Source organism: Rousettus aegyptiacus, unplaced genomic scaffold (assembly GCF_014176215.1).
Source record: "Rousettus aegyptiacus isolate mRouAeg1 unplaced genomic scaffold, mRouAeg1.p scaffold_m13_p_2, whole genome shotgun sequence".
Taxonomy (NCBI): domain Eukaryota; kingdom Metazoa; phylum Chordata; class Mammalia; order Chiroptera; family Pteropodidae; genus Rousettus; species Rousettus aegyptiacus.
The window spans coordinates 46,622,854-47,150,816 of record NW_023416295.1 but is presented as its reverse complement, the minus strand read 5'-3'; the positions used below and the strand labels follow the sequence as shown (position 1 = coordinate 47,150,816).

The 527,963-nt window shown below is 37.6% G+C and overlaps 3 protein-coding genes, 1 non-coding gene and 1 pseudogene across 17 annotated transcripts; 4 read left to right on the top strand and 1 right to left on the bottom strand.

The window, feature by feature from the left end:
- Positions 1 to 11,690: 11,690 nt before the first annotated feature.
- PDK1 (pyruvate dehydrogenase kinase 1) lies at positions 11,691 to 43,820 on the top strand. 2 transcript variants are annotated; one of them, XM_016135101.2, is made up of 11 exons: positions 11,696 to 11,952; positions 13,766 to 13,907; positions 16,355 to 16,426; positions 18,408 to 18,592; positions 18,893 to 18,988; positions 19,974 to 20,051; positions 21,532 to 21,608; positions 23,430 to 23,528; positions 33,144 to 33,254; positions 36,532 to 36,645; positions 38,688 to 43,820. In XM_016135101.2, the coding sequence occupies exons 1-11, from the start codon at positions 11,757 to 11,759 to the stop codon at positions 38,826 to 38,828; spliced, it is 1,311 nt and encodes a 436-aa protein (XP_015990587.2). In that variant the 5' UTR covers positions 11,696 to 11,756; the 3' UTR covers positions 38,829 to 43,820. The 2 variants fall into 2 exon arrangements, with proteins under 2 accessions (XP_015990594.2, XP_015990587.2); XM_016135108.2 differs by lacking the exon at positions 18,893 to 18,988 and having other exon boundaries at positions 11,691 to 11,952.
- Positions 43,821 to 94,014: 50,194 nt separating this feature from the next.
- Positions 94,015 to 354,373, top strand: RAPGEF4 (Rap guanine nucleotide exchange factor 4). 8 transcript variants are annotated; one of them, XM_016135040.2, is made up of 31 exons: positions 94,017 to 94,158; positions 135,210 to 135,352; positions 137,878 to 137,966; positions 152,926 to 153,072; positions 238,707 to 238,779; positions 242,889 to 242,908; positions 275,507 to 275,560; positions 275,851 to 275,957; positions 279,815 to 279,936; positions 281,495 to 281,678; positions 295,785 to 295,869; positions 297,443 to 297,503; positions 298,963 to 299,039; positions 299,459 to 299,605; positions 301,533 to 301,648; positions 306,842 to 306,930; positions 310,416 to 310,494; positions 319,754 to 319,904; positions 321,684 to 321,772; positions 322,525 to 322,555; positions 322,774 to 322,852; positions 324,041 to 324,187; positions 325,507 to 325,604; positions 330,526 to 330,651; positions 331,071 to 331,249; positions 334,153 to 334,243; positions 337,775 to 337,825; positions 338,625 to 338,712; positions 339,121 to 339,185; positions 350,017 to 350,071; positions 352,995 to 354,268. In XM_016135040.2, the coding sequence occupies exons 1-31, from the start codon at positions 94,094 to 94,096 to the stop codon at positions 353,120 to 353,122; spliced, it is 3,036 nt and encodes a 1,011-aa protein (XP_015990526.2). In that variant the 5' UTR covers positions 94,017 to 94,093; the 3' UTR covers positions 353,123 to 354,268. The 8 variants fall into 8 exon arrangements, with proteins under 8 accessions (XP_036091913.1, XP_015990526.2, XP_015990535.2 ...); XM_016135049.2 differs by lacking the exon at positions 275,507 to 275,560 and having other exon boundaries at positions 352,995 to 354,373; XM_016135085.2 differs by lacking the exons at positions 94,017 to 94,158; positions 135,210 to 135,352; positions 137,878 to 137,966; positions 152,926 to 153,072 and adding exons at positions 192,157 to 193,254; positions 203,401 to 203,494 and having other exon boundaries at positions 352,995 to 354,373.
- On the top strand, positions 103,577 to 103,679 carry LOC118614444. The gene has a single exon (XR_004956048.1). It is a non-coding gene; the product is annotated as a U6 spliceosomal RNA (small nuclear RNA).
- Positions 354,374 to 371,149: 16,776 nt separating the features above from the next.
- Positions 371,150 to 526,380, top strand: MAP3K20 (mitogen-activated protein kinase kinase kinase 20). Of its 6 annotated transcripts, none has more exons than XM_016135014.2 (20): positions 371,150 to 371,267; positions 383,429 to 383,621; positions 440,875 to 440,962; positions 448,765 to 448,866; positions 452,926 to 452,991; positions 456,537 to 456,565; positions 456,680 to 456,817; positions 463,409 to 463,495; positions 469,154 to 469,228; positions 474,168 to 474,274; positions 481,289 to 481,424; positions 492,926 to 492,970; positions 494,800 to 494,830; positions 494,928 to 495,067; positions 498,956 to 499,018; positions 499,990 to 500,082; positions 515,309 to 515,425; positions 517,459 to 517,533; positions 519,960 to 520,110; positions 523,819 to 526,380. In XM_016135014.2, exons 2-20 carry the CDS (start codon positions 383,463 to 383,465, stop codon positions 524,514 to 524,516), a joined length of 2,400 nt encoding a protein of 799 aa, XP_015990500.1. In that variant the 5' UTR covers positions 371,150 to 371,267; positions 383,429 to 383,462; the 3' UTR covers positions 524,517 to 526,380. The 6 variants fall into 6 exon arrangements, with proteins under 6 accessions (XP_015990500.1, XP_036093796.1, XP_015990486.1 ...); XM_036237903.1 differs by lacking the exon at positions 371,150 to 371,267 and adding an exon at positions 371,310 to 371,426; XM_016135000.2 differs by lacking the exon at positions 371,150 to 371,267 and adding an exon at positions 371,333 to 371,623.
- LOC118614057 lies at positions 456,030 to 456,148 on the bottom strand (annotated as a pseudogene).
- Positions 526,381 to 527,963: the final 1,583 nt, after the last annotated feature.

The window sequence follows — 527,963 nt, the reverse complement described above, 5'->3', positions numbered from 1 at the left end:
TGGGCATCTATTCTAGGAGTCCCTGATTATGGTCAAATGGAAAGTATTTTCTCTCTTGTACCTTAAAAAACAGGTTTTGCTGACTCCGAAAGGCATCTTATCCAGCTGTTAGAATGTGAGACTGCTGTGTACTAACAGCTAAGGCTAGGGCTGCAGAGAGGGTACCAATAGGAGGGAAGTTATAAAGGGAAAATTCATGGTTAAGTCCTCTAAGGATAAGTGAACTGTAAAACAAATCTGAGGAAGAAAACTGGTCCAGCACAGTGCAAAGGTGGACCAGGAATCACAAAGGGCAAAACTAACCAGGTAATGGTTCATGATTTCACTGGTATAAAGGAGTCAAGTGCAATTTTTGCAGCAGTCAGTGAAGTTTAAATGCCTCAATCTTCTCTTTGTCCTTGCCCTGGAGCCATTTCTCAGTCAGGCTGCCTGTGCCAGGGTCATTGAAATGGGCAGAGACCGACCTATGCTAGCAGGGCTCAGATAAAATTTCTTATAGACTATCCTAGAACATCCACAAAAAAATTTCAAATCATAGTGATAGAGTGTGCTTCATTTTCTCAAAGTCCAAAAGACAAGTATTCAATTCACCAATAACCAGTAGAGAGACTTGAGTGTTCTGTTATCCTGTCATTGTAAGATGAAGATAATTGTACATGGTTTAATCATTTTTTCCCCAATGTATGTAGTCATACACAAAGTATGTAGTCATCTTGAGGTTGGTATGTACTGATTCTTGATTTTTTAAAAACGAAATAGAAGAGTGTAAGAAGAGCAGATTCCTTTTTTATTTTTTGTACTTTCTCAGTTCTTTACACACTCGATCAATTCTTCAGTTTTCTTTAGTGGGAAGGCAAGCTACACTTCTGTTGTTTATTACCTTTTGTGCTAGGCCACAGAGGAAATACAGAGCCCATTTCCTGCTTGAGTTATATACCATGTAAGACCAGAGTTTGTCACTGGAAGAACAGAGTTTAAAAACTCCCATTTCTCCTTCCCACATATAACAATGTATTGACTTAAAGATCTGTTAAAAGAGGGTTGGGGGGAGGTGGGGAAGGCAAATGCAAACCATTTTTCCCTGGTAAGACTCAGAATCCAATTCTGGGTGTCATCAAATTGCCGAGGGAACCGAAGTTCTAGGGCATTTACCTAACTGAGGAAGCCACTCCTAGTTAGAAAGTCTTAGCAGAGTGGTTGAATAGTCCTCCTCAAAATTTAACATGCCTAACACTCACCTGGGGATCTTGCTAAGATGCAGGTTCTGATTCAGGAAGTCTGGGATGGAGCCCTAGACTCTACATTTTCAACAAGCTCCTGGTGCTGCAATGCTGCTGGTCCATGAATTACATTTTGGGTAGCAAGGATCTCTAGAGTCAATCTTCGTTCAAGTCCCTGCTCTGCCACTTTCTACTTGTGTGACCTTAGGGAAGTTTACTAACCTCTAATGGTTTAACTTCCTCATCTGTAAAATGGTATAAAGAATAAATAGGATTATAATCTAGGCTTCCAGGAAATAGACATCATGCTCTCACCTCCACACAACTTCCAACCCCCTAAATCCTCAAACATGGGTACAGAGCAATCAGTGAACATTTTAATTTTTGTTATATCTGAGTATGTAGCTTTCACTGTTTTGACAGGATAGTTGACATTAGTCTTAGACTACTCTTGTGGGCCATGCCTTCAAGGCACTACCCTGCTAAAAACAAAATTCCATTGCAGTGAATACTATTACAGCTGAATGGGGAACAATATCCCAGTTCTAGTAGCTGACCACAGAAACAGTGATATGTTGGTTTGGTTATAATGACTCCTCTAAATCAGTTTTAAAAAAAAAAGATTAACGTTCAGGCTGACTCTAAGTGTTAAGGATTAGCAATTCGACATTTTCTTTCTCAAGCATCAACAATTCTTTAGTTTTCCTTTGCCTGTCCGTACCACAAACAACCCAACTATTCCTGCCAGAAAAACAGATGAATGATTAAAATACCTAAGCTATGTATGTGGTAGGTAATTGGATTGGCTTGTTCAACCTCTGTTCCATCATTCCAGTTGGGAGGGCTGGAAAGCTAAAAATACTTTTCCGGACTCCCTTACAGCTAGGGTTTTACATGCATGTGAATTAAATTCTATGAACTACATACCTTCATTGGAGATCTTAAAGGTAGATTCACGGTAGGTATTTCCACAAGTAGGTATAGTTGTGGAGACCTAAAGTTCAGTGCTGAGTATCTTTATTTTTCAATTACATTTCACATTCAGTACTATATAAGTTTTAGGTGCACAGCATAGTGGTTAGACATTTATATAACTTAAAAGGTGATCCAATTTCAGTTACTGTTTTGTAACTGAAATTGGCAGTTACAAAACAGTTACAGGGATGTAAAGTACAACTTATGTAATATAGTCAATAATACTATAACAACATCCCTTCTCCTTTTTCACCTAACCTCCCATTTGGCAACCATCAGTTTGTTCTCTGTTTCTATGACTTTGTTTTTATTTTATTTATTTTGCTTTTTAGATTCTACATATAAGTGAAATCATGTGGTATTTGTCTTTGTCTGGCTTATTTTACTTAGCATAATGCCCTCTAGGTCCATTCATATTGTCACAAATGGTAAGATTTCATTCTTTTTTATGGCTGAATAATGTCCCATTGTATATATGTTCCACTTCTTAATCTATTCATCTTCTGATTGGAGCATTTAATCCATTTATATTTAAAGTAATTATTGATAGGTATACAGTTATTATCATTTTATTGTTTTCTGATTATTTTTATAGTTCCATTCCTTATTCTCTTGCTGTCTTCTATGTTAATGACTTTATGTTGTGTTTGGATTCCTTTCTCTTTATTTCTTGTAGATATTTTGTTTGTGGTTACTGCATGCTTTGTATACACCAAACTATGTTTATGGCAGTCTAAATTAAATTGATGGTCACTTAAGTTCAAACACATGCTAAAATCATTACCATTTTTACTCACCCCCTCCACATTTATGTTTTTGTCATTTTTTTACTTTTTTTTTTTTGCACAGTGTTGAGTATATTCTGATTATTTTAAGCTTAGAGGCCCAGCGTAGAGGTCATGTTAGTCTATTTTGTGTACATGTAATCTCCTAAATTAATCCTTCATGCCAATGATATCTAGAGTGGTTTCTTTTTTAAGCCCTGAAACATGACTGACATAACCACTTACCCAAAGAAAATGCTAAAAGTTCTAGGAAATTGAAAGAGAAAGTAGAGAGGAGGTAGCTTCTTCCTTCTAGCTAATGCTGGATTCAGAATACTTTTATTGCTTATAAGATCAATTTGCTTCTCCAAGATATATGTCTATTAAACTCTCATCAAAATAAATCTCATTTTTTCTTTTTTCTAAATCTCCAAGAGAGGGTGGAAATGTGTATGTTACCTGACTTATATAATCACGAAATAAAGGGAATAAAAATAGAGAAAAATGTGAAGAATCATTATTCTTTAAGTTTGAGAGAATGTCATATTTCACAGACTGAATATGTTCATTAAGTCCCAGTAACGAATTCTAGGAAAAATGAAAAAATATCTTCCATTAGAAATGTGAAAGTATAGTCACAGTATAAGAAAATGTATTACCAGTCTGCAGAACATGGAAATGTATAATGAATGTGTTCTTACCTGCTCAGCTTCCTGTCCTCAACTGAAAGGATCTGCTGTATCCTTTGAGGATCCTCTCCTAAGTCAGTCCATGAATTTGGATGTGTGTGTATGATGTCTCCAGAGGTGTAAACATGGCCCTAGCCTGGCTAATCAGAGTCAATCCTGGTGCTTTTCTAGGGCGATTAGGGGGGGAGGTGCTCATTACTGAGATTTTGCCCATCTATAGCTACTGAAGCCTGCTGTTACTCTATCTGTCATTTTGAGGGGAGAGTCAGCCTTGTAAAGCCAACGCCAAGGACAATAGAGCTGAAATATGGGGAGGAAGGAAGAGGAAGGCAGGACACACTCTGATGCTTTGGACCCACTGTAGATGAAGAATTTTTCAGAAACATGAAACAAAAGTCTCTTTTTATTTAAGAATGTTCGAACTGGGTTTTCACTACTTGAGTCTGCAAGAGAACTGCCTAATATAAAGTAGAATCTGTCAACCCCATAGCATTTCTGAAAGGATTATCAAAAAGAATATACATATATGTGTATATATATATATATATCATAGCAATTCATAATAGATATTTGGTCATTCTGAATTTTCCTTCCTTAGATGGTTGACCCAATGGGTTTCTCTCACCTTTCCCCTTAGCTTTAGTTATACTCTGCCTACTTTAAAACACATGTTCTCTCCACTAGGCTACACAGCCTCAGCATTCTCCTCTGTAAAAATAACAACTTCATTGGATAGTGCTTGTCTTGTAGAAGGGACTCAAGAGGAAACATAGCTCTAAACATATTGGAGAGAGTGAGCAGCTTAGCCAAGGTTACACAACTAGAAGGTGGATGAGCCTTGATTCCAGGCTGGTTCTGCCCACATCAATTCCACACATGTCTTAAACACACTGATAATGCCTCGTGATCACAGACACGTCCCTCCTCCCATCTAAGCAACACTTCCAGTCCTCAGGACCTTACTCAGGCACTTAACATCTCCCTCTTTACATCCAGTTTGCTTCATGGGTTTCTCACCAACAGCATTTAGACTACTTAAAATTACTTAAAATTCATAAATAAAACCATTCATCTCCATGGTCCTTCCCAATTACTAATTACAGTTATCTATCTCATCACTATTCTTGTGAAACCACTTATTCCAAAGCCACCAACACCTTTTGGTTATTAAGCCTAAAAGCATACTTCTAAGAGTTCTCATTTTACTTGACTGCTAGAGAATATTTAACAATATCAGATACCCTCTCATTTTTGAAAGGATTCTCTCCTTGGCTTCTACTAGTGGTCATCCTTTAAATATTAGGTGGGGCCTTGTCTCCGGCTTCATACCTTCCACAGGTGATCTCAGCTCCAATTATCATTTGCATTAGAGGCAGTGAGCGGTCTCCCAATGTCCATTTCCTCTTTTTACCCTGATAATACAAATGTTAGCTGAACAGATATACTACTCAGCAGAATAAAACCCCTCTTTCTGTGTTTGTTGCACCTAGGCATGGGCGTGTGGCATTAACTCTGAAAAGGGGGATTTTTCTGCTTGGTGCCTAAAATCTTAACCTAATGTGGATCTTATAGAGTTAAAAAAAGCCTTGGAGCTTCTACACTTAAGATAGAAACAAACCAAATTTCATCACATAAGACAATTGAATATGCACCATTTTTTATGAACTAGTAAGAAATAAAGGTTGCCAATGACGAGGCTTTCTTATTCCTTAGAATTTTATTAAGAGCTCACAGATAAATTTAGACAGATTTTTAATCTATTATTCCTTGTGCATATTGTTGGGGCCCAAGACAGGCCCTCCAAAATATACCATGTTGGCATGCCGATTACTTTTGTTAAAGAGAAAACCACAAGCCCCAAAATGGAATTACTTGTGCTAAAGCCCTAGATACAAAACCTAGATTTAATACCTGATTTAACTGCAGTTTCAACCTTCATCAGATACGTAATTTTTTTTTTTTTTTTAAAGAAATGTAATCTTAACCAGCCTGAAATTTTCTGGTCCACACCAATGAGGTAATCTGTCATGTGGGCCCACTCCATCCCCCATAGAAAGAAGAGGCAATATTCATGATAAAACATTTGCGATTCCCTTCTTCTCAAAAAGATGATGTCCTGCTTTTAAAATACACATTTCCGAGAAATGTGTCCTTAGGTGATTTCATCATTCGAACATCACAGAATGTACCTATATAAACCTAGATGGTTCAGCCTTCTACACACTTAGGCTACATGGTGTAGCCTATTGTTCCTAGGCTATAAACTTGTATAGTATATTACTGTACAAACAAACACTAGAGTAAATCAAGCATAAGAGAAAATGATGGAGTCAAGAACGTAGTAAATATGTATGAGGTTGCTGCTGGTGTAAAACAATATACTGTTTTACAGGAGGCTTTTTTTTTTTTTAATAAGTAGAAAGAGTACACTAAATGATAAAAATTGTAGTATAGTAAATACATAAAGCACCATCGTCATTTATTACAATTATCAAGTACTATATACTGTTCATAATTATATGTGCTATACTTTTACACAACTGGCAACACAGGTTTGTTTACTCTAGCATTACCACAAACAGGTAAGCGATGTGTTGTGATATGACATTCCTAGACGATAAAAATTTTTCAGCTCCATTATAATCTTATGGGATCACTGTCCATTGACTGAAACAAAACATCATTATTCAGTGCATTACCAAAATCCTTTCTTTTGCTAACTTCCTTGCCATATCCTTCTTCCTATGAAAACAGTTTTTATACAACTCCTTGAAGCACGCTTCTAGTTGCTAGATTGGATGCTTCCTGATTCATGAATCAATAAAGGCGAGTAGATCTTTAAATTTACTTGGTTGAATTTCGTTCTTTAATACACTTAATTATGAATAAATAAAGGGCAACAAGTTTAGGGATTTTGTTTTGTTTCTTGGAGGACTGAAGGTTGTTTTTTTGAAGATCATGGTGGGAGGGGTCACAGTAACACCTTTTTCTCTGAGTGGCCTGTGTCGACCATCTCTATAAAGTAGCTTCCACACAAAACACACACATTATCTATCACTGTTTTATTATCTTTATAGACTTAGCACTCTCTAAGATAATCTGTATATTTACTTATCATCTGTTTCTTCTCCTTACAAGTCCCATGAGAACAAAGACCTGGATATCTTGTTCACTGCTGTAACCCCAAAACCTAAAAGGTGCCTGTGCAACACATTGCACGTTCTAAAAAGACACTTAGTGAATGAATGAACCCCAGAAATAGGCAGCTAAAAACCTAATAAGCAATGAAATGGAATAAGTTAAGGGAAATTGGTGGTGAAGGCAGAAATTTATACTTCCCCACCTCAACAAAATTTTTAAAAGATCATCGCCGATGGCATATGTAATTCAGACATTAGTAGTAGTCTTCTCGACCCTCAGAGACCTAGGCTCAAATTGCTAACTCCAGTTTGTCTTAAGTTTTTAAGTCCTCCCAGACCCACTCTGTACATTCGCAGGGGATTGCACCCTGAGTCCCCCTCAGCCCTCCCACCGCTTAAGCTCCACTTATACAACTGCTGTCCCCATTGGCTCCAATTCTCATGCAAAATTCATTCTTTTTCACCACTTTGCATAAAGGCATAAAAGATCCAGTCTCAACACTCTTTTTAGTAAACTTTACTGAAGGTTATAGGAAGAGCTCTCTTTGTGAAATAGCCTTTGCATTTTTCCCACACCTCCCCTTCCCCTTTGCTCTGCAAAGTGAATTCCTCCCTGGCTTCCTGCAGAGCTGTTCTGAGAGCTTTCCCTGGGGATTGGTCTCTTAACTAGGGCAGCATATCAAAAGTACTTCAGATAAATACTGTGTTTTCCCTAAAACAAATCCTGGTGAATAGGATGGCCTCCACATCATTGTACAAGTAATAACTCAAATGGCAGTACTACTTAAAGAAAGAAGGCAAATGTGTGCAGGAGGAAATCTTGCTTCAGTGAAATATAATGCATTGTTTAAAGCTCAACTTTCCAGGCTATCTAATTCTGATTCATTGTCTTTGAGCTATCTATATCTCTAAATTGTAGATTATTGATAATGCAAATCATTTATGCCTATATCTGTGCAAATACTGTCAGGAGGTTCCTGATTCCTAAGAGGAAAAAGCCAGTTTTACAGCTCTTTGAAAGATATTTCTGTACCCCTATTTTTTGACTTCTCCTTTGAATGGGTTGTAACATTGGTTCTGGTTTCCTCATTTAATTAATGTGTTAATTAAATTTTTGGTGTGTTCATTTTAATTTTTTTCAGCTTTACTGAGATATAATTGACATAAGTGTAAGATATTTAAAGTGTACAATGTGATGATGTGTTCATTTTATAGCTGTATGACAGTCATGATTTTACCGCTTTTAAAAATTATATTTCTAATGTATCAGGGTTCTGGGACAGGAGATGGTAGCACCATTAAATGAAAAACTGAAGAGTGTTTGAAGGGACTATTTACAGAGGTGTGGGCAGAGGTAAGCAGCCAGGAATGGTAAAGGACCTTAGTTAACAACAGAGAGAAACTGGTATCACCCCTAAGGCTCACCAGGCACAATTAAAAGGGACACAGATCATGGCTTGGTAGGAAGGGGTCAGGGGAGTAAACATCACGACTTTCCTCTCCTTTGTCCTCTGAGCCCCAGGAAGCTGGGAGGTAATGGAGCCGGGGTGATAGTTTAACTTGTTTTCCACTGTTTTTCCCACTTTTCAGTCAAATCAGCCCAACATGAATCATAAATTCTCAGTGAATTTAGAGGTTCTGGCTCAAGTATGCAATATATAAAAATTTTTAATGAGCCTTGGAATATCATTGTATTTTATAGCTACATAGTTAAATACTATAGCCCTTAAGTAAAGTATATAAAAGAGATACCACCCTTTGATTACTCTCTCTACATATCTCATCGTCTTTTGTCCATATTGCTCCCTATAAGATATTTTTACCATCGTCTTAATAACCACTATGTTAACAGACAGCTGAAAAAATCTAATGTTTCTCCAACTTCTGGGCTCTACGCCTTTGACCAACAAGCAAAAAGTTGCTGCCATTTTCTATGTGTTCTCAAATATTCATTCTCTGTACATTGAAGGAAAGCTTGGTGAATATACTTTGTCTGGAGAAAAGTAAAAAACACATTATAAAATAGTTGGATTGGTTTCTGGGAGAATGAACCTCGCTAAAATAAATCTCAAGGTTTCTGCTGGGCTTTTGTGATTCCACACAAGTTAATGTTTAGCTGAGCACCTCAACAAGATTAGTGGGTAAGCAGCAGGGCTGTAAAGAGATGTTGAGGGAGCTGAAGAATACTGTGCATGAGCATGTGAGAATTCGGAGCTCTTTTGGAGTGAAAGGAAGAAGGAGGAAGGCAATATGATAAGAGGTTGGAAAAGAGTTATGAGAATGGTTGAGGGACTATTTTAAGGATGCCTAATATTTAATTTCAAATCTTTCCCCCCCAAACATTTGGTAAAGTTGGCTTCAGGACAAGCATGGGTGAGTGGTTCTGATATATTCCTAATAAGGAAATGATTTAAAAAAACAAACAAACAGCAGTAATGATAAAAAAAATAGATGCCATTTATTGAGTAGATCTAGTATATGCAGGGCATTGTGCTAACACAGATAGCTATACTACCTATGTCACAGTCACCCAGTGAGACAGATATTATCCTCCCTTTTTAGGTAAGGAGACTGATGCTCAGAGAGGTTAAGTAGCTCACTCAAGGCCACATAGCTGGTGTTGGGAGAGGCAGAATTTTAAACTAGAACTCAGGCTCTTTTCATTACACTGCCCTGCTTTCTCATTCTCCACTTTACACCATCCTTATTCAGCTGTTGTTTAGACTCTAATGATCATTGACAAGAACCCCCTCCTTCTCTAATGCTGCCCATCTCACAGTCCAATGGTTGTGACCATCGAAAGTTTTTCCATCTGTGAGTCAGATCTTTCTCCCCAGTTTCCACCCACAAGTCCTCTATCTGCTGCCTGGGCCACTAAGAAATAACCTAATCATTCTTTCACAGAGCAGGCTCTCTAATATTTGAAGATAAGGTATCAAGTACTACCATGTCAGATCCTACAGTGTATGCTTTGTGAGAACAAGCATATCTGAAAGGGATCCTATTGCATGTGGCTTTATTCTCAACCACATAGGCCATTACTTAGTATTTACTGAGTGTATTAGTCAGCATTCAACAAATATTCATGGGATGGATGAAGTCCAGTCCAACTGGGAAGGTAGAGAGTATGGTTGGTGAGGCTGCAAATATATGAGACACTACCCCCTCTTTCTCTACATATCATGGTCTTACGTTCATACTGCTTCCTCCAAGATATTTTATCTAAGTCTTAACAACCACTACGTTAACAGATCTCTAAACAAATGGTTAGAGACACCATTGTCAGAGACTATATTAAGTTCGCTTCCACTCCATCCCCCAACCACCTATCCTTGTTTCCACGTGGCCAATGTTCTCCTTCAAGCTAAACTTGCGGGGCTAATCCACACTAAAAAGAGACTCTTATCTCATTCATTATACACATTTTTATACAACCCACGATCTGATCACCATAGAGGAATGAACTGTCATTCTATACCAGTAACTGCTGGATATATCTATATCTATCTACAGGCATAAGTAGAGCTATTTTAAAATGGAGTCTCAGCAGCCATTCTGTAGGACTGCATTGTCTTACTCCTTAAACTTTTGGTATGTTTGAAAAATATTCAAAATATCCTCTGGACTGGGCCAGAACAGCATTGTTTTCCAAATAACTGTTTGTAAAGATAACAGGAAAGCTACAGACCTCCTGACTATAAGGACTGATAATTAAAGATATTCTTTAGAATCAGTGAAGAGCCATGTATAGCTAAAAAATAACTTACAAGCACCAACAGAAATTCCTGCTATTCATGTATTTGCCATCACCCCATAATCAGAATGCTATTTAGGTTTCTGCCTGAATCAGTGCTTCACTAATAGCTATTTTTGTGATCTCAAATAAAAGCTTGTTGCCTCTCTGGCTTTTTTAGGTTAAAAAATTACATATATATGATAAACTTCACACCTAAGTAAGTCTGTTGCATCCAAGACATAACAAAGCGCTGGGAGTGGATACATGGGAAAGCACTAGCGGAGAGAAGGGACAGCAGTGATTTTCACTGTAGACTGCATCCTTCGCAGCTCTGTCTATGCGATTAAACCAGTATTAGAAATTGTCTAGTCTTATATTTACTATTTAGAAATCTGGAAAGGGTGGAGCAGCTAAACTGTGACCCTAAGATCAGTTACAGAGATGGTCAGTAGGAGGAGTACAGGGACCCTTTAGATACATGATGCCAAAATAACTGCAGATAATGCTTCAAGTTGCCTGCCAATTATCTTCTCCCAGCACTGCTGTTACTGATATTTTTTAGGGTCACACACCTCAGCGTTCGCTATTCGTATTTAGGTACCATTGTTTGGCAAGGGTGGGTTCCTGAAGCAACCTGGGTCTCAGTTTCTTCACCTGTAAATGTGGGGCTTGCCTTACAGAGAAGAGTTTCTGGAACGCGCTCGCAGAAGGAGACTGAGTTGTTTGGGAGCTGAACGCAGGCCCTTGCTGCCTTTTGGCTGAGGCTGGGAGGGCAGGGGAAGCAGAAAAGTGGGATTAGTTCCAAGAGAGCGTGGGAAGGGGATGCACCATCCTGCCAGCGCGACCTCGCGGCCCGGAATGCCGCAGCCCCCTCGGGCTTTCCGGCCGGCGGCTGGGACCGGCCCGGGACCGGGGAGGCGGCCCCGCGGCCTGGCCGCCCCGCGCGCGCAGCGGCTTCCTGCCCGCCCGCACGGCGTTCGCCCGGTTCCGCCCCGCAGCGCCGGGCCACGCTCGGGCACCGCGGCCGCCGCCGCGCTCCCCGCCTCCTTCCCTCCCTTGATCCCGCCCAGCGGCGCCGGGGGCGGGCTCGGGCGACAGGGGCGGTGGCTACAGCGGTGACAGCCGCTGACAGACTCCCCGCCCCGCGGCTCGCCACGTCCCTCACGTACTGCCGGGCGGCGCGCGGAGCGGCCACCTGGCGCGCGGGGCTCCGGCTCCTCGGCGAGCTCGGCATGAGGCTGGCGCGGCTGCTGCGCGGAGCCGCCTCGGCCGGCTCAGCACCGCGCACCGTGCGCTCCAGCGCCAGCAGATGCCTCACCTCGGACTCTGGCTCCGGCCCGGCGCCCGAACTGGGCGTTCCGGGCCAAGTGGATTTCTATGCGCGCTTCTCGCCGTCCCCGCTGTCCATGAAGCAGTTCCTGGACTTCGGTGAGTGCTGCGCGGGCCTCGGGCCTTTGTGCGCCGCCCTTCTCGCCTCTGCGCTCCCCTCCTCCTCAACGTTCTCCTTCCCCCACCCCCAGCCTCTTGGGTGCTGCTTTTCTCCCCCGCAGGCGGACCCCTATGCTCAGGTGCAGGAGCTGGCAGGCCGGGTCAGTAACTGGGGACGTGTGTCGTTTTACTGTGTATTGTTGAAAACGAACCAGGTGGGCCTTGAGCGAAACGACTGCCTGCCTTGCAGCGCACGTGTGCGGATCCCCGCTGGCGGCCAGGCCGCCTCTGAACAACCGCGATCCGGGGAGAGGCAGTGTGTGCACCCCTCCAAGAGTCGTGTTCAGATTGTGCAGAATAATGATAAATGCCCAATTTTGTATGATGATTGCATAAAATTGGCACGGAGATAGGGAAAGCAGGTTATAACTGGCCTGATGTTTCATAGAATGTTTTTGTTGTCGCTGGCTGGAGTGTTTCCACCAATAGCACACTCATTTCATCATCAGCAGATGTGTTGAGCACGTGTAAAGTGCATGACTACAATATGCTGTGTTTTACCGTATTTCACCCCTGTTGAAGCGATTAATCTAATTTCCTCATTCTCTAATAGATGCTAACTAGTTTTCTATAGAAAGGATGCAACAAATTGCAGAGGAATTGCAAAGTTAGGCTTTTAACTTTGACTTCTTATATAGGGGCGCTGAGGGGAAAAGGGAAGACTAATAGACTATAACAAAATCATAAACTTTGAGTAGAAAAAGTAATCCTCTGCACTGTGAGTGCTAGTAGGTCACTAACGGATCACTAGTGGGCTTGAGAGATACCAGCATGGTTGGCAACTTTATCTTAAAATTGTGGTTTACAGTGCCAAATTTTTTTGGCTCAAAGCCCGCGGTTTTTGTTTTTACTTTAAAATAACTGGTGTGATTAAAGAGTGAATTTGGCCTTGTACACAAGTGTGCCATTCAGCTCTCACAAGAAAATGTTTTTCTTTAATTACTGTAATTCCTGCTATTGATAGTCTAATTTTTGCTACAGTTGTCTTGTAACAGCAAGATTAAATGAGTGAGTTTAAAATGCATTGCAGAAATAATATGACTCTTTAGTTTAACTTAAATGGAACTGCTTGCCAAAGGATATTCTTCAATTGTTCCGCTTAGCATCCTTAGGAGTGGAGGAAGGAGCAGGCTGATTTCCAAGAATCAGATAGTTAAATAGGACCTCCTTAGGAAGACGCGGGAAGAAGGTTGCTGAACAGGCAGGCATTGGTATTTTTTGTTTTCTGTTGCCTGAAAGCCCTCCTCTACACTTACTCTTTGCTTAACAGTAGTTAGCATACGGGTTCATATGCACATGTTAAAATTTTTCTGTTTCTTAGACGAAGTATTACTTCTTATAAACCTAGAATTAGGAAACAAATGTTCTCAATGAGAATAGCAGCAACAGGTTGTATAGAATAGGTTTTACAGGTCGTACTGTTAAACTCTGCACCTTGCTTAGGTTTGCTCAGGTTGCCTTAGTTCTAAAACAGATCACGGTAAGGATGTAAGTAATGGAGACGGTAAAGTAGCTTCATTTCTCTGCAAAGTGATTGCAATGTCAGGAATTGGAAGGTCATTCAGGATGCCTCACAGCCCTAAAGACTGGGTTATCTTATCCCTTGTCTCCTCTTTCTTACTTACCCTGTCATTATGGTGAAACTATCCCTCTGATGTTTCTGACCAAATACGTCCTGTGTTTCTCCGTGCCTCTTGGCTTCAGCTGCCTTATGCCTTTCACTTACTGCTGTCCCCACTGTGTCTGGTTTCAGGATCTGTGAATGCTTGTGAAAAGACCTCATTTATGTTTCTGCGGCAGGAGTTGCCTGTTAGATTGGCAAATATAATGAAAGAAATAAGTCTTCTTCCAGATAATCTTCTCAGGACACCGTCAGTTCAATTGGTACAAAGCTGGTAAGATTCTCTTCTTGTGTTTGCAATTTTGATGGAGTTGTGGATTTTACTGAAGGTTAAAACAAATACCTTTTTACTCTTTAGTGGAATCGTAAGATAGTAGCAGCATTCCTCCTCTCTTTTTGGGGTGTCTGGGTTTATCCTCTAAATCCTGGATTCTAAAACTGCTTAGCTTTGGGGAAACAAATAAACAAACAAACAACAACAACAACCAACCAGAACTGCACAGAAATACAGACACTAAATTTAGAATTTGTGTTATTAAAATCTGCAGATGTTATTTTGTTGAAGTGAAGGATTTATATATATTATCTTTAGTCCTTTCAACAGCTTTGCACAATACACATGATTATCTCAATTTTACAGATGAGGAAACTGAGGCACCTACAGGTTGAGTTCTTTGACTAAGGCAATACCAGTACCACTCATAGTGGAATTAGAATTCAGACCTTGATTTGTTTGTTTCTACTATAGCATGCTGTAGTCAGAATGATGAAATGTATTAAAGGCTATATTTATTTTTGTAAACTAAATTTATTTGAAGTAGATCTTTATAAGTCACAAAAGTTAAAATCTTTATCATTTTTTAAACAATTAGAAGTTATGGGAATCGTGTAGAGACTGATCTCTCCTTCAAAAAGATGACAGTATAGGTATGAAGGATGTGTACACATATGTGGCCACCTACATACAGCCTTTCTTGTTAATTTAAAAGTTATTCTCTTAATCATTATGCATTTTAAACAGAAGAGTTTGCCAGAGTTCAGTCTTAAAAGGAAAAAATTTAGCTGCAAGACACTTCTCAGATATGATCCTTGGAGATCATATCTTGCTTTCCTTTTGTAGGCATTATAATTTGTGCAAGAAGCCTATCAATTTTAAAAAGTAAGTGAAAGAAGTATGACTGCTATATACAGTTGACCCTTGAACAGTGAGGGTTTGAACTGTGTGGGTCCACATACATGTGGATTTTTTTAAATAAATTCATTAGATTATTTTCTCTTCCTTATGCTTTTCTTAATATTTTTCTCTAGCTTCCTTTATTGTAAGAATACAGTATACAATGCATATAACATACAAAATATGTGTTAATCGAGTGTCTATATTATTGGTAAGGCTTCCAGTTAACAGTAGGCTGTTAGTAGTTAAGTTTTTGGGGAATCATAAGTTACACGTGAATTTTTGACTAGGGTAGAAGGGCCGGGAGTCTGCACCTCTAACCCGCGAGTTGTTCAAGAGCCTACTGTGTATGATAATCAGATGCTGTCTAGTCCAAGTATAGAACAATTGTAAATGAGGTTTAAGTAAGAGGCATTTGTTTAGGAACTATGATGGAATATAAAGGAGAACATAATTTTCTCTGGAGGCTTTTTCTTGTTTTTGTTTTTTTTTTTTTAATTTTTTTTAATGCTTCATTAAAAATGGCATATGTTGCATTTTGAAACCTGATCTATTCCTAACACATTATCAGTATTCAAATCTCTCTTGGATAAAAGCATAGTTTTTCCTGCTAATGAAGAAAGAGTTAAAGGTTAAAGCAAAACAGTGAATATCAGAATCACTTGACTTTGGAATGCAAAGAGGCACATGGCTTATTAGGAATAACTTTCCAACCAAACCAGGGTATGAATTCACAGATTTCTTAAATGCTTTCATTGCCCCTGGATGCCTGCTGAGTTAGGGCAGTTAAGCAGACCTTACACTCTTGAAGGTCATCGAATGGTAGCAAGGTGTTTTTAGCTCTGGCCCTATAATGCAATTGTGCTTGGTAGCATGACCTTGAGAAAGTCATCTGGCTTTCTCGTTTCGATCCTTCCTTAACAGGTGATTTGCTACCTTAAATTGTTAGACATATATAAAAACCTGCATTTTCATAACTGTTGTGTTTTTGTTCAGTTCTATTTAAAAGAACTATGTGGCAGATTGTAGGCTTTCAACGAATCTTTGTGGTTTGGACATAGACATTTAAAATTAAGGTTTTAAAGCACAGAAATTTAAGTTGGACTCAGACCATGGTGGGCTGGGCTCCACGTTTTACTAAGACAAGTTAAGTCACTTGCCCATGGTCACATAGTTTACTGGTGACAGACTCAGTTCTTATGACAATCAGTTTTTATACTGAAATGTACAGCGGTAAATTTAAGAAATTTAAAAACTGTTTTAAAGTATAGAAGTTTTAAAAAAATAAGGGTTGTAGGAAATCTTAAAGTTCTTCAGTCAAATTTAACCTATGCTTTTAGGAGAAAATGTGCACTTTCTACGACTTTGTGTCAGGCACTGTGCTCAAATGTGAATGGGTATAAGAATCCTACTTCAACCATAATTTATAGCACTATTCTAAATTAAAAATTAAGAAAAGTTAGAAGTACCTTTTCAGCTTTTTCCCAATATTGAGCTGTCAAAATGTAAACAAACAAACAAATTTACTCTGTTGATTTGCATTTTAGGTATATCCAGAGTCTTCAGGAGCTTCTTGATTTTAAGGACAAAAGTGCTGATGATGCTAAAACTATTTATGAGTAAGTACACTATTTTGACCCTATTCTGAACACAATTTTGTGCCCTTTAAACATCATTTAAAAAACAGAAATGTATTGAACTTAAACCTGCTATTGGGTGACTTTGGGGAAATTAAGTTATTATAAGTTACCCACTACTCTAGAACACATGGTAGCATGTGTATCTATATCAGCCCTTACAGGCAAGGCAGGTAGCCTAAATCAATAAATTGGGCTGGGAATAAGAAACACTTCATGTTCCTCTGAACTCCAATGTAAGAAGGACATAGGTCCAGTGTGATATCAGTGGAAATCTAGATGTGGCCTCAGTACCACTGTGATGAAAGGGAACTGGTAAGGACTGTTAATTCGGAGAGTGCATGCCTCTAAAGGACAGCCACCCTTAGCTCCAACTGATCATTGCCATGCAGAAATGCTGCCCAGATCATAGGATTTTTGTGTGTGTGTATTTAAAGAAAAGCTCAACTCCAGATTTTAAATGTAAAATCTCCCAATTTTGAATGATTGACAACTAATTAAAATTTTTAAAAAAATACTGAAGGTCTATAATAACATGTCTATGGGTCTCTAGTTTATAACCTGTGGTCTGTAAGATAATGTAAGTAATATGATCAATTCAATAACTGATAAGACTCAAGTAGTACCCTCAGGCAGTTACCTGTTTATTCCAAGGAATGTTGCTCAAAATTTGAAGACTACCTCTTTTGTCCTCAGTCTTTTATACATTTGGACTGTCTTTAAAGGTGATGGCAACACTTCATTTTTTAAACATGATTTTAGCCAGAAGAATAATGTCACGAATTTACTCTGTGCCTAGGTATGGAGCACACTGTACACTAATGATGTTATTTAATTTTTAAAATAGCTCTCTTGTGATAATGCTATCTGTGCACAAAGAAGTTAATTTACAGTAACATTAAGGTCACAAAACTAGCAAATGGTAGGACCAGGATTCAAGTAGTCTTACTTAAAAGTAGACATTATGCTATAGAACCCCCTAGAAATGGTTAGTAATTCAGAGCTGTCAAGCAGAATAATGCTTTTTTGGATTTTAAAAAAGAGAGGAAAGTGAAATAAACTAATAAAGGGGTGACTAGATACGATGAGTTTGTTGTTTTTGAGGAGTTTTGTTGTTCGTATTTTGGATTAACAGTTTGATTTTGAAGCTAATTACAAACTAGGAATTCCAAAAATGTTTTTAGCAATGAGAGCATCTTTGGAGTAAGTCAGTAATACTCAAGATGATGACTCTGAATGGAAAAGCCTCGTTTGAGACAGTGTAAATTCTGATAGGTATGTTATACATTGGATTTCCTTGCTTCATACGACTTATTTTTTCATTTGTTTAATTCTTTAAATTACTCATGTAAGAATATCTTCTGGATGACAGACATAGGAAGGCTGGATGATTTGAAAATTTTTCTTTTAATATAACAGTTGACTTTTCCTCTCCCATTTTAAAACTTTTAGGATGAACAGAATTAGAATTCTTTCCCACTTTCCTGTTCTAAGTGGTTCTTGCTGTCTTTGAACCCCTAGGGAATAATTCCAAAACAGGCTTTATTGGCTCATTCATCTTCATTCCTTACAGAGCTTGTGTTCCCTGGAAGCAAATGCTCTGCCTTATATTGAGTGTCCCTGGACTACCAAACTCATAGCAAGTGCTCAGATCTTAGTTGATTATGGGTAAAGAAACTCATTACATTCTTAGGATTTTGTTTCGTTGCAGCCTTACTTTTAAGACTTCCAAGAAAATTATTAAATTTAAAAAGCTTTATTTTGGAGGTCCTTACAGCTTTGCAGAGTTGATATATATATTTTATGATCTGAAATATATTTACCTAAGTGTATGAAAACGTGCACTGATGCTCCTTTTGCTGAATTAGGTATTTCTTGCCTAGTATAATTGATTAAACTTAGATTTTAGTATTAAATTTACTTATCAAAACATTTGGCTGTTTTGAGAGACAGTTTTCTTTAGCTTTACAGATACTGTGATACGGATCAGGAACCGACACAACGATGTAATTCCAACCATGGCTCAGGGTGTGATTGAATACAAGGAGAGCTTCGGAGTGGATCCTGTCACCAGCCAGAATGTTCAGTACTTTCTGGATCGTTTCTTCATGAGTCGCATTTCAATTAGAATGTTACTCAATCAGCACTGTAAGTGTCCAGAAGTCAAGAGAAGAAGTTAAATAAAACATGTTGGTATATTTTAATTTTATTTGAAAAACTTCCCCTTAAGGAGAACATTAATTTTACTTTTTTTGCGTATTAAGAAAAATAGTCTTCCATATAAAGGAGGTATTTATATTGAATGTTAAATACTATGTTTACATTTAAGGAAAACATTTGTAATATATTTGGTACCATATAGAGAAACAGTATTCAAATCTGGAAAAGGGCATTGGATGTTTTAGCTAATTTTGTTTGTTTGTTTTTAAATATTTTATTTCTTGATAGCTTTATTGTTTGGTGGGAAAGACAAAGGAAGCCCATCTCATCGAAAACACATTGGAAGTATAAACCCAAATTGCAATGTAGTTGAAGTTATTCAAGGTAAAAACTTAACATTTCTCCTTTCAGAAAGGATGCAGAAATCATTGTGTTCTTGCTATTAAAATAACTATATCATGAGAAAAGGTTAAGAGCAAATGTATGGGTTTGCAAATAGCTTTATCATGTTAATTGTTCCTTATGCATAAGGTGAATATATTGTTGACACCACGCTTTGTTAGGCAAAGTACAGTGATGCTACACTTTTCTCTTCAAAAAATTCAAGTCTCACCCCTTTCTAATTCCTTATATTAGGAGCCATAATTCATAATAGTTTGGTTTGCATCCTTTCACACTTCTCTGTTTCTACCGTTCTCATACACATAAACAATTACTGGTCTTAACATTGTTGTTTTTGAAAATGGGGTACTCTATGTAGATTTTTCCACAAGTTTACATTGTATGTTTTCAGTACCTTTGCATATATCTCATGTTTTTGAATGGCTCTATTTATGTATAAAAATGTATTAATTCATCCTCCTATTGATGCACATTTAGGTTGCTTTAATTTTTTCTATTACCAACAGTACTGCAGTGAACATCTTTAGATGGGTACTGACTTTTGCTAGTTTTTTAGAAGCCAAGGTTCCTATTTAATATACATTTAAAATTTTGCTGCCCCCCAAAAAACATCAAATAGTCAAACAGTAACCCTTCACCAACTCTAAATGTTTGTTGTATATATTGTGAATAGTTTCCTCTCAGCCTGCTGGTTTTTCTTTCTTTCTTTTTCTTTATAACTTTCTTTATGGTGTCTTTTTCTATACAGATATTTTCAATTTTTGGTAATCATAGCTGTCATTTTCTTCTTTGTGGCTCTTAGGCTTTGTCATACCATACTTAAAAAGACCTTCCCTAAACTAAGATTATTAAAGTATATTTTCTTCTATAGAAAGTTTTAAAATCTCATTTGTCAATATTACTATCATCTTAATACATGAAACAGAAGTAAACTTAATGCTTTTTTTTTTGTTTTGATTCATACTAGATGGCTATGAAAATGCTAGGCATCTATGTGATTTGTATTATGTTAACTCTCCCGAACTAGAACTTGAAGAACTAAATGGTAAGCCTGATGTTATCTTTTCCTCAATGATCAGTGTTATGATTACTTGAGAAAGAATTATAGAATTTAGATTTGTTTTAATATAAAAGGATTTTTCATCAACTACTTCATGAGATATGAAAGCTGAGGGAGAGCAATAATTTTAAAAAGTGTGTGTGTGTGTGTGTGTGTGTGTGTGTGTGTGTGTGTGTGTGGTGTATGTAGTTAGTTGGGTTCTTTCTGAAAGATATTTTAGCTATTTCTTCCCTATTTTTCTTATTTTTAATTGATAATGTCAATTCTTTGCTTATCATTGGTTTTCTTGTTAGTCATAGAAAAAAATGATGCTTAGAAAATTACATTTGACTTTTATATACACTTCAGTAATATAAGCTTTATCCTTTAAGATTTTTAATTCCTAAGTTCTAAATCACTTTTTATTGTTAAGGAAGTAAAAAGACTGGAGGTGTAAAGGAGAGAAGATGCTCGTTTATTTAAGAATCCATTTATCTCTTATGGTTTTTTTTTTTTCACCCTTGTTTAGTGCTTTTTGGACAAAAAAGGTTTAGGTACCTTGGAAGATCGATGAGTCTCACTGTTTTACCTACAGCCAGGGTAGTTTGGTGGAGAGAAAAAACATTTCCTAGGTTAACATGACCCTTTAATAAGAATAATATTAAACAAGCTTTAACTAAGTCATATTCCAGACCTTCTAGTGAGAGAACAATGGAAGAAGTTACCCAGTTGAAAATAGATTTGCTTGGTGTTTTTTTAAAGCTATATTAACTCTTTTGGTTCATAATGGCACTAGTCATTAAATAAGAATCACAGTGGATAAGTGATAGCTTAAGAACATAAACTACTGTGGGCAGTTTCTAGATATCCCATCCATGTTCCCAAGGAACAGTTTATTCAGAGGATAGTCCAATTTCTTGGCTGCATTGGAATTCTAGGGTATGGTGAGTCTTAACTCCTTTGCCCTGCTGAAGGCTCTGTTTTACATACTATCTGCCCCCCGGCCCCACCTGGGCTCCTATTAAATGTTTGAGTATAAAATTAGCATTCCTTGATAAATTGATACTAGCTTAAGTATCATGTTTTTCTAAAACAGAAGACATTCCACCTGGGTGAAACATTTAAAGAATGATTTAAAAAAAAAAAAAATGTGTATGAGTTGACCCTTGTTGAAAGTAACATTCTGACCTTAAGGTTCATGTCCTTTAAAAAGACCGTCATAGAGAAGAATGTGAAGATGGGTTGGTTAGATTATTATGCAGGTTTGCAAGAATGACTACAGGAGTCAAGTTGTCACCATCAGTTATTAATCTAGGAGAGCATGGGGTTCAAACACTAATACAGTGAAGAACTGGTTTGGCAGTTCTCCCCCAAATGATGCTGTCCTCCATAGTAAATGTTTTCTTTTCATCACTACCCAATATATTCTTGAAATGCTTTAAGCACATCTCTCTGTACTCTTATATTTTTCTCTTCTGCTCTGTAGCAAAATCACCAGGACAGCCAATACAAGTGGTTTATGTACCATCCCATCTCTATCACATGGTGTTTGAACTTTTCAAGGTTTGTAAAAGAGTATTACATAACCTTTATTAGTCCTTTCCTGAGGTTAGGAACCTGTTCTGAAAGTTACATACTCAGTTGGGGTTTCCTCAGTTTCATTAAAAGATGTCATTTAATGTTGAGTATCATGTCACATTGCAGGAGATCAGCCTTTTGTCAGCACTGTTGGGAACTTCAGTGTGGTTGTAAGCTCAGACTTGGGAGTCAGAAAGACCTCATTTGAATTCCAGTTCTGCCACTTAAAATGTGTGTGACCTTGGGCAAGTCATTCAACCTTTCTGAGCCTCGGTTTCCTCTTCTGTAAAATAAGGATAATATTATCCAGGTTATTATGACAATTGGGAATAACATACGTAATGTCCAGTACAATGGTAGCACATTAGAGGTGCTCAATAAAGTTATGTTTGTATTTTTATGAAACAAAATATTTTGAAGAATGATTCTCAACTTTCTACCCTTAACGGATCATACCCCCACTGATGTATGCTTTTTTTTTTTTTTAGAAAGTCATTTCTAAAATGACTTCTAATGTTGTGGCTTCTAATGTTACATTTACTCTTCACAACAATTTTTGAAAACTAAATTATGCTGGTAATATTGAGAATACTTTTATTCCCAACACACTTGCTGGTAGACAAGAAAGTGGGTGATGAGGAGCAGTATGGATCACTATGAAATGATACCCTAAATCAAGCCTGTGTGTAGTCTCTCTTACTTTAGTTAACAAGTCTTTACCCGGCAGCAAACTAGAAGAGGGAAGAGGTGGCTTTCAGTCTGATCACAAAAAAGAAAAATACACTGAAACAGAGAAAAATTGACTGAATGTCTTAGAACAGCAAGAGTTCATGAATGCTCTTTTGTTCTAAGATAGCAAGAATATATCTAATATATTACCTTCCAAATATACCTTTGGAATATACCTTCCAAAAATCTAAAGTGGGTAAGCAATTGGCACGTAAATGATTAAAACTAATTTTTCCCTTGATATTTCAGTCACATAAAGTTCTTATTTTCCATGATACTCAATAAAAGAAACATTACCATATTATATAAGAGATTTTACATAATGTTGCTAATAATGGCTTCCATCTGGAACCTAGTCTTAAATGGCCTTTGGTAGATAGGGTAGAATTTCCTCCTCAGGGATGCTGAATTCTGATTGCTGTGCCAGGGCCACCCTTATTGCCAAATTCAGTCCTGTCTTGCCTTTTTAACTTCATCTAGTCTTTTCAATTTCTACTCCAGAGCCACATGGCATGTTATCATTTAGTGCTTACAATGTGTTGACATGTATCCTCTGTCCTTTAGAAATTGATCACAACTGTTTTACAATGTAAATATCCTTAGTTTCAGGCTAGTGGTAGATTGGATTCATTTCTACATAGTTAGACCACTGCTGTTAATAGTATATTAAAATTTTTTTTCTAAAAGCAATTTATGACTTAAAATGGATCTTAAAAACAGATGAAACTTTTCAAAAATAAGCTTTGCCTGTTACCTACTAAATTGTAAAGGTATTTGGATAGAATTTTCTACTTTAATATAAACTAGTTAAAAATGTTGAGACATCTGGTTTTGCAAAATATGCAAAAGTTGGTTGGAATCTTTAAATGAAAATATCTTACAAGTCCTCCAAAACCCCAAAACCGACAATTTTTTTAAAAAGTAATTCTTTAAATATGGTTGTAAGAATTATGATTCTTTGGCATATTTCCATCGAATTAAATATTTTTAAATTAGTAGTACATACATAGTTAGAAATTAAAATTAGTTTCTCTTTTTTTAAAGTTGTATTTTTAATGTATCCCTAATGTATTTCAGAATGCAATGAGAGCAACCATGGAATACCATGCTGACAAAGGTGTTTACCCACCTATTCAAGTCCATGTCACACTGGGTAATGAAGATTTGACTGTGAAGGTAAATGTTCTTTGGGTTTTTTTAAATTGCTGTGCAAGCATGCACATAATTTCTAGAAGACATAATCTTAGGAGAAAGAAATCCAGTCCCTAATAGCTGCTAAGCACATTGCTTCATTTATCGGGCAGATAATGAAGTTATCTAGTCTTATCAATTTCTACTCCAAAGCCGTATGGCATGTTATCATTTAGTGCTTGTGATGTGTTGGCATGTGGCCTCTGTCCTTTAGAAATTGATCACAACTGTTTTACAATGTAAATACCCTTAGTTTCAGACTAGTGGTAAATCGGATTCAGAAATGGAATTATCCTGAGTCTGTTTCTAGTCTGGTCTCTAATTCAGGTGATTTAAGTTAAAATAAAACCTGGACACAGACATTTTAGCAGTGCTCATGAATAGCCACTTGATATCTACTTTGATAAATAAAATCTAAAATATTTAGATATTTGTAGTGTTATGTAGACAGTACATAATTTTTCATTTTTAAACAGTGCTTTTCAATCTTAATTATTTTATTTGATTCTCATGACTCTTTAGTTAGGAAGGAGCACAGGTACATGTAAGGAAACCAAGACAGTGATTAGGTCATGGTTACAAGGCGGATAAATGACCCCAGTGCCAGGCATTTTTCACTACATTATCCAGATAGCCCAGTTTCTTAGAGTAAGTAGTGTTTCTCTTTTTTAAATAATGGTTTAAAATTTTGTTTTAAAGTAATAATTGCAGAGGGCATAAAATGCTAATATGTCAGTTCCTGGCCATTTGTGGGTCACTACTCAGACAGTCCTTCAGTTATTTCTTCTTGGATGTATTGCTATATTTTTAAGTAGTATTTTGATATTAATATTTCTGAAATTCAAAAATTTTAAATGACAGATGTTAGCTTTCTGTTAAAGTAGCTGAGGAATTAGCTCTCAGAGCTAATTGCCTTGTCTAATTACCTTCTCCCCCAACCCCGCTTCAATTGCCATTTCTCAATGCTTAAGTTCACATGTGGAATTCTAGATTGAAAATAATTATCTTGCAGAATTCTAAAGTCATCTACTGTTCCTTTTGTTTCTAAGTGTATAATTCAGTGTTGTTTTTTTTTTTTTTAGTCCATTCACAAGGTTGTATGACCATACCACTGTCTAATTTCAGAACATTTTTGTCACTCCCAAGAGAAACCCCAATACCCACTAGTAGTCACTCCCCATTTTCCCTTCTCTTCAGTCCTTGGTAATCAGTAATCTACTTTCTGTGTATGTATTTCTCTATTCAGCACATTGCAGAAAAATGTAGTCATACAGTATGTGGTCCTTTGTGACTAACTTCTTCCATTTACTATAATGTTATAGCATATATCCATACATCATCCTTTTTATGGATGAAAAATACTCTGTGGCATGGGTATGACATATTTCATTTATCCATTCATCAAATTGATGGACATTGGTTTGTTTTCATTTTTCATTTATTATGAATAATGCTGCCATTCATGCAGAAATCTTTCTGTGAACATAGGTTTTCAATTCTCTTATTATATACCTAGTTGTTGAATTGCTTATTGGTAACTATGTTTAACTTTTGAGGAACTGCCAAACTGCTTTCCAAAGTGACTGTACCATTTTACATTCCCACCAGCAATGTGTGATGGTTCCAGTTTTTCCGCATCCTTTGCCAACACTTGTTATTATAAGTTTTTATAGCTATTCTAGTGGGTATGAGTCATGCCTCATTGTGGTTGACTTGCATTTCCCAGATGATGGATGACATGGAGCATCTTTTCATGTGCTAATTGGCCATTTGCGTAGCTAACGAAATAATATCAATTAAGATTCTTTGCTCTGTTTTTAAATAGTAGTTGTCTGTTGTTGAGTTGTGAGAGTTCTATTTTCTATTATAAATACTAGTCTTTGATGAGCTATGTGATTTGCAGATATTCTATTCTGTGGCTTGATAGTGTCCTTTGAAACACAAAAGTTTTTAGTTTTGAGGAATTTTAATTATTCTATTTTTTTCTTTTACTGCTTGCCCTTTCAGTGTCATATCTGATTTCAGTGTCACGTGCCTAATCCAAAGTCATGAAAATTTGCACCTGTTCCCTTCTAAGAATTTTAGTTTTAGTTCTTACATTTAAGTCTTTGATCCATTTTGAGTTAATTTTTGTAAAAGGTTTAAGATAGGTCTTTTTTTCCCATGTAGATATCCAGTTGTCCTAGTACCATTTGTGAAAAAACTATTCTCCATTGAATTTTCTTGTCAGCCTTATCAAAAATCAATTGCTCTTAAATGTATGGGTTTATTTCTGAATTCTCAGTTCTATTCCATTATTCTATATATCTTACTTAGGTCTGTCTGGATTACTAGAGTTTTGTTGTAAGTTTTGAAATTGACAAGTGTGAATCTTCTTTTTTCTTCTACTTGAAGATTGTGTTGTCTATTTTGGGTTCCTTGCATTTTTATAAGGAGTTTAGTATCAGTATGTCAATTTTTGCAAAAAACGGGATTTTTTTTGGTGCAAAAAAAAAAAAGTTTTGATGGGGATTGCATTCAATGTGTGTATTAATTAAGTCTTCTAATTCATGAACACATACCCTTTCCACTTATATCTTCTTTAATTTCTGTCAACAAAGTTTTGTGATTTTCAGCATATGTCTTATACTTCTCTGGTTAAACTTTTTCCTAAGTATTTTATTTTGGGGGCTATTATAAGTGGAATTGTTCTTTTAATTTCATTTTTGGGTTTATAACTATTGATCGATGCAGTTCATTGCTAGTATATAGGCATATAACTGATTTTTGTGTACTGATTTTGTAACTGCAACCTTGCCAAACTCCTTTATTAGTTCTAATAGTTTTTGTGGATTTCTTAGGATTTTCTATGTATACGATCATGTCATCTGCAAAAAGAGATAATTTTACTTCTTCCTTTCCAATCTGGATTTTTTTTCTCCCTTGCTTAATTCGTATAGCTGGAACCTCCAGTACAATGCTGAATGGCAATGGAGACAGGAGACATCCTTGTCTTTTTCCTGATCTTGGGGAAGCGTTCAGTTTTTATCATTAAGTATAATGTTAGTTGATTTTTCGTAGTATGTGTTGCTGAAGCAAGCACATTAGCTGGTTTTTCATAGATACCATTTATTCGGTTGAGAAAGTTCCCTTTTACTCTTAGTTTGTTGAGTGTTGTTATCATGAAAGGATTTGGATTTTGTCAGATTCTTTTTCTGTATAGATCAAGGTGATAATGTAGTTTTTGTTCTTTATCCTAGACTTCACTTGGTATATTTTAGTGATTAATTTTTGTGTGTTGATCTAATCTTGCATTCTTGGTTTGGGGTAGGTTTTACTTTTTACCTTTTTTTGTTTGTTTATTGAGGATTTTTGCATTGATATTCATAAAGGGTATTTATTGGTTTTGGTGTCAGGGTAATGCTGGCCTTTTAGAGTGCTCTGGGAAGTGTTCCCCTTTTCTATATTTTAGAAGTTCGTGAAGGATTGGCATTGATTCTTCTTTAAATATTTGCTAGAACCTACCACTGAAGCTATCTGGGCCTGAGCTTGTCGTTGTGAGATTTTTGATTACTAGTTCAATTGGTTTCTTTGTTATGAGTCTATTCAGATTTTCCGTTTCTCACATTTATTGAGTCAGGTTTGATGGCCTAACATGTGGTCTATTCTGGAGAATGTTCCATGTGTACTTGATAAAATGAGTGTGCTGCTATTGTTGCATGGAGTGTTCGATAGATAGATGTTAGGCTTCGTTAGTTTATAGTGTTGTTCAAATCTTCTATTTCCTTGTTCGTCTGTCCAGTCGTCATATCTATTATTGAAAGTGGGGAATCGAAGTCTCCATCTATTCCTGTTGAGTTGTCTGTTTTCTTAATTGTTGTCCTTGGATTATATAACAATCTAGTTCAGAGTAAACCAACTTAATTTCAATAGTATATACAGACTTTGTTGCTATATAGATCCTTTCCCTTCCACTTCCCATCTTTTGTGCTGTTATCATCATAAAACATCATAAAACATCTTTATGTATTGTACGTTCATCTACACAGATTTATTATAATTATTGATCTATGTAGTTTTGTCTTTCACACAAGATAGGAAAATATTACAAATAAAAAATACACTATACTATCCTTTATTTTTACTTATGTAGTTACTTTTTCTGATGCTCTTTCTTCATGTGGATTTGATATATTGTCTAGTGTTCTTTCATTTCAGGCTGAAGGCTCTCCTTTAATATTTCTTAATAAGACAGGTCTACCGGTGATGAATTCTCTCAATTTTTGCTTTTGAGCATGTCATTTGTCCTTCATTTTTGAAGAATTTTGCTGGATATGGAATTCTTGATTGTTAGTCTTTGAACATTTGAAAATGTTAATTCTACTTAACCTTTAGGTCCTGCTTATACAGAACCTCAGGATATCCCTGAGTTTTTCTAACCCCCTATGGACAACATCTCATTTCCCATGCTTTTCCTATTAAGTTTTTTGGTTAGCCTATTGTTTGCCTTAGTTGTTGCGTACTGCCTCAGGCAGCCCTCTGATTAATCAATTACCTCTATTTTTGACAAATGTTTCCGATGATGGATGGGGAGTAGATGCTGCAAGATGTTTTGCATTGGGAGCTCAGAATCAAGTCAGAAATAGACAGCCTGTTCAGTGGCACTGGGTTGCAGATTTCACTGTGATTGCATATTATTGATGGGGATGGGAATAAACCAAGTTAAAACACCACGAATCTCACTGTTGTTTTTCTTGACTATGTGCTCCCAAGATTGCTGCAAGATTTTGGTTAATTTCCATAGCTGAACAAAGTTGATTCTGACCGTTTTTGCCCTTTTTTGGTGCTTTGATGGAGGAGAGACTTTTCTGGAACTCTCATAACTATTTTGCTGACATCATTCCAGCTATTTCTTTTGAGAAGACTTATGCTTATTCCAATTCCCTTTCCTTTGTATGTGACCAGTTTTAATTGCGAAGTTTTGTTGTTTTGTTTGCTTTAACTGAAGCTTTTAATGTCTTCAGCTCTGTTCTGAAATTTCATAATGGTATAGTGTGGGCCTTTTGTTCCTCATTGGGCTGGGCCCATTAGATTTTAGAATTTCTACTGTTTCCTTGATACTTCCCTACTGTTTCTCTTTCTGGTAGTCATATTTGGAGGATGTTGGGCTTCATGAAATGATCCTCTATTTTTTTGTATCTCTTTTTCTCCTGTCATCTCTAACTTTTTATTCTACTCTATGAGATTTCTTTGACTTTAAATTCAATTCCTAGACCTTCTATTGAATTTTTAGGTTCACTATCTTATAGACTTCCAAGAACTCCTATTTTTTATTATTCTTTTTTTTATGGTATTCTGTTCTAGTTTTATCTTTTTTTTGTTTGTTTTACCTTTTATCACTGAGGATATTAATGACTGCTGTTTCTCAAAAATTAGTATATCTCTGCTGTCTGCAATGTTACCTCTGAATTTCTTTTTTCTGTTTATCTCTCTTGCCTGTTCATTTAAAATGGTGAGGCACAAATAAATATATGGCAGTACCATCTGTTTGCTGAAAAAGTAATGTGATTGCATCACTTTTTTAAAGCCCAGATGCTAATGTGTGTCTATTTTTTGGTTAGTTATGTGTCAGCTACTTGCCCACTAAGTTTACTTGACTCAAAATAAGTCCCATATGTCTTCTGTTTTGGGGTTTCATTTAAGCTACAGCATGATCTTTCTTGTACCTTTTTCTGCTTCTGTTCCTTGTGCTTTAGCATACCGATGCCAATGCTTTTCACTTCTTGTGGTCCCCCATCTCTGCATGGATCAGGGTTTACTGAGCTCCTAGGCACTCAGCAGAGACTTGTTCTGTGCTCATAGACAGGCTTTGCTCAGATAATTTGGTGTAAAAAAAGGTTCCTGATGACCCAGCTTTTCCACTTTTATATGTGTATATATATACTCTAAAAACAGATTCAAGCAAAAACTTGTATGTAGACGTTTATAACAGCATTATTCACATCAGCCAAAAACTGAAAACAGCCCATATGTCCATCAACTGATGACTCGCTCAACAAAATGTGTTGTATCTATCCAATGGAATATTATTTGGCTATATAAAAAAAAATGAAGTACTGGTCTATGCTACAACGTGGACCAGTGTTGTATGCTATAACATTGAAAACATTATGCTAAGTGAAAGAAACCAATCACAAAAAGTCATGTATCATAAGATTCTATTTTTATGCAATATCCAGAATAGGCAAATATAAAGGGGCAAGAAGTAGATTAGTGGTTGCTTAGGAGTGTAATCAATAAAGAATCCAGGAGTTTCTTTTTGATAGGTCATGAAAATATGCTAAATTGACTGTGTAAATGATTGTACATGTCTGTGGCTATATTAAAAAACATTGAGTTGTACACTTTAAATGGGTGAATTGTGTGATATGTGAATTGTATTTTAATAAAGCTGTTAAAGGTTCATAAGGATCTTGAACAGACTGTTCTGGAAGCCACTGTGAAAACCCTACCTGCATATAGGGCTTTGCCTCCACCTATCCTCTTCTTCCTCACATTCAAGATCGCATGACCGCATCTGGTCTGTTATTACGGGGCCAATGCTTGCTTTAATTATTTTCAGTAGAGCTTTCATCTCCATCACTTACCCTAGACATTCAAGATCAAGGCCTGAGTTTTTCCCCTATTCTTTCAGTTCATAGTATTGACATCTTTCACCTTTTATCTTTCTACTGAAAATCTTATGAAAGAATTATTTTAGAACTGTTTTAGAACTCTAGCTGCTCTCAGATTTTGTGTTTGGTCTTTCTTCAGTAAATAATGTAAATGTTGTAGCCACATGTCTTTTAAATTAAAATATGAACGTCTTGCTTATTTCATTCTCTGTTGGTGATTTTATAAACTTGACATTGAAAAAGCTGTTGAGTAAGATACTTGAGAAGCTCTGGGTGAGTGAGTTAAGGGTTAGTAAATTTCCTGCCTTCAGAGCTGTCATCAAGTTAGCAGTGGTTCATTTCCCTTGGACCTGAAATTTACATAAGCTAGCCCAGGGAGCTCAGTGTTATAGGGCACAGGAAGTTAGGAATGGTAACTCTTGGTTAGATGACATTGAGAAGTGGTAATTTCATGCACAGAGAGAAAACTTTAAAAATAATTGGCAAAGTTCTCTTCTTCAGCCTTTCTGTTGACATTACTCCCCAACACCTACCTGTTTCAAAATCTCTTTCCTTTTCCTTGGCATAGACTTATGTTCCCATGAGTCTAGATTTTTTTTTTCTTCCAGTAATCTTAATCAGAGATTTTTTGTTTAATTTTCATATCTCTTTCTCAATGTATTTATCATCAGAGTGCCATTCTTGTCTTAAATATATACAAACCAAATGTCTGTCTGTCTGTCTGTCTGTCTCCCTTCCTCCCTCCCTCCCATTATCTCCTTCCTCCCTTTTCCCAAAGAACTCAGATCCCCTGGTATAATATCTCCTAACATTCTTGGAAACTTTTGGCTACTTTGAAAATCTGGTGGTTCCAGTTTTTATTGTGTTTTTGGCTGCAAAGCAAAGGAGGTTACTTTTATCAGTTTTTAACTACATTCCTCTGGCTTAGTTTACCCTCTTCACCTGTAATCAGAAGATATCTCTCTGAGTCACCTCTGTCTTTCCTGCTCTACTGTCGGCTTTTCTCATACTAGCCTATGGTATGAGAAATCATTCTTGTTTCACACCTGCTGGGTGCTGTAGTCTCTTTGGCCAGAAGGTTGAGGAAAACCAGAAAATATTTATTAAGTTCTACCATTTTATCTTAATATCTATTCCAATTTGTTGTCTGCTTAATTAATATTTAGAGAACTCTAAGAATTCTTACTCATGTTACCAGCAAATGTGCAGCAAAGCATTAAATTAAAGGATGAATAATTAACAAATTGTTAGATCTCAGAAAATATCCAGAGTGCTTTATTCATCTTACTAAAATTAAATCTCTTCACAGGGCTTTGAATTTGTGGCCGAGAACAATTTCAAGCGTAATACTACATACAAGTTCTTAATAAAGTCCTTGTATATTTTTATACTGCAATTATCTAAATGTAGATATAACAGAGGCAAGTCTTCAAATGATATTTCAAAGCAGATTTTTATTTTAAAATCAAAATAGTTATGTAATTTCCATTATGAAAGTAATATACAGCAGGTCCTCGAATAACATCATTTATTTAACATTGTTTAGTTATAATGTTGATGAGGTGCTGTAGGAACTTATGTCTTGTTTATATCAGTCAGCGTGCTGGAAAATTGGGTTTCCTTATATTGTCATTTCACCACAGTTCCAAGAACCTATCCACAACATTAAATGATGAGGACTTACTTTATATGCATTCTGTAAAGATTTTTGAAGATAGTATAAAAATTCAACTATAAGCCATCCAGCCTATTGACTTTTTAATACTTATCATTTCAGTACTGTTTTTTTTTATCTCTGCATATCTATATGCCTATGTTGAAAACCTATTTGTTTATATATAACAACTCTGTTAATATTATAGATAGTAGAATCAATTTAGATTTTGTAACAAAGGAAAATGGCAATAGTAGATTAGAGTATAAGGTATACAATAACTAGGAAAATAAATACATGTTAACTGTGAAGGAAAACAAAATGAGGACAATTTATAAATAAATTAAATCCAGCCTACCATATGATTTGAGTTGGAAAATGATGTAATAAGGTACATAAAAAACTTATGTCCCTTATGAACTCACCAGAAAGTTGTCTGGGAGTCTTTGCAGTAAAATATCTGTGACTAAAACACAATTAAGTGGTTCTGTTTTTTCTCCCTAAATATGAAAATTATACTTTTTCCATAATAAAAGTAATTGTGAAAAAAATTTAGAAACTTAAAATTCTGAAGAAAATCACTATAATTCTGTTGACAAAATTATATATCATTGCAGACTTTTTTAAATAAAATTTTTACAAAATTTGAATATTATAAGTGTTTCTTCATAACTTTTACTACTTAATAATATTTTGTGAACATCTCAAATACCAAATACAGTTCTACATAATATTTAATGGCTAAATAGTATCCTATTTTAGAATATACATTAATTTAAATAGTCCCCTGTTTAGGTCATAATCCAATTTTAGCTCTTCTCCCTATTGCTGTGATGGATATTGTCATATATTCTTTGCAAACCTTTCTGATTATTTTTTTAGGATTAAACATTGCTGGGGCAAAAGGTTTGTGCATTTTTCATCTGGTTGCCAAACTGGCCTCCGGGAAGGAATAACAAATTTATTCTTACGTCTAAGGTAGACTTAGTTTATGCCACATTCTGCCCTACATCACACTATCAGTGTAACTACAATAAATATACACAGAGCCACAACACTTAAATTGCATTATGATGGAGTTTGTTATGTGTTAGAATCCCTCACAATGAGGAGCTGTGTTAAGTCCAGCAGTGAGGGAAGTGTTTACGTTCACAGCTCGGATTGTGGATTGTGCGGTATTCATTTTGAAAAGCTGTGCTCTCCAGCCAGCGGCTAAACTGTGACGCCGAGTACGTGTTGGTATTTTGCTATTTCTGGGACTTGGTCATAGTGCGCGGTCCTTTCTCATCATAGATGAGTGACCGAGGAGGTGGTGTTCCTTTGAGGAAAATTGACAGACTCTTCAACTACATGTACTCAACGGCACCCCGGCCTCGTGTTGAGACATCTCGAGCAGCACCTCTGGTATGTGATCAAGAATGAAGTGTGTTTTTGTGAATTGCCAAAAATAAATCAGTTACCAAATAAATCAGTTAAGCCATCGTGTAGGCTACACCATATACAGGAAGGGAAGCTATTAGAAAAAAAAAATTCCTCTAAATTTAAACAGGCTTTGTCTTTCTTTTTTTCCTTTTAATCAAAGAGTACAAAACAAAGTATTGTTTTAGAGGTTTCATTGCCAAGCTTGATAGTGACATGTGAGTAGTTTTCATTTGGTTAACCACATTTTGATATACTATTTCTAATGTGAAGACTAAATTAGCAGTTTTAGTGGTATTTGGTCCACACTAATTTAATTGTCAGTGTTGATTTTTTCCCCTCAGGTACTTACAATTAGGAAGCTCTCATATCTAGACTCAGAAATAAAACTACAGTTCTGATTAGTTTAGTCACCAACCTGGAAATGGCACAAATTATCATTGTTTTGCTGGTATTTTTTATTGATTTTAGTCACCTGTTTTTAGGTTTAATAAGATTAGCTTTTGAATTGACTCCATCTTTGTCCTCTAAACCCCAGAAGAGCACTTTGCCAAATCTCCGACCTGTAATTCTGGAAGAACTGTTCTTCTAGGCTTGGAAAATTATCTGTCATGTGCACAGTTACGCTGTAACTTGATGAAACAGGATTATGTAAATCCTTTTTAGACTCTTTCTAGAAAGTTTCTAAAAGAACTTCATTCTAATAGTTTTACCTATTAGGCAGATAAATTCTGTAGCTACAATTATAATATAGTTTTTAAATGCTCTAGCAATGTGCTTCTCACCTTGAGATATATGATGCCCAGGGTAGGCATCCACGTGCCAAGGGACAGACAAGGTCAAATAATAAACATGAGCATCTTATTAGATTCTGATTTTACCCTGAAAAGTAATGGGAGACATGGGATATACTGCTTCTGTAGTAAACAGATATTGTAGAATTTTTCTGGAGAGTGGCATAGCGTACTAGTCTAGACTCAATCTAAACTGTCTGGTTCCAGTTCTGACTCCCCCACATCCTAGCTGTGTAGCTTTGGGCAAATTATTTACCCTTTAAAACCACAGTTTTCTTAACTTTAAAAATCGAGTTATTGTGAGGATTAAGTAATTACCATATGTAAAAATATTTTCTGTAGTACCTGGCACACAGTAAATGCCATGTGTTTGTTTAGGATGTAAAATTTATGTGAATTTTTAAGAGAACGGGAGGCTTGCCATGGCACAGGCTCCCCTATGTAGATACACAGCCTCACTGAGGGGAAGACTATTAAGTTCTTTCAGAGCCTCCTTCCTGGTGTCGTGACCAGTTTGTAAGTGGACCCAGTAAGCAAGCACTGGGGCAGCTGGAGAAAGGCTGCCTAACACACACAGGAGGGGTCGTCTTGTCTCCCTGATTACTGAGCACTTCCTCTCTGTGACTGCCTTTTGGTGGGTATCTCTATGAACGGAGTATCTTCACACTGTAAGCCCATTCAGAGAAGACCGTCGATGTTCCTCTCTCTCAGACCTCCTCATCAGTTATGCAATTTTGTTCTTTCAAAGTCCCTGACCAGCCAGTCTGTTTGCCACTGCCTGCGAGTCCATGTAGGGGTTCTACCTCAAGTTTGCCTACTGGTAGGATTTACTTTCTCCTGCGCATGAGAGAGGTTGTAGTGAAAATGCAGTCTGCTCTGGCTGGTGCTGGCATACAGTGACGCTCCATCAGTAGACCAGGCTCATGCTGTTTTTCTTCACCGTGAACTATTCCTAGAGGAAGCCCCGCCTGTTCCTAAGAGTGGTTGAGGGTGAGGCAGTGATAAAGTAGATAAAGCACCATGGGATCCTGAGTCACCTGCTCGTGCAGTTTGATTGGGGCCATATCTGGAACAAATTAACGTATCATTCAGGATCCCAACAGAAAAGAGCTCATTCAAATTATGATAACTAAAGAAGGCTTATTTAAAAAGAGACAAATTACAGCGCTATGAGTAGGGATAGTACAAGAATCCAGGGCTAGCACCAGTAGAGCTGTCACCAGCCAGAATCAAAGGGAAGAGGAGAAATTAGCAGAACCCAGAAGAAAGAAAGGTTGCGGAAGCAGCTGCTTACTATCAAGGGGCCCACCGTGCCCGAGGGAGGCGATGACCTCAGTGGGAAGGGAGCAGGGGAGTGAATGGCCCGACTTGACTCTAAACTCCTACCGACTTGACTCTAAACTCCTATCGGGCTCCCCATTGGCCTGACCCACTGGAAGCAGAGTGCACTGGAATTCACTAACATCATCCATTCAGGTCAGCCTCCCAGGGCAAGAAGTGTGAAGAATAAATAGTTGATTTGAAGGGGCAAAAAGAAACTCTAGTTAGAAAAATCAAGTAATAAATGGTGGAGGCAGGAAAAGCTAGAGCCCGAATTTGTTAATAGCAGTCTGATTCCCGAGTCCACATAAGCTCCTAACTAAAGTGTAATATAGAATGTCATTGAACATCTGACGTGGTGAAAAAAACAAACATTTTCACATTTATCTAAATGTTTTGCTTTGTATTAGAGAATCAGTAGAATTTATGTAGGTAAAGAGGGCCATTACCAATACTGGGAACAGGATAAACAAAGACAGAGAAGTGAAAAATAACATGATACGTTTGAGGAACTTAAGATCAGGAGATTTAGTTCAGCTGGACTGGAAAGTGGGGAGTGGAGACCTGATCTTACCTGATCTTGAAAGCTCTTGGATTTTTATCTCATGGCAACAGGTTGGAGGTGAGGGGTGGGGTGGGGGGATCTGCGCTTTAAAGAATTTTAAGCAGGGAAGTGACCTTTCAGTGAGAAGGAAGAAGGTAGACCTATTAAGGACCTCTCCAGGTTCAGAGCACGGGCTGGACATTCATGGTATGAAAGTCATGAGACATATCTTTTAGGCTGCAGCAAGGCTTTTTCTACTCTTGCTACTAAGAGAGAGAACATGTTTTACATGATATTGCCCAAAGCAGTATTGGGATACTCTAGAGCAGGCCAGTGAAGAAAAGTAACATGCTGCTTCTAGACCTCCACAAGTCATTGATAGGAAATGAAGACTTCTGAATGATTGGAGGGGAGTCGTCTAATGTGGTTCTCAGCTGGGCCTCAGCTGCATCGTTATCGGTACTTAAGTATCAGCAGATCTGTCAGATGCAGGCTCTCCTAGCCCTGGGTACTCAGTTGCATTTATTTTCATTAGAAAAGTATTTCTGTGTGGCTTTCTGAATAGAATTTCTTTCTTTCTTTTTTCTTTTTTTCCATGCAACAGGCTGGTTTTGGGTATGGATTGCCTATCTCCCGTCTTTATGCACAGTACTTCCAAGGAGACCTAAAGCTGTATTCCCTAGAGGGCTACGGGACAGATGCAGTGATCTACATTAAGGTAGTAATGATAGTCTTTTTAAGGGAATGAGACTTCATTTGATTAGAAGAAAAGATGCCAGTATTTAACTGTAATGAAGTTTTCCTCTACCTCGTGTTGTTAAAAGTATATGGCTTTTTACATAGGACCTCATCCGTTTTGACAAATGATCTCCTTGACTGCAGGAAAAGATCTGCTCTTATCCATAATGATCAGGACTATGGTTGTTAATAGAAAAAAAATTGAGTTAAAGTGAGGAATCATAAAAAGTTTATAACTTACAAATTTAACTTTTATATAAGACACATTAATGGATGTATATCCACCAGTCTTTTGATGTACTGCCAAGGCCTTTTCTTCATATATTGCTCTGGAGACTAAAGCCTTAGTTATCTTTCTTGCAGAAGCTGTACCTCACAATGCATGTTTGTTTGTTTGTTTTCTTTTTGGTTTCTGTAAAGAAACAACGAAGTACATAATTATTTTTGATTTTTATGCAGTCCTTTACAGATAGATGTCTTCTGACTCTGATTTGATAGCAATTTTTATGTGACATTGCTCATAAATCTTTCTAAAGCATTCATCTTAGTTTTCAAAGAAACTTCCTCATTTATTTTGGCACTTTGTTTAAGTAATGCTTGATTAAATTTCATACTTACAGTGACAGGTGGACTTGCATAAATAGATCTGAGAACAAGCACAGGTGACTCTTGGTAAGCCTGTAGCTCACCTGGTAGGAACAGAAGCACTGAGCCTACTGGCCTGGCATGTTCCATGTGTTTAGGCAGAGATCAGTAAGTTTTACAGGGATGGAGAGCCCTGAGCCTGATCTGTTCACTAGATTGATTGGTTTAAGCTGTGGGCTGATGGCACCTAATTTAATGACTCTAGTTTCTTGTTCTGGCCACTAGATGGCACCTGTTTTATAGGAAATGCCAAAGACTATATTGGAAAAAATAAATTTAACTGAAAAGGTTAAATTCTTTCAAGATAATAGTTCCTTTAAAAAAAAAAATAAAATAATCTCAATTGTAAGGAACTTAAAAAGGGCAACATGAGGCAATTTTTTTATCACCAAATGTAACATCTTTGATCCAGCCTATAGATCAAGGAGTGCTGGCAGTTCTGGCATAGTTAAAAAGAATATGCAGGTGAAAGGATTTTAGTTCGATTTTGGAAGAAGTAGATGGCAGGAAGTCTTATAGAATCATTAAAATCTTCAACTTCAAAGACTTTCCTTAGCATTATCAGGATGAAATTTACAGTTCAATGTTTTCTATATCTTGGGGAATGCCTGTGGCTTAAGGTTGGAATTCTATTGAAATATCCCAACTTGAATAAGATAGTGAGGAAGATAGTTTATCTCAGGTTCCAGTGATTTACAGGAAGCTGACATAGGATAGTGAATTATATGTAATGATATGTTGGAAACTGAAATTATGTGTGATATAGAAATCATATATGCTATAACTGAAATTGGTGGCTTTAATAGTAGGAGGAAAAGGCACAGGATCAAACCCAGGGCCAAGGATGGTCCATGCAAAAGCCAAGATGCCTTAGACATAGTTTTATATTTACTGATGATAATATGTTGAATTTTTAAAGTACAGTGACTATACTAAAAAAATACTATTTTTTAATAAATAATTAAAATACAGTTCATTAAATGATTGTACCATTATGGAAATTAACGTACATATGTCAGTTTTTATACTTTTATACGTACACGACTTTTTCAATTAACCAACTTCCATTCTGGGTAATGTTTTATAAGAAGTGTCTATTACACCTGTGTAAAATTTTAATCCAGTGGCTTCCAGGCTGGCTGGAGAATTACTGCAAGCAACACACTCAGTCAACATGCACCCCAGACAGTACCATAGACTTAGTAACACATTTCAAATATATACACTATTTTAATATGTATGGAGATAGTGTTAAGATTAATAAAATACAAAGCAAATACAGTATTGTTTAACTTGTGTAACCTTTTTGCCACTGTATATTTTCTCAAGTAATGGATTCTAAAAACATGCTAGACTTAGGTCTGTCTTTTCTTTCAGGCTCTGTCGACAGACTCAATAGAAAGACTCCCAGTATATAACAAAGCTGCCTGGAAGCATTACAACACCAACCACGAGGCCGATGACTGGTGTGTCCCCAGCAGGGAACCAAAAGACATGACAACATTCCGCAGTGCCTAGATACACTTGGGACACCTGGGAAATTCACCTGTGGCTTTTGTATTAAATTCGGAAGGGATAGTATTCAGAACTACATTATACCAAATACTTCATGTGTTCTTTTCACAATTAACTATTTGGGTAGAATAAATGGAATCTGATTTCCATTTATGCCTGTTAAACCTCCTAAAGGATGAAATTGTACCTATCTGACACATATTTTCACAATTAATTGAACATATTTTTAAACAACTAGTTTTGGTCAACTTTTGTCTTTATTGTAGACTTCAGAAGAGTAGAAGTCTTTGGGTTTCTACAGGAAGCTGTGTGGTTTTTTAGAATACTGTTCATTTAAGTCTGCTGGAAACATTTTCTTAGTTATATTGATTAGCTAGTTAGTCATCTTTCTGTTGTTCGTGGGAGTTCTGCCATCTTTTATTTAGTAGTGGAAACTGTAATCAGATGGTCTTCATGTTTACCACTGACTAACTGCAGGTAAAGCAGAAATGGTTGTCTTGTGAGGATAGAACCAGCCACCTTTCAGCATCTACATGCATTGTCTTAGCTCTGAAGTTGATTTATCATTTTAAAATTTTACTGCAGAGGATCGGAATGACTAGTTCCCTTTGGATCTAAGCCAGGATCATGAGCATTCTACTTTGAATTTGCTTGTGATTAATGTGAGCGGAAATTTCTGTACTAAAAACAAACTAACAGCTGCTAACATTCTAGAGAAGAAATTGAGGGCAAAGCAATGAGGCCCCAAAACAACTATCAATTGTTGAGATTACCTGGGGGACCTTTTGAGAAAGAGCTTTTCTGTGTTCTACTCCAGACATGTTGAATTAGACTCTCTATGGCTAGAGCTCAGGATCCTCTTAAAAGACTTCCTAAGTGAGTCTGCTGCATCACCTAGTTAGGGGGAACCATTCTTTTACAGTAAGTAATGATGTTACGACATTTGCTAAAGTAACAGACATTTTTAGGTTTTTGTTTTCACCTATTTAAAGGTCAGACTTATAGACTTTGGGAGAGACAAGCTGAATCTCAAGCCTGGTGCAATTAGAAGCATAATTAGAAGCAGGAGACAAAATGACTACTGGAGAATAGCAGTTAACCGAAGGATCAGAACCGTAAATGCGCAAGTCTTGACAAAGAGCATATATTCTATGAGAAATATCTAGACTTCGTTAGCAGGAAACAGTCAGTTTGGGCTTATCATAACAATCCTTTGCATTTGTGTGGTACTTTGTAGTCTATAGATACTTTGGTATATTACGAAAATTCCGTGGGGCTTTAAAACAGAGAGATACAGAGCAGGTAGTATCATCTTTGTGTTGAGACTCAACGTATGGCCCAGAGTTGCACAGAATTGGAGCCAGGACCCAAATTGTATCTGCTGGTCACTCCGTCCGCTGCCAGATCTGGGAGGTCATGAAGTTAGGAGACTGCGCTGATAGTCATATCTAATCTTTTAAGGTGATAGGGAAATACATTGAAAATAAATTTTAAAAGAAGATTTTAAATGTTTAAAGAACAGCTTTACTACTTACATGGGAGAACTTTATTATTTATCTGGAAAATACATTAAGTTGAAACACCTCATTCTCAAAAGGATTACATAAGCTTAACTCTATATAAAGTTGTAGATTGGGAGGAATTTTGGAGGGCAGTTAGTCCAGGACCCTGATTTGAAAGATAATGATCCTGAGACTCAGGATAATTGGTTTGCCCAGGGCTTCTTAGCTAACTGACTAAATATTGGAAGAAAAAGATCTTTTACCTAACCTATTGTTCTTTAATTATGTATTTTGTGAAAAACAATAGGAGATGCTAATAGATGATTTTTATTCAATGTGTTATAATTTTTTAGTTTTAAATTACACTTCTTATAATGATAAAATATTTTAGAATCCTTTGAATCAGAGTATCTACTTTTTTTTCCTAAATGAGACATTTGTACAACTGACATGAACTTGATGTTTTTACTTAAGAAACACTCCCCCCCATTAAAGTTTTCCCTTTTTATTTAATAGATAAGAAATGGTGTTATCTAAAGAACAGTGAAATCTTTTCCTCTAGCTTCTTTTTAGGTATAATGTTTCTTTACTTTGCTATTGTGGTAATGAACAGAAAATTACAGAACTATTTGGGGTGGCAGGGGGGGGGCTTTTTCCTAGTTGGTTTTAAATCGTTGTGCCATCCAAAAATTTTTAGACTTTTACACTGTTTTGTCCACCAACATTTAATGTGATATCATGTAGATATAAAAATATACTGAAGGATAAGAATTGATACTAAGTGATTTTTATAACCTAGGCATTTAATGAATGTGCCAACATTTTTAAAGAAGAACCATAAAACTATTCTGCCCTATATTTAAAATACTGGTTGGCTTTATATAACTTCATGCTCAATAGCAATCAGTTTCTTGCACTGTGAAGTTTTAAATGAAGATGGTGAAGTGGAAGTCTACCAAATTATTTTATAAAATGTTTTGTGAATGGCAATAAACTGAAAACATGGGTCAACTTTTATTTTGAAAATCTAATTGGGTCAAAGATTTTGAAAATGTCCTCTTAAAAAAGTTTTTCATCATTAAGGGTCAACATTTTATAAACATTCAAAAATTTATAGCTAAATGGCTTACACTAAATCTTGTTATCTTCAGTAGAGGAAGTATTTTGAACTTAGATTTTCAAAGTGTATATATTCTAATGGAGAAAAGCAGAGGGGGAGTTTTGTATGATTTGAGTTATCCTAGATTTTTATTAACCAAACAACCACATAAATGAAGATCTGTTGTGTGATTTATGAAAGGTTGTATTTAACTGCTCTTTGAATAACTTTTCACAATGTAATTGTAGAAAAGGTCTTAGTTGAACCTGCTTTACTCCTCTGCTTATACCAGTTGAAAATCAGTCCTAAACTCCTCAGGTCAAAGATAGAGTCTTATCCTATTTCTGTTTGTCGGGATAGTACCACGCTGTCCCTTCGTTGTTAAAGCTAACAAATTCCATAACACAACACCACAGGTAAAGAACTGGGGACACAAACTCTTAGTGTTATGGTTCCTTTTTAGCCTGTGGCTGATCAGAGATGAAGCCAAAAATCAGCCATTTGCAAGCATCACTTTTGCTGGAGGAACTTTTCATCATGTGATTAACTTCTGGCCCCAATAATTAATTTTCTTACAGTATAGCCCAATGTACTTGAAACAATACTATAAATGGCGTGAAGGATTTTGTGTATCAAAAAAGAAGGCACCACTGGTTTGCTTAGTTCTGGCATTTTTAAGCTACTGCACCTTTGTTCTATTTACATATTTGGAAAGAATTAGACATCATACCAGCCACTTTTTTTCTAGAGCCTTCACATTTCTTTAGCAATCACTAAACAAGCTTTTAACAGCAAAAGACGATTGCTAGTGTTTGCTACAAAACTTTAGTCTTTTTTTCTTGTCTTGGAAAAGCTGTTATTTATATCAGGGAATAGTGACAGCTACCTTTTACTTGGTTAAATTAGAGGTTTTTGAGCAAAAATACACAATTTTTATTGGTAAGATAAACCAAAGAAAGTCCCATCTGAGTGTTGTCTTTATTCAGGAGTTATTTTCTGAAACTTTAGAAGTGTACTTCCTGTAGTTGTCACATAAAATATCAAGAAATTTTGTAGTTTTGAGTTGAAGCATTGATATCTATAATAAACTAAAAATGGTGAAAAATTCCTTCAGGAAAGAGTTTATGTGGAGAGGGTATTTTAAAGTTTAACTCAAATGTAAAAAGACACAGTATTCTTGCCACAGTTTTATACTTAGATGTCTTTCATTAAGGGATTCAAACACTAGGAGTAAAAAGACAAACATACGCACCACACTCGGGTGGCTTTTCTAGGTCATGGAATTAAATTTATCTCTGTATCATTTAAGAGCCACTCGGTTGATTGGATTTCATTTTTAGTGAGACAGTTTGGAGGCTCATAGATAATTGGACATTTTCATAAACCACATTAAATGGTATCATTTTGAATTTCTATAATGGAAAAACAGGTCATTCCCAGATCATGGAAGGTTATTGTGACTTGTAATCATAGGCAAAACTAAAAATTTCCTTGCATCAGACCTATGTTTTCAAAAGAGATGAAGTTAATACTGGATATTTTTGAGATAGCACAATAAATGCACTTTTTATTTCCAGTCAGCAGATAGCAGCACTTGATTTCAGTTCAGAGAGAAAGATACAGTGGTGTTCTGTGTAATGCCATGCGTGACCTGTACACTCAAGAGCTTCCAGAAAATGATTCTTAAGTTAAAACTGAATACAGTCAAATGGAAGACTCTGGTTTTTCTTGGAAGGGGGAACATTATGGTACTTTGGTTAAGTGCCTTTAATTTAACAAGGTAAAAGACAGCTTTTACTATTCAGTGTGGACAACTTTTTTTTCCTGTTAAGTATCATATTAATATGAAATTTTATTTACTATAAAGGAAATAAGATTTTATGTTTTTCTCTAACTTTTCTCAGAAATATTCTAAGTGAAGTGAATTGGATTTACTGCAATTGACAGTTTTATGGCTGCAGGCACAAAACTATCCACTGTACTCTTTAAAATAAAGACACAGAAAAGAAATTCTCCCAGACAACCCAAAGAAGTAAAAAATAAATAAATAAATGAAATGAAATGAAATGAAATGAAATGAAACGAAATGAAATAAAAATAATACGTTTCTGGATACTAGGATTATAAAAGGGGTAATATGCATTTCCTTAAATCATCAATGTAAGGCACGATTATCATGCTGTCTATGTTTGCAATAATGTCCCAAAAGTGACCTGAATTATCCATTCCACAAATGTGCTAGGCCCTGTGCTAAATCTGTAGATTTTTGATGATGAGTACAAGTTGTCACAGGCATTCACTTTCAATTTGTAACTTTCCAGCTGAATTATCTCTTGCCCATCTATATCTTTGCTGTGAATTCTGTAATAAATTATTTCAGGATTATGTCTTCCACAGTGGCTCTTCTTGATTTGTCTTGTCTGAAATGAGTTAACCGTGTCGCTATTTAGCTGTCCCTCTAGTTCTAGTTATCATTTGACAGACATAGGTGTACAGTGTATTTAGGCATCCCAGCCCCAGCCCCTAATGCCCCTCGGGGTCCTGAGCACCAGCCACACACCTCCTTGGAGGTTCAGGCACAAGTCATATGTGGTCCTTGTGGAGCTTAGGTTTTTGTAACATGTCTTCCCTTTTGTTCTACAGCCCTGGGTGGGGCTGACAAATTATTTTCTTGTAATTATTAATCTGGGTTATTTCACAATTGCCTTTCAGTTTTCTTTCAGTTTTCTGTCACCTGTTTAATTGGTTCCCTGCAATAAATCTCTTCTATTTGAAATACTTGATTTCCATCTGCCATATCCCTGACCAATACAGCTGTTCAAATAGCAGACACACATCTAAAGTAGTGTTTCAGCAGCGGAGAAAAGTTTTCATTTTCTAACCTCCATGTTTGAATTCAAATAAAATGCTTATTAGGATCTTAGGGTTTTGGTAGCATAAAAATTGAATCATTTGTTTGTAATAATTGGGAAACTGAACCAATAAAATCAGATTTAGGGTGGAAGAAGAAGGAAAAGCCCTTCAATATTGCATTCAACAATGATTTAGATTTATGATTGACAAGTTCATAGTTAAATCCAGGGCATAAAATACTTCATAAGCTTACAAAATTGCTACTAAGGTCTTCATATTATATGTGACCTTCTGATTGAATATTTTCCTACTTTCTTCCAAAACAATCAGGAGGAAAACCACAAAATACCAAAACTCAACCAGAACGAACTAGGCAATCTACATAGTCCTTTAACCATTAGATAAATTCATTAACGTAAACGCTTCTAAAAAAGAATCTCCAGACCCAAATGGTTTCACTGAAGACTTTACCAAACATTTAAAGAAAATAATGTCAGTTTTACATAATCTCTTCCAGAAAAATAGAAGAGGAGGCAGCACTTCTCAACTCACTTTATAGGGCCAGTATTACTCTGATACCAAAACCAGACAAAGACAGTACCACAAGAAAAACACCAAAAACAGACCAACATCTCTTGAGGATCCAGATGCCACAATTTTAATACAATATTGACAAATTGAATCAAACGATGTATTAAAAAAGTATATACCATAACCAAGTGGAATTTATTGCATATATGCTAGTTCAACAATAAAATATCAATATAAGCTAACAAAGAAAAATGATAGCATCTATGACACAGGAAAAGCATCAGAAAATTCAACCCCATTCATCGGATGCTGTTGACTCCACTGTTAGGCAACTTTTCCATCCTCGACATTCCCCTTGATAAGAATGATTAATGCTTTTCACATCTAATTCTGTGAGTCAGATTTTAAAAGAAATGCATAGATGGAAATAGGTATATCAAATAGATGTATTGTGTCAATTTTCTAAGACAATTTAAAAATGTAATTTTATTTTTACATAGAGAAAATAGTATTTTTCTGGATAAATAATGTAGTTAGAAAGGTCATAATTCCTTGTATGATGTACACTTTACGGGACTAAGCTAACGAGCATCATAGCATCTCTGTTCCCAAGATCTACCATTACACATTAACATTTGAGTGAATATGTTCCTTATATAGCTAAGATAGCAATTTCCAAACCCAGTGCTAATGTATTTCCTGGCTAAAGCTGAAACTCTTAAGAGCGATTAATTTCATGAATTAATATTGTTTAGACATCAGCCTCTAGAACTAAATGGAATAATGTATGTAAAATGCTTAGCACATTTCTCGCTTATAGTAAGTACTCAATAAATAATAGCCATTAGTATCAGTATTATAAAGTAATGATGTTATGAAGTTTTCTACATTGATCGCTACCACAAGTAACTTTTTTAAATGTAAAGCGTTTTCAAGCTATTGATAATTTTTTTTCAAATCCAAGGTCCTTTATGATGGGAATGCTTTTATGCTCTCCTAAATTCAATCACTAACTACTCTGTGAATCCGAGGTTTGATTTAAAGATTGACCAGTATGTTTTTCCCATGGCGGACTTCAGCCATCTACACGATTATATATATATACATATAGCATGTCAGTAAAAACAAATGCTGTTACATAGTGTTTTAATTAAAGCCCTTGCTACAGAAAAGTGTCAGTTGTGTACTTGGAAGCAGATACCGAGAGCACAGATACTGAGAGTAAGGGGAAAAAAGTACCGATGGGTAACTAGAACAAAATTTAGAGATTAATTGAGGAAATGGTATTGAGCCTTAGACCATGATGCAGGTCTGACACTCGTGGCCTCCATAATGAGGATCCAGGACAGAGATTGCCAGGAGGAGCGCCTTTCGGGTCGGAAATGGTGGGTACACTCGCCATGTTGTCACTGCCTGGAGGGGCCTGGCTGGAAAGCTGAAGCAGAGCCTGAAGTCACCGACAGGTGGAGCCTCTCAGCTAATTCAGTCTTCAGCTACCCAGTGAATTCTGAAAGGAGATCTGAGCAGCACACCTCCATGGCTTCCTCAGAATTGCTGAAGAGGACTTATAGAAGTAAAATTCCTATTTGAGCTTTCTTGCTGCCAATAACTTCTTTACATCGCCTTTGAGAAGCTGATTTTAAAATCATGCTCCTGTGGAACAATTACCAGCTAAAACTATAATAATCTATTTCTAATTTGGAAAGATGGAAAAAATTTATAAAAATTAAGGTAATTCTCAATATTAAGTTCCATTAACTTTTCATAAATTTGATGCCTCATATAACATATTTGTTTACAAGTATTAGTACACAACAGTGACAGGAATAGCTGTTTATACTTATACTTAGTTTTGTGGATATAATTTTATACTATTTACTTATAGTAGTGATTTTCTGGTAGAAAAAATACTTGCAATTATTAATCTTGGGGTTACTTCACACATACATAGAGAATGTTAGAACAATGCCTAGGTGTATCAACAATAACTGTATCTGGGAAGTAGGTTTTCACAAAGTGAGACGTGGATAGGTGAAGAATCTGTTTTTTTAATACTTGTAAATATTGTTTTATTCCTGACATTCTCTATGCATATGTGAATGTATATATACACACCAAATGCATATCCTCTTAAAAATAAAAATAAAAATACAAAGCCTGTTTGCCTATAATATTCTTCAACAATATATTCTTTTATTTAACAATAGCATTTTTCATGTCATGATTTTACCCATAAATCATCCTGAATACTTTTAGAGGTTATATGATTTACCATTGTAATAGCTATGTCAGAATTGAATTTAAACACTCACTTGATGACAGGTAACATGTCATCAAGTTAGGTTATTGCCAGTGTAACATGTCAGTTTTAGCTGAGGCTTTCAAGTCTGCAAATAAAACTAAAGGTGCCAACTACCCCTATATTCTAAAGGGACATGCTAGACCACTTAGGTAGAACTAACTTGCAAAGGAGGTCTCTCTACACTGGCTTGGGACTCTGAAGGTGTCATCTATCATTAATTGAAGTTTTTAAGTTTGAAAAAGAAAAGTCAAAACCTTAGAACAAAATAAGATTTTGAAAACTGTTACAGACAAAGCAAGGAGTCTTGTTTAGTTTCCTCAGACGATGGCCAAAAGATACGAACTTCCAGTTATAAAATAAAAAGTCATGGGAATGTAAAGTACAGCACAGTAACTAAAGTTAATAATACTCTTAGAAAGTTGCTAAGAGAGTAGATCTTTAACAAAAAGAGATGGCCAAGGAGATGATGGTCCAATGTTTGTACAATGATGATAAGAAGCAATACGGTAAAGGTTAAAACACCCCATGCCTACTTTGCTTCATTTTCATAATCATTACCAGATAGAAGTAGAAGTAAACTTGGTATCAGAGAACTGAAGTCAGAGATGAGTGAAGGAAGAAAGTTTTATAGTGCACCAAGAACCTCTAAAATAATGTACCTCCAATCCTGGAAAAACATGTTTGAAACAGAATGATAACTTCTAAAGTATGAGCTCAGGCATGCAGATGTCTTAGATTGGATTCCCTGAAAACAGAATGGAGTGGAGAACAGAGTTAAAAAATTTACTGGGGAGAGTTCTTGGTAGATAAATCTGAACGGAAGAGAGAGAGGAAACACTGGGCAGAGCAGGATGCTTTCCTGCAATATGGTTGCAACTGAGGTCTCAGCCAATCCTGAGAGTTCTGAAATTGGGATGGTTCTTCACAGAGTTGTCCTCACTTGGGGCAAGAGGGCTGGGCCATTCTATTCTTGCAGCAGTCAAGTGTTGGATACAGGTCACCCTTCTGGGAGGGACATAATCTTGGGTGAAGCAGTTATGATCGACATCTGATATTCCCAACAGCAGGGGTTGGATTAATTGACTGACCCTAAGGAGGGAATCTGGGTGAAGTACCACAGATCCACTACCACAAATAATGTAGGATTTTTCTTTTCTAGTTCTCCTTAATTTCTGTTTCAAGGCTCCATTTTAGCATGCCTTCTACCACCTCTGTGTCTATGTTACTTTCCGGCTCATGGGAAATCGTGTCATACCCCAAGATGCACTGGGGAGAGCAGGGATGTCCGAGGTTGTCTTGGGTCATCTGGATACATCATTTAGACACTTCACTCATTCTGCTCCTGGGCATGAGAAACATAAGCTTACGCTTTGCCCCTTTCCCAGGGCATGCCTATGTTTGCTTCTGTTCTTAGATTTCCAAACATACTGAGTATTTATTTGGCCTCTCTATTCTTTCAGTCTGAAGAAATGTATGTAGCTCAATAGACCACTGGTGGAAATGAAGGAAAGCAGGGCCTGTGACAGGATTGGGAAAGGCGGATTCTGACTGCAGATAACACAATTTCTCCCCATCTAACTTTTATGATTTGAGTTTCCTCTGGGCCTAGGTTCCCCCCCCCCCCCAAATGTACAAATTTCAGAAATTTAAAAGCCTTTTCTTTACTTTTCTGCTCTACCAACCTTTCCATGGGGGCAACGAATACATAGACTAAATGAATAAAGGGCAAAGAGTAAAAGAAATTCAGAAAAGAAAATCTTGGGTAACATGTCAAAATGTTATCCTGCCACATTTACATCCAAGGATCCTAATAGGACCTGTGGATGAGAGCAATGAAACTTTATAATAGTCTTTGATGGTTCAGGGAGAAGGAAAAAAATCAGTGATCAAAGTCAGAAAAAAGTCTCCATTTCTTTTTTAGCAGGAAGAAAAGGGATGCTGCAGACCATAGACTGGTAACCTTAATGTTCCACACGGGGGAAAATCCAGACAAAACTCATCTCAGCTTTTTTTTTTTTTTTCTTAGTTGGTCTTTGATAGGCAAAGGCATTGAAATTAGGTACCACATCTGGACTCCAGCAAATAATTTGACAGTCTCCTGAGATATCACCATGCATAAGATGCAAAAATGGGGATCAGAAAGCAGGACTGGCCGATTTGTAGTATGATGAGCATCTATCCCCAGTGAGAACAGGAACATGGCCAAAATCAAAAGGTCAAGATAGGGGTGGCTATTGAAAATTATGACATATGAAGAGAGTTGGACAGAACTGAGGTTGTGAAGCCTGCACAAGAGAAGCCCCAGGAAACCTGTGGCGATCTGAAAGTGAGTTTAGCACCTGTCATATGTAGGCTAATTCTGTGGGGCTCAAAGGCAAAAAGAACTAGGACAAATTTCTGATAATTAGAATTTGTCTCAAAAGCAAACAAAAAAAACCAACAACTGCAAAACAAAACAAAACAAAACAAAACAAACCTGATACGTTGTGAGGTAATAAGTTTGCCAGCAACATAATATCACAGAGATTCATCCGTTCCATTCATCCACTGAATGTACAGATCACATACACTCCACTCAGAGAGAAATAGAGACTGAGACCAGATGACTTCTAAGAGCTCCTGAGCAGCTGTAATTCCACACTAAAAAATATGAGTGCTTAACCAAAACCAAGTGAATTGCCACTTTTTTACAAAAGTGCTTTATGTGATTTACAGAAAAACTAGTGATTCAGAAAGAGTTTTATCAAAGCCTGTGGATACACTCAGGGTCGAATTTATGGCTCATGACTGGCAATATTAATGGAAGTGCTAATAAAAGTTATGATATGTAGTAATAAAACACCGAAGCGTGGACTCATAAATCATATTCCAGCAGGATGAGGCAGGTAGTTTTTCCTTTGTGATTTAATACACAGTAGATTTTACACTAACTTTAGCTTTCCACAGGAGACCTATAAACCTCAGCATAGGCTCAAGACTAAAGTTAGACTATGCTGTTTCAAAGATGAAATACCAACGAATGTAGAGCTATGAAAAAAACGTGACATTCTAGCCTCACAACGTGGATATGTAAGAGCACAGGAGATTGCTCGGTGGAGACTCCTAGTTTAAGATCCAATGGGGTGACTTTCTCCCTTTCAGCTTTACCAAGATTCTAGACCAAAGTTTGATGAGGAATTAATTAAAACTTATACTAGCTTTGGTGACAGCCGTTGTTTTTGCAGCTCAGCTTCTTACTTCTGCCTTCTGGTTTCAGAGCTGCTCTGTTCCTTCACACCCAATGGAGCTGCCAATCACAAGACTGGGCTTCTCTGCCACTGAAGTGTGGTTCAGGCTGGCTAGTGTTCCCCATCCACTTTGTGATGGTTAATTTCATGTGCAAACTTGACTGGTCTAGGGATGCCCAGGTAGCTAGAAAACCATTATCTCGGTTGTGTCTGTGAATGTCTCTGAAACACATTAGCATTTAAATGGGAAGCCTGAGTAAAGATCATCCTCACCAATGAGAGTAGGCAGCCATCCAATCTGCTGAGGGCCCTAATAGATCACAGAGATGGAGGAAGGGCACATTTCGTCTCTGCTTGAGCTAAGGCATCCATCTTCGCCTGCCCTTGGACATCAGTGCTCCTGGTTCTTGGGGCTCATACGGGGACTTACATCATCAGCTCCCTGTTCTCAGGCCTTTGGAGTTGAACCGAATTACACCACCAACTTGCCTGGCTCTCCAGCTTGCAGATGGCAGAACGTGGGACTTCTCAGCTTCCATAACCGTGTGTGCCAATTCCTATAATTCTCTCTCTCTCTCTCCCTCTCCTTCTCCCTCGCCCTCGCTCTCTCCCTCTTTCTCTCCCTCTCTTTCTCCCTCCCTCCCTCCCTCTCTCTAAGGCCAAATAACTTCTAAGAGCTTTTGTGCTCTTGTTTCCGTAGGACTTATCTGGCTCATTTTTCAAAATTTTGCTTATCTATCCACTTATTGAGTAAGCCTGACTTGAATTTCTAGTCTAGTCTACTCAGGTGCTTGTGCTGTGAGCTCCCACAGAGCTCTTTATTTATCTTAAAAAAAGCACTTATGATTTCTTATTTAAATTGCTTAATTGTCTGTTTTCTCCTTCTGAATCATAAGTGCTATAAAGGCTCCTGGGTATTGCATTCCCAGGGCCTAGAGCAACACCTAGCACATAGTAGGAAATATATAGATATATGTCATATGTATGTGTGTTCTCCAAAATGTAAATTCTTAAAAGTTTTCAATAGCCTTAGTCAGATACATGCTAAATTTCAGGAATTTTTTTGGAGATATGGTGATAATTGATAATCATGAGGGTGATGAATGAAAATAAATTTACATACCTAAAACTTCTGTTAACATATCATTATAGTCAGTTTTCAAGAGGCATGCTTATTTTGCAGAAGAGGAAATCTTTCTAAGAAATGAAATGAAGTAATTGCTCTTCTGGCCATAGTTTGGAAATCCATACAGACATTAATTTCCATTCTTTTAAAGATACAGTTTTGAGACTGAAGTGTCAAACATTATTTCGGGGGAGGTCATTCATTTAAGAAATCAATTTAACAAAAACCAAGAAGGCAACCTAATTTACAGAGATCGTGATAAGTGCCTTAGGGAAGGTGCAGTAAAATACAACAGTGTTAACTTTCTTTTGCAGCTCTAAACACTTTTCAGTTTATAAAAGATTTACAAAATCAACTTCTACATAAAGAAAAAAAGAAACCCCACTAATACATTCCTTCAAAATTCCAAAAGAGAGAGGAAAGAAGAAAGAAGAGATAGAGAAGAAATCTGAAAAACTTCAAAGTTGCAATAGGAATCAAATCCCAGGCCCAGCCACATGATTATGCAAATCATTTCAGGTGCAGAGGATTAACTGATACACTTGACTGGGGACTTTGTCTGAAAGAATAGTATCTAAGCCTGCACCCACAGTAGCCCCTGTGAGCACCTGTGAACTGTCACGGTGGGCTCTGTTCTTCTTGGCCCTTTCGCTCTTCAGTTCCTACAGTTCAATTCAATATTCAGATATTTTCTGCAATACAGGTTTCACAAAGCCTCATGTTCTTTAGAGAAATACTGGAGTGGAACACAAATAGTCTGTTATGCTAAAGCAATAGCAGCTGGTGGAGTTCACAGAAGCCAGAAGAGCCCAGTATAATGAATTATAAGCATATTTATATTTAAAGCAAGCACTGACGTAAATGGGGCAAGGGAACACAAAACTTGCTTCTATTTAGCCTGTAAAATATACAATATCAATAAAACTATAGATTGTGATTAGAAGATTCAGGAAATTTGGGTACTAGACCACATTTTGCTCCCGCCTTCTTTGGACATCAAGTGCAGAGGGTTAGGATAATCGTATTCTTTCACTGATGGCATATTGTCCTCACTTTTCTTTTCCCCGCTTCATCTCCACCGCCCGATTCCCTTCCACCTTCCCTGTCATAGCTACCAAGAGTAATATACTTGGTATTTGTTGTTGGATATATGAGCATCTTTGAAAAATATAGTACTGTTTCTGCGTGAGTTGGTGTCGAAAACATATATTAATAGGATTACACTGCACATCTCAATGTATTTCTTGCCTTTTTCTGTTTACTTAACCACACACTAGGATTTTGAGCTCTGTCCTTGTTGCTGTATGTAGTTCTGGGCCACTATTTCTGATTGCAGCAGAGCATTGCATAGTATGCCTCCACTGCATTTTCATTCTCCATTTCCACCATGATGAATTTGTGTTGTCCTGATGGACACCTTTGTGCATGCACCTTCTTCATGGCCTGTGTGTACACTGTTTTAGGGAAAGTGAGATGGATCGACTGGTTATTTGATGTATACATAATTTCACCAGATTGTTTTCCAAAATAACCACACAAGTCTATCCCTAACTTTCAGCAGGAAATAAGGTCTGCTTAGTATTGCTAAGTTTTAGCAATACTATCTTAAGGTTTTAATTTATATTTCTCTACTTGTGATTTTGAATCTTTTCATACTATTGCTGTTTAATTTTTCTATTGGACAATGTATTTTTTGTGTTGATTTCCTAGAAGTCTTTAAATACTGAAGTTCTGCACTGTCCAATAAGGTAGCCCCTAGCCACATGTGTCACCTTAAAATTAAAATTAAAAACCTAGTCCCCAGTTACTCTAGCCCCATTTTAAGTGTTCAATAGCCTGATGTGGGTAGTGGCTATTATATAGGAGAGCACAAGTACAGAACATTTCATCATCACAGGAAGCTCTGTTGGACAGTACTGTTAAATATTAACTCCTCGGCAATTTTTAACATTGCAAATATGTCTTCCCAAATGGTCGATCAACCATAAATCTGTGCCCTTCATTGAATAAAAACCCTTAATATTCATGTAGTTATATACATATATGATTATATGAAAAAAGTATATATTTTATGCCCTCATGGGGTCTTAAGAAGTCCTTCTCCATCCCGCATAGTCTACTATTCATTTCATAGCTTTATCTTGCACACGTAGGTCTTTTTTTTTTTTTTTTGTATTTTATTTTTGTATGTCTTTTATCCATTTGGAAGTCATCATTATATATAAGGTGATAGATATAAAGTTTCAACTTTACTTTTCTTTATACAATGGACCAGTTTTCCACATACCATCTATTAAACCATCTATCTCTTTCCTGCTGATTTGTGGGGCCACATCTATCCAATAACGAGTTCCAATACATACATGGATCTATTTTAAGCATTCTATTCCATTCCATTCCATTCCATCCCATCCCATCACATCCTGTTCTATTCCATGGTCAATTTGTTTGGCTTATGTCAGAGGTACACGGATGGTTTGTTTGGTTGATTTTTTATTACTAGAAAAATAAGTTTTCTTTTAAAGTAGACTTTCTTAAATGTGTACTCAGCATCCATCCTCTCTTTCTTTTTTACAAATGGAACTCCAATTTTGATTGGAACAGCATTATGCCCAGCCATAAATATTCATTTTCTCAGCCTCTCTTGTGGCAAGGAGGATGAGATGGAGGCAAAATTCCCTAAGGAAAGTTTTTCCCAAGTAGAAAGGGTGACCGGAAGCAAACCATTTATCTCTCTCACCCCTTCTTTCTTTTTGCCTCAGATGTAGTCCTGAGGCCTACAGTACTCTGAGGCGACAAGCATGCAGACAAATGTCTCCATAATAAGAATGGTAGGACAGGAAAACTTTTAGTTTAGAGCCTGGGTCACTGATGGCATTGCTTAGCTGTCCGTATCAATCCTAAATTGTCTCTGGGCTTAATGCAAGAGTCAAATCTTTGTCTGTATAAGCTGCTCCAGGAGGGTTTTCCGATAAATCTCTTACTGATACGTACTTCTTTTCCCCCTTCTTTTCCAAATTTGCTTTACTTACACTTATTTATTTAATATCAACTTTAGAATAAGTTTTTCAAGTTTCTTAAAAACCTTTCATGAAATTTTTATTGAACATGCATTAAACTTATAGTGTAATATGGAGAGAAGTGCAACCTTTACAATATTAAGTAATCCCAACCATGAAAATGGTGTATCTCTCCACTTATTTAGGTGTTCTTTTATGAAACAGTTCTAACTAGTTTTAATAAATTTTCCCAGTAAAGGTCCTGTGCATTTTTTACCGGGTTAATTTGTGATGGAAGATTCAAGACATTAGCTTATTGCATTTTGCCAATTCTAAGAAGCACTGTGTTTTGTCTTGCTTTACATTTGAAAACTTGTTTTACATTTATATAATTGCCATCTGGATTTATCTTTAGATTGATGACATCTAACAGCCATAATTGGCAATGTTTTCTTCCACCTTCCCCCTTGATTGGTACATAAAATAATAGTACACTGAACCATGGTTGGTTTCTCAAAGAAATATAGCATATATTTTATTTACAATTTTTTATTCATTGCTTTTCTTTCACTTTGGTTTCCTTTGTCCACTTCCTTGGAACTTCCAATTGATCAAAATCAAAACTGAGCACTGTTTAGGAATACTCATTAACTTTCCAAATTATTACATGCACTATTTATTCTAATAATTTATAATACTAAGGGCATGTTTACATTTTTTGTAGACTGAGCCAATCTATTTTCTTGTTTTGCTTGTATTATTTTTAATGAGAAAATTTGGGCAAGTGTAATAGGTAATATAATAAACTTCCATAAGCCAGCCTCCCAAATGAACAAATAGTGACATTTTATATTTGCTTCAGTTCTTTTCTTTTTAATAGTAAAATTAATTTTATTTATTAATTTAACTCATTTTATTTAATGACAAACTTGTTATTACAGACAAAGTTAAAAGTTTCCTGTTTTTCCCTTTCTATGCTCATTTTTCGCCCTCCTCTGAGGCAACCACTCTCTTAAATTTGGAGTGCAGCCCATCCATATTTTGGATACTTTTATTACATACAACTGGATTCATAGGTAATATATAGTATTGCTTTAGAGATTGAAAAATATTCCTGTGTAACATCCATGGTACATATGCTGTATCTATAATTTTCATTTGACATTGTATTTTAGTTCCTGCCATGTTAGCACCTATAGATTTAATCTATTTTAAGTACTGGGTAGAATTTTATTTTATAGATTCCTTTATTGAGAGACATTTGGGTTGTTCCATTAATTTGTTATTCTAATCAGTGCTGCAATGAACTTTGAACATATTTATTTCCTTGTTCATGTTCAGGTACAAAGAATTCCTTAACCACAACTTCTATTTCTTCAATAAAGGCAATCTGTATTTTAAAAGAAAAAAATGTCATTTTATTCTTTTCGAAAAGAAAATGTAATTGATAAGAGCTCTAAGGATATCATTCCCCCTTTTAGTACGAAGCAGCCACAGTGTGTTAGTGTATTGTAATGAAAGGTGGTTGTTAGAAATACATTCCATGAAAGAGTTCTTATCAGAATTTTGACTTTATTTTATTGGAAATTATTATTTTTTTTAACTTTTGGTGTGTTTTTTCTCTAAAAATCAAGTATTGTTTCATTTTTCAACCTAATCATTTTTCATGCACTTACTTTGGCAAATATAGACTTGCCAATTAACTATTTCATCAGAAATATTGAAATTCTTGTTATATGTGCCTAAGTTGACAATATGAATGCATTGTTCAGTATGTAAATCTAGTACATATCTGAGCATTTATATTATACCCATTTCCATAGCAACAAGGTAGATTTATAAAATTGTAACATATATTTTACAGTAATGTTAACTTGTACACAAAATTATCATAGTTCTATCATCTCTAGGAGGCATACCGTAGCATCCCCCAACCATATTCTTTATTTTTTTTAATTTAAAGGTAAATACATATAGGAAAAAAATAAAATTGTTCCAAAAGGTAGACAGTGAAAAGTGAGTCTCCTTCCCACTCCTGACCTTAAGTTTTTCAGAATCGATGGTTCAGTTTATAATATGTAAGCTGTTTATATAACAGTTTATGATATCCAATAGCAGGAATTAAATAATGGCTATTATTTAAACACTAGTTATTTAAATTATGGTTATTTGTATCCATTCGGGAGCACGCTATCTCAAGGATTCCTCACCACTACATTGGAGCATGCCTAGTCTCATCTCTATACGTCCGCTCAGTTCATTTATTCTGCCAACTTCTCTTCATTAATGTTCTTTTGTCTTAGGATGACATTCAATAGCAGATTGTAAAAATCATGACAAATTGAGAGAGAGAGACTGTGGAAGAAAGAACATAGTTTATATTTTAGAACCTATAATGGTATTTTTTACTTGTTTTTTGAACAAAAGGCCCCACATTTTCAATTTGCACTGGGCCCTGTAAATTATGCAGTCAGTTGTGGAGGGCACTGCACAGTTATATGGATTCAGGAGCACCCCCCCCACACACACACACACTATTTTGAATGTCCTGAGTGTCTAGTCCCCACAAGGCCTGGGTAATAAAGTCCTGTTCTTCCTTAGGTTTCAGTACTTGATTTTCCTGGGTCCCCCGGTGTCCTAGCTGTGTGCCTTAGGGGTCCCTGTTTCCTTGTTTGGGCAAGAAGGTTTACAATAGACTTCCCTAATCTGAGACAACCAGAGTTCTCTATTCTTTGCAATTAAAAGCATCTAACACCAAAAAGTATAAAATATGCTATGATTTTTATTTAATAAATCGTATGTAATCATTTTTATTCACAAAATAAATGATGCTTAATTTAAACATGCTGTATTGTTAAAAAATATTTTTATTTAAAATAAGTGATTTAGCTTGAAAACTCTGCAAGAAAAACTGTGCAAGTGAAATGTTTCTGGGCCGAAATCCTCTAAAAATCAGCAAAATGCATGAGGAATTTGGTCCTTTCATCAGACTTTAGCCCTGAGGGACTCCAACCCTTACGTATGTGTTAGGGATGACATGGCAGGCGTTGCATGATCACTAGGCTCTTCTCTACATAAACAAGGCATACCCGGCAATGCAGTGACGACATTTGCCTTAGCGACAGACCATTAAGTAGGAGGAGAAACATATGTGCAGGATATGATCAAGGAGGCTAGGAGTGGATTGTGGTAATTGGCGGGCACACCCAAAAGCTTAAGAATTATTGCAAGTGTGCAATGTGATAGAGGCCATGAACTACCACAGAAAATTTTTTTACTTAAAAATTTTATTTTTTAGATGTTTTTCTTTTCAAGAGGGGTAGAAAGATATTACTGGGGGAATTTAAACATTTTAGTAAAATTAAAGTTATGGGCTATATCTTACTAATGCATAGTGTACAGAAATTGAGAGTAACTGGAAAAGATGTCTTTGATTTATTTGTAAATGTGTATTTATGGTTGATGTGAGTATAAACACTATGTCTCCTGCAGGGAAACAATCCAACCAAAACTGCTTGAGAAACTCAGGCCGCCCGTTGGCAGGTGTGGTCAAGAAGGCAAACGGCTACAAAGGAGCCTCATCCATGGACTGGGGGCAGGAAAAGAAATGTGGTTGGATTGATAGTGTAGTTTCAGAGCTTAACAATCCATTAGAGATTTAAAGGTGGAAGCTCTTTGCTCCACTCTGCTTGTTTGGGCTGCTTTGCTTTAATACCCTGGGTCTGTGCTTGTAGCATGTGGCTTTCTACTTGAGGCCAACCCCATAGGTGCTAGTTAGTCTTTTACACTGAGAGGTAAGCTGTTTTTGTTAGGGGTAATAATATGCTGAAAATAGAATCAGGAAGGTTCTGTGCAGACATGAGTATTTACACAGAACCTAGAGTAGTGGTTCTCCAAGTGGGGTCCCGAGACTAGCAGCAACAGGACCCCTCTGGGGACTTGTTAGAAATGCAGACTCCCGGGCCCCACCCAGACTTTCTGAATCAGAAACTCTCAGGGTGGGGCTTAGCACTTTGCTGCATTTTGACGAGCCTTTCAGGTGAGTCGGATATGCAAGAAAGTTTGAGAGCTTTCAGGCTAGTGAGCAAAGTAAGCTGGGCCTGGTGTGGTTTAGTGAGACCTCCCAACCCAGGAACCTGGCCCAGCCTCAGGTGTGTCCATGCTCCTGGCTCCCAACCACGGGCATTCCCTGTCTATGTCAAGGTACTGGCTTAGTTCAGTTGCTTTGCTGCTGAGATTTAGAAAATTTAAGTGTCAAACATTTAATCTTAGGAGATCATTTGCTTTTACACTCAAGTGAACTAAAAATATTATTCAAGTAATTTACATATTTAAGAGAGGAGCTTTGGAAGGAGGCAACATTAGGTGAAGTTATATGTAAGAAAGCATTGGGGAGCTTTTCATTCATTTAAAATGCAGGGTTGTTTTTTTTTTTGGAATGTCATAATGTTTATTATAAGTAATTAGCTAAATTGTATTAAGTTGCATTAACTTTCACATGGGTCTTGTTGACATCAGGGGCTGAAAAATGACTTTTAGTCATTGGCATGAAACGTTTAATGATGGCAATTTTTAAAATATTAGATTTCTCCTCACCTCATTGCACCCCTTTGGCAAATAATAGAATCATTCGGAATTAATACCCAAAGAGTCAAAGTTTGTGCCCCAGGAAGTGCATACTCAAGGGTTCCTACCACCAGTACCAATCCTAGATCTGTGTAAGAGGGGCCTTGACCCTGAGCCCTGGGCCGTTGAGGGCTGTGCTCATGCTCTCTTCCTGCCCCAGGGCCTCTTTTCTAGCCCCTGTGTGCTGTAATTTCCTGCCCGATAGCTCTGAGCTCTCATCTAAGGCCTAAGCAGTCCTCTTCCTTTGGTCTGCCTTCCTAGGGATGGGCCACAGCTCCAATGTGTGTACCCCTAGAGCCAAAGGGTAGTTAAGGAGTACCTCTTTGCTGGGGAAGGAAATCTAGCTGGGATGTGTAGGGCTTGAGTGGGTTCACATTCATGGGTGCGAGGACAGAGCTGGGGGTGGGGAAAAAATGGACTTCCATTAGGATTCTTGCCCAAGGCCTCTCAATTGTTAGGGGTGGGCTAGCCACCCACAGTGATTTATGTCCCACCCCATTATATAAAACTTGAACCTTTGGTTCCCGTTATTGAGTTCTATGAGTGCTAACTGTACAGAATGGTTAATTTCAAATAGCATGACAGGTTTATAGCAAGGTGAACTTGGGGTGCAGCCCTGGGAAAGAGGAGGCCCCCCAGCCCCTTTTTTGACGGTGAGCCCCTGCCTTAGGTAAGACAAAGGGAGCTAATCATGGATGACCAGGAAGAGAGACTTGAAAAATGAACCAGAAAAGAACTTCGAGGAATGTAACATGGGATTGAGATGCTGGGGTATAAAATCCGCCAGCATCTTGGCATGGAGCATTTAGGGATTAAATAGGATAACATAGTATTTATGAGTTCAGACTCAAAAAGCACATGCCTATGGCTTGAATCTTAGATCTGGTAGTTATTAGCTGTGTGACCTTAGGGAAAATTTTTTTTCAACCTACTCTGAGCCTTAGTTTCCTCACATGTAAAATGGGAGTAAGAATAGTGCCTATCTTACAGAGTGGCTGTGAGGGTGAAATAAAATGAAACACGTAGAATGTAGAGTGCCTGGCACATTGTGAGCATTCGATAAATGATAGCAGCCATTTTTATTACTGTTATTAACATAATTTGTCCTTAGGGAAATATTTGCCTTTAGGGATAATAGGCCAAGTTTTAAGTGGAAAGCAAAGTCTTCAATGAATGGACTGAGCTCTGAGTCAAAGGATAAACAAAACATGAACCCAAGAAGGAAATGGCTTTAGGTTTCACAGACAAGGGAGCAATGGCTTAATGTTCCAGTGTGAAGAAACTCAAAACCCAGAATGCTTTTGGTTCATCTGGAAAGATTAAAATGGCAATTTTAACAACTCTTCATCTTACTCCACATTTATTCATGGACTCTAATGTCAGTCAGTTTAATGTGTTATTAGCTTTAGCCTCAGAGCCTCCGCATTTGCATACTAGCTTTATCATTTACCGCCTGGCTCTGAACAAGTTATTTAACTTCTTTATGCCTATGTTTTTTTTTTTTTTTAAATCTTCAAAATGGAGATGATAATGATAGAGCAACAATTCTAATACTACTACACAGTCCTCCTACAAAGATTACGTGCAGTCCTGTTCTGGAGTTAGCTCATGCCAACTTGATTGAGTCAATTGTTGAATAAATTTTCAGGATTTTACAAGCCAGTTGATAAGCCATGTAGTAGTTTGGTGAGAGTATTTCTGCCACAAGTTCGGCAAATGCTAGAAATCAGGCCCTTTTCCCCCTGGAGAGTCACTTACTAGCACAATACTGATTATATTCAATAAATATTTAAAAGGCTTAGCACTGTACACAGTGCAAAATAAAAACTAAAATTAAGTTAAATATTTGTAATTGCTTCCTGAGCTCTTAATATATGACTACATCTATTTTAGGCACTGTATCATGGACCAGTAGAAGAGGATAGGTTGTGCACCTCTGCTGAAAGAGAACAATTTAGACTGTGTCTAGCATGGGCAAGGCCAGCGTGTGCTACCACAGGTGTCAGAACTGGAGCAATGGTTACTGTGACCTTCTTTGCCTCTTTGTCTCAGACTTTCTAATTCATATTAATTTCCCTCAAATTTTACACAATTCCTGGCGGAATGGATGTTTATTGCTAAATAATTGAATAAATCAGTTTGATCATGTGTATGATTGGTTATAGATCACATTAAAGAACTGATTTTTAAAGTATTAAACTGACTGGTTGAGTCAGGCTATTGTGGGTAAACTTGGCTAAATACCTGTTATTATCCTTTCCTTTCTAAGTGTATACCTTTAAAAATGAGTAAAAAACACCTAATCATAAAATACTAAATAAAATACAATAATTGCACAGTGTGTATTACCTTGACTGGATTATTATAGTTTACTACAGGGTTTATCATGGATAGATAATAATGTACACAATTAATTACTTAAGACACAATAGGATAGAAGACTTCTTATATATGTCTGTTGGAGAGTGATTCTACCTGTGCAAAAAGGGTTTAAATGACAATTTAATTCCCATATACACTATGTTTTTTCTTTTTTGGCATTGTTTCTTCTGTGAGAAGGATACTGGGAATCAAAAGAAAAAGGAAGTGATGCTCTGTGTCGGAATAGCTGTATCACTCTTTGCAAACAAGAATCTACTTTTCCCCTCTAGTTTGACAGCTTTACAGTGGCATGGAGCCATATGTTTAGCATAGTTTGGATGATACCCAAGAAAAAGACAGCATTGGTTTATGGGAGTCTTCAGGTAAATACATCCAGCAGGGTTGGGGGAAGGGGGGAACAATCAACTTGGAGCAGTTGCTTTAGGTAGGTTTTAGACCAGAGAGTTGAATTGTGTTTGCCTGCCTGTGATTTTTACCATCTACAATATAGTATATTTGCAGTGCTTCTCTACACTTCAGCATGCATAAGAATGCCTCCAGGGGCTCATTAAAATGCTGATGCCCAGGCCCCACCACCAAAAATTAAGTCTGAGAGGGCCCAAGAACTTGCATTTCTAACATGCTTCCAGGTGATGCCAATGCTACTGGTCTGTGGACCACACTTTGAGTAGCACAGTTAGAAGCCAATAGCTAAATAATGTGTCTTTTTCCATAGGAGGAACTTCTAGAAGAAAGGCATGCACACTAGTTCACTTTTATAACGTCTTCCCTGGAAGCATCATGGGGGTAGGACCGTGACTGCAAATTTATCTCTGTAGCCTCCATCCTTGGCCCAGTGTCTTACATGGGTACATATTCAATGCATATTTGCTGAATTTGAGAAGGGGGGGGGGGATGGTATATTAGTTTGCTAGGGATGTCATAACACAGTACCACAGACTGGGTGGCTTAAACGACAGATAATTTCTTTTCACAGTTCTGGTGTCTGGAAGTCTCAGATCAAGGTATCAGTAGGGTTGGTTTCTTCCGAGGAGTCTCTCCTTGGCTTGTAGATGGCCATTTCTCTGTCTGTCCAAATTTCCTCTTCTTGAAAGAACATTAGTCATATTGGAGTAGGGCCCACCCTAATGACTTCATTTTAATATAATCACCTCTTTAAAAAGCCCTATCTCCAAATATAGTCACATTCTAAAGTGCTGGGGATCAGCACTTCAATATATAACTTTTGGGGGACACAATCCATCTCATTGCAGTTAAGTTGATTGACATGTAGGCTGGTGGTAAGTTAGAGCCAAAATGGATGGGATGTCTTTGGAGGTTAAAATAATAGATATTTAAAGAAAGGTGTTGATAATGGGTTGGTTAGAATGAAGGTTAGTGCAGGAATAGAACAGCTATACCTTTATATCTGAGTAGATAATTAATTCTTTAAGTTAAGGTATAGTTTAATTATAAAAAAAACTTCCCTTTCCAACAAAAAGCACAGTCTTGGGCTTATAAGGTCCAGGATTGATCCCAGCTCTACTGTTTATTTGTCAAGTTTTTAAGGGTGAGCAAAGTGCTTTACTTTTATATGTCTTCCTCAACTCTGCAATAGAAATGGTAATGCCTGCCCTACTTCTCTCACAGGGATTTTGTAGAACAAAATGAAATAATGTGAAAATGCATTATAAAATATCATAAAGCTTCACAATTTTATAGACTTTGTAAAATCTGTGTTTATTTCTAATATAAGAGACTTTTTTCCTTTAACGACAAAAACAAAACAAAAACAATACCCATGCAATATAACATTAACACTCACTTTATGCATAATTTTGTTTGATTTTATATTTATAGAAATCTGATATCTTTGATCATGCTTGTTATACACACTTACATGGTTTTTAACTGGAATAGTGTATTGTAATTTGAATAATGAGCAGGAAGCTATCTGTATTGAGAAGATGATAAACCAGGAGTTCTGTTAGTATAGTAGCAGCAATTGAAAACTTGAACAAAAGTTTTTTTTTTTTTTTAATGCTGGAAATACAAATGACATTAGCCTGAACAGTTGCCAATCAATGAAACAATCTTCACCGTGCTTGATCAGTTGATCAACATCTGTTTGCAGCCTACAGAGAGAACAATCATCCAATGAGGCCATAATTTCCAAGGAGGAGAGAATAAGATGAGAAACTAAAATAATTATGTAGGAAAGATTTTAGATACATTAATATCCAAGCTTCTATCCATATCTAAGTAGCAAGAGTAGGCTACTTGAGTTCAAAATTAAATCATGAAGGGTGTACACAGTTAATTTAGAGAAAAACAATAATCGCAGAACTGAATCACAAGGTTTATAACTTAGAGATAATTATTGTTTCATTGTCATTCTAGGAAGAAGAGATGTAAGTGACACATCTGAGGACTAATAGGGATATGACCTTGGGATTTTCCTCATTGCTCTAGCAGCAGTTGGCTTGCAGTTATTGTTGACACTTAGGAGATGACCAGGTGTCTAGATTTCAATCAGACTTGCCATGATTCATCTCTGGGAAGGAATTCAATGGGAAACTACAAGTCAGAAAGCAGAAGTGGAGAAAACTCTTTTTGGAACTTCCCTCAGATGCCCCAGAGTCATTTCTTCTGAATAGGCTCCAGATTTCTAACCAGAAGTAAGATGATTTTTACCAAAGTTTATTATTTAGATTTCTCAAGAGCAGCTGCATAGACTTTTGCTCTGGTTGAATGATCTCATTTGAGCTTCTGGGAAAATTGTTGCTTATGCATTTCACAACACTGCTAAAGCATATGGGGAAAATTAAAAATAAACAAAACAAACACACTTTAAAAAGAGGCAGTTATTAACTCCAGAGAACACAAAAAAGTTGTACAAGAAAGAAAACATCATGCGGAGATACTAGGCTTAGTAATGAATAATACTTAGATTGTCAAAATAGGGTAAATATTGATTATGGATTTAACCAAAAATTGTATAGCTAAATTGGGAGGATAAATTGAAGGGAAAGTGGAGGGTGGAAAAAGGTTACCGTAAGTTGAGAAGAAAGTCTATTAACTCTGTATTAAGGTGACAGGTTATGATGATTCACTATAAGTACTGAAATCATGTAATTCACTATATAGGGACACTTTTGAGAGTAAAGGAGACCATTGGTAATAATTATGCCAGACAATGGGTATAAACTTGAACTGCTGAGCAAACCGAATATATGGCCACCCTAATTATAGGCATATTATTTTAAATATAGAGGTAAATGCTAGATAAGACAGCTAACCTAGTTGAAAGTGGCTGTCTCTAGGGAGAGAGGACAGGAGACTGCTGATTTTTAATATGTCTTTTTGTAATATTTGGTTTGAAACAGTGATGTTCTATTATATCAATATACTTAAAATTGAAATTTTAGAACAGAATAGATTAATCTTGCCTAATTCATTTTAATATGAATTAAAATGTTTCTTACAATTAGTAAGAGGCCATATCTGAGTTCTCTAATACTTAGTACCTGTGCTATCCATTCGATGCTCTCCTGCTCTAAGAAAGGTGCAATTGGGTAGCAAGCATGAAGTTATGTTTATCTCTGAAATATGACGTTGGCACAAAGTAGGTGCTTATTGAAAACTAGTTAATGAATAAAAGCAAAATTTGGTAATATTTCCAAAGGAAAAAGAACCTTCTAAAAACCAGGTTTATCAAATGATATTTCCAAGCACGGGTGCGCGATGGCTAGCCAGGCTGATCCTGGGTGTCTGGTTCTCCAGAAAGGGGTTCTGTAGGCAATTCGGGGGAGGGAGAACTCCTTACAAAATTTAGCTCTAGAGCGTAGAATGTAAAATTTTGACACTGAGATATTTTTAAGACAATGATACTTAAAATGATAATAATTAAACTCTCAGAAATCATTACCTGTAAGGTGTGCCTTTATGGATGAAGGGTTTTTTTTCCCCCTGCTGAACTGATGCCTGTTCGTTTGTCATTTCCCCAAATTTTCCTACCTGAAGAGTCTTTTTTTTTTCTGGTCATTTGAGCAACAAGATGAACTCATGGAGAAAAGGAGGACTGAAAACGTTTTCATAACCTAATGTACTATATTTACTAGGAGGGTTTGGATCCATGAGAGGGTGAACAACCAGGTCAGAGTATTTGCAGGAGAAATAAGACCAACAGGTTGTGAAATTGTTGTTCATTGTTTCTCAACTTATTTGTCTTCTAAATTCAAATTATTGCGGAAAAGATGGGAAGCATGAAAAAATTGAGACTGGAAGGAAAAGAGGACAATAACACAAACACATCTCTTGGAAACCAGGTAGAACTCAGCATGCTTACTCTGATCTTATTTTTTTTTTTTAAAGGAGAATTCTCTGCCCAAAACACACAGCAAATACCAAAATGACCTTCCTTAATCTAAAACCATTTTTCTCAATGCTCAAGAAAGTATTTATACCTGGTCCATTCTACCAGTAGAGTTATTTTGTTGAAGTTTTCCTTGACCCCCGACCTTCACTCCTAATGCATCAAACTCTTTAGCACTCTTGGTCATAACCTTATCACTTATATGTAATTGTTTCTTTACTTGTATCTTTCACTAAATTGCATACTCTGGGAAGGGGCCGTTCTATTTTCTAATGCAGTGAATTCATTACACTCAGTGCTTGGCACAAAGTGGATGCTCAACCAATATTTGCTGAATGAATAAATTGTGCCTTTTTTTTTTTTTTTTTACTTTGTATCTATAGGAGCCACTGTCTCTGAAAACAAACAACGGCTCACTGAAGACTTAACTCTGACAATAAATCTGTGAATTTGGCAATCATCAAAGCTCTCCAGCCAGAGAGAATAAGACACTGAGTATTTTAACTGCTTGCAGGCACTTCTGGCTTTAGAGTTTAAAGCAAGTCTCAGGAGCAATTGCAGAGGACCAGGGCCAGGAACCATTTAGACAAAGGAAAAAACCTAGGATTAACTTCAGGCATTGACACGTCTCTTCCTTTTCAGTGACTGTTAGCTCATTGCCTAAACTGTGAAGCAACTCAAGGGAAATACAAATTATGGCTAGAAACTATATCTACTATATCCTTGACCTGGGAACAGGCTTAGTAAGTCTGGCTTATTTCTAAACTGGTATGTACTGTCTGGATATTGTGGCCTTTATTGTTTCAAATTGTAATAATCATGAGACTTTTTCATTCTCTTTGGTAAGAATTTGGTAGCAAACATTTAGATTAGCCACTGTTTAATAAATTCAGGAGAGGAGGTGGTGGCCACAAAGGAAAAGAACCAAAAGCAGGGTTAAGTGATGCTCTGAACTAGGGACAATGTCCTTATTTATTATATAATGTGCCCCAATCCCAATGAAGGTGTCACTTCTGGTCACCAGCAGCAGACACATATATTTTTTAATTTTGATTATTTTTCTTGTAATGGCAAATATGCTTATATATTGTTATGAAACAATAGTACATACGTTACTTTCCCCCTGAAAAATTAGCTTTGATTGAAAAGCCACTGAATTTTTAAAGATAAGCCTCCAATTTTAAAGATGAAAGCTTAATATGCTATATGATCATCATGCCTATTTTAGCTGTTTTGCAATTGCAGTCTCCTTTGGATCATGATAAACATACAGACAGACAAATAAATTTAGATGAAAAGACACTGGTGAAGTTACCCCTTGGTTTATTCTTAAAGGGATAGCTAGATTTCTCTCCTCATAGTATGCGTGCTCACACACACACACACACACACTTCGGCAAGAATTCTACATTGGAGCACTGAAAGGAGACACTTCATAACTAATAACTGGCCCATCCATGCTTGGCCTTTGGTGGGATGGGGAGGGATGTGCCTGGGGATAAGCATACAGAGGCTTCAAGACACTGGAAATATTCTGTCTTTAATCTGTATGAAGAGATAGGAAAGTTGATTTTATTATTCTTTATACATATATGTTATATATTTTTATATTTATGAAAGAATGAATCATAAAATAAATTTCGAAAAAGACTCAGCTACAAAGCACGAGCAGCTCTGGAATCTTTTAATAGTAATCCACAAGCTCTTTGTCTCACACTTTCAAAATTTAGAAATTTTTGCTGTATACTTGAAGATTGATCAGAAGACACTAACCAAGTCTGCAAGACTCAAAACACAGTCACTACTTTAGTGTGACAGCCTCACGGAGTGTGCAAAAGTATCCAGTTGTCCCTCTATTCTCTGGGTCACCCTTTAGCACCCACTCAGTGGTATTTGACAGAGCTGTCTAATGTCCTGAGGATCATTGCCTCTGGCAATCCAGGACCTTCAATGAGGGCCAGCTCATAGCACAGTGAGCCTCTTAACTTCCACCAAGTTCTACTCTGCCCTCGTTCAGCCCTATCTGACATATCACTGTGGTGGTAGGAATAATATACTTTACACTTCATTCAGAATGTGGATATACCCTGGAAAGTGTCGACAGCACACTGGCTGAACATTATCTTATAAACTTGTGAGTCATTGCAGCAGTGTCTGCAGAAAAGGCTGTGGAGTAGAACGGTTAGGACTATCTGCTTTGAAAGGTATTACCTAAGTTTAAACTCTGGCTTTGCCATTTACTGGTCAGTGACCCTTGGGCAAGATACTTGATTGTGCCTCAGTTTTCTTATCTGTAAAGTAAGAATGAAATCAGTATACCTGCCTCATAGCATTGTGAGAATTAAATGAGTCAGTATATGTAAAATGCTTGGAAGGTACCTGGCACATGCTGCTATGAGCGTTAGGTCTTTTACGTGTCTATAGCATTAGAGTAGCTACTCTCACATATGTCTCATATAAGCCCAAAAAGGACAGAGTCAGTGTTGGGGAAGAACACAGAGCTGTCTTTTCTTTTCTATGTCTTGATGATGGTGTAATAGAGTCTGACTCTATGTTGATTGCTGACACCTATCAATTTTCTTCCTCTTTCATCCCACATCTGGGCAAACTGTTAAGAAAGCCCACACACTCCATTTTTTGGTGACTGCAGAAAGTTCAATCCACATGAGCCCTTTTTCAGATAGGAACTCTTAGCCCAGCCCACCCCACTACCCTAATAAAAGCCGAAGCCAGTCTCCCCTCTTCTTCTCTCTCAGGCCATTTTCAGACTTGCTTGAGAGCTTGCCCTGCTCTCCCCAGAAAGCCTCATTATGTAAGAAATAAAGCTTTTTATACCTTTTTGATGCATGTGCAGTATCACCAGTCTGGACATCTGAGCGAATTTTGGGGAGGGGTTCATCCCACCTCTGCAGGGTAGCCACGGTAGAGAAGTATGAGGCCAGGAGACAAGGGAGTACAGAGGGGTCTGGCTAGCTGCTCTTTCTCTTTCCTTAACTCCCTTCGCCCTCAACAATAGGAAATGAATTTCCTGGTCTCCAGAGTAAAATGTGTTCCTGATCCATACCACTGAATTAAGAAAATTATGTTCTGTGCTACCTTTAAGTAAGTATCCTTCACTAACCAAAGTCAATAGTCTCAGAGTAGTAAGACCAAAGGAGACTCCCCAAGAATTTAAGCATTCAGCGTGCTGATGTTGTTTTTTGACAGAGGCCATTTATCATCCTGTTTCTTCAAGGAACTATTTTTTTTTTAAATAATGCAGACATAGGAAAATAAAAATTCTAGCCTTGTGGGGGAAGGGAAGGAAGTGAGTGAGACAGAGGAGTTAACTGTTGTGTATGGAGGACATATTATTTGTCAGGCCCTGTGTTCTATTCATTCAAGATCCTGCTTCCTAGCATTCAAGCTTTTGTGTAATCCCCTTTCCTTGAATGTGGGCGGTTATCTGGGACTTGCTTATAACCAACAGAATATGGCAAAAGTGTTGGATGCTACTCTTGTAATTATGTTCAATAAGACTCTGCCTTGTTAGCCAGCTGTTACAGATGCCTTGCTAGCTCTATGAAGTAAGCAGCAACATTGGGAAAGCACAGGTGGCAATGACCTGCAGGCAGGTCCAGGAACTGCTGGTGGCTTGTAGGAACTCTGAGCATCAAGAAGAAGCCAGGGTCCTCATTTCTACAGCTGCAAGGACATGAATTTTGTCAGTAATCTGAGTAAGCTTGGAAGAGTATTCTTCCCCAGTTGAGACCTCAGATGAGAGCACAGCTTGGTTGACACTTCGATTGCACACACATGAGACCCTCCACAGAAAACTCAGCTAAGCTGTACTTGGACTCCTGATTCAAGAAACTGTGAGATAATAAATGGTGTTGTTTTAGGCTGCTAATTTTGTGGTAATTTGTTATGCATCAGTAGATAACTAATACATTACCCAATTACCAAATAGATATTTAGCATTTTCTAATTCTCATTTTTTAGTGATATAGAACTCCACATAAGAACCTACAAAATGTTGATAAAAGGCATTACTACAGAATATCTTTAACAGTGGTCCATTTTGATTTAGTTGCTCTAATAATTTGCTTGAGAGGTTGATTGTCGAGGAAAGCACACAATGATCATATTATGCTTAGTGTGACCACAAGGCATCATTCATATATTAGGATTTAACAATATTCTTATTGATTTATTTTATTCCCATTCACACACTTCAACTCTGTAACAGTTCTTCAATTTCTGTACAAAAGTAAATTTAATGTATTTGTGTGTGTGTGTTGTTCAAATTCTTCCAATCAACATCTTTTATAAGGAGTCCTATGGAGTTGCTCAATATCCTCCACAAGACTACTTATTCATGACATTTAAATATTCTCATATGTCTGGAATTATTCTCAAGTACCACACACTTTCAAATATAAATAATATATAAAGGAGAGAAAGAGTGGTGACATTTTTACCAAGCAACCAAAAATTCACAAGTTGTATAACATATTCTAATTTATTCCTGTACCTCTACACCAATTAGTATTGTTTTCTAACTTCCTTTACTAAAAGCACTAATTTATTAACATAGATCCATTTATCATAAGCTTGTTAAATTGGTAAAATTGTTACTGAGGATATTAAGGGCACATCTCTCAATTTATCCTGGCAATGACATTACCCTGAATAAAGAGGGCTCCTTTATGCTAATGCTACTCATTTTCTGATTTAAGGAAATCTAGTTCTCTCATTTGCAAATATCAGCAGGGAAAATGCACTGGGCCAAAATCATTAAGCCAACAAATGGTTATGTGTCCTGTTCTCCAAGATCCGTGACTGGCCCTGTCTGCGTAGTCCCAGAGAAACATCACAGGATTAAATACCCCATTTAGTTTTAAATTTACTGGCAAACTATTCAGGTAGATTCCTGCCATTTTCTCTTGCAGATATCCAGCTCTAATGAGCCTGTGTCATTTCAAGAATATATCTTCTGTGGATTTTGATTATACCAAGTATAGTACTCACCATATTAATCATGACGGATGAAGCAACTATCCTTATCTTTGGAATACACTGAGCACTGATGCTCTAGATTCCAAACTCAACTCTAAATGTCTCTGCTAATTTAAATAGTCTAATTTAAGTCTCTTATTAACTGAGATAGAGATGTTAATTAACCCCCCAAATTAAGTTAGTTTCTCCCCAAGATTGGGGATCCACTTAAAAACAAGTAGTGTGACCTTATCTTCCAAAAAATATGTACAGTCCTTGTCTTGAGACCAGATGGTGGAAGAACCGTTCCCATTTCCAGGGTACTGGCTCCACACAACAGGAGCTGAACTGCCTGAATCTCATTCATACTGCGTGTCGCCACTGTTATTATTTTAGCAAAACCTGCATAGTGGAAACTCACCATGTGCTACTTGCTAATGAGGAGAATTTAAAATACTGTCCAAAAGGACTTACCATGGCAACTATCAGAGTGCCTCATTGGAAAGCCGGAGACCCTATAAAATGATCAGAATTTCAGCATTTGTTCATTTTGAAGTATAGTTTAGGCGTGAGAATGAACCCATCTCTGCCTCTTATTACTATGTAATTTTTATGGTAGAGAAAAGAAGTCATCAGGGTCTCCCTTAGAGAGCTAGATGAATTGCTTCCTGAAACCAGCCAGTTTAATTTTGTGTCCTGTTTATGTGTAGCTACATGCAAGTGTGCATGAATGCTCCCCACTTTGTTCTACCAAATATTTAGAGCTCCCAAGTTTTATGCGTACCAGACTTCTAATCATTTTCCTGCTCATTCCTTTTCTCTCTCCCAAGAATTTCCCTCACCTCCTAAAAAAATTATATATACATACACACACACATACACACACAGTGTGGGTTCAGACTAGTTTGCTAGTGTAAGTAACTTCACCAAGGGATGGTCAATCCCGGACAAACTTAGTTTAAAAAGCATCTTCATCAGCAAGGCCTGCTCTTGCACTCAAACTACCATAGAGCTTCCTCTGCTCCGGGATCAGAGCCCACCCGGCTCTGTTTTCCCTCACTCCTTAAATCCACACTCCTAACAATTCTTGTTTTTATATTCTTTTAAGTCTAATCATTCCAACTTTATTGTGCACCAGAGTCACATGGAGGGCTTGTTAAAATGCAGATTACTGGGCTCTACCCACAGAATTTTGGGTTCCTGAGAGTAGGCTGGGCCTGAGGATTTGCACTGGTAACAAGTTCCCAGGTGATGCTAATGCTGCTGGTCCAGGCACCACACTTCGAGAACCACTGTTTTAGGCACTGGTTCTCAACCCGGCCTGCACATTGGAACCACCTGTAGACGTATTAAATAACACAAGACTCCTCCCACAGCCAAGGGGTGGGTCTCAGGTACTATTTTTTTTAAGAAGCTCCCAGGTGATTCTAATGTGTTACCTGCCAGGGTGAGAACCAACACAATAAAAGGAGCTTGTGTTAATCAGAGATGCAAGTTGGGGTGAGATTTGAAGAGGATGCCTTGACGCCAAACCTCCTCCAGAGAGTTCATCTTTTATGTGAGTAAGGCATGTATTAACATTTAAGGAACATTTAAAATATTTCAGAAGCCATTACACATTAGAATCTGTTTCACATTCCCAGATTTGTTGGTATTTAAATATTAAAGATTTATAGTAGTTATAAAAACAGAAACATTTTATTTCTGGTTGCTACAATTGTGGGGCTAGACGTTTAAATATGCAATTTTATGGCAAGCTAAATGTACCATTTTCTATGAGAATAAAAATTAGCAGGATATGAGTAAAGCAAGAACTTAATAAATGGCATGGAAAACTTACTCATTATCAAGAGTAATTATCAGGAGATTCAGCTGAGTAAAACTCTCAGTGAATCTGAGCTGTAAATAAATTTGGGCTTGGAAACACATTTCTCAGTTCCTGCAAATAGTCACCTGAATCTTTTGTATTTTTCTAAGACACTTGCTTTTGAATGCAGACCTTGCCTAAAGTTAAAATTTTTAACACTCTGATTGCAAAAGTTAAAAGCAGTGCAATGGATTCTCATTCTACAGGACCACTCTGATTCTGTGGGAAAGAGTCAGTGGCTGTCACCTGTTCATGGGCAGGATTCACTCTTCTCAGATTTCTTTCCCTGGTACCTAGCATAGCACTTGGCATGTAATAAATGCTCCACAAATATTTACCCAATTTAACTGAATATCATTGCCCTATTTCAGATGAAATAAATGTGCATTTTGCTTATCCTTTTTAATTTGATTTTTATTTGTAACAAAGGAATTGGTGTACATAGTTTAAAAAGTATTGGCTTATAACAAAAAATTAGCCATTTGTTTCACCCCCAATTTCTGCTCCCCAGACACATTCTTCCTCAGAGCATTTTCTACTCTGCCAGCTATTTCTTCTGATATTTTTATTCATATCTTTGTGCCAAACTCCTTACAAAAAACTGTCTTGATAGAAAACTTAATCTATTTTGATCTAAAAAATTAAAAAGCTGAGTTTAATAAAACTCATCAGTAAGGTGGTAGCTGTCCAAATGAATTTGGTCAAATGAGTACTTGAGGTTGTACAGCAGGTACTCGAGTAACATCATTTTGTTCAATATTGTTTGGTTATAATGTCAATGAAGAAAAGTATCAATTCCAGCTGGGGCCGCTGTCTGTGTGGAGTCTATGCATTCTCTCCGGGTCTGTATAGGATTTCTCTGAGAACTCCAGTTTCTCCCATATCCCAAAGATGTGAGTGTGAGGAGAATGGGCATGTCTATACTGTCTCAGTCTGAGAGTAGGGGTGTGTCTGAATGCACCCTGCAATGCAAGAGCGTCCTGTTCAGGGTTGGTTCCCATCTTGTACTCTGAGCTGCTGGGAAGGGATCTGGCCCTCTGTGAGCCTGAGCTGTGATAAGCAGGTTAGAAAGTAATGCTCTTGTTTTTGTTCATCTTTCTTAAATGTATGCATAGTTCACATTTATTTCAATATTAGAAGTGTTTTTGGGTCTTTATTTAGAAGTTTGGTGATGTTTTTGTGACTTAGAATATGCCATAGGAACTTAACTCTTGTTTATATCAATTAGTCTATGATAATATTGGTTTTCCTATATGTTGGTTCAATTAAAGTCGCAGTTTCCAAGAATCTACCAGTGACCTTAAGTGAGGACTCATTGTATAAGGTCATGGAGGAGGAGTTAGTCATGGAGTGGTTTAGGCGAGAGTTAGCAAGTGGAGCCAGGGCAGGGATTGGTGAAGATCTGTAAACCCATGTATATCTGGGGTAATTGCTTTGACACTGGAGGAGAGGTCAGTTGTTCAAACAGTATGTGGTGCGTTCTTCCAGGGCACAAGTACTAAAGAGATGCTGTTAGGAGAACTCTCGGAGATACTGACACTGAAAGTACAAAGAATAACATGTTGGAAGCTGATCTAAATTTAGAAATTAGCCAAGGCATGGAAATGATGCTTGTTTCCTTTTGCAAGTTCTACCAGGAGAAGAAGGCAAGCACAGTTCAAAGGCCTCTTGATAAGTTTTTTTTTTTTTACAGAGAAATAGAACACTTTAACTCTCAATGTTTCTAATGTTTTAAATTACGATGTACTAAATAAATTCAAATTTCCATTATTTTGTTTCCCCATACATTAATAACTGACAGTAAAAGAGTTTTAGTATTTTGGCAAAACATTTTAAAGGTCATGGAACAATTATAATTTTCCCACCAATTATTAAGATCGCTTTGCAGTCCCAGCTTGCACAGCCACGGTTATGGTCTTGCATACTGTGCAGAGTATGGACTGCCTGTAAATGAAATTGAGAAATACATGTTTCTTCTCTGTTCCCTATACCTGCCTGCCCTCTGCTGGAGGTGCCAAAGATTAGTGAAATTGTCCAAAGACTGTTAAGCTACACAAAGGTGATTCTCAACCTTCAATTATACCCTGTTCTACCCTTCACTGCCACCCTTGAGGGATGAAAAGCATTCCCATCAGAAGCAGGAATGTTTTAATTCTCAGTTGGATTAGTCGTGATAACCACATTAAGGAGGAGACTCTGGTGCCATTAAGCAATTACCATCATGTAACTAAATTCTCTTGATTTAATTCTGTGCTTGGAGTGTTACCTTTGATACAGGCCTATTGTTGGAGAAAATGCTGGAAATTATTTAGTCCAACTGCTGGCTAATGCCAGCATAACTAAAATTTTTACTTTTACTGGATAAGTAAAATTTTTTCCTGCATTTAAAATGTGAGCTCAGAGATGATCATCTTTAAGTGTAGACTGGCTTTTTTACTTATGCCAAATCTGATTTAATGTTTTCTTGTTCAGTTTCTGTAATTGTCTTCACTGCCTGGACAATGACTCTTAGAAATGTATGGTGCTAATAGACACTTAAAGATGTCTCTTGTGACTGATATAAAGAATTATATAGTCTTTTGGTTTCTTTCCAGAACTTCCAGACTATTTAGTTCCAAGATACTGCCTTAATCTCATCTTTCACCCCCACACCCCACCTCCAAAGTTTATGTTCCCACATAAGGCAATATGGCTTCTCTGCCCAATGATTTAACACAGGCTAGGTCCACAGAAAACGCTGAATAATTTTTTGTTGTTGTTGTTGTTAAATGTGTGGCTAAACTAATATATCTATCTCATTTTCTTAATAAAGAAATCCAAATTACTATCACCTGGTAATAGAATAAGAATTGAGGTTCAGGCGTATTATGTATCTATAAATTTATAGAAGGCTGTTAAGAACTCTGCTCAGAAGGAAGGGCAGAGATTATAGAAGATTTAGAAAAATAAACTTAAAAAATTCTTCACTGCCTATCATATTTTTGTTAAAAGAATATGTATGTGTTTGTTTATGTAAAATATAGGCATATTAAGACAGTGACAGGAATAGGTTTAAAAGATAATTTGGAAGCTATTGTCTTAAAGCTCTGAGATTCTGAATTATCTCTTGTTAGAACCTTTGGACAGGTCATTTATTTTCAGACTTGTCTCTAACAAATTCTAACAAATATAGCAAGAACAAGGTAAGTGTATGTTTTTATTTATTTAACCAGTCAGTAGTTTACATGTAACTTAACACATAATGTGGCTCACTATTACACAGGGTTTTTAATTGTGGGAAATTTTAATCTCTTCTCTCTTGAAATCATACATCTGAGACACAAACCAGTGCTTTGATCAAAGCAGGTTCCCTGCAGGCACTTCCACCATGGGCCCAGGTTCCACAGCAGGATTCCAGATGGGTGAAAGGTTTGCCTTTATTTTATAAAGTACAGAAAAGGTGACTGGGAATGAGGAGCTGAAAAAGAAACCAGGCTCATGCTTTAATTGAGCACATGTCCTCAGGCGGATCAGATCCATATTTGAGGACCTGGAAATTAATCCTCTTTAAACTAACACATTCAACTCCCACATTAACCCTAGTTTGAAGACCACTGTAGTGACCTCTGAGATCTACAACGTATTTTAAGTTTATCTAAACTTTTTAGGAAGCTCAGGCATGCAAAGTCTGGCTAGGAAGTTCACCATGCTATTTTGTGAGAGACCTTCATATAAGCTTGAATCATTATGAGACAACCACCTTCTTCACAGAACTGATGGACACTGAATTAGTAGGGTAGGACACAGAATAAACAAAACATGATAGAAGACTATTTAATCTTTTGCTACTTTTCCGTCTCTGAGTGAAAATTTATTTCCATAAGGAAAGATAAAAGAAGGAAGTCGCTATATGTGAACAGACTGCCCATCAAGTAGTGTAATTAAACCAGAATATAATGGGAAAATTCAGACAAGATCATACTTATCTTAAAATTGTATTTAAGATCCATTGAAGGGCTGGATTTCAATTGTTAAATGAGCATTTTTTTCGAGCAATCTAGAGATAAAATAAAGGAAACTATCATGCTGTTTTTAAGGTATTTAATAAATGTGTATATTATAATCTAGAGTATCATAATTGTGATTAATAATTTTAAAGCACTAGAGAACATTTCCTTGTAATGATTTTTAGCCTTTAGTTTAAATTGCCTCATATTTATGAGACATTTATACATTTTTTTGAAAGAATTCAATCCAGCAGCAAAATGAACAAAATTGGCAACTTGCCCTTGAGATTTAGGAAACGTAAAAAGATGGATGTGTAGATAGCACACTCATTAATACGATGAAACTATGTTACAAATAGGACTTCAATTTTTAAAAGTGTTTCCTTGGCTTATACATTCACTTTCATTTTTCTCAGTCTACACAATTTCTTTATGCTTGGCTAAAATATATGCTTATTACTAAAATATCTGATTAAGCTGGCTTATCTTCTGATTTAATAAACAATTTGTTTTCATTAGAATTCACATATTCGAAGTGTTCGAAGTGTGTTTTTTAGATTTACTTATCACCTATAATGTAAAATAAGCCTTTATTCACATTCATCAGTCGAATAAATCTAAAATACAGATGTAAAAATAGACATTGGATAAACTGTGATTCTGAGTCCAGAAAACTAAATTGATATTTTCTTGTTGCTAAGAAACAGTTTCTATTTGGTTGAAATAAAACTTCGTCAATGTTTTCTGTTCTTGGTTCTATGAAATAATCCTTTACAATTCAATGAAATTACAACCCGAATATGGGCTGGAGTACTTGTATTTCTTCACAGATGCAGAGATCCCTGCCTGTGATAACTAGCCTCTAATAGGCACCCAGTAATCAGCAGTATGCAGTTCTTCTGGTTTCTCTCCTTTTACTTAGCAATACGCACACAAGATTTATCCAAATTGCTGGGCGTATCAATACTTCGTCTTTTACTGCTGAGTAGTATTCCACTGTGTGGTTATCACACACTTTGTTTATTCATTCACCAATGGATGCATTGATAACTGGTTGTTTCCAGCTTTGGGGGATTATGAGTAAAGTTACTATAAATGTTCATACATAGTTTTTGAGTAAACTAAATTTTTATTTCTCTTGGGTAAGCACCTAGGAAAAAATGGTTAGATCATATTGCAAATATACATTTAACTTTACAAAAAACTGTCAACTATATTCTAAAGTGGCTGTATCATTTTGTATGCTCATCAGCAATGTACAAGAGTTCCAGTTGCTCGAAATTCTGGCCAGTACGTGATATAGTAGGTCTTTTAAAGTTTATACATTCTGATAGGTAAGTAGTATTTCAGTGGGTTTTAATTTGGTGTTGTATGTAAGAAATCTTTATTTGTTTCATCTTGCTTTATTTCCAGAATTTCAATTAGATGTTTTCTTATAGTTTCCATCTTGCCTCTGAAATTTCATGTTGGTTCATACATATTGTCTACCTTTTCCACTAAAGCCTTTTGCATATTAACAATAGTTATTTCAAATTACCTGTCTGATAGTTCTAGCATCTGAATCACCTCTGGGTCTAGTTCTGTTGATAACTTTATCTCATGACAGTGGGATTTTTTCCTTCTTATTTGTCCTATCATTTTTGTATTAACTACCAGACATGCTGTGTAGGACACTGGGGACTGAGGTAATTGGCATATGTGCTGGGAAATAGGCATATCTCTTTTTCTGCTAGGCTCTGAGTGTGGGATTGACTTAATTTAGTTAGCAGTCGAGCTGGTTTTGTTGTTGCTATGGTTAGCTTCAGTAGACCACTGGCTTCAAGTCCTATAGTATTAACTTGCACTTAGGTTGGGGCTTGGGTACCAGAGTTTTTTTCAATGTTCCTGCTCTACCCTCAGTTTTTAACCTTTCCTATGTACTTAACCACAGAAGGGATCTCTTTCCCTACTCTTGCCTATTCTCCAAGGAGTAGACAGCTATTGCTTGTTACTCAGTGTTGCTGGGTGTTGTCCTGTCACAATCTCAGTCTTCTTATATTCCTGAGTCTCAGGGTAAGGTTCTTAAGTGACCTTGCCCTCTTTCTCATAGCAGCAAAACTGCTTTATATTTTTGGTGAGTCTTGTATGGGACTTTCCTGCATCTGTCCACTGGTAGAAGACTTCTGATGGTATTGGTATAGGATTGTGAACCCAGAACTGTTCCTACACCTTCAACAATAACATATATATATTTTTTCCCCCTTCGACCCTTTCCTTAGCTGCAGTGGGTCTTTACCTTACCCTGAGGGTACAGAGTTTCTGCTCCTCCCCCAGTAGCTTGAGGCATTTATTCCCTAGAAAGGCATCTAAGGTGGGCTTTATCACTTTCCCACAGCAACTGTACTCCCCTCCTCCGGGCCTGCATCACTGAGGAAGACTCCCTGTGGTCCCTCACCCTGACCCTAATCTTTCTCATGAGCACGCAGTGAAGGGCTGTGGAGAAGAGCTTATAAGTAAGTGTGAACTCACCTTGTGTCTGTGGCTCCCAGAAATTTGTCTCAAAGCACTCCTTCATGCTCTTTTGCTTATACCAGCAGGATGCAAATGCCCACAAATATCTGGGAAGTCAGGTATTTAAGTTGGCAGAGCCTCCATCAGCCTGGATTTCTAATGGCTGCCTAGAAGGGAGCTCACATATTCCCATTCTACCAACCTATAACCAACTGGATTATCTCATGAACAAGCAATAAGCTTTGAATGTTTTTCAGCTATCATATAGATTGAGGTCAATTTGTCACATCAGATAGCCAACCCTAACTAACACAGTCTCCTTTCCTTCCCTTGTCCAATCACATTTTCAATATTCTCTGATTATGAGGGTTTTTTTTTTTTTTTACTAGGTTTACCATTTTCCAGTTATCTGTAGGTCGTTCATAAGAAATACTGTTTTAGGCCCTTGCCATTCATGTGCAGGTGAAGTTGAGAAGCTAAAAATTAGGTGAGATTTAGAAAAATATTCTTTATTCTAGAAAGCATTATAAAGATCTTAACTAATGCATTTGACTTCAAATTCTAGTCAGTGGCTGCCTATAGTGCTGTGCTGGAAAATTTTCTGAGGCAATGTCCAGGCTAACAGAAAAAAAAACACTGATCAGTTAGCAATAACTACTGTGGACAAATGAGGTAGGAACTGATGCTGGAGAGCTTGATGGGATGGGGATCCAAAGAAGGATGCTGACCAGGAGCTCTAGTGACTAGGTTCCTGTTTTATGCTGTGAGAAAAAAATTCAAGGACATGACAAACGGTAAGCAGGAAAGCACAAGTTTTATAAAGTGATAGTACACACGTAAGAGAAAAGTGCGGGCAAACTCAGAGTTTGTCCTGAGTTGTCTGAATGATAGGCTTTTGTTTTCTTGGGGGTGGAGGTGTCCCAAGGCTATCCATCCTGCCTCTGGTTTTGTCTTGTTTCTCAGTGCCACTTGGAGGGGTAAGGGCAGCCCAAGGCCATCTAGGCTCCCAATTATAACAGAAGGAGGACTGAGAAAAGGACAAGAGAGAAATTTCAGAGCCACAGGAGGGCTAAATAAGGGACTAAGGAAACATTCCAGAGCTGAATTCTGGAGGGGAGGGGGAACTTCCCTAGGCTAACTATCCTGCCTCAGAATAATGGTGAGATTTCAAAAAATTTGTCATACCTGGAGTTAATGAAGCCTTGGATTCATTCAGTAGGCTATTCCTAGAAATATAAGCCAGATTTGTAAGTCTCAAGTAAGAGGCACTTACCATTCAGGCAACATCTTTTCCGTGGCTCTTATTTATATGAGTATGTGATTGATTGGTAGCCTTGATGGGCCAAGTTATAAATGAAATTTAGACTTCCCTCTGCTTATATATTTCAGAAATTAGGTATTTTCAAGACTCAAAAGTTATAGTTTTAGTAAAACAATTTTGAAGGCAAACATACTGTTACTATCTGAACACTAACTAAGCAAATGATTTTATCCTATAGGATTGTGTCCTGGTATTTTTAAATTTATGACCAACTGACTCTCTGGCTTACAAACAGACTGGCCTAACAAATATACAGAAACAAAGAACAGAAAATGTAGACAAGAAGCAGTAGTTAAAAAGCAGACAGACCTCTACTTTTTGCTGTGGGAATTAGAGTTACTGATAGCAGCTATCAAGTGCCTGGATTTCTTAAGCTGTATGTTCTTAGTTACTATTTTCTAGATGACAAAATGATGAAGTTCAGATATACATACCTGAGCCCTGCTAATACTAGGTCCAAACAAAATCTCAGATTAATCTTTTAAACAAACACATCAGAGACTTTCTGTTTTCACAAGACAGGGATAAGAGTAACATCTTTTCAACACAAAATAAGGTTGATAAATTAGCCAAGATATTCAGGCAATTTCTAAGCACGAGGAAACAGACACATCCAAATTAAAGGAGACTTCTGAAAAATAACTGGCCTAGAGTCTTTTAAAACATCAATATATTATTTTGGAAATAAAAAAAACCGACACCGTTGAGCGATGGTTTAGATCAAAAAAGACTGAAGGGGCATAATGACTAAATGCAATGTGCAAACTTTGATTGAATCTTGGATAAAACCAACCAACCAGACAAAAGACAGAAAAGATTTTTTTTGTCTGTTGGAGAAATGAACATAAATTTTATACTAGATAATAGGATTATATTAATCTTAAGTTTTTTTGAGTCTGATAATTGTGGGAAAAGGTAGAAGGATGTTCTCGTCTTAGAAGATATGTGCTATAGTATTTAACACCATGGAGTCAAAACGTCTGCCACCTGCTCTCAGATGGTTCAGAAAAAACCACATCTGTGTGTATTATACATAGAGAAATAAAACAACTGTGGCAACAATTGGTGAATCTAGGTGAAACATATATAGGCATTGTTTTGGTTGAACAACTTTTCTGTAGGTCTTAAAATTTTCGAAATAAAAAGTTGAGAAAAACAAATGAATTGTGAAAAAACAAGATAATTTGTATCTAATTTTTATCCTATAAAATTCAGTGTCTAAGGTAGGGATAGCAATGGTAATTTTAGATATTTTTAATTATAAGATTACATAAAAAATTTAGGAAGTGGGGAGGGCATTTACCCTGTTATTTGTAATTCAGACATACTTTTCCTTGCCAGTATTTTCCTATGTGCATACCTAATGACACTACATTGTAACATTTTCATCCAATTTTCCACTTAGGATTATATCTAAGCATTCTCTGTAACATATCTTAAGCACTCATAATGATCACTTTTAATAACTTCTTGGTATTCTTTTGAGGAAGTATGTATTTAATAATTCCATAATTCAGTTTTCTAATAAATAATCTTCAATGAGTATTTTGTATGGAGCTTTTTCCATATTGTGGATTCTAGTCTTGGTATAGATTTCCATGGTGAGGTTGCTGGATCAAATGACCATTTGTGGAACAGATACACTCTGCCATGATTTATTTTAAAGTGCTAGTGAAGTAGTGGGAGCTTAATAAAAGTGAGCCATTTCAAATAGTTACATTTCTTTGAGCCTGAATATTTTTAGATATTTACTCCTTCCTTGTGCTCTCCCTCCCCCACCCCCCACTGCCAAACTAGTTGTGGGAACTTGGGTCTTTCTTTGCCAGCATCTCTTCCTTTAGATGAATTTTTTTCGAACTGAGGTCAGTGAGAATGGTGGGGTGTCTTTAATCTTTTCAATATTTCACCAGCCTAATGAAAATCATACATTTACTCACAATGAAGCGTATGTGAGTGAGCTTAGAAGTGCTGTCTCTGGCCCCAGTCGAACTTGGCTATGCCTACAACCCTGGCCAACAGGTCACCTGCAGCCTGAGACCCTGAGTCAGAACCCAACTAAGCTGCTCGACCCTCAGAGATGATGAAGGTTTATTATTTTTTGCTGTCAAGTTTTAGAGTAATTTGTAATGCAACAATAGAAAACAAATATCGATTTTGGAAATGGGATGTGGCCTTAACAAAAACATAAAATGTGGACAAAAGACTTGAACAAGTACCTCATAAAAGCACATAGCTAAGTGATTAATGAGCATGCAAAAAGCTCATCATGAGTCATCTGAAAAATGCATATTAAAACTATCATGAAATACTACTACACAAACACCAGAAAAGCTAAAATTAAAAAAATTGACTGTTCTAAGTGTTGCTGAGGATGTGGGGTAACTGTCATACATTGCTGACAGGAGCATAAAATGGGGCAACCACTTTGAAAAACTAATAAAGTTAACATAAACCTACCCCTATTGACCCGGAAAGCAATACCAAGAGAAATGATTGTATATGTCCAAACAGAGAAGAGTAGATAAATGTTCTTAGCAGCTTCATTCATCATAGGCCTAAGTACTAATATCCCAAATATTCATCAGCAGGAGAATGGATAAACAAAGTGGGATATAACCAGGCAATGGAATACTAAGCAGCAATAAAAATAAGTGAAGTCTATGCACACAGCAACTTAGATGAAGCTCAAAAGCATTTTTTTTTAAAAAGCAAAAGCAGTATATAACATATAGTTCCATTTATATGATATTCAAACAGGTAAAACAAATCTATGGTAATAGAAGTGAAAATTGTGGTTAGCTCAGTATTGGTAAATTGTATTGACTGGAAGTTGGGAGAGAATTCTCTGGGGTGATGGAAATGCCCCACACTTGATCTGGATGATGGTGACACTGGGTCATATACATGTATCTTTGTCCACTTGGGCTACTGTTACAAAATACCAGAGACCGAGTAGCTTATAAACAGCGGTTTATTTCTCACTGTTCTGGAGGCTGGAAATCTGAAACCAGGGTGCCAGCACAGTGAGGGTCCTCTTATGGATTACAGATATCTTGTGTCCAAACGTGGTAGAAGAGGGCAGAGGTGCCGTGACCTGCACAGCTAGCAGGTCATTAGACCTGAGACGGGGCGACGGAAGGATAGAGAAAAACAGAGACAGTATATACAAAAGCTGGGGCCAGGTGGGACACTGTGCTTTGCTTAGCTACAGTAACCCTGAGGCAAGCTCAGCGCATTTATTACATACTTTTGAAGGTCCAGGAGGGAGTGGGAGTCTTCTCAGGACTTGAAACTTGTTGGCAGCAGTAATTTCCCAATGCCTGTCTGTACCCAGTTATCTATGCTAAACTACAAGCACCTGTCTCTTCACTGTTTTGCTTCTCTGTCCTTGGCAGATTATAACACAGGCATGGCTTTGCTAATGCTTCGACCACAGGTACGGCTCAGGTTTGGCTCTCTACACAGAAGCACTCTTCGGGGTCTCTTTTATAAAGGCTCAAATTGTGAAATACTTGCCCTCATGACCTAAGCACCACCCAAAGTCCTCACCTTCTAACGACGTCACATTAGGGGTTAGGTTTGAACACACATTTTGGAGAATACATTCAGATTCTAGCAGTATGTAAAAAAATTCCATAAAACCATACCCTGAAGAGTTATTCATTTTACTGCCCTATGTAAGTTATATCTCAATAATGCATTGTTTTAAAAGATTCAAAGTCCTTTCGGTGGCCCGTAGGGCCCTAGGGTTGGTGTCTTTGGCTCCCTCTTTGACTTTATCTCTTGACACTCTTCCCCTTATTCTCCAAACATGTTTCTCTCACAGAGCGAGCTGCCACCTCAGGCAGGGCCTTTGCATTGGCTCTTCCCTCTGTCTGGAAACTCTGTCCTCAAATATCATCCTTCACTTTCTTCAGGTCTCTTCTGGTTGTCATAGTCACAGTTCTCTGGAAAACAGAGCCTCAGGCAAGGACTGTTAGTGCTTTTTTGGGAGGAGCAATCCAACAGAGCTGGTCACTCAGAGAACTAGTTTTCTGAGGCTGTTGTAACAAAGTACCATGACTAGAACAAGAGGAATTTATTGTCTCACAGTTCTGGGGGCTAGAATTACAAAATCAAGATGTTGGCGAGGCCACATGCCCTCTGAAACCTGTAGGGAACCTAACCCTTCCTTGCCTCTTCTAGCTTTTAGAGTTTGCTGGAAGTCCTAGTGTTCCTTGGCTGGGAGAGGCATCACTCTGATTTCTGTCTTTATTAACATATGGCTGTCTTCTCCCTGTGTGTCTATATTTTCTTCTTCTTACAAGGACACCTGTTCACCCGAATGACCTCATCTTAACTCTATTACATTTGCAAAGATCCTTTCCAAGTAAGTTCACACTCACAGGTACCAGGATTAAGACTTCAGCCTATCTTTTTGGGGAACACAGTCCAACCTGTAACACTCAGTAAGCACAGAGGCTTGGTCACACAGGTTGACTCCAGACAGGCTGTATAAAGAAACCATGTACCGGAACAGTCGATCAGAGGAAAATAAGGAGAGGAAGTTTATCTGTCTAGTATCCTCCAATCTGTCTCTCACTGGTCAAAGTTCATCAGGGAGAATTAAATCCTCTGCGTTTCTGGACTGCTTCATTCAGCCCAACCGGCAGTTGCTCAGGAAACAAGACCTTGCAGTTTGGCATTTCAGCTGAGTTTGGGGAGAAGTATGGAGAAAGGAGCCAGATATTCTAGGCCTGTGGCAGGAAAACCATGAAGGCCGGCATGGAGTCTGCTGGTGGCCGAGGAGGAAGGAGTAAGCTGCCCAGCATGAGACAGGTGGTATAGATTTGTCCCATCTGCTCAAATGTCACCTTATCAGGGAAGCCTTTTCTCACTGCTTCATACCAAATAGAAACCCCCTCTCCATCTCTGTTCCCTTAACTGGCTTAATTATTCTTCATAGCATTTATCCCCACTGGCTGGACATATGATACACTTTTATATTTATTTGCTTACCTCTCATGTTACCACAGCAATGTGGGAAATCTGTTCTCTGCTCTTTCCTCAGTGCCTAGCACAGCGCCTGGCACGTGGTAGGAGCCCAATAAGTATTTTTTTGAATTGAATGACTAGATGAATTAATGTGGGTGTAAATAAATTAAAAAGGCTGAATCTCCACAGTCTGTTGGGGGGTAGCTGAGTGGATGGCAGCGGAGTCATCTTAGGCACAGACCGGCCTAACATAAGCAGATCAGGGCCCAGGCTCACCTGAAGGGAAGGCTCCATTTCCAGGGTTTAAATCGTGCAGCAGCTAGGGGAGGTGAAGAGCTGTCAGAATCAGGGCCTTGAGGAAAGAGCTGACAGAGGAGGGATCTCCCTCAAGTGAACATGAAGGGGTGAAGGGGCGTGGCCCCTTGAACTCTGGCAACTTTGCTCCTTGACCTCTTCTTAAACCTCCAGTTATTTTCTGCCTCTGGAACCCAACTAGTACTTTTAATCCAGAAATGCCAGTAAATGTATCTTGTTCAGTAGTGTGGCACTGCCACATATTTTATGTAAAAATTGGTGCCCCCTAAGCAAACGACCTCAACTCCTTTTTTTATTTTATTGCTCAGTCAAGATTTTGTATCTGTTGCACTTTAAATGGTAATTCTGTTTTACTCCCTTTGAGTTCTACATGCTCTTGGTTTAATATAATCAATAAGATTTTTAGTCACATTCTCTTTTCTGGGCTTATTTTCTCTGTGGAATCCGCTATACAAAGTAATCTATTTTTGAAATGTCTAGGAGCCAAGATTGGATTATAGATGAAAAAAGAAATTGTGACAAATGCTAGGTGACTGTAATTGACTCAAAATTGTTTTTTTTTTTAATGGCAATTTTCTCTATTAATGTGAAAATGTATATAATAATGCGGGTAGAGATTTTCCAAGTTGAGTAATATACTGTGCTACTCTCTCTTACACAACATAAAAGAGCAATGGCAGCTTGTTATTTCACCAAAATATATATACTCCCCTAGAAAATAGGCCTAAGACTAATGCAGTGACATAGTGACATTTTCCTTATGCCAAATTACTTACCCAAGTTCATTACTGTCAGTTCACCTACTGAACTTGAAGATGTGTCAGAACACTCTCACGTGCCGGGCAGCCTTTGTTTCGGTAAGGAGGACTTTGGCTCCAGTGACATGTAGAACCTGGTTAGTCCTCATACCTAGTTTGGATCGGAGTGATTGGCACATCAATGACTTTACCACTCTTGGTTCCAGAGGAATTGCTTCTTCTGGAAAGGTGGCCAGGTGAAACATTTAAGCTCTTTCACTGTATGAACTAATACAAATAGCTACTAGTTGTCCTTATGGAGGTCAGTGCGCTTCTCTAGAATACAATTTTACTTCTGGAGTAAAAGATTTTTCTTTTCTTTTAGGACTTGCTTCCATAACTAAGTCACAAATTTTAACTCTGTAATTTTTTGAGGGAGGAGAAGGTTCATTTTCACTATGCTTCTTGACTGTATAATTTACCTTTCTGTAAAACAAGGAACCATAACTGCGCATAGCCTCTTGATAGGGAGCATAAAAACTGACAACTTAAACTTTTACATTAATCCTTCGTGAATCTGGAAATTGGAAGGCAGTCACTAGATAATCCAAAATATATTTTTTTCTTGCTTTGTGATATTTTGTGGGTTTTTTTTGCTTTAATTCCAATGCCCCAAAATTGAATATAAAGCACACTCTAAACTACATAGTTAATTCCTCTCTAACTGACTTTTACATGCAATCATGATAGAAATACCAAAACAGACAACTCTGCTTCTAAAATTCCCAAACAAACATAAGTATTGAAGTTCTAAATATCGGTCATTTGTGACTTTGCCTTACTGATACAATTAAAAAATGTTATATTACTGTAAACAAAAATTTAGCTACTTTCCTATTTCACTTATTGTTTTAAGATTTTAATCTACATATACTCTCCCCAAAATGATAAATCTTCAAAGTTTTAAATCAAATATTATAATCCACAACTTGAACTTCTCCTGATCAAGTTTTTAAATTACTCGTTTCTTCTTCAGAAAGCTCAAGGGACCACCTGAAGTCTAGTACTTTCCTAATGAGTGTGGTAGTATTTCTTATATTCCAGATGAAATAACCCTGTTTGGTAAGGCACATGTCTTGTTTGAATAGGAATTAATGTCGAAGGTATGGGAAAGGAAGCTGACTTGATTCAGTTTTCACTAGCCTCTCATAGATGCTAAATGGCAAGTTTCTTCTGAGGTTCCAAAATAGAATAGATATGAAATCCCAAAGTGAGGTGCCAAAATGCAGACTTTCAGTCAAAATATCACAAACCAGGTTTATGAGTCTAATACTCCTTATCCAATGGAGGAAATAAAAGTGTCTAGGAAGTGGACACTGAGGGAGGATTTTGTGAGGCGTATTTTCTTGGTGAGAGCTGTGCTATGATCCCCTCTGCCAACGGTAGGAAGGGAGGGCTCCAGTGGGCCGCCTAGAGAATGGTACCCATGGTCGGAGGTATAGGAGACTGATGTCTGACTGGAAATCTAAAGATCAGGAGAGAGGGGCTGGTGAGTTTCTTTGGCAATGGGGAGAGGTGCTGTTGTCAGGGCTGGTCTGTCCTCTCAGGGGCATGGGAGCAAAGTGGGCATGCGTGTTTCTGTGGACTAGGTGTGGGACACAAGGGAGAGAACCTTCCTGCAGCTCCTTTAAGTCCTGCTTGAAGAGACAGCTAGATGTCGGTAGAGGATAAACTGGGACTCCTACACAAGGAGGCAGTTTAGAAGGAATCTCAGAAAAGCCAGGTCAGAATGAAAAGCAGGTAGTCAATAGAATAGCACTTGCATATGGTGAAGGGCCAGCAAGGAGGCTGTCCAAAGATACTTGAAAGCACCCATAAGAGAAAAAGTTGGTTTGACACCTTTGCCAGGCCCGGGAACTTTTAGACCATGTTACAATTGTCCCAGTCAAGCAAAAACTTTTCCACCTTCCTCTGCCTCCTTCCCTACCCCTCTGATCCTGGAAGGATAAAAACCGCAGCTATTAACCAGGGGGCAGGAGTGAGCAAAGAAAAGAGAAGCTGACCACCTCCTCTTTCCTAAAGGCTGGACACCTGCCTCTGATCAGCTTTAGGTGCAGGAGGAGATAATTCTTTGAGTAAAGATTGAAGTCTTTGGTAATATATTGGTTTGGACATTCTAATAGACTCTAGCGTTTTCTATTTCCTATAAGTGACCAAAAAAGCTATATCCCGTGGCAGGGATAGAATTACCCTCGCTGAGTAAGTTTAAAGGAACAGTGAGAGAAAACATTTAAATTGCTTTCACAATGTCACCCCAGAAGTACTGCTTTGTCAATGAATTCATTATATCACCAGCAGGAGTGATGGCTGTGCTTCTATAACCCACCTTCCGAGGAGGTACATAAAACACGGTGAATCAGATTCTTCCCACACACAGGAGTGAATGCCCAACCTGTGATAGAATTCCCAGGAATGGGAAAATGTAGGGCCCTGTCCTGCTCTATCAATGTGCTGTGATCTACATATGGTAATAACTATCCAGTGGTGTATACTTATAGCTCTCATATGAAGAATGACAGAGCTAAATATATAGTGAATGAAAAAAAGATTATGAGACCAAGTCTAAAATAGTTCTTGGAAAGCTTTAATGTTCCTCAAGGAGGAAGAACAACCCCTTATATCCTACACAGTTAAAGCTTTCAATTTACAAATGCCAAGGCCCTTTAGTATAAATGATTTTAGTTGATTGTCACTAGGTCCCTGTGAAATGCTGAGCGCAGATACTATTTATTTGCCTTGTACAGAGAATAATAACAATAAAAGCTAAAAGTTATCGAGTACATACTATATATCTGGCACTTATGCTAAATGTCCTACAAACGTCATATTCTTGTATAATGTCATTCATTTCTCCACTTTACAAATAATGAAATGGTCTTAGTTGAAGTAATTCATTTAAGGTCAAACAGTAGAAGATGAAGCTGCAAATTGAACTTGGCTATCTGTCTCCAAATTCCTAACTTTGAGCCTCTCCTCAGATGAACAAAATCAAACTTGGACCTTAAGTAATACATTTAAGGTTCTATAACTAATAATAATTGGCATCAACAGACCTGGGTCTTGTAAATTCTCATCTTCATCTCATTGGAAATCTTCAGTGGAGATCTTTAGCTTTCTCATAGAAAGAGAATTCACTAAACTAGAGAAAGGGGCTGAAGTATAAATATTTTGACAATGAGAAAAATAGACTTCAAAAGATAATTTACTATAGTTAATGATACTGTATTTTATTAATGATATTTGAAAGTCACTAAGTGAGTAGATCTCAAAAGTTCTCATCACAAGAAAAAAATCTGTAACTATACATGGTGATAGATGTTAACTAGACTTATTGTGGTCATTTCACTATATATACAAATATTAAATCATTGTTACACACCTGACACTAATGTAACATGTCAACCATATATCTTAATTAAAAGAGTTTAAGTTATTTCCATACATAATATTTTGTAGCCAGTCAAAAATTTAATAAGGATTTGAAAAAACATATTAAGCATTTTTCCATTCAAAGTAGAAAAATAGCCTATAAAATATAAATGCTTTCAAGTCTGTATAAATACCCACCCTTATTCATGGGGGATAGTTCCAAGATCCCAAGTGGATGCCTGAAACCACAGTTGGTACCAAACTCCATACAAAGTTATGGTTGTTTCCCTATACATACATACCTATAATAAAGTTAAATTTATAAATTAAGCACAAGATTAACAACAATACTTAATAATAAGATAGAACAATTATAATATACTGTAATAAAAGTTAGATGAATGTGATCTCTTCCTCTCTCAAAATCTTACTGTACTTACCTTTCTTGTGATGACGTGTGATGATAAAATCTCTGTGTGATGGTCTTTGCAGTTTGAGGTGTGATAGCAAAATTCTTTTTTCTTCAAGGGTAGAAGATTCTTTCTTACTGTAGATCTTACTAACTTCAGTAGACATTTTTTTTCTTAAGTCAAGAACTTTTCACTTAAAGGAAGCACTTTATGGCTTCTCTTTGGCGTATCTGAATTGCCTGTATCTGCATCACTACTCTTGTGCTTTGGAGCCATTATTAAGTAAAATCCAGGTTACCTGAACACAAGCAGTGTAATACCACGTTGACCTGATAACCAACATGGCTACTATGTCACTATCAGGCCAGGAGAGAATACAGTGTGGATATACTGGACAAAGGGAAAATCTACATTGTGGGCGGGACAAATCTGAACAATGAGAGACTTCACTCTACTCAGAATGGTGTGCACATTAAAACTTCCAAATTGTTTATTTCTGAATTTTCCATTTAATTTTTTTGGACTGCAGTCAATCCTGGGAAAGTGAAACTACAGAAAGAGAAACTGCAGGACTACTGTACATGTATTTACACACATCCATACAGAAATAAATGCATGCATGTGTTTATGGGTGTATGTATGATTGTATCTTTTTAAAATAGAAAATTTAGAATGAAATGCACCAATGTATTAGTAATATTTCTAAGTGGTGGAATTATGGGGGATATTTACTTTTTCTTCTATAATTTTCTTCTATAATTCCCTCCCAAAGATCAATACACATTCTTGCCCCCCCCCATGACAGGTTTAATTTTTAAATTACTGAGAGTTTTATTGAGATGTAATTTGCATACCACAAAATTCACTCATTTTTAAATATACCATTTGGTGATTGTTAAAATTACAAAGTTGCGCATCATATCACCATAATCCAATTTTGGCACATTTTCATCACTCCAAAAATATTCTTTGGGCTCATTTGCAGTCACTCCTCATCCTCATCCTTCCAGAATTAGGCAATCCCTAATCTACTTTCTGCCTCTATAAACTTTTCTTTTCTGAACATTTTATATAAATGGAATCATAAAATATGTAATCTTTTTGGTCCAGCTTGATTTATGTTCTTTTAAAGAAAGGAAAAGAATCTTCTTTGGTTCTTTGTCTTTCCCTTCAAAACTAAGCAAAATCCCTTATTTTCTTCCTCTTTATCATAGTATAACCATTAACAACTTCTACTTGTGTAGTTCCTGACCAATAAACAAATCCTTTTCAGACCATGACAATAATCTGTAGAACAGTAAGGCTATTCCTGACATTTCAAACATCTCTTTTATCCTTATTCCTCTCAAGTTTTCCTATTTCTGCATAAAAAATTATAATCATTTTGTTCTTATGCGGGCAGATATTTTTGACATGCCTTCTACTTTTATTCTATTGACCAAACCAGTGGCACCATCACTGATGTGTGAGGGTTTTAAACTCAGACCTGAATCTGGTTTAGCCCCTGCCCCTCCCCCACCCCCCACTGGCTTCAGTAGCTAAAGTGTCCCTGAGCAAGGTATCAACATTCCTGATGCTCAATGTCCTAGTGAATATATTGGAGTTACTGGAACCTACTTCCAGGGCTGGATGAGGATATGTGTGGACTTTGAGCAAGCTAATGATCATTGGGGCCCTTTCAAAAGAATATTCTTTAAATAAAATTTCAACTTCTATTTAGAGGAATACAGAGCAATACAAAGACCTTGCAGTTCATTAGACCTACGTTTCTTAAAATGCATGTTAGACAACTTGAGGTCTCACTTCTACTCTAAGCAGCTCATCAGAGTCTTCCTTTCAACCCAAATCAACAGAAAATACTGATAAACATAATTTTCTGTGTTTTATCACATTTTCAGAGATATTTGTCCCTTCTTGTGGAGTATTGTCCTGGATATCTGTCCTGGCTCTGCTTCATAAACTGTTCTGAAGATTAAACGAGATAACATATGTAGAGAACTCTGCACAGTATCTGAAACTCAGCAGATGTTCAATAAATGATGACTGTTAGACATCATGGCCGAAAACTATGGCCACTCTGAGCCTCTGGTAATGATAGATCATATGTAGTCCTTTTTCCTTTTAGCTTCTTGTCTATAAGAATTCTGAGTAAAGGCATTTTGAGAAAGCATTTGGTGACCTTGAAACATCTCAAAAGCTCTTTGATGCCTTTAAAAATTAATTTTAATAAATATGAGACCTGTTTACTAGTTCATACCTCTATCATAAAAAGAAACAAAATAAGTGCCTTTGGCAATCTTTATACAGTGTAACATTTTAATTGTTATTTATCTTAAACATGATGGAAATTAACCTGATGAAGGTCAACTGTGGGACGAGCACTGAGCAGGGAAGTGTTTGTTGCTGAGGGAACGGTGGCTGGTCTGAAACCAGATCCTGGCTATGGAGCAGAGGGAAAATGGCAAAAACTTTGGAGGAGCATGCCAGAACACACATGCTGTTTCATTTTCTCCAGTTTCTTTGAACCTCTTGTAAGCAGGGACACGAAGGGAGGGTAAGGGAGGGAACAAGCGAGGAAAGTAATGCTATGACTCTTTTCCCATTGTCTGTCCCCAAAAGCACACCATAAATATCAAAACAGTGCTTGGTAGTAGTCCAAAAGATTTAACGTGTCCTCAAATTTCTAAAAAACAATCAGACCATAATTTGATTTTTGGCAGAGTGTAACTGAACAACTTCTAGGCTTAGCATTTGTTGTGCACACCTAGTAGAGACAGATAGTAGACAGACCATTCAACGCTGTTGCCATGGAAAGAATGGTGGGTGGGACCAACCATCCAAGTTAACTCAAGTACCTTAAGATCTTGGCCCCTAATCCCTAAGCCTCCGTTCTTCTCGTGGCTAGACTTCTCCCCATTCTTTTGTGTTTCTTTTAATCGTGCAAGTAATGGAAGTCCAATCAGGGCCAAGGCTCAAAACCCAAGACCAGTTTGTCATCCCTTCGGTCCCCACTGGTCACTATTCTGACCCACTGGTCACCCCTTCCTGCTTCCAGCCATGCCTATGCAGCCTCTCCATTCCATCCCAGCCCTTCCTCATCCTTCAGGAGAAACTGTCCCCTGGATTCCACACGCAGAGACCGCCGAAGGTGTTTCCATCCCATGCCATAACAGCCCTCTTCTTCATCCGTTTTTACCGAGGAAACAGGAAAGGTGAGCAAGAAACCGCCAGCAAGTTTTGACAGCTGCTGAGGAAGACTAACGGGTTTCTAAGGAAACAGAGGCAGCAGCCATTTTAGTGGCATTTGCTGTATGAAAAATATATAGACACTGACATCCCCCACCCCCCTCCTGCCCTTGGCATCTTCTCTCTCTCTCCATGCTTCAGATCCCCCCCTCCCCCCACCCCCGAGGTGAAGGGTGGGGTCCAGGTTTCCTTGAGACGCAGCAGCCACCTGTCGCAGGTGGCCGGCCGCTCAGAGTCACCACCCAGCGCCCTCCCCGCAGCGGGCGGGACCGCGGGGCTCCCCACCCCCGGGCGCCGCAGTGCAGCGGCGGGCGGGTGGCTGGCTCGGGCCCTCCCCGTCCCCGCGTCCCGCCCCTCAGGTCCCCTCCCTCCACCCAGCCCGCAGCAGGGCAGGCCACGAGCGGGCTGTCTGTCGCAGCCGGCTGGTGGCGAGGCTGGCCAGGGGAGGCGGTCCCAGAGGCAGAGTGGGCGCCGGAGGTCGCTGCAGCCGCGGACACCGCGCGCCGCTGCCCAACATGGTCGCTGCGCACGCTGCCCATTCTTCCTCCTCCGCCGAGTGGATCGCCTGTCTAGATAAAAGGTAGCTCGCGAAGGGCCCCAGCTGGGCCGGGACCGGCAGCGCTGCCCCCGCCTAGAGACCGCGGGGGGTGGGCCACCCAGAGTCGCAGCCCCATACCTGGGCGCAGCCCGCCCAGCTGCGGGAGAAAGGTCTCTGAGGGGGCGGAGGGGCCTCATCTGGGATGTATGGGGACACAGCCCCCTGCTTCTCGTGGGGCGACACCTGCATAAGGTTTTTACGTGAGGTGGAGAAAATGCAGTGCAGTGCGGGGGCGGGGGGGAGGGGGGGGGGAGAGCACCAGCCTCCCGAGTCCCCCGCCCCTTCTCTCCCCTACCCCATCCCGCAACTCCAGGCTCTGCTCTCAGGTGGGGGGTTATCTTCTCTTGGCATCACCTGACAGAAGAATAGATTCATACCTTCGTCCAGCAGTTCAGACCACTAGGAGTAAATGTAATTTAAGTTTTAAGCAGGGGTTGGAGGAGAGGCAGGTGCAAAGTAACATCCCTTTTTTTGTTGTTCTGAAAGCAAAGTGTGAGGGACCCAGTGGAGCTGTCTAGTGCCTTCTCAGCCCGTGCTCCCGCTGTCGCTTGCTCAAGGTCTGTGTTAGGAAGGTCATGAGGGAGACTGCTTTCGTCTTATTACTTGCTTAGGAAAAGACCCTTACTCTAAAAAAAAATTTGAAACAGTAAAAAGAGCATTGTAATTCGCGATGACAGCTCTATATAAGGAGGTACTGTGTTTAACAACGGACTGCGATTGTTTCCAGGCTCTGACAGCATAATTTTCTGTTTGTCCAGATTGTGGGTTTAGCAGTAAGCATTACACAGTATGTTAGCAATTATAGTTTATTACTCTGATTAAAAGGTGATGCATCTGAACTTTTAAGAACTGAGCAAGAAATCTTGCACAGTGAACTGCTTCTGCATTTCTGAGTTTGATGCAGCAGGGTAATGATTCATGTCTTGCATCTATCTGCATGATATCTCAATTTGCATTTGTGTGAAATATTTTGTGCTCTGCCATATTGAGGTTTTTACAATTAGCAGATCTGTAGCCAGATCAAAGTTGAAAATCTTATGTGCGATGTTCTGTGTACTTTACTATTATAGGCCTTTGTTGAAAAAAAGTAATTTGAGAAAAGCTAAATGTGGCTCATTTGAATAACTTAATATATCTGAAAATAATTTTTACTTTCAGTTACCACACAGCAGCAAGATTTTTTTGGCAGACAGTACCCCTATTTATGTCTAAAATGATATGTACTAATATTAGAAGAGTTACATGCAATAAATTGTAAAAATTGAAGCGATGGTTAAATCATACAGAATTATGTAGAGGAACTAATAGCATGTTTAAGGGAAGAGACTGCTAATGTGATTAGTAATCTAAATTTAATAGTTTAGGAAAGACGAATTATAAAAGATGAGAAAATCAAGCCTCTTGTACTTAAACTATAAATAGTAGTACTTCCTTATGAGTGAATTTTAAAGATAATAGATTACATGTTTCTATTTGCAGAAATGCATGGCAGGCCATTTTTTGAACAGTCAGTAATTCACTGGAAACCCTTTAGTCAATAAGTACTTATGGTAAAATCACAGAGTAATGCTAACACAAGAGGTCATATCTGACTGTCTTTTCATAATGTGTATCTGCCCAAATTATTATTATTATTTTTTGGAGTAGAGTTTTAGAACATAGTCATACAATCTAATACCACCATTTATAATGGGGAAAAAATCTACCAGGGGGAAAAAAACAACCCTCCACAAATACAGAGCCTTCCGTTTTTAGAGTGCAGGGGAGCAGACAGTTAAGATTTTTAGGTGCAGAGCTATCACCAGTTCTGATCTTGGACATGTTACTTTTATTTCTCAGTGTGACTGAAAAAAATGAGGATGGAACTTTTTTACTAAGGATTAGTAGATCCAATTGGAAAAAAAATGGTGAAAGTTCTTTGAAAACTGTTAGGTGATATGTAGGTATTCGTGTTGAGAACCTTGCCATTTTCCACAGCATTGATTCTGCAATTCCTTTGAAGAGACTTTAGGACTGGCAATCTCATTGTAAGAGGGCCTTGTTTTGAAGTTGCATTTTTATTGAGATTGTTGATTCTTTTAGGGGAAGAGGAAGATTAAGGGTGCTGATGGATGTGGGCTGAAAAAGTCCTCTGAGGTCACTCCTTAGTGGGACACAGCCCTCAGTATTTCTGAGAAATGCAATCTTGATACCCTATTCTAGGTACTGTGTTGGGCATTGGGGATGCAAGAAAAAAAATGATGAGAATTTTGTTTTGATTTGGGGAGTGGGTGGGGGTAGGACAGCTACATAACCACAATGTAATAAGTGCTTTAATGGAGATATTTGAGGTGCTTTGGGAATGCGGAGGAGAGAGTTGGCAACTCTGCAGGGATGCTTCCCACAGGTTCCTGCCTGGACTTTGGAGTTAAGGGGAATTTTATCAGACAGAGAATTGGGAGAGGGCATGCCAGGCACAGAGAGCAGTGTGAACAAAAACACACAGGAGTAGCATATAAATATGTCTTTTCTTCCCAACCATAAATTCCTCTTGTAACCAAACCAAGAGTATAGGAAAATATTCTTTATTTTTCTAAATTTTCGATTATGGACATTTTCAGGCAAAAACACAAAAACGAGGGAATGATACATTGAGGCCCTATGTATTACTTGGGGATATGATGCTGGGACCTTTTTTTACAGCTAGGAAATATAGTTTTGATATATGCATTATGCAAGTATCAGCTGTTGGGGACAGCTAGAAAAAGAGGGCTCAGGGGTTAGAAATAAAAAGGGGAGTGAAAGTAGAATGTCTGCAGGAGTATGGAAGTATGCAATTAAAGTCAAAACAAGAAGAGGAAAATAAAGCCTTAGAAATGTTTGTTAGGCGTGCCTAGAAAGTTATCCTAGACAAGGCAATACTATATGAGTTTACATGTGGGAGAGGGGGTTGAAAAATATGTAGATACGTGGATTAGGTTGAAGAAAGAAAATCCAAAGCTGCTTATGTATCAGGCATCCAAGTTCTTGAGCTATGGTGGAGTGGAGGAGATGAGAGTGTGCAAATACTAACCTTGAAATCAGAAAGGCATTGAACAACTGGATGGATAAAAAGATATTGCAAAAAGTCTCAGTGGACATATTGTTGAAGCAAAACAAACTTACCGCTTTCATAAAATCTTATAATATTTCTTGAGCAGGGATGGTAACTAGAAACATATTACATAATAGCCACTAGTTCAGATTTTGGGTATGTAAATTTTTTTTTTTTTTTTTTTACTATACTGACCGTTGTTTAATTTTAGTGAAAATGTTTTTACCATAAGATTTTAAGTTTGCCAGCTGTGAATTTAAGAACTATTTATAAGTCATAATTTTTATAATTGGTAAGGGAGTATTATGAAGGAACCATACATATTCACATATATACAGTGAATCATCACTGGAATTCACGACTATGAAGCAGGAATTCACAAACTATGGCCCATGGACCAGATCCGACAATATGTCTCCTGAGTTAAGAATGCTGTGTACAGTTCTGAATGGTTGGAAATAAACTGAGACTATTAATATTTCATGACCCCTGAAATTTATATGAAATTCAAATTTCAATGTCCATAAGCTAAGTTTTTTTAGAACGCAGCCACATTCACTTTGGTTACTTATTGTCTATGGCTGCTTTCACACTACAGTGGCAGGGCTGAATAGTTGCAACCAGCAGACACTCTGTGGCCCACAGAATTTAAAGTATTTACTAGGTGGATCTTGGAAGAAAAGTTTGCCATCCTGTTACAGATGAAAGAAGGTAAGCAATTGACAGAGAAACCACTGGAGAGAAAAGAAGTCGTCTTTGGGAAAGAGTTTATAATGTTTGATTTTTTGTTCTTCGGTTAGAAGCATAGCTTGCAGGGAGGTCCCCAGTTGATTAGTTTATTTGAGGACCACTAGTGATCACAGGCCAAAGCAGGAAATGAAGTTAACATGTTTTGGATGTGTAAAAATGGTTGCCATCTTTCAAAACAGCTGAGACATTTTTAAAAATTATTAATGTTTCACTTAAAAAGTGCCTCACACAATGTTCTTGCATCTGATTTAATCCCCACATACATGTCGAGTTAGCTATTTTGATGTGATTGGATGTGAGCAAAAGAAATCAAGGAACAAATCTGTTAAAAACCAGAATACTTTGTAGCAGACATGGTGAGAGAGGATGACTCAAATATCAAAGAAACATCAGACATGGGTCCACCCTTGAGGAATAGAGAAGATCAAAGAAGCATGCAGAGCAGGAGGAAGGCTGGGGAAGGCTGGTGTCTACCCAGGCAGGTCCCAAGGGATGCTAGTGAGTTCTCAGGATTCAGGGCTGGTTTTGCAATCTCTGAATCCTGACTTGTCAGCACATTGTTCAGGTACAGATGCACAGGCATTAAACTCTCAAAGACTGTAAAAACCAGGAAGACAGTTCATGAATTTGAAAATTACATTAGAGAAGTGGACACTCACATTCTTTGGCTACTGTATTCCTTCTCTAGGGAAGCCATATGGGAAACCTAATTATTACAAGAAGTTCATGTTGTGCATTTACAACGAGAAGCAAAGCTGCCAGGAGATCAGGACACTTACAACTTCTGGCCAGCTTTTTCTCTTCCTAGAATAACAGAGCTCAGGAATTGAATGATAATCAGAAGTTAGTTCTGGGAATCCTTCAGGACAGCTTGGCTTTCCTCTTTTCCAATTAGATGACCGTTACATGTACTCCCATAGCACACTCTGCCCAACACGGTAAAAACACAAGTCAGACTGCATTGCAATTGCTGATGTACTTTTTGCATCACTTGATGTCAGTCCCTATGTTTTATTCATCATTTTATTTGCAGCTTCAATGCAGTGACCTGCTTGTAGAAGGTGCTTATGGGATCAGGGTGAGATGGTCACCCTTAAGGATGGAGTGGCATCTGGAACCTTGTAGGCAAATCCTTTCACTTGTCCCTTTGTCTTGGAAAAGGCCTGAATGGGCACCATCAACATCTGCCTCTGCTGTCCTGTGTTTTCTTGGCTGTGGTGAATATTTTTTTTTTAAATGACATTACGTAGCTCTATTCTATTATTAAAAATACTTATTTTATGGAAAACTTCAAAATGTATAAAAAGAGGGAACAGTATGATAATTCTGTTGTACTTCTTCCCACTCCCTCCAACAATTATCAACTCACAGCCAGTCTTGTTTTATTTATACTCCATTCACCCCCTGCTACTCCCAGGATTATTTTGACCCAAATCACAGACATAGTATTATTTCATCTGTAAATATTTCATTATATATCTCTAAAAGATAAAGATTCTTTATAAAGAAAACAATAGCACTTTCACACATTAAAAATTTGACATTAGTTTCCTAATATAACTAAATATCCAATCAGTGTTCAAATTTCTCCATTTAGCTCCTAACTTTCTTTTTTGCAGTTTGTTTGTATTAAGATCCAAATAAGATATGTCATCAAGTCTTTTTAAATCTATGGATTTTCTTTCTCATTTTCTTCCTTGTGGTAAGTTTGTTGAAGAAACAGGTATTTTTTACATAGCTTGAATTTTAATTATACCCCGTGGTGTCTTTTAATATAGCCCTTTGTTTTCCATATTTCCTATAAATTGGTATGTGGATTTAGGGCTTGATCGGATTTAGATATGACTTTTTGTAACAACATTTCACAGAAGTGTTATATACTTCCATCATGAGGCACGTGATGTCAAGGGATCTCTTTTTGTGATATTAGCAATATTTTTAAAGTTTAATGCTAAGCAACTATCTTATCTGTAGCTTCTTGGGGAACATGTCATTGCAGCACAAAATACATGGAATACACAAAATACATAGCATATAAATATGCAGCAATTAGAATACAGCCCTGTAATCAGAGTTAAATTCTGTGGTGCTGATTCTACCTGCCCTAGGATTTTAGAAAAGTTTCAGCCAGAGTCGGTCTCCCTCAGATGGGAGGCATGTGGGGGATGGTGTGCCCATGGTGTAAATGGGCCTAAGAGAAGGATGCCTGGCCTATCACACCTTGGCCCTTCAGCCTGGTCTCCTGAACACAGCCTCGGAACCCGAAAGAGTCTTCAGAGGAAGGGTAGTGTTCAACAAACCAGATTCTGCCTCCTTGTTTTAATTTGGATTCCCCCAAATGGACCTCTAGCTCCTCCCATGAGGGTGAGACTGTCAGATCCCTTTCAGTTCCAATCTCCTATGAAGTTATAAGATTTCATAGCCCTTCCGTAGTAGCTGGGTATTCTCCTGGACCACCTTCTCAAACCCAGGGAAGCTAGTTTTTCTTTTGTTAGATTTAAATCCATCTTCCTGTATCATGAACAGTGGCAGTGAAGAGTGAGCTATCCAGATAAGAGAGAGGAAAAGGGAGAAGGAAGACTACCTTGGGTGTGCTGAGATGCTGAAGAAAAAGAGGATGGAAATAACTAGGTGGGGAGGATGACAGAGAAAGACCCAGCCAAATGTATGAAAGCAAACAATCTGACTGGTTGGAGTGGAGGCACCTGGGTATAGTGTATACTCAGCTGTATCCATGTGCTTCCCCTGCAGAAAAAGAAAAACAAAGTGCTGTTACTGCCCTCTTTTCTCTTCACACGTGCCCTTTCTCGGAGCTCTCATCCATTTCCTGTGTTTAATGATACAGATTACTTAAACTCTATATCCTTGGTTTATCTTCCAAACCAGATGCATTTTTGTCTCTCTGTTGGATATTACCACATCAATGTCCCATTAATATTGTGGGGCAGACATTGTTTTCCTTCACCTACTTCTGCTATAGGGAGGCTGGAAAAACAAAATACTTATCCTCCTAGTCTCTCTTGGGACTAGGTGTCCATGTGGCACAATCCTGGCTGAGATATAGCAGAAGTCTACTAGAGGCTTCCAAAAAGTTGTTTCTTTACTGATAAAAGATACACGTATTTGATATTCACTTCTTCTCTTCTTTTTGCCTGGAATTACTGCTTGAAGATCGGCTTATGGAATCCCAGAAGGAAGGGCCAGGAGAAACAGACTCTAATTTTGACTTTGTTCAGCTGCTAAATTTAGATCAATAGTTGCTTACCTTCAGATTTTTCATTTTGTCATGAAAAAACAGATCCTACTTCTGGAAACCACTCTTTGTTAGGTTTTCTATCTGTTGTCAAAACTGTTCTTAACAAGTTGATATTCAATTTGTCTGAAACTGACTTTATCTTTCTTCTCTCCATTGGTTTCTTCTCCTTACTTTCCTATGTTATTAATGACACTTTTAGTCTCATATTCAAAACTTTGAAATTACCTGTATCTTCTCTGTCTATATCCCTTTCGATACCTAACCAGCCACCATTCTTCTCTTGGCCTTTATAGTTTATGCCTTCATTTCAGGGCCTTATCATCTGGATCTGAATCTTCTCATTGTTTCCTGCTTCCAATCTGTAAGACAATGTTTTCAAATTGGCTTTGTTTTAGGGTTAGCCAGACCTGGATTCAAACTCTGTCACCTATGCCTCTTCACCATGCAATCTTGGCAAAGTTATTAAATTTTCTGAATCTCTATTTCCAAATTGTCATGTTAGGCTCCAAAGACCTACTTTAATGGCTGTGTTTGTGGGCAAATGCAAATATAGCCACATGGTCTTTGCTAAGTGGAGAGCATAATGTAGGGGCTAAGAGTTTGGGAGCAAGACCGTGTTGGTTCAAATTCCAGTTCTGATTTTTAATGGTGTAACTTTAGGAAAGTTATTTAGTTCTCATAGTTTTTTTGTAGATTCCTCAGGATTTTCTACGTAGACAATACTGGAAGTTTTATTCTTTTGGATCGTTGTGTCTTGTATTATTTATTTTTATTTCTTTGTTGCATTGGTGAGACTTTTCAGGATAAAGCTGAACAAGAAGAGTGAGAATGGACTTCCTTGTATCAGGAAACATTTTTTCTTCTGTTTTTTCTTTTCTTTATTTTGAAAAAAGCTGTGTAATGTTAATGTTATTTTTAAAAAATGTTTTATAGTTATGACCTGGCCCAGGAGTTTTCTGAGGTCAAATTCAATCTCTTTGAGAGAGGACTACTCAGATTTTCTATTTCTTCTTGTGTCAGTTTTGATAAGTTATCTTATGGAATTTTATTCATTTCATCTAAGTTATTAAATTTGTTGGAATAAAATTTTTCATAGTATTCCTTATTAATCTTTTAATGTCTAGGATATGTAGCGATATTCTTTTTCATACCTCATATTAGTAATTTGTGTCTGCTCTCTGTTTTTTTGATCAGTCTTTCTAAGAGCCTCTCAATTTTGTTAATCTTTGAAAAGAACAAACTTTTAGTTGATTTTATTTATTGTTTGAGAAATTCATTGATTTCTGTGCCCTTTCTCCCCTTTATTCTATTTATTTTGGCTTTAACTTATTCTTTTTCTGCCTTCTTAAAATGGATATTTAGATAATTAATTAAAAATGTTTTCTCTTTTCAAATATAAGCATCGATGCTATAATTTCTCATGAATAGCAAAAAAAGGAGATACAATTATTTTAGTATTCAATATTTGCAAACAAAAACATTTTTTGACAGAGAAGAACAATTAGGCTGATACTGGAACCTATTGATATCCTCAGCCTCATGAAGAAGATGTTGTGCAGTGTGATGAACAACATCCCAACAGTGAATTCAGCAATGGGTTTCACAGGCTTCTCAATATATCTCGATAGCATAATGCCAAAAGGACATTAAAGGAGAATATTTTTCCTAGGGGTCCAATCTAATAGACAGCTTTCTGATGGTCTGATTTAATCCCAGGATATATTTTAGGATATTTTCAAATTGAAGGATCACTTCTCTTTCAAGAAATACTCCATAAACATTGTTTTCCACATCTGAGCTATTAATAATTATTAAAATTGGGCAACAATGACTTTGAAGTAACATTTCCCGATAGATACGTGGAGTGCTGCTATTCTGTGTTGTTGGTTAGATGGAGAGTAATATGACTTTGGACTCTGTTAAACTGGGGGAAAATTGTATCCACATTTGATAGCCAAACAAAGATCTATGTCTTAATGGTGGACCAGCCTTTCTTGTGAGGATGTCGGGGCAAGGGTTTCTTCTGAAGAAGGAATGTTGGTGCCGCTCTAATACTCTAATAAATAGTGGTCAAGAGTCCACAGGTTATGCCACAGAGCATGGACCCTATAATTGTTACCATGGAAATCAAAGAACTTGTGTCAATGCCCTGAACCTTAAAATGCTTAGCTTTGAGTAACATAATTTTCTGAAAACACTTTCATAGAATAAAATTGTAAAATGTAACCATATCAAATAGGATGACTTGACCTATAGGATTATTACCTATAATTGACCAAAAGTTCAAGAACCTCTCTTTTATTTAAGTAAATGAGGAATGCTTGCTTCAGCAGCACTTATACTAAAACTGGAATGTTACAGAGAAGATTAACATAGCTCCTGCACAAGGATGACTTGCAAATTCGTGAGGTGTTCTATATTTTTAAATATGTGTGGGGGCAGATGGGCACTAAATTTATTGGGGTGATCACTTTGTGAGTTAAATATATCTCTAATCACTACACTGTACACCTGAAACTAATATAATATTGTATGCCAATTACAACTGAAAAAAAAGTTCTTAAAAATAAATAAATGGGGAAATAATTTTTAAAGGCTCTTAGAAAAAGCTTAATTTTTAGAGATGTCGAAAACAATAGAAAAGATCTTGGATGGTAAGCAGAAGTTACTTGGAACTTAAAAATTTGAGTCTTGATTTTGTATATGAAATTTCAATTCTGTTTAAAGTCCAAATGAAGGCATAAGTGCCTGGCCTGGTGTTCAGGTTCTGCAGCTTTATTCTTCTAGTCATTGATTGGTTGGTTGTTGAACATGCTGCAGGAAAAGTTGAGGTCTTGAATGTTACACGTTTTCTTTATCAACTGTTTAAACGAACTTTTGGGATATAAGAAAGTCCTTTCTTCAGTGTCTCTTGCCCCTGCTTTTGTCACTCTTCTGTCTCCTCCCTGCCTCGTGCTCTTTTCCTCCTCCTTCAACCCAAATGTGCTGTAGTAAAAGGATCGTACATTAGTCATCTACTTTCCTTTGGTTCATTCATTTATTCATTTAGAGATTTGACTCTCTGTTTTCCATGTGCCAGAGACTTTTGGTAGGGATTGGCTAGTGAGGAGAATCTACAAGGCCCCTAACTTCATGAATTTCAATATTAGTTGGGAAGACATAAATTAGTTCAGTCAGTCCTTCAAAAAACTATTGAGTAACTACTGTGGGCTGGATACTGTTCCAGGTGGTAAGGAATATAGTAGTGAACAAAACGGGAAAGGTCAGGTTCTAAGTAAAATCAATGAGGCCAAAGATAGGAAGATACGGAGTGATAGAGAAGGAGAATAGACAAATCTATACTACAATGTCAGAGAGTGATAAAACCAATGAAAGGAAACAAAGCAGAGGAAAGGAGAAGAAATCGAGAAGTGGTCTTATTTTAGAGGGTACTTGTAGGTCCTTATGCGGAAGTAACGGAACTAATGTGAGCAAAGACCTTGAATAAACTGAGAGGCCCCATAGTGTGAATTTAAATCAGTGTTTTTCATACTTTACTAACTAGGCAGATGAGGTATTTTAGAGAACAGGAGTGGGGCTGGTACCTGGTGTGAGGATACGGGCTGAATAAATATGGTACCCCACTTTTGTTTGGTTACTAGGCCTCATTTGGAGAAAGTGCCTACAGTATATTATTGTTTTTGTTAATGAAATAGACAAAGGTAACTTCAAGAAACAGTTGAAAGGAATAAATTTTGAAATTTTGGTTTATCCTTTAAATATTATTATTTAAATATATTTAAAATACTGTTCACTTTAGTTTTTCTTTATTGTAATTTTTGAGGGAAATGAAAGCTACCCCTAGAGGACTGATAAATGTCATACAGATCAAGAAAAGTACTGTTATTTAAATGAGGTTCTCAAGTTATATGCGCGTTTGGCTGTGGATGCTGATAGCTGACTGATGGTGGTACCAACATCCCCATTCTACGAATGGACTTTTGGGTTTCATGTTCAGCTAGTTTAGTTTTTATCGGTAATGAATTTATCTGGCTCCCCTGCAGGGTTAGTGTTCTCTAAGACAGGCCCCTCAGACAAATGTACCACAGCAAGAAAATGGTCTGGGATACCTAGAAACTCCAACAATTTCTCATTTTAAAGATTTTTTCATTATTTTAAACAATTTTCCATCATTATTTCACCATTTGCCTTTTGATAATGTTTTTGTATTGAATTCTTATACTCTCCTTATCGACTAATTAAATGATATGGCAATATGTTTGTAAATTTTTTCACGTCAGAAATTGAAGATCGTTGGAGAATAGTAAGTCTCTGGTGATGTTAAGGTGCCACACTTGCAGCAGACTCATTGCAAATATTCCCTGGTGGTATTTAAAGGTCTGATTTGTAGAATTAGGTACTATTCTAGTCAGTAACCAGGTTTTACATTTTGTTTACTGAAAATAATTTAAATACTTAGACTAGGAATCCCTGTCTAATTATCCAGATCATCAGAGCATAAGTAGGGGAGTCCTTTATTGATACAAAAATGAGCAATTACAGAAAATACCAACGGGACCATATAATAAGGCAGCTTCATCTAGATGGCAGATCTTAAAGCAGGGCCGAACTTGGATGCCAGCTGGTTGAATGGGAATGCAATTTTATCGTGCTCTTTCATCTGCGTGTGCTGCAACTGTACGTTATCAGTTTGTGACTGCCCCTTATCTTTTCCTCCATTGAATTTTACATTATCTCTGTTACTTTACTTCCTACCTTTTCAGCACTTCACTGGATATTTATCTGAACTATTTTAGAGGTTCATTTTAGAATTCAACATTTAACAGATTATGGCTATCAAAGGAAAGCTCATTAAAAAAAAAAAACTTTGTGCTTAGATAATTCATTTTTTTTGTCTCTATCATTAGAAGTCCTAACCCTAACTATCTAAATTGCCCAAAAGAGCAAGAAAACTGCTCCTCAGAGGAGCTTACAGAAATCAAAAATGAACATGACTTAAGCCTGGAATTTATTGTTTTGGAATATCTGAAAGAGAATCATAAAGTAGTCAATTGCAAAATTGAAATAATTTTAAAATACGTATATTTTATTTACCACTTTTAGGGAAAGAATATACGTATTAGAGAGAACAGAGAGTGGATGGTAATAAACTAAACAGTAAGATGGAATGATTTGAAAAATGCTGGAAAACTGTCTAAAAGGGGGATTTTCTTCTTTCCATTTCAGTTGAGTTAACTTTGACTTATTAATTTTTCTTTTATGTATTGCCTACTATTGATTTTTATCTACCAGTAGAGAGTTTTGCAGTCAAATTCTGCCACATAAGAATGCCTCCACAAATAGAATAGCATTTGAATCTATTTCTTTTGTATCTAGATAAGCAGCACAGGCAAAAAATTGATTTTATGTGCTAAAATCTACTTATTGCTATAATTATATAGCAGAAACTTTATTGATGGGAGTTATCTCATAGAACTTATTTTGAGAGAATTAAAAAAAGATTTTTAAAAGTGAAAAATGAGTAACGAAGGAAATTATAGAGGGAAAAGAAAACACTTTTTTAAAATGCTTATTCATGTTTAGATGCTAAAACAATTCTGGAAGACAGAAGACAGCACGACTCTTTGCCGTGACACATGATGTAGTTGCTACTGCCACAACCCTTCCTTTTCCCTTGGTTTGTGAGAGCTGTTGCTGGCTTGCAGCTGAGAGCCGACAATATTCACACACCCTCTGCTTCTTTCTTAGAGTGTTACAAGTTGACATGTATTGACAGGCCCTTCTCTTTCCCAGAAGGAAATGACAGGAGCTTATGAAAGGTAATGGACTATGATTTAAACTTTATTTTAACTGGGGCAAAACCAAAGAATTTCTGGCTTATAATTATTATAGTCCTACAAACCCTATACTGGGAATAAATCATCTTAAAATCTTAGTGTGTTTTTCTACAGTATTTTTCTTATGAGTGTTTTTTCTTGTTTGAGCTCATATTTTAAAACTTCATTCCTCTTTAAAATTAACATTATAGGATGATCATTTTTCTAGGTTATTAAAAATCCTTTGTAAATATAACCTTTATTGGTTGAAATCATATGGCTCCTATGGCTATTTTTCTTGTTAGACAGTTAACACATTTAAAAATGATTATTGCCATTATCAATACTGCTATAACTTTTCATATTAAGCTTTCCCTGTGTTTATCATAAGCTTACTTCCTTATGATAGAGATAGCTGTAGCACTAAAATTAGTTAATGTGTGTAAAGAGATTTAAGATTTTGACATCTTCAAATAAGTTTTCATCAAGACAGTAAGATAGCTGCTATTGTTTATGTTTTACAAATAAGGAAACTGAAGTTTGAAAAAGTTAAATTATTTGTCCAGGGTCACACAGCTGGTAAGTGCCAGGAACCAAATGCGATGAAACCCATTCCTTTTTAACTGTAACAGTGTTTCAAGCATGTTCCTTGGAATATTAATAGATAGTGCAAGGGAAAAATGTCTCATGATAAGCAATTTGGGAAATGTCAAGCTAAAATTAAGTAAGATCTTTCCAAATGTTTTCAGAGCCCTGTACATCACCATAAAGATGATCTATGGCTGTAAAACCCTGGAGAACTATGTGCTCCAGCCCCCTCCTGCAGCTCTCTGCTCTCTCATTTCATGCCACCTCACCTCCTTATGTGCTGTTTGGATGCGCAAGTGCTCCACAATTGCCAGCATGACAGTCTCCTCTAACTCTTCACCCTAACACTGCTTCTCCTACCCTGAGCTTCCAGAGGCCATGTAAGGAGCCATGTCAACCTATTTGCCTTGGCCAGATATCCCCAGTTGATTGTGTCTAGTCTCCCTCTCTGTCCAGTCTCTTTGGATTACCATTTTTTCCCTGAGCTCTATCTTGTACCTCTCTCAGAGGCCAATCTCTTAAATAGGACAAGTAGGACAGATACCTTGGCCCATACCTGGAGGTGGACACAGAATGGTAGGGCACTTTATACTTCTTTATTTTGCATTCATTTTTTCAGAGGCCAATTTGAGCTAACGTGCTAAACCTTGCAGAAATGTTTGTAGTTTATATTAGAATTCCTAGAGATGTCACAGCCTTAACTCAAAGGAAATCAGGATGAAATGCACACAAGAAGAATATCTGCCTGGTGGCTCTTTTTCTAGTCACATGGATAGATGTGTGCCTTCTAAACAAACCCTAATCCTACCATACCTACCCAGGACATAACATTTCCCAAGCATTTAGGCAAATTGAAGATTTTTTGTACATGGTTTCTAAATTTAAGAACCTCAGATTACCCAGAGTGCTGAAAACCTGATGAAATCTTAGTCGATCGGGGTGCAATATTTTAGAACACAAGATTAATTTCTTGATAAATAACAGTAAGCAAATGGCTGAAAGCCAAACAGTAGAGTTATTTATGGCAAGTCTTTAATTATCCAGATCATAGAGAAATTAAATTCATACAAATTTATCCCATTTATTCTTCAAAACTTGATATAATTTAATAATTCTGGTGGCAATGGTATTTATAAGTGATATTTAATATGACTACTTTTCTAAAGCATACTGAATATCATTTTTCCTTTACTTGATGATTGAGGCTTAGTGTGCTGAATTAGCATCCCGTGTCACAATATGGTAATTTCGAAGTATGTGGATGATTTGTTTCAACACCAAATGCCCCCAGTGTTGCTTTTTTTTTTTTTTAGTTTTGTTTATTTTTGTTTTATTTGCCTGACTCTTCTCTACTCCCCAGAAGCTGTTGCTTCTTGCTTGCTGCCTCTAGGTGCCTGTCCTATCTCCCTCTCTTGCACAAACGTATCTGTTTCCCATTCTTTGGACTTAGAATTCAGGTTAACTAGGTTTATTAGAGCTGTATATGTAATACAAGTGCATGCATTTTGCCCCTGAAGATTGCTCTTTTGAGTAAAGTGTGTGAATTTCAGAGTTCTAGTATTTTAAGGCTTTCGTTTTGGTTATATAAAGCCTTTTAAACTTTCTTGCTATATGATCTCATATATATGATTTTTTTCTTAATAACTGAGATTCCCAGATAAATATCCTCTGAATAGTTGAGACATTAGTGTAATGAGACTAATTTATTTTTTCAACAAATATTTATTGAATGCTTAAGAAACATCTTCTGGTGATTAGGATTCTTCACTGAACAAAACAAGATTCCTGCTCTTCTAGATCTTACATCCTAACAGAGAAAATAGATAAAAGACAACAGACATAATAAATAATTTACATGTTACAGTTGAAAGTAATATGTACTGTAGAAAAAAAAAATCAACCAAAATAAGTAGAGCCCAGTAAGAGATTAGAAGTGCTAGTGGGGGTGGTAAAGGTTGTAATATTAAATAAGTTGGTCAGAATATGGTTTGGTGGGAAAGTGATTTAAGCAAAGAGATGAGGGAGTGAACCAAGCATATATTTAGGATGAGGATATCACGGCAATAGGAACAGCCAGTGCAAAAGCCCTGGAGTTGGTGTGTGTATGGATTGCTCAAGGAACAGTGAGGGGGCTATTGAGGCTAGAGTGAAGTGACTAAGGGGAAGATTAGAAGAGGAAGTCAGGTAGAGAATGAGGGCAGATCATGTAGGACTTGATAGCTATTATAAAGGACTTGCCTTTTACTCCGAGTGAAATAGGGAGCCACTGTAGGGTTTTGAGGAGAAAATGGCATAACCTGACTTGTTCTTACAAAATCACTATGATAGAAATGTCAAGAAGATGCTGTGCCGAACAGGGAAATGATGGAAAAAGAGAGACCTATTAGGAAGCTATTGCAGTGATCCAAGTGAAAGATGATGGTGGTTCGGATCAGAGTGGCAGCAGTGGAGATGGTGAGAAGAAGACATGTACATTTTGGAGGTAGAACCAGTCAGACTTGCTTGTGAATTGAATGTAGGAATGTGTGAGGAAGAGGAGTCAAGGATAATTCTAAAGTTTTTGGGCCTGGGCAATTGAAAAGAATATGAACCCATTTGTTTTGAAGGCTAGAGATAGAGATAGGACAGACTTGAAGGGATTGAGTTCTATTTTGGACGTACTGAGTTTGAGATGTCTGTTAGACATTCAGTTGGAGATGGTGAATAGGGAACTGGATGTGCGACTCTGAAATTTGGAAGAACAGACTGAGCCGAAGTTATAAACTTGAGAATTATTAATACATAGATAATATATAAACCCATGAGTGGAGAACATCAAGGAAGTGTGTTAAAGGGGACAAAGATTAAGCCCTGCCATCCTCCAATAAGAGCTCAGGGGAAGGGGGCGTAGCTAGCAAAAGAAGCTGTGTAGCAGTGACCAATGACATAAGAGGAAAACAAGGGAATATAGAATGTCTTGAAGGCAAGTGAAGATGTTTCTAAGTATCCAGGTAGATCATATCATGTTAACAAAACATTAGGAAAAAGAGCACAATCTAGGTTTGCGTTTGAAGTGTTATATCTCACAGATGACATGGATAATAGGTCTGTTTTCCAGCCTGGTTGGAGATGGGTGGGTTGCAGACTCTGCCAGATCTTGGAATGTTACGAAGAAGACGGCAGGAATGAAAACAAAAATAAAATCTCTCACACAAAATGTGTGGGGCAAATGCACAGCCTGTGGCTTAAACTGGAATGAGATCGTCCACCTAAAATGTGGGTAAATGGGAAAGTCCAGGTACAGAAAGATGAATATAGAGGTGCAGAGGGCAAGAGGTGGGATTTTATGAATACAATTATGAAAATATAGGGTGTTATTTCTTCATAATCGATGGAGGAAATAATGGAGTCCACATCGCTGTGATAAATACGGAACGGCAAGGAAGCAAACTATCACAGCTGAGGCATGCAGGCTGCTGTGAAACTCAGAAGTGATATTATCAATAAAGCCAGAGTCGGCAAGTGATTAACAAATAAACAACATATGGCTCATTGGTTGCCATGTCCTGGAAAACATCTCTCAGGAAATAGTATGCCTCCGTAAATGATTTTCTAGTCGGTGTACATTTGCTTTTGATACATATGGCAGTTGTGAAATTGTAACTACCCAGTTTACCGAAGAAAAAGTGCTGCTAAAAAGATAACTACAGACTTCTAGTTCTGAACAAATGGATTTAATTCTCCCCATTTCTCCCACTAAATACATATGGCCCTCTGTTGTTCTCTCCCCTTCTCCTGCTTCTGTTTACTTCTTTCATGGGAAAAATCTGATCTCCCAAACTTAGGACCCCCTGTGTGTTCCTACAGCTTAACCTGGTCCTTCATGGCACATATGAAAATATTAAACTCTTCTCTGACTCGTCCAGTGCCTGCATCCCAGATAACTTCCATAAGGGCATGCGCTCTGTTCCCTTCTCAGGAAGGAGCCCCAGCACCATGGCCACACATAGTACATTGCTTGATGTAAGGGTAACAAATTAATATGCATCGAACAAAATTTTCATAAAGTATCCTTTAAGAAATTATTGTTTCTGTGTGAGAGCCATGTTTCAATACGTTTGATTATTATCTCATCCAGACGATGAACTTTCTGCTGTTGAAAGCCCCCATTTTTCTAGAAATATATCCATGGCGAATTGATTATTTTGACTCAGTGATATATACATTAGGAAAAAGTGACCCATAAATTTCTATGGCTAGATAATAAAAGCAGATTTTTTGAAGGAATTTGTTATACATAATTAATGTCGACTTTTGAACTTTTATGTAAGAAAAATATTGACTAGTTTGTCCTTTTAAAAGATCCCTTGTATGTTGGTATAAGTTATAAAATTTGAAATGCATACGTATTCATGTGCCCTTTTTTGGTAGTTTTGGTCATGCTAAGAAAGAAGTTGTGTACAAATTAATGGAAATACTGCTCAATTTATAAAAAAGTAATACTAACTTCGATTTTGTGATTTAAGTATTTCTTGTTCACCAGTAAATACACTTTATACATCTTACACACGTCCTACACAAAGTGGGTGGTAAGTAAAATTTTATTTGATAGTTGAATAAACATGGTACCTGCAGAAGTACCATCCAAAAATCCTGCACGCCTACACAGGTTGGGGAATTCCCTGCTTTTACTTTGTTTGGATTTTAAATGGATATTCAGATGAGATGGGCGTGACAAGATGTGGGTGAATGATATAATGATCTCTTCTGTCCAATAAAAGGGCAGCAGTGAGTCCAGATCCTGTTGGATACAGCTAGGCCTCTTCAGATGCCTGTGAAAAAGCCTCAACCTACACTGCCTTTTTGTGGGGACACCTTTGGGGAATCAAACTATGATGTGTGGACATTGCATCTGTCTAAGGTGCCTTCTCTTTGGTCATGGAGACCGAGAAAAGTCCAGAGTGCTTTCAGTTTTGTGGAAAAAGCAAATTCATGAAAATCTGGCACTTGGCAATTTGGTCAGCTTTACAAAAGAGTTAGAGCCAGCACTGAATGTGAACCTATGAATTTGGCTTGGAATAGTGAATTTCTGTGTGACCATGCATTAGTTTCCTATAGCTGCTGTAACAAATTGCCATGAATTGGGTGGCTTAAAACAACAGAAATTTATTGTCTCACAATTCTGAAGGTTTAGTAGTCAAAAAGCAAGGTGTCAGCAGGGCCACGCTTCCTTTAAAGGACCCAGGGGAAGATTTTTTTCTTGCTTTTCTCTAGCTCCTGGTGGTTGCTGGCAGCCCTTGGCATTCTTTGGCATTCCTTGGCTTGCTGCATCACTCTAAGTCTCTGCCTCCTTCATTCCATGCATGACCTTCTTTCTTCAGTGTCTCTTTCTGTTGTCCTCTCCTCTTCTAAGGACACCGATCGTACTAGATTTAGAGCCCACCCTAGTCCAGTATGACCTCAACTTAATTACATCTGCAAAAACACAGTTTCTAAATAAGGTTACATTCTGAGTTCCAGGGGGACACGAATTTTTGAGAGATACTATTCAACCCCGTACAGAGACAATAATAGAAAAGCTCAGAAAAAAATTGACCTGTTTCAATTACTTGACCTATTTTGAAGACCGCTGTTTAATATTCTGTAAATCCAACTTCCGCTTCACTTGTCTCACCAGAGAGAGAATCAGGATGGTCTTCTTGTTCTATGTGCATATGAATCGGAGTCCAGCCACAGCCAATGAGAAGGGCCATCCACAAAAGACTTTTTTCTTTCTATTCCATGAATCCACTTGTATGAAATTCTAGAAAATGCAAACTAATCTATAGTGACAAAAGCAGATCAGTTGTTTCTTGGGGATGAGAGGGGATGAGGAGGGGCTGCAGGCAGAAGGGAACCGGAGAATTTAGAGGTGATGGGAATGTTCTCAATAAAGCTGCTTTTGATAGACATATAAATTTAAAAAAGTCAGAATTTCAGTTCCTCAATTGAACTAAAAAATTTAGGATATAATTTTCTAATGACCTTTGGAGTATTAGATGAGAACATGTTTAGAAGAGTCAACGAGAGAATCCAGAAATATTCATCTCTACTTCTTGTGGACTGGGTTCCCTTCTCTTCAGTTCTGGCTGCCACTATTAGGAGGTAGCAGTGGGACAGATAGCTGCATGGGCTGTGGGTGTATGCAGGGAATCTGCATATTGTTAAGGAACTTTCTTTGTGTCTTTAGACCTTGGGTTTTGGGTTGTGGGCCTCAAGGGAGAGGACATGAAGGAGCTGTCAGTTCTGAACCTGGGTGTAGCCAGACGTGCAGAAGGTGGGGGTTTTCCTGGACTATGACCTGGAAGCCATTTTGTTTTTAGTGCCATATGTGGATTGGAGTTCTTATCTCTTTAATATTGGGCTTATCATTTCTAATTAAACAAGATATTCTTTAAACTCATTATATACTGCTTTTGTCACTACAGATTAGTTTGCTTTTCTAGAGTTTCATACAAGTGGATTCGTTGAATAGAAAGAAAAGAGTCTTTCATGGATGGCTTTTCTCACTTAGTATAATTGTTTTGAGATTTATCAATGTTGTATATGTATCAACAGCTCATATCTTTTCATTTCTGAGTAGTCTATTTCATTCCATGGGTATACAGAATTGGTTTATGCAAACACCCATTAATGAACATTTGGAAATATCCAGGTTTTGGCTAATTCAAATGAAACTACTATGAACATTCATGTAAAAAATATAGACAACTATACCATAGAGAGGTACAAAAGTAAAATATGTACACCTAAGAACCCATAGTATTCCCTCTTTTCCAGAGAAGCTGCTCTGGCAAAGGTTACCTATGAACTGGTTATTGCTAAATCCAGGTAACATTTTTATGTCCTTATGTTACATTACCTCTAGAGCATTCAACCTGTTGACTATTTACTCCTGCAGACCCACGCTCAGCTTCTATCATTTTTTTTTCTTGACTCTTCTCTAGCCAATACTATCTCATTTCCTATCTTTACTCTAGTGCCTATATGGTGTGTGTTCCTTTTTTTTTCTTTTACTAATCTTCATTAGTGTTTCAAACTTCTTGTCACTGATTATTGCATTCTCTTTTTTCCAATTTGTTTGAAATTCATTGATAGCTGACTTTGGAATCAAATTTCAAAAATTAAAATAAAATTTGAAAATTCATATGTCTTCTATGGACATGTATTTCTAAGGTGTTGAAAAAAATAAAAGGAACGTTGACAACATGATCACTTTGTTTTTGTCTTTGTTTTCTGAGAAAGCAAAAAGAAAAAGTGCTCCATGGGATTCCACTTCTGGCTTGTTTTTCTGGTTAGTCAACCTCCCCTCTCTGAACAATCTCATCTTCCTCATGGATTCAGCTGACTGATGTCTGACATGACACTTGAAACACCTGAATCTGAATCTCCAGCTCAGCTCTGCTGACCTTCAGGCTTCCTGATAGATCTGTTATCTCTTGTTAAGATGTATACTATCGAAATTCATAACCAATTTTTATTTGTTAATTCCTGTGTTTGTTTTTAACCTCAGTCACGGTCCATGTGAATATGTTTAGTTTATACCATTTGTCAGAAATGTATTTGGAAGAAATCATTTATGTTGCTGCTTTTACCTAACGGTTTGATAGTCAGGCAAATCAGCCATGCTTTTTGAGGACAGTACAAATTATTGTTTGATAGGATTCTTTGACAGGAGTAGCTTTTCAACTAGTCTGCCTCTTTTGGGCCTAAAAAAAAAAAAAAAAAAACCATAGCTATTGGGCAGTGTTTTTACCACACTTTCTTCTATGAGTTTCACCTTACATGACAATTCTGAAACCATATTTAAGGAAAGCCACAGTTTCTGCATTTCCTTTCTTCTTTCCTTTCTTTTCTTCCTTCTCTTCCTCCTCTTTCTCCTCCTCCTCTTTCTCCTCCTCCTCCTCCTCCTCCTCCTCCTTCTAAATTGTCCTGCTTTTGGTCACGTCTGCTATCTTTAGCTGCAAAAAAATTATGGCAACTTCAAAATGTGCATAATTGGCTTTTGGCTGTTGTTATAAGAGTCATAGTTTTGCACAGTTATAGTTCAGGATTTCCCCATGCACGACATAAAAAGGGTTACTCTCATTTATATATTCATATAGATAAAACCTTTATTTAAAATAAACATATAAACACTTCCTATGCTTTTTAGGTCTATTTCTGTGTGTGCCACCTGATAACTGTCTGTGGTCTGGGTCTGCCAGCTCCTCCTCTGTTGAGTTCATTGTGGGAAGCATAAAGAGTGACACTAGGTGCCATAGTCTTTAGTGATTCATGTTGTTTTGATGCATGAGTTTTTCATTGACTGAGACAAAATGTTTGCATTGTATATGCGCAGACATGTCCCAGTCTCTATCAGGTGAAATCTTGGGAGCTGTTGAAGTAAGGGAGCTCAAGGTCATTGAAAGAATGAATGCACTAACAGTCATTCATACAAGAAATGTATTGCTATTTTAAAATGTAAAGAGGAAAAATGTATCTATCATTAAAAAAACAAACAAACATGATTTTACTTGGTAGTGTGTTATAGGGACTTCCCCTAAAACAGAAAATGTAGCTATAGTCTCATGCTTATAAACAAAACATTTGATTTATCACCTTTGTTTAGCAATTCCAGTAGGAAGTTGCACTAGTTTGTTGGAGCCAGTAGATGTTTTGCAGCCAAAAGGAAACAAAAAAAAAAGCTTCTATGGATTCATCAAGAAATCGCACTTCCTGGAATGAACACTCAGGCGAAAGATGCCAGCTGGATGCTCTGGTGACGTTAGCGTAATCAGTTTTGCCAAAGACCTTGCTCACTGTTCTGCACTGCAGTGATGATGTTGGGGATTCCCATATAACTCCAAAGTACCAAATGTGCAGTATATTTACTGCACATAAAAATGTTTATGGCCTGCTGGTTTGCAAGAAAAAACAACAAGGGTCGAGATGGAAAACCAGAAATCGACTGCATATCCATGTGATAATTTCTTTTAAAAAATTCAAAAAGCCCAAACTTTTCAAAAATCTTACTGTAAAATTAATGCTCTAAGTAGACACATCCTCTTTATGCCATAGCTCTCCTTGCATTCTCACAGTACTGAATACCACCAGGGATATGCGCATGCGTCTAGAGAAGCACATGCATTCTCATGAGGAACACAGGCTTTGGCTCACCTTTTTCATTTCCTTTATGTAAATGTAGAACAAATCTTGATATTCTGGAGCAGGTAGAACCTGAGCTGGGCTACACTGTGAGACTTCAAGGCATTTCTTGGGCACTGATCTATGAGGTTCTAAAACATCTACAGAAATAAGAGATGGAGAAAGTTAAGACTTTACTAGATTCCCCAGATAAAATACATGGCACCCAATTGAATTTGAATTTCAGATAAAAGACAAACAATTTTTAAATATAATTATGTCCTGATTATTGCAATGGAACATACTTATACTAAAATATTCTTTGTCCTTTATCTGAAATTCAAATGGTCTCTTGTATTTGTATTTGCAAAAATTTGGCAGCTCTAGGCTTACCACACTCTTCACACAAAGAATGCTCTTTAGGGATGGGAGATCACTTTAATAAGGTGCTCATGACTAACCACAGGAAGTTTAACTCCCTTCTAAAGAGAACAGTGCTAATTAGATGCAAGCTTAGTTTTTGTTGTTGTTGTTGGTGGTGGTGTATGTATGTACAGCCACTTTTGTTTGATTGTTGAGCAGGGCATAGAAATCTGGGCCATGGCTGAGCTGCTCAAGGGAACACAGAAGTAGCTGAGGGCTGCCACTGGCTGGTCCTCCTCCACTTTCCCCTGCTCTGCGCTCAGTCTCTCTGCTAAGCAAACAGTGAACCAATAGTCAGAGAATGGTTGGAGCGGCTCCCAGTTATCAGCCCACCCGGGACAGTCACACATCTCTGGGTGGCCCTGATTAAAAATATGGTGGCTAAGAGTCAAGTTCTAGGCTACCCCCACTGACTATGAGATTGGGGGAAAGTTCCTAAAGCTCAGTTTCTTCGTCTGCAGGATAATGATACCCACCTTATAAGGCTATTATGAGGATTAGATGAGTTAAAGCAAGTATACTGATTGGCCACCAATGAGAGCACAATAAATACCAGCTGCTATTTTGTACTATAATTCTCCAAAACATAGTGCTTACCAGGTTGTTATAGTTGTTTACCTCAGAGTCTTTCTTATTTGAATTACACAGCTTGAAGAGAGGGGATACCTCCTGTTCATGTATCCACAGCATGTGACCTGGTGATATTCAGTAGGCACTGCACTAGGTAAATAAGCTGAAAAATGTTGACATCTGTTGTCTCATGAATTTAAGAAATAAACCCCTCTGGTTGGGTCCTGAGCAGTCATATTTACCGAACCAGTTCCTTGGATCAGAACTTCCAAACTGAAGTTCAGCGTTGTTAGCCTGAGAGGCTGATTGTTTCAGCCTGTGAGGTGGCCTGAGCTTCAGTGGTGGCTTGGGGACATGACTCAGTTTAGCCTAATACTGTAATTTTCTATGTAAAATGTTCAGTTGTTACGAAATAACACATATGGTTTGGCACAAATTTAAAGAATAAAACAGGTTTTAGCTAGATAAAGTTTGGAAAGATATGTGGTAAATTGAGCTGTTTGAGGAGGTTGTAATTGTGGGTGATTGTTTGCCTTAATGTTTGTCCCAAATGCATTTCTTAGTTAACAGAGGATAAACCCTCAGAAGTGTTATTTTAAAGAACACTTTTGATGTTGTTTTTTAAATGTTAATTTAGATACACCTGCAAGTAAATAAACTCGACGAAAATGCAAAATAGATATAGTTGTTATTTGTAAACAATAAAGCAGATTTTGTGAAGGTTAAATAAAAGTCCACATTTAATTTACGAAAAAAAAATATCTGTTTCTCAAGGAAAAATAGAAAGCTATCCATCCTGTCAAAAGTAATAACTGTTGAAACTTGGACACCGATACAAAGAGAAATTTTAAATTTGGAGAATAAAAGTAAACAAATTTAAAATAGAGCAAAAGAGGGTCGGTTTTAGCTCAAGAGGTTACTTTGTCATGGCAGACTACTAAAAGCAAAAGATTATTTTAAAGTTTATTTATGAAATGAATTTAGTGAATCAATGATTCATTAAATGCTTGATATGTTTGCCGAATGACTATGTAAATAACCAGCACCTATTAGGTACCAGGCACTGTGCTAGGCAATCAAAGTGTCAGATGTGGTCGCTGAGCTAAAGTTGCCCATGGCCTGGAGGAAGAGTCGAGTTTATTTTCTTATCAAACATTTTGTGTGTGTGTGTGTTTCTTTTACTGGTCGTGTTACAAACCCAGGGTTACTACTAATTCATCTTAAGCATCTGCTTTCTGAATTTGCTCAGCACCAAGATCTTCCTGGAAATTTCAATAACCACTTTTTCGATCTCTTTCTTGGATTTGAATTCATTAGGTTGACCTCCATGTGAGTGGCTGGATTGTTTTCCCTTTCATTTAGTAATTTTAGCCTATAGGAAATGTAGTGCCACTTTTTACACATTTACATTGGTTTTTCCTGTCGGCGTGGCATTTTGTTTCCCATAAATGTTCAGGGGTACCTGAAAAATCCAGATCTTTCACTGTATAAGATGATTTGTTAATATTAGAAGGAATCAGTAATGTGAACAAGGGATCATGCCACATGAGTAATAAATCATAATTATTAACACATACAGAGCATTTACTATTATAATCAAATAAAGCTATAATAAAACTCATTTGCACCTATAATGATTTATATATTTGTTCTTGAACAGCATTGTAATTAGGGACAAATGGTTCCTATGATGTTCAAAGAAATGACTGTTATTAGTATTACTTACATACAGTCAAGCCACATTTTCAGTTTTCCTAATTCCATGTACCCTTTCATCATCTTCACACCCCATTGACGCTTGCAGATGAGAAAAGACCAAGGTCCAGAATTTACTCATTAACAGCTGGGGGGCCCTTGTCCTTCATCTCCCCTTGCCCCAGCCTTGAGGGTCTCTGTGTCCTCTTCCTGCGGCTCCTCTGCCATCCCAACCCCCACTCTCCAACACCAGCACCTTTTTGATCACAGCTTCAGCCTGCTTTGCCCCACTGTCTCAGAGTGGGGAAACAAAGCCAGAAGAATGGGGATTACTGGGTGACGTGGGAGGGAGGGAGACTGACTGCGTGATCACCATGCATGTGTGGTGAGTGAGGGGAGAGGGCTGAGAATTGTACAAATTGGCTCTGTACCCCTGATATCTAGGAGGGCACCTGCAGAGAGGTGGAAGGAGAAAGGTTTTCTAAGTAAGGTATGTGTGTGATTTATTGTCTGAACTAAGATACTTCTGAGAGTTTAGTTATTAAGACATATGTAGCCCTAAAGCTCTGTCCTAATTAGTCTCCACACATTTGTTTCTTTCTCCTCTAGCTCACTCCCTTCTAGAAGACTAGTTTTCCAAAATGATAGTTCTGATTTTTTAGTCTCCTTAAAATTTCTGCTGACGCCCCATGATTAAAAGAATAAAGTCTGTACCCTCTGTGGTTTGCATTCCAGCCCTGTCCTCATAAGGTCCCAATCTTATTTTTCAGTTTTCCTCTTTGAGAAACCATAGAATGAAACTTTGAGCCATTGGAACTACTAGCCAGCAATTTCCTACCTCAGTGCCTTTGCTCATTCTTTATTATCTTGTTGCCTGGAAACCTTTTGTTTATGCTGATACAGTTTCTGCTCACGCTCCATGACCCAGTTCAAATTTCAGCGACAATGCTGTGTAAAGCTGAGAATTGGAAGAAAAAAGTTCTCTGTGAATTCTTCTCTATTCATTCCTGCCTCCTCTAGCTCTGAACCCCCAGGAATTTTTATATAGACCTCTGTATACCTTTACATGGACGCATACAACTGCTTTCATCCTTGCATTATTGTCATTTAGATAGAAGTCTTAGATCTTCTTATTGATCAAAAGTTGTTGCAGGGCAGAATCAAAGTCTTTTCTTCCTGTGATTCTCGAAGAACTTTTCACTGTACTCTGCACTTGGTAGACATGCAGCAGATTTATTATATGACAGAGGTTAGAGATAGAAATTCAGAATTGCAAATGTCCTTTCTCTGGGCTTGGGTGAAGAAAAGCTGAGGGACAAAGGTATTTCCTGTTTTGCTTGATCAAAGACTTGGGACTGGATGTTTATGAGCATCTGATTCTTCCTGGCCCTGAGGAGCAGCTTCCTATTCCTCACAGGAGGCCTAAGTGGTCAACCAGCTTCTGGCATTTAGCAAGTCTGGTATAGTCTCTCAAACTAAAGCTGTGTCTTTGCCGTGGACGGAGAGTCACAATATCTATTTACTAAATAGACCATACATGACTGTAACAAGGTCCCTTTCTGACATTGATGACTAGCCACTGGCCCTTTAGGAACTCTGTCTCTAGGCATCTCATTGCTTAGGTAGTCATAATTGCTGGATATAATAATTCAAGCCTTGCCTGAAATGTTATGCAAGTTCAGCTTTCTTCTTATTAAATCAGCATTCTATACACCAGCCTATCTACCTCGGACTATTAATTCTCATCACTTTGAAAACTAAAATGACTAACAGTTAAAAGAAAGACTGTCAAATTGAATCCTCATCCCTAACTAATCATAATCCCTGCCATATGTCCTTGGCACAAATCATGTTGCTGCCTGGGGTGTTTTATTCTCTCCAGTGAGGCATGCTAGAAATTTGTGTTGGTGAGGACTGCTTTTGCCATTTCACACTCTGAAGGGGTACCGGAATGAAATACGAGGCATCTGTTTTCTGTGGCATTTGTAGTGTTGGAATTATGGAAATGAGGTGTCTTAGTGGGTGGGTATGACAAAAAGTTTTAACATAACAAAAATTTATGAAATATCACATTTTCTCTATTAGCCAACTCTAGTTTTATTTAACAGTCTACTCACCTTTGAAGTCTGAGCACTGTGAAAGAAAAGGGAATTTGAATTCCCTTGAGAAATATATCCTACCATGCCTTAAATAATCTTTAGTTTACCAATAATCTTTAGCTGATAGGACCCTGTACTGTATTTTTTGGTTTACAAGCTATAGGCTATATTGTACAGAAAACATCATTCCAATCAAATTTCTGAGTGTATTTTCACTTAGCAATAGATTTAAAAGTCCCATTTTGGTTAAGATAGTCAGATTCTGAACTGCCAAGTAATTATAGGGCGACACTTTGACATAGCATCCTGATTTATTTTTATTATTTATTTATTGGCTCAGTATATAACTCTTCTCAGAACATTGACTTTCATAGAGATGACAGAATCTCAAAGATAGCTCTTCTGGATATAAGGAAGCCAATGCCCAGGAAGATTAAGCAAGGTAGTACTTCTTGTTAGTGGTAGTGCTAAATCTAAGTCACAGAGTATCACTTCCGCCACATTCTGTTGGTCACAGGGCTATCCTAGATTCATGAAGAGGGAAAATAAGTTCCATTTCTTGATGGAGATAATGACAAAGCATCTGCGGCCACTTTTAAGCTATCATGATCAAAGCAGAATGTTTTGTTTCATAACATTTTAAATTTCTTAAGGGATTTAATTACTGACTTTTAGTTTGAAAAATTTCAGCCATTTTTTTTCTTCAAATATATATTTTTCTTCCCATTTTTCTTTCTTGTCTCCTGGGACTTCAAACATATGTAAACTAAATTCTCAGTATTGAGTTTCTGTCCATTATTTTTTTAAAACCTTTTTTCTCTCTGCGCTTTAGTTTGGATAATTTTTATTGCCTGCCTAAAGGTTCACTTATCTTTCTTCTGTAGTGTCCAATCCACTCTAATACCATCCATTGAATTTTGTTCTTTCCGTATTTCGTATTTGTTAGTAATATCTATCTATTTCTCTACTGATATTCTCTATCTCTTCAATCATTTTGCTAATCTTAAACTCTTTTTACATATTTATAATAGCTGTTTTAAAGTCCTCATTTAGTATTTTTGACACGTCATTTCTGGATCTATTTCTATCTACTTTTTTTCTGATTATGAGCAACATTTTCCTATTTCTTTGCATATGTAGCAATTTCTAATTATGTGCTAGACATTGTGCTGCTACGATATTGAGATTTTGTTTCTTTAAAGGATGTCAGCTTCTATTTTATAGGCTGTTAACTTACTGGTCAGTTAGCTTTTTTGTTGTTGTTGTTGAGGCTTATATTAAGCCTTGTTAGAGTAGATCTTGGGCTAGATTGGCGTTTTTGGAGTCTCAGTTGAATGTCCAGGGTGATCAGTGAGGTCTGTATACCCTGGCTGTCAGAGATACTACATACTGTGTAATATCTAGAATTTCCATTCAGCTTACACTCCCTAGGAACTGATGTCTGCCAGGCTTCTCTGTATGAGTATTGGCCTGCGTATTTGCAGCAAATGACTTAAGACCAATGTGCTCAATTTGGGGGCTTTTTCTAGGAACAGTTCCTTCTCTCTGGTTCATTTCACTAAAAATTCCAACCACCTCAGGATCCTGAATTCTAATCACTGTCACCCCAGCTCAGTGAGACTGCTATGCTTTGCTTGGGTTCTCTGTCCCTTTTGGTGTTCCATAAAGTATCTCCTAGAAAAATATTAAAACTATTATGCAGATTGCCACTTGTGTTTTTCTTCGTTCTGGGATTCTAATTCTGTGTTATCTGTTATTCCGTTCTGAAAGCACTGAATTTATTTGCTTCGTGTATTTTGTTCAATTAATACATTTTTTATTGTAGAGGTGTTAGTCACTCCATTATAGCCAGAAGTAGAAGCTCTCTATCTCTTATATTAAAACAATAGATTTTTTTTATTAAATAGAAATTTCTCATATTAAAGAAAAACATTATCATTCACATAGTTCTTAAGGGACCAGTCTGGAGCATTAAATATAGATGTGATTTTGCTAGTGAACTAAAGACACCTATAGGGCTTTCTTTGACACTTGATTAATGTTTGTGGCTCAATAACAGGTTGGCGAGCTGTTGAAATAAGTTCTAGTTGAAAACCCTTGGTCCTGGTCAAAACGATACCTGCTTTGATTAAGTTCTTCGTTCTGTCATCTCTTGGATTCTTTGCTGGAAGCCCAGGAATTTTTCTGTTATTTAGTTCTCTTGATTGCATTCTAGTTCCTCACGAGGGCTGAACACTCAAGCTCTTATAATCTCATCTTTAACCTAGAGACCTGTCTTCATCCACTGTGTTTACATACCAATATTTTTATTCCTATTATCAATAAAGATAAAATTCAGGCTTATCTCCCCACTGTCATTTAAGTATGTTTATGTTTATTGCAAGTATTGTGGGACAGGACAGATTAGTTAGAAACAGCCTAATTATCTCCACACAGGAATGATAACCCCCCTTGTAGTTGCTGGTGCTATATTATATGTTCTAGTTTAGAACCATTTTCAATTTTGGCCTAGTTTAATGGATTTCTTTGAATGCATCTCTTGAAAAATGGTACCTGTACCTTCTTGTGTCTGGGATATAGCTTTAGAACTGCCTTATATCCATTTCTCATATCATTTTTACCTTCAGAAAAGGCTTAATGTATAAATATTATAATATTACACATTTTTAAATATTTAGGTTTGCTAAATTTGTCATGAAAATTAACATGATCTAAGAGGTTCACATGAAAGAAAATGTAAATGGATTCTCCAAGAAATCCTGATGTATACATACGCTGTTATTAGGTAACAAAATGATTCTTTGTGCATTTTTTCACTGAGAACACTGGTAGTCTGAGGATTCATTACTACTCTGATTTTGTAAGAGTGGTAGAAAACAGCAAAAAAATTTTCAGTTTCTTAACCAAAAAATAATCTACTAGTTTTTTTGAAATTTTATTAACTTTTAATGATAATACATTCTCGTGTACAAATGCAAAAGGCATGAAACTATATTTCTTTTAATGTTCATTGGACACCTACTATATGTGTCAGATACTGTTCAAGGTACTGGAGATATAGCAGTAATCTGAACAAAATCCCTGCCTGCATGGAGCTTACATTCTAATGGAGGCAACAGTTGAAATACATGGTAAATCATATGTAATTATAAATATTATGTTAAGAGATATTAAGTGCTGTGGGAAAAAAAAGAATACTGAGTAAAAGTGGGTTAGGTGCTGTTAGGGGAACTGTGGTTTTAAGTAGGGAGGTAAGGGCAAGCTTCATTAAGAAGAATATTTGTGCTTAGACTTGCAATAGGTGAGGGGGCAAGTCTTGCAGATGTCTGGGGAGAGGGCATCTTTGGCAGGAAGAATAGTTATTGCAAGGGCTCTGAGGGGGGTGGGCAGAGGCCTCAAGGTACAGCAAAGACGCCTATGTGTCTGGACGAGAGGGAGTAAGAGGAAAATCATAGAAGGTGAGCTTCCAAAGGAATTCAGAAACAATAGGGGAATGGAGTGGGGCATGGGGGCCAGATTATGTTGGGTTTTACTCTGAGCTCAGTGAGGAGCCACTGGAGACTTTAGAGCCAGAGACATGATGTGATTTGACCTAAACTGAAAAAGAATTGCTCTGCATCCTGCAAGGAAAAGCGACTCTAAGAGGGCAAGGATGGAAGCAGGGACAGCTACCAGGAGACCAGTGCAATAGTTTAGGGAAGAGACGATGGTGGCGTACACTTGGACAGCAAGAGTATAAATAATAACTGTTTGGATCCTGGAAATATCTTTGTGCGTATGTTCATTTTAGGTAGACAAGAAAAATTAAGTTTCCCTCCCTCTGTTGTACCTCAGGTCACTTAGTTCATTTCCCGGAAGTAACCATTGACACTAATTTCCAGTTTTTTTGTTTAAACTTTTATGCATTTATGCGTGCGCGTGCACACACATACACACACACAACACACACATACACATACATATATGTATGTGTGTATATATATATATTTTTCTTTTCTCTGCCATATGTTAGCGACGGCACATTATATACAGTGTTCTAAGCTCCACTTTTTACCAAATGATACCTTGGATTATTTTATATCAATAGAGCATCCTCATTCTTTCCAAAATTTGAATACTATTCCAGTGTGTGGATTTATCATTATTAATATTCATTTATAGATATATTTTATATCACATCCTTATATATATATAATTTTATGTATTTTCAAGAATATCTGCGGAAGCCCTATCATTGGAATTACTGTATTAAAATATCCTAATTTGTGGTAGATACTATCAAATTGCCCTCCATAGGTTTATACCGATATTTCCTCCTACATACTATGTATTTCCACACTTTAAAAAATATACAGCAGAAAGATAAAAAATAAAAATAATAAAAAAAATTAAAAAACATACAACTACTTCTGTTTTCATAGCATTTATTGAAATTGACACTATTCATTCAACGGGTGAATTCTAATGACCAAAGATGTCTTAGGGAGGAAATGAGGAGACTCATTACCCAGCTATGTGTTAAAAGTCAACAGTGCTTTAGTATGATTTCAATATTGTATATTAGAACACATTTTTAGAGTATTTTGAAATTTGAGTTCTTCTTTTCTGCGAATAGCTGGGTTTAAAATGAATAAGTAAAAGGCCCCAAGCCTTTAGTCACGTGAGTTCAAAAACCACTTCCCTCTCTCTTTTTTTTTTTCAAAATTAGATTTCATTTTTTAGAGCACTTTTAGGTTCACAACAAAATTGAGTGGAAAGTAGAGAATTTCCGTATGCCCCCTGTGCCCACGCATGTACAGCCTCCGCCGTTATCAACATCACTCACCAGAGTGGTCCATTTGTTACAAATGATGAACCTACATTGACATCATTATCTCCCAAAGTCCATAGTTGACATTAAGGTTCACTCTTACTTTATATTCCATGAGTTTGGACAAATATATAATGACATGGATCCACCATTATATTGTCATACCAACTTTTAAAGCCAGAGATTTTCAACTAGCTGATACAGTAAGAGTAAAGTGTTTACTAAACTTCCTAAAATGGGCTTTCATCTGCTGCTACTCATGGGTGTGTATCCTGTGCCTCAGGTGGGTTGGGATGGATAAAAGATGGAGAATCACTGCTCTAGATAAAGCAATATCCTCTCCTCTCCCCTCATCCTCACTATTCTTCCTTTTTTTCATGTTCTTCCTCCTTCTTCTTGCTCAGGAATAAAGAGTGCTAAGACAAGATTATCAGAAGAATCTGACTCAAGAGACACTTATTCTCTAATCTTCACAAACTAAAGACCCTTAGGGAGCTCCAACAATTTAGTTGTAGGAATGGCAATTTTTTGAACAGAGTCATCTCAAATTTTAGTGTAGGCCTAAGTACAGTGGAATGATTTTTGAGAGCCTTTTCTTACTATAGTGAAAATAGCATAGAGATGTAAAAAGAAAAGTCATCAGTTCAGATTATCTGGAAAGCATTTAAAAGAAACATCAGTTGTCTGAGTCATCCTAGAAGCCATTCTAAACTTTGAAGGAGTCAGAAGAAATTATTTTTAACTTGATGCTGGTAGAACAAATGCATTATGTAGGGAAAATGAGGATAGAGTTCTATTTTATGTGCTGTTTCAGCTCCAGGAAGCATCCCAATGTAACTGGGGTCTGGGAGAGAGTTGTGGAGAGATTTATGCCCACCCGACGATGCCGCACTGAGTTTAGATATTTGTGGACAGCCAGAGAAGATTTTTGAAAAGTGTCTGTTAAAATCGGGCAAGGATGTACTTTGATTTTGTATTTTAATTGTACTGAGACAAATTGCAACACACTGAGCCTAGTCAAAAAGATCTCTCTCTCTCTCTGTTCACTAACAAATGCAGGGTCAAGCATTATTTAAATATTAGCAGGGTTGTTCTTGCCCTCTGCCTGAAGGTGGGCTTTTTCAACCGTCCAAATAGCCCTGGGCCCCAGAGCTGGCATCTCTCTCGCCATGGGATAAATGCCAGTGAAAGAGAGGTGGAGGTATTCTGATTCCTCCTATTGCTCTGTTCAAGGCCAAAATGGAGCTCCGCAGTAACCCCCCAGTCATAACTCTCTTATCTCATTTGAGCCCCTGAGAGGCAGTTTTCACTCTTTTATAGAGAGATAACAGCAAGCAAACATTATTTTAAATAGGGAGGCATTCGGTCAAGAATTGGAAAACCATGTGTTATGCTCTCTGATGGCAGATGTGCAGGCCATATGTTGGAAGGGTTACAGAGGTCTTGGTGTGCCTTGTGACAGTCTTAGCTGTGAGGATAAAAAGCTGCAGTTGCACCTGTAGTCTCAGGACCCACCAGGGGGAATTCTTCTGAGTCTCCCTGAAAACAAACAGAATCAAGAGCTGAGAGAGAATTTTGGCAATCGATTGAGCTGAAGGATGTGTGTTTGTGCATGTGCATGTATGTATATGTATGGATGTGTGTTTTGTTAAAGAAAAAATATTCACTAACATTTGTTAAAGATGGTAAGGCAGACATTATTGAGAACCACCACAAATGATGTAGGGAACACTGAAATAGGATTTTACAGTGGGGGTGAGAGAGTGGGCCCAATTTGGTGTACAGTTTGGGCAGGTGGGAATTTATAGATGAGGAGCAGGGTGGGGGAATCAGTGGATTGAAACTTACTAAAAGGAAACATCAGGGGTAATGCGGGTTCTGGCTAAACTGACTTAACAGAATTCTTGCTGAAGATGGGCCACAGTGACCAGACATCACCTGAGGGATGGTAGAGGATGAGGATCAGATTTCGAGGGTGGTCAGGTATCGAGGGTGGGGGGTTCTGGTTAAATTGACTTAGCAAGAGTCTTGCTAGAACTGGATCTTACAAGGAAGTTCACAGATAGGCCCAAGACAAGGTTCAGGAGACTGACTAAAGTTTGGTGAACAAAAAAATCTTTGTCAGTCTGTATGTGTATATGTGTGTTTGTACATATTTGTGTATGCATTTGTGCATATGGATTTCTGTATGTATATATGTGTGTATATGTGTGTGTTGATGTGTATCTGTATGTACATATGTATATCTGTGTGTGTGTGTGTGTGTGTGTGATGGGGGTTTTGGTGGGTACGAAACTCAGGGAGAGGAGGAGTCAGTAGAACAGGTCTCATTTTTAGATTAAATGACCAAAAATGGTGTTACTGTAGTAATAAAAAAAGAAATGAGAAAAAACTGATTTTACGGAGAATTTACAATAACACCTTTATGAAGTCTCTATAGAACTTTCAATTGTAAGTGATGTCTGTTCCTCCTCTGAATTCCTATTCCCTTTTTTCTGTTTTAATTGTGCTTCTTACCACGATAAAGCTTGATAATTGCTGTATGTGTACAAATCTCCTTAATTCAGTTTTAACTTTCTGTGTGCAGGAACTGTGTTCTTTTAATCACTGGAGGGCTCTGTTCTCCTTTCATGTAGATATTCACTAAATATTTACAGATTGAATGAATGCATTTTCAACACCTTTCTGAATTTTGTTGACATTATTGGGAAAACTTGTAATTAGTAAAGAGTAAACATTTCACTATTCTAAGTGGTTAATAGTCATATAATTAAAATGATAACACGATAAGTGGTAAACATCTTGAGTTACAAAGACTTGATAGATCCATGTCATCAATGGCGTTATAAATACACATGATTTTAGCATACTAATACTCATATAACCTCTGTGTCTTGATCAAAATTTTCAAAGCCCTTTGAAAAGTTAATAGTGTTACAAAAAGGCCAAGATTGTTAAAGTAAATAGTGTTTGAGATCTTACTATTATAATACATAGAGAAAAAATACATGCACACATATCTATAAAATTTTCAAAAGGCTCATGAAAATTCTGATGTTTTTATTTTTTAATTTTTAATTTTTTCAAATTAATTATTTAACGATTAATTATTTAATGACATTGTTTAACAAAATCTGGTAAGTTTCAGCTGTACACTTTAACAGTAAGGCATATATATATTTACACTGTGTGTTCAGCTCCCATCATTAGATTTCTTTCTGTTACCAGATATTTAACCCCCTTTACCCGCCTCCTTCACCCCACCCTCTGTTGTATGTTTTTAAACACTGTATTTATTCTTTCTTGAGATACTTCTTTTAATGTTCTTCGGGCTGATAAAGATGATGATGAAAATGGTGGTACCAGTAATAATTTCTCTAGTATTTTATAATTTATAGAGCTCACATGTATTGTCTTGGATTTAACAGTTCATTAGGGTAAGGGACTAGGATCTTCTAACACTAAGTTACTGTTAAAACAAAACGAACAAATTGCAAAGTCATTTTAATGCAAATGTATTTAGTTAAAATTATACCTAATGTTCTGAAATGCATTTACTGATATTCAAAAGACATCTGGAAATTAAAAACAATACACCTGAAACTAATATAATATTGCCTTTCAACTATAATTGAAAATAAAAAAAATACAAGTGAAGTAGTTGAGGAAATGAAGTATCACATACATTCCTGTAAGAAGACAGTGCTATTAAATCCGTTGTTATTGTCCACTTCTGGGCTGATTTTATGGTTAGGGAAAGGCATCTGAGCAGAGAGCAATCCTGCTGCCCCTTTTCCCCTTTCCCTTCCTCACCTACTTACTGCACCCCTACAGGTCTGACCGTTGAGTGTTGCAGTCCATTGGCCCACAAGGTCCTTCAGAGCTTCTGCAGGAGTTAGCACTAAATAACAGTGCATAAAATAATAACATGTAAGCATTTGTGGGAAAAGATGTATAATAACCATAAAATCGGCAGAAGTATCTCTGCTTAGATGACCTCTTGTTTAGTATAATCAATATTTGCAAACCCTTTGCCATGGGGAGGGCCACCCTCTCACCAGTCAGCTGACTGAAAGAGCTGAAGACCGTCAGGAGAAAAAAGCTAAAACAAAGGAGAAAAACTTTATGAATCAGCAGTTTATAAAAAATAAGACCCAAATAGTACTTACTGACTGAACGTATAGATGAATGACAGTATCTCCAAGAAGATAAAATTTACATGCATGAAATGTAAAGTAGTAAAATAATGAGATCAGATGCAAAAAAAATGTTATCAGTTGGATTTCAGAGAAGAGAGAGAATGTCATAAGGAAAAGCTCTTGTGAAGGAAGTGACCTGTAAGCTGGTCACAAGGAAATGAGTCAGTGTGAGAAAATAACTTCATGTCTGTGTTAGCCTTCTACTGCTGTTTAACAAATTCCCACAAACCTCCTGGCGCAGAACAGCACACATTATCTCGCCTTTCCATGGCGCAGGAGCCCGAGGACGGTTTGTCTGAATCCTCTGCTCAGTCTTAAAGGCTGAAATCAAGGTGCTGTGTTCCTCTCTGGAGCTTGAGGACCTCTTCTAAGCTCACGTGATTGTTGGTAGAATTCAATTCTTTGAAATAGTAGGTTCGAGGTCCCTGTTTTCACGCTAGCTGCCAGCCCAGTACCCTGCACGTTCCGTGCTATGTGTCCCTCTTGCAAAATGGCAGCTTCCTTCTTTAAGGCTAGAAAGACTCTCCCACTTCTCCCACCCTCTTTTAAAGGACTCACTTGGTTTAGGTTAGTCCCACCTGGGGGGAAACCTCTCTTTTGATTAACAAAGTAAACGGATTAGGGATCCTAATTACATCTGCAAAATCTCTATTTTTGTCATATGCCTAACATAATCACGGGAGTGTTTTCTCCCCACTTTTGCTGTATTCTGACTACAAGGACATTACAGCTCCTGCCCACCCTCGAGGGTATTATCCAAGGGCGTGGGTCACTGTGGTAGCCTCAGAACCCTGCCCACTGCAGTCCTTTCTTTTGTAAATGATTCTTTTTGTTGTTTGAACATGTTTTAAAAGTAAAGGTTTTTAAACGATTGATTTTTTAAAAATGGGCCCTAGGTGTCAGATGCCTGGCTAAGGAAATAACTTCTCTGAACTTGGAGCTTTTACTTTTACTTAGGGGAACCAGCTGTATGCAGTTATTAAGGGAGCAGAAGGGAGTCGGTTATAATTAGAGAAACCCAACTCATCACTTTGATATACTGCCAGAGCTTCCTAACTGGCCTCTTGATGGCTGGTCTTTACTCTCTCCCATCTGCCTCTACTTGCGGTCAAGGTAACCTTTCCAAAATGCACATCCAGTCATGTCACTACCTTGCTTAAAATACTTCCGCTGACTATTAAATGGAACCCAAGTTCTCTAGCCTCCTAGGAAAGGACTGCCATGCCATTTCCCTTCATACCCCAACACAGGCTTCACGTGCCCTTCATTCACACTCAACTGAGGCAGTGACAGTAGTGGCTAAGAGGAGGGGATGGATTTAAGAGACACTGAGCAGGTAGAATTACCAGGATGTGATGAGGGAAGACAAGCCTGCTTCAGACATGGAAATAAGGAGAACAGGTGCAGAAGCAGATGTGGGAGAGAAGATCTTGAGTTCAGTGGAGGTCACTGTAGAACATCACACCCAAGGACTTCTTGCTGGTTGGTCCTCTACTGGGTACTGTGGGGTTTATAAGGGGAGTGCTAAGTAAGCGTGACCTCTATAGGGATGAGAATGTATGTGGTCTTGGAAATGAGAGATTCACCAGAAGAGGGGCAATAGAATAATTATGACTGGTAGTAGATTATAGAGGCGGGATAGTAAAGATGTCAGTTAATAGCTGAGTGGAATTTTCCCCACTCCATGAAGTAACCAGTAAAAACAATGACAGATAAAACATTGCTTTTCATTGTTTCTGTGGCTTAAATGTTTAGGCAATGGGAGACATTTTTAAACAATTTGGGGTGGCCAAAGAAAATATCAGGAAGAGAGATTTCAAATCTGTCTTGGTTTTCTCTAATCAACTTTGTCTTTCCAAGTATCTTTTGTCACTTGACCACATACAATCAGGTTAACAATCTTGAAGATCTTTTTTCCTTTTTTCGGAATGTAGGGAAGTGTGTAAGTTTTTCTTTTGCCGCTTGATGTTTCTTCTGGAGTCCAGTTTCTTCTGGAGAGCATTGGGCCAAAAATATTTAAGCTGCCTAGTCTGTTTTCCTAATATAGGTCAAGGTCTAGGTAGAATAAACAAAATGGGATGCTGCTTTCCTTCTTGATGGAAGACGGATTCTAATCTCCATTTATCTCTTTTCCTATGTAACAAAGTAGTAGCCACCGTATCAATGTCCAGGCAGTTTCCAGCTCATGGAAGTCATTGTGATTCCTACTTTGGTCACCTAAATGTTGCTGTTGCTTTGGGGCCTGCAGGCTAGTGCCGGTGTTGCTGTGGCAGTGACTCATGGAATTCACATGCCTGCTTGCTGTGGTTGGTGTGCCCTGCTGGCTTGGCTTCTCACTGAGAAGCACCTCTGCCAGCCTCTGTCACCCTTAATTCCTACAAATCCCACTGGACACACAAAGATTCTTGTTAAAAACTGTCTGTACCCCTTTATTAACCATTGGAGAAGTTCTAGTCCATTTCAAAGCCCCATAACTTCTGGAAGGGAGTTTCTAAAGCCCTTCCAAAGGGCCGAAAGGTAGAAAGAGGCACTGATACTGATGCACTGAACCTTCCCTGGTAAAGCCTGCAAACCTCTCAGCTCTTTCAGGTCCTTGGTCTTCTCGTAAACTGGGCACTAATGCACAGGATTTCCCTCCTCTCTAGGGAGCAGAGTCCAAGCCCTTTCAGCAGAGATTGGTTGGGAGGCTAGCCCCGGTTGTCGGCATATTCTTTGCGTTTAATTTTCTTGAGCCTGAAAGTATGATGAGGGCAGGTGAAAAGTCTCTGAACAAAACTCATGAAAACATGTATCTTAGGTCTTCCCAAAAGTGACAGGTCATCTATGTCCTCCAAAAATGTTCATCCATTATGGTGGGATCTGTCATCCCCTAATAGTGTCCCAAGTTCCTTGGAACTATGGCACATCCAGTCCTGACCTTGGTGTTAGTTTAGGTGATGCTAGGCGATGCTGTGGTAATCCTTGCCCTGCCCCCCACCAAATCTCAATAGCTTCACACCGTGGAGGTTTATTTGTCACTTACACAAAGTCTCCATCTTGTGGCTATAGAATCGGAAACATATGCCTTCTGTATTAGTTTCCTAGGGCTGCCCAAACAAGATACCACAAAGTAGGTAGTTTAAAACACAGGAATTTATTGGTTCCGGAGGCCAGAAATCTGAAGTCAGCAGGGCCATGTTTTCCTAAAGGCTCTAGGGCAAGATCCTTTCTTGTCTCCTTCTAACTTATGGTGGTTGCCAACAATTCTTGGCATTCCTGGGCTTGTAAATGCATCACTCCAATCTCTGCTTCCACCTTTACATGGCCATTTTCCCATTGTCGCTGTCCAAATTTCCCTCCTCATATAAGGACAACAGTTATTGGATCATGGCCCGCCCTCATCCACTATGACCTCATCTTAACTTGACTACATCAGCAAAGATTCTATTTCCAAATCAGGTCATACTCACAAGTGCCAGATGTTAGGACTTCCACATGTTTTTTGGGACAGATACACTTCAACCCATAATACTCAATTTGACACAAGATGAGCCGTTCTGAGACACCAGCTAGGTGTCCTACAATTCAACTGAACCCAGTTCAATTCTGACTCTATCTTTTAGATCCTACAGGTTGAAAACTTAATCCCATAAGAATTACCCCCCCCCCACGCTACCCCCACTTCAGATGCCAATCACAAGTCCAGGTTATCACCTTTGCTTCTGACCAATGGGATATAAATCAGAGAAGTTTCTACCACTTCCTCCTCAGGTTTAATTAATTTGCCAAAGTGGGTCACAGAACTCAGGGAAAGAGTTTACGTAGTAGAGTACCAGGTTTTTTTTTTTTTTAAATAAAAATATAATTCAGGAAAAGCCTGATGGAAGAGATATATAGAACAAGGTATAGAAAAGGGCACGGAGCGTTTATGCTCCCTTTGAGTACTGTACTGTCCCCAGATCTCCACATGTTCACCAAGCTGGAAGCTCTCAAGTAGTTCAGATTTTTATAGGGGCTTCGTTATGTAGGCATACTTGATTAAATCCTTGGCCTTTGGTGATAGAACTCAATCTCTAGCCTCTTTCTGGGAATCTGGGGGTGAGGTTGAAAGTTCCAACCCTTTAATCAGGTTGGTGGTTCCCCTGACAATCTGCCACCATTCTTAGGTTACTAGGGGCTTTCCAAAACTCACCTCATTATCATAAACTCAGTTGTAGTTGAAAAGGGCTTGTTATGAATAACAAGACATTTCCATTCCACTTGAACTTCATGGCTCTGAAGCATTTCAGGAATTGAGGACAAAAGACAAAATATTATAACAAAAGATGCCCCTATTGCTCCTATATAGGAAATCAAAAATTTAGGAGCTATATGCCAGAAACTGTGGACAAAGACCAAATATAAATTTCTTATAAATTACAATATCACACCATCTGCAGTAGTCATGAGTTAATGTGAACTGTTGACAAAAGCTTGGAAATACATATGATGGGGCTAGGTAGATAAATATTTGCAATGAAAAACTTGCAATTGGAGCAGTTACATAAACTTGACTGTAACTAAAATAATGCGTGTTGACTCAAGTAAACCCTTACTGATACAGCTTTTTGTGTCTTTTCTCTTCTTTATAGACCATTGGAACGATCCAGTGAAGATGTAGATATAATCTTCACACGGCTGAAAGAAGTTAAAGCTTTTGAGAAATTTCACCCAAATCTCCTTCATCAGATTTGTTTATGTGGTTATTATGAGAATCTGGAGAAAGGAATAACATGTAAGAAATGCAGCTCCAGGGGTGTATTGTCATTTATGGTTTGTGCTTATTTGTGGTTTTCCTGTGGGGATAGATGGCACATGGGGTATTTATATGTCAGATATTTGAGCTTCAATTGAAGGTATTAGATTGACATTTCCCTCAACTTTGTTTATTCAATTCCATTTAGGTATTTCCTTAACTCCTTTCTTCATGGCATATACATGGTTCTTTCAAGGCAGTCTGCTTTCCAGATAGAGCTAGAAAGATGTACTGATTTATATATTCAGCTGTATTCTTAGAAATTCAAATAATGGTTTTCTTGAACCCAAGAAATATGTTCGTCAGTAGGATGTTAAAGAAAGATAAAGGTCTCTTAACTAACTCTAAGTAATGTTTTGGATTAACCTCAGGGATAGCATCTGTTTCAGGTATGAATAAGGGACAGAGGTAGTAAAATGATTGGGTGATAACTGCATTTTAAAAAAGTATTTTTTCATTAAAAAATAATGCTTTTATGTTAGGATACTTTCTATTGAAGTAATAGAAACTCCCGTCCAATTGGCTCAAATAATCACTTGTACAAGGGGAAAAATCAGTTACTCATATACCAGAAGTCTTGAGGTAGGATAGCTTCGAGGTTGGTTAATTAAGTGGCCAATAACATTATTTAGGTGGCAGATCCCTCCCTCTTTTTTTTAATTTGTTTTTCTTTTTTTGCTATGCATTCCCAGGTGTTGGCTTTTGTCCTCGGACATGTCCCAAATGATTCTTAGACACCTATAGCAGTTGGAGACGTTACATGCCATGACAAAAACATCCTGCCATGGACTATTTCTTCTTGTTCTCTTTTTCAGAAATCTCCCAGCAGACTTTCTGTATTGTTTTATTGGCCAGAATTGCATCACATGCCCATGCCTAAGCCAATTACTGGCAAAGAAAATGGTGTCATGTGATTGAATGAGACCAATCATGATTACCCCAGTGATGCTAGGAAAGAAACTCACATTCTCTGAACACTTGGCCCTTGAAGGAGGGCAGAAGCTTACGTATAATTCTTGTGTATATAATGTTCAGTTAGATAAGAGGAAGGGAGGGCATGATTCTGGATGAGAAACCAACAAAGTCTGTCACAACATCATTGTAGAAAATTTAAAAGACAAAATAAAAATCATCTGCAATCCCCAAACCCAGAGATGACTACTAATACTCTGTGTCCTTAGAGACGTTTTCTCATGTGTACACACATAGTTATAATTCTGTTAAAAAATCATCCATGTATACTGTATTCAAACTAATATTTTTATTGATATCTATCTTCTGTTTTTAAAAGCTATTTTCAGAATGTATCTATGATACATAATGTGAATTTGATTGGCAAGTGGTAATGCCTTTGGGGGCTAGAAAGTTCATAAAAGGCAAAGCCCTAACTCCAAAACAAGTCACTTACAAAGACCAGGAACAGCAGTTAAGGGAGAGGCCAGCTATAAACTCATCAGTTTCCCATCTTAAGCTTATCATTGCACTTGGTAGGATGCCATTGTCATTCTTTGCCTTTCCACAGCATGTCTTAGTTAGGGAGTCTAGAGCAGCTTGTCATCATTAATTATGGCTCCCAGAGGCTTGTTCTTATGCATTGAGCATTAGCCTTGCCAGAATTCAGCTGTCCCACTGAGCTGTCATGGATTTCTCACTGAATCACTAGACCTCTGACTCTAACTGTGAAAAGAATTTTAAAATATCAGATCATTCCATCTAGTTATTTAGATGGCATATTTAAAAGAATGGTTGGGTTTGTGTGAGATTTTTGAACCAGCGTTTCAGAATGACTTTTCGATGTATTGGCTTTAACATGATATGGGAGCTAAGGTTCTCTTTAAATATCTAAATGTAAAGTAAAATAAGATCCAGAAACTTGTGAGGAGAGTTATTTCCAAAGAGCAGTTAACTCCTAATGTCTAAAAATGGTGAATTTATAAAACAAACAGAAAAAGGGCTGTGATAATACAGTAGTTAAAACTTTTCAAGCAGATTTTATTTTACATTCATTGGTTAGCTTAAAAGGAGACATTCTATCTTAGAAAACATATTGCTTTTAATATAAATAGACTTAAAAAATTGGGGTAAAATCTGGTTTTGTTAAGTCAAACAACCTTATATTCTTTAATATGTACCCCGTCCAAAATCACAATTTTCCAAGAATCACCATACAATGAAGTGTATTTAAGATACATTACATAGAACATCACTCAATTCTTCTTACATTCAAAGGATCTTATAGTATTTTGGTTCATCATCCCTATGACTGGTCTGTAAATATGAAAGAGTTCGGTTTAATAGAGTTCTACTTCATAGAATATTAAATAGGATATAGCTTTGGTGATAGATGAGGAACAGAAAAATATATCCTGTTCTTGTGGGAATAGAGGAACACTAGAAAGCTCAGCTAGGTCCAAGTCATGTTTATAATACCAGTTAGGAACCCTCAGGTCATATGGTGAAACCATCTTATAGTTGGTTTATTTATATCACTGTTTCTTTTTTAGTGTTTCGTCAAGGTGATATTGGAACAAACTGGTATGCTGTCCTGGCAGGATCTTTGGATGTTAAAGTATCTGAAACCAGTAGTCACCAGGTAAGATACTTTGTTCTTTTTTTTTTTTAAGTAGGATTTATTATTATTATTTTAAAGACACATTACTTTTATATCTTTTATGCTATCAAAATTACATTTTCAAACCCATCTCTTTCCCGTAGTAAGGATTTCAAGTGTTTGATGAATTACTTTACTCAGTAATTCAAGAAACATATATTTTGAATATTTTCTGTGATTTCAATATGGTGCCAAGTGCTGGAACATGAAATGCAAGAACCCACGGCCTGCTTTGCAGGAGCTCGTCCTCTAGTGGGGAATGCAAAGCAGTCATTTGCAACGTGAGCTGCTGTCGTGTGAGGTGAAATGCGAGCCAAGGATGAAGGAGAAGCAAGTCTTCCTTGGTTTCTCCTTAGCAACTTAAGATCTTTCGTCTGGTTTCCTGACTTTTTTTTGTGTCCTGGAAGCCGTTTAAGGTACTCCAGGGAAGCAGGGTTCAATGTGGTCAGTGCAGTCCCCTTAAAATCTCTCACTATTTCTCAACCTCATCTTTTTAAATACGAGAGGGCCAGTAATAACTTTATTTTGCTGAAGTGCAGCACTAGCTTCCTTCATCTTCAAGGGTCACCTCTGAGGAGGTTGGTATCCAAGAAGAGAAACTCATATTCTTCCCCTGTCCCTGTTGTGACAATATGTGTAAATATCTGAAATTGGACCCAGAGTCTCCTTTCACATCTGTAGTGACCCTTAGTCCATCATTCTTCCATGCGGCTGACATGTACAACCTTCCTGTTTGGAGCCAAGAACCTTGAATCTCAAAAGAATGGCTCCTAGGGGCCATCGTCAAGCTTCAGTATGAAAATGAACCAGATTTTCTATCTATATATTCAGGATTCAATTAAAAAATAAGAGAAGAGAATTGGTCAATTGTAAAATTTGAAAGAATAATCAAGAAAAATCAAACAGTTAAAGGAACAAAAAACCTATAAACAAGTACCATGTTTAAGAAAGTGCTTCTGAACCCAGCATACTTTAAATGTAAGAAATGTTTATGATGTACTAAATTTGAGGTTTAAATTTTTCGGAACTTATGTGCATGTTGGAGTTGTTGGCAGTTACCATATAAAAAATGTAGAAGTGTCCCAAAAGATTATTGGTAAGATGGGCATTTGGGATATAGTTGCCTGTGTTATACCCATTGTTATAGATGGCTAGAGTCTCAGGCCAGCGCCAAAGCCCTTCTTAACCCACAGTGTACTTTTTCTATGCATCAACATGTTGAAAGTTCCATCATAAACTGTGTGGAACCTGTGCCTCCCAGCCTTGACAGTATTGTCTCTCTTCCCCTCTCTTGTGGGGTCAGGTTTCTCTTGGATTTCAGAGAGGCGTAAGGTGAGAAGTGGGTTTCGATTCTTGCCGGCTGCCTCAATTTCCCAATGGGACTGAGGGCAGCTAACATTTCTATCTGCCATGTGCTAGGCAGAGTTCTAAGCACTTAACAGGTGTTTATTTACTCCTTTAATCCTCACAATAACCCTATGGGGTAGGTCATATTTCTGTCCTCATTTTATAGATGAGGACACTAAGCCCTGAGTAGTTAAATAAAGTGCCCAAGTAATGTGTCTAGAAATTAGGGGAACTAAGATTAAAACCCAAGCATTCAGGCACCTGAACATGTGCTCTTAAGTTCTGCGCTATTTGATTGAAAAGGAACACGACGAAGCATATAATGTCCCCCTCTCTTTCTGCCGCGTCTCGTCTTTTCAGATTACCTATGTCCCTATCTCTACACACCTTCTCCCTGCGGATGCTCTCCTGGTGTGTATACTCTCTGGGCCCTTTTGCTCAGAGCTGCTCCTCATGCCTGCCCTCACCCAGTCTCACATGTATGGAAGTGCAGAGGGAATAGGACCTAGGAGAGGATGATTCTCCTTGCTCCTCCAGGCAGTCCTGAAAGAGTAATGATGGAGGAAGGGGAGAAGCTGAAAAGAGAGAGGTGAGGAAAGAGGAAAGGAAAGGAAGATGAGAATGAAGGAGACGAAAGGTGGAAAGGAAAGAAAAACACAGGGAAGAGAGATGAAGAAAAAAATAATAATAATAATTAATTAAAGGCAGAGCAGATGTACCTAAGGGATGATAAATCACATCAGCAGCGAGTTGCTGATGCATCTGATGTTAAAAGCTGGTGTGACATTTTGATGGTATTAAAAATAGTATTTGACCAGGAGCTCTTGGAATATTGCCGTGGACAAATTATCTCTCACTGTGGGGTCCTGGCATGGAACAGCTGAGTAACATTGTTATTAGCTGTAGAGTTTTTTTTTTTTTTTAAATTTTAATAAGCTTTAAACTCTAGATTCTAGCTATGATTTTGACCTCAAACTTAATGCAAAGAAATTCCCTATGCTGGGCTTGGTAGTCTCTTAAATTGTTAGGAATTACTAGCTTTATGTCGAAGCTGGCTTCCTGCCTTCTCTGTCTATTTCACCCCCACAATGTCCAACCAGAGTTTTCTGGATTGATTTGTGTAGTCATTAAGATGTAAAGATGAGAAAGCACATTGTCCTCTACATCCTCCAACCTCCAGAGAGTAGCCTGAGATAGACAGAGGGCCCAGCCTTGCAGCCAGTCCGACAGACAGAGCATAGAGCATAGTTCTTGTCGTGTGTGAGAAGGAAGCTAAGAAGACTGAGCAAGTTGGTTGAAATACCTTCCATGGCAGATTTCTTGAAAGAGAGAAACAAAAGAGCCATTTTTATCCACACTGGCTTTCAAATTGGCTCTGGATCTCTGCCCACAAGTGGTGTGTCCAAATCAGGGTGATGGGCTAGCCAATCTGAGTAGTACCCTATATAAGTCAGGGGTCTCCAGAGAAACAGAACCAATAGGAGGTAGATAGATAGGTAGGTAGACAGACAGATAGATAGATAGAGATTTATTTTAAGGAATTGACATGTAATTGTGGGGGCTGGCAAACTCAAAATTTGTAGGCAAACTGGCAGGCTGGAGATTCCTGTAAAAATTGATGCTGCAGTCTTGAGTCCCAAAGCTGGAGAGTCAGGCAGAATTTCTATGTTGCAGTCTGGAAGCAGAGTTACTTCTTCTTTGGGAAACCTCAAAGGAAACTTGTTTGCTCTTAAGACCTTCAACTGATTAGATGAGGCCCGTCCACATTATGGAGGATAATCTATTTTACTTAAAGTCTACTGATTATAAATGTCTTAAAAAACCACATCTAAAAAAATACTTTTACAGCAAAATATAGACTAATGTTTCACTAAGGAATTATGTTACCATAGTCTAGCCAAGTTGGCATAAAATTAACCACTACATATCTCAATGGGGAGCAAACTGGGGTTGGGTCATGGGCCATGGGAGGAGAAACAAGGAAAGACCTGGAATTCCTATCCCTAGAGACCAGTAGCAACTTTGCTCATTGTCTTCACTGTGTCACACTGTGTGCTAGGGGTTAGTGTACGTTAACTGAGTTCATCTCTAGGCATTCATTTTCTATTTTACAATGGGCTCGAAAACAAGGCTCAGAGATATCAGGTTTAACTCTCTGCACCACACACATGTACATAGCCAAATTAAGATCTGGATTCAGGTCTCTCACACTCCAAATTTCATGTTCTTTCTGCTGCTCACACAAGAAAAAAGGTGGATAGGGGGCAGTCAAAGAAAAAGACGAAACGTTAAAAGAGACTGAGAGAGAATTAGGGAAAGAGAAAAGAGGTAACAGCACAGACAGAGTTAAATGTTTTAAAGCGGATAGTGTGGAGTTTCTTGCTAGCCTACCCCTCCATTTTTGTTCCTCAAGTCTTTCCCTGCCCTATATGCCTGTCTTCTCATCTGAGACTCTGAGGAGGTGGCAATGGTAAATTCCCAAACTCACCTGTGAGTTTCAGGTCCTCAGTGACCTGTTAGCTGAGGCAGAATGGGAAGAGAAGAGCAGAGATAGCTAATGGTAATGGTGCGCTCACTACAAGCAACTTTGTGCAAAGCACTGTACAAGCATCATTTCGCTGGCTACTCACTACACCGCCCTTTCCCATTTAGTGCTATTATTAGTCTCATTTTTTCAGGTGAGATGCTAAATAACTTGCCCAAGGTCATACAGCCATTAGTTATCAGAGCCAGTTCTTCGTGATGCTAGGGTTCAAGTTCTATGCTAGGGCTCAAGTTCAAGTTCTTGACCACCATGGTTGTATAGTTGCCATCCAGAAGGAACAATGAATGTGGGAAAAGCAGATTTTCCCTCGCAGCTCTTGCAACCTCCCTTTTGCATTTTTGACCCAGCTCAGAGCTCTACACCTCTTTACCTCTAAACCTGAGGCATGCAGCTGGGGGACTCTACTGGGCTGCCCCTGGGATGTGGGGTCCTTTTTCCACCACCTTTTGGATCTGTAGATACACAGTTAAATGAATGTGGCCTATCCTTTCAAAAGGCTTCTAGGTTAGAGGGCGGGACAGATAAGTATGGGTGATAAGGGAGGGAGATTGAGGTACGTAGTATGTGCAAGGTAGAGATAAAATGGTTAGAATTGGTGCTGATGGGGTGTACGGGGGTTGAGAGAAAGGGAGGAATCTGACTTGGACGAAGAGGTAGATGGTGATGCCATGAATTGAAAGAAGGAACACATAATAAAGAAAACCTTTCACAAATTCTGGTATACTATTTTTATGTCACACATTTATTAGGTATTATTGATTTGATGGAATTTTTCTGAACAGAATCACCCTATTTCTTTTATGTGGTGATAAGAAAATATAACTATATATAACTTTCAAGAATACCTAGGGCATAAATATTTTATTTGGCTCATAAATTCATATTACCTTCCTGCCAGTTCCAATACAATATTACTTTTCCTCCTTTCTCATCATTTCCTTATAACTTTTTGCTCAGCAGGTTAAGAAAACACAGCTTTTTGCCTTCTGTATGATTGGGCAGGTTCTTTTTGAATTCTTTGGACTCTAGATTGAGGTCACACTTACTTCTCAGTGACGTTGTTCTACGAGCATAGCAGTAGTCACTCTCATCATGTACAAAGCATTTTACTTGCATTCTTTCATTCGAGCATCCTATTAGGTAGACCTAACTGTGTTGTATCTTACTCAAGTCCCAGGTCAGCGAGTGGTCTGCTCAAGATGGCCCACTGGTGACCCACAGAGCTGGAAATCACTATGATTTCTTTATCCACTCTAGTGCTCTGCCCTGTCCTCCTTCGTGGTAGTCAGCATGTGCGGCCATTTGCCTGGACTGCCTGTAAGGGGTCTGCAAAAGGGTGCTTGCTCCCAAACACCTCCGGTATCCATAGGTGGTGATGGTGGACCCGTCTTTGCCCCTTGGGGCACAGATGTGGAAGATTATGACAAAGAAAGCCATCAACTCCATGTCTGGGAGAAGTATTAAGTATACAAATGCTTTAGTGAATGGTAATATAGACTTCAGGCCTTTTCCTGGGAGTGGAGGATGGAGGGAAAATGCCACTGGACTATGAGGGGCGAGGTGACTCACCTAGTTTTTCTTGGGGTCAGCCCACTGGGCCAGTTAATAAACACAGGTCTGCCCAGTGGGGAGGCATAACCTGGCAGGCTGACTGTGCCTCATCCTGTGGGTCTGCCTCTGGCTCCGGACACATCAGAAAGCAGTGCAAAATCCCACTGAGCACTGGTGGGAACCAGCTTCTCGCCCTCTCACAGGCCAACATTCTGTTCTGCTTCTCCGCCTGTGCCTGAGTTCCCCCAGTTGTACGCTTTAGACATGGACCAAAGAGGGGAGATCACGTCCTCTGGATGAGGAGATGGTTAATGAGTCCTGCCTCAGAGACCCTCCCCGAAGAGCTGGTGCTAGGTTGCTTTCATTTCTTTCATTACTGCCTCAAAACCATGTTTATGCTAAGAATTCTGGGAAATTATATATAGGCCATTCTGTTCCTATTATTTTGGTGAACTTTTAGAGACCATTATTCTTGCAAATGTCTTCATATAAGTTATACTGATTCTACTACTCCATAAAACAAAACCTACTTCTGAAACCCTCTTATCTCATGCCCCTGCAGAGGCACCTCTCCCGTTTTTCCAGACACTTCTCCTGCCTTGGCCATTCTTTGTCTTACTGCAGGAAACTTAGAATGCCCAGCAAGTGGACCTGCTCACAGACCACGTCACCACCCCGAAGTGTTCCAACCTGGCTCACATACTCATGCAGATTTGCACTTGGCAGCAGAGATCCTATTGAGGACTAATCCTTCCAGTTCCCAGTGACACCTGTCCCCACCCACTGTCTTTTACCTAAGTCTATCCAGGACACACACACCTTCAGATGCCAGCAGCTGAACTCCTGTGCTCACGGACATGCCTGTGTTGGGTGTCTAGTTAACTTATTGTTAAAATCAGAGATTTTACACTTCCACTAGAATGAGTAATACTATGAGTGTACTCTCTTTTCATTAATATATTAATGGATTTAGGGTGAGAAGTGAAAATTGGGACAAATTATAAATTATAAACTTAAAAACAACAAATAAGCTTATAAACATCACTATATAAAGCAACAATAGCCAACGTGTGTGTGTGTGTATCTGTTTCAGAGAGAGAGAGAGCAAAGGTCCTCTTTTCTCTGCAGATTTTATAGGTAAGGGGTCTTATTGGCATGGTAAATATTTAAACATATAAGATTTTAAGGTAATCTTTAAACCAAAAAATGTATAATATTTTCCCAGTCATATCAAAGAATTGCTGATGGCTACTGAGTGAACAGAAATTAATGCTGCAATATAGAGAAAGAGATGGTGTATTAAGTCGTTAAAACTTCTGTATGTCTATAACAGATGCTTATTTAAAGCGTTAGTAAATACTTAATGCAGCACACAGTGGTTAAAATCGGGCCTCTTTTGAAATCCTCTGCCATTTAATTGCTGTTGTGATCTTAGGAAAGTTAGATTACCTATAAGTTGGGGATAGTACTTTCTCCCTTAAATAAATTAATGTATATAAAACACTTGGTACAAAACTTAGTATAGAGCAGGAGTTCCAGTGCATTTTTCTTACTATTTCCAGAAAAGTCCAGTGAAATGCTCAGTTGCAATGCCTGCAATGAAGTCATTTTATCACAAGAGGGCAGTGCTAGCACAGAAAAAGCAGAAAGGTACTTCGTATTGGAATTGGCGAGAAGTTTAACAATATTGTTCAGCCATTTCGTGGGATCAGAGAATGTGAGCTATGCTTGGCCTTGGTCATCATTTTATCCATCCTTTCATCTGTCTCTGAGAAATTCTCTGGCAATTTTTAGCCCAGTTTTAAAAAGGGATCTCTTACTGGTATACCCCCCCCCCAACGTAAAATGTGCTTTTATTTACCTTCTCTTTGTCTCTACATTAAAGATGTTTTTAAGCCTCGCATTTTTGTTTATAAAATTTAAAGGACAGGCATGTTTCTCTATTATGTGGATCTCTCTATTTTTCTCTGTCTTTCTGTCTTTGCCTGTTTGGTTCTTCCATTTGCTCTCATTTCATCCCATTATTTCCAGAAAACATTGCCATCATCAAGAAACATTTTTGAACGCATTTATTGTGTCCATAAAATGTGAAAGTTGCCAAGTACACAGTGGCTGTTTGTAATCTCTTACTACTTGTCTATACTCAGGAACAGATCAGGTATTTATTTAGCATCCCGTATGATGTATCTACATACATACTGTATTTGGTTTTGTTGTCATGCAATTCTTTGGGCGGATGCAAGATGGAGCTACAGTGCAGGACAGACTGGCTCTCCGCTGAAAAGGGGCTGGCCTCGCTGCTTCAATTATCAGAATGCTAATACTAGTCTATGTTAATGGCACCTTCACATAGTCAGCTCGCCTGATCTTGCACTTTAAGCTGTATCTAACACTCTGATTCTAGGGAAATGCTCTAAAAGTAAAATATCTTGTTTTTGCTGTTTGTTAAGGGAAAAAAACACATTTGACTTTGAACTATTTTGCCTTTGTGCTTGGCAAGAAATCCTTTAGACTACTGTTTAATGTCTTGACAAATTCAGATATTAGGTTTGATTAATTTTTTCTTTTTAAAAAGAACTTGGAGCACTCAATAAATTCAGTACTAAATTCAAGCTCATTAAACAAACCCAGACACCACCAAACTTAACGGCAAGTATTGCCCATAGTCCTAAAATATTGTAAATGTTTGCTTTGTAAGAGTTTGTTTTAGCATCTATATACTCAAAGAACCAATGTACCTAAAACTATTAATATGCTGTGAAGCAATTAACTCTTCTTGAGCCACTAATATAGAAGTGATATAAATATGCATAATTGCACAGCAAAAGAAACCATCAACAAAGTGAAAAGACACCCTAAGGAATGGGAAAAATATTTGCAAGCCACATATTTGATAAGGGGTTAATATCTAAAACATATAAAAAACTCATAAAACTCAGCAAAAAAAAAAAAAACCCGAAAAACAAAAACAAAACATATGACCCTATTTAAAAATGGGCAAAGGACCTGAATAGACATTTTTCCAAAAACAATTTATAAAAAGACAATAGATATGTGAAAAGATGCTCAACATTGCTAATCATTAGGGAAATGCAAATTAAAAAAACAATGGGATATCACCTCACACCTGATGGCATGCCCATCATCAAGATGAGATAACAAATGCTGGCGTGCATGTGGAGAAAAGGGAACCCTTGTGCACTGTTGTGGGATTGTAAATTGGTGCAGCCACTGTGGAAAACAGTATGGAGGATTCTCAAAAAATTAAAAGTGAAACCACCATGTGATCCAGCAAATCCACTTCTGGGAATATACCCAAAGGTAATGAAAACACTAACTCAAAATGATATCTTTACCCCTGTGTTCATAGCAGCATTATTTATAACAGCCAAGACATATAGAAAACCTAAGTGTTCATTGATGGGTGAACTGATAAAGATGTCACACACACACACACACACACACACACACACACACACACACACACACACACACCGTGGAATACTATTCAGCCATAAAAAGGAGGGCCTCCTACCATTTGGAACAATACAATGGACCTTGAAGGCATTACGTTAAGTAAAATAAGTCAGAGAAAGACAAATACTGTCTTATGATTTTACTTATATGTGGAATCTTTAAAAAATACGCAATAAAAAGATATGATACCCCTCGAAGTTACAGGACAATTAAAAAATGTTAATGTACTTACATTAACATCAGACTGTCTGTAACTCGTGCAAGTGAGATTTCAGTAGATGTTAGAGACGTTACTTGCAGTGCACATGTTTATTGGCCTGGGGATCAGTGACACAGCCATTGGCTTTTTTAACACCATTCCCATTTTCATACCGTAGCTGTGTTTCTAATGAAACAAATAGAATGCCTCATATGAGAATGCCTGGCTTAAGAAAACCATATACAAAGCAGGTAATTAGAGGGGTGATTAGTAGCAGAACAAAAGGATTCTTTGATTTACAGCAGGATTCCTCAGAAGGGTTCCTTTGAATACAATCTCCCCCAGAGAGCTGAAGTGCTTGGCTCTTGACATTCAGACTGGGGGACAGATACACTTGGAATTTAAGTGTTGAATTTAACACAAAACAAATTTAGGGATTCTCTGTTATTTAATAGAACAATATAAGTTTATTTTTAGAAACAGAAACTATGTGTTCTATAGGTGTATATAAATATAGCCAAATCAGAAATAATATTTTTCATCATTTATGGAGTATCTACTATATGTCAGAGACCATATGGAACTCTCCATATATTATTTATATCAAATACTGCTCATAACAGTCTTAAAAAAAAAGATTGTGCCCATTTACCAATGAGGATACTGAGGCTCTCGGAAGCATTCTCCCCAAAGCTACAGGGTTAGTAATTGGCAGAGAAGGGTTTTTGAATCCAGGTCTACAAGGCCTGTGTGTCTCTCATTAGGCAGCCTCTGGGGGCTTTTTCTCCTGCTAAACTCGAAATGTGCTACTTCTGGGTGCCTCTAGGTATGTGTCTTTTGGCTGATGCTCTCTTCCTTCCATCAGTGCAGCTTTGTTGACATTTTTGTTCACTTACCCAATACTGACTTTCATGAATAAAAGTAACTAGACCCTGTCTGTCCCACAGAAACACACATCCTGGCAAAATTTGTTCATGACTTCAAGTTGGTGCTTAGCTGGGCAGAGGAAAACCTGGAACTGGAGGCAGGGGGGCTGCCCACAGTGGAGGTGGGAGCCATCTAGAGGCATGCATATTCAGGCAGTGCTGGGTAGGACATGGGGAGGAAGCTAAAGATTGGAGCAATGCAGCCCTTGGGTTTGTATGGTGAAAGACAGAGGTCTAACAAGTAGTAACATGCTGGGGTGTAGCTTAGTCATGGGCAGAAAGTCAGGAAGCAGGCCCAGGGATGGAGTTGGGCAGCCAGGTAGATTGACAAAGAACCCTGGCAACAGAAAGATGCAAGAGAGGAACTGAGGTGGGCCTGTCAGAACAAGACCATCAGCCATGTTGAGAAGAGTTAGGATAACAGGTAGGTTATGAAGGCAGAGATGCAGAAAGACAGACACTCAGTCTCTCCACCTGAGGTAGGAGCTCTGTTAGAATTGGGCACGGGAATAAAGTAAGAAAAGCAGAAATACTGATATGATTCTTAGTTTCTGGCTTGCGATTGCTTACATTTCTCCTAATAAATAAGGAGATCGGTGTTCCAGCCTGAAATGCATTTGATCCTCTAGGTGAGTAGACTGCAAGATCACAATGCCAAGTATTTTATATTTTCCTGATGATTTGGACTTATTAAGTATTTAATAAATCTATAAATTCGCTGATTGAAGAAAGAACCTGTATGGATTAAATCAATACTTTAATTAATTTTCCTATTGAGCCTGGGCAAGAGGCTCAATAATTTTATGACAAGTATATGGGAGGTAATTAGATTGACTAGTTTCTAATCTCAACTCTTCCACTTGCCCGCTTTGCTTTTAAGCAAATTACCGAGCATTTTTGAGACTGATTTTCCTTAACCTATAAAATAATAACAATAATACCAATGTTATTTTAATGTTACCATCAAAAGAATATCCATAATTTGTCAAGCATTTCTTTTGAGTCAGGTACTATATGAAAGACTTTAAAGACATCTCATTTAACTTGTGAGGAATAAATGAGACATCGTAGTCAAGATGCCAGGCCCAGTGCATGGCACATAGTATGCCACTCATACACGTGGAGATCCGTGTGTAAGCTGATGCACAGTAGGATACGTACTATTAATGGTAAGCTGGGAATTCTGTGTTTTAGAGGGTAGGAGAAGGAGTGATCAAGTAGACTGAGATGAGATAGAGCTGGGTCAGATCAGAGGAAGGAACCAGATATCGTATCAGTGACATACCGAAGGTAATTCTTTTCTTGAGAGCCCATCACCTCTAGTTATACAGTAGAATTGGCCTCAGTGACCAATATGCTAGTCTTCCCATGTGTCACCCAAGGGATATTGCACTTCTGATGTATCTGATGCAAAGCAGTGAATGATAAGCTGATCTCTGTCCTTGGTCCAGAAGTCCTTTTGGGAATGTTGGTTTGGCTCAGTACCTAGCAGAAGTTTCTGTGTTAACTTAGCACTCATAGCCATGTTTGAGTAACCTACTCTCTTGTTCTGAATTTCCCAAGAAGCCAACTTGGAGATAAGAATTTGGCTGCAAGTGTTTTTTTTTTGGAGATGATCCCAGGAAGTGTTATAAGGGAGGAGAGAAGTAAGAAGAAGAATGAAGAAAAGCCAATAGAAATGTGATGATAAGATTTCTACTGTGGGCAACTAAGCTCACTCCTCCAGGGTACCCTCTAAGAAACTGTGTCGTGTTAGGGAGCCGGAGTATTTAATCCTACTCTCCTGCCCCGTTGGTGGAGGTTGTACCTTACACAGGCATTAACTACCCAACACTCATCCCTCAGGTGGAGCAATGTAGATGCCTGAGAGAGGAAGCATAGGTATGTAGAATTTAGTGGTCCAGAAAGCTAAATGACTTGGGGGAGCAAAGGGGTGGGTAAGGGGGTGGGAGAATCTGGCAGGACTCCAGCAGCATCTGCTAAACTCACCTTCATATATTGAAGACATTCAAGTTGTTAAATCTTCATTTCAGATTTGAAAGTCCTTAAATTACTGTCTTATCCCCGAATAGGGCATTTCTTCACTATCGTTAATATTTCATATTCTCTGAGTAGGTGCTGATTTATTTCTTAAGTCTATGACATTGTAAATATTTTCTTTCAGGTGGCCTTTCTGAACATTAATCTGCAACTGAGCAGGAAATAAAATAGTCTGAATAGTCCCTATTAAATAAATATTGAGACATAAGCAGATCTCTAGAGTATGTGTAAGCTTAAAGGAAATAGTAATCTTACATTCAGAAATGGACACTTTGAGCCACAGGAAAAGGCATGCATTAAACATATCTAGAGCTTTTCAGGCTTGGAATTCTGACCTAGGGGGTCTGGTTAGATTTCTCCTGCCTTTCAGGGTACATACTGAGCAAAATATACTGGTTCTGTTAAATGAGAGAACATTTGAATGTAAATTTCTTTATCTGAGAATTATTCTCTAAGCACCTTGCAACACCCAGTCTAGAATTCAGATGCAAATAAAGCCTAGCAGCCATGGGCTATAAAGACACTGATTAGTGTTTGGAGTAAAAATATTCTTCTTAGGATCTTCTACTTCCCTGGGTGCAATTATCCCAGTGTCCAAACCATACCACTGAAATCCATTCAGATTTCTAAGTCATACACTGAGTCTGCTGAAATTAAAGTTTGAACTTGCAAGTAATACTCCTTTCAGATGAGGTTTTACAGTCTTAATGTCAAGATCATTATCTTGTATTTGTATCTCCCTGTCCTTAAATTTAAGCGGATCAATTATGAAGGAGGAAATACAGGAAGAATAGACCTACACTCAGTTCTGGTAGGAGACTGTGGGCTCCTGGAAATAAGTTGGGTGCTTGATCAAATGAGGGAGGCTGAGTGCTTCTCCTTACAGAGGTCTCGACAACCTGAGCAGTGCAGTTGGCAATACTAACATGACTACATCTTGTTATATATGATAAGACATGGGTATTATTGTTAAACTCTCTGGGGGAAATCCAAGAGTAATTTCAATCTTTTGTCTTTATTTTAAGGGCTGTTCACTAGCAAGAAGATGGGCTCCTGTGATTTTCACAGCCTATGATGTCCTTCTTTGTATACTGTTTGGTGACAAACTAAATGTATCAGGGATAGGAGGTGAGAAAGGAGAAGACCACTTAAGTCATAAAAATCTACAACTAGCTCGTGAATCACACATCTTAATTGTTATTTTGTGTTACACTTTGCGGATAACTTTAGATATTTATGTGGATAGTGGAAGGAGTAACATTTATGATCCATCCCTGTCAAGTTTTAAAATAGAATTTAACACTGGAAAGTACGAAATAGGCATTAGAATCCTTTCCGAAGGGTTCAGATGATAAAAAACAAAGTAAGCTAGTAGAATACTCAAGGGAACCTGATATCCTAGAGGATTTGTGAAAGTATTTGATTTATCATAACCTATCTTGTGTTTTTACTAGAATTTGAAAATTATTCAGAGGTGCCTGTCACTGAGTATTCATATTTCAGTTCCAGGATATGTTTCTGACTGAATTTGTTTGCAGCTGATTTTCTGGAAATTGTATTAGCAGGCCGTTCTTAAATTCTCACCTAATTTTTTATTCTTTTCTGAGATATTATTGATTTTATTTTCCTGAATGCAATTTTATAGGCTAATATCTGTGCAGAAGCGATTTACTGTGGTTAGAGGAACAGGATACTTATTGGCATTTGTCTTAGTAATGTGATTACAGAGTCACTAACTTGATCTTAGTAACATTTGCCTATTATCGTGTATTAGATGCATGAAAGGAAAACTGCTTTCCAATGCAGAGGATTACCCTTGGGTATCTCACTTAGTTGATAATGCCTTGCAAATTAATGTCCAGGTGATTTTGAGTGGCTATTTGCATTATTCGAAACTAGTTAGGATTAGATCCAAATATGATCACCAATGTTGCATGCAGAGAGGAAATTACTTTTTTAGTACACTCTAAGAAACTTTTAAATCATTGATTCATACATTTTATAAATGAGCCATTCTGTTACTTCATCAGACGCTGTTTTTCCTCTGCTGTGGCTGTAGGAGGCAGCATGATACAAAAAGCTTAGACTGGAGTCAGGGAGCCATAGTTAGAATCTGACTGCATTGCCCATTATCTGTGATCTAGGGCTGTGAGAATCTGCCACTCTGACCCTCAGTTTTCTCATCTCTTCAAGACAGACTAACATAACAACATCCCTATTCCGGTTTCCTACTTAAAAATTGTAACTGCACGTTCTCACTAAAAATACTCAGTTCCTTTTTAAAAGATTTTCCCCTCCTTTTCTTAAAGCAGATAGTAGTAATATAAAAAGATAACCCTGTCTACAAAAAGACTTACATGAGATTCATTAACAATATCCCCAAACTAGAAACAGCCCAATAGGAGAATAGATAAGCAAATTGTGGCTTATCCATGCAATGGAAGACTACTCATCATTAAAAGGAAAGAAAAACTACTGATCCATGCAACAACTTGGATGACTCTTCGAGACATTATGTTGAACAAAAGAAGCCAGACACCAAAGTGGACATATTGTCTGATTCCTTCTACATGAACTTCTAAAACTGGCAAAACTCCTTTTTCATGACAGAAAGAAATTGATTACCTCCAAAAGTAGAGTCTTGATGGAAAGAGTCAAGAGAGAACTTTCAGGAGGTGATAGAAATATTCTGTCTTGATTTAGGTGGTGATAAAACTGTTCATATTTTGTCAAAACTTGTTGAATCGTGCAATTAAATCGAGTGTTTTATTGAGTACAAATTATACTTCAAAGAAAAGACAACTCATCCATCCATTACATGTTTAATTTTCTAATGACCAGTTTTGGGATTCTCAGGATGCAGTGACCATCTGTACTCTGGGAATTGGAACGGCCTTCGGAGAGTCCATTCTGGACAACACACCCCGCCATGCAACCATCGTTACCAGGGAGAGCAGTGAACTGCTCCGCATCGAGCAGAAGGACTTCAAGGCTCTATGGGAGGTGAGCCCCAAGGCTTCTTTGTCAATTAATGTGGTTGCAGAAAAGAAAAGGAGCTGCCACATGGATAATGGCATTACAGTCAGGCCTTAATGTGTTCTGTTCTGAGCTGGTAGATAGAATTTAATTTTCAAAACTTGTTTTTGAAATGAGTGAGTGAAAAAGCCATTTTGACACAAGACATCTTTTTTTTTTTTTTTTAATTTAGTGCTTGCTCAATTTTCTGTAGTTTGACATACCTTATAATTATTTCTTGAATGACCATAGAGTGTTTTATGTATTTCCTCCCTCCTATTCCACAGATGTATTCTTAACCAGGGAACAAAAAACTTTGACATTTTCTTTTGCATTTTAAAAATTGTCATTGACATATTCCTTGGTAAAGTGGAATGAATGGGGTTAACATCTGCTTCATTTAAATGCTTTTAGAAACGATGTGCCCTATAATAAGGTGTAGGAAATGAGGGCCATAAAGATGTCTGGTTACCTGACAACTTCAAAATGCATAGGTGGCACAGTGTACTGTGCAACCGGCCCTGGTGACTTTTGCATTTACCGCTGCTTACCAGTGTGCCTTAGGGTACTGCGCTCATTTACAAGAAGTACGGGGAATAAATCGTCTTATATGCAGTAATGGTAAATGGAGCACTTAGAAAGGCCCAGCTAAGCCTTGCATCTTTCATGCTCATTCCTTTTCAATTCTTCAAGCTTCTGATTTTAACCTGTGGTTATTCCTTATCTTTGTCCTTGGCTCAGTATGTCCAAGTGTTAACCCATCGAGCTGGCAGGCTTCGCCACTTGTCCCAGTGTGGCTAAGATTTTAAACTTGATCTAAAAAGAATTTTGTGTAATCAAATAGTTTCCTCCAGAGCCAAACAAATGACAGATGCATTAAGGGAGCGAACCTGCCGGTGAATGAGTGATGCTTTCCCTAAAAGTCCTGCAAAGCCTTGGAGGGCCCTGGTGGTGAAACCTGTTACTTTTATTCTTGGCAGTAGTGAATAAATTGCGGGGTTACTTGTTTGAAATGTTTCTCTTAGAAAATATTAAAGAGCTCCAACAGCTCTGTAAAGTTCAGAGACAAAAGCTAGTTTTAGGAAGGCAAAGCTAAAGTAGGTTTGCATGAGGTGTGTATGGAGAGATTTTCTGTCAATTAAAAGGAACCAAGCTTGAGGCAAATAAGCCATTTTTTGGATCTTTCATTTTAAAAGGTAAACTGAAAAAGTCTTTTCCTAAAAGGAAATTTAGAAAACCGGTTGAAGAACAAAAAAGATTCCTACCTGTGATGTGTGTCATTATAAATTTTGTCTCTGATGACTGATTCAAGTTGCTGATAGAAAATGATTTGTGAAAATATTAAAAACTTATTTTAATTAGGAGCCCTCCGTGTTAGAAAGGAAGTTCCTGAGAAGTTGCTACCTGTGAATATTTTTTGAAAAATTATTATTAAAAAAAATTCAAATATACTTGAAATCAAAAAGAATAATACAATGAACACCAGTACTTAGTTGGACAACTGTTAACATATAGTCATATTTTCTTCCTCACTTTTTTGGAACTACTTCAATGTAAATGATAGATATTTCATCCTATATATTCAGCATATAGCTCTGAAAAATTAGAATATTCTTCTACATACCTATTATAGCATTATTTCTTCTACAAAACTAATAATAAGTCTCTGGTGCATTGAGCAGCTCGGGCGTCGCACCCCAGCAGCTGGGCAGTCTTGCTCTGCTGCTCAGCCCCGTACTGCACCCCGTGGGCTGCAGCGGCCAACACCACCCGGCTCTGCAGCGCCCCATTAGAGTTGCAGTACAGACTTTGACCCTCGCAGCCGCTGGCTGCTCATGCCCGCTTGGGACTGGCAGGCGCTTCGGTGCTCAGGGTGCCCAGCTGGCTCTGTCTGCCCCGCTCCCTCCCCGTGGAGCAGGCAGTCATGCCTGGACCCTGTCTGGCCGCACGTCCAGCCCACTGGTCTTCCCTTAGAGCAGCCCCAGCCCCGAGAGCCCGGCTGCTCAGCCTGCTGCAAGATGAGCGTCTTTGGCTTTGGGCAGTGTGTGGAGGTAGAGATCAAGCTGAGCGATGCCTGGGAGGGTAGGCAGCGTGCTGGGCACAAGACGGAGGACAGGAAGCAGGAAGCAGGAAAAGTATGTCCTCTTCTACAATGGAGAGAGAGTCTCCTGGAAAGTGGGCCTTGCACTCAAGCACTCCAACAAACGGCTGGAGCACCCGGCATCAAGATCAAGTTCATCGGGAGGATCAAACTACTATTACTGTGGGAAGCACCATGAATTCGTGTCCCTGGTGAAGGACTTGGCCTGGCCTGAAGAAATTACCCAGTCGCAGGCCTTTTGCTTTCAAGTCACCTATGTGGAGACGCGTAGAAGTCCTACACCAGGCAGAATGTGAAGCTCAGGTACTTCCTTTGAACCACCATCAACCACTGCCTCAATGATGTTGTCAGAGATAGACATCGTAGCTCATACACAGTCATGTTTTTGACTTAAATTGTTTTCTCTGAAGAACCTAAGGGGCTTGGGCTAAGCTGTGTCCTTGGGATTCCGCGGTTGATGTGGGAATAGCAAGAAGATAATGCCTCTGGGAAAAGAGCCTTTTATTGAAGCCTTGCACATGGGCTGCCTCACATCCTATTGGAGAGCACAGTGCCAGCGTCCTTGGCATCTGTTCTCTGGTTTCCCAACACAGGATCTGACTCATACCTGAGATTCTGAGCTGTCAGTGGGGCCCCAGGAAGTCATATCTTGTCTTCCCCTAAGGTAATGGCAGAAGGAGTTGGGCCTGCCCCATTCTAAATGGCCAGGGGGCAACTCAAGATCAGGAAGCTATCTCTTTGGGAGTCTTGGATGTAGTGCTTTGACGTTTCCACAAGCTGCCTCCTTTCTGGACTTTCTCTCCCTGCTGGGGCCCAGGCATCTCCATTCTCCATCTTATATGGATTCTTGTCAGTAATATCCTCAAGTAGAAACCTGTGGAAGGACCTTTGGTTGATTGTCCCCTCACCTGTGAGAAATTCTGGCACAGAGACAGCCTGGGGTCAGTGTCATGCATGGATAGCAGCAGTGTCAGACACAGGAGGCCAAGGCAGCCCACTGAGGAAGTGTGATCACTGTGCATGGGAGCTGTCTGCCTTCACCATGTGACTCCATTCATCAGCCCTGAGTGCTGGGTGGTTTCAGGGTATCGTTCTGTGTGCCCCAGAAAGCCCGAACGAGGTCATTTGTTTCCTTCAAGAACAGGTTCTGTTATATAGCCTCGATCTCTGCTTCCCTAAGTGATGAGCAGATCTGTATCACTCCTTGCTCTTCATTTAATTTCTGAGAATTGGGGCTGGGTTTCGAACACTTGGAACTTTGGTTCTTACTGTAGCCCAAGCTCCTTCACTCCCTTCCTAAACCTAAGAGTTAAGGGAGGGCAATGCGATATTCAGCGGAATACTCTGCCCCATGACTTCAGAATAAGTCTGCTTGCCAAATTATGTCTTCATCTTCACTAGTCGACTGACCAGAGTTTAGGACCATTGGTGTTTTTGTTTAAAAACACATATACAAAAATTCTTGTGAATATTCTTGATATACTGGGGAGAGGGATTTCCCTCTGTTGTGCTGTGCTTGGGTTTATTATAGTAAATGTTGACATCCTTTTCTGCCTCATCTGGAAATGACCAGGAATTAGCAAACCTCACTGGGCAATAAGTATAATATTTGGCAGTGTGAGTGCTCTGTAATTTGGAAAGCAAGTGGATCGGTACCTGTGTCATATTTCAGCTAGGAAAGATGGAAAAAGGGAGCTTCTCTTTTCCTCAAAAATCAGTGCTATCGTGGGCCTTTGACTGGGCAGGGCTCATGGATCAGAATTAAGACTAGGGGGAAAGGCATTTGGATAACACTTGGAGTTGACTGGGGGGCAGCAGAACCAAGGGAGATAGGGTGGTTTCCCTCATGCTAGACCCTGAGTTCAAGTGCCTCAGACAATCCCCATGGGAACAGGATCACCCATCCAGCTGCCCCTGGATTTTCAAGGTTGGAGCTTAAGTGTATGGGGGAGGCAGGTTCTGTGTTCCTTGCCTTTTTCAGATCATGAAATCAGGCTCTAGTATGCCTACCATAATGGGTAGTATTCTAATCAGACAGCATCCGTCAATTCCTCTGCCTCCCCGCTTACAACACAAATTTACTTTGCAGCATTGTTAATATCCTAAACCTTTCTTCTGGGAGAACTAGAAGATAGAATTTGCTTTTATTCCCTCAGGAGCTGTGCACAAGCCAGGTCTTCTGTATTCTCCTACTCGGCCCCCATTCTCTACGTTTCTGTCAAATGTTAAAGTGAAGGGAGGCTCCTTTCCCCCTCCTTTATAGATTCATATACCTGGAAGAATATAGGTACTAAACCAAGCAGTGTAGGTTTTAATTAAGCAGCTGAAGTTTACCTGTTTCTTGATATATTGTCTTTTCAATGGCTGAATTTTAAAAAAAGAACACTTGTTTCAGTTGTCTGCCTGATTAAAGAAAACCTCCATGGCTTGGAGGCATTAGGGCCATGGTCAAAAAAAAAAAAAAATTCTAATGTCAAATAATACTCAATCTACAGTTCAAATTTCCCCAGTTGTTCCATAAATATCTTTTATAGCTTATTTTTTTTTTTCAAAATCAGGATCAAATAAGGAAATATGTATTGTACTTGATTGCTATATATGTCGGTTTCTCTCTCTTCCTCTCTTTTTCTCCATCCCTTCCTCCTTTTTCTTCCTCTCTTTCTTTTGCTGTTCATGGCATTGACTTGTTAAAAAGGCCAGGTCAGTCTCTTTCAAATTCAAGATTCGTCTGCTTGTTTTCTCTTGGTATCTTTTATATTCCTAGCGCAGGGTTTCCTGTAAATGGAAGTTAGGGCTAATCAAGCCAAGTATTTTTGGCAAGAAAACATCAAAGGTGTTGCCTAGTACATCGGGAGGTTTGTAATGTCTGGTTGCCTCTCTATTAGTGATGCTGAATTTGATCCCTTGGTCAGATTGTATCTGAGTACATTTTAGAGCTGTTTTCCACAGATATAGTTCCCTTAAAGGGAAATTGTTAAATGGGGGTGTTGGTCTTGAAGGTGGTCCTTGGTGTCTCACACCTCCACAAGCTCAGTGGGTCCAACTCTCATCTGTAACCTCAGAGCATGATTTCTGATCTCCCCTGCTAGTGACTTAGTGAGCTGAAAGGATGGGTAGAGGTTTTAGTCTGATCTCTTCCTTCACTGGTAGGGGATAGGAATCTCATATTAAGATATTAGTCACATACTTCATTCTATTAGCCTGTTCATGCAGTGCAATTAAAAGTGCAGAGTTCAAATTAGGTGGTTAATCAATGTTTTAAGTGGCTAAAATAAAAATGTAAGAAACTCCACTGTCTGTGTTAATCAGAACTTTATTAATGGGCACACTTGTACATACATGGTACATGATAATCCTAAGAAATTGTAAAATTCTAAAGTACCTTTTGAATAGAAAAGATTAAATTATGTTTATTCTACTGTTTATTCAACAAGTACTTATTGAGCACCGCCTGTGTCAGGTATGGATACAGCAGTGAGCAAGGTTGACAGAGTTCATGCTCTCGGGGCTGGAGGAGACAGAAAATAAACAAGCAAGTCAATAACGTTATTTCCCAGTACAGGATGTCATCATCATTAAATAAATTTTATATTTATTCTTTGAATATGGGTGATCCATTGATAGCATGTATAGCACTAATCTACTGACAAAATCTACTAATAACCAGAACACTTATTCCTTGATTATGTCAAGCAGTGGAGTTTATAATTCAGCCATTCTTTGTACTGCTAAATAATATCTGTTGGCAAAATTAATACCTAAGTTCTTATTGTCAGCTGAAATCTAAGATCTATCAGCTAAATATCAAAAGGGAAAGATTTAAAAGGAGGAATTATATAGCTTCCGAATTCAGGGAGAAGCCTCGCTAATCATGAGATGGCAGAAAGAAGGCAGCAGAAAGGTAAGTTGGACTATGCCTCTCCTGTCAGTAGGGGAGGGAGCTCAGTGTCAGGCCATAGGTTCCGAATGGTAAAAATTAGATAATGTGAATCATGGGTCTAAATTGGCATGTTCACTTCGTCTGACTATTTACTTTTGAGGAATGCCAAAGTGGGTCCATTGTATGGCAAACACCCTCATCTATACCTTTGATGCCAGTGAAAGGGGCAGAAGGATAAAACACAAGGATCAGGATTCTGAGTTACTTCTAACTCTGAAAGTTATAGTCTCTAATCATAACAGGTAGCACAGTCTAAAAATAGCTCTTTAATAGGCTGAGCAAATAGCCTATTTTTAAATCGTGCAGTTGGACTTTAATGGCAACACAAAACTAGGAATCCTGCTTCCTTTCCTGACCAAAGGCAAATTTCCTTGGGTCTCTGCAGGTGTATACACACTCAGAGAACTACCTGTGCGATTTCGAATACTATTCAATTTCATCCCAAATACCTCTTGGTTTATATAGTCTATTATGTTATTAGTGAAATTGGTAGCATCCAGAGTATTAAAAAAATTATTATCATAACTATGACCAGGAGAATTCTTAAATAGTCTCTAGAAATACATCAAATAAAATAAAAACTCCCCCAAATATAACTGAGGTAGCAGCTTGATACTTTTCTTCATACTCTATATCTTTCCTAATGAAAACCACCCTTTCCATATTTCAGTTGCCATTTTATAGTCAGATCTGAGGAAACTGGGTTGCTTCCTCTTAAAGTTAGGTCATATTTTCTTAGCTTAAGTGAATTATGGTAAATTTATTCAGAATTAGTCAATAATGCTTCCCTTTTTCACACCTTTTTGATATTAGCACATAATAAAATATATTCAGGGTATAAAACATCTCATTTTCCAGTAGCATCTCAGGGGAGGAGTGGGGAGGGAGGGGGAGACAGGGAGGGAGGGAGATAGTTATGTTTCTGGATCTCATTCAGAAGGAAATTAATTAAAAAGTCTTAGAATACCATTTTTAGTTCTTGAGACAATTATAATTTAAACTCTTTGACACTAGTGGTGTTTTATACCCACAGTAAGGAAGTTAAATGTCAAAATAATTAAGTGTAGTCTTGAAAGTTTTAAGCTAGTTATTAATATTTGATCCAAGATTATGGGTATTTATGATTGTTAATGGCTTTTGGAATAAATAAAGGACGGATTTACTGCCCAATTCCATGAATTTCTTCTCAGCACATACAGTATAAAATTTTTCCAATGGTTAGAACAGCAAACAAGAGTTTTTTGTTGTTGTTTTTCTTTCTGACTTTCTGTCTACTATTATATCTGGATGAAGATGCTTTCAGCTTTGCAGCATGCTTTGGTATCTTTACATGGACTATTCCAAATACATGACATTGAATGAGGAAATGAGTCCAGTGTGTTCAGAGAAGTAGGTTAGAGAGGCACTCTCGAACAAATCTATAAAAGACGCTACCGAGAGGTCCTTGAACTAGTGGTCTACCACCTGCTTACTTACTGTGTTTCAATTGCGCGAACATCGTTCTGGACAAAAACTTTCCTTTATCATGAGCCATATTGGAGCATGTTCAAAATAATAATAAAAGTTTATGAATAAATTCTTTGAAAATTTAAAGATAGCAATAAAGCTATAGTCTTTAAAAATAAAAGCGATATTTTATTTTTTTGAGGTTTGCAGGTTTTTTTTTTAAGTGCATTCTGTTTTTTTATTTTTTATTATTTTTATTTTTCAATTTGGTTGACATTCAGTATTATTTTATATTAGTTTCTGGTGTATAGCATGGTGGTTATACTTTTATATAATTTACGAATTGATCCCCCCGATTAGTCCAGTACCCACTAGACTAATATTTACAAATATTTTAAATTTGTCATTTTGTCCTGTTGCCTCTGACTGCCTGGCACTATACATACTTACTAAAATATTATTCCCTATGCCGTACTTTACATCCCCGTGACTATTTTGTAACTGCCAATTTGTACTTCGTAATCTCTTCGCCTTTTTCACCCAGCCCTCCCACAAGCCTCTCCGTCTGGCAACCATTAGTTTGTTCTCTGTTCTATAATCTGTTTTTTTTTTTTTTCATTTATTTTGTTCTTTAGATTCCACATATAAGTGAGATCATATGGTATCTGTCTTTGACTTACTTTACTTGGCATAATAAATACCTCTCTAGGTCCATCCACATTGTCGCTAATGGTAAGATTTCGTTTAAAAGAAATATTTAAAATTTTTAATCTGACCTGTGTCACAATGAAAGTGGTGTCTTAACTGTAATTGTGACCCAGAAACTTCTTGCACACCACTGTAGTTTTATTTTAACCAGGGCCAACCATATCACAGAACCATTGATTTTTAATTATTATTATTCTATCTATAAATAATTTATATATAACATGATATTAGTTTCAGGTATACAACGCAATGATTCAATATTTGTATATATTGTGAAATGATCACCACAGCGAGTCTGGTTAATATCCATCATCAGCACATATAGTTACAATTTTTTTTCTTGCGATGAGAACTTTTAAGATTTACCCTCTTAGCAACTTTCAAATACACAATACAGTACTAACTGTGGTCACCATGCTGTACATTACATCCCAACACTTATTTTACCACTGAAAGTTTGTTCCTTTTGACTCCCTTCACCCATTCCCCCTCCCTCGCCATGGCAACCACCAATCTGTTCTCTGTAATGGATGTAATGATTGATACAGTAGGTTTGTTCACCAAATGTTTCTGTGGCCTGAGTATTGTTAACTGACAAAAAATCTGTTTCATGCTTTATGCGATATGAAGCTGAACGGTGAAAGTAAGAAATAAGTGCATTTCTTATTTTAGAAAATAAGGAAAAGAAAGCAATTTGTAAGTAGGGATATTTCTAAGATTAATGAATATTTTTGAAGAAATATTTTTACATCTATCTCTATTTCCTAATTTTATGAGTGCTTTTTTGTCTCAATTCTGCCAGACATGTTGGCAGTTATGGGACTAGAAAGCTTTTTAGTTATTTCTATTTACTACCTCTTCAGGACTATATAAGGAGAAAAAGCCATTTTCCATTAATAATCTTTCAATCCCCTATGAGAGTAGGAATTATTGAGATGACAGCAGATTAGTTTTTGCTGATTTGCTTTAAAAAACATATTAGAATAATATACCTTTCAGGGGCATGTGCTCCAGCATGAATAGGCTTGACATTCCCATCTCTCTTGGACAGTTAGAAAAATTAAAGCCGAATACTTAAATCATATTATCTCAGAACATAAAAATTTTAGAAGCCCTTTGGGTGGGTTTTATTACTTTATTTGGCATAAAAACAATTTCAGGTTTTCACTTTGACAATACCGGTAGGCTTTCCAGGTGGACCAGCATTTCAGGTGCATATTTAGTGGCCCTGGATGCTGAGGTAGGACTGCAGGACCCATCTTCAGAGAGGCAGCCCCTTGCCTGCCTGTTTAGGTACAGGGACCCACACCCTCCTGTGAGTATCACTGAAAGCCAAGAGGCCGGCTCTCTCCCAAGTCAGAAGCCTGTGCTTACTATTAGCAGCTTTGGAGCTCATACTGTAGGGCTACTTCCCAGACCAGAAATTTGCATCAAAAGGCTAAGAAAAATACATCCAAAAATAAACATGAAAGCCAAGACTTCATGCCAAGAACTCCAGCCACACACATCCTGTTGGCTGCTACTCTTGCCTCTCCTCACAGTTCTGATTCTTTTAAACCAAGCGGAAGCCTGCTTCGATGAGTTGGACCTTATGTCTGCACCAGGTCCTCACTCCTCTGTCCTCAAGCTTTTCTGTGGAATGACAAAGTGATTTGAATCTAGAAAGGGAGGGAGTAAAGTTATTAAGAAGGAACTAAGGTTGAAAAAATACGTATATATATATATATGTATATACATAGGAAGTCTTTTCCTATTGCCTTTGACTGCCTGAGCTTTCCTGGAGAACCACCAGCACAAGTTTCCTCTCTGTGGTCTGAGATCCTCTTAACAAGACAGGGAATTATCGGCGATGGAGGTGCATTTCGCTATCCAAATAAAGGACAGATGTTCACTGGATGTCTGAGAACTTTGAAAGACAGAAAAAGAAGGACATATGCCCTATAAGGTCAGAACAGATCTTTTTTTATTTTTTAGTGGGGAAATTTATGTTTGCATTTTGGTCTGAGGAATTATACTCTGAAGCATCTCTGGCTTTTCTAATTATGTTCCACCAGATCTAAATATGCACCACGGCACTGACATGATTTGATTTCATCTTTATTTGTGGTGTGTGTGGTGAGGGGGCTGAGTGGCAGCTCATCTTTTCTGATTGTGAAGAATATGTTTATTTATCCTGATGATCTTAAATATGTTTCTAGAAGGTAAACAAAGATAGTTGTTTATAACTAGGCAGAATCGCATTAATATTATACATATATATCTGGTGACATATTTGAATGTAATATATTAAAAATGAGTTTGGGGCAAGGAAATAGATTGAGAGTGATGATATATTTCACCCTCTGGGTATCCAGTATATATCTTGCTTGCAGCTTTCAGACTATATGAAGTCTTTAGTGTTTATGGGAATTCTGTTACATTATTGATGACTTGAAGTCCTACCAGCTCCACAAGCTATGATCTCACTATTTCTCAGAAGACGATCAGGGGGTCTGAACAGATCAAAGCTTGGCTGGCAGATGCCAGGAATGCCCAGATGCTGCAGAGAAGGCCTGTTGGCGGGGTGCTATAAGCAGTAATCATTCTTCTGAGCTGGCACTCCATTGGGTGTTCATTTCAGGATTGTGCTGTGGATACTCAGGTAGTTTAGGAGTTCCCATTAACAGAGGTTCTGAAATTCCTCCCGTGGCTGCGTACTTGCCAGCACTCTGTTGACACCCCACCCCCACCCTCTCCCCTGCTTTTATCTTGAGGTGGCCCTCTTCACTCTCTCAGCTGACCTACTTGGCTCCTTGCCTGCTAAAGGGCTGCTTGATTCCATGTTAATTGATGTCATTTTCAAAATTTCATCTCTTAGAAACTTCTGTTACATTCAACAAACATATACTTGGTTCCCACCATCTGGAGGTGCAAAATGTACCTTGTCTATCATTCTGGCTTACAATCTAGCGGAGAAGAGAGGCAAACATAAACAAAAATCACCCTGATCTAAGACAAACAAAAAGCGCTGTAAGAAAGATCAGTGTGCTGAAGGACATATGGGGGCAAGCAGGGAGAGATTCATTTCCAGCAGGGTATTATTTCATCGGAAGACAAAGAGATCTGGTTCTGAATTCTTGTGTGGCTAACAAGGCTATTTTTCAGCTTCCCTAAAAAATTGGAGTCAGTTAACCAAATTACAGAGTTTAAGGCCACCTGGTCCCCAGGGACTGACCACACGGAAGAGGCATGGCTTTCTCACTCTGCCTTCTCGTCCTGGGGGGTGGGCAGGGGGCGGGTGCTGATGGTTTTAGTTAGAAGTCCTTTCGCCTGCCCTCTGAGGGTGTCACATGTTGTATTTCCAAAAATCCCTGCTTTGTGTTTTGTTTGTTGTTCAGTCATCATCTGGAGAAATCCGCTCTGAGGTTTAATGGGTCCCCCAGGCAAAGGCAGTTCTAGTTGGGAAAACTGTAAGAACTTGAGACTTTCAGAAGGAACTCGTGGTGTGGACTGGGATATTGTTAAGCTTTTTATGTGTAGGCAGCTCTGTGGTCATGGGACTTTCCTGCTCTCATTGGGCCAAATTCCCCTCCTGAGAAGTCTCCAGGCTGCTGTGGAGAGGTTAGGGCACAGTCACTGGGGCAGGGTGTCTGACACCGAGGAAGGAGCAGCAGGAAATCCTGTCACAAAGTGGCTGCTCTGAATTCCTGCAGTCTTGCCGTGGTTGATCTCACTGACCTCAACCTTTTGCGCTGTCTAGCCCAAAGTGATAAATGCAAGGCCGACCTTCTAAAGGTTATTGATGTGGTCAGTAGTCTGGCCTGAAATTCCCATCTATTTCTGGTTTAACCCAACTTTGCTGGATGCCTGTTTGGAAAGCTCTCCAGCTTCCTGGGCCAGCTACTTGTAAAATAAAGATTCCTTTATTTTAATCCTGCTTTTCTGACAGCAGTGGTCTAAGTTAATGTCAATCAATTTCTTAGGTGCTTTATGAGTTGAAAAATTTAGTGCTCCACTTTTGATTTTCGAATTCAAGAAGGCAGAGTTGTGAATTATGTAAATGAAAAGTATCGAGTATAGGGAAACAGTTCATATTGTATCAAAATATATTATTTGAAAGGCAGGAATAACTTTTTGGTATCTTTCATCATTTATAGTTACAGTTCTTAAAATGAGTTTCACATAAGAATGACCAGGGGAGCCATCTGAAAAATTTCCTTGGGTGGGCCCTCTCTAGATCAATGAAACCAGGATGGGGCCTGGGCATTAGTAGCTTCTTTTTTTAAATTAATTTTCCAACTACAGTTGACATATACTATTATATTGGTTTTAAATGTATAACATAGTGACTAGATATTTATATGCCTTACAAAGTGATCACTCCTAAATTTATATAGAACCACCAAAGACCCTGGATAGCCAAAGTGAAATTAAGAAAGAACAGAGTTAGAGTTCGCATAGTACCTGATACCAAACTGTACTACAAGGCTGTAGTAATCAAAATGGCAGGGACTGGCATAAAAGTAGACACATAGGTCAATGGAACAGAATAGAGAGCCCATGAATAAACTCATGCCTATATAGTCAATCAATCTATGACAAAGGAGGCAAGAACATGTAATGGGGTCAAGATAGTCTCTTCAATAAATGGTGTGGGGAAAACTGGGCAGATACATGCAAAATAAATAAATAGATAGATAGATAGATAGATAGATAGAAAGAAAGAAAGAAAGAAAGAAAGAAAGAACGAACGAACGAACTGGACCACCTTCTTGCACCGTATTAAGAATAAACTCAAAATAGATTAAGGACTAAAATGTAAGACCCGAAATCATAAAACTCTTAGGAGAAAACAGGCAGTAAATTCTTTGACACTGCTCTTAGCAATATTTTTTGGCTATGTCTTATCAGTAGCTTCTTAAATCTCCCCAGATGGATTGACTGGGCAGCCAGGCCTGAGGACCCCTGCCTTCCTGCAGTAGGCTTTGGTCATACATACCCTGTGCCCCTTTGCATTTGCTGCTTCTGCATATACTTAGTCAGCATCTTTGGCCCATGTTATGGATCTGTGATTGAATAATATGTTTGTTCCTTACTAGTCTGTGTTAAATTTCTTAGTGCCATTTTTCCTTCTCTGATATAGACATTCTACTTCCAAACTGGGGTCTCTGCCAAATTAAGTGGTAATGACAATCAGTATTTTAGAGATAGAGTGAGTAGGGTTTGTTTGAGGCTTTGTGATTAGAGGTTGCCTATGTCGTCTGGGTACTGAAAATGTGAGGATTAGGTGCCAAATCACCCCTAAATACTACCTTACTACGAGCACACATTTTCTTATCTGTCAGAGCAATGGTAACGCCTAAAAGATTCCATTGTATCCTTGTGTGAAAGAATAAGAGTGAAAGTGGAGAGTAATATCTTAATATAAGCTCATGGACCCTCTGGGAATGTTGAGAGCCCCCAGCTGCCCCTGTACTTTGAGGATCATTTCTCTAGGATAAACTCCTGTAAAAAGAATGACTAGTTTGAAGGGAATGAAAATTTGTATGACTTTTGATAAATATGATCACATTTATCTTCAGTAGCTTTTATTCAGCCATCAAGAGTATTTGAGCATGCCTATTATATCCAGCTTTGGCCAACATAACTGTTATATGTATTTCCTCATTGTAATAGGTACTATTATTCTCAGTGTGTTTCTTTGACTCCTGCTGGGACAGCTGAGATTTTCTTATATATTTCTTTATGGATTATATTTCCTCTTTCAGGACGTTACTCATACATACACTGGCATTTATTTATCAATTTGTTTGAATGCTTTATTTGATAAAGACATTAACCTTTTCTTATAATTGCAATAAATATTTTTCTTGGTCTGTTTACTTTTCCTTTTTCATAATATTTAATGGACATAAATTCTAAATGCATTAACTTCACTGTGAATCTGGCTATTTTGTGATTTTTTTTTTAAGTTTGTTTTATAAAGACATCTTACTTTCACTCATATCTGTTTTAAAAAAAATGGTTTGAGATAAGTGATAATGTACCTGTAGTGCTAGAATAATTTATTTAGTCCATTGGCAGGTAGGTCTGTGTGTAGAATGTTAGAGAAAGTAAATAGTCCATGACCAGTGCTTCTAATCTGGCATTCCTGAGCCCTGGGGAGTTCATGGATCAGCTACTCTGATATTTTTATATGTGTGTGCACTTTTCTGAAAAGAGGGCCCATAGCTTTCATCCTCATCTGAAAGGAGTCTGTCACCCCCAAAAGATTAAGGACCATTTTTTATAGAATCAAAAAGATACAGACCAGGTTCTATAGCCTGCTCCCCCTTTATATGGGACAATATCGAACGTTTACTCTCAGTTTATCACATCTTTACAGAATTTGTGATGGTGAGAATGGAGATAGAAATATAATTTTCATTGTGGCTTTAAGGCTTTGACACTGATGTCTAGAAACCCTTTTCACAGTAAGAAAGAAATCAGGGGGGAAAAGCTAGGCTCAAAACAGAAATGCTTTGCAGTAAAAGAGTCTATGAGCCTGTTTTAAAATAAATATTTCTAATTTATGGATCCATTCCCCCCCCCCACTGCCCCCACAGGGCACATTTTAGTATTTTGTACCTAGCTTCGAAACGATTGAATTGTAATAACAGGTTTTCATGTAAGTGTGGTTTTGTATTCTCAGTTTCATAGCTCCCCCCTAAAAAAACTGTCAACATTTAATAATGTGCATAAAACTAACTGGACAACTTCAGACAATGGTACTTTTGAAAATTAGCTATAGAATGGTTCGTCATGCAGAGCAAGAATTATCTTTGTTTTTTTTTTTTATTTTAAAGAAATTTAATTTATTGAGACTAGGTAATGCATGCATTTGGCAAAAAATTAAAAAATGCAACAGGGTATTATATATAATGAAAAGCATGCTTTTTCTCCCCCTCCGCCCTCAACCACCAGTTCCCCTCAACCCATGGTTATTGGCTCCTTCTGCAGAATATTTTATGCAGATAGTCTCTTTGATTGCTTATTAGGCAAGACTTCTAGAGCTTACATTGACTCTTCTTTGCAGCCTTTTGAGAAAGAAAAAAAAAGTTTAAAAATTTCTAAAAGAATCACAAGCTTCACACAAATTGACCCTGACAGACCTGCCAGAGTTTTAGTTTACTTTCTCTCTTTGCTTTTCTATTTCATTAAATTCCATGACTTGAATCTCTTATTAGCATTATCTAGTGTTTTAAATCTGAGAAACTTTATTGCAAAATATGACTATGGTTCAAATAGAACATTCTAATTGATTAATTTTAATTTTTATTTATCAAGAACTAATAAGTTTGTTAAAAATTCAAATATGCACTATTAGTAACGTTAAAAGTATAAGAGGTAAATATAAAAATAATACCTCATTCAATTTGAATAGAGATGTTTAGTCATTGTAGCTATGAGATATCACATTGATCCCATGCTAGGTAATAAAACATGGGGAATTCTTTTGGCATTAATTTTCCAAGAAGTTATTCCTGTAAATAAGCTCTGCATATTTCCTGAGTTGATGTATATATACCAACCGAGGCAAGGGTCCCTTCGTGGTGTAGATGACCTTGTATCCATGGCCCTTGAGAGTATAAATATTTATGTTGATGGTGCAGCTGTCGTGAATTGAGTTCATAAAATTGGGTTTGGGTTCTTTAATTTGACATATTATTGTTGCTTAATTTTATTGTGCTGACTAAGGCTCTAGTCCTATAAATCAGAGAGAATGTTTGCCTACAAAAATAAAAAAAGAGAGAGCAGGAACAATAATGTGAAATACTGCCTTTGTTTATTAAGTGTTTTTTTTTTTTCACTCTACTGTCTTCTTTTAGCTCTTAGTTCCCTGGATCTTATCATTATTCTTTTATAAGTTATTTTTTAACAGACCTTTGATGATAAGGTAAGGGAGCGTAAAGCTAATAAAACTTAAATGTGAAATAAAACACACACACACACACACACACATATATATATATTCAAACAGTATAGACAAGGCTGGCTACATAATTTGTAAGGCCTAGTGATAAATAAAAAATATAAGGTCCCTTGTTTTCCCCAGAGGAAAATGTGTTATTAACAGTACTAAAATATAAAGCATTTTTCTTCTGTGTTCTCTATCTTAACTCATGTTTCTTATTTGCTAGTTAATGTCAGTCTAAGTAGAAAAATTAAACATTTAAATTATTAGCATACATTTACTGTTTATTTTTCTATGGTGCAATGCCTGTTTTAAATGCAAATAAAAAAATTTTAACCCATATGTGGAATCACTGAAATGACATAATTTGTATTTCCTAACTCCATACATGTATGTGTGTTTCATTCTTACCAGAACAATAGTAACTGTACACAAAACTAATTCAACCATCTGTATTTCAGTCCTGATGCACACTTTATACCTTTAGCTTACAGCTGAGTAAGGAAAGACTGGAAGGAAAAAGACAATAGGTTACCCTAACTTTCATTTTCCTTTGTCATTATTTTCGGTGTAAATGGTTGGCTAATACAGGAAAGTAATATGAATAAGAAAGGATATGATAGAGTTTCTTCATCAAAACCATTGCTTTCTTTCTGTGTTCAAAGAAAGTTCTGGTTATAACAGAGTATGGGGCCCCTGGAGTTGCCAGCATCTGGATTTACTCATCGGAAGATGTAACATGCTTACTTTGTACTTGTTTTGAGTCATGCTGAATTCTCATGTACCTTGAGTCCGATAGAATTCTGTCCTCCTGAGGCACTGTGAACACTGTATGTAAATGAGGCATCAAGGAACAGTGGACATGCATGTTTCACTATCTCGTCTGCTTATATGCACTTGATGCCCCATATGGATGTTATTTAAAAAACATAAGTTTGAAAATAAAATTTTTAAGAATTTCAAGATGGTGACAGCAGAGCATTAAACTGAGTGCACAGGGCCTTCTTGAGCATAGAGCCCTATGAGACTGCACAGGTCTCAAGTTCATGAAGCCAGCCCTGAGTGTGGAAATGTGTGTGGTCTATTCTGGTCATTTCCACTATACCAGCTGAAGCTGCAGAGAAGTGAGTCCACCTAGCCCCAACCAGCCACCCAGCTGACTGCAGCCACCTAGGTAAGCCCATGTGCTACCAACAGAAGAACTGACCAAAAAGCCCACAGAATTGTGAGAAATAATCATTAGTCGTTGTTTTAGGCCACTGAGTTTTGGGGTGGTTTGTAATGAGCAATAACTATATAATCATATATATTAAAACATTTAATTTTGTACTCCCATAAATGAAATTGCATTATTCATGTTGTCTGTGTTTTGTTTTGTTGTTTTTTTTTCATTTAGTTGCTTTAGAGATCCTTCTTTCTCAGTCCATTCCAGTTAACCATATTATGCTATAATGTTCCTGTTGGCTGGATTACTGTAATTTATTTAACCTATTTCCCTATTGATGGACAATTGTTGGTTTTTGTTCTTATCATGAGTGCTGCAATGAGCATTCTTGTATATATATCTTTTAAAAACTATTTTTTAATTACAGTTGACACATAATATTATTTTCAGGTGTGCGACATAGTGATTAGATACATATAAATTATGAAGTGATCACCCTGATAAATCTATTACCCACCTGGCGCCATACATAGTTATTATAATATTATTGACTATTTTCCTTATGTTGTATTTTATATCCCCATGATTATTTTATAACTATCAATTCGTACTTCTTAATCTCTTCCCATTTTCACCCATCCCCCAAATCTTCTCCCATCTGGCAACCATCAAAAGGTTCTCTATGAGCTTGTTTCTGTTTTATTTGTTTGCCTATTTTGTTCTTTAGATTCCACGTTAAAGTGAAAATCATAGGACATTTGTCTTTCTCTGCTGACTTACTCAACCCGGCACAATACCCTCTAAGTCTATCTATGTTGTTGCAGATGGTAAAATTTATTTTTTCTTATGGCTGAGTAATATTCCATTTTATATATGTGCCACTCCTTCTTTACCCGTCATCCACTGATGGACACCCAAGTTGCCGCCATATCTTGACCATTGTCAATAATGCTGCAATGAACATATGGATGCATATGTCCCTTCGAAGAAGTAGTATTTGGGTTTGCATGAATAAATACCCAGAAATGGGATACTGGGTCCTTCTTTGTCTCTTGTTATAGCTTTCATTTTAAAGTCTATTTTGTCTAGTATGAGTATCGCCACCCTAACTTTTTTTGTTTCTATTTTCATGAAATACCAATTTCCATCCCTTTGCTTTCAATCTGTGTGTATCTTTTGATTTGAAGTGAGTCTCTTATAAGCAGCATATGTAAGGGTCATGTTTTCTTATCAATTTAGCCACCTTATCTTTTAATTGGAGCATTTAATCCATTTACATTTAAAGTAATTGTTGACAGATATGTATTTATTGCCATTCTGTTATTCATATTTTTAATTTTCTTTTTTCTTCTTCTTGAAGAAGTTCCTCCAACATTTCTTGGAATACTGGCGTGGTGGTGATGACCTTCAATTCTAAATAATAGCTTTGCTAGGTAGAGTTATTTTGGTTGTAGGTCCTTGTTTTTCAATGCTTTAAATATTTTGTGCCAATCCCTTCTGGCCTGTGAAGTTTCTGTTGAGAAATCAGCTGACAGTCTTATGAGAGATCTAATTGCTTTTCTTTTGCTGCTTTTAAGATTCTGTCTTTAACCTTTGGCATTTTAATTATGGTGTGTATTGGTATGGGGCTCTTTGGATTCATCTTGTTTGGGACTCTCTGAGCTTCCTGGGCTTATACATCTGTTTCCTTTGCCAGGTTAGGGAATTTTTCATCATTATTTCTTCCAATAGGTTTTCAATACCTTGCTCTCTCTCTTCTGCTTCTGGTGTGCCTATGATGTGAATATTGGTATGCTTGATGTCCCAGAGGCCCCTTAAACTACCCTCAGTTTTTTTGATAACTTTTTCTTGTTGCTGTTCTAATTGGGTATTTCTGCTACCTTATTTTCCAAATCACTGATTTAATCCTCTGCTTCATCTAATCTATTGTTGATTCTCTCTAATGTATTCTTTGTTCCAGTTATTATAGTCATCATTATGACGGGTTCTTTTTATGTGTTCTATCTCCATTTTATGTTTCCTATCTCTGTTGAAGTTTTCACTGAGATCATTGAGCATCCTTGTACGTATATCTGGACATATTTTTAGAGAGTAAGTTTTTACCTATGGAATTATAAGGTCATTATGTGAAATTTGAAACTTGATGGAGATTTTCTAATTACACTCCAGGAAGTCTGTGCCAACTTGCACTGCCCCAACAGTGTATGAATAAACTTGTTTTGGCACTTCTTTAAGAGTGGGTCAGTTCAAACTTTGAAAAGATTTCCAGAAAGAAAAGGCATTTTATTGTTATTTGTTTCCCCAATCATGAGTGAGGTTAAGCATCCTTTAACATATTTCTTGATAGTTGTACTTTTTTGTCTGTGAATGTCTGGTTCATATCCTTTATTCAGTAGTCTATCAGGTTTTATCTACACTTTATAAAATTATATGAGCTTTTTGTAAATTAAATGTGCCCCTTTCACCATATGTACTAAACAATCTTACGCAAGTTTTTTACGAGATATATTTTGTGATCAGGTACTTTGGACTGGAAAAACATTTCCTGACTTGCCTTATGGTTTACTTTCTCAAGACATTTAATTCATTAACTTTTTTCCTCTAATCTCTTTCCCTTGAACTATGCCCTATTTATAAATCCCTAAGGACATATTACTATAAAGCAAAACTTTTAAAAAGGCATTTTGTTGTCTACTACTTCTTTTAGAAATTATTTTAATTTATCTATTTAATGTTGTTTTTATCCTTTGCTACTGGGGAGATGCTACTTTAGGAGGCTAGTCCCAAATTAGTAAGTTTCTGGATCTGTTGGCTACAAAATACAGTTCCCAGCAATAATTCATTCTTATCTATATGGGGGAAACTAAAGGGAAGAATGCATTTTAAAATTATATCACATACTGTTTTTCTTGGCCAGACCAATGGTTAGCCATTCACTACTTGGTCCCTCATTCCCTTTACAGATCAGATCCTTTTAGTGAGACTGCCTTGCAGGGGTGAAGCTAAAGGACCCTGGATGAGGAGGTAAAGTAGTTCCACTTTTGTGCCTGGATCTGATCATTCCCAAGTGCTTGATGCATTGTCCTTCAATGGTTCTACAAAAATAGGATACAACTATATGTGGAAAATAGCAGAAGCAGCTTCATAATCTCAGGGGAAGGAGATAGAAAGAAGTGTCTAAGACTAGGTGTGTATATGAAGGTAGAAGAAAACTATTCTTAATTTAAAATTGATTTGGAGACTAATGTTAAAATGGTGGTGAAAAGTGCTATTAAACAGCAAAGCAGAGTTAGTGAGATCTTCTTTAAGAAAAGCGTGGAAATTTTTTTAGACACAGCATCCTTATTGTAAATGGTTATTTGTAAAAACAAACAAACAACTTTTAACCTCTATGAGAAATGAGAAGCTCTTCAAAAGATTGGTTTTTAATAAAGGGAAATATTCTTCCTTTGAAAGTCAAGATATCTTTGGAAGAACTTTTAAAAATTACTTTATGATCTATTTTTTCTTACGTAAAATATTAAATTTTGTTTTCCTCTAACATAATGACTGTGCCATACTTTCGAGTTTGTGATTTTATTCTGTGCTTCAAAAAGCTGATGCCCTTGGAGGCTTCTGAACTGAGTAGTTTTTGTCCCCACACTAAATGACACTAATATGTTACAGAATCATATATATGTATTTCTCCCCTTGCTTCTAGTCGCCAGCTCTGACTTTTCGCTAAAGTCAGTATTCTTGTTTCTAGAAATCCCCCCTTTTTGCCTTCTCCTGGTGCTTTTTATCTGCCAAAGGTTGGGAAACAATATGGACACCCTTTTGAGCATGATGTCGTGCATGCTTATAGCGGTGTCATCTACCAGCTGTGATGTGTGAAATAAATGTCACATTCATAATGGTGGCTTAGATGACTTATTTGCAGCTCTTAATTATGTTCAGATGATTAGGAGATCTGTACAAGAGACCTCTGGATTAGTGGCTTGTTGCTGAAGTGATTTAAGTCTTTATAAAACATTATTTCTAAATTGTTCATCAAGCTGCAAACATATCCTATAATTTGCAAGTTCATTAATAAATAGAGGGGGAAGTTTCTAGGGTGGAAGACATATGGCCTGGTGTCAGGCAGGTTTGAGTCAAAATGAGATTTTACTGCCTCCTGACTGTGTGATATTGGGCTAGAGTTTGTATCAGTTTTCTCACCTATTAAATGAGATAAAATATAGCTTGCATGGTTGAAGAGTATCTGAGAGAAAGCATTTCATTAAATTATAACAATTATATATATATGTATAGATATATTTATATACACATACATAATTTGATATTAACTTAAATGTTTTGTAAATCATAATGCATTCTTAATATTTATGATAAATTAATCTCTTGCCTTTATTGATATATAAGTAAATATACAATTATAACTTGCTAAAAAAAACTCATGCAATTATATAATGTTATGATCTCTTCATTATCCATTTCTAATTCAGAAGTCAGATTCTCAGTGCCAGTGGAAAATTGGGGTCATGAAATTGCTAAGACTAGCCAGTTTTTTGTTCCTATAAAGTTTTCACTTTCAGATTGTAATGTGGGTTTAGGACTGGAGAGAATGAGATTAAACATCACTTTTCTTAACCTTGAATTAGGATGATATTTCCGGGTACTCCAGACCTTCTGAGTAGAAGTGGAAGGTGAGGTAATTTCTGATTCATTGTCGTGGAAATACACTCTCCATGAAATAAAAAATGTCACATCTTGATGTAGATGAAGGCTTATTTTGAAAAAATGCAAATTGATAAATAGCAAACAATCTTAGCAACAAAGATTTTCACAGTAGCTTCCCGAGTGCCAAAAAATTCTCATGTATGGACATGTATGCCTGCATAAATAATATGTCTATTACACACCCACTTCTGCCTATATACATTTAGTTCTATGTCAGCGAATATCATTTCCAAGAGATATACCAGAATAAACTAAAGGGGGCTTGGTCTCTGTGTTTGGAGGTTAGAGATTGTATCAATTGGGTATGGGGTTGATGGAACAGAGTCTTGTATGTAGCTCTTTTTCTCATTGTGTCTCAGATGTGAAACACTAGTGTAAACTTACAGTCCTGATCTTCTTTTCTGATGGTGTGATAAACATACTCTGTTTGGGTGTTGCCAGGTAGATGAGAATAATAACATTGCTTGGGTAAGAAGGGTATTGTCCTGAGGTGTGGCATCCTTTTGACTTCCTCCCCCAAATGGAGCACTTCCTGCTTTCCAACTGAATGGTGAGTCATGCGAAGATACTTGAGGACGTGACACAGGAGATCAGTCAGGCCATAATTATTTGAATGGCATGGATGACAAATCTGCATTCTGTGCATATCCCATCCAGGTAAAGCCAGGATATGCAAGAAGGACTGGAAATAGCTTATGGCTATATGGCAGCCTCTTTGAAAATAGTCATTTAGTGCTTTCAACATCCAAAAGTGCCACATCAGAGAAGTGGTGTTTACTGGCATTCTCATTGCAAATCTGAACATTCTGATGCTTATTTCTATTTCTCATGATTTCTAGCAATGGGGAAGCATTTCAGAGTTAATTCTGAGTGAGAGATTCATGATGTATGTCTGATATAGACTGACGTAGGACACATGGAAACATGTGGCAGGGAAACCATTGTTTGAGAAATCTCCCTGGGGCATGTAGGAAAGATGGCTCACATTTTATGTTAAATCGTGCTCTTATAGAACATGAATATTAGCCTTTATTATATATCAAGAGCCATGTTAAGTATTTATTTTTATTATTTTATTACATTGTAACTATGACTCTATGAGGTAATAAAAATAAAAATAAAATTGGCTATGTGCTAATGCTTACTGTGGGCTTGTCATTATGTTAAGTAGTCACCATATATACATTGTGTCATTTAATTTTACCAACAACCCTGGCCAGTAGGGATTATTATCGTGTTTTATAAGTATGAACACTGAGACTTGGAGAGATTAAGGAATTTGCCCAAGGTTGGATGGCTAGTAAAGTGAAGGAGTTAGTATTAAAACTAGTCTTGCCTAACTTCAAACCTCATGATTTTTGTACCATGCTCTTTCTCTCTCTCAGTGTCTTATGATCAAGTAGTATGAGCATAAACCAGCCAACTAACCAAATAAACCAATAGGCAAATAAGTCAACAACAACAAAAAAAACAATTTCAACCTCCTTTAATGGAATGTATGCAAGAAAAAGTCTTATAGTTATATGGAGTGCAATAGCCTAAATATGTAGTATTTCATTCTCACCAACACTTGTGAATAAACTAAAATCTATAACATAGTTAAATTCAACAAATATGAAGTGCCTACTGTGTTAGGCATGCCTCTCATGACACTCAAAAGTAAAAATCAAGAGATACTTAAAAGGATATCCTCTTATCCAAGAATGCTACTGTTTTTATTTTAGCTCCTCATGCTATTACATATTTCTTGTAAGAAATGGCCTGTCGAAGGGTCTTTCCTTCCTCTGGTTTCCTGAGAGATGAGATGTATTTGTTCTCCATATGAATCATGATGTGAAAGAACATCCTCCTAAAAAATGTCTTCCCTATTTTGACCTCAGCATACTTCATAAGATATCAAGGTCATGGTAATGGCTCCTCATACCAAGATGATTAAATAATCCAACTTATAAAGGCACTGGGAAATCGATGAAAGATAAGGTACCATTTCCCACCTTTGTTTTCGCTGAAATCCGTTTTCGTTTTGAAGTGATTGACTTAGAAAAAATGAAGCAAGATATTATTATATGAGTCAGCTCTTAGATATTTGACCAAGAGGAAAGAAGACTCCAGAGGCAGCTTGTCTGAGGAAATCTCATGTGTGATGTTAAGTGAATATCTTAAATAAACTTAAGATATTTCTAAGCATGCCAATGATGAGTTCCATGTTTAGCTTTTTACCACACACATAGGGTTGTTTTTTTTTTTTTTTTTTTTTTTTACTGTAGGATCTCTCTTGGTCTAGAAATGATTCTAGAAAACTTTGTATATGCACTATGAAGATATTTTATACCCCAACACTTTGGTTGCTATAGGCATTTTGTTTACACATGTGCAAACTTATCTAAAGTCCAGAATGGTATGGCACAGACACAATACATCAAGCACACAGTTAGGGGGAGGTCAGGAGGGAGAAGAGCATGCAGCATGTGTTGGAGAAAACCAAAGCCCATTTACATATACCACATGTTATTCTTTAGTGTACTTGTTTTTTCTTAAGAAGCACAAATTAATTTAGTCGCAATTTCCAAATGTGGGTAATAAATAAGGTTGCCTCCTAACCCTTTTTCTGTTCTCCATATACCAAGCAGAGACCAGCACCCTCCTTGTATATATCTGCATGTTCCCACCCCCAAATTATCAGTAACAAACTGAGAGTCTCCATTTATACTTTTACTTTTAATGAGAGAAATACAATGTGAAATGTTAATTATTGTAAGTTAAAAGAAATTATTCAGCTTTCTTATAAAGCCAGGTCATGGGCTTTACCACCATTTCGGCTTTAAGGATAAATTTTCAGTTATTCATTCATAGAATATTTATTGACTATTTAGTGGGGGTACATCATCATTCAAGTCATATCCAAACAATATAACATATGGGCCTTGGGCCCAAGGAGGTGATTGTCTAATTCAAGGGGGTCAAGGATTAATATAAAAGTTAAAAAATACTAACATTAAGGGGGGAAATAATGGGCCAAGGAATGATGAAATGATCAATGTCATAGTTTCTGTCCCCTTAAGAGCTGAAAACCTGTTTTCTCTTTGGTATCGTCTGTGTTTCTTCTCTAATTCAAAGCTTTCATAAAATTTTACTTCCTCTATTGAAACCTTTGAGCATTTGAAGAGAATTATGGTCAGATTATCCTTGGTTCCGAATTACTGTATGTCTTCTTTTCCATTAAGCATCTGCGTTTTCTTGCTTTTTGTTTGTTTATGATTCTATTCCTGTGAGAGCTGGTTCAGAGGTTCTGAGCCAGAGGGTAGCTACTCACATGTCTTTAAAGAAAGTTTTCCTCTAGGGAGGGAAGCTATTCTCTTAACTGAGCATCCAATTCTGGAGGCAAAGGAACAGTGGGCACCCACCTAATAGGACAGATCAGCCAAATTAACCTGGTTATCAGTGGAGTACTCTGTTTCTACTTGATCACCTACGTCACCCCTATTCCACTCACTAAATGGAATCGCTTATTCTTTGGTCCTCTCACTATTCTCTTAATTTTTGATATTTTTACTCTCCACTTTACCTCCTAGAATTATGTCTAGTTTTGGGTGGACCGCTCAGTAAGACTGTCTTTAAGGACTGAGTGAAAGGTCCATAATCAGTGACTATCACATTGCAGGCACTCAATATTAAACGAGCAATCATAAACACTTATATATATTTTAACCAAAGTTAATAGGATATAGTTATTTTACAGGAAAAGAAATAACATGGAAAAACACCAAGTGAGGGAGCCATCTCCTTCCTCTTCAGAGTCCTTCTCGGGAAAATTGTCTTGAGATGTGTTGGTGGATCTAAGGAATCCTCCCGTTTTTACAGTCAAGAGGTCCAGAAGCCGATCCAAAGGGCTCATAAGGGTTTCCCGTAGGCCACCATGAGAGGTAATGACAGAACTAGACCAGCGTCTGCATTTCCCCATTGCTGGCTCACTGCTGTTCCTTTAGCAGAATCTCTGAATGGGATTTGAAAGCAAATGTGGTAAGATGAAACCTTGGATTAACCATGTTTTGAGAATCTGATGAAAGTCATAGACCCTCTTCTTAGAAAAATAAACTTACATGCAAAATTTCGTATATAATTTTGTGCATGAACTTTATGAAGCTCATGCAGTGACAACCATCTAGGGTTCATGATCCCCATTTTAAGGAGTCCTGATATAGATGATATTTGGCAGGAAACATTCTGCCTATTTCTAAACCCTTCCGTATTATAATTACATTATAGTAATTATAAGACTGTAGAATGGGAATAGTTACTGCCACTTCTCAAAATGCCCATTTAGAATTTAATTATTAATGAGGGAACAATTCTCAAAGCAGACATTCGAATTCACATGTTGGCTCAACACACACATATACTCCTGAACATAATCTGTTAATTTAAACAGCATCTACTTTATTCACGCTAAAGACATTTAAAGGCAAAAAATTTGAATTTTCTACGAATACCTAATCCTCCATTAAAAAATTATTTTTATTGTCCTTTTTCTATCATATTTTCTTTTTATATTAAGCACTTGTCATAATATGTCATTTATTCAGTACCTACTATGTGTATTTTAGAGGCAAGAAAATTAGTTATCTAGCAAGTATATATAGACCATCTGTTAGGTATTCTGAGACATGACGGAAAAGGGTTCCTGAGAAAATATAGGCATGGTCTTTTCACTTCAGTGTTATTCAAACCTCGAGCAAGAGAGAGACAGATAGACAGAAATTGCTTTTAGGTAAGCTTAACATCATGAAGAAGGTAAAATCTATAATGGGCTTTTAAAGGTAGGTAGGATTTGAGGAAGGCCAAAAAGAAGGGGAGGATATTTTACTCTGTTCCTAGTTAACTATTACTATAAATCAAACTATCCTAAAATTAGTCATTTGAAACAACTACACTCTTTTATTTTGCTCACAAATCAGCAGTTTGGATAGAGCATGACAGAGGGTGTGGTGAGGCTGGGTGGGAAAGAGCATCTTGTCTCTGCTCCACTTGGGATCATTTGGAGGCAGCTCAGAGGATAGGTAGGGGCTGCCGTCAACTGAAAACTCTCTATTAGCATGTCTGTTGGTTTATGCTGGCTGTCAGTTGGGACCAGCTAGAGCTAGTGACCAGAACACCTACATGCGGCATTTTCATGTGGCTGCTTGGCTTCCTCCTGGCATGGAGACAGTGTCCCAAGAGAACCAGGAAGAAGCTCTAAAATTGTATGACCTACCTTGTAAGTTATCCATTGCCATTTTGGTTGTAGTCACAAGTGCACAGATTTAAGAGGAGGGAACATAGGCCCAACATTTAACACATTAAAGTCATCTTGTGGAAAGAGCATGTGAGATGGAAGACATTGTTGTGTCCAGTCTGGAGAACACAGTCTGCCACACAGGCCATGGAATTATAGCAGAGAGGTTGCAGAGGTGGTAAATTAAAAGGGGAATCGGTTTGGGTGGAGGAGAAACTTTGGAGCATGGGAAAATAGGTAGGAATCTATGCCAAGGAATCTAGACTTGGTCCAGCTGACACTGGCAAGTCTTAGCAGTTTTTGTTAATAATCACAGTGATTATTAGTGAGGATGACCTGGCTGTAGAAGGCAGGACAGTTTGAGGGGGAGGTTAGAGGTAGTGCATTGCCTGGAATTTATTATAGTAGGCTAGATATGCCATGATAGGGTTTTGCATAGGGTGAATGCAGACTGGAGAAACATGACAGATTTGAGAGACACTGCCATGAACCATAAGATGTTGAAAATAATTAGATAAGAGGAGTAAAGGAAAAGATAAGAAAGGGATAATGTCACTCTTTTGAGCTATGTAAAAATATAGACTCTATTCTTAAGGACATAAGGCTATTTATAGTTCCACTTAGTGTGAATATTCATCTAATTCATTGCATGCATTTTATGTGTTTGACTGAGATTGTGGACCTGAATCTTCATTTTATAGATGAGAGTACCGATGCTCAGAAAATTAAGTAATTTACCCAAGGCTCCTGTACTAGCGTCTCTTATCTGTAAAGGCCAATCTGTGAAGTCTTCTCTGTGGTGCCAACTCAATCTTAAAAGCTATACATATGAAATGTTTGCAGAAGTAGGTCTTGTTCTTATGTCAGATGGTTAGTCAGCTTATCTCTGACAAGTTCTAGTATTTTTGCCATTAAATTATAAATCTTTTTAAGGTAGGATTAGTGTTATTTGTGTTATTTGCTTTACATGTAGAAGAAACAATTTTGAGGTTGAATGCAATTGATATATATATGCAAAAATTTTTCTTGCCCATACACCAATGTAGACTGTACTTTATGATTGGTCAGCATGCACCACTGGTAAATCTGTGTGCTCTGTCTGTGCCCAATGCTCTGGGAGATGTGGAGTGAACGCCATCTCCCAAGGGCAGAATGGCTGTGGACTCACACAGTCCTCTCTTGGATACCTCATCTCAACCTCCTAAACTGGGTCTATAAGACCTGGAGTAGAGGCTGGGATTAGGTCTCTAATGCCTATTCATGATTTTCAGATGTCACATGGGAGAATGGACCCTGGAAAGCAAGGAACTCGGGAAATAAGGACACACTTTCATCTCGGGCTTTTCTATTTGAAGGCAGACAGTGCTTTTCATGGAGAGAAAACAACTTCTGGACTTCTCACCTTTTCTCATTTGCCTCCTTCCTCTCCTACACCCTACGGTGAATCAGCTGTATACTCTCAAGCAAGAGATTCAATTACTTTTATTGTTAGGCTTGGCTATGACTGTCTTTAATGGTCAGAAAATTACACAGCATCCAAAAACCACAATTAAAAAATTCAGCCACAGTGTGTCCCTGTGATTTTTGTCTGGCAGTAAAGAAGTATTTCTTTTGAGGAGTTCTTTTTAGACATTTGGCATTTGTTACTTATTCTCCAAATTTTATTTCACAAATGGAAACCTGAAGGGTTTTTTTTAGTCAATTCAATATCAGGTATATTTTAAGCACTATCAAAATGAAAGTATCAGTTTAATGTCATCTTTGAAGTAGAAAATATTTTATAGGTCATAATCTTTGCTTTGTATGTACATCAGCAATCAAATATATGAGCCTTAAGCATGTTCAGATGCTGGTTCTAGTCCTAAATAAACCGACATCCTTGGGCAACATACTAAAATCTTTAGCAGCTTGTCTTCTTATTGGGAAGAAGGAAAGAATATTTGAACCAACTTAACAGATTGATAGAAATACTGATGCAAATGACACTGATGAAAAGAAGTACTCCAGAAATTGTCATTGATTATAGTGAACTTGGGCATGCACAATAGGGATCATGGGAGTGATTCCGGACCAGGCTGGAGCTGCTTTGGATTATATGGAAACAAGAAGCCCTAGAGCTTTATCCACCTATAGTGTTTCTGGCTGAGCAGCAAGTGTTTCATAATATGCCATGGGTAAAAACGTGACAGGAGAGATCATTGCCTCCTACACTGTCAGGGAGCCAGGAAGTCACGGTAGCAACACTTAATGAGATGACCTGACAGCTCAGGGAATGTCCCTGCATGTATTGTTTTGAATGATGCCAGCTAGTTTCAAGTGGGCAGGATTAAAATGCAAACCAAACCCAGATTAAAAAAAAATTAATTCTTACGTTTGCTAGCCAGGGGGGAGGTGATAAGGGACAGCAAACAAATTGCTTAGAGCTGTGTTGTCACCTGGACTAAGACGTCCTGACATGACATGGCTGGGGACATTCACTAACCTCTCTGTGGCTACTGGGAAATGGATTTGGAGGATGAAAGGGAAATATGAAAATATTCCTCAAATGTGCCCTATTTTTGAAGTAGACTTAAAAATTGTGCTAATATACACATACCATGAAATTTGCCATTTAAATCATTTTAAGTGTATAATTCAGTGGCATTAAGTGCATTCGTAATATTTTGCAACCATCACCACTATCTAGTTCTAGAACTTTTTCATCACGTACCAATTGAGCAGTCACTCCCCATTCCTTCTCAGCCCTGGCAACCAGTATTCTGCTTTTCATCTACAAGCAGACATTTTAGGAAGAGGAAGAGAAGGCACTGTGGTCGGAAATTTGGAGATTGCTGGTGGGGAGTCTTTTCAAATCTGGGCTCCTTTTTTTTTTTTTTCTTTTTTTTTTTTTTTAAACAACAGAGCATGCTTCTCATAGCAGCAGACCTGTAACTTATTAGTCATTTTGCAAAAAATTTAAAACAACTTCATCGAGGTATATTTCATATAAGTTTCACCCATTTCAAGTGTATAATTCAATGAGTATCTTTACAAAGTGGTGCAGCAGTTACCATAGTTCATCTTCCCAATAAGATCCCTCATTCCGTACAGTTAATCTCATTCTATCCTCTGTCCCAGAAAGCTACCGGTCTATTTTCTGTCTCTGTAATTTGCCTTTTCTGAACATTTTATATCAATGGAATCATATGATATGTGGTCTCTGTGGCTAGCTCCTTTCACCAAGCATAATGTTTTTGAAACTCATCCATGGCATAGTATATGTCAGTCAGTATTTCTTTCTTTCTTTTTTTTTTTTTTTAATTGCCAAATAGTATTCCATTGACTGGATATACCACATTTCATTTGTCTATTTACCTGCAAACATTTTATGAGCCTGGCATACTTCCTCTGCACAACTCTGCTGCTATGTGCAAACATTTTAGGAGACGTTTCTTGTCTGTAAATTACAGAGGATTGGGTTGTTAGATGACCTCTTATATCCTCACTCTCTAAGATTTTATCCAAAAAAAAAAAAAAAAGTCCCAGGGGCAGATTTAAATTCTTAGATCATTCATTTATTCAGCAAATATTTGTTGAGCCCTCATGTCACACGTAGCTCTGCGCTAGACACAGGAGATGTGGTCCAGCACTCTTGGAATTTCTGCTCTAATGGAGGAGACAAAGCTCTTTTCACACCATGTACCTCTTCCTTTCTGGTCGGTCTGAAGAATAGACATATTCTAATGGGACTGATGCGTAATCACGGGCAGCTTTCTCTGTCCCCTCCCCTGACCTTCTCACTCCTCTATGCTCCCCGTACATGTTCCCACTCCATTATGAGTTTCTCACACATTTTTGTAATTGCTTGTTTGTATGTCTTTCCTGTTTCTGAAATGTAAGCAACTTGAGGACAGAATGGTGTCTATTTATATCCCTTGATCATAGTACAAGGTGAGGCATGTCAAAAGTGCCCAATGGTTATTTAATGAATAAGTGAATGAATGAATGAATGAATGAATGAATAAATCAGTCCCATTCTGGCAAGGGTCAAGAGCAAATAGAAGAATAAGGGACATCCTGGCTTCTTCAAGTCTCGAGTTCAAGACATACTTGTTCTTCCCACTGTAGTTACAGAGGCAGCAACTGCATGGTTGCCTCTCCAGAGTTAAGGCACAAAGATGGATGAGAAAATATAGTCATCTGGAGTTCTCTCTGCTCCTTGGAACACAGGCTTGAAACAAACTTCTTAACACTGTCATTAGTATTTTAATAGTATCCCTAAGGTCACTCTGAGGGCAGACTATTTAGAGAGACAATATGAAAATGGTCTTGTGTGGCAGGGTGACCAACCCAGATGCCAGAGGTAGTGACTTAGAACGACTTCTCCAGCATGTCTCCAGGCCCCTCCCTACTGTTCCTGCCACCACCTCACTCTACTCTTAGCTTCCTCCTGGACTCTTGCCCTGGGTCTTCCTGCCTGGCCAGAAAGCCAAGAGCAGAGGGGACAGGACGCATCGTGTGTATTCCTGTGGGACGCTGTGCTGAAGCTGGAAGAGGGAAGACCCAGGAGGCCAAACCAGGCGAGGTGCTTCATGTGGAGAAGAAAACAGGTGGTTCTGTGCGGGCTTTACTTCTTGCGGGTGCTGGTGGCTGGGCTCTAATCAGAGTCCCATTAAAATGCCTGGGACAAAACATTAAAAAGGGAAGGGACATGGACATGTCTAGTCTCAGAGATTACTTGAAGCTTTCAAAATAGACTATATTTTTTAAGATTATGTTATTCTGTAGTACTAAATACATATGTGTGATCTACTTTAATAGGGTCATGTTTTAGCCTTGTCCATCTGAGGACAACTCTGGAGATTTTTCTCCCTCCATGGATGGACACTTTTATTTCCATGGTCATTGATTTGGTCCATCATATACATGTATTTCATGGGTAATTGGCATCATGACTGTGGAGGGCCCACTATGGGTCATCATCTCCCCTTAGCCCCTGCAGAAGGACTCTTCATCCCTGGGTGGGATATAGCTTGCTGGTTTCCATTTCTTAATGGTAGGGGAAGATCGAGATGCTAGTTGGAGAGAAAATACCTTGGATTTGAGTTGATTCTATTTTTCCTTAACATCTTTACCATTTAAAATGTGCTCATGCTTGAGGCACCCCAAATACATCCTATCAATTCTAAATTTACACAGAGGTACTTCTCTCTAAGCCAACATCCAATAAAAATGCAGTGACACCTGGTCCTAATCTTATGACTCAAAAGTCAGAGTTTACATTCTTTTTTTCCCGCTTAATACTTTACCTTTTAATTTGCACCAGATCTTTTTTATTGAATTAGTAGTTTCATTTTTTAGTATAGAAATCAAGTTTAATTAAAGCTTAGTTGCCATTTCAAGTAATAATTTGTTTAATTTAGCATTCTTAATTACCTTGAGTAAATTGCCTATAGAGGCTCACCTAATTCATTTGTTTGTTCTAATTATTACTGTCATTTGCATATTTTGAATGACACCACTTCAATGAAACACTAGGGTGGAGTCAGGGCAGATGATACTTTCTGTGGCAAATGCTAAGGGGGTGAGCTCTCCATCCTAGTCCGTTCAGCTGGAAGGTTTTAATCATCCTACTGAGTTTTCATAAAAGATCAAAGTTTTCAAAAGCTTCAGTGTTGGAAAATTATGAGTAATAAAGTGTCTGAGAGACATGTAATAAATGTGGGTAGCATTCATGTCTAGCCAGAGCTTGCCACTTACCTGTCCCCCTTTAGCTTCTTATAATGAATGTAGATATGCCTCTCCTTAACCCTGAGACATATTCCTGCAGACTCGAGGGTATATGTAATGGCATCATATTTCTAATGCATTTGAGGACCTTAACAATTTGTTGGAAGGATTGTTGTTAGTGGGAAAATGTGATGTTAAATAAAAACAATGATATTGGTATTCTGCATGTATTGTAATCATTAATTGGTGTTCATAAACTGCCAACTATAGAAGAGGGTTTTAGAGAACTTATATCGATAAGTAGGTAAGAATGATTTCTTATTTACATATCAGTTATTATAAGTTTTACATATAGGTTTTAGCTCAGAATCTTTGGGAGTGCTATTTTGACTGTTCTTTGAGAGCATCTCTATTTTAGCAGAGAGGAATGAAGGATTTCTTTATGGTTCTGGTGAAGTTTGTAGGACAACTTGATTGAATCAGTCTTCTAGTTATTGATTTTAAATAATTGCATAGCCTAATCATTGGTTTACCTCCTAAACTTTATAAACTGATTTATGTACTCCCTATAAAAAATATGATAGAGCATACTAGAACACATTTCATTAATTTAAATATTTCCAGGTTTCCTATAACCAAAATGTAGAAAACATTCTACCAAGAGCTCTTCATTAATGTTAGTTATATACTAAAAGCATCTCTGAATGATGTGGCCAGAAGGCATATCTCAAATAGGAAACATCCTCCGTTTTATACTAATGGATTATTTGTAGAGAAAGTGTATATGCATCTTATGGAACACTAGTAATGAAAGCAAATCAATAACAGTCAGTTTTTGATGTTTGCACTCCAATTTGGGACTATGATAAAGGCAGGAAGATTGCTCCCTTCCACGCCTGGTCGAGCCTATATCCTAATGTAATCTCTTTGTTTATGAAGGCACAGCCCTGGCTCTGCATCAATAGGGCATGCCCTTTTAGACTCTCTCTTCATTGTAATTGAAAGGATGCTATCATGAAGCTCAAGAGACTTGCCGTGGTCACTTAGTAACCCTGTGACCTTGGGCAAGTTACTTCTCCAGACTTTGTTTCCTTACCTGGAAAGTGGTTGCCTGAATTAGACATATTCTAAGGTCATTCTAAGTAAAATTCTGTGTTTCTAGTGGTAATGAGTTGTCTCTGATCCATATTCCTCTCCGTGGTCTCCATGCATCCAGTGATGGGATTTGGAGGAACGTGGAATGAAGGTGCTAACAAAAGGCGTGAGTTAGAGTGGAGCAGATTGGCTCATAGGAGCATCCAGTCCTCTTCTTTGTCAGTGCTCCAGGTTCTGATGAGCCTGCACCCGATGATAGATTGAACCTTACCTGACCTGGGTTTTTATTTCTCCTTAGTACCCATGCAAAAACATCTGGAATATGCTTAATGTCTAAAATAAAACTCCATCTTTATTTAAAGAACACAAAGGAAGAATTCATTTCATCTTATTTGACTTAGAAAGACTCTAAACATTATGATTTTTAAATGTCAATATAGTTTTTGCATTAGTAAGGGGTTTTTCTTTATTTTATTTTAAGATTACAATGTAAAAATGTTAATGCTATTAACGCTTTTTGCCTTAAAAGTTGAATTATACTGCAAATACAATTATGCCAACTGCTTTTTTTTTTAAACTTAAATATCTTTCTTGGCTATTCTAATCTTTATGCCTTTTGTTTATTTTCCCTGCTTTATTATACTGCTTAGGACCTCCAGCACAAGGGTGAATACAAATGGTGAGAATGGCCATTCTTTCCTTGTTACTGATCTTAGGGGAAAACCATTCAATATGTCACCATTAAATATGATTTTAACTGCAGATTGAGGAAATATACTTCTATTTTTTAATTTGCTGAGAGTTTTCTTCATGAATTTGAACGTTGTCAGATGCTTTTTCTGAATGTGTTAAAATTCAACATGATTTTTCTTTTATTCTGATAATATGGTAAATTATTATAATGATTGATTTTTAAATATTAAAACTACATGACATTCCTGAGATAAACCCTACCTGGTCATGATGTAAAAAGGATGATTATCTTCTCTATATAATGCTAGATTTTATTTGATAATATTTATTAAGGATTTTTGTGTCAATATTCATAGATGTTGAGCTGTAATTTTCTTTCCTTGCAGTACCTTTGTCAGATTTTGGTATAAGGATTATGTTGGCCTCGTAAAATGAATTAAGGAATGGTCCGTTCTTTTCCATTTTCTGAAAAAGTTTGTGTAATATCAGTATAACTTTTTCCTAAAACGTTTGATATAATTCACCATGAAACCATTTGTGCTGGAGTTTTCTTAAAGGAAAAGATTTTGATAATATATTTAATTACCTTAATAGATATTGTACTATTGAGTTTTTAATTTTATCTTTTGTCAATTTTGATAAATTCTATTTTTCAAGAAATTTGTCCATTATAGGTACTTATTTTCCTTTGAAGGTATTTGGATCTCTAGAGATATCTTTTTTTTTTTCATTCCTGATATGGGTAATTATATTCCTTTTTAATTTTGCTTGATCAGTCCAGCTTAGCATTTATCAATTTTGTTGATTTTTTTAAAGAATCAACCGATAATTTTCCTAATCTTCTCTCTTTTTTGTTTTCTATTTCATTGATTTTTGCTCTTAAAAAAAATTCTTTCTTCCTTTCTACTTACATTGGATTTCATTAGCTCTTTTTCCTAGTTTCTTAGGTAGAAATAGGTTATTACTTTTATACTTTTATTCTTTTCTCTTATAAACATTTAAAGCTATAAAGTTTCCTCTAAGCACTGCTTTAACTGTCACATAAATTTCGATATACTGTGTTTTTATTATTATTTACTTCAAAATATTTTCGTGTTTCCCCTTTGATTTTATTTTTTGGCTCATAAATTCTTTAGAAGTGTATTGTCAACTTCTAAGTATTTGGAGTTTTCTAAATATCTTACTGTTTTTTGTTTAATTATTATGCATTATAAAATGTATTATGCATTATTTCAATCTTTTGAAATTTACTGAGACTTGTTTATAGCACACAAAATTGTCTATCTTGGTACTGTAACATGTACACTTGAAAAGAATGAGTATTCTGTAGTTATTGGGGACAGTATTCTATAAATATTAGATCAGCGTAGTTGATAGGTGAGGTTCAGGTCTTCTATGTCTTCATTTTTTTTTTTTTTGTCTTGTACTTTTGGTTACTAAGAGAACAGTTTTAAAATCTCCAAGTATAATTGTGGATTTGTCTATTTATTCAATACTTCTGTCATCTTTTTGCTTCAAAATATTCTATTGTTAAGCATATATGCATTTAATATTTTTATTTCTTTCAGATGAATTTCCTCTTTTATCATTATAAAATGTCTCTCTTTATGTCTAGTAATACTCTTTGTCTTGAAATCTAGTTCATATGATAATAATATAGCCACTCTAGGTTTTTTTCATTTTCAGTTTTTCTTTTTTCTCTTATTCAGATCAGATTATTTATATTGTTCTACCTTCTAGGTCATCGATACTTCCTCCCTCCCCGCCGATCTGTTATTAGGTCCATCTAGTGAATTTTTTCTCAGATATTGTATTTTTTAGTTTTAAAATTTCCAATTGATTCTTTTTTATAGTTTCCCTTCTCTGCTGAGATTTCTTTTATATTCTTTAGCATAGCTATAATAGCTGATTTAAAATCCTTGTCTGCTAATTTTAGTATCTGCATTATTTGGAGTTGGTCTCTATGGATTACCTTTTCTTTTAAAGATGGTTACATTTTTCTATTTCTTTGTTTATCCAATAATTTTGGAATGCACTTGCACATTGTGAGTCATATGTTATAGAGATTCTGAATTTTGTCATATACTTTTAAAGAGTATTGAATTTTCTCTTTTAGCAGGCAGTTAACTTGGCAGAACTCAATTCGAATTTTGCCTTCCTTGTGACAGACAGCAGCAGCAATCTGTTTAGTTCTTTTCATCTTAGCTGGGCTGCTTGAAGTCTGTCCCATATTTATAATACTGGTATCAGCCAGAGATTTAATTGGGTTTTATATACTGAGTATGGGGCTTCCCCTCTGTGGCTATCTTCTGTCTGGGGTTTCTTCCCTCTATTTCTAGCTGCTCTTATCTCCCCAAATCCTATCCTCTGATTCCTCAGCCAGTAAGACAACAAGTTTCTGAGATATAGCTGCCCTGTAGAACTGACTGATGGGTCTGCCCTTAGATGAAGAGCTATAAAAAATGAGCTATTCTTCCAAGTAGCAACCCCTTATTAGTTTCTGCTTATTGTCGGTCACTATCCAGTGCCCTCAGATAGTTTTTTTCTTTAATATTTTATCCATAGTTTATAATTATTATCTGTGAGAAAGTCAGACTCATATGAGTTAATTTCATGACCAGAAGCATAACTCTATTAGCCCACTTTACAGACAAGTTAAACACATACACTACAATAAGTTTGAGTACCTTATCCAAGGTCATACAAGGGCATATCTGTGATTTGAACACAGGCAATTTTGTTCCAGAGCCTTGGGATTGTTTCCAAGAGGAAGCTTCAATGGTGAAAATTGTCAGGACAATGGCAAAAAGTATAAGAAATACTCTGGGAGCTAGGGGGCCATATGGTGTCAATTCCTTATGTACTGGACCCGTCTTAAGATCTCATTACTCAGTGGATACTTTGTATGTCTTTGGGTGTTTACATTATTTTATGTCCAAATTTATACACAAATTGTTTGAAAGGGTGATGTTGCTCTTGGTTAGCTGCAAGGTAAATCTTTAGTTATGAAAACACCCATATTTTCAGGGTTCTGTAATAGGGACCCTGTTGAGCCATCTTACTTAGAAACTGGTGACATTCATCACGTAATTCTATTAGTGATTAAAATAAAGAAGATGTTTGAAGAAGAGCAATATCAACAGTATTGTAATGAATACATAGAAATTATTTATTGAAGAAACTCACACCATAATTATGAGACAGTTGACTGTAAGAAATCTAAGTCTAAGATTAATTTAGCTGATATGAATGATAGACTTTGGAAGCATAATAGTAGTATCAAGCTTGCACAATACTTGTTTTAGAGTTTCTGCTCTTTCTTGAATATTACCCTTTTTATCCTCTAGCTTAAGTCAGTTTCAGTTAACATTTCTCAAATGATTAATTTCATCTTATTTCTCTTATTCCTTGATTTTATCTTCACTTTGCATTTTCAAGTCTGGCTTGCTTCATGTTGATTTTGTCATAGTTCATAAGCTGATTTGTAAAGTAGTGAAATCTCTTCATGTTACTTTCAACCTAAAGGAAAAAGCCCATGTATTTGCATTTGGAATTCTCTCGGCATCGCACGCCAGTGCTCGGATACCATATTTGAGCTGACTAGCCAATAAAGAACAGAGGTTCAATACTTGATTGATTGATGGTTCTGAATCCCAGCCAGTCAGTTCCGGGAAGGTGGGCTTATCTTCCGAGTGAAATGAAACTGAATCCTTGAAGGCCATGATAAAGATTTTGGCTTTTATCCTAAGAATAACGGGAAGCTATACAGAGTTTTAAGCAGCTGAATGACAAACCCTGATTTTAATTTTTAAATAATTACTCTGGGTGTTTGTGGAGCAGATCAGTATAACCAAATTCTATAGTATAGAAATTACCATACTAAAGGTTTAAAGTTTAACTCAGGGATACAATCTAGAGCTCAGACCCTGGAGAGTCTTCAAGCAGCCCTTCTGAGTATTATTCCTCCTGACTGCAATTTTGAAAATAGTTGAGAAGCAGAACGTTTGAGAATGATTTCTTTGTGTTCATTTCAAGGGCCTGGCATGTGAACATTTTGCATTTTCGATGTGAGAAATTTTATTTTTATCATGAAAACTTGAAACAATACAGATATCAAGGAATCAGAGAAGTAAATATTGTAAAGCTACTAAAAATGGCAAGTCTATATTTTATGCCTGTATGGAAATGGTTATATCATAATTTATTAATTTTCAAAAGCAAAATTAAAAATGTAGTTAGTATACATGTTTAAAATTATTAAAACAATCCTGTTTTCTTTTAACAAAAATAAACAAAAATAGATATGAAACTTGTTATGCTTTATTACCCATGAAATTTCATTGCTTAACAGCTATTAAAATGTTTTGTTGCTGAAAGTGAGAAAATAAACCTGATATTATTTCAGTAGTCATTGGAAATCTGAGTTAAAAACATTAAGATGCTCCTAAGACAGCAGCATTCTCAAGGGATTACAAACTTTCATATGAAAATATACTGATATGGTTCCTCTTCTCAAACATTTGTGGAGATGGACAAAATTTTAAACATGTCTTGAAGAAAGGAACTGACAACTCCTGAATTAAATGCAGACTCACTCCTCCTTCAGCTGCTATTTGTTGATAGAAGGTTACAAACAAGGTTAAAAATGATTCGTTTGATTCTCTCGATTTTTTATAGGAATAGGATTTTATGCTTCTTGTATGAAATTTGCTAACTCGTAGCACTTGTATTCCTCATTAAAATAAACATTTAGGCTTGCACAGGTAAAACAAACATGCTTAGAAAAGGAAGAGCCCTGGGCAGTAAGTGGAATATCAAATTACTCTGTTTTTATAAATAGTGTCAATTCTGTATTCTGGGATGAAAAACTGTCAAGTGACAGCTCTCTCTAGTATTTCCCGAGGCCATGTGTACCGTTTTAGAGAATAAATCATAAATAGACCTTTGAACTAAGACAGTCTCCCCGGACCTATCCTTTTGCGACTGACTTCCAGTCTCAATGGGATATTGAAGGGGAGGCTCAATAGAATAAACAGTGGAATCCTTGTCTGGAATGACTGCCTGGCAATTGTTTCATGGAAAACAGGGAGGGGTGGGGGACAACAACCCTGCTCTGTTCACTGGCTCTTTAATTTAGATTACCAATGATAAAGCCGGGACTACGGCTAAAGAAAGGTAGGATGCATACGCAGAAACATTAGTGCTAATATGCTGCAGAAAGACAAGATAAATCAGCCCAGCTCTCATACATCACTGAGGGAGACGCTGATTGCAACTTGACCATGTGCCTGAGTAGTCCCATCAGTAAGAAGAGCAGAACATGGATTAAAAAACATTAGAATGTGCCTTTAGGGCTACTGCCGTGCTGGACCTGGGAGAAGTGTCTGGTGTAAGTTTCAGCTTTTTTTATCCATGTATTTACCAGTGTGTTCCCACGCAGGGAGCTCGTTTCTCTTTCTGTGTTTTCCTGGAAGCTTCAAGCATGTTTATTTACAGTCATAGACTTCATTTTGTATAAATGTAACATCAATCTAATAAAAGTTCTTAACAGAGGACAGTTTAGCCCAGTGTTTATTCAGGAGAGAAATGTGGAAGAGTGATAGTTATCATTAATGTCTATAGGACCGCCTGTGGGTGAGTTTTGTTTTTCTGATTTTTGTTTTGTGGGGAGGTAAAGGTTAGAGGGGGTAGATTCTAAAAACTCTGTTCTTTTGCCATGTATTAAGAAAAAATGTACTGGTAATTCAGCATTTCACTCCTCCTGTAGTCTTTTGTTTTGATAAACTGTGTTTGAATATGTAAGCTAGACTACTTGAAACGCATTATATTTTATGACTGGGATGTTTGTATTGTTTCATATCTGTTATTAGACAAAATAATCATAAAGGATGTTTTCTATGGACCTTTTTATATTCCAAAATTAAGTACAGATGGTAATTTCCAGCAGTTTTAAAAATTTGTCAATTATTTAATTTAGCATCACTTAAGCATCTGCACAGGGAGAAAGCTGAGATGGTACAGAAACTGAATAAGCATTGATTGCTCGTCTGAATTGCATCTTTAAAGTTTTTGCCTCAAATCTCTGATTTCACAGTTTATTTTTACCAAATTAGATTATCATATTTCATTATCGAGACTGTGAATGGAATGGGTGGGACGGTCTCAGATATCCTACCCTTCCAGTTAGAACAGCATGCAAAGTGCCTACTGATTGTTACTCTGAGGGAAATTCTCATGCCGGCTTGCGGAGAAGATTGCTTAAATAATGCATCGGCAGGAGCAAGGCGAGATGGAATTTATGGCCCAGACACTGAGTTTGGGCGTTTGTTCAGAGGAAAGACTACATAAGTGTGAGCATACAACATACTCTGAGGCTCCAGGAGAAGGGCATAACTGAGTGAAATTGGTGGCCACCTGGTGTCCTTGTTATTTCAAGACAAATCTTAAAACAGTCCGTTGAGCCAATAGTGTGGTGTGAGGGAAGGAGGAAGGGGAAACTGGAAGTGTCTATTGCAAACAGAGTCCCCTGACCGACAATTCCATAGGACAGACACAGGAAGTGAATGTTATACGGGGAGCAGGGTGGCCCTAGAGGCAGTGGATGTTTGGCTGATGCAAAGCAGCATGGCAGTCTTGTTAGGAAAGGATGAACCTTGACCAAACTGCAGCATTTATATACTATGTCTTCCATCTTGTCCTAATTAGAGGATGATGTCTGCTGAATCCTAATCTCTTTAATTGTTGATAGAGCAGGCATGTGATTTGCTAAAAATACACATGAGCATTCATTTCTGAAATAATGGCTGTTGCCAAATATATTAGACCGACAGGAGTGCTGGACTAGGGAAGGCTGTGCTGAATAGTTGAGTTTTAGAGGTAATGGACCAGTTGAGAATCGTTGCACAGCTGGGCCAGCAGCTGCACCCAGTGCTCTGTCAAGTTTGGCCTCTAATTTCCTTGAACTTGTCCTTGTTTGCCAAAATGATGAACGTAGCAAGAACTTACTTCAAATGAGCCCACTGCTAGCAAAAAGGAAAAAAAAAAGACCTTTTCCAAGGAGGCTTTGTCGAGGTATGTAGTCAACAGCAACGGTGGCCAAATGAGGTATTGATTAGGCAATGGCAAGTCTGAATAATTATAAAAATAAAACCAAAGACGAAGTTGTAGAATGAGGTAAGCTGGCAGGAGACCAGGGTACATTAAAAGGCTGCATTGGGTCATCACTGTCCTAACTAAAGGACATATGGAAAAATCCCATAATAATATCCAGCAATAATTATCTTGTAGTTAGGAAAAAATAAATAGGCCTGTGGGCTGGAAGGCAGCCCAGTAATCTCAACAGCTTTTTTTTCCCCCTAACAGCGTATTGTTCTGATAGTCTTTGGGGCTGGGTCAGGAGGAAGTGTCAGAGAGAGCGTTTTATATTAAGAAGCATCCCATGACTAAACAATGTAATTAGTGGCAAGCCAAAATGAGAGAGGGCAAGGACTCTCCTTCCATTCCCTGGCCCTGGCTCGAGCAAGTATTTATTTAGCACATACTATGTATCCAGCATGTTCTAGATATGTACTCTAACCAACTAGATTATAAACTCTTTGAGAGCAGACATACAGATATCTCTTGTATAAATCTTGAAAGTCATTGCCCTTGATATGGTAATAACTGCAAGTCTGTGTAGTTCCTTGATTTTAAAGAGATTAAATATCTAATTTTTTAATGCAAATGCTTTATTTTCTTGTTACAACAACACAGATGACTCTTCCATTTTCAGATTTAAGGGCCAGTGACTCCAGCACTTATAAGTTTGGTGATTTTGGACAAAATATTTAAACTCTGAGAGGGTTAGTTTCTTCATATGTGAAATGAAAAAAGTAATACTCATCATGCAGATTTGTGAAAATGTGCCTAAATGCATAGGAGGTGTTTTCCTGCCCTTGTAGGAGGTAAGCAGGCTACTTTACCACATGGATTGAGTGTGTGGTGGGGTAGGGAGAGGGGGGAGTGGGGAGAAACGGAGCAGGGGCAGTAAGAAAGCTGCCTAGGAGGGTGTAGCAGGACTTCAACGAGAATGTGACCTGAGACAGGATGCTGCCAATGGGAACATGGAGAAAAGGACGAATCTAAAACACGTTTTAAAGGGAAAATTGATAGAATGTGGCTGATTATATTAAAATAGGGTGAAGAAGAAGGAAGATTATAAAGGAGAAATAGTCATGGTGCTGAAGAAAAAGATTATGAGTTTGTAATAATAACAAGGTATGGTTTGTATGTGTGTGCTTGTGTGTGTGTGTGTGTGTGTGTGTGTGTGTGTGTGTATTTTCCAAAACCCCAAAAAGCTAAAACAATTCAATCCTTTAGGGACTTATAAACGTAAGGAAAGAAGAGGAAATTGAGATGTCTAGTTAACTTATGTAAAGGGAAAGAAAAAATCAATAATAAACCAATAATATAAGACTACTGTTGACAATAGAGTGAGAATTCAAAGGAATTGCTTAAAATGGCAAATCTATGTTTGGATTTTTTCCCAGACAAGACCCACAGTCATCAAATAATAAGGCTCTTCTGCAATCTTGGAGCTTATTTAAGTTTTTCTGAGTTAAAAAAAAAATGCCACTGATGGGACACAAATAGTGTCAGGATTGAGAAGAAAAAGAGCATGAGGAATAGAAATTCCCAAAATAGCTTGGTTTTAAGGAGGATGTGGGAGCCAAAAGGTGACTGGTTGACCTTTCAGAACTTAACCATTCATTATAACTTGTCAGAAAGTTTGGCAACTGTTATTCCTTAAATAACTTATTGGGGTTTTTCAGGAAATTCAAGCAGGGATCAAAGCTATATCAAACCCCCAACTAGCAAATAGATTGTGGTCTAGAAGCTTATTTGCAAATCTTCTGTAGGAACAGGCTTATAAACATCTTTGGGCTGCTTTTGAAAAGTCTACTTAGCTCATCCTATAGCAGAAATCATGTACATTTGCAATAAAAAAAATAGCAAAAGTACTTTCTGTGTTAATAATGAAAATAAAAGCAATCACAAAATAGACAATGTTTTGAAGGCTAGTGCTTGGAGAAATGCAGGTTAATTATAAGATGGTATGGGCTGTGACTATTTTAAACTTTGTGTCCACTTTCACTGACTTTACAAGACTGTGATTTTAAAATTTTTGAAATATAAGGATTTCCTTGTCCTTATTTCAGGCATATCATGAATTTTACCTTTAACATATGCCATTGTTTTCAACCAGGATTGTTTTCACAATTTGAAAAGGAAAGAGAATGAGTAGGAGAGAAAAAGAGCGACAGAGAGAAAGATACCTAAAGCAGCTGGGGTAAAAGTCAAAAGGGAGAGGGGAATGACCAGGTTTAAAGAATGAGTGAGAAAGATTGCATGAAGAGAAAGGGAGTTCTGAATATTGAAAAGAGGAATACATAAGAATATACATGTTGTTCTTGAGGAGTAAGAAATAAGGGAGACAGATATTGGGCCTAATAGCTCCCTGGATCAGCCACCAGGGGGTGCTTAAGACTCAGAGAAGTTGATCCTTGAGCCTGCGATTGGTAGACCTATCTCCTAGGAACTTTTGATCCTCCCCAGTTTCCCCTCTTTTGGACCCCTCTTACCTTCATTTCATTCCCTTTAGTTTCGGTAGACTATCACTTCAACCATCCTCTTACTAGTATGTTCAGTTCTCTCATTCACCTATTCAATAAAGAGTATTGCATGATTCTTATTTGTCAGGCATTATTGTTTTTGGATACTTAGAAATGAACAAAGCAGACCTATGCCTGCCCTTGGCACCTACCAGACCAAATACCAGCCCTTAATCAATCCAATAGTGTGCTTTCAACAAGACAGCTAAGTAATTCTAGAGATATGATACCACTGCCCAGGTTGATGCCATGATAAATTTATGACCTCTAATCTCAGTTGGACCCCAAGTATAACTCAGTGATCCTTATGTTTCCCTAGTACACTTCTGCCACTCTCCCCAAAACTTATTTGAAGACTTTTCTACTTTCCTCAAATCTTTGACCAGACCACCATCCCCCTCACCTTCAGCAGACACCCTCACCTCTTACCAATGTAAGATTTCAGCTTCCTGTCACCAAATCTATTATCCGTATAACCCGAATAAAACCAATTGCTTGGAAGACAGTTCAATACAAAGTCAAATCTGATTCCAGAAAGGCTTTACTGAAGTTTTCTTGACTCAATCAAGATCAAGAGGGCAACATAGCACATAGCCAGATTTCCTAAAAATTGTCTTTACATGTCTTTCTTCCCAAAGTCTGGCTCTTCGTGGCAGCTATCAATTTATTCTCCTTTCTCTGTCTTCCTCCCTTGCCCCCCCCCCCCCACACACACACTAATTGACTTAATCATCTGAGCCTGTCTGGGTATTTGCCATTTTCCTCTCGGCCCTTACCTCGCTTAGCACAAGTCAGCAAGCAGAGCGTCCTTTTTCTGAGTGAGAGGAGGAAGGCATTGCAAATATGCAAATATGCAAATTTAGATTGAATATACATAGTAAATATAAATTAAATAAATTAAATCTAATTTAAAATTTAAATCTAAATTAAATATATATATTTAAATTGTCTATTTGTATTCATCCATTTCATCTTTGATCAGGTTAAGACAGGTTTTCCCCTTCTGATTCCTCTGTGTGAGTTCTGTACCCTATTCACTCTCATCTTCTTGGTGCTCACTTTATGCATAATTTCTTCTATTTCCTTTAACTTTTCACTTTTCATCTCTAGTAGATCCTTCTTAGAGTATACATGGGCTCCAGCCACTCCAATCTTAAAATAATATAGGAAAAAACAAAATTTTTATCTTCTCCACTTTTATCTACTCTCTTAACCTTTTCTCCCCTTTTATAGTTAAAGTTTGATGAATTGCTCTTATCTCCCAAAAAACCTCCCTGAACCATGCCTCCTCTTCTCGACTGCCAATTCTGTTGTATTGATCTTTTGCAGAGGCTGAAACACTAACTCTTAAATCTTCCTACATTCTTCCTTATTCTATTGTTTATAGTATAAACTTCACAGAATTTGTCCTTCGAATGAAACCAAAGTTTTGGAACTCAAAAGACTTTTCTGTCCCAAAGCTAGTTATTAAAATAAAAAAAAATGCTTTGACTTTCTGTGCTTTGGAATTTAAAGAATTTATTTGGACACTCAGTTGAATTCTTTGTTTCCTTCAGTTCTTTTTGTGCCCTTGGGGTAACTGAATGATCCTGAGGCAATGCAGGGGAAGGCAGGGAGTAGTAGTAAAAGGTAAATGACTTCGTTTTACCTGTGGTCCAAGAAATCATCAAAGAGAAAAGATCCTTAAAACTAAACATGAGGATCCAAGATAACCTTTTACCAAAACAGATTCCTCATCATGCGAAATGTACCTATATTACTTTAAACCTAAAAATGATAGAAAGATTCTAATTTTTTAGTATTTCATGAGTAAAATGAATTTAGGACTGAGGGTGTGGCTATTTGTTAGGTCTTTATAATAAATTGTGGTGAAAGAGAAAATCTATTGGCCTTGTCTAGTTTTGCTCTGATCACATAGGAACAAACTAGTATTCATGAGGCTGATCTGTAAAGGGGTAATATTTAAGAAATTATTTTGAACCTCTGAGCTCCAGCTACATTTTGGAAAGCTTTCATGTAACATGGAAGATTTGGGTCAGAAAAAAATAAATGGTACATTCTTACTTAACATCCTTAAAGCCATTTTTGTTGGAGAATATAGAATATATTTGAACATTCAAGAGAAAAAGAAAGTCGAATATGTTTCATCTATTCAAATTGCATCATACCTAAGTTAATCCAAATTTTAACTATTAATCAATGACAGAGAAACTAGAGAAGGTGCAACATGCATCAATTGTTGAGCTCTTATCATCCAGCCATGCAATTGCATTTTGAACAGATTGAAATCAAATGAACAGAGTATTGGACCACCTAACAAGACGGCATCCTAGTAATCAATCTCTGGAATAATAAAAGCATGAATTAAATGTTTTTTGATCAATATTATTCACACAACTCATATCCTTAATGATAGTGCTTAACTGAAAGAAAGACCTTTGCTTCAAGGTTCATTTGCAATCCACGGAGAACTCTAAATTTGTTTTGACATCCCAGTGCTTCTGGAAAATACGAGTCTTATATTTCATTTTGTGGAATTAGAGTGGACTGCATAACAACATGCTTTTGCATAGCACAGACCATTTTTACTTTCTCATTCTATGTTTTAATAAGAGAAAACAGGGGAGCAGACAGAGGGAAAGGAACCTCTGGAGTGAGGGAAGAGACTTGTGTATAATTCTCTCCTGTTAATTGCGCTCGTGACTTCTTTAAGAGTGTGCCTCTTGCTCAGAGATGAAAACAAGGGAGGTGGCTATTTGTCTGAAGCTGATCCTCCTTGTTAATTCAGAGGACAGAGTTATAGTTCTAGCTTCTTGTTAACTAAGTCAGGTTCTGCAGTTTTTCTTCTTCTAAAAGGAGAACATAGGAAGTGCTTTCAATTCTTAAAAAAATGAAATTTTGAGGAATTGTAAGTTTCTATTAAGTCACATTTGGAGCACTGCAAAAGGAAAGATCTGTTGACGTGGTATTCCCAAAATATTAGTGTCAAGGCAAATCTATCCGCAGTCTCAGCTCTCTCTGCAGTGAAGTGGCACATGGAGCTACAAAGGTAGGCAACTTGTCTCCGCCACTTACTGTTTCCAGCAAAATTTTCCAAGTTTGCAAAATGAGTCCTGTGATATTCAGCCCATTCTAGGCCTCTGGTAAGGATGGTGATCTCTCTGGAGACCCGAACAATGCTGTAATCATTCGCATGTGTCATTTTGCCTTCAGAACTGTGATCTTCCAGAGGAGTTGCTGATGTTTATTCAGAAATTGGAGGGTAGACGGCTGGAGAACCTTACTGCCAAATTCATACAACAGTTCAGAGCTGGTCCTAAGTTTGAATAAGGAAGGTTACATTATCCTGCCCCTAATCAACCATAGTTCACAGTATAAAACTAAGATCTTCAATTTATTTTGTAATGTTTGAGGCATAACAAACATAGTGTTCCCCAGCTCATAGGATTAGCCAACTAATTTCTTTCAGGTGTGAAGAAAGGTTCTAGGATCTTTGTTCTTGGAGATGACTCTCAGTCTTGGAGGGACTGGCTTTAGGTACCCATTTAGGTTTCCATTTATTTAATGACTCCTACTGTGTGCCAGGCCTTGTTCTTGGTACAATCTTGAGAGTAGTGAGCAAGACAGATTTCTGATGATGGTAGAGTGTATACCCAAGAAAGCTTCCTCGAAGGCACTTGTGTTAACACAAAAGCTTAATACTGTCACTTTGTACTGTCCATAGCTTTTGCGGAAAAGGAAATTTTTTTTTGGATCATGTACCATAGGGGGAACAGGAGGTTTGGGGTCTTTTGTTTATAAAATCCTCAAAATGCTTCCTCAACATGAAGCTGCACAAGGACATTTAAGTGACACAGCCTAGATCTTATCCTTATTACTCATTGCTTAACATGAGTGACAGAGCTTAGAGTAGCCTACATAGAGTAGCTATATAAAGAGGAACAGCTCTTTAGAAATTTTTTCCTAAAAGCAGATGCAAACAAATATCATGAGTCTAAAGTTTTTGTATACTTTAGAAAAGCATTTGCCAAAAGACGAAAAGTAATGCAAGGAAAAACACCCAAGCAAGGGCCTGGCATCTTGTAGGTGCTTAATAAATGTGGTCCAGAGTCTGAAGCCAATCAGAATAAGAACCCAAAGGATGAGTTAAAAAATAAAACTGGTTTCCTTCCTCTCTAAGTGAATCTCTAGAATGAATCATTTCCTTATCTATAAAGTATGAATACTAATCTTTACCTTATAGAGTTATTAGGGGCCCTAAATAAGATAATATGAAAGTTCTTCATAAACAACTAAGTTCTATTTAAATAGCTTATTTAAAAAAAGCTTGAAAACTTGATAAATTCTTACATATTGTGTTCTTATTGAATCGTGACTATTCAAAAAAAAAAAAAACCCTAATATGTACTATTTTGTACCTCTCAAATAAAAATTTTGGAGATCTTTTAGTTAGAAATTCTTTCCCTATGGTTAATTTTATACTTTTGTTTTTTGAGGAAAACAGTAGAAAATAAAAGATGTCCAATATCTCGAATAGAATTAATGCTGCATTTTGTGTATTGAAATCATAGAAAATTGGTTTCTGGTATTTAGATGTCTTCACCAGTGTTGCTGTGTGTGGAATATGGAGGTGGGAACTGTATTCAAAACAACTCAACTTGATCTTCAGGTTGTCAGCCCAATCTCTGAGCCACTTAGCCCCTTACTGCATTTTGGAGATTTTTATTAAGCTGAAGTGTACAAAAGTGCTAATATTTAACCACTTTTGACCTACAAAAATGGCAATTCCAGATTCAGCCTAATCTAATTATATTTCCGCTATTGAAGGGGTATTCATTTGTTCATCCGCTCAGTGTGACATAGATACCCGAAGGGCAGGGATTTTATCTGATATCTAAATTGAAGTCCAAAAGTCTGAGCTCAGACTGTAAAATATGAAATGTACATGCAAAATATTTTTTCATAAGTGAGTTGCGGATACTATAACTGACACTCTTCATGGAGACAATGTGATGGAAATCACAGGTGGTTAATAGCTGGGGATACCCTAAAGGTGAACTCCTCACTCCCAAGGGGTGTTCAGCTCCAACTAGTAGGAATGCTGGCAACTCTGGTACCCTGGGCGTGCTGCGTTGCCTGAGTCACCTGCCCATTCCCCAGTCCCACTTCCCTCTCTCATTACCCTACTTTCCTCTGCTGTTGTCACTATTGTACAGTTACTGGTGTTTTTGCCTGCAGCTTACTCTGCTGGGGATTTCAAGTTATCCTACAGCGCTGCTTTTCAAGTCTTTTTTATGGTAACCCATAGTAGGAGTATATTTTACATCATCATTCTGTACACTGTACTGTACTGCATATATATGTGACATATATATATAAGATGTACACATATCTTATACATCTATATGATACTTTATTATGTATATGTAAAGCTATCTAACTGATATATGATCTATAGATATATATACACTTATACATCTATAAGATATATATGTTATTATACTGTGTTATATATATGTAAAGCTATATGATATGTGATTATATGAAATATACATTCATACATCTATAAGATGCGGAATATATGTATATATCGTATATATAGCCAGGCCAAGTCTCAGTTTTGAGAAGCCATTCATCATGTCTTTTTCAGTAATGAGGGTCTAATTAAACTTGCGGAGACTTTTATGCTTCACAGGAGAAAGGAAAAAATGCCAGCTCAACCTTTAAGCTTTTTATCCCTCTTAAGCAGCTGTGGCCTGTATTGGTTTATGTCAGGATTTGTTTTCCTATTCCTGTTTTTGAGAGGCCACGACCTTGCAGACAAGCCCCAAGATGGGGCTATGGATTCAGTAACAAAGTTCTAAAACCCATATAATTAATTCTAGGTGGTAATGGCTCATTTCAGTTGCTGTGGAATGTCTTAGAATGACCATGAATGTCACCAGCAATCTGCTGCTGCTATACGCATGGATATAGCCGGTGAGGTTATTTATCTTTATGCCTATTGCTTAGTCCTAAAGTGACTTTATGATTTCATCCTGTCTATAAGTCGAGATTTAAGTTCATCTAATTAAATGTAGACTAGGAATTACGCTAGTGGCATTGGTAGCTTGGGAATGTTCAGGTTTTGAACAAAACTTTTGATATGTTTTGAAAAGAGTTTAACTCAATGTAATAATTTGGTATAGAACTTGTATGTTTCTACTAGAATTAAGAAAAATAAACACTACTTGCCTGCCTTAAGATTCAGATAACCTACTTAAGTGTGGGTTTTCTAGTAGCTCACTGCTTTTAATTCACAGACAGTCACATATATTTTCTGGGGGGCATAAGGAACTGTTACTTTTCCCCAAAGGGCTTATTATCCAACTAGACTGCATTATATCTGAAACTCTGCTAATCAGACATGAACAAGAGGCACGAATATCAAGATTTTCTTATTCAGGTGACTTTAAAATGGGTTCAAAAAATTGCTCAAAGAAGAAACTTGGGAATTCACCTGCCTTCCATTTTCCCTGATTTTCGAGGTACAGAATCTCTTGGCAGAGTGTTTCGATGTGCAGACGTGCAAGTCTGCTGATGAGAGCAGACTTAAGTGAAATGTGGCAATCATAGAAAATTTCTTTACAAGAACTCAGGGAAATGCTTCTACAGAGTCTAGGGTGAGGTGGAGTGTAGTGGAGGGCAAAGCAAAAGTCTACATGATTTATCTCAACTTCCGATCTGTTTTAAATTCTTGAGTAAATCAGTTAACCCCTCCGTGCCTGTGCTTTCTCTTGTAAAACAGAAAGAAGGCCTCCACTTTGCAGACCTCACTAAAAGGGATAGTATACATTTTGACAAAAAGAGGAAACTAACAGTTTTTGGCACTGGAGGCAATTCTGAAGAGTTGCAACAGTATTTTGAGATGACAGTATTATTACAATCATTCAAGGCAAATTTATATATATATATATATATATATATATATATATATATATATATATATATGAATGATGAGTCCTTCAAATTTAAAAAACATCTATTGAAAAGCTACTATATTCTAGACCAGCAGTCCCCGACCTTTTTGGTACCAGGGATCAGTGCTCCTATGAGAATCTAATACCTGATGATCTGAGCTAGAGCCGAGGCAACACTGGTGCTGGGGTGTGGCTGCAAATACAGACGAAGCTTTGCTCTCTCACTGCCACTCACCTCCACCTGTGTGGCCAGGTTCTTAACAGGCCAGTACTGTGGGGTTGGGGATCCCTGTTCTAGTTACTTTCCAATTTACTCTTACATGGCTGTTTAATCCTCCTAATAGTGCTGGGTGGCAGTGAGCTGTTGCCCTGTTTATGATTTTATGAATAAAGAGTGAGGCTCAGGGAAATGAATCAACTTGCTTCAAATCACAGAGCAGGGAAGTAGCAGAGCCCAGGCTCAAGTCTTCCGATGTTGGGTCCAGCATTCTTCTCATGATCTATCACCTACTTTTGATGTGGTATTAAAAGATAATAGAACTTCTCTATCTAAAATAAATCCAATTTCTGAGAAAACTGGATAATCAAAGTACCTACATTTAGTTTCTAAATTATATCTCAGTTTGCAGATTTGCTTCATTCTCTATTGGAGTCAACAATTTATCTGTAATACGTAGAGAATCGTATTGTTTCAACCTTATTGTTTTTATCAAATGCATTTGTTAATTGTTAGTGGTTTTTACTGGTACTTTTAGCACCCGTTAACAAAACTCTTCAGAGACTTATATGTGCAATGGCATTATTTTTTTTTTAAATTACGTGGCTGGCTGACTGACTTTTGGTGAGTAATCTAGCAGCACTGTTATGTCTATTTTTATAATCTACAACTGTTAGGATATGGAATTTTTAAAGCCAACTGGATAGCCTGCTAGTTGCCAAGCTCTGGTTTTATGTATTATTTCGTACTTACTCTGTGGTTCTGTGCAATCATGCTGTCCTGTACCAACTTATAAAAGCTGTTGTTTCACCAAACATACCCTCCTTTTGCCGTGATTTAGCTCTTGTATTTTTGAAATCTTGTCTGAGAGGTGAAGAGCTGAGCAAATACTAGATTTTCCTGCCAGCTTCACAAGCAGCTGGCAAACCCCACCTCACTCAGGCCCTTTTTGTCTATGAAGAGTTCAGACTGACTGGAACACGTTTATTGAATGCCCATTACTGGGGTGCATTAGTCAAATGCAATTGATTATTATAATACACCACCAGCTCAGGCAAGGTAATTGGGCTCTTTAATTGATGATGCTACTTTAGAGGACAAAGTTTAAACTATTGAATACCAAGTCTAATAATTTTTTCACAGTGAATATAATGTATGTATGATTGTATCTTCAGTAAAACCAGACAAAAGAAAGATGATTGATATTTAAGAATAGACATTGGATGAGTCCTAAGAACCCTTTCCCAGAAAGATTCATCCTATTTTTATCTTGTCTTGAAGTATTCTCATGTTTCCACAGAAACCTTGGTTGGTTCAGAAGGATACTACTGTGTATGTACATAAATGAGCATTTAAGATTACAATGAAAATACAGGGGAATTTATTAGAGAATACTTTGGAAGCCAAGACATCTCAACTGTCACCCATTCATTATAACCTTGGCATAGTCTTGAGACTGTTTTGTAGACAATATCAGAGGAGCTCCAAGTCTTTCCTCATTGGCCCTTTAGCTGCTACTCTCTCTTTCCTAATCCAACAATAACATGTAATCATTTAGCACAAACTAAAGATATGTACAAATGCAGTGATTAGATAAAGATTTCCTCGATATTACCATGGAGTTTTTAAAAAATAATTTAAAGTCCAATCCAAGACCTGAATGGCGATTTTCTCCCTGCTCTAGCCAAGCCTTGCTCTTCCAGGCTCCTGTTTTCACCTTGCTGGGCTATGGCGTCAGCCAGATCCAACCCCCTCACGCACCCCCTGGATTGACCTCTCAAAGGAAAGCTCTCTCCCTTCTGCCCTTGCTGCCTGCACCCTGGGAAGCAACCAGTTAATCACTGCTCCAGCCTGTTCTTCATTACTGCTCTTAAGCTTCTAGCGAGGATTAGATACAAGGAACCTTCTGCCGTGAGAGAGCAGTGAATCTCCTAACTGTTGAAAAGATAATGCTGTGTGATTCCATACATACTAAAAGCCTGCAATACGGATAGATCCTTGTTATTTTTTGTTCTCTCTGTAAGATGATTCCTACAAATAGAGGCAAATAGATTCTAAGAAACTTTGTGACCCCTCCATGACTCAACCAGCATTACTAATTTGCTGTGGGAGTCAGGCTTTGAATCTGTTAGAACAAATTACTGAAGTTGGTGCTCTTTGCATTAGAATCTGCACTTTAAGGAATTAATTCTACACCCACCTTGTGTGAAAAACAAAGCCTAAGGTTAGGCAGTAACACTGAGCTGGAGATGGGGGAGTGGTGCCGTGGCTATTTTCCCTCCATTTTCGTCTAGGTTCTTCCCACCTCACTTCCTTGTCTTTCAACAAGGTTTCTTCCATTAATCATTTTCTTTCCTCATTGTCCCACTCACCCACAAAGTGATGATGAATGGTTGCTGATGGACCCATTTACAGTTTCACCTTTTTCTTGCCTTAAGATAGTCTTATGTCCACATGAGGCTGCATCCAGAAGGATTCTGTGTGTGCCAACTGCGAGAGGCCTATTTTCTATCTGTTCAATTTTAGGAAGAGCTAAAACCACAGCTGAGGCGCATGGCAACTTTCCAGATTGCAGTGTGATTATTCCTGTGGTTGACATCCAGTTTGCATCACCTGGTTGAGAAGTCTTACACATTACATTCCCCTCTAAAATAAAGAAATCAACTGTCTTATCAATCAACAAAGAAAGGCCACTAGCTAGAAAAATAGGCAAGCCATATGTACAGGTAATTCACAAAAGAAGAAATATAAATGGCCAATAAATATGTAACTATCACTAGTAGTCAGAAAAACATAAATTAAAACAATTAGATATGCTGTCTTTACCCATCATATTGGCAAAAATGGAAATAATTGATAGATATCCAGTGTTGAGGGGGCTTTGGGGAAATAATATCCTCATACTCTGTTGGCAGAGGTACAGATATGAATCATATCTTATAGCTGACTTGGTAGTATCTATAAAAATTTAAAAAACACACTATTTGGAACAAACATTTTGAGGTCTAGATATTTATCTTCTAAAACACTTGCACATATTCATAAAAGATATATGAATAAGAGTCTTCTGTTCAGTGTTGTTTGAAATGGCAAATCATTGGGAAAATCTTTAAATGTCCATCAGTAGGGGACTGGTTAAATAAATTATAATTTATCCATAACTTAAAATGCTGTGGAGCCGTTTCAAAAGCTAAGGGAGATCTGTTTGTAGTGATATGGAAAGATATCTGAGCCATATTCTTAATTCAAAAACAGGGAGCTGCAGGACAATACATATTAATGTGGTTCATTTATTTTTACAAATGAACCTAAAGCCATTGACCTATATAGATACTTAGAAATATAAGTAAATGCACAAAGTCGTGAAATCACCTATACTAAACTATTAACAGCAGAGAAGGGAGAGGAATTGGAGTGAGGTGGTGAAGTGGGTCTACTACTTCTTACTCTGCATATTTCTGATCTTTCGACTTTTTATAATGAGAATGTATTTTTTGTGTAATTCATTTAACATATAAAAACAGGAAAGTTGCAACTAAGTTTTCTGGGAAACGTACCCTGAATTGCTTCCCAAAAAGACTGTTCAGGAAACCAAAGGTGGGTGTAATGGAAGTTTTTCCTTTTTTAGTTTAGTGGTGGTTGGTCTATTTATATAATGGGGCAGGAGAGAGGTTTTTTCCATATATTTTTCAGGAAACATACCTGCACAGCCGGCCAATGAGGTGGGCATTATACACACCCTGGCAAGGCGGTCACTTACCAGGAGACTGAAAAGTGAGGAGGATCCTCATACCGGCTTGCTGACTGGAATCAGCAAGTCCATCATTAAAGATGGGTAAACATAAAATGTTACTCAGATCCTGATGTCTATGCCCCTCCCTGCTGCCCGCAGAGCTTTGGTGATCTTAGAGCTCAGGCAAGCTTGGGGAGGCTCAGGGGTCAGGGCTATTGTCAGTTTTATAAGAGCTCACATACTATAAAAAGCATTCTTTAGGCTCCTTACCACCAGGTGTGACCTTGCATCTTCCTTGACACCATAGTGCTTATTTTACAGTACTTAATTGTTGATAAGTCAGCCTCCCTTTTTACCCTATTAGCTGCTTCAGGGCAGGAGTTGTGTCTTGTTCATCTCTGTATCCCCAGCACCCAGTACACTGCCTGACACACAGTCAATGCTCAAGAAATGACTCTTGAACAAATGATGTCAAGTCGAAATTCCAAACAAATGATTTATAAAGAAACCTTTGAAAACTGGGATTTGCCTATGGTTGGACATAAGAGGAAAGCAAAACTGGTACAGTTAAATCTTAGCTATGTGGCCAATTGGTTCAGTGTTTTGGCTTTAGAGCGAACAGCCTACCTAACAAATCCTGATGCATTTACTTACTAGCTTGTGACTTGGGCAAGTTTCTTAACCAACGTGTGCCTCAATTTCTTTGTCTATAAAATGGAGATACCGAAATTACCTACATCATGGGTTGGTTGTTAGGATTCAGTGGGAAAATTAATGCAGAGCTTTAAAAGCAGGATCTGGCATATAGACAAGTTCGTTCATTGTTTAGTACTAGCAACTGCTATTATCCAGAACCTTCAGGACATGAGTCATTTTAGTTGTTCAAGCTTTCTGAGTACCCCTTTAAATACCGAAGCGATTTTTACTTAAGTAATTTTGAAATATGTCTTTTAAAAATGGATTCTATTTCCTGAAACAGTAAAATGAGTGACTTAATTTTTAACTCAGGAACATTAGCATGAACAGTCGTTACTGTCTTGTGCATAACACAGAAATACTGCCGAGCTTGTAGAGGTGTGCGCATTTGTCATGCTTCCCAGCTGCTTTGCTTTTTGATGTCTTCTAGCTGAGTTTCCCAAACAGTCAACTGTCCACTCTTACTTCTCTCAATGGCCTGCTTTTGGTACCTTCTCTTACTTTTCTTTTCTAGTATGCTGTTCCCTTGGGAATTAGACAACCAAGCGAGTTTTAATTGTCTATAAATAAGAGTGACTTGATGAGGCTCTTAATAAGCTCTCTAATGAATAAAGTGAATGATTTTCGCTTTTTCCATATTGGTGGAATTATCTCCTATTTGACATCAATGTTCCATATATGTGAAGCACATGAAGTGTTACAATACGTGAAGAAGTTTTCTTCTATTTTCTATTCTACAGTTTTAACTGGAATTTAACATAATGCCCTTGGACTGGGCTAGAGCTTTCAGCACTTCCTCTAAACAGAAGGAAGCAGCCTGTGCTAGTGGGTTTAAGTCCTAGATCAGCTACTTAAATTCTTCTTCTCTAACAGAAAATAACACTAGCTTTCAATTGTCAGTAGAGCTTAAATAAGATAGTGTATTTTAATATAAGTGAAAGTTCTGTGTTATTATAACGTGCTAAAATTTTATTATTAGCATTAGTATTACTCCAACACATGTTTGCAGATATTTTTTTATTGTACTTTCTTAAATTTTGATCAAGAGAGAACACTATGCATGCCTCATCAGAGAAATTCATCAGTGGCCTTTCAATGAAGTACCTTTATTTAAACCCTTTTTTAAAACTATCGAGAAGCTGCTGTCCAATGAGCGGCGGAGGAAGGTGGGGGAATGGGTAATGAAAAATGCCATCTTTGGTGTCAGTGAGCTAAGAGGGCAAGAAATTCCTAATAGATTCTGCTAGTAAGCTCATTTGTGCATACAGATGAGAAAGTGTTAAAAACAAATGTTGTGTGTTTATGGGTTTTAATAGGGGCTATTGACAATTAAGTAGGTTTATTTCTTCTAAATTTATATTAAATTTATCAAATTAAATATATTAAATTTATTTCTGGACTAAACTTCTGCCCTGGTGTGCACAGTATGAAATGCTAAGAGATAGTTTAGCTAATCTTCTTTTTCTCAATTTTGAATTGGTTTTAGGTAACTCTTTTTCTTGCTCTCATATTTACTTCCTAACCTTAAACCTCTGTAGACGTCCACCTGAAATGAAGTCCTCTTTGCACTTCTGTGTTCTCTGGGGCTAGCTAACCCCCTGTATACCTTGAGTATGGACCCAGTTTTGCCTTCATTACACAGTTAATGGGCCCCACTCAGGGCCTGTTTAACTCTGCTGTTTAATGGAGTGCAGGAACTATAGAGGGATGTCTGGGATGTCTATGACTAAAATTCATGTATCTGAAAGAGAAGGAGGCTTGATTTTAACCAGAAAGTTCAAAATGCACTCTGAGAAGCTGTTGGAAGAGGAAGAAGGAAAAGGCCATGTGATATGAGGGAAGCATATGGAATCTAAAATTTCAAGGTCTGTGTTTATATCTTGGTGCTGTGATTTATAACTGAGTGAGTCTCAGCATTGCGCAAATTGCTTCATTGCTGAGATTCGGTTTCTTCATCGGGAAAATAAAGATAGTTGTCATAGCTGTACTGTAAGGTCGAATAAACTTTAAGTGAGATCATATGTGAAACTGCTTTACAAATTGTAAGGTGCTAGCAAATGTTGTAATCATCATCATCATCATCATCATCATCATCATTTTCATCATTATCATTGTAACTGTTATGAGAAAGACATATGCTAGATCCAAGAACTCTGAGTGCTGGCTACTTGGAGCATCAAGCCATGTTCCTGCTTTTAGTTGCTCTGACTCAAATTGCTGCTCATGTTATATCATTAAATTTTAAGCTTGTTAACTTCTGATTATCCACGGATTTGAAAGGATAGAGTGGGGGCAGGGTAGCAGATGACCAAATACATGGTGAGCCCCGGACTCAGCCAGTTTTAAAGCAATGTGTTTAGTTTAATATGTGTAAACATAATAGCATGTTTAATGTATAAAATGAAGCTAACCCCGTTTTGAGGACCTTGAACATATACCTGCTCTGCCAAGAGGTCAAAAACATATCATAAATGGATGAGGTTCTTAAAGGAAAGACCAGCTCACTCATCCAACATATGATAGAAGGAAAGTAGGGCCTGACGCTAAGAAAAAATCTGTTGGGTAAATACCTGATGAAGTTTACCCAGATGATGGTTTTACCCTCGCAGGAGATGTTTTTGGAAAAGGTGGGTTTGGTTGGAAGCCTACTCCAGTAAGCAGTGTCTGAGCAAGGACTTAAGCCACAGAATTGACCTGAGTGTGATTCTCAGGACCACAGAAAGCCCAACCCAAATTTAACTTCAGGTAGTGTGAAAATGAGATGAAAAATATGGTGTAAAAGAAGGCAAGAGTATCAAGTTTTTCCTTAACTTGTGTTGAGGTTAGTGAAAAGAATAAACTGTGTAGAAGAGTCATTTTTTAGTAGAGACAGGGAATGACATACATAGGGAAATAATTGGACTCATGGAGTTGTTACAGCAGTTGTGGTACCAGACCAATTTTTGCCTCCATCGATTAGGCTTCTCGTAGTAACTAAACTGCCACCACAGCAATTTTATGACAAGAGCAACCTGCGATCACAGTGTTTAAATTCTACTATACCCGTGTAACTCCACCCCACAACCAGGGAGCCAGCAGCGAGCCGTGAAAGTGTGCGAAGCCGTTCCTTGCTGACAGGCCACTCCGGCAGCAGCGCCTCCAAGTAGGAAGCCATGAAAACGGTTTGAAATATTTTACCTTCAGATTCAAGACCTTAATCTCATGTTGACCTTGGACTGTAATTTGGGTAACCAGCATTTTTGTTGCCCATTTGCAGCAGGGAGGTAGATTGGTTAGAAAACTTGTTTTTGCAGTCAATAGATAGTGTTCATACATTGGAAGCTACATGCCTATCTTAGGTTGATGTTTGCAATGTCAGTGCTGAGTTTGCTCAGAAGCTTCATGCTCTTTCTTGAAGTCACTCATCTGAGATCACCTCTGGCTTTCTCACGCCATGTCAGCTAACACTTTCTTATTCATGCTTTATCTAACTGCAGATATAGAAATATTCCTCCAGACATGGAAATTCTGTGCTCGCATTTGAGCCATGCCTGCTCCATTCCTACCGTAGAAGCTTTTTTAGAAAATCTGTCAGGGCTGGTGTTCAGCTGGTCCACATCTGTATGCCCTTGAAAAAGTTTTTAAAGTCAAGGTTCATTCTGATTGGTTAGTACCTTTGCTATTTCAGTTGTTAAATGTTTGGAACACGGCCCCTGTGATCTGGCATTAGTTTGTCAGATAAAATACATATGAAACATACTTCAGCTTAGCAGACTTCAATCATTGATAAAAAGGGGGAAATTTACTTAGGAAATTTTGACAGAATTTGAAAACAATCATTTGTATTTTTCTTGATTTATCTGTTCTCTGATGAAATTAAAAACCTTGGCAATGCCAAATTCTGTATACCCTTGGCCCACTTCTGAATTCATCTGTAGCTGCAGTGGCCTGTCCCCCTGCACCTGGACATCTTCCCACCTCAAGCACCTGAATCTCTACTTTGGTCTGAGGGTTTTCTTTGGTGCTAGGGTGCCTTTACAGCCAATGAATGAGCCAGCTCAGAAGTATCAGAGGTTTGATGCTCCTGGGGTGACGTTCAACAGATGAGGGGCAAGCGTTGGTGGGTAGATATCCTAGCCTTCACCAGCCCTTTGCAAGACAATGTTGAGGCAAGTTCTACTCACTTCCTTGGTGGCTGCCCAATAGGACAGAGCTCCAGTTGCCCGCAGCGGTAATCCAGCCATAATTGGCTTTTCTCTCTTCCTTGCCTTGCTTTCCTCATTTCCTTACGTGTGCTTCCTGAAATCACCTCTCAAATATATTCTCTGAACCTAAGACCTTGTCTCAGGGTGTGTTTCCAGCGGAAGCCAAACTAAGATAGGATTTTTTCATACCCTATTGGATTAGGTTCTCAGCTGCACTCCCTACATGGCCTCTTGCCATCAACACCTCTAAATGTTAGAATTGCAAATCAATCAAGTTGCTGAGCTCCAAATCTTAAATGGTGTTCTCTTGTCTTAAAATAGAATCCAAGGTTCCTGCCCCAGGTTAGTGCCCTTGAGTGGCCTGGATGCTTCTAAACTTCAGCTGTATCTGAACTGTACTATGTAAAGTGTTTTCAGTTGCTTCTCCGGAGGGCTTTTCTTCCTTCTTCATTCCGTACCCACCCCCCACTTGTCTCTGCTTCCCTGTGCTGCTGTTCCTCTGGGTAGTTCTTTCTCACTGTCTTGTAGCCTGTTCCTCCTCACCTTCGGCCTCCCAAGAGCCTTCTTAGAACTTTCTGGCTTAGTCCAGTGGCTCAAACATGTGGTTCCTAGACTGTATTTTTTCTTCATAGAGCTTTGATTATTTGCAATGATGTTATTTACTTTCAATTATATATTTCTCTAGACTAGGGATCTGAAAACAATTATGGTTTTATTGGAGCACAGCCATATTGTCTATGGCTGCTTTTGTGCTACAACCAGAGTTGAGTATCTGTAAGAGAGACCATACAGATCACGAAGTCTCAGATATTTATTATGTAGACCTTTACAAAAAAGTCTGCTAACTTCTCCTCTAGACTATGAGCTCACTCTTGGAGAGCAAAATCTCTTGCTCATTCTTGTGACCTGGTCCCAAGCTAGTCCCTATCAAAAACAGCCATAATATAAATATTTTTTACTGTCTGATTTAAAGTTTCTATGAATTTTGCCCTTCTTCCTTTCTTATTATTTGCCCTGTGTCTTGTGAATTTTACATGTGAGTGTGGCAGTGCTGTTCATAGCAAGTAACACATTTCCAGACCTGTAGATGAGTTTGTAGTACCTCCTTCTTATAGCTCTTTATCAGACAGAAGTTGAATTCCTACAGTTGAGTTTCCTTAGTAATGTGTACTAGTTTTACAGGCAATACTTTAACTAAAGAGGTAAAGATTTCACTTTTTTTTTTTTTTTTTTTTTAGGCCAGGTGTTTTAGACCAGGCCAAAAGTGCCGTGGGAGCTCAGAAGAGGAAATATTCACTTCTGTATTTTCTTGGGAAAACATGCCCTAGTTAGATTTAATTTTAAGATATCAGAGTATAGTGAAGTAAAGAAAGATAATAGCTTTTATTTTAATGATACAGAGTGTGAAAATGTATATACCCCATGTTGCTACCGTTTTTAGCATACAAACTTTATCATCTCACACTTTATTTTAAAAAGCAAGTAATATTTCCCTAAGCATTTCTGTAATGCCCAATCTGGTTGCTAACTTGCCTTTATCATTTTATCCTCAGAATAGGAGTTGTTAAACTGTAGTCTGTGGGCCAAATTTAGACTGCTGCCTGCTTTTGTAAATAAAGTCTTATTGGAACACAACCACGCTCATTTATTCATGTACTGTTTATGGCTGCTTTTGTGTTATCATGGCAGAGGTGAGTAGTTGTGACAAGACTGTATGGCCTGCCAAAGCCTAAGATATTTGCTCTCGGTCCCTTTAAGAAAAAATAAAATTGCTGATCCCTGCTCTAGGACACCTCTTATGTTAATCATGACCAGCTGCTCTCACCATTTCCTCTGCTTGCCAAACTTTTTCATGCCTCTGAGCCTTTCTTTGCACATACTGTTCCCTCTGCTGGGAAGACTACTCTCCCCTTTCCTGCTTAGAAAACTCATTCAAACTATCAAGGTCCTGCTTGGTTTTCATGTCCTTTGTAAAACTTCTGAATTCTCCCAAATGTGTTTTTTTCCGCTCTTCTGAGCTCCCATGGCGCTTTGTACAGATGCATATTAAAGCACTTATCGTCTCTATTTGTATTATAACTCCTGGTTTTGTTTATCTTCTACTGGAGTATGAGCTGTAGAAAATGGGGTTCTGTATCTTTATTTTGTATCTTCAGTGCATCCCTCAGGCATCTGGTACCAAGTAGGAACCAAAAAGTGACTGATGAATATTGGAGTGTTGCATGTTGCTAACTAATGCACAAGAAAGGTGTGGGGCTAATCAGAGACACAGTAGTTGAAGGAATTATGGAATTTTTAACTGTAAAATATTTGGGCATTTTTTCGTCCTCTGTTTCCTCTGTTCTGTCCTTGCAGATGAAAAAAAAAAAAAAAAAAGCTATGGCTCAAAGAGCAGATTTGCTCAAGCTGACTGAGTTCTCCTAAATTTCATTCTATTACTCTTTTTAATTGTGTGACACGATCTCACAGAAACCCTTCAGCAGGCTTGACTAGAGATAGTGTGTTAATTAGGAAGTTAACTGCTTAGTAAAATTTCCAATACTTATTTCCATGGAAGTAAAGGAAGCAGGGTATTTGTTGGTGGCCTGACCTCTAGTAATAGGAAGCAGATTGGAGAATTTTAATATCAACTCTTTCATTTTCAGACAAATTAAGTTGATTTTCCATCTCTCTTATGCTTCCCTTTTTGAAAATAAGGATAATTCTCAGTCCCTGACATTGTCTCTACCTTATCTGTAAGTTTCGAACGTTTTAAAAGCTGCTTTGAATCCATAATGGCCTTTGCAATAGCAGCTTGACGATCCGGCTTGTTACGATCAACTTCATATTTTTTCTCCTTGTCTTCGAAAGATCAAGTTCAAAATGGAAAGCGACATTTTCCGAGAGTTTCCCCTGTTTATCTGGTAGCGATTTTGTGTTGCTGGAGCAAGGTAGCTGCCAGTTGCTTCATATTCTCCAACTGCTTAATGGGGGGAATTTGATCTGGCGAAGAGCCCAGTTGTCTGTCTCCCTGGGGCTGGTAACCACATACGGGGTAATAAGGATTAGCTTTAATTGACTTCCTAGACACTTTTTCACTGAGGTAAAGAAGAGGAGAGGAAAGGAAAGGGTGAACACTGACTAGCAATTTCAAAGATCGATAGGTGGTTTGGACCTAATTTTAAATACCAGGAAAATCATATTTGTCATGTCAAAGATCTGTTTGAGTGAGAATTCACGAACTAGAACCTCTCTTTTAATATTTATAAAGTGATGTTTTACGAATTGTGACACTCATTTTTCTTCTTAAACTACTTAGCTGGAGGAGATCACATGACACTGTCCACTTTCAAGTTAATGGGCTTTTAACATTTTCTTAAGTAATGTTTTATAGCAAAAGAAATCTGTTTTTGCTAGATTTCCATTGTTCAGGCTTTGGCAATAATATTTATGTATACCAATAATGTCAGTAAAGAGGTCTTGTTTGCTTACAAACAGATTTCAATTGTAGAGAGACCAAATTATGTTGTGTTGCTAGAAACATGGGCAGTATTTGATTTCCGTTCATTGAGCTACTTTGTAATTAGGAGCGCGTCCAAATAACAAGTGCCTCTTCTTGCATGGAGGTCATTTTAACTTGTAATTTCCACTAACAGAACAAGGTTTCACAAGAGGACATGTCTATACACAAGGACGAACTTTAATAAAATATATATATGTACACATATATTCAGGCTAAGCAGTGCATCTTTGATTGTGTCTAGACTGTTACTTTTTATAATTAGTCAGCAAGGAAAATTTTAAAAATATGGATAAACATTTTGTAAAATTAAGATCAAAGCCAATATTTAGATTCCAGATAATAAATGTGTTCTCATAGCAGATTTTGCAAAAGAAAACTTACAAAAGCAAGGAAAACTGTTTAAGGTTGGCTATAGCATCACTTTTTGGGAAATGCCCCATGGTGCACTGGATGTTTTTCTGTAGCCTTGGGAGAAAGAAGAATGTATGCCTTAATATTTTATAACTGTGAAGCTAAAAAGCCAAGAGGGCCAACTCTGGCAGGACTGAAAGCAAGACTTGACCAACCATCAGAATGGTAAACAGTGAATCGAGAAAATGTAAGGAAGGAAGGTTCAACGCGATCTGAAAGTAATTTAGAGGGTTTTTATTTGGCAGCTGAGGTTCTGACGCCAAGTCCCTGATTTGGTCCTAGGAAAGCTGGTGGTGACATTTGGAGTGATTCTATTTAAGGACAGGAAGTTTGATGACTGATAAGAACCAAGACGCAGAGTTAGGAATTGGATGACCGGTGACAGCCATTTCCACAGTTGGCCTTGGGGACTGTTGGGAAACCTTTTGTTGCCTCTTTTGCCCATTTTTTCTTTAGAAAAGTAGATTTCTAATCAGGCTATACTACAGGAGACTCTTGAAGCAATTCATTCACAATGAAGTAAGGCTTTCTATAAGTAAATCTTATTTTGAAGAGTGATTTTTTTTTTTAAGGCATTAGTTCCCCGATCCTGCAAATAAGGAAACCAGTGAAGAGGGTTTAGAAACTTATCCATTCAAAATTTCACCCATAAAATTTCCTGTTCTCAGTACTAAGCAACCAGGGTACTGATTCCCTCCTTCATCCCTTCTACCCTAGGTGTCACTTCACTGGATACATGTGACATGGCACATGGAAGTCTGAAATTCCTAATTCCAAGAGAGATCACTTAACAGGAATCCATTAGAAACAGGGAAGGAGTGCTTTGAGAATATCCTTGCAAATACTTTCCTGCTATGCTTTAGTCTGCAAAGGGAAGATCTTGTCTCGCAATTCCCATTCTTTTACTTGGGACTGGATACGTTATTTGCAGGGATCCAGCACAAAATAAAAACATGGGGCCTTTGTTTAAAAATTAAGAATCTCAAGATGGTAACAGCAGAGCATTAAAGCAAATGCAGGGCATTTCTGAACATGGGACCTTGTGCGACTGCGCGGAGAGCAAGCACATCCATGAAGCACAGCATTTCCAGGTAAGGAAAAATATTTATGCATCTGCAGCTAGATAAAGCACGAATAAGGAAGTGCTGGCTTCATGGATTTTATATCTTTTTGTATTTTCCTTATTTAAGATCTTACCTGATCTTAACAAATATTGCTGTTTGACATGTGACAGATACTCAATCTCAAGCATGTGTCCCTGGTGCTTTCTGATTCCTCTCAATCTCTTGACATTTATTTTGTCCTCTTTCCCTCCTATTTCTTTTCCTCTTTCTTTTCCCCCTATTTATTTATTTTTTAAAAATAGTTTCTTTTTTAGAATAGTTTTAGTTTCACGGCAGAACTGAGGGCAAGATACAGAGATTTTGCCATATGCCACCTGCCCTCACACATGTGTAGCCCCCTTGTTAACACCATTCTACACCAGAGGGATATGTTTGTTACGACTGATGAACCTACACTGACACATCATTGTCACCCAAAGTCCAGGTCTTACATTACGGTTCACTCTTAGTGTTGTACAATCCATGAATTTGGACAAGTGTATAATGGCTTATATCCACTATTATGCTATAACACAGGGTACTTTCACTGTCCTGAACATTCTTTGTGCTTGTTCATTCTTGAAAGACATTTTCTTTAGAAGCCAGCTTTGAGTTCTGCTTTTTATGTCTCTTTTTCTAATCTCATTGCCATGACATCTGTTTATCTCAAAATTCTGGGCCAGTATTAAGCTAAAAGACTCATGTTGGAAAAGTGAGACTGATTGCAAGAAACAAAGGGCCAAATTCATTGACAGTTGTTCTGCGTGGTGGGAGCAGAAGCAGATGGGATGCATCAATGGAGGGTGCACGTGCATTGAGGAGTGATGGGCTGGGTGCCTGACGTCGTCCTTACTAAATATAGAAACAGTGTAATACGGCAGTTCAGGTAAAAAAAAAAAATAACAAAGGCACTGCAGTCAGTTGGTCCTTTTTCCAGTGGGCATGGAAAATTCTGGTGACAAAAATACAAGGAGCTTTATCAAGAAACTTGGAGAAAGCTAAGTAGTATAAGTCTGCTATCAGTTGTAGTAGGTTCCCCCAATATATAAGGTAGATGGGAATTCTTTCTTTTCAGAGCCCAAAAGAGGAGAGTGTAGGCTATCTTTAAATGATTGGATTTACTCAGATCAGTAGGTCCCTCCTCTCCTCTTTACTGCTCCCTTCACTCATTTTTATAAAATGACCATCAAGACCAGTTTACTTAGTGAAAAGAAGTTACAGTGAGTGAGAAAGGATGGATGGCAATTCTCAGCTCTTTGTTTGCCTTGTGACTGTCCGGGGATGAAAGGGAAGGTAGAGGGTGGGAGTCAGGGCCAGTTGGGGTAGGGAGAGACAGATGTATAAATCTTGCTTAGTGAGTGTCAGCTGGCAAAGTCACCTGTTCCTCGGGGAACTCTATCCCCCATGTCCACCTAGGACATCTTTCCTCATGACCCCATTAAAAAATTTCTTTTGATCAATTAATGGATTGTAATTTGGAGTTAAGTTTTTTATTTGGCTGTATAATCCAGGAAAATAAGACATAAGACCTTAACAACTTACTTTTGCGGTTCTTTTCTTAGCAATAGTTCAATGTGTGCCATGGCCTACCTTCCCTTTCAGCAATAGCAGCTGTGATGGACAGTTCTAGTGCACTTCGGTGCCCCACCTCAACTGTTCCCACCTCTCAGCTTCCCTTCCTAAACCACAAAACCTTGTACAACCTAAACTCAAGATAGTTGGGAACTGTGGAGGGAGTTAGTGCCCTCGAATAATGGAGGTTGGAGTCCTCAGATAAATGCCCCAGAGTCCTGTGCTTTGGAAGCAGAATTCTGAGGTACATTCTGTAGGGTCCCCAGTGGGATAACTAGCTCAGCCTTTATTGTCTTTTCCTCTTTCCTTTTCTTAGTTTTCCTGTCCTTCACTCCTGCTTCCTGGGATCACCTCCCACGTAAGCTGCATCCAAGTTCTAGTTTCCAGCTCTCCTTTCAGAGGAATACAAATTAAGAGATACCCATAGAATGAATAGAATGCAGTGTTGGCCAGGCCGACATGCATAAATACCAGCCTTCCACACGATTTGGTTCATCTGCGGTAATCCTTGCAAGTCTTCAGACTTTCTACTAACAACTAAAAGAGAAAGTTGGAAATAAAAGATATTCTTATGTTGAAAACATTTCTGTATATCGATGGCATCTCAATATATAATCAATGCTGTCACCTTTCTGAGGTCTCACTGTTTGTCGGGCACCATGCTGTAGGCTGGTGCTAGAAAGAGAAATAACTTATGGTTCCTGCCAATGGAATATATGGTCTATCAGAGAGAGAGACAATGCTAGAAATTTGCTCAGAATATAATGGGGACACACGGCAATTGTCCGTTGTGCATCCGCGGTTAGGAGTTGTGGAGGCTGAGCAGTGAGAACCAGCGGGGCAGACTGAGCAGGGCCATGACAAGACAGGAGGAAGCCTGGCAAGGGCACATGCCTGGAGGTGTGGGCAGCTGGGTCCCGGGGAAGAACTGTAAGCAACTGGGGCACAGTTTGAGGTTCGCTTAGAATCAAGTGCTGAAAGCATCTATCTACCTGACGTGAGTGTGAAAGACAATGGACGTTGGTGAGAGTGCTAAGGAGTGTCCCTGAAACACCACGACACAATTAGCAGCTGCGTGCCTGCGGCAGCTCCACAGCTTGCTATCACGAAACACAGGAGTCGAGCACTAGGCTTTTGACTCAGAATTCTAGGCTCTTTATTTTTCTTTTTAATGTCATTAGGACTTTGTTTCGAGTTTTACAAAATGAGTTTCTTCATTTAGTTAAGATCTCTAGGGCCTAGGGTGTTAGCCGCTGTCAAATTCAATATAATGCATTTGTTCAGGGCGGATCTGAACTTTCTGTGTCTTCTTCAGAAGAAAGGGCTCCAGGAATGTCTCAACGGCTTGAAGAAATGTGAAGCTAAAGCATCTTTACTAAAACTTGACTCCTTCCTGGCATCACCGCCAGATTCCTTGCCACCACCAATATGCTTTTCACTTCCAAATGCACCTGTAATCTCAGCCCCACTCATTGGCATATTGATGGTCGCAGTGCCAAGCCAGTGGAACATTCTATCCAAATCTTTGGCAAAGATGCTACTTGAAAGTCCTTGTTTCGGTTTATCATTGCATGCGAAGGCCTCTTCTCCATTCTTGAATTTCAAGACATTAAGAATCAGAGAAAATGTCTCTGGGTATCCAAAGGATGCATCACGAGCAAGACATGTCACACTTGCCAGTTCCATGTAATTTCCAGGGTGAGCCATATCCTGGCCCACATAAGCCATGGGGCCACCTTCTTTCTTCACTTCTCCAACTATTCTAAGGAACGCGCTCGCTGCCTGTTTGGTGTAGAGTGGCTTATGGAGAACATACAGGTTCCCTATGGAGATCTGTGCATAGGCCTTTTAAAGTTTATTTGCAACTTTATCACAGATGCTTTCAGGCAAAAAGTGTCGCTTCACATCAGTACATGTCCGGCCAAAGATTTGAGGCTTTTCATACTGTGTAATATTGCTTTCCTGTAATGACTTCCAAATTTTAAACTTCCCATTACTACAAGACCTAGGGTAGAAAATCAAGGCTAAGCTTAATAAAAGATCCAATTCTAGTTCTTATTGTTTATTCTCTTTTTTTATTCCAGAGAAAAAGGATTTAGTAGGAAGAGTAGAAGAGTTATTAAAAAAAAAAAAAAAGATTTCTTTTGAAATCACATATAAGTGACAGTCCGAAGAAAGAGGGAAAAAATGATACATTTATTTTAATCTGAATAGGAATTTAGTCTGCCATGAGCTTTTGAACTGACTATAAAATGAGGATTTAATGAGAAGAGAAAACTCATCTGTGGTTTTGTGAGAAGTGGATGCTGAAATCTGTTTTTGCTCTGAGGGGGCATTTCAGAGAAGCCCAAAATAATGGTATCGATGTCTTACCATCTGTTTCCTTATTCCAGTATGACCAACCTTTTAAAAAATACTTACACTTACATGGTCATCTGTACACACTATTTTGGCCTTTGAAGTGGGCAATGAATATTGCATAATAATTATTGCAAAATTGGTCTTGAACCGTCTTGACCTTTCTGCATGTTCATTGGCCGATGGATGCTTTGTACGTTGAGTATCTTCAAAGAATACCAAATGAAAGAACTGTTTTTTTGAATTTTCTTTAGAAGGCTCCCTATAGCTTCTGGTATGCGAGAGAGGTGGTGGGGAGAGGGGCGACTTGTTGTTACTTTCTGCGTCTGTGTTAAATGCTCCCTTGGCAGCAACCCTGCAACTCTTTCGCTTTAATGTTTCCTGTTCTTCTTTGTTTTTAATCTTCTCAAGACAACAGCTGGATTCTGCTTTTAGTACTTACTCTTGACTCCTGTCCTGTAGAGAACCATTCTGGGGTGTGTGTGTGGTGTGTGTTTCTCTCAAAGGCATGCGGTGTCCTGCTTTTCCACAGTATTTAATTAAAAGTTTGGCTTTTTGGAACTTGTCGCTGGCAACTGCTAGACAGTAGAGCCAGTGGATATGCTCAGTAGGTCTGACACCCTCTTTTCCCCTGCAGGCTCCCCACCAAGGTTGAGTGCTTTCTACCAACTCCCTGCTTTTAGGGAGACTTCACCTGAGATGAACTGCATATGTTGATTTATAACTTATATGAGCATCCCCAAAAAGGCATGTTTCCTGAGTTCTTGTACACACTATTTTGTGATCTTAGTTATTACTGAAATGGTTTTAATTTTATGTACAGCATATCTACTTCTAACTTGGTTCTCTGAAGCTGCCAATTCTGAATTTTATATTAACATAATTTGACCCCAAAATATATATGCTCAGGTCACCAAGGGCATTCAGAGATCAATATCTCATTTTTGTATATGGGGAAAAAAGTTGGGGAGGGGAGGGATAAAAATAACACTTTCTCAAAATAAAAAAAAAGAAAGAAAGAAAGGAAGAAAGAAAGAAAAACCCAACAAGTAATTGCCCAAAGCCATTCAGAATGATTAGCTTGTTCAGATTATGAATTTGTGGGATAAGCTATGTATTTATGACAATTAAAAAAATTAACCCACTTTTGATCAGATTTCTCACAGTTTCCATTGTCTTGGTATCCTCTTTTATCACAGCTTTATTTAGGAAAATTATAGTGAAAATTGAGCCTTTTCTGGGAAATAACCCAGCAGTGAGAAAGAGATATCATTAAGACATTTTTGGAGAAATCGAAGTTTTAAACTTTTTTAAAAAATCCTGTTTTTATGCCAGATTACTTGAACTGCCGAACTTCATACAAAACTTAACATACAACAAGAAAGCAGAACCCATTGAAGCTGTCAAGATTTATTACCCTTCCTTTTGAGATATTTGATTTGAAATGTTCTTTTTGACTAGGACAGAATGAAATTACCCAGTGAACGAAGCATTTTATGATTTGTGAGAAAAGTTATCTTAGTTTTTAATCTTTTTTTGAGATAACACAGTTTTCAGGATAAACCATTATGGCACACTGAATTATAATCTACCAATTAGAATATAACTGTGCAATTTGTGTTTAATTCTTTTACTCACATTTTATATTAGGCTTATTTCTTTGCAGATTTACAGTATTGTGAGTTTTTCATAAACAGCTATTTAAAGCCATTCACATAATCAAAATAATATTTATAGATATTCAGAAAATGATTAATCTTAAGATTGTGGCAAAGCAAAAAACCTTACTGTGTGCATTTGCCACCTCCCCCCAACAAAAATTCAAGTTTTGGTTAAGTTCCCTGAATGAACGTAGTGAAAATTAGTTTCTTTTGGAATGATCATACAATTGAAAGACTAATTTAAATTAGGAGGGCACACTGGGCTTGGCAGAGGGCATTGTGAGAAAGCAAAGCATAATTTTCTTCCAAACAAAGACAAGCTTGTTGGAGAGCATGCTTTATTGCCTGGAAATTCTATATATATGCAAAGTTGCTCATCAATTCACTGTTGGGTTTTATGTGCTTCGTTTCTTCTTTTGTTCGGGAAAATCAAATGCTGAGAAAAAGTAGGCGTAACTCTGCACGCCGTAGGCACTGAGGAACCTACACATGCCAGTTTTCCTAGGGTGCAGTGTCCATGTGGGGGGAACTGCCTGTAGGAGGGAAGCCCGGACTTGGGCTTCATGCAGTTAAAATAAGAGTGTGTGCTTCAGCAGAGCCCACCCAGAATGTCTGGAAAATGCTGTTCCTGCATCTTTTTCTGATCCCTTTTGCTGACAGCCAGGTGGATACATTGGTTAAGTTAGGTTCACATCCTGAAGTCTGTTCAGAATCTTCTCTCTTTTTAAGGAGCTTTATTGAAACATACTTCATATACCATACAATTTGCCCACTTAAAGTGTACAACTCAACAGTTTTTAGGATGTTGTGCAACTGTTACCACGACCAATTTTAGAACATTTTTGTTATCCCAGAAGACAAATTACATCCCAGTTAGTGTTCTCTGGAGACCCAGATTTGGATAAATTAACTCAGTGGGAGGAAGGTGAACATTCTCTAGGCTGCTTTTATTTACTTTTTAAAATGAAATTTCTTGGGATAACATCGGTTAATAACATGTAAGTTTCAGGTGTACAATTCTATAACACATCATCTGTATATTGTATTGTGCACTCACCACCCAAAATCTAGTCTCCTTCCGTCACCATAGATTCGACCCCCTTTACCCTCTTTATTTTTCACCTACTCCCCTTTCCCTCTGGTAACCACCATGCTGTTGCCTGTGATTATGAGGTTTTTTGTTTGTTTCTTTTGTTTGTTCATTTGTTGCTTTCTGTTTTATACCCTGCATATGAGTGAAATCATATGGTTTCTGTCTGACTTATTTCACTTAGGATGATACTCTCAAGATCCATCCATGTTGTCACAAATGACAATATTTCATCATTTTCATGGCTGAGTAGTAGCCCATTGTATATATGTACCACATCTTTATCTAAATATCCATCAAAGGACACTTAGGTTATTCCCATTTCTTGGTTACTGTGAATAATGCTGCAATGAACATAGAGGGTACATATAAATTTACAAATAAATTTTTTCAAATTTTTCAGGTAGATACCCAGAAGAGGGATTTCTAACTCATACGTTAGCTCTATTCTTAATTTTTTGAGGAAACTCCGTACTATTTTCTATAGTGGATACACAAATTTACATACTTACCAGCAGCGTATGAGGGTTCTTTTTTTTTCTCCATATCTCTTCAATAATTGTTATTTCTTGTCTTATTGAGAATGGCCATTCTTACAGGTGTGAGATGGTATCTCATTGTGGTTTTGATTTGCATTTCTCTCATAGCTGGTGAAGTTGAGCATCTTTTCATATATCTATTGGCCATCTGTATGTTTTCTTGGGAAAAGTGTTCAAGACTTCTGTCCATTTTTTAATTGGATTGTTTGGTTATTTTGTTGTTGAGTTGTATGAGTTCTTTATATATTTTGATATTAGCCCCTTATCGGAGGTGTTGTTTGCAAATACCTTTTCCCATTCAGTTGGTTTCTAGGCGGTATTTAAATGGGGATTCTCATCTTTGGAATTGCCTTCTCACCTCCGTGTCTTCGATTCATGGCATAGCAACTAGATTCAATACTCGTAGTAGCACGTTTACAGTATTTTACAGTTTTTATGTGCAAAGAACTTTCTGTCAAACTACAGCTAAGGGGCTTGGCTGGTGGCATGACAAGTTTGGGACAGGAGGTTCTAAGGACACCAGCCGGGAGGAGAGGAACTTGTTACTTGGCAACATCAGAGGGGTGGGCCTGCAGGCTAGAACCCAGACATTTGAGCTAACTGAGCACAGCTGTGGGGAGTCTGGTCTGTGATGGGGATAGCAGGAAAGCCAGCAGCCAGAAGAGGCTCCAAGGTGAGAAGAGGGATGTAGGTGCCAAGGAGATTTCCTTACAAGAGGTTGTGGGGTTGAGGGTCAAACATCAGGATGGAAGATTGTTAACGCAGGAGACAGATCAAGAAGAGGTGGAGACATAGTAAATGTCCAGGTGGGAATGCGGTCCACACTGGAGGAGGGAGGCCTGGAGCAGGCCAGGGCAGCCGGGAAGAAGTCTGGCATGGCTGCCGAATCCTGCACCGTGTGAATGAATACCACCTTCCCATACTGCGTACCACCTCACACTCAGTTGCCCAGACCACCTCCTCTTAGCTCCATCTGACTAACTCTGCCTGGTCCTTGCTTTTTTTCTTTCCAACTGCTCTTCCTCCTAACCCATACCTTTCCCTAGGTCCATTTCACTCTGTGTGCCCATTTGAACAGACTCCTCCAGAAGGCATTCTCTCCCAGGCTGAAACCCCTCGGTTGGACAGCGCATTTCACTCATATGCCTTCCTTCTGGGTTATCTCCATGTCTGTCCTTAAAGGTGTCATTTTCAGCTTGACACTTTCACAAAAGCTAGGAGAATCCTTTTTGTCTAGATTAGCGGCATATTGTATGGGAAAGTTGTTGGCAGTCTATCCCCTCCCAGTGAGGCCTCTAAGAGATTTCTAGTAAGGTACTCTTCCACTCCCTGAAGTTTTTTCTTCCCCGGATTGTTCTAACTCTCCAATGCAATGTGCTTTCATTTTTTTCTTCCATATTTAAATATACCTCACTATATTCAACAGATGTTATTTAAAAACTATATATGTATATATAAAACTATATGCATGTTATAAATATGTTGATTTGGACAAATATTATTTTAGGTAATATTTTGAAAATATCAGGAACTTTATTTAAATCTGCAATAATATAAAAAATACCTGTATGCTATGAATATTGGAAAATGTACATTTATGCTTTATACTTTGGGTTTTCATAAACATAGCACATTTGTATTATATTGTTTAGATTTTTGTGTTGATTAGTAAAAAGGTTGTTTCTCCCTTTCTAGCACTATAGAAATAATTTATTAGAAAGCCCAATGTAGATATTTTCTGACCAAGAATTGTCATTTGAAGTTGAGTTTCTAGATTGCCACAGAAATCTGTTTTCATGTATGATCGACCGTTAATCTGTGTAGGCCAGTTAGACTCTTCAGCTTTGTCAACATGGGACATCTGGTGTCTTTGGACCTCAAGGCAATGCAGTGTGGAGAATTCACAAGGAAGCCTGAATGCACTTCCCAGAAAACCTAGTTACAGAAGCTGTAAGGCTGCTGATCCCTGAGGACAGTGGCCAACAATCAATATGACAGTGCCAGAAGAGCCCAGAAAACTCTGACTTGATCCAGGATGGCACTGAGACTAAAGGAATCTTCTGGGGCTTTGAGAAAGGGTTTGCCGACAGTGAAAGAGCAGCAATCCGAGCCAGGTGATTACACCTCGGTTTTGGGTCATCTGTAAAGCGTGGGCAGTATTTCAGGCTATAACTAGAGGTATAAGGAACAAGAGGGAAGAGGGGCAGGCAAGGGCAAGACAGCCTATGGACTGTGTTGAGGGTTGAGCTGTATTCCCATTAAGGGAATGGACACACAAGGAGTAAAAGCTGAAGCCCAGATATGGGGCCGAGGCACCTGAGGTGGGACTGGGGGACAGCTGTGGCTTTGTAGCCATTTCTACCCCTGCACCTCTCCTCTCAGCATGCCAGATACCTGGACACATGGCACACAGGGGCAGCTCTGGCCCTTCCCTGCTGGTGGGGACAGAGCTCCCACTCCGATAATGACTTTCTGGAGAGGCAAAGGCAGCTCGACCTACAAAATGGAGGCAGAACTTGTAATTGAGCCAAGCCGGGAAAGGCAGATGTTGACAGAATAAATGTGTTAAGAGTAATCATTTAAAGTTTCAACTCTGACTCCTTTTTATTTCTTGGTAACTTTTCATTTTGATACAATTTTAAATACACTCAGAAAAGTCATAAGAATAATATAAATAATTCCCCTAGACCCTTTACTCTCATTCTACCAATTGTTTACGTTTTGCCCTATTTGCTTTATTGGTCTTTCTCTTTTATTTTTATTTATTTTTTTTGAATCATTTGTAAATTGAAACATTGTTCTCTTTTATCCCTAAATATTAAATATTTCAGTGTGTATTTCCTTAGAACAAAGATATTTTCTTATATAACCACAAAGCAGTTATCAAAATTGTAAATCTGCTTCCTTTAACACTAATAATATTCAAATCCTGTCCATAAGATTTTATAATTTCTGTTCTATTATTTTTGAACTGTCAGAGATTGAAATTTAATTAAAATTCTTTTTTCCTCTGACAGTGTTGAGGGAGGGAGCACACACAACACTTTTTTTTTCAAATGTATTACATGGGAAACCTTTGCCAAGTTTACAAAAATGCAGTTGGCAGTCAATAGAATTACGACATAATGGTACCAATTAGATAAAGCCATCAAAGAGATCAAAGAACTTTTCTGAGTAATATGCTTGCATATTCGTTTGCCTTGGAATTAAATTTTTATAGAGCTATCTCATTTTCAAGAATAACACTGAAATCACCACTTGATCAGACCCACGTATATGATCTTTATCTTTTTGTCTTAAATGCAGGGAAGATCTTCTGATGATGCAAATTCAATGTATTTTCCATATTTCCCCCAATTGGGTTAAACGGGAATATAGAAAAAAAAAAGTGATGTCTAACAAGAAAGTAATGGCGAAATATGTTCTGACAGAAAAAGCTATCTAAGATATATTATTAGAGAGTTATTTAAAAAGGATGAAACATCATGTACCATGTGATCCCATTGGTTTAAAGCCAATTGAGATTATATGTTGGTGTGTGCATGGAAACATTTTGGAAGTTACAGGAAAATGAGTGTCGGCAATGGCTAACTTGGCAGTTAAGACTAGTTAGGTAGGTCAGTACATGGAGGATAGTCAGGGGAGAGAATTATTTATTTTATTTTCTACACCTTGTAGTTTAAATTTGTTATGTGCTTTTATTTGTTTTATAGTAATTAAAATTGTTATAGTAGAGTGGAAGGGTGGAGGGCGGAAGGGGCCACACACACACACAGAATAGTAGTTAGAACAAAACCAAAAGGCAAACATTAAAGATGATGTGACTTAGGAAGAAAAAGAAATAGGCCAAATTATGAAAAAAAATAAGTAATATATAAAATAAATTATATTCTACCTTTCACTGTTTATGAATGTCTGTCAATTTTTTCAGCAAGATTCATATATAGGTCTCTTAAAACTAAATTTTTACAAATGAGTATATTTTGGTGCTAATTCTGGTGGAGCAGACTGGCTGCTCTATCCCTCTGTACTTCCTTTTAAATTGCAAAATTGATTAGTATTCATAGATTTTGATGTGTTAAATTTAGGTTTTGTTTTTATCAGCATCAACTGATCTTCATGCTTCTCCTGTCCCTTCTCTGAAAGCAAAAAGCTATTCATAAAGAGCAAACAAACATCACAGAGATATTTGACTATGTACATCATATGATTTAAATAGCTTCTTTCATCCTATCTCGAAATCATTAGATTTATTTTTGTAGATCTTCATGCTTTAGGCTTATTTTTCTTTCAAGCATCAGTTTTTGTTTTTGTTTTTTTTTTTTTTTAAATGAAAATGTCACTGGCAGAATCAGTATGAGAAGAAATCATGGTGTAGAGGGAGTGGGAACCAATATTCATTGTGTGCCTGGGTTGTGAAGAGCATTACACGGGTTATCTCATTCAGTCCTTCCATCAGCCATGCTGGGTACATGGTAATATTTTTGGTTCATTATTGAAGAACCTGAACCTCAGAGAGGTCAAGGGATTCTTTCACTTATTCATTCACTCAACAAATATTCGTTGAAAGTCTGCTATGTCCCAGGCCCTGTGCTAAGTTTTAGGTATGCAGTGGGAGAATGTAGATGTGTTCTCTGCCCTCTACAGAGGAGAAAATGCAACAGATGAGAAATGCATCGAACCAGCACACACTCTCATACGGTACATAGCCACACATTCTCTGGGCACACCGATGACAAAGACGTGATGCTGGGAGAAAGAATAACAAGAGACATAAACTGGGTGCTCAAGGAAGGCCACTCCGAGGAAGCCTTGTATAAGCATAGAAATTGGCTAGGTCACGTGGCAGGAAGCACATTCCAGGCAGCGGGAGGCTCAGTGTGCTCAAGGATCTGAAAGGGGCCAGTGGTTGGAGACAAGTGACCAGGGGAAGAGTGTGGGAACTAGAGCGGGAGGCCTAAGAGGGAGACAGTTCATGTAAAGGTTTGCAAATCTTCTTAGCATCAGCAAAAGTTTGCAGAACTGGATGGAGCTCATATTTGCCTGCATCTTAAAGCTTGCATCCCCTCAACATTTCCTCCTTGCCCTCTCTCATGCCCCACCTCCCTCTGACACTCACTCAGCACTCTAGTGTTCTCTTTCACTCTGTTTTCCAAGATGGCTAAAGCACCACTTTCATTATTGCCACTGCCTACTGTTCATGCCGGGAGAAGTGAGGCCTAGTCTGTTATCTGATGATACGAAGGGGAATTAGAAAGTATAGGGCCTGAGTGAGGCCCCTGAGAATACACTGTAGGAAAAACAGTTTATATTATCTAGAGTGAAGAGATGATAGAAACCAGGAACCACTCAAAGGACTTAAGGGGTACAATATCCCACCATGAACAGAAGCTTCCAAAAACACACAGAGCTATATTATCATAATTCCCCAGATATATGCCGTAGGTGTACAACTTGGAGTAGAAATAATAGAAATGATGATGATGATGATGAAGGGAGATGGAGAGTAGGCACAATGTGTGTGGGCAGAAAAACTGCAGAAGTTTGCAATGAATTGAAATAGAGCATCTCCAGAAGTCAAGGAGAGTTGAACTAAGAAGTAGCCTTCTGCAGACTGTTGAGTTCCATCAACATACAAAACAAATAAAGCCAGTGCCCTTGTGCAGTTTCCATTCTAGTGTCCAGTGTGTGTGAATATAGCAAGAGCTGGGGTACTGGATACCCACTGGGGTTACAGAGTAGGATTGGTGTTAAGAAGGCAGGACAGGTGAGTTATAATGGATGCTTGTAGGGAAACTCAATCAGAGGATAACTGGAGAGATGCATAGTACCCATGGCTCAGTGGTTTCAGAGTTTGAGGGACCAAACGAGAAACTAAAGAGATGTCTCTAAAGCAGGAAATTCAGGTATCTGTTTGGGCCAGAAAAGTCTTCCTACCCCCCGTCTTAGTCCATTCGGGCTGCTACAACAGAACACCACAGACTGGGAGGCTTATAAACAACAGAAATTTATTCCTCCTCACCCCCCCCCCCCCCACCCTCAGTTCTGGAGGCTGGACATCTGAGATCAGGGTGTCAGCGAGGTCAGACGAAGGTCCTTTTCCAGGTCCCTGACTTCTTGTCGTATCCTCACATGGCAGAAGGAGCTAGGGGAGCTCAGTGGGGCCTCCGATAAGAGCACTGACCCCATCCATCAAGGTTCCATCATCACGACTTAAGCACCTCCCGAAGACCCCTGGGGTGTTAGGGTTTCAACATATGAATTTGAGGCTGAGGGGAGACAAATTCAGACAATAGCTACCCCTCAATCACTCCTTGATCCCTTCCTGTTCTGCCTACTACCCTTTGTGCAGCACATTGTAGAGCAAGACAACAAAAACAACATGTTGGTAGGTTTGCTCTAATGGGATGGTAGTCATGGGCTATAACTTTCTGTGATATGATTGTTCTGAGTTTTTAAATGATTCACGCTTCCTAACTCTGTATTATTGGTATTTATGCTCTTTTTTTGAATTTGTATGTTTCCATAATTTGTATTACTGATATAATAACTGGGCTTGGTCATTTTAATTCAGAAAAACTATACTCAATATCCATTCATTCTTCGAAGACTGATATGGTTAAATAAAATGTCAGTCAGCTTTTTTTTTCTGTAAACAAGGAAGCAGTGGCTACTTTTTTTCAATGCTCATAGTTACATTTATATGTTAGACTGAAGTAAATTCAGGCTTAGCGAAAAGAGAGGTGTGAGGATTTACTGTGCAATAACTGCTCCCGAGCAAATTATCTTATGACTCTTAATTAAGTAATATTGACCTAGTGTGTGTGTGTCTTGCTCTCACTTTGAGTTTTCCTAAGAGCAGCTCATGGCTAATTTGATTAATCCAATATGCAGAGTGTGCATTAACTTAAATTATAATTATTCCAGTGAGCCCCTTGAAATCTCCGAACCTTTTTGTCATATTAAAAGTACAGACGTACTAAATGTGCTTCAGCAAGAAATCTGAGTCTTGAATATCATTAAGTGTAGGTAGTTCAGCCTCTAGGAGTGAAGTGGCTTTAGCATCCTCTGTGCCAGTCCCTCCCTCTTCCTCTTCCCCAGTTCAGGCCCCTTGGAGGGGCCACATCCAGGCCCGCTCTCGCCTGAAGGGCTTCTGCCTTCCATGTTTTCCCACATCAAAACCATTCTCTATTTGACAGCTAGAATGATTCTTTAAAAACACCTGCATGTCCTTGTCACTTCTCCACTTAACCTGCTTCCCGTTGTGCTTGGATCCTCATCATGACCTGCAAGGCCTTACCTGTCAGGCACCTGTACTGCTCAGACGTCACCACTTTCTGTCTCTCCACCCCTCATCCTGACTCTTCTGCCAGACTGGCCTCTTTTGTCTCTTAATGCCACTAGAGTTCCCTCCCCACCTGGAAGGATGGTTCTCCCTATCTTCTGCCCCTCACCCTCTAGCCTCTTCAGCCTCAGGTTCCATGTCATCACCCTGATCCCCAAATCTGAATTTGCTTCACTCCACACCCAGCCCCATTTTCCATGTGCCCTGTAGTTTTTCCCTTTCAAGCCCCTGGCACAACTGCACTGAGATGATTGTTTATATAGTCGTGTGGGAATGGCCGTCCCCCTCCTCACTAGATGCCAGGACTGTAAGGACCCTGTCATGAGGACCCCACAGTGCCTCCCTTGTCATCATGACTAAGTGAATGTATATTCATCCTCCTGTTCCTTCAGGGTTCATCTGACTAACCTCTATTGTAAGTCAGACCGAATGAGAGCTGGCTCAGCTATTGCTCCTCATAGGAAATAATCATGCCCTCATCTGAGGGTGCTTCAGAGTCCTGTACCTTCGCAGGCCAGTAGGAGAGAGAATTTCAAACAGGTGGCTTTTTCAGAGACTTTATCTGCTTACTTGCAGCGTCATCCCACTCAGGCTTTATTCTAGGATTCTCAGACAATTCAGGTTTGGAAAACTTCCTCCATTAGCTATAGCTGTGATTATCACATTCCAAACTACAGCTCTTGCTGGTTGGTCATGAATTAAAAATGGCCAGGAGCTGGCAAGCAGAATTTTGCCTCCATTTAGAACTATCTGTAATAGGGCCAAGGGATGTGATTAAACATCTTTGAAGAAGTGGTGATGGAAGTTCTTTGTGTCCCATTACACCAACACTATAAAAATCAAGAAATAAAGAAATAGGATACCTTGGCATAAGGGGTAAACCTGGTCTAGCCAGTGATCTACTGTGGGAAAAGCAACAGATACGGCTTTAAATGGTAAACAGAAAAATTCTGCTTAAACTTTCCATTTACTACTGCTTTCCTTTTCCTCTTCTGTTCTTCACATATTTAAGAATTGTCTAGCTCTCTGCAATTTTAGAGCAATGTGACATGTCAATTTGCAAATCATACATTACACGTCATACAGAATTTGTGAAAGAATTCTTCCCAAGAAACAGAAAAAAAAGGACCTAAACTTTAACCCCTATTCTAATCTATTCTATCTCATAATTGTGATGCTTCCACAGAAAGTATAGGCAAGCTGTTTGCCATTACACCTTATGGATTCAGCTTTAATACGTTGGGAGAACCTAGTAAAGATTGTAATGAATGGGGCATAGTGACAAGACATAGCCCCATCCCCTGGAACAGTCCTTGCTATTCTTCCCCAATCCTGGATACTGCCCACTATGAGCTCCCATTAGTATGTCCCTGTTCTGAGGACATGCCCCCACCCAAATGTGTTTGCACCAATGCTGTCAATCATCCTCATGGCATCCTGTTTTCAATGCTTTTCTAGCTCTGGTATCTCAGCCTAAGGATACTATTTATGCTTTCCCTGCAACCTGATGATCTCCTAGGCTGAAGTGGGTTCCAGGGGGGACAGTTGCTGGGAAAGGGTATAACCAAAGCTCAGGTATATTCCTGGCTGCTGCTGGCTAGGCAGGAATGTGGTGACAGTTGTGTGCCATGCTGGCTTCATTAGTAGAGGCTCTTGCTGGTAGCTTGGAGGGGCCTTGGCAGTGGGCAGCAGCTTGGAGAACATCCAGGAAAGACCTCACAGTGTGTCAGGAAGACCTTGACCTCCAGGGTAGGGAGTCCCATCCCACTAGGATCCCTTCTTCTCTTGTCATAGAGGGTCCAGCTAGGGTTCAAATTGCCAGCTTTCCTTTATTCTCTGCAATTCCTGCTTTGCAAACTGAGACTGGTCTTTCAGAATGTGACACATCTCTAGAATGCCTTCTCCCACAGCAGAAGCCACTCAACTTTTGTGTTCTGGCTCCTGGGCTGTATAGAGTCTTTGTGCAAATTAGAGAGAGGTACCCCCTTCTCTGGGTGGGAGCAGCCCTAGGCTGGGGCTCAAGGCTCTGGAGCAGAGTTGGATTTTGCCCCGGCTCCCCTCACCTTGGTGGTTACTCCATGCTTTCCACCAGCCTTCCTCACTGGTCTTGGTGAGAACAATGAATTGACTGAGAGATGGGCCAGGTTTTAACCTTTCTGAGACTGTCATCTTTTGCCTCTTCTCAGAAAACATTAGCCTAGCTGGTAGCACATCTCCACCTCAATTTAAGGACAGGCATCTGGGCTCCTGGGCCTGAGAATATATTCCCTCCTCTCTACTCTAGTCCCTGCCTTCCCCTCTTCCCTCTGAGCCATAGGCACTGACTTTGCTTTACAAACCAGCCAACTGTCATTTACAGATTAATTTTTAAAAATAATTGTGTTAATAAAAAACAGTTCTGATAACTGAAAGGCTTTACTTATTTTTCTTAAATTATTTCTGCACTTAGTTTCTTGTATTCTTCCTTTTTCTTTGAACTGTTTTATTATGTGGCTATTAAAACTATTTAAGAAAGTCTATTATTTAAATTCTTATTTCTCCATAGCCCCATTTAAAAGACAGGCCAGTAGATGTACTTTGGGTCCTTATATTGAATGTGTTATCAACAGCCTCAGTAATGTGGATTTGTCATGAGAGAATGTTCATTCCTAAAGCTGAAGACTGGGAAATATCATCAAATATAGCTTGATTAATCCTTGATTTGTTATTATTATTATTAATCAGCAATGATGTATTAAGTGCCTAATATGTATTTCTCATCCTCCCAATGGTCCCAAAAGATGAGTGTTATTATCCCAGGTTCCTTAGCTAGGAAACTGAGGTAATAAACTTACTCAAGTTCACACAGGTAGCATGTGGTGGAATTAGAACTAAAACCCCATTCTTGTGTGATGCCAGTTCTGCACGCTTTCCATAACATCAGAGGTTCTTGTTTTTCCCACTGAAGTTCCCCGAATGCAGACAAAATCAATACATTATGCCTGGGATCTAGGCCCTTTGTAGCTAGACATGGCCAGCAGCAAGCTCAAAATTTCTTTGAAGTCTCATGCTTTAATCTTTAAAATTTATGTAAATTTAACTTTCTACTCCATAATATAAAAGTATAAAGATAATCCTCTAAACTACTTGACATAGAATAAAATTTAAGCTCTAGGAAGAGGTCCTGTTAACCCTTCTCACATCCCCGCCTGCCCTGCTGGAGGCCACAAGGGCAGGGGGGCTGCACACTTCGGTTTGAGAAGGTCAGCCTTGTACTGTGGTGCATCTCAGTTAAAATCTTACTACTTGTTTTTGATAAACTTTTCATGTGTGGAGCAACTTGTCACTTGGCCAATCCACAACCACAGAAGTCTTCCTAATAGAGAATAGAGTCCCTAATACTTCCTAGACAAATCCTAAACTGGTCTTTGCTCATTCTTCATGGAAATCTTTGAATGACCTCTGTCTGGCTGGAAGTTTAGAGATTACTTAATCTGTGGTTTGTAAACTTTCAATTTTTTTAGAAGCAAATGTCATTCTTTCAAATGAAATTGCTCTTAGAATTCTAATTTATAGAACAGATAAAAATGAAGATACTCTAGTTGCCATAGAGGCTGAAGGCTCTGTTTGCATGGTGCCCTTGTCTGATGGACTTAGCGTTCTGCAGAACAAGGTTTAAAAGCCCTGGGTCAGATTCAGAGCACCCATTTTACAGATGAGAAGACTGAGGACAGAAAACTTGGAGGACATGATTGAAGTGACCCAGATGATTAGTGACAAAACCAGGAATAGTTCCTGACAGCAAAGCCTTCCAAACTCTTCTGAGAGAGACCCTTGAAGGCTCTTGTAGTTTTCTTGCCCTATGAATAAAGGATTTCCTAACTGCACTCAGAGGCCCTGGAGTGCCAGGGAGTGTGACCGTTGAGCAGTCCTTCAGCTAGAGGCACTCCACGGTGTGGATCAGGGTCTGTGGAAGTTAAAGCTCTTTCCCAGGGCATACGGTGATTAAAAAATGATTGAGTGAGGCCACTTAAGCTATGGGGGTGTCAGAGTGTGTTGGGATCCAGAGAAAGGATTTGCAAGGGGATGTCAACCAGGTCCCCAAAGAGGACGTTGTCAAAGCACTCAGCCAGACCACCGCACACCCCAGCAGCTGGGGTGTGGGAAGTGTGTAGGGTAACCACCATAAATATGTGCTGGGCCACCTCTGAAAAACTGCTGGCTTAAGCTAGCCTTATGCTGACTTTCGTGTGGGGGCCTTATTAAGCTTGGCCTTGGTTCATTCCCTTTAGTTGCATTCTGTTTCTCAGAAAGCTCAAAGTGGTTTTTAAACTTCTATGAAGATGCGAACTGCTCCACAACCTAGATTTACTAATACAGTCATCTCTCATTTTTTGGTTTATCACTTCAGTGCCAAAATGCCCTGTTATAATGTAGCCCCATCCCCGTCTGCTCTCTCCAAGCCTGTTTTGTTCTGAGGCCAGTATAATGTCATGCCGAGAAATGTGTTTAATCAGTGCTCTCTCATGAGGAAGAAGAGTAGATGGTGTCCTAAGAAAGAAGAGCCTCAGAATTGGGAAGTTATCAAAGGAAATGTCAGGAATTCAGGATAGATTGGTCCCGTGGGTATATTTGAGTGATTAGTTAACTCAGAGGCGAGAAAATCATGATTTTTTAATGTTTGCGTGCAGGTGTTAGTATAGTTGCCTTGGAATGAGAACAAAAAGGATTAAAAAATAAAAGCTAGTTGCATCTTGACTAGAAGAAGGCTCTTTTGAGAAATGATCAATGTTACATTACAAACACCATTTAAATCTACCAAATGGGCCAGATGGTTGCTCGAATATTGCATGTTGCCAGCTGCCCATTGCTACAGATGAAGTCTTGCTGACGTTTGTGTAACCCACAAACACATTATAGAGTGCTGATTCTTTTGATGCTGTTTAATATTTATGTGTCATCATAATTATAAACCATAAATATACATGACACCATGCAATAAATAAAATTGCTCAGCTTTCATTCTGAAAGGGGAGGGGACTATATTTATTACCTTAGAAGAGCGGATTCTAATATTCACTTTCCAATCTTTATAAATGCCACTCCACTCATTGGATGCTCTAGATTGCTTTATGCTCACCAAGCCTTATCCCTTCAAAACAGCACAGACACTGGGGGCTAAAATGTATTGCTGAGCCCCAGGTTATAAAGCTTGCCTGGACCAAAAGTCAGGGAGATAAAACTCAGGGGAATCCAAGTAGTTCTAAATGAAGCCAGACTCTTCTATTTAAAAACATACCAGAAGTTCTTTGGAGGTCACATAACGGGCAGGTGTACGACGTAAAAGCAAGTGGGTAAATGGAAGCAAATCAGCTTCTTTCAAAACAGACATTTTCTAGAGATGTATTTCTTTTGGCTTTGAAAGAAAGCTCATTCACTGCCATTCACCTATTTATTGTATCTGCATCTATGAAAACGAAATGTCTTTTCCCTCTGCAAAAGCCTGAGCATGTGTTTGCGGGAGTGGGAAGCAGGACAAGAGGTGGAGGAAAGGTAAAAGCCCACACAATTCGGTTCATCAGTCACAAATACATAAATGAACTTGCTGAGATCGAACCCGCTTCCTGGGTGGGAGGGACATTCAGTATTATCCAAGAAGACCTCTTTAGAACACAGCATCTTTATTTTAACCACAGACTCCAGAAAGCACGTTTCATGGCTCTATAAATACAAGACTCAGATGCTTTCTGACACCCAATGTTTCTGCTTTTTAACATGTAAATAAATGAATGCTCCAAGTGAGTAAATATCCGTGCATTGAGTTTACAATCTTGTCTTTCAGAAATATCGACAGTACATGGCAGGACTTCTGGCTCCTCCTTATGGTGTTATGGAAACGGGCTCTAACAATGACAGTAAGTGAAAAAATATGAGCATTTCGTATCAAAATTTGTCGTGTGGTGTGTGTTTTCATGTGATGAAAAATATGCCCTACACCAGCTTGACAGAATGAGTTTCCAGACTCTTGTGGATAAACAGACTTCCAGCCCACATGGGTTATTTTTAAAAATTGTTAATATAATATTATTTTATAGTTTTAGCTGACGGAGCGAGGTATGCTTTGGTGCCAGTTGGAACTTCAGCATACTTAAAATGCGTTCTTGGAATCTCTTCATTTTGTAGCGAAATCCAGTGTTGTTTCTGTGCTCTTCTAAAGAAGGCATTCATGAACTGTGTTTGTTTCAATCATATCTAGACACCTGAGAGCCTCACCTCTTGCTTATTTTGATGTTATTGATCAAGTTGAGAAGCAGTATGAGTCATTCTTCTTCTTAAATCATGGCCTCTCCAAACACCAGGCCTTTTATAAGAGACCGGTCTCTGCATGATCATAAAATGAGAGTTTTTTTTCCATGATACTCCTCCTAGTGGGTGCCCACTAGACTCAAAGAAACCCTGTGTCCTGAGTCTGTCTGTTCATGCATGTCGGAAGCATCTGTTTAGCACTCATTACCATCTCTGGGAGATGCTCGTTGCATCTCTGAGACCCCTTATTTGGCTCTTGCACATTTACATGTGACAAGGTACCAAGAACTGGGGTTTTTGAAGTGGTAGCACTTTAACTAGACACACTGATGAAGCAGGCAGCACTTTCACTCCAAGCATCTTCAGAGCCCGAGGGTCACCCCTCAAATCCTCTTCCTAGCTCCTGGAGTCCCCACTCTTACTCCCAGACTTGTCATTCTCTATAGGTGATCCTCCTCCCCACTTGACCAAGATCTTAAGTGAGCTTCCTCACTTTCCTTCCCCGCTGGTTCACAGTTTCTGGGCAGCCCCTGCCCCAGGGGAGGAGGGCAAGTCTCTCCTCTCCTCTCCTCTCCTCTCCTCTCCTCTCCTCTCCTCTCCTCTCCTCTCCTCTCCTCTCCTCTCCTCTCCTCTCCTCTCCTCTCCTCTCCTCTCCTCAACTCTCTTCCCCTCCCCTCCCCTCCCCTCCCCTCCCCTGTTCTTGATTTTTCTCTTCTGGCTGATCTAGAGATGACTGGCTTGTGAGGAGTACCTGAGTTGAAATCCTAGCTGTGCTGTCTCCTAGCTGTGTGACCTTGGGCAAAGCACTTAGGCTCTCTGTTCTTTAGTTTCCTCACAGTACTGTTGTGAATATTGAATGAAGCAAAACATGTCAAAGTGTTTAGAAGGGTTATAAGCATGTAAGAAATACCCAAATGATGTTAGCTATTACTTCCTCACCGTAGTCACTCTTTAACCCCTTAAAGTCTGGCTTCTTCTCCATACTTGCTGATTCAACCCACTCTGCAGCTTTGGTGACCAACCAATAACCAGATTCAGTCATTACTGTTCCCCGTTCTCTCTGAATTGAATAAGACTTATATTCAGACTTCATTCTCCCTTGGTTCCAGGCTCCACTGCAGCATCCTGGTTTTCTTGTATCTCTTTGGCCATTTGTCTCTTCCTCTCATTCAAAAGTTGGGTATTATCACCCAACCAGCCTTGGCTGTTTTTCTCTATAGTTCCCCTTTGACTGTTGCATTCTTTCTTGTAAATGATATTAATACTTCCTGAACCAATACCCTTGATTCCTTAAAAGGGCAGCCTAGCTTTCCAAGTGACTGCATGTTCTCTTTCCTTCCAGATGTCCTGCTGGCTTCTTAAACTCAAAATGTCAGTATCAGAACACATCCTGATGCCCACAAAACCGATCCTTCCTCCTGAAAGTTCATTTCCATTCATAACTCCACTCCTCTCCTCCCATACACCAGGCTCTAAACCACAACCGTTTTGGAGTCCTCTTTTCTCTCACCTCTACCCACTGAGGTTAATCACTGGTCCATCTTTTACTTCTTCCTTTGTTATGTTCCCTGCACAGTCACCTGGATGAGGGCCTCATCACTCGTCACCTGAAGGCAAAAATGACTCAACTGGCTCTGAACCATCAGTATCTCAGCCTTGCTCTACCCTACAGCTGACTTACACAGAACTTTTTTAAGTTTACTTTTTGTTGCCAAAACTTTCACCCATACAGAATGATACAGATAACACCCATATTTTCATCACTTAGATTTAATTAATACTATATTTCAATATCTAAATAGGGTTTGTTAATTAACTTAATGTTTTAAAATTAATATGCGCTATATTTTTTCTTTTAATCATGTACATACATTTCACCCCAAATGCTTCAACAGGTATTTGAAAATAAAAACTTTTCCATGTATAACCTCAACACCATTATCATATCTAATAACTGGTATGGTTTTCTTTAATAACATCTACTACCTAGTCCATATTCAGATTTTCCCAACTGAGTATCTCAATGTAGCTGATTTCTCAAACTGGAATTCAGTCAAGGATCATGCCATTGCATCTGGTTTTTATGTCTTAAATGTCTATTAATCGTGAACAGTCCCTTCCCTCTTTTTTTCCTGATTATATTACTCTGATGCTCAAAAACTTTTAATCATTATACATTGCCTGCTATGGAAGATGAAATCCCAAGACTGCTACTGCCTTAGCCCAACTTTCAAGTTCCTGCATGGCCCCAAATCTCCTTTTCAGTATTATTTCTCTACAGAGACCCTAATTTCCAGCCACTCTATTATGGTGATTTGTGCAACTGTGTATTTATCTTAAGCCTCCTGGAAAGTAATATCCCTGTATCATCCTCATTCTGTTACGTCTGTTACATCCCTGTATCTCCACATTCAATCAACGCTAGTCCTTTCAAATGGTTGTCGGTTAGATGGATAGATGGCTGGCCGACTGGCTGGCTGGCTGGATTCATAGGTGGGTGGGTGGATGGATTCAAGATGTGGTCAGAGTGCTGACATCAGACCACCCTTACTCTTTCTGGCAGATCTGGGAAATGATAGCCAACATGCCCATTAATATTCTCTGTTTGAGAGGACAACCCTTTCTGTCTCTCTGCTTTCTAGTATATGTGCTGCTGGAGCGTGCACGACCATCTCCCTGCTTTCTGCAGAGGTTTATATCCTGGTGCTGTCCCAGTTTGGGAGGCTAAGTTTGGTTGGGGAATCTTCCATTCTTATCCCTCCTGTGTACTGTACTGCTACCCATTAGGATGGGCACTCAATTCTTCTAATGCCGATATTGTGAATCATTGTAACTCCTTATTAAACACAAAATGTCCTATTTACTCAGATTTTGGATATGCTATATTTTTACATGGCAAACCACCTCACACTGTTCAAAGCTAGGTACAAGTCACACATAAAAACCACCCATGCTTTTATGTCTCCTCAAGATAAGGCCACTTGTGCCCGCTGTACTGGGAGCATTAAGCTCTGCTGGGGCTGTGGACATTCTAGCATGGCCCTTGCCGTGTCCCTTACCGTGTGCATCAGAGTCACAACTCCAAAGGAAGTACAAAGGACCAGGACCTGCCTGTAGTGGGTGCTCATGAAATGTCTGTAAATGAATAAACAAATGGATGAATGTTTAACCTTTTTTGCTACAAAAACTGAGACATCCCTGGAAACAGCCACCGCTCGCTCAGACCTGACTTGAAGACAGCAGGAGTGTACTCTGCTCCAAATGGAAGCTGCGTTCTGGCAGTTTTTATGTGCAACCTGCCCCTAGGTTTAGAGCGTCGGAGCAGTGTGGGGTGGTTTGAAATGTAGAAACACAAACGTGCAACTTAAGAGTTGATGTGTCTGTCTAAAATTCTGAGTGCTCTGGTGCCCAACACAGAAGAATTAGTTACATGGCGTAAATGAAGCAGGGATAAATCTGATCTCTGGGAAAGTAAAGCATATGGTAGAAAGCAAAGTCCGCATGAGATTCTGTTGGCTGGCACACAGCCTTGCTCCTGAGTCATTGATTGATTTATGTTACAGATTCTGATAGACGCTGCTGCTTTTCTAAGCAGCATTATGTAGGGTTTTTTTTTTTAAAAAAAAAAAATCAAAATTTTACTTGGTTTGATTCAGCAAAAGATTTCATGTTGATCTTACAATTCATGGTCTCTCTCTTTCTCCTTTTCCCCTTCTAGGGATTCCTGACAAGGAGAACGTGAGTAGCTATTCTCTCTGCTTAGCTTCTAAAAACTGTCAAAGGTAAAAAAATAATCATGGTAACCTTGCCAGCCAAGAGAACTCTTTATCTACATTCAACAGAGCAATAAATATTATTCTAATCTCATTCTGCCATCTTTGATGGGTCACTTTGAAATACAAAGGGGAGAAGGTTGATTGCTCTGACATGGTCATCACATGCCCTTGACATTATGTAGTCTAAAGAAAGGTTATTCTAGGGGCAAACAGAATAATTGCTAAGTGTTTTCTTTTTCCCATGATGTGTACATGGCAGTAGAACAAATAATTTATTTAACAACCTATAGAGAATTTGTTGTTTTTTCTTTTCCTGAAAAGGAATACAGAATATGAAATTCAGGATCAAATGATAAATTTGCTTAATTACTCTAAGTACATTAAAGTCAATATTTCTCTTTGGAAGCCAAAAATAATTAGTTCTTATAGCTGTTTAGGGAAAACAGGTGAGAGAGTTTAGGACAAACCTTTCTTAAGAAACAGTATCAAGCATGAATTCTAAGGATGGTAGTAATATAGTGACATCATCTTTGCATGTAAATAATAATAATGATACTAATTATATAAACTGGTATCTAAATTTAGACGACAACATGAAAGATTTACTGATGGAAGCTCAGTGGCTCCCAGATATATCACCTGCCATTGTGTTCCTTGATTGCTGTACCCAAGGGGCAATGTTACAGAATTGCCATCCTTTTCTTTCCCTGCTTTTGGTCCTTTGTCTGTGGGCTGGATATTGTCTTAATTAAATTCAGATTATTTCTATATTCCTTTTCTGAGGTTTGACTCTGGGTTTTTTTAGGGTTCTTACTTTTCATAATCTTGGTTTCAAAGGCCTGGTTAGAAATTCTGGCCCGCTGCTGTACCACACAAATTTTGGTTCAAGACCGACCAATGTCACTTCAAATGTCACACCAAAATTATATCTAGCTTGGTTCAGCAAAGGATTTTAGTTCTACCCTTCGGGACCTTGCACAAATTACTTAACTTCTCTAAATATCTCTGCCTCATCTTCAAAATGTGAATGTTAGTGCCAACTACCCTAAAAGGCCATTATGAATATTGAATGAGATAATCTGTGAAAAGCATAGAGATATTACAATAGAGCTCAGTAACTTTTAGGACTATTATTGTAATTATTATTTTCTCAAGCCTTGGATCATTTTCTAGCTATCTTCACTCCTCTGAAAATGTCTTAGCTTTTATAAATTAACTGTCCCTTTGCCTTTCTGGCCCTCCTTAAAATACCTTTCCTCAGTGAACCTTTCCACTGGTTTTTTGCTATTAAAAAATATCTTTGTTGTTGAATAAAACTCTAGATAAGCAGGTTCACGGAGAGTTTAAAGCCATTGTCTTTAGAGTCTAAGGTGAACAAACTAATACTGCCACCATTTTGGACATGGATATCCCAAAGCACACTAAAACAAAAAATACGCAGTTCATTAGTCAAGTGAAGGAGATAAAAGGGCTCCTCATCAAGGGACTGTCGTCGATGTGGTGAGTGCACACAGAATGGCCAAACCCTAGGAAACCTAAACCGTCCCAAGCTTCAAAAGGAAGCTCTGTCTCTCTTAGGCCCCCGGTGACCTTTAGGTTGGACTCCCTGCAGTGAGATGACAGGCACAATGTTCTGAGCAGAGAGTCTACCAGCTGTCATCATGCAGTTCACTTTGTGACAAAATAGGAATTTAAAGTTTGCAGAAAGTTAGATGCAATGAACTCTTAATGCAATGCTGCCCTGACGGATTTAGGGGACTGACCAGGCTGTCTCCCCAGTATTAGTTGTAGTATATGCTTGTTTGCATTTGTTTGGGCCATTCTATGTCAAATCCTTTAGCAAACAGAAAAGCACACTCTTCCTCAATCAGCAAATAGAGTGGATGTAATGCCACCCTGTGTTATCAAGAAACTTCTCCAATGCTATCAGTCAAAGTAAGGCAAATGAGATGAAAGACATTCATGAGCAGAGCTGAAGCTCTAGGAAGATAAAAAGAAGACTAAGAGCCTTAAGTGGTGTTAATTGAAGTTTTTCCTTTATAAGAGACAAGTCGCATTATAATGATTTCTTTTATCCTTTACCTTCTTTAACTACATGCTGGGCAATGTTATATTCTTTTTATATTTCTAAGTAGTAATAATATGACTGTGACTGAAATAAAAGCACTTAGACTGTTCTTTCGGTGTCCAAACAGAGTCTTCATGGAAGGAATATGTTCTTCCTTTCCAGCTCCTACTTCTGATTTTGTTAATCACCATGTTTAAGTTTTAATCCAATATGCAGACGTCAGTAAGTGGTGTTTTACTTGCCTTGCCAGCTATATTTTATTTCTAGATCCAGGCTTACCTTGCATTAAAAGAACTTTCTTCTTATAAATTGCACTTTCATAGAAACAAAGGAGCTGGCATTTAACTTACTGGATTATTTTGCCTACTATTGACTGTGATCGATAGGGACATCATTTAACTTTAGGTACCAATGTATAAAATAAGTGTATAAAATAAGTGATGAAAATATTTTTTAAAGGACCATCGAACCAATAAAGCAAGTAGATTATTTTGGTAGGGTTGTGATTGTTTGGAGTATTGATTTTACAAAGAAATTCGTCGCTTTGATCGGTTTAAGATATATATATATCTTCTATATGTGCCATACCTGACTAACCATGTTTAACAAAGACCTAAAAAATCACAGTTAGAAGAAGGCTTTAAAGTTGAATATTACAGTTGTCCTTGGAGGGAATGAGCGAGTCTATAACTTTTTTGTTATTTATGTAGATTTTGTTGCTTATTATACTCCATTCTCTCAAGTCACCTTGAGAGGTAACTGTTATGGAGTTTTATAGTTTTAGAAGTTTATATTTTTCTTCTTCAATGTGAAAGAAGCCAGAAAATAGACTCAGGAAGAGATTACAAAATAATCCCACTTCCTGATTTGCAAATGTCTTGTTTCCAAAAGGATCATTTGAAGTCTTCATTTTTTAAGGCGGTTATAGTACTGATAGTGTTATTAAGCAAGCTTCTTGCTTAATATGAAAGAGTACTTTCCCAGTATAAAGCACTATCAATGCAGAGGTCAAAGGTTCCCTAAGCTCCAAAAGAACTGACACTAGCAATTAATAATGAACAAACTCGGCGGTCTTGGAAAATGATTTGATAGGTCTCATTTCAAGAAGATAGCTTAAAGTTTCTCAAACTTTTAAAAATCACAGGTCATGTAAATGAAGAATAACTTTTAAAAATTATTATATGAACATAAGGTTTTTAAATGGGAAATGGTAAGGAAATAATTTATACAGTTTGTGAAAGTTCTCATCAAGAAGAGGGCAATAGAATAATAATAAGCAAGTAACTATTAGGGTCAAAAGGTTAGGAATTTTAGGAATTTTTAGGGACTATAATAACATTTATTTCTATTGTTGCTCTTTTTCAAAGTTAGAGAACACAAATTAGAATATTTCCCATGATTTAAATGACAATATCTTATTTTACCATTATAGACTGGCAATGCTTCTCTGGGCTAGATGAAGAAAAAAGGAAATTGTGTATCCTGATACAATCGTAAAATATTTTAAAAACTTAGATAATCCCATAAAACCCTGTAAAACTTCTCAACTCCAGCTTTAGAACACCTACTGAATTCAAATCAACAGTTTTCTGCAAAACACAGTTTTCAAATCTTGCCTTAAAACATGACTGCTACACATCCAGAGCTTATCAAGACATCTTGGGTAGAATTCACTGGTTTGCCTAGCAGCCCTTTCCTTCTGTTCCAGGGTAAGAATGTTTCACTGGTTTGCTCGCCACCCTGAAACAACACATACATAACAGGCCGAGGATGCAAAGCTCTACACAGGAGAGCAAACCAACCAAATGCTTAAGACTTAGAAAATACCAAGCCTGCTTGTTTCGATTTTGAAGGACAAATTGCTTATCGCCCAAGTGAAGATTAGATTTAGGGTGTTGCAGGCCCCCTTCTGCCCGCTGTGTAGTGTGTAAATACTCATTTCTGTAGCCGGCCTATTGGAACGCATAGCTCACTGAGCCAAGACTTACTTTGCTCTACCTCCTGGAGAGCCCCAGTGACTCAAAGTTGAAGGTGCCAAGGACAACTTCAGCTCTCCGGTCTCTGAAGACATGTTTGTTTTTGTGTTTGTGAGTTATGCATTTTATAGGGCAGAATGCCCTTGCTGAATTTCTTTTTGCTTTGTATTCTGTCTTTCTACTCTGTTGTAAAAAGCTGACTGACTGTACCATCTCTCTCTCTAACTTCTTCAGTGATATATTGATTGAATTTTTAAGATGATATATAGTCATCCTTCATCTAAATAATAAATAGTAAATGCAGGTAACACTCTGAAAACCCAAATCTTGTGTTTTCAGCTAGACCCTGTGTTTGTTGCCTCTGAATGTTCTCGGCCATGTTTGCAGGACCTACTTGCTGTGAGTTTGCTTGGCAAAATATCACATATCAAGGTGTATTTGAGTGGTGGCTTGTTAATATATTTTAGAATTATGTTTATAATATGACGAATTACATTTAGTGGTTGTTTTAATGTTCTAAGTGTACTTCCTCTAAATTTTTAAAATAGAACTTTTTAATGTTGCTGCCTGGCTGATGGTTTTCTAGGGCTGCCACTGAGTTATACCACATAACCCTGCTTTGAATATGGTCTCTCAATCTTTTCTGAAATCAGAATTTGACTTGGCTAGGTTTCACAGAGAACCTGGGTAGCATTTAATAGTTAAAATCGCAAAAATAAAAGAAATGAGATGGCCCATTCTCTCCAGCCAACAGCTTTCCCCTGCTTTCACTTTAACAAACAGCACAGGCTGGAGGTGAGGCTGCTCAGTTTTGGCTCTGCTGCTGAGAATGAGCTACGCATCACCGGGGAAAAGGAACATAATGTCGTGTTGATAGTGATGTATTATAGTGTTGATTCCAAAGTTATGGGAGAGCGTATCGTTGTCTTCAGAAATATTTTATCCTGTGCTGCAGGCAATTATGTTCGTTACCTGTGCCTTTGGGCTGCTAGCACATTATCTCAACTGTGAGAATGAAATATATAGTATCATTTACATTTGATGTATTTGAACTTTTATTTTTCTTGTTTTGAGAAATTGAAACCAAATTATTTGCAAAATATATCTTATGTTTAGGAGAGACAATTGGAGTGTTCTTGGATTAGATAAATTAATCTAGTGATTACATGTCATTTAGGATTTGGATTCTTTTCTAATAACAATTCTGTGTCAGACAGGCTCCCCTGAGTCAATAGATATTAAAATTTTCTGTAATCATTCTCTTTACCTATAGGTGAGATTACATTGAAGAGAGACAGATGATAGGTATACAGATAGATGCACATATACACACTCATGCACATACTTACATGTGTAGACATATATACCTACGTATGATGTATGTACATATAAATATATAGTTAGCTATTTTTATTCTCTAAATTTTCCTGAAAAGGAAATTATAAAACCACCTTTAGAAATATGATCTGGCATTGTTCAAAATTCTTATTGCCAGTTTTTATAAACGTTTGTTCACTTTAACTTCACTTTATTTTCTATTTCCTTCAGTCAAAGAACGATTCAGAAATACCCATAGAATATACCACCTATTTGCTTGAAAACCTTTCATTTAATGCATGTGTTTTGATGGATCCCAGGCCCCATGTGGGGCTAAGAAAATAAATAAGGCATGGTAACTTCAGGGAGTTGTAGTCAGTGGGTGGAGGAAGATGCATGAGCACATAAACACAATGAAATGTTGTGGGCACATGTGGGCAGAGAGTGTGGCAAGAGGATGTGGCCTAGGAGCTCTTCAGGCTTTAGTTAAAGTCCAGCTCTGCCTCTTACTACCCATGAGAAGGTGAACAAGTTAGTTAACCTCTTTAATCCTCTGTTGCCCCATCTACAGAGTAGGAGCAAGAGTAATGTCTTACCAGGAGGTTCCCGAGAGGATTAATGAGATGATGCATGCCAAGTGCTTAGCTAGTGCCAGCACCCACTAGGTACTCTCAGGAGACACATAGTGGGTCTTTGTAGTTCTCAGGGAGAAGGGGAGGGGCTCAGAGCAGGGCTCACAGAGGAGGAAATGCCTACATGCACTCTTGATGGAGAGTAGACATTACTCAGGGGGAAGAGAAAGGAGAACATCGCATGAACAAAGTAACAGAGTTCCAGAACTTTCTCTCCTGAGGCTAATTTCATCAGCTCTAAAATGAAAAGCTGTTCATTATTTTGGACACTCTACTTTCTAAGATTCTTTTCAAAGCCATCAAAATTTGGCTTCCAAGCTTCTGGTATTTCTAGTTCCCAACAAAACACCATATTTTCTCCCCTAAAGCTTGATCTATTTTGACTATAGGTGAGGTATCAGCTTGAATCTCACCCTATTGTACTTCCTGATATCATGCCTTTTTAAAAAAAATGGCAGATCTAGATGGCTGATGCCTTTGAAGCCTGTCGTTCACTCTGATCCCCAGGTCCTTTTCTGCTATAATTACGCAGTCAGTGCTCCCTCATTTCTGTTGTTCTCCCTTTTTCTCCATCCTTCTTCTCTTGAGTGAATCACTCGGCAAAACTTTCTATTGAATTTTGCCCTCAGTTTCCTTTACCATTTGTCAAGGTCATTTTAAATTTCATTTCAATTTTCCTAAGTGCCAGCCACCCCCACTCAATTGGATAGCATTGTCAGATTTAATAAGAATGCTTTGATTCCATATTCAAGGCATTAATCAGAATGTTAAATCTAACAGTATTCAGCACATGACCTAACCTTCTGAATTTAATTGTTTGTGCTAATTTATTTGCGTACATGATAAAATTACCCCATTCGGACATGAAAAGGAAACTTAGGAAAGCATATGAGACTACTGGGTAAAAAACACATGCTAAGTCATCAAATTCCCTTCTATCATGCTTGTCACTCTTAATTTGGAAGAAAAGGAAGATGATAATTTTCTTTCTATCTTGGAAGACGTTAGTATGACTCATTCATTGTTATAGTCCCTGTCCCCAGAAATGCATCATTTTCTATCCCTGACACTTCGTAGCCAGCAGCACTAAACAAGTCACTTACCTCAATGAGTTTCCTCATTGATAGAATGATAATCCCTGAACTACTACACTAAAAGGATTGTTGGGAGATCAAATAAGGTAAGCATGGGAAGAATTCCACGACTCGATTGACATTACTCTCAAAAAAACATTATATTATGCTTCTCTGGAGCTTAATTCTATGTAAGATCAGACCCTGCCTATAGCCTCAACCCAAGAACAATTTTCTGGTCTGAGGAATCACTGAGATTCACTAGTGGGTTCTGGTTCACATGAAGATTGAGTCTGGAAAGCTTTATAAAGGTGCTCTTGCATCCAGTTAGGATTTGGTCCAGGTCGAAGTTCTGGAAAGACTTCAGGATGACAGTTGGAAAGTCATTCATTTTAATGTCCATGTAAGTTGGCTTGGCCGGGAAAATGAAAAATCCCCAAGTCATACCAAGTGTTTGCTGGGTGCTGTAATTTGATAACCCAATCCCAAACAAAGTGAGGAAACCATACCCAAAGTTGATTATTAGGATGAACCAGGGTAGAGAGTCAGAGCAGGAGCATGAAGATTAGCTGGAGAAGTATGTGGCTTGTTTGGGAGCCCAGCTGAAAATCATGGAGATTATCATGACAGTCTACCCTGGACTTTCTAGTTTTAGGGTATGTGAGGATTTTTAATATTATGTTTAACTAGTTCTCCTCCTAAAAAGTGTCAAAGCATTGCAATGTACAACTGCCTAGTAAAGGAATTTGTAACATAAATGCAAAAATGGCTCTGTCATTCAACAAAATATTCTTTGAAATGAATGAAGCAGATAATGGTCCCTCCCTCCACCTACCCCCATCCTCCCACTTCCAAAGCTTAATATTTTTTACATGTTTTTTTTTTCCTTTTTCTCTCTTTGGTGTCTGGTATAATCAAAAAACACTTGGGCTCCCTCTGGTGGCTATTCCAGTGTTCCTGCTGAAGTTTTAGTTACATGGCAAAAAAATGTTTGAATGAAAGCGGAAATATTAATAGTAAATGCTAGTTTCTTTCATAAGATGTCTGGTGCTTGGGAACCTCCAAATCAGCCAAAATATTGAATTTATTTATTTATTCATTCATTCATTCATATACCTTCCAATCTAATATGTTGTTGATACTCGGCTTTCTTAAGTAAAGGGATATTTAGTCTGCAAATTCATAGACAGATATTTAGTTCCAATTCTGTAAGTCAAATAAATTTTCTGAAGAAATGATTCTAATTAGAATGTTTACTGTATATTAAACCAGAATTAAGTATTGTGGGAAACAGTTTGTTACTCACCATTTAAAAAATATATGAACAGCTCTTCTTTAACAGATGGCAATGTTATATTATTTCTTTTTCTCCTTTAAATCATATTCCCATTCTACTTCCTCCATAGAATTTTATCCCATTGTAATGACTTTTTCTCAGGCCTGATTACTTTTAATTATTTCAGTGTATTAGTTGATATGTAGATTCAGCTACAATCACAAAGACCCAAATATAACAGCCTCTTTAATAAAATAGAAGATCATTTTCTTGTATGTTAACTGTCCAAATATGAGCTGTCTTGGTTTAATGTGGCGCCCCCATGTTGTAACGTATTTTTGTAATCAAGTCTCTTCTTGATCACCCTATTCTTATACACTTTCATGTATCAAAAATAAGTATATAAATTTAACTCTTAGCATTTTAAAATTTCTTATGACCACAAGTCTCTATTAAATTTTTTCTTCTGGATTGAGTTATGGCAGTTAGTAGGAGTACACAGTTATCAAAACAAAATAAGTATTTTATAGATTTCTATAAATAATTATTAAAATTAAAGTAAATTATTTTTGGAAATGCGTCATTGAGTGACATTAAAAATAAATGTGTTGTCTGTATGCAACAGAGGTTTCATATCAGTTCTATTCCTCTTCTCGGTAAGTACTGAAAAAGCTCACTCATACACATAAATGAGCCAATGGGAATGGAAATAGTTTTAAATAGCAATGCCACTAAATTCTTTGACTCTTAGGCAGCTAGCTTGTTACCTCATGGAGAGCTAGAGATGATGATGTAATGATGCTAGAGATGGTGGGGAGTGTTGCCTTCTGGATAGATTTCGAAAACGGAGTTCATAGGATTTTCTGATGAGTTAAATGTGAGGCGAGAGAGGAAGAAAGGAGTCGAGGCAGACTTGATGGGTTTTGGCCTGACTACATGGAAGGGTGCAGCTGCCAACAACCAAGAAAGGGCAAGCCAAGGACAGTGAGTTTGGAGACCGAATTTGAAGGTCATTGAACTAGATATTATCCAGGAATGAGGTGTGATTAGACTTTTGTATTGTACCTCCTTGGTCTAGTCAATAAACGTTAGAGAGTGATAATGAGATTAGATACTGGGTATTTATACTGAGTAGCATATGCCTGCGGCATGAGTAAAATTAGAATGTGTCTGAAAGAAACAAAAATAATGAGGTAAAAATCAGCAAGACTTTTATTAAGTTTGTCTCCTCCCTCTGTTATATTTTGTGGATTTTGAGAGAATATATTTTTAAGTAAACTCTATATAAAACTGCCGATGTCACCTTTTGAATTAAAAAAAGTCGATTTATGGATATTTCTAATACAGATAGTAAATGAATCAAGCTAACAAAGTGTTGCTTACTAGACATCCTCAGGGACTTAATTTAATGAATAGGTAGAGGGATATTATTTGTAAATTAGCCTACAAATTATTTCTGTATGAATCAGTGATTTTAAAGAGTGATGGCCTGCTTAAAACAATTTGTTTTTTTAATTAGTTTAATTATTCTCTTTATCGTGTCTTATACTGTTAATAGGAGAATAAACCCCATTTTCTTAAATAAATTAATTTTTCTAACCTAGCCACAAATTTTCAATTAATAAAGTTTGAGGGAGTAAAGTAATTCTGTAATAGGAGGGAAAATGATTATATTTTATTAAATCCATTTGAAATCAACTAACATTAAGTGCCTACATACTTTGGCTCTGGAGTTACAAAGTCCAATAAAACTAATTCTTGACTTCAAATAACAAATAGTCTAATACCTTAAACAGTCTAGGAGAGAGATAGGTAAATGGATAATTATATCAGAATGTGGTACTGAGAAAAATTAGAGTCAAGTACCAAAATACCTCACACATTATAAGAGCAACATAACTTGAACCAAAGGATTTCTGAAAAAAAAAAAAGTTTCATTATCCACACACATCCCAACATTCTCCCTCTCCACAAGAATACAGTTACTAAGTCACTGTGTAACTTCAGCCTGTGTAGGTTACAGGTGGCAGAAACTCATATCAAGCTACCTCAAAAGCAAATAAAAGAGTTAGTTGGGGACTCACAGCCCCAGTCCACAGGAAGAACAGGTGTGGAGTTGACCTTCAAATAGAAGCCAAGGGCTCTCCTTTCTACTTCTCCCCAAACCTAGAAACATGGCTGCCAACAGTTCTTGGTTCTTCCCAGTTAGAAAACCTTGAGGAAGGATGATGAGTGATCTAGGGTGGGTCATGTGGTCCCTCCACCCAACTCTGAGCCAGTGTGGACTTGGCCGTGAGTATGGGGAGAAGGTCTGTGCCCAGTAAAAACGGGAACAGGAAATCGTAGCTGTTTACTATTCCTCCCCAGTGAGGCACATCCAGCTGACTGCTAAAAAATCAGTCCCTCTGGTATACTCAGATAACATCATAATGCAATCAATATCTCATTTGAGGTTAGTCTTCATCCCTTGTTTATGAAGAAGTAGGACAGACACACTTATGAGAATGATGTTGACATCACATTTTGCAAGAGCTTTGATTGTAATAAGCATTGTGCTTTAGAAATTCCGTGCATTCCATCCAATCAAAATCATAATTTCTTTTTCACTGTCTCCCTAACATGTATGATGTGGAAATCAACAAGATCTGATCTTGTTAAGTCTTTTGAGCTACTTGGATGTGGGTTCTGAACCAATAGATGACATAAGCAATTCTATTTGTCCTAGAATATTATGAGTTCTTCTTTTTTATCTATTTGATTTTAAGTCTTTAAAGTCTATGAGCCGAACTTACATTCAAGTGAGTCATTGAAGCTTATATTGTGTTCCTAAAAGGAAATATTTATGCCAAGAGTCTAAAATCAATTCTAACAAGACAGTTGATTTTTGAAGAATGGTGATCTTTTCCTGATTATTAATCTACTAGTGCTTATGTTGAATATTTGGAAACATAAAACTGTTTTAAATATTTCCCATAAACACTATCACCCCAAGCTCTGTGTGTTTGTATATTTAATATATGTGAACAAATTTAGTTCACATTAAATATATAGTTTCATAGCCTACTTTTTTCAATTAAGTTTTTAAAATACATTTTTACAATTTAATATTATCCCAATCATATGGCAGAATGAATTTCCTCTGCAATAATATTCTTTTCAAACAGCAATCTACATCATACAAAAGTTAGTTTTTGCATCATCCCCTTCCCATTTTTAGAATTATTTTTGGTTACATTGCTGTTCTTCTTTCTTCATTTCTGATGTTCCAAGTTTCCCACTGGTATCATTTCCTTTCTGTCTGAAGAACTTCCTTTAGAAATTCTTGTAAAACATGTCTGTGGGCTAGGAATTCTCCTAAATTTTCCTTTATCAGGGAATATCTATTTTACCATCTTTCCTAAAGGATATTTTTAGTGGATACAGAATTATGGGTTGACAGTTCTTATCTTTCAGCAGTATTTTTAAGAACCACTACTGATACGTTATCATTAACTGAAGTCCATTGTTTTTTCAAATTTCCTTTGTTTTTATGAGGTGTCCTTTTTCTGTTGCAAGATCACATCCAGGATATCACCTTACATTTTATGGTCCTGGTTCCTTAGGCTCCTTAGGCTCTTTAAGGTTTCTCAGACTCTCCTTGCTTTTGACGACTGACAGATTTGAGGGATACCGATCAGCTATTTAGGAGAACGTCCCTCAGTTGTGATGTGACTGATATTTTATTCAAGATTAGGTTCCGATTATGGGTATTTTGGGGAAAGACCACAGAAGTAATGTACCATTTTCTTCACATCATATCAAGATACATGCTATCAATATGATTTACTATTGTTGATGTTGACCTTGATCATCTGGTTAAGTAAGGTTGTATTTGCCAAGTTTCTCCACTGTGAAGTCACTCTCCCCCATGCCCTTCTCCACAGTGAATCTAGAAGGGAGTCACTATGCACTGCCCACACTTTAGTAGGGAGTAATGTTCCATCTCATTGTTAGTGAACATCTATATAAATTATTTGGAATTCTTCTACATGAAAGCTTTATCTCTTCTGCTTTATTTGTTAATAAACAAATAAGTATTTGTTTATTAAATCATTTATTTATATCAATATGGACTCATGGGTATTTATTTTATACTTTGGGCTATAAGGTAATACTACCATATATTTTTTGTTGCTCAAATTGTTTCAGCTTTGACCATCGGGAGCTCTTTCAGTTGGCTCCTGTGTTTCTTTGACCTACTCCCATCATTGTATTTTGGATACTTCCTTACTTTCTGGCACTACCAGATGCTTGTTTCTTCCCCGTCCCTGTTTTAGCAATAGTCATTTTGCCAAGGATCCTTGGTTCTTTTGATTGAAGAATGGTATTAGAAACCAAGATTTGGGTGTGCTCATTTCTACTGAGATATTATTTCTTCTAAGCCCTTTCAGCTGAGTAAGCAAGGAAATATGTATAGTATATAGGCATACTAAATTGAACATATATGCATAACTGTAAATATTTGTTTACATGTACCTATCTGTATTGATATTTAGCTAAATATGAGTTTACACTGATTTTTCATTATCATTTTTCATTTCATAACTCTAATTCATTACCATAGGGATCACTCTAGCCTTGCTCCATGTTTGTCTGTAACTTCCCACTCCAACAGTGAGAAATTTGGCACCATCTGTCATCTATTTGTCTAAGCCCTATATATATATATATATATATATATATATATATAGTGGGTTTTTGATTTATTACCAGTACCCCCTTGAGAAAGGAACTTTATCAACTGGAATAGAATGCTTATGAACAATGGTTTTTACCTTTAGCCTTACAGACTTCACTCATTTGTAAAATTAAGTCAGCACCTTTCCTACCCTTCCTACTCCCTTCAATGAGATAATTTGGTGCATTTGTAAAATAGTCAAATTATGTCGTCACAGTCTGCATGCCATCCTGGGATCCCTAACTTCCTAAATGATTTTTTTAAAAATTTGCATATATTGTTTTTCTCCTTGTGTTATGAAGTTCTGTGGGTTTTCACAAATGCCTAGTGCCACGTGTCCACCTGTACAGTATTATACAGAAGAGTTTTACTGCCCTTAAAACTCCCGTGCTTCACCTATCCATTCTTCCTCCATATCAGCAGCCCTGGCAACCACTAATTCTCTCTATAATTTCTCCTTTTTTTTCAGATGTCATAAAAAGGCTACCAGATGTAGCCTTTTTAGACTGGCTTCTTTCACTTAGCAATACACATTTACGATTCAGTTTTTCACATGTCTTGATTAGTTCTTTTATCACTGAATAATAAGACGTTATATCATGTGCCACAATTTGTTTATTCATTCTCCTATTGAAAGATATCTTGGTTCCTTCCATTTCTTGGCAGTTATAAATAAAACTGTTCCAAAGGTTTGCAGGAGATTTTGTGTGGACATGAGTTTTCAAATCAGTTGGGTAAATACTTAGGAGTGTAATTGTTGGACTGTAGATAAGACTGTATTTAGCTTTGTAAAAAACTGTTTATCCTCCAAAGTAGCCATATCATGGCTACTTTGTAACAATGAATAATAGTTACTTTGCTCTACATCTTCACCAGCAATTGGTATTGTCTGTTTTCTGTATTTTCACCACTCTAATAGGTATGCAGTGGTATCTCATTCTTGTTTTGATTTTCACTTTCCTACTGACAAATTATGTTGAGCATCTTTTCATATGATATTTGCCATCTGTATATCTTTTTGTTAAGATCTTTTGCCTATTTTTAAATTGGGTTGTTTTCTTATGTTTTAAGATACCTATATATTTTAGATATGTCCTTTATGAGATATGTGTTTTGCTAATATTTTCTCTCAGTCTGGAGCTTCTGTTTCCATCTTCTTAATAGCATCCACGGAGCAGAAGTTTTTAATTTCAATAAAGGTCAACATCAACATTTTCTTTCACAGATCATGCATTTTGGAATTGTGTGTAAGAAGTCACCACCAAACTAAATGTCATATGGATTTTCTTCTGTTTCCTTCCAGAAGTTTTATAATTTTACTTTTATGCCTCTGATCCTTTTTGAGGAATTTTGTTGTTGTTGTCGTTCTTATTGTTGTTTGTTTGTGAGAGCTATGTGGTCTATGCTTAGGTTCATTTTTTGGCATACAGGCATCCAATTTTTCTAGTTCTCTTTGTTGAAAAGACTATGTTTGCTCCATTAAATTGCCTTTGTATCTTTGTAAAAGATCAGTTGACTCTTATATGTATGTTAAATCTTCTTCTGTATTGTGTTTGCTATCGTAGATATGTTTCTTTCCATAAATTATAGTATCGGTTTTGCCAATATCTACAAAATAGCTTGCTTTTGATTTTGATTGGGATATGGTGAATCTACATATCAAGTTAAGAAGAACTGACATCTTAACAATATTGAGTATTCCAGGTCACTAACATGGAATATTTCTCCATTTATTTAGATTTTCTTTGATTTCTTTCACTAGCATTTTGTAGTTTTCTATATATATATCCTGTACATATTTTGTTAGATTCACACCTAAATACTTCAATTTTTCTTGATGGTATTGCAAGAGGTATCGGTTTTAAAATTTCAAATTCTAATTGTTCATTGCTGGTATATATATATATATATATATATATATATATATATATATATATGTAGAAATCGATATTGGATGTTATATCCTTTGACCTTACTATACTTGCTTATTAGTTCCAGGAGTTCTTTTGCCAATTCTTTGGGATTTTCTACATAGACAACCATGTCATATGCAAATGAAGACAGTTTTTTCACCCTCTCCAATCTGTGTGCCTTTTATTTATTTTTCTTGCCTTCTTGCACTAGCTAGAACTTTTAGTAACATTCAATAGGAGTGATGAGAAAGGACATTCTTGCTATTAAATTTTTAGTGTAATCATTTTTACTATAAATTTTAACTCTTCCATGAACCATTTTTAATAGTTGCAAAATGACCTCTAGTTCTGATGTATTATCACTTATTTTTAACCATTTGTATAATGTTGCACAGTTTGGTTATTTCGAATTTTTAGAAATGCTTTCTTTTGGCTGTAACTATTATTAAGACTTGTAAAAACAAATAATTAGGGGAATTAGAGCCTATGTTTATGGACAGAGATATCTCTTTATACAGTAGTTCCCCCCAATCCACAGTTTCACTTGTAGTTTAAGTTACCCGGGGTCAATCACAGTCCAAAAATATTAAATGGAAAATTCTAGAAGTAACAATTTATAAGTTTTAAATTGTACACCATTTTGAGTAGCATGATGAAATCTTGCTTCATCCTGCTCTATTCCTCCCAGGATGTGAATCATTCCTTTGTCTAGTGTATTCATACTACGCTGCCCACCCATTAGTCACTTAGTAACTGTCTTGGTTATCAGTTTGACCATCACAGTATCTCTGTGCTCGTGTTCAAGCAGTCCTTATTTTACGTAATAATGCCACATTCATATAACTTTCATTATGGTATATTTTATAATTGTTCATTTTGTTTTTGTTAATCTGTTGTGCCTATATAAATTAAACTTTTTCCTAGGTTTGTATGTATAAGAAAAAAAAACTAGTACATTTAGAGTTCGGTACTATCCACAGTTACAGGTAACCACTGGGGATCTTGGAAAGTATCCCCTGTGGATAAGGGGGACTTCTGTACATCTGTGGGAGCTGCATTATGGCAATATACAATAGGAGTAAACCAACAAGGAGGCTGGAGCCAGATTGCTTGAGTTCAGATGTTGGCTCTGCTACTTCTTAGTTATGTGACATTGAGCAAGTTACTTAAATCCTCTAAGACTCAAGTTCATCATCTAAAGATAGGTCGATAACAATAGTGCCTATCTCCTAAGTTTGTTGTGAGGATTAAATAAGAACATGCCTATGGAGGTCACAGAGCATGTACCTGGCACATAGTATACATGCAACAAATATCCTTTTGGTTATGAACACGTTAAAGTTGTTGTCTCACTTATATCTCTACTAATATATTTTTTTTAAATTCTCTTAGACCAAACTCATAACCACCCTCTCCTTTCTTCCTTTCTAACATCAAGATTCAAAGCCCTCATTTGCATTGCGTGCTAAAGGAGGTAGTATTTTTGCTGCTCTCCTTTTTCCAACTGGTCCCCACCTTTTATTAGCCTTCATGATTTCAACAATTCAACTTAAGCATGCCATGCCAACCACTGTCCTCAGCACTGGGGCACCAGAGGGAATAAAACAGACATGACCCTCCATCTTAGATCTTACTATCTGGTAAAAAAAGTCAGGTAGTAAACAAGTGATTACACCGTAACGCATGTTACTGTGAGGAAGCGCAGGATGCCCCGGAGCAGCGCTGCCCATAGGAATGTAGCGGGGTCCCATATGTGATCTTAAATGTTCTTGCAGCCACATTTTAAAAAGTAAAAGAAAAAAGTAAAATTAATTCAATAATATATTTTATTTAACCCAATACATTCAAAACATTTCTATTTCAACATTTAACCAATATAAAACATTATTAACCAATATATTTTACAGTTCTTTTTCTTGTACTTAATCTTCAAACTCTGGCGTGTATTTCACACTTACATCTCGGTTCAGATAGGCCACATTTCAAGTGCTCGGTTGTCACATTTAGCTAGTGGCTACGATATTAGACGTTGCAGCTCTAGAAGCATACCACAGAGGGCCTGGCACATTTGGCTGGGACTTGAAGGATGAGCAAGTCAGGAAAAGGGAGGGGAACATGTGTTATAGGCAAAGGAAACAGACTGGGCAAAACCTCCAAAATGAAAGAGTTTGGCATATTTGAGGGACTGGAAAAACACTCTGAGCAACTGCATACGAGGGAGAATGGTGGAAATGAGGCTGGAGGGGGAGGCGGGGGTGAAATTATGAAGAGCCTTTTGAATAGTGTTCAGAAGTTTGGATTTGTTCCCAGGAGAATGGGGAACCATTGAAGAGTTTTAAATAGAAAAGCAGCATGATCAGATCGGGTCTTTTAAAATATCACCCTTCCTTCAGAGGGAAGATGGGCAAGGGCATATTCCATAGAAGGCTGTGCAGGGTAGTGGTTGCCGTGGTTAACAAGTGGGTTCATGTGCCAGAGCTGCCCCTGACAGTTAGATGACCCCGGACAAGGGACTTAATCTCTGCTGGCCTCAGTTTCCTTATCTGTGAAATGAGAATAATGAGAGTACCTTCATCACAGGGCTGTTTTGGGCATTCAATAAGATGAGTCATGTGAAGCACTTAGAAAAGGCCACTTAGTAAACGTTTGCTCTCATCCTCCCCTGAGCCTGGAATACTGTCTAGGAGGAGAAATCCACAGACCTTCCTTCCTTCTTCCCCTTCTTTTCTGGATCTGTTGTGAAGCACCCTAAATAGATGAGATGAGAAAAGAATGGAACAGCTTCTCCTGCCCTCAACCCCAAATCAGACGAGGCAAGACAACCACTCTCACTATCCTGCCATATACTCCAGTTTTTGTTCGCCTCTGTGTTTGCTTTTGTATCCTGAGGAAGTTTTTGTGTGAACTATGTAGTCTCAGGGTTTTCTTTGGTCAATATAATTATAAAAATTCCCACTTGCTCCTTCTTTTAAAATGTGGTAAGAAGACTGAGGTTTAAACTCCTAATAATAGGGAAAAGTAGTTCTCAAAATAGCTACTTTAATTAAGAAAAAGCAATGAGAACAACTAATAATTGGCCAATTATTTATGATATTTTCAGGTATAGTGACTCACCCAAGGCATTTTATTTGTGAAGTTTTTAAATAAAATAATTTAATACTAAGACTAAATCACGTGTGTAGTGTTTCCCTCCCTTCTAGTCAAAATACGTGAATATCTGAGGCCGTCCCCTTCCATCCTTCCCATTCCTGGTAATACACCTTCATCTGCATTCTGAATGCAATCCCGTTGTGTAAAAGAGTGAAACTTTAAGTTCTCAAAAATTCTTTTAGGTGTAAGTGCTAAGACAATAACATATTAAAAGTTCAGTCTTTATTTGGAAAAGAGATTTACTTTAAAATGCAGCCCAGCGTTCCTTTCTTTTTAAGCTGCACAGAGCAGGGGTTTGTAGTCTTTCCAATTCCAGAGAGAGGTAAAAACAGAAAACAGGAAAGCAATGGAGTCCTCTCTTATTAATTCAGGTCGGTGTCCAGTGTAAGCCTCTGTCACCATTACATCAAGTCATTACTACCTTTCCATGGCTGCAAAACCCACCCCTTCCAGAATCTGGAACCTCATGTAACTGAAGCAGATGGGAATAATATATTTGGTGCTGTCTCTGAAAACTGCCTGTTAATCGCCAAATCTTATAATGATTAACCCCAGCCTGGCTGAGAGCTTTAATCAAGGGGCTGTTTTAGCTTTGGTATATGCAGCCAAACATTTCTCCTTTCTCAAAGGGATATTGTGGAAATCTGTCCTGAGGTTGAGCTATAATCCTCATCTTACTTCCAGGAAAAAAAAAAAAAATTATGTCCACAGTTTAAGTTTCTCGTCAATAAAAGGACACAATAACATTTGATTCCTTCTCATTGTGCATGCAGATGTTTCAAGTAATTCTAAAACCTTTCAATTTACTTTGATAAAAATACTGTGACCCCGAGGTAGAAATGCCAGGTTTCCAAAGTATGCTTAAGCCTCCATCAGCTTATTATTCCTCTAGTAATAGTAAGGCTTTAATTTTTTTTTTCTTATGCACACTCTAGAAAATTAGAAAAATACAGAAAGATGAAGAAAGAAAAATATGAGTGTAATCAAGTTTTAGAAGTGTAATATATCATACTATATACTTTGGCTTTTAAAAATAGTTTGCACATCTAATTGAAATTATCTGCACTAGTGCAACTTGATTTTAAAAAGAAAAAAAAAAAAAAAAAAGAAGCCTGTGTTTAGGGAACCTGGTTTATAACCCAGATTTGAAATGAACTTGCTGTCTCATGTAGTATACTACTTTTCTGCCTTGTTTTCATAGTTTATATGATTTTGATGAGTTTAGTTTTGATGAGCTTTATAAAGGCTTAAAAGATTTCTTGAAAACATTAACAGGATTTTGCTATTTCAGAAATTTTGCATAACATAGATCAAATAAATATACTAATTTTCTTGGGTTCCTGAGTTCTTAAAGATTTGAACATTCTTATCCTGTATTGGTACAAAAATTGTATTTGTCGCAGCTTTTTACCTACCAGATTATCTGAGGGAGAAAAAAAATCTTTTATAATTTTCAATCAATACAGACAAATACACATACATGCAGAAGACTATACAAAAGTCAGTTGAGTGCATGATTTTCATTTCAAAGTGGAGGACAAAGAACTATTTTTTCTTTAATGGTAATTATTTTACCTTTCCCAATTGGAAGTTACTATGCTATTAAAATAATGGCTTAGGGACATTTTGCAAAGCATGCATTTAAAAGCTAGGAAAATATATATGCGTTTTCCTGTTGGAAACTATTGTCTTAATTGATTAATTTGTTCCACATTAATATTTATTAGTCTTAATACAGAAACCAAAGCTGAATTCAAGAGGCCAAAGATAGACCATTTTTCCAAGAATGGTCCATCCAAATTGCTCTCAATGTAAGCATCATAATTTGTCAAAGTGTCAAGAACCTGAACCCATGACCTAAGTTTCATATTCCTAGGAATTGATTCTGAGAAGATAACTTCAAATATGGATAGGTGAGGGGAACTTTTTGCGTAAATTCAAAGCATACTTATACTAACAAATTATTAAAACCAACTTAAAGATGCATCCACAGAACCATTAAATTATGCTTATGTACATTTAATGGAATTTTTACATGATGATTACAAAGAATTTGTAGCAATATGTAAAACTGTTTATGATTTTGTATTATGCAAAAAGAGAAGATACAAAATTTTACCTAGAGTATTATCCCACTTCAGTTAAAAATAAAAGAAAATCCACACCTATTTTAAAGGGATTAATATTAATATTCCAAAATAATAATCACAGTTATCTTTGAGTAGTAGTTTAAACAACTAAATATTTTTATACTCTCTAATGAGCATGCATTATTTTAAAATTAAAAAGATGATAAAGGTAAAAGCCAACGACTAAGTATATGCCTTTACTACAATTGATAATCTGACTTTCTGATGTCTTCTTGACAATGCTGAATCTGTAATATCCTCATAGGTAGTATCTTCATGCACTTTTCTCCTACCTTTTCCAATTCCCACTCTATGCAAGCCCTGGACTAGGAAATTCAGAATGCCTTAAACACTCACCTCTGTGCTTTTGACTCTAGCGTATACTATATCTAGCCTTTAGAGCTTTTACCCTGAAGACTGTTCAAATCCCACCTCCTCTGGAAGGCTTGCTTGAGCTACCCTGGACAACTGTTTCCACCTCCTTCTCCTTTTGCCTCTGTAAAAATACTTGTGAAATGTATATAGGGTTCAGCTAGATGTGACTTTCATCTGTTCATGCCAGTCGAGTACAGCGTAGGACATCCCCCTGACCTTGTGAAATCCACCTGCTGATTTATCAGTGCTGATACAAACAGGTGACAGACAAATGGTAGTGACTGCCTGGAAAAGTATATGTATTTTCTGACTGTCCATTACCTTACTTAAAAAATCAGTTGTATAGTATCTACAATATGTAACATTAAATGTGTTCACTCATTATGAATTTAATACCTCAAAGTATGTGTGAGAATTTCTGATACTTTCAATGGATTTAACTTATATCTTCAGAAACCTATATTTGGCGATAGACAACTACTTGTCACTCTCTAGAGAGTTAAATCATTGGGTTCCTTAAGCATAATATCTGAGAAGAATGTGATCATGTTGTATTTACAGTGGAACATATGAATAAAGAAAATACATTGATATTTTGTTAATACTATGATCTGCTAGAAAAAGATATGCTTTGCCAGATATATATTTATATTAAATAGCTATAAAACATTTAATCATTGGCTTTAATGCTCTTTTCGTTTTAACTTTTTATGTTTTTACATGGCTTTGAGGGTATTATTGATGTCTTAAGCGATAAATGCATGACATTTGTGATCAGTATTCTAAATTTTTCCAGTATTACTAAATACATCTAAAAATGCTAGCTAGTCATCTAGGCTCATTCTCTCACCAAGTGTCCTACTCCCAAAGACCACCTTTTGTGGGGCTTGGTGGTAACATTTTTGCTGGGTGCTTTCCATGCATACAAACATACATGTATGAGTCGTCCTCAAAGGAAAAATGGAAGGTTACCAATTGCTCTATCTGTTAGGCCCTAAATCAGGATCACATATGACTAGGTTACCACTCAAACATTAAGTTTCAAAATCCCAAGGTTTCCTTTACTTTTTCTATGTATAATGAGGGTTAGAAGTATTTTCTAAATTTTTTTTTGATATGGAGATTAAGTTAATTTCTTATTTTAAAATAGTTTTCTTCTTTTAACTTTAAATTAAAGCTCATCACATACAGGTAAAAAAAAAAAAGCGTACATGTCATTTAGGTCAATACGTTTTCACAAACACAGTCATGTAAACAACACTCAGATCAAGAAACAGAACATTCCCACCATCCCAGAACATGAGTTTCCTTCTAGCCACTCCTCCAACTAAGAGTAATCTGCTTTTATTCTGTAGATAAATTAACTGCCTGGTACACACCTTCTGTACATGACTTGTTTCATTCAATATTGTTTGTAAGCTTTATCCACATTGTTGTATGCAGTTATAAGTTGTTTTTCTCATTTCGTTATGAGAACATACCACAATCTACTGCCCATTTTATATTGGTGGGCTATTGTGAGTAGCTGTCTTGACATTCTAGTATGTCTTTTGGTGAATGTGTGCACAAATTCCTGTTGAGCTTTTATCTAGCAGTAGATTTCTGGGGTATTAGGAATACACTGTTCATATTGAGGATCTGCATATGGACTTCTGGAAGTCTGTTAACCCCTGAAATTATGAGCAGAATTTTGAATGTTTGTATGTATGTGCATCTTTAAGTTTCCATCACTTGTATAAATTCTCAAAATTGTCCAATATATATTCAGAAATACTTATCGAAACAGTGAAAACTCAAAACTGATCTTGTGTCTATCAAGGGAAAAATAAGAAGTCAAGATGATGGAGAGGAATGGTTTCATGTCTCTGGGACGATCTGTTTTTGAGAACTTCTTTGATATAAAGGAAACACAAAGGTGTCAACTTTAAATCAATGTTCTTTCTTCCAACCTTAAAACACCTTGTTATGGATATGAATGGAAGAGAAATGTTATTCCTGGGAAGGAAGAAGCAAAAGTAAAATGGTCCACAAATTATTTGCCAATATCCAATTCTAACCATGAAGAGCAAAATTAAAATTTCAGAAATGAAAAGAGAAAAAATTCTTTCCATTCTTTTTTAAAAAATTTTATTTTATTATTAGTTTCAAGTATACACTACATTGGTTAGACATGTATATAGTTTATGAAACTAGCCTCCTAATTACTTTCTTCCCTCTGGCTCTACACCTAACCATGACCTTACTGCTGACTGCATTCCCTATGCCATGCTCCCTTTCTTTTTATACTACTGCCAGATTAAAGCTCCTCAGAAATCTCTCCACATATTAATCAAATAAAAATTTAATGAATAATCTCTATAAACAAAGCATCACAGGGATTCTGCGATAACAAGAACACAATTTTTTATTTTAGAGAGCTCGCATTGTACCTGGACAAACAGATAAGTGAATGGCTGTGGCACAGCAGGGAAATGTTTGCAGTAATAGAGACTCAGGGAAAGGCGAGGCGCCCAAAGATCGACTCAGGGTACCGCTGATGTCTGTATGAAACATTGTATAGATCCCTTAAAATAAGAAATTGAGGACTACCCTTACCTGATCACTAATCTCTCCAAATGGTTCTTTAAACTGTTTAATGCATTGATTACATATCTTCAAAGCACCAAGGATGAGAAAAATCACTTGTAATGGGCCATTTTTTTTTAAGTGGTTTATATAGCTCCTCAGATTGTGTCAGAGAGTGTGTCCATAATTGAGCCAACCTCATTTTAAACATCTTGTAGCCCAAACCTAGCATTGTAAGCCAAATTTTGCATCATTTACCAGAATAATTCCCTTTGAAGTCTAGTGAATCAGCTTTAGCACAGCAGAGAAGACATCCGTGGAATAAATTGATATGTACATGTTTTTATTCAAATTAGAATTAAACAACATAATAATTCAGTATATTGTAATTTATTCTATATAGTATGTTAATATAAGTATGCTGTTATATTACATAATTTTACATTTAGGTCCGTGATCCATTCTGAGTTAATGTTTGTTGAATCAATTTGTTAATATCTACAAAATAACTTGCTGGATACATTTTTTAAACTTCTAGCTTTTGTTGGACTGGAATCTCTGAAGAGCCCGGGCCAGTGCTTCCAGCAGTTGGTAGAAGGTTGTGATCTGCCTTCCTCCATTCTCCTCCCCATCCTGCTCTTCCTTCTCTGCTGCTGGTCTATAGAGGAAGGAGAGGGAAGGGAGACGTTTCTTTCTTAGAGTTCCTATCTCTCTGCTTATATTACCCAATATATTCTTTCATATTTCCTACTTTTTTATTGGTATTATTAATGGAATAGTATTCCATAGTTATCATATTAATCATAGATCATTAAAATTTCCTATCTGGCAATTTCTAAATCTGTGTCATGTCATATCTGAGTCTGACCCTGATGTTCACTTTGTCTCTTCAGACTGTTTCTTCTTGCCATTAACATGCCTTGTAATTTTTAGTTGAAAGTCAGGCATGACGTACCAGGTAAGAGGAACTGAGAGAAGTAGGCTATTAGTGTGAGGTTTTATGTCAATCTGGCTAGGAGTTGGGCTATGTTTAATGTTTGCTGTAGCTATATATGCCAGAGTTCGAGTTCCTCTAGCATCCTTGTTTTTGTCTCCTTGGTTGTGTTTGGGCTTCCCTAAGAACTTCTCCTTAGATAGAGTCTTCATCCTGCAACTCTTTCGGCTGTAATCTCCTATTTTTATACTGGTATGGAAAAGGGCATGTAGGGTAAGATTAGTGTCCTATAATCTTATAATTAAATCTCAGTCATTTAGTGGGCCTGTGTCCCTGCACTGTGACCTTCACAACTATTTCTTAGCTTCTTTTTCCTTGCTTAGATGAGACAGGGAGGCTAGAGAGGACCAGTCAGAGAAACACCCTTCCCCCAGATGGGTTAAGACTCTAGTAAAGTCTTTTCTATGGAGAGTAGGCCTTTGTTATAGAGAGTGCTCAGGGTGTATTTCACAATGCTTTCTCTTCCCCTCCCCCTGCAAGAGCCACAAGATCTTTTTTGGCCCTTTATCAAGAGAACCTGATGGGGTTCCAGAAGGTAAAACCCACAAAAGTGTGATGGCCCATCTAAGACTGCCCCTACCACAAGAGTTCCTTACTCTCAAGCTACTCCACATTCAGCCTCCAGCAATTCATCAAAATTACCATTGTTAAAAAATAAACTGAGGCAGAGCAAGAACTTTGAGAGTTTATTTGAGCAAAAATTGGTTCAAATCTGGCAGCACCACTGGAAGTGGTTCAGAGCCGACAGGAGCTCAGTGAGATTCTTTTATAGAGAAAAGGCAGAAGCAAAGTAAAAAATTTATTGACTGGCTATACAGTCAAGCCTAGTTGGCTGTTTCTGATTGGTTGTCCTTAGGTTTCAATTTCATAACCTTGAGACATTTTCATGTTAGATTTGGGTTTGCTTACACAGGTCACCATGGCAGGACAGCCTCATTAGTCTAATTGCCTCCTTGTTTAATTAATTTAACACCATTTATGTGTTCCTACCAGTTAGTGGCTTCTGTTCTTGGTAAGCCGATCTCAGCTGAAATTCTCCGAATCCCTTGTCTTCCAGATTTCAGGGCAGTTTACTCTGCAACCTCAGTTCTATGATGGGCCTAAGAGAAGTCACTGTTTTCACTTTGTTCAGTACTTTCTTGTTATAAGAATGGGAGTGACAACTTTCAGTCTCTTTACATGTGGAAGCTAAAACTGGTCATTGGCTCACTATAAGCCAATTTTGAATGTGGAAAAACTTAAAAGAAAAACAAAAAAGCCTGCAGACGGAAGCCAAAGAGGAGGGCTATAGATGATTTTTCCATTATTTAATAAATGGAAAAAGTTACATAGTTATTTCAGAGTGGTGAAATCTGTCTGTGAGTCTGACTTAAACTTTAATTTCATCTGGTCAACCAAAGAGTGATGACATTGATGATACTTATTACAAGAATGAGGCATACAGTTCTAAGACCTTAGTTGTATTATTCCAAAATGCCAAAATAAGGCAATGTAACTCCTAAAAGTATATCATTTTCACTAAAAAATTGAATATTATTCTCCCTACGTCCTGAAGATTTCCTCACCTGAAATAAGAGGGGGAATTTGAAATACAGAATGTTGTTGCTTTTATTTTATATCGTCTCACTAATTGTTTAACCCACAGAACTTTTGCTTTTCCAGTACACTCAAGAGCTCATTTGACTACGCACTTTATCAGTCTTCTACTATAGCCTAGCACATTGCTCTGTACACAATGGACCTTCATTAAATACTTGAATTAAATTGGATGTGGACTTATATGACTTTTCATTGCACTGAGTTGCCATAGTTCTGCCACGAGCTCTGCCAATCCAGCTTGTTATTCTTATCTCTTGGCTTAAAATATTGTGCCTTGCAAAAGGCTTCTGTGAGCAAATACTTGAGTAAAAAGAATTAACTGCTTTCAAAAGGGCTTGAATATGGTTTTTCATAAAGCCTATTACAGTGCCTTATACCTCATTATAATCTACTGGGGAGTTATTGTGCATCTTGTAATGGAGGATAAATTCATATTTTTCATCACCTGATTAGTATTTCTGAATTGGCTCTGGTGCAAAAAGGAATATTTCCCTTACTGTTTCTCCTTTTCAGTAGTAATGGAAACATAATAAAAAGCAGTAGAATGCATCCCCTCTCCAGAAACAAACAAAAACCAATTACGGTCAATCCTAAGGGAAGTCTTTAGTGGAGAAAGCCAAGAAAAGCAGAGAGAAAGCTGAATACCTCTGCCTTTATCTGTTCTCTCTGCCTAGCTTTTTAGGATCATATTTTCCTAGCCCAATTTAGATTCTTTCATGCCCAGGTAGGGAGGAAGGATTTTTGTCCTCAACACATGATTGATGCGTTGAAATGTATGAAATTTTACTGGAGAAGGGTCTGCTCCTTTTAGGGCCACTCTAGGAAACACACCAAGGAAGCATTAATTCTGTGCTCGCCCACTCCACCTTCCTTGTCTATAACTCAACAGGGCGAGTCCCTGGGGGACGTGGAACAGGTGAGAGGGCTAAGAGGTGGATGCGGCAGCCCCACCCCCACCCTGTGGCCACTGCAACCACCTGCTGTGCTGTTCCTGGGCCTGTTGCCCCTCAGAGCAATTCTTCGCCCTTCCTGTGCTTTGCTGTGCCACAAGGGGGCTGACCTCTGTGGAGTGTTTTCCAGGCTCCTCTGGCCTTGGTTTTGCTATTAGGGTTGGTTTTCTAGCTTTGATCATCTTGCTAATATTACTATGCGACTTCTTTCTCTCCTCTGTTTAATCATTTATAAAAGGAAATTCTTTTCCTTTTTTGTCTGGCTTCTGGCTGGAGGGAAATTGGATGTAGGAGGGTCTCACCTCCCTCTCAGCAGCAGGAGGTTGGGCAGCATTGTCAGCCGTGGCTCTACCTCTAGGGCCTGGTGGCTCTCTGGGGTTCCAGCTTTCACCAGGACGCCTAGCTCAGGCTCTGGTAATGTCTCCTTCATCCTCTGCCCTTCTACCCAAAGCTTCCTACTTTGCTAACATCTGGTTACCTCCCAGTCACCTGCTTAACTTAGCTCTTCCAGCATCCGCAAAACCAGTTTCGGCATTAAATTCCCTCTGTAGGAAATACTGTGGTTTCCACTTTCCTGCTCAGACTTTGACCGACACCCATGTCCCAGGTATATTTGTCTTATCCCTAGTAGGGCAGTTCCTCAATACCAAATGTCTTATTGTCACAAAGTTGCTTTTTAAAGTTAATTCATACATTCATCTGTTGATGGGTATTTGAATTGTTTCTATATCTTGACTATTGTGAATAATGCTGAGATAAACACAAGAATAAAAAAGATGTGGTATATATACACAATGAAATATTATTCAGTTATCAGGAAGGAGGATATCTTTCCATTGGTGACAACATGGACGGATCTTGACCACATAATGCTAATGATAAAAACTCAGACAGAGAAAGACGAAAAACCTTATGATATCATTTATATGTGGAATCTAAAAAAGTTACACCTGTAAAAAACAGAGTAAAATGGAGGTTATCAGGGGTTGAGGCAAGGGGTGAAAAGAAGGATGGCATTTAAGGACACAAACTTGTAACAAGTAGTAAATAAACCATAGAGATCTCATGCACAGTATAATGAATATAGACCAGGCATCCACAACCTTTTGGCACCAGGGACTGGTGTTTCTATGAGAATCTAATGCCTGATGATCTGAGGTGGAGCTGAAGTGGTGATGCTGGCGCTGGGAAGAGGCTGCAAGTACAGATGAAGCTTCACTTACTCATCCGCTGCTCACCTCCTGCTGTGCGGCTTGATTCCTAACAGGCCATGGCCTGGTCCGCAGCCTGGGGGTTGGGCACTCCTGATTTACACAATAATATTGTACTATAATTATGTAAGGTGATAAATATTACTAGATCGGCAATCTTTTTATAATATGTAAATGTATCAAAGGAACACTGCTATAACAGTTTACCCTTTAACTTTACACAATGTTACATTTCAGATTTATTCAATTAAAAAATTTAGTTAATTCAGACCAACCATGATATATGGTGCGATCATCTCAGTAGGTCATTGTGTTTATTGCTGGAAACTCTTAAGATCAAATCTGATACCTGATAACCTAGAAGGGCTAAATGCTTTTTTCTCAATGCACTTGAGTCAAACACTACAAACTCTTCTGAAGGGTGCACAAAGATGGCTCTAGAAGGAAAGAGCAGGTGGGTAGGGTCATTGTACCTGCAGCACAGACACGGGACTGGATTCAACTTCCAGCTCTTCCAGCTAGTAGCTGGAAGCTCAGTCACTATGTGTCTCTGGCCTCAGTTTCCGAAATAAAAAATGAGAGTAATAATAAAATAAGGAGATGACACATATAATGGCACATGTGCAGACAACACATCTAAAGGGCCTGTCACAGGAAATGCTTGGTGTTACCCTTAGGGCTACTTTTCTCATCTTTGTTCTCACTAATATCACTATGGTGCTTCTTTCCCTGTCCTGTTTAACCTGATCATTTATAAAATACCATTTTTTTCTCATTGACAGCTAAAGTAAAATTCTCAACTTTACTTGAAGGCCAAAGGAGACCGAAAAGGAAATAAATAAGCAGATACAAAAGCAATAAAGCCACATTCGCAATGGAGGGGCCCCTGGACAGGCATTAACCGGGGACTACTTCCCAGGCACCTAGACTACCTGTCACAAATGCCCTCTCTCTCACAAATATGGCTGCTAGAACATAGGAGTTTGCCTAACTGAATACAGTGTTGCTTTTAAAGACAAATTTTTATTTCCCCCAAATAAAACCTCCCCTGCTTTCACCCTGCTTGGAGGTTTTATTTAAATAAAGGGACTGCCCACTGCTGGTGGGACTGCAAATTGGTACAGCCACTATGGAAAGTGGTTTGGAGGATCCTCAAAAAAGTAAGAATTGACCTACCATATGATCTAGCAATCCCTCTATTTACCTCAAAGACTTGAAAACTCATATTCAAAAAGCTATATGCACACTGATGTTCATAGCAGCATTATTCACAGTGGCCAGGATATGGAAGTGTCCTATGATAGATGATTGGCTAAAGAAGCTATGGTGCATATGTACAATGGAATATTACTCAGCCATAAGAAGAGATGAAATACTGCCATTTGCAATGACATGGATGGACCCTGAAATAATCATACTAAGCAAAATAAGCCAGACAGCAAAAGTTGAAAATCACATGATATCACATATATGGGATATAAACCTAAAAGCAAAAAATGAACAGGACACAGAAACAGAGACTCATGGACATAGACAATAAACTAGTGGTTACCAGAAGGAAAGGGAAAAGTGGAAAGTAAAAAAATGTTAACAAAATAACGAAAGGAAGGAAGGGAGGGAGGGAGGGAGGAAGGAAGAAAGGAAGGAAGGAAGAAAGGAAGGAAGGAAGGAAGGAAGGAAGAAGAAGAAAGAAAAAACATCCTTACATCACTCCCCCCTCCCTCACTCCCGACCTCCTTCTCCTGCATTCCCTCCTTCCCTCACGCCCTCCTTCGCCTCCTTCCAGACATTCGCACCTTACCTCCATCCCCTCCCGCCTCACCCCGCTCATCCCCCGTCCCTAAGAAGGAAGGAAGACTGCCTCCTTCTCAAAGCCTCCATTCATCATGTTGCCCTCAAACATACATCTTTGAGTCAGAGAAGGTTTTAAGAATGCTGCCTTTCACAAATTAAACAGCCTCCTAGGCCTGGGGCTGGTACTAGGATTATCTAGCTAAAAGGCAACCTTGTATACATTTTACCCCTTTAGAGGCTGCAAATCAAAAGAACAATGCTAATGGAAGTCTGATGCTTCCCCTGCTTTAATGACATTTTCTTCTCAGGGTTCCAAGGAACTATACAACAAAAGTAACTAAACTAGGGACCACTCATTAGCATTTTGTTAAAATACAGCCATTTCTATAGAAACAAACAAAAAGATGGAATTTTCAAATAATGTTCATTATACCTGATGAAGAATAAACATTTATCAGTAATCCTCAAACTTGGGCATCTTCTTGACCTCTGGCTCAGCCAGCCTCTCAGAGCCTACTTCAAAGGAAAGTAGCTTTTTTATAAGAAAGAAAAGGTTACCTCAGAAACTAATCACACATCTACTTTAGACCACATATACCTGCACATCTTTCTTCCAAGACAGGAAGAAGAAATGGGTTTACGTTATTATTTTCAAGAATCACCAGAGGCTTCTTTGACTTGGATACATAACCAGGCACAGTCCTATATGTGGAAACCAACCCATGTATTGTGGGGAAGCAGGATGCATGGGTACTGGGAATTCACGACCCTGAAATAATCAGGATGTTTTAACTGCACACATTTCCAGGGTCCTGGTGCATGCTGGTCTGGCACTTGTGAGCCTTTCTTGGGGGGATTTAGCATCACAGACATCTCTCTGTCTTTTCTGAGGAGGCGGTGCAAGCACAGGGGCTGCATTCACCCATGGTCCCTCTCCCATTGAAAGGTCTCCTGTAAGGGAGCACAGTTTATTTCAGAGCAAAGCTGGTCTCTGTTTAAATCTACTATTGAATTGGATCAGATTGAAATTCCTTGGTCTATGCTGGCTCTATACAGTCTGCTGCTAAAATACTATAATATTGCTTGACACCTGTGCTCTAGTGATTTTAAGAGGAAAAAAAAGTCAACGAGGTAATGAAACTTTTTAAGTAAGTTCAGTGATATTTCAATCACACTAAATAAATCTGTTTCACTTATCCTTTTCTTAAAGCTTAGTATTGTTATCACTTTTTCCTTAATGCTATTATAATATTAAAAGCATCAACCTATCTAAAATATATCATCGATAAAAAGGAAGATATATGTTTATACATGTATGTTTGTATTTAGATACATAAACTATTTTAACTTGATGTTGACTTTTATTTCTCCCATCGATTATGTTTTTTTTTTTTTTAATTAAGACTAGAGGGAAAATCTACCAATTTATTTTTGATGTAATGGCTTCTATTTGGAAAAAGAGTTTTTAGTATGAAGAATAATAATCTTTGTATTAGTTTTCTGTGACTGCTATAACAAATTGCCATGAGCTTAGTAGCTTAAATTGAAACTAATAACCTTACAGTGCTATAGTTTAGAAGTCTAAAATGGGTCTCATTGGGCTAAAATCAAGGTGTCAGCAGGTCAGTTCCTTCTGGAGGCTCTGAGGGAAAATCCATATATTGTTTTGCCATCTTCATCTTCTAGAGGCTTCTCTCATCCCTTGGCTCTTGGCCTCTTCCATCATCAGTGCCCACAAATCGGGCTATTTCCTACTCACTCTGCTATTTTTCTGGTTTTAACTCTTCTGCCTCCTTCCTCCATCTTTTAAGGACCTATATGATTACATTGCACCCACCTGGAAACACCAGGGTAACCTCTCAGTTTGATTCTTAACTTAATCACATCAACAGGGTCCCTTTTGCCATGTAATCTAGTATATTCACAGGCCCTGAGGATAAGAACATAGACATCTTTTGGGGGACCATTAATTCTGCCTACCCCGACCTCTTAAATAAACCTACCACATTTTTTTTTTAATGTTCTGGAAGTGACATAAACAGTGTAATATTGATGGTTCTACTGCCTCCTTTGAGAAATGCCATTACCAGATATTTCAGAGGAAGAGAGAGACGGGGTGTTGCTAGGGCTAGGGGCCTCAGTGTGTAGCTGTGGAGCAAGTCATTTCCCTGGAATTTCAATCCAGCACTTTCATCTGAAGAATGTGGATAATGACAGGAGCTTTATGCATATCTCTTCTGACAGTCCCAGAAGCCTGAGCTGTACACCATCTTGCAAATGAGAGAGAAGGTACCTGAGCTGTCCCAGTGGGTTCCGGGAACTTGAATGTGTACAACTACCAAGAAGCATTATTTAAAAATTAAAACTTTCTAAAAGCACAAATATCAGAAACAGAATCTTAACTACATAAGAGAGGATGAAATTGCTCTTTTCCATCCTAAATCAGTACTTTATCCCTATCCCCTGAGAAAGGTCATTTTAATCTCTATTCATGTTTATCTTGCTTTGCTTTTTCTTCTGCTCTGATGTTTGTTATGCTTTGAGTAGATATCAGTTCCTCTCATGAAGCCTACAAACATCTAATCATTTCCTTTTTTTTCATTTTTAATAATTTAAATTTAAATTTTGGCAAACTGAATGTTGTAATTTTGCCTTTTGAATGCCTATGCATTCAAGTTTTGTAGGCAGATTTTATCTCTTGTTTTTTAAATTCTATTTTGAGTTTTATAAAAATGGATGTTTCTTATTATGTTCCAACCCATAATTTTCTTTAGTGTACTTTTTATTTAATTTTCTTTTGCTTTAACATTTTATTTTTCAGACACCTCTCATTGAACCTCACGTTCCTCTTCGTCCTGCTAACACCATTACCAAGGTAATGGGATGTAGGTGGGTTGATGAGCCATTGGCAACCACTGAAAGTGGTCCATATGTAAGAGCATCCTATCAGGCAACCTCAGATACATTTTCTAGAGACAATAAATATTCAATGTGCCACATTTCTCAACCTAAAACAGTGACATGTCACACAGGTGAACAATGTAAATGTATGAGTTGTATTTTTCGAGCCAGAGTCAGATCGAAAAGTGATTTAAGGATTCATTTGGTTTGTTTTCCTTTTATAAACTGTCTCTTCTCTTCCCCTTCTACTTGATTAAAATCTAGGTCCCTTCGGAGAAGATCCTCAGGGCTGGAAAAATTTTACGAAATGCCATTCTCTCTCGAGCACCTCACATGATACGAGATAGAAAATACCACCTAAAGACTTACAGGTATGTGCAGTCATTTTAAAGGCTACAGCCCCTACAGGTTCATATTCAGTAAAATTGGAACAAACTTTCGTGCCCCTGTTTTTCATCTGTAGCCAGGATCTTTTGTAATCCTACCAGCTCTGGAAGATCTAAGCTTGTCTTAGATACCACTTAACTTTAATTATCCTTAATATTTCCAGCAGTTATTCCTAAATTAATTTTCTAGGACATTAGTTTGCAATGAACAAACAAGAAAACTTTGTATTTCTTTTCACTAGTGTTTTTTTAGGAAAACTACTATATTTAGATGAGAGTCAACTAACATTTGCTGAGCACTTATTTATTCTTGAAGCTCTGTACCAGGTCACTTCCTATATGTTATCACATGGTGAGGTTATCCTCACCATAACCTACTAAGTAGGTATATAGCTATTTTTCAGATAATAAAACTGAGGCTCAGAGAGATTGAATAGTTTCCCTTGTCCAAGTCGTAAATCTAGTGAGCAGCAGAGCCAATTTTTGTCACAGTATTTGGAATAGACATAACATCTATATTTCAGGAGTTTAAGACTTAGTACTATGGAGCAAGAAAGAGATTATGGTTTCTGACTTCTAATTTCTATTATTTGTCACCAAGTTTCATTGATTTCCAAGTTCAGTGATCTTTTTATTCATTGTATTATTTATTTATTCCATAAATTTATTAAGTACCTACTGGCCACCAGACAATGTTGTGTTCCAAGCTCTAAAGATACTGAAGTGAAAAAATATATACAATGTCCTTTACAGAGTTTATTTTCTAATGTATATTTTATTCCATTATGTATATGGTAAGATATACAACATCATGTCACATCTATATTCATATAAAATTAAAAACTCATTATAGCTGTCATTAGAGTTAAAAAATGTTAAAGACTGGAGCCGCACGATTTAATTGAACTTTCTGAGAAGACTGAACCATGGTAGGTCAACTAAGAATTATGTTTAATCTTTAACTTTTGATTTTATCAATTCAGTCAGGGTTTATGAAGTGGAGTGGCCTGTCTATGGCACACGAGCCTTCATGCTCTCTCCCTGCACCCACCGTTCAGATCCACAGCCCTCTTGCAGCCATCAGGCTCCCTCTCCCATTTAGCCTAGACATGACCTAAGAACCCACAGACTTGGCATAAGTCCAAACCCATTTGATTCACATGAACCAAATTCATAAGACATAGTGAAAAGCCAGAATATACATTTTAAAGTTCCCATGAAGGATATATATCTTTCTAGTGACTTTCAACTATTACAGATTTTGTAAAATTATACAGTTCACTATAACAAGTTTATATGCCTCAAAATCCACTCTCTTTCCTAGGGACAGAGATGGAAAGACATTGCAAATTTTTCTTCTATGGATCACTTTTTTTTTGCACTCCATGCAAACTAATACTCTTCTGCTTGCATTTGTCATGACCAAAATTGACATTTTATTTGCTACATTTAGACTGGCCCTTCTTGATAGAATTTCAGAAGGAGATGGGATTTGAGAAACACTTTAGTCTTACCAGTATATTCCTTTTAGTACACATTTCAGCTCTTAAGACAGATTGTTCATCTAGCCCTGTCAGTGTTCCTATTTACTGCCATTTTGGATAATTATATTTGGAAGTCCTGAAAGCTCATTGTTTTTGGAGTTTGTGGTCCCTACACATCACTATAATTTTAAGGGAAGTAAATGTTTAAAAAAAAATTGCGATCACATGTTCCAGAGAGTTCAACCTCTTTAACTCATTAAACGGATTTCAAAATCTCATATGGCTAAAGGATGTTTTTCTTTTTAAAGTTTTATTATTTTTTCTCTTAATTTAAGATGTGATTATGCTTTCATAAGTGTTGACTTACATTAGGGAAATTTCATTAAAATATGTCATCTTTGGTGACAAATAATGGAAACTAGAAGTCAGAAACCATAATCTTTTCCTTGCTCCATATACTAAGTTTTTAAACCCCTGAAATATAGGTGTTATGTCTATTCCACACCCTATGACCAAATTAATGATCTGTTGGTAATGACCCATCAACTCAACTGGAAGTCAGAGGCATGATTTCTTTTTTCTGCAGAACAGTTTGAGTTCCTTGTCCTAGATGTCGTTCCCAATTACAGCCTCATCCTCCCTCCTGCTCCTCACTCCATTATATCATTGCTGCAGTATTAGGGGGTTAAAATCTCCAAGACACAGTATCATTCCCAGTAATCACTATACTACAGATCGGCCGTCAATTCTAAAGTGGGTAGGGATCGTTAACAGAGAGGCAACTGAGTGATTCCATCAGCTACAAGTGGCACAGCTGTGTATCTTTGTTCTGTATTCTGACTGCAGGATTCTTATTTTACCCTGTACCAGGGCCCAGATGATCTCGGATCATCTCACTTCCATGTGCTCTTTTTAGTAAAGGTAACTCTTCAATTAAAAACCACATAAGATTGATTTTTTATATTTTTAGAAGACCTTTCCCATTAATAAATTCTTAGATTAGAAGAAGAATATTTTGACAGGTCATAAGTTTGGTTCAGAATGAATAGTAACTAGGGGCCTCTTTGCCCACTGCAGCTCTAATGTGTGAGTATAGACTATAATCACAGCAGTCCTGGAAATATAATGGCCATCTCAAAACATCCTCCTTGTGAAATATTTTAGGATCAGACCCAAATCAGGACATCCCAGGAGCTCTGATAGATTTCAGAGTTCCTAAACTGTTAAAACTGGAAATAGCCTTGGAGGCCATCTTTTCCTCCTCCTCTCTTTTACAGATGAGGAAACTAAGAACCAGAGAGTTAAAACAATATGGCCAAAATCACATAGCTAATAAGTCACAGACCTGGTGCTATACTTCATGACTCCTCCCAGGCTAAGCCTCTTCCTAAAGTAAACTACAGAGGAGCTCCCTGGGCTTGATTCAGCCTCAACCTGTGCCTCAGAGCATGGAAGGGAGGCCACTAGGAAGTCAGACCCACCTGCAGGCAGCTGGTGGCTCTGTGACTTCCTGCCTGTTCAGTTGTCCCTTGGGATTCATCCCTAGGACTTAAAGATTCTATTTCCTCCCTTGAACCATCATATCATGGACACCTGCCCTTCTTCCTCACTCCACTGAAGGTTTTAGTGTTTCCTCTGTGTGTGTATAATTATGTTTCCTAACTAATGCGTGTAATTTCCCCATCCTGACCAACTTACCGGGAGGGGTATCTTAGGGGTGAATGTGTTACTACACAGAAAGCATTTGGAGCTCTTCGGATGACATGCTCTGTAGAAGTGCTGATGCTCATTACATGGAACTTATTTCTAGGAGATTTGCATTACTAATTGCTTGTTTCTCCCAACACCCCTCTGAGGAAGATCAGTAGTATTACTTGAAAATATAAAGTGCTATATAATTTTGCACTTATACAGAGCCTTTCATGGAGCACCTCTGAGTGCCTCACAAACATTAACTCATTCCTCACAAAGCTCAGGTGAAGGAAGTCAGAATTTTGCTTTGCCTTCATTTTACATTGAGATTTTCTGTGACAGGCGCCAGATGAGAGAGTTTCTGGCCCTGCGATCTTTAGCTTGCCAGATAATGCTCCCTGTCCAGCAGTCCTTCGGTATCCCCTGGTGCTACAACTCATAATGCTCTATCGTTTAGCCAGCCTTACTGAGAAGGTCCTCTCATGAGTGGAATGGTTTTATTGGTTTGTAAGAGTTCGAGAATCTGATGCCAGGCTGTGTGGTGCTTTGTTTGCCCCGAGACCTCCTGTGGTGGAAGAGCACTAAGCTGTTTTGGAAGATCGCCTCTTGAAAGAGACATCTTCACCTACAAGGGGGTAAATTCCTTTGTGTCCCACCTCCCCTTAGACAATGCTGTGTGGGCACCGAGCTGGTGGACTGGATGCTGCAGCAGACTCCATGTGTTCACTCCCGAACTCAAGCCGTTGGCATGTGGCAGGTCCTGGTGGAGGACGGTGTTCTCAACCATGGTAAGATGATCCACAGTCCCCGGAAAACCCTCAAGAAATGCTAACTGTGTTTCCCTGGTTAAGTTGTTGCTGAACTCCCAAATGAGCAAGAAAGAATTACAATCCCTTTAGGGACCCGCCGAGCTAGCATCTTCATTTAGCAATACAAATGCAGCGAGTGGATGCTATTGACTGCTGTGTTCCACTATTGCACCTTCTTAACTTGGGAGACTGTGTGAAGGGAAAATGAAATCGCAACCCAAGTGCATCAGTTCCAATTATGTTTATTAGTTTGCATTCACGGTTCATTGGTAGTGTGATTATACTTTGAACATTGCTTAGCAATCCTGATGCAGGGGCAGAATGAAGAGCAAGCAGTGAAATGTGTGGCTGGGCTAATGACATGAGAGAAGCAATGAATTCAGAAGCTACCTTTTAACCATGGTGTTATCTGGGAGAGCCAATTTGTACTACTCACAGGAGGACCATATTTAAAATCAGGGATGTGCTCAGCCATTGTGGCCCCTGTTATCTGCAGGAGCTGTACTTGAGCAGAGTAGCTATTCAGGACTAGAGCGTAACCATGGTTGAACTGCTCATGCCATTTGTGAGAAGAACATTTTTCCAAACTGGCAAATTATTAAAATCATTCATTTAATTTACAAGCACCTGGGCATCTACTGATGAACTTACCAATGTTTCTCAGACTTTAACATGCATACAAATCACCTGCGATGCTTCGTGAAATTCAGGTTCTGCAGGTCTGGGGTGGGTCCCAAGGGTCTGCGTTTCTAATATGCTCCCAGGTGCTGCTCTTCTGGGATCGCATTTTGAGCAGCAAGAATCTACCACTTCTCTTTATCCTTTGACAGTGTTGATGCTTCCACCTGGAAAAGGACTTAAAAGCTTTAAGACATGTAGATGAGGGTGTCTGAGCCAAGTTTATTGACTTTGCCTTTCTGAGATCTCTTTTTGTTTAGAGGAAAAGGAGAGAAAAAACTTTTTAAAATAAGAACTGGAAGGAAATTACCATAAGATCCTTCTAAGGGTATATGAAGCTTGGTCTAGTCAGTTTTGTTTAAATAATTTTATTCTAACTTTTTTTTGAGTGCAGACAGGCATATTTATAATCAGTACATATAGAAAGAAAAACATGAATTCTGATCCTGACAATGTAGGGTTCTTTAAATCCTGTACTTTCAAAAACCATTGTAGGACATGATCTTGCAGTTGGTTATTTTCCTGTTTGAAATCTATGTCCCACATGCTAAAAAATGTCCCCAAGGCAGTTTTTGCTGGTCAAAGTGCTCATCTCAGACAAGTTGGCAGGTTGACATAAGAGTCCTAGGCCAGCCCAGGAGATGGGTGGGTCAGGGAGAGCTGTGAGGTGTGTGGCTGCAGCCGGGAGGTCATGTCTTCTAGTTGCACAGCTGTGGGCGAGGCAGAGTGAGAAGGATGAGGAGTCTCATCCCTTTGCTGCCGCTTGGCCGTCTCGCTTGACACCATCCATTTGTTTCTGGTAACCAAGGCTGGGAGGCAGAGGAGTAAGACCTGACACTTGCCTCAATGTTTCCCGTAGTGGACCAGGAGCATCATTTCCAAGACAAATATTTATTTTATCGATTTCTGGATGATGAGCACGAGGATGCCCCATTGCCTACTGAGGAGGAGAAGAAGGAGTGCGATGAGGAGCTCCAGGACACCATGCTTCTGCTATCGCAGACAGGCCCTGATGCCCACATGAGAATGATTCTCCGCAAACCGTGAGTGAGAACACCCGGCAGGTCACCGGGACCGGGCAGGGCGCAGGCTTGCATGCCTGGGCAGGGGGAAGAGAGGCTGATTTCAAAAGTCCTGGCCTCACCCAGGGCCACAGGAGAGACTCTGAAGGGTGACACAGCATTGTTTGTCTCTTTTTCTATTTTATTTTTGAGGCAGATAACTCCATTTTCATTTTGCATGCGATAAATACATAGAGATTTTTAGTGGTTGGCTCTGGATGGCAAAACCAAGATCATATATTAAATAATCTATGATCAACGACAAACAAACTGCTGTTTGTGTGCTCGACCACCACAGCTTCCTTCTTCCTAATGCAGTGAGACACAGGTTGTCAGAACCATAGACCTATGCCTGTGCTTGCAAGAATTCATTTGTTCATCACATCTCGTCACCTCGTTCTGAACGCTCTGCCCTTTAGCTTAAAGACACCTAAGAGAATACCACTGCTCGATTAATGCTTCACGGCCTCCATTCAGCTGACGAGGTGCTCTCTCCTTCATCTCAGCTAAAACCCACCTTGCCTTCAGCAGCAGCCCAGCCACTGAAGTTGAGGACTCTGAAGTGTTTAATCAGGTCAATTCAGAAAGAAGGCATTGAGCCCCTCTCCTGTTCAGGGAGCTCTACGAACTGCTATGGGGCATACAAAGAAGCATATGCCACGGTCCCAATCTCAGGGAACCCTTTTCAATAAGGGATGAGTTGGCACTTGGTTCTGTAACCACCACATACAGGCTTATGTCTTTCTGCTGGAAAAGAGATTGCCCTCCACCCCGCAACCAGTGCCAGCCAGCTGTGCATGTCGACTCTGAGTCACTGGCTTGGCCGGCCTCCATTTACAAGCAAGTCCTGACAAGAATGTTAAACGTTACGTATCCCGTGTGACCACTGGGCACTTTCCAAGAGCAAGGTGTCTTTCAGGCCAGCTTCCACAGTGTCTGCCCCTCACACCAGCTCACAGTGGCCTCTCAGCGCACCTTTATTTTTTCCCGCAGGATTCTTCTCGTTTCACTCGCCCTTCCTCACTGCCACAATGTGCTGCTTATCAACATATTTCATTTTTTTGTCACACCCTGTCCCTTTTGTCAAAACTTTCTCTTAGGTTTAATGTCCCCCACCTTGTAGTTAAAGGCCTTCTCTCACCGCAGTTGGCACCATCAACCTTAACTCTAGAACTATGGTTTTCAGCTCCTGTAGCCTCAATTTTTTTTTTCTTTTTTGCTGGAAAATGTTCTTTCTTCAAACAAAAAATTTACCGTAAAATCCCAAATATCAAACAGAAGGTGAGAGCTTTGCTGACCTAATCATGAGTAGCCTCCAAGAAATCTTCCCAGTTAATTTATGCTTTATTTGCCCTAAAGGATCGTTGGGGTGGGTGGCTAAGGGGACACAAAAGAATCCCCAGAGTTTAGAGAACTCAAATGACCGCCATGATTCTCGACCATGCTTTCTGTCCTGGCAGACTGCTTCCCCTCTCTCTTCTCCACACCCTTTTCCCATCGTCCATCATTTTTACTTTCCCAGCATTTTTTGGATCCATCCCCTTCTCGATGTTCTTGCCGCCCCTTCCATTTATGCCAGCACCATGCAGTGCTTCCGAATCAGAGGCGGGACAGCCCCTTCAGGGGCATTTGGAGATTGAGAGGGTGTTTTGTTTGTCCCAGTGCATGAGGAGGCACACTGCTGGCATACACCGGGCGGTGGCTGGGACCAAGGTGTGCTAACCCCACATCCAGTTCCTACAACCCTACAAAATTAAGGAGCTGTCCTGGGAATAATGCCCCAGTTGAGAAACATTGCCGTGAACTGTGAGTTTCTTAAAGGCAAAAACATGTCTCATTTTTTTTCAGTCATCCATTTATTCCTTTAACCAATGTTTATTGAATACCTATTTTGTTCCTGATAGTATGTCAGTTGTTAAGGCCGCAGCATTGACAAGAGGGTTGTACCTCCTTCCTGGACCTTTCTTCTAGTGCAAGAGACAGACCATAAACAACTAGTTATGCAAGCAATCATTTCACCACAACTGCATTATATGCTACAAAGAAAAACGTAGTATGTGTTAGTAGAATACAACATGGATGAGGAGCTTTAACCTTGTGTGGAAGTGAGAAAAGGCCATATCTCTAGCTCTGCCAACTGCATTATATGCTACAAAGAAAAACGTAGTATGTGTTAGTAGAATACAATACGGATGAGGAGCCTTAACCTTGTGTGGAAGTGAGAAAAGGCCGTATCTCTAGCTCTGCACTACACCAAGCAGACCATCAGTAAACTTTTGCTGAGTGAATGAACGAACAAGTGAATGTATAGCCCCAGCTAATGTTCCCTCAGCTCGTAGTTGCTTCAAGGGAGGCCATTCAACTCACAAAGATTTTTGAGCATGTACCAAAGAGGTTTTTAAAAAAATAATAAAATGGTTCCTGCCTTTGCCTTTGAGGAGTTTATAATCCAACTGAGAAAGGTACTCCCAAATTAGATTCAGCTGCAACAAACATTTATTGAGCGCCTGCTGTGTGCTAGGCATCATGCTAGGAACAGTCATGCTAATTGTTTCATTTACCCTCACGAGAAAGAGCCTGAGAGTTGGTTCCTTGAGTCACCCCTAGAAATGGGATTCTGGGCTTGTGCTTCTTTTCTCTCCCCTACAGCATTGAATTACATGATCCTTGGCAGCCTGAAGATTCTTTGAATAAATTACATTCCAAAGATTCGACTTTTCTAGCCTATCACAATGGGCTGTTAAAGTACAGGTTTCACCAGAGTTCCAAGATACGCTATTTTGGGTGCCCTTGAGATTTTCTCATCTTCCCAGGTTTTAAGAAACTACAAATATTGGAACTGGGCTGATAGTTTCTCTTTTGAGTCTGTACTCTTTGATTTTCTTTCTACTGGAATGATAGCCCCCAAGTGATAAGGTGAAAAAAGTCTAATTTTATGCAACAGACTTTCAGACTACAGACACGCACACACACACACACGTTGTTTACACCATTTTTTTTTTTTTTTGGTCTGATAATAAACTTTGGAGCTTCTCCTTTATTTTATTCATGTGGAAAGAAAATAAGCTTAGTTGATCAAGAATTGCTAGTTATCCCTGCTGTTCTTGAAGAGCCCAGCTAAGCACTTTGTTCCTGGAAACATGAGGTCATGTTCAAAAGTCCAAGAAGGCTTGACTTTTTACTGCCCAAACTGCCAAGTCACTGAGATGTATGGAGGTATGAGATGCATTGGTTCCATATCGACCAGGGTAAGACCCCCAATTTTTTTTAACTCAGCACAGCTGCATTTTATAACAGTCACCAGTGCCAGAGAGGTTGTAGAACTCTGATAATTACTGGGAAAGAAATAACACAATATTCTTTGATGAGAAGATTACTTTGAGAATTTGATTGTATAATGAAGATGTTGCTTTGAAAGGTACTTCCTATTGTTCTGAATCTGAGACTCGCCAGCAAAAAAAAAAAAAAAGTGTCACTTGTTTTGACAGGCTACTTAGAAAAATTCTCTGTTTATTACATTAACTACGGCATTTTAACTGTCAAACTATGAAAGAATGTTCTGTAGTTTAAAAAACAGAATAGAGCTTCAGGGGAAATTTTTTGGCACACTCTTGTTGCTATTGGTATTGGGGGAAAAAACATACATTCTGAATGTGAAATTAGCTTTTTATGTGGTGGCAGGCAGAGTGACTCACAATGCCCATCCTGGTTTCACAGGTGCAGACCTGGATGGCATTCGGGAGCAAATGCCATAGAACAATGACAGTTTGATGTGCTGTTGTTGCAGCTAGCAGACAGGACCATCAAACCTAAAATGAGCTCTCAGAGCTTATTGTTTTGATTTTGCTTTGTTTATAGGCCTAAAAACAAGAGGTTACCCTACAGCAAATATATACAACAAAGACCCTTACCAATAGTCAATGTGCATTCTGGCTACCTTTGAGCAGATACTTTGGATAGGGGCCATGGGCAAAAAGATGTGGAATTACCAGGTCAGCAGAATGTTATAAACTTGAGATCAGCTGGATAAAAAGAGACTTCAAGGAAACAAAGGACGCTCCTGACATACAAGCCTCCCAACCTCTTCTTCCAAATAAAGTGAGATATAATGTTCCACTATTTAGAATGGTCTATGGGAAACTAGCCTGAAGATGGGAGGGAAATGAAGTAGATGCCACTTTCCAAATCCAATTCCAGGTGGGTCTGCTATTCTGAAACCCCCTAAAAATCTAGAAGCTAAAGTAGTTGAGAAAGAGATAAGTCAGTTGGGCCTGAGCAGAATTTAAAAAAGAGGTGGGGCGTGGGGTGGCAAGAGGTGGAATTGTTGACATGTTCTTTTAAACGAATTAGAAACAGAAACTTAAGTTCATTTATTGCATGTGATAAGTTAATATTTTCTAATATATGCTATGGGGCATCAGCTTGAAAGGACACAATTTAAGATGATCAAAGTGACACGAAAAAGTACAGGGATAGAGGAATGGGTGTTTATCAGTCAAATCGGCTGCATTAAGACAGCCCCCACTGGCTGTTCTACACTCTTGCTCTAGAGGGCACTTGAGAGGCTGTGTATTATCTCTTAATTAGCAGGGGCTGTTTTAATAGTATCTTTATTTGTCCAAGCTGTTTTTGAGGGTGTGACATTTGAAATCCTGATTATTATAGGGAAATTTGCTTCCTCGGCGGAACCCAGATTAGCAAGCCTCGAATCAGCGGAGCCTAGGGTTTTGATTTCTGTTGGGATATGCCAGGAGTATGTTCAAAGTTATGAAGTCCATTCTGAAATACAAATCAGATGAAAGGAGAAGCATGACTGAAAGAGCCTAATCCTTATGAAATAAGAAATTTACTATGACTCTTTTCCCTTTACCGCATGATAAACTTTGCTGTTGTTTTTCCTGGAAAGATTGCTGTGCCCTATGTGAAAGCTTGTAGAATTTATCAGAAGGAATGATTGCATTAAGTGGGTCATTTCTGGGGTCAGATTTGCCTCACCCCTGTAAAAGCAATTTGCTACTTATCCTTCATGTTTACATGCCCAAGAAACCAACCACCGGATTGCTGCCATGGAGATTCAGATTTGGGAGAGGGGGAGATGGATGTAGCTGCCCATTTACAGTTTAGGGTTCATTATAAGATTGCCTCAAGATTTTAATGACTTTTTATTGTTAATGTCAATCTGTTTGTTGTAGACATTTTGGAAACTCTCGAAAGAACTAAAGGAGAATAAATAACACCTGCAATCCATCTTTCAGAAATAATTATTAACATTTTGGTGTCTATCCCTCTGGTTATATTTCAGTTCCTGACTTTTTAAACTTAACAATATATCATGGCATTCTTCCTTAACCTTAATTATTCTTTAAGGATGGATTTTTAAAGGGCATAGCAGTCTACCTCCGAGTGTTCCTTAATGCAATCATTCTGTCATTGTTGAATGTCTAGGTTCATTTGCAAGCCTTTTCTTCTTAACAGCAGCAAAAAATCATATTTTAGAACTCCTAGCCTGGCTGTGGAGCAGGGGTTGAGGTGGGGTCAGAAAGATATCAGGAAAGTTCCAGCAGGGAACAATTAGTTGTTGCACTCTAAAGGAGAGCCCAGACCAAAAGTGCTAGTAAATGTGGCTGGAGAGTTAGGCTGAGGTTGGATCAAAGAACATCTTCTATGCTCTCTATGTACCTTGAATGTTATTTTATAGGCATTCGTGCCACCATTGAAGAGCTTTACAAGGAGGTGTGGTATGGTCAGTAGGTTTCTCTACTATCTGTGGAGAATGGGTTGGAGGGGCTGAGACTAAAGACAGAATGCCAGATACTAAATTTGATGAGATTAAAATTAATTTTATTTTGAGAATTCAATGACAACATTTGAGATACATGCATTTGGCCAAAGAATCTGCTAAATAAAGTGAAAGTAATCCTGAGCACGAGAGCCCTGGATTCTAGCCTTACCAATTTACCAATAAGTCACCTACAACTCCAGATTACAAACCTTATGCACTATAAAATGAGTTTAATGATGCCTGTTTATGCTCTCCTAACTTCACAAAGAGACTGTAAATGGAAAAACAAATGCAATTATATTTAATCACAGCCAGCGTATATTGAGCACACATATACTTGGCAATGTGTTCAATAATTATCTAATTCAATTTTTTCAATAGAACTATTATGTAGTTATTAATATTATTCCCATTTTATGGATTAGGAAACAGGCTTAGTCGCTTGCCTGGGTTTATCCTGAACGTGGTGTACTTAGAATCTGGTCCACGTCTGTCTGACTCTGGCACCTGTGTCCTTTACTGTGGTCTACCGCCTGTCCTGAGCCAAAAAGGATTCCAGATGGTTTCCTGGGTTTATTTCTTGAGCACTGGGAAGAAAGGTGTCATGGAAATCTGATTTAAAAATAATTACTATAGATAAATCTCATTTCATTCCATTATTACCACATAGATCTGAATGGAATACAAGTGTATACCTACTGTAGAAAAATTCATGTCAACCTGCTAGCCAAATAGAACTTAAAAACTAAAATACGAATCACACTGTATAGTTTATATAGTGACCTTAAATACATCACCTCTTTAAATCTAAAAACAACTGTGAATTAAGGAGGGCTTCTGTTATTATCCACAATTTACAGATGAAGAAATTAAGCTTAGTAGATGAGTGCCTTCCTCACACTAGTATATGTGGCTGAATCAGGAATTGAGCCCAATTCGGCTTACTCTAAATCCAATTCCTTTTTTTTTCTCAGGAATAATGGTCTTTCTTTCTCACTAGGTTGCCTCAACTTTGTCCTCTCTGATGGATTTACTGAACATACAGTTAAATCCAAAAAAAAATACAGATAATACATCTATCCCTAATTAATTAAGAATTAATTTTCACAAGGAAAAAATGATGATGTATCCATATAGCCCCTCCTCAAATAACATTTGCATTTTCTATCTGACATACATATGCCTCATATACAAAGGCAGGTAGCCATACCATTCCATCCAAATTTTTTTTTTCAACTTGTTGCTAAGGTGTTTAAAGGAAAATATTTATAGTTGCACCTTTTAAAAGATTTAATGTTAAATATCTAGTGTGTCCTCATAGTAAACACTTTTACTGGAAGAATGTTGTTTCTAAACATGGAAAACTCAAATCACATTGTTCTAAAAACATGATACTCAGAGGCCCTGAATTATGGAAACTTTACCCCGTATCCTGACGGGGATGACTTCAATTCTCACAAATATTCACAAAGCATTTGCCCTTTACTGCGGCTATAAGCTGTAGTCATTTCTAACTTCACAAAGAAGGAAAGAATCCCCACGTACAAAGGCTTTACTATCAGAACTAAAAAAGGCCTAATTGCATCGGATAAACTTAAAATATAGTTTTCTGGGTTAAAGATAAGGTGAAGGCGTGTTGAGGTAGCAGGGAGGTGAGCAGACAGAGTTGGGCAGGACACTTTAAATGTCCAGTCACCAGGATTCTGGGAAGTTTCTAACACTAAGGATCTAACTCTTAAGAAGCAAGGGCCCCGGAAGGTAAAGAAAAGAAAGACGTTTTGCTGATTTGTTAGACAAGGGGGTGGGAAACCGTACCAAACCTTCCTAGAAGGGAAGTGGAAGAGATGAGATCTCAAGATCTTAAGAGTGTTGGGAAATAATCCAAATTTGAGAAATGACTTGTAAATAAGAGAATCAGGTCGACTGAGGTGGAGTGTTGCAACAAAAATAAAGTCTGCCCACCCCCTAGAAAAAAAAATAAAGCACTTTCTTTATCTTGAAGCTTGACCATGGCTTGCATAGATATTTATAACATTGACTTTTCTGGGTATTTTCTCCATGCACCAGGTAATAGGTCTACTAGGCAACAGGTCTAGAAGAAATGGGTTACTTGCCTTCTCACCTGCATGTTGTACCACTGGCCGTGCCAATGTGCTGCGTGGTGGCTGGACGAATCTCTCATTTTATCCACGTTCCAATAACTGAGGAGCTCCGTCCCTGACCTTGATAAATTCCTTGATAAAACTATATTTACCAGCAGCTTCCAATATCACCTGAGCCCTCCCATCCTTTAATGTACAAACTGCTCCTCCATCCATCCCCGTTTATTATCTTGTCTGTAACTAGACATTGCTGCCAGAACGCATCCCCTGCAGAAACTAGGCCTTTCCACAGCGGGATCCGACAAATCCACATCAATGTGGCACCACGCAGATTTGTAAAGAAGCAGGGATGCCTAATATCTCTCCCCGTGACATCTGGAGAAGGACAAGTAAAGACCAGGTATATTCACCAGCTGTCACTCATATCAGCCAGAGAGTCAATTCACTTCCCCAGCCTCTGCGAAGGTGCTTGGGAGACCCCTCCTCCTGCTCAGGTCACAGTGTTCCCTTGACTCTTGAAAGCCAAATTGCCTTCAGTCCTTGGGACCCTTTCACTATTGTTTGATCAGGCTGATTTGCAGAATTCTTCTCCATTTTTTTCCCTATCACCCCCGTAAAGACCAAAGCACGAAAGGTACTTAATGCCACTGTTTGCCATGAGAAACCCGCTTTTAAAATGTGCCTTTGTTCAGTGATTATAGTGGGGAAGGCTCAGTATTAGATGTTATGGGGTGCTCTTTGAAGGGGTGGGGTAGATCAAGAGAACCTTTGTCTGATTCAAGAGCAGAGAGGTGAGTCCTCTCTGAGACACTAGATGGCACAGAAGCTCTGAGCTGGTGGCCTCGGGAAAGGCTGGGCTTGTTCCCTGTCACTGCTGCCACAAACATGAAGATCCGCCTGGGGTGGGAGAGGGACTCACATTTTGATTCACGTTGGTGCATACACTGACTTTTGCTCCATCTGGCCTTTCCCTGGGACTTCCCTCAATTTTCAACCCTAACTACATGTTGAGGCCCTGGTAGCCAGCCTCTTGGGAATGCTTTTGTTGCTTTTGCTAACTGTGAATATACTCATTTTTTAAAGTAAGTCTCTTCACACCTTGCAGTCCTGACTTCTCTCACCTCATTAAAAAATTTACTATAAACAGGACCAAAAAGTTCCCAGCTACCTGGGTGGATGCCAAATGACTAGCCTGCCCTGTGATTACTTGACCACGTTGGATCTCAAGTTTGTTTTTTTTCTTCTTTCCTTTTTTTCCTGTTATTTCAAATGTTATTTAGAACTCAGTGACTAAACTGTTTTTAGGCTTTGTTCCATTCTGTTTCAGATGGCTGCCATGGGCTTCTCTATGGCATCCAGCAACTCCCCATGGAATTCTTTATTTCTCTGTAGTGGTTATTGATGCATGGAGGACCAAGGAGTAGAATAAGCTGCCACCTGGGTCTCTGGACAGGGGCAGTGGTCACACTCCCCAACAGAGCCACTCCTGAGGGGATGGGGGCCATATTTCCTAGAAGGCTTTGCTTCATGAGAGGCATGAGGAGGAGCAGGCAAGCTAAACCCCACCCCTTTTCCTCCCACTAGTCAACAAACTAAGGAGGTTTCCCAGGAATGGAGCCTTTCTGAGGGTTTCTGTCCCAAGAGACCTGCTGCTTCTTTTCCTCCTCTGTGTCTGGCAGGAGGGCCCGGACTTTCATACACTCTGTTCTGCTTCTCTCTCAGGCTCCTCACTGGGAGAACAGGTTTCAGGTTTTAGCCTGGCAATGAACTCTGCCACTGCCAACTCCTCAGAGTGGGACAGGGGAGAGGGGGTCTACTGCCTGCTGACCCAAGTGGAGCTGTCTTGTGGGAAACCACTCTGACTCTCTCCTGCTCTTATCTTATCAGCAATGCCATCTTCTACCTGGGGTGGCTTTCTTCTGTGAGTGTTGAGCTGTGGCTGCTTCTGGTCATTTCTCAGACGTTTTACCCCTGTCTGCTTTCTGCCATCCAAAAATTCCTAAAACTCTCTGGTTGGCTAATAGTACTATTTTGTGGTTTGTGGTGGTGGTGATGCCCATTTGTTTTCAGTACTGTTTTGGATTTTAAAATGTTTTCCCCATCAGACCTTTTGCAAGGCAGACAAAAATCTGGTCATAAAGGTGCCCAGCCCAACAGGTGCTGCTTGATCTTTACTGATCATCTCCATCCTGGCCCCCTCAGATCTTGACTTCGTTAGATTGAATAAGTTCAGATGGTCTAAGATGGAATTTCTTCCTCATAGCTAGATGAATAAACCTGTACTCCTTCAGAAAAATATATCTTTTCCATAATTTTACAGGGTTTGGAGTAAGAGGTGAGGTCCAACATTTTTATCCTCTCTCCTCTCTTCATTAATAATTGTTGACAGTGACACAAATGTGTGCTGTATCAAAAATGAGTTGTGTCATGGGCAGGTTGTCTTACTTGACCTTTAATAGGAAGGGTAAGAGAGCATAAGCCCCCATTTTCCTTAGGCCACAAAACAAGAGCCACTCCCTGGTATTGCTGCCACTTCCCTTGGACAGACTCAGAATTTAGCATGAATTGTGAGAACTTATCTGGTGAGCCATATTGAACATGCACCCTAATAACAATGCCATCCTACATTTGTGCTGCATTTCAAATGTGTCAATCCTTCATGTATATTAACTCATTTGATCTTTACGACAATTCTGTTAATTATTCCCATTTTATAGATGCAGAAACAAGGCATTAGTAGACCAATTGGGCAGCTAGGAAGTTCATGATTTCTATCTCAAATCCAGTTTCTCCTTCTAATCCAGTGTCCTTTGTACTCCCAGATTCTGCTTCTCTTGAGAAGAGAGGCCTAGAGTTATGGATATTTAAGCAAATCACATTCTTCACAGGGTGTTGTAATCAGCACACCTATAGGAACATGTGCCATGGAAGAATAAAGGTTGGAGAACCAATAGTACCTAGGAGAGATGACAGCTGAACTGGGTGTGAAACAGAAAAAAGTATTCTATGAAAAGTCTTGGAGGCATGGAAAAGCATAGCATGTCTGAGGAATGGAGAGATGTCTGACGAGGTCAGACATTTGATCTGGAGCAGAGATCAAAGCCATGAGGGATGGTGTACAGAGGGGGAAGATGGATGAGTTTTGAAAAATAAATTGAGATCTGCTTTTAAAGATCTTTGTGTGATGATGAGGGAGCACTTCTGGACAGATTGAGTTTGTGGTACTTATGGGTTATCTGAGAGATGGCCAGAAAGCTCTTGGAGCTCAGGAAAGAGATCTGTTTGAAGACAAAGATTTAGGTCTGAGCATTATATAGATGAAAGTTGGGGGATTTTTTTCTCAGGGAGAGAAGCAAAACAAAATGAGAATAGAACTGAAGGCATAGCACAATTCAGGAGGTGAACAAAACAACAGACCAAAGAAGACATTGAGAAGAAATGTTTAGGAAAGCAGGGAGAGCCCGGGGCGGCAGCGTCGGGGAGAAGAGAGAGAGCATCAGGCCGTGCTCAGTGGGCGGGGCAGCGAGAAATTGAGCAGATTTCTAAAAGAGCTTGAATATTTCCATCTTTGCCTCTCTTTCCCTCACTTTGGAGCAAGTCCGAAGACTACCTATAATGGCTCAAAGGGCAGCCTCAAAACCACTATGTCAACTTTTTAATATGCTGCATCGAGTTTCTGATGGACTCCTTTATCATATATTTCTAACTCTTGGACAATATATAATCATTTTTTAATATAATGGGATTTGTAGATTCTAAAGGCAGCACGTTTTTTAATTCGTAAGAGCTGATCACCATGGATTTCATATTGATGTCGTGTAATTATTCTTCCTAAACTCCTAGAGATCTGCTCCCAAAATTCCAACTTTGAATCTGTTAAGATTTTAGAGCTAAATTCTAACCCTTTCTTTCCCCAGCTGAGTTTTTTCTCCTCCCCCCATAGCAGCCTATCCCATGTAGGTAAGAATGAGACCTTGCTGCTGTTTTCTCTTTAGCCAGGCTTTGAGGAGGGTCCGTGCTATTTGCAGCTGATGTCAAGTAGCAAGAACAGCAGGGCAGCTCCTTATGCTGAAGAGACATAATCCTATTACGCCTACCTTGAGACTTTCTTTCACCTTAGCTGCCTCTATTGTAGAAGATGGACTGAAGTGACTCAATTGACTTTTAAATCCCCAAGGATCGTCACTTCGAAATCCCCACGTGTAAGTCAAGTAGTAGATTAGGCCCCTTGCTATGAAGGCCTGGCTCTTTCAGAGCCCCGTGACCATAGCTTTTTCTTCAGGGTCTTCTGGGTCCCATATTTTCTGACTTCCACCATAAAGCACGAGATTGGTGCAGAGTTGTGTCCTTCTGTGGTGATCCTTGATAGGAGGTGAGCCTGGTTGGCATCTCCCTGGATAATGGACTTAGGACCCATCTTTGTATAGTCAAGATTAAGAAGTGTATCCTCCATTAATGCTATAAAAGAAGGATATCATATTATTTTGTTCATGTTAAAACTATCCTTGAGAAAGTAATATGCAAGGCATGCAAAGAGTTTTCTCCCTCCAGTTAGCCCCACTTGATCTGTCATCTCCCCCATGTTATAACATGGTTGCAAAATTATTTAATACAATGAACTATTTTAGAATTTCTCAGTTCAGTTTCGGTTGCTCAGAGTACTTATTTAATAATTGACTAAGTTTTAGATGTAATTTCCTGGCCCAGAGTTACTTTATCTGTAAATCTAACTTCTTAAGCAAGGATTTGAGTTTTGATTATCGCTGCTGGAACTTTTTTTTTTTCTTACTTACACAAATAACTATGCAGATACCTTTCCTTTTGCTGCTTCCTTTAGCTCTCTCATCTCTCTCAGGAAGGTACTCTCCTCAGTTTACAGATGAGACTAAGCCTTTGATGTCACACAGCTAGTGAGGGGTTGCACTAAAGTTAAAACTTCGTCTTTAGACTTGAAATCCAGTGCTCTGTTCAGTATATCAACACTCCTTGAGTTTATTTGACCAAGGAACACTTTTTAAGTGTAATTAAGGATGGAACACCATCAGTAGCTCATTAAGGTTTAAAATGTTTGATATACAATAACATTGAATAATACCATACATCGTTGAAATTTTAGGACAACGTGCATCTGATAGACTGATGAGCATGTAATAGGCAACGTACACAACTGCAGCAATTAGCTGAGAGCAAGTGCTGCCCATCCATCAACATGGAGACTGACTTCCTAGTGCTCTCAGAATTAATAACCAGTTTATTTATTTCTAAGTTTCAATAACATATTAGTCAGGGTTCCTTATATTGCAGACAGCAATAGAAAACCTAAATTACTGGCCAATCGTATTTATTATCAGCCTATAATTAAACACTATTAGTAATTACAGAATAATTACAGACTTGAAGGATGACTAGGAATCCAATGTCTCCTCCCATGTCAAAATGTCCATAACAACCCCCAGCCCCATCCTTAAAGGCAGGTTATTGGCTACTAGTTTTATAATAAATTATGGGAGAAAAAAAAACTAGTACACTGATTAACATCTCATGGAAAGTGGTCATCCATAGAATAGATTTAGGGAAATATAAGTGTATACCTTCCCGCTTTCTTTTTCTTCCTAATCCCAGAGACTGTTTGCTTTCTGCTCATCTCATGCCCTCACCTTTCCAGGGACAAGCAAGAAAATGTTGAGTCTATATACATCTGTCATTTGTTTCTTACGGTAGAAACACATTATGTAACCCGAAACATAGTGACAACGGCGTTATTACTCGGACAGGCTAAGATATCACAGAAGGTCCCAAGGAATTTGGATCAATCATCCAATTGATGAAACCAATTACTCCTAGATGTGTTAAAAGACAACTTTTGTTGTTTTTAAGATAGTAATTAAAAGCAATTTTTTAGAGCAATTATCTACAAAGTGAGAGATTAATTAGTCAACTACAACGTGAGCAGAGATGATCTTCCCTGTGAGACTGGAAGGGACAGGGACTGAGTACACATTCTTCCATTAAGGAACACGTTCATTTCAAAAAATTCCTTCAGGAATTGTAATAGCATAATCTTGCCCTCAGCTAATATCTTTTTATACAGTTTCTCCTAGGAAATCTGTGAACATGTTACTGACCCTCAAATCCATTTCTATATTTCAAGTTTTAGTGACGATTTTTTTTCTCATTATTTCCTTGTTACTTTTTTCTTTGTAGACCTGGCCAAAGGACTGTGGATGACCTAGAGATTATCTATGAAGAACTCCTTCACATTAAAGCCTTATCCCATCTTTCTACCACAGTAAGTTGTCTCTTACAGTCAAGAGGAGTTTGATTTAAATGCAGTGTTGGGACTGGAGGAGAGTATTAAGGTAGATAGGAGGGGACAGGAATGGCTGAATTCTACCTCATAAATCACCCCTAGTCTTTCTCATGAGATGCTAAGGAAGTCATACACAAGAACAGTCATCAAAAGGGGATCAAGTGTTGTCATATTATTAGTAGTTGCCCATGAGCCCTAAATCCCAAAGCAGTATGATGTGAGTAAGGTTGGAACATGTGCTTCATCCTTCCAAATCTGAATCTTGGAACTTGCACACATAGACAAGAGAAGTAGGCCTTAAAAGAGGCTCTGAAACCCTTCCATGAAATACAGAACCAAAGAGAGGAAGGAGAAAAATCAAGATGACCTGTCTTGGCCCAAGTGGCCAGCTTTGCCCAGGTTTGCTGCCTGTTGAGAAAGGAAGCAGAAGGGTCACGAGAGTATTTATTACTTTAGATATGTTAGGGCGCAGTAGCAGCATGCACTAGTGGAAAGTGGCCCAATGGCTGTATGTGACTCTGAACTTTTATGTGATTAGGTTATTTAGGGAGGCAGTGGACAGAAATTTAACCTCTGAATAGGGACAGAAACATCTACTTCCATAGAAGGAACATAGGAATAGGATTTTGAGGCAACACAAGTCTCCTATATACTAATAATTCAATAATAACAATAAAAAGTTGTTTCAATAATAACAATAAAGTTCATAGATTACATACTGAGGCCCCTCAGCAATATCTACATTCCTAATTTGCCTTCTATTTCCAGATCACTAGGTAATGTTATGCTTTCACATCCCAGGGGTGTGGTCTAGCCCAGCCCAGGCTCCCCTCCCGCCTACCGCTGCCCTGTTATCCTCACTTCATCTATGACGGGTGTGTGTGTTGGTGGGGGGCATCTAGTGCCTAAGAGCTTCACCTGGTCATGCTGTAGAGGAAAATGAGGGAAGACCCCTTTTCCTATCTGCGCTCTAGGCTCCCAGCATGTCCCAGTTCTGACTTTCCCACTCGGTGGAATGGAGAGGATTGTGGGTAGTTTCCTCGTCTTTCTTAAACTCCAGGTACCCAGACACCATGGGAAATTCTCAGGTTATTTGGTTATTAAAGAGATACAGCCATATTTGGGACCATAATTTGTAACTAAAAATTTTTTTATCTAAGAATATAAATCTGCTCACACATTTCAGCTTAATTATTCAACTTGAGGACATTGAATTCCCAACATGTATATCATAGATGCTCTCACCTTCTCACCTAAGACGAAAGCTAGGCAGTGAAGCAGATGAGTTTGTACATATGAAACATCATTTTACACATCTCTAGGAATGTTGCCTCGCACGAATTAGCTTATAAAACAGCTTTTGTAGGAGCTCTAAGAATCGAGAGGCAAATCTAGTGAAGGTGGTTCTAGATGAGAATAGCAGCGAGCTGACTTTCCGCAGACATGACTGTGGAAAGAAGGGTACAGTGAGCACTGCAGAAGGGGAACATGGCCCTACCCCCCCCCCACCCCCAAATCTGGCCTGTCCTTATTCTTTCTCTTTTTCTTCTAGGTGAAACGGGAGTTAGCAGGTGTTCTCATTTTTGAGTCTCATGCCAAAGGAGGAACCGTGTGTAAGTGGAAGCTGTAATCGCACATTTCGCCTGGCTAGCCCCCTGGGGAGCAGGTGCCACGGGAGCCTGCTGCAAATGCTCCCCTTTCCTGGGCCTGGATCAGACTTGGCAGGACATCCTGTGGCACTTTTGTTTCCTGGGAGCTGTGGTCATCCCCAGCACATGTCTGTTATTATGCAGTTCGGTGGTTTTCTGGTACAGACAGGGGAGTACGTGCCAGCTGAGTCTCCACTCGCTCCTTAGCTGCTGGCCCAAGACGTTGTTTACAGAGGGTGGAATGAAGTTTTGCTCTTCAGGCAGAGTCTTTTCACAATGACCACATTTCAGTTTATGGTTTTAGGAGAACAAATTCATCTCTTGCAATTGTGAGTTAGAATGATAAACTCTCCTGTTTTCTTTTTCTTCTCACTTCCACTATCAGCTCCAAGCCCGAGAGAATTTCTTTGATGCCAAGACTTATAAAGGACTAATATATAAGACCTCTCCAGAATCCAAGATGATCATATTTGGAAGCAAGAAATTGAAATTCGATATTAATAAACATGAACAAAATTATTTAGGCCAGTCCTTCTTGAAAAGCAGTGTTAGTGGTCTGCTCAGGTCAGGGTATGCCACCTTCTCTAGCCTCTCTTGGAGAATCAGACACATCAGCATGTTAAGGTTCTCAGAAGTCCTACAATAAATAAAAATGTCCACTCCATTTAAAGCGACACTTCCTAAACCTAGAGTAACATAGAACACTTTTTTAATGGACACTCATTAACGTTTCAAAGGACGTTCTTTGAAAAGTGTTTCTCTTTCTTCAGACTGAGTTGTGTTAGTCAAATAAGCAGGGAATATGAATTGTAAAAGCAAAAAGAGTTATACAAATTATATTTTGAAATGTTTTTCAGTCATAAAAAATAATATTTGTAACACTGATTTTTATTCTAATAAGAATTTCCTTTCTTGAAAGTTTAAAGGTTTGCCTTAACATTTTTTTATGTTTATGATCACTGATGATTTACAACCTCTCTTATTTTTTTCATTAAAACTCCAACCATATCTGTAGTGGTTATCATTCAAACACATTTAAAAAAATGTAGGTATGTATCCATAAATGACATATTTTCAAAATTCACATTACTGGTCAGATTACTTTTTAAAACTATTTTCTATAGTATAATAAGTTTTAATGACTTGTAGGGGAAAGTGTATTGCTTGGTGAAATGGATTTCTGGTGAATCGATATCCAGTAAAAATGAATCTTTCCGGGCATAACAAAAGATTTCTGTTCCTTCCACATTCTATCAAAAAGGAAATAATATTTCACCTGAATCAGTTAATACTTTCCACTAATTTTTTTCTTCTGGAATAAATGTGTGATTCTGGGAACTTAAAAATGATGATTTGATAAGCTATAATTTATATTGATGTGCTTCTATTATTGACATAAGTCTTTTCATCTTTTCGTATCTAGTGTTTAACCAGGGAGAAGAAGGTACCTCCTGGTACATTATTCTAAAAGGATCAGTGAACGTAGTCATTTATGGCAAGGTATATATATATCTTTTTCTTTTTATTATGCTCCATTTACTAGTGTGGCTCTAAGTATTAACAATGTAGTGCTACAATTAAACTTGCAACAACATTGTTATTTGATGTAGAAGAGATACTATAGCATCTCTAATCATAAATTATCTAAATTATTATACTCAGATTAGTATTAAACTTCCTGGGGTTTATCTCCTTATAGATTATAATGTATATGTTTAAGTTAGGCCATAGCCCATATTACTCAATGAAAGAAAAATGAAACATTATAATTTAATTATATAACTCCCCTTTGATTTTCCCAGGCACATCCTATTTATATGTACAGTGTTTATATATACGGAGCATCTTGTGGTCTGAGGTGGGTGGGTGTTTGCTCCATTTCAGGGATCACCTGCATCTGAATGTTCTGCCCTCTCCAGGGTGTGGTCTGTACCCTGCATGAGGGTGATGACTTCGGCAAGTTAGCACTAGTAAATGACGCCCCGAGAGCTGCCTCTATCGTCTTGCGAGAAGATAATTGCCATTTCTTAAGAGTAGACAAGGAGGATTTCAACCGGATCCTGAGGGTAAGTTCAAGACAAAGTGTGGCTGAGAGGCATCCTATTTTTTCCTTTTGCCAGATAAGCAGATTTGAGTGTCAGGTTAATTGAGCAATACTGTGATTATTGAATGCTCTGGGAACAAAGAATCTTGGTCACAAATCTGGGACATTTGATGTACTTGTGTGCATTTTGGGGTCCTGAGGGATATTCCAGTAAAGTTGCAAATGTGGTGTGCTATGCTGGACCAAACACTCTGCACACACCTGAACTGGTCCATAAGAATGGCTGACAAAGAACACAAAGAAGGACTGCCTTGGCAAATGTTAAAGTGTGAGATGTTCCTCTTGGCAATCCTAGGCTTCTAATTTGTGTTCTTCCCTCCTCATATATTTCTCTATCCTAAACCTTCTTAGTCTCCACCTCCAATCTCTTCCCAAATCTGAACCTTTCTCATATCATCACACACTCTCTCAATTTATTAAGTGATTACATTTTGGTGGGAATGAACATCATGGTGACTCCAACCAAGCATTTTCATTTCAAGTGCTTTAGGTCAAATTGATTCACACTAAGGGAATTTCAGACTTCAGCAAGCAGATAAAGAACAGTCGGGGTGGTAAACGGAAGGATGAAATTACACTTAAATTTAGCTCTACAGCTGGGCCCAATCCAAGCTTGTTAAGGTATTTGTGAGAATGGGTGATGTTTAGAAGAGATGGTCCCTGGTCTTTCCCCACCATGTAGCCCCTGGCTCCTTGGGAGGAACAACCCAGCTTTGGAAAGACCCGATTGTGGACTGCTGAGGATGATGACAATGTCTCATTATCCCTGGCCTCTCAGGTGTCCCATGCTCCATCTGGGTCTACCTTGAGTTCACCCAGAGAAATGTTCCCTCTAGGATCACTTTGCTCTGTTCTCTCCCCTGATGGCCTAAAGAGCAGGCTCCCTCCCCTGCTTCTCCCAGCCTTAGCATCTTTCTCTATCCTTCCCGAAAGTCCTAAATGAAATGTCTGTGCTTTCAGTTACATCTGACATAATTTAATGATGATTTACAATGTCATTCTCTGCTCTTTAGGTATGGACACCTATCCCTACAGAGACTTAAGCCTTTGCCTTTGGTGGCAAAATTTCTGACACCAAAGTTTGTCTTAGGAATACACTCTCTTAATGCAAAGAAACTTAAATTAAAAACTATGCCATTGAATAATATAGGGAAAAAATACCATATGGAATTTGACTCAGTTCTTATCTAATCTCTTTTAAAATGAGAACCAAATGATGAGAAAAAGTACATTAAATTTGTTAAATTAATTATTTTAAATGACATTGAAATATAAAGGTAAACTTTAGTAACTCATTGAAGTTTACACACGTGGAGTTCACGTTCAGTCAAAAAATTCTTTGAAAGAATCGCATTAGGACTATTATGATAGATTGACTTTATAAAATTATTCAAAATAACTGAAAAATGTTTTTAACCTATTTCAAACTGATTTTTTGAAAATAAACAAAGTCTTTTGATTAGAGAGAAAAAGTGCCAATTGTAAGAAAACTAAATACCCTCAGGAGAAAATCAGAGTGAAACAACTTTCCTGAAGCTGAGTTTGCCTCATTTTTTTTTTTACCACATATTTCTATAAAGAATAAAGACATTGCTCCTCTGTCTTCCCACTATACCACCCTCCCCCAAAGGTTTCTCGGAGCACGACCACACTCCTCTCCACTCTGCTGATTTTCTGAATTGGGGTAAAAGCAGAGCTTTAAAACCATATGCCTCAAACCATTCTGGTCCTCTCTCTGACCGTTCCAGCCCTTGACTTTGAAAATGACTTAATTTGTAGATGCAACAATTAGCATCACAAGTGCCAAATGAGTTTCTGAAGCATTTGAAATTTTTTTCATTGTCTGAGAAAATGGCAGCATCTGTATGTGGTGTAATTTGTATTTGCAGGACGTTGAAGCAAATACAGTCAGACTTAAAGAACATGACCAAGATGTCTTGGTGCTGGAGAAGGTCCCAGCAGGGAACAGGGCTCCTAATCAAGGAAACTCACAGCCTCAGCAAAAGTAGGTTTGCATCCAACACTGCAATTGCCAGACTATGATTAACCTTTTCACATGGTATCATCATTTCTACAATAGCATGTTCTCCTTTTTTGTGGAAGACAGCAGTGTGTGTGACTTTTTTCTCTCTATTGACTAATCACACATTTTGTGGAGTATAATGTATCCATTTCTGGCACTGTGTTGAGCTTGGTGCTGCCTAGAGTAATTCAGGGGAAAATATTCCCCTACTCTAAAAACGCAGTCTGTATACAGTGTTCAATCGTAATAGCTTCAGAACAGAAGGCATCGGAGAGAACAATGGAAGTAGGAATGCCAAGCAGCTCAAAGGATTCGCAGACCCCTAGGTAATGAGAACCTTTGGCATTTGAATTCACATGGAGGATCTCTCAAGAAGCATTTTCATCTTGTTATCAGAATGAGCATCCTTGACAGGAATCCCAAATTTCAAATATAAGACCGTTTGTTGATTGCAGCTGGGAAGTATCCATTTGGCCTCATCCATACTTATTTCTGCTAATGTCAAAAAGGTACTTGTTTCACATTGCTCATGTCTCTATTTAACCTGGGTCTTTACAGTATATCTATGTTCGGATCCACCTTTCGCTGCAACTTCATATATGAGACTTTCATCAAATGTACCAACATTTGAATGGTAGGACAAGAGAATTAGGAAATGTAGCTTTAAGAAATTGTAGGAAATTACAGAATCTCATTTTAAAACTAAATATTAATTTTAAATCTTAGAATAATAGAAGCACCAGTTCTGTAGATGAAGGAATGTCACCAAATAATGTATTGAAAAAGAATACATCCAAGTAATTTTTCTTTTTTTCACCATCTAAGTGGAGTGTTCCCTTTAATCAGGACACTCATCATAACTGATGAATTTTTCTTGTTTAGACTAAAAGCGTAAGACTCAGACATTTTCTTCTGAATGAATCAACACATTCACAAAGAAAGTTTAAAGAAATATATTATCGACTAGCATAGTATATTTTGCATATTTTGTGTAATCCCTTATTACAAATCCTTGTAACAGATGGAAAAATTGAGGCTCAGAGAAGCAACTTACTTGCCCAAGATTTACAAAGCTTATAATGGTCGATCTGGGATTCAAGTCCAGCTTGACCAATTTCAATGCCTTTTCTCCTTTAGCCTCACAGATTACTATAGCAAAATATGTTACATAAATACTGTATCTTCAACACTACCTAGCATTGCAAACAAATATATTTCAAAAAGACTGGCATAAAATGGACTAGATAAAAACTATTCGTTTACTTACAAACCTATAAAATGATCACCTAGAATTCTTTATTATTTTCTTATTTTTTACTGCTATCCATTCTTGAAAATGTTCTTGCTTAAGTGTTTTTAATAGTCCTTCCAGCCCACAGAGGAGGATGAGAACGAAAACATTTTTTACCTGAAGGTTGGGACTCTCCCAATGAGTTTCTTCAGTGCCATTAAATATAAGTAGACCATTTTATAATGGTAATCTGCTACCTGAAAAAGGAAGCCTTGAAAATTCTCCTTAACCTTGAAACATTCGACCAAGAGGTCCCCTGGAGTCCCCCTTCCTTTACCTCTTCATAGCATGGCAGATTCATCAAAAGCTTGTTACAACATCTTCCATTCAGAGCACCTTCCAAATATAGATTTTTTTTTTTTTTTATGAAATCAAACTAAAGGGAACAGAAAAGGAGAGGCCATGTGTATTAAACTTATTTTAGGCCTGGATCTGATTTCTGTTATATCTCCTTATTTGTGTCCTGTGGGCCAATTTAAGTTTCTTATATAATTCAAAAACTTGTGTGTGTTCACTGCACACCATTTAAGAAATATAATTGAGTACAAAATAACATGCCATGCAAAACCAATTCCCTGAAAAATAAAAACTCACTCTCTCAAGGGGTGTTTTGCATGTTGAGCTTTCCCAAGTCAGACCAGAGTTGAAAGGGGGAGACCACGTAAGTGAATTTTGGCCCAATATTCTAGATAACTTTGATAACATGGCAACAATCATGTCTGTGGATAGACTGAAAATCTAGGAAACTCTAGGACTTTCATCTCCTGAAAAATTATCCTTTTTGAGCTCTAAGAGTATTGCTGTAGGTGCTGATATTAATGTTTTGTTTTTTTTTTATTCACTTTTCCCCTGAAAAATACAGAATAGTTTCAAAGCTGCCTGACTCTGTCCACACCATTCAACTCTGAGAGTGATGTTAAAATGTCAGTAGGAAGACAGTATGTCTCATGATGGATAAACTATGTGGATCCCTCAAAATTTTACCATGTTGATTATCTTCCGATCTGTAGTTATGTGGTTTTAGTAAGAAAGAAAAAATTGAAATGACTATTTCTGTTTTAGTTGCTGTATTGCTTTTCCCTTAGACTATCAACCATCCTATTGCTCAACTCTATCCTGTTTGCAGAAAGATAGTCTGTTTCAGACCTTCCCGCCACTACTCTTTTATTTGTTCTAGGTGCAGATGGAGGTCTCCACATTTCCAGATTTGGTGTTAGGAAAAGATTTTCCGTGACAGGCTTAAAATTTCACAGCTTGGATAATGTAACAAATTGGGGTTGTCTTTAATTTGGACTGGAGTAGCTCCTTCGTGCAATAAACTGAAAAGAGCCATACTGTCTGGTCTTCAAGTCCTTTTGTTTAAACAAAGGTTAAGCAGTAGGTGCCTGGCAGTATCCAACCTGAAACAAAGCAATAATATTTCAGCCAAACTCAGAGCTGCAAGATCACAGAGGCTGTGTCTGGCCAGAAGCTCCCTGGCCTTCCCTCGTAAGAGTCCTCTGCCCTAAAAGAATGTTAACATGCGAACAGCTTTCTGCAGAACTGAGACAAGGGAGAGGATATGTAAGGCAGCCACCACAGCTGTACCAGTAGAGGGAGCCTTTAGTAGCAAAAGAAAGATCCCCTGCTGTCTGAGAGTGACCAGAGGGCAGAATTTAGAGACTTCTCTCTAGTGAAGTGATAGACCATTTAGATCTTTATTCTTTTTGAACAGACATAATATCCTAGCTAAAGAGTGTTCAAACAAAGAACACCAGAATGTGAAGCCAAACTTCTATCAGAATTAAACTTTTGACAAGGGAACAAATTCCTAACTGATGTTATCAGTCACGCAGCCAGCTACAGAGCATGCAGCTTACTAGCCACTGCTGCCCACGCTCATGCTAAGTAACAAGTAACTGGTTTTTTATGTAATACACTTATACTCTAATTTAAATAAAACTTATATTCAGAAACAAGCATACAAGTTTTCTTTAGAGGGAGTTTTTCATTGCATAGCAGACTTCCTGTTCAGAATGAGCTCCAGGTACCTAACCTGTGTATGTAACCGCCACCTGGAGCTCCTTGCTGTGCATGCAGAGCTGCGACGAGAGACACATGCTTGCGCTCTGAAGCCAGACCTGGTTTCACAGTGGAGATCTCACATTTACTAACTGTGTGACCGTGTGCCTGATGCCTCCCCTTGCAGAGCAGTTTCTCCCCCTGTAGAATAAAGATAATATTTAACAAGCAGGAGTAAACATGAGGACATTGCTCAGTGCCTACTAGTTGTCTGGGGCATAGTAAATATTCGACAGATGTCAAGTGCCCTTTCCAATCCCAAGTCCTTATTATGTGGTCAGATGATGCTTCCCTTCTTATACTTCAGGAATTATTGAATGGACTCAGCAATTTTCTCCATTTAAATGTTGAAAGTCATATATAGCTATGACCTCTATTTTCTTCAAATATTCGTTGCCTACAAGAGGAAAAATCATTGTCTTCTACCTTTTTTACTTTGAGAAAAGGGTCATACTTTTGAGATTAAAGTATATTTTTTCTATTTCCCCTCTCCTTCTCTAGTCTCCAAAGCCAGGTTTCCTCAGCGATTTAACTCTTCAGCTTCCTTTCGGTCATGCGTGCGCGCGCGCGCGCGCACACACACACACACACACACACACACACACACACACACACAGAATAGTTTTAGCTAATGGAGCCTGCCGGGTAGGCTGTATCTGTTTCCTCATTCCACACCAGGGATACTTCATGCATTTTCCCTCTCCACTTTCATATGCAAAGGGTCATATGTTGAATTACCTTTTCTTCACTCCCTTAGGCTGGAGGTTAAGACCTTGAGACTAATATGTTAGGAAAGTCTTAGGATCCCCACACACTTCCCCCAAGGTCTTAAATGGGCAAGAAAAGGATGTTGGTGAAGAGGTAAAGAAATCTAGTTTTTCCTGGAGCAGAATTCTACCGACACTTTCTACTCATAAGAGAATTTTATCTCCGTTGTTGTTTTCTTCCTTGTCACTTGGCCTTATGTAAAATGCAGAAGAGCCAAGTCCGAGTATTGGAATAGGAGCCCCCAGATAAGCCTAATATACTTTTCCTATAGCTTTCATTCACTGTCTTGTTACCTTCTTGAATATGACTTTGAAATAACCCATATTCAATTTAAAAAGTAAATCCTTCCAAGTTGATTGTAGAACTCCATGGATGGATCTTCTGAAATAACAACACTCTCCTCAAATAATTTATATTTGACATTGAAATTAATTATGTGAATTTTTTGTTGTTGATTGATTTCCCATTCAGATGCTATTGGGATTTGCTTGTTTGCTCATTTGGGTTTTGTTTTCTTTTCTCTTATTTTATTCTTAGCTATATTTACAAAGCACATACCAGTGTACAGTTGGGAAAGACAGAGCATTCCAGAAATAGGCAGGGGAATCCAGTATGGGACTGAAATTTTGCTACAAGTAACCCATATATGGATAACCTAGTTAGTTAATAGTCACTTCCCCTTGCCAGCTCCCTCTGCCTGACCTGAACTGCCCTGAGATTCACATGTTCCTTTTGATTCCCCTTGGAACAAGGCTGGAGTAACTCAGTTCCCAGCCTGCTAGAGCCACTCTTCAAAAAAATTTACTTCAGTTCCATGTAGGGAAAAAAGTCACATTTTAGTAACTACTTCCATTTGCAGTTTTTCAATTGTCTTCCTATGTGATTTTTGGCAAGGATGCATGGTCTCTCTTACCATAAGGAGACTATGGACCATATGTTAAATTGATATGGTTTCCTGGGATCTCAAAAAAAATTTTTTCGGATATATGAAGTTATTTTTTTATTAATGATTTGCCCACTTTTGAAAAGCTAATGATGTTTTTATTTCTTATTAGGTATACTGTGATGTCAGGAACACCTGAAAAAATTTTAGAGCATTTTCTAGAAACAATACGCCTCGAGCCAGCTTTAAATGAAGCAACAGGTAAATACCCAGAACGCTTTTGTGTGTCCATTAATTCCATGCAGCACATTGTATAAAAAAAAAAAAAATCCCGAATTCATTCTCTTCATGTGTAACTAAAATAGTTTTAAAAGGGGGTTATACATATTAATGTTAAAAGAGCATCCCTAAGTGGTGCACTCAAGGAGCAATCCTGACCGTCCTCTGACCGTCCTCTGTCTGCTCCAATCCTGGCTATCTTTTGTAAATGACTCAGTCTCATTCATACATATGAGTAGCCTTCCACAGACATCTCTTCTGTTATCATTTAAATTCACCTTCCATAGGCATCTATTAGGTTATAATTTAAATTCTACATATTCCCATAAAGGATCTGCTGCTGCCTACACATAAGGCATAACCTTGCTCCGACTGGAAACAAAATGGTTCTGTCTGTGATTGTAGATTTTTGGGCTGCCGCAGAGTGTAAACAAACACCACCTGTATTAATTTGCTAGAGCTGCTACAACAAAGTACGACAAACTGGGTGGTCAAACGATGGGAATGTGTCGTCTCACAGTTCTGGGGGCCAGAAGTCTGAGATCAGGGCGTCAAGAGGATTGGTTTTACTCAGGGCCGCATCTGTTCCAGGACTCTTTCCTGGCTCCTGGTAGTTTGCCAGCAATCTTTGCCATTCCTTGCCTTATAGATGCATCACCACTGTCTCTGCCTTCATGTTCACATGTTCTCCCTGTGTCTCTTCGCATGGTCTTCTGTGCATCTGTCTCTGTGTCCAAATTTCCCTTTTTATAGGAACACCATTCATGTTGGATTAGGGTGCATACTAATGACCTCAACTTAACAACACTTGCAAAAGACCCTCTTTCCAAAATCAGGTTATGTTGTGAGGTCCTGGGGGGTTAGGACTTCAACATGTCTTTTTTGGAGGGGAAAAATTCAATTCATAATACCTCATAGTGAATGAGTCTTCTTAAGTAAAACACTGATATTTGAGGGTGAATGAGATGAATCTTGCCAGTGAACCAAGTATTCATAATTACGGCGTCATCCTCCACTTTGGGAGCCATCTTGTACATGACTTTGGAACAGCTCCCATTCTACTTTTTTTTTTTTAAATATCCTATGCTACTGATCTGTCTCTCAGAATAATGGGGTAATATTTTAAGTACACTGAACTCTACAGAAGAACATTTCTCTCTGAAAGAAGTTCAAAGATTTATCTAAAGAACGTACTGATAGTTCAAAGTCCATTTCCATCATCTTTTCAGTATACTCCAGGTGAAATTATATACCTCCTAAAAGAATTTTAACACTGATTTACTTCTTATTTTATCTCCTAATTTTAGTTTCTTATTTTGTAAATAGATTATCTGAGATATTTCTTTTTTTACATAGCAAATGGATTGGGGAGTAGTTGATATAAAAGCCAGGATCTCTGGCTCCAGGGCATTTTTTCGTTTGATATTTGTTGAGTATCTTCTTGGTAGGCATCAAGCTGGATTCTTTGAATTAGGCAATGTGAACAAAAACTTGCTCTCCTGTCCTACTGAAGACATAAAAAAATGTGCAAATAGCTTGAACGTAAGGCAGAATGTGGTCAGTGTTTCAAGAGCACTGATTGGCTGAGGGACCAAAGTATCATGGAGGATATAGCCTTTCAAGTGGCACTGAAGAAAGGCTGGTGTCTAGTAACTATAGATTGGAGACAAAGCTTTCCATACTGAGGTACAACATTAATACTGACCTAGAAACAGGGAAGGGAGATCAAGCAGTCTGGTTTTGCTATACTATCATATCCATAAGAAGGAGAAGGAAAGTGAGGTCTAAGAATTTGACTACAGATCTTGGAGGGTCTTAAATGCACAGCTAAGCAGTAGGGAGCAGCCAAAGATACCCGAGCAAGGAGAATGTGATAAGAGGCCCATGATAAGAAACTCACAGATGCAGTAAAGTGAGAAACCCTTATATTTATAGATTTATAATACAGTGAAAAATATCAGAATTGACAGTGAAACTGGTTTACATTGCAAGAATGAACACCTCTGGATTTGACAGTACATTCTCTTAATTTACCAAAGCATCTATTTGCAGCCTTAGACCTATTAGTTTCCTAGACTATGGCCAGTATTAGCCATTAAGTGACTTTGGAAATCATTTTGAGTAGGAAATGGTTTTTAAAAATCAGTTCTCAAGAATTTTCAAGAGAAATTGATGCATACGAGTAGCAAACACGAAAGCCATGGTGAGATATGGTTGCTAGGTAGTTACCACGCTAATGACTGGCTCCTCAGCCTGGGAGTGTCCTACCGAAAGCTCTGCTTTAGCAAAATGTAGACTGCTGTATAGCACAGGCCCTCCGGGAGTCGTATAAGTAAGCATCACCTCCCCTGCCCTCACAGAATATCTAAAACATATCAGGGTGACCCTAGATGTTAAACTCAGGCAAGCCAAAGTTTCAAATGGCTTTTGTCTGTCACCTTCTCTGCAACTTCTCAGGTTCAGTGTAGTGAGACTGACGGGACGACAGCCTGAGATCATACTTATACTTATCTCTTACATTTCAGTGAGTATAATGGTATTATATGATAGGGCTGTTAGCTAACTCCACGGTGGCAATCATATTGAAACGTATAAATAAATTGAATTAATTCACTGTAATCAATACCTTAAACTTACATAATGTGATCTGCCAATTATATCTAAATTGTTTTAAAAAGTGAGTATAATGGTTAAACCTTTAGTCACTGACTCCAGCATTAATAAATTATAAATTCATTATAAATTAATAAATATAAATTTAGTGTGGTTTATTTTTTAATTGGAAATCCCTATAGCATTTTGGATTCCAAGTTTCAATGGGCATCTCCTAAGGGTTTTGGATCTGTCTTTGCATGCTTTCCCACCAAAGCTGACTGGATAGTGCTGTCTTTGCAATGAAGCACTAACATGAATTCAAAGTGAGGAAAATGAAGCTTATCTCCAGGACTTGCCTGATTTCCCTCCTCCCTGCTTACCTATCTACAAAATAGCTTCAAATATAAGACATTCACCATTTTAATCTACTGAAGAGCTTTGTTTTGCTTCAGTTGCTTCTCACAGACTTTATATTTTCTTCTTTTTTTTCTCTTCTTTTGTTTCCCTCACCAATTCTCTGCTCTTACCACCTCCTCTTTCTACAATTCCATCATCCTCTCACCCTTCATTGCTCCCTCTGGAAATAGGAAGTAAAAAAGAGATAAAGCGACATTGAAAAAAGACATGGTGTAAAGTTGACAAAGAAATGACAATGTTTTAATTCTAAATACATGGTGCTATACATGGGTGGCTCTTTAAATATAAATACATATGTATAAAATCATTTTTATGTGAGGTGCTTCTATGTACAGTAAAAGCAAGCCAATGTATGAGAACCATTGATCAAGAACCAATGAATAGATACTCTTGCTTATCTAAATATGTCTACAAGAATATAATTTCCTTTTCTGCTTTGCATTTCCCCCCTGCAGATTCTATTTTAAATGACTTTGTTATGATGCACTGTGTTTTTATGCCAAATACCCAGCTTTGCCCAGCCCTGGTGGCCCAATATCCTTTTGTTGTGAAAAATCTCTATTGTCTTGAAGACATTCCACAAATACATGGCCATTATCTTATCCCATGCTCTGAAGGTAAGTCATAGCCTAGACACAGTTGTGCTTCATACCCTGTCTAACTCTGAAATGTCAGCAGCTTTCCCCAGCATAGACTCCACCTTGCTCTGGCATGGTTTTGCTGTCCCATGTTCAAAGATTTCTTCTTTGTTACCTATGTAGAGAAATGTGAGCCAAGTTACCTTAGGAAGATGATTCTGATACACATATTGGAAGTAGGCTAGAGAAAGTTATGGAGAAGAATGTGGGAGTATTATTAAGGGTAGATTAAGGATAGCTCCCTAACCTGGGAGACAGACTTCATACCTCTGTCAGGATGCCTGGCACGTTGGGTTGTCAACTTGTGTTCTTCTTCTAAACTGTAGTATTAATCAGACCTCTGAAACAAAGCCAAGTGATCACTGTAGGGTAGCTTTTACATTTATCCTAGTCCATCCTCTCCTCTAGATACCAAAATGTATTCCTTTGTTACTATTTTTATTAACACTGACTATTTATCGACTTAAATAAAAGATACAAAACTTGAAATTCTAATATCAGTTCTTTTGGGGCAGCTTTTCAATAGTCTATTGAACTGAGCAATTGATATACAATGTCTGGAAACATTCAAAAAATGTAAATTGAATAAAAGAAGTAAATGTTATTAATGAATCACACCCTCAAATTTGGGGGGACATGTAAAAGTATGTTTTCCAATTCTGCTTTATTTTTAAAGCAACAGAAATTTAGACCCAAAAAACTCTTTGACCTTTTGTGAGCAGTTAAATATATTAAAGGAGAATAGCTTTCTTTTTTCTGAGCAATACAATCAATGTTGGAGTGTTTTCCTTTTTCCGAATTATAATTTCCCCACCTGATTCTCATTTTCTCGTTCATCCATAATTCTCTTTGAAGTCAACAGAATGTGTGAGGATGGGAGATTTGAGTTGAATGTGTTATTGAGAGGGAGCTGCAGGAATGAGATTTGGGTGTTTATTTGCTTGGGAACTATCTTTCCATGTAAAGGAAGCTTGATGAGACTTATGTATGTTATATATCCTTTCTGGCTCACATTCAATTTTTCTCAAGTAAAATGAACATATTCAGGATCTCTTTGTCTCCTTTTAACTCCATACATGTTAATCATTATTAGACCTTTGAGATGTGTTGCAGAAAAAAAAAAAACCACTGAGTTTAGACTTATTTGTTCAACAGCACGTTGATAAGCTTTAAAGCAAACAAAACTACAAGCAGAGTGAGAGAGAGTACAGTGGACCACGTCATATCATCTTTGCAACTCAAGCCCCAAACACTAAGCTTATATATTTTTTTTCTTGTTGTTGATTTTTTTGTGGTTTTTTTTTTGTGCAAATTCTGACTTTTTCATTTATTAGCTTGTTCTACTTCAGAATGATTGAGAACATCCATATCGCTGACCTTTGTTCTTAAGATAAAGTCTCCTGGACGAAAGCCCATGCCATCCCAGGTCAGGAGGTGAGAGATATATATGGCAGTAATATTGTTGGAGGAGGAAGAGAAGACAGGAAAGTGAACTAGAGAAACCTGCATATCCAATCCTAATTTTTTCTTCAGTAGATAGAGGGAATCCAGGATGACAGGACATCATCTACACCACCTAGTGCCCTCAGACTACCTTCTTCACACCTGGTCTTGTAGGAACCTAGATTCTCTTCATTGTTCTATTTGGAATGAAATTCTCTGTGCATCAGGTGCCAAGCTAAAAGCTTTGGCCTGTATTATACCACTTACCTTTACAGGAGTGTATTGAGTTAATATTAGCTTTATTTCACAAATGAGGAGTTTGAAGTTCAAAAAAATGGCATGACGTGCCCAAGGGAAGTGGCAGAGCCATGATTCATCCTGGTCTCAGGATTCTGAGCCTAGAATGTGTTAGTTTTTTTTCTTTACAATTTATTTTTTTAAAAGCATATCCTTTAAGAACATTTCTTCACAATATATTGCACGATTCCGGTGGCTAAAACCAAAGTAGGCCTAATTTGTTGAAACTAAATAAAGTGTCCAAAAGAACACTTTCAATAATGGAAATGTTGAATATCTAGGCTAACCCAGTAGCCACTAGCCTTGAAAATTGTCTACTATGATGGAGGAACTGAATTTTTAATTTTATTTAATTTAAATTTAAGTAGTCACATGCAGCTAGTGGCTACCATATTGGACAGCGTAAGTAGCATAAGTCTGGTCCTTAGACACAGGGAATAAGAGCCTCAAATAAGAATTACTGTTCTGTAATGTCTAGGAAGGGTATGCCGGGGAGGCTGGGAGCTTATCCTGCTGTAAGCCAGCAAATGGAAAGGGCTCCATCCCTGCACGCCATGTATGTGTTAGTGCTTCTATATTAAGCTGAGGAATCAATTTTTAGTCCTTTTCCCTCCAAGGAGATGTTACATAGGCTCCTTATATAAGCTAATTTTTTTTTGGCCATAAGTAACATAAACCAACTGTGACTGACTTAAGGAATAAAGGAATTTATCAGAAGATGTGGAGTAACTCAAAACTGAAGGAATCCTTGGAGAGCCCAGGCTTTAGAAAGGGGCTGTGAGGGCAGCAAACTCCAAGGCTCTGCTTGTGGAGTAAATCTGCTTGCTCCAAGCATCCTGGGCCCTCCCCTCATTCCCACATCCCCAGGAAGGAGGGTCTAGCTGGCCTAGTTTAGGTCACTGCTGACATCTTGGTCAAGATAAGGCAAAGCGCTTTACTGGACAGAGACTGCCTATAAAGAAAATCAGAAAAAGTGAAGAAATACATAATGGGCAGGCAAAAACAACAAATACACATAAACTGTACAACACCACATGCACAAGCAACACGGAGATATTATGTAAAACTGAACAAGTGGGTTAACCCCCATGTATTTAACATGCAATGTAGGGATATTAAACTACCTAACCACGTTCCATTAAAGCGCCCACATTAAAGCGAGTTGCTTTGGCTGAGTGTTTTCAAAGTACTTAGTGTATGACTTTTCACAGAAGCCCTATGAACAAGTCAGTATTTTCACTGCTCTTTTTCCAAGTCAATAAACTAGGATAATGAAAAATTATGATTTGCTCAGAGAAAGGTAATTACTAGTACAGAAAAGATTTGAGCCCTGAGCCACTGACACCTATTTCTGTCCTTAATCCACATTGTATGCCTCCTCCAATTTTGCTTTTAGCACAGAGGAAGGTGGTAGAACTCTGTTTAACATTAATATTTCAGGCCTTTTATGTGCTAATGAGAGAGACTCTCTATTCATTAGATATGCCTGGGACATGATTTGACCTGATGAATACAAGTGCTTTATAATGAGTTTTTTAAATTGTATTTGTTCAATTTCTGTACTTTTCATCTCCAGTTTCTTTAATCTTTTTTAAATCTGCACTTAAAATTTAGTTCGATCTTCCATTAGTCTTTAAAAAGAAGATTAAAATCACCTATAACCCTACTGGGTATTACTATTGTTAACATGTTAGTATGTATCCTTCCAGTCTTTTTTCTATACATATAGATGTATACTTTTAAATACAGTAATGGGATATACTCTAAATAATTATATGTGCTTTGTCACTAAGCAATATTTTATGAATATCTTTCTCTGCTCCATGAATGGAAGCAGGGTAGTTAAGATGCTCCATAGTGGGAAAAGCAAGAGCTCTGAAGTCAGAAGACCTGTGCTTAGGACCTACCTCTTACAAGCTGTGTTACTTGGCAATTATACTTAACCTCTCTGAACCGCATCTGTATAATAGGAGTAGTTACGCTACCTCACTAGGTTGTCGTGAAGATCGAATAAGGCTGTGTGTGTATAAGTACATTATAAACTATAAAGCCGCATATAAATCTTGCCTCATATAAATAATTGTACCATCATGAGAGGAATATGGCATAATATAATGAATGTACAAAAGCTTTGTCTAGTCAGTGGGCAGATGACCCCCAAAGTTTGTTTTCAGCTGCAAGCAGAGATCTTGTATGCAAAGCAGGGCTTTAAAAAAACAACAACATTGAAGAGTATCAGTTTGAATGTTGATAAGTGTTTTATAAATAGCTGCATAATTAGCATGTACTTACTGCAAAAAGTATACATAATATTTTATTCCCTGTTGTAGGCTGTAATGAATCTGCTGCCTCTACATCCTAGGAGGTTTTCACTTACTTTCCCCATGGTAATTTTAATATGTGGAACCATTATTAGCTGAATTAAGAATAAGTAAATGAGCAGTAAAAAAAATACAGAAAAATTACAGGTGCCTGTGGTGAGTAAGATAATAACTAGGTAAAAATATATGAAATAATTACAGTGTTTGAACGGCAGAGCCGGCATGAGGAAAATGACTCAATGGAATATAAAGCCTGCTGTTGGCTGGGTAGAAAGACTGTAGCCTACATTGTGGCCTTCACCCTTTCTGATTCTCAGCCCTAATATATCACTGAAAACAAATCCAATCTGTCCTCAGCCCCATCTACATGATGCTGAAAAAATTGGTACAGTGAAGATTTCATCACTCTGAAAATCTGTGGTTCTATAGATTAAATACCTAATAACTAAATGATTCTGTTTAAAAGATATGCCAGACGTTTTGGTGTTTGTGTAGACTTAGTCATCCTGGGGACACAGAATATGAACTTGTTTAGAATGTATCTACATACGATCTGTATTTGACATCTCGACAACATGGAATTTCAGATAACTTAGACAAAAGGCTTTAAAGAGCTGTGGTAAGATGAAAAAAAAAATCTTTTAAGAAAATTGCATTATATATAGCACTCCAAACAATGTGATCAGTGTGATTGAATTGTTTAAGGTAACCAGTCAATCAACAAACACTTGAGGCTTTTTATGTTTCCATATGCCCAATCCTTGACTAGAAAGTGTAGAGATTCACAATGAATTTATGACATAGTTCCTGCTGTTAAGGATTTTGATTTAATCTTCCAGATGGTGAGAAATCTTATTATCATAACAAGAGAAACCTCAAGTTAGGATTTGAATGGTCCATAGATTTAAGCATGTTTGGTTAGTGGTGAGCTACTGCTTTCTAAATCAGCAGATATTGAACAAGAGAAGTGGTTAAAACTATAACGGAAAAATTCTAGGTCAGACATTAGAATTTCAGTGCCTCCCTGGACATCAGATCGTCAAGGCTGCAACATTTACTCTTGATTTCATGTATGTTCTTTGTGGTCTTTGAGAATCGGGAGGATCAATTTCTTCATCTCAGATGACTTTCCCTTTTATCCAACCAAATTATGCTGTATAATATGTGTTAGCATAAAAAAATATATAAATGTCAAACAAAACACAGCAGCATCAAACAAGTAAATAGAATAATACCTGGGAGAGAGATGGGAGAACTGAATGGTAGTCCCACGAATTCCACTGATAAATTTGGAAGAGCCATTTCACTTCATTCTGTCTCCGTTTTCTTACCCCAAAGATGGTGGAATTGAAGGAGCTATAATCAAAGGGCTTTTGCAATCCACAGATTCTATGATTCTGTGAATCATCTGAAATTAATTCAGTATATCAGCGATGAGTTTGGCCAGTTTGACTATCATGGCCTTTTCTTAATTGTGTTTAAAATAACAATTCAGTAAATAATTCTAGATTCTCCTATAGATTTTTAACTAGCATTTTATGAGATGTCAGAGCCATGTTATCTTTCTGTATCTCTTTACCCCATGAATTCAAGAAGTTAGTTCTTACCTGAATCTAACTATCAAGAGTCATGGCCTTATTCAATACAAGTATTTCCTGATCATTTGATCATTGGATTATTATATGTTTTATTTTCTCTACTCATCTACTCTTAACATAGACATTAATCAAGTGTATGATTCAGATAGCTTTCTTTAGATGTTAAAAATATCTTATGTGTGTGGTACACATTGGTAATCCTTTCTAAATTATTATTCACCCTGGAAAAGAGATTTCTATTCCACATAGGACTTTCTCCATTACATGGGTAATGCATTATTCCAGTTTAAGCCAGAGAAGGTAATGGTGTCTGCAACCTTCTCGGTGTGTTTAAATTTATGAACATGCTAAATTTGAAATGTTACTCTTTTTAGGTTGCATTTTTGACATCACATTGAGACAAGGAAATTGGTGGGATGTTCTGTATGTGGCTGCTGTCTGAAGGGAATATAGTTTCTGCCCCCACCCTCTCCACCTTTTTTGTAGGATTTTAGTAAAAGATAAAATCACATAAATCTTCTAAAAGCCTGAGAAGATTGTTCTGGGAAAAAACAGAAGCCTCAGTACCTCACCTGTAGCCACTTCAAGTATAATCAATTACATACGAAATCTCCTCTGTATCCCTTAAGAGTCTGATTCCGCAGACAGCTCAGGAATGGAAGTGTGTTGCCCAGGGAGGGGGAGGATCCTTGAGCACATGCCTGCAGCTGGCCATAAAAGTAGTAATTCCCCCACCTCCATTTTAGTAAATAAACATCTGTAAAGGGAAAGGCAAGACTTTATGAAACAAATAAGCAGTGTGTGTGTGTGTGTGTGTGTGTGTGTGTGTGTGTGTGTGGTTGGTTTTCCAGAGGCAAAAGTACTTAAATTTCATGACAAAAAAGAGAAAGCTTGTTTCCCCAGATTCAGTCAATTCTGACTCCCAGGAAGCTGCAGAGTTTTGAAGAGCAGCAGGCACTCAGCCTTCGTTTAGGTACGTAGCACACTGAGTCAGCTCCAGGAAAGCTGAAACATCACCACGCTATAAAAGAAAAAGAAAGAAAGAGAGGTGAGAGAGAGGGAGGGAGGGGAAGATACGGACAGCGAAAGAGAGAGAGAATATGAAAAAAATCTTTTCTATTAGGATTTTTACTTCCCAGATGCAATTATTCTTAATAATTTCATGAGCTTGTCACTATAGCCACTGCTGGGGCAATGGGAGTGGCAATAGTGGAAAAAGCCCTGTCTGGATTTGTAAACCTTGCTATTTACTCACTGAACAATGCTGGGCAGATCTCTTCTCTCTGACCCTCAGTTTCCTCATCTGTAAATATTTTCCCTTCAGCTTTATAGAAAGCATTATATGATCATATGAGCACATTGAGCACATTTATTATAAATGTCAAGCTCTACACACATTTGAAATGTTATGCTAATCCTTCCAATCAGGTATTCTATCTTCTGTTGTTGGCAAAAGATAGATTTCCCAAGCAGTAAAGAGGAAAAGAAAAGTTTTGTCCTGACCCTTTATCCTATAGGGGGCCACAGATATTAGCTGCAGGTGTTCTGATATCTCTGTATCTAACACACAACCGTTTGTATTATCTCCTGGAGTTCAAGTCAAGATAACTAGAAAGTTAGAGTTATAGCCACTTGATATCAGCTTGATATGTCAATCCATTTCAGCTTCATACAAGTAGGAAAGTCTCTCTCTTTCTCTCTCTCTCCTTTCCTCCTTCACTCTTTATTTCTCTCTCTCTCTCTCTCTCTCTCTCTCTCTCTCTCTCTCTCTCTTACTCGTGGGTGAAACAGTAGATATTCTTTTAGTCTGTCAGGAATTACTCATTTAGTACCCACCATGTGCCTGATTATGCTGCTAGGTACCATAAAAAAAACAGTCATAAAATGTAGTGCCCAGCATTGCAGTTCTTTGGAAAGAAAAATCAAGTTATACGTGCATACAAGCAAGAGACTTAAGGGTTAATCAGAAAAGAAATAATTTTCACATAAAGTAATCTTTCTTCCCTTTTTTTATTGTAAGTTCAGAGAGAATTGTAGCAATACAGGTTGAGCAATTTTCTTTTTTATGAATCTCGTGCTCAATTTATGAAAGCCATTTTGCAACCCATTTACATGCAGTAAACCTTTGCTTTAAGGTTCTGTCATTTACCTTGATCATGATTATTTATGGTCCCTTTAGAAAAGGCCCTTTACTGGTATAGCTCTCAAGCTCAGCACTGCCACGAGGCAGATTTCTGCAGTGCCTTTTAAGTCATGGTCGAAAGCTAAGGCATGTCCAGTCTTGTAGGCAGCTATGAGGCGTGGGGGTGTTGTGTAATAGAGAAGAAACTAGTTGGAATTAGGAACCTTGGATTCAAAACTAATTCTACATTCTTGCTATGTAATCCTGGCCATTTATGTTCAGTTTGCTCATTTGTAGAAAGGGAAAAATACTTTCATCGTAAGACTATAAAGTAGAACTTAAATGAGGTACCCTATATGCAATTACAGTGTAAGTTATAATGAGGAGATTGTTCTGTGAACTAATTATCTGTACTATGAACTACTATAAATCACTGAAAAAGGAACAGTATATCTAATCTAAAATTGTTCTTGATCATATACTATACTCTCCCTTCCATAATCCACATGAGAATGTAAACTGCAAGCAGAGACCTTACCTGACACATATAATAGGCACTCAATTAAGTATTTTTTTTGTATTAATAAAGAAATAAAAGGTCTAGCTAGTCACTTTGCTAGGCATGGTACAGAAGACGAGGCAAATAATATCTTATCCCAAGCCTCAAAAAGCTAATAGTTTAGTTAAAATGGCCAGCCATAAAAGCACAAAGCCAGTATGAGTTAAGTTATGGTCCTAGGAGAGAAAAGAAGGAATGATATATAAAGTATGCCTGAGTCCCTCACCAGAAGATCAATATGAAAAGAACCTTTCCTCTTCCTAACCCTGCGTAAGCTTGTCTTCCTCCAGCCTCACTTTTCACCCCGCTCCCATACACTTTTTGTATGTCATGATTCCAGCATTACTGGATGCCAACTTGGAAGGGTTTGACTGAAATGCATATAATGAAAACGGTTATAAAGATGTGTGCAGAACCAACAAGAGATGGTAAAGCACCCAGAGACAAGCAACAGCAAGAAGCATGACCACTCCTAGGAAGTAAAGGACAAAGTGGAAGGCAGCCAGGGCATGTGAAGACAGCCTGGTGAGAGCTGGAGCTAGGTAGGCACAGGAATCTTTGTCAACACACAAGTCAAAGTGGAGCCATGCAAGCCTAACTCCTTGGGCAGCTATCAGGTCAAAATCAGCAGGCATTACAAGGGTTTGTATGCATTTGGTCCAGAACTTTTATGTTGGTAGGGCTTTTCTTGAGGGCTTAGGGGAGGAAATGAATCAGTCCAATGGGCTGGCTCTCTGAAGCTGGGATCTGCCTTTGCAAGGAGCACAGTGAAATGAGTGTGAAATGTCTAAATGTCTTCCTTGACTCCTCGGCACTTACCATGCACAGCCTTCACAAGGTACAGAGCAGGAGAAGATGGATTATGCCCTTAACAATAAGCGGAGGGTCATCCGCCTGGTGTTGCAGTGGGCCGCCATGTATGGAGACGTCCTACAAGAGGATGACATAGCTATCGCTTTCCTGGAGGTATGAGGGATTCTCCCTTCCAAGAATACATCTTCGTCCTACGATAGAGGGACTACCCTAGACACGGCAGCTTCCCTGGAGAGACTGTAATTGAAAATTCTAGATTTTGTTAACATGTTCATTCATCAGAAAGATACCATACGTAGAGAAAAATATCATCTATTATCCTGCCACTCTAATTCAATAACTGGTAGCATTTTAATGTATTTTCATTTGGCCTCTTTTTCTTTGTATATTTTCTATAGTTGTAATCACATAGTACCCATCATTTTATAGGCTGCTTTTTTCATTTAATTTTATGTCGGGATTTTTCCATGTCAGTATAGGCTTTCTGTTAAATTTTCTAATGACCTTTAACTATGCCACAGATATATTTATTTGTTCTCATGTTGTTAAATATTTACATCATTTCCATTTTCACTTTTCTAGAATAATAGTATACTAAACATTTTTGTTCAGGTAGGTCTTTCTTTGGTTATGTTTCTAGAAGTATGACTACTCCATCAAATGGTAGATTTTTGAGCAGAGTGAATGAAGCAGATAATTTTACTGAGGAATTACTAGGACCACGAAGTGGTTATGAAGAGACATGATATATTTTATAAACACTGCTTTAAGCTGAACTTTACTTTTTCTTCCCATGGCTCCAGACCCACATTATAGCATTAACGTTGGCTTTTAATCTTTGATGACTCACTCTGCCCTCTAGAATTTAGATAAGGACCTTACTTCTTTGTGTGTGTGTGTGTGTGGGATGGGGGTGGAGGGTCAAGTAGCGGGGCGGATACAATGTGGCTTCTAGTTCAAATTTTATGAGTCTGTATGTTCAGGAATGAATTGTACAAAAGAAACATATCCCCTCTCTCCTTTTAACCATATCATCTGTCAGGCAGGTAGAGGTGAGACAGGGAGGAAGGGTAGACCATAAGAGTCCCTTAAGGCTGCAGAATGAAGTATTTGGAAAATGTGAAAGTTTAATAGCAACTTGGGGTCCTAACTTGACTCATGGCCTCTACCCATGGAGTAAAGGACCTTTTTAGCAGATGAACCAAAGTAGCGGTTAAGCTGGCGCTGCCACAGCTCTCATCTTCTGCTGTGGAGGCCACTGCGTTGGAACAAAGCAGGGCACAGCTGCCGCCGCTGCTGCTGCCCTGTGGCCAGGACAGTTTCCAGAGCCTCAGTAAACAGACCTGCGCTGGTGGCATAAACTCAGCATAAATTTAGGATAGTGCTGAAGACCCCGCTTGTATTTTTACCACCAACAATTAACCACGGCCACTGGTAAACATTAAATAAAAAGTAAATACTAAAATAATATCAAAATAAATACTAAAATTCTCCTGAAAAAATATTGAGGTGAAAAAAGTGCTCTTAAAAGGTAGATGATAAAATTACCCATTCCAACCCATTGCCTTTCATATAAATATCATATAAACAATTCATTTGCGATTATAGTTTTTAAAAATTTTGTGATAAAATAACATGAAATTTGCCATTTTAACAATTTTTAAGTGTACAATTCAGTGGCATTAATTACATGCACGGTGTAATGAATGTTATACAACCATCACTTCTATCCATTTCCGAATTCTTTCTCATCTGTGATTTTGACTTTAGGCATATTGGTGTTTTGTTTTTTTTTTTTGTCTCTGGTCCATGAAACCATGGTTTAGAGGTGCTAGTGAAGCAGATGACACAAAGACATGCCTTAATTCCTCTTTACAGAATTGTGTGCCTTTTGCAGTTCTTGTTAAAAGCCTGTGACCTTTGCCATTACAGGAGTTTTATGTGTCTGTATCAGATGATGCCCGGATGATCGCTGCCTTCAAGGAGCAGCTTCCCGAGTTGGAGAAGATTGTCAAGCAAATGTAAGGAAGGGCTTGGCTTTGGGGTGTGTTTCCATCACAGAAGTGCCTGCTCTCAGTCCAAACATCTACACAGGTCTTTGCCCGCCAACAGGTGAAAGCTGGTTGTTCAACAGCCACACAGTGTTCTCATGTGAACAGACGGGGTCTCGGGTGTAGGAGGTGCCGTAAGGCCAAAGGAATGAAAGGACTGAGATTCTGCTCAGCCACCTCCTATGCTGGATGGCCGCCAACAGAAAGCCTGAAAAGGAAAAGATCCTCCTTTGGGGCCTCTAACTCAATAAACTTGAGTCCCTTCGGTTCATAGCAGTGAATCCAGTAATAAAATGGTCAGTGGCATTTAAAGAAAGTTTGAGGGGAATTACTTATATGGAAAATTCACATTTAGCTGCCAAAGCTGTTGATAGTGAATATTTGTGTCCTCTCAGTAAAAACACAGAAGGGTTTCACATGCTGTTCCTCGAGCCATGGGTTAAGTACGAGAGAGTATATGCTACTAGATAGACTTTGACAGCTACAAACCATGGCTTTTAACATCAATTCCACCAGGGATTTGCCTGTGACAAGGGCTGATCCTTTGCTGTGTCCTTCATGCTTTGGTCTCAGTAGCAAAATGAGGAGATTCATATTGCCTCCTGAAGGGATGCTGCGATTTCGTTGTCTAACATAAGACTAAAGTTATATACAATTAAAGCAATTTCAAATATAGTACTCATGGTATTAAATAATATTCTTTCTCTGTTTTTTTTTTGTAGTTCAGAAGATGCAAAGAATCTGCAAAAGAAGGTAAGTGATGATGGATTAGCATTCTCCAATTGTGCCCTGTAGGATGACAGTTCTCCAGAAATATTACATTGCAATATTTAAAAGTGATGTTTTTGTCAATGCAAAATATATTATCTTCATTTCTTGACTCCGACTACTTCTCGGGTGCGTTTCCTCTGAGTTGCAAATGCGCATCAGTCATTCCCTCTTCAAGGCAGCAGCTGTTTTTATTTTTGCAGCACAAAGTTCTTTTGCAACAGTTCAACACAGGTGACGAGAGAGCCCAGAAGCACCAACCTATCCGGGGGTCTGATGAAGGTGAGAATTCTCTTCCAACGCAGGATCGTTTAGATTATTTGAAGTCAGAACAAAAATCTTCCCCTGGGAGTCATCACCTTGGACCCTTAGAATAGCTTTCCTTGGGGGGTGCTCCTTTGTACCCCGAATAGTATGCTTTGAGGTGCTCTTTTGCATTTCAGTTATTTATGTTCTTGAACTCTGCCTGGAGCTGAGGTGCTTGTCCATACTTCCCAGATTTTGCCTCTCTCCTGCTACCCCTGCCTTTGAAGGAAAGAAATATCTCAGGGACCAGTTGTCAAGGTTGCTTACCCCTGGGAAGAGCTTGTGGGAAGGTGGCTAGCATATCACGGGTGCCTAGCAGAGGAAGGGTATCAGAGTCATCTGCAGAGCAGGGCTCCCTTCCAGGGAGAGCGCTCTGTCCCTGAGCACAGCCCCCTTAGCAGCCATCAGGGAAGTACAGGAGCTGCCTATTATTGTTTGCTTGTTTAAGCTTTCTCCAAAGAACAAAATAAAAATTAAATTAATAACAATGATGAATTTTTTTTATTTTAAGCCACAAATGACTCTTGTAATTTAGGTGTACTTCTAAACCTAAGAATTACAGTAGCTAGACTTGCTTCCAGGATTCGTGTGTTCAGAGGTGAGCTTGTGGGTGCCACATACATGTCTGCTGACCTAAATGCCACCCAAACTATTTGGCCCAGCCCCAAAGTACATAAACCAAGTGAACAAGAGAGCAGGAATTGTCAACATATGTTCACTGCCCCAGGCAGAAGCACTCCTGTTTATAGAGGTGTTAATGGTGGCCCCCCACTGCCACATCAGGCAGCAGTAATCTAGTCGTCTATAGCCTACAACACAGCACTCCCTATGTTGTGAAAAAAAAGAAAAGCTCACAGACAAGGGCAGACCCAGAAAGTTGAGTGAACCATACGTCTCATTCTCCCCCATGATCTACTTGTGGGATTCTCACAAATATATGTTGTTTTTGTTGTTGTTGCTGTTTTGATTGGGGATGACAGCCGTGTGTGCAGTGGGGAGTTTTCAAAGGGGGCAAGCATAGTCACAGACGAGTGGAAATAAATACAGTAGTAAGAATGGCAAGATGTGCAAATTGTGGAGGATGTTTAAACATTTTGCATAGCTTATAATTTTCTTAAGAATTCCCAAGACCAATTAACCACATTGTTACTGCCTTCCCAATAGTTCTGTTTAAGGTGTATTGCATGGACCACACCTATACAACCATCCGGGTGCCGGTGGCCGCCTCGGTGAAGGAAGTCATCAGTGCAGTTGCAGACAAACTAGGCTCTGGAGAAAGCCTGATCATAGTCAAGATGAGCTCTGCCGGAGGTAACAGCCTTACTCAGTTCTTTGCACTTCTGCCAAATGGGCTATCCCATCCAAACTGAATTCCGCCAGGAATTTGGCCCTTCCAAGATGATCCAAAAGGACAAAATGATGCTACACATCCCCTCCATGAATAACAGAAATGATATGGTTAGAAGTGAGCTGGGTGAGTGTCTAATATCCCCTATCTTGTAGGTACTCACTCAAAAACAGAAAGAGGTGAAGGGATCTGTTTGAGGCAGCTAGAACTGAAATATCTGGTGTAGATGTTCTTTCTGTATAACCTGTAAAAAAAAAAAAAAAAAAAAGCTGTAGGCCTTGGAGCATTGAGAAGCATGAACACTAAGAGAGCATCTAACATGACAGACGAAAGTGAAATTGGAGGTGCTCAGAGGCTAGTTCTTTTCAGCTGATAATGGTCCCCCTCCTTATCAAGTAGAGAGCACAGCTCATCGAACAAAATGAGGAGTATTTTCCCCCACGGGATTACTTGATTACTCTATGCTTTCCTAAAATGTCACTTATTCATTCATCATATATTTGCTGGCCACTTAGTATGGTTGCGACAGGAAAGGATGAGTTAGACCCAACCCATATCCCTCAAGTTGCTCCAAGGTTGGTGAGGAGGTGAACAGTTAATAAACAATTACAATCTCCTTATCACTTCTCACTCTAATATATTTATCTTGGTCACTGCATCCCTCACTATGACATAAGCTCTTTTTGGACTGGTATTTTTTTTTTCTTTATCTTTTCCTACTGTATCCTCATTGCCTAGAGTGGTGTCTGGCATGTATTATAGGCTAAATAGATATTTATTTAATGAATTAATTTTAAAATATAAAAGACAATCTAGGTAACGCAATTGCCTTCCAAATTAGGAAATAAGTGAAAAAGTGATGATAAAATTTGCATCTAAAGTCATGTGGGATCCCAGGACCTCCCCCCTCTCCCTTTGCAAGTTTGCTAAAAATGATCTTTCCAAAGAGCTTGGTGTGATTACTGTATGGAAAGATAGCGTTATATAAATTGCAAGTATGGTTTTTGTATGTAATTACCATTGCAGCACAGAATTGGATGAATTGACCCTCAGATATTTCCAGACCTGTTTTGTGGTCATTTCTGATGGCATCCTGAGTGTCGTGTGCCTGTGTGAATGCTGCGTCTTTTTTATTCAGTGGGTCCCTTCAGTGCTGTATTTTATGCAGTCACTCTGCGTGTTCCGGTAATTCACCGAGCTGGCAATTTGTTGGTGTGATTAGGGCAGTGCAGCAAATCTCAGATGCATTTAATAGGCAATCTCTTGCTTTTTATGTTCACAGAAAAGGTGGTGCTCAAACCTAATGATGTTTCAGTATTTACGACGCTCACCATTAATGGACGTCTGTTTGCTTGCCCGCGAGAGCAATTCGATTCACTGGTAGGTGTGGATGGCCTCCTCAGAGCAGTGTCTGCAATCAGAAAAACTTGTCTAGAGCCTAATTTTGCAGTCATGTTGAACCTTGTTGCTAAAAAAATCTTGAATGCTGCTTGGCTTTTTCTTTTTCTGAGGTCTGTTAGGTAAGCCTCAGGTGTTCATTTGAGATGCTCTGACTTTTAGATTTTCTTTTGAGGAATTAGCCAAGTAGCACCATATCGGGGCATAATTCAGCTTTCAGAACCGGCAGTAATTCACTTCCTTGAAATGTCCCCAGTTTAAATATTAATATTAAAAATCTGAATACTAAGACCAGGATAGAAATAATTTTAAGGCAAGGTATTCCAATTTATCATACTCCTTAGGGGAATGTAGAAATGCACTATGGCAAAACCCCTCTCTAGCCTATGAAAAATGCTATTGCCTGAAAGTATTCTGTCTTATATAGGAAATATCAGGGACCTGCAGTCTTCCCTAAATCACCAAAACACGATTAATGGACCTATACTAATAATTGAGTAGCCTACTCTCTTTTATGCAGATGGTAGAGTTCATTTCTATTTATCTTATAAAAATTAAACATGGAAGTGAGTAGCTATTAAAGTATCTTAGAAAGCCTTTGGGGCCAGTTCAAAAGATAGAGAATTAGTTTTCGTTTTTGTTTTTCTTTTTGTCTCTGGTCGCACAGGGCTTCTTTACTAAGAAAAGTGCAACACAGGAGCTAGAGGTGAACCGCAATGCATTTTTTCCGGGAGAGTCTAACTGCATAAATGTTGCATGGATACGTTCAAGTTTAATCAAATTAGAAATTAGAGGTAAATCAAGATTCCCCTCCTTAGATTTTTAGAGCTTGTTTTTTAGCCTCATCGTAATTCTGCTTTTCTGGTTTGAGGAGAGCCATTTTGTGCACTGTGGCACAAAAGCAGATTTTTGCCATATCTTAAATTCCCCTGGAGAGGAACTTGGAGATGCAGCATCAGTTCTCTTACTACTCCCTCATCCATCATGGCTCATGAGCACTCTTGCCTTTCCTCAACCACCGGTGCTCTAAGATCTGAGTCTGCTTACCATCCTTTTCATATATATTTTAGTCATCTACATTCATTGCTTTCTTAAAAATAAATATTTCCGAACATCGAGGGTTTGGGGAAAAAAATAATACCATGATTCGTGGCACCCTCTCCTGGAAATGAAAGCCACGAAAAGCCATTTCAGTATAGCCCTACTGATGTGTTTGCCACACGGTGCTCAGGACTCTCTTGCCGCTGGTCCTTGGCCACACTGCAGCACCATGGTGCCGAGATGGAGAGTGTGGACTGTCTCTAGCTCCCTGTAGGGCTGATACTAACGTTTTAAGCCTCTGTTCGTTTGCACGTCATCTTGCAGCCTTACAAGTTCTTAGTCCTTGCTAGTCTTCCATTTTAAGGCCTGAGCAATTGAAAAGAATTTACTTTGCAACAAGTACCTGGGACATGAACTTCTTCCCTATCAACATTCTGCTGTTCTCTGGGCTGCAAGTTATGTCATTATACTAAGGAGAGGTTGAACCTCACCTGGCTCACAAAACTATAGACATGGAGCTCTTTTTCTAGCTTCCTAAAGAGTTCTTTGAAAATAGTCCTTCTAGTTATACACAGGATGACTCTGCAGTACAGAATGTTGGCCGAACCCTTTGATCCATCAGCAAGGACTACCTGCTTTGTGCTCAGTGCTATGCTAGCTTCTGTGTGACACTAGACTGTCGTCCCTTGTGACCATTACAGTCAAGTTAGAGAGATGAGACGAGCACCAAGAACCTGGAACAGAACAAATCGTGGTACCTAATTGTGTTGTCTAGAATTAGTAGAGTGCCAGCGATTTATCTTAGTTTAGATTAAGAGCTTAGATTCTGGAGCTTTAAACATTCTTGACATTTTATTTATGCATAAATGTTAGTATAGAGCAAATTACAATAAGATTGCATTGTACTGTGATTTGGTTCTACTTTTATCCATCTGGTTCCTTCGACTTTTATTTAGTGCCTACTACATTATCCCAGGCATTGTGGCTGGTGCTGGCTCTGGGATGGTCTTAAGGATAAATTCACGATGATCTTTCTGCTTCAAAGAACTCACAGTGTAGTGAGGAACACCAGAGTGTAATGAGAATCCAGTGTGACAAATGCCATTGCAGAGCTGGGCACAGAGTGTGTGGGAGCATGAGAGACGCTGAGGTGGCAGCTCACTTTAACCATCTCTTTGTTACTGACAGTCAGCACATCCTTTTTATGTCTTAGTTTCCTCATCTGAAAAACAGGAGAGTAACAGTGCTATCCTCTCAGTCACCACCATCCAGGCTTAACAAAGAAATCAGCTCTCAGAAAGGAGCAGAGAGAGTCTATGGGAGTTCTACACCTCTGTGTAGGCAGTTTTCAGATCTGTCTGTGCAATGCCGACCCTACGTAAACTCTGCTGTGCCCCTTCTGTAGGGAATCTCCAACAGGAATATCTGCTTTTATGAGGCCCAGGGTCCGCATGTACACCCCCCACTTCAGGTAGAGGAGCACCCACGGCTGTTCACATTGCCTCTTCAGAGGTTCATGGAGGACAGGGGTCAGCCTGCCCTTTGCCAAGGAGGGAGGAAACTTGGTGAGCCCTGCCCATTCACAAAAAGTAGAGATTCAACAAGGCTTTCTCTTATTCTCTTTAAAAGGATGCAGGAATAATAGACCAGCATCCACAAGTAAGATTATTTTAAGTATTTCTTAATATTAGCATCTTCCCTATAGTTGCTGGGGTAATTTATCCTCTCTATGAAAAGCCTTAAGGCCTCAAGGAAAAGAGTTAGGCAGGTAGGCAGTCTGAGAGGAGAGCGAACCCACAGACTAGAGTGGGAGGGCAGTCCCACAGAGGAGCAGAGGGCTGTGTTCACAGCAGCAGATGCAAGAGGGAATGGAAAATGTGGAGAGCCAGTCTGAGCCTGAGAGGGGTCCTCAGACCTAGCATTTAAAAGCTTCCTCAACTTTTCTACCTAAGATCTATACGGCTAGAAACCATTCTATTTCTTTGATTCCATAAGCTGCTTGCCTATCGGCTTCAAAACTTTGTCATCATGGTTTTTCTTCCCTGCTCTCTGTCCCCTGCATAGAATGCTAGCTCTTACACCCAGGTGTTGTACTGATCACGCGCTCCTGTACCTTTGCATTGCTGCAGCATATCTAGGAAGGAAACTAGTGTGAGGGGAGAGGAGGATTCTCCTCCATGCCAGGCACTGTGCTTACATGCTACACTTAAGTTACCATCAACCCTCTTAACAAGCCTAGGTACTAGGTACAGTAACTTCAGCTTACCAGAGCTGAGAACACATTTCAAAAAGCAGGGAATCGATCCAAGTCTACACTTAGAGTGGGGTTTAGATTTAGTCATTTCTCTCTAAAGCTGGCACTAACCTGGTCTTTCACAAAAGGCCACTCCTCATCTGGTACTATTAAGCCATCCGTTTGGTTTCCCTGACCTGTCTATTCCTGCCTGCCAAGCAAGTCTCATGACTGCTTCCCTACCTTCATGCCTCTCTTGCCATTTTTCAACCTACAACACACTGTCCCGGATGCTCAGGAGAATCATCACTGCTCTAACCCACCCAAAGTTTGTCTACTTCATCATTTAAAGCCTAGCTTCTTTGTCCAAGAACCCCTTCAGGCCATACATTCATTCCAAATGTCCATTGACTCTCCAAAAGCCCATTCACATTCTCTCACCTATTTACCTATGTATTCAGGAGTCGAGTGTGTGTTGATGCCTCTGTCTGTCCCTTTATATATGCAAATGAATGCCAGAAGTGGACTCTTTATCAACGTGTAGGGTGGTACTTGGTGGCCAGGGCTGACTCCTCTCTTATACTGCTAACTTCAAATACAGGGACCACCTACATCCTGAATGTGTCATTTCTTTTAGTGCCCAGAGTGCAGTGAGCATTTACAGAATGTAATGATTAAGGGCGATGATAATAATGATGATAGAACTTGCACAATAGTAGTACTTCTGACCTAAATATTGAATATCCAAATATGATATGCATGTTAGGGAAATCCTCGTTCAATTCATGTGGCTTTTGTAACTTCGTACATATATTATAGATAGACAGGTATTCATGTCTTATACATGTTTCCAATGTATACGAATTATCCCTCTTACTAAGGAAAGCATTGTAAATCATTTCTCATAAAATAAAATGAAATATGTAAGTTGGTTGGAAAGTTCTGAGGATTTTCCAAAGAGTAGCGGAGTTTGGTTTTCTGATGCCTGGCCCAAAACGCCATCACCTTGTAAGTCTCATTTTTAGCACAACATCTCCCAGAGAGTGGAGGAATCAGACATCGTATGTGATCTCAGTGCACAGAGCCCTCTGCCACCTGGTAACCCCAGGCAATGTGTCATAAGAGATGAAGGTGCAGCAACTCTACCACAGTCAGCAGCCCCTGCAGTAGCAAGTAGTAATGAGCACTGTGGCTTAAGGTCCAAAACTGCCGCGCCGGTACCTGCTTTGGAACAGCTTCACTGGGAAGTAGAAAAAGTCTCCGAGAACATCTTACATCTCTATTGGAGAAAAGGAATTGTTTCTGGGGAACTTCCAGGCCCGAGCAGGAGAGAACCTCCACAGGCCACTCTTCGCTGAATCTCATTTGTCACGGTCCACATTTTTCAGTCAGTGGAATTGCTTATAGTGACAATGGTGACGGAAGGTGGCACCAAAGCATGTGAGCACTAAGAGTAAAGGCTTCTTTCACCTCTGGGTTAAATAAAAGTTCAAGGTATTCCTGAAAGCATTTCCGGAATCCTTTCCCCTCGGCACCTCCTTAGAGCATTCAGCATTAAGTGTTTGTTTGTTTGTTTGTTTGTTTGTTTGTTTTTGAGATGCTGAGATAGTTTTGCATGATTATTCATAGACTCCCTTGCCAGAACAGGAAGGCCCAACTGTTGGAACAGTGGGAACTTTTGAACTGATGAGCTCGAAAGATTTAGCATACCAGATGACGATTTATGACTGGGAGCTCTTCAACTGTGTGCATGAGGTAAGCCACTCGATGGAAAGCATAGTAGGTACCGTAGCGATTCTGGGTGAAGCCTGCTGGCGTCACTCAACGGCAAACGTTAATATGTGCTCCAATGTGGAAACCACATGATCATTTCTTAAATATTGAGTTGATTAATAAAGCCTGTCATAAAATCTTTCAGTGTTAAGGAAAAGTATTTATGACTTACAGTAAGCTATGTTTTCCTGAGTATAGTTAAGCCAACAGCACTTGGTTAATCATTATATATTTAACAAACCTCCTTGAAGCCCTTTGTATCTGTAGTACAAGTCAAACCTTGGTCAGCAATTGTATTCACATTTGCTGACCAGTGTCAATTTGTTTTGACAAATAGAGAAGCCTCACTGGCGTTTTGATTGAAAAACAAAGAAGTGAAATTGTTTTCCTTTCTTTTCTAGCTGGAGCTAATCTATCACACATTTGGAAGGCATAATTTTAAAAAGACCACAGCAAACTTGGATTTGTTCCTGAGGAGATTTAATGAAATTCAGTTTTGGGTTGTCACTGAGATTTGCCTTTGTTCCCAGCCCAGCAAGCGTGTTCAGCTCTTAAAAAAATTTATTAAGATAGCAGCTCAGTAAGTATCATTGGTTTGGGAGGAGAAAAGCGTTTGAGCTGCATTTTCATTTTGTTCTCTCAGACTTTGTGTACCTTACAAAGAAAAGCAAGATATAGGACCTCCTTTTGCACAAGGACCAACCACAGGGGCTTAAGATAACCGAACTCTTGTAAAAGATGCATTGTGTCTACCTCTTGTAATATCTGACATCAGTATATAAATTAACATATTACAGCACTGACGCTGGGGTCAAAATCGTGACCTCTTTTTGCTCTGAACTACTCAGACAAGACTTTGCAACTCCTTCAGTGTAGAATCCTTCAGCAAAGTTCTGCTGCAGGAAGTTCTGAGAAGCTCAAGTTGGTGTCCGGCATGACACATTCTCACCAGTAGAGGGCAGTGGGCACATGCAGGTACAACAGCACATCCAACTCAGCCAGAATAAAATGGGTAAAATGCATAAAGGCAAGCCAACCTGGTACATGAAAATCATCTCCATAAACATCAGAAAAAGCAAGCATCTTATAAATATTCTATTTAACAGCACTTCATGGGAAACAATTTATTTACTGCAGGGGCCAGTTAGATTTCTCCCTGACATGAATTTAATCTTCTCCTGCTATTTAGATATGCCTGACAACCTCCTGTTTACATTCATGTTTTTGGTATCACCGCAATGCTAAAAATAAAATGCTAAATGTAGCCTGTGGCTGGGAGATTTCTTTCCTTTCTAAATGCAAGGAGCTGGGGCACAGTAAGGTGGGGAGCACAAGCGACCCCAGCTAGGCAATTTTCTTGAGCCAAATAGTTTAGATCCCATACAGAGTCTGATTTCCAGAGCTAAACAAAGAAGTAAATGCTGCTTGACATTTTATACCTATCGGCTTGCCAAATGCTCTGAATTACTTTGCCAAAAATTTGAGGGTTCCACAGGATATCTAAATCCTTTGGATTCAAATGCTGATATCTCTTAATTTGGAAAAGCTGCCCTTTTGAAGAAAGCTTCAGTAAAATGTTGCTTGTGAATTTACGGTTCAGAGTGGAGCCGCTTTCCCTGGGTGCCTGAGCGGCCTTGTTGCAAGGGACAAATAAATGCCTTCACATATTTGGAAGATGATTATGGAAACTGTGACAATGTGTGCTTTCCTGTTAAAAGGAGCACATTCTCTCTTCACCTCAGCCTGGCAGTGCTCAGTGCAGCGAGGGGACGAGAGGCAATCGGCCCGCAAACAAGCGATCAGAACCTTGTGGGCCTAATCCTGTTATTTTACAGAGGCAACATAGGAGAGCCTTTGAAAAACTCAGGAATTTTTTTAAATGTGTGTTGTTGTTGTTGTTTTTTTCCTTTCTTATCTCTCTTCCTTTTGATTATGTGGCTGAGTAGGTGGATTTAGTTTTGGTATTAATTGGTTTATATTATTTAACCATTATTCAGCTATGTTGTCCTGTAGTGGTGCTATTTACACAGCTCAGCTGGAGAAGATTATAGATTTTTATAAGCAAGATCTACGAGAATGAGACCTAAACCTAGCGGCAGTAGCATGTTTTGTGTGGTGTTTTTAGAGAGCTTCAGCATATTCTACTTAAGCTCTTGACCTGCCTAGAACTTTGTGAATGTTATCGTCCCCTTTTACAGATGAAGAGACAGAAGAATAGAGAAATTTATTGACTTACTTTGGGCAATAAAGTTAGTTGGTAACGGTGACCAGAGCAGTGACCAGAAAGGCAGGTCTTCAGTCCTGCAAGTTTTCTTTCAAGATCACATAGACAGGGCATAGCCAGGATCATGCCGGCTGCTATCGGCTCTGGTCGTGGCAGGGGCGGGGGTCTCTGAAATTGCTTTCAGCCCGTCCTGGGAGCCACTGTCCTCACACAGCAGAGACCTTGCTTACTTTCTCATGGGTGGAATCAGATACACTGTAGCTTCTCCGAAATCTGTTTTCTGGTTTCCACACAGGCCATTCAAGAGCCACTCACTGCTATCTGTGCAAGAAGAAGAGGGCAGCAAATGCAACAATTTAGTCTTTTACAAAAATGTAAATCCAAACAAGATTTAATGATCATATTGCCAATTTAGATAAACACATAGAATTGGGGTAAAGGATTTGTATTTATTGCAAAATAAATTCTTATTTTTCCAAGGAGCTTTTAAAATTTAATCCAAGTATCTGGGCTAAATATTACCATTCTAAGAATCTCTGGTCTTGTTCTACAATTTTCTTATTCCCAAATACATATTTATAAAAGCTCATAGCGGCATAAGTAAAGATTCAAAATGATCAGCTTCACCACCATCAGTAAAACAAAGAAAATAAGGTTTTCTATTTTTTTTTTTTTTTGGTTAGTGGCTTAGGTTTTGTTGTTGTTGTTGTTTTTTTTTTCCTCAGCTTTAAAACTCCTTGAGCCCATAGGGATCATGACTTGTAAATTGATATTTTTCAACAGATTAGAATAGAAGCACTTTCATGGCAGATGGAAGTCATGGTGCCCGCAGCATTGATTTCCTTAGTTCTTTCTGAAGCTGCCGGAGGGGGTGCCCAGTGTCAGGCTAAAAGTCTGAATGTCTTCGAGGACATTTTGCCTTCTCTCTTCCCATCCCATGAGATGTTTCCTTCCAGGCCCAACGAAGCTTTGAGCAAGTGGTTGTTATAACAACCCTTAGAGTAGGTGTCTTTAAATTCCTCCGCAAAAACCTAGACTTAGCAGCCCAAATCATCACCTTTCTAAAATTACAGTGTAAAATCAAACAACAGAACGTGTTCTCTCGAGTGGAACTTACACCTCGCACTGAATCTACCTTTGCCTGTTCTCATAAAGGAGACCTGACGAATATTAATGACTGTCAGAAAATAGGACTCTAATTTTTTTTTATCTTGCTCAAAAGTGGCATTTTACTCAAACATATACCTCTTGTTTTTCAGCTGTAAGGAGTACAAAAATCTGAATTCCTTCTTTGCCATAGTCATGGGACTAAGTAACGTTGCCGTGAGCCGCTTGGCACTAACGTGGGAGGTAAGCTTCAGCTGAGATCCAGCTGTGACTTCTGCCTTAAGAATAAAAACACAGGCTCACCAGTGAGCTTTTTTGTATAGAAATAACACTCATACTCATGTAACAGTAGAAAAGGGAGGTGACCCATCTCCTTCTTCTAGTTGCCTGAGAGTGTGAATGTAAAAAGGTATTGTTCTTCTGTGGATGGGGGGAAGGAGAGGACCTCAGCTTCTTGGTCTGTATAATGTAAATAATAATAATAAGTCTAGTTCCCAGGTGTAACGTGAATCAGCAGCATTTCTTGGATGATTTCAAAGGCTTTGCTCATTGATTCTGTGGTTCTCTGGAATGTCTGCTTACTGCTTTTGCAATAAGCCTGATCTATAATAAAAGAGAGGACAGAAGATCCATTTTTACCCAAGTAGTCATTTTGCTCCTGGGAGAATTAGCCAGAAGGCCAAGTGTTTGGCCCAGCTGAGTACTAAGTATCTCTTAACCTCTTGGAAGACCTCTCTGTGTATAGAGGAACAGCAGTTGGCTAGTATTCTGTTTGGGGCAAAAGTTATGCAGGTGTGTGTGAATTTCTGTAACAAATATGATTAGTGGTTTGTGATAGCTGGTCATTTGTGCTAAATATCATCTTCATTTTTCAATACCTCAGTATTCGAAATGCGCCTCACCCCTTACATGTGGTATATAGTCAAAGAAGTACTAACCGTTAATAGAACATATAAAAATAGACTCTCACTAAAAATAAAAAAAGTATGTGTAAGTGGAACACAAAAAGAGGGCAAGAAGTAGATAAGAGACTTAATTTGCACTAGGTGCTTGGTGCTTAAAGGCAGCTGTTTGCATCTCTAAGTGTTTTCTATTTAAAATATCCTTCTCCGACTTCTCTCTTGAAACTGTTTTCTTCAAAGGACACATTGTTTATAGGGCAGGCCTTTACAAGTCCTTCCATCTTGGTTTTTCTCTTAAAATTCCAGGAAGATACTGCACACAGCAGCTCATCCTCTGAATATAGGAATGAGGGAATTGGTGAGGCCCGCGTACCATGCAGCTGTATCATCTTCCACCTAGTAAAAGGACAGAGTTAGTGCTGCCAGTAAATCTGAGCAATGAAGCCACAGTGCAGGCTCACCTGTCCTGGACTCTCTGGAGACCTAGGGTTTCCTCTCAGATAGTCTGCTTTCCCCAGCCTGTGTCCAGTTTCTGATCTGCCCACAGAGCCCAGATGAGCTGAGACAGTCAAAGAAGTATAAAACCTTATAGGGGTCCAAGAAGGCCTGGCGTAGATACCACATGACAGTGGCCAGACAGTAAGGCTGTAGAATGTGGAAAACACTATTGGAGTCCTTTTCCCTGGTCTAAAGAGAACAGTGGAGGCTACTTAGGGTGTGCAGTATGCAGAGGGAGAGAGCTAACTGGCCAGTCCTTTGTCTCTTTTGGAATTGGAAACCATGAGATACTGTTTACATCATTATGTGCTGCTGAAAAGAGAAGATTAATCTTTCATCATTTATAAGCCTTTATTTTTTAAGGTAAAGTATATCCTTTGGTAAGAAGGGCTTTTATTCACAAGATCATTGATTTTGGTTTATTTACGCGTACTTGTCAAGCACCTCCAGGGACTTCATCTATGACTCCAGTGAGAACCATGATTTGCTACATGGACAGTGTGGGAGACAGTGTCTGACCTCCAAGAATTACAGAGCCATGTGAAACTGTCCACGAAAACAAAACAAAACAAAACAAAAACAAAAAGGTAGAAAAATAAAGTTAAACCACATGGCAAAAGAAATGGATCAAAATAGAAGGGAAAGACTAATCTGAGATGAAGCAGATGGGAATAAACCTGGAGCAGCACTGGCAATTTGGGTCAGGAAAATTCTCTGATAGTCCTGTGCATTGTGAGATGCTTATCAGCATCCCTGGCCTCCATCTACTGTATACCAGCAGCAACTGTCACCTCACTTCACCCCAGCTGTGCCAACAATAAATGTCTGCAGATATTATCAAATGTACCCTGGAGGTGGGGGTGGGTAGGCTGCAAAATTGTCCCCAGTTTGAGAACTACCGTTCTGGAAGCATGGGGTGTGGATAGATAATACTTTGAAGATCTACAACATTTTTTTAAAAATGATCATCTGCCCTCCTGCCTTTGACCCAAAAGCCAGCTAAGTCAAGAACTAGTGTGACAGATCTAGATGTAATTCGGTCCTAATTTCAACAATGGCCTATGTTCATGGAAACTTATTGCCTAATATAGTGATTTGGCTACTCTTGTGGCATGAGATCCTTGCATCTCTCAATGCCCATCCCAGGCTTCATCCTTTTAACAATTTCACCTACTCAAGGATATTGGATTTCCCTGAAACCTAACTTGAAAATAGGTGCTAGGAAAATAAGTTTGGCTTATTAGAACAAAACGAGGTATTTTACAATATTTAAATGGGAATATTTAAACTGATTCAGATATGGGAGGAAAAAGAGGAGCTTTTCTGGGGGTGGCAGAGGCCTAGTTGGTGTATCGGTTATTGACAGTAAACTTCACTGTGCAAAGCCGAGCTGAGCTGGGGATGGCTGAGGCCCATACTCAGCTGATACTTCCATAGACTCAGGATGGAAAATGTCTTGCAGCCCTAGCTAGGTGTGGCCCGGTCAGAAGAGGGAAGTTCAGCTTTACTCAAAGCTTAGGACCTAAGCAAAGTGAGACCAGTAGATTGAAAGATTTTTCAGTATTGACACACTGATGCAGATACATGGGTACAGTCAGCAGTATCGACTCGTGCCAAAATATAAAATGGAGAAATTACTAATTTGATGGAACTATCCATTTTTGTGATATAGCAGGGCAGAGAAATCACATGGAAGAAATGCTTGTACAGAAAAGCAGAGAGCATGTAAGGAGAGGCAGTAGAATAGCAGGCAGGTGATGTGAACGACGGCGACTGTGACCTTCATGGGCTGTGTGACTTTAGGCATGTCGTTTAAACTGTGAGGCTTCATTTCTTCCATCTGTAAAAAAAAAAAAAAAAAAAAGTTTAATTTATTCAAATAAATATTTGTTGAACACTACTGTGTACCCGACATTCTTTTAGGCACTGAGGATATAGCAATAAACAAAACTGATAAACATTTCTGTTCTCAGGTATTGTAAGGGAGAAGAAGGATTGAAATAGGAAATTTCTAAAATGTTTAATATCCTCTGGCCCAAATTCCTAATTGTGGAAAGTAGAGTTTGAGGGGGAGGGGGTAGTTCCAAAACATTTGTAAACTGAGAATGTTGTCCTATTATGAATAATCCATTTCCAAAAACATTATAAAAGCAGTAAGACCAAAGCATCCATAGTTAGTTTTGGTTCAACTAGGTTAAGACTTTTAAAAGGTGAGTTCCCTATATTCCAAAGATTATCCAAGACAGATTATAGTGTGGCCTGTCCCAGAGATGTTTGATTAAGAGACAAAAGAGATACATGAAATGGTAATACCTGATACCTATCTAGATACTGAATCTGACGTACGGGTGTGGCATTTTCATTTCATTAACAGAAACTGCCAAGCAAGTTCAAGAAGTTCTATGCGGAGTTTGAAAGTTTAATGGTAAGTGACAGTGGCTCCTTTATTCTGTTCACTGTCTGCATTAATCCAATTTCTGATGAGCTGAATTGAAGTTCTCATTTCGAAAATTTTATCTGTCCTTGTATGACTTTAAGAAGTTTATGATCCTGTTTTAATGCTGCTAAAACAAGCATGTCTGACTAATGAATGGCACCCTCAGGAACCAACTTAAAGAGGACTTATGTCCCACATAAGGTCAATTTGTGTAACTAAGAAAAGCAGTGTAATAGGATCTTTTCCATCTAGCACAGGTTAGCTATGGATTGGAAGCTGCATTTTTCTTGGCTTGCCAAGATTATTTTTCCCCACTGGCTGGGAGGTGTTAACAGACAAAGAAAGAGTGAATGGGGCTTGGCAGGAGAGCTAGAATGGTTTCGGAGAGGGCAAGTCGGGACTGGCTATGCAAAGCAGAGAAGAGGGTGATCCAAACTCCCAGGGAGGAGCAGAGCTTTGGGAGAAGGTCCTCTTGTGGTTAGGGTTTGTGTTACATGTTTCATATTTGCCATCAAAGGAATTGCTCCCTTTGATCCCTATAGGCAAATCTCTCTTTCAGACAAGAAAGGCAACAACAACAACAACAACAACAACAAAAGAAATTATTTTCATGTCACACATGAAGTTGTTTTAAAACACAATTCGTTTAATTAAATCTGCCTTCCTTTTATAGCTACACTTGATTCCAAACTACCCGATGGTGGAATGACAAGGCTGGGAGTGTTAGGAGGTAGAGGGGTAGTGTATGTGTCATTAATTGTTAATCATCCTCTCTGTTTCTCTGAAGGATCCTTCAAGAAACCACAGAGCCTACAGGCTGACAGTAGCTAAGTTGGAGCCTCCTCTCATCCCCTTCATGCCTTTGCTCATTAAAGGTAATTCTGAAGAAAATGCACAGGCCAAGCCAGTGATGAGTATGTGGGGGGAAACGAATGAGCCTAATCAGATTGAGCTTTTTGGGAAGAATGATCCCAATTGTCCACCTTCTTCATCCTTTCTTCTAAGCCCTGACTTTTCTGGAAGGGTTGGGAAGATTATGGGATGAGCAGGAATCCATGATTTGGAAAACTTGATTATGAATCAGAGGGTTGGCTGGGAAATTTTACTAATCCCAGGTAAAGTGCTTTCTAAAGTTAAACACCTAACATAAAAGGAACTATTATCAGCTCTTTTCAACTGCAGTGTTATGCAAATCCTCCATCATAATCTAATGGTGCTATTGTGGTTTCTTAGTATGACATATTTCTGTTAGTGATTAGAATGTGACTTTTATTTCTTTGTAGATATGACATTTACTCATGAGGGGAACAAGACGTTCATTGACAATCTAGTAAACTTTGAAAAAATGGTATGTACAGTATTATAACCTTAACCACAATGTTTTTTAAAGTAAAATTTGCATTTGTACTAATAAAGGAAATAATTTCCATATATACTGCCATGTTAAAAAGGTAGTTACACATAAAGGAGTTTTGAAATATTTGGTTCAAATTGGCTACCTATTTTAGTCTGTCAGTTCTCTTTTGTGAGACTGAATGGTATTTGTGCCGCGGCTCACAGCAGCAGCTAGCTTTTATGCCGCGTGCTTCGTCCTTGGTTGCCTGTTGCTAAAGTGCACAAATGCTCCAGAGTGACATCTATGTTGTTGTTTTGTTGTAAGGTTTGTGGAGCTAAGGCTGCCCTAGGATGCCTTTGAAATGTTTGTCTGCTGAGCTTGACTTTAGTGCATGTAGGTAAAAAGCAACTCTATACGTTGATTTTTACTATGGAGTATTAATCTAAATGTGTATTGTTTATTCCAATAAAGTTCACCCAAGTTCAGAGAGGGAACTTGAAAGTCTTCATAGCCCCAAACAATTTTTTTTTTTAATAGCAGATGTGGAACTGGCACATATTCAATATTTTCCAGTTGTTCCCTTCCCCCTCCCCAAAAAGCTGTGTTATCTGGCATCAGTTACTTTGCTGTTTGTTTTCTTATCTTCCGTGAAGCAATAAAGCAGATCATGCCAAAACCTTTCTTCAGTTACATAGTGCATGTTAATGGAATTCTCCATTGTCTTCTAAATCATTTGGCCGTAACGGTGGATGGATGGGGTGTTATAGTGTTATCTCTGTGGGTGAGCATCAAACCCTGGGCTATGGTTTGCAGTGGTGAGTGTGGCATTTGCAGGAGAAGCTTAAGACTTGGAGTTCAGTAGACATGAGGTTCAGTTTTCAGCTTCATCATTTTGTAGCTGTCCCTTAACTTCTTTATGAGTCAGTTTTGCCAACATAAAATGGGGAGCCTGTCTGCTCCATCTACCTCTAGAGATTGTTGGTGGGTCTAGAATATATAAGTATTCCTGTAAGCAATGGATTAGTGGTTACCAGCGGGTAGGGGGTGAGAGAGGAGGGGGAGGGGTGAGGTAGACCAGGTAAAAGGGGTCAAATATAGGGGGATTGAGGGAGGGCGAAGTGGGTAAAGGGGATCAAACATATGATAGTTGAAGGAAACTGGACTCTAGGTGGTTATCACACAATCGAATATACAGATGTCAAATTATAATGCACGCCTAAAAATTATATAATCGTATTAACCAAAGTTACCCCAATAAACTTATAAAGAAAAGTACAACCAATTTCTAAGTATGAAAAAAAAAATAGAAGTCTCTTTAGAAAACTTATTTTATTTGTATCTTGAAATCCAGCTAGTTTGTATGATTTCAGGAGATTTTGAAACATCCTGCAATAATCTTGTAAGGCTCACACCATTCAGCTTTGGGAATGAGTTTATTGCAAAGCCCAGCCTGATAAAGAAGTGAAACAGTTGCTGAGCACTAAGACCCCATATCTTAAGCTTCTTAAGAAACAGCTCAAGAGTCCAAACTCTTCAAAGACATAGTATACTAGAGGGCAAATATTTTTTCAGCTGTGTTCCCCCCCCCCACTCCCCACCCTAACACCAACAGCAAGGTATGAACATCTCTATTACTGAGTCAGTTTAATAATTCTTTGATAAAGTAAAAAACATGCTTCGCTCACTTATTGGTATGAAGAATTAAACATATTTCCTTGATTTCTCAAAAGAAAACCTGTTTTCCAGAAAAGAGATTTTTAGCAAATAAGTAACCAACCTTCTGGATCATGTATGCAGACTGATTGGCTAAGCCAACCATCTGACAATAAAATACACAGGCACACAGAGGCATAGAAGTCAGGGTTTCCTAAAGCATTGACTGAGCTTTAGAACTTTTAATTATTAGAGTTAATTAAACAAAACAAACGAGCATCAAAGAGGATGAAAGTTGTTTCATCTGGGTTTTTAGATCTTGATGTCACAACCATAACCTGCAAAGGAGAAGTCAAGATCGTACTCAGTGAACATTAAGCGAGTTCCCCTTCCCCATTTCTGAACTTCATGCCCACAGCAGTGGATTATTGTGTGCTTAGCAGTGAGGAGAGAGGTCCTCCACACCCTTCTCTCAGAGAGTCCACTTTTGCTTAAAAGCTACTGAACGACTAAGAGAGCAGGGCAGCCACAATAAGAGAAACCTAAATTAATGATGGCTTAAGCAAAATAAATGTATTTCTGTCTCACTTGTCCACTGAGTATGGTGACTCTGCTCCAGGCAGTGATGTAGGTTCCAGGCTTTTCTCTTGTCATTTCACCATACATGTGGTCCAAAATGGCGGACCACAGGACCCCATTCCAGCCAGAGGGAAGGGAAAGGGGAAAGGCAGAGACATGCTTCTTACCCGGGTGGATGTGACCTGCAGTTGCACTTACCACTTGGCTCATATTTTATTGGCAAGAAATTTAGTCACGTGAAAAGGAACTTAGAATATATAGCCTTTCTTTGGGGTATGCATGTGCCCCACTAAAAATTAGGGGTTTCTATTACTATGAAAAAGAAGGGGAGAAAGGATACTGAAAAGTACTGTTAGTTCTCTGCTCCAACAACTATAAATTTTATGTCATTTGATAAATCATACCATGAGAAAGTTTACTTTTACAGTTGCCCTTCTATGAGTTAGATGTTACTGGAAACTGAAAAGATTCGATTATGTTTTTTAAACCTGGCTCTGATTGACATAGCACTTGTCAACTTTCCAACCCTTTCTCCCCATCAGCTAGCCCACCCTGCCCCCCTGCCACCACTATCACAGATAACTCCCACTAGTTCCTGCTGTTATTACCGTGTGCCTTGGGGAATGACACATCTCCCTTTTCAGGCTGATGTCCATGCCGCGTCCCAGTCAATCAGCAAAGCCAAGGTGATGAGCAGAGCTGGCAGCCTTTGTAGGTTTGGTAGGCCGTATCCCCAGAGAGAGCTCCTGCCAGGGGCAAAAGTCACCAGGGTAGCCAGGAACACAGATGCCTTTTCTTGGTGGCAGCATTGCACAGTCACAGCAAACTACCGTGCCAACCCTAAGTATTTTTATTTTGAACCTCTTCACCCTTGAGGTATGAAACGAGGATTAGAGAATTTGTTGCATATTGGTTATCAGGATTTATGAGTATGAACAAAAGACAATTCACACTCTGATCCTTATGCAAAAAAAAAAAAAAAAAACAGACATTCTTTCATTTGGGGAAACATAAAGGAGCATTCAAAAAAATGTTTGAATAAAGCCCTTTGTAGCTTTCTATGGCATACATGAATATTTATAACATTTAGGAGGTAGACTAGCAATGGATTAGAGGATAATATGCTGGCCGGCTGCCACTATCCCAGGCTGTATAAAGCATGCTGATAGCCACAGTTACTACTGTATTAGGAGGTTGCTTCTATTTCAGACATACCCATATTAAGGTGTATTTATTTACGAATATTATTTTAAGGTAGTCATTTTACTTGGAATGAGAAGCATGGGGCAAACTACTTCTGGAAACATTAATAGAAGCTAATTCATTAAGGAAGAAAAATGTTTCAAATCCTTTTATTTTTATAGTGTAGAAGAAGGGGAAATGGCCCTTCCCTTCTTGATCCCTATGGCTGGTGGAATAATTAAAATGACATAAGGCAGATTAACAGGAGAAAATCAAATTTAATATGTATGTATGGGGAATTCACATAAGCATGAAGAATTCCAAAGACAGTAAAGTAAAATGAGGTATATATGTCATTCTGGACTAAAGAGAAAAAGGTACTTCAAAGAGATTTCAAAGAGAAGTAAAGCAATTCACAGGGAGATGAAAAGAGATAATGTTTAGTAAATAAATGTTTGCTGGGACATTTAGGCCTGGGATACTGAGAGGGCTTGAATCAAACAGGCCTTGCTAAGTTCCTCCCTGTCATACCTGGTTCAGAGTAAACTATACAGCTGACATTTGAATTACATGGGTTTAAACTGTGTGAGGCCATTTATATGTGGAATTTTTTCAATAAACATATAGTCAACCCTCTGTATGTTCGAGTTTCAATCAGCAGATTCAACTAACCACAGGTTGAAACAGTATTTTTGATCCACAGTTGGGAATCCAAAGATGCAGAGAACATTATTCTACACTATTTCATATAAGGGATTTGAGCATCCATGGATTTTGGTATCTTAGGGGCTCTGGAACCAATCCGCTATGGATACCGAGGGCCAACTGTAGTAAGTTTTGGAGGCATCAAAAGTTGTATGCAGCTTTTTGGCTGCATGGGGGTTGGTACCGCTATCTTCCATGTTGTTCAGGGGTTAACTGTAGTCATCTATGACATCGCTCCTTCTTGGAACAGGCTTCTAGTTAAATTCTTTTAGGTAGTTAGAGGGAAGGTCAAAGGTTATTCCTGAGCCTCCGGGCATAAAAATAATGAGCTTAAAACAATCAATATCCTGAGAAATCATGTTTTGAGGTGGCAAACTCTGTTCCCCTTCAGTATCACTAATCACGCCATTACATAATTAGCAACAATATTTTCTGTCACCAATAATATATTGTTACAAGTTCACGAAGAGAACACTGGAATTATACCGAGCTATGGAAAAAAGAATCTTCAAGTAAAAATCTAAGTGTTAAAATACACCTAATTCTCAGAACTTTCCAACATAATAGAAATCTTTGAAAGAGGACTTTGAAAATTTACTTCTTCATAAAGAATTCACGAACTAGGCTAAATGAAGATTTTCCAAAGGGAATATTTCAAAGCAATATAATACTCCCCTAGTAAAGAATTTTGCCAGAAAGTATGAAGAAATTGCAAAAATAGTCCTTGGCCTTCAGTAGGTTTTATGTGGTTGTGAAGATAAAACATAAAGACATGAAATATTAAAAATCAACGAAAGATATAAAAACTAGTTCACAATCATAAAGAAGGATGTCAAAAAGCAAAGAACGGTAACTTCATAATGAGGAAAATAAAACCATGTTAAATACAACAACATAATATAATCAAATCCAGACTTGTTACCCTGAGCACCAACCTATCCAGCCTCATCACACACTTCATCTTCTCTATATTCAGTCCAAGTTAGCAAAACCGGCTTTCTTTTTTTTCCTTCCCACCACAGGGCCTTTGCACTAGCTGTTCCCTTTGCCTGAAGTTGTCTTCCCCTAGTCTTTGCCTGTCTGGCTCCGTCTCAGTATTCAAGTCTGTGCTCATGTGTCCCCTCCTCCGAGTGGTCTTCCCTGACCACCCTTCAAACATACTTTAACTTTCCACAACCAGCACTTTCAGACAGGTAACCTTGCCTTGATAGCTAGTTTCACAATCTGAAATGATCTTCTTTACTTACCTCTTAATTGTCTGCCTTTCCCACGAGAATGTAAATGTCCTAGACCTGGTAACTTATCAGTTTTGTTCACTGATATTTCTCCAGCACCTGAAAAGTTGTCTGGCACATTATAAGTATGCAAGAAATATGCATCGAATAAAAGAATAACCACTCATATCCTAGTGTTGGCCTTAGTGAGATAGGTCAGTGCACTAAAGCCTTTTTTAGAGGATTTTATGTAACAACGATTTAATCCAAAAGTGTTTTCTATTTTATTAGAAAATTCTGTTAAGCCTAACGTCCCAAGCATTTTTTCTTAGCAATGCTTTGTGCAAGATGATTTCCATAGCATCTGTTCCTAACTGGGTGTTATTCTGCCCGCCCCCCGCCCCCAAACAGTGACTGCCTTTCAGTGTTGCCCCTGAGTACACACATATACAGTGCTCTTCATCTGCCTGGACAGGCACCTGAACTGCCATGTCCCATGGTCATTATGTGTATGACATACCATCATGCATGTTACATGTGTGTCTCTGTATGTCACACACCTCTTGGATATTAAAGATCCATAGCCTGGGGACAGGGTGCAGGTTTCTTCCTCAATGTAGCATATAGCGAAGGCTGGCTCAGTTCCTGGGCCTTTTTATCTTTTATCTCTGGTCCTTACCACGCACTTAATTCCACTTGGTGGCTACCATGGACACAGCCTTTGTAAGTGAGAGACTATATATTTCTAAATCTTGTTGTGGAAAAAAAAAAATTCTTTTTCTCAGATATATGGAGGTTGAGTGAAATAATCAGATGGTGTAAATGTGTTTTTTCACATGCTAAGCCAGGAATAATCGACTGAGCTTTGATAGGTGTACAGACAGGGGCAGAGTCAAATCAGTAGGGGCAGAAATTAGAAATGAATGGGAATCTGGCAAACATTAAGAACAAGGATGGCAAAGATCTCAAGGGCGACAGAAGGAAAGGCCAAACTGTTGAGGGCAGGTATTTAGAAGAGGCCTGAGGAAAGAAGCGGCACAGCCTTAGAAGAGGGAGGCTCTCCTGTCAGCTGTCTGCGAGTGGGAGGTTGAGAGAGCGTAAGAGGGCACGGCGGCATCGCCTGGAAGGCCTGCCAGTCTGAACTTGAAAAATAGACATAAGATCTGCTGCTCCTCTGCAGTGATGGAAGAGCTAAGGGAGAGTTTGGACGGGGGACAAGAGTCAGTACAGAGCTGGCCAGCATAAGCCTGATCGGTTATCATCGTGTCTGGGCTGGAGTGAAGGTGTAACTTGGCCAGATCACTCCTGCCGGGAAGGTGCCTCAGAAGGAGAACTGGGAAGGCCCAGGCCTCTAGGGCCAAGTCTGAGAAGAGGCCCCTCTGACATTTAAAGGGGAGTTACTTGCATCAGAGCCTGAGGGAAATTTGTTTTGGGGGCTGTAGTCCCAGGTTCTCCTGCTGGGGCTATGCTGGAGTACAGACAGCTGGTCACGCCTTCTTCTGGACAGCATCTTTGTACTGGTCCCTCTGCAAATCAGGCCCCAGGAAGGACATCTGCCTCTGAGGCACTTTGTTTTCAGCTAGATAAAGAAATAAGTACACGATAGTTATAGAGTCTTTCTCTTGCTGCTTCATTTTTCCTCTCTTGAGCTTCCCTCTGTGAGTTCACGTCCTGAGGGAAATTCATCAGACTTCAGTTGGACTCATTTCTCAGCTCTGTATGTGAGGAACTGTATGAACATACTAATTTTAGCAAATAAGCTTGGAAGATCTATTCTTAGAATTAGTCCCAAGAAAAATGGTGGCTGTGTGAAATTTGAAATGTAGACACTCCTACTCTCTCCCACCCGCACCTCCCCTCCGCCCCCACCACCTGCCCCAAGGGTAGCCCTGGCCTTCGGACTGAGGACTGTTTTATGGGTTGGACTCCTGGAGGACCATCTGATGAGCAGACCCTAAGGTGGTGGTTCTCTACAGGGGTGGTGGTATATCAGAATCAGTTCAGGTGTGGAGAGGGCGGTCCTTGCTGTCTGCCTACTGATTTAGAGCACCTTCTAAAACATGTTCTCCTCACTTTGTCCCTGAATTACAAATCGCTGTTCTAATAAGCCAATTGCTAATGAGAGTGTGTCATAAACCTTAGGTTTGCTGGGGCAGTAAAAAAAAAAAAATACGAGTTCCGCTTTGGAGTAATCAGGTATTTTCCCACTGAAATTACAGGAAGGTTGCCTGGCCTGCTCCAGGCAGGCCAACCTGCTCCGGCAGGACCATGAAACCTAGGGTGTAATTTTTGGCTTCATCCCTGATGTGGCAGTTGGATAATAAAGGCTATGTCTCTTCAGCCCTGGTTTCTGCCAACCTTAACCGAGAATACTAATGAATAACGTGGGATGTGTAAGTCTGCAGAAGAATAGAAAGACTCTAACTAGATGGCTTTTAGTGGCGATAAATGCAAAATCCTCTATTTTGGCTCAAGAAATAAACTATATACATCTACAAAAGAGGAAGCTGAGTCCAACAGTAAGCAGCTCAGTGAAGTTGGAAGAGAGGTTTAATTCACTATTAGTTCAACAGATGTCAGTAATTTCACTTTTTAAGAACTGTGGACTTAGGTGTGTAGCATCATCTCGATCAAGGAAGGAAAATAATAATTTTCCTGCATGCTGTGATTTACTTAGTCTGGGAGTACCACACTAGAGACAGTCCAGAAGAGGCCCAAAACTGTCATGAAAAACCATCGACAAAATTGGCAATATTTAGGCTAACCAAAACAGACTTGGGGGTGGAGATATGTCCATGATAGCTGTTTCAAGCATCTGAAGAGCTGACCCATTAAAAAGGAACTAAAAATATGTTTGTTGGGGCTCCAGAGCTCAGAACTATGATCAATGGGTGAAAAGCAAAGGGAGAAAGACTGACTCTAAATGATAACGAAATTTCTAATAGTCAGAAAAGTGTAAGAACGAAAGGAACTGTCTTTGGAGGGTAATGAGTTCCTTGTTGCTGGTTGCATTTAAACAGTAGGAAGCCGCTTCTTGCCAGCAAGTTGTATACCTCGGAGACAGTTGAAGAAGGGGACTTCTGAAGTCTTTTTTAGTAATGCACGCAGGAAAGGGCCTTGTAGTTGGGTGTGGTTGGTAGCACATTAAATACCACGTGTGTCAGTGGGTGCAAAGGAGGGTGGAATTAACCCTTCTTTGGCTTTGTGAACTCATTCCATAACTACGCGCTGAGCAACCAGGCTAGTGGGGTCGGCACACTGTTTCTGGGAGTTTACTTATTACAACATATGGTGCAGACCTCACAAAGAAAAAGAATGGACCTCATTAAAAAGCCAAATTTAGATTTCAAAGTTAAACTGAAGTTATCTTTGAGTACAATTAAAAAGGATACGTCAAAATTAAAACCATTGTTAAAATTAATCAAAGATTTAGAAAGGTAGAATGAACTTCAGAGCTGGAAATTACTGATTTAAACAATTGTTCTCACATTTTAAACTACATAATGAGCTAAAAATTATGAAGCCTCAAAGTATAGCTGTAAAGAGTAGTCTAAAACCAAAGTCAGAATGAAATGTTTTAGCTTTCAAAACTAAAAAGCAGAACAATTACTCCCTACAAAATGGTATAGGAAGAGGTTTCTGACCCCTGCTAATTGTTTTATTATTCTTCAGAGGGGCATACTGGCGGCATTTCCCAGGGTTTTCAGTAATTACACTCCATTCAATATCTGAAGAATTACAATAATTCTACATGGAATATACTTGTGCCCTTCGGATGCAAGCTTTTAGAGAAGTGAAAAAACAACTTAAAGTAAATTAGCAGGAAAATTATCATAGTTACTGTTTATTTCAGGGCTCTATATATCAGAGGCTAATTATACATTGTATGTTACAGTTTCTTGGAGGTATTTGTAATATATTTCTCATGCTGATTAACAGACGTGCTGGTTTTTAGGAACCTTTATGAAAGTAAAGTTTGAACTTTTACGATTGCCTCTTTGTGTATGAGAAATTATCCAATGCAGACACATGTCACTTAATGCTTGCCAGTCCTCAAAGCTGGAGGATTCAATGAGGTATTATGAATGTTCGCATATATGGATTTCTAAAGCTTTGACTCTTCTAGGAATTTTTATCCTGCCAAATAAGTTGACTTTTTTTTTTTTTTAAATACTACATAAGCTTTCTCAAAGTCGTTTTCTATACGCTGGCAAGCCAACGGTGCATGAGAGAAGAAAGCAAACACCAGATTTACATAGCCATGTATAGATATAAATAGTTTTTTCCTGGGCTGGAGCCTTATCAGTTTTCTACTAGTGTTAGAATTGATCCACCATCTTTGCAGGACCCCCTTTAGAGTCTGAGCAGCAAAGGTGTCCTGAGACAATACACAGACACTGGGGTCCCAGCTACTGTTAAAACACACAGGCAGGAAAAGGACATCCTGGCTAAGAAATGGTGCTTAGGCCTCACTGATGTTTTTCCTCAGGTTTTTTTCATTTTTTTTCTCTTTTCTTCTTTTGCTTTTAACTAAGTTTAGCGTAGTACAAAAGATTTCCTAATAAGTCTTTCTGGCAACCAAAGCTTTACAAAAAAATTTAGAAGATTTCTTAATGACAGAATTAACAAAGGTTAAATAAATTATGGTCTATCCATATGATTGAATAGCTACTCATTTAAAAAATATTTAAAATGCAAATGGCATCTAAAATAGTCACAATGCCATGTGAAAAATTTCAAATCAAAACAAAAATATGTATGCCTTCAATTTTTTGAAAAATATGCTGTTACATATTTAGTTTTAAAGTATTAGAAAGAAATGCACCAAAATATATTAATGAAGTTACTCTGTGAAGTGATATTCTAAGTGATTTTTACTTCACTCTTAACATTTTCTGTATGTTCTGATTTTTTTTGATGTGCGTGTGTTAGTGTTGTAATCAGAAAGGAAGGAAGTGGGGAAGAAGGGAGTGGATTCAATAATTAAGATTAACATTAAAACACACTTTTTCTGGAAAATTAGAAAGGTCAGTAATACATAGTCTACAGAAAAATGTATAGGTAGAACATTTTAACTATGACCGTTTAGTCAATATCATCTAATACCTCATTACTTAGTCCTACTTACTGTGAGGAACTTGACAAGCTAACCCTTCCCCAAATCTAGGATAGTTACAGATTCTCTTAGAAATTCACAGTAACCTCCAGAAGGCGAAAGCTAATTCTGAGGAGGAAGGTACAATTCCAGGAACAACAGGTGGCTTTTTGTGTCCTGAGGAACAAGCAAACGATTAGAGTGAAGTGACACCACTAGTATTCCTCACCTGAAAAACGCCTCGTATGTGTGAGTGTGGGTTATACATCACCCATTTGCCTCCAGATAGTCAACATCTCAGAACAGGCTTTTCATGGTCCCGGGTATTGCCGAAATAAATAGTGGTTTGTTTTCCTTTTGGGATTATACACTAAGCTTACTTGCATTTCAGTCTTTTTTTCTTTCTTCCTTTTAGCGCATGATTGCAAATACTGCCAGAACAGTGAGATACTGCAGAAGCCAACCTTTCAGTAAGTTAAATGCGACTGCATGCTGCAATATGGATTGTGGTTATTGAGTTCCTTTTAATGAATAGGCTGAGACATTCTAGAAGTCTGGACAATATTTGATTGTGTCAGAGATATTTTGGACCAAGAAATCCATGGGATAGGGTCCTTGAATTTAACAACTAGAAAATCCTTAAAATAACCATTGTAATATTATTTTATGAATGAACTAAGAATTAATTTGCTTTTTCCAGTGTGGCTAGAGACAAATATGGCATGATTGCCAACAAATCCTGTCTCAAATCAACTCTTTTTATGACTCACTGCTTGATGTTGAGAAACTCACATCAACTCTTGCTGACTCAGTTCTGTCAGTTATAAACTGGGAAAGATAATATATATTTTTTCCTGGGGTGTTGTAAGAATGCATTAATGTGTAAAGCACATTTGTAAAAGGTCCTATCACAGGAATTTATATTATACTTGTAGCAATCTCAGGTAAATTTAAGGTGCTTTTCTTTCATCTAAACATATAGCATAATAATTGTTATACTACAATGCTTTAGTATAAAACTATTACAAATAATAAATAGCAATTTTAAAATGCTGAGAATTAAGATGCATCCTAGCACCAGATCAGCATGCCAAACCAGTGCTACTGTCTCCTCTGGGCTGGGACTTTGAGTGGAGGGTGGGGCTTTGGTTTCCTCAAGCTGATCTGGCAATGAGAAGGTGGTCCCTGTGAAGTCTGGCTCATTAAGTCAACAAGATAATTTGATGTAAACATGACTGTTTATGTCATGAGGCTACCAGTATCATCACTTTCAATAAACCTATTGCTAAGACACTAAAAAGTTTTTTTTTTTTTTTTTTATTGAGAGCTATCTTTGCTCTTCTCAGCACAATCCTGGCCAAAAATGAAGGTTTGCTAACACTGGATGCCAGGATTGCTGAATATTTATTTTTTTAATGTATAGTGGAAAGAATCTGGAAAAATAGTCTTGACTTGGAGAGCAAGTAGACCTTTAAAAAATTGATTTAAATAATTGTATCCTCTCATCCTTCCAAAGTAAGAATAGTCTTGGACATCATCAACTATTACTATGTGGATTCTGCTAGAATGAAAGAATCCCATATCTCTTCATCTAGTAATTTACTATATATATAAAAGCATGGTCATAAAGCAGTTATGCAAGTGAATATGAGAATATGTAAGTGGTGCCAGTCTGCAAAAAAGGGTTTGTAATCTAGAATCCATGGTCCTTCAGGGAGTTCAGGAAATTCCTGAAATGAAATGCAAAACTTTATGTGCCGGAGAGGGTTCGTAGCCTTAAGAAGGTTTCCAGTGAAGTCCAAGAACCAAAGAAGCACCATGATAGAATGTGTTTTATTCTATAAGCCTCTTTGGAAATAAATCCACATTTGCCTTCATCTTCTCCTAGAGCTTGGGGTGAGGGCAGCGGGGGTGGGGGGGGAGAATTATATATAAAATCCACTGCATTTGTTGAAGTTAACAGTAACTACTGGTAAACAACAGCTGCTCAGCTTTGAAGTCAACAATCTATAGATAAAGCTATAGGAATAGATTCATAAACATTGTGGGGATATCTACAATGTAATTACAGTATATTGTACATGTAGAGTACACTGCCAGTGAGAAGCAAGGAAATTAAACACTGCGGTATTATTTATATGTGATAATTATACTGATGAGTTTCTTCTTAGAGCGAGTAGGGGCCCTTGTATTTTCTCTCTCCTTTTCTGTGTTCAGACCTGCGACTCTCCCCTTCAGCCCTTAGGCAGATGGCATTCTGATTGTCTTTGGGAGTGGTATGTGAATCTAAGAAGAGCATATGAAGTGCAGAAGGCTGTGTGCTATGGCAGAAAGGACACTGGTCCAGGATCCAGACTCTGGCTTGGCCACAACCTGTGTCCTACTAGACAAGACCCCTACACTGGTGGTCCCCAGGGCAGAGGGGGCCAAAGGATCATGACAGAGGTGTTGGGTCTAAACTGAGCATTTTTTAAGTTTTTATTTTAATATGATGTCGCCATTTTAAAATTGGGAGAATTCCCAGCAAAGAAATTCAGATTTCTCATTTCTCTAGAAAAATAAGACTATCTGGCAACGTGGGGAGCTGATTTCCACATGGCAGCAGCACGCATAGGAAGAGTGGTCACTGCCGAAGTGACCTGTCTTTCCAGTTTATCACTGTCAAATTGGCCTTCCTTATTCATGTTTATTCTCTGCATTAGGCCTGGGGGCATTTGATTCTTCTTTCAGCCTGGTTTTAGGGAAATCGGTCAATTCAGATAGCTAGCTCCATTGCTCACATGCTTAGGGGAGTGAATAGTAACTGGGATTTCAGAACAAGCAGTATCAGAGAATCAAAGGTTCAGCAAAAATCATGATTTCATTTCATGAGTTGGGTTTTTTCCCTGAGCATGGACCGTCTCTAAGAACACACAATCCATGCAGTAATGCTCTGTATTGAATGCAAATAATGAGGGGCATCAGACTTACTAATCTCACTGCCTTGCTTCAGTTCAGCCCAGGTTTTAAGTGCTTTTGTTAGGAGCTAATGGAAATGGTCTTTTGTCCTTATTACTTATTCAGATCAGAGAGGGCAGAGAACAGAGTTTGAGACACAGGTGAGATGGCAAGGGGAAACAATTTTAATGTATTACCAAGCACCTTTTTTTTTTTTTTTTTTTTTACAACATGCGATGCAAAGGAAAATGATCAAAATAGGTAATTCCAGAGAAGAAAAGGATGGGATGGAGGAGATGGACCATCCAAGTGGAAACATTTCAATGAATATGATGTTGTTGAAAGGTCTTAATGGAACCTAAAAATCCATGATAAATGTAATAAGTAGTGGGAGAAAATAAAGCTGTATCTTATACGTATGTATTGCGCAATGCCAATTCTGCTCTTTTCCAACAGATCTTGACGCAGCTCAAGCTAATAAGAACCATCAGGATGTCCGAAGTTACGTTCGGCAATTAAATGTGATTGACAACCAGAGAACTTTATCACAGATGTCACATAGATTAGAGCCTCGTCGACCATAGACATTTAAAGTCCCCAGAACAATGGTTTGCCTCCAGTCCACAGTCTTTCAAAAATGGCATTTATGTTACTACTGACTGTATTGTCACTAGAGGATTCTACAGAGCAAGCAAAAACACATCCTGAGACATCTCAGGGCTGCATTCAGCTTACCAGCTTCATGACAAGAGAAGAAATTATTCAATTTGCATAGAGGTTGCACTCTCTAGCTTACGAATCCTCAGTTTGTAGTCACCTGATTTCATTTCCCATTTTGCCATCTTCTTTGTCGAAACATAAAATGAGACCCACATGAAGAGTTTGGTAGAAACACCATTGTCAAGAGAAATATCGAGCCCCTGACATTTTTTTCTGAGAATGTTTACAGGATGAGATCTGCTACCAATGGAATTTATTTGGATACATCAGTGGTCACATAGTTTCATTATTTTTAACTCAATATCTTAATTTGGAGCATGGGGTATTTGGAAAGTGTTGAGGAATTCATATAAGCCCAAATTATTGGTCATATTCTCCCATCTTCATAGTCTTACCTCTGAAGGAATTAAACCTGACCATATTACTATAAAACATTATGGCTATTTATATAATTTAGAGAGGACCAGTCTGTAATTTCTGAATGATACGTAGAATATTTGTTTACAATGTAACTTTTTTAAAATTTACAAATCAGGATCACATACATAAGAATTCCACTAGGAAACTCCAAGTTTCTTAAAATTGCCAGCGTTAAGATTTAAAAAAATAACATTTCAGAAGAGCACAATATGCACAAAACATTTTTCAAAATTAAAGTATTTTCCTGGGCATTAAAAAAACTTTACTATTGGCTAATTATTGTTACTGATCAAAAAAACATATTTTCTGGATTTAAATGTTATTATAAAATCTTAATTTTCAACAATTGTTTTGCACTTTCAAATAGATTGTAAATAGTTCATTCAATGATGGTATAGAGTTATTTATTTGCTATATAATAGATATTGTGCCAAATAATTACTTTTTATTTATTTTATTTAGTATGTAATTTTGGAGTACATTTTTCCCTGTTTTCACAATTAGGCTACATTTACTGTGCAGGAATTGTATGTATATATATCTTCTGTAAATAACAGCTAGTTATCTTCATTAAATATAATTGGTGACAAGAAATGGTTGTGTTTTCAATTCCTATGATATGAGAGGGATAACTATTTGATATGGTGGGATCCTGTATTTTTTTTTTGATTGAGATAAAATTCGTATACTGTGAAAGTCACCCTTTTAAAGCATACAATTCAGTAGTTTTTAGTATATTCACAGGTGGTACAACCATCAGCACATTCTAATTCCAGAATGTCTTCCTCGTCTCTAAAAGACACCCTGTACCCATAGCAGTCACTCCTCATTCTCCTCTCCTTCCAGCCCCTGGAAACCACTAATCTACTTTCCGTCTTTATGGATTGACCTATTTTGGAAATATAATATGTGGCCTTTTCTATCTTTGCATAAGGTTTTCAAGAGTCACACAAATTATAGCATGTATAAGTACTTCATCACTTTTTATTGCTGAATAATATTCTATTATATGGATAGACCACATATTTTTGTCAACTTATCAGTTGATGGATACTTGGGTTGTTTCCACATTTTGGCTATTAGGAATATTGTTGCTATTAATTGCTGCCTGATAGGGGGCCTCATACCATTTCTCAGTGATTTAAGCACCTAGTAAATATATGATAAAAAGATTTCCAAAATTTTTTAAATTCCAGACATCTGTATTCTTTAATGTCAGCATTATCCAAAGTGTGTTTCAAACTATACAAGTCTCACAAGTTCGCACACTGTTCGTCCAAAAATAGACACACAACTGCAAAGCAAAAAACATAACCAAGATGGTATCTTCAAATAAATCTGGAAATTACTGTGTAGTTTACCCCCAACCTTAAAGTTTAGAAACAAGTCCTAGTACTCATGAATGTATTATAAGCTCTGAGAAGTCCTGCTCTAATCTTTTTATTTTATTTTATTTTATTTTTATTTTATGATTAGTTTCAAGTATACAGTACATTGGTTAGACATTTATATAGTTTATGTGACGACCCCCTGATTACTCTGTCTTCCCTCTGGCTCTACATATCCCACAGTCAAGCCCACCTAGAAATACTGAAGCAGGTAAATGCCTTTCTGTGTCACTCACATAATAGTTTGAGGTCCTCTGGAGCAGGGATTTTGTTTCATGCAGTGTTATGCCTCCTACTTGAGCACAGCACAATACTTGGAATTTACTAGAGAAAAAAAGCTCACTGAATAAATTTTCTTGAAATCATTATTGTCCAGCATTTCCTTACCTCATAGACCTCAATAACAACTTTAAAGTTTTCATTTACATATATTCCCTTTTCTAGATCTTTCTTAAAGATGACAAATGAAGCTGAAAGCCTATCCCTTGGGCATCCCTGCTCTTGTCTCACTCTACTCCTACCTTACTTAAACACTGGTGTCCTGTGCCTGACAGCTCCTTTCTTCCAGTTCCATAGTGACTGACATCTTATGACCTTATTTTAATTTAGTTTCTACATTATTCAAAATTAATACATATTCTCCCATATATATTCCCCTCGGTCTTCCAAATGAGAATAACTATTGCTGTACTTAATAAAAGTAGGAGATTTTTAATTATGTCTGGCTTCTTTGAAAATTCATTAAAATCCATTATTCAAGGTAGCAATGGCAAAGTAAAAGAATTCACACTCTAAAAATGAAGAGTAGTAGCCAAGCAACCTTTCCTGAAGCAGGAGCCGCAGTTAATATTTTCAAACTTGCAAACAAGCCAAAAGAAAATGAGATGCCTACAGGGTCACAAGAAGGATAATGAGGTTCGCTGAAAGACGTGAAAAAGAAGAAAGAATGTTTTTACCAAAAGCGCCTGTAGAAAATTATACATTTAAGTGTTTAACATACCTGCTTAGCAAGGTCACTGGTACAAAGTACAGGAGCTAAGCTTTTCCAGCAATTTTTGAATACCATGCAGGTTAAATAGTTTCTCCTGAATTCAATGGCATTTCCTCTGAAATATGAATGCAGATCAATGATTAACAGTGTGAGAAAATTAAAAGAAGTGTCATTCTGGTTTCAAATTGTGCTTATAATTTTTTTTAATCAGCATAGAATATACAGGGTGGTAAAAATGAGCCCCTACCTTGAATAGCTTTTTTTTTTTTTTTTTTTTTTTTTTTTTTTTTTTTACTGTCAATCTAAAATGTATTACATTTCCTGCTTCAGAATAATCTTAATTTTCTCTATTTGGCCTACATTGAGAAGAGAGTGGTTTAGATGAGCCCATCACAGCATCTCTGACCTATAAACTAAAGAAGAACTTTTAACTTAATTATTGTTTATTATCTTTCTATTCATTCATTCATTAGCAAATAATGGTTGAGAAGCTTACTGAGTGCCAGGCCCTTTATGAGCTCAGGGTTCAATGGTGAGAAAAACTGGAGTGTCCCTGTACTCCGAGAGCTTATCATCCAGTGGGAGAGACAGAGACCAATCAAATAACCAAACAAATATAAGAGCATGTCCAAGGAAGGTTATGGTGTTGTAAGAACATGTAATAAGGGGATTTAACCTGATCTGAGATGAAGAAAGGTTTCCTGTGGAAATGATAGTTCCCCTGAACTCTCAAGAGGAAAATGCTAACTAAGCAGTAAGAGAAGAATATGTTTTAAGCAGGAAATAACCTTGACAGTGTGAAGGATGGAAAGCTCACCATGGCAGAGCAGAAAGAATGGGGTGAACATGCTCCAAGAACTGCGGGAGACCTAGGGTGGGCTCACAGAGTGCAAGGCCTTGCAGGACTTTTTAAGAAGCTTCCTCTTTTACCCAAGAGTAATGGAAGCCATTGAAATGCTTGAGCCAGGGGGTTGCATTTCTAATGGTAGCCCTTAGAGGGCAAGGTCAGTGCTTTATTTTCGTTTGTTGGGTTTTGCTTAGTTGTTTTAAATGGTGCATTTTTAAATTTTTATTTTTAATTATAGTTAACATACGATATTATATTAGTTTCTGGTGTAGAATGTAGTGATTCAATATTTATATAAGTTATAAAGCGATCACCACAGTAAGTCTAGTAACCATCTGTCACTGAATAGTTATTATATTACTGACTCTATTCCCTATGCATTACATCCCTGTGAAGGCCACTGCTTTATGTTACCTCACGGCAGATGACTCATGGTGGCATCCCTAATTCCGTAATTATTTTATTATGCAGGCTTAAAATTTGGGCCAAGAAAATTGTGGATAATGACAAATATTAAAAATCATATTAAAATACTAAAAGTGGTAGTCACAGATATTCGCATAGAGTCAAACACCATCCCTCCTCCTAACTTGGCCCACACTGGGCCACTTTTTAATTTTTTGTTGTGGTAAAATATACATAAAATTTACTACTTAACCCTTTTTTGAGTGTGTACTTCAGTGGCTTGAGGTACATTCACATTGTTGTGCAACCATCACCACTATCCATCTCCAAACTTTTTCATCTTTCCAAACTAAAACTATCCTGGTAACCACAATTCCACTTTCTGTCTCTATAAATTTAGAGATTACCTCAGATAAATGGAATCATACAATATTTGACCCTTTGTTTCACTTAGCATAATGTTTTCAAGGCTTATCCATGTTGTAGCACATATCGGAATGCCTTTCTTTTTTAAGACTGAAAAATATTGCATTACATGTATATGCTACATTTTGTTTACCTATTCATTCATTATTTGATTTATTTCCACTTTTGGCATTGTGAATAATGCTGCTATGAACATGGACCTACAAATACCTATTCGTGTTCCAACTTTTTTAATTCTTTGATATACACCTAAAAGTGGAATTGCTGAATTGTATGGTAGTTCTATGTTTTGGAGGTACTGTCAGACTGTCTTCCACAGTTACTGTACCATTTAATGAGCTACGTTTGACATGGCCCATGTTTATCTATTACTGAAGGTGCTAGTATATTGGACAGCTGCTGGGAAAAGCAGCGGCTAAGGGACCCAGGGCTCAGTATGTGGATGTCCAAGCATGACATAGAGCAAGAAACCTCTATTTGAAGCTGTATTATCCTTTAAGCCATGATGGTCACGAGGCAGTCACAGATCCAGAACCTTGGTCTCTATCCTTGCTGCTCTGTTGGTTAATGTATCAAACTACTATTGCCTGTTGCCCAACACTTGAGGATGAGAGGACTGGAGGAAATGTTACTTACTATAAACCCCAAGAGAATAAGGGCGTGGGAATGGGAAAAATGACTGTCTTGGTTTGGCTCTTTTGCACGTGCTAGTCTGGCAGCTAGGGAAGGTCAAGGATGATGCAACAGGAAGCCAGGATCTTTGTTCTTGGGCAGTTTAAATTTGGAAACATCAGGCCAAAGCCCCGCTATAAAGGGAAGTGAACACAAGGCATTGTGTGTGATCTTGTGTGTGCTGACATGGGAGCACCTCCAGATTTGGGGAAGAGAGAGAGGCTAAGGCAAGGGCGTGCATGAGAGCTGCCCAATTCTGCAATAATTTCCTTCCCTCAGCACCTGCAGGGAGGGTTCAGGCACTTTCTAGTACAGATAGTTGAGAAGAGTGGAATTCTACAATAGGAGGACCAAGACAAGAGAATAATTGGAACAGAAGTCAGCATAAATTTTTTCTAAATAGGTTTTTCCAGCACCTGAGAATAAAAGTAAATTGAAAGACCCTATAGTGTAATAACAATAGAGACCTGACAGGAATGGAGTAGAATTAATGGTTCCAAAAGAACTCTTAACATTTAAGGCAGAGGGAAAGGGTGGTAGGAAGAAGGGCTCAGGGTGAGAGGACACAGCAGCTCTGAGAGGGTAGACAGGTTCTATATCAGCCAAGATGTAGCAGCTTGAGAAGGACGAAGAAAGAGATGGTTCCATGGTAAGAAACCATATCAGCAAGTGTATATTAGTACATATATAGGTTGTATGTATTAGGCTTCTCCAGAGAAACACCACCAATATATATATATGATTTCTTATGAGGAATTGGCTCGCATAATTATGGAGGCTAAAGAGTCCAAAATCTACAGTGTGGGCCAGCAGGTGGAAGATACAGGAGAGCTGATGGTGTGAATGAAATCCAAATCAGTCTGCTTGAGAATCTCCTCCTGCCTGAGGAGGTCAGTCTCTTTGTTCTAATCAGGTCTTCAACTGATTGGATGAGGCCCACCCAATTTGGAGAGCAATCTGCTTACTCAAAGTTCATCAGTTTAAATGTCAATCTCAATCCAAAACCACCTTCTAAGTTAACACAGAAAATTAACCATCACACTGTGTAACAAACCACACCCAAATCAGTGCTGTAAAACAATAACAATGACTCTGCAGGTCAATTGGGCAGTGAGGCCAATCTGGGTCAGGCTTTGTGGATCAGGGTTGGGCTCTGTCATGCATCTGCAGTCAGCTAATATTAGCTGGCCTCAGATAGAAGGGTTCATCTTTCCTCCACGTCATCTCTTATCCTCCAGCAGGTGAGCTTGGGCTTATCTACTTTGTGGGCTGATAAGGGTTCCCAGGGAGCAAGTGGATAAGCAAGAGCTCTTGAGTCCCAGGCTCAGAAAAGGTGCACCACCACTTTTTGCAGCATTCTGCTGGCCAAAGTGAGTCAAGAGGCCAGCCAAGATTCAAGGAGTGCAGAAATAATTGTCTCTTGCCGTGAAGAGCTTAAAATTCACATGACTAAGATCGTGGATACAAGGAAAGTAAAATTGCTGTCATTTTTGCAACAGTCTATCAGAGTGATGATAGCACAAAATGTGAGTGGCTGGAAGGTACACTGCTGGTTTGGGGAAACATGGAATAGCAGAAAGATAATGGGCTTTAGAATCAGACAGATCTAGGTATGACTTAATCAGAGCCACCTCTCTCTATTTGGCATCTTCACGTGTATTGGGAAAAAAGGCAATCCTTCTTTCCAGCAGCAACTGCGCCCATCAGAGAGCTCCCCCTCAACCAGGTATCGTGTGTGTGCGCGCGCACGCACGCGCGCATGCACAGGATGGTGCATAGCCTGCACCACTGTGTGCAGTAGCCCTCAGCTGTGAATGAACACTGGCCAATGTAGTTCACCTCTGAGCTTCCATTTCCAGATCTGCTAATGGGAATTACAATAGCTCCCTCCCAAAGACTGTGTGAGGATTCAATTAGTTAAGGTACATAACGTGCCTAGCATACCAAGTGCTTGGCAATCAAGAAAAATTAGTATTTTTCCTGCCTCTCTTATATAATGAGAGGCCACAGTAAAGAATACTCTAGGACATTTGAGGACACCTGAGAGTTTCCAGCCAAACTAATTATGAAAGTATGGAAAAGAAAGAGACTTACATGGGGGCTTCAAGTCATTGAAATTGACTTGGGATGGAGAAGTAGTTCAAGAGACCTGTCCTTTACTTTCACCTTTTGTACCCCAAACTTACACCAATTTCACAGATTTTGCTGCAGTAATTGAAACAGGATACCAAAATCTTGTATAGAACCAACTTAAAATTTATTTATAGATAATTCATAAAGATCTATGCACTCCAATATTCATGGCAGCACAATTTATAATAGCCAAGATATGGAAGCAACCTAAATGCCCATCAACAGACGATTGGATAAAGAAATTATGGTTCATGTATACAATGGAATGTTACTCAGCCATTAAAAAAATGAAATCCTACCATTTGCAATAAGATGGATGGACCTAGAGGTTATTATGCTGAGTGAAATAAGTGAGACAGAGAAAGATAGATACCATATGAATTCCACTTATATACGGTATCTAAGGAACAAAAAGAAGAAACTAATCAAAAACAGACTCACAAAAATAGTGGACAATTTGGTGACAGACAGAGGGGAGGAGGATTGAGAGGCTGGAAGAATTGGTTAAGGGTTAAAGTACAAATTAGTAGTTGATAGTTGGGCATTGGGAGCATGGAAGAGGGAACGTACTTAGCATCAATATGATGGCTAAGTGGAGGGCCAAGGGAGGGAAGGAGCAATTGAGGGTATCATTTTATGAGCATTATAGATGTCTAACCAATATACTGTATACTTGAAATTAATTTAAATAAATAAATTTATTTTTTTAAAAAAGTTTTAAAAATTGTTTATAGTTAAGTAGAAAGCATTCCAAATTACTGAACGAAAGAGGAAAGAGGTGAAAATAGAATAAAAGACTTGTGTTTTTTACCAAGAGATAACATGTTCATATATGAAAGGGTAGATCAGAAACTAAACCAAAGAGTAACATAAGTCCTACATATATAGCTCACACTAGAAGTTAGATTTTCACTTGCCCTGGGTATTCATTTACACGCTCAGTCCATATAGCCTAGAAACACTTATGCGCTGTTATGAGATTTCTCCTAAGAAAGTAGCTCTTCATTACTAGTTCTAATCTTCTCTCACCTGATACTCACAGGCCATTGTAAAATCCATTTATATTTCTGGCTTCAGAAATTAAATTGAAGGTATGAGCCAAGTGTACATTAAATTTAGGATTATTGCCTGTGGCACTCTAGGTGAGCCAGGTGATGCTGAGCCATTTTAATTAAGAATTCATTTTCAATAATAACACAAGCAAATGAATAACATTAAGTCAACATTGAAACAGTTGCAGGTGTAGGGATTATGGGAACAAGTGAGACATGCGGTTGTATTACAGGCTTAATGTGCAGAGTTCACTTATGCATTAGAAAAAAACATCTTTGGAGCAACTGAATGAAGTTGTAACACAGGGCATGGAAATCTTTTGAGTACTGAAGATTACTGCCAGGGGAAAAAAGAGGAAATTCTGTACTTCTATTTAAAATGAGAAGAAAAGCAAGGTCACTAAGGAATTCAAAATTTTAAATATTGCTTTAAATGTTGACTTTGGAAGCAAATTTTCTTGGTTGAATTGGTTCACTCATCAATGCTTTTTGCCTGTCAGTTTACCTGCCATTTATTGAACAGTTAGTTCACCTTTCATTTATTGAACACCTATCATGTGCCAGATATATATATACACAGTATTTATTCTAAATGCCTGAGAGATGAACAGTCTCACTGTCTACGATGAGGAAACAACTAGAGAAATTATCTTACTCAGGGTAACATGCTTGATTACGGCAAAGTTGGGGTTTCAAACCAAGTTTATCTCCTTCCAAAAAACATGTTGTTAACTTGGAGGCTATACTGTCTGCCTTTCTTTTTGTCTCCAAGAGCAATGATTATTCAAGCTGTTGATGCCACAAACTAAAATAACTTTAAAAAGTTCAGGAACCTAAGCATTAGGTTAATTTTGCCAAAATATTGTTAAGTTTAGGCAAGAGATTCGGGGTTATTTTCTCTAAACTTTTGTCTTTAAAATAGAAATATATGTGTGTGTGTGTGTATGTCTTTTTAAAAATGTCCCATATATTCTATATATGCCATAGGAAGCCTTTATTTACATAGGATATAACATTTCTCTGCATTCATCACAAAGAATTCACTCTCGTTCATTTTATTTGAAATGCTTGGTCTCTTAAACCTAATGATTGTTTTCATATTATTCTTTGTAACATATTTCATTAAAAAATAGCTTCACTAAAATCAAAACATTATTAAACTATGCAGATTTACTGACTATTTTGTAGAAAAGATAGAGAAGGGGTTTTATTACAGAACCCCACAGTGCCTCTTTTCTTAAAAATCCTCATTGCACATACCAAGTATTCCAAATCTCTCTTCTTTGCTGTCAATTGTAAGGTCTCCTCTTTCTACTTTCAGTTCTCCCCAATCACTCATTTGCAGATCATCCTTGGGGACCCTAAGTCAGGTTTCCTTTTTTTGCAAATCAACTTAATTTTCTTATAGCTCTAGCTCCAAACTTGAAAATCTCCACTCTGCCTGAGGATGAAGATATCGTTTGTTCTGAGCAAACAGACGACCCTCCTCTTACCAGGGTCATTCTCTCTAGAAAAGTAGTATAAATGACCAAAAAAAAAAAAAATGTTATCACACAAAATAGGAAAAATAGTCTTATTTAAAACCAGGACTCGCTATAGATAGATAGTTCTGTCTGCTAAGGGTGGAGACATAATTCATAACAGGGAAAGAAAATCTCTCTCCTCTTATGTTTTGTTTCAGAGGCCAGTGAAAAAAGAAAGAAGGATAGACTGACACTTCGAAGCCTTCCCCATTTCTGCTGTGCCTTAGCACATTTTTACCATGAGGATGCATTTTTGGAAATAGGAGCCTAACAAAGTCTTCACCTTTCCATGTGGAGATAAATTCCCAGAATACATACTGATATCAATCTCCCTTTCTCTTAAAATCTCCTGAGATATATTAAGCTTAGGAGACAGTTTTTTCCTTGTTATTTTTGACAAATCCTCAGAATCTACAGTGATATTTTTAATGTCCTTCATAATATCAAAGGACTTCTTCCAATTTCTAATTTTCCCTGGCCTTTACCTTCTTGGTAACTGGCCTCTCGAGTTGTAGTAAACCTTTCAATTAACTATCCAGTGAGGGGACTTTTTATTCTCGTCCAGCACTATCTCACATTTTTTCATTAGCCATTATGGGTTAACTTCCCAAAATGAGAAAGAAAAAGTCCAAGGCCTGAGAGAACTAATTCTAATGTGCTGGCTGAGTCAACCATGAAAATATGTGTCTAAACTAACTGTACCCTCAAGGTTCAGCTTGTTACTCACATACTCAAGGTTCCCACTGAGTCCTATTCGGGGGAAATGTCCTATAGAAGAAAAATTTACTTCACAATGACAGAGAAGATTCATGCCAGCCTCCTAAAACAGTCAGCATTATTCTTCATCCTTAAATATAAAGAATAACTAATGATCACCATTTAAAACATTTTAAAGAAATGTCTTAAAAATCTAGTACCATAAAAGGGAAAAATAAAGGGAAACAAGAAAAGCTGACTCCAGAGGAAACAAATAATTCAGGTAACTGAATAATAATCATAATAGCAAATATTTAGCATATGAAACATAACCAATAATATGTAGCACTAATGAACACTAACTCTGAGTCAGATCCTGTTTTAAACACTGTACATGTATTAACTTATTTAATCCAAATAAAAATTGTTATGATGTCCATTTTAACGATGAAGAAACTGAGGATCCAGCTAAGTAAAATACCCAAGGTCACATAGCTCATAAGAAGTAGACCTCAGTCCAGCTCTTAATCCAAAGCCCATGTTCTTAGCCTCTATGCTGCATTGAATTGAGAGCCTAACCTTTTGAGTTTTAGACATCTTAAAGTCTTCATTAACATTTGTCTCAAGAAATCCATCAAGTTTCAAGTTCTCATGTGATAAGGCCATTCAAGTTCTATCTTGATGCCTAAGAGTCTGGGAAAAGGTGAGAACTTGAATTTGGTTGCCATCTACATACACACTGAGAGATAAGACTACTAAAACCTGGTCTGGAACTTAAAGAATACCTGCGAGCTTCATGCTATCACAGGATGTCAACACTAAAACTTGTTGCATCCAGATCCTTCAGGACCAGAAATAACCTGAAAGATATACAGGAGGTATCTCTAATGCAACTTCCTCCAGAGGCTGGGAGTATGAGTTGTAGATATCATGCTGTGTAATCTAACAAACTGAAACTCGTTAGAGAGGCTTATGCAAATGATCCGGATAAACTGGTTGTCTAGACAGGCCAAGGTTGACTAAGTAAGGTTGGAGTCCAATTATTCAACTAAAATAACAAAGAAGGATTGTGCATATCTGACTTATACTTATTTTGAAATGTTTGCCACAAAAATTTGGTATGGTGTGCTTTATATTAATGAAGTGAAACAATAAGACAATTATCTAGTTATTTCAACTCTTTTACTTTTTCCTGCTATCTGGTGGAAGAATTTTGATAAAGATATTTAAGTAATTGAGCAAAAATGTGTTTGTATGTATATGTATATGAAGGCAGGGGTTCACAATTATGTGAACATACTAGATAATTATCTCTGCTCTCTGACAGAACATTTCTTCTTTTAAAGTCCTTCTGTATTGGTCATCTTGAATTGCCGTAACAAAATACCATACACTAGGCAGCTTAAATAACAGAAACTTATTTTCTCACAGTTCAGGAAACTGGAAGTCTGAGATCAGTGTGCCGGTATGATCAGGTTCTGACGAAGGTCCTCTTCTCAGCCTGCAGACTGCTGCCTTCTTGCTATATCCTCACATGGCCTTTCCTCAGTACTCATAAGTGGAGAGAGACAGAGAGAGAATGTTCCTCATCCTCTTCTTAGACGGCTACCAATACTACAGGAGTAAGATTCTTCCCTTATGACCTCATTTAATCTTAATTACCTCCTAAAAGCCCTACTTCCCAATACAGTGACACTGTGGGTTATAGTCAATGAATTTTAGGGGTACACAATTTAGTCCACGAAAGCTTTCTACCATGTACTTATGTGTATATCATTCTGATGGTACATCCCTTCCATTGAAATACTTCCTCTCATGTACCTACAAGTGTTTGTTTTTTCACTCCCTTCAGGGAAAATAATCACACTATATCCTTATTGGAGATTAAGACCATTTCTAAAAAAAAAAGATGAAAGTGGAGGGAATGATATGGAGGTTTATAATTAAATATGATTAGTAATGAAAAAAATAGAACGTGTTGAAGGATGAATTAGTGAGAGGAGAAACTAGTAAAATATCTTTCTCAAGAATCAACTCTCATAGAATCTCCAAAAATTTACATAAGCCTAATTGGTCTGAATGGAAAATTAAATTAACAAATAACTCAATTAATGTTTTTGGTCAAAGTTCAAGTCTGTAAGACTTCAAAAGTAGGAAAAAGAAATGAAATGAGTTTGCCACAGGAAAACAAATTTTACTTGGCTTTTTTGATCTCTTGTTTTTTTAACTCAGAGGTCCACTGTAGAGTTATTTATGAACCTGGAATATAAAATTGTATGTATGTCTGTTAGGGAAATTTGAAAATGCAGATATTTTTCTTTTTAAATCTTAGATTTAGTACTCAGTTACATTGAAAGCCAATAATGAAATGGCTTTTCATCTTAAAAATGGACATTTGTTGCAAGTTCGACAAGAAAAATCTTCTAGAAATACAGGTTTTATTTCTCAGTGAAAACAATATCTTCTATTTGCCTTTATTATGTTTCAATAAAAACAATACCTTTTATTTGCTTTTATATCACTTATAAGACACTTTTGCATTCATTATCTCATTTGAACTTGACAACAACCCTCTGAGTTGGATAGGTAAGTTATAAGGGGATAGATAACTCACAGATGGGGAAACTGAGTTATAGATGCTAAATATATTTCTCAATATAGAAAAGATTATGAAGGGCTTATACTCAGTTAACACTACGGGGGAAAAATGGAGAGAGGATTATTGATAATGAGGGGAAAAAAATAGTTCCTGGAAATATTACGTAGAAACATGAAGATTAATCTCATGCATAATGATTCAAAATTGCAACATGCAAACATAAGTACTGAAATAAGTGGCACGTAAGAAGCCTCATCTCATTGAAAATGAAAACTGGCACCATAGAGGCCTAATAAGTAGGATGATGTGTGACATAAAATGAAGCAAAGGCTTAATGAATCTCATTCTCTGATTTGAAGGGGGCATGTGTAAATCTACCACAAAAAACAAAGTCACCTCAGATTCGCTAGGAGTCAGGGAGTCAGTGAGCAGATTAGAAAAAAAATATATACTCCTCATATATATTAAAAATATATATGTATATATTACATTTACTCGCTTTAAAAAAGATCTAAAATCTATTTCTGTTTGGAACATTGAGACCAGGCATAGGAAAATCAAATATTATGGTTTTAAAATATTTTGTAATGTAAATATGTCTTACATCAGTGGAAGAATATCCACTGAGAAAAAAGACTTAATTTCCTTTTATAAATAGCTATGGATTAGAGTACAACAATAGTTCTAACTCTGCTATTGCTGTGCATTTAAAGCCAAGATGATGACTGTATTGAAAAAGAGGGAAGAGAAAATCAATAGATTATTGCTTCAATGGAGCTCACAACAGTGCTGATTAGAGAACACAAATGGATTGCATAATAGTAAAATAACTATAAACTGGGTATGGATTTAAGCCTATGTTAAGACCATTCTTAACTGCATTGTATCTTTAGAAAACATGCATTGAAATTACAACAGCAAATTAAATCTATTCGACCGCAAAATTTAATACATAAGAAATAGCATTTATTAATGATCTGGAAGAGGGAGTAAATAGCATGTTAATGAAATTTGTAGATGATACTAAATTGGAAGGTGTTACAAACAACAGTGCAGACAGAGGCTTAACAAATGAACCTTAAAAAGTTAGGGAAAAGCCAATAGTGGCAGCAACAACAACAACAAAAAAAGCAAATAAAATTTATAAAAATACTTGGAAAAATTTCAGCTTGAGGAAGAATATGAAAAAAGTGTAAATGGAAAAGTGACTTTGAAATTTGATCAGGATTTTCTAATTATAACAGACTGGTTAATCCACTCTCGAGAGGCCTTGGACCAGCTACTAGGAAGTTAGTCATTCCATTACTCCGCTATCTCCTCTTTAGGTGGACCAAAAGAGCTATAGAGTTTAGTTGTAGATTTTTTTGGAGGCAAGCAAAACGAAGAAAACAGAGACCAGGCATATTAGTTAATGAAACAAGCAAAAAACTCCCAACATATTGAGGAGAAAGGAATTGATAGTGAAGACACACAGTTATATATTGGTATCATCTAACAGAGTGTTTGTAATGAAAAGGGACCAAGTAGTGTAAAACTCTTAGCTCAGTGCATGGCACATGAGCGCTCAGTAAATATTAACGATTACTACTACTACTAGTAGTATCATTATTATTGCTACTGCTACTACTATTAACTACCACCAGGAGGACTATTACTCCTTTTTGGCTATGTCTAAATTCAGATATTGAAGGGATTTATTCCTTGAACTTGTTAAATGCTCTTGGGCCTTTGTACTTGTTCTCACTGTACTATCTCTACCTCCATTTTGTCTAGCAAATTCTCTTCATTCTCTTCATGGAGACTTAGCAGTTCTTTGTCTTGGAAGCCTTCAATGACCTCCCAAAACTCTTAGGGGCTCTGATGTAACCTCCCATTTTTGCCCCTTTAAGAGCGCTTCAAAGTATAATTGCTTGTGTCTTTTCCGGCTTCTCCATTGCACTCTGAAAACTCTGTGACAGTAGGGACCCCATCTAGATCACTGTTATAATCAGAAAGTTTAGCACTATACCTGCTTTTCAGTATATGTTTATAGAACAGGTTTTGCAAAAGTTCCCAATGTCTCTTCTTGCCCAACTACTCCTTTCATGCCCCACAACACCTAAGCAAATTTGGTGTGAATTCTTTGGTCCTTAAGTTAGATGTGAAAACTAAGCTCAATGGGTTGGTCTGCATTTGTGATTTTAAAGTAATAGCTACATATCTTAACAGATGTTTGATTATGTGCCTTAATTTCCCAGAGATTCAGAGAAGTACAAGATGTAAAGCACCAACCATTGTATAAAAGGTGGTTAATTCTTAGGTATGATCCAGACTCAGACTACTCACAATCTAAGATGTAGAACTGAGAAGGCTAGTGAAAATGCTCCTAGGTACCAGCTCTCACCATAGCTATTATCACTATAAGGGGAGGAAAAGATACTCATAATGCTTTCTTCCTTTTAAGTTGCCTTTCCTTCTATTCTTAATAGAATTTTTCTGTACTTCTCTGTTCCACTGATAGCTGGTTGCTCAGAGAAGTGGATTCAGAATTTCTATTTAAGAGGAGCTTAAGGACAACAACCTAATTGAATGGGGGTGGGGTGTGGGAAGCTAGGAGACTTTTTTTTTTTAAAAAAATATTTATTTATTTTTGAGATTCTTTTCTTTAAGCTAAATTTGTATAGCAAATACACCGATTTTACTGTCATTGCATGTTTATTTTGGAGGGTGTTCTTGGGTATAAGTGGGTGCTGAGGACTCCCAATCCACCCCACTCCTGACAGTACATCTATTTTTAGTGTAGAGACATTTGAAATAAAGGAATAGAAAGGCTTGATAAGAGAGGTTTGACTAGGACTCTTTTGCTATTGCTATTTACCTTTGTAAACCTATATGTGTTCGAATTAACCAGTATGCTTTCAAAAAGATTCGAAAGTTTGAAAAAGCAGAGTCAGCCTTGAGAATAAGCACTAGACTACAGCATTAGGTCTGGGGCCTACAGTGATCAATATAGTCATAGGAAACAGGCAGATTGACCAAAGAGTCATATAATTATGTATTTACTTCAACTAGGGACAGCTACAATAGAATATAAGATATGACCTAAAGGGGCTTGCATCATAATTGACAAGGCAAAAGAATGCCTACCAGATTATCATTTGAGCATATTTATGAGATTCCTCTTTGGTGTTCACTGTTCCTACTGGTTATTCTCTTAGCCTAATTATGAGGGGGAAAATAAAAGAAAAAAAAATGCATTGGAAGGGGAATGTAGCTAAAAATACTGACTCAAGGTATGTGCTCTTAATTAAAAAACAATATATTCATAGTTTTAGAGCTGAAACTGTAGCTAACATCCAACTGGGCCCTTTTATTTTGCAGAGAAAACTGAGGCCTGCCTAGCAAAATACCCCAGCTCATAAGCAGCAGATTCTCTGATCCCTACTCTAGTGTCCTTTCTATCACAATGTAGTGCCTTTGAAGGGGAGGTAAAACGACTGGAGTCACCTTATGCCTGTTTATGCTAAAGAGCCCTATAATGTTTAGATGGTTTTTAAAATTATTTGATTACCGGCATCAAAAATAATTTTTAGCATGACAGTTTTCATCTTAATTTCTCAGTTACCAAAGTAGAATCCATCAATGCTAAAATTTCCAGTCCTTATCAAAAAGAAAATTCAATAATCGATCTGAGTAACAGATTAGAAAGCAGGGGTTTTTTTTGTTTGTTTGTTTTAAACTACATTCACCTATCTCTCCACCCTCCTATCTTTAACTATATGAATGATTTACAATTATATTTCCCTCCTGACCTCTTTTCTGAATCTCAGTTTCATGTTTCAACTGCTGCATCTCTACTTGTTTTTCCTCCCATGACCTCAACTCAACAGGAAGCCAGAGTCTCTTGCATGTATCCCTATTTCTGTCAATGACACCATCATTCTTCCAGTCACCCAGGTCTGAATCTTGGCATCATCTCTCTTTCCTTTTTCTTTCCTACATCTGGTAGGTCACCAACTTCTGTGGCCTCTTCCTGAAACATGTCTCTCAATTCCATTCCTTCTTTTCTAATTTTATTTTGTACACTCTAACTCAACTCCTCACAATCCCATTTCCAGGTAGTGACAATATTTACCATCCACACTGCTTCCCAGTTCGGTACTGGCAACCCATCCTACAACCACGTGGACTGCTCTCTCTTGCGCGCTCGCGCGCGCTCGCTCTCTCTCTCTCTCTCTCTCTCTCTCTCTCTCTCTCTCTCTCTCTCTCAATAACCATTAAAATAAAAACGCAAAGACTTGTTTGACGCGATTCTAGCTTTCCACATTTCCCCAGTGTTACCAAAATCCAAACTCAACTGTCTGGATAATGTCGCCCATACCTTTGCAACCTCAGCTCACTTTCCCTCCATAGAACCATCCTTTTCAAGCAACAATTACTTTTCTTCCAATGCCTATTTCCACCCTTTGCTCACGGCTAGAATAGATTCTAGTGTCTTTATCTGAACTCAGATCTGTTAAAGCCAACCAGGGCAGCAGACCATGACTCCTCAAATTCCATAAGTATCTGCTGATGGTTCCACTGAGGCAGTCTTCGGCCTGTCTCCTCAAAAGTATCTTTACACGTCTGTCTCCTTCCTAACTAGATAATTATATCCTGCAAGGCACAAAGCAGCCTCTCCCATCTTTGTATTTCCACCGCCTATTTCACATGAAATGTTTGTTGATAAGGACCGAGTTGACAAGGATAGGTGGTAACTTGTTAAAAAGATGTGAAGGTACAAACGGGCCCAAAGGGACACGGCCCTCTCTCCGTGCCCCCCACGATAGGGCAAGGGGCCACCGGTGAGCCCCGCCCCAGGCGTCGGCCGGCTGCCGGGTGAGTTGCAGGGCGCGGGGGCGAATGGTGCCCCTCGGGGTGCAGGCCCCGGAGGCCCGAGCGCCGCCCCACGCCCGGCTCGCCCGCGCGTCTGAGCTGCGGCCGGGCGCCGGGCGTGAGGGGCGCGGGCTGGGAGGCCCCGCCGTTCCGCGCTCGGAGGTAGGTGGTGCTGTTGCCGTGACTGTCTTCCTCATTGGCGCGGGACAGAGAGGCGGAATGTTCAACTCCTGACTCCGACGGAAGCGTGGGAGCCGTGCGGGCCGCCGTCCTCTCGACCCCCGGTCGCCGTCCCTGCCCTCGGCGCGCGCGGGGCCTCGGCGCCCCCGGCTGCTGCTCGCGCCCGTCCCGGGCGCCAGGTAAGGACGGGCCGGAGGCCGCGGAGCGGGGTGCGAGGCAGGCCCGCCGCGCTCGCGGGTCGTGCGGCGTCTCGGGCCGAGGCCGGGCCCTGGGCGCGGCCTGGGAGCCCGGCCGGCCCGCGGGGGCCTCGCGCGGCACCCCGCCCCCGGGCCCGGGCGGCGGCGGGCGCGGCGAGCCTTCGGGCTGCCGCGACTCGGCTCGGCCCCGAGCGGTCGGGAAGTTCGGGCCGGCGCCCGGAAGAGCGGGGCGCAGCCCGGAGCGGCTCCGGCGGGCGCGGGGCTCCTCCCGGGCCGCCGCTTCCCGCACCGAGCGAGGAGCCCCCACCCGCCGAGCCCGCGACTCCCGGGGGCAGCGCCCGAGCTCCGGCCTCGCGCCGGGTGACCCGGCCGCCTTCGGGAGGCACGCTCGTCTCCCAAACCGGGACCGGGTGCAGGCCACTTCCCAGCGGAGGTCTGTGCGTGCGAGGAGAAACCACGAACTTCCACTTGTCCGCGGGCAGGGCGCGAGGTTTCGGCGCTTCCTGACCTGGGCAACCCGCGCCCACCCGCGCTCCCCAGCGACCCCCTCTTCCTTCCGCGGGAGCCGAGGGTCGCCCCTTTGCCGACCCTGTGGCGTCAGCCCCGGGTTCATGGGCTCCGAGACCAGCACCAGGCCCCGAGGGCAATGCTGAGGGCGCCGGCGCGCCTCGCTTGCTCCTGACACCTCGCAGGAAAACTTTCAATACAGAAGTGGATGACATCGAATTGCCAGAAAAAGAAGGGGTGGGGGTGGGGGGAAGTCATTGTTAGAGTGCTGAAAATGAGTGTTTCTGATGCGCATAAGCACTGTTTATGGAGAACTTAATTACTATTTTTGTTAGTTTCTTTAGTAATGAAAGCAACACCATTTAGTGGCTCATTCCAAATGATACTACAGAAAGTAGTTTTCTTATCAATAATGGTGTATTAGAATCGACTTACAGAATTATTCGAGGATATTTGAGCTGAAATGATTGTTAAAGTATGTTTTAACACTAAAGCTGTTTTCGGAGAGCTTTCTTGCTTTCCCGAACTCGGTTGAATTGAACAGCCAGGATTCAGTGGATCCAAACCTACGAACACATTACATTGAAAGACAAAAATAAGTAGGTGATTTAAGACAGTTAACTGTCGGCTTTGTAGTAGGCCCATCTTCACAGTGAAAGTCCGTGTTTTTTTATTTTCGAAAAAATACGTGATGTCTGCACTTTAATTATGATTTTGGTCATTTGTAGAGCCTTTGTTTTAATTCCTGCTACAATGGTGAGAGGTTTGGGAGATTGTAAATGAATATGAATTTAGTTTGTTTGGAAAGAGAGGAATGAGATAAGGAAAAATGGTCTTTTAGAGCAGTGTGTACTGTTTAATATTAATTCCTACTATAACTTATTTTGAACTTTGGGAAGTTTTTTTTTTTTTTTGAACTAGATAATTTTAAGTCAAAAGTTTTAGTGCTAATAATTTCAGAGTAAATAACCATAATGCAATGGCAAGGACATTTTTTTCTTGTCCAGGAAAGGTAATAGATGATTGATCTATTCTTATTCTTTTAGGGAACATACAAGGACATGGTAAAGGGGGAGCAGGTAAAGAGGGAGGGAGATGGGGGGAGAGGGAGAGAGAAAGAAAGAAGAGAGATGGAGAGAAATAACCAAATATTAAGCGCGAGGATCTGGATCTAAAAATGGATGGTCAAAGATCTTGGGAACTAAGGGACCTTCTTGCCAAATAAGGAAACTTGGCATACTGCATTGTGTATTTTAAGTTAGCACAAGAGTGAGTGTTATTGGCAATATATTGGCTGAGTGCCTATCTGGAATAAGCAGTGAAACTGACTTTGACAGGGCAACCAAATTATAAACAGAGTTATGATGGGCGTGGAGAGAATAGTCTACTTATCAGAGAAAACACTGGAGAAATTACAGTGATGTTTTATGAAAAGAAATCAAATATAGAGTAAAGCTATTAGTGTGGAGTGAAAGAGAAAAATAGTTGATTTTAGAAATTGATAGATTCAGAGAAAATGGGGAGAGAATTAATGATTTTTTTTAAAACCAAAAAGGGTGTTTGTGGTAATATAGTACTTCTTGAAATAAAATAGCCTTGTATCTGTATCTACAGCTGTTAGAAATAAAAATCAATTTGGATCATTTATTTTCCATTTTATTTTACCCAGGACAGATAGATAGGGAGGGTGTTTTGTATGTCTAAATATAATAGGAACAGCTTAGGCACCTTTCGGTCTTACTGCAGCAACAATTTAGGCTACTTTTGTGACTATTAACCTTTCCTCACTACATACAAATAAGTAGAGTTCCAGCTGTGCCCAGAAAACTGTTTTGGTTAAAAAAAAAAGAGAGCTATAAATGCTGGAGCTTAGATTAATGTGATACATGGTTGTTTTTGTGTCAGACCTTTCTACGGACAGCTGCAGCATCGATTATGCCCTAATAGCAGTTAAATCATCCCAACACAATAGAAGATTCTGTGAGAACAAAGCAGACACACATTTGACACCTTAACTCCAGCATCCCAGTTGCTAATAGGAAATCAAAGACTCAGATTGAACATTAGGTGGATGGTAAGGAATCCAGTAATTCCTGTATTAAGTGTCTATATAAAGGGGGAAAAATGCAAATTAGAAGAATGATACAGTGGAATAAAGACATATGATATGGTAGAAGAAATGATGTGACTTTGAAGTGAGGCCTGAGTATGAATCCCAGTCGTGTCACTTATAAGTTAGGTAGTCAGTTTGAGCAACTTTCATAACCTTGAGTCTCAGTTTCCTCACATATATATTGCGGACAGTGCCACCTACTTTATAAGCATATGAGATAACACGTGGAAATGCTTGACATAGTACCTGAAACTTCAGCTGCCATAAGTGAATAATAGAGAATAACATCATCAAGTCATACACAGAAAGCTTCCTGTCTCACCTATACCCAGCTAAGGCTTGACCTTGGTAGCCTATCCTGTTCCCAAATCATGCCTACCTGTGTATAGGGTTAGAGGTTTTCCTGGCTACTCTCTTGCTTTAAGTGTGAGGATTTCTAAAACAGCTTTGCGTACCTCTGTGTTTATATACAGCTTTGTAATATTTTGGAGGAGAATCTGAAAATTAATATATTTAAATATTAAATATTAAAAAATAAAAATGAGACGTTTGAAGAATTTGGGATTTGTATGAATAGAGGAAGAATATGACCTAGAGACCAAGACCAAAACCATTCTTACTGCTGATTTTGAGCACAGCTTATCTCCAGGGACCAACACTCTTCTTTCTGGACTCATCTCTGGACTTCCCTAGAGGAAAACCAAAGAGCCAAGGCAAGAATTGCTGTCTAAAGGTCATGGAGTAAATCTTTGCTTTTTAAACTTTTCTACCAAAGTGCTTCATTGTGGGGAAGAATGTGTTCCTTCAGGACCTGCAAATATAGCCATAAATACACCCCAATGTAAACAAGCACTTTTAAAAAAATCTTGCATTTAATCTTAAAAATTCATGTGAAGTTTACATTCTCTTCTGTACTGTTTGATTTTATTGAACAAATCAGTACGAATAGATACTAAGCATATTTATTCTCCCAGATCTTCAAGTCGATGCTATAGGATGCGTGTTTATTCATACACCTTTTTGCACAGGGCTGGGTAGTCCACCTATGGGAATACCCGTGTTTGAGGAGTGTGGGCCTGATTCTGATAAATGGTACTGCACCATTAAGCTTCGCAGCCTAGCCCACTGCATGGGGTAATGCAATTCCATTTTGTTGTGAAAAGAATAGGGGTAGATCATCACTCACAGAGTTTTTATTTTCTATGGTTATACTCTGGCTTTCGAGGTGAAGAGAGTTCTTTGCCTTGGAAGTGAAGGAGAGGGTAGAGGATAGTTGTAGAATAGAAATCTGAGATGTGGCTCTCACCTTCCCAGCCAGTTTGGGAGGAGAAATTTAGGAAGATGATCCATTTATCTCCATTATTTCCATCACTGATGTTAACACTTGTGTGATCTCAAGGGGCTCTTGGTGTAAGGTTCATGACTGTATCCCCAAGAAGAGAAGGGAGACTATCCATACTTTATAGTAGGTTAATTAGTCAAACTTACTCAAATAGTTGGAGTGGGTCTTAAAAGCCATTCATTCTGTCCTAGCTGATGCAGAAGTCTCCTACTCTACGTGCCCACCTCCCATTGAACACTCTCAGTGATGGGGAGCTCACTACTAAACAGGGTGGCATATTTTCTTGTTAGGCAACTCTCATAAGCAGAAATATTTTCTGTAACTTTTGCCCTCAGATAGCTTTTCTTCTGGATCAGTGATGCTTAATTTAGAGTCTTCCTTTGGTTTTCTCTAGTTTTAACATCCCTATTTCTTTTCATCTTACATCAAGGTCACTAGTTTTAACCTTCATAGTGACCGTTCTCAGAGAACATTTATTCTAGGTAGTTAGTCCAAAATTGTACTTATTTGTTAGCAGCCAGTATGGTCAGATATTTTCTCTTTGACAGAAAATGGTTCAGGGATAGAAACAAGGGCCGAGTAGCCACAGGATCTAGGGATGTATGAGCCTGCTTTGTTTACTTATGGGAAACTGCTTTCTCCCCTACATCCACCTCCCATTCCCAAACACCTGTGAATTCCTCTTCTAGCCAAGCCATAGAAATGTGCCTTCTCAATGTTGCTTTATACAAATTCTGAATTTCTGTTCCTCCTGCCTCTAGTCATTCAACATAAGAAGCCCTTGCAGTGACCCAAGTCATGGGGTGTGCCTGCTTCTCATTGTACCTACTTTCCTACATTTGACACCACAATTGTGTGCCATACGTGTCCCTACTCTCTACATTCTTGTTCCTCCTATTCTTTGCCTTTGGCAAGAAAACGTGTCATGGATGTATGTGTGCATTAATTGAAATATTAAAGAGCAAATAAGAATGTTTCCTTTAACTAGCTCATTTTTATTTTAACCTTTGGATTAACTAGAGAATTATGTTACTTAAATGGTAAAGCATAGAAAAAATGAAACAATAGCTGTTCAGTTTTTTTAGACTCTTAAAGTCATCTTCTCTCCAATATCTGTGACTGAAGATCCTATTCACTGCGCCCAACCTATTCTATACAAAATAAGTTGCTTTTCTCCAGTGGCAGCCTTAGAGGAAGGAAGGAATAGTAGACACAGTGCTAATTAGTTCAATTCACATACCTGGTCTTCTCTAGCTAGTCATATAGATCTTATCTTTTTAAAGTGATTTAAAAGCAAAAACATAGTAAAACAGCAGTCCTGTTCAGAAATAGAATCTCTGTATCTTTGACCTTGGTGTTATGAATATCAAATCAGAGCTTTCCCCATATTTGAAGATAAAACTTGTAGAAATAATAATAATAATAATAATAATAATAATAATAATAATAAAACTACAGAACCATAATCCAACTGGTATTATTTTAATACACATGATGATAAAGCACATTTTTATTAGTTTATTCACTAATCTATATTAAGGAGGCTGAAATAATATAAGCATAAATAAGTACTAGGGGAGCAAGCTTGGCAAAAGAATTTGTCGAAGGCCGTTTTTCTAAATTTTTTTTGAGGGGGGAGAGTTATATCTAGGTCATGATAAAATTAGTTTTTCTTGCTGTATTGCATTAAAAACTAACTTGTAACTTTTGTAAATAAGAGAAAAAGGAAGTGTAAATTAGGAATAGGAAAAGAGGAAGTATTCGAATTCAGAAATAATATACCCATATAAACCTGAAAGATAGAAAAATTCAGAGAAAAACTAAAAGGCCTACTTTCTAGTTAAGTTAATCCTTTTATAAAGTAGATTTAATTTTCTCTAAGAAATTATGATTTGTAGTACTTAATGAAGCAGGTTACAATTTCCTGAGTCCATTTACTATGCAGTAGGTAAGCTCTGAAGGAAGATAGTGGCCACCAGGGAAACTGTATAATCTAGGTTCCTACCAAGGCGAGTGCTATAATTGAATAAATAAGTTCTAGAAACTCAAGTATCTAAAAAGTGCAAAAAAAAAAAAAAAAAAAAAAAGGTATTGCCTTTTAATAAATATTCTCCTTAGGAAAAAAGATATTTAAAAGAAAATTGTAATTAATTACTAATAAGGTAAATCTGGCAAAAATGGCTAGCCAAAACTAAAAGCAGCAGAAGAGTGAGGAAAAAATACACAAAGAAACACAGATAAAAAGGATTTAGGGATCAATAGCACATTTATCTATAATAATTGCTCTGCAAAACTAATGGAGATATAATATGAAGCAATTCTGAAAACGAGAGAGGAAAACTCTTGAGAAAAGCATATTTAACTACAAGGGCTAAAGAAGTAGGTGGCTACATGTGATATCAAGACTTATTAAAGTAATTAGACAGCCATAATGCAATTTATTGATCATTGTTTGCTACACGCCAGGCATTATGCAAGGCCCTTTCATAGCATCAACTAGGTAGAGTGGGTGTTATTGCCATTGGGAATATGGAGGTCAGAGGGGCATGGTGCCTTGTCCAAGGTTTAACAGCTAATAAGTTTAGATTTGTCATTAGATCACTCCACCTGGGGCCTTTCCCCTGGACCACGCTACTGCTTGTTGAAATATCTGTTATTTGGAAATAAGATTTATTAAAGAAGCCAAATAATATTGTGCAAACTTGATAACTTTTGAACTATCAATTTTGAGACATTTGATAACAATGTAAAGGATTTATAATTTTTTTATTTATTGATTCTGGAAATGCCATGTCTGAGAAAAAGTGATTGGTTCGAGGTTACTGAGCGGTAGAGGCAGAGATCAAACTCACATCTATCAAATTCTGAAACTAGGTGTTTTTTTTTTTTATGTTCATACTTTGGTGGGGTCTTTTTGGTCTTATTTTGTTTTTGTTGTTTTTAATTGAGGGAAAAGGTCTCTTTTTTGGAATAGAAGGGTATGCTTTCAGCAATTTAGTTAATAGTTAAAATTCTTAAGGAAATTTAAAAAATTTTTTATTTGTCTTATTAAGTACTCAAATGATTGGATTCAACCACCAAGTTAGTTATTTTCAACATTTTCAGAGTTATGATGCACTGTTAGGCTTTAAATTTCGTGATACCTGTGCTCTAACTTACCCTTCAATGCTGTGTGATAGATTCTTAGTAATATTTAAAACAGCTTTGAGAGTTTATGAAACAAAAGTTAGAATACTACAAAATTAGGAGTGGGAATTGTTATATAGAGAAAAATTGCCTTTCTTGTGTGAAAGCAATTATTTTAATGTAGGATGAAAACATCATTTGATTGAGTATACTATGTAAATACATGTATATAGATGACACTTACAGAATTCTACCGTATTCACTGGAGAACACATTCGAAAAATAAGAGCATAATTTGATCAGGTAGCAGTCTTCCTCCAAGATGCTCTAGGTATAATTAATCAGCAACTCAGATTTTTTCATTTTTGTCGCGAGTTGAACCTATTAGAAGAATGATTTTAAAATTAAGGGGAGAAAACTCAAGGGGAAAAATAAATATATATGGTTTGATACTCATATAGATTGCACTAGGAATCTCAATCAGGCTTTCCAGCTAAATCCATGATGCTTTGCCCAGCTTACTGGAGTTAAAACCTTTACTCGTACACCCCAGGATTGTTAGTCTCTGTGATAATCAGGTGAGATAATTTTGCATGGTCTCAATAAAACATTCACATAATGATGTGGTTCCATTCATGCATAGCCAGTTTCCAAATGGCAAGATGTATCACAAAATGAGTAACAGTGATTCTGGGAAGAACATGACTAGTTGTTTCATCTCAAGTGATGAAGATTTGATCTATGCTTCTCAGACGCCAGCCTTCCTCTGGCACCCTTAGGCCAATTTCAAATGTGACCGATTCTTCCTTAGTTCATCTATATTCCCTGGACCTCTTTTGCACCAGAGAAGTTAGATTTATTCATATTGATCTTTTCTTGGTTCAGGTCTCTACATTTGTTTTGGAAAGGGTTTTCTTTCCCTTTTCCCTCCCCCTCTTTTTCCTCCTCTGTTCGACTCCAAGATGCCCAATCCTGGAGGTCCCTAATGTCCTCTTTTCCAGTCTTCTAAGAAGCCTAGGCAGCAGTTTCTGATTCAGGATTTGCTTCACAATCCTCTGGGGGCATTTGTAAAAACTATAGATGTCAGATTTTACTTAATCTGATTGGACTCCTCCAGCTGCAAAAGGTATAATGGAAGAATAGCTTAAAACTATTTATTCATTTATTTGTTTATTCATTCATTCAACACATATTTTTGAGTAGAGAAGGTTCAGTGTGCCTGGCTGTGTACTAGGTGCTGAAGATTCAGATGTAAATAGAAGTGACTTTTCCCTTTAGGAAATTTATAGTATGGTGGGAATCAAGGGGAAAAGATGAACGAGTAAAGAAAGGTGTTATGGCACAGAAGGGGAGTTTAACTCTGCTCATGAGGCTTAAAAGAGCTGGTCATGGACAGTAGTTGTTTTAGAAACAACAACAACAAGACTTTTCCTAAGCAGAAGCAGAAGCCTGTGCAAAAGTGTGGAGATACAAGAGAGATCAGTGTGTCCTGGGAATCCCAAGTAGTTCCTTGTGTGTGGGGGTGGAATGAGAAAACAAGAAGTAAAGGTGGCTGCAAGTGGTAAAGGAAGAATGTAAGAAAATGTCCCAGAATTAAATGACATGAGTTACAGACAGAGTTCACTGAGTGTCCTACCCATGAATGAAAAAGACTCACCCCTAAGCATATGCTATTAATTTCAGGATTCCAGGAATGAAAAGGAAGAGATATGTAAAAAGGATTAGTAATGAGAGTAGCATCAGACTGCTCTACAGCCACATTAGAAGCTAGATGATTATGAAGTAATACTTTTGAAATTATAAGGAAAATTATTTCCTACCTAGAATGGCATACCTAGCCAGTCTACCGACCAAGACATTTTAAGGCACACACAATCTCAAAAACAAACACACACACATTCTGGGTACTGTATTCAGGTAGCTAATAGCTAATGGGAAATGTGCACTGCCAAAACAAGAAAATAAACTAAGGGAAGCAAGGAGAGCCAAGGACAGGCATTCCCACAGAGGAAAATGTGAAGGAAATTCTTAGAATGTGGAAATCCCAGTCAAAATCAGGCCTAGAGAACAACCATTCCAGCCAGATCGAATCAAGATGAAGGATATAGGAGGGATGTCTCTGAGAAAAAATAGAACCTTCTTTCTCCCTACCCCCCAAAAATTACCCAATATCTTTACTGAGAGTAGTTTTGCAATTCTTAGGAGAGTTTGAAGTTAATAAGTGTTAGATGTATAAAAAGCTAAGCAAACAGCAAAAAAATGAAAAACAGAGCAATTAAGAGAAACAAAGTTATAACTCTAAGAGAAAGAAAAAAAATCTAAAAGATTTTATCTAAAAGAAAAAAAGTCATTGAATCCTACATAGCACTCCTGGAAATAATATTTACTTTGTTAGACTACTGTCAGTGCTGAATATTGACTTAACTAAATGTTACAATGTAGTTGGAAGCTGAGAGGATTTGGAAAGTGTGACATATTTGCATGCAAAAGGTAAAGGGTGGTATATGAGAATTAAATGCTTATCTTCCACAGGGAAAAGTTAACACATAATATCTAAAATGGAACAATCAAGAAATAGCAATATAAACAATATACTTTTTAGAAATATGGAGGTAAATACCAGAAGAAAATGCTAAAGGAGTTTAAATTAGTTCCCTCTAGAGATAGAATTGAGTGGGGAAGGAGCGGGGCAGGGGAGTTCTATTTTATTTTTTATACATTGATCTAAATAAAAATGATCAATAAAAATATAGAACTAGCATCTGTTAACACTGAAGGAATCTTGCACATGGTAGTTTTTAGCTTGCGTATTCTATGTATCTATCTTTGGTGCATTCCTAAATTGTATCTACCTTTTATATATATATATATATAATTAACTGAATATGAATTAAAGTAAAAGTCAGTAAGATAACTTGTTGACTCAAATATGTGTATGGACTGTATTTGGATACTATGGTCACCCTGTGTCTGTATTTTTATGTAGACTCTGTAAGCTATCTTTTATAAGCTATCTTTTAAACTTTAGAGGATAAAGTCCTCCCTCCTGCCTTCTCCCCAAAGTAGAGCTGAGTTTAACTTTGCATAAGAAATCAGCATTCTTCAATGACCTGATGTTCCTAAAATGGCACTGCTAGTCAGCTGCACATTAAGATCTCTGAGCTATTTACATCACCCAAAAAAGCTTCAAGATGATTATAAAGAAAATTTATCAGTTTATATAGATCCAAACTGCCACCTTCGTCTTTGTATTTTGAAAACAATCAAACCCCACAGAAAAATGAAAAGAGTGGTAAAACGCTCATATAGCTTTCCCCTAGATTTGTCAGTTGTTAACATTTTTTGCTATATTTGCTTCCTTTCTGTATCATTTTCTGAAGGTGAGGGGGAGTCGAACCATTTTAAATTATTTGGGAGATAGTCATCTCCCAGTATATTTCCTAAGAACAAAGATATCCTCATACAAAGCCAAAATACCATTATTTGCTATGGATAATTTAATATTATCTAATATATAGTTAATATTCAAATTTCCCTAAAATCCCAATAATATCTTTTTTTTTGATCCAGAATCCAGTTAGTGATCATGCATTATTGCATTTAGTCATCATAGTTCTTTAACTCCTCCTCATGCTAGAAGCTTCCCTACTTTTTAAAAAAAGTCTTTTATGACTATGACAATTATAATTAACCCAGGCCAGTTGTTTGGAGACTGTATTGTACATGTGAATTTGTCTTTTTGCTCCCTCGTTATAAGATTCTGGTTTACAATTTTGGCAAGAATATGTATACAAACATTTTTTAGCCTTTTATGTTGGTTCAAAATTTTAGTTCTTTGTTTTCTCATTTAGGTGTTTTGTTTCATTTTTCCTTATTAATCTGTGGTTTGGCATGGGGTGTGAAGGATGAACACTTACCTGGAGAATAGTAAAACACCTTAGACTGCAGAAAAAAACCACTGTAATAATCTCTGGGAGGGGAAATCTGTTCCTCTGGAAACAAACAATATTTTTTTAAAACATTCTTGGCAGAGTTCTTTGGATGACTTAATATATTGTAATCAAGGGCAAGTTTTCTACTCTTTAATTAAGTTTCTGCTATAGTATACAGTCCAGGGACCCACTTCAGAAAACACTTGGCCAGCTTTTCTATCATCCCTAAGCTGAACATTTGCTTTTGGAATCTAAACACTGAACGTGTGTTCAGCTTGCAGCGTTTTGGCTCTCCGTGCCATAGGATGCTCAGTTGCTTAGGTTATGTATATTTTGTGTGAAGTGAGCACAGGGTGGAGGGATGGCATGCCTCGGATGCCAGAAGAGCTGTGCAAATTCGCTGTTGAAAGCAATCTTCCCGTTCGTCAGGGCCTCATGAGAGGAGACCTGGTGACACAGTAGCCTTTAGGCAGAACTCCTGCGGATGTGCAGGAAGTACTGCTACAGGTTTTGTCAGGGAAGAAATCTGAGCCATTTCTTTGTGGACAGCTGTGTTTCAGAGTCTGGGCAAGTTGCTGTTGAATTTTGCACGGGCTGCCAGGGTAAGTGTTTTCATTTTGATTTGTTTATAGTCTTGGTTTTCTTTCTCCTGAGTCATCAAGGTTCTTTCTGGAAGTTTCATAAGACTCATTACACATTATCTAAAGTGGGATTCAGAAGGTTCGTCATATTTGTAATCCAACTTTTCTTTTACTTTCTCTCTGCAGATTTTGTGGAAGGATAATACTTTGTCATTATGCAATGTCGTCTCTCGGTACCTCCTTTGTGCAAATTAAATTTGATGACTTGCAGTTTTTTGAAAACTGCGGTGGAGGAAGTTTCGGGAGTGTTTATCGAGCCAAATGGATATCACAGGACAAGGAGGTGGCTGTGAAGAAGCTGCTCAAAATAGAGAAAGAGGTAAGGTCGTTTCCTGCTATCAGAAATGGTCACAATAGCACTTATGTAAGCTTTTCCTCATAGAGTCAAAGGTCACAGGCTGCTAGGGACCTGGCAAGACCTTTGGGGCTGATCCACAAGGCCCTTTCCCAATTTCCATTCCGGCAGCCCCATAAATAGAAATCATTGCTGCATGTGCTTTAGGGTTGTGTTCTGCTAGGGGTCATCTGAACTGAGAGGATTTCTTTCCATGGCATGAAAGACCGAATGTTCTCTGTCCTATCCTTTGAGGGGAGGTAAGATTTCTGACCTTTTCTTTTCCCTCGGTCATCCAGTAGGGGTCGGTAAAGAGTAATGTGTCAAGTTCTCTTCCCCTTTTCATTTTTCTGTTCATGAATTTGTGGTCATGAAGAGTTGTCTTTTAATACATAAAAAGCATTTTCTACTAAAATATAAGCATCACCAGTTTCTAGGATTTCACCTCTACTCGAAGCCAAAAGTGATGGACTTTGTTTAAGAAAGAATTAATGGGTACTAAGCAGAGCTGCCCTACTTGTAAAATCAGAATAAGGTATTGGCTTTCAGGATTTGGGATTTCTACTGGTCCTAGTCAAGCTCAAAATTCATGACCCTTTGTCTTTCTTTGAAATGTGATATAGTATCACTCCCAAATTCACTTTGGTACCTGGAGAATAAAACTAACTGTGGCTCTGACTTGCAGGGGCTCAGTGGCATTGATAACTTTTAATAGCTACCTTATAGGTTTTGGTCTTTCCTGTTTATGTCCTATTTTGGCTAATTATTGTTCTTTTCAGTATCTTTTTAAAGTGAACTTTTCCATAAATATCTTTTACTCTCCCCGAACATTTCATATGTGTGTGTATGTGTGTGTGTGTATGTGTATATATGTGTGTGTGTGTGTGTAGTGTATACACACACGCGCGCGCGCGCGCACACACACACACACACACACACACACATATTTTTCCCCCCTTTAATTGCTGCCAGTGAGCCATAGCAATTGATCAGAGAAGGAAAACCAAATGGCAGCACTTTGTGGTATGTCCTTCCAGCAGTGCTGTGTGATCGGGTGGTCAACAACTGTGTTTGCAGTTGTCAAAGCCAGGCCAGAGGACTAAGATACAACTGCCTTGGGGTATCTATAGGTTGTGGACAGCTTAGGAAGTGATAGCTTTTAAAGCCAATGTGCATACAAAACAGAAGGGTACTATATAGAAAAAGTTTTCTCATTTCTTGATCACAAAACTTTTAATAGTAGCCAAGTAATAAAACCCTTTCTTACTCTGCGTTGAATCCAGCTTCTTTTTATCTAGTGAACTCTAAAAGCCTTAATAGGCAAATACCGTTATCCCCTTTTTATAGATTGGGGGATAGAGCTTTGAAAAATGTACTGAGCCCAGGAGGGGCAAGGGAAATCCAGGAGATCAGGCCCCTTGTTCTTTATTTTTTAACTTCAAAACTTCTAGTTGACCAGGTAAGAATAGAAAATAAACCCATTGCATTAAATTTTAGTCAAAGAAATATATGTGTGTTAATATTTTTAAACATTAGGTCATGCCACTTCAGTACAACGATGATGTTTTTGTATGATTGTTGGATATGAGACTTTATGAAACGTGAAATTGATTTTGATAGGAAAACAGTAATTGCAACCCACTCCACCCACCCCTGTACTTACTACCTTTTTGACTACCTTTGAAAGAGCCAAGAAATGACACAGGAAAGCACAGGAGTAAAAGTGGGAGTTGGAAACTGACAGATCCTGCTCTAGCATAAGCATTTAACCTGAGTGGGTACCGTTCAGAAACTGAGTTAATTATAGTAAACTGCAGTTACATAACTCATAAACTTGTAAGTAGGGAAAATAAAAACTTTGTTTCAGCTTTGGGGCTTGGTATTGTCAGTGATAAAGAGACATAGTAAATTATTGTAAAGCAACATTGCACCCCTACACTTACTACATCAACAATTTAAGATGTAGAAAATTTGGCTAGGGGTTGGCAGTTATTGGAAAGGAAATATGCATTTCTCCTATAAATTTTGGTTATACTTTATGAATCGTGTACTGGCTTGCTGGGTAGATGTTTTCTAAGTGGTACGATAAAGGTAATAAGCTCTGGATTTTCTTTTAATTTATAGATGCAATCCTATGTCACTTGGTCATTTTTGCCAATGAGTTTTAGAAGCAGTGGAACACTTAATAATATGTTTATAGCTCATTCATGTAACTCTTTAAGAATGACCTGATACCTGATTAAATATATGTTTTATGAACTTAGTGAAAGATGGAGAAATATATACCAAACTCTTTAACTTTGCTTATGTGAGAGGATAGAGGAAGACTATTTAATTTCACTTTGTCTGTAACTCTCTAGTTTAGTGAGTATGTATTATCTTTTTCTGCTTTAGAGAGTATATATTATTTTTCTAATTTAGAAAAAATAAAAATGGCATTTATTTAAAATCTTAGTAGTTCTTTAAAACTTTATTTTTAAAAAACTTTTATGATTTTTCCTAGGGAAAAACTATAAGAATATTACCAGGATTTCTAGCATATCCTTTCCCTAGAATCACCAGTTACTAACATTTTCTAACATTCACTTTCTCTCTGTATAGTATGTTTTTGATTTATACATATTCATACATATTTTATTTTTACTGAACCATGGGAGTAAATTGCAGATGCTGTGCACCTTTATTCCTAAGTACTTTAGCATCTTCTAAGTACACAAGCGTAATACAACTATCAAATTCAGAAAATTTAACACTGATACAGTATTACTTATTATACAGTCTGTATTCATGTTTTTACCAGTTGTTCCAATAATGGCTTTTTATAGCAATTTTTTCCCAACCTAGGATCCAATCCAGGATCACATATTGCATTTAGTTGATATATCTGTTGAGTTTCCTTATTTCCATAGTAAAAATACCTATTTTCCTTTAATAAGTAATAATTAAGCTGTTGGAAGATACTTTGAGGCTATGTAAATATCTTCCCTCAACAAACATTACCTGATGTTATTACCATCCATTGGTGATTCTTGTTTGAATCAAATATTATGATAGTTACTGTGTAGAAAGAAAAGAGTTCTAACATAAATGAGTCTGCCTTTCTTCTTTTCTTCCTTTCTTCTTTCCTGACTTTATTTATTTATTCATCCTTTTATTCATTTATTGTTTCATTATAGACTTATAGATTCCTTTTCAAATTCAAAATGTTACAGTCCATTATTATTGTTTTTCACTTTCATGCTTAAATTGGCCCCGATTTAGTAAGTAAGGGTCCCTTCAAATTGGCTCCTGTATCCTTTTGATTTGTCTTCATCATCGTCATCATTTTTTTTTTTAGCATTTCTGTACTTTTTAGCACAAAAAGATTATCTAGTTGCTGTCCCATTCCTGGAGTCAGTCATTTTTTGTAAGATGCACCAATTCAGGGTACACAATTTGAAAGTATGATATTTAGAATCCAAAGTTTGGATATTAGGTTTGTTTATTGTAGACTTTTTTTTTTTAATAGCCTTTGTTCTTTTGAGAGAAAGAATGGGTATAAATAAATTTTATTTATAGAAATTTTTAATTTAAAATTAAATATCATATATCCAGATAGCTATGATCTATGATATGCGCCTATTACAATTGTAAATTGGTAAATTTTTAGAGTAGAGTTTAGCAAAATGTATCAAAAATCTTAAAATATTTACTTTCTTTGAGCCAAAAATTTTATTCTTGAGACTTAGGAAGTAGGAAATATTCAGAAACGGGCAGAAAGATGGATATAATGGGCAGTTCATCTGAGATATATAATGATGAAGAACTGGACACAACCCAGAAGTCCTACAACAAATTATCTTTTAAACCCTGGTGCATGCTACAGACACACACAAAAATAAATACGTGAGGTGATAGATGTGTTAATTCAATTGTGAGAACCTTTCACAACATATACATATATTAAAATCATCGTGTCACAGTCTTTTTTTTTTGTTAATTATACCTCAGTAAAGCTGAAAAAATGAATTTTATCGCATTTGGAAGAATATTTAAAGATCTAGGAAAATGCTTGTAATATACTCATAAATGGTAAAAGCAAGTTAGTTGCAAAATGTTTAATATAATATGATCCTAAGTGTCTGCTTGGTGTCTGTATAGTGTTTTTATTTTGCTTATATTTCCTTTAGTTTTCACATTTTTCTATGATAGTATCATATTTCTTTTCCCGCCAACATTTTATTATGAAAATTTTCAAAAATAAAGTTAAAAGGGTCTTATAGTGAACATCTGTATATCTACCATCGAGGGTCTGTCATTAACATAAATACTTGCTTTATTGCGTATATATCCAGCTATGTAGTCTTTCATCCTTCAGTCCATTTTGATGCATTTCAAAATTAGTTACAGACATCAATATATTTCCCCTTAAATTCCCTTAAGGCATACATATTCTTAACAGAGATCAGTATGTGTTTACAGTTTTGTTTTTGTTTTCTTTTGAGGTAAAATTTACATACAAGAAATGCACGTCACTAAGTTTTGACAAATGTAAACACCCTGTGACCGATTTATTTTTACTTTTATAATCAGTAAATACTCAAAAAATTATACTTCTGGTAATCCGTCACTAAGGATGTTCAAGTGAATTGAGTTTTATAAATCTCTTTAGTATGTCACAAATAACTAATTTTCCAGTCTCAATATGTGCCTCTAAAATGTTTAATGTTTACTTTTCCATGGCTTTTCATAGTAGCGCCGTAGGATTTTTAGTGGTAATTTGGCTTGTTTATGTTAGTTCTAGATTTACTTACAGTGCACTATTTTTTTTAAGTTTTCAACAGAAAAAAATATGATCTAAGGATATATAGGTGAGAATATAAACCATTATTGTATCTTTTTGATAAAATCCAGTTCGCTGAGATCAAACCAAACTGCTTAGGCAGAAATTGAAGCAAGGAGTAGAGAGGGAAAAGAATGACATTGTGGGTAACATTTTCCTCTTTCCTGCTACTGCTGACTGAGAGAACAGTCCCCACACAGCAAGCAGCTCGTCAGCTTCACAAGTAGACTTTTAGAAAGGGTTAATCATGCAGGTTCATTTTACACTTGCAATGTATTTGCTGATATGTTGAACCAGACATGTCTGTATAAGGCATTTTTTTGTGTCTGAGAGATGGAAACCTGGAAGCATTTTTATTAACTTGAGATTTGTTGATATTTGACTGATAGCAGGAAACCAGATTTATATATGAGATGAAAAAAATGATTTTTAAAAATTTCCCCAGAAGAATTAAAAAGAATTCTCAAGAGGTGAAATATGAGGCCTTTTCTTTGTTTGCCTTACCTTTTCAAGGCACTTCTCCCTTTATTAAAAAAAAATTTTTTTCCCTTCCAAATTTGACTGTTGTTGAAATGTTCAAAGATATATAAATTCAAGTTTCAAAATTGTCCCACACGGTAAATGCTTATGGATAAAAAGAGAAGATGAAAATGTCAAAACCGATCATAAGAATAGGGGCTATCAGGGACAAAGTGGTGTAGAAGTTAGATCATATAAAAATATTTCGAGTCCACCTCTGTATTTCCTCCTTTACTAAGTCTAGAATATTCATTCACAAAATGTTTTTTTTTTAAGGAATTATCTTATGTTTTAAATATTGATATATGTTGACAGCCTTAGGACTTTTAACTTCTCTAAATGATGTTTGTGTATGCAAACACAGTCCTGTGAGAATTATATAACTGATTCTGTTAAATTTATCACTTTAATCTTGCATTTCATCATCTTTCTTTTATATTGTGAATATAGATTTTTGTTTTAATGATGTTTACTTTTTTTAGATCTTTCTGTTACTTTCTTTTTTGAAAGAATTATTCTATTTGCATTATTTTGATTAAAAGCGATTTTTAATTAGTTAAAAAAAACAGGAGCTATCAGTAACTTTTTATATGGAGGGGGAACTATCCATGTGAAATAGAAATGCAATCTTAATATTGACACAAAACTCAGAAAAAAGGTAAAAGTAAAAGCTTTCATATACAGACTTTATCAACATGAGAGCATTTAGTGCTTCATAGAAGGCTAGTTAACGTTATCACTTTATTCATACGAGACCCCTTTTTCTCTTCTTTGTATTTTTGTAGTTGATTTCTTATTAATGAATTTTTTGTGTTTGCTTTAATTGCAGGAATGTTGTTTTAATATTTCCCCCACTCTTTTTCCCTGAACATAATAAAGAAGAATAATACACTTTTACTTTCTTTGTAAATCCTCTCAGTATTTAAGTACATCGATGGGCCAGAATAAACGAAAATTCAATATCTTGGATACTTGATAAATGCCATTGAATTCTGATATAGTTTCTGTGATAATTTGTTCAAAATGGTACTCAAGAATGACCTCTTGGTATGTCTAAGCATCAAGAGGATGACATTTTAAGTTGCTTCTTTCAAGCGTCCATACTCTCAGTGCTAAACCTGGTTATGGCATCTCCACATACCTAATCTCTTCCGATTAGCTCAGGAGTCCTTTCATGAGCTATTTAAGACAACCTCATGCAACATTTTTCTTACCCCAATCAGGATTTACCCATTCTGGATTCTTTTCTTTTAAGTCAGTGGTTCTCAAAGTGTGGTCCCTGGACCACTAGCATCAAGCATCACCTGGGAACTGGATGGGAACGCAGATTCTTGTCCCTCACCCATGACATGCTTAACACGCTTGTCAGAAACTCTAGTGTATGGGGCTGGCAATCTGTACTGTAACAAGCTTTCCAGATGTTTCTGAAGCCCCCTAGAGTTTGAGAACCACCGCTTTTGGCTGTACCTACTCAATCATATGTCAAGTACAAGTGATTAGTATGTTAACTTCAGTTTAGAATTTTAGGTACCTTGTCAAACTGGTGGTGGAGAAAATTTTGTTATTAAAGGCTTTTTAGATTCTTATGTTCACCATGTTCAGGTAACCACATGTGTGTAGGCCCTGCTTGCTAATGTTATTGAGCATGATAAACTAAGGACTGACTTAGGAATGGCAAACATTCATGAAACCTCAGGTAAATACTTTAAGATTTTAGTCTTTCTCATGCTGGTTCTCACCTAACTTTCCAACTTTGTCTTTCATTTTCTGACCTGAATTCCCTATTCCTGTTCAACTGCTCTTCTGTCCTACTTTCCCATTTCTGTAACCTGTTGACATTCTTTTCTTCATTTGTAATACCTTTGTCTTCTCTGCTTGGGCAGATCCTATTCATTCTTCAGCTGTAATTTTTTTCTTCTGTGTGAAATATTCTCAGGTCCCACAGACATAATTTTTTTCCCTTTCTTTCTGAATTTATACCAATTAGCACCCATACCACTAATTTGACACGTGATTAAAACTGCCTCGTGACTCTAGTATTACTGTTAGCTGTTGTTACTTTTCACTGTGAGCATCTTCTCATTTGAAAAGTGGGGCTAATAACAATATTTACATCATAGGATGATTGAGGGGATTAATTGAAATAATGGATGTAAAAATATCTAGAAAAGTGCTTGACATGTGAGAAAACTTGGACTGTCTGCTGTATTTTCACAACCATACTCTAAAGTCAGGATAGCACATTGGTGTCATGTTTTGTGAAAACTTCTATTTGTTGTTTTCTAGAACTTTATGTTGAGAAGGGGTCAGAGGCCACACTTGCAGTCTGCAGGAAAGAGGCATGGCAAGGCTCAGGATGAATGTAGAAGGGCAGGCACGTAAGCGGTGTATTCAGCATCTCTGTTGTGAGCTCCCTGAGGGCGAGGACTGCCATTGCCTTTGTTGCCAATGCTGTTGCATCCTGGTCATCATCACTATACCGAGTACAGCTACCATTGTGAGATGATCACTTGATTAGGGGCTTTCCATTACTGCCCTGTTCTTCATACTCATGTTACAAGATTATAATCTGCATTTGTCAGATCAGAAACAAAGTCTCCAAGAGGCTAAACAACGTGGCTAGTATAAACAGCACCCATCCTTGCCTGCCTCACAGCGTACTGCACTGTGCCTTGCTCACAGTGAAGTACTTGTTCCTTGATACTTGATATCATGTTACAGTAGACTTCTCTCTCATTCTCATCTAGGAAAGATGTCCTGTACTGAAGTACCTACATTTTCTTCATTTACTCTCTTGAGCTGTGTCTTAACTTATCACTGATTGTGTTTTGCATTTAGCTATGTGGTAATAGAACTCTTAGTTATTACCTTAGTTTTACCTGACTTTGGTTTTTAGAAATGTCTTTGCTTTTGTGCCTTAGATTGGCATGCCATTTCCACCAAAGGAAAATTAAACATTTCCCTGTGCCATGCTTTGACTTTATGCTATGTATATAAATCATCACTTTGAATTAGAGAATAAGCAATTAAAAATAATGAATTATTTTATTTGATAATTAATGTAGTCATCATCCAGAAGTCTTAGGTTGAACAGCTATCCATCACTTAGCTCTCATCTGTGAGATATTTCTGTTACTAGGAGTTTTTAATCTAAGGCACTCCAAAATGAACTGCTATAAAGAGGTATAGAATATTGAACACATGTTGAACAAGTATGTAAATTAAAGGAGTAAACATGTATTACTGATATTTCTGAAAGTAACACAAACCTTATGGGAAAGGTAGCCTTACAGTGAGGAAAAGCTACAGGAATGGTTCCTCCTGGGACCAAGAGGAGTATAGAAAATTACCTGTGTTATAAATATAGTTCTTAATGCAGTTAGTTACATTAAGACAAATATCACTCAGTTGTATTTTTCAGATCACTGATATGACCATAAAAATGTTTTATTTGCAAGAGAAAACCTTTATCCTTTTTATTTTTGCTACTTAATCATTTAAAAAATTTTACATCCTTTCAAAACTATTAGACTAGTTATTTACTTGCATGGAAGTTATTTTTGATTTGCCATATGAGTAACTTTATTGCAACTGTTATTTCAGCTTTTCATTAAAGTAGTATTGATCTCAGTATATTAAGCAATAAACATTGAGTTAGTTAATATTTGTTCTCGAGCCATGCTCTAAGTATTGTGCTGAAATCAAACCAATGAATGTATTCCAATAAAAATGTTATATCCTGACTAACAGGTGTTATACAAAGCCAGGCTCTTCCTGCCAGGAAAAAAAAAAAAAAGTATGAAGCACGAATTGAGTTTCTGAGAAACCCAAAGCTTAATATAGAGAGAACGGTGAACAATTGGAGGAGAGGAAGAGCCACCCATGAGTACTTTCGATAGTTTTAAAGTAGATATGATTGGCTTTCAGTCTTCAGAATAGAATTATCTCACTTGGGTTTTAAAAAGGTGCCTAGAGTTTTCTTCTCTGCTTTCTAGTGCAGACAGGAAATCACCAACAGGAAATTACCCAAGATAGAGACCAGCTTATCAATTTTTTTTCACTCATGCTTGATTTCCAGTTTCTATTTGAACACTGACATTGATGACATGTGAGATGCAGGCTGTTCAATTTTGGAACAGTTTAATTTTTAGAAAGTTCTTTATACTGTTAACTTTCAACCACTGTTACTGGTCTCTTCCCGGGACCACACAACATATCTTTCTCTCTTCCATACGTCAGCTTCTTGAGCATAGAATCCCTGTCTTATTGATTTTTGTAAATTCTGAGCTCCCCATAGTTCCTGGCTCACCATAAGCAATCAATATATGCATAAGGCTAAATAAAAAAATAATAATAAACATAATGATCACATCTCAACTTTCTCTTCTTTTGTAAGATTTGCCAAAAGGTTTTACTCTCCCTGAATCTACAGAAAAGAAAACAGCTTGCCATTCCTAGTCTACTTCAGAGCCTTTTCTTCTCCATGTTTGGCTGATTTTTTGAGTTCTTAATAAATTAGTTTGTCTTTGAATGAAGGTTCTGTTCCATAGCAGCTGGGAAGGATTTTCCTGGCCATGGTTCGTAATCTGGTTTGTTTTTTAAACTTTGTTTCCAAAAAAGGAATCCAAGATGCTTTTTCTTAGCTCTGTTAATATCAGATGTTCACTGATTCATGACCTGAGAAAAATTAAGGTGTCCTAAATGAAATGAGACTGCCGGAATGTTAATGACTTGAAAATGTGACTCCTACTCCGGATACTGTTCCTCAGGAAAATAGTGCTTGGTAAAATTAGCTACATTAAAGCAGCTCCACCGATAAGAATGAAAATGTCTGGGGAGTGTTTGTGCACTCTGTTAAAGAAGGAGGGGCCCACATGGTTGCTGTGCTTTTGAAGAGAGATTGTATTAAGCAATTAATGTGAAAAATCAGTTTAACTCATTAAATTTAAAAATTTTCAGAACCGCGCTTCCTTTAGCGGGAAACCGAATTGCTTCTGTGATTGGAACTGTGGTCATAGAGTCTGCCTGAAGAAATATGTAGTCACTGTATGTTACTCATCGGATGAGTATTTAAAATATAATATATAGTTCAGTTAGCATCTAAACTAACTTCTCCTAAACTATTTAGCTGCTGAACAGATCTTTAAAGTAGTAAAAGTGGAGAACACTATTTCAGGATAGTTTCTTAACCACAAAATAAGGCCCCTAAGTGTAACCTACGTTCTTCCTTGGGAAGAACTTTATACTCGAAGGAACCGGGATTTGTGACTACCACCAGAGTACCTGTCTCAGGACAGGGAAGGTATGTGGGAAATCAGGATTCTAGATAGATTTACCTCAAGAGCATATCTGATTGAGAACAGATTTTAATAAGAGATCAAGGAGTTAATATTAACTGGATTTAGGGGTATGGAGAGTTAAAATTTTATACTACGCCTTGTTTTGAAAACAAGTTAAGATTGTTAGTAGGTAGAGTAAGTATGTTTTTGAAGTTTTGAGTAAGACCCTCTGTATCCCCAAAATTTCTCTCACCTGCATATAGAGTAAGGAAATAGAAGAAATTTAACATTTTTCTGAGTTCTGTTATTTATAGTGACTATTCTAAGCACTTTACATATATTCTCTGTGTAATCCTATTGCTAATGCCTCACATTTTGACATTGTAATTTCATTCTTTAATATAATTTCCCCTAATAAAGCTTCAAATACCACTGGGAAAGGTAACTCTACATGTTAGTAATATCTCAGAGTGAATGACATTCCTGACTTTTTTCCTGAGCGCATGGTTTTTTTGGTGAGGAGATGCATAATTGATGCTGTGAGAGACCTGAACAGATTACAAGGAAAACTCCTTTTCTTCATTCTGTCATCTAACAAATGTCTATTATTACATAGATATTTATTACATACTAGGCACTATTCCACATACTGGAGCCACATCAGTAAATAAAATAGACAAAAATTCATATCCTTTTTAAGTTTACCTACAAATGTGGGGGAAAAAAGATTAATTATGTGATCTGAAACATTATAAAGACCCTTCTTAAATGCGGGCTGAACCTAATGATTTGATTCCAAAGAGTAGTGCACAGAAAAGGAAAATTGAGTAACTTGACAGCAGACAAACCTGGCAGACACTACCTTAACCAAGGGAGCAGGGATAACATTCACTAGTGATAAGTCATGTTGATGGCATAGATCCCTGATATGATGTGATGAGAAAAGCACTTCATCTTTGTGGTCTTCTTCCCAAAACCCATAACCTCAGTCTAGTCATGAAGATAACATCAGATAAACCTATTGATGGACATTCTACAAAATAGTTGGCCAGCACTCCTCAAAGCTGTAAAACTCTTGAAAAATAAAGAAAAACTGAGAAACTGTACAGTCCAAAAGATATTAAGGAGGCATGACGACCAAACACAGGGGGTACCCTGAATTGAATTCTAGAACAGAAAAAAAGGACATTGGTGGAAAAAAATGGTGAAATCCAAATAAAATCTGGAATTTAGTTAATTTAATGTACCACAGATGATTTATTAGTTTTGACAGATCTACCCTGGTGATGCAGCATGCTAACATTAGGGGAAACAGGATGAGAGGAATTATCTGCTTGATCTTTTCAACTTTTCTGGAAATTTAAAATTATTCCACAATCAAAGGTATAAAATGTAAGAAAAACAGAGCAGAGTAAGGGAGATCAGGTATGCCAGAATGGGGCTTGGGTTGCAAATTTAAATTGGTTGATCAGTATAGGCCTCACGGAGAAGGTGATATTTGGGTAAAAATTTGAAGGAAGTACGAGAGGGAGCCACATGCATGCATGGGGACAAAACATTCCAGCAAGAGGGGATAGACAGATGGTAGGTGGGTCCATGTAGGTGTGTCAGAGAAATAGCAAGGAGGCCATTGTGGCTGCAGTGGAGTGAGTGAGGAGAGGAGACACAGAAAATGGGGCCAGGGAAGTAACAAGACAAATGGGGTAGGGCTTCGTAGACAATTGTAAGAGCTTCTGATTTAGATATTTTTTAAAAAGCAATCAATCAAATGCTTTGGAGTAGATAAGTGAATTACTTGACCTTTGTTTTGATATGACCAGTCTAGAAAGACCAGATAGGAATATAATCCAGATGAGAGATATCTGTGGCTGGAGCCAGGAAGGTTGCAGTGGAGGCAGTAAGAAGTGGTTGAATTTGGAGTGTATGTCAAAGGTATTTTAAAGGTGAAGGTAGAATCAAGGAAGTCTCAAAAGTTTTGCCCTGAGGAAATGGAAGGATATATTTGTCATTATGTGAGATGGGGAAGATCATGGTGGAGCAGGTTTGTGAGAGCAAATCAAAAGTTCACTTCTGATATCAGCAATGAACGTTTGGAATTAACTATCTAAAAAGATACCATTTGCAATACAACAAAAATATGAAATGATTGAAAACAACACAAATATTCATTAACAGATGAATGGGTAAACCAAGTATTGTGCATGCATACAATGGAATGGTATTCGTTCCTTAACAAGGAATGCCATTCTGATACATGCTACAACATGGGCGAATCTTGAAAACAGTATGCTAAGTGACAGACTAAACAAAAAAGGATAGATGTATTCGTTCACCTATACGAGTACCTAGAAAAGGCAAATTCAGATACAGAAAGTATAATATTGATTACCACGGACGTGGGGGAATAGGGAGTTATTGTTTAATAAGTGCAAAGTTTCTGTTTGGAATGATGAACAAATTCTGGAAAGAGTGGCGATGGTTACACAACAATGTAAATGTACTTAATTATACACTTAAAATGGTTAAAATGGTAAGTTTTATAATATGTACCACAACTAAAATGAAATGCTAAGGGATAAATTTAATAACCAAACTGTATAAGACATTTACACTGAAAACTATAAACCACTGCTGAGAGAAATTAAAGAAGGCATTAATAAATGGAAAGATATACTATGTTCATGGGTCAGAATATATGCTATTAAGATGTCAGTTCTCCTAAAGTTATAGATTCAATACAATCCCAGTCATAACACCAGCCATTTTTTTTTTTTGGTAAAAATAAGCTCATTGTAATATAGTTACAGAAATATGAAAAACCTAGACTGGCCAAAATAATTTTGAAAAAGAAAAGCAATGTTAGAGGATATATACTATTTCCTTATTTCATTACTTACTATAAAGCTACAGTTATCAAGATATGTGGTATTCGTGTGTAGATGGAACAGTGAAACCAAACAGAGTCCAGAAATAGTCCAGAAATATGTGGGTACACATATTTGGTCAATAGTTTTTTGACAAAGGTACCAAGGCACTTCAATGAGGAAAGGATAATCTTTTCAACAAATGGTTCTGGAACAAAAATTCTCTGTGCAAAAAAATGAGGACCACTGGACTAGGAAAATGTAGTGTAGTTGTTGAGCAGTGGTAATGGTGTGTGTTTTCTCCAGCCATATACAGCTCAACAGGCGCCGGAGGGGAGTAGACAGAGAATTGGATTTATTCAGGGTTGTGGTTTCCCTGAGCACAGTGAAATAAAAGTAGAACAGAGGAGTTGAGGATGGATTCTGTGTTTTGCCATGGAATTTAAGCTAGGTAAGGAGGGAAGGGAAGGCATCAGGGAAGGTAGTGACACCAGAAGTGTGTAGGAGTGGGCGGCTATCGGTGGAAGGATTGTTGGAGTTTACATAATAGAAGGAAGGAGCTGGAAATATAGGAATTGGTGGTCAGCATGTAGAGTGGAGGGATTTTGGATTAGAGAGGGGTGCAGTCATTGGTAATGCACGGTCTGGAGTATGACTAAAGGAATGTGCGACCGAGGTGTGATGAAGGATTAGATGCTTGCCAGGGGAGTTCAAGGACATAAGAGGACAAGTATCAGAGGCTCATTTATGTGCATGTAAGCATTCCCACACTATGAGACAGGAATAGTAATTGGAGAAAATGACGGTGAGGTAGGTGCTAAAATCATCAAGAAATAAAGGAGAGCTCTCTGAAATTGGTGTATGTTGTTGGTAGCAAAGAATGATAATGGATAATGCAATCTAATGACTTTAAGATTCAGCTTTTAGGGAGGAGAGAGCTGTGTGGAAGTCAGAGTTATGTGGAAGGTGGAGCAAGGAGGACACCTTGCTCATTTCCAGGCCCAACAGAACAAGCACTGAAAGAGACAGACTGGTTGCCCCTAAGAGCTCTGCAGAGGACAGCCAGCTTCCATTAGAGAAGATGACGGAAAGTTTAGAGAAGAGGTATAGGATGGAGGGGGTCTAGCTGTTGATGGAGTGTGAGGGCGCAGTGGAAAGGTTTTGGGAGTGGGGAGAAAGGGGGAAATAGGGTCTAGCTGGAATATGTGCAGTCATACGGGGATGAGCATGCGAGAGATGAGGGAGGAGCAACCTGGGGCCTGGATTGCCTTGTGATGACATAAACAGGGGTAATGGGCACAGTGAGATTAGCCGGTGTTCTCAAGACAGGTAGTTAGGGCCAGGCTGTGGGAGTAGGAAGGGGTAGGTGTTGGGGCTCCCCTGGCCTCTGGAGTTGGGCATAAGAGACCTGGGGAGGGGCATATTGACTCTGAAAATCTATTTAACAACAGAAGAGATTTTCCTTAACTTCACGTTGTGTGACTTATGTCAACTGGAATTTGTCAGTGACTCTGAGCAGGTAACTGTCGGAGGAAAAGATCATTCTAGAGAAAAAAAAGGAAACCTAAAACTAAGAAAAAAATCTTGCCAGCATGTCCTTAAAGGGGAATCAATCTACTAGCGAAGATAGCAGTCATAATATTTATGGAAACTATAAGATGAATTTTCATTTGCAGGTTTTAAACAGAGTCTCTGTCTTTTGTTGAAAGTGGAAACGTTAATTCTTAGGAAGCTGTATAGCTTAGTATTTAAGAACCGGCACGCTAAGAGTCAGACAGTATAGATTCAAGTCCTGACTCTATGACTAATTAGCTGTATGGGCAAGTTACTTATCCAGGTCTTAGTTTCCTGCTCTGTAAAATGTAGATAATTATAGGACCTGCTTCACGAGGATGAGGACCAATGAGCTAGTGCATGTGAGTGCACTTAACATAATTCCTGGCACCCAGTCAGCTTTCAGTATTTTTGACTGTATTACTGCTATTTCAGCAACTTATAGTCAGAACACACCCAGTATTTACACTCTCCTCTGTGGCATATTAGCACATATTTCAGCATAGCTTTCTTTTTTAAGACCTGTAAATAACTAACTGCTTACATCATTCAGTAGTATGTTTCTCAGCCTTTTAAAATCTTTGTTTTCTATGATGTTTTCTCATTCTATTTTTTATTTTCTCACCAGCCAACAATATACTTTGTCATTAATTTACTGCATTTTGTTATGAACTATGATATTTTAACCTTTTTTTTTTTTTTAAAAAAAAACTGCACACGTTCCTTTCTCTGTCCTCTAGAAATCTCCCTATTCCAGAATTACTGTCGTAGAGGATCCTTATGCTTGCATAATAGAACAATATGGAGAGATTTTCCCACATACAAGATTGGTGGAGGTGGAAAGGAATAACATACCTAGTGCTGGTGAGGGTATGTGATCATAGCCAGCCTCAGTCTCTCAGTATATGCTGGCAACAATGAAGGATAATCAATAGTGCCGTCCAATGACATACGATGCAGTATTTAAGGAGAAGGGAGGGAGAGCTGCATGAAGTGGCAATGAGAAACAAGGAGGGCAGCTCGCTCACCTCCAGGCCCAGCGGAGCAAGTGCTGAAAGTGACAGGCTGGTTGCCATGGAGAGGCCTGCAGAAGAGAGTCAGCTTCTGTCAGAGCCCATGAGGGAAAGTTGTCTAAAATGGCATAGCCTTCTGGAGGGCCATTTAGGAGACCGATGAAAGTCTTAAAATGAAATGCCATTTTACCCATCATCCTCACTTTTAAGAATTTGTTTAAGAAAATAATTGGAAAAAGTTCACATGCACATGTATTAAGAGTTTTGTATGGCCATGATAAATTAGAAACAGTGAGGATATGCTATCTTTGTAATAAAAAATAAAGCTAACCAAATGCATGGAATCTTACTTAGAGCACACAGATGGGAAAAAAAATCTTTATAATTTGTCTGTTTTGTATACATAGGCAATTCACCGTCTGTTTAGTTCATGCAAAGTACTTTGAAAGTATATTCATATGCTTTTGATATTTTCTGCTTCACCTCTCCTAGAATATCAGTGATGGCTTGGAATTTTAATCTCCTTATTTGTCTTATTTTTTTCCCCCAATTTCTTTGATGTCATGAAGCTCTGCGTACATGTGGTATAAAGTAAACATGAATTCTACTTAACAGTTTTTCCAGGTTTCAGTTGATAGCTGAACAAACATGCAAACAAACATTTTAAGTTAAATGCAATTTGCATTTATCTGGGCACTTGGTACTTTCTTTTAATATTCTTTAGTAATAAAAATAGAACATTTGGTTACTAACCAATAAGGCTTTAGAATTTGTCTTTGTTTCTAGCTTGCTCCAGATCTGGTAATTATAAGAGGGAGAAATCTATATTTTCCCTGTAGGTGAAAACTTATAAAGAACACACAACCTAGTACTTGGATGGTATCTGAAATACGTCTTATCTTTTTTATTTTATTTTATTTTATTTTTATTTTTGCTTTAGCAAACCCATAAAGGTTTTAGAATGTTTACTCACAGTCATTTGTCAGGGTGAGTTATAGAAATTTTTTATTTAAGAACTGTATATAAATAGAGAAAAACATTTCACATCTGTTTATCTTAGCAGGGCCTGCAGAGAGAGGGAAGGTAGATTCTCCATTATCTCTTCCATTTAGAGAGAAGTTTAGAGAAGACAGTATCCTTTGACCTTGTCAGCTCTGGATAAAAGCACTCAGAGCCAGATGGAGGGCCCTACCGTTTGTGTTCACGAACAAAAACCTTCCCTAAATTTCTCATTTCTCTTTTGGAGCCCATCTGTGTACTTCTTTCAGCTCACCTAGCTGAATTGTCTGTGTTTATAGGATACTTCTGTAAAACATTTTGAGAAACACACTTTCAAGTTTTGGTCCTCATTTGATACAATAACTTTCTCTCTCATCCTAGTACATTAGGAAATCTAGTTGATGGGTGAGTATCATATATTTGTCTCCTCCAAAGAAATGTTTGAATATTATTAATTCAATTCAGTTCAGTAATAAGTAAAACAACATAAGTAAAATTAATCTTTTTAACTTAAAATAAAAAACAAGTCCTTTTTTACCCATCTTCTCAATCAAAATAAATGCTATCCTCTTCGACTGAATCAGTTTGTAAGGCATGTAAGAAAATTAGTCTGTTTTTTCGTTGGCTACCACCCTTCATCACTGACTTTCTTCCATACAGTTGCTTAAACCACTTTGGCTGCAGCCTCATTTCATCTTGCAAACATTCTACCTTCCTTGATTTCAGTACCTTTCTCAATCTTGGTCTGCATCCTGTCTGACCATCATCCTGAGTGAGTTTGGTGCCTACTTTAAGGACCGCTGAGCTGACTGCAGACTTGTGTCACCACCACTTTTATGACCGACTTTCAGCCTCACTTCCCTTCAGCCACTTTCTGGTAAAACCTTCAACATCTCATAGTTTAGAACTGCTCTACCTTCAAAATAGCAAGCCTGAGCATCCCTTCTCTGCAAGTAATTTATCTTATCCAATCCTCCAACAGCTCTGTCTTTCTTTATTCTTATCATGGCATCTAGCTTTTGTTTTCCAAACTCATCACTCGCTGTTAGATTTCCTTGTCTCCAAGCCTGCAGGTTTCCCGCCATGCACTCATTTCAGTGCTCACCTCTTAATCCTGTTAAATCCCTTTCTTCTTGTCTCAATCTTCTAGCCCTTGAAGACCAAGACAGTGACTTTGCACATCTGTGCATCACTTGGCTCAGTGTTCATTGTTTTCTTACTGGGCAAATTAATATTAACATATTTATTCACAGGTTTAGTTTTAGTAAGTTTGACTGTGTCAAAAATTAAACCTACCATCAGAGGACAAATGTTTATGACCGTGAGGAACTCAACAAATGGAACTGCAGGGTCTGTAGTTTTAAATCATGGCTACAAATGCCAGAGTCTCCATACAGTAATCGGAAGGAGTAAAGTCAGCCAGGATCACACAGGGAAGTGGATGAGGACTGTAGGGAAATGGAGAGGGCAGCTTCCACTGGGGATAGCTGTGTGCTGGTCTCTTGTCCAAAACATGGTACAAAATGGTAGCTCATGGCTGTATCTGTCCTGTGTTATGTTTGGTCCATGGAGTATTTTAATTTTGAAAAATATATTGTCATCACTTAAAACTTAGACGATTTTACATGGAAATCTAGATTCCTAGCTTCCTTGAAAAAGAAGCAAACTGAATCCTTGTTGGGTGGTGACATTGGCGGCTTCACTGATGAGGACAAGGCTCATTTGGAAACGGAAGCTCCAAAAGACTTAGTAAAGATCAGTGCTATCATTTTACAATTATGTCTCATAATAACATGTAATTTTCATTAGTATTCAACAATGCAATCAATAAAATAGAAAAGAATTGTTCCTTTAAAAAAATTATCTGTGATGTATACCTGAAAGATAAAGGAATATTAAGCTGAATCTCTTAAGAATACCAAGAATTTCTTTTGTAAAGTAAGATTATGTTCCTGTCCACTTTTAAATTTCCTTATTAATTTTTTCTTGATTAAACATACTGCCATTTATTCTTGGAATGGACTTTTGGCACAAAAATTTTAAGTAGCAATGCAAAGACACAAAGCATAAAAAACATGAACTAAAATGTATATTTAAGCAAGAAGTAGCTTTCCAAACTACAAATATCGTGTCCATATTTCTTGGATTATTTATGATTTGATAGAAAATAATTCAGGAAATTATTCCTTCCCTCCATTCATTTTCCCACTACAGACATGGATAACTATTTTTATGTGGTAAAGTGTTAAATGATTCTTTTGTTTCAGTCCTACTGGCAATAAAGGAATGAAACAAAAACCAAGATGATGGTAATGAAAAGATCACTGTCTCTTTTTCATTTTCTTTTTCCACCACATGAAGGTCTCTCCTCTATGCTTAGTTTTCTCTTAAGAGATGCTACTCTAGAAAAAAAATTATTTGAAAATTCTGGAATGATCAGGCTGTGCATATTCCTCTTGGTTGTACCTTTTTTTGCTTTTGTGATAGTGAAATAAAACATGTAACATTTAATATCTAGTAGAATATTTTATCAGCAGACATTTCCATTTCATATAAAGGCTTCTCCCACCTCCACCTCTTCTGGAGGTTTATCCAAAAATATAAGGAGTGTTAGGTACATTGGTACATTTAATTTTTTGTTTCATCGAAGAGAGGATTTTTTAAAAGATGAAGTTTGTAACAATAAAAAGATAAAATTCTAGTTGAATTAGCTCCTTAATGATTTACCCATAAATGAAAATAGTACCAAGGCTCTTATGTACCTCATCTTTTTTGCTATTTATTTTCTAAATAAATTTCACCCTTTAGATTGTGACCTAAATATACTAATTGGCACAAGAAGAATTGGTTAATAATTTCCAAGGTTACACAACACAGAATAGAAAACAATGTTAGGATACTCTAGAGAAGTGCTCATCTAGAAATGCATCTGAATGTAGCAAACAAGTAATTTTTTGCTACAGAAATTTTTGTTAATCTCTTCTGGCATCTAATACCAGAAACACTCTCTACTTTCCTCCTAAGGTATGATAGAAAAACACCTGAGTTGTATAAAAGCCTTCTCTGTTCAGTTAGAGTGATGTGCCTGCCATTTATCAAGGTAGGGAAGGTGGGAAGAGGATGGTGAATGCTTGGGGGAGTAGTAAATAGAGAGCTGTAACAGGAGGACAGTATCTAAATCTCTGGGATGGTGGGAGGCTTACTTAGTCCGGGGCAGTTTTCTGTTCTTCATACAGTTATAACCAGAAAAATCTGGACCGGAAAGCATTTCATCTGAGGCCAGCTATTTTTGTTCCCATTGTTTCACAAAGGAGACAATCTAGCCATTTAGATGACCTTAAGACTAAGATGTTATATCTTTTTTTTTGAATTTCCATTTTCCTCCAATGAAATCAGAAGATTCTTAGTGTATTGTATTGTTTACATTTAAGGAGATAGATGTGCCCAAAAGAAAATCTGAAAGTAGTAACATTGCTGAGTCTAGCCGGAGGATTAAGAGCTAACCACAGAGTTTTATGGATCTATTAATTTTTTGAAATTATTTCCATATTTTTATCTTTGTGTGATGGATTAGGGATAGGGGAGCAATTTAGAAAAGCAGCAGATAAAAATAAGTAACACATAAATACTTTATTTGTTGGTTACTTGGATTGACTGTCTAATTTTGATGCCTGTGGACACAAATACTCGGGAGCCACAAGCATATACATATATACACAAACATACCCACACATCTGCCCCCTTAGGTTTTCATGAGATGTTGTTGTGGATACAGTGATTTTACAGTATAAAGCATGGAATGGAGAGTGTTTGACAGAGACCTGGAAAAGTGAGAGCGTCCTCACTGGCGAGCTTGACTTAAAAGTTAGTAATTATGCCAGTTCAGCATCACTTTTTGCATTTGCATCATCATGGTATACTGGGCTTGATTTCAGACTGTCTTCTTTCATTCAAGAAATCACAACTTCTTTCTGTTATTTACTTAAAATATTGTGAAAATGATGATTTTAGAAGTAGCTGTAATTAAGTTTTAAAGATGTATAGTTTGTACCGTTAGAAAATCCTGTCCAGTGGTAATACCATGATATAAAAGATGCTTCAGGACAAAACAGTAGTTATATCAGCCAAGGTCCATTCAGGAGACAGAAACCACACCAGTAATTTCAATAGTGAAAATTTAATATAAAAATTACTAACTAGCAAAAGGTCAACTACCATTAACTAGTTAAAGCCTCTGAAGAATATAGGAATAGCAAATGTAGGGCAGCTCCCACCTCTAGAGCTTACAGAGAATACCAAAGGAAGGGGCAGACTGAAGTTTAGATCTCCCTGGAGAGCATATAGCTATAGCCTACTAGCTGATGAGTATGCTGTGGTATCATAGACTGGAACTAGTTTACAGGAAGCCATCTATTGGTGAAGTTCTCAGGGGTGCCATGGGCTAGTGCTGGGGTATAGGAAGCTGCCTGCTGGGGTGCTGGCAGACTGAAGCAGGTCCACAAGAACCTTCTCGCTAAGGTGCTAATAAAACACTTGAGAATGAGGGACATTGGGTTTTGCATATGCTGCTCCAACCACAGCCACTGGAGGAAAAAAATCACACAAGAAACAGAGAGAGGTCTCCTCTGCTGTGCCTTGCAGTGTGCCTCCTATGCCCGTTATTGAAATAGCCTAACATTGTGCCAGCTGGCAAAGGAAAATTGTTTACACAGTCTAACTCAAATTTACAAGGCAGGGCAAAAAAAAAAAAAAACAACCAAAAAAAAAAACCCCATAAAAAACCCTATAGATATGGTACTGAGAGGCAACAACTTTTTAATGCCTTTGGCTACTTAGTGTCTCTATATACCCTCTACACGCATTTGAGCTTCCATATAATAATAAGAAAACTCTATGTTTCTTCAGCTGTCCAGAGCAGCTGTCCTTCATGTAAGTGAAGAAATCCTCACTCTTCCCCCAAATAAGAAGTCACATAATCCCATCAATCACTGTGTCCATTGCTGGCTTTATTAATTGCTCCTCAAATTCTGTCACAGCCCCACTGAATATTCTGTTACCTTCAGTCTAAATCATAAAGTTAACATCTAACAAGTTGTATATAAAATATAGAGGAGATAGACATTTTGCCAAAGAATACAAATAGCCAACAGTATATGATAAGATGCTTAACAGTAATCATCAAGGAAATGCAAATTAAAACCACAATCATCTCATACCTGTTAGGATGTCTGTTATCAAAAAGTCAAAAGATAAGTTTTGGCTAAGATTTAGAGAAAAGGGAACCTTTATACACTGTTGGAGGGAATGCAAATTGGTACAGCTACTATGCAAAACGGTATGAGGGTTTCTCAAAAGATTAAAACTAGAACTACCATATGATCCAGTGACCCCCACCTCTGAGCATATATCCAAAGGAAAGAAATCACTATCTGCACTCCTATGTTCATTGCAGCATTATTCACAGTAGCTAAAATGTGGAAACAGCCTAGGTGTCCATTGGTGGATGAATGGATAAAAAAAAATGTGGTATATAAGTAAAAATCTTTAGTTATAACATGAGTAAGTCCTAGAGACCTAATATACAACATGGTGACCATAGGTAAAAATGTGAAATTTGCTAAGAGAGTGGATCTCAAGTGTTCTCATCACATACACAAAATGGTAATTATGTGAGGTGATAAATATGTTAATTAGTGTGATTGTGATAATCATTTTATAATATATATGCATATCAAATATCACGTACATCTTAAATATATACCATTTTTATTTGTCAATCATACATTAATAAAGCTAGGAAAAATCTAGTAAGAGGAAAAAGGATGGAAAAGAAAAGAGTTAATGCAAATGAATAAATGTGTGTGTGTATATATATAAAATATAGATATAGGTATTTAGATATTAAGCAAAGGAAAAAATACACAAAGGTACCACCATTCCTCATTTATAGTCCTCATTTTTGTAATTAGTCATGATTTCTGACTTGTTCTATTGACTCATTCCATATTTCCTTTTTCCCTCAACCAAAGTCTCAGCCAGTCAGGGGTGTTTACCTGGTCGGGTGACCTGACTTTCATTGCTATAGGTTCTGAGTCCTTAGTAGACCTGCTTGTTATTGGTTGTCAGAGCGTTTCATTAATTTTTATCATTGAGCATAGAAGTACTAGGAGTCACCCATAGAATCCTCTGGGTTTCAGATATAGACTTCCTTGCCGCGACTGTTTAGCAACAACCCAACTTTCGCTTGGTAATTGGGATCAAATGCTCCACTCAGTAGAGGAACCTCTCTTTCTGCTTGTTGGTTCAGTGACATAAAACAAACAAATGAACAAACAAAAAAGAAAAACTAAAATAGCCCAAGTGGCAGTCTCATATTCCAATTCAATGGAATCATTATTGTGCCCCTGGTGGAAAAAGTCTGTCTCTGTGGACTACGACCTCCAAACGAGCAGAGCTCAAATTTGCTGGGATAGGTAGCAAAAATTCTGTGAGTGAATTATTAGTGATAAGAGCCATCCTGCTTCTGTCTCTTGGTTCCCAGAGCCATGTATTCTTTAATAGAGAGAAAGGGGTCTCTGAATCAAAGCATATACTTCATCTGCTAAGTCAGAAATGCTTTTAGGATGTCTCTCAACTGATGACGTAACTGAGACTTCAGTAAGCCATTCCACCTTTCTGTTAGAATAGCTGCCTCTGTGTGAAGGGATAAGTGGTAAGACTAGTTAATTCCATAGGTATGCTGTGCTTCCTTTGCTGTAAAATTGTTTCCTTTGTCATAAGTAACACAGTATTGAATACTATGATGGTGAATAAGGCATGCCATGAGGCAGCTGCTGAAGATGCTGCTGGGAACGATGCAGGCATTCCTGCTGCGCAGCAGCAGCAGATAGTGCAGCCTGAATAAGGTGGGGTCTGTGTTGCAGAGCCCATACATAATCTTCATCCCTGTCACCATGGCCATTTTGTTCACCAGCTTACTGAGCTAGCATTGCAGTCACTGGAAAAGAGGCTAAATGACATCTACAGAACATATACTTTTGTTCACCTGATTATTATCAAGTGTCTCCTCTCCTGGGGATGCCCTTTGGTAGGCGTTCATATGCCCGGGCACAGTCTGTGCCCAGTTGGAGAGGTTCATCCACATATCTCTCCACCAAAATTCTTTGTCATCAGTCTTCTAATCCTTTTTCTTCAAGTCACTGATTATCCAGCCAAACTGTAAGCAGTCACCCATGAATTAGTGTAAATTCATACTTCTGGCCATCTTTCATTCCAGACATATTACTAAACATTGCTGAAGGTCTGCCTCCTGGGAGGATTTTCCTTACAAGCTCTTCTTTGGGGATCATCACTGACTGGGGCTGTGGACACATCTACTTTTAGTTGGTGCCAGCATATCACATAGAACCATTTATAAATTGAACTTGCGTTTTTAATTTCTCAGTCAACTTGTAAGGAACGTGGTAGCATTGATTCAGAGCTACTGTTTAGTCATCTCTGAAACTACCTGCGGCTTCCTTTCTCTCTGTTTCCGTCTAGCAAATGGCAGCAGTTCCCTTTGGTGAACTTTCGAAGGAGGTAGGTAAGAGAGCCCTAAAATGACTTTGGGATTTAAAATTATCTGTTTCATCTTGAATCCAGACAGATGTCCTGCTTTCTGGGTTTCAGATCTCATTCTTTCCTAATTAGTACACTAACTTTCACATGAGGAACTTGGTAAGGTTGTGAATTCGACTGATGTGTAATTCAGCAACATAGACAATAAATTCTGTTTTTGATTTCTGGAAATATTAGCCCTGTGGCTATAGGAAATAAAAGATCCTTTTAGAGCTGCTATGCAAACTCTCTGGTTCTTAGATTGTGACTTGGGCTGGAGATTAAAAGACCTGAACTTGTCATTTTCTTTTGGTAAATACCTCATTGCACTCAAAAGAATCCGTCCCACATCACAATCCTTATATTCATCATTACTGCCATAATAGTCAAGGACAACAACCACTTTGACTTCTAAGCCTTGTTCCATTTGTCACTTTACTGCAATTAATCAAAGATGATAACACGGTTAATTTTGATACCACTTTATGCCATGGATAACATCCTATTTCCCATTGACAGAGAACTTAGCACTGTCCAAACTCATGACCAACTCCTAAAAATCCTGCTTTTGAGGGTTTGTAATCTGGGACCATATCTGGTGCCAATTCTGTATCTGTCAAGAAAATTAATATAGGGAATTATTAACTACTAAAAAGTTGTTAGCTATTAATTGGGGTAAATGAGACTGAGGAGTATGGGAGTAACAAGTACAGGGAGCTGAGGGAGAATATTCAAGAAAGGGACGGACTTGGAAGGGTCCCGTCCCCAGGTATGATTGATAACCTGTAGTAGAGACTATAGCTGTGAATGGATGATAGAGGAGTTTATTGTGGTTTCATGGGCTGGAGCTGGTTCACAAGAAGCCACCTGCTGGGATGTTGGTGAAGTTTGATGTGCCATAGGTTGGAATAGTTCCACAAGCGGCCACTGTCTGGGTTCCCTGTGAGCCATAGCTGGTAAACACAATGCTGGTGAACCACCAGGTGCCATTAGGCAAGCAGGAAGCTGCCCATTAGGTTGTGGCATGCCAGAGTTGGTTCACAAGACTCCAGCTGCTGGGTTGCCAGAGAAACTTGCTGAAAGATGAGCACCACTGGATCTCCCGCACACTGCTGGCAGCCATGTTGTAAGAGGAAGAAAAAGCACTGCTTTGCCGTGACCCTCCAGTGCCTGTGTTAACAGCACCTAAAACTACACCCACCGACTAAGGAGAAATGTTTACAGGGCCTATCCAGCTCACGCATTATAAAGAAAGGCAAAGTGTGGGTGCAAAACTGAGAGGCAATTGATTCATAATTGGCACATGTTTATAAAGTACTAGATCATTCGGAGAGGTAGGGGATATACCATCTTTTCTTCCTACATTGAAAGTCACTTGCCTTGTCATAAGTTTACAAATTTTGTGGAAGATGTGTATGTTCAGTCCACCTTTAAATATATCCTTTGTAGACTCTCATGTATATTACCTCCTAAGAGAAAGCACCTTCTCAATGCAATAAATTCTTGCGCATGTATTTCATTCTTTAGATCATTAATATATTCATGCATCCTGGGACTACAGCTAAAGAACATGGATTATTTCATGGCTTTTTTTGGCATAGTGAGAGCTCTCCTCATAGCAAAACAAAAATCTCAGATTACCTTTATAGCAGCTTCACTGAATTGTGTTTCTCTGCTTAGAAGCCTCTAACTCATAGTTTGAAAATAGAAAATGAAGTTAAATTTCAAATGTTCTTTGGAAACAGAACCTTACATTATTGAATATAGTACTATTAATATTTCTTATCTAACACTAAAAACGTCAGTAGACTGGGGAATGAAAGAAGATGCATTTCATTCCAGAGAGGAGTTTTCTTAGAAGGCTTTCTTTTTTATTTCTTTTTAATTTTCTAAATTGAGGGATGTATACTTTCCAATTCTATTTTGCATTTGTATATTCTAAGTGAGCAGAAAGTTATACCACTAGATTAAAACTAAATGCTCTGTAGTATTATACTTAAATTTCTTTATGTAACTTCAGTATGTTTAATCTAAAGAATGAGACATTCACATTCATTTTCTCTCTCTCTCTCTCTCTCTCTCTCTCTCTCTCTCTCTCTCTCTCTCTCTCTCGTATTTGTGTGTGTGTGTGTGTACACACACACACACACATAATGCTTTGTGCAATTCCTATATATTATATATGATTTACATATAAATATATATAACTTGTTATATATGTAATGCTTTGTGTGATTTTTTGCCCATGGCACTTACATAGGATTATATAAATTAAAGAAGGCATAACATTTTGGGTTTCCTACTATATAGTTGGAGTAGAGAAAAGAAAGGCTTGCATGGGGTAAGACAGAGATAATGCCATAGTGGTCTAGTGGTAGGATGGGGGTGAGAATCTGAAGTGACAAAGCATGCTTCTTTACAAGAGAATATTCATACCTTATTTGCATTGTCATTCCAGAGGGAAGAGGAATGAGAACTGCTTAAATTGATGCTTGCTCTTAAGATTATTCTGGGCAGTAAGGTTTGCTTAGAAAAACATGATCAGTATTTAGCTAGGCAGCATCCGCACATTTAACTCTGATGCTGGCCACTGCAACAAGTAAGAGGTTTGTGTTTTCTGGATTTTAGAAAATGAAATAGAGCCTGCAAATATTGTTCACTGGTGTGACAGCTGTGTGGTTTTAGAATGGTCATTTATTTTTTCACCTAACCGTAATTTTATCTGGATTGGTTTTGTGGTTTTCCTCAACCATGCATCAGGAAGTAGGGGCTAGCAATATGACCACTTAGTAAACATTAGGGTTTTGATTGCAAAATGAATAAAACAAGGAATAAGAAAGCCAGTTTCCACTGCACAGGACCACCCTGTGGTCATTTCCTTCTAATTACCTTGGTGAGTTTAAGAAAGAAAAAAAGACGAATGGATGGATATACACTGCTTATAAAATCTTCAGGATTCAGGTTCCCATTCTTTCATTCCGTTTCCTTCATTTAAATCTTCTGTTAATATTTAAATAATTTAACCATTTACTACACTCTTATTCCTTCTCTTAAGACTTGCTCTGCTATTCATAATGAGGGAAAGAGATGAAAGAAAAATACTTTTTGTAAATGATTTGTATAAAGACAGAAAGTTTGCTTTTCTGAGGATTCTGTTTTAAAAGGTAACCATTAGAATTAGCAGCAGCTTTCAAATTTGGGATCCCAGTTAAAAATTAGCACGTTTACATTTTGAAGAATTCTTGATGGGTAAGAAAGATGATGGAAACTGGTATGAGGTATGAGAAAAAACTAAAATGTACTATAGTTTAAGTGAACAAGCAGACCTTTTTTCTTGGGGAAGGTTTTTAAAAAATTGCCTAATTCCTAAATGAGATAGGCGTGGAGATGAGGAGGAAGGTGTTAATAGGGAAATGAAAATGTTGGTTTGGAATATAATGTTAATAAAATTTATTCTAAGTTTAATTAGGTATATCTTTTCCCGTAATTTAGGGCAAAAGAAGTGTGAAGTAAAGTCAGAAGCCCCATAATTTACACATATCAATTAATAATACCTGCAATCTTTTATTGAACTCTTCCTGTATGTCAGTGTTTTATGTGCGCAGGTAAATACCTCAGTGAGTTCAGTATTATTACCATTACACAGGTGAAAAAATAGAAGTTAACTAATATGCATGCCTAAGGACACACAGTAAGTCGTAGATCTAGAATGTGAATCCAGACCTTCCTGTTCCTGTGTATACATTCTTTCACCTATACCTCTATTAAAAAGCATACCTAGTTGAAGCCTTCTTCCACATTGTCATCTTTTTTTTTTTTTTTTGGACTCTAACAAGAGAAATAAAATTAATTAACTTTGAGGCAAGAAATCTGTGAAAGTTATTGAAATAATTAGAGAAAGAATGTTATTTTTTCCTCTAATACTAGGTTTGTCTCACACTCCTCCTTGATGCCTTCTCCAGTATTTCTCATGGTAGTTTCCTAATTACAACTCCCAAGAAGCTGTATTGGTTTGGGTAAAAGTATCTGCAGAAGATCCTGTGATAGAGTAGCAGTTAGGAAACATTATGGTTACATCAACTTTAATTAAAAATTTCCAAGTTGTTCTTTGCATTATTTCTCCCATTCGCTTGAGGTGATTTTAGGATGTTGTTGAGTTGATTCTTTCCTAGAAGTGCAAAATAATAGATCACTTCTTGCTCAAATAGAATTTCCTTTAAATTCCATTGAACAAGAGCTTATTTTTTCCCCCATTGCCAAAAAATATTTTTATTCCCTTTCCTATAGTTATTGTATCACTTTTTGCTGTGTGTGTATGTGTGCACACATGTGTGTGTCCAAAATTTATACAATAAAACAAAAGGGCAAACACCATTTAATTTTTTAGCAATTCAGCTTATCCAGAAGTTTTCAGTTTTGGTTTGTGTTGGGGGAAAGGGCTCTTTCTTCTTTGCTGTAGCTCTCTTATTGGCTCTTAGAATTGTTTCAGAAGACAGCAAAGTATTTTCGCTAGATACTTATGTATGGGCTTTTCTGGAGCTTTGCTGGAGAAAGGATCTTCATCTCTTTCTTTATTTCCCTTATTTGTTTTATGTGAGCTCGTGAGCCTTGCATTTTTGTTCCTGGCAGACTATGTAGTAAATAAAATGAGATTAGCAGTGAGAGAGAGAAAGTCAGGCTGATAATTGTTACTGCTACTGGAGTATCATCACATTAGTGTAAAACAAAAACTTCAACTGCCCCATACTGCTATGACTAAAACAAGAAGCTTTCAAAAACAGATTTTGACTTGTCTATCAGCACCTTGGAAAACTGTGCATGTGATTTCTTAAGAATTGTAATTGCTTCACATAGTAGTGGCATTTGTGCAGAGTTTTTGTCTGCCTGGATAATGTCTTCTAACTTGGTTAAAATAACAGAACTAGAAGCAGCCCAAAGAGCTTAAATCATTCTTGTGCATAACTCATTCTGTTTTTCTACTCTGGCTTTCACCCACTGAAGGGACTAATGCATTGTCTCCAGGGAATTCAGAGACTATCCTATGTGCCTATAGATGTAAAGAAAATCAAGTAATACATACGCATATAAAGTTATATGTATAATAGTTGACATTAGGTGCTCCATTAAACAATGCAGTGCCACAGTGTACCACTTCTTCAGGACATGTTGCCATGGATACCCAGTGTGATGAAGATGGAGAAAGAATTGCTTAGGAATTCAACGATTTCATTTTGAGGTGGAGGGAAAAATAACTGTCCAGAGATAGGACATTAAGCCAGTCATAATACAAACAGTTGTTTTCAAATTTGTCAATTAAAAGAAAAACATATTTTAAAATGAGTATCAATTAATGACAGTTATTTCATATTGTCTGTTATTTTGTAAGCCAAATGGCTGGGCAGAATTTTTCATTTCAGTTAAGCAATTATGTGGCATATAGGTATTTTTAAGAGAAAATATTTTAGTCAAAGGTAAATACAACTAAAAAAATTAAGTGTAAAATTGCAGGACAGTAGTAGAATAGTAGGAGGCAAGTTCTTCCAGAGTCTGTTCACATGCACTCAATACTGTGAACCCTCAGGTAGTCTTTGGATTGATTACAAAGCAAAAATTTGGGGAAGGAGCAAGTTTTTAGAACTAATAAGATGTGATAGAAGCAGTAGTAAGTATGGCAGCTAACTAGTTTGATGTGATTTCATATCCTCCCCTGTGTCTAGGAGTAATTTGCAACCAGGACTAATTCTAATTCTTTGATTATCTGGAGATATTTCTGATCTTTCCCTTGACCTTCCCCAGTGGAATTCTCATCTTTAATTGAATGGATTCCAAAACAAGGTCCCTGGAATAGAAGGATAAGGCCCTAAGGAAATGAGTGTTCATCTAGCTGGATTCTCGACTGTATAAATTTGGTTGACAACGGAAAGATATTTCAGAATTAGTATTCCCTTATCTCCATCTCTGCTTCCCTTAAATCCAAGTCATTACTATCTCTCCTTTCAGCACTTGGCTATTTTCCCTTCCTGATCCATCTGCCATGTGGACACCAACTTATAAAAGAAAAGAAAAACAGATCAGATCACGCCATTTCTACACCAGAAACTTTTGATGGTTTTCATTACCTGTAGAATGAATTCTAACCTTTACTATGACATTAGACCCTTTAAACAAATTTACTCCCAGCAAAGCTTTCAACCCCTTCTCCTGCTACCTCCCTCTCATGCAGACTGTGTGTCAGCCTCATGAGAGGACTGAACATTCTCCACATGGGCAGTGTGCTTTCCTGCCTCCAGCTGAAATGCATTTCTGTGGACCCAGTTGGTCAGAAGGCTGTTGTCCTTAAAATATCCCTCCTTAAAAGCTCTTCTGGCTCCCCTTCCTCCCCTCATCAGAGTTAAATTTCTTCTCTGTGTTTCACTATGTTTTCATAGAATTCTGTTTACACCTCTGCCAAGCATGTGTCTTAGGTTGCTTTTGTTGAAGACTTTCCCCTTTCCTCATCAGGATGTGTCGTGTAGTGGTTAGAAGTACATGCTCAGTGTAGTGTAGGAGCATTTAGCACAGTACCTATCACATAGTAAGCATTAAACAAATGTTAAAAATATACACTGAATATGTCTTTTCCTCTCTTCCACTTCCCAGATCCCACCAGTGCTTTACATATAGTAGTTACTCAAAAATATTTATGTGGCTCATTTCTGTAGAGTCCTCAAATAAGCATTTCTCTACTAAAGCAGGTGATGGAGGTATATAAAATTTAGGGAGCAAGATTTTTAAATGCTTTACCTAAATTTTTGTGCATTTGTGGGGAAGTATGATGAAGAATACACATTTCATATATAACTCCTAAATTTTAGAAGACAGTAGAGTAGCAAAGAAATATAAACATCTAAGAGTCCTTTACCCATGGAGCTGATGTCATTGTTTTATCCACAGCAAAAAAGTGGATATGATCTGAAAACAGATTGGGTGACATGTGGAGAGAAGGCACACAATTTGGATACTTTGGAAATTTAAAAACAGTCACAGAATGAAGAGACGATTGAGAGTATACCTTCACAAAATTATAGAAACTTAAATGTGAAAAGGACCTCATAAGTCTAGTTTTCCTGATTTCAGCCAAACATCAAAATGACCTTGGGGGCTTGTTGAAATATACATAGCTTGGCCCTGCTTCCATAGGTGCCGATTTAGTAGTTTCAGAATAGTCTAGGCGTGTGCGCACGCGTGCACATATATGTGAGTGTGTGCGCATGCACACATATATTTAAAAACAAAGACAAGCATTTGTTCCTGATGTTGCAGGTCAGTGGAGAGGCATTTAGGAACCTAACTCTAACTCTAACTCTAACCAGGGGTTCTCACTATGGAATTTTTTTCTACATTATTTGGTTATTTGGATACTTTAAAGACCTCTGGTGATAAGGACCTTATATTAAGACATCCTTTCTTTTGCATTGCCCTCTTTTAAAGGCCTTGGTTGGTTTTAGTTAGAATTCGCTAACCTTTAACTCTGCCTGTTGATTCTAGTACTGTCTGCTGGAGTCACATGAGTTGAATCTGACACCTCCTCCGTCCGGCATCCTTCAGATATTTGGATACAGCTACGATGTCTTTTTAAACTCTCTTTTGTTTGGGCCATAGAGCCCTCTCCATCTTTATTGTGCTGTAGTTTCAACTTAATTCAGAAGCCATTTATTAAATACTTAATACATGCTGGAATTGTGCTGGAAGTTGGAGAACCCACAGGGATCTTACAGTTGAACTGGGAGAGACATACTTGTCAATACCTTCGGTACAGAGGCAGTGGTTAAAGCGCAGCTTCTGTAGTCAGACCTGTGTTGGACTTCCTAGCTCAGCCACTTGACTGGCTTAGTCTTTAGGCAAGCTCTTTGTTCTCCAATTTCATTTCTAAGGTGAGGATGCTAATAGGACCTACCTCACAGTACCTTTGAAGGAGCTAAAGATTTTCAGTACAATGCTTGGCATATAGTAAGTACTCAATACATTTTGGCAAAAAAATATGCCAAGGGTTATAATAGTGATAGGAACAAAGAGGGATCACTATTTGGAAGACAAAGTTTATATGGTACTAATGTAAAAATATTGAAATAAAGTTTTCATGTACGAATTAGGTGAATTTGTACATGCTTTTATAAATACATAAAGAGCACTTAATCCTCGTGGAATTAAATAATTTTACGCATGTCATATTCAACACTTATAATAATAATTTAGGTGGCATCTGATTCAATTAATATGATGGCAGGAAAAGTAGTTGACATGTTAAAAGGTGTAATAAGAACAAGAACCTGAAAAGATTTCAACAGATTAGAGCAATGAGTCAATAGAAGGAACGAAAAATCTTATACACAGACTCTGGAAAGCTAAGTGTAGGTGAGAAGATGAGGAAGACATGGCTTAACAAAAGGACAATTTATATTTGGCTTATTACGAGTTAAAATGTATTATTTTCCAAAAAGGCTAACGTGACTTTCATAGTGTGATAAGAGAAATTTAGAGTCCTGAATGAGGGAGATCATGCCCTGTTCTTCTCTGTTTAAAGTTCTAGATCTGCTCGTACTTTGCTCTTATTAACTGGGCAAGTCAGCTACCCTCTCTTCACCTATAAAATGGGGATAATTTATGCCTACTTGTATTTTCTTTGAATTGTAAAGATCAAATATAATGAATGCAAGTGGTATTCCAGTCCCTTTATAGAATTTTGTCATGTCTTGTTCATGTGGTTCAAAACCCTTTTTCTTTAATATGACCCACAATATTACAGTTTTTATTAACCATCCAGAATTTTAATTAACTGAAATTTAAATTAACTTAAATCTTATAGCACATACATTATTGTTTGTCTTACTTTACATTCCATAGAAATATGGACATCAGATTGGTTGGTAAGTGGTGAAATATTTTAGTTTGTGTATTCACCGACAAATCTAACTGTGTGCTAAACTAATCAAGGTATTTTTAAAATAAGTTGTACTGAATATTTTAACAGCATCAGAGCTAAGATTAGCTGTAGCAAAAAGCAGCATGAAACACCTCATTGAATAAACCCGTTTTCCACTTTCAGGAAGAAAGGATACTCCAGGAATACAGGAAAAGAAGAGAGTGGTAGTTTCTTTTAAACTATTTGCTGCTGATAGCTCATGCTTTTTTGGACGAAGGGAAGAAGCTCCTTTTTCCAGTCTTCTCTATCTGTTTCTGTCTGTTTCTCTTATTCAGCTGTTATAACTACAAAAATGCATAATGTAGAGTTTAAGATCCTGCAGATTACTGTTCTTTCTAAATATGTTTTAAACCCAAACATGAAAATTAGAATCCTTTTACACACAACATGACAATTTTTCATCATCCTTAAATTGGCATTTTTGGATTGTGTTCTCTGTAGCTACTAGGAGTCTCAATAGAGAAGGAAAGAGACAGAGGGTGAGAAAGAAAGGAGGATTCTAAATGACCATCTTCTGAATAGTGTTAAGTTCAATCCCTAAAACAAAAAGCAAGATCTTTTTTTACCCTAAATAATGTGCTCTCCAGCTTCACCTCTCATCCTGAGAAACATGAAAGAGAAAGTAAAAGAGGTGACCCAAATCACAGAGTGCCTTTGATAGGAGAAATTCAGCTGTTTTGAACACTTACAATCAAAGGAAGTGGTTTCCCTAATTACATGAACTATGTGAAATCTCTCAGAATAGCTCTTCCACCCCAGGATTCCGTGCACTTTAGAAGTTTGCATAAAAGCTCACATGGAGAATCAGATGCAAAGTGTTTGATTCAGATTTTATTAGGCAGAAGAGTGCCTACATCCATCCTGCAGTCTGCCAGCTGCTTAGGTTAGGACCACTATTCCTGGTTTTGATGTGGATATCTTTCAGACCTGCAACATTAAGATCTTTGTTCTATCCCTTCTTGCAAATGGTGCCACTTTTTAGGAGTAGTAGCTATGAAAATACTCAGAAGATTGGTCTTCTCAATATCCCTCTTAACCTAAAAAGGACCCATGGCTGTGTTGGTGAACTTTGCAAGGGAAAACATGATTTCCAGTGTTTGTTGGGGATATTAAAGTGTTAGATTTTTATTAAGCTCTTCATTATATTTTTTATATTTTAAATATAGGAAAGATTTACCATAAAATGTATATGCAGAGTTCCTCATTTACTTTTGGAATCTAGATTAGAAATCTGCCAAAACACTTGGCCTAAAGAAAAATAGTGATTATGCCTGTTTTAAATCTTTCGTACTTTGACAGTCACCTTGTTACTGAGGCATACAGTGTGGTGCAGGTGTGTAAAGAAGAGAATTACAAATATCCTAAGTTCTCCGTGGAGGCAGGCATTATTATGAAGGCACAAGAAGACAGAAGTATCCATTTTAATTAAAATTAAAATGTCATCTTGAGAAGATTTTTGGGGGGACAAGTAATTTTATGTGTAAGGGAGATTAGTAATGATAAATAACAGTAAAAACACAGTGTGTGTTTCCTTTTGTCTCTTTCAGTGAATAAGTATCTTGTTATTACTCTATATTCTGTTGAAAATTTGTGGGTCGAAGAAAGAATTAGAAATCCATGAGCAAAAACAAAAGGAAATTTTATTTTGTTTAGTGTTTAAAGTACTGACTTAAATTGTAACCCACATGAAAATTTCCCAATACTAGGACTGTTGGCTCTTGCGTAGCCAGATTTAAGCAAAAGAAAATAAAAGTGCTCTTCAATCAACCAACCTATAAAAATCTATGTAAACAATTACCTAGAAGTTTTTTTCTACTTTAATGATCCTCATTTGTTCCAGATAAATAACTTATGTGAGACAATATATAGATGGATATTTATAATTTTAGAGAGGATATTTAAAATCTCTGCAAGTGTTCATGATTATGAACTACAAGAAATTTTTTTGTGTTTGTCGTGAACTCCTAATTATGGATGGTTAAGATTTGGCTATTTTGTACATAGTCACATCAATATAATAAGAGAGGGGAGATCGGAAAGATGATGAATTGATAATGTGATCGGTATTTTGTTTAATGGATGGGTTGGTACATAATTATCAAAATGTCTGTTATTTTGGAAATCTGATACAATACTCAAGTTGAAATATTAATAGCTGTTTTAGTCCAATAATCTCAAACCACCATTTTAAAAATCAGTAATTCGAGGTTCAGAACGGTTATGTTGTGTAGCAATAAATTCAGTTGTGGGGCCTAAGTCTTTGGTTTGCCAGTTTGGAGCTCTTGTCAGGAGCACACTGTCAAGTTCCTACTGTCTTTTATTTTTAAAATGACATTCAGCTGCCTAACCTATGCTTATCACTATGAAAGAAGGTTAAAAATGCTTGAATGATAAGTATTTGATAACACTTTAACATTAACAACAAAAGATCATTTTGTTTTTCTTCGTAGGATTTCTAGCAACTTAGAATATAGTACCGCATAAATCACAATTCAGCTTCTTGGTCTAGATTAAGATTATATCTAAATCATCCCCAGATATTGAGATTATATATTTCTTGTTAAAATTCCACAGCCTCTCTGAAGAAATGGGTTCTATAATCCTTACCATTCATAAGCCTGCTAAATGGTTGGTTTAAATAAATTCTGTTTAGGTTTTAACCCAGTATCCCTTGCACACAGGTACACACTATCTTGTAACTTGGGTTTTTAACCTAGTGTATTAAGGCACCATGTGACTTCACACAGAGCTACCTTATTTCTTTTAATGACTTTTACATTTTGTGTTTAAATAGTATTTGTTTATCCTTACTTTATTATACTAAATTATACTCTTTGCCACTGTATGATAAAAAGTTACTAGACACGTGAAGATACATAAGAATGTTTCAGTGAAAACAGTAAGATGACCCAGATGTAATTAATAGACAAAGACTTTAAGTGGCTTTTATAAACATGCTCAAGAACTTAAAGGAAAACATAGCCATAATGAGAGAATAGAATTCTGCAGAAAGAGATGGAAACTAAAAATTCTAAACTTGTAAAACTGCATTTTCTGAAATGTAAATTATTTTAGATAGAGCTTAAGAGCAAATGGAGAAGACATAGGAAGAGTCAGTGTATGTGAAGACAGATTAGTAGAATTTATCAGATCTGAAGAACACAGTAATGTGAGATAATATAAATCTAATATACATATATATACAATTATATATGTATATTAGATTTATGTATAATTGGAGTTCCAGAAGGAAAGGAGAGAGAGGATGTGACTATGTACACATAGCCAAAAAGAAAAAAGAAAAAAAAATTGAAGATGATGAGTTAAAATCCCCTAACTCTGGTGAAAACATATACTTATGGCTCTAAAAAGCTCAGTAAACCCCAAGCAGGATAAATTAAAAACAAGAACACTACACCCAGTTACATCATAGCTAAACTGATAAAAATCAAAGGTAAAAAGAAAAATTTTTTTTAAAAAGCCAGAAAAAAATGACATGTTACATGAAGGGAAACAACTTATCTGATAACTTCTCATCAGATACAATGGAGGCAGAGGCATCTTGAAAGTGCTTGGGGTGAAAAAAGAATTCTTGCCTTAGAATTTTATATCTAGTTAAAATAGTCATTAAAACTGAAGGTGAAATAAAGACATTTTTAGATAAATGAAAAATCAGACAGTTAATTGCCAGTAGATCTACACTATAAGAAATGGTGAAGTAATGGTTAATGTGAGGGTAAATATAAAGGGCTATCTTTTTATTCTGTTAATTTCTCAAAAGAGTTATTTAAGGAAAAGTTATAATGTCAATTATGGATTTTATAATATATGTACATTGAAATACATAATACAGTGGTACAAAGGTTGGAGGGCATAAGCCGACTTCTTATATTTTATATGTGGCACAAAATTAAACCTAAGTAGATTATGATAAAGGTGCATATTCCTAGAGCAGGAAAAAAAAAAAAAAAGCTAAAAAGCCAAGGGAGAAATGAAAATGAAACATGTATATATCTCAAAATAAGACAGGGAAAGGAAAAAAAGAAAAGAAAGAGAGAGAGAGAGAGAGAGAGAGAGAGAGAGAGAGAGAGAGAGAGAGAGAGAGAGAACCAAAACACAAATGGAAGAAATGGGGAATAAAAGGTGATAGTAAACTTAAACCCAACAAAATACATAATGAAATAAAGTGTAAAAGAATTAAATACCCAATTAAATGAGATTGTCAGATGTTGACAGAGTGTATAAAAAAGCAAGACCCAACTATTTGCTATCTACAAGAGAGATATTTTAAATATAAGACACAAATCTGTTGAAAGTGAAAAAAGGAAAAAAGATATCCATATAACTGGAAGACATGATAGGTGATGTGGTTATATGAACATCAGACAAAGTATCGACTTTAAAAACCAAGAGTATTACCAGAGATAAAGGTATTTTTTTAATGATGATAAAAGAGTCAATTGCTTAAATGATATAACAATCACAAATTAGTATGTAACTAATAACCAAGCTTCAAATATGTGAAATAAAAAACAACAGAACTGAAATAGACAAATCTATTATTATATTACTAAATTTTAAACATCCTCCTCTGAGCAATTGAGAACATTACACATAACTACAAGATATACATTCTCTTCAGGAGCACGTGGAACATTTTCCAACATAAACCATATGCTTGGACATAAAATAAGTTTCCGTAATTTTCAGTTTTGTAAAGGACTTCTGCCAAAAAAAACCTATAGCTAATATCATAACCAAACAGTGAAATATTAAATGTTTTTCTCCTTAAGATCAGGAATAAGGCAAGGATGTCTGCTTTCTGTTTAGTGTTGTGCTGGAGGGTCTAGTCAGAGCAATAAGACAAGAAAAAGAAACAAAAAGCATAGAGATTGGAAAGGGAGAGGTAAAACTGTGTTTATTTGCAGTTATTTACGTAGAAAGTCTTAAGTCTTAGAAACTACTAGAATTGATAAATTAGCAAAGTTACAGGAAACAAAGTTTATATACTTTTATATACTGTAGCAAACAAATGGAATTTAGAAAACAATTTCACAACAGCACCAAACATACAAAAAAAATACTTAGAAATAAATTTAATGAATGATATGGAAAAAACTTCTGTGCTGAAAACTACAAAACATTGCTGAAAGAAATTAAAGAAAATCTGAAGAATGGAGAGATGTTATGTACATGGATTTTAAGACACACTATTGTTAAGATGTCACTTTCCAAAAAAAATTGATTTATGGGAGAACAGAGAGGATTCACATACTTAATTTAAAGACTTATTATAAAGGTCCAGTAATCTAGACAGTGTGCTATTGGCATAAAGACATGAATATAGATCAATGCAACAGCATTTCAGATTTAGATCCAGACATATTACAGTTACTTGAATGTTAACAAATGTGCCAGTGCAATTAAATAGAAAGGAAAGTGTATTTAATTAATAGTCTATAACGGTAGGATATTCATATAAAAATATAAAAATTTAACCTTGACTTTACACCATACACAAAAATTTCTTCAAGATCCATTATAAACTTAAATGTAAAAGTTAAAACTATAAACCTTCTATAAGAAAAGAAAGAGGATAGTCTATAACCTTATGGTAGCCAAGCATATCTTTGGCAAACCACAACAAGTGCTAATAATAAAAGTAAAAATTGATAACTAGAGCTTCATCAAATTTATAATTTCTGCTCATGAAAAGAAATAGCTTCAAAAATAAAGAAGTAGGCCACAGACTGGGAAAATATATCTATTTATAATAGATACATCTGTCAAAGGACTTGTATCCAGAATATTTAAAGGTTTCTTACAAATTAAAGAGATAAATAACAAAAATATTAAATAGAATATTTCAACAGTCATCTTACAAAACAAGATATATACAAATAATCAATAAGCATGAGTAAAAGTACTCAACAGCATTAGTCATTAGGGAAATGCAAATTAAAATCACAGTGAGATCCATTTTACAACCACTAGAATGGCTAGAATTTAAAAACCAACAACAAATGGTGAGAATGTGAATGAGCACATTCTCACCATATGTTGTTTAGGGGAGTATGAAATGGTAAGACCACTTTGGGATGTGTTTTAGCTATTCAAAAATTAAACACCTACCCTATCTAGCAATTCAACTTATAGGTATTTTCCAAAGTGAAAATACCTATAAGAATATTTACAGCAGCTTTATTCATGATAGCCAAAAATCGGAAACAACACAAATGTTCATTAAAAAAAAAATAAACATACCATATAATATTGATAAAATGGTATTCCAATTAGCAATAAAAAGAATGAACTAAATACAACAATGTAGATGTATCTTAAAAACATAATGTCGAGTAAAAAAATCATACAAACAGTGTGATTACATGTATGTAAAGTTAAAAGGCAGAAGTAAATTTATGGTAATAGAAAGCAGAACAGTGCCTCTGAGGGGTGGTATTGACAGAAGGTACATGGAAAGAAGGAAATAGTCTATATCTTGGTTGGCATGATACATGAATGTATATATTTATCAAAACTATTCACTTAAGATCTGTTTATGATGAATACATTTTACTTCAGTTAAAAAACAAAGTTTGGGTTTTTAAAAAAGATAAAGGAACAAGTCAAGTCGTTTGCCTTTTGAAGGGCTTTTTCCAAAGCACCAGTCAATAATTTCATATGTATATATGAATATATACATGTATATTCCTATATGTAAAGTTGAATGTGAAATCAAGATAATTCACATATTATATAATCCATCCATTTAAAGAAGCGGTCTCCAACCTTTTTGGCACCAGGAACCAGTGCTCTTATGAGAACTAATGCCTGATGATCTGAGATGTAGCTGAGGCCAGTGATGCTAGCGCTGGGGAGCGGCTGCAAATACAGATGAAGCTTCACTTGCTGGCCTGCTGCTCACATCCTGCTATGTGTGGCCAGTTCCTAACAGGCCACGTACTGGTACCAGTCCACGGTCTGGGGAATAGGAGCCCCTGATTAAAGTATATAATGGAATAGGTTTTAGTGTATTCATAAGTATGCATCTGTCACCACAATCACTTTCAGAATGTTTTTATTAACCCACAAAAAATTCCATACCCACTTATAATCATTTCCTATTTTCCTTCATCTTCCTCTCACCCTACCCCTAAGCAATCACTAATCTACTTTTTTCTCTATAGATTTGCCTTTTCTGGACATTTCACATAAATAGAATCATACGATATCTGGCCTTTTGTGACTGATTTCTTTCACTTATCATATTTTCATGGTTCATCCATGTTGTAGCATATATTTATTTAAATGGGTTCCTGAACCCAATTCCAACATGAGGAGGTGATTCCTCACTCATGCAACAAGCAATTCTCAGACACCAACAGGGCATCCTAATAGTTACCGCAATTCTGACACTGTCTTCATGGAGATAATATCAGATTCTATAGGTTAAGGGGTCAGTGTACAAGACTGCCCCGCCTTACCACTTCAGATGCCAATCGAAAGTATGTGCTTACCTGTACTTCTGACCAACTAGTTCTAAGTCAGAGGTTCCCACTACCCCCTCCTTGGGTTTAATCAATTTGTTAGAAAGGCTCATAGAGCTCAGAGAAATGTTTTTACTTGCTACATCACCAGTTTATTATAAAAGGATCCACACAAGTTATGTGGGGCGGGGCATGGAGCTTCCAAGTCCTGCCTGGATGTGCTGCTCTCCCGGCACCTCCATGTGTTCTCCAAACCAGAATCTCTCTGAATCCTGCTCCTTTGAGTTTTTATGAAGGCTTCATTGCGTAAGCACAATTGATCAAATCATTGGCCATTGGCAGTTGATTCAGCCATCTGCCCCTCTCCTCTCCTGGAGCTCAGCGGGAATGGGACTGAAAGTCCCCAACCTCTAATCAGATGGTTTTGCAGGCAACCAGCCCCCATCCTTTGGTGCAGCCAGAAGTCATCTCATTAACATTAGAAAAAGACACTTTTATTGTTCTCAACGCTTAGGAAATTCCAAGGGTTTTACGAGCCCTGTGACATAAACAGGGGAAAAGACCAAATATGTATTTCTTAGAGATCACAATATCACATGCTTTATTCCTTGTTATTACCAAATAATATTTCATTGTATGTTTATAACACATTATTTATCCATTTATCAGTTGATAGACATTTCAATTGCTTCTAGTTTTTGTCTATTACGAATAATGCTGTTATAAACATTTGTGTACAGGCATATGTTTTTAATTTTCTTGGGTATATACCTAGGAGTAGAATTGCTTAACCACGTGGTACATCTGTATTTGTTCATGTAACTGTCAGACTGTTTTCCGAAGCGACTGTACCATTTTATATTCCCACCACAAGGGATGGGGATTCTAATTTCTCCACATTCTCACCAGTATTCGTTATCATTTTCTATCTTTTATTATTATTATAGCAATCCTAGTGGGTATGAAATAGCATTTTCTTATGGTTTCGATTTGCATTTTCCTAATGAATAATGATGTTGAGCATCTATTCATGTGCTTATTGGCCATTTTTATATCTTCTTTGGAGAACTACTATTCGGATTCTTTGCTTATTTTTAACTAGGTTGTTTGTCGTCTTATTGAGTTGTAAGAGTTTTTCATATATTCTAGATACAAGTCCCTTATTAGATATATGATTTAGAAATATATTCTCCCATTCTGTGAGTATTCTTTTAAACTTCTTAATGGTATTTATTGAAGCATAAACATTTTTAATTTTGATAAAGTCCAATTTATCTATTTTTCTTTTGTCGCTTGAACTTTTGGTGTCATATCTAAGAAAGCTTTGCCTAACTGAAAGTCAGTAAGCTTTATTTCTATATTTTTTTCTAAGAATTTTATAATTTTAGTTCGCCGTTTATGTCTGTGATCCATTTTGAGTTAATTTTTATATATGGTGTGAGGAAGGGGTCTAACTTAATTTTTTCTTTTATGTGAATAACTTCATCTTAATGGGCAGAACTGTGTCATATGACCATATTTAGCTACAAGGGGGTTTGGGAGGTGAAAGTTTTGGTTAGGGACATTATTATCCTAAACAAAATAGAATTCAAGCAGCAGCAACTGCCACAGCACATATAGTTTTTACTTTTGACTCAAAACAGTATACCACCACACTTCATGAAGAATTATCTTAAATGCTCTGACATATGAGTTTAATCAAGAAGCATTCTATAACTGGTTTGAAAAAAAGTTTTCTGGATTTTATTTGTTAATATGGTTTTCATAAGATAATGCTGAAGGCTGAAAGGATTGTTATTTATTACAATTAAAGAATTTATATCACTTTCTTCTGCCTCCACAAAGCTGTTTGCCCTCTGTCTGTCTTTCTGTCTGTCTGTCTCTCTCTCTCTCACACACACACATACACACACACACTGTAGTTTTTATCTGCTAACATTATATTATATTTAATGGGTTTGACAAACATACCCTTAAGTGGACATGTTGGCCTCTACTAGAGAACAACTCGGTATTATCCCTGGCTCTTGGGCCATAAAAACTTCGGAACACTTCTTAGTAAAATGTTATGCTTAGTAAAATGAGAGACAAGATATTTAGAGGCTTCCAGTACAGATTCAGTTCAAGAGGTTTTCCTTCATTTTATTCTTCTAAAGCAACTCGGAATATATTCACTATTTTCTGATCTTGTTAGAATGAGTTGTATGAGTATCATGATCCTGATTGGGCTTTCTCCCAGGCAAGTTAACAAGCTCAGTGAACTGAGGGATAAAGAAAAACACCACTTCCCTGCCTCCCTGTCACCACAGGTCATCTTTTCTAACCTCCTAATGATGCTTGGAAGCTGCGTGTAGGTTGCTTAACAGGAAATGTGTAGGTATTAGTCACTTTGCTGATGTCTATGGAATATTTCCTCTTGAATTTAATGGCTCCTGTGGCTGTGTAGCTTTGGAACAGAAGATCGATGCTTGGTGATGAAGTGAAACCTGGGCGGCTTCTGCGGTTCCTTTAGTGCCTCTGCCTAAATTCTGTGTCTTTTTGTCTTTCTTGCTTTCCTAGATTGGGCTGCTTTTGCTCAGTTAATTACAGCAAGGTATTTTTGAAGATTTGGTCAAGGACTAACTCTACAAAACTGATTTCTTAGAGAGAAAATAAAATTCATAGTCATAGAGGAATTCTGACCCAAGCCACTGTTAACCACATGTGATTTGGTCACAATATATAGGTATAAATATTTATAATGATATGCTAATAACTAATATTTGGAGCTTAATACATTCCAGGCAGTTTTCTTGGTGCTTTATGTGCATGAATTCATTTAATGCATAACAGTAGTAAATTATATTGTAATGTCCCTTTACATTTTATAAAACATTTTCATATTTATCTGATTCTTATCAAAACCTTGTAATATAAGGCCAGAGGAGATTTGGGATACATGACAACTAAATGCAGTGTGGTACCCTGGAGTGGATTCTAGAACACAAGACATTGATGGAGAAACTGGTGAAATCCAAAGTCTGGAATTTAGTTAATCATATTTTATTGTAGTAACATGTGATAACTGGGTGAGGGCTATACAGGGACTCTACTACCTTTTTCTCTGAATCTAAATGTAATCTGAAACACAGCTTTTCTCTGAATCTAGAAATTATTATTCCAAAATAAGCAGTTTATTTTTTAAAAATTTACTTGACAGTTTTAATTATCCCTCATTCCACCCATTTCTAATGTTTGAAAGGCTAAGTAACTTGCCATATAGCATACAGGGAAGTTGGCAAAAAAACCATAACTAAAACCCTGGTTCTTGCATTCCTCGTTCACTGCCTGTATTCAGTGCTGCCTCAGTACGAATGCATTGCTTTCCTTGTCATCCTCCCCACAGCCTTTTGAGAGTCAGGAGAGAATATCCTCATTTTACGGATAATTGATCATTGTGATCCCTGTTAACTTCTGGAAACATAACTCAAAAATGTTTTTTCCCATTGACTTCGAGTCAGTGGTCCTTCCATAATTGAATAGAGAAAACAGTACGTAGTTTGGGGCTCATTCAATTAAACTAATGCAACAAAAACCTCATTATGATGAATGATAGTCAGGGCCAAAGAAAGTTGTTTTGAAAAAGAATGATGGTGTACTGTGGTCATCTGTGACCTCTGACACAGAATATGAGAATAGCTAGAAAATAAACCAAAGAACTGCCCCATCAAATTCAGATTCCCCATAAAATGCGGTAATTATGAGGCTGATGATGGTAAGCCAGATTCCTTACCCTGTAAGTAGAAAAGAGAAGCAATGTTCACTTTCTTTTAGCTTGGCACTTGATTTTAAAAATAATGGGGTACTTTAAGAGATTCGTTTAGAAGTTTGAAGAGCCAGGCTTAACAACTTATAATCTTGGTATATTTTATTCTCTAAATTTAGAGATTCTTCCACCAGCCGTGGTACTGCCCGAGTATGCAGAATGACATGCCATAACTCTTTTTCGATGCTGTATTCACTAGACTTTCTGGTCTGCAGTCATGTCTTGCCCAGACCTGTGTTTTGGCCTCTTCTCTCCTTTACAAGTTTTGCTGTGCTCTTGCTGTCAGCCTTTAAATCTATTTTCCAGCATTTCACAGTTCTAGGTGATGTTCTGTTTATCTGAATTTAGTTCTGTGTATCTTTTAAAACGTTTTTTCTTTGCTCACTCTAGGTAGAGTTGCTAGCAGCTTACATATATTGAGGAAAACCATGTGCCTTGCATGTACTTTCCATGTAATCTAGTCCTTACAGCTGTTTTAAGTAGGTACTGGTTTTCTTATTTTAAAGATGAAGAGTGAGTAAGCTCAGTGACATTGAGACTTGCAAGGCCCCACAGCTCATACAAGATAGAGTTGAAATTCAGCCCCAGGGTTTTCTGACTCCGAAGCAGCTAGGCTACAATTTAGATTTCCACAGAACCACCCTAGACCAGAGGGTCTGAATCCTGGCAGCACAGTATATTCACCTGGGAAGCTTCTAAGACTCATCCTTGCCTGGACCCACCCCATGCCAATTAAATCAGATTTAAGTCAGAATGTTAGAGCTAAAGGGACTTTAAATAATTTGTTCTTTCCTTTTTTACCTCCACGTTTTGACATTTTATCAGTAGATAAGCTGAGGCCCCAAATTACACAGCCATTAAGTGTCAGGACCAAGACTAGAAGGTGGGTCTCTTGATTCTGATTCCAGAATCCTGTTCATATTGAGATCAGATAAATATGTTAAGAGTATTTACTGTGTACAAAGTGACGCTAGGTGTATGTCTAGTCACAGATGAGTATGTTTATCGAGATGTATGTCTATGTGACTTAAAAAAATTGATATTCATTTGTAAGAGAGGCGGTATTACATCATGGTTAAAATCATAGGCTTAATAGCCAGACTGGTTTGAATCTTGGGTTCACTGCTTCTTGGCTATTTGATCATGAGCAAATTACTTAACCTCTCTATTTAGTTTCTTAGAGATAAACTGGGGATAACAATAGTACTTATTTCATGGATTAAATGAGTTAATGTATGTAAAGTGATGAGACAGTGTTGATACAAAGGAAACCCTTCATATTAGGATAATGTATGAGTGAGGATGTACTCAGCTTACCACTTCTGAACTCAATAGTTACCAAATTTATTATTTGTAAAAGAATGATAATTGATAATAATGATAATGTTTCTGGTTCATCTGTATTGAATCTCTTTCTGCCAGCCTTAAAGAAATTTGTATACATTTCTGTAGACCTTTGGCAGGATCCATACTCTCCTGCTTCATAGCCCACAATCCTGTATCCATCTTCTAGAAAACACACTGATATTCTGATTTATTTTCTTCTTTTTGTATGGGCTCACTATTCCCTCTCAGTTATATTCAGCAATGACTTTGTGTTTTTTTTGTTAATAAATGTCTGGGCTGCCAAAAGTGTTGCTCTGCTGCAATTTGGTACATGGCATCAGTCATCTCTAGATTTATATTTGTTTACACGCAGAATGATTCTTGTCTCTTGAGGGTCATAGGCAATTGATAACCAGTATCATACATAAAACTTGAAATTATTCTCTCTGGGATTTTTAGTGATGATAATAGTCTGTTGTGTGAGAGGAGTTCCACCTACAGAACTCAAAATATAAACTGAGGCCTATCTCTGATCTTTTCAGGGATCTAAGCATTATTGCATGAAATAAAAGGAATCCTTATACAAATCCAGTCAACAGGTATGGAAGAATGGATCCAGTTACCGTTTCATTAAGTACCATTTAACAAATGACTTTAAAGGGGTTTTTATTCTTTCTCTCTACTCAGAGGTGTTAAAGTGTTAAGTAGAGTCACAGTCAGATTATTAAGGGCACTCAGTGGACTCTCCAAGCAAAGAGAAGTCAGAATTTGGGGTGAGGCAGTGTTTGAGAATGAGATAAAAATCTCAGCCGAAATGACTATAGCAAGGAAGATCAAGTCAGGAACACAGGAGGTTACATAGGTCAGTTCTAGTAATTTGAGACAATAGAAAAGGCTGTCTTGAAAAGTAGTTTCCTACTATAGGAGCGCTAAGGCTCTCAATGTATAGTGAAGGTACCTCCTAGGGAAAGCTGGTGGCTGCCCAGATAGGTCCTTAGTATGGTAGCTTCTGCTTTATATTCAGAAATTTCATCTTAAGAGTTCAGAGTCGAGTGAAGTCAGGATGCTAAATCATACTAACATATTTGACTTGAGATCAAAGAATAAAATCAACTGCTTATTTAAAATTTTTCTATCTATAGGTGAGTTATATGGGAGACAAACTTATAAAGAGATTGCTTCATGAGTGTAGATTAAGAACAAGAGGAGGTAGTGATAAGATTTGAATATGATCTGATACTACATTCTGCTGATAATCCCATTAGTCTACCCTTCAACAGGAGGACCCACCTCACTGGGGAAGTTATGCCTTACAACTTCCTCATGTCTTCTCCAAGCCAGTGCTTATTATCTTTCTAACTTTTTTCCTAGGCCGTTATGGCCAACTGTCCCTAACTACCACTAAATACACACACAACTTTATTAAATATGTTAATACTGTTGACCAAAAGTTATCTCCCATCTTCCAGATTATTTTTACCGCATATTTGTTAGAGTCTGATACTTTCTTATCAATAGTCTGGCAGATGTCACACACATGCCTTTGTCTTTAGTTATTATTTGCATATGCTGACAGAACCCAGAAATAATAAAGTCATTAATTTAGCTGAGGAATCCAGTTATTTAAGATACCATCATCTAATTGGCATCTACAAGATGTTAAAGGACTTTTCAGACTATTTTAAAATTAAATTTGCTTGAATTCTTCTAAATGATTTTGCAGATTTCCATAATAAATGTGGCAAACATTTCTCTTATGGGATGTAAATAATCAAACTCTGTTGCACTGTAGAGTAATATTATAAAGCACTTAGCTAATCAGATTGTGAGAGTCGCTCAAAATTCCTAACCGTATAATTTTTGCATAGAGAGAGGGTACCTCATGCTGTGCAATTAACTGGTTTTATTAGCTATAAATTTGGTTGTTGCTAGCTGGCCTGATGGCCTAGTGCCTGTGGAGAATTAGATCTTGGTTCTCAATTTGATCCTGACAGTTGAATGTTAGGAAGGCATGGAAATTTTACAGTGGGAGTAGCAGCTGAGGCCTTAAGAGTTAATGAGTTGCTTCCTGTGCTGCTTTCTATAACTAACTAAAGAGAGCTTTGGAATTTTCTAGGCCTTTTGTAATTTTTGGATGTTCTTTAAGGATCCATTCGCTATTCAAATTAGGTTTGTAAAGGAAAGTGAGATGGTTTAGTGATTGTAAACAGGGCTTCCACATCAAACTACCTGTGTTCAAAACCTGGCTTTTCCATTTACTGTGCTCTTGGGCAAGTTTTCAAGTTTCTCTGTGCCTAGGTTTCTTCCCTTGTGAAAGGGAGATAATAGTGGGCCTGCGCTCATGGTTTGTGGTTAGGATTTAAAGGTTCCATCTCCATGAAGTGCTTGGCCAAGCTCATAGTGGCCACTCAGTAAATATTAGTTATTATTATAGAAGAAGTCTACAAATTGGAATATTTTTGAGCAAGGGTAGCTTTTAATTAAAAAAAAAAAAAAGAAAGTTTAAATGAAAGAGTTCGTATTTTTATTGGACTTTTAGAAAGCGAGAAAACATAGAAAGAGGCACAGGTAGGAGACACAGACTCACATTTTATTGCTGGCATTTACTAGGCTCCTGGAAAGTGAGCTTGAACAAGTCAAATAAAAGACCCAATTTTCTTAACTCTTAAGTACAATAAAATATCTTCTTGTAAGAGTCAAATAAGTGCTTTGGGAATGTTAAAGTACTATAATTAGGTAAAAACATAGATAAACATGGAAGGTTGAATATAATAAATACCTGAAGCTAATTACAACAAGGAAAACATGAAATTGGAATTCACTGCTGGAAGAAATCTGAATTTGCCCATAAGCTTGACTTGACTGAAAGATAAACTGATTATGAAGGAATGGGTGAACTGTCAGAGAAACGAATTAGAATTGATTGAATACCTAGCATTCGTTTGCGCTAGGATAGGATTACTCTCCCTATTTTACAAATAAGGAGACTGAGGCCTGCAGAGGTTAAATAATTTCCTCAGAATCATTTAGCTTGTAAGTAGCAGAGCTAGGACTCACGCATGCTCAGGCCTGATTGACTTGAGGATGTGCTAACTCGCCATGATTAATCACCTCAGTTCAGCTTATCAAATATTTATTGAGTACCCACTCTGTGTAAAATACTGTTAATAATACATTAATTTTTTATTATTATTACAGAAATGGGTAGAAATTTAAAGTACGAAGGAATCTGGAAGATAATTTTGTCCAAATTATTCTTGGAAAACGAGGTTTAGGATTTAGGGTCATCCGTTTTGGAACTAGAATTTAAATTCCCAATCATTCAGTCCAGTATTTGATTAAATTATATTACTATTCAGTTTTTTAAAAGCCTAAGTCTTCATAAGTTAATACTTCAGGCCTAATCCACAGGCTTTCTTTGGGGAGGTTTTTCGTACAATTTTAGTTATCAAGTTCTCTTTGACCAAGTTACGTTTAGTAGAAAGCTGGTTTTGTTTGTTTGTTTGTTTTGCTTTTTGTATATTTTGTAACCTAAACTGAATACAGGTTGTTTACAATATATTAGACGTTTTCATGTCATCACAATAACATTCTCTTGTGAATACAAGGAATATAAAATCTCTTAGCCCTTTTATGATTTGGAAATCTCTCTTAAATCCCTGTCATTGAATCTTCCCTATTTGTTTCATTCAAATTTAGTCACCCTTCCCCCCTACCAAGTTGGTCTGCCCTTAGCAGGGTATGTCCTTAACTAGGGGGAGCCCAGGCTGCTCTCTGATCGACCACATGTGGTTGAGTGTGCTGCAACCCACCAGGAAAGCCATTGAGCAATAGGGACTTCCCAGTACTGGGGATGTTTGTAATAAATCCCACATGACTACATCTCAGTCATTCAACAATGAGCGGAATGAGTGGTTAATTTTTTTCTTCTTCGTTGTTTCTAGCCATATTCCAAAGAAAAGTCTTTACGACATCAAACATCATTAAGAACATAGGCTGTATTATATTTTGGAACCCTAATTCACTTCATTTATCCTTCTTTATTTCTCTAAAAACCTAATGGGCAGCATTCGAAAGAGAGCCTATAGAACTGTGAGATTTGCTGCTTGTCATGTGACTGTATTATTGAATGGGTCTTCTTAAGCCCAAAGTGACTCAAAGAGCATGACTTGTGTAGGACACTCTGAAAATTAAATACAGGATTGAAAAACTATCCTACTTTTTAAGTTGTTCTTGTAACAATGCATTTTTAGAAGGAAAGGGGCTGGTTTTTCATCTTGTCATACATGTAAGAATCAAGTTTTTATTTTAGGAAAATACCCCTAGCCATGAGTTAAATTGTCTTGTTTTTGACCTAGTTTTTGGGAGCTGCTGCATATAAATTTTTTGATTACTAAAATTGAATATTCTGCCCCAGTTTTCTTATAATCAGAGTCTTAGGTAGAATAGAAGGGAAGTTCTGCTCACATCTTACCTGAAAGAGATAAGTGTTTTGACCTTACAGATTTGTAAACAGTTTTAGGAGATCTTAAATCAAGAATTTCTCCTTGTCCCTTACGTTCTGCTGCTAAGTGCAGTAGTTCTGGGCTTTGCGGTGATAAAGATTAGAAGTATGCTGTACTGAGAAGACCAGCGGCATTGCCTTTTTTAACCCATCCTGTTCATGAGAGGCCTGGTTCATTGGCTGTGGACTTTTATGATGCTGGCCCAATCCTAAGAAGAGGACTGTCTTAGTCCATTTGGGCTGCTATTACAGAATACTGATGATGAGGTGGCTTATAAACAACAAACATTTATTCTTCACAGTTCTGGAGGCTGGGAAGTCCAAGATCAAAGTATTAGCAGATTTGGTTTCTGGTGAGAACCTGCCTCTGGTTTATGGATGGCTTGCGTGCTGCTGTTTTCTCACAGGTGGAAAGGACAAGAGAGCAATCTGGGATCCCTTTTATAAGGACACTAATCCCATTCATGAGGGCTCCACCTTCATGACTTAGCTACCTCCCAAAAGCCCCACCTCCAGTTATAATCACATTGGGGGTTAAGTTTCAACATGTAAGTTTTGGGGGAACACACTCAGTTTATAGCAGGGAGCCTACTTGAAATATAGTCCCACTACTGAGAATTAGGGCTCCATTTCTCAGTACACAGTAGAGGAGCGTCTGCCACAATAGGTATGAAAGACGCAGATTTGATAAAAGCCTGACTTACCTGCAGAGCTGATTTTGGAAATATATGACAGAATATATTGAGTAGAAAATTGGAAATGGAAGGTTTAAGACTAAGCAATCCTCTGCATTCTGAATATGAAAAGCTACAATGCAGAGGCAAGGGCATGCTTGAAGAATAGCCAGAGCAGAAAAAAGCTCTCAAGAAATTGTGCTCATTTAATTGCTATGGATTGCACAGCCTGCAAGAGGCAAATATAGCTGCCCAGCCTTTATTCTGAAAGTTTAAATCAACAATGAGCTGGTGAACACAAATTTCAAATGTGTCTTCTACTGTGGTTATATAATTGATTGACTATCATTCTTAGGAAATAATAGCCTTAGTAACCCTTACGTATGTAAAAGAATGAATTCTGAAGCAATTCCACACTCACTGGCACTTTACTCTTCCCACTGTATTGTTTGGAGTAAACATTTGCTAACATGGACTCTCTATAGCAATTATTTAAACATGCTAAATAGCATTATCATCAAATGTTATTTGTTCGTTCATTCTTCAAATATTATTGAGTGCTTTTTGTATACAAAGCATCTGACCTTTCTCCCTCGTGTGGTATTATATTAGACATCGGTAAGATGAGCAAAGTAGGAAAGGCTTCCATAAAGGGCAGCAGGCAATAGGAGCAAATGTAAGAAGGGAGTGGAACATCATTTAATAAAACGCTGAGCCAGACATCGAGTAGGTTGAAATCAAGATAGAGTGCTCTCAGTTTCCAGCACCCACATCTCTGGTCTCATAGCCCCTGAGAACCTATGTCCTTCTTCAGGAATAACCCAGGTGAATAATAGTTTGTTCCGGAGACCTATCAGAAGAAACTCAGGTCAGAGGCTAACTAGTTTTTATGTCCCTAGGGTAGTCCTAGGAAGGTAAGAAAAGAATTTTACTTCTTTCTGATTCAATCCTAGGGAAAATCAGAATTTTCATGCAAATAAATATTTTTATTTTTTGTTTATATGTTCTAGTCATATGTATTACATATAATATGTATTCCTTTTTTCTGGTTAAAAATAATGTAGACTTATCATTAAGAATTTGGAAAGATATAAATGTTTAAAATCAGTTATGTTCTTTCTGCTCCCTAGAGATAACCACAATTAATATTTTGTTTTATTTCTTCCTAATCTCTCTTTTGTATGTATAATTTTTATTTTTTAAAAATGTGGGATCATCTCATACCTTCTTAAACTTTTGGGGAGTATTCTGACCCTGGATCATATTGATATTTTGAGACAGAATTGTATTTGCAGAGAGCCTCTAACCTTGAATGCACAGTACAGTAAATATGGTTGAATGAGCCAGTTTTCTTTCTTTTACTGTCATATTCTGATGGAATCATAGAATCTTAAAATTGGTGAAGACCTCAGACATCAGGGAGATCAGGGTCCATGATGTTGTGTTTTAAATATCACATACACCATAGGACAAGGAAGAGCAGTGGATACTCCTGGACAGTACAAGTATACTGTGGGTTTTTACGCCTACTGCTTGGTTGTCAGCACCACATCACAGGCAGAAGGATGGACCCTGTGATATACAATTTTGCTGGTATGTAGAGGCTGATGGCTGTGGACAACCAAAGACAAAAGTCTGTTCCTGAGCTATAAATAGAGCCTATGAGCCTAATGATATGGGTCTTCATAAACTATTGCTTTCATTCCGTAGTGATCAATGGAGAGCTGTCAGTATCTTCATTTCACAAAAGGAGGTGAACTCAATTTTATTTTTAATATATTTGTCACAGAAATATGTTATCAATGGAATATTAAAAATATGAAGTGCTTTAAAAACACAGAATCTTTAAGGATTCTATGGCAGCTCTCCAAAGTTAAAGAAACATTTAAATTTGGGATTAGGTTGAAAAAGTTTTGAATTGAGAGAAAGGGGTTGCTCCAAAGATGAAGATACTAATTAATTTAGATTCTTATTATAAAACCATTGCAAGTACACTAAAGAAAGGAAATTAAAACTTAACTTCCCTTAAATTTAAATTTAGTGAAATTATGATATTTAGTAAATTTAATTTAGTTAAATGATGATATTTAACTTCTCTTCTTCTCTCTGATTGAATCAGCCATTTGGAACCTGTGTGCTGACTGACTTCTGGAAACCGCAAACTGAGTAATGGCTTATGTCCCCATGTAAATGAATGGCGATGCCAGATAAAATAAAACTTAACAAAATGCCTACCTCTTCCCCAAACCCTTGTAATTTTTCCTATAAAGAAAGAAGAAAAGGAGGAGGAAAAAAGGAAAGGATGGAGGGAGGAAGAAATAAGCCCCAGCTGGAGCAGTTACATATCTTACTGCAAACATAGTATCTGTATATACATTTTTGTGCTCTGATAAAGACATTACTATTAGACATTTTATGGATAGACCTGTGGTTACTCTACTTCTATCTCACATTGGGACACTTTATTTTATGAAGAATCTTTGAGCCCACGTTAAAATTATTGTAGTCTGTGCTAGTCTTTTCTTAGCCCCTCAAATCCTAATCTGGAAAACTATACACACACACGCACGGACTATGATCATTCATTTCTACAAAAGTCTAGAATAGCATTTTTAAAACTTTTTATTGTGATAAAATATATATACCATACATTTTGTCATTTTAACCATATTTAAATGAAAAAGGCAGTGACATGAATTACAGTCACAGAGTTATACAGACATCACCGCTATTTCCAAAACTTTTCATCATTCCAAACAGAAATTCTACATATTAAGCAGTAACTCCCATTCCTTCCTCTTCCCAGCTTCTATCTACTAATCTACTTTATCTCTGAACTCGCCAATTCAAGAAATATCATATAAGTAAAATCATACAATATTTGCCCTTTGGGTCTGGTTTATTCACTTAGCCTAATGTTTTTAGGTTCATCTGTGTTGTAGCATGTATCAAGACTTAATTTTTTATGGCTGAGTACTATTTCCTTGTATTTATATACTACATTGTGTTTATCCATCAGTTGTTGAACACTTGGGTTGTTTCCATCTGTCGGTTATTGTGAATAATGCAGCCCTGAATGTAGGTATACAAGTATCTGTTTGAGTCCGTAGAATAATGTTGTACAAACTGAGAAATTTAGAAAAATTAAGTCGTCTGGAGTTCCACTATTAACTAAAATTATTTTAGTGTAACTTAAGTATATCCAAACATAAAACTATGAATTAACCTCTTATGCTTTTAGCCGTTGTAAAATCAAAACCAATTTTTCAATTAAATAAAAATAAAACTATAAAATCAATTCAATTAAAATGAATAATTTTCATCAAGTTATATTTACTGAACGTAAGTAGATTTTGTTGATTTTAATAGTGTATAAAGATGTATTTACATTTTGGGCACACAATGGACCATTATTTTAGCTTCCATTATTATTATATTTCCTGTTAAACAGTGAACTTTTTTAAAGGCACCAAACCATTATTTTGATTAGCAGTCTGTTTGCTAGAGTATCCAAAAATTTAAATCTGGAAAACAAAAATTTAAGGAAGAATTATTTGTTGCATTTTTACTATAATAGTTTTATTAATGAACAGTTGGCAAGTAGGTGCCTATAAAGGCAAATCTGTATAATATATCTATTTGTTATTAGATATTGGCTGCTACAGCGCAGGGTTAGCAGTTAGGTTAATTCCAGTTATTTTTATTGGAACTCATCTGAATTGCTAACTTCATAGTATCACTTGATCTTTATTTGTTGAAATATTTAATCTACCTCTGTTTCTTATTAGCTCATTTCCATGAAACTAGTGCAGTAGTACTCTAGAGTAATATGTTGTTTTCATGATGTTAAATCAAATTCTTAGTACATTAAAATAAAACTTAAAAGTCTTATTCCATAAAATGTCTTTTACTTGTAAATTATACTGCAAGAATATAGTTTTTCATAACAGTAAAAAACTAAAATATGAATACAACGATGGGACACAAAGTAATGGTTGTTATTTTGACATTAGTGTATTCTTACTCAAAAGCTATTAGACAAGCTTACTAATACTTGAAAAGATAATTCTGTCTCTCTAAGATATCACTTGGCAATCTTAAATATAAACACAAGAACTAGCTGGAACACTGAAAATCCTTTGTTATGATGAATCATCTTTTAGGATTCAGAATATTCTAGTATTGACTCTTTATTAATAAAAACATTTTTAATGATTACAGAATTTAGATATCCCCAAAAATATACCAAAGCATACAAAAGGGTAACACCTCCCTATTTTGACAAATACTGGCCCACAACGCTAATGCTTACTTACGAAGAGTAAAGCTGATCTGCCAGAGTTGATCTGCTACTTAAAAATGGGGAGGTTATGATTTCCAAACTTTATATGAACTCTTTTTTTTTTACAACAAAGTTAATTTATTATTTCTTAATCGGAAATAGAATTGCCATATGGATGAATTATTGTATTGCTCAATTAATGCATTTTTTTCCTACTTGGAAAACTAGATTATGAGAAGGTTGCATGATAAACACAGACCTCTACACACAGTAGGCACTCAGTAAGTGTTAAGGAATCGTTTTTGATAGCCCCCTTCAACACTTCTGTTACTAAAAGAAAAACACTGTCAAATTAACCTTAATAAATATGTCATTCAATCAATGATAACTTTCCTTTCTCTCAATTCCATGTTAACTCCATGTCAACTCTCAAATTTCTGTTTTCTACCTAGTTATAGCACTTTCAAAACAAGTTTCCAAATGTTTTTAATGAAATCTCAACTCAATTAACCTATGGGAAAAAAAGTATGACAACACTAATTCAGTGTGCAAATTTCCAAAGGAGAGTCCTCATCCTGACCAAGGCTTTTTCATTTTTGTTAACTGATGATGTTCTTCTTGATCACCTTTCTGGGGTGGAGACTTATAAATCTATTTACTTACTGCCAATAACATGCCTTTCACTTAATACTAAACATTTTCTGTATTTACCTTACATGATTTTATACCTAATTATATTTATAATTCTTGATTAGCCATATTTTATCTCCACAAAAGAAATAAAATTTTAATGACTACATGTGATTTAGTTAATCTAGAGAGTGTTCTTCTATAGACATTAACAGATGCACACTGCTAACTCTGTTTTTTTACTTTAAAAATTAGGTTTAACAAATATAGTTTATTTTTTTACCGTATCATTCCACAATACAGTTTTCTAGTATTTAATACATTCCAAAGTGTAAAGTGTGGCTTCTCTAGCAAGTCACCACTGAAGGTCAAGAATCCACATTTGTATCCTTTACAGTACCTTTTGCATGCAGTAGGAGAGAAATAATGTGTTCTTAATAAATAGATTAATAATATAAATGGGTATTTCCTGAATTGATTCCATTAATAGTTAAAAATTCCTACCTTGATTTTATCATGACTGCTCATCCAGCTGATAGAAGTTCAGTCTTGCCACAGCCTTCTAGAAAAGACATTATGCAGGAAAAAAATATATTTGACTATTAGAAAGAGGACTTTTACCGTAAATAAATATGGTATCTCTTTAGTCACCCTCCTCCACTGTCGGTTTTGCCAGCTTGCTGGTAAGCACCTCTTTTGTTGCCACTCGAACCCCATTTCATTTTTAAATTTTCTGAAAGCTTCAGTAGAAATTCTTAAACTTTCAAGAATGATGCTAAAGGCAGAGTTTTATTAGTATCACGTACTTGTTGAGTACATATATATCTTTGTAAATGTATGTAAAAGAGAAATAGGAAACCTGTTTTATTAGACTTTTATAGATGTGAAATTTTATTCAATTTTGTATTTGATTTTTATATAGGCAGAAATACTCAGTGTCCTCAGTCACAGAAACATCATCCAGTTTTATGGAGTAATTCTTGAACCTCCCAACTATGGAATTGTCACAGGTAGGAACTCATTATTTGACTTCTTTTTTTCTCCAATTACCTAGCTTTAGATTCCTTAATATGCTAAAATGTTTAATATTAGGTTCAGTCATGAATTGTGTGCTACTGTCAGATGTCACTTTTGTTGCTATAAAGCATTAATAAAACTGATTATATCAATATAATTAAGAATGGTGTTTCCACTTCCACCCATGTTTAATTGTGCTAATTATATCTGCGTAAATGCTATTTAAATGCACTCGCAGCTGCAATACCAATATTTAAAGGTGTCGTTTAACTAAAATTTCATTTAATTAGTTGAAATGAGCGATGTTTTTTGTAACTCTGTGACCTTTTACAAATTAAGATTTCTTGAGCTATTCATGTTGTAATTCTTTGCAAGGCATTTTAATCCCTTTAGAGCATTCTTTCTTCAAGGTCTCTGATATGAGAACAATATTTTTTAGATTTGGTCATCTGCGTTGGTAATGACCTTGATCTAAATTATCATGTAATTTGGAGCAGCAGTTTGTAACTGGTGGAAATATTCTTTACAAAAAGGAGCACATAGAAAATTTTGCCATATAAACATACAGAAAGACACTCGTTTTAAATACTTAAAACTCACATTCGTGTAATCTAATGAGCAGTTTTAGATCTGTAATAAGTATAATGTTCAATTTTACAAAAATTATCATAGCAGTTATTCAATTAAAACAAACAAGGAAACCTTCAAAGATTAGCCCCGTCTTCTACTATAGTGGGAAGAACTTGGATTGTCTAAAATAACAACTAAACACCCTTGATAAAAAGGATTGCGTTAGGTATTTTCTTGCAAATAATATTATCTAATACTTAAAATAACTCTTTGAGATAAGTAAAATAAATTCCGTTTTATAAATCAGAAACAAAACTCTAACTTAAGTAACTTTCCCAAGGTCACCAACCTAGTGGTAGAACTCAAGTAGTGGAAATATCTCTGATTTTGTACAGAAGATGCTCTTCTTGCATATGAGCTATGAGCATACTGGTTCTTAAGCCCAAAGAGACATGGTAGATGTTATTTCCATCTTCTGAAGGCAGGCATTTTAACATGCTTTTACTTTGATAAATAGCAAATAGAACTACTGAAGTTCTTATGTAGAGGATATTTTATCTTTAACTATCTGTAGATGTATTCCTAAAATGAGGTATGTAGCAGTTTTTATCTTGGGCACATATATTTCCCATTAACTCGAATACCCAAGAATGGGTTATATTATTAAGGTTTAAGCCATGCTTAACCTTTTAGGTCAGATTTCCAATTTAAAGTAAAACCCTGTTACCATATTGATACCCTGATTCTGTTACCATATTGCTCCTTATTTACTTTTTACTGGTTATGTTTACCATATAAATCTGAACCCAGTGTTCTGATCCTCACTTGTGGCTTAAGTTTTTCTCATCTAGTAGATGAAAATGTGATACTCCGAAGAGATTAGAAACTGCTTCTCATTTTGTGCCCTTTATGTTTAATGTTTTTTGAGGGGGAGATTTTAGCTTTAATTAATTCAATGTACTATTCATGAAGTTTTCTTGTTTCTTGGTGAGGATGAAGAGTAGAAAAAGGGACTTAAGTCATGGTGCAAATCCTTTGTCCAAGAGTTTATTCTCGGTCCCAAGGATGATGTGAAATACATTCATTCTTAGCCAGCACATTCAACCTTGGTTTTCTCATCCAAAAGAAGGAGAAAGGATCCAAGTAGTTGCATGAGTGAGTTTGATTTTGTTTAGTGTGTGTATGTTGTGTGTTTGTGTGTGTGTGTGCGCGCATGTAGTCTAGTCTATACACACACACACATAGACTAGACAGTCCTTTATTTCATGCACCCTTCTACGATTCCTGGCTCATACCTATACCTATCCCAAATCTTTGGTTATCATTGATTAATTCTTTTCAGATATATTTTTATTTCCTTGTAGACCCAGTAAGTAAACTGTTAACATTAAACATTTCTGTAAAACAACACAAGTTTTGGAATTTGAGGTATTAGTAAATTGTATATTTGTAGCTCTTTTATTGACATATGAGGTTGATTAAGATATCTCTTCGGCAAGTTTTGATGTTTTAACTTATTTGATAAGATTGTCTCTATTCCTAAAGATGCTAGTTTTAATTAACTATTTGTTTACAAGTGTCTACAAAAGAAGGATGTGAGTTTTTGTGCCAACCTGCTGCAACATTAGGACCAAGCCATGCTCTGTGCATGAGAAGCAATACATATGCCATCTGAGCTGAGTTTGGAAGATCATTTGGATTGGGGATGATAGCACTTATCTTGGCTCTTGAAATGAACACATTGGATTTAACATAGAATGATATCAAAGCATCAGTATGTTCAAAGAATGAAAATAAACTGTTTAAAGAATTAAAAGAAAGTATGAAAACAATGAATCAATCAAATGAGAATCTCACCAAATAGAAAATATTATTATTTTTTTAAAAGGACTCAATGGAAATTCTGGAGTGAGAAAGACAATAATTGAAAAATTTTTTTAATCTCTAGAGTTGACTTAATAGCATATGTGATATACAAGGGAAAATAAATTAGTGAAATTAAAACTAGGTTAATAGAAATTATCCAATCTGAAAAAGAAAAATGAACAGAAGCTCAGAGAACTGTGGGACCACATCAGGTATACCATTAATATATAATAGTGGAGAAGAGAGAAGAGAGGTAGAAAAATAGAAAAATATATGAAGAAATAATGGCCAAAAAAACTTCCTGAATTTACTAAAATACATTCAACTACATACTTAAGAAGCTTAACAAACTCTCAGTAGAATAAAGGCAAAAGAACACACACCTAGACATGTCATAGTTGAAGTGTTGATAAAGACAAAGTGAAAATTTTTTAAAGTATCAAGAGAAAAACAACTTCTCATATACAAGGGAACAACAGTATGAAGAATTGGCTGACTTTTCATCTACAACAATAGAGGCCAAACAAAGGCAGTAGACATTTAAAGTGCTAAAAGAAACAAGCTGTATCCAGCAAAATTGTATTTTAAAAGTAAAAATAAAGACATTCTTGGGTAAAAGATAAGAGAATCTTTTGCTAGTATTCCTGCCTTATGAGAAATAGTAAAGGAAGTCCTTCAGGCTAAAAAATGACAACAGGTAGTAATTCAAATCCATGGGAAGGGACAGAGGGTACTGGAAATGAAAAATATATGGGTTAATATAAAAGACTCCATAAATATATTTTTATTTTTTCTCTTAATATCTTTAAAAACATAACATTTTATAAAGCAATAATTATAATGCTGTTTATTGATGAGATATATATATATATATATATTACAGTAACAGCATAATGGGTGAGAGAGGGAACGGAGCTAATTTGGAGGAAAGTTTCTGTATTTTACTGTAATTAAGAGTATTAGTCTAAATTAGACTGTGCTAAATTAAGATGCATTTTATAATCCCTTGAGCCACTACTAAGAATAAGAAAGTCTACTCAAATATGGTGTAAGAAAAAAAAAACCCAAATAATTAAAATGACAAATTAAAATTGTTAACCCAGAAGAGGGCAGTGACAAAGGAATAGAGGACTAAGAAGAGCAGGAGGCATGTGGAAAACAAAATGGCAAATATAAATCCAACTATATAAATAATGGCATTAAAGAGTTTGTCACATGATAAAAAAGCAATATTCAACTATATACTTTCTACAAGAGACATACCTTAGATTCAAAGACACCAGTAGATTAAAGTAAGAGGATGGAAAAACATACAGTGCAAACAACCACCATGAAAGAACTAGAGTAACTATATTAATTTCAGACAAAATAGATTTAAGAAAAGGAATGTACTAGTGAAATAGGGGATTTCATAAGGATAAAAAGATCAATACGCCAGGAAGATCTAGCAATTGTAAATAGACATACATTTAACAACAAATCCTCAAAGTACATGAAGCGAAAACTTGACAGAATTTAAAGGAGGAATAGGCAATTCAACAATAAGTGGTTTTATTATTCTAAAATTGATAGACAAAAAATCAGCAATGATATAGAAGACTTGACACTCTTAACCAACTGTACCTAACTCGTATATAGAATGCACCACCTGTTAATGAATGCATACATAATTTCTTCAAGTGCACATGGAGCAGTCTTCAGGATATATCATAAGTTAGGCCACAAAATAAATCTTATCACATCTAAAAGGACTGAATAGTGCAATCTTTGTTCTCCACTCATAATGGACTTGTTAGAAATCAACACCAGGAAGAAATCTGGAAAATCACTTAAGTGTTTGGAAATTAAGCAATCAAAATGGATTAAAAGATATTTTGGACAGAGAAAAAATGAAAACATAACATATCAAAATTATATATAATGCACATAGAGAGAAATTTATAGCTTTACACATCTATGTCAAAAAAGAAGAAAGTTCTGAAATTTATAATCTGAACATCTACCTTAAGAAATTACCAAAAGAAAAACAAAGTAAACCCAAAGCAAGCCAAGGAAAGGAAATAAAGATCGGAGCAGAACTCAAAAAATAGAAAATGGAAAAATAACAGTAAATCAATGAAACTAAAAATTTGGTCCTTATAAAGATCAATAAAACTGACAAACTTTTAGCTCTACTGACCAAGAAGAGAGAAGATACAATCAGCAAAGTCAGAAATTAAAGAGAGGACAGCACTATAGCCCCTACAGAAGTTTAAAAAGATTGTAAGAGATGTTATGGCCAACTTTATGCCAACAGATTAAACAATTTAGATATAATGAGTGGATTCCTAAAAAGATACTGACTAAAGAAGAAAGAAATGTGAATAGACCTATGACCAAAAAAAAAAAAAATTTGAATTAGTAGTTTAAAATATTTCCATAATGAAAAGCACAGACCCAGATGATTTCGCTGGTGAATTCTCTCGATTGTTAATGGAAGAAAGAAGAAATAATGCCAGTCCTTTCCATACTCTTTCAGAAAACAGAGGAGGAAGGAACACTTATAAACTCATTCCATAAGACCAGTATTATCTTTAACTACAACATTATTATTATTAGCAAACTGAATCAGTCACCCATAAAAAGGATCATACCCTATGACAAATGGAATTTATCTCAGAAATACAGGGTTGGTTTAACATCTGAAATCAATTAGTGTGCCATAATAGATAATAGAATAAAAGACAAAAGTCTTTTGGCATACAACACCTATTTGTAGTAAGAAATCAGAATACAATAGGAATAGAAGGGACTTTTCTCAACCTGATCAATAACATCTACAAAAACCCACAAGTAATAAAGTACTTAATAATGAAAACGTGAACATTTATCTCTTAAGATTGGGAACAAGGCAATGAAGGTCCTCTTTTGCCATATCTGTTCAACATTTTACTGGAGATTCTAGCCAGGGCAACCAGGCGAAAAGAAGAAAATAAAAGGCATCCAGATTGGGAACAAAGAAGTAAAACTCTTATATGACATGATTCTATACATAAAGATCTCAAGGAATCCACAAAAATACTACTAAAACTAGTAAACATATTTAGCAAGATCAAAAGGATCCAAGATCATTATACAAAAATGAGCTGTATTTTTGTATATACTGGAAATGAACAGTCTAAAAATGAAATTAAGAAACAATTCTATTCACAATATCAAAAAATGAAATAGCTGGGTATAAATTTAACAAAAGTGTAAGACGTACAATGAAAAATACAAAACATTGTTGAGAGAAAATAGATAGCTAAATAAATAGATCATGTCTTCATGGTTTGGAAAACTCAATATTCTCAAGATGGCAATTCTCCCTAAATTGATCTATAAATTCAAAACAATTCCTATCTAAGTTCCAGCAGACTTTTTCTCAGAAAATAACAAGTTGATCCTAAAATTCACATGGAAATACAAAAGACCTAGAATAACCAAACCAGTTTTAAGAAAGAACTGTTTGAGTATTTAGATGGCCTCATTTCAAAACTTTATTATAAATCTGTAGTAACAACATAGTGCATTATTGGAACAAGAAAAAGCATATTGATCATTGGAACAAAATTAAAAATTTAGGGAAAAAACCTCACACCAATCATCAGTTGATTTTCAACAAAGGTGCCAAGACAGTTTAATAGGTAAAGGATAGTCTTTTCAACAATTGCATTGGGATAATTAGAAATCCATAAAAAAAAAAAAAAAAAAAAAGATCTTAGACCCTGACCTCAAGCTATACACAAAGATAAACTCAAAATGGGTCATAGACATAAGTGCAAGAAGTAAAACCAAAACTCTTAGAAGACATATAGAAAATCATTATACCTTTGGGTTAGGCAAAGAGCTCTTGGATATGACACCAAAAGCACAACCCAGAAGAAGAAAAGTTGATAAATCTGACATCATCATAATTAAGAATTTCTGCTCCTGAAATGATAAGAAAATAAAAAGATGGTTACAGATTGGGAGAAAATATTTGTAGATCATAAATCTGATAAATGGCTTGTATCCAGAATAACTAAAGAACACTTATAACTCAATATTAATAAAACAACCCAATTTTAAAGGAGACAAATGATTTAAATAGACATTTTTACTGAGAATACATACAAGGGACCAATAAGCACAAAAAGATCCTTAAGTTCATTAGTCACTAAGAAAATGCAAATTAAAAATATGAGATACCACTCGAATTATACCCACCGTAATGGCTTTAATCAAAAATACAGACAGTACCAAGTGTTGATAAGAATATGGAGAAACTGAAACCCTCATATGTTGCTGGTAGTAACCAAAAATGGTATAGCCTCTTTAGAAAACAATTCGAGTTTCTTAAAAAGTTAAACATAAACTTACTTTGCGACCCAACAATTCCACTCCTAGAATCTACCCAGGAGAAATGAAAGGATATTTCTACACAAAGACATGTACATAAATGTTCATAGCAGCATTTTAAAGAGTAGCCTAAAAACTAGGAACAAGCCAAATGTCAGTTGGTAATGCAGAAACTAAATGTGGTAAATCCATACAATGGAATATTATTTGGTAGTAACAAGGAGTGAAGTGTTGATACATGCTATAATATAAATGAACCTTATAAACATGTAAAGAAAAAGAAGTCAGACACAAAGGCCACATATTCCATTTATATGAAATATCTAGAAAAGGCTCAGTTGTAGAGATAGAAAGCAGATAGAAGGACTGGGGTTGAGAATGGAGGTTAACTGTAAATGAGCACAGGGAACTATTTGGGATAATGGAAAGTTTCTAAAATTGGGTTCTGGTGGTGATCTCTCAACTCTGTACATTTACTAAGAATCATCAAGTTGTACACTTATAGAGGGTGAATCTTATGGTACATAATTTATACTTAAAAGCCATTTTTAAAGAAATTTTCTCTCTTGGCCTTTTGAGGGCTCTTCTAAGCTCTGATGTAATAAGATTGATTTGTTTACATTGTCATATAAACTCTGATTTGTGTTTAATCTTATCTATTTCATAAAAATAACAGTTTTTAAGAAATAACTATGTATAAGCCTGCTTTTGTTTCTAATCCATTCTTCTGATACATCATCGTGTTTCTCAGTTCCATGTAAATGGCTTTTGATTTTTTTCTTCAGCTGGAGTTTTACTATTCATTCTATTAGTGATCTCATCTTTGACAGATTACTTTCCAAGGTAATATTAACTTTTAGAAACCACAGCATGGAACAATTTTTATATACTTTTGATGTCTTTTATTAAGTTCTTTAATGCATCTTCCCAGTGAAATATAAAGTTATTTATGAAATGTACCTTGGTTTTAATTATATGCTTATTTTTCTGTTAAAAATAGAATATGCTTCTCTGGGATCACTGTATGATTACATTAACAGTAACAGAAGTGAAGAGATGGACATGGAGCACATTATGACCTGGGCCACTGACGTAGCCAAAGGTAAAAATGCATCATGTATTCTTATAGAATTGGTGGGGAGCATTTTCTCATACTGACATGGTGACTTAAGCCAGAAGATTTGTTTTTCTGTGTCTTTAGGTATTTTTTTTCATACCAAAAGTACAACTTACTGCAACTTACTGTACAGATAACATTTTAGGTCATTGCCTTTCCACTCCTGCCTTTCTTTTCTCTCTTTCCTTTCTTTATTTCTTCCCCTAAAACCAAATTCCAACAGAATCAGTGGCTCCAGGGTAGCCGTTTTTGCCACATTTTGTGCCATTGTCATTGACCAGCTTGCTTGACGCATTAAGTGGAAAGAGCATAATTCTGTTGTTGTTCTGCAAGTCACTACTTAGACTCAGTATCCAGAAAATGTGATTTATTGTAGGATTAGTTCTACTCATTTTGTATACATAATAATATGCTAAAAATAGTAACCACTTGCAAAAAAAAAATGTATTTGTCCTGCCATGTACAAGCAATTCAGATTTTATTTTATATTTAATATAAACTTGGAAATCCCCCTTGGAAATGAAATATTTTTAATACACAAAATCCCTAAACAAGGTGGCCAGTTCTTTTTCCCTCATAAATTCCTGCATACGCTAATGCTTTCTGAAGCAATTTAAATTCCATTTATTTTTATCTTTTTTTTTTTTTCATTTTCCAGTTTTATTTATAACTGTCAAAGTTGCTTTGGAAACAACATAATCTAACTAATGAACACTGATAGTTATATTTGTATTCTAGTAACCCCTAGAAAGCAAGTGCGTCCACATTTTACCGGGGCAATTAACTCCTTTGTATTTTGCTACTCCAGACCCTACAAGCATCTCTTTGAAAAGCAAATAAATGGGTATTAACACTCAATAAGGAGGGCAACTCCTACTTTGCTTTCTCTGGAAAGTCACAAAATGACTTCTAAAAGTAATAGTCTTTCCTTTGGGGAATTATCCTGATTTAAGTTTTATCAACACCTGCCAAATTCTTCAAATAAGGGAAATGAAAAAATTTTTTAACATTTCATGCTAAATGCTGCTGTTGCTGAGTGACACTTCATTACCTTATAAGAATAATAAGCTCTGTTTAAGATGGTGTACTTAAAGCTTTGGCCATGTTAATTAACTTATTTGTGTACTCATGTATCTATCAGGCATCTCAAATTGGCCTTAAAATTTCACATTCTTCAAGACATTTTCATGTGATATTATAGCCACTTCTTTGCATGTCAGTAGTACACAGGGACCACCTGTTTGTGAGCAAAATGATGTGCTATTATTGGGAACTGTATCGTGGAAATACATTTACAAATGTAAAAACACGTACAGTCATTGATTTAAAGCACCTTACCTTGCAGACATTTGCATTTAGGGTGCTCTGCCAATTACACCTATGTTATTACTTAATGACACTTAGAATGGATAGACAGCAAACAAATCAACTGACCTCAGTCACTCTGGCTCCTGCTGTGCACACTACTTAAGCTTCCCTGGCCCTCAGCCTGTAAACCTTGTTTCTCCTGGCCCTTTCTCCTGCATAATACCTGTCTAAGGGGAAAGTCCTTTGGGTCCAGATCAGCTCAGTCATTCCTGGGCTTTCTCAAGACATCTGGCACTTTGTATGATGAGGACAAAGAAGAGAAAGAAAAGGAATAAGTAGCAAACTGGAACCAGAGGTAAAGGATAGGGATGGAAAGAATGGGAGTGGGCCATGGGATGATGTGCAAAACTACAGAGTAGTAAGATCACGTTTTTTTGTGGCTGGTGAATTGATCGGAAAGGCACGTTCAAATGTGTGTGGCCTCAGGTGAGCAGACCTCAAAAGTGTGTGGCCTCAGGTGAGCAAACCGAGGCAGAGAAGAGACCTGTTTGTTTAAAGTTACAAGTAACACTTAATATTTGAAAAGACCTATAAAAGGAAGAAGAAATCAATGCTATCAGAGTGACTTTAACCCTCTCTGATAAAGCCATGTGTAGAATTGGAGAATAAATAGGAAGGCTTGAGTTCTGTTGATTCCCTTTCAAATTCAGCCATGATTTTGAACATTCAGTTTGACCATGATTGAAGCCACTGTAGCAACAAAGCGTTGAGAAATCAAAGAATGAATAGTTTGTTTCAAATAAGAGTTACTTCATGCATTTTGAAATAGACACTACTGAACATCACTGCTAAGAGAATATCTCCTCAAGGCCAAAAAGAGTCTCTTCTTTTTGAGTGAAGAGAGGAGTGGAGGGTAGACCAGCAAGTATATCTGAAATTACTGCAAGTCAAGTAACAGTGTGGAAAAGAAACGATTAACCCAGATAAACTTGCAACCAGCCTCAAAGTGGTCATCATTGATTCCAAATCTCTCCCAAATGATATCTGTCAAACCTTTTTAGGAAACCCTGAATCTTAAAATTGGTAAGGGTATTTTTTGGCCTCCTCAATTATTTGCAGTAAAAATAAGGCAGGATTATAGATGGCTCTGTAAAAACAAAGAGAATTTTATATGATTGTGATTACTACTGTGTTTATGTACACTAAATGTTCTATAAATGTATACTTTATATTATACACAAATAATTTATGGTACTTCTCAGTAGTTACTGTCATGAGAAAAGTGCCAATATTTAAAGTTATTGTACTTGAGTGTTGTTTTTTTGGAATTCTTGCTCGTCACAAGTATAGAAACTATTTAGCTCTACCTATAAGAGTAATTAAACAGATTCTACCTTAAAAATAATTCAGGAATTTGGTTCTTAAAGCAAGGAGAGGTAATTATGAAATTCAGTCACAAAAATTATTAAAAGTTACCCAAGTTGTAGCTATTGAATTTTCACATTTGTAATATGCATAACTTCATATTAGATTTTCTTTATTCCAATTGTGTCCTGTTTAAGATCATTTAAATTACTAATACTTTTCTTAAGTTGATCCCTTTCAGGAATATCTTTATATGCCAAAAATTTAAATTTTTTTATTTCTTTGTTCTTTCATGAATCTTCAATATATAATAATCAGAAGAATAGAAAAATAATAAATTATTTTTTTAAATTAACCTTTATAAAATTGAAATTGTCTATGTACTTTAAAAAAAAGAACCAAAGCCTAGTTATTAAATTATGTTTAATGGATAATTCATTTTAAAAAAGAACCTGTCTGATTGGGGGCAGGGAGGCTATTTCTTTCATAATTTAGAAAAGATAATTTGAGAAATAAAAGGAGGAAATTTTCAGTAGAAATTCTTTTTCTTTATTCTAAGGGAGTAGACAATATACATAAATACAAAAAAAAAGTCAAACACTAAGGAGGTAACTGCGAAGAATGTGTCTTTCACAGTATAATTTTTATTCCAAATAGTAAAGCTATATGTATGTCCAATTTACTGAAATAATTCGATTTACATTCTGAACATGTTGGAGAGAACTTTGGAGTGCATTTAACTATTGATTATCTCAAAGATGTATCCTTGTAAAAAGAATAAAATATTTTGTAACTGCTATATATTTTTCTATCTAAGAATTATAAAATTCTTTACCAACCATGACTAACAAATCCAACCAATTCTCCTGACTCCGCCACTCCACTTTCACTCTCAGGGTCTTGTTGGAATGAGCACCGAGAAAGTAAACCAAGCTACAACTGGATAACTGCAGACATCCAAATGAAAGCTGGAAACCCTAGTCAGAAGTTAGTGATTTAGGAGGCAGTTGGTAGTGGAATACCTTAGTCATTGGAGCACTTCTTCCAGTTGTAACTGTGCTATTTTTGTGCAGACTCCCGAAAATTAAGGTGTCCTTATTAGGCATTGTAAGAAGTTAACTTTGCCCACAATCAAATTCCAACTTCTAAGACATTAAAGCACATAAATTTTCCTCAGCATATACATTTTCCTGAGGTAGACATATCTTGTCTCTATTTTACCAATCACGTAATAGAATACATGAATTTAGTTTCCGTTATTGAATTCTTTGCAAAAATATGAAAGATAATACTGATGTTTAAAATAGAAGTGTAATACTGGTGAAGTGTTGAAAAATGACATTAATGGGCTTTTCTTCCTTGTATAAAAAGGAATGCACTATTTACATATGGAGGCTCCTGTCAAGGTGATTCACAGAGATCTCAAATCAAGAAATGGTAATGTAGTCATATGTTTTTATTTTACCTATTTTATTGCAAAATACATGCATCTGTATATGTAACTAAATATCATGCTTTCCATATCTTTTACAGCCCATTGTTTTGACTCACTGCTGATACTATAGAAATCTTTCCACTGTTAATAAATACTAAAATTCTCCATATCATTGCAAGAGGCTGCATAGTATTCCACTGTATGAATAGCACAGAGTATGGACATTGAGGTTATTTACATTTTTTTCCTATAACAAAAAATGTTGAGCTCAGATACTTTTCAACAAAAATTTTCAACACATCCTTAATTATTTTTTTAGAATAATTTTCTAAAAGAGGTATTACTGGATCAAAGCACATAGTCTAGTCTCCTATTTTTAGATGGTTCTCTGTACTAGCAGTTTTGAGTTTTGTTCCTGTTACTTCTGAATTATTTGGTGTAAATTTTTCATGTCAGTCATATTACCTGGAGTAGTGCCCAGAAATGATCTGCACATTTAGGACTTCGTAAATCAAAGCCTTTTTTCTTTCTTTCTTCTCTTCTGTATTTTCTAAAGTTTATTTATGACCTTGTATAATTTGGAGAGAGCATTTTAAAATGACTTGCAGGATTAGGCATTACCTTCAAATAGAGTGGTAACAATGCTTCTTCCATTACCTCATTCGAAAGTTAACAGAGAAAGGCAGTGGGGTTATTTCAATGGCCAGCACTAGCTGAAGTAAACATTAGAGTTTACTACTTAAAAAAAAAAATCTTGCTATCAATTCAATTACATGCTTTAACTATTTACATGCTTTCTAAGTGATTTTTCTAAGTATAGAGGAGAACTATTTTTAGAAAATCTTTAAATCACTGCAGTTAAAATGGGTATATACTAATGGTGCAATCCTTAGAATAGGTAAGTTTGGTAAGTGAAAGAAGAGGAGTAGGGAATCCATCAGCTGCCCTTGTTCATTCTCCACAACTGTGAGGTTTCTAGGGGTGGAGAAAGAGGGGTTGTGGGCAGCTGCCACTCATCAGTAGTCCGGGTTGGATCACCAGCTCGACCTTGACTGTCAGCTCTGGCTGATTGTTCTGTCCTTTTTCTACGTCATCACTTATCTTTTGGGCTCATTTTAGACAAGCTTCCTTGAGCTAAACACTTTCAACATGTAGTTGGCTAACAGGAAGTTATTAGAAAATAATCTAGAGTGTAGTAGGAAGTTTCAAAATTTTATGACTTTGTAAATTTTCACTTGATGCTCATAATTTCAACCTAAATAAGTTATTTGACTTCTCTGCTTTTAATCTGCTTTATCAGTATTTCCTAAATATCTCTCTAAATAAGAATGATTAAATTATGGTCATATCCATGTTGTCATTATGAAAACTAAATAACGATGAAAACTTGCCATTTTTAAAAATTATAATTTATACAGTTACTTGGGAAAAAATACACATTGAAACAATATAGACAGCGATTTTTTCTGGAAGAGTAAATAACAAGGCTCTTTTATTTTTTTATGTTATATATTTTTATAATCCTAGATTTTTATAATCTTAGATTTTCAAAATGAGCACTTTTTAATCTTATAAGGAGAAAAAAGTAGTAGAGGTGATTTTTTTAAATAACTGAATATAGTATTAACAATATTTATATTTTTATTTGAAAACATTTATAGCTTACATATAGTATCACATTTACCCTTAAGCTATTTCTATATATATTAGATCATGCAAACATTATTTTCCCCACTTATCAATGTCACCATAATAAGCATTGGTCATCTACCATGTCAGGCCATGTGTGGCTAACAAAAGAAATGCCAGAAACAATTACTCAGAGTCCTTGTCCTCTCTTATTCTCTTCGTCTCCCATAAAAGCCCATCTGCATATTAACACTTCCAAACAGATCTCAACTTCAAAACTATATATCTGTCTGCTTATTGGATATGGCCACATAGGTATTTTGTATGACCCTCAAATGTACTATGTCCAGATTGATCTTTTCATCTTCTCTGTACTTCCTAAAAAAATCATTCCTGCACTCCCTTTCTCAAGGAGCGGCAACACCAATCGCCTAAGCCAGAAATTAGATAAAGAATTACAGTTTGATTCCTGAACTCTTATTCTAGTCATTATGCTGTATTGCCTTCTTTTTTGATTTTATCCTGAGTCCTTCTCCTTCTCCCCCCATATCCAGTTATTGAAACTCAGTTGATTCTGTCTCCTAAATGTTTCTTGGCTTCTGTCCTGTCCTTTGCCACCACTTGACTCTAGGCATCCTCATCTCTCTCTTGGACTGTAACAACTGTCATGCACAATGGTCTTGATTTCATAACCACACAACAGTGGTCTCCTTGCCTCCAGTTCTGTCCTCTCCCTTTGCATATTTGACCATTCATTTCCTGCCAAAAATCATTCATTGGCTTTTCATTTCTCACAAAGGCTCTTCTGAACCTGGCCCTTGTCTCCCAAAGTTGCGTGTCTTTTCCTCTGCCGACCTTTTGCATGGCTCTTCCTTCTGCCTAGAAAAGTTTTAGTCCCCCAGCTCCCCTGTTTCTGGTTAATTCCAGTTTGTTCTTTAGGTCTCGACCTAAGGTCTCCTTCCAGGAAACTTCCTCTGACCTCTTTAAACTTAAGATATCACTGCTTTTTGGTTCCATGGCAATCTCTATGTTTCTAATCATGGAATCTATCCCACTTAATTATAGATGTGTGTTTTATTGTCTTTCCCTTTAGACTACAAGCTCCCTGAGAGCAGAGATAATGCCAATCTTGCTCACCTTCCTCTTCCAGGACACAGAATGTAGGACATGGCCTTGCCAATAGTAGGGCTCAGTAAAAATTTGTTAAGCGAATGAATATATGAATAAGTGAATGAATGAATATTGTCCCTGCCTTCAAGAAAATTGCTCTTCGTTTTTTATTTTATTATTATTATTGTTATTTTTATTTTTTAGGTAAGGCAACCCTTGGTTGACCTCACGGATTGCAAGGACCTTGTTAGCTTACAATCCCTTATTTTTAAATTTTTTTGTTAATTTTTAAATGTTTTTACACATACAACACCTGGTCTTCCTATGTGGTCTCCCATCCAACTACTAACCAGGCCAAACCCTGCTTAGCTTCCAAGATCAGATGGGATCAGGCTTGTTTAGAATGGCATGGCTGTAGACAAAAATTACTCTTCAGTCATGAGGAAAAACTATATATGCCATGAAATAATAATGTGAATAATATCCTCAGTATTATATTGGTACTTTAATGTCAGAACCCAAGTACAAATTTGGCTCTCCTAACTACTACTAATCTGTGCCTTTTTTATTGGATAGTGCTACCTTCGATTTAAACCAATGTCTGGAACATCTTTTTAATCAGCACCTCATAAATCAGTTTTTTTTGTTTGTTTGTTTTAATGTCAACTTCTTTTTTCCAAATATTCAACATAGTAACTACTTTAATTTTACTTTTCCTAATGCCAAATAGAAGATAGAAACAGAAATTTATGATTTTTTTCAGTATAACTCAAATTATTGTTAAAATTTATCTTTTTTTTTTTTTCAGTTGTTATAGCTGCTGATGGGGTATTGAAGGTAGGACTTTAAATTTTTCAAAAAAAAAACATGTTAATTTCAAATGCAGGTTTTTGTTACTGTGTTTTTATTAGTCAATAAGTAGAAAGCTGACACTTTTTTCTCTTTCTTCAGATCTGTGATTTTGGTGCCTCTCGGTTTCACAACCATACAACACACATGTCCTTGGTTGGAACTTTCCCATGGATGGCTCCAGAAGTTATCCAAAGTCTCCCTGTGTCTGAAACTTGTGACACATATTCCTATGGTGTGGTGAGTTCATTTCTCATTTTTTGCTAAAGGAAATACAAAAAGCAAACAACCTACAGAAGAAGGATACAACAATTTAACAGTTTTAAGACAGTGATACTGTTTCTGGTGGAATGCCTGGAGCAGTGACAACAAAGAGAACACTGTAATTACCAGAAAGAGTGTTTACATTGATCACTTCTGTGCATCTGAGTTATTTTGTCCTCTGTGAATAGAAACAAATGCCACTTCTAAGAAGCAAATTAGGTGGGACCTAAACTAGGATTGGGACTGATGCACTCCTATGAAGAGTGCTTTCCTAGGTGGACATATGATTATAGAATATCTCTGTAAGTCATCAGAAAGGTAGATCATTTGGAACAGGGCTTCATAGTCATCAGCTACTCAAAAACCACCAATAGATCTGACAAATGAGTTAATTAATGGGAACTTTTTGAATGTCAGCTATTAAACTGATTAGATTGTTTTTGGACAGTACAGAAGAAAATGTGCTTAGCACTTAGCACATGGCCTGGCCCATGTCTGCTGCAAATCTTACAAAGTAGTAGTGGCTATCTGAAACATGAATCTAAGGTATCATACAAGAATAATAATAGTGCAACATAGTTATAAGAATAGAATAATGGGAAGAGTGTGCTCAAGGAATAGAGACCACAGGAATAAATCAGTTAAGAGCAGAAACTTCTGTAGGGGTTTTAAAATGGATTATGCTTGAGGAATAACTTATATCTGAAGTAGCAGAGAGAAAGAAGTAGTAGGGGCAATGGGAGAAGTAGTGAGTTGGGAGGGGACCAGGGACGGATCAGTTCTCTGATGATAAAAGGCATTCATTTCTCCCCCCATTTTTGTGGGTAAGTTTTTATCCCTAAAAAATGCTTTTAAAAATCCAAAGTAGTATTTGGAGCTCCTTGTCTTCACATCTCATCTCCCAATCATACCGCCTTCTCTATTTATATTATTACTTCTTAAAAGGATATTTTCATAATAATAGGAAAAGAAGTAGATTAATTTTGGCCCAAATCAACATGCCTCTTGTTCCCGAATGTCTTAATTTTCAGCCGAAGGTGATAGCCGATGGCATAGGAGGAAACCAATATTGTCAAACCCACTTCTTTTACTATAGATTCATCAGTCTCTAAATATTTACTGCTGGCTTCATTACTTAAGTTTTAGGCTTGTTTTAGTTGGCTCGCTTTTTCTAAATCATAATACACCTTATGTATACCAAATAAATTTAATATAATAGAGATGAATTTTGTCAGCTTTTGGAAAAAATTATTTCAAGAATGAAATATAGCTTTGGGGCAAAAGGCCAAATTTTTGAAAGTTGAAAGATAACAGTAGTATTAGGCTAAATATCTATTGTCCCTTAATTCTGTGTGTTTCTAAGAAGGCTATAAACTATTATAGACAGTGATCAAATAATTCTCATTGAAAGAAGGGGATAAAAACCATAAATTCCTGAAGAGACTAGATTCTAAAACTGGTCCCTAATGTGAAAAGTTACATACATTCCGATCATCCTACAAATCATCTGCTAGGGAGTCTGAAAATAGGGGAATTTGTTGCAGTTTAAGACTTTTTATGATATTATTTTCTTTTATGAAGTTATGGTCCTTCATTTTTAAGCAAAAATCTATTTGTTGTGTCAGGCACTGTGCTAGATATCTACTTGGGGTAATTTAAATTTGACTTTGCTCATTGGGACCAATAGTGTCTCATTTTATCCTGTGAAACAGAGGCCAGGAAACTTTTTCTATAAAGGACCAGATAGTAAATATTTTTGACTTTGAGGGCCACTTACAGTCTCTATAACATGTTTTTTTTACGACCCTTTAAAAATGTTAAAACCACTCTGCATTCTGCAGCAGGCCATAGTTTACAAATTCTTCTAGAACAAGAGGAATTGGAAGATAAACAACATGGCTGAAGAACAGTCTATAGTGATTCTACAAGAGACCACAGTTCTTCTCACTCCTTTCTCTTGCATTTGTATATAAATATACAAACATATTTAGGTGGTAATAGTCTTAAAGTTATTTTGAACATTTATATGAAGACTTTTGAGGCTCATTTGAGTACTCTACAAGTTCTCGTGCAGTGCTTTTACTTTTAAAATTCTCCCTAAGTCTTGGAATTTCCCAATCTCAGAAGTTTTTGACCCAAAAGACACAACTATGAATTATGTATAGAGTGAACTTTTGGTTTCAGTATTATTTCACTTATGAAAACAAACTTCACACTGCCTTCTTCTAAAACCTTATAGTTGCCAGAGACTTTGCTGTGAAATGCACCCACCTGCTTTTCCTTAGCTGAAATAGAATCTTAGTTCCAGTAACCAAAACGGAATTCCTTTTCACATGTAAACCATATAAGATGTTTCGAGGTGACTTCTATTTGTGGAGCTTAGGGGTTTTTTTCTGTACCTTTGAAAAATCCCTTTCAGTCATTCCACATTGACTCCTCGTGTCAAACATAGTTTGAATCAATCTTCCTGAAGCTGCAGATGTTCAGTTTGTTTTTCTGAAAAGCTTGCCTCCAGGCAACACGCACTGCTTTTCAGGAGACGAATTAGGTCTTCTACTTGTTTACTGACCCTACCTTTGTTTTGTTTTGAGGGATTTAAAAAACGCTTCACAAATCATTCTATCAAGTAATTTAACTAATCTAGCAAACTCTACAGCCAGTCACTGAACATTTCCAACAACACTCTGTATTTACACACCAGATGTTGTTCTCCAGAACCTGTGTGCCTCTTACATAATTTGAATATCAATTTTACATTCGTGTTAGAGTCTTCTTTTAACTGGTGAAAACAAAACTGTCTCTTCAGGGAGTGTGTTTTAAAACAACTTCTACTATTTAGTATATTGAACAGAGAGGTTTAGAGTGCTGGTCATCCTCATACCATAGTTGTATCAGCAGAATCCCATTGAGCAAAGTGCACACATACTAATTTAATTATAAATGAGAATGCCAGATTTTATTTAATTCTGACCCCTTCCCATTTTGTTCTAGATAAGCACCATTAGCAAAAGAAAAAGTATAAGGCATACTTTTCACAGCTGTTTGTTTAAACAATCACATTTAAAAAAAAGAAGGAAGAAATATTACATGTTCAAAGTAGGTGTTTTCTGAAAGAACAGGAGAGGACAGTTGTTAACATGGGGGCATGTTAATTTTAGAAGTTTGCAGTCCATAAACTGAAAGTGATACCTAGCTAGGAAACCAGTCTGGTTATTTAGAATTTTTTATGTCTTTTCAAAAATGGGTGAGCAGCCAGGACTCATTTGTCTGTAAAAGAAGTTGTTCTTTTTGGAAACCCACTCCTCAAAAAAACACTATATTTTTGCTTTTTATGTTTTTTTATTTTTTTCAGACTTGCTCTAAAAATTTAGCCTCTGATATTATCAAAGTCCCTAGCCCTCCCCAGCTTCTTATCCCACATTACTTCCTAACACATGGCAAGACTAACCAGCCTCACACGGCCTTAAAATAAATGTGTTGCAAATGCCAGAAATGGATCCTGGGAGTCTTCCTTCTAAGCGGTAAACTTTACTAGGCAGGCAGTTGTTTCCCTCTCTGTTTTATAAGACAAGGAAATTTTCTCCCTCCTTATGATGACTTCTTTTGAAGGACCAAATCAGAGGAGTGTTTAGTATGTTACACACATACACACACACACACACACACAAGATTTGTGGAAAGCAAAAATCATTGAAAGAATAAGACTTATGAGAACACAAGGCCTAGCCACTCTTAAAAACCAAAACTATCCTAATGACAATGCAGAAAGGATTACCCTTAGAAGCTTCTCAGCCAAACCTGTGTTACAAATAGTTAAGAGAGGGAATCACTGCCTCACTTGTCTGTGAGCCCTGTTCCAGAACTGGCCCAGCCCAGGTAATGGCTTTCCATTGTTTGTAAAAGAAAAGGCAGGAAAAGTACACAAGTCTTATCCAAGTTTCTCTTCTGTAAACTGAAAATAGAAAATTTCCTTGTGAGCAGTTTAAATGTGAGGACGTCTCAATATAAAATGAATTGGAAAATATTTTTAAGGTTGAAAGATCACAATATTTGGCCTGCATCCCTATAACTGATATTTTCAGGCATCGTTGAAAGTATTTTTAGACCTCCGAATGACTTCCTCGACAACATTACTTTTTTGTGCCAAATGTCATTGTGTTTAGGGTAAGAAAAGCTGTTGTCCTATAGCACCTACTTTTGATACATTCCTGAATCTGGTGAATTAATAATAGGAAATCATGAAACGTGCTGATACTGGAATTACACTAAAGACCTCATTTGGGCTTCAGAACCCAGCACTTAATGACACCATCCATCCCTGACAGTTTTACATCCCTCACGTGGCTCCCTCAGCTACAGTCAAGCTCTTCAGAGACACAGAGAGGGAATAAAATGAAACTGCCCTATTTTTCCAGAGTTAGAACTCTTGAAGAAATATAACTAGCACCTTATTCGATTTTGGACATTTTCCAACTGAATATTTTGGAATAAAGAATGACATAAATCTTTTTCTGATGCTATTCCCCAAGCTCTTGTTTTTGCATTTTCCCTCAAAAGACCCAGTCTGTCTTTGTGTGTGGGTGCACGCAGTGTATTGCGCATGCAGGCCAAACTCCAAAGGGGGATGGGGGTATGGGGGGTATGAGGCTGTTCATCTGGATGTTTTGGGAACTGGTGCATTTAATTTATTTGAGGTCGATCCCCTATTCCCATTCTCTTTAGGAATGCCAAATCCCTTAATTTACTTGCTTTTCCTATCCCTTTCCCTTTCCCACCCCAACACTGGGGGAGAGGTAATTGCGACAAATTGAGGGGCTTCATTTCCTGCTCGGCACTCTCACTGGCCCCGTTCTCCCTCCCCTGTGAAGGCAGCATGTCAGGTGTGATTGCATACCTGTTCTTGTTCTTCTTTTACTTACAGTGTTCCCTAGAATCATTCCCTTCCGGGATGCCCCTTACCTTTTCCTAATCACTTCTGTGACTCAAATAGAATTATTCAGTAGCTCTTTGAAAGAAGTACCTTAACACACTTGATTAAAAGCCCAAAGAGGCTTCAGCGAATATTTTTTCTCCTGCTTGAGCAGCATCTGCCAATTTCCCTGATTTTTCTGCTAATTATCTTCGTATTAGCCAGAATTCGTTTAACAAGTCATGGTTCGAATAAGACTGAGCACCGATTGAGGAAATAATAGATGTAGAGTTGAAGGTGTATAGGATTTACTTGAAGAGAGTATATGTCCTCAGTCTACATTCTTATTTGGAAAAGATTCTTTGTTTTTGTTTTTAGAACCAGAGATAGCTAAATCAAAACTGCTGAATTCATTTGCTTCCACCATGGCTCCACACTAAAATGTGGTGTGTCACATTCTCTCTCGAACTTCAGCTTTTCATTCTCTAAAGTTACATGGGGTTAAGAGCTGATCTTAAGGGTGAGACAGCAAGCTCACGGTCTAGCTCTGCCACTTGATAACTGAGTGCCTTCAGGCAAGTTGACTTAACTTTCTTAAGCCTTAGTGTCCTCATCTATAAAATGAGGATAATATGTATCCATCTGTGTATCCATCAGGATTAATATTAATCATGACAACATAATGTAAAGGGTTTAACAGAGTACCTGAGACATACTATATCAATAAATGATAGTGATCATTATTATTATTGATAATATCATAATTGTTTTCATACTTCACAAAATATTGGTAAACTCAAATTTCGATGCTCATTTGTATAAATAGAGAAAGTAACTGAGTGTAAATATCTCCATTACTCAGTGATTAAAGAGAAACTAAACTACGGGCTGTTTTCAGCCTTTCCAGAATCAGTTTGCTTTTTTTGGGGCATTCAAGTGCAGATTTATTAATCATACAGATCTCAGGGAGTGCAGAGAGATGGACACACACGTAAATTCTCTGTCTCATACACACACACTCTCAGCCTATGTTTATGTATGTAAAGTGTTTACTGCATTTTAAAATATAGTATAATAAATTGTGTTATTGGTAGACAAAAATGAATCCCTTAGGCCAACTCATTTTGAGGGATTTCTCCAAAATATAAAATCTAAATGTTATAGTTTTGCAAGTACTTACCATTGTGGGGTAGGTGGTTTAGCCAGTGATTTAGATTGGGGGCCTGATTTTTTTTATGGTGAGACCATTATTGAACCTTTAAAAATATGGTTGAATTCCCAATTATTATAGAGAAATTTATCAGAGATTGAAGGTAGAAAGAGTTTTGACTAACAGTATAAAATCTAATTCATGGGAATACACGAGAATTCTAATAACTTATAAAATAAAGTTAAATCACTTAGGCCCACTGGTTTCATAAAATTTTAAGTCTGGCTCTAGATGTTCTAATTTCTAAACCAGAATTTTTTAATTAAAAAAAGTACATAATATATAGAAGGAGTCCTATGCATGAATATATATACATTTTGCCCAAGTTTCTATAGATGGGGTTGGTTGTGTCTGGTAATTGGATACAGTTAAATATTAGATAAAGTTTCAGTAATATGCCAAAAATATAAAGTACAAGAATAAAAATTCCATTTTCTTTTTGTTCCAGGTTCTCTGGGAGATGCTAACAAGGGAGGTCCCCTTTAAAGGTTTGGAAGGATTACAAGTAGCTTGGCTTGTAGTGGAAAAAAACGAGGTAAGACTACGATTCTCCATTCAGGTACATAGATCAGAAAACAGTATTGGGGTTTTGCAAAAGACTTTTTCATCTTCTTCAAATTGAAAGTAAGTTCACGCTTATGGAAAGATTAGCAGTAGGAGCTAACACAAAGGGTCAAAGTGATGTTATTCCTCATGAATGGACCCTTTACATCTAATTGTTGCAGCTTCACGTCGTGATGCTGTAGATCAAAAATTGTACAAGTACTGTACTAGTTTCTCAGTCTCAATTGTAAAACCTAGGGGTTTGTTCTTAGTGATGAAAGAAGCCATTGCGTCCAAGGTAGGGGAACAGTTTAACTCCATCTCCTGCGTTTAGGACATCTTTTTTACTGGCCGGGAGTTGATATATCTGTAAGAGACCTTCAGCTACTTCAACTTACCTCTCCCAGCAGGAGTCACTATAGTACAAGAAACTGTCGCTTAGATGAGAATTTCAAAAAATAAAAGAAGAAAAAATAGTTTCAAAAAAGGGAAAAATTACAGTTTTGCCACCTACGTTGAACACTACATTGAAGATGAGCTCCTCACTGGAATTGGCGAGGCAGTGGCATAACTGTGCGCTTCTTCATGCAGAGCCTTTCCATTTCAAAAGAACTTCAGTGGCGTAAACACCGTTTGTGCTGTGTCCCCAGCCTCGCTTTTCTTCTTCCCACAAATTGAGGCTTTCAGTTAGTTGGACCTATGAGCCTACATCAGAGAACACGGTACATTCATATCAAAGAGAGCAACTACATTTTGAAAGGTTTAAAATTGTGACTGAAATGCACAGCCATGGAAATTTTTAGCATAAGGATGAAGCATCCAATATCAATGTATTATGAGAACTTAGGTCATGGAGTGGAGGTATGCAGTTGTCTTTGCGCTGCAAAACTACTTCATTTCACAAAGCTTCTTCATTTCCAAACCTTATTCGTGCCCTCCCACAAAGGATGAGAGTGCAACCTAAGGATAAAAAAAATTTGCAAAAGGTGATTTTATAGTGTCCCTTTTTAATGCATTAAAAGAATTAGATTGATCTGCTCCCCATGTGAGCACCAGAACAAACTACATTAATCAAAAAGCTGCTATTGACTAAGAGAAACCGAGTTTCCGTATTTTAGATCACATAATCAATCCAGAGTTACCTTATTAATTTGTCCTCCTGAGCCATTGAAAATGGATGAAATGTTCATGATAGCTGAACTTGATGGGAGAGAGCTGCCAATTTAAAAACAACGAAAAGGGGTTATATTCAAGAATGTGTCCTACTCATGGTTTCACAAGAGCTGCTCTGTTTTAATTAAATATGATAGGAATTCATGATGTGCTGTTACATCAGACCTCACATACAGGATGACTGATATTTTCATGATATGAGAACCCACTTGTTTCTGTTCTGTTTCTTTCGCTGGTGAGGTGACTAGATATTTGGTTCTGGGTTTACAAATGAGAGTGAACAAAACTATTGACCTTCTGTTGACTTTGGAGCAGATCACTCAATGTAATTTTTTCCCTCTACATGGTTTCACGATAAACTAGAAGAAAGCTTTTTAAAAAGCTAACTGGACCCTCCAAATATGTATAAGGGAGACTAATTAATATTTGTAAGTAACATTCCATCTAAAGGATGGCAAAATAGGTATGAATCTGAAGCCCTTTCAAAACATTGGAGTATTCATCAAGGAAATTTAAGGCTGAAGAGAAAAATGAATTTAGAAGCTTCCTTTGTGTAGCTGACTTGAGGGTTGGGAACCACCCATAAATAACCCTTAGAACCTCCTCAACATGTATGTGAGCTCCCCCTTTCTCCCCAGGGATTGTGTACAGTAGAATGCACTGTTTTATCTATTATATGATATGATCTGCTAAAACTGATGGAGACTACTCAAATACCCCCCAAACTATATTTATTAAATATAATAGTAAATCGAAAGAAACCCACATGATGAAATAAGTTTTCTCAACTTCCTAATGAAGTTAAGGAAAATTGGATATTACAAGGATATTTGCTTGGCTATTCTCATTCTGCACGGTATTTATTTGTCAAAAATATGAAAATTAAGTTTAAAAGTAGTTTCCATTGTTATCATTCAAGAGGGTGTCTTCATTTCACCTCAGAAGCAGAGGCACTTATTTCTAAAATGAATTATTTGACATAGCATTAAAGGAATTCCCAAGGATTTATTTCATTTCATAATAAAATTGAGAATTTAACTTAAATATGTTACAAATCACCTCAACTCCAAATTATTTATTTTTACTTTGGAATACCTTAGCTTATTGAGTTGAAAAGAGAAAGTTGTGTTTTTATTTTCTAACAGGACTTATTTAAACAAAGAATGATGTGTTTAAACTTTCAGGGAGACATATCAAATGTGACTAGCGACCCTAGAATATACCTGTATCCAAATATTAGGATTACCTTTTCTTTTTAATGTTATATTCTGAAATAATGGAAGACTCACAGGAAGTTGCAAAAATATTACAAAGAATTTCGTGTACCCTTCACCCACCTTCCCCTGCTGCTGACATACAGGTATAGTACAATATCAAAACTTGGAAATTAGCATTGATACATTCATTATTCTTTTTTTTTTACAGTTGACATTCAATATTATATTAGTTTCAGCTATACAGCATAGTGGTTAGACATTTATATAACTTACAAATTGATTCCCTTGTAAGTCTAGTACCCACATGGCAACATACATACATAGTTATTATATTATTATTGACTATATTCCCTATGCTGTACCAATACATTACTCTTATCTAGACTGTAGACCTTACTTGGTTTCACCATTTAGATTGCTTTTTGCATCTATAGGAAGAACAACACATTCTAAAAATTATACTTTGAAGGTCATTGCTTCTACAACCTTAATTGTGAAATAAGGTCTTTAAACAATTTTTCCTAATATGTAATCCTATTAATACTAGATCCATAAAGCACTGTTAAACTTTACAAAGCAAACAACCCTTATAGAAGGCATGAAATTTAGAGGGCATTACTAATAAATTTTTAAGTTTGCCTTTATAATTTCCATAAATCTCAATTAGTAGTCATTCAGAATGTTCTGGCAGCATATTTTTTATATTTATAAATACTTAAATTCCCATATAAAACATGTTTCATTCTAAGTAGCACAACTACTTTTGATTAACATAGAAATCCTCAGAAAACTTAATTCATTGTTTTTGAGTATACTTTAAGATAATAAACTTGTCTTAAATAATTTTTGCATCTTCCATAGAAAATGGTGGAAAAAAGAATATGGTCTTTAAAAACGTCATGCCTAATTTAGTTGGGAAATATTTTAATTTAAAATTTGAAACTTTTTATTTTTAATTAAGTATTAAGCAATATTGCAAACCTGGTGCTAATAATCTGATTATTTCACAATGTTTTAATGCATTAGGAATGTCCTCAGTTATATAAGTATTTATGTAAGTACTTAAGTATTTTGGATTTTGTTTTAAATACTTTATAATGCACCAAAATAATCCATTGCATAAAGTGTCTCAGTCTAGATTTGAGTCTAGATTTAACTGATAATTTGACCATGTCATATACTTTAAAATAATTATGTCTTCTTGAATGTAATGCTTCAGATATGATATCTAAAAAGTTTGTCAGTAAGAAAAGATGATAGAAATGCTCAACGTCCATATTCATCCAGTTCACTTTTCAGTTCTTAGAAAAAATGTTGAGATAAGTGGTGTTGAAAATATTACCCTTTATGAAAAGTTATTTTTCATTACACATGGGGTACAGTCAGTTGCATAATTGCAATTACCATCTGTTTTTATTAGTTGCCACCCCCAACCATCTTATTTTTTTAAGGAAACACTTGATTTTTCTTTTGACCTTCATAAAAAGGTTTCCAGTTCACATTACATTAAAATAATAATACAGTTGATTACATTGTGCTCTATTCTACAAAATCACAAAGCTCCAAGTTTAAAAAATGCTTAGCATAACCTCTAACTTAGGGTTATTTTTTTTTTCACTTTGTCCTTTTTTATTTCAAGATTATCTGTAATTCCAAATATAGATTGTTTTCTTGCCAAGGCAACTATTTTTCTAGTTTTACAGATAGCCTCCCCTAAATCCAACTAAGTACAGTTTTAAGTTTTTTATTTGCAAAACTTCTTTGGCAAACAGTACCATGGAGTAAATCTCTACTTCTTAGCATAGTAGTTCTCAACTCCATCACACTCAGTGCTCTTTTTATAACTGCTGTGTTAACGCCCCCTCTGCCTCCCTGAAATGAAATCCTACCTACACACATTGTATTTAATATCAATAATAATACTCCGACTGTAATATAAAGAAGAAATGTATTGCAGTGTGTAAATGCTTAGGCATGACCACAGTGGAAGAGACCATGGAGCAGTTTTTGATGCTTGCGCCTATGCAGCTACAAATGCAGAGTAGAGCTGAGTAAATGACTCCAGTACCATGAGCAACGCTGTTGTTCGTGACATTTTCCAAAAACTTTGGTTAGGTTACATATAATGCAAAATTCAATCTATCCTTGATTTATTTTATTTAGTAATTGCATTCTTAGAAAGTTAGTACATTTAAAAACTGTTCAGAAAATATTTTGTGTTTATTTGCAAGTCAGAGTTAGAGTCCAGGCTCAGAAAGCTGTAAACCTCACTGTTCACTTGTTTTACTTATGTGAATGCACATGGGACATTTGAAATTTGATGGAATGTAGGAGTCCTTAATTATGTAGGATTTTATGGCATGTTGAAGGACAGCTAGTATTCTTGACCTGTTCCAGGTGCAGCCCTCTAGTCTTAAAACAACCAAAAGAACACCACCCTAGATTTGTCAAGGAACCACTACAATGTTAGAACAGGACTGATGCTCATTATAATCTTTGTTGTATCAGGTCCTACATTTTATGGGTTTGACTAAAACTAAGTCATAATGAGTCATACATTCAGAATGTCTTAATTACCAATGAGAAAATGCACTGTTCTTTAAAATTATCTCGGAGGGTCAGGCCTGGTTAGTACTTGGACAGGAGACCACCTAGGAAGATCAGGTGCTGTAGGCCTACAAAAAAAATTTAAAAATAAGGAATTGTAAGATGACAAGGTCCTTGTAATCTGTGAGGTCAAACAAGGGTTGCCTTGCCTTAAAAAATAAATAAATAAATAAATAAATAAATAAATAAATAAATAAATAAATAAAATAATCTCAGAATTGTCTGTGCTGAAGATGTGTTCAGAGTTGTACATCTACTGCCAAAGCTGAACTGGTTTCCAAGCTACCCAGCCTGTTTGCATATTTCATAGTTGCCTATAAAAGTGCAGTGATAGATTTGTGGTTTTAGGTTTAGTATTTAAGTTCAAACTTGCCCCTCTCCTGCTGTGGTTTCTTTTAAACTTGATTCTATATTTATAGCATTAGCTGTGCTGAATCTGATCCTCTTTAGGGGAAAAGTGTAAGTATCTTCAGAGATTAGATATGAATCTAAACATAAATTCTCATCTGCCATATATTAATAAGTGTAAAATTCGAATTTAATGTCTTGTTCATGCTCTTAAATTAACTTTTTTATGTCCCTTCAATTAGTATTTGCTCTTTTTAATGAGTAAATCCTCATGTTTTATTTTATTTTTACTTTCTCTATTGTAGAGATTAACCATTCCAAGCAGTTGCCCTAGAAGTTTTGCGGAACTGTTACATCAGTGTTGGGAAGCTGATGCCAAGGTATATATATATATTTTGTTGTTGTTGTTGCTGTTGTCATTGTCATTGTTTGTTCAGAATTCTGAAATTTCACTTGTTTGGCTTTGAGGATTTTTTACCACCTTCCCCCTCCCCACCCCACCCCCACCCCCACTTTTTTTAGACAGCCGGGAATATTTACACTAGTAGGTTCAGTGTGGGGGTGAGGCTCAGGCTTCGAGTTTTCACAATGGAGTCATAAAATCCGTTACAAAGCAAAACTGGACTGCAATTCCTGCTCCCAAAACTGACTGTAAGGCTTTTTGTTCACATCTGCCTATCTTGATCTTGGAAGCTCGTTGTTGGCTCTTTCTGACAGCACTCTGGCATCCTTGACTCAATAAAGAGAAATTCGTTTCTTTCTTTTTAATTTTTAATAATAACTATTGCACCTTCCTGCTATAAAGATGGCTAACACACAGTGCTTATTATATGTCAGGCATTGTTCCAAGTACTTTATGTCTATTAACTTATTTATTCCTCACAATATCTCTGTGAAATATAGGTACTGTTATTATCCCCATTTTATAGATGAAGAACCAAGGCACACAGGAATGAGCTCAAGGCCACACAGCTAGTAAGTGGTGGGCCTGGACATGAACCCAAGTCCCTACTGTTGACCACTACACTATATTGCCTTTCTAACCAAACACCAGGCAAGAGTAGCACTTACAGAGAATCTTAATACGTACTTCCTGCCCAGTTTCAGTGATGTTTTTTAGGCTATCACAATAGAGTTGGAGAAATTCCAGAATTTAGACTTTCATGTGGTTATCACATTTGAGCATGAATGGTCTATTTCCTTTCTTTGCAAAGATCATTTTAAAAGGCCCTCACATACATACGGAAATATTTATAGATAAAATGATAGGCTAGTCTTGGATTCACTTCAAAATAAAGTGAAGAAGATGGATGATGGTATAGATGAAATAAGATTTACCATGATAATTTTTGAAACTGAGCGATAGGTATATGGAGATTCATTGTGTTGTTTTCTCTATTATTGCGTTTGAAATTTTCCATACTAAAAAGAAGAAATAAAAAAGATTCTCACAGATTAAACCCTACAATAAAAGTGAAATATACTCAAGAAAGGAATTAAAGTTTCATAGTTCCAATTCATCCAGTTTTTCATGGAAATAGTTATATCACAAACTGACGTTTTAAATAAAGATCTAAAAAGAAAATCTTAAGAATGGAATTTCTTCCTTAATTTAAACCCAATTTCGGTCCGACCCTCAAGAAGAATGAGTGATAATAATATGTGCCGTGTTCTTCCACATATTTCTCTGGTGGGGATAACTCATAAACAATTGGTGAGCATGGGAATTGTGTTAGTATAACTCAGAATTCCCAGCGAATCATATGTGAAGTGTCCCAGCACACTGATCTGCACTACCAAGTGAGAACAGCGAAACCTCAGGTGCAGCAGTGTGGCCAGCGGTGCAGCAAGCGACACGGAGCTGCAAGGCCCCCTCACCCAGCGTGCTCCCGGTTGGCTGGGCTCCCAGGGCTTTGTCCTGGGAGGGTTCGTTGCTGGTTCTCTGCAGCCTTGAGCAGTCTGCCTTTCCTCTCATAACCAGCAGCCTCAATCTTCGCTTTCATTTCTATACATTAAACTACCTTAACCCTTTTTTAGAGTCTTATATTAGTATTGTTTTTATTAAATAATTTAACATATGTTTTAACCGTTAGTATTTGGAGAGCTGTTGTTTTTATTAGTATGCTGTGACTAAGTTGCATAGGTTTTGAATGGTCAGCCCTGCCCCTGTTTAGGCCCTATTATTTTAGAATGTAATTTTGCAGAAAATGGGAATTTTTAAGCAGTAAGAAAAATGCCTGCACTTTGCAACTAATCCAGTAGAAACTATAAGTGGTTATTTGCAAGCTTGCTCTAGAACAGTTATTTTTTACTGTTAAAATAGTGTCATACTACCCTACCCTTTTCACATTTTTTCTACCAGTTATATGTCCATTGTAGCACATATAATCATTTTGTCAGTATTTTCCTCTCTGACATTTAAGCAGAGATTTCACCTGAAATTATTTGCATTGAATTAGATTAGTGCAACTAGATCTCTGTAATTGTAATTATATTTCAGTATGCAAAGCAGGTTTTGAATTTCTTAATCAGAAACTGTACTACAGTAATTAAAATTCTAAGAATATACATTTATGGTGCATTAATTAAATGACAGTGTAAACAGCTAACACAATAAGGACATTAGGCCCAGTGTTGGTGCCGTGAAGTCAGCATGTCTTTAACATGTAGTAAGCTGACCCTTCTTTAGGACCATAGCAATCTTGTGTTCTAGCCATGCGAAGTATAAAGTTTGATTGAGTTCTGTGTCCTACATTTATGACATTTTATAATTTGTGGCCCCTGTGTTCGATCTGATTGTGTACCCAGCTGAGGTCCAGTTTCTTTCGTTGCTGATCTCTAGACGCAGCTTCCACACCTTCGTTCCCTGAATGTGCTCTCCCTTCTTTTCTTCCCCGACCACTTCATCATCAAGCTTCCCTGGTTATTGTGTTTAACCCCAGAGCATAATTAGTGTTCCTTTTCCTAAACCGTAATCTAAGTTTGTGCCTTACCTTGTACTGTTGTATTTTTTAAAATATCTTTTCTCTATAAATGGATTGCAGGCTCTAAAAGGGAACAGAGCTAGTTTTTCTGTGTGTTTCCATATAGCACCTCACATAAATTGAGTAAGTAGATGCCCAATTCGTGGTTGACTGAAGTGGCCAATCAAGGTTTATTTCCTGAGAGGCACATTTTAGTTCTCCGGCTAGAAGGATGTAGCAGTTCAACCAGAAGTTGGTGCTGGTCTTGTGCACATAAATAGAGTAATGATTATTTAAAATATTTTGTGTGTGTTTTTTTTCAGTCCTTAAACTTTTAGAGTATTAACACATAGATTAAAATATTTACCTCAGACCTATAAAAAAAAACACACATTCTTTTGCAATAAAGAAGGTGAAATGTATCCAAGAGAAAGGTGGTATTAGGTAAATGCAGGTCATTTCAATGGTTTGCCCAGGTGCTCAAAATTTTTTATTGAAGAAAAGAAGGAAGTAAAGGTAGGTGTTGGTTCGAGTTCTAAAGTGACATTTGTAAATAAGAAAAAAATAACAGTTAAAGCCCTGAGTTTGATAGGAAGTACTATCTAACTCTCGTGTGATAAACATTTTGAAGGATTTAGAAGCCTAGTCCTTGGTTCTGTAACTTGCTTCCCATGTGATGCTGGGCAATTCATACTTTCCTTAGACTGATTTTCCTTATGAAGATAACAACTAAAGAGACACTGCAGATGTTCCATAAATGGTCCTAGTCAGGATTTTTTAAGTAAGCAAAGCCTACATAATACCTAAAAGGAAACTAAGTCCTTTCAGATGAAGTTATATAAGACCCTAGTCCAAATGTTGTATTCTGTAACCAGAATACTCATAGAATAGTGCCACAAAATTCTATACTGATATTACTTTTTAAGTGTTCACTTGGATAATTTCCATCTGAGAGCGTTTTCTAATGGTAAAATCAAGATTTTTCTAGGGATATTTGTCATCCAGTTACAAAAGAATTTCACATTATTTCAAGAATGATTAAATATAAGAAAAAAATTAGTCTTTAAAAATTCATTAGCTCCTCCTGCTGCTTTTTCATGCAAAATGAAAATCCTGTATTTGTTATATAATTAGTTCTTATGCAAATAATTAAAACATTTTTCCTTTTGCAACCTGACACATAGCAGGAGAAATTAAAGTGAAGACGAAGTTAAAAAAAGACAAACAGAAGATTTTTCAAATTTCCTACTTAAAGCATTTTCCGTTTTGCTTATTAGAAGGTTGAGTGCACATCAGTGACATTTTGCTACTTATGCCCTCCTCTTTGGAAAAAGAACATGCACACATACACAGATACATGCGCGTGCACACACACACACCCTTAAAAGAGTACAATAGTGGCATAACTCAGAATAAATATGTTTTATATTGCTGAGAAATAGAAAAATTGCCTTTCTTAATGTAGGAAATGCTCAAGTCCTGAGAGCAAGCCACCTCAACGTTGTTCCTTCTTGTTTTTGTGCTCCTAAATTAAAATGCATGTTTTAATTGCTCCAACTGTAATTTGTTCAGAAATGGTATAATTATGAGGCATGATGAAGAGAGAATGTGCATCACCCTTTTATTATCTTTCTCCATTTTTGTTTTAACCTTTTGTCTCAACCTTGACTAGAGTCTAAAGAGATAGACTAGTGTAGTTAGTGCTAGCTAAAGAAATACCCCTAACCACTGCTTTTTCAATTTCTAGTGAACAGTACCTTAGCGTTTCCTAGCACCAAAGCTAGTTATAATGTGGAATAAACATTGAGAACAATGACTTTAAAACTGAGGAATTTTTCTGAGGAACCAGTTTAGGAAATTTTATTAGTTCTGATAGATTGATGAGTAGATTTTCCCCCCGAGAGTTTATTACAAAATTTTCAAACATATGGAAAAGTTGAAAGAATTTTACAGTGATCACTGGTCTACCTACCATCTAGACTCAACTTTTACATGCTTGCTTTATCACATAGATTTTTAAATTAAAGGGCTTAACTTTTCCCTTTTAGAAGTCCTTAATCATACCCAAAAGAGAGAACTAGTACTTTCTTTACCTGAAGAAAAACCATAATTATTCCAGCTTTAGTCCACATGATAGAAAAATGATATCTGAGTCTATTCTTATGAATAATTGATTGAAAATAAGGAAAACAGTTCCCTAAACCTGAGTGGTCTGGTGGTTATAAAATAATTAAAACAGGACAACACATCATATTTTATTTTGTTATAACGAGTTAAACTTATTACTAAGGTTGTAGATTTTCTCTTAAAGATTACTTTCTTAATTCCCAACAAGTGATTATTTTCTCTTCTTCAGAAACGGCCGTCTTTCAAGCAAATCATTTCAATTTTGGAGTCCATGTCAAATGACACTAACCTTCCTGACCAGTGTAACTCATTCCTGCACAACAAAGCAGAGTGGAGGTAGGTAGGCCTCATACAGTAGTCATATCCTCTGGCTTTAAAGGACCATAACTAGCTTCAGTAAAGACAAGAATCAGAAAACTTGATAACAATGCTGATTTCTAAGTGCAGCTTAGAAATTGAGGCTTTTACTTTTGTTTTTTGGGTTAAAAATTTTTGGAGCTCTAATAAGGCCTCCATTTCATGTGTATGCAAAAAAGAGTGTATATGTATGTGTATGTGTGTTTGGGAAGAATATTGAATTCGTATCTTCTGAGACAAAAGACAGTTACCAGACATTTCTCTGTGTACATTCTGTTAGGAAGCTTTGGCCTCTGTCCAGTGAGAAATAAAAATACTGTTTGGCTGAATATTTGCAGAGCACTGTATCTGTTGGTGGAGAGGGCAAGGGGGACTATAAAAATATTTTTAAAGGGAAACTTTTGATGTTATAAATCCTATTAAATTTTGTCATGTATATAACAAATTTAGTAATGAGAAAATTGTATTGTGTGAGTGGAAGAACTAAGCCTGGGTTGAGACATTTGAGCCAGGTCACATGATGCACGAATATAAATAGCATGTTTGGGAGCTGACATTATTCCTCCCTGACTCAGCAGAGATTTAAGTAACTACATCTCTCTGTTCCTGAGAGCTATGGCGGTAATGTGACGCCTTACGCCACCTGCTGATGCCAAATGAATACTGCATGCACTTTGAAAATGACGGAATTTGTTTACTCCTGTTATTAAACATGTCTTTGGGCTTTATGTTTGGTTGGTATTTTACAATAACCTTATTTATTTTTGTTCTTTTGAAATCTCTTTTAAAGGCTCGCTAGTTGAATGAATTTTTATTTAGGGATACAAAAGTAAAACTACTCTAGGTATGAGGGATTTTGTTCTGGGCTGAAATAATTATCAAAACAAAACTTGTAAGTAATACTTGTCTCATACAGTAAGAGTTCATTACAAATCTAATCAGATCGTTCCCTTTTAAATCCGTATAATGGGTTCTTGTTACCCTAGAACAAAGGTTAAAATACTTGACAAGATTCACAAGACCTACTGTGCTCTGGCCTCAGCAGCCTCGTCTTAAGAGCATTACACTGTCCTTTAGTTATGGCTCTGAGTCCCTCAACAGATTCATATTGCTTCCTCATTCAAAATTCTTACAAAATTTAGTTTCTTCTGTTTAAAGCTCATTCCTGTTTCAAACACCACCCCTGAGCCCACTCCTAACTTGGCTCCTATTCATTATTCAGAGAGCAGCTGAAATAACATGTCTTCTAGGAAGTGTTTCCTGGCTCCAGAGTAGATGAGGTTCCACTCTATGTGCTTGGAGGGCATCTCCTTCATAGGTCATTACTACTATTGGATTAATAAGTAATTCTGCAATTTATTTAATATGCATCTCACTAACTAAAATGTAAGAGAGTCAGATAATCTCTTTTGTTCATCAATGTACATACCTACAGCATGTCAAACGTGCCTTGAACATAGTCATTGCTCAATAAATATGGGAGAAAAGGAATGCCACGGTAGTAATAATATAAAGACACAATATGGTGTTACACAAGAGAATGTAAATACGTAAGTTAATTTGTTTGCCATGACAAACATGTTCTTATATTTATTCATTCAGATGTTCATTAAACTTCTGGTGGGACATGGTGCCCTCTTAGGTATCAGGGTTTGGTGATGAGCAGAATAGTCCCAACGGACACGAAGTGTCCAGTATTAAATTACTAAATATAAATGTGCAAATAGTTATTTCATTTCTATTTTGAGAAGTATTATGTCAGTGAAGTACTGGACATCTGAGAATATATAACCATGAAATCAAATCTTGTCTGAGGATATAATTAAAGGATTCCTTGAGGAAATGTTCTTTGATCTGTTACTCAAAGGATTTGTAGGATTTTCATACCATTAATAGAGGTAGGGAGTCTTTTTAAGTATGTAAATAAAATCGGAAAACAGGGAAAGTTTAGTTTTCTGTATAAAAATATATTTTAAGAAAGGTAGTATTGGCCAAAAGTAATATATATCCTTCATAAATAAATTTCCAGAACAAGAACCACACTGTTAAAATTTTTTTTTCCTGTGTGATAGATCAGCAGTTCTAATAGTTTTTTGTTTCAGGATTCCATTAAACTCTGAAAAATTATGGAGGATTCCAAAGAGCTTTTGTTTAAATGAGTAACATCTGTCAATAGTTATCACATTTAAAATTAGAACTGAGAAAAATGTAAATATGTCTATTGATTCATTTAAAAAATAGTAAGTCCTGCTTCTGCATTCAGCCCGTGGCACTATCACATGACCTGAAGCCTCTGGAAAAGTCCATACACTTATGAGAGAATGAGAGTAGAAAAGGCAAATCTGTAACCTCTCGAATCCTTTGAAAAGCCCATGGGTCCCCAGACTGCACTGTGAAAACCATCATGATAGACAAAGAGTTACTGTCATTGAAATAACATTTTCATTAAAATATGCTAAAAGACGTGAAAAGGCATTTACAAAAGGAGAAACCAAATGGCCAAGAAACATGAAATATGTTCAACTTCATTTAGCAATCAGATCAATATAAGAGAACATAATTAATTTATCAGGTCAGCAAAAATTTATATTATGAAAATATCTAGTGTTGTAAACATCCTCATAGTTTGCTGTGGGAAAATACTACCTTTCTAAAAATGTATTCTAAAGAAATAAGTTAGAAGATTGTGCAAGAATGTAAGGATACCTGTTTATCACAGTTTCATTAGAATGGTAAAGCTGGAAATGGCATAAAGTTCAATAAAAGGAGACTTATTTTTGTTTTTATTTTTTATGGTTTTTAAAAATTATATCTCCATTTACAAAATAGTATGGAGTCATTCATGATAATACAGATCTGATCAATTATTTTGAAATACAGGCTACAGTCCAGTATGTTTAGAATGATTTCATTTTTTGTAATTTTGTGTATAAGTATGTGTACATTGAGAAAAATATCAAAAGTTCAGTGTTATCATTGGGTAATGAGATTATGGAAAAGCATTTTTTATTTATATATCTTTATTTTCTGCAGTAAGTTGAATAATAAATTTAATTTTTTTAATGTTTTAAGGTGAAAAGATGAGGGAAATAAAATGATAAAATACATATATTAGTAAAAGGTGAACAGTTGCCTGGGGGTTGCCTCATTGGCTCTCTTTCAGGAACTAGTCAATCTTGAGAGCTGAGAGTATAGATCTTTAAAGCTTGAACCAGTAAACTAGTTTGAGAAGCACCAGAGCTGTTTTAACTGAACGAGGCTATTGGTTAAAAACATGGGGAATAGTAATAACATTAATTAGAATAACAATAAACACAGCCGTCGTGTATTACATTTTTACCAGAGAGTTATACTTTATTTAGATATTTTTTTTTTTTTAATCCACATAGCATCCCTGACAAATTACTAATGCAGAAACCGAGGCCCGTAGGGTGGGAGGCGGGTAACCTGCCCCAGATCACGTCATATGAGGCAGAATGCAGGTGGTCTCATCCCACAGGCCCGCAGTGGCGCACGCATTGTGCAGTGCTCTTCCTGAACTTGTGGCCAGCGTCATGCCATCCACTCATTAGCATGCAGCATTCACTTGACTAGGTTCCTTTTTAGCAAAGAGAGCTGTTACAGGGCATGATCATTTTAGGTTATGATTAAGGTAAAAAAAAATAAAAAACAATTATCTCACTCAATTTACCAAGTGCCGAAAAGAATGACATGTTTTGTCAGATTATCTGGATATTTCAAAAGACACATTCAGACCACTCCTCTCTCCCCGACTATGTCTGGTGTCTGCAACCACGTGATTATTGTCCCAAGCATGTGTTATCAATTAAAGTCACAGCGAAGTCGGATTCCAGACCTGCTCTGGTGTTTCTGGCACATGCTTGTTTTCTGGTAGAGTTTCCTCTACACAAAGACCAGATGGAACATCTAATTTTAGAAAATTAAATGATTATTCTGGAAATTCTTTTTAAAACTAGGTTATTAAAAACCACCTAAACGAGTTTCTTTCCTTTGACCTAATAACTGATAGGGAAGAGATTTGGGGTCAGACATTTCCTCAGTCATCACATCTTCAGTTTATTTATCCCCTATTGACTTATTAGCGATAATGACAATGAATCTTAAGAACAGAAAATAACGTGTCATCCCGTTTCAGTTTCCATTACCCCATGTGATTGTCTGCAGACCTGAGGTAATCTGCACTGAGTGAGCTGCGTGGCACTGTGGCGCAGCATCCAGAGCTCCGTCTCTTGGCAAAACACTTTGTTGATTATGTTCTTGGGGATCAAAATACTCTCACTGTGGCATGCCTTCTTAAAAACAAAACACAGATCAAGAAAATCTTTGTCATTTGGATATTAGCACAAATCATTTAATGTATAACACTAAATTTAATATACACATTACATATGTATCATGTAATATGTATAAAATAAAGCTGTTTTTACAAATTGAGCTTTTATTTCTAAATTTCTGACTAATTAAAGAAGATAATTACACTCCATTGGCTGTTTTGGGCATAGGGAAAATTGACACTAGTTGAAGTCAACCTTGGTTAGATTTGGTTTAATAGTAAAACCGTAATTTTCATCACTTAAAACACTTAAACTGTATTTTTAGAACAGGAAGTTTATATAAATGCATCAATAGATGCATTTGATGTAAAACAATGCATCACGAAACAGGAAACAGCAAGAGGAGTAGCTGTCTTTATGTTGCCCTGGGATTTGGGTTACTCTTTTATGGCCTATCACCTTAAACACTCCTGTCCAGTCCTGGGGTGTCTACAGGAGCAGTGTTGGAAAGCTAGGCCTGAGGAGACAGACTGAGGAAGAACATTTGCTCAGTGAGTGTTTGTTTTCCTGTGTCTCGGCTTTCAGTTTACCTTGTTGATCTGTTTTCCAGAAGGGCTCAAAATCACAGTGGGCTCCCAGAGCTGGAACTTGACATGAATCCTTGGCTTAAATTACAAGTGAAATTGAATGTGTTGGTCATTTACCCTGATCAAAAAGAGCATCAGGGAGATGGGTCTCCTGGCAGGGAGTTGGGACTGGCTGGGCAGAAGCACTGCACAGACAGCAGCCGAGGCCACTGCCGTCTCTCCACGACATACGCCCAGCTCTGCTGCCTCCTTGTGTCACCCTTTTACCTTCTTATTTATGGAAGATGGCTCATTTTTTCTATCTTATTTCGTTACAGAAGTTTAACCTAAGGTTTTCCACATTGATTTTTTTTTTCTCGGTCCTCCATTTGAAAATTAAACACAAATTTATTTATGAATGGAATAACATTTATGTCTGAAATATCAGGGATAAAATTTGGATTTTTATGAGTGTCATAATTCTGAAAGATTGCTGGTTTAGTGCCTTTTTTTTTAGGAACTATAGTGTGACTTTACTGTAATTTTTTATAATTTTCAAATGGCACCAATAAAAGGTTCCATTTGACAGTAGATATTTTTATATGTACTTATTACTTGCCATGCTCTGGGATACTTTCCAAACATCTAGCAAAGTGTCAGGTCCAAATCCAGATTCACCTCAATAGCTGTTTTCTGAGTTGGGTTTTGCCAATTAATACCCAGAACCTTTTGTTTTCATTCATTTAGTTCTCATCCACAAAGGCATTGGAATAAGCTGTCCACTTATTCTAATTTTCCCTGGAGATAAAAAGTCAGATTTCGGTTACATATATTCATTAACTGAGATCTGGGGCTTCTACCTTCCATAGTCAAGGCCTCAACCAGAATTACACAGTGTGTCATGCAGGTTTGACTTAGTGGCACCTGGAAGCAGCTTTTGGCAGCACTCAACTGCTAATCTACAGCAGTGACCTATTTCCAGCCTCTTCCTTCCTCTGCACCCTTCTCTCTGTGCGCCTTCTCCAGCCCTTCTTCCCTTGCATTTCCTCATTCTTCCCCCTCTTCTTTTCCTCCCTTCCTCCTTTCCTCCTTCTCTCTCATTCTCATTCTCTCTCTCTCTCTCTCACCTTCTTTCTCTCATTTTCTCATTAATGTTGCTTTTCTCATAGGCTCTTCAGAAACTCAAGGGAGAGGACTTCCAGCTCTCAGAGCATAAATTTAGACTTAAACATTATAATAACCCTGAAGGAGAAAAAAATTTGTACCATGCCATCTTATCAGTTTCAATTCCTATAAAGGACAGGTCTTTATAACTGGACATATTGTTCCAAGTGGTGAGGCTGGTCGCCCTATAGAGACTAAGGAGGGGACTTTTAAAATTTTTAGAGTTAAAAAGAACCTTAGAGTTCATCTGCCCAGAATTTCCCTTGCTTGCTCATTGGAAAAATTACGTGGATTTTTTATTAAGTAATGGAAATTCCTAGGTGCCACCCAGCCCTTCTGGATTATGAGCTCTAAGGAAGGGCCCTAGGAATCTGTGTTATGTTTTTTGTTTATTTATTTGTTTTAATAAGCTGCTCAGGTAATTGTTAGGATTAGGAAAGTTTGGGAGTCCTGATATAAGATAACTACCACCCTTTAAAACTGAGGAAACCAAGTCAGCTTAATGAATAGATGGCTTGAGTTAGTCAGTGAATAGGCTGTCATAAATTTACTAATAGTGTGATATTGATCACTTAACCTGAGTATAATTTTCCTGAGTATCATTAGCACCTGTTTCTTGGGGCTGTTATGAGAATAAGATGAGATAATATACACAGCCCTCTGTGAAGAGCTAGGTGAATGTAAGCATTTATTAAAGGGATAAACCGGGACACCGGCTCCTTAGCTTCGGCTCCACCCCAGTGGCTCTTCATGCTTTGTTAAAGTATTTCGAACTTATTTTTCCAAACTAGAAACTACCTGTTGATTTCAAAGGATATGAAAGATTTCTTAATCACTGATAAGTTACTGTTTGGTTTAAAAGCACAAGTCTTAAGCCCTGTTACGTTAATTGAGCATTCTGATGGACCCACTAAGCACTTAATATTTCTTGAGCAAAGTTGAGACTTAAAACAGTTATCCCTGTGCAGGTGTGAAATCGAAGCAACTCTTGAAAGGCTGAAAAAACTAGAACGTGATCTCAGCTTTAAAGAGCAGGAGCTTAAAGAACGGGAAAGACGTCTGAAGATGTGGGAGCAAAAGCTGACGGAGCAGTCCAACACCCCGGTGAGTGTTCCCGACGGTTTACCTGTCCCCCACTCAGAAGGATGTGGCTGAGCATGGCAGCATGGCAACTCCCCTCCATCCCACCCTCCTCACACTGCCACCACCTCACTTTCTGCCTAACACCTGTATATTAAAGGGTCCACGTTTATGCTCAGGCAGCGCTCATATCTCATTTCAGTGAACAAAATGCCAGAAATTTAGAAGAAAAGCTTATCCTATTTCTGGCTCCTTCCCTGAGAACTGTTATTCTGTCAGTGTGTTTATATATTAGAATTACAAAAATAAAATCCAATGTATGTTCACGCCATCAGTTAGGTCCCCAGGACATGTCCCTTAATGCTGCGTGACTCCTTAGAGTTGATTAGTAGTTAATAAATGTAACAAGTACCAAGGCAACTAGCTAAGAAAGTCTTTGATGTGTCAGAACTTAACAAAGTTTTTCTTCTAAAAGAGAGCTATATTAATGACTTATAAATGACATGCATTAATATTCCTTACTCAATTTATCATTATGATCATGGGCAGTAAAAGATTGGAAAGATTTCTCTAGGGATAACTTCCAGTATTTATTACACCTAGAAAATATCTCCCCCCGCCCCCAAGTGTTGAATTTAGAGGAAGATCAAAATTCTTTTTAAGGATTTTTCTATTTATACACTTACTTTGACCTTGTATGTTGACATGCTATATTAAAGTCTAATCAGATTTCAGCGTTCTTTCCTATTTTAAATGATTTATCATTTGAGGAATTAAGTATAAATTTATCATCGGTTTTTCCAGGGTTTTTAATGGGTCATATTTGTCCACTTTAAAATCACATGTAATTGTAAGATTAGAAGTATATTTGTTGTATATTTTAAATTTATTCTTGATGATTGCTGTGGCAATTTTGCCCCAAAAAAATACTTAAATGCCCTTTACTTTGTGATCTTCAAAAAGAGTTTCTATTTTTAAAATTTTTAATCTCCATTAAGCAGCCAGTGCCCAATTGCAAAATATTTTCCAGTGTCTAAAGAATAAAATAGCTTGTTTCCTTTTCCAATTTATGTGGAACAGCAACCTAATATCCAAAAAAGGGAAAATAAGTGAAGGTAAACTTTTATTATCACATTTAATTTTTTCAAAAATGATTTTAATTATCCAGAGAATTCCAGAGTAGGAGCTGAATTGCTAAACACAAGGCCCTCATGGACATTTAAAGTACCACATTTTATAAGTTCAGTGAATTCAGCTTGGCTCCCAGGAAAGAATTTGAGGGAAGTTTCCTATGCTGGCAGAATGGAGACCAACAGGCAGACTCAGAAAGCATTAACGGAAGGGTCTGCAGGGAGGCTCTGCTTTCAAGAGCTGATGAGAGGCAAAAATATGACCATCTTCTCGAGAGCTGCTGCTGTTGTTATTTTTAAGTACATCGAAACCTTAAGCTATGAAGCATTACATGGCTTGACTCTCAATGTAGCATAGTAAAAAAAAAAACTTTAAACCATCTATTGGGGTATGCTTTAAAACCTTTCTTTAGTTTATTTGCATGAATTTTGCTAGGAAATTATCGGCTGCCTTGCACACATTATTGCTGTTAGTAACATAGCTGTATAATAAATAATGAAACACCATGAGTGTGCAGTAGGTTGTATGCTGCATTATAACTCCAGAAAACTTTACCTAAAGGACCTGTTCTGAGGGCTACCATCCAACAATGGACAGCATGAAGCACCATCTCAATGAGATTTTCTTCCCTTTTCTTGTGAGGGCGAAGTTTTCTTTCTTGCTTGCTTTTAATGTCTCTCTGCTTAGTGCTTCTGTTTCTAAAAGAAATAAAGTTTGTGTTCAGATATTTTATAAGTACGTATTTTCTTTTATCCTCACATCAGTTTCTGGTTGACTTTAAATGAGGTTTCTGAGAGAAAGATAAAATAAATCTTTTTAAAAGGATGTAGGGAGGTTTAGGTTTCCTGTAGGTAGCTTTATCTTAATTATAAAAGTTTAGCATTGACATAACATCATTTAAAATTGCATTATTGGATTTATTTCGAGGAAGGGCACTCTTTTCTTTTCTGAAATTAAAACATTGAAGATATTTGGGAAAATGAATTCTCAATATATAAATATGGACAATGTTTATTTTTTAATTCTTGTAGCTTGATATAAAAAACATTTCTTTTAAGAATAAAAGCTTATTTGAGAGACATCTTTGAGATCTTAACATAATGTGAGGAAGGACCCACAAAATAATAAAGTAAATAAGCAACAAAGAGTTTCCTGAGAGCATCTAGCAATTGAAAACAAATTTGAGAAACTGGAAAATTTGACTACAAGGAAAATAATATCCTGTTTCCAGTGTTAAAGGATCTAAAGTCATTTTTTTTCTCATATAATTGATACTTTTTACCTGAATTATATGAAGTTCTTACTGAACTAACAAATTCAGAAATTTTTTCCTAATAGAGTAGGATATTTTTTTTAAAACTCAGTTCCAACTTCAATTTAAAATTTAGAAAATTGGCCCTAAAAAATACTTTTACATCCAGAATGTAAAGGTCACATCAGAGATATATTATCTGTACATTGTTTGTCATAAATTTACTCATATTTAAACACCAAAAATATAAGCCTTAGTTTGCTTATTTCTCAAAAGAAGCAGTGTTGACACTTTTCAGACAGTTTTACCCTGGGTTGGTTGTTTACAATAATTGCATAAGGTAGAAAATAAATATCTATATCCACTGTGAAAAGGGGAATTCCTAGAAAACAGTTCTGAAAAGGGAAACATAGAGAATAGAGAAAAAGGTAATGATCTAAATTAATAGCAATTGCCTTTTCTCCCAATTTTCACATGCATTTAAGTACTTGTTTATAACTTAAATGGTAGACACAGAATCTAAACTTTGTTCACAAGTGATTTCATAGATTGAATAACTAGTATTTTATCTGGCTGTAATAAATAATAAATGGAAACAAGTGAATTCTAGACTCATTTTTAGTTTATAGTTGGATACTAAGCTAGCTAAAAAAAGTAGTTAATGACCCAAATTTCCCTAGAACTGTATTGACTGCTAAACCGTTTTCATGCTCTTTCAAAGCTTTTCTTTTTTGGCACAAGGTTTCTTATTTTTATTTGACATTTTATCTCTACTTAATTTCTTTTTAATACAATAGTTAACTAATGTTTCTCTGTGAAAGTGAAATTAGGAAAAATTAAGAGAAATCCTAAAAACTATTTTGTTTTAAGCAAAATAAGGCCTTAAATCTTGCAACTAACTTCCTTCCCATTTGAAATTTGGCTTGCTACACTGCTTTGCAAATTTTTGGTTGTGATTTACTCTGTCATTTATTAATTATGGCAAATACCCTGGAGCCAAACCTGCCATTAAGTATATTCTCACATAATTCCCTACATTCATTTATTTCACTAATCATTTACCTTCTGTGCAGTGCCCACTAATTTTGTGGTATCTGTTTCCTTTATTTAAATTGGTCCTAATTTCTCTTTTTACTTCTGTCCTTTCTTCCCTTGTGATAGCTTCTCTTGCCTCTTGCTGCAAGAATGTCTGAGGAGTCTTACTTTGAATCTAAGACAGAGGAGTCAAACAGTGCAGAGATGTCATGTCAGATCACAGCAACAAGTAACGGGGAGGGCCATGGCATGAACCAAAGTCTGCAGGCCATGATGCTGATGGGCTTTGGGGATATCTTCTCAATGAACAAAGCAGGAGCTGTGCTGCATTCTGGGATGCAGATAAACATGCAAGCCAAGCAGAATTCTTCCAAAACCACATCTAAGAGAAAGGGGAAGAAGGTCAACATGGCCCTGGGGTTCAGTGATTTTGACTTGTCAGAAGGCGATGATGATGATGATGATGATGGTGATGAGGAGGATAATGACATGGATAATAATAGTGATTGAAAACAGAAAGTAAAGTAATAAATTTGAAGATGTTCGAAAAAAACAAAAGAAACTTGTTATCTCAGTCTGTACAAAAATCAGTAAGGAGGTAGAAAACCAAGCATTGCATTTGTAGGCCAATTACATTTATATGACGGTCATTTCTTTATCAGTTTTACTTTTGATTTGTTTTTGCTTACAGGAAAATGGGAAAATTAAGCCAAAAAAAAACATATTTAATGAATCAGCAAATGTGGTGCCTGATTATAGAAATTGTGTTTCCATATACAATATAGTATTTTTTAATTAATGACATTCTGACTTTTTAAATGAATACTTTATAGTTGTATTTCATTTAATTTCACTTATTCAGTTGCTAAAGAAAACTTACATTTTGAACAAGCACTCTTAACTCCTAATTCTTCTTTGACACTTGATTTTCTTGTAACATACTGCATTTTTTCTAATGGCAATACACTGTACTGTCAGAAATAATTGATAGTGACTACAAAATCCAACATAAAAAAATTGAGATGAAAGAAAGTTATAACAAATACTTCTTCAGAAATACCTAAATGCCGAGAATTTTTAATACTTAATAACACAGCTATTCAAAGTTAAGACCTGAGAGATGTTCTCAACAGTACACGTGAAAGAGAAATACTCTAATTTGAAAACAGCAGCAGATGTCGCAGGCTTTCTTACCAGTACTAGCCCTGAAAGCTTCTTAACAACAACAAACTGTCATCTTAGTTTAGCTTATACTTCATACAGAGAGAAAGACGCGGTCTTACAGGGATACTTCCAGGCAGAATGAGTGCTCTGCACTTCCAGGAAGGGTGTTTATGTATTTGTTTTCCGGAGGGACCTGATCATCCTGGATTTTCTAAAGAAATAACTAAATATTATGAAAGGAATGTCAAAAATAAGTCTTCCTTACTTAGGCAAAAGTAAAGGCAGAAGGGTCCTTTTTATATCGAATCCGGCCTTCCTTCTAGTGTTCTTTTTTGAACCCTGACTCAGCAGTGCTGGTGTTGAAGAGGAGTACATGCAGGCACTGCTCTGAAAACCTGGCTGGCCAGGGAGATACTCTCAGAACGTTATCACATATCCGTTAACGCTTTTTTAAACTATAAAATACTTTTTAAAAGAATACAGAACATCTGTAGTTACATAAAGAAATGCAAAAGAACAAAATTTTTTTTCTAGCCATAAGTATGAAGCAATGCCATGAATTTGACTGTTAAACCAAAGTACTTTTGGTGATTCTTTTTATGGAAGATTTAAGAAAGGATATCATCATAGATATTATCTAATACTACTTCCAGGTATATTTGACCATAAAAAGCCTCTTGGAATTTGAAGCATGACATATTTCTAATCTCCATTAAAAAACTGAAAAATGCCACAAAATGAGCAGTACACTGTGCCAGCTTTATTTGAAGAAAAAGAAAAAAAACAAATAAAACATTGTGGGTCTGAGATAAAGAGAGGGATCTGGAGTCAGATCATGATTCAAAACCCTGGGTCTACTTGCTGTGCATTCTGAGGCAAATTATTTAACCTCTGTGTGTCTGTTTGCTCATCTTTAACATGAACACGATAATAGTACTTACTTCGAAGAATTGTTTTGGTGATTAAATGAAATAATACATGTAAAGCATTTAAGTACCAGGTCAATAGTAAATGGTCAGTTAATACTAGCTACTGTAATTATACCGGTGAAAAGACACTGAAAAATAAGTGGCTTCAGTAACCTGGAAAACCAAACTATCAATTTCAAGTGATGTTTGCTGAGGAGTATGAGAAGAAATCAAAAGTGGATTACTTTCAGGAAAGATCAGGAGTATAGTTGTAATAGAATATGAGCTACATAGAATTATTCTACTGCTCTTTGAAGACTATGTACCCTGCTACCACCCACGGACTAAGTAAACACAGAGAGAGTAGGTAAGCCTGGAAAATGGGTTCCTCACATATCCACTCTGATAAGGTTCTTATGTTTCTGCAAACAGATATAGATACATGCACACCACAGTTTATTACTGGCGATCAACAGGTACACCCATAAATAAGCATCCATCCTGTCTGTGTTCAGACTTAGAGAAGTACTCCCTGACGTACACCAAGGCACTCAAGCAGAAAATCTTAGAGTGGAACAGAAGGGTCCATTTTCAACTCTCGACTTCCTAGCATACCCTAGGGCACTATGGCGTAGCAGCCTGAAGGAGAGAGCCAAAGAGGGTAGTTTAAAAGCCTCTTGCACATTTTACCAGGCAAAGATAAAGTCATTCATTCCACAGACATTCATTGAGCCTCTTCTATGTGCCAGGTACTATTCTAGGGAACAGCTAGATAAAAATCTTTGCACTCCTGGCACTCACATGCTAGAAAGCAAAGATCAACAATAAACAAAACCAACGTATTGTATAGAATGTAAACATTTGGTAAGCAGGGAAGGAGGATAAGGCACGCAGGGAGTGTTGCGGTTTTTAAAGTGTGGTCAGGAAAAGACTCACTTGGAAGGAAATTTCTGTGGGCTAATTTTGGGATCTGTACACTTCAAGTAAGAATGTAAACCTACCCCCCCCCCTTTAAGGATAATATCAGCAATAAATTTAGAACATATAAACTGAGTTAAACTGACATTTTTTTCTTTACATATAAATCTATTATGATTTTTTTTAAAGTTTTGCTGCATTAATAGAAACAGCCAAATAGGGCCAGAAGGAAAGGTACTAGGACTCAGTACCCAGGCCTAGGTTTACCATTAATTAGGTAATATTTCTTTAATCTTTCAACTGCTGCCATTTCCTCTCCAGTATTCCAGAGATGGCCATAGCTCTCAATACTCTACCATCCAGAAACTGTAAGGATTTAGGATACAGATGATTGATAACCTCAGTGATAAACTTGAAATTCTTCTCCACCAAGAATTAGGCTATAAATAGTTACCATATGACCCTGACTATTTAACTTTCTATTTCAAATCAGTATCTTTCTAGGTTTTTGAATATTCCTGAAATCTGAATCATATAAAAGGAATTTTAAAGTGGTCTCACTGTTTGAAGATTAGAAGACTTTAGACACTAAGTTTTATCAGTTTTAAAAAGAAACGTTTATTAACCATATGCAGAAAAATCTAATACTGATGTTAATTGTGTAGCTTCTAATTCACTTTTCAGATCAGTTTTTGAAGTGACAAATTATTGGTATTGAATTTATTTCTAGTTATGTGACTTTAAAACATATACATTTACAAATGGTTAAACAGAGAAATTTGAAAATTGAAACTAAATTGTAGTAATAATTGTCAGAGCCATACAACTGAAAATATAACTACTCTTTAATCTTATGTCCTGCACTCATAAAGTTGATCATGTAGAATTCGATGACCCCCTACTAGTGGTTTTCAACCAAAGTAGTGCTGTCACTTAATGGTGTTTGGGAGTGCTGGGCATATTTTTGGTTGTCATAGTGATCAAAGGTGTATTTAGTGCCCAGTGCCCCAAATGGGACAGTAACACCCAATAAAGAATTCCATCCAAAATACTCATACCATTGTCCCTTCCTCCACTGAGAAACTTGCTAAACCTGGCAGTTTTAAAGTTGCACATCTAATTCCCCGCCTCCCCAAATTACCCAAGTCAAAAGATGCATTTTCAGGATTACAAACACTACACAATCTGAATTTTTAGGTTTGTGGCATTTATCTTAAATCCCCACTTTTGGAAATGATTTCTTTCCCTTTAAGTATGCTGGTGGAATTATACTGATTCCACAATAAATAACAGAGAAAATCATCATTGAGGTAGCTGCGATTCTGCAGAGTAGCCAGATTAATTTAAAAGGGCTCTTTTCCTCACAATTTTTTTTTTTTTTTTTTTTTAGCAAAGTCACAATGTGATATTTTACATAAATAGCCGGTGGGAAGAAGTTAGAGGCATGTAGCACACTTGTTTTTGACGCTCCGGAAGTGTTCAAGGCCAGTTTTTAGCCAGTGATTTTTAACATGCAGCAGATTTGTTAGACTTTAACACCAGCTGAGGAATTCAAACTTGATCCCCATTAAAATCAAAGAATTGGGAGTGAGGGGAAGGCTTGGAAGAGATCCACAATGATTTCTGTAGCACTATGATGTACATAATTTTATTTTCAGAGTTTTCATTGGAGTGGTAAGAATTTCATGAAAGATCTTTCTAAAACATCCTGAGTTAAATATTGATACTTAAAAAAATTTTTTTTGATGCACTAGATCAAACAATGCAGACTTTTGAAATTAGCAATCTCACCATACCACACATATAATAGAGCATAATTTTTCTATAATTGGGTACCTTTTGCTGCTTTTGCGTAAGACTGTTTTCCTGCTTAGAATTTAAGCATTGCCAGAGAGAAGAATCCATCCTATTCTTTTGACTGTAGCATAGCCTGACAGCTCTGTGCAGCATTTCTATGATGAAAAATGAGTGTCTACCAGGAAATCCAGAAGACTAGTTATGTTTCCTTGGATTCAGACTTAGTTTGCACTCTCTTGCCTATAAGGAGCTCTCTGGCTTGTGATTATTTACTTCAAACTAAAGTTTCAAGCACCTACATTAAATATTTTATATCGTGTGCAGAATAATATATCTTTTAATGTCAGATACAATACACTGCACATAATGCTTTTGCACTGTTTTAAAATTTTTGTACTAAATAATAGAAAATATTTATATTCTTTGAGTGTGAGCTTTGAATAGATGGCATTATCACTTTATTGTGTTTTTTTAGCAAAATTTTTTTTTCTCAATTATTCTATTGCAATGTTAGCCTGAGCAAGTCCTATGCCAAAATCTTGTATAATGTTTGTATGGAAGATTAAATTTTACTCTTGTGTGGTAAGACTACTCAGTTATTGACTTCATAGTTGGAATTTGATATTCCAGCACAAAGTCTACAATGTATTCAGAAATCCAAGTTGGTGTCATACATTTCATTTTGATGTGAACTTTTCTTTGCTTTCCTTTGTTTTAAGACTCCATTTTACAATAAACGTTTTGACAGTAATCCCTTTGTTATGTGTTGCTGTGTGTATCACATCTTTGTTAGATTTGATTCCCATCATCCTTTGAAGGAATCATTGTCACATGCATGCACATGAGCGTGAGCTTTTCTCTCCTGAAATCAGTTGGAGTGTAAATAATGAATCTGTAAAGTGACAGGGCAGTCCCCAGGTGAACTTTTTTTTATCCCCAAAGAGAGATAGAAAAGCTTAGAACTCACCCTACAGCAGATACACTGATATGTTAACAAGGTACAGAAAACATAAAGGAAATGGTAAGCCACTATGTGGCTGGAGGTCATTAACTCTTATCCCCTGTCCTGCCAAATTACAACTGTCTTGAAGCAGTGCCTTCCTCTTACTGATCTGTGCAAGCATCATGCAAGAATCCTGCCAGAGCGAGACTTAACCCAGAGCCTTTCCCTGGGCATCATCGTCATAAGCCGTCTTCAGGGCCCAAAAGAACTCTTCTCTTTTCCTTTTGATGTTAACACCGAAGATGTTGGTTTTGATTAGTTGTTTCATTTACAACCTTCATTCTATTCAAGAAATCCTTATTTATCAATTTTGTTTAGCACAACATTTGGGAATGGTATAAAAATCAAAACACTGCACATCCCTCTACTCCCTATAAAAGCCAGCCCTGATGCAGGGAAATATTTTTGTAACTTAATCTGTTGTTTCTTGAACTAATCAAAAAAGTTCCTTACTTCACATTTGTTTCCGTGATGGGAAAAGGAAATGACATGTTTCTGCAGCTGTATCCAGCTGCCCTGTGAAGAAATAAAACTTGTCATGTATTTTCTTTGATCAAGTTCAGTTTTAGATCCTTTTCCTCACATCGTTTTCCTTTCCACATTATTAAAGCAGGTGAGTGCATGTGACCATTGATTCCTACATACATCAGGTATTTCAGAGGAGGGAAGAGGCAACCCCCAAGTAATCGGAGTACATGAGGGTAGCCGAAGATATAGAGAGCAGTAGCTGGTTATGCCCTTATGACTTATCTATAATACTCGAACTCTACACATTCATAGTCATTGTAACCAGTGAGTTGTTGTTTTTTTTTTTTTTTAATTCTGCCTGGCCCCCAGTGTTGGCCTCATTTTCCCTTTATCCTTGATCATGCACAGACTGCATCTGGTGCTCTGGTTAGGCAAATGCACCACGCCCATCCTTCCTTCTCTGCTCCCCTCCCCACTGCTAGTGTCTTGCCTTGTTGCTTCTCCTCACCTGCAGTCACCGCTGTTCTCCTTGCCCTGCAGTGCCCAACTCAAGCCCCCATGCCTTCCTTTCTCCCATCTTAGTCTATGAAACCCTCCCCTTTCCCTGGTATACCCATAGATTCTGAATATTTTTAGTAAATTTAGTAAATTTCACATTTTAGTAAATGCACCCTTCAATTTTATTCATTCAACAAATTGTTCAACAAAAATTATCAGGTATTGTATGCCAGGCACTCTGCTGGGCACTGAGTTAACCAAGGTAGAGGTGGCCTTGAACTCCTCCATGTGTAATTCATACCTGTTTCACCCCCATTTAAATGTAAAACTCCTTGAAGGCAAGGGCATGACTTTCCTGGCAGGGTGAGTTCAAAATACCTGCAGATTAAAAGGATTAACTCACTCACCCTCAGATTTTTTACATTAATAGTAAAAGTAACCAAAATCAGCTTTTTTTCAACTCGCCCATCAGAAAAATACTATTTGTAACAGATGTTGAATGACACTTGGCCACATTATCCCATGAGCAATTTAGCCATTTTGACAAGTTAGTTAAAGCTATAATGTCAATAGTGCACTCTACTTCAAGTCATGGGAAACCCAGATTTTTTCACATTATGCTGGCATTCATTGTAGTCCCTGGCCATGGGGCATACACTGAAGTGAGTAGCCCTTTGGCTCTGAAAATGGTGCAGCCCTCTTGCAGTCATCTTTCATGTTTGTGCACCTGACAGAGAAGGCATTTGTTTTCGTTTTCGCTAGCGCAGCTCTGCAACGTGGGTTTCTTAGAAGAGTTCCCATTTCACTCGCCCTCTTCATCCGTGAGTCCTAATATTTGGTTTTAAAAATATAAGGCAAGCAAGACAGTTAAAACACTTACAAATTCTCCCTTAAGAAAAGGCACGAGTCATCTGGTTACCATATGATTGCTTTGGAATTTTCATTAATAATCAAACGATCCTCATGTTGACTGAGCATTCCGAGGCAGGCTCCGGCATCTGGGCATGTCAGAAACCCCTTGACTGCCAAGCCCTGTAAAAGGACTCTTGGCATGCCAGACAACCAAGAGAGAAAAATCCCACGATGTGCAGAGTCCGGCTGCAGCAGCTCACAAAGGGCAGTGAGCTGTTGCTGAGGGGTTGGTGTGCACGCTTGGCTTCCGTGGGCAGAATCCCCTGAGCACTGAGAAATTCCAGTTAAGGTCAGGAAACTTGTTTTTCGTTCAGCCTCACCTGCAGGAGGAACCAAGCCAGAGCAACAACCGAGAGCTAAAACAGACAACGGAATAAACCAAAAAGACAATGACGATACCACTTTTTTTTTTCTTATTTCATTCATATTTCCCATGCAGCTGCTGCCTTCCTTTGAGATTGGCTCATGGACTGAAGATGACGTGGTAAGCTGCTTCTGCTAATGCCTCATTTGACCTGGGCAGGTATTTCATAAATTTGTCCACGAGTTAAAGACACAGCCTGAGGGGCTTAGGCCTTAGCAAAGCCTAACCAGAAGTTGACAAATTCCGTGTCTTTCTATATTTAATGCAGTAATCTTTAAAATGAGTCCTCATGAGCAAAGCAAGTATTTCTTCAAATCTTACAAGAGGTTTCCACCTCCCTATGTGCTCTGCAAGGTATTCTAGAATACAATAATGAATACCAGTGGCAAAACTAACGAGCTGATCCAGAATGCCAAATGAACATCCTTAAAAAAAAAAAAAAAGAGCTTAAATTTTCTTAAAATGCCAGGGATGGACCTAAATCATGATGGAGAAAGATCTGATAAAGGCGGTACTAGGCTGACTCTGCTGAACTGGGTTTCCTTCTTGCCTTAGGCGGGTTCAAAAGTGACAGGTTCATTTTGCCCTCTGTACCCTGACTTTCCCCAGTAGGGATGGACATGAGCTCCCAGACATTCTTTGCTCTGAGGAGCGGTCCAATTTAGCTTGTTGCAACTCTGTATCTGTTTCCTTAGTAAAAAAAAAAAAAAAAACAAAAACAAAAACAAAAAAAAACAAAAAACAAAAAACAAAACAAAACAAACAAAAAAAAACCAGTTCTGAGAATTCTTGATCAGACACCTGAGGTGCTTATGCATGTCTAGGTCCATTTTATATGCTTGACGTATCATTAAATGAAAACGGGAAAAAAAAAAAAAACCCTGTCATGCCAGCCTTAGCAGGCTCCCACCCTGGGAAATGGACTGGGCGCTGCAAGGTAGAAACTCATTACTGGAAACTCTGGGGAAGGTCTGTTTGCCCAACTCCACCTGGTTTCCTGGCCAGGGCATTTCCCTTCCTGCCTTTTGTGTTCTGGTGAAGTAAAACTGCTTTCAGCATTGGCTGACCTCTGGCTTCTGGAAAGTCAGGAAACTTGGCTCCGGTCACCTCCACTTCATCCCTCTTGCTGAGGAGACCCGGCGATGCTAAGGTTCCTGCCAGCCCTGCTTCCCAGGGAAAGAGGACTTTGGATCTCCTTTATTCACAGGCCCGGATATAATTCCTTTATCCTCAGCTGCAAAGTTGGCCCATCTTATTTGATAAGTTTTTTTTTTTTAAGGCACCGAGATTTAATAGCTATTTTTAGTCTTCGCTCTGAGATTGAGTGGTTTTCAAGACATTCAAATACAATTCCAGGGTCAAGGATCCCCAGAGAATTGGTGGAACTGGGTCTGGCCTCACTTCTGTCTCCCTTCACCAGAGTAATGTGAGGAGCTACCAGTAAACATGTGTCAAGTGAAATTCAAGGACTGAGGGTCGCTGAATCCAGCCTCATTCTATACAGGAAGCTCTCTGCTGTAACTTGTCCTGGGCCACGTGGTTACTTTATGACCAGGCCTAGGACCGAACGTATTTTCTACCCATTTCCTGTCTGCTGCCGTGTGGCCCCCATTACTCATACAATTGCTGGGTAAACCAGTGCCCCTCAACAACCCAGGAGACATAGATGGAAAAATCATTATAAGTAAAAATCTTGAAAGGATTTTTTAATGTCTCCCAAATAAGGAAGAAAACTAATAGTCACTCAAGCGTCTCAGACCCCCAAAGAGAGGAATAGCTCCAATTTGAAAACTTGAAGTTTTAAAACTATGAAGAGAAAATCTATTATTTTACCTTTGTGGTTGAACCAAGAACTAAAGATATTTTAATCTATTGAAAACTGTGTGTTTTACTATCAAGTCTGCCCACTGACTTAATCTTCAAAACCATGTATGTCTTCTCTTTCACAGTATTTTTGGGTTCAGCAGCTCGTCAGAAAAGGCAAGTGGAATAATTTACCTTCTTAATTCATGGAGTTAACTTTGCTTTGGACAGGATGTAGTCTAATTTTATTCTGCCTTCTAATCACTTCCTTCAGGTGACTCTTCAGCAGAGATGAGCGTATACGCAAGCTTGTTTAAAGAAAACAACATTACAGGAAAACGCCTGCTTCTTCTGGAGGAAGAGGACTTCAAAGACATGGGCATTGTCTCCAAGGGGCATATCATTCATTTAAAGGTACCTCAGAAATGGAGAACATTCAGTCAAATCTTTATTGAGCTTCCTACTAGACAGCAGATCATGTGCTGTGTTCAAGGCTGAAGATAGAAACATGGATGTGCTGGTTGTTTAGTGCTCAAATACTTCCCTCCAGTTGATGATTAGCTATGGCCCCCATCGAACCCCTACTTCCTCCTCATAATCCAACAACAAAAATATCAGTACCTGTCACAGCAGAAGTCACCTGGACACATCTGAATATGAATACACATGTCCTCAGGAAGTCTTTAGTGTAGTGAAGAAGGTGAGTGTTAATCATGCACTACTGGCAAAGTGACAGATGTAAGAAATGCCACAGAGAGGAGTTGAGGTTGGGATGAGGAAAAGCTTCTGTGAAGAAGTTATGAAGGAGCTGAGAGCTGAAGGAGGTGTGTGGGGGGAGAGCGCTACCTGTGAAAGGCCCTGGTGTGGGAGGAGGTTCAGTGTGCCAGAGGACCTGGAAATAAGGTGGCGTGGTGCCTGGAGAACTGCCATCCCGCCCAGGAATAGCCGGAGGCAACTTCGTTTAAGGCCAGAGAGGCTAGGTCTTTATTAGGAATCCTTAGGGATGTCGGAACTTGCCCGTGAATTGAGCGAAACCTCAGCCAAGCCACTGCAGTACCTAAAATCATGGGAATGTGTGTTCAATTTGCAATCTTCATTATTTACTTCTGGAACAGACACCACCATATATGTATTCTAATCCCTCATTTTCTCAGGAAATTCTAACATTGCCCCCTGAAACTTCAGTCTTAAACAGTTTCAAAGCTAAGCCTCTGTTTTTGTTGTTGCCTTTTTTATAGTTTAGCAACCAGAACTGGTTTGTTTGTTTGTTTGTTTGTTTTTTCAGTTACTCAAACCAAATAAGGATTGCTGGCATCTGTGTGAACATTGTTATTAATCAGAGGTCCATTTCAAGAGAGATTTTAGGATAAAATCAAGTTTGCTCCCCAAACCTCCGCAACCCCAGTATGGGTGGTTGGAGGGGTGGTTAGAAAAAAGAGAAATAGAATAAAGAAGGAAACATAGAAAAGCAGCTTCCCATCCAAATCCACATCTTCACAAAGCCTCTGCCAACATGCCAACTGCTTTTACACTGATTTGTATTAGGGCTACCAACACCCTTCTCCTCAGGGAAATCTCACCTCCGCCCCCGCCCCCATGGGTCCCCAAAAGCCTCATCCATTTCCATTCCGTAGACCCAAGATCCATGTTAGGAACATTTTACAGCCTTCAGCACCCCTTGGATGATGGCTTAGCCTTAACCTCACCATCTTCTCCCTCTCAGAAGATGAGCAGGAAACCTCATGCATAAATATATATGGCAACGCTGGCAAATGATTTAATCTCAACCTCTAGGCGTGGGCAAATCCATCCCAAAAAGCTGTGCCGACTCAGATGGACCACAGCAAAAACAATTATTCTCTCTAGTACGGAGAAGTTTCAGAGTTCCAAGAGAGAAATTTGATAAATCTTGTCCTATTTGGCAACTGTCTCCACCTCCCCTCCCCCTCTGCTGTCTTTGAAAAAGGACCAACATGCCTTAAGGGGGCCTGAGGAGGAAAAGGAGAGGCAAGCTGACACCTCGCCAAATGTCATAGTGATTTAAATGTTCCCAGACTTGGCCTAGGACAGCTAAATTGTGCTCCTCTGTACTGGTTGGTACATTAAGGCAAGCAATGTCCAAAGCTGTTGCTTGTTGTTTAACAAATTTAGTGAAGGCCTACTGATTGCAAGACTGGGCCTGAGAAAACAGAAGAATCCTCCCCTTAAGGAATGCATGTCCTGGAGAAGAGATAAAACATGTGCCTACAACTTCTCATAATATAAGGTCTTAGCTATTTCCTCACCTCCGAGGGAGGGGCTGTGGGGGTGTCAGGAAGGGAGAACTTCATGGAGCAGGTAGCCCTTGACAGAGATCTTGAAGGAAGGACAGAATTTGGAATATAAACAGGAGAGGGAAAGGAGAGAACATTAATCCAGACAGAATAAAGAGTTAGGAGAGAGAGCAACACAGAGGCGAAGGTAAAGGAAAGGAAACAACATTGACTGATAGAGGAACAGTGAGTGTCTGTCCCACGTCTGTCCCTGGGTGCAGGGGAGAACCCGTGACTCGGAAAGCCGAAGGGAGGTGGGGCCAGATCTTGGGCAATTTCTGGCTTCAAGCCAGAGATCTGGGATTTGACCAGCTGGGGGGAGTATTGGACATTGAGAATTGGCATGTTTAAAACTTTGCTTCTGGAAGTTGTAAAGTGGATTAGAAAGGAGAGGCTGGATTTCGAAGACCAGTTCAGAGATTATTAATATAGAGAATAATAAGGCCTTTCTAGTAGTGTGAATGTGAATAGAGGATATAACAGGTAAGAGAGCTATTCACAGGTAGGAAGTAGTACAAGAAGGAGAGAATGGTGTCGCAAAAGCCAAAGGTTGAAAAAGCTTTAGAAAAAAAGCCTGATGCTGCAGAGATGCCAGGAAACACACACATATAGAGAAAAAGCCCTCGTTGGAAGCTTCCAGATGGGGAGGGATCAGTGCAGTGTCCTTTTCTCCTGACGCAGGGTCTGCCCTGAGCTCAAAAAGAGGGCCTTGGTGGCATTGGGGTGGGGGGGCCTCAAGACTCTCCTCAAGCTCCCAGATGAATCTGTATGTGCACATAAAGAAAGTTGGTTCCCAGAGGGGCGAGTCACAAAAGTCAGGCATGTGAACACTCCACCAAACTGCTGGAGCCAGTGACCACTCAATGAGGATTTGGCCAACACGTGAGACTCCATGAAACTGAGCTGGGTCGTGGGTAAATCTGACCAATAAGCTTATACGGAAAGTTGAGGGGAACGAGGTCATGGAGACTTGCTCTGGGAGGGTCCTGCGTACACACTTGGAGTGCTAAGGCTAAATAATGCTTCAAGCTGGGCCTTTCAGGTTGAGACACCAAATGAGTACCTCCAGACCAGAGGAAGCCCTCCTGGTACTTGTCAGAAGTGTTACTTACTTACACACACACACACACACACCCTTTTGGTAAGAATAGGCCCTCTATTCTCTGCATTCTCTGTATTCACTAAGGCAGGCATAAATGGTAGGTCATAACGCTAGCCCCTGGAGCCCTCTTTCCACCTACCTGTCTGCTACTCGGCTGTCCCTTTAATCCTGTTGTGGCTCCCTTCTCCCCAGTGCCTGGAAGCTCTCGTGTGGAGGGGCCGTGTACAAGAAATAAGGCTGAACATCCAATAGGTGTTCATTACGTTGTCAAGTGTCAACAGCTTTCATTTCACTTTTAAAAATGCATCTAATTTTTCTCATGTTGGCACTTTTTTGCTCTCTACGTGATATGTTCAGTTCACAGAAAAACTGGATTATACCTGATGAGTTTTAAAAAGAATCATAATTTAAATTGTCCTCCTTTCCTTTAAGAGTTCTTTGTGCTTTATTGGGGGAGGGAATGTTGGACACATATCCATAGAAAAGCCCGTACAATGCAATAAACCCTTTAGTGAGATTTCAGCCTTAATGAAAGTCTCTGGTGATATATTCATGTTCTTTGTTGTTTTTCCCACAGTTACTCAGGGTGACAACTGCATTCTATACACTAGAACATTAACTTGTCACTACCAGTATTTGAAGAATGGTTTTATTTATTGTTTAATGTGAGATTTAACATCTTAAATATCTTCCTGTTCCATTAAATAATTACAAACTGCATATAATACTTTGAACAATCAGATTTATTTTCAATAGATGTTGGATATTAACATCCCCAAGATATTTCGTGAACTACATAAATAAAGAATGCCTTTATATGTGCAAATAATTTTAATCCTCTGTTGGCATTATCAGGTCATTAATAAAGTCATATGATTTTTTTTACAGTCAGCCATTGAGAAATTAACCCATGATTATCTAAACTTGTTTCACTTCCCACCACTAATTAAGGTAAGTCAGGTGTTTTCTTTCTGAGAATATGCTGCTTTTATTGACATATGCACCTGTCACCTCCACACCTACATTTGCCAATGTCGGAACAGTTGTTTGAAGTGAAATTTAATCATACCTGTCCAACAGAAGGCCCTTTGAGTGAAGCTTAGAATGTGCCTAAATTGAACATCCTTGTTCTTTGCAAGTTGAAATATTAACAGTACCTTCATGATAAGACCCACACATGTCACCTTAGTGGCTAGAGGATGGAGGGGCAAACATTGTAGGGGAGGACCTCTGGCTTCTCACCTGTCTCTAGAAGCTTTGTCTGACTCGAAAGTCACTGAAGGAATTCACACACTAGAGCTTTGTATTTTCATTTGCATTTGGTGGGAGATTTATTGTTTGAACAACATATTTGTATATTTGACATATCATTTTGAGTATGGTCTGAAAGTATATGGCATACTTTATTATAAAATTAGTAGATACTTGCACTTAATACACAGAATTCTTCTCATTCACTATCAATTATGATTTCCTTCCCTAAGCCTAGAAGGTCCATTTGTTCCTCTGCTTGGTCCTCCATCTGCATATGCTCTCAGAACTGCATAATTCCTCTTTGGGGATAGCTCGTAAATATTTTGGGTGTTGTGAAACTCTCAAGGTAAAGTCTCTCAGTGCATCTCTAGGTACTAAGTGCATTTCTAGGGTAAAATTGCACAATGCAAGATACATTGTGAAAATGTAAAATGGTGAAATTCAGTCTGTAGTGCATAAGATAAATCATTTGGGAAAGTTCTCAAAGGCTTAAGATGTTGTTTCTCTTGCTTTAAGTAATTGTAATTTGTACCTTAATCCAAAAATAACCAAAAGTTAAACAATAGACAAGAATGGAAAAACCAGTACTGAGAAATCATCTCCTTTACACGAGAAGTAAAAAAAAAAAACACTAGCTAGAATAAATGGTGCTTGGTTTTCTGTTTCAGGACTCAGTAGGTGAACCTGAAGAAAATGAGGAAAAAATAGTGAACCTTGAACTTGTCTTTGGTTTTCACTTGAAACCAGGAACTTGCCCACAGGTAAATAACATTTTAAATTTCTTGGATAAGTTTCAACCTAATTTACTCTTTTTTCTCTTCTAGAACTCCATGGTTTTATATACCCCTACTGCCCCCCCCCCACCCCACCCCACAAGCTGGTAACTTAATTCTGGGTAAATTTATAGACTTTATAAAATGAACTTTAGTTGAAAGGCTGCCAGCTGCCTTTGTAATCCAGTCTAGGAATCTTACTCTCCCGTTCAACTCAAGAGTCCTGTGTGAGGCCACCCAAACCATTAAGGAAACTCAGAGCAAAGCATGCATGGGGAGCGGGCAGTGAATACCAGGGTGAGTGTTTATGCTGCTTGGCATCAAAGCTTCCCGTTTCCTGTTTCTGAGGGAGAATCAGTTTTTAATATGGAGAGTAAAACAACACCGAGAGTGGAACAGTAGGCAATGTGCAAACTCAAAATATCAGCTCTAAATGAGGCGGCAGAACATTTGATCAAGACTCATTGAGTCAGGCTTTTCACTTTGTTATATTTGGAGCGTGGAAAAATTATTGGGCCTATGAATTGGAATAATAATAGGATTGTATTACTTTGGATTACCATACATGGCTAGTAATAATGACAGTTTCTATTAATTGAACACTTATGGTATTCCAGGCAGATAGTACTAAGGTGACGATTGATATTTTCCACTCATTTACAAATGTGGAAACTGAGGCTCTGAAAGGTTAAATAACTTGCCCAAGGGTTACACGGCTACCAAATCGCAGAATAAGGATCCAAATGCAGTCCTCTCAGATCCCAAAATCAAGCTCTTAACTACTGTATGATTTGTACCTTTCCTTGGAGACCTTGAAAATATAACTCCTCCCAACCTGTAGCCAGTTGCTCTGGTAGGGCTAGTGTCAGCTCAGCTGGCCCACCGGCCCTTCACCAAAGAAATCACACTTATCCCAGGTCATTTCTGGAACCAGTGCTTGAGAATGACTGGAAATTGTTGTGAAGGGTTGAGTTTTACCTGGCACTTCTCCAAAGATAGTCTTTCTAGATCCCTGGCAGACTGTTTTCCCTGCACTGCTGCAGGTGTATTGATGCTTTTGCTGAATGGAAATCTCTACCTCCTTCGTTTTAGCCACATAACCTCGTTAAGTGAGAGCTGCTCTAACTCCAGGTTCCTCGTATGTGGCTACTTTTCTGTCCTGCAAATGGGCCACTGTCTGTTGATCCCTGTTGTTAGAAGCAGCAACAGAAAAGGGGTCAGGACAGTAAGTTCCTATCTCTCCAACAGCAACCCAGGGGCCCTTGGGTTGTTTCCAAATAATCCTGAAATTTTGTAGCTGTGGGTACCCCAGGTCCATCTCATGGTAAACAAATTTCACATTTTAATTTGCCTTCTTTAGTATCCTGGACTCCATGGTACTCAGTTTATGAGAGCTCTGTGTTTAAATGTTTTTATGGACTGTACGTGGTAAAAGAAGGAGGAAGAGTTTTCTTGAAAGAGACTTGCCAAGAATAGCCTTAAACAAGAAAATTTTCAACTAACAAAGAAATGACTTGTTAATGTAGAAAACTGAAAAGTATATTTTTAGTAAAAATTAGAAGCTATAAATGATATTTGATACCAAATACCATGGTCTATTTTTGACCATAACTGTGTAGACTTCTTGAGTCATTGGTTATCTACAAAGCCTAAAGTCACTGCAACTTCTGATATTCTGCTGCTCCTTGGTCGCCCGTGCAGAATAATAATTTCATCTATTCATTTGACACACATTTATTGAGGACCTCCTGTGTCCTGGCTCTAGGTCACAATACAAAGTTATGAAGTACAGTTGTGGCTCGCAAGGAACTCATAGCTGATCAGGAGAAAAAGACAAAATCAATGAATGGTTGTAATACAGAATGATGCATTTTTACATTAAGCACATCATTCTGAAGCACTTGGATGAGCATGGAAAACATATTTGGAATAGGGTCACAGGAGGATCTTGAAGTCTTCTTGGTAGAAGTGATGCTTGAACTAAAATTTGAAAACTGTTAGGAAATAATAGTCAAGGAGACGACTTTGAAAGCAGAAGGAGCAGTACTTTTAAAATCTAGGAAGCATGAAGCCAGGAAAACACAGAGAGCTCTTCTTTGGGCTAATTTCTCACACCTCAACTCAAGCATCACTCCCTCTGGGACAACTTAGCATGGAGCATGTGGAGTAGTGTGGTGAGAGTTAAGGCCAGAGGGATGGCCAGAGACCTGAAAAACAGTCTTATGTGCTAAGCTAAGGAGTGTAAAGATTTTTAAGCAAGAATTAGATAGGATCAGATTTACGTTTTCAAAAGATCTCTCGAAGGCACAAAGGAGGATGAATTAGAAAGAAGGTGGGTGAGTGAGAGTTAGGAGCCAGGATGGTACAGAGGTTTCTAGTGTGGCAGCAGGATAGGATGTTACAATGTAATAGGTCAAAAAGCAATATATACAATGTGGATGTAATACCAAGGTACTAAAGGCATAAAGTGACTAGAAGGGGTGATCCATTTTTGGAAGAGATGACTTTTGAAATGGGGCTTGAAAGGGATCATGGTTGTTTGCAAATAATTTCCTGAATATAATGTTTAAAGCTTACGCTTAGAGAGCACTTCTTTCTAAAGAGCTCAGGTTATTTCATAAATGTCATCTCATTTATCTCCTTGGCATTTCTGTGAGATGCATAAGGCACAGTATTGTCACCGCTGATTAGAAGATTGATAGCAAGAGGAAATATGTCACCAGCCTAAGCTGAAGACAAGGCTGAGACCAGATATTACATCTTTATTATAGCCTTTGCATTAAACACATGCTCCCTCTCATACCTGATCCAAGATCTATTCTAGTAAACTTTCATAACATAATACTTGAATAAATTACTGTCCGATTCTACACTACCTGGTTATGCCAGCCTAAACCCTTGCATCATGAAATACTTTCTCAAAAATGTGCCTGAAATTGAAATTTCAATTTCTCATATGAAAACCTTGTTACTTTGACCCTTAACAGTAGATCCCAAGAAAAAAAGATGTCCTCAAAATCCCAATGAACTGAGTTCTCACAGATCCATCTTCGCGGAAAAGACAAAGCCTTTAGCCTTGCCTCCATGACTAGAATAAGTTACAACAGGACACAGTGGCTTGGAAGTTCTCTCCAAACCTGAGTTTACGTATCAGGAAGATTTACTTGACCATTTCACCTTTTCTTTTACAAGTAAAATGAAAGATGTGTTCTAATGACGACCATCGAGAGTAATATATGACAGTGATGCTATCATGAAAATAATAGCTACATTTTCCCATTGCATCTGAGAAAGCCCACCAGCTAAATACCATCTAAAGTTGGTATGCCAGTTCAGTAATTGACCTACCAAGAGGAAACAATGAAAATACTATGACCTTATACACAAACATACAAATATATCATTCATTGTAAGACCTGTCAACCTTTTGGTCTAAAATTTCAAATTAAATTCCTTTTGGTCGGCCTCATTTTACAACGAGATGGATTATGACGCAAAAGTGAGGACCGTTCGCCCAACCGAGCAAAGCTATTCTCGTTTGAGAGCCTGTGCCTGCTCTAGTGGTCAAGAGCTGCTGTGCAACACCTGCCCCGTGGTCTTTGTCTTACTGCCACACCCTTCCAGAGAACAGGCTCTCACCAGACCAAAGCATCATATACATGTCAAGAATTCTTCCCCAAATGAAATGGCCTCTTTCCTTTCCTTTGTTGAGACAACTTGCCAGAGAAAATGATTAGACCAAAGGCTTCACTGACAATTTAAATTAATAATAAGTGAGAATGAGTTTTACCCATTCACTTTGACCTATTTCTAAAGAGTACAATTAATCATTAATTTAAATAGCATTGTCTGTTGAGGCAGCCTTGAAGTTATGACAATGGAATTGGCAGAAATTGGGTCTTTCTCAGCTCAAGTATCCTGTGCTAGGGGCTTACAATGCTTGTAATTATTATGATTTTATACCTCTGCCAGACACTTTGGCAACTGTTTGCAAACATTTTTCTTGTGTAATTGTTACGACCCACCATCACAAGGAGCATTATACCTATATCATCCCTGGGAGGAAACTGAGGAAGGGAGTGGTAAATTTCCTTACCCAGAATTCCTACCGAGTAAGGGGCAGGTCCAGCGCAAGAGCTCGACCATACTGTCATATTGTCTTTTTTGGAAAGTGATCAGCGTCCCCCAAAATATTATATTGCCAATACATAGGTAATAAAAAAGCACATTTTTTATCAGTTGTATAATCTAAGGCCTTTGACTCGGCACAAAGTAAAGGGGCTTCCAGAATCCCAGGCAGTTTCATGCACTCCCCAGGGTAGCAACCACTCTTTTTTATTGAAATATTAGGCTGCATAGAGTTTATTGTTGTATCTCTAATAAATTCACCAGTCAGGAATATTGAGTTTCAAATTACCAAGGAATAAACTGTCAAATCACCCAGCAGTTTTCTAAGATCTTTTTAAGATTTTGTGTCATAAAAATCCAGAAGCAGAGTTATGAAGGAAGTATTTGGGAGGCCATCTATTCCTCGTGAATGCTAGAGTCACACACTTTGTCCCTCGAATCCTTGTTCCTTGGCCTCCCCAGTGAGGCAAGGAAACCTGCCTGAGCTGGGCTCCTAGGGATCTAAGTTGATGACCTGCCATAGAAAAGAGACTGGGGTGAGGGGAGAAGCCTTGGAAACAGCACCCCGTCTCTCCCAACACCCTGGCTCAAGCTGCCCTTAAACGGAGTTGGGCTTCGTGGCTCCAGTACCTCCTGCCAGGTGACCATCACTATCAATTTCCTCTTGAGAGGTATTTAGATGAGGCAAGTAAACCAGGAAGAGAACATGAGAGAAACGTTTTGAAGAGGTGGAAGCAGAGCTACCTGCCCATCAGAGCAGCAGGCTTTGCCCATCCACCTTTCCCTCATCCTCCTCCCACCCTTGTCACGGTCTGCTTCTCCCACTCTCCACCCCAAGAGATTCAGTCAATAGTTCTGCATCTCCAGTTGTTTCATCTATAGGTTTACAGCAATGATTTTTATAAATACTTTCCACTATTATTGTGCTTTTAGGTCTTTATTAGATTGCTTATAAAATGTTGCACTTGATAAACCTAATTGAATCTCCAAGCCCTTTCTCAGAGCACTGTGAGTATAAAAGAAATGGTCAAACAGGGCCTTTTTTCCTATTGTGTAATTTTTATAAATGGACAGATAAACATGCATAAAATAGCAAGGCATAAAGAAAAGGATTTTGTAGTGAAGTAAAAAGCTAACACCTTTTATAAATTTCAGAACAGCTAAACGCAGGGCTTAATTTTGATATATCTGGCATTTATTAAAAATATAGTGTCGGGGAATTTATTTCCCATGCTCTACTATTTTAAGTGTGGGAATATATGTGCACTCACGTGTTTCTGTGCCTAAGTACATAAGGTTGCAGCGATAGGGTTCTATAAGATACACAAGTTTTCATTCACAGCACAGGAACAAATCCAGTTCAGAATTTGACAACATGACTTGCTGCTGATTTCTAATTGAACTGTAGCCGTGAACTTCAAACTGGCCAGGCAGCCGCCTATGGAACTAGGGCCAAAATAGAAATGATGCTCAGTACGTTCTTGCTGATGGACCGATGTGCAGAAATGACATGCCAGAAAATGTCTAGCGAATGGAGAAAACAGTCCTGACTTGTAGTGTTTTTCAGATTTCCATGGTGTAAGTATTCCCACGTTGGCCAATTTCAAGTTACCAATCTGACATCACCGAACTTGAAGTTGGAAGGAGATGTGAGCAATCACCCCATGAGAACTGGCTCTAGCACACTATTGGATCACTTTTAGTCTCTTTAACCAAGATTATGAATTCCTTTTAAAGTAGCTAATAGCAAGGACATATATACATGAGAAGACCTAGGTTTGAATAAATTACAAACACATCATTGCTGGTTTCCAGCTATAATAATATGGGTAGTTAGCTCAAAGAGAGCTCCAGTCTCCCACCGAATCCATTGTTGGCTTAGATCTCCTCGAGTCACCACTGGCTCATGTGGATACACTAACCATATTGTATGAATCAAAGATTAGGATTTGTGTTTGTAAAGAGTAAGAATATACTTATGGAAACAGAGAAACCAAATTTAAATTTGTGATAGTCTTTTAAAAATGTTGGAACCGTCCTAGTTGTTGACTTCATGACGACAGATAGGCACAGCTGATGATCATAGAGGGACCTCTGCTTTCACAAGCAGGCTCCCCAGAGCCTCTGGGGATCCCTGCATGTTCTGCAACTCACAGTGATGTGTGCTTTCCAAATCCAAAATTAGGTCTTAAGAACAATCAGCTATAAAAGGGATAGATTATTTGAAGTGAAATTAAAAGCACTATGCTGGAAAAGGATTTTTAGGATTTGGACTGAGACTAACTCAACCAGTAAACAATGTCTACAAACTAGGCCAGTGTTTTTTCAAAAATCCTATTTCTTGGAGTTACTTCTGGAGTCATGGGAGGTAGGAGGAGAATTTAGTACATAAAAGAGCTGTTTTTATATTTTGAGGGTTCTGGCTAGAAGTTTATTTACAGCTCATTTCTGAGTATTACAAAAAAAAAACGTAAGCAGTAATTAGGTAAGCGAGACCACCTATATTTAAGAAACTTAGTCTGAGATAGAATAAATTCTTAATTATTCAAAAACCGATAGCAAGGCTTACTATTTTTTTTTACCAAGATGAATACTTAGTACCTTCCAATTTCAAATATAGTTTAAAAAAAAATTAAAAACCCTTTTCAAACATGTCAACTAATATTTGAACCATTTTAAGTAGTCAAGTGTGTGATACATCACATGAAAGTATGTCTCACTTGATTTGTTTCACTTTATTTTAACATCATCCCTAAAGCCCTTTTTTCATACATAACTCAAATAACAACCCCCAAAATGCAGTATAACAACCTTATCTCCACTGGTGTCTGGTTGGCACCAATCTGCCCTGACCTTAGACACAAGCCATTGTTAAGGGTATAACGCATTTACATATTTTGCAATAAAACATCAGTTATTTGCATTACTGTGTCAAGTTTTATTTGATTCTTTCACCTAAAAATGACTCATTTTCCTTTCTTGTATTTTAAAAACCAACTACTCTAAGCTTGTTTGAGAATAATCAAAAATTGCCCATTTAGCTAGAAGTCATTTTCTTTTCAAAAGGCAAATGTTATTTAATCTTTCAGCTGTTCATTGTGCCATCATAAATACTTTCTTTTCAGCACAGTTGTGGGGACTGAAATGAGCCCACTAATTGCCTCCCATTTCGACTGACATGTGGTGGTTTAGTGGAAAGAGAACACAGCAGGGAGAAGGAAATAGGAGGCTGAGAAAATGAGAGCTAATTATTTTCACTGCCTCATGTCAGGCTCTGTGTCAGCCTTGTTTTTACAAACTGGAAGGTTTAGCACTAAATAAAACAAACTGGCGTCATGTTTTTATATACTGGCAGTGTCATGGAAGCAGCTGCACATCTCAAAGACAATATAATGCCTGCGTTCGCATGGACACCATCTGACAGACACTGTGAGCCACGGCTAATGAGGACATCACAGTGGTGCCAAGTGAAAGGTGCTGAATTATGTATGATTCTTCATCAGTACAGCAATAGTCCTGTACATCATTATGAGACATTGTTTTGCCGAAGAGATTAAAACATTCTTAGTTCCAGACCCTGCAACCTATACGCACTGAAAGAGGTTATTAATGGAATTTTTAGGGAGAGTTTCTTGTGGATTTCTTTTTGGTTGAAAAACAAATCTCATGGGACAAAGCCGTGATGGGTCAAGACACTGTATAGATAAAGAAGAGAAGCAAATTAACCATACTTGCATTATCTTCCTTTTAAAGGCAGCATAATAAAATAGAGTGTAGCAGGGTGATACATAATGATAAATAACCCAGGTGCTGTCACGGGATGTTCTACTCTCCTGCCTTTAAAACAGCAGGTTTCAGCAGCTGAGCCAGATAATAGCAACGCATGTAAAGGCGCTTTCGGAGGCCTAAATCATCAGCATCTTACTACTTTTAATAACCAGCATGACCAACATTTCTGTCATACTTTTATTTCATCTTGTGTTACTTCTTACATTTCACAACAGTCAGTCGCCTGCTATGAGACTGTTTCCCTTCCTCACCCTCTTGAATCTTAAAAAGTTTATTCCAGCCTCTGTATTTTATAAATTTTCAAATGTTTGCTCAGTACAGGCCTTTGTCAGGTGAAGGGGCCTCTTTGCTAGAATCCTGAGTGCTCTCTGGTGATTTTAATTTTTCTCTGTTGATGAGGGAGAGGGATGGGACTTTTAAAAACCAGTGTTTCTACCATTAGACTGGGCATGCCCAGGACTTAAGTTCCAGTCCCAACACAGCTAAGTGAACTTGCTGCAGATCTCAACATTTGCTGAGCCTCTGTCTACTCATCTGTAAAATAGGGACAGTGCTATTTCTAACAGCACAGTAAAACTGTGAGGATTAGATGACATGACTTAATCTTAAAAACATTATTCTGAGTAAAAGAAATTGGACATATACCGTGCCTACAGTGAATTTCAATGTCCTGAAGCTCTAGAGGAGGCAAAATTAATCTATGTTAATAGAAACTGAGGGAGTGGATTCCTCAGTGCAGTGGGAATCAACTGGAGAAGGGCAAGGGAGAAGGGCAACAGGGAACTTAGGTAGAGCAGTGGAAACAACTTGCCTGTTCAAGTGGTTACACTGGTGTAAACATCTATCAAAATTCACTAATCTATGCACTTAAAAATCTGTGTATTTTATTGTATGCAAATTGTATCTTAAGTTGGTTTTTTGTTTTTTGTTTTTGTTTTTGTCTGTAACCTTCAGGTAGAGGTTATCTGTAGGAGTCTGAAAGCCTAATTTGGAGTCTGTTTCCTTCTGAAATGTCCTGAATAATCTTGGCCCTAGATTTCTAAAGATTTATCTATGGTGTTCATATTTGCAATAAAATTTTGGTAGGAAAAAAAGTAGAGAGAGAGAATGTTGTTTATGAATTGCCCAGAATTTAAAATAGTATTGATAGTTTAATTTTTGTGCTGCCTTTAATCCTTTTTTCTATCCAGAAAATTTACCTCTATCTTGATTATTTCTTTTTATTCCCTTCCTTTCTTCCTTCCTTTTTTTTTTTTTTTTAATTTTTTTTAATTGTGTATTGTGGGAGGGAAAAGAGATGTCTATGTTTGGCGTCACTTGTACTAGTTGGAACTCCAAAGAATGTTAAACAGCTTGCAAAGAATGTAATAGTAATTTCTCAGTAAGAGATACTTAATTTAGTATTAACTAAGTGTTATTTAGGATTTTATCTTCACAGTGTTAAGAGTTTCTGTTTTACTTGGCCAGTAATCTTAATTCAGAAAAATTTTAAACCTAATTGGCAGTGCTGAGGCAGTTCAAAGGAAATACTTTCTCATCTTCCATTAACCATGCACTTGCTCCTAAAATTATCCAGGTATTTCAGCAGCTGCCCAGATAACTGGTACATATCCTGGGCACCCAACATAATTGTCTTTTTTTTTTTTTTTATCAGTTTTAAATACAAAACTTCCCCTTTTCCCAACAAAAAAACTGTGCTCTAGGCATGTTGCTGGGTACATACATTGTGCTATTTCCCCAACAACATTTCATATTTCTTGTAGATTTGCATTGAGAGGCATATTATCTAGCTAGTTGAAAGGTTTAGAAAGTTGTTTGTTTGTCTGGGGTGGGGGGCGGTGAGGGGATTGTTACTATTCAAAGTCCTAACAAAAGAACTTCCTAGTGCCCAGCTCTGTTCCTGTTGTCAGTGCCTTTTCCCTATTGATTACTAATTAGCACTCCCTAGAAATGTGCATCGAGATAAAAATTTGAACAGTGGGAATGTCCCCTTGGATAGGAATCTAGTTATGTAATAAAAACCCATGGTAGTCAGGACCTGCCCCGTGATCTTGTGCAGCTAGATAGGAGTGAGTGGTTTCCGGTTTGGAAAGTAGAAGTCATGTCTAGCCACAAAGCTTAACCCAGGAGGGAGGTATTTGTGATTCCAGACACAGGCAAAGTAGTTAAGAAAGGGGGCATACAGACAGTGGAATGGAACCTTATGTGCTTTTAACAATGATCTTTTTCAACAATGGAGGGGAGAACTGGCTATGTTAAACTTGTTTGAGAGACAGTATTTCCATCTCTGCCATGGAGCCTTTTAAAGAAATTCACCAAGGTAATTTGGACTATTTGTTGACTTTGGAAGATGGAATTCCTTTGTATTGTAATTCTTACTTTTTGATAGTTTAGGATTCAGAAAAGGCTGAGGGAAAAAAATTGGTGCTCTCATAGCACCAATATGCTACTTTGGTTCAATTCTGAATGCCGCCACTTGCTATCTGCGTGAATCTTGGTTAAATTACCGCATCTTTCTATGCTTCAGTTTCCACATCTGCGATAAGGCTCTCTCTGGTTGTCAATCACATTCCATAGCCATTGTACCTCCAGATGTTTGATGTTCCTGTTGGTAGGACTGCATCAGAATCTGTTGACACAGGAAAGGGCAGGATTAGTGTTGTTATATAATCCACCTATGTAAGAAAATAACAAGTTTCTTCTTTCTTCTATTTATTTCATAAAACCAGCCATTATGTTGCCACCTGGCTGTACCTTCTTTTTCAGCCCTAATCATTTCCTGACACCAGAGCTATTTTGTATCTCCAAATTTCTGCCCAAGATAGATGCCCTGACAAAGACAACAACAATGTTAATAAAATATTCAATTTGGAAAAAAACAAAAAACAAAAAACAGATGCTCTGACCCAAGCATCCTCATCTGGCCAGATCCCTATTCTAGACACTCTTTATACCTGCCTGCCTATGAAAGCTCACTTACTTTCCAGCGCATTCCCTTAGGTTGCTGCTAGATGATGGGCCAGCTAGTCCAATAATAAATCGGAGCTCTGTTGGTTACCAATATTGGTGAGAATGATAATCACTGCTTTTTAAGCTCCTAATTTGGCTCTGGCACAGTGCTGGGTACTTTATTTACATTATCTCATTTAATCCTCATACGATACAATGACCTACTAGTGAATAAAGAATGCCGAGGTTCGGACAGGTTGCATAACTTGGCTAAGGTTGGCAGTGGGGGTGGGGAGTGACAAAACTGGAATTCAAGCTCAGGTCATTAGACTTTAAACTTGGGATCTATCATCTTCTCCCTCTGCTGCTCCCCCACTAACGGCTTGGATATTTTTCTATATTATTTTCATTTTAATAGGAATCGTCAACACCTTAAACCCAATGAGTGAATAACAGGGCCATTTCAGACCACCGAAGGCAAAATGGTTTTGGAAAAGGAATCCTCTGAGGCCCCATGGGCTCTCTCAGAATACAGAGTTATCTGCTTTTGATCTATGCCTGTCAGGACTGAGAGTCGTTCACAGACGTCCCACGTGACTCTTGAATGTTTCCGATTCAAAAATCAATACCCACGTTTCTGTCACTCACATCAAGCCAAAATCAATAGTCCACCGGGTAAAAGTGAGCAGTTTTTAAAACGAGTCCATGTTCCCATTACCTGGTCCCTGTCACTACCAAGAAACTGAAAAGATAGAAATCGTGCATGTAAAATCCTATTTTAGGTTTGTTTATAAATATGTGGAATTGTTCCTTTTAGTGATATTACTGATTTAATCATCACATGGTATCTCATCTAGAATTGGGTCCTGTAAGATTCAGTAACTTATTTAAATCCTGATGGTTGTGAAGAATGCTCACTGACACCTGACTCACTGGGTAACAAAAATACCCAGCATACCTTAGAGTAATTTGAACTTGAGCAGAATTTAAAGAATTTCATTAACTTGTGGATTACTTTTCTTAACTGGATAATAATTTAACCATAGATGCCCTGAAAATACCTAAGAGTTAAACAGCAGGGCAATTACAGATTAAGTCAATAATTCAGGCAAATGTTGTGTATTCTCTTTCTTTCTAACTCAGCTTTGTAACAAGCAGTACCTGGTTCTTAATGAATGGATAATGCCTCCCTTGTCTTATAACTTCTTTGATTATAGTTTTATTGCTTCTGTAGCTATCTTCTTTTATAGTTCAGGTAAAAGGAGAATTTTAAAAGTAACATGTCTGTAACCCAATTATGTAAATCTGTGTTTCTCCAAGTCGGACTTTGGGGAACAAAAACGCAGTTGGCACGGTCTGATTTTCTAGCTTTTTTGTGTGTGTGTGTCATATTACCAAAATATTCTCTGGTCCTTCTCCCTCTTGCCTGTCGTCAGTAGCTGGCTGCATCCTGGAGTTCCGGAAGCCGTCCGCGAGGCCTCCCTGCCGCCCCTCCCAGCTGGTGTCTCCAACTTCGGAGCCAGGCTGCCTTGCAGTGTTACAATCCCACCTCTACCACTTAGTGGCCCAGAAACCCTAGGAATATTCCTTAATCTGTCTGAGACTTATTTTTCTCACTCGCCTAATAGGGAAATAAACCTGACTTGCAAGGTCATTATGGATATCAAATAAAATAGCACTGTGTACATACCCGGCGACATGCCCAGAGCACAATGAGCACCCCACAGTTATGAGTCCCTCCCGTCAGCCTGCTCTCACCATAGAGCCCCTCTGAGCGTGTGTACTTTGGGACACGAGGTCTTGGAGGCACACGCGGGGGTAACGTGGGAGAGCAAAGCAGAGGGTGCCGGGCATTTGCACTCGGTTCAAGGTCTTTTAAACTGTGCTTTTGGCAAACTTAATTCTAAAACTTGGCAGGCAAAGCAAACAGAACTAAGTAAACTCAGCTTTTGTAAGGCTTTTTTATTTCAGCCACTGCCCAGGGGAGGCCCTGGCTGTTTCAGGGAAAGGCCTTCATCACTCCGAAGAATCATTATCTGGCACAGTTATCTCCAGGCCCAGGTTGCTGGGGTAGCAGTGGCTCCAAAACAAAGAAATACTGAGAGATTCGTCAATTCTGAGTGACTAATTTGACTGATGTTAGCCAAGAGCTGGGTTTTCATGTTATTAAATAGACCTTTTCCTTCATTAATTGGCTCTCCATCTTGTGAGTGTGGCTGGGCAAAAGGGGTCAGTCCCCTCGGGCCTGGGCCCTCCTTGGCTCTGTAATTTGTCTAGAAGCTTTCCTAAAACATCATTCTCCCCCAGCTTCCTGTTTAAGCCAAGAGGTTTTCAACAGTCTCTTTGTTAGTGCTCTTCCATAATAATTCTGTCTGGGCTTGCTCGTGAAACAGTCCAGGTCTACTGCTAGGACAGCATTTTCTAGTTTCAGCATGTAAAATGCTCAGTACATTATCCTTGATCTTTCAGAATCCTTCATTCTTCAAAGAATATAAGGGAGAAGGTGAATTTATGGTCCAGGGGTCAAATCTGATACAAAGACAAGGGTTGATTTTTCCTTTTAATTACATCCACAGTGTTTAGCCCCCAACATCTTTATTATTACATTTTTCATACAGCGAAGTTAAAAAAAAATTTGCAGTGAACCTTCATACACCCACCCCCACGATTCCATTATTAACATTTTACTCTACTTGCCTTATCACATATCTGTCCCTCTATCTATCCTTTTAACCATCTGTCAATCCTTATTTTTTATGTATTTCAAAGTAATTTACAGGTATCGGTATACTTCCTTCTAAATATTTCAGTATGCTAGAGTTCAATAAGAAACGCACATGTCTTAAGTATACCTTTGCTGAGTTTTGACAAATACATACACCTGTATAACCCAAACCCCTATCAACAGAGCATCAGCACCCTAGAAAGTTCCCTCGTGCCTGTTCGCAGCCTCTTCTCATTTGCAGAAGCAGCCACTCTTCTGGGTTTTTTTCCTCCAGAGATTGGTTTTGTCTGTTCTAAAAAGACACATAAATGGAATTCTCAGTATGTTCTTTTTGTATAAGAATTTCATTCACTATAATGTTTTTGTGATTTATCCATGTCGTTGCATGCATCAGTAATTTGTTCCTTTGTCTGGCTGGGTAATACTCCATTCTATGACTGATTATACCACAATTTATCCCCCTCCTATGCTGAACACTGGCCTGTTTTCGGTTTTTTTGTTTCGTTTTTGTTTTTGTGTGTGTTTTTTTTTTTTTTTTTTTTTTGCTATTATGAGAAAGCTGCTCAGGACAATACTGTACAAGTCTTTTTTCATTTCCCTTGGGTAAATACCTAGGATTAGAATTCCTGGATCACAGAATGGGTGCATATTTAGTTTTATAATAAATTACCAAAACTTTTCCAAAACGACTGTACCATTTACACTCCCACCAGCAAACCAGTAGTTCCAAATCCTGGCCAACATTTGATATTATCAATCTTAACCATCTGCTGGGTATATAGTGGTATCTCAGTGTGATTTTAATTTACATTGCCCTGGTTACTAATGGTGCAAAGCACGTTTTCATTATATGATGCTTTTACTGGAAATTCAATTAACATCATTTGAAAAATCAAGAGATTTCATATAAAAATCCAGATATCCAGCCTTTCATGAAACATTACCGACCTAGCAAGGCTGGGCTCATATTCCCTCATGGGGACAATCAATAGATGTGAATGGTGGTTGTCCCTTTAAGGCAGTGACCCTTTAGTTCCCCAGAGTCCCTTATCCTCTCCATAACTTCCCAATACTTAGGCCAATTATCAGTGGCCATACATCATCACATTTGCAGTATTGTTTTTCTTCCTGTTAAGAGGAAGTTAAGTTCTTTCTCAAACCCATGTCATTATCAATTCTAGAAAAGTGAAAGGTAATCAAAAGGGCCTTATTATTTCAAAAAAAAAAAGTAGGAAAACCATATCCCTTTGTGTCAGTGAAAAAAATATTCCTACGATGTTTAATACATAAATGGGTCGATTTTGAAAGATTACAATTTAAGGCACCATAATGAAACTGCCTGGCTTTACTCATTTTTATTATCTGCCTGACCCCTTTAGGATTTTGAGTTTGCAACTCCTATAATAGAACACTTAAGTTGATAAATTATGTTTCAAGACTGCCCTAACTGGGGGTTATTTAGCTATATAAAGAGATTTAATTTCATGTCCTTTTATTGAAAAAAGAGGAAAGAAAACACCCCAATAATACTTCATTTAGAATACTTCATGTGTTATAAAACATTGAGACTAAAAAAAAATTGTTTCACTTTCTCAAATTCTATAATTTTGTTTTTAATTCCAGGATTGTAAGTGGAAAATGTATATGGAGATGGATGGGGATGAAATTGCAATAACCTACATCAAAGATGTGACATTCAACACTAACCTACCTGATGCAGAGATTTTAAAGATGACAAAGGTAGGGTTCTATTTACAGCTTAAAAGCTTTTTTGAATTCATGGATATCAAACAAAGACATTAAAATACCCCAGCAGTGTGCTTTTGTGCTGTCGATGCTCACATCAGCTCAGCCTCAAGCTGGCTGTTGAAAGGCACATTTTATTTAGCAGATTGAGATCATAATAGTTTTTTGTTAAAATTCCACTTATGCCGTATGAACTAAAAAGTACTACAGAAAGTGTCATTTCATTTTTTTCCTACATTTCTTGATGCTTATTCTGTCATTTACTAAAGGAAAGAGAATGCTAAAGATGAAAATATTTACCTTGAATTTCGAGTCATTTTAAACTTTGAAAACTTGTAAGGAGGAAGGCTTTCTTGGTTGTATTCAATTTCTGGAAGGACTGCCATGAGGTTATTCATGAGGGCACGTGTTGAAGTCTCCATGGCTTGCTGGAGTTCATGCTTATGAATTCCCAGAGTGGCCAGAGAGAGCATGTTCTTTCTTTATGATCAATGGTAGAAGCAAGCCCATTAAAACACTGAAGAAAGACGTAAAGAAATGCTTAGCTTCTCCTCAAAATGGAAAAAAAATTAACGCCATTCCAGTCACACTGAAAAAATGCATCTGAGACTTCGATTGTAAAAGGTCAACAACTTCAGGTAAATAACCATGATGTCAATGGGACAGTCACCCTGAACTTCACATGAGCCATTAACTCTGATACACTATTAACTGCGTATTTGGTTTCAGTGAAGAAAATGGGGTTGGTAGCAAAGGAGAACCAGGCAGGGTACATAACACAAGCGGGGAAGTGAAAAGAGTCTTCAAAGCCACAGCATTAGACTTGCAAATGTGTTCCCTTCCCAGGCATAAAATTGCTAAACACCCAAGTTCTTTTAATTTACAAGTGTGTTCATCAAGTAGATTGATTTGATATTCATTGTTGGATTTCCCTGCGTAACCAGGTTATTTTAATGGTGTTACTTATCTGTAAAGGTTATGATCTGGGTTGAACTTTCCCTTATTTTGTTGGGACGTATTGTTTTGAAGTCTTGAAAACTGGACAGGTACTTCTCTCCTCCCTACTTGTTCCAGTTCATTGCCTCAGTGTCATTTAAAAGCAAAATCTAAGCTATTGCCTGCTTGCTGACAGAAGGCAGTTGCTCACGGCAGAAATAACAGGGTGTGGTTATAAAACTGAATACAGGTGTTTCTGCTATAATGTCATATATACATTCCTGAGGACACATGTGCAAAAGTCACACACCAACATTAACAGGGCGTATAGGAAAAATAGCATGGGGCCAGACCGTTCAAAATATGTAGAACTTTTTAACACCAACAGAAACAATAACGATCATAATTAAACAAACAAACCCCATTAAATCTTAGCTGCATTGGCTTTGTACCCTGCTCACAGCCAGTCAGCAGCCTTTTAACCTGAAATGAAGGGAGGGATGGGTAAGGTGGGTGGACAGTGGAGATTCACTTCCAATACAGCTACTTTCTTCAGAATTAAAATAGGATCCAAGGCATAGGCTTCTTTATTAATCCTTTGTTTTAATATAGTGGGAAAGTGTCTCCATGGTTTTATTTGCATGCACAGCTTGGCCAGATAGTCCAATATATTGGAAAGCAGTGTGGTTGTGGAAGCCACTGAACCAGCCACTGCTTGCATTCAGGGAAGGCACTTCTGAGTCTCATATTGCTAAGGGTTTCTCTTTATTGTGAGAAAGCTTTCTGCTGATGTTTCAAACATTAGCATGAATTACAGACCTAATAATAGGATTGAGGGATACATCAGAAAAGAAAAGACTGTGGGAGACCAAGACTAGCTGTTTACAAGTATACGAAAGAGTGTCTTACGAAAACCAAAATCCCAAACATTACTGTGTTGTAATTACATGTGGAGCAGCATGACCTCCGCGATAATCTGAAACTATGCCTATTTTCCAGTTGTGTATGGCACAGCTGGCCTCAGAGGAGCACACCCTGTATCAGGGCAGGCTGTATTATGGCACTACAACATCCTAACTTTTGTTTTTCAGCCCCCATTTGTAATGGAGAAGTGGATTCTAGGAATAATGGAAAATCAGACTGTAGAATGTACTGTCACATATGAGGTAAGCTTGGGGCAGGGTGGGATGAAGGGGCCGATGGCTTTACCCTCAGTTTCTTGATAGGGATTTATTTGCTCCCACAGAGTCCTTAAAATTTATTGGAAGAGATACTATTTAACCAATATGAATATAAGCTGATCAATATAATTACTCTAACAAAGTGTTAGGAAGGAGAGAGAACAGGATTCACTTACCTGTATAGAGATTGAAGTGGTAATTCGTTCATTCATCAGTTAATGATTGAGCGCCTTTGGCACGTGTCAGAGTGGAAATCCCTAACAGTGACCAAAACAGAGCTTTACTTTCTTGTTGCTTATAGAGTTTAGGGGTGAGGGTGGATCAGTGATTCTTCACGAAGATAGACACAACTTCTGCTACCACCTGGGAGAGGTTGGTGTACTATCAAAAGCAGATTCCATAGATTTTATATATGGAAAATTACAAAAGCTTTTTTAAAATGTCGTTAAAATTCATATGTTTAGGAAATACCTCCTGACAGATACTGTTCCGTAGTTAGGATAGACTGAATTTATACTCTCTTGAAGCTTATTTTCCATTGTGTTTTTTGGGGGAGAAGATAGATAATTAAAAGGTAACTAACTCATAATGTCAGAGAGTGACCAGTGCTAACCGGAAAATAGTGAGACTTGAGCACGAGGTTATGCGACCAAGGACATCTCCTCTGAGAAGGAGGCAGCAAGAAACAGCAGAGGAAAGGCAAGTACAAGTTCCTGAGGTACAGAGATGGCTAGAGAGGTAGGAGGGGCTGAATCATAGAGCCTCACACCTAAGGAGAGGAGTTTGATTTACCTATAAGCACAGTGGGGAGCCACTGGGGTGTTTTAGGCAGCCTACTGCTTTAAATAATCTAATTTTGTTTTGAAAATCAGCAAGATCTTCATGGCTGGTGGAACATACAAAGTAGAGAAACCTTGTGGGAATGGGGCGAAGGGGAACAGTTATAGTCTTGGCACCCAGGTAGATATTAGAATGCATCTACTATCAATAGGACGTGCTTTTCATTCATTCATTCATTCATTCATTCAGTTATTCATTCAAGAAACAATAAGGATTCACCCTGACGTAGGCACTGTAAGAGAAGCTTACACCTGGTATATCTCATTTACCTTGTGTAAATACCAAAAGATAGATAGCATTATCTTCATTTGGCAGCTACAGAAATTGTCTAGGAGGGATGAAAGGAAGCCCCCAGGTTTGAGACATCAGTGACATTGCTGGTGGAGTTCCACCCAGGTCCTCTGACTGTCTTATCTGTTCTTTTCCCAGCAGTAAGACATAGAAAGTCAGCCTCATCTTGGACTTTATGCGCTGCTGCATTGTGATAGTCGTCTGAGCCACCAGAGTTTGGCTTTGCAGCATTAGAATTCTAAACCCTGGCCAGTCCACTTCTCCAGGGTGACCTGATGCTGGAAGCTGATAACATGACAGCAACCATTTATCCTCACCAGCAAGGTGCATAGCTTATCAGGGATGAGGCACCTGAGAAACAGCATTGTCAAAGTGTTGCTTGCAGGTTGTAAAACCTAAAAGAGGTTGATTGCTCTTGAGGGACTTGGAATCTAGACTGTTCTAGAGCCTGTTGACCAGTCCCCACCACCCAGGAAAAGCCCTCTTTTTACTGACTCAGCCAAGTGTCATCTCTGCAGGCCTCAGTCCGTTCTGGAGACACACCATGCCACATTCTTTTCTTCCTTTCCTCTCTCTCTCCTTCCTCCTCCTCTTCTTCAACTCAGACTCCATGAGGATATGCCACTGGTGTCTGTCACTGTCACTTCAGAGCTTTTTAAACATATTTCCTCACCTTATTGAATCCTGAGAGGCTCTTTAATCTCCTCTGATTTGTGACACCTGGTGATTAGGGAAGTCTCAAGACAAGGACATGGTGTGTCTTTTTCAAATCCTTATTCTCAACTGTCTTGTCTCACTTTTGCATCTGTTGCCCTGCACACCCCATGGGGGTAATGAGTCCCACCTGGCTACCCACAGCCACCCAGACTGATGATGATCAGAGGCAGCCTTGGGTAAAACATGGTGGTCAGATTTTTATTTATTAAACAAAATGTCTGTTTTCAAGTACCAAAACAGAAGAAATTGTTTTTCATTTTTTATTAAATAGAGAGGTAAGTTAAAATTTGCTGAATATAATAAATTCCAGGAGAAGACAGCCACATTTGTAATGACTATAATCCACTAAAGAACAAAGTGCTGTAATCTGGAATAAAGTGGTTTAACTTTTCCTTTTAATCAAATTATCATGTTTAGGCAAACTTTACTAATATTTCAACTAATGCATTATGAGAGTGTTCTAAGGAGTTAAACTGAAGTTATATAATAACCCAATTTTTCTTTCCTTTCTACTTTATAAACGTGCGTATGTTTGGTCATGGGTTACTCTTTTTTTCTTACAGAGCGATGTTAGAACTCCAAAAAGCACGAAACATGTCCATGCAATTCAGTGGAATAGCGTGAAACCTCAGGATGAAGTGAAGGCTGTCCAACTGGCCATTCAGACATTATTCCCCAACTCAGAGGGCAACCCTGGAAGTAGGTCTGACTCAAGTAAGTTAGATGTGTGCTAGACTAGATTCCAAACACTTAAGTACCAAATTCTCAGACTGGGGACGAGTGCCAGTCTGTGAAGACATGTAGCTTTCTAATGTAATACCTCCTTCTATCTTTAGAATATTGGTTTTATAAACAGATTATATGGAGAGTAGTATTTATGGACTTATAAATATGAGCATATTATAAATTTCAATATTGGATAACTATGATAAAAGGTAAAGATTGATTATTGTTATATTGGTAAATAAAAATATGTATGTCTATTTACATAGATATATTTAGTTTCCAAAATTGTAGATAAAGATATGAATCTCCTTCAATGTTCAGCAAACATACCTATGAAGACACTGCTACCACTGGGGCAACTTCTTGAGTTCTGAACACCACGGATACATCAAAGCACAGGAATGACGTGGGGAGGGAGGGATGTGGAGGGAAAGGAAAAATAAAGGTAAGGGAGGATAGAGGAAGAGAAAACATGAAATGTGTATGATGGACAGTGGTAATAGTAATCACAGATGGTATAAAGAAACAATTGAGAAATAACATGGAGGAAGGTCAGCTGACTTGCTCGTAAATTGGTCATTGGTAGATTTGGGAGATTCTGACCTTCACCTTTGTAGGTCCAGAAGCTCTAATATAACCTGGAATTAGGCTCTGTGGGACTGAACCAAGCTAACAAACACATGGGAGATGGATTCGTAAACTCCCATGCAATCCACTTTTTACTATGAGAAGTACACTTGCCAAAAAGAACCAGAATTATGTGTTTTCTGATCAGTGCATTATTTTCCCATTAGGAAAATATACCTGAGAAGCCATGGAAACAAAGTACACTGATGGCTAACGTCACTGAGTTATGAGAGCCTAGCTTACATGTCCTCCACTATCAGATTCTTTGACAGCATGCTGGACCTGCCTTCCTCTGTCAACACAGTTGATTTGGTTATTTTCTTTCACAATTAATCACAAGAAGATATTCTGACTACTATGATTGGGCTTGAGTTTTTATCAAGGCTTCCCTGCCACAAACATTTTCTAGCATCTCTTATGGCATACTTTCTCTACACATGATTAACCCATAGAGTAAGTGTGGACCCTCACTAGGTTCTCTCTCAGGAGGCACTCTGTTTCTAAGTTCTTTTATCTGCTGATTCAACAATCTTGTGTTGCATGCCAACTATCATGTCTTTAAGGCCTTCTTACAATAATAATTTTCCCCTCCCAAAAAATGCACATTTATAAGGCACATTTTACTTCTGTAGGGCTTTCATAGCCCTCGTCCCATTTGATCCGTATAGCACCTTTGATCCATACAACAACCCTCACTTGAAATCTGTAGAGGTCTTCTCTCTCCACTTTTGCTGTATTTTTCTCTTGTACTTAAAGCTGGCATTTTTTTCACAAATTCACAACACAAAATAGCTGCCAGTTGCTTCCAAGTTTTACATAGTTCAAATCCCACTACCTCCTGAATCACCAAAGAGATACGTTGCCAGTCTCAATTCCAGATTCCCAGGGGTAAGACTTATTGGTGCCATTTTTTTTCAAGCATTCTCCTCTGGACCAATTAACCGTATCAACAGGGGGAAGTAGTAGGAGGTGGTGAGGACATACAGTGTAGGATGCTATAATTATGTGGGTGGAGAGAGGGCACAGACATTCCCAAAAGAGGGCAATGGGTAGATATCTAGTAGGTGTCCTCTACTTTTCATAAATCTAAATCTTTTAGGAAAAAGCACATTGTTTCTCTGAGTGTACACAGGAATAGTCAGTGCCCTTCAATCTCCCAGTGGTATGGCTTTGGATAAACCTTTTCCTCTGTTTATTAACTAGAGAGATTACAGGATAAAAGGAAGGATTGACCTCCCTTTAACTTCCTCCGGTTTTAGCTAGTTTGCCTCCCTTCCTTCCTCCTTGTATTTCTTTTTCCCTTTTGATGTGAAAGCTCAGAAGACACCACCTGGATTAGTTAGAATGTATTTTTCAGCTGCAAGTAACAGTAAATCCAATTTCAACTGGCTGCTTTCCAGTGGACGAAAATGTGGTCCCAGGACTAGCAACCTCAGGATAAACAAGAACTGGTTAGACATGCAAATTCTCAAGGCCACTCCAGACCTGCTGGATCAGAAAGGGGAGGAGGGGGGGTAGGGACCACACTCTGCATCTTAATAAACCCTCCAGGTGATTCATGGGCACTCTAAAGTTCTTAAACCATGGTTTTTAACTACAATAAAATTTATTATCTTCCATAACAAGAAGTCCAAAGGTAGTCTGGGTTCCAGGTGCAATAAGATAAGCCGGCTCAGCCACATTAAAAACAGGGAATGAACCTTTCCTTCTTTCCACTCTGCCATCCTCAGTATGTTGCCTTTTCCCTCATCCTAGCGCCTCTCACGTTCACATTCATCACATAAAGATAGGGCAATGCCCAGAGGAAATAAGAGATCAATCCCTCCCTGTTCTCATGTTTAGGAGTGAGAAAGACTTGCCTAGAAACCCCCAGCAGACTACCCCTCACGTTGCTTTTGCCAGAACTGAGCAACATGTCTATTCCTAAATGTGACATCACTCCATCTGGCTTGGATGAATCAGTCTGTCACTAAAGCCAGAATATGGTCAGCTTCCCCGGCTCACGTGGCTCTATGAAGGGGGCTAGACATTGAACAAAATCAGGGCTCTGTTGGAAGCTAAAATTCAGAAGTCAAGGTGTAGGAAAGAAGACATTGTGGTTGAATGAGGGCTGTGAGGACTGTCTGGACACAACAGGTCACCTGTATCTAAATCAGTCATTTACCTCAGAGGTGTGAGCAACCTGTCTAGAGCAGTGAGAGAGGCTACTTGCTGGCAGAGAGAAGTGAGCACACTCTGTCCTCTCCAGAAGCTCTATCTGATAAGCAGGACCAGAGATGCTCAGGGAGGACCACCAGGGAACTCAAGAACATGGGTAACATACTTCAGACCCTGAGGAAGACAAAATGTTCTGGCTGTGAGGAACTTGCTTACTAAATGGTTCTTGTTAATTGACCATTTTAGTTTAACTTCTTGTTTGCCATGAAACTTCATTTTTCGAGAAAAAAAAAAATTGTTTTCTTATTCCTGAAACTCAAGAGTCTTCTCCGGAGACATGAACTTTCTTCCAAGCAATCTCTAGCTGTCTCGACTGTTGTAACTCAATTTCTTTTATCTACATTTAGGGCTCTTGAGTTTTCAAAAGTGCTGAATGGCAAAAGGCCTTTTGTTTAGTAAACATGCCCCTACCACCTAAACATACTTAAGCAGCAAATTCTAGAAGTGACAACATGGCTAAGTGGGAAGAAGATGGGATTTAGATGCGGAAGGACCTGGAACTATTAGCTGAATGACCTAGGGCCAGTTACCTGACCTCCCAAGCTTCAGCTTCCTTCTTTATAGAATAAGATTATTAGTATTTACCTGAGAAAAATAAATGAGATAATGTAATTAAAGCATATAGAACAACCTCAAGCATTTAGCATATGCTCAATAAGTGTAAATCCCCTCATTTTTTAAAAAGTATTTATAAATAATACAGTAAATATCCTTATACCTAGCCTGGGATTTCTATGAATGGTAAAGCTTAGAGCACCCCAAACAAGCTTGAATTATCCGTAGTCAGGCTTATGAATTAGGCATGCAGCTTTGCTGTGGATTAAAAGACGCTCATTTCCATTTCTTCTGCAGGTGCTGATTGCCAGTGGTTAGACACTCTGAGGATGCGGCAGATTGCATCCAACACTTCTTTACAACGTTCCCAGAGCAATCCGATTCTGGGGTCACAGTTCTTTCCGTACTTCCACAACCAGGATTCCTACGCTGCTGCTGTGAGGCGGACCCAGGTGCCCATTAAGTATCAGGAGATTACGCCTATAAACCAGTCTAGAAGCTCCTCTCCTACTCAGTATGGACTGACCAAAAACTTCTCTTCTCTACATCTCAACTCCAGAGACAGTGGCTTTTCCAGTCTTACTACTGACAATTTTTCAGAGAGGGCTCGATACGCGGGTAGAAGTAGGAATAAATACGATCGTGGTAGTGTATCTCACAGTTCTTCTCCTAGAGGACGGTACAGTGGAAAGAGTCAGCATTCCACGTCTTCCAGAGAGAGATATTCTGGAAAATTCTGCAGAGTTAATCAGTCAGCACCCAATACACATCAGTCACCCGATTTCAAACGAAGTCCAAATGACCACCAACAATCCAGGACCATACCGGGGATGCCTTCGCACCCTGAGACTGCCTCAGGAGCCAGCGAAGAGAACAAAGTCAGTGAAGGAGGGTGGACAAAAGTGGAATACCGGAAGAAGCCCCACAGACCCTCTCCTACCAAGACTAGTAGAGAAAGAGCCAGAGGAAGCTACCGTGGAAGGAGAACATTTTGATGAATTGAACTAGATGAGTTTTCTTAAGCAATCCTTTTTTTTTTTTTTTAATGTAATGAATTCTCATGATGCCTCTGGATAATTAACGAAAAGATGAGATTTCTATTTTTAGATCTGCAAAATATCTTCTAATTGAGACTATGCCAAACCAGGGCTAAAATTATGGATGTTGGTTGACCAATGGTAGTAACTAGACTTAATCGAAACTATAAATATTTTCCTCCTTGAATTAACATTTTTAGAGGAGGGGCCATGCTATCTTATTACCCTAACCACTGCCAGTCTGGTTAGCAGGGCCTGGACTAAGGCAAGGTTAAGTTAGGGTACTTGGCTGAGGTACAGAATTTAAGGGGGCACTCAAAAGCTCAGTAATCAAGATAAATAATATTCTAATGCAATATTTAAATCAATGAAAATTAATGCAAAAAATCTGTGATAAAAAAATCAAAATCCTACCTAAAGATAGGATCGATATTATTGATTTTTATTTTTGCCTAAAGCTCCAATACAGCTTAGCAAGGCACTGCTACTGATCCCATCTTTATTTAAAATTCTGATATTTTGGTCATCATTAATTTTTTGCATTAATTTTTTTAAATATTGCATTAGAATATTATTTATCTTGATTACTGAGGTATTTTTTGTTTTGATGCCCCCTTAAATTTTGTCTCCAAGGCAAGTGATTCTTTTGCCTTACTCTAATTTTGACACAGTTGGTTAGTATTTATTTTAGTAACATATTTGAGTTTTTAACATGCTCGAAGCTGAACTGGTTTGGGTTGTCATTTTTAGACAATAAAAACATTGTTGAACTTAATGTTGATTATGATACACATTCATTAAGATTTATCAGAAACCATCAGAAACCTAGATTTGTGGTTTATTTCTTTTCCTAAACTCCCTGCTTTTGAATATTTTTTCTACATTTTACCAAAGGAAGAACACAGAGGGAAAAACAACAGTCCATAAAGACATCTTGGGATGTCATAAATCTAAAATCTATAAGAAAACAGACATGGAGCAGGATGATAATGTCACAAGTTAAAAGCCAGAGAAATTTAAAATTACCAGCATCCTTGTTCCAGTAAGACAGTAAATACTATCCTTACAGCAAGAAAACTCTAAGCAGCTGGGGGTAAAAAGGTAAACGACATGGGTGGGAGGGGAAATCGCCTACAGTTTAGGACAGGAATTGTGGGAGTCAACTTGTAAAATTCTTCATATTTTACAAATCAAAAAGTCAAGGGCGACAAACTTATTTTATGTCAAATAAATAAACGTTACTTTCAATATATTCTGAGATTCTGTTCAACACTCACTCCCTCTGAATATCAAGTGTCCTTTGCCCTGCATAGGATTCTCCATGCTCTGTAGAAATCCAAATGACACACTGGTGATTCTGCTCTCTTTTAATAGAAACCAGTCATTAAGTACATATGTATATTCGCAGAGTGGCTGCCCTATTCTAATATAGTGCTTGGGCCTGGTTGGGGAAAACCGTATTTGGGTAGCATTAAAGTCGAGGTTATATGAAATGACCTTTATTTAGAGAGAAGCTGTGACCTAAATGTTGATTAACAACTCAATTATGTCATTGTTTGCCATCTGCATTTACAAGCAAAAGCAGTGGGAAATGGTGAAGTCAGGTGGTGAGATACTCTTTTTCCATCATGGATAACTTCTCTAAGGTTTTAAGCTCCACTGTGATCCTTTCTCACTAAGCTTTTGTCAACCATAGTCTGTTTTCAATTAGTTTTTCCCCTTTCCTTTGTTCATATTTAAAGAAAAGTAGACTAGTACAAAGTAAAAGTATGCTATCTTAATGACATGCTGCTTTCAAATAAAATATTTTCTTCCATTAGAATTTTTGGATAAGTAGCTGAAGACAGGGTCTTAACTGAGTCACTCTGAAAGGAACATAAAGTATGGCTTTAATTATTAAACAAAATGTGCATTTAGGGAATTATTGAAGATTCTTGTTTAAAAGGTGCTATGTAAACAATTGCTTGTTTCATGCTGTTTTTCCCTTCTTGCTTTCTTAGGTCATGGGTTAGAGAATCCAAGCTGGTAGGAAAATGACTTAATGACCTCAGCCCTATTTAAAGTAGTATGCGATCACAAAGAGGTTATTCTAACCGTCCACAAAACTGAACACTTTGTAATGTCTCATGGGAAAACACTTTGCAACATCAGTGCTCTCAGTCAAAACCAAAATAAGAACATCTAGAGTGTGCTTCTTGGTTGTAAAAAATTAAGAGTTGGATGTTATTTCTTTTATTTTCATAATGATGATTATTCATCAAAAGTTGCTTGCCAGGTTGAAAGATGAATGTAAGCCAAGAATAAGTCAACAATTTAAAAAAAAAAAAAAAGAACAAAGCAACAATTCACAGGATTTTTTTTCCCATCAAACTAAATCAGTTGCCAACAAGAGAAACTATATAATTTGCAGGAGGCTGAGGTTAATTATCTTCCACCAAAAAAGGATATTTTAAGAAAAAAAAATTATAGTCAAAACAAATTAAGAAAGTATATCTTGAGTGTGGGTATCTCTAAATGTGGGGATTTGGTGGCCCCCATGTATGCTTCTGATCCAGTCCAGAACTGCTAAAAATCTTTCCCGGCTGCTACCATAGAGACAGTCACTGTTCCAGGCGCAGCCCAGACTAAGCAGGATGTCTTGCATTTGGCACTAAGTCATTAAATTGGCAATTCTATAGAACTCACCTAAATAATCATGCAATTCTAAATACGTAAAAGAGAACTGGATGGAGGCTATCAAGAATACTCTAGCAATTAATATGAACCGGCAATCGTTTTCCACCAGTTCATGCTCATAGTTCATAGAAATAATAAAAATTAAACTGCAACATTTAAAACTTTGTAGTAAAATTGAGAACAGGAAAATCTGACCTGGGAGAGTCAGTTAAAGAAACAATGGCCACAAAAGAGAACACACAGTGGTGTAAGCGACAATTAATAATATTTGGTATGAACAAGAGAAAATTTGATATATAAAATCTTCATTGTAAAATTTAAATTGAAAAGAACTGGTCTCATGGGAAGAAAATCAGTACAGTAAAAAATTTAATATGAAAATGAGAAACAATTTTATTATTATGTTGGATAGAAAAATCAGAAAATTATATTGACATAATGGCATTCATTCCATGAAATTTTTCTTGGCAAAAACATTTCTCAATAGTTATATAGTTTTGATCAAAATGTTTTATCCATTGATATAGTGTCAAAATGTTCTGGGGTCAAAACAGCAAGCTCAGAATATCTAGTAGTTCAAAATGGCAGGGTCAAAACATCTTGACCGCAGGTCAGGGTATTACGACTTAACTGCAACTGTTTCAGTTCAAAAGCAACAAATATTTTATAAGCCATGGAAGTACCTTCTGTATAATTTACCATTTCACCTCAACAAGTTGGTACAGGTTA

Excerpts from the sequence above, each read along its gene's own strand:
- PDK1 (XM_016135101.2), top strand. The coding sequence starts at position 11,757 with ATGAGGCTGGCGCGGCTGCTGCGCGGAGCCGCCTCGGCCGGCTCAGCA. Across the intron at positions 18,989-19,973 it reads TGTAGTTGAAGTTATTCAAG|ATGGCTATGAAAATGCTAGG; the intron begins GTAAAAACTTAA and ends GATTCATACTAG. Across the intron at positions 33,255-36,531 it reads CATCTCGAGCAGCACCTCTG|GCTGGTTTTGGGTATGGATT; the intron begins GTATGTGATCAA and ends TCCATGCAACAG.
- MAP3K20 (XM_016135014.2), top strand. The coding sequence starts at position 383,463 with ATGTCGTCTCTCGGTACCTCCTTTGTGCAAATTAAATTTGATGACTTG. Across the intron at positions 469,229-474,167 it reads GTTGGGAAGCTGATGCCAAG|AAACGGCCGTCTTTCAAGCA; the intron begins GTATATATATAT and ends TCTCTTCTTCAG. Across the intron at positions 517,534-519,959 it reads AATGTACTGTCACATATGAG|AGCGATGTTAGAACTCCAAA; the intron begins GTAAGCTTGGGG and ends TTTTTCTTACAG.
- RAPGEF4 (XM_016135040.2), top strand. The coding sequence starts at position 94,094 with ATGGTCGCTGCGCACGCTGCCCATTCTTCCTCCTCCGCCGAGTGGATC. Across the intron at positions 94,159-135,209 it reads ATCGCCTGTCTAGATAAAAG|ACCATTGGAACGATCCAGTG; the intron begins GTAGCTCGCGAA and ends TCTTCTTTATAG. Across the intron at positions 297,504-298,962 it reads TGCCAAAGGAGGAACCGTGT|TGTTTAACCAGGGAGAAGAA; the intron begins GTAAGTGGAAGC and ends TTTCGTATCTAG.